Below are 445,242 nucleotides of genomic sequence, written 5' to 3' on the forward strand. Positions count from 1 at the left end.
CTAATGGTCCCGGCGACGTCCGGTTGATTACGGCCAGAGGGAAGGGCAGGAGCAAGGCTCCCGCCAAGAAAAGACCTCTTGAGAAGAGGCACGGCTCGGCCGGGCTAGAGGCAACGTCTCAGTCCGGGTCGCAGCAAGAGAGACCCATAGAGCGCGGGCTACAGGCCACGGAGAGCTCGGGTCCGAGAGAGAGAGTACGACCGAGGGGTCGCTGAAACGGAGCCGGTCCCATAGCAGGCTCCGGGAGCCCGGGTCCGGCGAGAAAAAAAATATTTAAAAAAAAAAAAAAAAAAAAAAAAATCCCACCGGAAAGGACAGAATGTCCGGGTCGGGGAGTACTGGCGTGGTGGTACCCGGCGTGGTACGCACACAGAGACGGGCTCCGGGAGCCTGGGTCCGGCGAGGCCCCGGGTCCGGCGAGACCCCGAGTACGGCGAGACTCGAAGGGAAGGCAGAACCGAGGTTTCACTCCAGATCCGAGACCGCCCCCGGAGCCGGGAACCAGAGCTATACAATCGACTGCTGGGTCCTCAGAGATTGGCTCCGGAGGGCCCGGGCCCGACGAGAACGGGGGCGCAGGGGCAGAAGCCCGGTCCACAGATCTCCAAACGGGATCCAAAACTGGTCCCGAAGTCGGGAGCCTACGAGAGTAACAACATTTACAACTGCGACATTTACAATAACATTTACAACTACAACAACATTTACAACGAGATTAACAACTGCTAGGCCCCCAGAACGGGGTAGCAGGTGCAGAAGCCCGGCCCGCAGACCCCCTAACCGGAGCCGCGGCCGGTCCTGAGGCCGGGAACCGATGAGATTACCAATGCCGGGCCCCCAGAACGGGGTAGCAGGGGCAAGCGCCCAATCCGAAAAGAGAACCAGCCCCGAGCCAGGTTCCCACGACCTGGTTTGCAGAGCGTCGGGCAACCTGTCCGGCCTAGACGACGAGGTCGACCCCTAGATTTCGGGGTTACAGAGGACGGTTACTCCCGCTTCCCAGAATAGGGGGAGTGTCCCCCCCCCCCCCGGAACTAGCAGCTTGAGCGGCGACGACAGGTTCGAATCATTTGCGGGAAAACACCGCTACCACTACACATCCCAAATGTGTGTTTATTTATCGAGTACCTGCAGACACTCAGGGGTCATATTCTCCTCGCTAATTATACTCCTCTCTAATCATAATTCATCGCCATTTGCCTAGGTTAAAATCTTACTGGTGTTTAAAAACACTGTCGTTTAAAACACTGGTGAACCCACTTCCAGAACATGTTAAAATGCGTAAGACTGAGGGGTTTCAAATCGGTTCTCATGACGTACAGTATTCCGTAACTGCTAGGAAGAGAACTTTCTCGAGACTTGGCAAAGTGCCAGGAAACATATCGCTCATAGATCCTTGGCAAACTGCCAGAAAAAAAAAAGAAAAAAAAAGGTACAACGTGGCACATTTGTTAAGAGAGGAGGGGGGGGCCAAGCAGCCACCTGGCTTGACACGTGTAAGCTCAACTTTTACCGCAACGAGCTATCGACTACGTGAGCGATCATATGGAATAAGCCTTTCTTCCTATTTCTTTGGTGAATTACCAAGACAAACGCGTTAGTAAGTTGAAAAAGGGGTAGGATACAACCCCAGCAAGTTACAAGCGCTAACACGCTCCGAACATACAGCATGCGCTTCATGAGCAATGTTCGATGTTCCGACATCTTAAGCAGAGTTGCATTTCGTAGCACCTGATGGCCTAGTCTTGACTAGCCTAGGCGCTAGGTGGTTTCAATAGGAAGCTGGAAACCTTTACTGCACTACGAAATGGACACATCTCGACAGGAAGAGATTTGAGAAGTAACGGGTACGTTATCATAACATTCAATACGTGTTTATTACGTTAAATGTGGTGTTGATAAAACGTTGACATAAGATGTCTATGAGATATTACGTTATATTAATGTTATATTAATGTCTTAACGGAAATTGTTTTGAAATAATAGCCCCTAAAGGGTTTCGGTAACATATTTCTTACACCTCTAATAACGCTATCATAGCAAAAGACTAAACATTTAGTAACGCCTTTGTGTTTGCTGAGTAACTCCCTGGACTCCGTTAAACAGCCAGGATTTATGAGGTGGAATTTCTACAAACCCACCCTACACATCCCCTGTTGGGAGTTTGTTCCTGGTGAGTAGGGCTGTAGCTTAGTTAGCTCAGTGGTTAAACCCGGTGCCTTCCAATCAAAAGGTCCCCGGTTCAAGTCACCCCAAGATTAATGTATGTTGTCCAGTTACAGAGCTGTTGACAATTCATAGTCATGGACATTAAATATGAATGTACGAGACTGACTTTGGTCAGCTTGCGGCTTTGATAAGCCAATGAGGCTTCTTCACAAGTTCCTACTTGCAGGATGATCTAAATTACATACACAAATACATACATATACTGTAGTTGTAAAAGCCACATAGCAGCTATAGCATTGATTAAGACTCTCATGAAGCAAACTATCCATTCAGTACTCAATTTTTGGAGAGAACTGTGGTCAAGCGGTGTAGGCAGTGTACTGGTGATCTAAGGCTTGCAGGTTTTAGTCCTGGCCAGATCATTCTGTTGTTTCCTTGGGCAAGGCACTTTATCTCCATTGCGTCTTTCCATCCAGGAGGGATTTCTCTCTGTTTAACAGGTTATTTTTGAGAAGGGTAATATTGCTAGCGCCTCTGACTTCGTTATCGATAGATAGGCCGGCGCAGTTCAACCCTCAATATTATTATTAATATTATTTTTCATGGAAAGAACCTCCATGAAACCTCCCTACAGGGTACAGCTTAGGTCTACATCATCAAGGCAGTACTTTTCTTCAGAGGTTTTCTGATTGCAACTGGTTGATAACTAAAGGGGTCATCAGCGGTACTGTGGTACTGCAAGCAGTACTGCGAGTGCTGCTGTATTGCAGGTGCTAACAAGGTCATCATACAGGCCACTGTCCTTGACTTCTTTAGCAGCATATACAGAGAAACCACTTTCCTGCACCACAGTGGCGTCAGCAGGGCAAAGGATCGGCCCCAACACCCTATTTGCAAAGATAACCAGGTTTCATGTACTTCCGCCTCGCTCTCAGGACTGTGGGGTTGGGGCTCTCTGGAGTCCTCCCAAGCCCAAGTACAGGGCACTTTGATCACCATCCTCTCAGACAACACGATGGTGGTGGCATACTGTACAGTAGCTACATCAATAGACAGGGTGGCACCAGGGCAGAGGGACTGTGCCGTCTGGCATGGGAGACCCTCACCACAGCTGCAGAATCTGGCACGGCCCTATGGGTCTCCCATATAGCCAGAAAGGAGAGTGTGAGGGCCGATGCTCTGCCCAGGGGACAACTCGACCCCGACGAGTGAACCCTTCGCAAGGAATATGCGGTAGGTTTTTCCACATGTTCGGCATACCTCTGATAGACCTGCTTACGACAAAGGGCAACAATGGGCTGCCCATCTTTTGTAACAGGCGGTCCCACCTGCAGCCTTCCACATAGCGCCAGGTCCCTGCCTTGAGACGGACCAGAGGTTTAAATTCTTCCCCCCCTTTGGCATGATCAGCCAGATACTGAGGAAGATTCGCAGCTCCAAGGGTAAATTCATCCTAGTGGCTCCCTCCGGACCCCGGGTCCCAGGCCGCAGGTCCCACACGCAGGCCCCAGACGGGGACGTCTGGTTTTCCAGACGGCTCCACGCTGGGCATTAGCCCAGACATTGACCAGCTCACCAAAGGCATGGCTAATCGCCGTCCACGAGTCAGACAGTTAGCCCCCTCTGCGGGGCTCTCAGCAGTGCTGCATGCCCTGGCAGGGCCGCTGTACGAATCAACGGGGAACGCTTCCCTGGCTGCTCTTACAAAGAAAACACCCTTCGTCATTGCGGTAGCGTCAGCGTGAAGGAGTTACCTCCAAGCCCTAACAACCAAACAGAACCACATCAGATTCGAGGGCCATGGGGCGAGGACGGTTCCAGACCCGTCCCTTATTGCCAAGAACCGGGCCTTGACTTTCTTGCCCGGGGACATTTTCTTTCCGGAAATCAAAACCCTTTCATCAGTGGCTGAGGACAAGCGATGGTGCCCAGTCAGGGCACAGAAGTGGTACTTAAACAGGACAGAGAAGTTGAGACAAACAACCTCCCTTTTCATCCTGCCACGACCACCTTAAACAGCAGCCGCCAAGGATACCCTATCCCGATGGCTAGTAGAGATGATCCACCCGTTCACGATGGGGGGATACCCGGCCAAGAGATCACAACATCAGTGGGGCCTCAGCTTCCACAGCTCTCTCTGCCGGTATCCCGATACAGGACATCCTCAAGGTGGCAGCGTGGAAAACACCAACTACGTTCGTCGCCTGTTACTTACCTGACACTCTACACGCCGAGGCAGCTTTTGGTAGCTCGGCGATGCGAGGTCCGGTTGGTACTTGGTCCCACCCCTCGGGCCTCCCACCATCGGGCAGTGCCACTCGGTGCTAAGGTTGTGAGGAGACAGGTAAGCGAGGAGCGAAGTAAATATTCCAAAACTTACTGGTTTGGATATTTACGAGTGACGAGCTTACCTGTCTCCATTCCCGCCTCCCTCCCCCGAGGGGGTGGGACACAGCCGGACGGGGGAGCAGTCGTTCGACTAGGCTCACGACTCCAAGCACAACACCAGATAGACAGAGCCAACAACTACTAAGAGTCACCGGCCAGGTCTATCGGTGAGGGTAACTTTGCACCCTGTGTTTTTCATATGCGTACTCACCTAAGTTGTCTTAGGGTTAGCAAGTGTTGGGCCTTTACAGGATGAGGCTCCTTGTTAGGAAAAAGGGGTACTTTTGCCTGCAGGGCTCAGGAGAGTGTCCCCCCCCTTACCCGCTGCGGCGGGGAGGATTACACTCTCCCTGCTAGGAAGGCATCAGTGCCTTTTGTTAAGGGCTCACCTTTGAGAAGTTTAGTCGACGGGAGTCCTTGGGGGTGGCCAGAGGATTCTGGCCACCCCTATTTCGGTGACCGTGAGGCCACTTTTAAGGAGTGGTCTCATGAGTAGTGAGGAGTGACCGAGGGGGGGTTCGGTCATAGAGGGCGCACAGTGTTATTATTTTACCAGGACTTTATAGGCACGGTAGAATGAGGTGCTAAGGTTGTGAGGAGACAGGTAAGCTCGTCACTCGTAAATATCCAAACCAGTAAGTTTTGGAATATCCACTATGACTGCTGTTACCTCATGAATGCTTCCTTGTCTCAAGCAGGGATGTAAAATTTAGTTCTTGAAAGCAATGAACATTTAACACATGTAATTCACAAACTGTGTGCATTTTACTGACTGCCATAGTCATATAGAAAACGCTGTTGATCTCTTATGGATTGCTTCCTTAAATTTATGTGGAACTATTTGGCAGGAATTTGGCCTATTTAACTGAATTTAATTAAATAATAATAATAATACAGGTATGTGAGAACTGGTTTGTTTAGTTGGCATAGTTGCTAGTAGAAACGTATAAATGATTGCTTGTTGCATTGGTATGTATGTGCCTGTATTATTCAACTATTGTAAAGCCATATGGAAGTTGTACACATTGTATAATTGGATATCCCTTCATTAACTAAAAGGTGTATGGTGATAAGACCTTTTGCCTGCTCAAAATTAGCAGTGCTTTATACAGGATTTATTCCAATGCAGAAGATTTTGTGTCCCACAAATTAGTTTTGTTTCCTTGCTTACATGTCTCCTCACAACCGGAGCACTCTTGCAGTATAGTATCTAGAACCCTTTTAACCACAGTAGGCCCTGCCGTCTATTATAAGCTCCTTTTAAGTCCACTTCGGGCTCCTTCCTTCTCCTGCTCCTGTAATTCTAATAAAAATGGCTCCTGGTTTTAATGTTTAGTTTTAATTTTTCATTTCTAAACTAAAGCCATCATTCATGGTGCAATTTTGGGGGATTAAAGTAAACAGGTACATATTCAAGTGCAGTACTTTGTAAGTATAAGTCTGGTACTACAGATATATTGGGTCAAATGTAAAAGACAACATTCAGCCTATAGTTTCTTGTGGCGCCTGGATTGAGTGTATTAGTGTTTATACAAACTCTGTATCAATCAATCTGTCTTGTCCATCCTATGTAGAGAGACACATGGATACATGTAGACCAATCAATCTGCAGACTAAGGGAATATCAATGTAATAGAACTCACAGTCTCAATTAACAGCTAGGAAAAGTCAAATCTACTGAGACAAACATTCAAAAGGAAAGAAAATAGTTGCATGGGATGTGATCAGTTGAGGGAGAACTTGCTGATAAAGCAATTAACATGCATGCATGTCAAGTTTATGTTATTTTCTCTCCGATTAAATAGCCTTTAATATGTAAAATAGTTACAATGGATGTGATCAGTTGAGAGAGGACTTGCTGATAAAGCAATTAACATGCATCCATGTCTAGTTTATGTTATTTTCTCTCCTTTTTTTTTTTTTTTTTCTCTCCTTAAAATACTTTCTTTCAACAACTAAAATAGTCTTCAATAAGTGAAATAGTTCCCTGGGATATCATATTAGCATCAGAACATCAGAACATCACATGAACATTGTGTTATCATTCAGTTAAATGAATTTATCTATAATTGGTAAAATGGTTAGGACGTTATCGGTAGAGACAGCTGCTCATAAAAGAAATTCACATCCTTAGTCTAGTTACAGTGTTTTTTTTTCTTTTCGGTTATAAATAATCTTCAGTAGGTAACATAACGCTAGATGAAAGTCTACCTGAACTGTTGGGTATGTCAGTTTCTTTTAGGGGTGTATTTCTGAAGGCACAATGGTCTGTCAGGTTAACAGAAACAGGAATGTCAACAAGGAGAAATCATGTGTTTACAAATGGGATCAGACATAAAGGGTGGAGGGTAAACACAAGAGACTCTCCAGCATCTTTACCATAAGCAAGCGAATTTGTATATGAGCTTACATTTCATCAAGATTTCTGTATGCACTTTAGAAAAACTCAAGATAGCCTATTATAGACCTGGGAAGTAACTGTACAGATGGTGTGGTAGTATTACTCACATATATGCCCATCTCATTCACTCAGTTCCAACAAGATTGAATATTGTATCAAGGATTTAAAGCAAAATTAATATAATAACGGTGTCTTCTGACCTAATGGACCGACCATGGTCCAAACGGAGATTTAAAGAAATAATTTTAATTTATTTTTTATTTTTTAAAGTTAGTTAGCTTGGTAAAATGAGAAATATTTGACATGATTCTTAGTGTGTCACATCATGAATCATGGGTTTATCTTTTCCCTAAATCCAATAGAAATTTCAAAAATCAGTCACATTGTACACTAACGTTTCACTATTTTGGTCTCTGGAAGAAAATCTTTGTAAATCAAATGGAGATGGTTGGCATAGTTAATTTAAAATTGAAGAAAGAAATCGTCTTTGAGATTTAGTTGTTAAATATAAATAAATAGCATGGGGGTATGGGCAATTCCCCATCCTCCTTTTCTTGCTAAGACCGAGACATTAGATTTTTAGATAGTCTTAAATTTTAAGAAAAATTTGCTCGTGAGGAGACAGGTAAGTGCAATAGTGTATCGATGTTGAGTACCGAAAGCCAGGAAATGTCTCTTGTACTCTGTGTTTGTACGCTATGTTGGTACTCTGTGTTTGTACTCTGTGTTTGTATTCTATGTTTGCATGCTATGTTTGTACTCTATGTTTGTATTCTATCTTTGTACTCTGTATCTGTACTCTGTATCTGTACTATGTGTTTCTACTATGTGTTTCTACTCTGTGTTTCTACTCTGTGTTTCTACTCTGTTTACATCGTTGAACTGTCATCTGGAGAGTTAGTTGGAATGTCTGCAATAAGGAAAATGCCTGTATTGCGATATCCTCTGCGTATCTGAACACTCATCGATTGAAGAAAAAAAAGTTTTCCTATCTTAATTGTGATTTATTATTGGATAGCTAGAGGAGTTCAAGTGATAAAATGCATAGCTGGGGGGGGGGGGGGGTAGCTCAATAACCTAAGCTACTGTAAATGTATTTCTTCTAAATAATTCCACGTCATGTTCCTCCCTATTATTCTTCAATCAAGCATACAAATAAGAAATTACAAGAGTCCTCTTGGGGCATTTTAAGTTTTCCTTTTTAATCACTGCAACTGTGTGGGAAGAGTTCTTGGAATTCCCAATTCAGGCATCCAAACCACATTTTTCTTCTTGTAAGACCTGTTGTCATATATGTCATGAATGATTTATCGAGAAACTAGGAGTCTCATCCATAATAAGGTAGTCTCACAATTCTTCAATTAAATTGGTTTATTTTGTCAGGTTGATAATTGGGAAATGTTGCAAAAGTCATGTCTTTGCCGCAAAATGAATGGTTCTCATCGTTAAACAAATTGTCGATAAATGTGTACCAAAGAGAGAGAGAGAGAGGTGGAGAGAGAACCACAAACTGTGATCAAACTGCTTATCAACTGCTTAAAGCCTGTGTAAAGTAAATCAAACTGCTTATCTACTGCAAAAGCCTGTGTAAATAAATATGTTACAGTTAGAGGGCCTGAGGTTTTGATCCTACAGTAGAAGGATCTTCCTCAGAGGCTAACTGAAATGAAAACAAACTAAGGACACATTAAGAGATTTACTTCGTTCCTTGCTTACCTGTCTCCCCACAACCTTAGCACCTCATTCTACCGTGCCTAGAATGAACTAGATGGACCGACAGAAACTGGACAAATGAATAGAGCAAAACATAGACACAACAAATGGGAGGCAGGAGAAATGTTTACATCTGGATAATTCTGGGAACAATTGAAGAATATAGTGTTAAGACAAGTTTCAGTTTTATCTTGGCGGGGGGGGTGGGGGGAGGGGAGGGGGAGGCTTGGCAAAGTAGGAGGGAGGGGATCATGACAACAAACTTGAAGGGTCTATTACATAAATTTGGATGTGGGTGCTCCTACAGTTATTATCAAGACATGGTATTAACACAGCCTGCTGGTTATATTTCAGTACTGGTTGTATTCAGCTTCCACCAAGATTGTACTATTTTCTCTCTCTCTTTGTCCTCTTACCTATTTCCTCACTACTATCGCACTTCCTTGTCTTTCCCAACTGGTTTGTACAAATTGGTAACTTTGTCAGCACTTACAATCTGTGAGTTTTATAATGTTAATTTGTCTGATATGCTCAGATATGAATCTTTATGAACCAGTTGCCAACAGTTTCTTTCGGTGGTTATTTTTTTCGCTCTGACTACATCAGATACAGAACTCCCCACAAGCTGTTGAAGTGCTTCCAAAAGTAAACTTTGAAGTTTTTTCTTGTAACATATAGTTTTTTTTACAACTTTTTGAGCTATTCCAGTGAAGCAAGGAATGCATATGATACACAAACTGTAACCCTCGCCTTGATAGAACAAAGAACAGCGAAAACAAAGAGACTATATGTAGAAGATTTACAGTTAGATCTAACCAGTTCAACAGCTTCACAAATTTGTCTCTAACAGTGATTTATCTGGAACAATAAATTGCTCCCTCTAATCTCTGTTAATTTCCTACATTTAAATGAACTTAATGTCTCTTGATTTGTTCTCTTCACCTTTTGTTTTTCTTTCTTTCTTTCGTTCTCCGTTTTACGTCATCGTGATGCGTTCCTCGGTCACTGACGGACGAAAATTGCATTTTATTCTCCACTGCGAGCAAAAATCACTATCTGTTCAACCACATGACAAATTTTACGATTCTTTGGGTGTTTTTGTCTTTTCTGCAGGGTTATGAAGAGTTGCTACGGATGGGGATTTGGGATTTCCTTATCAACTTAAGCGGGGCAGACTTGCCATTGAGGGATGTGGATGACGTCAGTGCCATGCTAGCAGCTTACAGAGGTACACACACATACGTATATAAAAACCTTGATTTCATTGACCGTTTAATTTCATTGGTGCGTCGTGCATGCTGCAGTCATCTTTTGCTGCTAATCCAATTGAATTGTCTGATTCTCTCTTGTCTCAGATTCGATCAACTAAGTACAATTGGTAAGAAATCCCTTCTAAAAACATGAATCGTAAGAAATGAATCTCCCGAAAAACAGTTGCTCCAAATCGGTCAGAAATAGATGATCCTGAGAGAACGATACTTCAGGTGGCTTCTAAGGGAAGTAAATGGATTAGATTTGCGGTCTGATCGGCGAGAATGTAGGTCACTTAAGAAGAATGTCCACAGGGATTGCGGATCTAATCTTGTTATCAAAAGCACACTGCCTTTTTGTGTTAGAGAGAGAGTACTCCCACACAGGGCTATGGAACTCCAAAGAATTCCATTGGTGAAAAAAAAAATGTTCTTATTCTTACTTTCACAATTGTTGCTTGAGAAGGGAGAAACATGTATAGTCTCACACAGTATGCACAGCAGGCTAAATGGGTGTAGTGCCAAGAATATTTACCATGCTTTATATATGACATTAATGTTAATATTAAAAGCAGACTAAGTTCATCGCTCATAAATATTTATAAGCAAGCGATGTTTGGTGACATTGAAACACATGGAGATGACAGAATTACAAATGAATAATTTTTATAACTAAAATGACTCCAAAGCAGGGAGGGGGGGTGGGATGGGATGTTCAAGAAGGTAAATGTTGGGTGCATCCTGAAAGGTCTTTTATGAAACTGAAATGAATGGAACACATGATTTCCCAAAAATTGTAACTCAAGATATTTTTTTACTTCTCTTTATTAAAAAACCAATAAGGCAGGTGTTTATCTAATTTGCAAAATAAAAGAGCCTTTTTTTACTTTAAGGGATGCACTTCTCACAGGCAATCAAAGGGATGACTTGAGGTAACATCATCATGATCAAATGGTCACAGTCTCAATGTAAAGGAAAATGGGGGTTGAAAGGTGGATCAGTTCATATGTCTGGTGTTCATACCTTTGGGTGACTTCCATGAAAATAGTGTGAAAAGAATGGCCAGCATCTTTGTTCCCTGGACTGGATTTAGCTGTTTATGAGTGGGATTGTGACGTCTAGTTAAAACATGAGTGAAACTAATGCTAAATGTACATTATTCATATGCGAACCACAAAGAAAATAACAACAACAGAATACGCATTATAAATGTTAAGATATGAGAAAATGACTGCATATGTTATGTGAACTGTGATGAATGTTCATAGAAATAGTACATTTGTAATGAGGAATTGAACATTATTTTTGCTTGGCGCTTTATCTGCGTGAAAGTTGAAAAAGTTTGATCTTCGCTTTAGCCAATTGATGAAACTATGACATCTATATGTGTGTAAGAATATAATTTATATAAAGAATATCAGGTACAGTTCAAAGGTCAATCAAAGTCAACAGCGCTCACAATATGTTAAGATTTGTAAACAACATGAAGCTTCTATGAATATCATATGTGGTAGGTCCCCTTCATCTTACGGCTGTATGGCTTTTATTTCTTTCTTTTTTGTCTAATAAAATATGTGACTAAGACTTTCATAATGTTGCAAGGCTATCATGTACTAAGATGTTACATACAAAAACAAGTATATATGCATATATATGTATATATATATCTGTATATATATATCTGTATATATATATATATATATATATATATATATACATATATAGATATATATACATATATATATATATATGTACAGATATACCGTATGCTAGTTCATGGATGCACAATTTATCCCTTGTGTAATTTGCGTTGGTGTCAGGACGTTGGCAATTAACGGTATCCTGCACATGATGTAGGGAATGCTGGTTAGTTGAAAGCAGATTTTTGCCTCTTCAATCATTACTGGAGAAAGAAATAACAAACAGCTCCTAATTTTTAAGATGAGCCGAATGCGAGGGAGGATTTGAAAAATCAGAAAATTCATATTCCCCAAGTGCGGATAAATAACTCCTTACATCTGAAAGTGACTCTTAACGATTGTGTTGGGATTGAATCGGTGTGGGAGGAAGAACAGAGAGAATGTCCCTTGTTATTGTCTGGAGATAAGTGGTGGTTGTTAAGAGATCTTGACAGAAACAAAATGTAGGACTGCTTAAGTATCCCTTCAGGCACCCTCCCCCCCCCCCTGAAGTTCTTAAAAATAGGCCATGTAGAGTTGTTGAACCCAATTGCTCAGAAAAGTTTTCTCCGATATTGGGGTCAGTTCATTTCCCCCCCCCCCTTACTCATGATTAGCAACCTGATACGACTGATTCGTTTTCGTTCTTCGGGTAAACGATCCTTGCTGACTGTCATCTGCAGTTAAGAGTACTACTACTGTGTCATGAGAGACCAAAAAGTTTACTGAACAAATATTATTTATTCTACACAATAATGACTAGTTAACGCCGTCTGTGTTTGAATGGGATAATGTGCTCCCGTTGTGACCATGTAATTAAACTCCATGTGAATGCCCTTATCATTCTCTTTGACATTCATGTCATCTGACAGATGCCCTTTCATACGCCAGTCAACTTTCAACATGTATTAATGTTCCAAGTCATTCTCCAAGATGGCTAGTTGTTTATTTTCTTTGCGTCGTTCATAACTAAGATCAGAGTGTAAAAAACATTCTATAATATGATCACTTCCAGATGTATTTGGTGTTCGTTCCCTTCTTTTCCTGTGTATTCATTTTTTTTAATTTGTCATTCATCTCTGGATATTTTCTTTTGTGTTGAGATGTAAACAGAGAAGATTGTACTTGTTTCATGTATTATTTTTCTTTTCTTCGGCAGGTTATAATTTCATGCGTCAGAACGGTAATTGGAACGACCGTAGCGGGAAGGCTACGGACTATACCGTGTGGTACGGCTGCGGAGGCCACGTTTACAACATATCCAAACGAGGACAGAGACCCGAATGGTCAGATATGCACAGTGCATCACAGTGGGCTGTACTTAATAGGTTTGTATGAACCATATAAATATATATACAATTCAGTATAAATGGAAAACTAATCAGGGAAATAATAAATAACGTTAGAAAGAATGAAGAAAGTGTCGCATGAAACGTAATTCAAACAAGCGGACCTTAGGAGTACAACAGTGATGTGTTCTATGTTATGTTAGGACTGCAGCTTCCAACTGGTACCTCCCTCCCTCGCATCCCCCCTCCCCTTCCCAAGCAAAAGAAATGGTTGAATAGGGATCGCAACCAGGGATAGATGGTTCAGTTGATAGACCACAGTTCTAAGAAATGACATCTTTGCTGTTTCTCTTTTAATTATCGGTGAAGAAGGCAATGACATGGTTCATTTTACAAAATTCACCAAAAGAGAGAAACCATTTGTTGATAGTACAAGGTTTTAGTTGATGTTTAGTAGTAAAGTTCCCTGTGACATGAAAGGCCACAGTACCCAACAATATTAAGTACAATATTAGGTACCCGTAATCATGCTGGTTTACTTGTCTGCGGTTGAGAAACGTTAACCAGTTATTTCAATGTTGGATAGATTGCTACTTTAAAAGTTAGATTCTATCAACGCTACGTAGAGAGGAAACCGAACCGGAGGACGGAAAGTAGGTTTATCAAACGTAATGCCGTACATAAGTGTTCAAACTTGTTGTATGTTACAATGTGTAGCTCATTGTTTAACATGATTATCTGTGAAATTCAGGACCAAATGTGTATATATATATCAAAGTTAATATCACCTGTCTGTTCTTCTTCTCTTCAGGAAATACATTGATTACGTTTTAAATGCCAATGAGAGACTAGACAAGATGAACTACTTACAATTCTACTCTATGACCTGCATTATTCCAGACGAGTCATTCTTTATCTCCATGATGAAAATCTCACCATTTAGGTAAGACTTGAAGAAGGCAGAATGTTTTCTTTCTCTCGATATGTTATAGTCGAAGAAAACGGAAAGGTTTTGAATGCCAGTAATATTTCTACGGCTATCCTGGTGTTCAGCTTTTAAATATGCTAAATCTTTGGAATACTCCTTTAAGATTATATTGATGATGATGTCAACTCATCAGTGAAGGTTTAAGCGTTAATGTTAATTGATTGTTTTATCACTTATACTATTAAACTCAACCAAAAATATGTCTTTTAACTTCATGTAAACAACAAGAGAATGCTTGGATACCGTGTATCCTTGACAAATATGTTAATGGCGACCATGATTTCTTGTTTACCTATTGAGTTCTCATGTTGCTCTTTAGAAGCTGACAAAATGATCCGTGCCTTAGACTAACTAGTCCAGCCACTTTCATTGATAAGCCTCAAATGTTAAAAGGGTCGTTTGTCAAATATTAAAAGTGATGTAGAAATACAACTGGGCTTGTTACTGTTAGAACGTAGCAACATTAGTACTGTCCAAAACGTATCCAAATTAAATGCAGGCCTAAAAATTTGTCGTCCTTTGATGTATAAGGTAGTCACTGATAGGCAAAAGGAAATATATCCTTGTCGAACTAGATATCTTGGTTACGATTCTTATATCGGTGTTCTTCTTTATTTTCTTCAGAAATACATTCATCCATAACAACATGCATCATTTGAAAGCATTCGCCAGGCGAGATGACAAAGGATTTTGCAGACACACAGACGACATCGATTTCTGTGGGCAAGTAAGAACGCAACCTGACCTTTTTGCAAAACTTATCACAGTAAAACAGAAGCCAACAGATGAGATTGGAATTCTGCCACTAAACCTTATCAAATTTCTTCCTCCTCATGCACAGCCAACCAAACCCTGATGGACTTATCAGGTCATCTAGGGGTTATAGAGAAAAAGATATATTTTGCACCAGTGATGGAGAGATTTCTACAAACTAGTAGTTCTTTGGTTTCAGGTGTAACAGGTAGATCTGATCATATGGCTAGATATAATCTATGTCAAAGGTCAAATGTATTACAACTTGAGTTATAATGGATAGACATGATGTTGACAGTTTCTGCTTGATAGTGGATGGATAGTCAACCATAGGACAACCAATCGATTGCACCGAGGATTGGTACCTCCTTTCTATCCACCCATCCACTCCTTATATCAGTTGTAGAGAAAAATGTGACATAATTAAATTATCCAAAACATGTAAATTATCCAAAGCTGTAAATGATCCAAAACAAATTTCCATTAGCCTTACCACTTTGGCCTTCTCCATCCCATCTTTGTCACCTTACCCAACCCATCCTTAGTACCCTACCCCATCACATCCTGAGTATTCCACCACACCTATTCTGTACTCCCATTTCCTACTCTTCATCCAGTTACCATTCCCTTCCTTCAGCCCCTCCCCCCCCCCCCCCATGAACCACCCTAACAGCATACATAGATGCATTCTACATTTCCATGAATTTATCAAAGGGCACTTTTAATGATGTTTAATATAAAATCAATTAAGATCAGCAAATGTCTATTTGTTGTTGTATTTTGTTGTTGTTTTGTTTAGGGTCCAGGCACAATTGTAGCTGCAGATTCTAACAACCTGCACCTGATGGCCCTCAACTTCTTCTTTTCGAGAAAATACACCGGGGACCCCGAGGAAAAAGCCAGGCTGACTGCCCTACAGCTTGCCAGTGGAGGCTATTATGATGATCTACTGAGAGACTATATTAAGCCATCTATGCAAAGGTAAACAGATTAAACCACAAAAATGAAAGATGATCAGATGTCTTGTTGATTCAGGTCATGTGGGGAGGGGGGGGGAGGATAGGAGAGAATGGGGAGGGTGTATGGGAGGACCATGAAATGAACCTCATCAGAAATGATTCCTTGAAAGTAAAATAAAGTTGCTGCCTTGGATGGGGCAAGGGGAAGCAAGGTTACTTTTTACTTCATTTGTGTGAACTGTGTGAAACAAGAAGGGAAAAAAAATGCTGTTTATCTTTTTCAGGGAGGATGGATGTGGTAGATCTGAAGGTTCCATCCAATTTTACTCATGATCTCAAAAGTCCTCTAAGATATGTAGAATTCATTAACCTTTCAGATAAAACATATCTTCTCCAATTCTTACCAAACACTACCGTTTTATCTGTATTTTTGTTTACACTTGTTATGTTTTTATTCCTTGCCAAAGGTTAAAACTAATCTATGCAAAAACCTTGTAAATACTGTATCTTCAAAAGTAAAGTTTTGAATGAACTTCATACTTTTGCATGTGGATCTGCCTTAGTGACAAAGTACAAAAAGTACTACAGGTTATGTAAGGTCAGCAGAGGTCTTAAGTATAAAAAATCTTGTACAGATGACAACTCCAAGAAATATATATATATATATAGCTCGGATGCAGTGGCGGAGCGTCCATACAGTCAGGGGGGGGGGGGCGGATGCCCCCCCTGACGGACTCAAATGGACTGCTGGCGCCCTTTTCAGCTTTTCACCACTCTTTACTTATTCGCGATTATTGACTTTTTTATTGCGCTCTCATCTACGTATTGACATTTGTCACATTTGTTTTGTGTAATTTTCTGACAAAATGCTCTAACGGCGATCTTAATGGTAATTTTTTTTTTATTTATCAAATTAGCAAGGCCCAGAAAGGGTCATTTCCGGCGATCTAGGGAGTATCTTTACTCAAAAAAATTCTGTACACTCCGCGCCAACCTGTGGTGGCGCTCAGCTGAGATAGTGTCGAAAGCGCCCCTACAGACCATTCTCGTCCCCCCTGACCAACACCCCTAGCTCCGCCACTGCTCGGATGATCTTTATACGAAGAATACAAAGATCATTGAATACTCAAACTTCACAATATTAGCTCAAAATTAAAGTCTTGGATGAACTTCACACTTGGTATGTGGATCCAGCTGATTAAGTATATAAAATCTATATATAAAATATATATAAGTATATAAGTATAAAAAATCTTGTACAGATGACGACTCCAAGAAATATATATATAGCTCGGATGATCTTTATACGAAGAATACGAAGATCATTGAATACTCAAACTTCACAATATTAGCTCCAAAAGTAAAGACTTGGATGGCCTTCACACTTGGTATGTGGATCCAGCTGATTAAGTATATACGAACAATTCGTGCACAGAGAACTGGAAATGTTCTCATACTCTACATGTGGCAAGAAATCACTAAGCCATTTGGCTTTCTGGTTACTCTGCTAGTACATGATACTTCTGGTCCTAGTTTGAGTTCTCATGCATTGTTTCCTTAAAGAAAGTAAATCAAGAATTGAATTCATGCAAAGCAGAAAGTGTTAAAGTATTCAGGCAAATGAAACCAATAGAGAAATGAACATTAATGAAAGAGAGAGATCTGTCTGGCAAAGGTTGATATCGTCGACCTAAGACAGTTGGTTAGTCTTTAAAGGAGCCTTTTTAAACAAGAATTGAGTTCATGCGAAGCAGAAAGTGTTAAAGTATTCAGGCAAATGAAACCAATAGAGAAATGAACATTAATAAAAGAGAAAGATTCTGTCAGCAAAGGTTGATATTGTCGAACTAAGAGAGTTGGTTAGTCTTTAAAGGAGCCTTTTTAAACAAGAATTGAGTACATGCGAAGCAGAAAGTGTTAAAGTATTCAGGCGAATGAAACCAATAGAGAAATGAACATTAATAAAAGAGAGAGATTCTGTCGGCAAAGGTTGATATCGTCGACCTACGAGAGTTGGTTAGTCTGTAAAGGAGCCTTTTTAATCAAGAATTGAGTTCATGCGAAGCAGAAAGTGTTAAAGTATTCAGGCAAATGAAACCAATAGAGAAATGAACATTAATGAAAGAGAGAGATTCTGTCGGCAAAGGTTGATATCGTCGACCTAAGAGAGTTTGTTAGTCTTCAAAGGTGCCTCTTGATTTTCCTAGTTTTTGCTTTATTTGGTAATAAGCAATTGGATGATTAACAGACAAAGTTGGTGTGTGTTTGTAATGCCCTAGCTTTTAAAAATGGTATCTCAAGAAGGAAAATGTGATTGATGTCACACTTGGTATGCATGTTGGTCAGGGTCAGTAGATGGATCTTAACTGTTTGTGGTGGTGCTATCATGCATATTAATGAGTCGGGGGGGGGGGGGGCTTAACGTAAAATTCTTAAAATGTCAATATCTCTTTAACCATATGTCTGATTTAGGTCATACGTAGTATGGTGCATGTTAGTACATAGTATTTACATGTGTTTTGTGCAACAACTTTAACCTCATTAGTATTCTTGAGTGGATGGGGGGGTGGGGGGGGCTTGATGGGAAATCGTGGAAAACCGCTTGAAACACGATATCTCAACAACCACAATTTGAGTCAATGTCATACTTAGTACTTAGATGCCTCAAGGTGTATAGATGTGCCATATTGTTTTTGGTTCCCATCTCATAAATATTAATGAGTGGGCGGGGCTAACCAGAAAAGTGTTTGTGAAGGATGTAACCGATATACTTTGATAGAGGTTACAACTTAACAAATACCCAGCATGTAAATGGATTCATATGTAACTCAATGAGGTACTTTCATTAGAGTTTATGAAGGATGTGACCGATATCTGGTGAGAGAGAAACAGAAGGGAACAGGAAATACCCCTGTGAAGGATGTCAGTGATTACATCAATTTTTATGTCGGGTGATAACGATCTTAGGAAATGCTGTTGGATTATCATGTCTGTGCTTAACAATGATTGGCCGCCGTGTATCAGCAGAACTAATGAATCCTGACCTAAGAATCAACTGCAAATTTCCTGTTTCATGGTATTTTTATTGCCAAAGGGTAAAATGAATCTATGAGATGGTGATGGTGTGTGTGTGTGCAGGCATATGTGTGATGCCTTGAATTGTAAATTTCTCTAACTAATAAATTACTTGGTATGTGCATGCATCTTAGTGAGTGGAAGAACGAACCCTTTTGTTATCAGTGGCGGTAAAAGGTCACCAAAGGTCAAAGTATAAACACCTTGTGAACTCCATTACTTCATAAGCAAAGCTTGAATGAACTTCAAACTCAGTAGGTGGATTCACTGTAGTGATTGCAAGAATGCTATTGTTTTTCATAGAGGTCAAGATAGTTTGAGGTCACCAGAGGACATTGTCTGAATACCTTGTAAACTTGTAAATTTTGTCAAGCAAAAGCTTGGATGAACTTGTTGGGTGGAACTGCTTTATTATTACCAGAACCTTCTCTTATGAAATGTGGCAAGGAATCACTGAGCCTCATGGCATTCTTGTTTATTACTGTAACTAACTAAGGTGAGAATTGTCTAACAAAAAGTGAAGAGAATTCTGCATTTTGTGACTTTGTTCGATTCTATATCTGCATATATGAGAGTATAAATAAGTGTTTGGTTTCATCAAATGTAGCTTGATGGATTAGGTCACTTTGCCCCCCCCCCCCATTTTGTGGATATAGTTATTAGTGGATGAAAAAAGCCTTTTATTTTATGTAGATGAGACATGAGTCACAGTTAGATATCCCGGTGTTTCTATCTCAGGGATTCTCAACTGGTTACCCACAGGCCAAATTCAGCTAGCAACAGTGTTCAATGCAGAAAGAGAATTGCCCCACAACATAAAACATTATTGAGAACTCAGGTTCCATCCCCGTGGAAACCATTTATCAAATGTCGCTATCTTCTCTGTATGTAACATGAACATATGTCACATAGATTGTAAACTGTTTAACTATCAATTTTGGTTGTGTCTTACCTTAAAATGCTCCAACCCTTAAAATGAAAAAAAATTTGAGAACTCCCGTTCCCATCAAAATATGGATAACTTATATTAATTCCATAGAGAAATTTCAATATCTACTGTCTCCATAAAAGCAGATGTACATTTTTTAAATTTAAAACTGAGTAGTGAACCATGTTCTTTACTGAAGTTACCTCGCTTCCCAGGTGATGCTCCTTTTAATTTCTTCTTTGCTCCCTGAAGTTTTCAGATGGATCGTTTTTCTTTCCACTTCAGTAGTAATCAGCAAACTCAAAATGAAAATTGTATTTAACCGGTAGGAATCAAGGTCATTTATGATTCAGTTTCTAAGGCATTTTTTGTTTCTTGTCGAGGATACAAAGTTAATCAAATACATTTGAGGCGAAGATCGTTTATCCAATTGATTGGAAAGGAGCTAATTTCTTCACTTCAGTTTCAGCCTCTTCTTTGTAATTCTAGCAAATTATGAAAGACCGTTTTGTCGTTGATTAAATATGTCTTTGATGCGTGCTCTGATCTGAGTGTCCAAAAATATCCACCAGAAAAACATAGAAAATTTCCTGGTACCAAAACGGGATGATGAATACTCTACAGTCATTAGTATATTGTTTGAGTTTACATCTCCACAAGAGGTAAAGTTGAAAGGTCAAAGGTGAAATAGTAAAAAGTAAAACATTTGGCTGTCAGTGTGCAATTGATAGTATGGCACACACCTGGTGCAAACTGTAAACAATGTCAGTTATCCATATCTCAAAAACTCAATATAGGATTTGGATGCAAATTTCACCAGGAATCTTCGACTATATATTTTTTCAATGGTCAAAACATGAAACTTTGTCCCTGGACTATCCTTTGAATGAACCCTACTCAATTATTAATACTATGCTTCTGGCTGGATTATTTTCTACAAACTGACGGTACCTCGTTACACTATTGAAGGAAAGACTAGGTTCCATTTGTTTATACTTTAATTAAGTCCATCATAATTGCACCAAACTAAAAAAGAAATTTGAAACGTTTCCCTAAGACACTGTAAATTATTTAATGCATTAACTTTATGAGAGAACAAGACTTTTTGGACAGGATACAATAAATGATGGTAAAATGCCGACCGCTACTCTATGTGATTGCCGCCACCACCAAAGTATGAGTAAGAAATCACAAGACTTATTCAAAATCTACAACTCGGCACAGTAAACAGCCTCATGAGAGAAATGAACCTCGGTAGAAAGTATCCAATATTGACCTATTAAAAAATAAATATTAAAAAAAATTTAAAAAGTAAAAAAACAAAAAAGTAAAACAAAAAATTATGTTAACTAAAATGTTTAATTAAAACTATTTCAGTATGAATGTGCTGATCTTCATATTTGAATCTTTTTCTTCTTCTTCTTTTTCTACTTCTTCTTCTTCTTCCATTAACAGGCAACTTGTAGAGCTAGTCATGGAGGAACAGTACGGAGAGAATTGGATGAACGAAGCCGAAGTACAGGACATTTTGAAGATCCGAGTGTTTCCTCAGCCAGTGACTCTTGACCCTTGTTGTCTTCCAATCTACACTACGAAGAACCAACTCAGCAGAGATATTAAATATTGGATTGATTTTTCTTTGGTGAGTTTCAAGTTTTTTTGTACCGTTTAGATATATAAGCAAATTGAACACAGCTCTGTGCTTCATGACCGATTCATATTTTTAGAACCCTTTAGGCACTGCACTCGCAACAGTCTATTTTTTTTACTCAACACTTTATCAGTTATTTTCATAGCCTGAACTCACTGTCAGGGTGAAGTTGCTCCGACCAATTTGCTTTTAACTTATAACTCACGCACATGTTTATCTGACGCACCAACGTACCTTCAAATATTGTTTCAACGAATGACGCACGTTTATATGTATCACTCAACTACATTGTCCTTGTAATTGATTGTATTGTCAAGCTTCAGGAGATTAGTCAATGCAGCTTAAGGTGATTAGTCAATGCAGCCAAGGAGATTAGTCAAAGCAAACAGCAACAGCTTTCAAGGCTTCCCTCGCTGTAAAGCAGCTTGTTAAAATAAATGTTAATCTCTAAAGATTGATCACGTCAATATATGAAGGGTACTGCCAACAATTCAGTCAAATTATGTCATCATTGAGATGTTTAACATTAGCTATATTCAGTTAATCCAGTAAAGACTGATTATGCAGGAGTATATTGCTTAATGTAGGATTTATTTGGAAATGAAATTGAACAAAACAATGACAGAAACCTGAAAGAATATATAGTTAACACAAGGGGAGAGATGACATCAGGGTTGGTGGTATCACGCCTTGAAATTAACTGTCAAGATAGTAATGGATCTTGCCGTTTTTCAGAAAGAAGGAAGAAAAAGGCAATGACAAAATTTCTGCAAGTAGATATTAAGATCTTAAACACATGATTAAAGTCAGCTAACAATCTTCAGCCTAAGAATTGGCATGATATCCATCCTAACATAAGCCTTGCAATATATGGTGCTTACTGTCAGCAAATATGGATAGGACTTCTCTCAAAAGCCTAAAAACAGTATCTGATGTGTGTTGTCATTCAGGAATATGCCAACTGCGAGAACTTGAAGTTAGCCAGTAAACGTTTTTGTAGATTTTTTTCGGGTATTTTTTAATAGCAAGCGGCTTAAATTATGGAGCTCTAGGACTGGGTATTGTGTTGATTTCAATCGATCAATCAATTAATCAAGAAAATTTATAAAGTGCCTAATATCGAAAGTCAAGCAAAGTTCAAGAAAATACCAATCACAATTTTGTGTATTTAGGGAGGAGGGAAGTGGCCGTGAGGATCGAATTAGTCTGTTAATACTTGAGCGGGGATCCTTGCAGCATTAATGTAGTAATGTCAGTAATAATTGGCAAAAAGTAACAAGAAGGGAAGGAATCTCAGCATATATTGGAATTGAAGAGCTTGTTCTTTCAGACGAGAGAGAGGAAGAAGGAAGAGAAGAAAAAATCTCCTACAATAACAAATAAACTATGACCGTACAACGAAAGATCAGTAAGCTGTGCTGCACATAGTCTTAGTTTAGCACAGCCCAGCAAAGGTTCACATACTTTTAGTTTTGAAATTTTGAAAATTTGAACATTTGAAAATTGAAAATTTCTAAAAAGATTTCTATTTCTTAGCCCCCCCCCCTCATAGGTAATTAAAAACATACTTTATGATTTTTACTTTTGTGAGCTTAAAAGAGCAAAGTTCACCTTCAAAGAAGTTGTTTCTTATCGTCTTTCTTGAATTCCTTCAATTTATTTGAATTCCTTCGTATTTCACAGTTTGAACATGCTACAAGCTCCGTACGGGTATTGCGTGCCTCGTTTGTAAGTATTCCCGCTTTCATTAAAGAGTATTTTATTCATTTGTATGTCGCATTTACATATTTGTCAGGGTCTGTTGCAGTAACTATCGAGTGAAAGTTTAGCCCTCTGATATAGACAGAGGCGATTTCAGAATAAAGAACTCTTAGAGCAGATGGATTATGGTATGTGTGGGCATGCATTTGTTTATAAGAAATGGATAAAACGAAAGTAATTAATATTTAATTGAAATAAAAATTGTTTTCTTGTGAATGTTAACAAGGCATCACTAAGCCATTTTTACGTCAGATTTTTCAGAACAACCACTTTACTAAAAATGAAAATTAGCTATTAATCTCATCTCTTTTCTTTTATCATTCCAGGTCCCTCAATCCAGGACAAATTGCTTCAGTAGAGGACATCTTCGAGCACTTTACATATCTACTCATGTGACATCTGACAGGTCAGTTAAAGGCTGCTTTTTTTGTATGTTGATTTTGATCAATTTGTTATTCTGTTTGGCCTTGCAAGTTTCATAACAACACAGCTCTTTCACTTCAATGTTCAAATCTTAGTTCAAATGATAACGAAAAAATTGAAGAGAATGAGAAATTTTGATCTATTTAAGAGATAATTTAAGCCAACTTTAATGCGGTATCCCCAAAGTCCATACTTACAATTGGCTTTTAAGATTGCTCTTCTAAGCGTTACTATGTTTAAATTCTCGATACTATTAAACATAATTTGAATTTACTATATATAGACAAGCTTCCTGTTAATTGGAAAATTTACATCTTAACCCCTGAAAACTTCAAGTTGAATCAACCGTTGATTTACTCCGCAGGAAAGTCCCTGTGAAACAGGTTAACATTCTTCCGCACGAAATTGCTGGGGGCAAGCAACTGAACATGGTATCATACGTGAACATCAACGACAACATGGCCAGCGCGGACGGCTGTAACGAGATTGAGAACCTACCAGGTGAGGGAGGGGGGCAAAAAAGAAGGGATGTAAAAACTTAGTGAAATATTTCTTACATGTCAAAGGTTACCTTATCCAACAGATTATGATTGTTAAACTGCTTTCATTTCTAAGTTGCCTATTTCTCTCTGAATATCTTTTTCCATTTGTGAGCCGAATGACAGGTAATTTTGGGATTTTGAGATGCAGGTAGAAGGGAGTGATATTTGTAACGGAGAGTTCAGTATCTCACTCACTGCTGTATAAACTGTTGTCACTCAAAAGAGCACATAGCAGGCAGTAAATAACAAGACAAAAGGTCTGAATAGTCATGATTTAAATAACTGTAGAGAATGCAAAGCCGAACAAGCTTTATTTAACGTGAGCAAATTTTCTCTCTTTTCTGTTTTAATTAGACTCTTAAGAGTTAAACAAAGGAAACACTCCAAACTGATTTTGAAGTTTGACCTCCTCCTTTAGCTTGCCCTTCTGCCCTTTACCTTGTTGTCTCTATCTCCCTCTCGCCCATGGTCATCCCCCCCCCCCATCTCCTCATTCTAACTCTCTCGTTTAAAGCAAATTCTATTAGTCCTCTCCCTAATCCACTCACACTCTTTTCTGAACTCACCTCCCTTTTCCTTCTCTCCAGGATCTTCCCCCTCCTCCCCCCTTCTCTAGTCTACTCACCCCCCTGCATCCTGGGACCTCATACCCTACCTTTTACAATTTAATGTGTTCAACCGACTACCTTGTTACTCTCTCCTATTGGTATGTTACCATTTACCAAGTAAAATGAAGTTCCCTCATTTCATACTGCGTTTGACTGTTTTCTATCTCAGATGACAGTTTTGATCATCGCAGTCCAGACAGTTTCACGTTCGTGCGCTTTCCAAAGGGAGCCACCAATCCGTCGGTACACTTCAACGCCAGCTTAATCAATGATGTAGGAGAAGTCAAGTGTTTCCTCGAGGTAGTAGTCACCTTCAAGAAACCTCATCCTACGGTACAACAAGTGAGTCAGTAAATAGCACTATAGAATAAACAATGGAACTCTAAAAATCTTTGCCCAGTTGGCTGTGGGTGATGGGGGAGGGGAGGTGGGGAGTTTTAAGGACTACAAGCTCAGGTTGGGTACTGTTATCATTTCATCACCAGGTTAATCAGTATCGAGCTCATATTGGTAATTGCTCTCAACTACTGCAAATTTCATCAATTTGAAACTTGTTTGTAAGAAGATAATTTTCCACAGGGGATAAAATGGTTTGTACATTATAAAAGAAATGCAAAGATTTTTTGAGCTAAATTGCCATTATGGCATCACAGGTCTGCTGTGGCCAGATGCAATCACGAAATTTTGACAAAATTTCCAAACTTCCCCATAATACAAAATTCTCAGATTCTCAGAAGCTGCAGAAAATTTCCTCCCAATTTTGTTGAACAATTAACTTCAACCATCAGAATTACCCCCTCCCCCCACCCGCACCCTTTTCTGTTAAATTTAAAAACGTCAGCTTCTTGAACAAGGTATTTTGTAAACTATAATATCTATGTGAACTTCAGTCTTTGACTCACTAGGCTGACTTGGTTTAGTGATAAGTACTGAATGACTCATTATGGGGAGTGTTGAATTTAAGTACAAAATGTTGATTTCTGGTTATTTGATGGCTAGTTTTAATAATAGTCTCTCTGTAATAAGATTCTCTCATCTATTAAAAGTAGACGATGAAGAACTTACTAGAACAACCTTTGTCTAAGTTTTGGTTAATTCTTTATGCGTTCGAGCTTGTGCAGCATCCGGACACTCCCTAACAGACCACCTTGCAACTGAAGTCAACAATGGTTCTATTTATCATTTTAACCCTACAACATTTAACCTTCCATTTTATAAGATTACCTTTTCTGATGGATGTTGAAAACTATTCAGAGTTTGTTTTGATCGTATTCCATTGCTATGCAAACGTCTTTCAGGGTTTTTTTTTTCAATTCTTTTCTTCTTTTCCTTCAGTCTGATACGGTACGTTTCATCAACACGGTCAATTGTGGTCCCCTGACGCCAGGTTTCTGGACCATCGTGCTCTTTCAGAAGGGGGTTAAAGACCCCTTCCCGTACACCACCCAAGTCTACTTGGCAGAGGATAATGGGCGCAGCGATTGGGGGGAATACTCTATGAACGGTAAAAATATTTTCAATCATGCATTGCAATCCGTCATTTACTGCTGAAAAGAGTCGAGAAATATTCTTGTTGCGAAAGATTGATGTTTGCACCTTTAGTCCTAAGATTATGATCAAATTTGACAAAACTGTTATGATCTCTAGGGAGTAAACTGATTCCTTTAGAGCAATTGGGTCACTAATAATGATCTTGTTGACAGTTTTTGTGTTTATAATCCTTTATCTAAAGATGATTTAGAAGAACTTTTGAAGAGTTAGTTCTGTGATATAACAATCTGCAAGACATAAATACAGAATATACCAGAATAAATAAAAGTATTTGAAAGCTTGTTCTACATATACTGTCAAGGGAAGAAACCACTGGGGAGGGTCTTCACTCTGGCTTTTAGACGTAGATGTCATGATGATGTAATGGCTATATTATACATGTATATAAATACATTTATATATATATATATATATATATATATATACTCAATGAAATCAATCATTCTATCCTGTTTTCTAATCTTCAGATGCCCTCTACGGTTTATGGCTGATAGAAGATGTGAGGCCGTTAGGCAATGACGAATACCCCGGTGTAGTGAAGCTGCATCGTCCAGTATTTAACAACCAAGATAGTTCGCAGATTCAAAAGGAAGCAGAGAGGAGAAGGCCGGCACCCGGAGACGGCAATGTTGCACAGGGCATAGAGAAAGTAGCGGTGGGAGGAGACCCGTCAGAATCAAGCTCTGCGAATGATGAACGAGAGGGAAACAACAAGGAGAAATATAAAGGAGGAGGAGGACCCGCAGGGAAGGGGAATCCAGATAAGAACATAATCGGAGGCAACAAGAACAGCGCCGGTCGTGGAGGAGGAGGGGGTAAAAGGGATTATCAGGGTGGAAGGAATCTAGATACACCAAGCACCGGTAAGAGGAGAGTTAAATTAAAAGAGAGCTTACAGAGGGGACTGGTGGACCCCCTGAGGCTCAGCGAGAACAATCGAGATGACATCGGTAAGCGCCATGCTATGGGTCATCCAGAGGGTAGCAATATTGCTTTAGCCATGGACGGAGCCAAAGCGCATATTAGAGGGTGGAGGTGAGTAGCTTAGCAGAGTAGCTTTTGGAGTTTGGTCAATTTTTCATTGTTTTTCATTCAAAACCCTCAAAATGAGATTGTAGTTAATGAAACTAAGACACGCCCCTCGAAGATGGTTTCATCAAATGAAGGTTCGTTGAGAGAGCGTTAGTGAATTTCAATTCTGTCCTCACCATGTTATCATGTGGACAATTTTCATAGTAGTATTTATTGACATGCAAAAAAAGCAATTTGGATACCTTCTTCTATTTTTATGTTTCGTACTTTCACTCCTTGAAATGAGACTCTTATTAGTTAAAGATAAAGATACTGAACACAATTTTTATAAAAATGTTATTATGGAACAGGTTCTGAAAGTTACATATACAGTGTAAGACAAACAATTAAACCATGTCCTTGTACTGTACTTGTAGATAATGAAAATTTATCTACAGCTATATCTCAAATGAATGTCCTTTTTTCCTTGATAGAGATTCATTGTTTTTTAATCATATTTCTTTCTTTCCTTCTCTTTTTAGGCACCAACCTTTTCATATCGTCTTCATAGAATTTTTACTAATATCAACAGTTCTTTTCATATTTATAAGGCTGTAAGTATCCTTCATTGGAATGTGTTATTAAGCTCGTATCTTCAGAGGGCCATGTCATATCAGTACTGACTAGTTCCACGCAACTTGACAAAACTTGTTGCAATTATCTTGAGTACCATTGAAATGGCATCACCAGCAGTTGCACACAGTAGTAGCATGAGCTGATCAGCACTAGTTTGTAACTGTTGAAGAAGGGTGTCGCTTGCAACGTTTGCGGGAATTTCCAAGTCAAACCGAACTGTTATTAAGCACCTGAACTTGTGCGTTCTAAAAAGTAAAATAAAAAGTTTGGCAAAACTACACAAGTAATACTACTGAGTCGATCATTAACATGTCTGCCAATAAATTCATCTGACATATTGGCATGCTTCTGAGTGTTGTGATTTCATGCGACCATGTCACTCTGATTCAGAGATCTGTAAACCATACAGATTACTCACGTATTAGGACCGATATGACGAGGCCCTCGGAATGCTGAAGAGCCCTCCATATCATAATATAATGATTAATATCCACAATATGTAAACACACATCTAACAATGTAATTGTAAATCATCTTGATCTGCGGTCAGCAAGGTTTTTGGCCCACGACCCAGGATGTTCCATAAGGACTGAACTACGAACCACCAGACACCCTTACTTCCTTAGAATCGATCCCAGAATGCACAAAAGCTAGCTTAGATTATGGACTTAAAAAACACAAGTAAAGCAGAATCTCTGTCAGCAAGTTCCAAAAACTGTACAATAAAATTTCCCACATGCACGATAATCCTGAAGTCCCACTGAAATGTTTTATGCAACCCACATTTGTGTCGCACCCCATAGCTTACAGACCGTGGATCGAAACTAGTGATGGATTTTGTGCAGAGATCATCATTAATATTGTTACACATAGTATAGTTAGTAACACATAATAGAGATCATCATTGATATTGTTACACATAGTATAGTAACACATAGTAGAGATTATCATTGATATTGTTACACATAGTATAGTAACACATAGTAGAGATTATCATTAGTATTGTTACACATAGTATTATTTTTTATATAATTAGAGTTAAAACATCAAATAAGTTTCATTCTGAAACATAATTGTTTAGAAATTGGAAAAATGAATAATATCAATTTTTCCCCTTTCAATTTTCATTTCTTTCAGAGTTTTAGTTCCCATGAGATTAGTTAAACGAAGAAGTACCGGTTTCCGATCATTTTTCACATTCCTGCTGACTTTCACCTTGCTTCAAGTTTTCCTCTACACGTTCATCAAGCTCTACAGCAGGTAGCAGCAGAACAGGACCAGGGGTGGGACAGTAACGGATCGCTGCCATAGATAGAAGTATTTATAGATGTGATCCAGAGAGTGACGGGGATCGTCAAGACGAATGGAGGAGGGAACAGAAGCAACTGAAAATGCAGTGCTGTTGTACTGTTATCAAATTTTGTTTTATGTTGGAATCTGCACTTGAAGGGAGAGAGAGAGAAGTACTTTTGATGCTTGGCTTCATTCTATGTACAAATATCATGTAATTATGAAATTCAACATAGTGTGAACGTCTTATTTGAATATCTATGTTGGTTTTTATCTTAATGGAAATTTATATCAGGTTGAACAAGAGAAATTAAAATTTTGATAAAAGTCAAGACTAATATCTTGACATATGAACTGAAGTTGCTAGGATCTACTGTTGACAGGAGTCACATGAGTAAGAATGAAATGACTCCTGACCACAACCCCCCCCCCCCACACCACCTTCAGCCATCTAACTTTACCTCTATTTGAAGTCACAAATTTGCTACCAACAACATTTTTTATATTGTAAGTGGTCAGTTGTTAAAATTCTGGTATAGGTCATTTGCTAAGCAACACTTTGGTATTAACCATATTATATATTTCTATTAAAGACAAATAAACAGTAGTCTAACAGATCCCCTCCCTCCCCCTCCCCTCACTGCTATACCCTACCCCGTGTGACATGTTTTGTTTGGATTCAAATGAGGTTATTTTTTATTAGTCTGTGCTGCTGATCTTTTATTATTATTCTTTATTTTTGTTTTTTTCACCTCAAAATATTTAAACATGTTTCCTATTTGTGTTATCTTTTTTGTATGACCAATTTCTCCTGTGTGCTAAATATTTGTATTTTTATTGTTATTACTGTTTATAGTTTTGGAAATATAGCCGATTGCCGACGGTTTTGTCGTCACCTGTTGATATGAGGCAATCCAAAAATCTTTTTTGAAACTTAGACTTTTTTGTTATAAATGAATGTACTTCTACATTTTCAAAGGCCGTACTTTAGGCTTTCATTTTTTTTTACGTTTGAAGTTGACGGTGCAGTGCATGCTACAATTTCACAGCTTCTTCTGTTTGTAAGACTCATGACCAAAATGGAATCATTGACTGGTTGCAACATTAAGGGTTTGATAACTACACAATGGGAAAATGTTGGGCAAAACATTTTTTTAGTTTTGAGTGTGTATATGTGTGTGTGAAGAAAAGTAGAGACATTCACAAAATGCTAACCTAACATTGTACACGTTAGTACAACATTGTTGCAGTTCAACTTAACTACAGACCAAATTTATAGGCTACGTACATATTAGAATGCACTATTGATAACTTTAACTCCAGCCTAATCCTCACCTGGAAGTCAGTTTCAACCACCAGAGAAATGTTGACAGTCATGTTTGGAGCAATTTCTATTGGAGCAAATTCTATAATTTTGTTTTTAAATATTGGTGTATATTTTGTTCTGCTATCTGCTTTAATTGTAACTGATTTGCTCATACTTGTTTATGTTGGCTATGTTCTCTTTTTGTTTAAATAGATATATATTTTTTTGTAGTCGTTTATATTTCTTACCGTTTATTATTTTCATATTGCATAAATAGAGGCTGCCTTCACAATCTAAACTGCTACGTGTTTCTTCCTATGCATATTTTGTTGTTATTCTTGTTTTTCTGTGTGTGAAGTCACTGTGAGTGAACATACTTTGATTTAGTCCTTCTCTCCTTGCCGATGTACTTACAACGGACTGCAGTGCGTATGTTGATGATGCAAATTCATTGACAATAAGCTTCTTGCATTTCTAGGGTAACATGCGTAGTTAAGGATACTATCAGTTTAAAAATCTGTTTTCGTATTTCTTTTTATTTATTCTGTACAAAAAATGCTGTTTGTAACCTCTAACCTCTTGTGAGCATTTCTTTTGCCAAGTAAAATTTTTTTGTTTGTGTTCATATTGTTTAGTTCAGTTTTCAGACCAGCTAAAGCAATTTAGTAGCCATCCTGTTTTATACGCATTCACTAGAACCTGATACAACGATATGTAAAACCAAATCTTGAAATGGTTAGCTTTTAGACTGGGTAGTGACAATACAAAAGCTGTTAATTCCGTTGTGCTATGTAACCGTGACAACAGAGTCTCCATCAGGCTCTAGAGAGATCAAGAAAACTTCAAAGATTCAGTAATTGGCAGGGCAAGATACCAACATGTTTTTCAAGTTAACTGTCTGCCTTGGTGGACGTTTCCTTTAGCAAAGGTGCTCAAATTATGCAAAAATTTAAACCGTTATGGGGGGGGGTTCATTCATGGAAATTGCAATCCCACCTATTCAATCGCTATGGTTACTGAATCAGTCTTTTCTTTATATCTCTGTACATGATATTAAAAGTGTTTGAATAATTTGTAGTTTCAACGTTTGCAAAAAATTGCATACTTTTCCTTTTTTATAACTATCCTTTAAATTTTCCCACTTGTGTTTTTTTTTTTTGGGGGGGGGGACAAACAATTCTATTTAAATTTTGAAATATTTTTTTCTGTGACACACAAATTTCAGGGTAATAAGTAATAAAACGAGTTTTTAACTCTGGAGATTATTTCAGACGTAAGTGTGCATTTGAGAGTTATGGAGGAGGGCTACTATCCATCAAGAAGGGAAAGAACCTTTTGTTTTCCAGGTAAATGTTAAAACAAACAGATTTCATGATCACACTTCACTTGACCTGTAATCTAAATCCTCTACTAAACTCGCTCCCTGTTGAGATTATCTCTTCCTCCCCCCCAACCTACCCCCCTCTCTCTCACTGGTTCAATCAAAACAATTTCAAGGCAGTAAATACTTTGCCTTAAGAGAAGCTGGAACATGTCACATCAACATAAAACAAAAACAACAAAAATTGTAACGATCAAGAAAAAATGGAAAAGGTATGATTATGTCCCTGTCTGAAGTTTGTTGATTGTGTAATAGATTTTCAATCAGTTGTAATAAAGTGTAATCAGTTGTAGCTTATCTGGTTATGACTGGATGTTTGTATGGTTGTATGTATGTACATATGGTTTGTTCTTGTTGGATATATCAGGGTCCATAGCCTGCCAGAAACCCCTCAGTATATTGCTTGAGATTTTTAACTTATTTTTTTAATATCGAAGAATGTTGTCACCAAATTTTCGTCTCAAGCTAACATTTTGCTATTATTACTTTCGAATTAAATGTGTATTAGTAGTTAAGGTTACACTTGATGCTCCATCTATCAAAAATCAGGAAGAAAAGGGCAAAAAATAATAAAAGATTTGAAACTTATGGTTATGTTTCCATGACTACATTGCATCTCTCGTCAACAGAAGTTTGTAATCCATGCTCCAGTTATTTCTCCTGTGTCTGTCGTCTGCTCATTACTGGCGAACTGAAAACTAATACAGTAAGATACTTAATCCTCAAATACATTTCATTATAAATTATTTGCCAAATATTTTCATCTTTTTGTTGGATTTATTAATCCTCTAGATGCTTTCATTTTCTGCTTTTCAAAAAAAAAAAAAAAAAAAACTTTATTTTTGCTATTTTTAATATTGAGGCTGAATAAAACAGTTGTAAGTTATCATGAATCATCAATTTGTATTGTGGGCGTAAAATAAGAGAGATTTATTTATCGTCGACTGGAGATGAGTGTGAGAAAAAAGGAGGGACAGAGGAAAGGAGGGGCAGAGGAAAGGTGGGGCAGAGGAAAGGAGCAGGGAAGAGGGGTAAGGAGAGGTATTTGAAGAGTTGAAGTACAAAGAGAAAAGGATTGGTTACTTGCCATTCATTGATAGTAACCTTCGCAACACCCTATGGTCCCCTACCCCACCCACACCCAATTGTTAAAGGACTACCCCTCTCCCCCCACACAATTCTTGTTTTTTCTCTCCCCACACAAATGTTAACAGACTACCGCTGCCCACACAAATGTTAACAGACTACCCCTGCCCACACAAATGTTAACAGACTACCCCTGCCCACACAATATTAACAGACTACCCCTGACCACACAAGTGTTAACATACTACCCCTACCCACACAAATGTTAAGGGACTACCCCCCCCCCCTGCCTCCCACACATACACACAGTTGTTAAGGGATAGAGGTGTTAAGTCAATGTCAAATAACCACTGTCATTGAGAGTGTGTGATATCTGTTTTCTTAGATCATTGGATAATCCCATTCCTGATCTTGTGGACCAATTAACAGTGCTAGGTCTGAATTACATCTCTCATCTCATATAGGATCTTAATCGACCTTACGAGAGATAAAATAACATTTCTGAACTAAGGAGTGACACTCTCCTGTTTGCCCCTGTTTCTTCATTATTTATCTACCTAAATTCTGCTTCTTGGTTTTGAAACAAAGTGTCAGTTATGTTTGTTGTACCTTGGTTCAATTCATGTTGTTGTAAGTTCATCTTTTGTTTTGCATATACCTGCTAGCTATAACTCTGTTTTATCGTGCTGCGCTTGACTGCTGCTGTTTTTCACATTGATTGATTACAACCATTATTTTCTACAGTAATGAGAGAGAAATGGAAACCCCTAATACAACCAGAGTTATTTCTCTGTTCATGTACTAGAGACAGCAAGATATAAGTCTGCTGATATTTCATTTTGACAGTGACTTTCTTGGCATTTTTAGACACTGTGAAACTGTTTTGTTCAATTTTCAATGTCCATTTTGTTTTACTTTTGTGAAATAATTAAAGAACATTTTCCATATTGCTTAAGAAAAGTTTCATTAAAATGCCAATAAACTTGCTAAGCATTTTCAAAAGTACTTTCTGGAGGCAGTTTGTATCCTCTGAATTACTCGTCAGATACTTAAGATGGGTGACCATTATTAGACTTTTCTAGCATATTATATGGGTCATTTCTGAAGCATAATGTATATGCTTCTGCAGAGGTTTAGATGGTATTTAATGCCTGTTTGTGAATGGTCACTACATGAAATGTAAACATTACTAGTTGACAATTCAATAATAATCTGTTGATTATAACAAAATAGAAGGGGGGAGGACAGATAAGTGAGAATTGACAGTAGGGGAGTGGGGGAGGGGGAAGCAAACTCTTTACTGTGAGTAAAATTGTCTTGTGAGATCTATAAATGATGAAAATACTTTTGTTGTTGTTACTCTATTTTGTATCTACTTAATTATTATCTTTTTTTTTCAACATTCCATATAATTAATATCCTCTAAATACTAATTCGTAGTTTTGCAATAAATTGCATTGTTTAAATTGCATCGGTTGAATTAGATTGTAAACTGTGAAAGCCATGAACAATAACTTCCTGGTTAATTTTGCTATTTTTACAGTTTTGTTTTAAGATTTAAGTAATGAAGTTTGTGATATTAGATTCAGCAACAACGAGAGCTGAACCAAGCTCGATTTTTTGTCAATATTTAAGAGCTTTGATCGAAAGTTAAGCGGTAAACATGCAAAACTGGGCTCATTAGGAGTCACTGTTAAAGTTCAAATATTGATATTTTAAGGTTGATGTGTGGTAGTGTTAAAACAGAATCAATCTAGACAATTTTGTGTGCAGAGGACATGTTATGTATATTCACTTTTAGAAGTGTGATCCATTCTTGGGCTGCTCTTTCAAAGCGATTTTAGTGATAACGTTTTCACCTCTTTTCTGAACCTATTGTAAATTATTGTTCCCTTCTTTTGAAATAGGATGTAACCGAGCAACATTTTTCCTTATAAAATATGGACTACATTGCAAAGTGTCATTTCAAAGGCCACAAAAGTTTACACTACAATTTTTGTGTGTGTGTGTGTTGCTTGACGGTGCTTTTGGTCTTTATTTTATAGTAAGTAGTCCAGCTGCTCTGAACTAATGTTCTGAAGATGTTGAAAATGGTATTGAATTGAAGCCTGCACTCTAAGATCGGTTGCTTTTAAGTATATGCTCTCAGTTAGATGCATAAAAATGATTGAACTTGTCACAACATCATTGAGTATCGTCCAAAATTAATAATATAAACCAGTAGATAGTCAATCGCTTGCTATGAAGAATGTTCTGTAGACATGATGGATTGAGAAAATGTTATAAATATATCATAATATAAATATATTATAATAAAAAAAATCCTTAACTTTTTGGAAAAAATCTGGACAGTTTGGAAAATATGAAGTATTTCTACTTAACAAATTGTCTTCCATAGGACACATAATTAATCATAATTTATCACATCATCAGGCACACCATTTTGGTGGTTTCGTATTCATACCTAGCCTTAGAAGGAAGTCATCGAATTTTGTGCGTACAAATTTCAATCTATTAAAATTTAGAGAGCAAAATAGGAGCAACTTTTCTTTCTTTTTTTCAGGTAGGATATCATTTTGTCGAAAGAGCTCAATCGTGAAAGCTTTTAACATATAGTAATAAAAATGCAATTATAAAGCTATGTTGACGTAATGTTTAAATGTAGAATTGCAAAAAATCATGAAGGCGTTGATATTCTTCATATAGTTTACATTTGCTCAGACTATCTGAACCTTTTTTTTTCCGTGATTTTAAAAGCTTTGAGAAATTGTAAGTGATTTTACTAAAAGATATTTTTTGAATATAAGGATTAAAAGAAATTGATTGAAATAAACCACAAAAAAAAAATTGATGCGCAATATAATAACTCTTTGATTACTTTTCTTGTTAGTTTGGTAATGTGATGGAAGAATAATCCCTCATAGCACTGTAAGGCTTATTTTAGGTTAGTTCGGGAACGGTAAGCCGGGCCTTACACTGATAACGTCTAACCGAGCGTGAAACAGGAAATAATCAGGAAAAGCGGGTACTTGAAAATATATGTCTTCTTTTATTGATTCTGAATAAAACTGTAACTTTAGATAATTAAAATGTACAGAACCCCAAATATAAATTACGGAGCCTACTGTTCTACGCCCGTAGACTTCGGATGATAAACTTAAACTCCTCGATATGTCTTTATGAAACACTTAAATCTTTGATTCCAAAATAACAAATTAAGACATGTTGCACAGGGCAAATGCTCTGCCCTTGAACCCGATTGGTCTAAACTTATAACTCACCCCTCACCAAACTCTTGATTGGTTGAGTGCCAACTTGATATGCAGATGAGCATATGCAACCATTTGCACTCAACCAATTTGAACCAGTTTGGCTGTCTTCCAACCCCGAATCATTTAAAACAAAAGATACGCTTCTAATAGCGCGTGATTTTATATCCCGCCACACCACAGCGCAAACCATTCAATGCGCGAGCCATGGGTGAAGTCATAATAACAATAACTAGAATACGCTTCACAATAACAATAACTAGAATACTCTTCACAGCACCTTGAGCTACATATTGATCAGTAGATTGTTCTCTGTGGAAATTACGATAGCACACATGGTTCACATGGAACCATTCTGTAGTGAAGGCTTTTCTTCGGTATCAAGATATTTTGGACACTCCTTAAGGGCAAGTAATGCTGTAATTTAATCTATAAACAGTATCTCCTCCTCGTCCCCTGGTGTTAACATCTGCGCCCCTTTACATCTGCGCCCCACAGCCCCTTACATCTGCGCCCCACAAACCCCTTACATCTGCGCCCCCACGGCCCCCTTACATCTGCCACCCCTTACATCTGCACCCCCACGGCCCCCTTACATATGTGGCCACCTTACATCAGTCTCCCACACCCCCCTAACATCTGCGCCCCATGCTCTTTAATTGTCTGTCGTCACCATCCAAGGGTTCACACAGTAGGCAGGTGTAACGATGACTAGATATCTTTTCCATTAAACAACCTTAATAGTCTTAGTCCATCTTCTCCAAAAACTTTCTTATGGGAGCAGCCTTCAATAATATCTGAAAAGAACGCCAAATGGCTGGATGATTGCAATAATTCAGCTGTATATGCTGTATAAGGGATATGCTATGAATTAGCTGTCTGTCGTCGTATGTGTATATATATATATATATATATATATATATATATATATATATATATATATATATATATATATATATATATATATATATTTATATATATATATATATATATATATATATATATATATATATATATATTTATATATATATATATATATATATATATATATATATTTATATATATATATATATATATATATATATAAATATAGTTTCAGATGTTCCCCTCCTGTTCCAAACATGCTCAATACATAGAAGTAGAGCAAGTACATAATATGGTATAGGCCTACCTATACGGTAACTTACAGGGGATCCTGGGATGAATCCTGTGATAAATCCTGCGATGAATCCTGAAATGAATCCTGGGATAGCTTCAGGTTGGTCTGTTGTGCAGCTGGAATTGATATTACCACAGTTATTATACTACCCCATAATAACTGTGATATTACATACCATCAGGAAACACAAGGTCGTGATACGTGGCGGAGGTTTGAACCACTGATCTACACTAACTGGATAGGCTGTATAGCGAGCCGTGAAGTCACCGGAAGTTGCTCAGCGGCCATGTTGGGATATTCAAAACATTTATTTATTTATTTGTTTGCCACAAAAGTACAAAGTGGAGGAAGTCTTCTATAAAGCTTAAAAGCTTAACAATGTGGAAGACTCCCTGAAGAAAGAAAAGAAAAGAAAAGAAAAGAAAAAACAAAATATATATTTATATATGTGTATGAATACATACATAGATATAAGTACAAATTAAATGTTCAATATATATATATATAGTAATTACATACAGGTATAATTTAGTTTTAGTCAGTAACTAGCTATTATTTCCTTACAAAACCACTTCTTAAAGGATGTGACTGACTTTTTACTCTTTAAATCGTTCATTAGAAGATTCCATGTTTTTGTTGCACGGTTTTGTAGGCTTAAAGTTGGCAATGGTGGTATTGTAGAGATTGTAGTGGGCATGATTAGCATGCCTCGTGTTATGATTATGTACATCTCTGTTACTGGTTAAAAAACATCACCGCGCATATGACAACGACACGTCCATATATTACTATATGTATGTATGTACAAGGGCATTACTTACATGTATGTCACTATGGGAACCAACCTGTAAAAAGCTGAGGAATATGAAGATTTTAACTGAAATTGTGGAGAACTGCTAAATAAATTGCTGTTGCAGCAAAGATATAACTGTGCATATGAACTATAAATAGTTGTCTGTGTGCATTTACTTTAAAAAAAAAAAAACTGAATACATGTACAAAAATAATGACCTGTAGATTCTAGGACAAAATCCCCCCAGGACAAAATCCCCCCCAAGACAAAATCCCCCGGCAAAAATCCCCCCAAACCAAAAACCCCCCGGACAAAATCCCCCCAGGACAAAATCTCCCCCAAGACAAAATCCCCCGGCAAAAATCCCCCCAAACCAAAAACCCCCCAGGACAAAATCCCCCCCAAGACAAAATCCCCCGGCAAAAATCCCCCCAAACCAAAAACCCCCCGGACAAGATCCCCCCAGACAATATCCCCCTGACCCATACAAAGCCTGCCTGCAACAACCAGGGATGGCCCAGGTATGACAGTCAAGGCATGGGTCTTTGCACTGGTTAGGGTACCGGTCAGGGGACTGGTCAGGGTACCAGTGAGGGTACTGGCGAGCGTAACTGTGAGGGCTCCTGTTAGGGTACTTCCGTACCTGTGAGGGTACCGGTCATGGTACTGTTCATGTGACTGGTCAAGGTACTTGTTAAAGTACTGGTCATTGTACCAGTACTAGTAAGGGTACGTGTCAGGGTGCCTTTCAGGATACCAGTTGGGATACCGGCTGGGGTACGGGCCGTGGTACTGGTCAGGGAGCCATTGAGAGTACCAGTGGGGGTACCACTGAGAGTATTAGTGGGGGTACCGGTGGAGGTACCGGTGGGTGTAACTGTCAGGGTAACTGTCAGGCTAATTATTAGGGTACCCGTTGGGGTATGGTCGGGGTTCTGGTCGGGTACTGGTCCGGGAACCGCTGAGAGTACCAGTGGGGTACCACTGAGAGTACCAGTGGGGGTACCGGTGGGGGTACCGGTGGGGGTACCGGTGGGGGTAACTGTCAGGCTAACTATTAGGGTACCGGTTGGGGTATGGTCGGGGTACTGGTCCCGGAACCACTGAGAGTACCAGTGGGGGTACCGGTGGGGGAACTGGTGGAAGTACCGGATGACGGTACCAGTTGACGGTACCGGATGACGGTACCGGGGACCGGGGATGCCGGGGGACCGGGATGACGCATTTTTGTAAAGAATTGATGGGATTTTTTATAGCATGGGGGGATTTTGTCCTGGGGGGATTTTGGCTTGGGGGGATTTGTCCAGGGGGATTTTGGCTCGGGGGGATTTTGTCCGGGGGGGTTTTGTCCGGGGGGATTTTGTCCGGGGGGGATTTTGTCCTGTCACCCTGTAGATGATTGTGTTAATTCCATATCCCCAAACTGGACACTAAGGTTTCCTGAAAGGAATTCCACATCTGGACACTGCCTTAAGACCCCGGACTCATGCAAAAACCCTATGCGACAAGTTTTTCCTGAGAACACATGGAATTTTTCCCTCCTAATTTTTTATTTATCATGGAACTCGCATTTTTAGTTTCTAGATGGAAATTAACTCAATTTTTGTAACCCTGCGAGCCACCTAAAAATTTAATATTTGCCCTCCCCAATACTAGATACCGATACATGTAGTTTGTTGCATGGATGGTGTAGCCTCGTCCAGTTATGAAATTCTTTCCCCCAATTTGAAGTGAATTTAGAAGAAATGCTTAACATTTTTCTTGAAATTAAAAGGCCCTAACCATGGAGGAAGGGATGTCCCTCAAGTTCCTAGTCCGACGTATCCCATAGAGTTTGTATTGTCTCTGTACAGACGACCCATTCCATATCTTTTCCTGCATGGAAAATAGGCAAATTTACCATTTTAGTCTGGCATAACACATATTTCTCAGGGGTTCAAATGTTCAACTTCACTTCCTAGATCAATAAGGATTGTTTCTGCGACATTCACTTCCCTTCCTTGGCCTCTCTTCGCATCACCTTCTCGGCCACCGACCGACATAGCAACATACAGTATGCACTGTATGTGCGCGCGGTGATGTTTTGAATATCCCAACATGACCGCTGAGTCACTTCCGGCTGCTTCACACACGGAGCCGCGCGGCCTATCTAGTTAGTGTAGATCAGTGGTTTGAACGCGTCACTGAAGCTGAGTAGTAAAACAGTGTTCTGAATGCAGTAGTTGAAAAGTGTGTATGTTTGTATGCACAACAAAGCACAACATTAACACAGTCAGACAGGTACACATAGGAGATAAGTATAACCTGCAGCCCATGTAAGCCAGACGACAGTCTAGTCAATACATCAAAATGGCTTCCATCGCAAAAGCAGAGGTTCACGATGAGAACCGTCTTCAAGTCATGTTTGATCTAATTAATGAAGGCAAAGAACTTGATTGCCAGGAATTAGCGGGGAAGTATGACTTATGGACTAATTATGAAAAGGTAAGTAAATCAGAGGAGCGAACTGGCCCGTCAGTTTGCCAGCTCGGAACCGTTTAAAGCAGCATTTTGCGTCCTTTTCTATGATTTTTCTCAACCTCACTGATTCCACTTTGCCATAACGACATACATAACTAGCTAATCTATTTATATTTTACTTCAAATGGTGGCATGAAAGTCGAACAATTTGCAACTTTCAACTTTGTTGTTCTCCAAGATATTTTCCGTTGGGAACCCAATAAACCTCGCCCATAATATGAATATTTAAACACTACGAACGTCATTGACAGATACGTAATATAACACCACGCTTGATTTGTGTACAGTCTATATGGCAGTTGTACCAGGGAGTTGCATAACAACTCCCTGGTACAACCAACGCGAAGTCTTGAATCTATTTTTAGCAACGGCTCATAACTAAACCTGCATCTCTGATTGGTTGAATTCAAACTAGTGGGTTTGGCGGAATTGTATGCGATTAATTTTAACTGTGAAATTTGTCGAGGACACTCTTCTCATTTATCGACATAAATCGTTAATTACTCGCTAATTAACGCTCTTGGCAGGGTGAAACTTGGATGGTATCTTAGATTGCTGTTTTATGATTGATACATGTAAAAAAATCGATGCACATGTTAAAAAAGTGGAAAAAAGCGACCCAACGCAAAATGCTGCTTTAATACCAAGCGCCGATTGTGCCCATAGGTTGAGGTGCCGAAAACGCCGATGGTTCGAAAGGTGTTATTTGCTTTCGAGGAACGAAATGTGGGAGAGAGAGAGGGGAGATATAGAGGGCGTGGTTTGCGATTCGTTGATACTTTTTGGTTTGGATGATAATCGTTACCTTTGCATTATGGGATATGAGTGTACAGTATGTGTGTGGGTACGTTTGTGACGTCCAGCTTGTAAACACGATATCTCAAGTAGGGAAGGTCGGACCAATTTCATATGTGGTGTGTAGAATGGAAGCAGGTCACTTCGCCCAACAACCATTTTGCCCAACTGCCATTTCGCCCAACCTTACCATTTCGCCCAACCAGCCTGGTCATTTCGCCCAACCAGCCTGGTCATTTCGCCCAACCTTACCATTTCGCCCAACCAGCCTGTCAAGTCTGTCAAGTCTTAGACAAACAGCGATGGAGTACCCGTCAGACCAGAGGACGACACTCTTACCTTTATCGAACTCCGAGGAATGTTATCAAAGTAAAATCAGAGTTCAATTAAAGTCAAAGGCAGATCAAAAGTAACCACTACTTTCAGGTTTATTGGGTTTCAATTGTGTTATATATATGTTGTTAACTAGTTTTAGTTTAACATTTTAGTAGCTGTATCCAAAGTAGCACCCAGCATCTCGAACAATAATTCCTTGTTCATAGTATTCGTTTAGTGTAGGGGTGGGCAACCTTTTTGAATGAATGGGCCAGATATAAGGAGTGGAAAATTGACTGGGCCGCACCTAACTAACGAACTGCTGTTGACTTCAACACTTATGATTCCAAGGACTTTCAATAATTAGATGTTTGTACTTAATCTGTATTCACAATAACATAATGTCAATACAGTACAGTTGATAATTAATTGGGATAATAGGCCTACCTGACAGCATTATTAGTGCGGATAAATTCTAAGCAGCTAGCTCGCTTTTTGTGATGATGCAAAATAGATTGATTTTTTTTCTTTTTCTTGAGACATCTCACGGGCCTTAAAAACTATCACTGGTGGTGGTTCGGGCCGTAGGTTGCCCAATGCCTACCCCGATTTAATGGCTGTATTTTATTTGATTGTTTTATATTACATTCATCTCAATTTTCTCTTACACCAAGTACCCATCCTTGTACTTGTTAGTATTAGTGCAGCTGTGAATTAATCATGCCAGTGACCGTATGTTGTCTAACTATATTTTATATCTTTCATTAACCAATGTTACTAATTGACGTCGATAAACTCTGTGCATACCTTGACTATCCATGTATTGTATATTGTGTACACCTGGATTTTTTCCTTCCATTTTCAGTAAGTTTTAGTTAAATTTTCACTTTGCTCATTTACATTTCGTTTTTGCTTCCAACTAGAGCTTGGTATACCGTGTTTGAGGACAAACAGTACTTTAGCAATAGAGAAAGAGTGAATGATGTTATTACAACCCATCGGCTGTGTTTTTTGATAGAATATGGATTACGTACGGATGCTTAAAAATGCCATCAACATAAGAAAAACTTTGCCCCAATAAGTCAACATTTTTCAGTAAATTGTTTAGACAACAAGATAATATCTTATCAAAATTCAGAATAATGTTGGATGGCTCAGTTGCTCTAACTGAGCAATTGAACAAATTTCTGCAAAATGTTTAATTGACAACTTATCATTATCTCGTCAATTCAACAATTTTCTGCAAAATGTTTAATTGTTCACTTCATTCCAACTGCAAAGTTGAACAATTTTCTGCAAAATGTTGAATTGACAACTTACCGTATCTAGTCAACTCCACGTTTGTCTGCAAAATGTTCGATTATTCACTTCTTATGTTGATGGCACTTTTAAGCTTCCGTAATTACGTCACCTTCCCTCACAATAGTGTAAAAGAGAAAACATTTTTTAGCTGAAGGGTCGTAATAACATTATTCACTCTTCTCTAGGGCCAGATGCATTCAGATTTAAACCAAAATCAATTTCTTAGTCTCATAAAAATTGCTATGTAAATGTGGGTTTTGACCTAAAGCTGTAAAAAGATTGTAGCCCTATTTTTTCTTTTCTTTTTGGTTTTGGTAACTCACAATTTCAGCTTTTATTTATGCTGTTATGTCCAAATCACTTTATTTGCAGGAACTTGGTAACCAAAAATACAAAGGACCATTATACGTTAGCACCATCCTGGCTGAGGTCATTAAAAGTAAAGATATTTCAGTGTTAGACTGCGCATCTGGAACTGGCTTAGTCGCAGAAGCGGTGAGTTTTTGAGAAAGTTCTCTAACTTGTAGACTCGCTAAGGGATATATCAATGTTTGAGTATTGCGATTGAACGTTAAACTGGTATTTCTCTGATGATTATTATTTCAAACGACTTTATACATAATATCAAATAATTTGAGCGCAATGCCTTATAAAGGAATATCCCTCCCTAGCCTAAGGATTTATCTTAAGCAAGGAAGGTAAGTTAATGCCCCCCCCCCTCTCCCCATGTGTCAGAAAATTGAATCTAAAAGTTACCTAAATGAAAGTGACACTAGATTAAGGAGCTTAAAGACAATATGCCGTGTATACAGGTGTAATACATGAACGATTAAACATCCTTTCAATCTGGATAATTTACCTTTCTGTGCTCCAATGAGAAGCATAGCTATATATAGCCACATAGTTGTCAAGAAAGTCTTTTCTCCAGTCATATACGGTACCAATCAATAAACAACAGAATGACTATATTACGCCTAATATATTCAAAGTCAAGCAATGTTCAGTAGCGCTTAGAGTCAAAGAAATGCTCTTGAGAACAGACAAGTTCCCTTTCACAAGTGTTGACATTATATAGGAGCTCTGTTTTAATGTCAGTGGGTATAAGCATGGAGCTATCCCAGTTTATAGCTCCATGGTATAAGTATGTTCCAAAGTTCAAGAGCTGCTGCAAACAGAGAACGACCGACGAAGACGGCCATACATGAGAAAACTTCCATTCTGGTTTCTTAAAGAAGATTCATTGTAGATGAACGGGAAGAGGAATGTGACTGGATTAAGTCGTAAAAACAAGATGGAGAAAGACCATTGAGAACTTTAATTGTAATTAGTAATTAGCAGAAGTATAAAAGACTCACGACCGATGATTAATGTCGTTGGTTAACTGTTTGTCTCAACAGCCGAGTGTTAGAGAAATCATTGTGTTTCATGTGCTGTAATATTAATTCCTTTCAACGTACCATTTAACCTGAACCTTTAATTATGGTTGCAGGCGCGGATTTAGAGGGGGGTCCAGGGGGTCCGGACCCCCCCCCTGCTCTTGGACAACAACAAAAAAAAGAGGGGAAAAAAGAGAGAAAAAAAGAGAGAGAAAAAAATAATTAAATTAAACGCCAAATTTAAACATGTAGGACGTCAGAAGGGCGGTTATCCTTACAAGTCAGCCAGGTGTGTCTTTTCCGTCAAATGAACTTTAGTGTGCACGTGTGCTACACGTGCCAAAAATGCCTGATATCCCAAGGGATTATTTCAAACGAGCAATCGCCATACCATTTGTAGATGATGTCTGTTCCCAAATGAAGGAACGTTTCGCCACCGACTCCAACGGTGCAATATTAGCACTATTTACCCTCATTCCTTCAGTGATGATAAATATGGAGGTATCGGAACTCCCTAAAGTTGTAGAGGGTCTAGTCTTGTACAGAGATGATTTGCCCCGGTTCAAGATTCCTCCGCACAGAATTGGAAGTATGGCACTCCAAATGTAAGAACAGGCAGAATCCGCCAGATTCACTGTTGCTAGCACTGCACACATGTAACAAAGACCTTTTCCCTAATTTGGTGGTACTTCTACAGATCGCATGTGTCATTCCGGAGATCGTTTTCTGCGGTGAGAAGGCATAAAACTGTTCTCCAATCAACAATGGGCAAGGAACGTCTCACAGCTCTTGTTCTCATGAACACGTATTATAACACTCCTATCGACACTGACGAAGTGGTCTGAAAGTTCATTGAGAAACATCCACGGCGTTTGTTCTCTCCAATCTACCATGAATAGATCATCAATAAAACTAGCTAACTCGTACTGATGCAGATACATTTTGAGTGAGTTTTTGTAGGTGCTTTGCATGGCTAAATTGAAGGGTGTTCCCTGTTGTACTTAAATATCCAAGAATTTCACAATGGATAGAGGGAAACCCACTCCCCTTAGACCCTAGGATCACTGGAGGCCAAACCCCTCACCCTTCCAGAATCCTGGATCCGGCCCTGCATCAAACAGTGGTGACGGAACGGGAGAGGGATTGGGGCTAAAGGCATTATGATTTTTGTATCATCTCAACTCATCTGATATGTATTACCATATTCCATAGATTTTTTTCCCCTCAACTATTGAGAAATTGCAGACATGAGATCCATATTTTCAGGCTAGGTACATGCAGCTTAGAATACTCGGGAAGTGCCGTTTCCGGCCATCTGGGGGGTTTGTAAAGCCAAAAATTTTCTGGTACGCTCCGCGCCAACTGATGGTGGCGCTCCGCTCAGATAGTCTTACGTTCAGGCGCGGCTGGACCAGTCAGACCCCCCCCCCTCCCTGTCACAAATCCTGCATCCGCCCCTGGGTTGGTATCCGAAAAAAGTTCTGATCCAAGGACTGCCTTCAGTCTGCGAGTACCTTAGGGGAAGACATTTTCCCCTTCTTTTTTTCTTTTTCAGTTTTTCTTTGTTTCTCAAATTGCAGTTAATAGCCAAGGGCTTTACGAATATAACTGGTTTGGATATTTCGGAAGAATTTATAAAGGTTGCTGAGAAGAAGGGCATCTACAAGAAAATAGTTCGTGCTTTCATTGGAACCGACCGCATGCCGTTTGATGACAGTAAGAAACATTTTAATTGTTCCTCGTAAATGTTATCCTATATACATCTGATGGTTTAATACTTCTAATGATTACATAGCCATATTAAAAATTGCAAGCCATGTTCACTTCTTATTCTAATTTTTCATCACTTTTGATAATTTAAGAGGTACAAGTATGTGAAGCGAATTGGTCATTTATATATATATATATATATATATATATATATATATATATATATATATATATATATACTAATGTAGCCATGCGCTGATTTGCTCATCCATGAGTTTTCGATGACGTAATCATTTCTTTGGCTCGGATTGTTTTTTCTCTTCCTCTGACGACACGTTATTGTTTGATCAATCCAGAAATTGCCACTCTGAGAGTTACTTGCCGAGTTGGACCAATTCAACATACAGTAAGAATTTAGATTTTACTGCTGGCAGACTCGGTTAGGTGTTTCTCATTAATACCTCTATACTAGCACGTAGAAATAGCCCTCGACCGTAGGCCTACATGCCAGACGTGTTGTGCGAGAACAATGCCCCGAGTACGAGTAAAATGCCCCGAGTACGAGTAAAATGCCCCGAGTACGAGTACAATGCCCCGAGTACGAGTACAATGCCCCGAGTACGAGTAAAATGCCCCGAGTACGAGTACAATGCCCCGAGTACGAGTAAAATGCCCCGAGCACGAGTACGAGTACAATGCCCCGAGTACGAGTACAATGTCCCGATGGAGTACAAGTGCATGTACAAACCTATACAAGTACACAATAGAGTACTACAAGTCTGGTACATGCAAGCCGATTAGAAATCATTTTTACACAATTAGTCTTAGTAGATGGCAGAGAGTGGATTGGTTGTCTTCTGTACGGCCTAATTGGGCAACAATGATAGAAATTGCGTGAGTCTGTGTCGATTCTCATGCAGTACCTCTACATTCCTCCCATAGATGAGTTTGACGCGATAGTTTGCTGTTCAGGCATCTTGCCAACTCATATCAGTCCTGATGCGTTTCGAGAATGGGTCAGAATATTGAAGCCAGGTAAATTACGTAGGCATTCTCCATGTATGCTAAAATAAATGTATATCAGTCGGGAGGGGGAGACAGAGAAACCACCGAAATGAGGGTACCTATACAACAATAACTTCACCGAACCCTTACTTTGAAGAGGAGGAAGGGGGAGGGGTGATCGGGGAAGTAATTGAATTTCGTTAGTATTTTCTCACGTAAGTGTTTTACATTTGGAATCCGTTTACCAACTTTTCCCTGATCCCCTTTTTCCTGTCCCTACAGGGTTTAGCTGTTGTAATTAGCAGTAATCATAAATGAGCAAGCTCTTGTTCTTGTCAGAAGAGAATCTAGATTTCTCTGTCATTTCTACAGGTGGTTTTTTCTCATTTTCAATACGTCGTTGCTACTTGGAAGTGATGCAAGGAGAGGAAGTGTTTTATTCGAAACCCTTTGCCGACAAAATCGATGAGGTGTTGCAAGATTTGGAGCAGAACAATAAAGTGGAGATACTACCGAGAAGAGAATGCCCAGAGTATATAGAAAACTCTCCTGCTTACTTTTATGTAATAAAAGTGTTATAGACGATTGAATTGGGTTCTAAAAAATTAGTATAAAATTAGGATTAGTATTAAAATGAGTTTTTAAAGTCTGGAGAAGTGCTACTATCCATCAAATTCCAGGTAAATGTTAAAACAAACAGATTTCATGATCACACTTCACTTGATCCGTAATCTAAATCCTCTACTAAACTCGCTCCCTGTTGAGATTATCTCTCCCCCCCCCCAACCTACCCCCCTCTCTCTCACTGGTTCAATCCAAACAATTTCAAGACAGTAAACACTTTGCCTTAAGAGAAGCTGGAACATGTCACATCAACATAAAACAAAAATTTTAACGAACATGAGCAAATATGGCAAAGGTATGATTATGTCCCTGTCTGAAGTTTGTTGATTGTTAAATTGATTTTCAATAAGTTGTAATAAACAGGATTTTCTTGTTTTTGTAGCTTTTCTGACTATGACTGGATGTTTGTATGGTTGTATGTATGAACATATGGTTTGTTCTTGTTGTTTATATCAGGGTCTTAAAAATAGCCTGCCAGAAACCCCTCAGTATATTGCTTGAGAGTTTTAACTTATTTTTTTTAAGATCGAAAAATGTTTTTTCGTCTCAAGCTAATAATTTTGCTATTATTATTTTCGAATCAAATGTGTATTGGTTGTTAAGATTGCACTTGATCTATCAAAAATCAGGAAGAAAAGGGTAAAAAATAATAAAAGATTTGAAACTTATGGTTATGTTGCCATGACTACATTGCATCTGTCGTCAACAGAAGTTTGTAATCCATGCTCCAGTTATTTCTCCTGTGTCTGTTGTCTGCCCATTACCGGCGAACTGAAAACTTAATACAGTATAAAGATACTTAATCCTCAAATACATTTCATTATAAATTATTTGCCAAATATTTCCATCTTTTCTGTTGGATTTATTAATCCTCCAGATGCTTTCATTTTCTGCTTTTCAAAAACAAACAAAAACACTTTATTTTTGCTATTTTTAATATTGAGGCTGATTATAACAGTTGTGAGTAAGTTTTTATGAATCATTACTTTGTATTGTGGGCGTAAAATAAGAGAGATTTATTTATCGTCAACTGTAAACTGCAACTGTAAACACCGTATCTCAAGGAGGAAAGCTTGGACCAATCTAAAATTTGGTGTATATGAGTACCACATTGAGTAGATGTGCCATTTTTTTTTTGGTGCCTGTGAAGGTCACCAAAGGTCAGTTAGAGGCCAAAAACCGAAATATTAAAACAAGTAATAACTCCCATTGACAGAGTCCGACATGGTTGATATTTTGGAACTAGTTGTGAATGGGGTAAGGCATCATTTCAAAACATAATGGTCATGTGATCCAAGGTCAACAAAGGTCAATCAGGGGTCAAAAACTAGTATTTTTGCAATAACTTGAGAACCAAATGTCCGTCAAGGTTGGGAGTTACGCTATTGTAATCCAGGAGTCGACCCGCATCTAGGTGACCTTTGACCTCAGGTTGACCTCTGGTGACCTTTATCAGTTTTTGGGGTTGTTTGAATTTTCGTGGCCAAAATCGGATCCCAAAGGTACCTTCCGATCAAAATGGTTCATAGATGACCCTTGTGCGACCTTCGTGTGCGAAGTTATCAGAGGTCAATTTTTTTGTTTTTTAATAAGTACAGTTAGGATGGTTGCACAGGCTTGTCATGTTGCTTTTTGGGATCAGCGTGTCAAACTACATCTGACCGCAAGTTTAAAGGTCAAATTTGGAAAAATATGCTCATTTTAGGAGATACGGGGCAAAACAAATCAAAACCAAAAAAAGTTTGTCAATATGTTGATATATGATAGAGCTCTTTGTGCTATATAGCAAACCAATTCCAGCTTCAATCGGACACCCAGTTCTCAAGTTATGAGGGGCCAAAGGTTAGTTTTGATACCTTTCTAGCAATAACATTATGTGTGTACATTGTAGGCCAATCAAATCTTACGACAGAGTGCATCTTATCAAGAGAAACATTTTTGATAAAAACCATTAGGTCATCCAAGGTCATTCTAGGTTGATTATGTGCAAAAAACTGTCAGCTTATGCTAATTTTTGCAACAACTTCTAGTCACCAAGTCTGACATGGCTGGTATATTAGGACAAGTTGTGAAAGAAATAGGGGCACATTTTCTAAAGTAACTGTGATTTGATCCCAGGTCACCAAAGGTCATTTATGGGTCAAAACGTGTTTTTTTCCTCAATAACTTGTGAAACTACCACTGACAGGGTCCGACATGGTTAATATTTTGGGACTAGTTGTGAATGGGGTAAGGGATTGTTTCCAAACATAATGGTTATATGATTCAAGGTCAACAAAGGTCAATTAGGGGTCAAAAACTAGTATTTTTGCAATAACTTGAGAAACAAATGTTGATCAAGCTTGGAATTTTAGGAGAGAGTGCACATTTTCAAGGGAAACATTTTTGATGAAAACCATTAGGTCATCCAAGGTCATTCAAGGTTGATTATGTGCAAAAAACTGCCAAATTATGCTATGTTTTGCAACAACTTCTAGTCACGAAGTCTGACAAACTGGTATATTAGGACAAGTTGTGAATGAAGAAGAGGCATGTTTTCCAAAATAATCGTGATGTGATCCAAGGTCACCAATGGTCAATTATGGGTCAAAATGGGGTTTATTTTCTCAATAACTTGTGAAACTACCACTGACAGGGTCCGACATGGTTGATATTTGTGGACTAGTTGTGAATGGGGTAAGGGATCGTTTTAAAACATAACGGTTATATGATCAAAGGTCAATTAGGGGTAAAACAATAGTATTTTTTGCAATAACTTGAGAACCAAATGTCCGTGAAGGTTGGAATTTTACCACAGAGTGCACATCATTAAGGGGAACATTTTTGATAAAAACCATTAGGTCATTCAAGGTCATTCAAGGTTGCTTATGTGCAAAAAACTGCCAAATTATGCTACGTTTTGCAACAACTTCTAGTCACAAAGTCTGTCATGGCTGATATATTGGGACAAGTTGTGAATGGAGTAGGGTCACGTTTTTAAAAATAATCGTGATGTGATCCAAGGTCACCAAAGGTCAATTATGGGTCAAAATGTGTGTAAGGATGTATCACCTAAAGGCATCCGTAGTTTTCTCCTTGGTGGGCAGAGGATAAACAACTGCCCATAGTAACAACCCAGTGACCTTTGACCTGGGTCTATTATATACATCATCCTTTTTTAGACCATGGTGCGTCACATGGTCACAAAGGACACTATTGTTTTACTTTGGTTTATTTTGGGAAAGAACAAGTCCAGACCTGTTGGGGAGGAGATGTTGGGCAGAACAAAGAAGGTGAGAGGGGGAGAGTAATTGACTTGAAGAGAGGGTGGACTACAGCTAGTGAGGAGATATGCAGTATTTTCTTATACTCTTGTCAGATTATTTTTAATACCTCAAAGTAGAGATTTACAATAAATTAGAGATGTAGCTTTTACGCTATAATTGATGTCTATCTCCATTTTTTGTGTGTGAATTGAACATTCTCAACCCAATGTTCCAGGTGGGAACATTATGACAATGTGTTGTTCGGCAATAACTTGTGAAGCTACCATTGACAGGGTCCGACATGGTTGATATTTGTGGACTAGTTGTGAATGGGGTAATGGATCGTTTCAAAACATAACGGTCATGTGATCCAAGGTCAGCAAAGGTCAATTAGGGGTTTAGTGTTATTGTAACAGCGACTTCTGGTTATACTAACAAGCAGAAGTCTAGTGCATTGAAATCATCGAAACCTCAATGCATTTTGCATTCTGGTTTGTGTGTGTAAACAAGAAAGGACCTCGAACCCAACTCTATGTAACTTTGCGATTAGCGACGCATCGCCAAGTGGTTAGGGTGCCCACATATCAAGCGGGGTGGGGGAGCTTGGAATATATATATATATATATCAGGGGCGTAACCAGGATTTTCTAACCCGGGGGCGCGAATTACTATCTAAGCGGAGCGCCACCATCGGTTGGCGGGCAGTGTACAAGAAAATTTTGGGGATTTATACCCCCCAGATCACCGGAAATAGCATTCTCGGGCTTGAAACTGACCAAACAGATGTACACATTTGCCTGAGAACCAAGTATTTACATATAGTGTTTCTTTTATCTATAACCTTTTTGAAGATTGTCACCAGTCACACATCATGCTCGACCTCATCACATATCCTGTGGATCATTGCTTTTGTAGGTGATTCTACGTCGCGGCCCACAATACCCGTCAGCCCCACTTTTCAAGGTTTTCAGCCCATTATTTGTTCAGAATTTGAAAAATTCACATTTCTTGTGAATAAACTCTCTTCAAAACATACCCATAATGTTGATAAAAATGTCATCTATGGACAACCAATATAGAAAAACCTCCTTGAACCCCTAACAGACCGGTCAAAATTACACAAGTAGAGGGAAGTATGATGAAGAATGTTGGTCAGAAATTTTAAACACTCTTATAACGGCTATTATAAAACTTGGTTGAAGGAAATGAAAAATACCAGATATTTCCGAAAGTGAACACTACACACATACGCGTAGAAGGCGGGGGGGGGGGGGGGGGGTTGTACTGAAAGAAAAATAATTTGCTAAAGGAAATGAATAGTTTAAAAAATATCTCCTTGATAATTAAAATAATGTTCTATGCTTGGCCGACCAATTCGCCATTACTAATGTAAAAGAGAATTTGACATAATTGGAGTTGGACCTCCATGCTTTTTCCCCATCCACATAAGACATTTCGTTATTTACATTAGCGGTATACTACGCAATTTCCACAGACCGTACGATACACGATGGCATGCGATGTAATAACCGACGCTTGCTTATATGATATTGACATTAACATGTTGAACGCGGGCGGAGCGCGCGAAAAATTTAGGTTATAGTTTTTCAGGCAAGTCGTTACAGACCCCTAAATCGAATTGGGTTCCTATGACTACACACATCGACGGTTTTGAGGCTGTTCATCCTGGAACCGCCATTTTCATACTCACCGATATGATGTGATATCTGCTGTTTGCTTTACATATTCGAACAGGCGCGTAGCGAATAATTTGCCAAGGGAGGGGCGAAGCCTGTAGGCAAACCATCTATAAGCGTATAAAGCCACCTTGAGTTGGCGCGAAACGTACAAGAAAATTTTGGCCGAAAATGCCTCCCAGATCATTGGAAATTATACTTCCCAGGCCTTGTAAGTCGCATCTAAGCATTCTCTATTTTGAAATTACTAGCGATATCATAATAAAATATGCTCGGGGGGGGGGGGGGAGAGGGGGCGGTCGCCCCTTCCCGAAATGCGTCATGTTCCCCGACGACTCGGTCGAGTTCGAGACCAGCCACAGTTGGTTTCATAGCACAATTGTACACACACGCGTTATGATAGAACATATAGATAGGCTACATTAGTGAGAGGGGGAAAAATGGGAAACGTCAAAAATGGAGCTGTCGGTGTAAGGGGTAGGGTGAGACGCAAGCCCCTTCCGAAATCCTCGATCTGTCACTGGCTACCCGGTCATGTGTATATAATAGGGATCAGCGCTGTAATGATGTCACTGTTCCTCTTTCTCTTCCCGGTGTCTTGGCGTTTTTGTTTTACTCCCTCCTTTTTCTTTTTCCTTCCTTCCTCTCCTCCTCCTCTTTTTCCCCCTTTTTTCCTCTTTTTTTTCTCTCCTTTTTTCTTACCCCCCCCCCCCGGATACGCGCCTGTATATATATATATATATATATATATATATATATATATATATATATATATATATACACCATATTTATGATCACAGAATTCTATGCGTGTTACTCAACTACTGTAACGTGATCCCCTGATGCTGGTAGGAACTAGTTGAGAGCAGGGTCTCGAAGTCTCAGTCGAAATTGTAACTATTACATTGTAATAGAACTATTAATCAGGCATACGATCTATACCAGGGACTATTGCTGGTTTGTGAATCCAGTGGTAATTTGCATGCCTAATGTTAACAGGTTCTTTTTCTTACATAGACGTGAATATCGAACAAGTTGAAATAATACTAACAGACATTAACTTGGGCACGTTATACCGCACTGTAAAACCACATAAACGTCATCAGTGTTACCATAAAAATGTATAGGCTTCCAAAGAAAGTTAACTGATGATAATGTTTATTCATCTTCGAACTTCAATGAAATGTTATACTATCACAACTGAAGTTATTCTTCTTATCGAGAAATTCGATTATCAAATTGAACAAGTTTCTAAGTCCTAAGTTTTTATAAAGTTTTGTATTTATTTGTTTATTAACTTAGCCTATGTTAAGAACGTGTTGCTAATAAAAAATATTTATGACTTTTGTTCCACTGAATTCTTTTGTTTTCATTCCGGTTGGGAAGGGGGTGGCGTGAGAACAAAAGGGCGCAGGGGGACCGCGACTACATGGGTCCACAGGAGCCGAATGGGCCCGTTAACATTGTAAAGACTTATATACGCTTCCAAAACAATTGTGTCATCTCGGACAGAGAAAAGCATCATTTTCCTAACTTCAGCCCCAACTATAGTAGGGTTGTCGAGGAACCACTATACGTTACCCTTTAACTGTTGTGACCAAGATAACGGATTTGTTGGTTTTCGGACCAGGTCACCTAGTTGTGTATGTTTGTATTAAGCAGAATATATTGAATCCTGACCGGGTCCGACTCGGTTCTAATCAGGCCAGTAAGTCTGGTCAAGTTTGGTATATGATTCGACTCAAATTTAACCAATCTGTTTTGGTAGTGTATGTATAGGCTTTACATACCCATATACCCATATGTAGGCTATACATACCCATGGGTATAAGCTATACCCATATGTAGGCTATACATAACCATGGGTAAGCTATACCCATATGTAGGCTATACCCTGCTCGTACTTGGTGACTGAATACCTTTACGACGATTTCCAAGCCTCTCCCCCTGGCCCCTTCCCCAACCCCACCTCATTAAAAAGAAGAAGAAAAACATGATTCCCTCTGCACGGTTTACATTAATGTTTTCTCTTACATTACAACCCTTTTTTCTGACTAATTTCGAAAACTTACAACAGCTTGCGTGTAGTGAAACTATCGCGAATAAATTCTCAACTTCAAAAAAGGAATTTTGCTGCACATTCATAGTTTACTTCTCCTTCCCTGGGACATTTTCATTGTTGAAGTTAAAACTCCTCAATGTCTGAAAATAATGTGAAAGATTGGAACTTTAAGTCAAAGTATGATGCTGAGAGACCTTCGGCATTTTGTTAATACGAATTCGGGGCTAACGAATACTGTGGTGGCACCTAATCAAAAAGAGGCCGTTTGAAAAGAATTTATTTACGCACAAAGAATGGTTCTCTGTTAAGCCTATATAGAAGGAAATCCCTTTCATCATAGAGGAGTATTCATAGCACTTATTCAAATTAGTGCACATGGATCTCTTAGAATTTGTGATCCTCTTGTAACTTAGGACTAAACCTGAAATCCTCTGTGACCTTTTTCACATGTCAGTGATCGACACAAGGGTAGCATATGGAAGCAAATTGTCTATAACCTCTTCCTGTATAAGAGTTCACGATACAGGAAGTATTAGAAACGTTAAAAACTTGCTGTTGAAGAGGAAAATAAATTCATACCAAACGGGAATAACGCTAGGCTGGCGCTCACTTTTGTTTTTTTGTTAGGAATATACCGTATTGCATGTATAGCTGAATGGATGTGTTTATATGGGTAATGCGAAAAATATCCAGCATATAAGAGACTTGCGTTCGTTGATGATAGTAAACCGACATGTATAAAACTGTACAACTTTATTGGAACTGATGTAACCCTTTTCATTGGCGCACTATCAAATACGTGAGTGGATGGATTATTTACGAAGGGACGGATTTGGGGGCAAGGACTCTGATACAGGTAAGAAATAGATTTGTGTTGTGAGTCCGTGTATAATTGTACTCGCATTCTAACACAGTTGCATGTACTACTATTTGTACTCATACTTGGGGCATTTGTACTCATACTTGTACTCGGGGCATTTGGTAAATCTAAGTATAGATATCCTACTAGTGCAAGACTATAGAATGCACTCGTATTCGCGCTTCAGAGAGCACTGTGCCTCGTTGTATTCGTTGAAAATAAGGTGTGTGGGGGGAGGGGGCGGGGGAGGGAGGGATCCACAGTAGGAATTGTACCCGGCGTTATCCCGTTATAATATACAAGTATGCATTGGGGAAGGGGGCACATTCACCATTTTTTGTACTGAGGAAAGGAAGGGTTAAGACGGTTAAGATGCAGGGGCGGATGCAGGATCATGGGGGGGTCTGACTGGTCCAGCCGCGCCTGAACGTAAGACTATCTAAGCGGAGCGCCACCATCGGTTGGCGCGGAGCGTACCAGAAAATTTTTGGCTTTACAAACCCCCCAGATGGCCGGAAACGGCACTTCCCGAGTATTCTAAGCTGCATGTACCTAGCCTGAAAATATGGATCTCATGTCTGCAATTTCTCAATTGATGAGAAAAAAACAATCTATGAAATATGGTAATACATATCAGATGAGTTGAGATGATACAAAAATCATAATGCCTTTAGCCCCCAATCCCCCTCCCGTTCCGTCACCACTGTTTGATGCAGGGCCGGATCCAGAATTCTGGAAGGGTGAGGGGTTTGGCCTCCAGTGATCCTAGGGTCTAAGGAGAGTGGGTTTCCCTCTATCCATTGTGAAATTCTTGGATATTTAAGTACAACAGGGAACCCCCTTCAATTTAGCCATGCAAAGCACCTCTCTCTTTTTTTTTCTCTTTTTCTTTTTCTCTTTTTTTTTTTTTTTTGGCCAAAAGCAGGGGGGTCCGGACCCCCCCTCTGGATCCGCGCCTGAGATGTTATGTCATAGAGGGGAGGAAACCATAAAGAGTGGAACCCCTTCCATTTGATAAAATTTGGGTACAACGGAGGGTACGTGCTTTGATGTAAAATAGTGCTATTACCTTGCAAATTGTGAAACATTGTTTAATAATATATATATATATATATATATATATATATATATATATATATATATATATATATATATATATATATATATATATATATATATATATATATATTATATATATATATAATGTGATGTACTGACGTTACCAGTCGCACGTAAGCACTCTAAGCAAGTTCCTTGTTTCGCAGTGTAAAGGAAACAGGAGTTTCCGGGTCAAGAAATAGATAGCATGAAGCCAGTTTACACTTACGAATAATAAACACCTACTTCTGCTATGGGCATGTGCCTTACCGTGACTTAAATGTCACAGTCGAAAAAGAAAAGGCATGAGGGGGTGGGGGAGCCATGCATGAACCCCCCCCCCCCACACACACACACACATAAAAAACACGTTTGGACTCAAATTCATTCGAATTCCAGAACCATCTTTTCACTTACCAAACTGCTTGCTCCTAACTGGTTAATATTCCTCTACCACAAAAACTGTAATTTAAAGCTGAACTTACCATGGCCCATGATTAAAACATGAACTCAAACGTTTTGTATAATGTTGAAGAATATTGTTACATGAATCCAATCAAAATATTCGCGACTTGGAATAGATTTGTGTTTCTAGTAATTAACAAGTGAAGTGGCTAGGGTTTCATGTGGGGGAGTGGGGGGGGGGGGTCAGCGGCACGATTGGAAGAGTGAGAGCTGGAGCCCTTCTTCCTCACTTCATCTAACCTGACTTATATTCTGTATGGCTATCTTATTTGAATAGCAGTTGTGATCTATTGGCTTACCATCTAGTGAAGGCCCCGGTGTTTAGGGGGAAGGGGGGCTGGTACAATAAATCGCTTAAATCGCCTATTTCTACACTCTGTTAAAAAGTTATTACGTCACATACCTTCATTAGCTAATTTAATAGAAGTTTAATAAATCAATTCCTTAAATTTAATTCACCGCGGACATATTCCATATTTTGCCCTGTATTATATATCTATATAATAAGTATACCATTGCAATGTTGTTACTTCTTGACACTTTCACTGATTTTCACACCGTCAGTAATCTATCTCATCCTTTTGAACATCCAAGCAGGGAGTTGTTATAAGAAACAACTCCCTGATCCAAGTATCCAAAATAACTACAGTGGAACCATTTATTCGGGTCTTTTGACAATGGTTTCAGGCGGAAATATATTTTACCAACACGCTCTACTCTAGTTTGCGATGGTGCCGAAAGTTAGCATTCCATTTATACAGTGCGCCACCATTAATCACACAGCTACTACACAAACAGATGTATATTTAGGTCAGAACACCAGGACGAAATTACATCACGAAAGGTTTTCGCTTAAGAAGCAGTTATTATTAGCGAGGACAAAAACAGAAAAACAAAGATCTTATCAACTTCGGTGATAAACAAAAGCGTAAGATTCGCATCCTTGATGATGGTAATATATTTTAAACAGATTGATTGGGGCCTACAACACGTTTATGGCCTACGAAGTTGATATATTCGTATCAGGTGTACCATACAAGAGTTATAGATACTACTGGATTCACATGTAAAACTGGATGGCTAAAGTAATGCTGTCTTGTTAAAAAAAATTAAAAAATAAACTTTCGATGGGATTTGAAGAACTACGGAATCAAAACTCGATAGAAGAACAACCCGGTAAGTTTTACTTGTTAACTTTATGTGGATAGTATATGATAATAACAATAGCAGTAGTAGTAGTATTATTTTTATTATTATTATTAGTAGTAGTAGTAGTAGCAGTAGTAGTAATAGTAGTAGTAGAAGTAGTAATAATAATAATAATACTATTACTAATAATAATAATACTACTATGATGATGATGACGACGATGATCAGTAGGATATATTTGGCGTTTTTCTAGTCTTGTTTATTTATTTATTTTATTTTATTTATTTATTTATCTTTTATTGAAGTGCAGTCGAGGCCTCGAATGTATATTTCAAAAATGTTGTGAAATTGCTGTTGTATGTTGCAGCTGTATCATGAGTGTGCAAGCAATACTGGTATCTGTTTATTTTCGGGTTTTATTTGCCTTTTGCGTTCGTTTTTGTAATTAATGAACAAGGAATATTTGGAATGTTGTAAAGATGTGACGTTAGGTCTCAATACATTTGATTTCTTTTCTATAGATCATGTGACACGTCTCTTCGAGAATGAGTATGGAACATTCGTGGTTACGATTTTTGACTGATTTCGTTAGCGTCGCCCCTCTCCTTTATTAATACGAAACACTCACACATTAGCACGAAACTTATTTAATGCGTTAGTTTATAACAACGTTACAGAACATCAATAATAATATCTTCGTGAAGTCTTATTCTTTCAAAGCAAACATCCAGAATTGACAAATGAAGGTTATAGGTCTTAGGCTTATTTGCATACAACGTTCTGGGCGGAAGTCGCTATGTTATCATGCATGTATGTAGCTTATGTATTTTAGATCCTCCTGCAAGCAGGAACTCGTGAAGAAGCCATCATTGGTTTATCAAAGCCGCAAGCTGACCGAAGTCAGTCTCTTACATTCATATTTAACGTCCATGATTATGAATTGTCAATTGTCAACAACTCTGTAACTGGACGACATACATTAATCTTGCAAGTGACTCGAATTTATCAACTACAATTACCATTTAAGAACAAAACTTCCTTGGATGTATGTGTATTTGTATTTGTAAGTGTGTGTGTGTGTGTGTGTTAGTGAGTGAGGGATATTCACAGTTAACCTCTACTGCGACTGTTTTGTTTATATTTCTGTTACTTTCCGTTCGGCTTGCTAAATAACATATCGCACCTCTGGTAATGCTTCCTGATGGAACGTTCATTCCATCTTCACACGGTGCTAACGACATTATTGATCTTTTCAAGTAGGGCTGCAGTAAAGTATACGGAAATGTTTCAGTTCCATCAGAAATATAACACTTCTGTCATCAATACGTTAATAACATAAGAAGAGTCATTGTTGAGTTAATGTCTTCAAAATTGGAATCCCTGGAATGGGATTTTATCTGAATTGTTAACACTGCAAGTGGCATTCAAAATGATGAATCCTTTATTTGTCCATAATTCATTAATCGACGAGCCTATAATAGTTACAATATGAGGTCTGGTTTTTATCAAAAGAGGATCCTTTTTTTTTGGCATGGAATTGATGAATAATTGCAGGTCGACACTGACGATTTTCTTTGCAAATTGTTTAATGAACATATGCCCTATATTGTTCTAATTTATTATCGAGAGAGGCGCTGATCCATAGGGCGGCGTGGGGGGGGTGGGGGAGGCACCCTTCCCCTCTCCCCTTTTCATCATTACACAACAGTATAATAGTAGTCATTAGCACAACCTTGCACTCAGACCTATAATTATAGTCCTGTGATTTTCTTGTCTAAATACGCCTAAGTATGACACCAGGGGACGTCTAGAAGTTTCCATACTTCTGGCCACCACCACCACCGCCCTACGTGGGAGTCGGCTTTAACCAGGCCGTGGCCACACGCCTCCTTTGTAAAATTCTGGATCCTATCCTATATTTATTATCTGTGGAAAATCAAATAAATAAATAAAATCATGTGGCTTGCCGCTGAGTCATTTTGATGCCAAATAAGCACACACAAAAAATCACATCATCCACACTAATTGTTAAATTTCTACTAATTTTATAAATAATTGAAATGTCTGGCACGGCAAAGAGTATCTCAAAGTCAATTTTCCAAGGACAATATTTGTTTTGTTTTTCTTTTATTAATCTGAAAATTTAGCTAGACGTTATCATTTTTTTTGCATATATAGTAAATATTTATAAATCATCAAACACTATTGACGATTTCTTACTAGAATTTGTAGATTTATATACAATATAACATTATATGCGGCATTGATATACGTTTCCATAGTAACGTGCTTCACAAAATTTAATTAGCCTCACTTATTGTATATGAAAATATTGACAAATCATGCATAACCTTCTCAAAGGGTGGTTGACGTTATAAACAGTTAATGCATGATGGCTTCTGATCAGTTTATGTGCTGCAGTCAAGTGTTATATTTCTCGCTGAAGTATAATTTAATTAATTAATTTGTTTTGTCCAGACCGTGACTCTGTATTCTCTTGTGTCTTATCCATGATCACGTGATCATGATCACGTTCCTATCGTAGGAGAATTTGGGCTAAGAGTGAAATCAGCTACACCAGACATAACATCGTTATAATCACATGGTCACGGTCCCGGAGTTAGACTGATTGGGGCTACGAATGAAATCAGATGCACCAGACATAACGCATAACATTATTTTGATCACATGACCAACGGTCCTGGCGTAAGACAAATGAGGCTGGGAATAATATCAGCTGCACCAGACATAACATCGTTATTATCACGTGATCTCGGTCCTGGCGTAAGATAAATGTTGCCGGGAAGCGTAATTTTTTTCCTAGGAGGGTTAGGGGCAATTAACATATATAGGCGTATCCAGGCCCTCGCGCAGGCGTGTTACTCGTAAAAAGTTTATGGCTAGTAGTATTTCATACAGTGTGTGCGACGCGATTCACGTTTTGCACATGTATACGTATATGCGTTCATGCAGCGACGGAGACCTGTTCGACTGACAATCCTTGCGCCAATCTTCAGCTGGAATCTTGCCCTAGATTAGAGGTTTTATTTGCCCTACATTAGGTTTATTATTTAATTGTCATTTTGTTTTTCACATTTTGTTTACAGGGTTTTTGTGTAACGTCACGTATTGATGGTGGAAAATAGTGGCTCACATTTTAAAATCATGATTTCAGTGTGGAAAATGTTAACACATTTAGTAGGAAAAACTTTACATTTTTAGACAAGATCCACAGGATTTGTACATAGGGTTAAAAGTGGGACTATCTATCCTTGACAATTTCATGAAAATAAGATGTATGTCTTACTTGAAGCTTGAAATAAAGATTTTTTGTCTTCTTAATAGAAGTTACAATGAAGTTACAAAGTGCATAAAATGGGACCACTATGATGTTTTGTAATGCCCATGGACTATATTTAAGCCTTTACCTGATTTAAGTTTGCATGATATTAAATCACAAGCCGATAGGCAGACTATAAGTCCCCTACATAAAATAACACCTCCAGAAAATTAATAATTGAAGTGACGATTTGATCGCGCTTTAATTTGTATTTCTTTAGCCCGCGTCCCATCACTTATTTTCTTCAATTCTCACTTGGTAATCCTTGGCCAAAAAGCAAAGTGCATTACGTGTAAAACTGTACAGCAGAGATCTATTGCTTTGTACAGCGTACATAGTGCCCACGTACACCCCACACGTGTATTACAACGATCGATGGGTAACGCGTGTCTATGAGTAACACGCATGCGCGAGGGTTTGGATACGCCTATAAATGATAATTACCCCTAACCCTCCTAGGAAAAAAAAATACGGGAACCAAAACAGCTGCACCGGATATAACATCGTTACTATCACGTGAACTCGGTTGTACTTAAAATCGACGCTGTGCTAAAGCCGGCTTAGCATGATAGCGATTACTTCCATGCTATCCCTCTTCACTGTGTGGTGGTGTTTCACGAAATTATACATCGCCAAATCACTGCCATGACCCAGTCGCAATGACATGGAAACAATTTCCATGTAAGATTACTATTTAAAGGGAGTGAAGACTCGCGCGCAAAGAAACGTAGTATGCCGGTAATCTGACCTAGCTTCGGATGAGGTGTAACAGAAGTGTTAGACACCACCATCGATTCCAGAAAATACACACACAGCTTGCTACCGTCGGTAATTAGACAGTAGTGTACAGTCAATACATGCAGCTACGGTCAATTCCCACAACACAGTGTACAAAGTAGCGATGGACATCTTAGGTCCAGGTAAAGATAACAAGGTATCACGTTTCAAAACTGTCTGCATTTTGTAGCGACACGAACAAAACGTCACTTGCAAGCAACGGAACAAAGGTTACGTACTTAGATACATGGTGCTATGTAATTGCACATTGGAAAATAATGTTTCTGTGCAGTATCAAATTTAAACTTATTTCACCAAAAGTAAGTAAACAAAGTAAAACATGTCGCAGAACCATAAATAAGCAGCTAGGCCTATTTTAGTGTCTCAAACAATTAAAATAATACATTTGCAAAAATACCTACCAAGATAGCTTGGCTTCTGTTACGTTAGGCCGGCTCCGCTATTACTAGGCATTTACTATACAGTAGCTAGGTGTGAGCGATTCCTAAGCCTATACAGTACCCCACTGTTACTTTGAACCGCTACTCGATTAGTGCGATTCGTATACATTTTCCCAATTATTTATCTTGTCTTTTAGCTGCAGACTGGTGCGCGAAAATATCGCGATTACTCCATTACACTATCTAAATCAAAGCGATCTTCTACGCAATGAAAATCTAAGGTTGAAATAGCATCTATCTTCAACTCGCAACTGGTGTTGAGTGAAAATCTTTACACAAAATTCTAGCAGCAACTAGTAACAACAAACTTGTCTCAAAACTCCTTAAATTGTTGTATATTTTGCGAATTATGACTGATGGCATGTAGGAAATGCTTTAAGAAATAATTTAGATGTTTGGTCACTTTAAGTGTATTGTTATTCTTACACGACACAATTTTAACAATGCTTATTGTTAGTAGTCTAACCTGCATATACTCTACTATGCAGGGTTTGTCTGCGCTTAACCAAGCCGTCGTGATTTTCTTAATTGGTTGAGAAATTAATTTATGCACACAACATATTTATGAATGCCTTTAAAACACATTACGTACTTCGTAAGCTCAAACCGTTCCCTCTAATAAATATTTATCTTAGATTTTAAATGATACTTTCGCTGTATGTTTGTAAAAGACCCATGAAGGTTGTGAACAATCTCCGTACATTATGTAAATGCATATAGCGAACAATTTTACACATTTATTTCGCAATGGGGTCGGTCATTGATAAAAATCTAACTTGGCGACAATTAATTTTCGTACTTGAACGGCGCCTAGCCATTTCCCCCAACGTAACTATATATCCAAGCTGAAGTTTAATTTGGCACTGAATCTCAACAATTGCGAAAAAAAAATGGAAAACTTCAACAATGGAAGCAAATATATAATACCGATGATTCAGTGATATCGTTCGTTCCAATAGCAAGGCTGTATGTACAAAGAATTGCACACAATTTGACCACTATTGACCCCCAAATGACCTTTCACCTCCACAAAAAGCAATAGGCTTCTTGAACATAACGTGTCACAACTATAAACTAGTTATGAGATTGTTCCAAGCTGCCCCTCTTGAGGTATCGTGTTTACTGGGTTTCCACAGTTTGGCCATTGTGACCCCAAGTGACCTTTGACCTCTTCAAAAACAATAGGCTTCTTGTACTTAACGTTTCACAACTACATACCAAATATGGTAATGGTCCAAGCTCCCCTTATTGAGATATCTTGTTTACAAAGTTTTCACAATTTCACCCCTGGTGACCCCAAATGACCTTTGCCGTCCCCAGAAAACAATTGGCTTCTTCTACTCAATGTGGTACTCCTACACACCAAATATGAGCTTGGTCAAAGCTTCCCTTTTTGAAATATCATGTTTACCAGCAAGGAGGGACACACACACACACATATACACATACGTACATACACACATACACACGCTTATCTGCCTGCATACCTACAAAGGTTACGATTTCATCGAAACCAAACACATCGCTTGGTTTCGATATTTTCTTAAAGCATAAAATGATATACATATTCCCCCTTTGCATTGAGACAGCAGAGGATGATTCACCAAACATAAAACATTCTTTTGTTTTTATTTCTCGACTTCCCCGACTCGTATTGTTTCTTTCGATATCTCAGTTTATTTGTTCTATACAAGAGTGATTCTGTTAAAACAATCCAAATAGCTTGAACGACATTTATTTATGTTTCACTACAAGTTCGGTCGGCACCAACTTTCGTTTCCCTCACAAGTTACTTTCAACAACGTTGTTGGCAGTTGAATGTTTTCACAGTTACTGTAGGCCTACTGCATTAAACGTGTTAAGCTATTGAAATATAAAAAAAAGCATACAAGAAATTAGTATTGAATGAATAACTTTCATATTCCGTTCTAGCTTCTCTTTTATAATGCTGAATATTGATTTATCGATAATATTTTCTCTCAGTGAGAATCGAGACAAATATAACTACTGTGATAGGACACATCGCCTTTTTTCGTACACCAACCTGGTTACCATGCCAACGTTGTATCAAGCAAGGCGATACTGCGGTTGATAACAATTGTATCACTTCCTCCTTTTAATTATGACATCTGTTGTTCAATATAATCTTCATATCTTTCAATTCACTTTCCGAAGGTAAGGTTGCTCAGGGTTAGGAAATGAACTTGTTGCAAACTGTTAATATAATAACAGAAAAACTGAGCATACTGGAGGGGGGGGGGGGGAGGACGGAGGGATTCATGATATATTTACAAGACCTAAGCAGTTCGACGATATATTGTTATACATTAATTTTGTTTTTTCGTTCTTGCAGAAAGAATGGCGACGACGAAACCGAGCAGACTACAGTCTATTTCCCGCGTAGTAAGACGAGCATTCCCGCACATAGTTCTGATCACTGTGTACCTGGGCTACCTAGTGTTAGGAGCCTGTGTATTTTGCCGTCTGGAACATCAAATTCAGGCGAAAGAGTTCTTGAGAGCCAGGAATCACTGTAAATCGGCCATTCTTGATAAAATGGAAAATATGACGAACGGCAACAAGACTGGTAAGTGATTATCTCTCTCTCTCTGTCTCTCTGTCTATATCTCCTCCTATGACTCTCTGATGTTATTTATCTCAAGCACGGTCATCGTCGTCACCGTCACCATCATCGTCATCGTAATCGTCGTCAGCCGTCGTCATTTACCATTGTCGTCATCGTCATCGACGTCTTTCTGTATCGTCATTGACACCATCATTTTCGTTGTCATCGTCCGTCATCATCGTTTTAACTGTATCGTCAACATCCAAACCCGTCGGCAGCAATTTGTCGTCGCCGTCATCACTGTATTCACTATCTCATCACAATTGCATCATCACCAATTAATGTCTTCATCATTGTCCCACATCGTCATCATCAGTCTTCAAATACCAATTTAACATATGAAAGAAAGAAACTTCCCTTTTTTATCATTCGGTGAAGTTTTTCCATCCCACACCACTAGTCTTATAATAAAAAATATAGTCCAAAAATTAACAACGTAGCTTGACAAAGGTACATCATCATCAACGCCGCCTTCCTACAAAATAAGGAGTATGTAAACTTGCCGAACAAAGGTCAGCAAATCTTGTCAACTTACTGAAACCATATTTTATTTATGTGATGCGACCTTCCAATTAGGCAATTTGTCAACATGACTGCATCAATTAAAGATGATTAGATTATCAGACTTGCCGTTGAATTGCGAATCCGTTGTCAGCATGTTAACACTGTACAAATTGTCAACATGATGACAACAACATCCGCCAGTGTTGCTGCCCCCAACCCGCCCCCACCCCGCCCGACTGTTAAACACATAAGTGACCGAACCAGAGAAGTGTCAGCAATAAGTTTTTTATTCGCAAAGATATAAGTCTTTATTAATGGTGTTAGCAAGTCAAATGTTGATATACCCCTAAAATATCCTCGTTACTTTAGAATCCGAAGGGCACTTTAGATGCAGCCAATTTCCGACTTTAATTTCACGTATTTCCTTCACGTGTCGGTTTAATTGTTTACTTTATTAATTTCTGATGTACATCACCATAGCAATCAATGAAGCTAGTCGACTTTGGAATTCTGTGTCCTTTTGAATTTCTTCATTTCCCCCAAAAAAGCTATTGGTTAACGGGGAAAAGAAACAAATTTTAATGCGAGTAAATATTCATAAACTGAAGTATGACTGAATACCACCGACAGTGGTGGCAAGATGCTCCATTTATCTTTCTATAGATGCCTTAGCAACGCCTGGATGAGATGGTTCACGTTCTTTGCTGTCATTAGATATTTAGGACAATTTCTATGATAGCAGGAGAGAGTCATTTCAGAGAAGTTTTTAACGGGATGCATTTAATTCGGGCAAACGGGTTAATTCTGATGTTGTAACATTGATTACGGATCATTTACATTAGCTGCTGACAATATTCGTTGCAATTCGGTATCACCTCTATGAGAAACATTTCCTTCCCAACATTTGAGTTTCATCAATAAAAGCGGCTGTACCAACTAGTTTAGCATGCTGCACAGATCATTAAGCCAGCTTCGTATGGACGATACAAAATTGAATAGGAAAACAGAATCTTTAATTGGTTTCAAGTTACGTTTTAATAAATACAGTAGTTAAATATAGTACAAAGTAAAAATGTCAATCCGGCCCTTGTTGTTGCTGTTAAGTCTTTGTTTTATATTCTGATGACTCCTCCAAAACAAATTCTTGCTAAATCACAGGGCATCTACATATTTTATGGAGGAATTTGTTCGAAAATAACAAATCGTAACGCTGCTCATAAAGTAGCTTCCAAAGGGGACGTTGAACTGCTCAGTTAGTGATTCAAACGAGAACTATACCCGGCAGACGGTATGTTGCATTTATCCCGCCAAAAGTATATAGGAAATTCTAGTATATGAGCATCAGTTAACGTGCAGTCTGTCCTTAATACTGCCAGACTTGTCCTTCGTGTGACTGTTCTGAAACCTTGTAAACAAGCTTACTCAACAATTCTGGTTTTAAGTTTCAATGGTATGTATGTGCCCCTCAGTAACTTCTCGGCTGCTTTCGTTATAGGGAAAGGTGAAAGTTCTTTTAAGATCAATATATGTCAAAGTCTGAAATCCTTGTAAACATAACTCCAAAATGTGAAACTGCAATGAATCTCATACTCCGATTGTACATCTACCTTAGCGAGTACAAAACCTGTAATGCTTTAGGAAGAGGTCAAAGGTAAATAAAGGTCAAATGTTGAAAACATTGTAAACTTGGTAACTCCGAAAGTAAAGCTTGCAATGAACCTCATACTTGGTATGATGGTGTCGAACTATGACTAGGTTGTTGTTATTATCTCTTGGCGCACATAGTCGGGTCAACTTTCTGCTAAGCTAGGTTTGTGTATGTTCAATACAGTCTAGGTTGGAAATAATCTGAAAAAAAAAGTGCACTGAATCGGTCAGAAGATTCTGGAGTTGTCTGACTTTACAGCAAACACACTTGACCTTTTCCAGTTGTCAAACCCTGAGTATCAAGAAGTTAACTTGCTTTATCAAATGTTCTCAACATTGGCCTTGTCCATGTAACATATACCTGATGATTTTGGTTTTGTCGTTAAGTTGTCAAAATACTTTTCATGATGAAAACAAAATACAAAAAACAATGCAATAGCTTTCATTCTTGAATAACAATTTCTAAAGGGGTTGGTGGCAAAGCTGATGTGTAAGCTCAATTATATAAAGAACATGACCATTTTTCGTACAGTATCTAGTATGTGACTGTATGCAGCAGACAGTAGGAAGATCTGGTTATAGAAACATTTTCGCATTCAATTCATATCGTAAAATCCTTATCAGTGCCCACAGGTGAGTATTGGATATGTAATGGTTTAGGGATTTCGTAATCTCTGATCTAAATGGTTCTCATTTCATTCTTGGACAAATTTAACTTTTAACTGTATCATCAGGTAGTTGAGTGAAAATATTATGACAAGGAAGCAAAAGCCTTCGAGCTTTGTGGTTATGATTTCATTTCATTTGATTTTATTATTTTCATTGAAAGATGACCGGACCAGAGGATGCAGAGTTGGAGGTACCCTTAACAATTTTATGTTCGACTAGATGTCTTTATTATTTTTTTCTCTATATTCCTTTCATTTAGGAAAGATGATACAACTTCATGTAGAATAAGCTTTTTGCTTTTCTTCTTTGATTAATTTTGTAATTAAAGTATCATCGTTCTTCTCCCGGATCCCATTGCAACCTTTTCCACTTTATTTCTAATGCACACATGAAAAAAGTATTAAAAAAATATATGAAAATTGAAATCATTACACAATCCAAATTCCAAAGAATGAGAATTTCATCTCTCTTTGAGAGTCTCCAAGATGGTCATTCGTTAGAGTAGTTAAAGTCACTCTTATCTAAGAGTGACATCTTTTCATTTTTATAGCTTTAAATCTTGTGTGCATATTTCCATACTATCAAAGCTAAATTTTCTAAAATTCACTCTTCTAAGGAGAATACTAACATCACTCTTCTGAAGATAAAGTATATTGTGGACAGAATATTTGATTGGAAATTTATGAAAAGAATTTTTGAAACTAAAGAAAAAAATATTGTTCTATTCGAAACAATGATGAAGGGATTTCAAGGCCTGTGCTCAAATTTCTTTTACAAATTTTTTGTAATCAGTTTCCTTGTTTTCTGTGCTTGAATATTGAAATTGTAATAAAAAAATTTAAAATTAAGAATCTCCATTGAATCGATAATGATAACCAATAGTTCTGTAAAACCGCAATAGTTTTATCATCCTTACCATTTCGTTGACTTTTATACGGCCTAGATTTTTTCTTTTAATTTTCTTTAGTATAAATAAATTGATTATTTCACGGTATGAATGGGTTATTTTTTATCTTTAGTTCAAAATGAACTTCGACTTTTCAAGGAAGCTGAAAGTAGTTTAGTTAATGAGTTTCAGCATAATTCAGTTACAAGTTTGCTATTCTTAGAACTACTCCCTTTCTTGAATAGTTTCTTATGTAGTCTTTATCCATCCATCTAATCCTATTCATTTTATTTTATGCTTTCTTATCTTAGCCATAGCCAGTATTACATTTTCCAACAAATCCGATTCAATTAACTTTGAGAACAGCATCAATTTTGTATCAATATTGCTTTCTTTTGAGTATTCAAACAATAGTGTGTTTTATTTTTTTATATTAATAACTCTGAGCATCTTAAATCTGTTAATGTTGTGACCTACCTTGTATATGTTGCTCTACTTTTCTTGGCAGACAGCGTAATACTTCTCAAATTTCGATTATAAACTAGAACGGATGTAATGATTATAAAGAAAGCTAAGCACTTAGCAGATTATATAAACAGAGAGATAGAGACACATAGAGAAAGTTGGGGTGGCGTAGACAGATAAAGATAGATATATAGATAGGTAGATAGATAGATAGACAGATAGACAGACAGACAGATAGATAGACAGACAGATAGACAGATAGACGGATAGACGGATAGACAGATCTCTTCGTCTTCGTTACGGTGACACATCCGCAAAAAGGGACAATATCTCACCACACACACGTCAAGAGAGTAATTAGTTAAATCTGACACGAGTACTGATATGAGTGACAGGATTCACAGAACCACTGGAACTACTAATGAGGTCTGAAGGCAGACTATTCCAATCCTTAATTGTATTTGGAAGAAAACTATACTTATAGCAATTGGTACTGGCATACAATTGGCAGAAATGCATATCGTGCATGTTCCGACTCCTACGCAGAGGCTTCCTTAGGCAGTCAATAGGAATCTGAGCCTGACCATGGATGCCCTTAGCAAATAAGATGATTCTACTTTGCCTGCGCCTCTCTGCCAAGGGCACCAGGTTTAGGTCCCGTAAAAGAGATAAAACAGAGCCAGGCTCTCTTGAATAATCTGAAGCGATGAAACGGGCTGCACGCCTCTGAATGTTTTCGAGGTTGTGCTGCAAGAAAGCTTGGTGGGGTTCCCAGACAGAACTGGCATATTCCAATACTGGCAGGAGGAGACCTTTATACGCAGCCAATTTTGCATCCTTCGAACAAGGGGATAAGTTGATAGACAGATAGAGATAGATGATAGATAGCGAGACAGAAAGATGGAGGTGGAGATAGAAGTGATTGTGTACTCGCATACTGGTACTATGTTCACTCGTCTTGGTAAAATCCGAAGTAATCATACAAGACCGTGTAAAGTAACGATACATGAGACTAAGTCAGTAATGATACAATCCCTAAGTGTACTACAAATCATACTATACAATGATGACAACATATACTAAGTGATGATACAAGCAGACTGAGTAATGATTCAGCAAACGGAAATAATGATGCAAACCCATAAGTGATGATACAAACGGACTAAGTTATGCATAGTTCTCCTGACTGCAGTAATGACGCAATCCCTAAATAATAATACATACAACCATAAGCAATGATACAAGCATATCAATTAATGATATCGATGACTAAATAATGATAAGCGTATACTGAATGATGATACAGCTGGCTAAATTGATGATACATCCGTCTAAGTAATGATACAATTACTAATAAGTGATACAGCAGACTAAGCCAGTAATTATGCAATCCCTAAGTGATGATAAAAGTATAATGAATAAATCACACGTTAGTTCGCTGTAATGATAATATCACTAACAGTCCTTAATATTTTTGAACCATTCATGATTAAATTGTTCGCTTCATTATTTCCTTTAAGATTGCTTGCATTTACAAGGCACACTGACATTGTACTGAGTGTCATATATATATATATATATATATATATATATATATATATATATATAAATATATATATACATTATCGTCTTTGTGAAGTGAGTGTTATTTTCCCTCACGTTTTGTCTTCTTTGTGACAGCAGATACCCGTTTATGATACGGGAAATAGAACTCCGACAGCTATATAGAACAGTGAAATAAACTAAAAGGAGATAATTACAGAGCCTCTTGGGGAATAATTGCATTTTCAACTAATTATTGAGGGTATGATTTACAACGTCTCCATCAAATTTTGATCCATTGAATAGGTTAATTTAATTGGTATGGAACTGTCTGGCTTCTATCACGTGGAGACTACGGAGTCATATGGAAATCACACGTACACATATACACGCACAACATAAAGCAATATTATATGACTCATGTGTGAGAAACGACCGTTCAACTATCTATAGCTTATCGTTCTGTCTTGTAATCTTTCGTCTGTTAAATGTAAGAAATTAAACATAGTATATACACGGGTACACTGAATAATTTATCGCAGCTCTCTCGTATGTATGTAGTAATAAAGCCCATGCATGTTTGAAAGGAGGGTTTAGCTTTATGATTTCTACTTGTCTCGTTCGCATGCAGATCAAACATTATATTCCCAGACTGTTGTTTACGTTGCCATGTTCTTTCTTATTTATAAAGTAAATATTTGAGATCAGCCGTTAACTCGGTTGTCGGTTCGTTTAGAGATATCTATATGTACTAAAAGAACTTTCAACCGTATATATAGGTTTATAGATTCTGTGTATATTTCCCTCGTGCCTAATTGACAAATTCTATTGTTTCATGTTCCATTGTGTATACTTCAATCAGAGAGCAATGAACTTAATCGTTGGTTGTGATGATAATCATAAAAAAATATATATAATAAAGAACTCCCAAAACTGATCCCCCAAGTGTATAAACTGTTGCATGCGAAGTAGTTTTATTATCATGTGTAAACCCAATCTCACAACATTTTGAGAAATTTATACAAATTTATATTCGGCACGGAAGGGCCGTTTCCTGCCCAAAAAATGTGTTATTTTGAGTATGAGGAGGGGAGTGCGTACGTACCAACCACTCTCCTCTCAGCAGCCATTATACTGCAGTGTACGAATCAATACGTTGGAGTTATACTATAGTTACCCAAGAATAATCACCTATTGCCCCAAAAATAGGATTATGCTAGAATATCAAACAATAGTCACTCATGGCCAATACTTAATATCACCTGTTAGAGTCCCCTCACCTATTCGACCCCCCCCCTTCTCCCCTCCTCTCCCTCCCCATCCTAATCCATCCCTTTCACCCACCCTACCCCCTTTCCTCCTCACACAATTTTTCATCACTATGAAATGAAATCATCTAATATTATACTTAAACATTCCTCAATATTGGATAAATATGAAAGTCAGAACTTCCACAAAAGTGCTCTTGCATTTTTCTGCAAACCACTGCTAGTCAAGACATGAATACTAAATAGCAAACCTATTGTGGGAGTAACACTGATAGATTTACCTTGAACAATTCTCCCTTTATTGTCATAACAGTTAAATATATGCGGGAAATGATGTTAGAAGAACTCGACAACTTTGAGAAGACTTTGATGATGCCAGAGTGGAAAGCAGGTCGAATGGAAACACATATCGTCGACCGATCTTTTACCTTCGCCAGCTCCATGTTATTCTGTATGACAACGATAACAACCATAGGTAAGCAAATCTTTGACAAAAATGTCCTGAATTCATTAAGTTCATAGACAATACGATGAACCATTGACAGTTTTGAACGAATATGATTTTTTTTTTATGGATTTTAATAATCACCCATCTCTTTTACTCACTTTCCTTAATTCCTTCGGCTTCTTTTCATGACGAAAGGAGGGGGTGGGAGGGGGAGGGGAGGGGGAGGGAATCAGTCTTTTAGTGAGTGTAAAAAAAATCTTACGGCTACTCTCCCTCAATATACGTCAATATACCACGTGGAACAATTGGAAAATTCCGTGTTGTATAAGTATCACAAACCAGATAAAAGCACCAGCAGTGTATTGAACCCGAGAGCACTGTATGTATGTATGCGTGTATGTATGTATGTATGTAGTTTAGATCCTCCTGCAAGCAGGAACTCGCCAAGAAGCCATCACAGGAACTCGCGAAGAAGCCACTGTGCCGTAAACATATTCGACTTTCCGTTAAATCAGGGCTTAGTGTTAAGAGATTTATATATTATTTATATATTATATCCGGAAATTTATATAGTAACGGATGACAAACTGTGTGATCGATCAAATCAATTAATCAGTCTGGTTAATTATATGAAGCAGTCCTATTTCAACTTAAAAGACGAGAGCTTCTGTTGTGTGTATATTTGGGGTGAAGGACGTACAGTATATATATATATATATATATATATATATATATATATATATATATATATATATATATATATATGATAGATATATATAATGATATATATATCTATATCTCTATATATCTATATTACTATATATATATATCTAATTATCTACCTATCTATATATATATATATATATATATATATATAGGTGACGGGTGGTTATAACGGGGACGTATACCCGTCTACGAAATATCCCATGAAACGACATGTTTTTAATTAATCTTTGCTCCTTTAATGTCTTCCTCACTTACGTAAAATTTGTTCGTGTGTCCGTTCTATAATCCCAACATCTACGACCCCGCCAATGACATTTACGGACAATAGTATTAGTAAGATATCGACCATCAATAGATCTGCAATGACAGCTGTGTTTCGATGAGACCTTCAGCGAAAGTTGGATGCTAACCTTGAACGTCGGGTTTCGTGATCTCATCGAATTTGATCGATTGAACGGGCTTAACAGATCTTACATGTTATTTCAGGCCATGTGCGATCAACAAATTACTGAGGAAGGGGACGGGAGGTGGTGGGTGGGAGGGAGGGAGGGAGGGAGAGTATCGGTCCAATTAGGAGATGCCATGGATAATAGACTAGGAGCCTCGAAAGTTAAGGAGGCCCAGGTCAAGGGTCATCGGTGAATACGTCCAGGAAAGATATAACAACATTTCGGTTTCTGTCTGTAAAACTTAATCAAAGGGCGTGGGGGAGGGGGGGGGGCGGACGAGCATGTGATGCCTTAGGGCCTCAGAGGGTGTTGAAAGGCAATGTGGGGTGGAGAATCTACTCCACCTTCCTCATCTAATCATGCATGCTTCTGTCAAGGAGATGGCAAAAGTAGCGAAATACCTCATTTTTGTTTATGTGTGTTGCATTTTTGTTGCAAAATTGCCACAATGTAAATAAAGGCACACAGTTATTCACTTAACGAACATCGTATTTCATATATCATCAGGAATTTATCACTTAAGCTAAAAAAAATTTAAAAATTCCCCTATATATCAACTTTCATTTAGTGAACATTTTGCACCAAATCAATCAACTATTCCACTTTACGTTAAAATTAGTATTTTAACTATTCTCTGGAAACAAAAGTTGCAACGGCTGACAGCTAAATTTTATCAGCTCGACACTTAACGACAAAATGTTGAAACAAAATGTACGCTTCGTGGCAATTTGCAAGAATGTCAAAATTGATCAAATTCAAATAAGTCATGAATTTGCTGCACAAATAAATGTCAACATTGGTGCATGAGTCATGAAAACATTTCTCCGAAAGCTGTCGAACAGCAAATTACGTGAGAAGCCAACTTTATTGCCAACTGTTATAATGTCCATACTTTGAATATTTTCATATTTTGACGGATCCTTAAACCAGTGAAGATAGATGGTTGCGTGTCATAACCAAATTTTCACTTCTCACTCTTATTATATACTTACCTGGGTTGTACAAACTCTATGAAGTATTTCAACTCTTCACTCTCGCTGAAGAATGCCATGGTAACGAGCTGCTATACCTATTCTTCACCAATTAGTCATGAAATTAAAGTAACAGTTTCAGCCGCCCCGATTCGTACATGCAAAAGTATAAAGTTATATAGAATAGGAAAGGCCTGCTATAAAAGTATTGCGTTTATATATCTAGAATGTACGCCATTTCTATACATAGTAAGCGATCGTTGTGACATGAATCCAAAATGCATATTATGTTGAATGTTTTTTTGATGGTTATAGCGGAATAATTTATACTGAAAATGCGAGCAGTTGCATGCTTCAACGTGTTCGTGTACTATCCCCACAATATTATACCACACGACATTACGCACGCTATGGTACGGTATTCCTCCACGGTGTCGCCTATCCCATTGACAATTATTAATATATACCATATATATTGAGATCTAATATATATTTTGATATGTCCGATGGAATGTCGGAAGCTTCATAGAGATGGACACAAATGGGATTGGACGGTATATCGAATAGGGCATCCATTACGTTCTCAGTGCAAAGAAGAAGATTCCATAGCGGTGGGGTAGATTTAATGTCAGTCAGACTAGAAATGTCAATATTGAGGTTACATGGATATTGTACACAGTCGTATGTGTCTCTCGGCAGCTGCAGACATGTTATGCAAAGTCCATATGACGTCACTAAGGTCTGCACATTGTTCTTTCAATGGTTTCAGCTCTGCATTACTCTATATGTGACTGGGAATACCAAAGGGGAAAAAAATCATCGCGCGACAAAGACACCATATATAAACAAACTATCAACAACGACTGCATTCCATTTCCTGTATGAAATCCCTTTAATATTATATTGACGTCATGGCATATTATTACTTCAATTAAGTCACGTGATAAAAGCTGCCTTCTTCCAGTATTATGTTTGGTGTTAAAGGGACTATAGAGACTGCATTGAATGACTGCCTTGCTTAAGTTCATATAAAACATGAAACACTTGAAGCACGGCCAGAGAATAGCTTAAAGCATTGAGGCCATTTTAAAGATATCTAGCAATAGTGTGGTCACCATAGATAGTCTCTTAAGTTGTCAGTGTGTTCGGGCCGAGTAGTAAAGACATGCTGTGTCCATCTTAGGGACACTAGTTACCCCTTTGTAACTTTTGTATACTAAAGAATCCCAATTTTGAAAGTATATGTTTGTATAGAAAGATATACACCGAACTGGGTAGTTGCCAGAGAACCCTGCTTCTACACCCTTATGAAATGTCGACTAGGCCTATATATAGAAAGATTTTAGAATAACCAAAGTTTTTTACGGAGTTCAGTCTTAAAAGGTATGTACAAGACCCCGGTTTATGGGGTCACGAGCGTTGTAAGTTATGCAAAAAGGAAGGTAGTAAAGAGACAATCAGAAGAAGAAGAAGAAGAAGCGAAAGGAGGAAATTCATCTTTAAACTTCAAGCAGTGTGTCTTAGTTTCTAATATAGTAAAACACATAATTTGTGGCACTTATACTTCAGTTAGGCCTATTCTGAGATCACTGGCGTGACAGTTTGAACGTTTGAATGTTTGACTGTTGAGCATATGAAGTTATCTTCTATACAGATGTGTACAAAGTTACTTCCTTGTGTGAGAAACGAAAACTTATGTCGGTCAATTCTACGAAAAGGAAAACAAATATGAACAAATGCACTTGAACTAGATATAAATGTTGCTGTTTTTGGTAAACATTATACTCGTGTTATGTTACTGGCAAACAGTGCTTGGTATCAATGACGTCATATATATTAAATATTATAAGTATACTATGACGAATATAACCATGCGTTGGTTTAGGATGAGTGTTGAAGAGTTGGTAGCAAGTTTAGGCACATACATACATACATACATACATACATACATACATACATACATACATACATACATACATACATACATACATACATACATACATACATACATACATACATACATACATACATACATACATACATACATACATACATACATACATACATACATACATACATACATACATACATACATACATACATACATACATACATACATACATACATACATACATACATACATACATACATACATACATACATACATACATACATACATACATACATACATACATACATACATACATACATACATACATACATACATACATACATACATACATACATACATACATACATACATATATACATACATACATACATACATACATACATACATACATACATACATACATACATACATACATACACACATACATGTATATATGTGCATTAGTAATTTTCCTTCTTGAAATGGGAACAGATCTCCTTCCCTGTCCATAACATAAGGTAAACGACACGTATGCGCTATAAACTTATCCGTTGTTACTGGTATTATATGAACGTATTTTAAGTTAGTAGTTAACAAACAGGATACCATCATGTTTCTTGAGCTTCCTGTGTTTATATGCGTATATCGTTATACTTCATACTACTATATGAAGGCCTGCAATGTTATGAGGTTTAAAACAGTTTTCAAAATGGTTACAGGTATATTACACCACAATAAGAGTATAGTGCACGTCCGCATGGGTGTTTAACCATTGTCAGAAAACAGCCCTAAAGTGACCTACTGATTTGTTTGGGGCATTTTCTGAGTCATCACCACTTTTAAATGCTTGGATGTTGAAGAGGATGAGATAAACTACTGATGTCTAAAAATCTGGAGGATTGAAGGGGATTTAAGTATATTAGAAAATCTTGGCTGAAATAAGAAGATTCCACAGCGACAGCTGGCAGATGGGTTGGGAAGCACTTTGCTCAACTTTGAGCTCTTCTAGCTCAAAATCTAAATGGTCATGGTGGCAAAAGTTGAATGTGTTGTGATGTCCCAAGCCATTAGCTATCATTATGGTGGGTAGGACATGTCAGTTGAAAATGTCTATCTATATGCTCTATTGGCCTTGGAAAGTGACGAGTTTAGTGTGTAATTCAACAGGAGTAATTAATTGAACCTTTGCACATGCTTACTTTGTTTTATTGGTGATATCAACTCAGGGAAGTATACCGTTTAAGCGACGATCCCTTTGAGATCAACTTTATAGAGTCCAGTTATTTATATGACCTGTATAAATAGAGGGGGTATATTATCAATGGGATCTACCCTATAGGAGAGTTCAATCGCTCACTTGAGTATATCTTGTGAGTTTTACGAGAGAGAATTACTCATATAGGACTAAACATATAGACATTTGAGGATATGCTAACTATATTGGTTTGTCAATTTGGTATATTACATACTACAAACCACTCGTGTCCACATAACACATAGGCTCGAAATCGTCTATACATGATAGCACGAAACATTGAACAACCGATCATCATAAACCTTTGTACGACAGAATTTTTATTTCATAATTACACCCGAAAACTAGCAGTTCAGAATAATTTGTCTCCAACTTGGGAAATATTATATGTTTTAAAGTAATGTTCCTCCATAGATCAATACCAAAATAATAGTCTGAAAATAACATCATATACTGAAGCCGATAGACATGAATATTAATTTTTTTTGTACCTGCCTTCTGCTGCTGCTCACACGCAACCCTCTTACTCTACCGAGAGTACAAGCCAGCTGACGATTTAGAAACAGTTGTTTTGTTTTAATTTAAATTAATTAATTTAGGAAAAATTTCTTATGGCATTTGTATTAAATTTAGTCTCCGAAATAATAATTATATCACAAGACCACCAAAGTTCATAAAACTCAAAAAATCTTCAGCATATTATTATACATGAGTGTGATTCGTCACACCCAGAAACACAGAAACCTGATGGAATAAACACGAGATGATCAATCGATGAAGAACCACCTGGACAAACTCTGTCATTCACGTGTGATTTATCGTCCGCAACACCCAATAGAGCGAGAATGCTTGTAGAAGTATGCATGCGGTTAGAATAATTGAATGAACATGCCTATATACTTTAGTGAAATTAATTATAATTATTTCCTCCCTAGTTATTATATATTATGAATTATCCTCTTTCACATTATTCCGGGAAGTTCAAGAATGATCACTTTAATTACTTTGTTCACTGGATCGGGGTATTATGTCAACATGAATAATAACATTTTAACTCTGCAGTGTGTCACTGTGAATTGATGAAGCGAACCAAGTTAGAAACAAAAATATACCCGGAGTAAAAGAGGGATTTTTGTTTTCAATTCTGTACGTTCAAGCTTTTGAATAGTGCAGAAAAGGTTAATAAGGGGTTAATCAACGGTCTAGCGTGCGTTACTCACAGGATTAACCACTGACCTGAATGGACCAATAGGATTTAGGAATCTTTACTAAGTATGAATGAACATTTGATCAACATATTGCAAGATGAACACCATGAGGACAGTTCCACGGTAAATTCTCACGCATCACGCTCCATTAAGTACGATATATTAAACAGAGATATTAACAATATATGTATGAATATATATATATATGTATACCATGTGAAACAAACATATGGTGCGATTTTATCTCCAGAGAAAAGAAACACCAAAAATACATCAAAACGTAAAAGTAAAAAGTAAAAAAGTAAAATAAAAGTAAAATAAAAACACAAACAAGAGGGCAAGCAACGGAGTAACAAATTTATTACTAGCTACACAATCTGGAATACCCTTTTTCCTTGACAAATTATTAATTGATTGTAAATTGTAAAGGAACGGACCTAGTGGTTTGTGCATTAGGCTTTATAGTCCAGTCATAGGCGTACGAGGCGGGGGGGGGGGGGGGCAGTGGGCAGACTTTATATATATATAAATATGCAGTAGTTTGCCCGAATCTTTTTCAAATTTTTGCCCGACAACTCTGTGGAAAGTGTTTTATGTTATTTGTTTTGTGACATTAATATTAATACAGGCCTAATGATTTTCTTGATTTAGCATCATGTTGCCCGAATATTTTCGTGTAATACCACCGTAAGCGCAGCTCATCTGGGCTACCACGCTTTTTGCACTATCAAAAATTTTTCTTACTAGTCAACTGTATACCTGGACATCCCCGACATGAGTGTATATAAGAAACGTTTTCTTGTTCATGGATGGTGGGGGGGGGGGGGGGAGGGTAGTGCCTACAAGCCTAGAAGTACAGGTTTATCATATTCTTTGTTATTTATTATACTTTTTTTGTGAGAAGAATGGCAGTCTCGGTCGACACAGCGACATCATCCTGCCTACGTGTCGTTGAACAATGTATGTTTTTCTGGAAGTAGCTGAGTACTGTGTTAAAATAATAAATACGGTAACTAAATAGGAGCTTAAAAAATATACTGTCCTATTTTTCCCCTTCAAAGTGATGTTACCATTTTTTCTTCTTCTAATTTACCAAATTTTTGGGGAAGTGTAAATTTCGAAAACGTGAGATTTTAAAATAAAGAATGTTTAGATGCAATTTGCAAGGCCTCATAAGTGCCATTTCCGGCAATCTGAGAGTCATTTTTTGCGAAAAAATTTCTTGTACGATACGCGCCAACAGATGGTGGCGCTCTGCTTAGATAGTGTCACGGGAACTTTGGGGCACAAAAGTTTCTGCCCCCCCCCAAACTGAAATGGTCCCGTACGCCTATGAGTTCAGTCACTTATATTGATGGCCTTTACTTGCTTAAATGATTCTTTAATGGTTCAGCAGTATGTTTCAATAATACTGCATGCATAACAAATTAAGTTTCTGCCTGAATTGAGTCATATTGTAATGATTTACACATAACTGCATGGTTAACAAAGTGTTATGAACAAGCTCCGTGTCTGAGCTATACGCCGTGTATTGAAATCGTTAGTACTTCCATTCCGCAACTTACTCTGCGTATTATAATTAGTGGGGGGGGGGGGGTTTGTGTGTGTGTGTGTGTGTGTGTGCAATATTTCCCCATACAGTAATCACATTTATAATGCAATAATACAGCTGTTTCTTGCTTCATCAAGGTAATAATAATTGAAACGACGAAATATCGAGGATGTGTCAGCTTTTATGTTGATGATGTCAATGGTTACCTGTTGAAAACGAAGCGTATCCTCGTATGACTATATATAGCCTTGAATATTCATGTCTTGACGACGAAAAGGTGGTTACTATGGAGATTTGGTTTTCGATATAGTTAAAAACTTGTTTCATAATATCTGGCAAAGTGATGTGGGTTTTGTTACATTTTTAACTGTTGTTTCATCACACAGAGATCAGAAACTTGTGTTATATTCTCCAAGTTATAAAAAATAAGAAGAAGAAAAAAATGGCAACGCATATATATAATTATGCTAATTTTTCAAAAATGGAAAACGGTGTACTCTTCATTAACAAAAGCGGGCACTTTTAATTTATGGCAAAACCGCAGTTTCATGTTTTCACAAAGGTTAGGTCAAGTTGAATTGGTGGAAAAGCGACAATTTTCAGGTTTTTCACACTGCAGGTGCCCCTCCCCCCCCCCCCCCTGTTCTGTAGTCTTAGGCTTTATGACGTATTTCCTGTCGGTTGCATAAAAAGTGGCATACTTTCTCCAGACTAGATATCTGCTGCTGTGTTAAGGTTAATATGAAATACTAACTAGGCCTACGCCATTCCCGTTTAAGCGATTCTAATGACGAACTCAAATACTGACAAACCTGCTTAACTGTGTATAATACTCCTAAGACACCAAGCACATCCTTATCAATCTTTATGCGTCAATGGTATACAGATTATATCTTTCAAAGTACTTGTACATGGGCGTCATTTTCCAAACAAAAGGTAAAACAAAACAAGATTACTTTTACTTGCAAACCTTCAGTAACTTTATAAGCAATAGAAAGCTTTTACTTAATAACATCATCCACTCCGCAAGCCAATCGCAAACAAAAATTAGAAAAATAAAGACTTTATTAACAATTTATAATTTCAAACACGTGAACAGTATAGTCGTATATATGGTGGAATTATCGCTGAATTAATGTGTTCAATCGACTATATAGTCTGAACTCAAAGCTGGGTCACACGTGATGATAACAAATTGAGCACGCATGCAACTTCCCTGGAAATCAGGTGGGCTTAAATGCACAAGTAATAGATCCGCTGTTTAATGGACAAAACAATCAGGTGTTTCCTTATTATTTATTTATTTATTGAAAATGTTTCATTTTACAGTATATCCAAGCCATGCCGTCTGCAATCAGGCAATCAACAACTACTTAAATACCGATTCAATATAGGCCTAATATCTTTATGAATATAGTTAGGTTAATCTGTACTGTGTAGGACCTATATACCCAATCCGCGATTTTTTTTTAGCACGTTCAACTTAGTCATATTCATCAAAACCTGAGACTTTCATGTAGTTCTTAAAGAAGATGTATTCTTTAAAGGGTTGCCTGGAATCAAATCTTTGTTTTTTACCAAGCACACGCTGAAGGAGGGATTATATCATAATTATTGGTAAAATTAAATTAAATTATTAATTAAAGAAAAACGGAAAATATTGAAACGACACACAAGATTGATCTCAGCTATCCATCACTAGAGTAGGCCTTTTTGGGTTTAAGTTGAATCCCAACTAAATAATAACATGTAAGCCTAACTATACATGTAGGTCTATAATCATGTTTGGCATCCCTAGTAAAGGTAGAGTTGTAAATTTCTACTTTGAAAAGGGATTAAAAAAATGATCAATTAAGACAAACAAACGTGAATCAGGTCGACAGATAGAGCTTTTATCCTCCAATATATGTTGTTTTGCAAAAGAACAATGGAAACAATGACTTCCCCACCCTACCTCCTTTTCAAACACCCACCCTCTGCACCGTACCGTAAGAAAACTAAACGGTTACATTATGTTACCCAAGATTTTCAAAATGCGTAGTCAGTGATACGTAGGCGATTTTATTTGGCCAAGGGCGGCGGAACCGGGGGGGGCACAGGGAACACGTGCCCCCCCCCACTTTTCCTCAGGTTAAAAATGTGCCCTTTTTCTACATAAAAATTGAGGTGTCTCAAGTTAGCAAGAGGCCAGGGAACCAGAATGAACACTCGGGAAGGGCCGTTTCCGGCCGTCTGAGGGGTTTGTAAAACCAAAAATTTTCTTGTACGCTCCGCGCCAACTGATGGTGGCGCTCCGCTCAGATAGTCGTGCATACAACTTTGCAAATCCTGGCTACGCCCCTGCCTTTTAATGAATTTCTGTGGGTCAAACTCAATGCTATTTCGAATGGGAAAAATTTGTTAAGATATTAACATAATCCTTGTTTTCAAATTTGCACATTGGATATTGGAGTGCTAGAATGCATATTTTCCGTGAGGGGTGGGGGGGGGGGGGCGTTGATGGAGTGATGTGTATACCCAAATAAGATAATACGATAAGAGTTATAAAGGGTACTAAATATAAAGCTGCATCAGTCCAATCGAATTTCTGCAAAGTGCCCTTTGATGTCGGTACCCCCCAGATTAAAAGTGCTTCCGCCGCCCTTGTATTTGGCCCACTGGAGATAAAATCTTTAAATTTCTTTCCTTAAAAATTCCAAAAGATCATCCCTCATCTCACAAGCGGATGGAATAATTTCTTTGGGAAAAGTTATCGCTCCGTGGAATGATTTTTGGTAATGTTTGTGTATGGCTGGTACATTAGCCTGTCGAAGGTTGCTACAGTACATAATCGCGTCATCACGGAAAACGTCAACGCCACATGTGATGACGTAAGCTATAGGTAATCCTTCAAGCTCTCCCATCATTGGACACAATCTATAATCAAGTAACATATTTTGGTTTTCTTCCCATATCGCATTATCTTGTAATTCCTTTGGGCGGCTGCTTTTGTCGTTTTCTGGAGCCTTGTTGTAGCTGTGGAATTTTAATTTTCCTGGAATGAAGTCGTGATTCAGTCGTTTCATGCATGCTGACGACTTCCTAAACTCGTTTGGTACATGTGAATTACCAGACACTTCATTTACGAAACGAGTGTCTTCCTTTCCAAAGAGATAAAATGATAGAAACAGTGAGACAGTAATATGATTTAGAATTCCTGGTCTCTCTCCGTGCAGCCATCTTGTCCGTTGATAGGAAGGTGTGCGCATGTCCAAAAACTGTAAACACGGATACATCAGAACTTGGGCTCTTGGTTTTGGGATGGTGGGGTCCTTACAGAGAGCTTGGACTACCGATGCCGCGATCTGACCTCCCATGCTGTCTCCTGAGATGACAACGCGATGTGGATTGACAGAAAACCTCTCACTGTTTCGGAAAAACCATAAGCAGGCGGTCAAGCAGTCGTTGTAGGCTCTAGGGAATTTCCCTTCCGGAGCTAGAGTGTAGCTAAAGAGGAAGAAAGATACAAGACGTTAACTAAAACAGCTAGGAAAACTACCATCATGTATAGCCCATTAAGAGAATTAAAAGGGGGGGGGAGGGGGAAGCAATATAATAATAATGAAAAGTAAAATGAAAAGTGAAAAATGAAAACTAAATGTCACAGAACGTTAAGTTTCCTTGTGTATATAATCCTATATGACTTTAATACTTTGTATATAACTTTACCTAAGCATATAGATAACGTTTTCAATTTACCAAAAAACCAAGATAGATGTAAATAAGTATATAAATTGTGAAACGAGAAGTAAATGAGGAGATATCAATATTTGATGTCAGCTGTTTGTTAATGATACTTGGCAACAACGAAAATCTTACTCTATTTGAGCAACATAATATCCAAGATCTCTACAAATAAGTTTAAGGAGGTCGTCGTATACGCCTGAAAATAAAACAGAAAACATAGATTCCATTGTGAATTACAACAAAGCATTCAAATAAAGGTCTAGGGAATATTTGACAAACGGCTTCCATCGCATGCAGCAAAACTGTCAACTTGATGACAGGCTGGTTTGATCTCCCCCAACCCCACACCCCCCACCCATCTCTGTGGGGGTGAGAGGAAGGGGAATAAAGGTTTGAGAACCGGCATAAATCAGGGGACCGGGAAAATATGAGATCATGCGTTCTAAATTTCGCATATACTGAAGGGGAAAAAAAGAGAGAAAAAAGAAGACAAGAAACGAATGCACCAAGAAGGGGGCATGGTGTGTGACATGGTGTGTGACATGGTGTGTGACATGGTGTGTGACATGGTGTGTGACATGGTGTGTGACATGGTGTGTGACATGAATGTCCCTATGGCCCGATCTGTCTCTCGATCTGCCTCTACTTATAGCCTGGTCAAGATGACCAAACAATTTACAAAATGCACTACATACAGTGTTACAGTGTTACAGTTCACACTCTACCTTATATTCTTTGACTTGGGTTGTAGCTTTCATTGAATAATTTATGAACAGACCAATCGAGAGATCGAAACGACGTTTAAAACATCTGGTTGCTCGATAACGTGACGACGACTGTCGTTTAATCCAAATCAGAAAATCTGCTGAGTTGTAATGCTTTCTATATATGAATTTTTGATGCCGTTTGTAGTGGTATCATTTTTAATCAATTCATTTAGCAATCTGGTTGACCTAATTTATATTGGGTTTTCAGCTATAACTTATAACGCTATAAAATAAGTGTGCAATATGCAGGCACGACCAGATTGTGAAACTTAAAAACTCATAAGTATAACGCAGAGAAAGCTTGTTGACAACTAATCACTGCAGTACGGGATCTTATGAATCAGCAGGCATATAGACCTTGAAACGCCGTAAATTCAGGATATGGTAATGAACTAGTACTGTGGAGCATGCATGGCGAATACTTCACAGAAAAGTGCGGGTGACCCTTTTTCATAAGCCATTCCTTTCAAGGAATAAATTGTAATAATTGAAACCGGTGGTTGGATACAATTGTCCTTACAAGGATTTGGTGAGCTGGGTCGAGCTGGCAAGAAAGAAAGAATGTGGATGGTGGAGAGAGAGATGGGAGGAGTGGGGGGGGGGGAGGAGGGAGGGGAAATTCTCGATCCGGATATGCCTTGCTCTTTCCGATCAGTTCATCTGCCAAAGTATATACACACTCAAAATTGTAAGGGGCACCGCGGTTTGCAAAGTCGGCAATGACTATAACGCGGATCGCAAAGTCGGTAATTACTATTACGGTTAGATTCGTCCAACATGGCAATACACAGAAACGGTGTACTCAAAGCCGAAGACTTCGTTGCTTGGCCAGGCGACGAAAGACCGTCATTTCTCGGAAAGGTTGCTATTACTAAAATCGTAGGGTCTGCACTGTTTGTCAAAAAAACATTTAACAGGTAGAATAAAATTATCAAAGGAATATTAAAATTGTACTTGTTTATATAGTCAGTCAATAAATGTTGATAATATAATGTAATTACCTTGTCTTTAATGGTTAAAATATGTTATGTTTGATACAGAATATGTTTAACCCCATATATACAATAGTCCATGTACTTGAAGCTTTGGTTAGTACCATGATTGGATTGGGGTCACGTAATTGGATTTAAATAAAAATACAAATGGAAATATATCTTTAACGACAATAACCGCTCGCACGACAGAAGACGTTGATGTTTTATGTATTCTGAAATAAAGCTCTCATTCGCCGACTACTCAAAAGTGTATATTAAATGCCAACCTTACACGCATTATGAGTTGAACCCCTGTGGTAAATGGCAAATCTTACGCGGTACGAATTAATGAAGGTCACACATCTGGAGTCTATATGCAATGCTATAAGTCCTCATATACATCCCTGTGCACGTTAATATGGAGTAAGGCAAAATTTATCCACATTTGCATGACACATATTGAAGAAAAAAATGTGAAGATTTAAAAACAAGGTGGCGCCATGACACATCATTGTTTCAGAGGGTCGACCTGTCTTTCGGGAACCCTGGATTTCTTATATATAAGTCTCTTTTTGATAAAGTAGGCCTACAGTGTGACCGATTTTGTGATGGTATGTTTGAACGGAATCTTTCATTCTTTGCGCTTCAAGTTTTTTTTTAAATTGATTTTTGTTAACTTTACCTGGTGATGATAAGACATATCCACCACCATGGATAAATAAGAAAGCCGGACGTTCGCCGTCTCCTGTAAGACGAACATTTTGATATTGACGAACTTCGATCCCATCAAATTCAGTCGTTTTTATCAAAACGTCGGAATTAGTCGATTCGGTTTCTTTAGCTGTTGGTATCATAATCGTCAAAAATGTCCTGTAATTTTCAGCGAAATTTTTCCCGTTGACGTAACTCATCATTCGGGCCTATAGAAGAAAGATAAAATACTAAATATCTGAAGAAAAAAATCAGTATAGTAAACAGTTTTCGAATGCTGCTCCTGGGAGGCCTAAAGGGGTCTAAAATTGCCTCAATTGACCCAATGTTTGCACCATATGTATACTTCCGTTCATGCTCTTCAACATGCAAGCCACAAAAAACAAAACAAAACGCCTGATTGATAACATATCAAGGAAGAAGTTCCTCAACTGCATTTTGACACTTTTTTCTGATTGATGTAGACTCTAATAGGAGTGTGCCACCATATAATGATCAATGTAGGATATCCTATTTCTATATTAGATAAAGGTTATGAACAGTTCATACTGTCAGTACCAGTGCTTTGAAGCAAGATATGAGGGAACAGTTAAAGAGTGGTATTAGAATTAGAAAGTTGAACCAACTGCATGATTGAACAAATGAAACAACTATAATGAATATGCAACATGTACCCTGTTACGTAGAGTAGAACTTGTGTAAATGAGATTGAATGTAGCACTATAACAACGTCCTATATACATATAGAATGCGATGACGTAAAATTTAACAAAAAATCCTTCCATAGCCAGTGACAGCACACGGGCGAATCTAAAGCGGGTGAGTGTGGCACTGAAGTCGTTAAATCCGGTAACGTGGGTGTGCCCCACCCCCCCCACCCCCAGAAAAATACAACTGAACTTATGTACTTTTTGAGGCTTATTAAGGCTATAATTAGGTCTAGACGTAAGGTTGTGCTAATAACTCATTCGATTTTTTTTTTTGGTGTTGGTCGATATAGCGGCGATTAGTGGGGGGGGGGTGAGGGGGGGTTACATCCCCCATCCTGGATCCGCGCCTGATAATATGAGAATTGCACGATTTTTATCATTTTAGTACTGATATAAAGGTATGCTGTATTGGCCCCAAATATGCTAGAAATTCAAATATGGTCACCTTTGGTCAAAATTCTTAAAACTTTTTTATTACAACCTTCGAGGAAATATTCCTCACTTGGACATTCAATCATCTTGTGTGTTCCTTAAAAAAGTCTGAGAGCAATTTGGAGAGTAAAGACCTCCAGGAAAGTACTTTTTGAAAACTTCTAGCAACTATAGCGTGCTATATTTCGGGGCCTATACAGAATACTTTTAATGTTTTATGTTACTTTTAATGTTGATTGATATAGGCTATCATGAAACAGTGTGATATCAAGAAGGCACACACGCACAAACATACATATATAAACATACGTGTATAGACAGCAACACGCATATATATATATATATATATATATATATATATATATATATATATATATATATATATATATATATATATATATATATATATATATTTATATAACCAATAGACGATAAAGGTAAGGATACATATATACTGACCGCTGTGTAAGAAATAACACCGTAGAGGTACACACAACGATACAGAATCTTGTAGGGGAACGTCTCTTCTGTAGGTATGTCCCATACATACTTGATGCATACTACTATTATGACTACTAATACTGCTAGCCACGTTTCCATCTGGGCGAAATAATTCTGTAATGATGAAGACATGCAGAGAGTTAAATTTCATATTATTTAAACAATTTAACACAGATTGGAAAGTTATCTGAGGGAAATGAGTGGGGAAGGGGGGGGGGGAGGGGGAGGTTGGAAGGTAGTAAGATTAGTGCAAGTACATGAAGACTAATCATGAAACTGTTCGAAAAATACTTACAGGATCGCATTATTCGCATGCATAAACATGATTTTCCATTATCAGATTCTCGACCTAGTTTTTGTGGTGATTTGTAAAATCCAAGACATTGGAAAACTTTCAGCCTCCGCCGGGATTTGAACCCGGGCCTCCCGCTTTATATGCGGACACCCTAAACAACTAGGCTATGAACACTGATTGTATGTCAAGAGGTTCGACACCTCTGGAAGGTCGGTCGTAATTCCACTGTAGGCAATTGAAATCGTAATGAGTTGGAAAATCCAGAACAGTGAAGAAATTTCCAGCCTCCACCGGAATTCGAACCCGGGCTTCCCGCCTTATATGCGGGCACCCTAACTACTACTAGGCTATGGACGCTGATTGTATGTCCAGAGGTTCGAATGCGGTAAGGAAGGTCGTAATTCCACTGTAGGCGTTTGTCACCTTTATCGAACAACAGTAGTTCTGTTTTGTGACATATTTGCCTTGCTCTAGAGATCAAACATGATTCTAACCAACTCGAAGTCATTTGTGATTCCTAAAGCCGGATCTCGAAAGAGATACTTTGAACAGACTTTTGTTAATGAAATGGAGGTAAACGACAAAGGCAAATGAATATATATAATTGAAATCGTAATGGGTTGTAAAATCCAGAACAGTGCAAAAACTTCCAGTTTATATATATATATCTTATTCACTACATGTATTGATGCAAAACGTATAATGGACAAATCTCAAAAACGGTATCTAGGAATTGAATGGAAATTTCACCCTGTATAATATTCCACCTTTTCCATATCAAAAATAATGTTACGTCATCATTCCAATATCATTCTAAAGCAGTGCTGAGCAGAAAGTCTTCACAGTGGCGGAGCTTCCATACAGTTTCCGGGCGGATGCCCCCCTGACGAACTCAAATGGACTGCTGACGCCCTTTTCAGCTTTTTACCACTTTTTACTTATCCGCGATTATTGACTTTTTTATTGCGCTCTCATCTACCTATTGACATTTGTCACATTTTGTTGGTGTAATTCTCTGACAAAATGCTCTAACGGCGGGCTTTAATTTATCGGCACTTCCGTTGAACGAAACTATTTCCAAGAACTGTACGGGGTTTTCGATCTATTTTTATACGATACGCCACCCGCAGTGGCTGAAATAATAATAAACACCAAACTTTAAGTCGGCATGCAAGGTACGTTATGAGCACTCACAAAGATACCACAGGGATTGTGATGAATCGCATGTACTTTCAACACCCATATAAACTTCCGAGTTGTCACAAATGGCGATGACACCTATTTATTCTTCGTTTATCTGCAAATTAGAAAGGCCCGGAAAGGGTCATTTCCGGCGATCTAGGGAGTTTCTTTACTCAAACAAATTCTGTACGCTCCGCGCCAACCTGTGGTGGCGCTCCGCATAGATAGTGTCGAAAGCGCCCCTACAGACCATTCTCGCCCCCCCCCCCCGACCAATCCACCTAGCTCCGCCACTGAGTCTTCATTTACCACATATACTTCGCCTATATTGGTCAATGTATATTGAGACTACAGCGCTATAACACAATAGTATAGCCTAAACCACTTTTGACGGACCTGTTTACACATTGACGACGTGGTTAGGCTCTTAGATAAATCTTATCTTTGCGAAAACTTTACTTTGATTAACAAACAAACACAATCATATAAAGAAAGAAGACAATATTCGTACTTTGTATTTGTAACGCAGTAAACAACGTGATACATGCACTGAGAGTGTTAATAAACTGTATATATGTATTAAATACACGAAGAGAAGGTGACTTACCTTGTAAACTGTATTAAACCTTTGTGAGAAATACGACTCCTTGAAGGGACAATAATGAGCAAATGCTTAAATAGGGTTATACCACAGCAATCTATGTGGAATCTGCAGTTTCGCTCCCTCAGCAACAAGTGTATAACTCTAGACCTTGAAATGAACTTAATCGAACGATCGGCGTTCGGTATTCTGTTTGATTTGGTTTGTGAGGAAGTCTAATGTTATCCGGCTGTTTTAGAAGGAACAGTAAGTAGGCTGACGAAGAAAATAAATCAATCAATAAATTATTGACAAAATACAGCGACCTTTAGAATCCACAATCTTCGTATCATCATGACCTTATTGAACTTATCGAACTCGCACTCATGATTTTCTAACTTGTCATTGTGTTAGACCTTCCGAAATAGTTGGCACAATGCTAAAGCTATTCTGTAAGCCATTTCTTCTTCCCCCAGCCCCATTTTACAACACTTCCCCCAGCCTCATTTTACAACACTTCCCCAGCCTCATTTTACAACACGTTCCCCAGCCCCATTTTACAACACTTCCCCAGCCCCATTTTACAACACTTCCCCCAGCCCCATTTAACAACACTTCCCCAGCCCCATTTTACAAACTCCCCCAGGCCCATTTTGCAACACTTTCCCCAGCCCCATTTTACAACACTTTCTCAGCCCCATTTTACATCTGATGAACAGACTCTTATCAAAAATCCTGGCTGAGCTAAAGAAGCAATGAGCATATAACCATAAGTACACCAGTGCAGTTCATTGTCAACATGAACGTTTTAGCGTCCTGTTTCTGTTTGTCAGGAATCACAAATGATTTCGAGTTGGTTAGCATCATGTTTGATCTCTAGAGTAAGGCAAACATGTCACCAAAACAGAACTAGTATTGTTCGATAGAGGTGACAAACGCCTACAGTGGAATTACGACCTTCCTTACCGGTTTAGAACCTCTGGACATACAATCAGCGTCCATAGCCTAGTTGGTTACAGGTTAGGGTGACCGCATATAAAGCGGGAGGCCCGGGTGGATATTCTTAACTTTCCAACACACGCCATCAGACATGTCTATATATATATATATATATATATATATATATATATATATATATATATATATATATATATATATATATATATATATATATATATATATATATATATATATATCCGTGAACCACACACACAATACTCTAATCTTAACATACGCTGTTCAAACTCAATTATTATAGGCCTATTGTACAGTTGGAAGGATTCACCCATTGCGATTGATAAATTCGTTACACCACACTCAATGTAATTAGCCCAAGGACAGATATAATTTTACCGCGCAGTATAAATAACGTCGATTTGAAAACCAGAAAAATGTGTGTGTGTGCGTGTGTGTGGGTGTGCGCGCTACGATTTGAGACTGATGGCCTGCCATAGCGCGCGTGCTTGTGTGTGTGTGGTGGAGAGAGAGAGGGAGGGATATAGTGATAGTTTAATGGCAGTGATGCAATCAGGATTGTGGGGACAATTAACTTTGATCAGTCACATTTCAGCCATTGTATGGCTTAAGTTTATAATCGCATACAGGATATAATTTAGTTGTTTGTTACTTTGTAATTTTAAATGTTGTTATATTTCACAGTGTGTATGTTTGTTTTTGTAATAAAAAATAATACTTTTTATATAGCGCCAACGAACTGTGAAAATAATTCTCGTGGCGCTTAACAATAGTTACAACATATACGTTTTAGTAAAAAAGATACGTGTATATGCGTGAAGGTGGGGGGGGGGGGGGGAGGCGGGTTGAACAAAATGCATCTAATTTTAATGACATACATTACCTCTATTATAAAGAAGCGTACTGTCTTAGAAACAAGTTCGCTGAGACAAAAGGTGCTTCGTTTGTGAAAAAAATCCCTTTCCTGCCTCTGTCTGGATTTTATCGAATAAAAATAAGGCTAAATCCTTGGTTACATGGTATGTAAATTAATGTGACTTCTGCCGGGCACCATAGCTATACAGGGATTGCCACTGCCAACTGTCGGGATTCGATGTTGTTGGTAAAGCACAGGGTTTGTAATCCTGACGTCACTGGTTGTACCGGCGTTCTTGTCAAACAGTTTCTATGCTTGTTTGAAGTTTTCCCTTTGTTTCATCTAGTTCAATAAATTGACATCGTTTGAGTAGTTTAACGTAGCCTTATTTATAGTTACCTGAGTTTTATTGAACTTTCCATCCCTTCAAACTAGTGTTGCGTCGATAATCGTTTGCGATATTGGTATCGGCCGATATTTGCAATATCGGCAGCATATCGGTATCGGTAACATTTACATCGCCTTAATAATATATACCTGAGTTTTTTTACCTTTCCATCCCTTTAAATCAAAATATCCCTCTTTACGTGATACAAAGTGTTTTTTCTTCATGGACCTACTCGGCGGTTATGACTGCAATAAAAATTTAAAAAAAAAACCTCCATCCATTTTTAATCCCCCCCCACAACTTTAATAGTATTTTGCAAGGTCCATGTGTTTGATATGACAATTGTGTGTTAGGGGTCAACATTCAAGCATGTTACTTGTAAATCACTTCTACCGCACGGAATATGACTATATTCTGCAAATATTTAAATAAAAAAGAAAAGATGATCCATTTATAGTATAACATTTTCCTTCAATTTATTTGACAAAACAGGCTATGGCGACATCGTACCAACGACACCAGCTGGTCGAGGCTTCTGTATCGTCTACGCCATGATTGGCATCCCTCTTACATTGTTGTGTTTAGCCGATATCGGGGACCTTCTAGCAAGGTTAGTTCTCTGGTTCTGCAAGAAGGTCGGAATTAACAAGTGTACCCGGCGAATCACGAGAGAATTCAACCGATCGCAACCGCAGGAAGATTTCTCAATGCCCGCGACGGCCATGACCGTAAAGGAAAGTCCAGAACACGACAACGCTCAAGAGATGAAACACAGTCCTCAATCAAAGGGCGACGATCATGGTGCAGCGACTCACCACCATCAACAACATCACAGTGGTCACGGTGTTTGTACGAAAGATGGCACCTGTCAAGAGGAAGAGGTACCCATCTTCGTTATTCTAGTCATTCTGGTGTCTTATATCTGTGGAGGATCTGCCATCATGGTACGGATAGAGGGATGGCAATATGGCGAGGCTATTTACTTCACCATCATCACCCTAACAACCATAGGGTTCGGTGATCTCATACCAACGAACCTGTATTCACATCACGCTTTCATATTCTGCATATTTTTCACCCTCTTGGGTATGGCGATGATGTCGATGACAATTACATTGTTGAAAGATAAAGTGGTACGGATCGTAATCTTTGTTTATCATAAGATCAAGCTGGAACATTGATAACGGAGAAAATTGTCAGTGTAGGAGAAGAAGATGATGATGATGTATACACAAGATACTGGTATACCTGGTTATTTGAACTTACACACGGACACGGTTACTGACCACGCGCATGCATAATTATTATAGACGTGAGCCAGTCGGTGAAACAATATGTTTTTCCAAATTATACCACATAATCGATATTTGCAATTTTACCAAACAAATTTTTTTTTTTTGGACAAGCGAGTGCAAACGATCAACGGATGACCTAGTAAAAATGTCGTCACGTGATTTATGGTCAAAAATTATGAAGAACGAGATCCTGGGAAGAAGGTTTTTAGCAGTTTAGAAGTAACTGACTTTAGGCTAGGCTCTGTCAACAACATGTTAGGTCATGTATACTGAGTGCGAATACCCGACGGGAAGCACACCCAAATTATCGACACCTTCGTTCAAAAATGTACTGATGAAACGTGACTGTTTGTGGTGGGGGGGGGGGGGGGGATAGGCGAAGGAAATGTCCATGTTTGGGAATGAATTTTCTTTTGGATATTCCCTTAAAAGTAATCCTTATACTGTGATAAAAAGGGGAAAAAAAATATGTAGCATGCAGTTACTTCAAACATTGTGGTTGTCTCGGGATCCGGCTGGAGCATGCGGTTAATGGATAACACAAGTTTATATTCGTTTTAACAGAATTCCACATTAAAGGCCTTAATCTCTTTGCGTTTAAAAATAGGAGATTTTATAGGAAGCACTTCCGTTGAAAGAAATATTTACATTAGGACAAATGATAAAGCAAGTTTAATCCCATGAAGTTCTAGACTGCATAAACTTCTTGTAAGTGGCCCAATACGCACGCCTTCTCACTCCTCACTCCGGGAAAAAAAAGTAAAATAAGAAAAGAGAAATTGTGATAGATTGTATATGAAAAAAAATATACTTATGATATTTTTGTTAGAAAGATGAATGCTCATATGTGATACAAATCAGAAACTGCGAAACCAAAAAACCTTATCTGTAATATTACTAGCTGAAACCGCCTTCAACATCTATGACCTATGACCTTTCCACCATTTAGAGGTTTTAACCATCTGTAAACTAAGTTTGTTTCTTATGTGTTTACTTTATAAAAGGCTGCAGGGCCAATACGCTTTTCTTTTAAATTTCTTTTTTTTTACTTTTTCTTTTTCACTTTCACACCGTCCAAACTATTTTCATGATTGCTAAGTTTCCTTGTTGTTGTTGTTTTGTTTTGTTGCTTTATAATTTTTAATTTAAGCTACATAGAGTGCATTATTTAGGATTTAATGTTGTGATTTTATGGATGACAGTTTTTCCTATGTATATATTTCATAACAAGATTCATGACTTTACTTTCCTTGCCGGGGATGTAACTTATATATGCCTTATAGATAACCCAGTGCAAACAGCTGTGTAATTATCAAAACAACAGTTATGTTATGTCTCACTTATATATAGGCCTAGGCCTACACTCTGTAAATAAGGCAAGGAAGCATGACTATATACATAAGCTGCAATGTACTATTAAGGGAAGAACTGGTTTACCCCCTCTATTTCACTTTATTTCACTTTTTTGGCTTGATATACTTGCTTTAATTTCCATTGGTGTTGGAAAATTCTCTCAGTGACGCAGTAACGTCCTGTATAGTGATCATTGTTTGCAAATAATGATAATAATTGAACGCACAAAACATTAATGTCACTTGTGAAATATTTGAGAAGCGTCAGAGATTGATTAAACCTTGGCAAATGGAATTCTGTTATTCATTATTGCAGTGAATTATAGACGGTTTTAATGCTTGTTTACCATCTGACATAGAAATACACCAACGTGTAGCTATCTGATCGAGGCAATTTTATTTCAACTGCCCTAACTTCCACGTTGGCTGGCGATAGCTATAGGGAGTGGCAGGAATGGGAGGTATGTTTCTGGTCTCCTAAACTACAGCCAACAACAGAACTGTGCGTCTCCTTGTTTTATTGAAAATACTTCTTTAACAACCTAATATTTTGTTAATATATTAATTTTTCTATCAAAATTAAAGCATGTTAGGTTATTGGAATTGATACGCGTGCAGATGGAAGAGCAGGAATTTACACTGAAGAGATAGCTTTTGAATTTTGAATTCTTTCTTATGATTTTATTAGTCAGTCGAAGTAAAGGATCAGTAATATGATAGATGGAAGGATTAGGGGAAGGGGTGGGTCTACGAGCCTTCCGGAATGCAATTTATTTGCTTATTTATTTCTCTACTGTTCAATAAATAGAGGCTTACAAGATAAAATCTATAATTAAACGCTTAAATGAAAGTAGAATCCTTTAGTGCAATTTATAACTATAAGTTGCAAACATGACGAAAATGTATAGCTGCCTTTAAAAATAGATATATGTAATGTTAATTTGAAAACGTATTCTTTACTTTATATATTCCATAGCTTTAAGAAAAGCACGAAATAATTAAATACCTTGCCGATATATAACACAACCGCCCCCCCCCCTCTCCAGCTACATACTTCTATTTTCTTTCGCACTGAGCTGGTTCACCTTTGGAAGGTTGTCCAGCCGCACGTAGTCATGTGAATAGTATGTACGCATCTTTCATTCATTACTGTAGTTTGATGGAATGATTAAAGACCAGGGGTGGATCAGTGGGCCACATCCGGGCCCCTGCAAAATTCAGTACATTCTGCGAAAGAAATGTCAGCCCACAATCTTGCGGTATGCGGGCCCTTTAGACCTATACTCTTGAGCATACAACCGGCTACCCTTCTGGTCATTGTTAGATCCAGGTATCTAGCCTATAGTGAGATTTGGTTTCCAGGCTCTGACCCTCCGCTTTGAAAGAATGTTTCTATCTGACCATCGTAAGAAAAGTTGACGGAGAATCGATCTGTATATAGACGAAGTTTATATAGACACTTGTATTTCTCTTGGTTTTCTATATGGGGGCTAGTGATGTATCTATAATCACATTTTTTACACAGTACAGAATGTAAGCAAGTTATTATCTATTCATTTGAATGCTTATATTAGTTTATTTTTTATTTTAAGATTTTATTATTAGAAATACACGATAATATTAATCTCTGCAATGACTTATCTTAACGCTTTCCTTTTTCTATTTGTTCCGTTTCATTCTGTCCAATGAGAGATAACCCCCACCCAACCCCCCCCCCCCACCCTAAGAAAAAATAAACAAGTGAAACAAAATACAATTTACAAGAACAAAAACCAATAATTTGCTTGCAATATGCATAGGTGTAAAATTTATCAAAATTTTGCGTGGATGGAAACTTCTACCCCTCTGATTTGGAACCCCACCACCTCCCACCTTTCCATCTTTCCTCCTCGGTCAGTATGGTTCATAGAAAAGATTTCAGGTAATACCAACCAAGTTAACAGAAGTCCCCCGAACAACTCACCCCCCCCTCTCTATTCCAAAACCAACAGTCATCTAAGAACACCGAGATGTACCTTGTCCGCATATCAAGCGGGAGGCCCGGGTTCGAATCCCGGTGGAGGCTGGAAGTTTTTTTCACTGTTCTGGATTTTCCAACTCACTACAATTTCAATTATATATATATATATATATATATATATATATATATATATATATATATATATATATATATATATATATATATATATATATATATATATATATATATATATATATATATATATATATATATATATATATATATATATATATATATATATATATATATATATATATATATATATATATATATATATATATATATATATATATATATATATATATATATATATATATATATATATATATATATATATATATATATATATATGCATGATAAAATGTTCCACTTGTTGGATAGAAATAATAGTAGAAAAGATAAGGACAACATGTAATGCCTTTTAATCCAACATAATATTTAGAATAGAATAGATTTAACTACACGCTTCACAAATTTTCGGACACCCTGGTCCTTCGTCAGGTGAAAAAAGAGTGATTGAAATCACGTTAGTCTACCGTAAGCCCCAAACTGCTCAAAGTGCTTGAACCCGGAAAGAAAAGCCATATCCCCATATTGAGACCATGACAGTGTGAACGTTCTCTAAGGATCAGTTCGACATCCTTCTAGTTTCTTTTATAATGGTGAGACAAATTACCCAGCATTATGGCAAACTTAAGACAGTCGATATTGTGTTGTGGAAGACTAAAACTGGAAAACTGGTTTTGTTGAGTCTGATTGTGCTTTTGTGATTATTAAGTCGTAAACGAAAGGGAGTGGAGGTTTGGCCAATGTTTTGTACATCAGGACAGAGAACACAAGTGATAAGATATATCACAAAGGGAGTGTCACGATTGTAAGGACCTGGATGTAAACACACCCCTGAAGGAGAGAGCTGAATGTCAGGGTCCGTGATCATGTGATGACAGACCTTACACCGGGGTTTACCACATTTAATATTCCCCTTGGGTTGGGGAGTGTCGGTGGAGGGTAAACGACTCCTAACAAGGATGTTACGTAGGCTGGGAGGTTGTCTTCTACCAACTACAGGGGGGTTAATAAAAATGTCACCCATATCGTCTCCCAAGTTCAACGTGTTCCATTCATTTTTGACCAGCCTAATGAATGGATCGACCTGATCGCTGTGTGTAACGACAAATGGAATACGATGCTCTTTCACCTCCCTATGCTGACTTTGAAGCAGTTTCTCCCTGTAAATTCTACAGACCTTATTAAGGGTTCTCTTCAATAATTTGTAGGTATAATTACAATCAAGAAAGTGACCTATTAGGGTGGTAGATTGACTACGAAACTGTAGGGGATCAGAACAGATGCGTTTGTAGCGAAGCATTTGGCTAAAGACAATTAAGTCTTTAATATGAGATGGGTGAAAACTATGAAAGTCGAGTTATGTGTGACGGTCAGTGGGTTTAGAATATACAGACGTGTTAATCCGACCGTTAGAAAGAGTGACCAGAGTGTCCAGAAAGGCAACATGAGATTTTGATTTCTCCATGGTGAATTTAATGGAGGGGTGGAACAGATTGAGGCTATCTGCAAACGCATCGAGAGACTGTTCCCCATGAGACCAAATAACAAAGATATCATCAATGTAATGTAAGTACAGAAGTGGTAGAAGATTAGAACTTTCAAGAAATCTAGATTCAAAATCAGCCATAAATAGATTAGCTTACGCTGGGGCCATTTTTTGTCCCCATGGCTGTCCCCTTAGCCTGAATGTATAATCTGTCCATGAACGCAAAAACATCGTGTCTGAGTATAAAGTCTATAAGTAGGGCGATCTCCTCAGCGTTGTGGTGGTTGTCCTCAGATAAGTATTTTCTACATGCCTACACCCCCTCATCGTGCGGAATATTGGTGTATAGGGCGGATACGTCGAGTGTGACCAGTAAGGTGTGGTCCGTGACTCTGGTAGGTAGGGTGGATAGTTTCCGAAGAAAATCCGTCGTATCCTTGACGAAACTGGGTATGTTCCCCATCAGTGGTTGTAGCTGGCTATCGATGAAGCCAGAAATATCCTCAGTGAGGGTACCTCTTCCAGAAACTATAGGGTGTCCGGGTGGTATCTCTTTGTCTTTCTCTATTGTCATTGGTGTGCATGGTAGCGGTCGATTCAGAGGATCTAGGTATTGACTTCATTCCGTGGATTTTGGGGAGCATATAGAAGCAACCGGGTGTTGGAGCTTTGGGTATGAGATGTTCGATGGTTTGGCGGAGCCGTTCAGGAAAGTTGAGATTATGCGGTTAAGTTTGTTGTGATGGTTTACTGTTGGGTCTGAGTTGAGTTGCAGGTAGTAGGTGTCGTTGGATAGTTGCCTTTGTGCCTCCGATGTGTAGTCGTCGCGATCTTGTATGACAATGGCTCCTCCCTTGTCAGCTGGTTTCACCACAATGCCGATATTGGTCTTCACGGTTTGGAGTGCCATGTGCTGCGATTTGTTGAGGTTAGTACGAGATTGTATCTTCTTCTCGGAGATGGAACACAGGAATTTGTCGAGATGTGACCTAACCGAGTTGATATAGAGGTCGATGTAGCGGTTACGTCCTTCCGGTGGGGACCACAATCTGGATTTTGGTTTTGATTGGGTTGGTGCCATGGCTGATCACCCATTGTCTGGGGTGCATCTTGTCCTCAATCCTTTAATTCCTTGTTCGTCCTGAGTTAGGTGGCCATTTAAAACAAATTTTCCTTTGCATGCCAAATATTTGTGATTTGGCATATACTGATCTCCAATGGAAAAAAGACGAAACAAAACAAAACAAAAAACAAACACCAACGCGGTAATTAAAACAAAAAATATAAAACAATATTGCAATTGTCTTTCTATCATTCCAGGACCATGAAAAACCACCTAAAAAGTGCACGATTTCAAGGATTTTTCACCTTTTCTCCACGCCTAATAACGGCGTCCCTGTAAGGAGATACAATTCACATTAATTTCGTTTTCCCTATTAAAGGAGTGATTTATGTCGGACAACTTGACATAAATCGAGTTTCCCACGCTATCTATCATTTGAACTGAAAACATTTCACGTCAAAGAAAGCATAGGCCTATCATAGACACGATGTCAACAGCTTTCAGTTTTTTTTTTGCCTTAAGGGGAGGGGGGGGGGAGGGTGTGGGGGTTGATCATATGATCATCATCCTTACATTACATTATGAAGTTTCTTTTATTAGCAAAGTACTTAGAGCGTTCTTTGAGAATAAGTGCTATATAAATGTAATTTAATAATAATAATAATTACATGTAAGGAAAATATTGCCGTCAAAAAGTTTCTACAGAAAGCATACAAAATTAGTCTATGTGTGATCTTTGCCCGGCGTATAAAGCCATTGTGGCGCCACAATTGACTATCATATTTGGGTGAGATTACTGTATTTGTTCAAATATAATTATTTTCAATAATATCATATTTTCCCCCTTCTTGTTTGAATTTCTCTTTTTGGTCCATTCGTGTATACCGTGTTAAATGTGTTAATGTTAAATATGATTAAATGTGATTCTTGTGTCTATATGAGATATTTCAGAGTAAATGAATGAAGACAAAACAAAGAAACAACAATATTTATTAGATTTCATTACTCCAGGGATGTATTACTTTAACCAGAATGCAAAAATGCATTGTGGTTTCGATGATGTAACATCAGCAGTTTTCTTCATGAATCTGACGTAATGTATAGTGAGGGTGTACATGTTAACAAGGGTGTCATGATTTGACCTATGATGACCCCAAATGATCATTGACCTCCACCAAAAACAATAGGTTGCTTTAACTCAATGTGGTACTTCTACACACTGAATAAAAGGTCGGCCCAAGCTCCAAGTATTGAGATATCGTGTTTACGAGGCTTTCGCAACTTGACCCCTTGTGACCCAAAATGACCTCCACCAAAAACAATAGACTTTTGTACTCAATGTGGTACTTCTACACATTAAATATGAAGTCTGCCCATGTTCCCATCTTGAGATATCGTGTTTACAAGGTTTCCACAATTTGACCCCTGGTGACCCCAAATGACATTTGACTTCGACCAAAAACAATAGGCTTCTTTTACTCAATGTGGTACTCCTACATACAAAGTATGAAGTTGGTCCAACCTTCCCTTCTTGAGATACCGTGTTTACAAAGTTTTCACAATTTGTCCCCTGGTTACCCCAAATGACTTGCACCAAACACAATAGGCTTCTTGTACTTAACATGGTACTTCTACAAACTAACTATGAAGTTGGTCTGACCTTCCCTTCTTAGATATTGTTTTCACAAAGTTTTCACATTTTGACCCCTGGTTACCCCAAATGACCTGCACCAAAAACAATAGGCTTATTTTACTCAATTTGGTACTTCTACACATTAAATTGGTCTGACCTTCCCTTATTGAGATATCGTGTTTATAAGCTGGACGTCACAAACGCACTCACACACACACTTACACACACATACGCCATCATGAATGCATAGGTTACGATTATCATCGAAACCAAAAAATTAACTGATCTACGAGAGCTTTATTAAGTCGTAAAGAGGTGTTTTGACATCTACTCTGTGAAGAGCACTTAACAACAAGCTACTCACATTTTGATGTTTTCTTATAAAGATAGTATATCAAAGAACACGGTGATAATTTTCCCTGTCAAGTTTTCTTTGAGCTAATGGATTTCGTCTCCATATTTTAAATTCCAAAGAACTGAAACCTATAAGAGAGATATTTTGTCCTCCACCAGTTTTATTTTCGGTGTTTGCTTTTACATTGTAAACAGAGAATATATAAGGTAACCTATTAGCTTCCATATATAAAGGCGGAAATTACAAACTACAAAGGAACCTTTTCAAAGAGCATAATACAATCATTAAGAGAACGTCTTAATTCGTCATGCTTTTCTGTGAACAGTTGCTCGGAGAAATAAGATAGTAAAAAATAAGAGTAATGTAATGAAAATTGTTAAAACATCAAGTAAAGGGAAAAAAAGTGAAATTTTAAGTGTTCTAGAATGGAACGACTTAATTTATAGCTATAACTGTTATATATCATAAAAGCATAAATAACATTAGTACTGACAAAAGAAAACAAAGAAGGAAAAAAAGAAGAAGAATATTGCTTTATATTAAAGGTGACTAAGTCGCAGTAGAGAACTCATTAACACAGAGGTGGGGGAGGGGGAAGGGGAATATTGAGCAATATGCATAGATTACCCTCTCCCCTTCACCCACAGATATGTCTGCACATAGCAGCAAGGTAAACAAACAAAAAAAAGCGAATTATTTCCAAAAGAAATGCACATCCAACTCTAGAGAGATATTACTATACTCTAACTATATACTTTACAAAGGTTAACCAACTATTCACTAAAATTTATTCCTCTTTATGTCGAAATACAGAGGAATTATACCGAAGGGGTCCGAATAAAAACTTCAGGTTACAACAGGTCAGGCTACAACAGGTCAGGTTACAACACTAGAACATGAATTTCGTTCGATGAGAAAAGTTATTAATGACATGTGGAATGTTATTTTTAATTTACAATTAGGTGATGCTGCTCAGTCATGATTTTGATGCATAATTATCAGTATGCCCCTTCCCTCTTTCCCCCTTTACTCTTAGACCCGTGCACAAATGGATCCCTGTATCGTTTGTAAAACCAATATATATTAATTACCCTCCTAAAACAGATCTTGTCTATTTCATTTACATTTACATCATGGTATGACACCAGTTGGATAAGGTGGGGTGGGTGGGGGTGTACAGGGTAGGGCGGATCTGCAGGGTAGTGGGTTAGAAAGACTATTAATTGAAATAAAGGTATGCATCCTTCAAAAATGGCATTGGAAACCAACTTGTCTTCAACGGGTTTACCAAACACATGGCAAAGGGATAAAGGAGGAGATACGAAAACCACCAATCTCTCCGCCCCCGCCCCGCCCCCACACACACCCAAAGTCCTGTAACCATGCAAACTGCATCTACAATTGATGACACTGCTTCCAAGAATGTCATCCATGAAAGTCATCGCAGCCAACAAAAGGGATCGTTACTGTTAGCCCTCAAATAGTCATACTTAGAACTTCACACAGTTTTGACGAAAACTATCAAATTGCATCTTCTAGTACCAGTAACGACACGAAATGCAGACTGTAAAACGTGAAAAAAAAATGGCCTCCCACCCCACCCCTCACCCCCGACATAAATACTTGTTTATGGTTTGTTTTGTAAATATTTCAGTCAATTTCTTCTTCAACATAATTACATAACACAACATTATGAAGGATAAAGCAAATGGCTGATGAGAGACTAGCAAGAAGCCCATAGAATAAGGAAATACCTACATACTCAAATGGTTAATAGAAATTGGCAGCGAGATAGCATTACTACAGAACAGTGATTCCAAAAGTTCTGACATAATGTAAAACTAGGCCAGAAAGGAATCCCACCCCCCAAAAACCAGACAGTTATTACCACAGACAGTCTATTGCACATTAGTGAATTCAAATTATATTTCAAACATACTTAGTTCAATGAAAAGTCCTTTCTGGTATATCTTACTGACCACTTTAGTTACCCCTAAATGTAGAAATATTAGTTATATATATATATGTGTATTAGATCTAAAAGAAACCAGATGATTTCTTTTTTTTTTGGTGTTCAAATTAATCAATTGGCTTCCCTCACATTTCTATCTACAAATACAGGCATTCGAACTTAAAGCTATATATCCGGCTACCTACCAATAAAAAAAAACACACTGAAGCTACCATTGCAAATTATATATAAAGGATCATTTTTCCAATGTTTACTTCTATTTAATCCAATAAATGTCCAAATTCCCCCAAATGCATGTCAACAAAATGCCTGTCCTTTCTGTTTTAAACTTGAGGAATGTTATAGAAGTTACTTTAATAATGTCATGTCAAAAGTCACTTGATAATAACCGCCAAAACCTCGGGGGGGGGGGGGGAGGGGGGTGCCTAACTGGCACCTTGTGCAGCTCATTGGATCACTGAGTCAGTAGAAATTTATGCCCCAATCTGCCCCTGCTAAATCCTCTAACTTAATCGACCTTTGCTCTGTATGATATCACATATAATAAATGTATAGAAAATATTAACCTCTTGGACCAAAAAAAAAAAAAAAAAAAAATTGACTATTTATTTCTGACCAGTCCATGATTTTGAAGAGGATTAGTCAACCATTTGTCACTGAATATAATAACAAGCTGTAAACTAAAATTTCTTTTCAATTAGGTTCAATATATAGCTTGACTGGTGACGTTTCAGTGTATGCTATACTATATCAAAAAAAGAATCTGGCCAACAAATTTTCTAAATCAAAAGTATTCATAAACCACTGCAAATTTTACATTTATGTGATCAAACAATGAACAAGAATATCTTTGTTTGTTTAATTGCATGCTTATTTTGAAAATAAAATTTGTTTGTTTGCTGGTTTCTTGTAAATATTAATAACTAAAGTAAACTAGCTGCTTTTAGAGTCTGACCTGTATTTGGACTGTGATAAAATTCCTACTTGAAATATACAAGCAAAAAGGCATTTTTTTTCCTACAAATTTTTCTGCATAAACTTGATAATTTCCTTCCTCATCTCTCCAGCCAGCCTGTTTTGTTTTCCACCCCCCATAAGCATCCCGTGAGTTCCATTTTCGTAATGCGTGTGAATCACTTTCACTCCAGCCTCTTGCAACTGGTTGCAATAGAGGAAGGAGTCATCTCTCAAGGAGTCTATACCGCACGACACCACATAAGCCATGGGGAGGCCCTCTAGATCCCCCATGATGGGTGAGAGTCGATAATCCATTAGTAAACCGTCAAACTGGCCCGAGAGGTCACCGTCGCATGTGCCCTCGACTTGACCGCGGTAGAAACTGGCACTCTTGAAATCCGGTGGTAAATCATCGTGGTTGAGTCGTCTCATTAATTGCGACTCTCTGGTATTCTCGGAGAGCAATCGGTTCTTGGCCAGAGCCATGACAAGCCGCCAGTCTTCTCTGCCGATGAGATAATACGAAAGGCACGAACTTAGGAGAATTTTCCCGGCAGCGTAACTTTGGCCGATACGTTTAGTGGCTTGTTGATACGACGGGGTATTAAAATCCACCCACTGGAATGGAGAATATATCAGAACCTGTAACTTGGCATTGGTCAACGACGGGTCCTTCTTCAGGTCTTGGACCACAGAGGCTGCAAACTGACCTCCGACACTGTCCCCAGCGATGGCGATCCGTTCGGGGTCTATGAGAAACTTATCGTGGTTCTTCATGAGCCATTTGCAGGCCTCTAAAATGTGTGAATATGGCCCTGGAAAGGTGCTATCCGGTGCCAGGGGGTAGCTGTAGAATAAATATGGTCATAATTAATTATAATGCTACAAAAAAAATGAATGGGTCAAATCTTTTGGATAGTTCTTATAAAAACGATTTTAAGGTCCTAAGGACCAAACTGTTGTAGTATACAAAGGCAGCAATTTGAACCATTTTTATCCTCGCAAAGACAATAAAATGTTTGCACATGTTCCCTGACAAGATAATGAGACATGTAGTAGGTGTTGTCACACTTTTCACAATTTAGTTAAGTTAGTCTTTAAAAAAGATCACTGATTAAAATTGGAATGGAACCTCTCATGTCAGGAAGAATCCAACAAAATTTCTCTTTGAAGTTTGAACCCCGGCGGTTCTGCTTTGTAGGTCGTGCCTGATGAAAACGGAGTGTGTTGTCAGGGTTACACAGAATGCATACTACTATGACATCTGACTGGCGCCCTCAGTGAAGAATGGTTAGATAGGGATCACTATCAGATTAATTCAGTTGAATGGAGACACATGATGCCACCAGTTTTAAAACTGTCTACAATTTTTTGGCTTTTTGGAAACACTTTTCTTGCTGTGTTTCTCAGTGATATATCTGTTTATTATTTGTGTACATACAAGATACTGAAGTTGCTTAAATACACCAGACAACACTAAAGAACTACTCATCTTCCGTCAGCTTAAAACACCTCACTGAGTTTACCAAACATTATTGTGAATTTTTCTGGTATTTGCTTAAGCTGCAGGGTGCATCAAATTTTCGTACCATACTCTAAGGTTAAAGACATGCTCCATTACTAAATATAAGGGTAGTAAGATTAACTTGTGAGATGCAGAAATTTCTGTCATGATTTATAACACTTTAGTCAGGAATAGTTGTTCTGACCACATAGATTTTGTTGGCAAATTGAAGGGTGTAACCATTTACTTTCAAATTTAAGATGGGTTGGTCTGGATGAAATGAAGTTACAACTTGAAGCAAGATGTGACAAAATGTGGTGTGATTACAAATTTAATTGGTATTTTCAGTGTACATTGCGTACTTGAATGTGCAGTGCTAACAAACTGACCATTTGTTAAGTTCAATTTGAAATATTTTGAACTTACTACAATGCAGCAACATAACAACCCAGCTGATCACAGCAGTCCTTCAGAAAAGAATCATAATGCACTGCAAAAAACAACAAAGAAATGGAATAGGATTGAAAACTAATGTTATGTACTATTAATTAAATCAAGCATTGTAGTGGATAGTGAACAAAATAGAGGGCATACTTGCACTTTTGCAAATGACATATTTATGCCTATCAGCTTCTTTTTGTTTTAGGGGGTATTCAACTATTGAAAAGAATATCTCTGTTTAGAAATGACTTGAATTGTTCTAGAACAAGATACTGTAATCTTCCCATGAATCTTGACACTGACATTTATTTGGGGAGTCCCCAAAAGAAGTGCAGATCTAAATTCCTCCTCAGTCTTTCCAATGAGTAATTACATAATAATAATAATCATCATAATTAACAGTTCTTATATAGCGCAACTTACAATAAAGTCTCGTCGCGCTGTACTTAACCCTGGTCATTGGTAAATTGTCACACCTACACACCAAAGTGTGCACAATTCAAACAATCTCTCCTGGGGCACCACAGTGCACCACAACCACGTGTCCCCTGGGGGACTTCCCATAGGGTGCAGCCACAAACCGACGCACACAACTATATTTACAAGTCACCTGGGTGAAGAGAGGCAATGGAGATAAAGTGCCTTGCCCAAGGACACAACGCAATGATCTGGCCAGGGTTCGAACCTGTAATCCTTAGATCACAAGTCCACTGCCGCCTTAACCACTTGATCACAATGCCATCTCTAGAATGTAGCTACTGTTATAAACATGTACTGTACAGGTCTGTCACCTTTATATTGAAAACTGTCTTTCATTGATTAAAAAAAAGAAATTCACAGAAATTATGTTCTGTTGATCTTGAATAGATGAAGAGAAGATTAGTTTAAAGAATGTATCTCCTGGAAAAAAAGATTTCAGATCCATTTTAATCTATGCAAAGAGATGCTTTATGATTGATGAATTGAAATTTGAATGAAAATTAAAGGTACTAAAAACAAAGAACTAAGAAACGAACAGCAGAGAATGTCTGCATCAAGCAGCAATATGAAATCACATACTTCACACTCAAATTTGTGTTTGTGATCCTAGGGCTGTGATTTTCCTGTAAGTTCAGACTCTGGTATGGTTGATCCATATGGACGAAGATAATCAACAGGACAAATTTTTTTCATCGCGTTAAGGAGTTACCCAAACGGTGCAATTTTTTAACTTTGTTGCTACTTCAAGCAAGTTTTCATATCTTCAAATGTAGATAGCAGACGAAATCAAAATGATTTTTTCTTTGACAATTCCTCAATACATTAGAAATCAAAAGAAAGTAATATAAATGAGTGACTTACCTGGAGATCCAATGACATATGCGCCTCCATGAATGAAGATCAAAGCTCGGCTTTTTTCTCCTCGTTTCTGCCTGAGGTTGCGATACTGAACTGCTTCCGCGTTTCCTAGTACCACTTTGGAAACTTGGACGTCGGAATTAGCATCTTGTTTTGGTTCTTTCAGAATGAAGTGCTTCAAAAAAGCTTGGCAGTTTACAACATAAGGCTTCCCATTGATGTAACTGTAAAGCCTTGCCTGCACAAAAGCAAAGTAAAGAAAGAAAACCACTTAACAACTGTTTAATAACTTTACCTGTGGTCTGTTTGATGAAGATTTCAGTGATCCTCAAGGATTAGTAAGCTACACAAATATCATTTTTAAGCCATCTCTTATATACAAAGTTTAAGAGAATGGGTCCAAACCAGGTGTGTTGTTGACAATGTTGAGTATGCAGTACCAAAGGCAAATGTTCATCTCATTTGACAGACCACTCTCTCAACTAACTAGGGCGCCTGAATGCACCCCATTCTCGAGCATTACAGAACACTCGTAGAAGTCAACGTTGTTGCAAAACCATTGACAGAGCACAAACACACCACACTTGTACATTAATTCACAAAGCGGATATATATACCTAGGCTGATACACTAAACGATGTCTCTAAACACAACTGCAAATCAGAAAGTCTGAAGATCACAATTTTTAATCTGGCTCCTGGTGAGTTTTCAACAAACAAATCAATTTAATGATGAAGGTAACGAAGACAATTAGAAGCTGGTTAATGTTTTCAGTTAATTTCAACCTGTTTGGGTGAGGGAAAAAATTGCTTAGTATCCTATGGTTGGTCAATGAGTAACAGCCAGTCACATCAGCATTTGATCTGGTATTGTAATGGTAGGGTCATACAATATTAGCATCCAAACACATTCAAAATCAGTATCTTAAAGATTACTGAACACCTTCATCGGTAGCTCAATGACAGTTGACGTTTGGAGCCTCAGAGGATGCTCCCATCTTACCAGTAAAGCTCTAGATATGGTAGAGAAAGAGGGCAATGGCGGTATTGTGACAGGTAAGGGGTGGCAGGATTCAACAAAAAATTGATTACCTCATCCCAATGATCCTGTGCACTTATCAGTACATAGTTTATGGTTTGCTCACTAACAATTTAGCAATAGGAGAAATGGACATCCAGCAAGAAAATGGAACAGCATTTCGTAAGATAGGAATTTCATGCAAGCTAAGTGCCCGATTCAATTTTGACAACAGCACTCACTGATGTTTTTAGCACTAATTTATTGGAGTTTGAAGCAGTTCAGAGATGGAAGTAAAGCTAGACAGTGGCAAGGTTACATCCAACATTGATTTAAAAAAAAACATAAAACAAAGGCAAGCTACTGGAAAGACTAAAAATATTCCATGTGACCAGTGAAAATTAGTTGACTCACCCCTTTGATCAATATGGTAAGAAAGTAGTTGGTGAATCTGGAAACAGTTTTCTCCTGTGAAGTCAACTTAACAGGTGCTAGAACATACAGTAAGTAGTAGAGAAGGCATACCAACAGGGCCAGCACAACCACAAAAAGTAAGATGTAGAGAAGGTATGCCAACAGGGCCAGCACAACCAAAAAAATCATCTTCAAGTTGTTCCAAATGCGTTAGCTATCACAAAGTTCTGCAACTGAGCAAGGAAAATTTAACAAAGAATAACAAATAAAATTAAGAAAGATGACAAGTTACTGGGAACACTTTGCATATATATAATGCATTGCAGGATATCATAAGTGAGCCTAGGCAACTACTGTTTATAGTTTAAGATTAGCAGACCAGGCAAATGGAAGCATGTCTGAAAATTGGCAGTATGTACTAGTAGCTTCAGAAAATTATAAAAAGGAGCAAAAATACAGTTTATATGAACATGTGATATATTTGTCAGATGAAACCTAGGATAAACCATAAACTGACTAATAAATATTTTATTAGTATTACATGGCTAAAAAATTAATGAAACTGGGACATTTGACTATTATAGCACTCCCGGGATGAAGATTTCTCAGGTCTCCTATTAACTGCAAAGACAATTGGCTATCCCTGGATCACCATAAAAAGATCCTGGAACAAGTTTTTATCTTTTCTCGTTTATATTGGATATCACTCAAACAGAAACTTTTTCACTCAAACTATTAATGTATCTCAATCTGAATCTGAATGGGTTAAGCCAGCAAAAATCCTACTAGAGGACATAAACTCCAACCGAGCGCTACAAAGTAGGGGTATAACTTATTAGTTAACAAAACAAAAGTTAGTAAGCTTGTCTTTGAAATAGTCTAGACTAGGTGCATGCACAATGTCTGATGGCAAAGCATTCCAATCTTTTAAGGGAAGAAGGAATATAAATTATTTCTAGCGTAGGGAACTTGGAAGTTAAGATCATGTTTATTTCTTGGGTTAATACTTTTTGTCAGGATTAGTTTGTCTTTATCAATTGACATAAGATTGTTATTGATTTTATAAACCATTTGTAGACGTGTGTGCTTTCTTCTTGTTTTTAGCATGGGCCAATTTTCTAATTCCTCAAGCATATTTGTCACACTGGATTTATAAGAGTAGTCTGCCATACAAAATCTGGCTGCTCTTCTCTGAATAGCTTCTACCTGTACTTCATCCACATCACACTGGTGATGGGGGTCCCAGACTACTGAAGCATAATCGAGTACTGGCCTGACAAGAGTTTTGTCATCTTTGGGACAGCTTGAGAGGTAAGGTTTTAAAAGGCCAAGAACTCGGTTTGCTTCATCGGTTACGTTAATAAAATGTTAATTCCATCTCAGTTTGCTATCAATTTCTGCACCAAGATAAAGGCGAGAGTCAACAACTTTTGGCTTTGGTTGCACTGGGTGTAGATGGGTGTTTTGTAACCTTTTTTAGATAAAATTGAGAGGATGTACTGTAGCATTTAGAGGGGTTAATATTCATTTATTTTGCCATTGTTCCAGTTTATTTAGGCAATCTTGGAGGATTTGTTGATCAGTTTGGTTATCAATTTTTCTATACACAAGGCAATCATCAGCAAACAGTGTAACTGTGCTACTAGTATATTATCAGGGATGTCGTTTACATATAAAAGGAAAAGTAAGGGGCCCCAAACAGCTATGCCTTGGGAACACCAGATAAAACTTGTTTAGTATTTGATAGTTCACCGTCACAGACAACAGACTGAGTGAGGTTGCTGAGGAAATATCAAACCAAGCCAGAAGATTTCCATCAATGCAGTAGGCAGAGAGCATAATGGGAGAGCGTGGAGATCTATAGAGATTTGATTCTGCAAATTTTAATAGTGTGGTGTATTAAGTTTAACACCTTTTACACTGTCGATAGAGGGGCAACATGTTGGAAATTAATTGGCAAGTTAACTTTAACCCGACAAACAGATCTGCTCTTGAAATGAAAGAACACAGATTCCCACAACAGCATGAACCATTATTCACCTTATAAGCTGGACACATTCATAATAATAATAATAATAACAATCAGTAGTTATTTTTTCTCTTCGTATTACCTGACATAACAGAGTAGAAATACTGACAGGCGACTCAAGTTAAATATTTGTTAAGAAAATAGCTTCGTGTGAAAAACTCAGTAACATGGGGCTAGGCCTATCTTAGGGCTAAATCGTGTTAATAGGGCCTGTATACTAAGTTACTGGCTGGAGTGCTACAGTAGCTAAAAACTTGGCATATATGCATACACTACATGCTAAGCGCCTACTACATGCTATTGACAGTTCCACGAAATAATTACTTTGCCTAAGACAAGGAAAAAGCTTTTAACACTAACAGCAGTATCGTCATTAGATATTACTTTGAAGATATAATGAAAACAAGGATTGGCGATGACAGGAAAAATATCTGAACTACCTTGATGATTTTTACTTTTCAACAGGCTTACTGTTAATTGTTATAGTTGCTGAACAGGTAAGGCACGAAGTAGTCAAGGTTGGTAGCGATGTTTCGAAATTCCTATTTTTATTTCCCACTATCTTAATTTTACGTTGAGTGAATATCAAACATATGAAGAGGAACGGCTAAATTAACCCGAACTGAGATACAGCCTAGCTTTTACATCAATCAAAGCGAGTATTGCTGGGGAATACCCAATGACGTACACACAATTTCATAGATAGCGCCACATTATATATTCTCTTGACCCTATTTGGGCAGGGGCACGAACTTTTATAAAAGAACAAAATGCAGATCCCATATAGGGGGGGGGGTGAGGGTGTGGGATGCTCCCCTTGGAAAAAAAGAAAGCTTAAGGCGTCAAATTATGGGGAGCTATTCTGAGTTATGAATTAGGGCTATAATTAGATCTAGATTGTGCTGATATTGATTTTTAAATTTCAAGTTTGGGTGGAAAAGGGGGAGACGTCCCCATTCTTCTGGGATCCTCATACTTCCTCAACTGAATGTAATACCCCTTCTTAACGGACTTCCCCGACTGGCGATGGAGGCTGGATTACGCTACTCCTCCCCTTGCTCACGCCACCACTAGGAATACCGTCATACAACGAGCTCCCTCGAGTTCTCCTTCACCTGCATTGGTCTCTTCAAAGCAGTGGCGTAGCCAGGATTTTTCGAGCAGGGGGGCACTGGGGGGTCACAAACTTTCCCTGGGGGTCACAAATTTCCCTAGCAAAAAATTCCGCGAAGAGTGGTCATCCCTCTTCGGCAGTTAGAAAAATGCTTTTCTCAGAAAACATTTCTCACAGTTCATATTTCGAGAACATGAGATCACAATATATAATCAGTTTCAGTGTACATCAAACGGCCCATTTCCTGCAATCGGGGGCCTGTAGGGGCCATAGAGTTGTTGTACTTTATATGCCGTGTCCGCAATGACGTCACCCCCCCCCCCCCTCCACTTCTTCGAGAATCGAACCTGCTGACGTTCATGTGTAAACTTCGTCGTTAGCACTTCAATTCCCTCTGGAGAGACAATACCTTTTAAAAAATTACCAATGGTCTTAATGTTTTGTTCATTCACTTTCACATGCGATTAGTAATTTCCTAATCAGACAGGATGAATATTTGGTACATATCTCCGAAAGTCTGAACATCCTTTTTATGTCTTTGTTTGGATTCTCCTGTTTTACATGTGTTAACAAACTACGCATGAAGCTAAGTGTTAAAACTGTTTAAAAGCAAACATAACTGCTTTATATTTGCACTAGTTACCACACCCTGGAGGACTTGTCGATGTGAGTGATAAATCTACCAAGCTGAACACTGTTCAGATCAGATGAGAGCTATTTTCCTATTATTGTGCCCGTTCGCAAATTTGTCCACGAACAAGTCCAGACTTCTCAACACGGTGACTCTCTATTGAAAGTACTGCCAGAATGCTCAAGCGGCTGTTTGCCATGAAATTCCTGACGAGAGTTTTGATGAGTGTTAGAGTCGAAAAACTCCTTTCGCATGCGGCGGATGTTACTGGTAGAACCAATGCAATTTTGGCAAGTCTATAGAGCTCCCGGAAGGCCTCCTCAAATGGTTTTAAGGAGTTGGCGAACTCTAACAATGAATGAGGTGGTTCTTGCCCTTCCTTTTCACGGCGTTGTAATAGACGTTTTACTGAGTGCATGTGCACTAGGTCTTCTCTGTTGGCATTGTAGGCTGTGGCGAATCCTTCCATGGTTTCATATTCCAACAAAATCGGGCTCTGGGGATGGAATGAAGGCAAAGATCGCATTATATTACATGCTTTTTTGTTGAAACGCCGATTCATCTCGGAAATGATGCGATCCAATGCAGGATACAAAAAATTCACTCGGATTTGATCCTTCACATCTGTACCCATCGTATCAGAGTCACCGTCAGCTGATCGTCCCAAATTTCCGACAGACTCCAACATGACGGAATCCCTGAAGTGCTCAGGTAGCCTACGTTTCATTTTCCTCTGTGTTGAAACGGCCATATCAATGTCGAAGCCCTGCTCCTCAACTGTGTTTTCTATCCTTCCCCAAAGTATGTCGAACGATACTGGGTTGTTACGCAGGTCCTCTAGAAGTGAAATAAGTGTCTCTGTTAGTTCGACTGCCTTTGCCAGGTCAAAATCAGTAGACTGGAGCATGTTTGACAATTGACTCGTCTTGGTGAGAATGTCAGAGAATACAACAAGCTTCATTAGAAAGTTTGCATCTAACTGCGCCAGGAGTCCCTTAGCTTCAACTGCTCGGTCAGCATTGTCCTCGTTCCCTATTTCTCCCAGGAGTCGTACTACTACTGGGAACCTATCTTTCATCACTCTACAAGCATCTACTCGGCAGGCCCAGCGTGTATGGCAAGCCATGTGGGACAAACACGGCATAATATATCCGCGTATTAATTCGAATATATACGCGTATTAATTCGAATATACATGTGTTGTAGAAGTTTCGCTTTTTGAAGCGATCTCGCGAAAACATTTATCGTTGGTATATGTACACAACAAGAGCGGAAATGTTTTTTCGTGTATATTCTAATTAATCCGTGCATATATTGGATTTAATCTCCATATGTATTTTATTTAATACGTGTATATATTCGAATTAATACGTGTATATATTCGAATTAATACGTGGATATATTCGAATTAATACGCGGATATATTTAAGCCATATGATTGGCTCATAATATATACGTGTATATATTCCAATTAATACGCGTATAAATTCCAATTAATACGCGGATATATTATGCAGTGTTTGTCCCATATGGCTTGCCATAAGCGTGTGTGACAGAGCTGCTTTAGTTCTCGCTTTCGTTGTTCGAGATACATCTCCGCCTGGATGTCTGTCCATCTGGTGTGAACATATGAGCCACTCACAAATACATACAACTTCTCAAACAGAGAGAAAAATTGAGCAGCATCCCGTACATTCTTCGTGACATCAACCAGAACCAAATTCAGTCGATGAGCGTGGCAGTGTATATAATATGCATGTGGTGCCTCCTGTGCTTCCCGAGCTGCTACGCCACTCTTCCTGCCACTCATTACAGAGGCGCCGTCATAGCCTTGACCAAGAAGTTCTCACGGTAGTCAATGCCGTAACTTTGTAGAACGTCCAATATAGCAGTGGTAAGGGCTTCAGCATTCAGTGCGAATGCAGCTCTGAATTCTAGAAAACGTTCATGTATTTCGCCTTCAAAAAAGTAACGGATCACCAAATGAGATCTGCTCCACTTTGGAAACGTCTTTACTCTCATCTACCAAGATGGAAAACACTTGTGACTCCTTGACCTCCAGTGATAATCTCTTCCCTGATCATGTTCCCTTTCATGACTAGGCAAGTCTGAATATTCTCATCATCTCATGTGCTGGACTTGCCTGGAAAGGGCGATGTTTGGTGATCAAAATGTCAAAAGTTGGGCCAATTTCCCTTTGGGGGGCACCTGGGGGGTCACGGCTTGTCGTGGGGGGGGGGGGGGGCACGTGCCCCCCCCCCCCGTAGCTACGCCACTGCTTCAAAGTGAACTTGCCTCTAGGGGTCATGCCATTGCTATATGGAATAATGTTGCCACCGCAAAGTATAACTTGATTATAGACATGGAGATAAATCGACCGAAATGTACAGTGTACACAGATTTGGAACGAGTGACCTTCAAACCTTCGTGAGTAGGTAGCACTTTTCTTATCGAGTGCATTAATAAGTGTTATATAGTGTATGCATACTTATAGACTGTCATAAAAGTTCGTCACAAGAAAGGTACCGAAAGAGAAGTGTTTGATGAGTTAATATCATAAACTTATCAAAATATTTTAAACCATATACACAAGCTGATTTTATATTATGCTTCTGAACCCGACCGTATGTATGGTCCTTTGAAAACAAGCGGTCCAACATCTCTGTATGATGTACAGTGCTCTTCTGTAAACTATATATATATATATATATATATATATATATATATATATAGATATATATATATAGATATATATATTTATATATACACTGAAAACTTAAATTGGTTCACCGACTAACATAACGTTAGTCCATCTGGTGCCTCTCCCGACTAACATAGCCTTAGTCAGTTGCTATACCGACTAATTTATTCCTTAGTCAGTTGGATTTCTTAGTCGGTCATCTTAGTTCGTCAGCTTAGTCGATCAACAATTTCTTAGTCGGTAAATGTATATTAGTCAGTTACATTAGTTGGTGACATTAGTATGTCTTTACCGACTAATTTATATGAGCCACCGACTAGTTTATAGCAGGTTTTACATTAGTCAGGATGGTGCCTCTCCCGACTAACCTTTCTTAGTCGGTATCGACTGACTAGTTGCACTGACTAGAATCACTGAAAGAATTAAACCCGACTAGTTTCACTGACTAGCATCACTGAAAGAAAAGAGAGCAGAAGAAACACAAATAATGTGTACGTTGGCAGTATTTATTTCTGATAAAACTTCTGATGTCTACAAAAGGCTGACTTTCGACAGATAGAGAAGAAATCACTGTAAATAAAATCTGAAAATCTGATTTTTTTTCCAACAAAGTTAAGACAAGTTAATGGATCAAACATGAATCGCAAAAGTATAGCACTGCACAATAATGCAAAGTTGAATCTTGGGCAAGGGTTCCTCATGACTTTCGTTTTAAAGTGGTACCCCAAATCGACACCAGTTAAGTCTTCACGAACAACGAGTGTTTCCCTTAACTACAAATGGCCTCCTACTTGTCTTCAGGAAGCCAAAATCTGCACCATTATTGACCTGTGAACAGAAAATATGATATACGTGTAAGAACAGATACAGATATAGCACATGATAACTCACATTATCATGAACATACATTTACATTAAAATTTTATAACATATTGGGAGGTATACATTTAAATCTAGGTCCCTCAAATTATAAGCCAGGAATAGCAGCTTTACCAAATTATTATTAGCTTTGCACAGCATAACACCAAGTTATTTCTCAAAGCTTAATAATTATGTTAATCATGTTAATAATGATCCCAATAGACCGGGATCCCAGAGGGTTTGGTTAGCTGGGAAGGTAACCAATTGCCTTGTACATCACAATGTTCACAGTGCATTCCTGTATATGAAACCAGACGACTGGCAAACCGACTGTGGTGGATGGCTGGGAGAGCAATTTTAAAGTCACCTGATAGCTAACCTAGATCAGTTTTCATGGTAACACATCAAAGTAAGTACAATATGTCAGTTACGGCCCCAAGAGCAACAAATGGCCATTGCCAGTAATTATTGGTGGTGGGGTACCCCTGCCAGTGATCTATAATTGACCCCTCAAGGCTGACCTAGGTCAGCTAATGAGGTAACCACTTGAAACCTACTGGAAAATGTTGGTAAGGGCTTCAGATACAACTGATGGGCATTGCCAGTAATTTTTATTAGTGGGGTACCCCTGCCAGTAGACCCCCAAAATGCCCATCCCCCATTGACCTAGATGAGCTCATGATGTAACCAGTTGAAAACTACTGGAAAATGGTATCACTTCATATGTAAGGGATGGGAATTTCCAGTAATTTATATTGGGGGGAGGGGGTTCCCCTGCCAGTAGACCCCCAAAATGCCCATCCCCCATTGACCTAGATGAGCTCATGATGTAACCAGTTGAAAACTACTGGAAAATGGTATCACTTCATATGTAAGGGATGGGAATTTCCAGTAATTTATATTGGGGGGGGGGAGGGGGTTCCCCTGCCAGTAGACCCCCAAAATGCCCATTCCCTCATTGACCTAGGTCAGCTCATGAGATAACCAGTTGAAAAATTACTGGAAAATGATAGGTATCACTTCATATGTAAGGGATGGGCATTTCCAGTCATTTACATTGGTGGGGTAACCCTGCCAGTAGACCCCCAAAATGCCCATCCCCCTCATTGATCTAGGTCAGCTCATGATTTAACCAGTTGAAAACTACTGGAAAATTATTGACAGGATTCTATATGTAAGGGATGGGTGGACTCTGGCAGTGGTGGCCCACCAGTATAAAATACTGGCAATGCCCATCCCTTGTATCTGAAGTCCTAACCAACATTTTCCAGTAGGTTTCAAGTGGTTACCTCATGAGCTGACCTAGGTCAGCCGTGAGGGGTCAATTATGGGTCACTGGCAGGGGTACCCCACCACCAATAATTACTGGCGATGGCCATTTGTTGCTCTTGGGGCCATACCTGACACATTGTTTTTACTTTGATGTGGTTACCATGAAAGCTGCTCTAGGTTAGCTATTAGGTGACTTTAAAATTGCTCTCCCAGCCACATCCACCACAGTCGGTTTGCCAGTCGTCAGGTTTCATATACAGGAATGCATTGTGAACATTGTGATGTACAGTACCAGGCAATTGGTTACCTTCCCAGCTAACCAAACCCTCTGGACTCCCGCTCTACAGATCAGTGAAAATTTGACCAAACTTATGAAGCTTGCACGTAAATGATATACTAGACTGTTTTTTTTTTAAAACAGGTTATGAAAAGTATCTTAAATATCATTAAACAGTTGGGTACAATAGTTAAACTCACTCTTCCATCTTTTTTTCTCTATGGTACTTGTTCCTTTGCTTTTTGGACTCTTGGATAAACTCTTTTGTTCTGCGAAGGGTACCAATATATCATCTTAAAACATGTCTTTAAGCCATATATAACACAGTTCTCCTCTTCTGTTGTTGCCTCCACACTGGTGTCGTACATCACAGGAAAGCTCACCCTTGACTTAGATATTTGGCTTTTCAATTCCTGCTGGAAAAAAGAAACAGCAAAGTATTCATCATTTGAAAAAAATAAATAAATAAAGTTGTCACCACAAAGTTATGTGAGATTTGCTTCCACTATTGTCTCAAAAAACAACCCCAAAGTTTGAAGCAGACTGTATAAAGCTGAAAATTTGAACGAGAGTGTCATCACCATTGCAACCAGAATCAAATGCCCAGAATACAGAGATAATAAAACATGGGCTAAATCTTTGTTTGTTTTTATGATCTTTAAAAATATAAAATTTTAGAAACAGAAATGCACTGAGCCAACTTATTTATAGGCCTAATCGTTTTTAGTTGTTATTTTGCTTGCTCACATAACAAGCCTGTTTAGACCTAGGCTAGAGGAGAATCAGTACTTTGTTACACTAAGTTTGTCTTCGGTCGTTTTGATTTAGTCTTACTAGTAGTACTAAAGTATATAATGGACCGGCGAAGACTAGAGAATACCCAGAGTTTTAGCAACTGCGTTAAACTGTATCATCTGATCTATTATTTACGCCAATGAGTTTCATTCAATCTAGGATCAAAAAGAGAAAACTAATTAATCTTAACCTTTAAACTTTGCTACTAAACAGATATGCTTGAATTACAAATAAATGTCAAAAACATCATAATCTAAGAATCGATGCATATACATATACATAAACAGAATAATTTGAATTCGCGCAAGTGAACCCTGCACTACATTGGACAGAAAAAAAAACGTGCAATTAGACCAAACTAAACATACTAAATTTTCCGTTACTTCTACATTAAATATCAATACAAATACAACAACTTACTCTTTTGGCAGTATACTAAAAGCACATGTTATAATAACTTCAGACTATCAAGCTTTTCTGAGAAAAAACGGTTAATACTTCTTACAGTAAGCAAGTCGACCGTGAAGGAATGTCGCAATTGTTTCCTGGGCGTGACCGGAAATTAAATACTAAAAAATGATAAATGAAAAGGTTAAATAGAACTGAAGCGTGCATCCTGACTGCTCGCAACATATCCTGACTGCTCGCAACATATGTTGACTAGCCAACATAATTTGTTCAGCCTACTGTGACTGTACGTTTGAAGGTCTAGCCTTGCTTATTCAATATCACAAAGCCTACCCATTTAGATTCACATGGGAAATTACAGGAAATCTTTAGCAAATGAGTGTAGACTTCAAATAAACTATTGAGCCTTATAGTTCCAGCATTTGTTTGGGAATAAATTAGAAGATTATGTGCCACTGTTCAATCTAGCCCAATACACACATAACACATTGTTAATTGGTGTTTAGAATGCACACTTTAGTGTTGAGAATGCACTGCAGTACCCAGTAGAAGCCTATAGGCTACTCACTGTCATTGCACTTGTGTATTGCGAAACGCCAACGTGACGACGGTAGCGTTACACTAACCATAATACAGTACTAGTGCCAGTGGCCTAACAATTAACTTTAATTTTACCTTCAAGTTAAAGGAATAACAGGTAGGCCGATGATGCAGTTAATACCTCCATTCTTCTAAAGACCTTCTTGGGTAATTTACGGTTGAAAGTTGCTTAAAGTGATCGTATGAAACTATGCCAAGCCCAGCAAGCTGCCGTTGCCTCTCGGTTTCCAAATTGAAGTGAATCGAATTGGGTTAAAATACATTAGTCCGTCGACAACGACTAAGCTACGATTATGGCTTAAATCGGGTGTCCGTATCGTTCTTAGTCCATGGGTTAAAATACCTTAGTCCGTCGCCACCGACTAAGCTGCGATTATATTTTCCTTAGTCAGTGTAAACTAACTAAGAAGCAGCGATGAAACGAAGATTTTTGCTAGTGCGTGTTTAGATGTTTCTGTGGAGAAACTAATCTAAAGTACAAAAAGATCGACATACCTTTAAATACTATGTCTTTCCACGTCCACATCCCGGATTGTTGCCAACGCCGGAATCCTCAGGCTAAGTCAGCTGGTGTTTAAGTTACCAGACTCTGTATATGGTTGAAAGCTAGATACTACGAGCTAGATGCTACAGGCCAGACGCTAATGATGGCGCTATGACGCTAAATAGTATACGGCTTCGCGATCCAGTGGCTTCCAGTAAGTAAGTGGTATATACTGTATCGCGTGAAGGCTTTCGCGACCGAATAGTCTCTAGGTACTAAAAAGATATATGTATGAACACGTAAACACTCCACGAATCGGTGGCGAATATTTTCGCCAGCCCCTTTTAGAAGTGTTGATGCTCACGCTACATCTAGGTTATAATAAAATATAAGTCCTCGCTCGGCGCGATGGCTGTAGATATAAGTAAAAGTAGGTAAGGCGGACCTACGTATAAGTGCTATAGGCAGAATCAACGGTAGGCTATATATAATTGGTAACGCTAAAATGTTCCTCGAAGTTAAGTCGACTTTAAGGTTGGATAAAGTGTCCTCGAGTAAAATCCACAGATAAAAATAAACGTTCTGTTAAAAGATCCTTAAATATACTAAAATACGAGAATCAATCGCTGTAGAAGTCGTTCGCTACAAAATATATACGGTTGGCCAGGTTAATCGCTCGTGTCGCTCGTCGGTTGTGCCCACGCTTCCTAGAAACTTTCTAACCCCTGAAAATCAGGGGCTTCCGGAAACCCGTCACGGAATGTTCAATTCTAAAGGAGGGTGGACGAAACTAAATCACTACAACTAGCTCCTCCCCAGATTGCTGAGTAAGTGAGAGCAATCGAGTAAAACGATAAGTGTCGTACAACAGGAGCTAATGATTCAATCGATGACGATGACTTCAACATAGCGGCTCGGCCAATGGACGTGTCTACCCGACCGAGTAACTCTGGTTGGTGGTGGCTTGGCGTTTTCTACAGGACGTGTAGGTGTCGAGGTAGCCGGGAGATCGGGTGTGGTAGGCGTAGTCGGTTTGGCTTTGTCAATGCGTCGAGACGGAGCTGAAGGTTTAGCGACTGTTGTGAATTCGTCGTCGAGGTACGCTGGTTTGAGTCGATCCAGACTGATGGTTGATCGCTTGCCACGTACCAAAAGAATAAAGAATTTATCATGTCGCTCGATGACTTGGTAAGGGCCATTGTAGTGAGGTTGTAATGGTGCACGAACAGCGTCGATACGTATCCAAACATGAGTGCAGGTATGCAGGTCTGGATGTATTTGGTTGCGGTAAGGAGGCGTTCTGGTCAAGGCAGGACGAAGGTTAGTCATGTACTGACGAAGACGATCCACGTAGTCAGATGGGTCCATCAGACTATCATCATCAGACGGTGAAACAATGTCACTGGGAAGAGCCAGTGTTGTGCCAAAAACCATTTCTGCAGCGGAACAGTTCATGTCCACCTTAAGAGAAGTGCGAATGCCTAAAAGGGCCAAAGGAAGTACTGTACTTCTGACCAGTGTGTGGAATCGGCAGCTGAAAGTGCTGACTTTAATTGCCGGTGAAAACGTTCCACAAGACCATTGGCTGCCGGATGGTAGGCGGTCGTTCGGATGCGATGTGTTCCTAGTAGTTGGTTAAGGTGGCGAAAGAGGGAAGACTCGAATTGCGAACCTCTATCTGTTGTTATCACCGAAGGAACTCCAAAGGTAGAGACCCATCGTTTAACAAAGGATTTGGCTACGGTTTCGGCTGTGATGTTCGAAATCGGAATGGCTTCCGGCCATCTTGTAAAGCGGTCAACGATGGTGAGTAGATAGGAATATCCCTCCGAGGGTGGCAGTGGTCCAACAATGTCCATGTGAATGTGCTGGAAGCGGGTCTGCGTCATCGGGAAACTACCAATTGGCGTTTTGGTGTGACGGTGAACCTTAACTTGTTGACACTTAATGCATGATTTGCACCAATTCGAGACATCTTTGTGTACGTTTGACCAAATGTAACGCTGCGTGATTAGTCGTTTGGTAGCATTGATGCCAGGGTGCGAAAGTGAGTGAAGAGAATCGAAGACTGCTCGTCGAAATTGTTGCGGAATGTAAGGTCTGGCTGTGCCAGTAGAGACATCACAGGTAATGGTGCCCTCCGCTGCGGGAAGGGGTACATCTGTAAGCTTTAACGAAGATGATTTCCGTAGCTGAATAAGCTCATCGTCGTGTTGTTGCGCAGATGCGATTGCTGTGAAATCGAGTGGTGATGAGGAGATAGTAACGCCGTATACGTTACGAGATAGCGCGTCTGCTACTACGTTGTCGCGACCTGGAATGTGACGTAGGTCGGTGGAGTATTGCGAAATATAATCTAGGTGACGAATTTCGCGAGGTGAATAGCGATCTGGCTTGGAAGCAAAGGCGTAAGTAAGTGGCTTGTGATCCGTGTAGACCGTAAAGCTTCGTCCATCGAGCAAGTGACGGAAGTGTCGAATGCTAAGGTAGACCGCCAGGAGTTCTCGACCAAAGGCACTGTAGCGAGTTTCTGCTTTCTGGAGACGCTTAGAGAAAAATGATAATGGACGCCATGTACCATTGATAAACTGTTGCAGGACACCGCCCACAGCAAAATCGGAGGCATCCACCATTAGTGAAAGGGTCGCTTGAGGCAACGGGTGATGAAGTAATGTCACCTGAGCTAAGGCAGTCTTGATGTCTTTGAAGGACTGGTGTTGTGCATCGGTCAGTTGAATAGATTTGTTCTTGACTTTAGACGAGAGTAAGTCAGTAAGAGGTTGCATAAGAGTAGCACAATGTGGAACAAAACGTCGATAGAAATTGGCTAAACCAAGAAATGCACGCAACTGAGTGAGGTTTTCAGGTGCCGGGAAGTCTTGAACTGCTTGAACCTTCTCAGGCAGGGGACGGATTCCCTGACTGTCAACGTGATGGCCTAAGAATTCAAGTGAAGACACTCCAAGCTCACATTTACTAGGGTTGATATTAATGCCATAGCTGTCAAGTCGTTGAAATAACTGGTTGAGGTGTTGATAATGCTCCTCGGCAGAGGAACTAGCCACCAAGAGATCATCCAGATAGGCGTATACAAAAGGCAAGCCTCGAAGTACCTCGTCGATGAAGCGTTGAAAGGTTTGAGCTGCGTTTTTTAGACCGAAAGGCATCCTAACGAACTCGAAGAGACCGAAAGGTGTCGTGATCGCGGTCTTTGGAACGTCGGCCGGTTCAACTGGAATTTGGTGGTATGCACGTACAAGGTCAATTTTAGAGAAGATTATCTTGCCATGAAGGGTACCAGTAAAATCATGTATATGCGGTATCGGGTAGCGGTCTGGAATAGTGACGCTGTTGAGGGAGCGATAGTCTCCACACGGTCTCCAATCGCCTGACTTCTTGGGTACCATATGTAGAGGTGAAGACCAAGAACTTTCAGAGGGTCTGATAATACCTAATTCCAGCATATGCTCAAATTCGTTTTTGGCAAGACGTAATCGATCAGGTGCGAGACGACGAGGACGGGCGAAAGTAGGTGGTCCTTTTGTGAGGATATGGTGGGTGATGTTATGTTTGACAGTGGCAGCTGTTCGACTGGGATTGACGAGGTGCGGAAACTGACGTAGTAACGAGCGATACTGTGAGTCGTGGTCATCAATGTGAAAAGTAAGATTGGAAGACTCTACTGTTGAACGAATACCAGTGATACTAAGGGAAGTATGAAGATCAAGCAGTCGACGATGCTTGATATCGACTAGTAATGAGAAGTGTTCAAGGAAATCTGCACCTATGATAGGAGTTGAGACGTCAGCCTTAACAAAAATCCATCGGTAAATACGGCGTAAACCTATGTTGAGGGTTAGCGAAGATTCACCATATGTACCTATGTTGGTGAGGTTTGCAGCTCTTAAGAAAGATCTCGCTGGTGTAGTCTTCTCTTTGCTCGTGGCAGGAATAACACTAACCTCTGCACCGGTGTCGATGAGGAAGCGGGTTCCTGTTTCCCTGTCCATTACGTAGAAAAGACGACTCTTAGGAGTGGGGCCAGACAGCTGTGTCGTCCCTAGTTGCTGGCCTGCTTGTTTAACAGATCCTGGGACTTCGGGTGTTTGCAAGGGGGGCGACACTTTCTTGCATTATCCCCAAAGCTGTTGTGAAAGTAACAAAAGCTTGGGTTGCCAGCTGGTGAACGGCCACGAGGACGACTACGGGAGCGGGAGCGTTGTTTTAGCTGCTGGACGGTCCTGGTGAGCTCTTCTACTTGTAGGGATAGCTTATCCACTAGAGCGACGAGGTGAGTTGTGTCGGGCGAAATTGATGTTTGTGCAACTTGTGGAGTGGCTGCGATGGCTGGTACGGAGTCAACGACTGCGGCGACGACTGGTGAGGGAGTAACCTCTAGAATTTTGTCGGCCAACGAGGCCAAACCGTGGATGTCAACTTGCTCGGAGGTAGAAGCGAGAATGAGCTGAACATTCGTGGGCAACCGTTGTAAGAAGAGTTGCTTCAGGATAGAGCTCTCGAGTTGCTGGTCTCCGAGGAGTTGGTACATGCGACGCAGTAGTTGACTCGGTTTTCTGTCGCCGAGGTCTTCAGTGGTCAGCAGCTGGCGTAGGCGCTTTTGTTCCGACTGAGATGTACGCTTTATGAGCTCGGACTTTAGAAAGTCGTACCGGTTCTTGGATGGTGGGGTGAGGAGTATGTCCCTAATTTCCTGAGCCACTTCCGGTTGGAGAGAAGAAATGACAAAGGCGAATTTGGTATCTTGGCTGGTAATACGGCGTGTAACGAAAAGGCTTTCTACCTGACCAAACCACAGGGCGGGGTCGTTTGGATAAAATGGGGGTAGTCTAAGATTAACTGCCGTAATGCTCGACTCTTGTGGCGGCTCGGGTTTAGACATGGTCGTAGCGGTTTCATCTGGTGTTGCCATCGTAACGTGAATGCCCTAGGCTACTAATGGAAATATACAATACAAAGCTAACACTTGAAGTGTAATAACAACTATGTGGGATAAAATCCAAATATATACGCTACAGATGGGACAGCAAATTACATACGTCTGCTGAAAATGCCCTACAAATCTCTAGATGCCACCGTTGTTTTAGCGTAGACACTGCATGTAGACCGTCGTAGAGCTTGGTAAAAGTGTTGCGTACAATCGCTCTTGTAATCCGACCAGTACGATTGCGACGTGTAGTGGGGCGTCGAATGAAAGAATGCCAATTTACTGTACGCGTAGGGATCCCTGACTGATGCTGTTGATTGATATCGTGGATCGAGGCGTTAATAGCGTCTAGCTTGCTGTCTAAGTCTCGTTGAAGTTGGTGTAGTTGCTCAGTGGAAAGAGTTGGCGTGGCTAAATTCTTGCGACTTTGAAATTTCTCGAACGAGGCCGTAGGAATGGTGACAAAAGAAACTATACAATTAGGGTAAGTCTGTCTAAGTGTGTCACGAAAATGAATGAGCCTAGCAATAAGTTGATCAGCTGAGACAGATGAACAAGTAATAACTCGACTTTGCCTGGAAGTGCCTGTGAATGCTAACAAGTCGTTGATACCAGCTGCAAGACGTACTATCAACCAGTCGCTAGGGTTAAATCGTTGAATACGCTGTTGTGTGAGGGCGAGTAATTCTCCTACAGTGGCTCCACGCTTAATAACAAATTCAATACGATGCTGGAAGCTAGATGGCGTAGTATAACGATCAAATGAATAGGCTCTAGAGTCAGCTACAAACAATAAATTTACAACAGGGCGGCTAATGTTAGACATTGGCAAAACATGTCTTAGGTCCTTCGTGAACAACCAGAAAATAGCGATAGGATGTAATAAACGTGAAAGGCCTGAATAATGAAGTGAGATAATCCTCCGTCTGGTAAATAATGAGGCAAACCGGTAATGTCTCTTGCCAAGAGTGAGTATCGAAAATAGACCAACACTGAAGTAACAAGACTCCAACGTTACACAACCATTGTAACACTAGTACAAAGTAAGCCCAACGATAGGCTACAGACTACAGAGTAAACAAGCAGAAGCTAAATCTAAAACAAGGCCAGAATATGGGTGAAAAAATCACGTCGGGGTCACCAATTTGGATGTTTCTGTGGAGAAACTAATCTAAAGTACAAAAAGATCGACATACCTTTAAATACTATGTCTTTCCACGTCCACAACCCGGATTGTTGCCAACGCCGGAATCCTCAGGCTAAGTCAGCTGGTGTTTAAGTTACCAGACTCTGTATATGGTTGAAAGCTAGATACTACGAGCTAGATGCTACAGGCCAGACGCTAATGATGGCGCTATGACGCTAAATAGTATACGGCTTCGCGATCCAGTGGCTTCCAGTAAGTAAGTGGTATATACTGTATCGCGTGAAGGCTTTCGCGACCGAATAGTCTCTAGGTACTAAAAAGATATATGTATGAACACGTAAACACTCCACGAATCGGTGGCGAATATTTTCGCCAGCCCCTTTTAGAAGTGTTGATGCTCACGCTACATCTAGGTTATAATAAAATATAAGTCCTCGCTCGGCGCGATGGCTGTAGATATAAGTAAAAGTAGGTAAGGCGGACCTACGTATAAGTGCTATAGGCAGAATCAACGGTAGGCTATATATAATTGGTAACGCTAAAATGTTCCTCGAAGTTAAGTCGACTTTAAGGTTGGATAAAGTGTCCTCGAGTAAAATCCACAGATAAAAATAAACGTTCTGTTAAAAGATCCTTAAATATACTAAAATACGAGAATCAATCGCTGTAGAAGTCGTTCGCTACAAAATATATACGGTTGGCCAGGTTAATCGCTCGTGTCGCTCGTCGGTTGTGCCCACGCTTCCTAGAAACTTTCTAACCCCTGAAAATCAGGGGCTTCCGGAAACCCGTCACGGAATGTTCAATTCTAAAGGAGGGTGGACGAAACTAAATCACTACACGTGTGCATTGACTAACGTTACAGACTAATTTAACGTTAGTCCGTGGCAATATTGACTAGTTTATTTTTTCAGTGTAGGCTATATATATATATATATATAAAGCGTTTAAATTATTACTGATAGGATATGGCACTTTTACTGTCGCACCAAAAGCTCTTACTTAGTTATCAGTGTGCTCCTTCGTATAGGTAATTCTTGTCGACCTGACATGTTAATGCATGTAATATATGAAACGACAGGAAAAGACATCATGAGATTTGATAGACGTTTTTAATTTGCATCATCGTTTCAAAACGTGTATCGGTTACGTCATTATTTTCTTCGTTACTTATATAGACTGAATGTTTCTTTTTCATTGATTTAAATGCTGTAAAGAAAGTTCTGGCTAGTGACTTCAGAAATTACTAACCGGTTTGTATATTACCGATCGCATGATCAAGGCCAAACTGTTGTTTCTAGTGCTCTTATTAAATTGCAACTAAGTTCACGAGGCCCTGAGCCCCGATTATCTCACTCCTCCCTCTAGATACATCATAAACGAGTGTTGGACGAACATCCAGATAGAATATAGTAAAGAATGAATTTTAGGCAGAATTTTAGTCTTGATATATTCTAGTCCAAGAAAAATTAAATTGGAATACTAATAATGTTTCTCTACCCACTGGTGTTCAAGATCATACACTTCTAAAATATGCTAAATCTCTGAAATGTTCCTTGATGACGTATATGCTCTTCGACGCAGGCCTATAAATGTTTATGTCAGTCCATTGTTTTAATCTGTTTAATAACTCAGCTCAAAACATATTCCAGAATATAATACTAACTGAATTTCATGTTTACACCTGAGAAGGGAAAAAGAGGTATACGGCCGCGATTTCTACTGCAAAACAAACATTAACGAAAGCGAGTAAGAGTGTACAATGGATAAGGCCTCACTAAATATTTTAACGGGAATCATCATCCCCTGGCACCCCTCTTATCTCCCCCTCCCCACCCTTTCGAAAACGTGGCATCAGGATGGTATTCTGTGAGAGTTTGCTCTCATACGAATCCCTTTAATTATGTTCATTGTTGATAGCTGAATTGAACGTTTGAAGGCATTCTGTGTAATATTTAGTTAGTGGTTCAGGCAATAAACCGCAGTTATGCACTACGTTTATATATATATATATATATATATATATATATATATATATATATATATATATATATATATATTACGTGGAGGACAAACAAACAAAACAGATGTGAAAAATATGTACATAGGGAATACGGTCTACACTATAAACCTATAATGACTCAATCATCAAACATGATAAATAAACACACCTGTGAATATTGGCATGATTACGTATGTCCACGTATATATGCTTTTGTATGGTTTTAGAGAGACCCCTTAGCACAGAACTTGATCGCATAGAAGCTACTTCCGGCTTGTCGCTTACAGCAATTTGAAGACCAACAGCTCACCCAAAGCGTCAACTGTCACTGTTATTTTACGTAGAATCTCACCGTTAGGCAATGAATTGCTCAAGAAATTCTTTCAATAAAAAGAAAACTAAAAAAAAAACTCGTGAACCACTTGTAAGGGTAATTAGGGTATACGTTTGCGTTATGGAAAGATGAAAGGAATTTTAACAAAAAAAAAAAAACAACAATTAAGTTCCACCAAACAATTTGATGCTGCTTGATCTGTACTGCTGGGACGTAATAACACTAACCAGTGCTTATCTATGGAAGCAAGGTACCAAGAAATTGAAAGGCGTCTGAAAACTGCACAAATATATAATTCGTAGGATGAAACCAAAGTTTTTATCGATCAGTATTAGATTACCACTAGACTGTGGTAAACCTTTAGCATTTCACTGGCAGTGACACAGACTGGCTGTGGCCTATAGCTTGCATAGCCTAGCCTATAGCTACACGTTAACTTGTTCTACTAGTATACTTCTAGTATAAAGTTATCGTTGTAACTAAGTATTAAAGCTACAGTAGTAACTAGGCAATATCCAATCTCTATGATAGGAAAGTAGGATTCATCTCAAGTGATGGTGGTAGCAAACTTTGTTGGGAATGAGATGATAGTCTGCTCTTGCTGTTTGTCAATTAGGCCTTTATAGGTCTAACTGAATTGAGATGCAACTAAGATGCAACACGACGGAGCCCGTGTTGTAACTTCCAAGCAAACGACGATGAATATTAAATGTTTGTGGTAAATTATATATGCATCCATTTTGAGGTTATGAAATATGAAGTGATTAGTTATATTTCATGACAAATTAAATTACGCACATCAGTGGCGGAGATTTCTTGTCAGAAGTGGGGGGGTTGCAGGCCATTGATGAAATAAAAAGTCATAACTGCTGGCTCACTATCTAAGTGGAGCACCATAAGCACCATAAGTTGGCACGAAGTGCACAAGAATTTTTTGGCAAATATTGCCTCCCAGATTGCAGTAAATGGCACTGCCCAGTCCTTGCTGCATTTAACCAGGGGCATATGCAGGATTTTCTAACCCAGGAGGCGCATATTGCTATCTAAGCGGAGCGCCACCATTGGTTGGCGCGCAGCGTACAAGCAAATTTCTGGTTTTGGTACCCCCAGATCACCGGAAATGGCACTTCTCGGGCTTGAAACAGACCAACCATATGTACACTTTTGCCTGAGAACCAAGTTTTTTCCAAATACTTTTTTACTCATCTATAACCTTTTAGAAGATTGTCACCAGTCACACATCATGTTCGACTTCATCACATATCCTGTGGATCATTGCTTTTGTAGGTGATTCTTCATCGCGGCCCACAATATCCGTCAGCCCCACTGTTCAGAATTTGACAATTTTAAATTCTCGTCAATAAATTCACTTCAAAACATACCCATAATGTTGCACAAAATATCATCTATGGACAACCGATATAGAAAAACCTCCTTCAAACCCTAACAGACTGGTCAAAATTGCACGAGTATGATGAAGTATGATGAAGAATGTTGGTTAGGGAATTTTCGAAAATTCAGACGGCTACTAAAAAATTTCGTTGAAGGAAATAAATATATACCAGATATTTCCGAAACCGAACACTACACACATCGACAGTTTTGAGCATGGGCGTAGATCAGTCTTGGATAATGGTGGTGACGCGTGTCTGTTCTATGACACTATCTAAGCGGAGCGCGACCATGGGTTCGCGCGTAGCGTACGATTTTTTGGGACAAATATACCTCCCAGATCGCCGGATATAACACTTCCTAGACCTAATGATGCTCCTAAATCTCCTTAAGTTTTAGATCTCATGGCTTAGAAATTTAGTTTGGAGAAATACATGGGCGTCTGCAGAAAGAAAATCAGGGGACAAATAATCCAAGTAGACTTTTGTATATACGATGGGTCTGGGGTCCTCTTCCAGAAAACAAATATAGACTGCCGCAAATGCGATTTCCGTCCTATATTTAACAACTATGGATAAAATACAATAAAATGAGAACTGCTGCATGTCATTTGCACAATGCTGGATCAAACTGCGCCAAAGTTCAATACAGGGGAACTTGAAATGCAGCTATTGGTCAAGACAAATTGGTGGGGACACGGTATATCATGTCCCCGCTACTGAAAAAGTTGGTGGGGACGCGTCCCGCTGTCCTCACCAGGATCTGCGCCCATGGTTTGGAGGCTGTTTATCGTGGAACGCCATTTTCATGCTCACTGATATGATGTGATATCTGCTGTTTGCTTTACAAATTCGAATAATTTTGTCACTGTTCCTCTTTCTCTTCCCGTTTTCTTGCCGTATTTTCTACTCCATCCTTTTCTCCTTTTCTCTCTTTCTTCTTTTTCTTTTCCTTCCTTCACCTCGTTGAAGTTGGCAAGTGTATACAGTTCCAAAGCTATTCAACAGCAACAAAACTTTATTTTGTGTATGTCTGTTGTGGGGTGAAGTTAGCGATATGAGCTACAAGTTCCAATGCGCAAGGTGGGGGAAAGGGGCTAGAAATAATGTGTGGGTCAATTCTAACTCGGTTTTCGGTCGTTAATTGTTGATGTTGCCTACCAGGTTAAAGGTTGAAATGACTTTAACAATTTCAAATTTAATAATTTGATTTATTATGCCATTTGGAGCACATAACATAGGCTATAACAGAACATTACTGGCAAAAACTAGGGGGGTTGATTGTGTGGGCCAACCCCCCCTCTTCAAAAACTGGGGGGGTTAAAACCCCCCCAACCCCCCCTGTTTCTCCGCCACTGACGCACATGTAAGTCACCACTGCATCACCCGGGGAGTTCCATTACAACTCCCTGCATCACCCAAGACATCTGAGAGTTACAAATATGGAGATTAATTTACAAAATGAAACAATGTAATATTACAGAAGAAAGAGACCAGGCTGTAAGAAGACAACAATTATGTACAGTAATAGCATGCTAAAAATGTTGCAATGCTCGTTTGTAGGCATACATTTATATTGTACAATATTTACGTGCCTTGTTCCATTGTAACGTTAATATTTGTCAATAAAGGCATACACATTGCAAAAAAATGGAAACAGCATGTCAGTCATTGCAGAGCGACAAGGACAATCTGATAAGTCAGAAGGTACAAAGAATGTATCATTGGGAAGTTCCAAATGTCCAAACGTTTTGCAGATGTGATATATGTGGGTTTTGACCTATTTTCCTAGCAACTGCAACATCAAATTATACATAGCAATGACGGCATCTTGGTTGTTTCATTACTGTGAGGTAGGCCTACCTTTGAATTAAAACATGCAGCAATTTTCCGAAGATCTATTTTTAGCTTAATTCAGCATTGTAGACTTAAATTACCATACAAATGTTACACCTCTTGACCTCCACATGACGTTGCAGTGTATATCAGTCTTTATCATTCATTGAGCAATTGTCTAATGTGGCTATATGGCTCCATTTCAAAATTAACGCCTCCCAAGCAGTCAGGTAGCCAGACTGGGGCCATGTGGGACGTATGCCCCCCACTTTCAGACTAGTGTTTTCCCACCACGCCACTTAATTTGTCCCACCATCATGTGAACAAAAACTTCACAAATAACAGCACATGAGTATTGTGCCCCTCATTTCACGTAGGCACCCTATTCGCGAGTCATTGTTTTGGGTTTTTGGGATGGCGTGAGTGCCATTCAAATCGCAGCAAAACGTACCGTAATGTTGTCAGCGTGTGCGATATGGCTTCTGTGTTTCAATTTCTGTGCCCCTCAGTAGATGTCTCGCGCAACTTACTCTACTTTCCTTTTCGAAGCACGTATTTACAGTGTTTGTATCCAGCACAGATGCTGGTCACGCAGGCAACTATTTATACAGCCCTAAGCAATATTGTGACTTAGTGGTGAGTTATGTGTTGTTGTTCATACCTGTTCACACATCATAGCGTCCTGCGTACATAAACGCAAGTCGTAAAGCCGACCTAAGTTTTGAAAAAGTTGCGGGCTGTCACAGAAGAAAACGATACAGGAGTTGTATGTGACAAACTATCAAATTCCGTTATCGATGTTAGTTGATCGCCATGCCCTTACCTAAAACAAGGATATATGCCTAGTGGATGAAGTTGGTTGTCTTTTTCGAAAACGTTTTCTTTGGAAGATAATGGGATAAGGAGTCTATGTATGTGCGTCGAAGTTAACGCTGTTGAAAGAAAGTTCCAGGTTACAACGTGGCTGTCAACAAGTGGCTGTATGAAACTCTTATTCTTAATGTCGGCGTCTGCAAACGTCCATTGGGCTAAAGCTAACTAAGCTTAGCCCATTTACAAAGAAGGTAATTAAAGTGTAGGGCTAGAATATCTCACCAAATACAGCTATAAACGAAAGATTTTAACAATTTGCAGTTCAGCATTAGAACTTAGTTGAAAAGTAAAAGTTGTCATGCAAGTTTTTGTATACCAATTACGTACGCTTTAGGCCAACAGTACCACTTAGCTAGTAATAACACTAACTTAGGCCTAGGCGAGATCTAAACGTTATATCACTAAAGGTACAACAAGGCTACTATCTTGAAGTTGTAACGTTATTACTTGGGCATAGGAATAGATAGGTAAACTTTGGTTCGTCTTATCAGAACTAGACTTAGATAGATAGTAACCTAACGCTGGACTCTATAGTCTATGCTAGGCCTGTTAGGTCATGCCTTAGTTTTCTTGTATGTTTCGTGATGATTAACAACAGATAGAAGGAAAAAATAACTTTGATATGAATATGATTATATGCAGTGACATGTATGAGCTTTATTATACTGTAGTATATTCAACCTATAGGACTGTAACTAACATTAGGGCCCAGTATACTTCCAATTTTTACTAACATATTCTTTTCATAGTATTGATATAGCCTGTGCATAAAGATAGGGGTATAGCCCACACAACTTTTGCTATGTGACTTGTGCGTGACATATCTTGAAGTAACTTTGGAAAGTTATGTTGTACTAGACTATGATACTGTAAACTGGTCTAATGCTGTACCAAGTATATATTGTTGTTTACTTTTAGTTCAGTGTAACTGATGACAGCATCAGTTACATACTGTACTGTCTTTAACGTCCCCAGAAACTGTTGCAACGTTCAAGTAGCCTGCGGTTGCTCCTTCAGTTACACACACACATAAAAAAAAAATAGAACGAATCGCAAGTTAAATGATGCTGAGTAATTTGATGAACATTTATAAAATCCTATTTGGATCAGTTTTGTTACAAAATATATATCCATAAGTAAGCAAACAATACTGCTAATTTGAGTGGGCCAGAGAAGTATTTAATGTAGTGTCTGTTCAAGTTATATTAAAAAGTCAACCAATTTGTAATGAGTTGCATTGTTGAAATGTCAAATTGAGTCATTACCATTAGTTCTCTTCGATCTGGTCACAGTATCATAATGTGTTGAAAAAAAGTTCATAGGCATGGGTGAGTAACTGCACTTTTGTCTTTTGCAATAAACTGTCTCAATTCATGGCTTTTACAACACTGTTTACTATTGTCTCGCTGAAATTATGGTAGACGCTTCAATATATCCAGGACTGTGTTTCTTTTAACCATGCAATTTATTATATATATATAAATATATGTTTACGGTGCAGGATACTTAAGTTGCAGGTGTACTCAATATGTAATGCTATTGAATGTTTCAATATCTCCATAAATGTAAGGGATACATTGATACATTTGATACATTTATAATTTCAGTGGGTTTTTTACTGAATGTGTATATATACAGTACGTAGTAGCTTAGCATGCCTCTAGACAACAGTTTGTTCTTAGCCTGTTAATGTCGTTGTGTTGATAGATTTGCCACATGTTGTGAAAGGTCCCTCATCATTCATACCTGTGTGTCAGGATGTGAAATTTCTTCTTTACGTTTGTAGAGAAGTCATGCCAACAATCTGTTTCTCATAGATAATGAATGAACATGGCACATATGTTCAAGTGTTACTTGTACAGTAGTAGTAAAGGTTATCTTGCCAAATAATTCAGGTTTGATGAGTTTGTTTGTCTCTTCTGATATTAAAATTGAATGAATAGGTGCTCACAAACTGTACAAGATGATTCAAATATTTAAAGAAAACATAAACAATGAAACGGTAGACTCTCTGCACCTCCTCCACCTCACCCCCGTCTGACACCCCCCTCCCCTCCCAACCTGCATGCCAACAATTAGGGTCACTTGGGAGGTATTTCTGTTATCACTGTAAAGTTAACAATATATGCTAAAGTTCAGGATTATACATTACTTCACACATAGTCATGATTAAGCATTGAGGAAAGAAAGAAAGAAAAAAAGTCTTGCTGGTTGTACCTAGTAATGGAAGATTTGATTTACCGTTAAGGAAACTAATTGTTTTGTGTATAAGGGGTTGTCGGACAAAGAATTGCCAGGGGTTCTGACAGACCACTAGATAGCAACAATTCAAAAACACAAGAAGACAAGAGGGTCAGTCATTGGCATTTGATACTGGTATCAGGGGTGAAGTTTGAAAAGGAGGAAGTGTGACGTTGGTCACTGGGTTTGTTGAAACCCACTTCCATACTGTATGTGTGTGTGTGGGGGTGGGGGAGGGGGGTGTGGAAAGGGTGTACCATGCCTGGGTATATGTCTATGATGTGTTGAATGCCACTAGAAATATCCAAGTAAGTTCATGTTTCACTGTTCTAAATTGTATAGATCTGGTATAAAAGTTATTTTAAAAATCCTTTCTCAGAAGTATAATACAATTTTTAGGACGTAACAAACTTTTCCTTCTATGAATTTTTTTTAGAAGACAATTCCAGTTATGACATTTGCATATACAGTATTTTCCTGGAGAGTGATGAAAAGTCGCATGAAATGCAGTTTGTTCTTTCGATCATCCATTTAGTTAGAAGATAAATTTATTTTGGATAAAATAAAGAGAAATGTATTCTTGGCAGCCTTGTGACATATATTCATTCCATTCTTAAAGTACATGTTTGCCATTTTCTTAAAAGTGTTCATTTGAAAGTCATGTGTTTTGTACCAAAGTGAAGTTAATTAAAAGCAAACAAGTATTTTATTATTATAGATGCACAACTCCAGATAACGTTTGGGTTTTCTTCAAAATTTGATTTGACTTTTTCTGCCGCAAATTTGGATTCATCATTTATAAATACACCCAGGCATAAATACTAATATGTATATAAGCCTCACACCATGGGCGCTGATCCTGGTGGGGACAGCGGGACGCATCCCCACCAACTTTTTCAATGGTGGGGACATGATATAGTGTGTCCCCACCAATTTGTCTTGACCAAACGCTGCATCCCAAATTCCCCTGTATTGAACTTTGGCGCAGTTTGATCCAGCATTGTGCAAATGACATGCAGCAGTTATTATATTATATTTATCCACAGTTGTTAAATATAGGACGGAAATCGCATTTGATTCAGTCTATAATTGTTTTCTGGGAGAGGACCCCAGACCCATTGTATACAAAAGTCTACTTGGATTATTTGTCCCCTGATTTTTTTTCTGCAGACGCTCATGTATTTCACAAACTAAATTTCTAAGCCATGAAATAACAAAAAATTAAGGAGGTTTGGGAGCATAATTGGGTCTGGGAAGTGTTATTTCCGGCGATCTGGGAGGTATATATTTGCCAAAAACAAACTTGAATTAAGTTGCCTGAACAACCAGCATAATCTGTAACATGGCAAGTGTGACAGTTGGTACTTGTTGCGTTCTTGAAGTTTCTAGCATATTCTGTGGCAATCCCGATATTTATATTATACTTCCTTCAAGGAAATTGAGGTGTAGAATTTCAGAAAACAACATCTGCCCATAACATGTTAATAGGCCAACAATTTCAACATCACATGCTGATTTCAAAGAAACTACGTGCGTGTAAGAATCGAACTCTGCACAAGCCGTTTACATATGCTTTCATTGTACAGTTATGTATTGTGTATATCAGCAAGTTTCTGTTATTGTTCCAGACTTTCCTTGCATAAAATGTCTGGTCAGGCGAGGTAAAAGTGATAGCATATTCCATATCCCAAGAAAAGTTATAGAAACTTCTACAGTTGTCTAACTGCCTAAGGTTAAGCGCTTTTGTTATGCTTCGAAAGTACCTATAATTAGCCGCTTCCTTTGTTTAGTTTTTATCTGTTTAACAGAACCGATTTGCATACAGCTGTGTTCACAAAGAGAGTTGAACTGTGGGTATGTATATGTTATGTAGCAAGCGGTGGCCCGTAGGTCTTCGGCGGCTGGTGTAATTACGAGCAGAGAAACATTGCAAAGGGAATGAATTTAAATTTTTTTTCCTAAACTTGATACAGATCTACAGTAGGTACTGCTGCAGATTGTGTGTCTGCCGTCCAGTAAACCGATGTTCCTGCTGTACATGTTTGAGATGACAGTTATAGCAGGGAGGTGCTACTTTAGAGTAGCAGCTCCCTGGTTATAGTGTACTTAGCGAGATCGTTGGCTTCGTCATGCACACGACTGATATGGTAGATTTGGCATGATGTAATAATGAATTAAAACGGTTTGATTAACATTTTGACACGTAAAATGACGTCCAGGCAAACTGGTCAATGTAATCTTGCATTGTTTTTTTTTCTAAAATAAATATAAATAACCTACAAGCTATTGATCGTTGATTATTATTGTTGATTGTTATTATTCAAGCTGCGGTCATCGGTTCATACATTGTAGGAACAGTATGTTCATAAGCTGTTTACCAAACGAGAGTTGTATTTACGAACACAATTGCAATCAAATCATGGGTGTTGATTTTGCTTGCAAAATCAGGGGAGGGGGGGGTGTGAGGGATACGTGCGGAGGAAGGGGACGTCAGGTATTTTGTGAATTGAAGGCCATTTTAGGTATAATAGAGGCTATTGGATCATGCGTACAACTGTAACTATGACCTCAGTACTTTACTTTGCATACAGTACGCATGCGTGCCGAAGTAATTTTCCATAGTTTTAACAGTTGTCATGTGGAAAAAAATGGAACTTGTGGAAAAGTGTTTCGTAAAATCAAGTAGTTCAGTCAAAAGTTTGGCATCAATAGTTCAAAAGTTCACCCACTAATTACTTCCTAGTATAGTGTTAAAAACGTGCGTCATGCGTTTCGGTAAGTGGAACTCACGTTACTGGTAATGGCGTTAACTATATACTGGTATTTGGCTTTATACAAATGCTCATTTACTGCCTTTGTGCGGTAACTTCGGTTTGGCTAAAACCTTGGGAGATCAAGATGAGAATGGGAGAGGGAGGGAGAAAATGTACTTATCAACACATGACAAACGGCTACAGTGGAATTACGACCTTCCTTACCGGTTTCGAACCTCTGGACATACAATCCGCGTCCATAGCTTAGTGGTTATGGTGTCCGCGTACAGAGCGGTCCGACGCACGGGTTCGAATCCCGGTGGAGGCTGGAAGTTTTTTCACTGTTCTTGATTTTCCAACTCATTACGAATTTCAATTATAAATATGCATTTGCCTTTGTCGTTTACCTCCATGCACTCTACAGATAGCTGATTCAGAGCCCTGAAATGCCCTATTAAAGGTTAAATTGTTATAATGACGACGTCCGATGACATCCAACATCATTTGTACATAACAAATTCATGATAAATAGAAAACAAATTATCTTATAGGTCATGAAATTCTACATCTTTGGATTTATTTTTGTGTTAGACTACCGGTATCTATAGTCCAGCCACATTCATTGATGAGCCATGTAGATGTTTTAAGGGTCATTTTTCGAAACTTAGAAGTGCAGTTATATAGAAAGGCAGCCTGGACTGAAGAGTGTTTTGAAAATTGTCTACAATTATATGAAGATTAATGAGTGACGGCGGACTGACGTAAATAGCCTGTATATACTCCATTCGTTTCAGTTCAGAAGGAATGTCAAAAACGCTGGTTTGAATAAGTACTGTTTACTAAGTGCAAATCCGGGTAATTGTCTAGCGGTCGCTGTGTGCGATAGCGTTAAAGGTTAATAGAAATGAATGAATACTGGTTCCGATTTACCTTTCTGGTTTTCAATGTAACGGTATCAGCGTGTCTGTTTCTTTGCCCGCTTCAACGAACTGTATTTTAACTCAATACATGTTTACTCTTTACAGACTGTATTATGATGATATTATGTGATATCCGAGGAAACACGACCATATTTATAGACGTCTGTGTATAGTATGTAAGCCATATAAATATACCCCTATAGGCGCACACATACAAAAAAAATCATGCACCTGATAGTATAGTTACACCAAATGGCACAACATGCATGCTACAGTAGATGAAGCTCCTTGATACTACAATTGAGAACTATACAGTACAACCACTACTTTCGTGCAGCTACAACCACCATGGAATGACAAACACCGTAGCTCCATGCTGCCAATGCGCTGCCACAACTGGAAACGACAACCATACAGTTGCATGATGCTTAGTGCTACCATGGATACACAATCACTTGCTGCACAATATAGCTACAACCACGGCTCCATGCTGCCAGTATGTAGCTACAGCCAAGTACAGAGTAGCAAAAAAACTTGCTTCACATTGTCACCATACATAATATAGCTAACTATACAAGCCTGCAACCCAATGGGATTCATGGCAGTTTCAGCTCACTGCTCGAGTCTACGAGATGTCCATATGCATATCAATAAAGCGTGAGCTATATACTACAGTTAATTGATAGTAGTGTGATACGCTGAGAAAACAAGGACTATATAACAGCAAAACGTAATTTGATACCACCGGAAAGGATCGTAACCGCTGAAAACGTCATCGTTTTCGCTGATTTTTATTGCTGGTATTTGTATTGTACTATACTGTACAGGACAGTACCACATACTTATTCGTATACATACCACATAGCTACCCATATGCATTACCTGGCCGCATAGGGTATACGGTACAACATGTTCCGTACATCGTCCTATTTTATTTTACACCTATGATAAAGCCACAGCATTCCTTTCCTTTGCATGGCACTGTATTCGGAATGTTTTCTTAAGGGAGGTGGGGTGGAGGGGGGGGGGGTGTATAAGAAGACTTGCCCAAACTGTTACTCTGTTCTTCCACCAGGGGAAAGTTATTCTGAACACAAACCTGGACAACATGTCCCATCTCGGAGGGATAACAATTACCTTTAAGCTGGGTCAGTAATCGTAGCAAACTATATCGAAAATATCAGTACATAGTTTGTATTTACGATCATCATGCAGCATTGAACCCAAATTTAAGCACGTAAAAAATTGCTTAAAAGTTAAAAAAAAAAAAAACTTTCTGAAAGTTTCTTATGTTGCTTTGATGGTAACCTTTAAATTTCATGTTGAAATTTGGACATGCGTGACCATTATTTGACTTTATGGCATATTTGGGAGGCAATACAGTCAATACTGTTGACCTTGCATCTTGTGTCGGGTTGTATATGTTTCTATGTACGACACACGTATTGTATAATAGTGATATACTCTATTTAAAGGATACAAGTGGTTACGACCATTTGGCTGCTTCTGATAGGTAGCATATTTACAGGTTTCCGCCATTACAAATTTCGTGTCCCACACATTTAGTATAAATGATTCTTATTTTGCATGGTCAAATATTTTAATGTTTACACAGTGTCCTTTTGCCAAATTTCATCAATCTCGATGTGATTGCAGTGGACTACGGTAATGTAGGTAACATTTCCGTATATACCACAATATATTATGCTGAAGTCCGTCAAAATGTAGCGTTAAAACGTCATGATGCTGACCTTTTCGTCACCCATGCAAATAGTCGTGTACTTTTTAATCACATTTCACATCAAGATGTAAAATATTAAAAACAAAATCTACTTTTGCTTTATATATAGTTGAACATGAACCTTGACTACGTTACTAAAAAAGTAAAATGTGTTATCAGTTAAAATGAAATGAAAACATCAAAATTACCACCAAAATTATGGATAAAAAGTAATATTCATTGTTCCTAAAAATATCTTCCTTATATCGTTTCGCCCCCCCCCCTTTTTCCCCCGGCAAAACGATCTGTACATTCAGTCGCGAGTGGCTTTATACAAATCTGACCAAAATACACAAATATGATATAAAATATAATATATAAAATGCAGTATAGGCCGAGAAACCTTCTTAGACAAAGTATTGCCTTTGTAATAATTTAAAGACATTCATTTCTGCCACGTCATTTGTCACATGACAATCCACCTTAAAATTGTGAATGTGTGACAACGCTTTGAGTAACTATACCAGTCGATATTGATGGATTAAAATGTGATGTATTCAGATCTAGAATTTGATTCGTCACCTTCGTCGCAATGAACTATGTAAGTATAATTGACCGTCATTATGACAATATCCAATTATTCAGTGTAGGAACAGCAATCAGTGTTTACATTATCAGAAGGGACAAATAGTGTGCTAATATTTGTGGTATTACGCACGATGTACTTCGTATCGTCACCGAGTAACCCCATTGTTTGTCTACCGAAACGAATAAGAGACTTCTCACCTTTAACCTATAAATATCGTTATATAAAACGGTAAAATTTATGTAAGTTGGCGTTGTGCGTATATAACGTTTGTTTAATGCATATTAAGTAACCAGTGACGCGTGATATGGATTCACTAGCAACATTCATATCATGTTACTGTGTGATAGTTTAGTCTCATTCAAAGGTACCGTTACTATACCGTAGTATTATTATTACGATTATTTCCCAGCGGTGTTCGTAAGAGAAGTTTGGTCTTTCCATTACAACTCTACATATTTAGACATACACATTTGCGGAACACATCACCTGACTTCACAGACGGAATATAAAATCCCAATAGGAATTTTCATATATTTTGACTTCTGTGTAGCCTGATAACTTATGTGGATTGGATATAAGCGACATGTACAACTCTTTTGAACTTTTTGTATATAACGTATACCAGATGGTGTAGGCCCCTAATCTATATATACTGTACCTTAACAGTCATAGAAACCCGTGTGTGAGTAGAAAGAGTGCGGTTGCGCGGAAGCAGGCATGTAAGTATACATTACTCGCTGATATCTCAGACCAGGGAGTTGTTCCATAACAACTCCCTGCTCAGACCATGGAGATATAAACTGTTTATAGCTCCATGCTCAGACGTAGGACAATCAATGCCACTTAGCTTGTGAAGTTTGATTTGAGCATTACAACACTGGTTGACGTCGCAAAATGCACCTTAGGATTCACATACTTTAAAGATGGCTTTCATTACTGTTAGTAACGCCGAATTAGTTGACGAATAGTGTGAGGCTAAACTTTGAGATGGTATAAGATTAAATGTTCCATAACAACTCCCTGGTTATACATAGAGTTTAGTGACCGTCGTGAACTACAGTGTCAAATCGTTGTACAGATGTAGGCGGCGGAAACACTATTTCCTTTCGCATTTCGATTGAATGCAAGAGACATCCTTGACACCCTATAATTGTACATTGGAAGTGCCCAGTCATCACCCTTGTACATTGGAAGTGCCCAGTCATCCCTACATATGAACCTTGAACTCACATACGTTTTAATCTGTTGAAATTGGCTGTCAGTAAATGTTGATAACGCCTATGAGGGGGGATTTCGAGATACTCAGTAGAAGTTTGATTTGAGCATTAGTACAACACACTGGTTGTTGGCGCCAAAATGCACCTTTCACGTGATTCGAATGGAAAAAAGCATAAAAACACGTTTTGATGTTTCAAGTGTTTTTGATAGTTTAAGTGCTCTTTCAGCCTTATGTGGACTTTGGATTCACATACTTAAATCTGTTGGAATTGGCTTCAAATGACTGTTGATAACGTCGCCGCATTCTTTGGTCAACTTATTGTGTGTGAGGAAAACTTGGAGAGTAAATCAAAGCGTATATAATTTTGTATAGTAAATATGATAGTTTCGTGGTTGTTATTCGTTAGGTTTCTTTTGCAGGATAACGAAAGCCAAGATTATACACGCTTGGATAATCACGTGGCCTGCTGCTCTTGTCAGCATTGTGTATACGCCTCAACAAGAGAAAAAGAAGAATGGATTATTTCAATGTTCTCTATTGATAATGTGTAACAAGTCTTTCGCTTTCAACTGCGAATATCTTTACAGACACGAACTAAATATTCGTAAAGTTAATTGTGTAATTCTTCTCGCCATCACCTAAGATACTGATATGTAATGAGTAGCGTAGAAGGGAATGTTACGACCCCAGAATGGTAAAAAGGGGGGGGGGGCAGTGTTTAGTTACTTGGTGGATGGATATTCTCAGCGAAAATAAATATTTGGAGCAAGCTTGGGGAGGGGGGGGGGGAAGGGAAGTGTCACAGAAATAATCAGTGATAATGGTTTATACATTCCTGCGTTATCCTTACGCTATACCGGTAAGCTGACACTAATGAATTTGGCAATTCCATTGTCGCATTACATATAGATGACCTGTGATAAGATTTCTCAGATACGGGTAGCCTATGTCATAAAGTCTGACGTAACAAGGTATAGGCCTACAGTATATGCTGGGGAAGCTTGTGGTAGGGGAGAGAAGGGTAGCAGTTGTCTTTGTGAACCAATGACTTGGTTATCATTAACTCCACTCTTCTGTCAATCATGAGCCATCCCATCTGCTAAAACTTGCCAAAAATTGGTAAAGTTTTATAACTGCACCCCTGCTTGACCCACTTCGGGGGTCAACTACCCCCCCCCCCTCCCTCACCACTTCCGAATCCGCCACTCTGGTGTAAAATACCTGCATTCCCGACAGACTGTTCGTCACAGTTGCGAATTTACTGGCAGCATTTCAAAAGACAGTTTCCCATCCCCTCGCCCCCTTCTGCTCCACCCCACTCCCCACACGTGTCATGGTATGTTACGATTCGATATTTATATCAAGTAAATGAAACATGATATATGGTTTGTTAGATCGTAGTTTTCATATTTCTGTTCGTCCTTTTCTCTTTCCACAGTCCAGACCGATTTGCTGCCGTTGTTAATTTTCTTGTATGGCCTAATATCGCGTGACCAGTATTCACACCACATAATCTGCTCTACAGGGTTTTTGCATATTGACTTTGCCTTGTGATTACCCTACCGGAGGAGTCCGCCCTTGTCGGATAGGACGCCGTCATGACGGGCAAGCCGACCCATAGAACATGCACGTTGATGAAGCTGGCGTTTCCTTACATTGCTCTAGTTGTCTTCTACTTCCTATATCTCTTCATTGGTAGCCTAATATTCGGCGCCATTGAAGGCCAGACGGAGAAGGATGGCATCGTTGCACTTCAAGAGAAAGAAAACCAGATCAAGGAGAAGATCAGGGAGTTGTTTGCGAATCGATCTAAGGATGAAGGAGATGATGTAGATAAAGAAATTGAATTTCTCGACGAGATGTTGGAGGAACTTATTGAAACTGTTAGTCACCCAGACTGGATCCCGGGAAGGAGAGATATATTAGGGGAACCGGACCCCTGGGGTATTCCATCCGCTATGCTTTTCTGTATGACGACTATTACAACCATAGGTACGGCACATGATTAAATCATTTTCTAGGGAGCAGAGGTAAGGGGGTGGGAGTGCAGAGGGGGAGGGTATCCGAAGTGAAACTCTATCCCCTCGTCATCTTTTATGAAATGAACAATTGGGATAGTGAAAAACCATTGACAATTTGTTCTTAAAAATCTTACGATAGTTTATTAGACGGAACTCGTAGGTTACGTCAAGCATCCAAAATATAGAACATTGTGATATTTATTTCTCTTTCGTATAAGTGTCACATTTTTTGCGACCGGAATATACCCTTTCATATATTCATGGATATAACTTGATTTTCAAATTATTGACTACTATATATAAACATTATATGTATATACAATACTGGTGGGATACAATACACAGCATAAAAATGTGTTTCTTGTAAAGGTCACTGCGCAGTTTCAATCCTGAAACGACTTAGAGGTAATTGAAAGACACGCGAGTTCTATTTCTGAACAAAAGTTTGCAAAGAGGCCCAACAAATAGGTGCAAGGACCTTGCGAATCATGTCAATTCAGTAATGGTCAACAGGTGCGGACCCAGAGGATGGGGTGTCCCCACATCACCCCTTATAAACACAACCAAGCAAATATATGCCTCAGAATGCACCATTTTCACGGGCAAAAGTTTCCTTGATTCTGAGGGAAGACCCCAAAATCCCCACTTCAAAGACCCCCTGCGCCAACCACTCCTTTTAAGAACACTGGATCCGCCCCTGATCAAACCGCGATACATTGTCTGCTAAGTTACATTAAATATTTTCATACTGAATTTGCCTCATTTTGGCTTTCTTTGACATTTTTTTTTTTTTTTGCTCTTTAGGATATGGTGATCTGGTACCATCCACCACAACCGGCCAGGTTGTGGTCATCCTGTACAGCTGTGTCGGCGTACCGTTCTCTTTTCTCCTCTTCGCCGTCATAGGTGGACTCCTAGCCCGACTCGCCTCTCGAATCGCCGTCTTCGTTCGTAAGTCACTATGCAGGATGAAACGTAGTAAATCGAAGCCGGCGGTGGCTGGGAGCGTCAGGAACGGTAACGTCTACCCAGATCTCAGTCAAGAGACGGGACTAGACAATGATGTCTTCGAAGAAGGAGAGGGAGTTAGTGATAGGGCAATCCAGTTACGAGACTTGAATCCCGCTGGTCAGAATGACCGGAAGAAGACCAATGGAGCACCGAGAACTCTCCAGAAACAACAGAGCATCTTTGTGAACATTTCGGAAGAAGATGACGCCGGGGATGTGCCTTTCGTAGTCGTCATTTTATTGATGGTGAGTTATTTGTGCGTCGGAGCCGTCAGTTTCTCTATAGCGGAACAATGGAACTATTTTGAAGCGTTTTATTTTACATTTATTACCTTAACCACCATTGGATTTGGTGACTATGTACCGACACATCACTTTGAAAACAACACACACTTCCCGTGTTTATTGTACACGTTGGTCGGTCTGTGTTACATATCGATGTGTGTTTCTCTACTTCAAACGAGATTCGTCAAAGTCGTTACATTTCTTGGGAAAAAAATGAGTTCAGAAGAGAACGTCGAAAAGAACGTTGAAAGGAACGGTAGAGAGACTGAAACAGCTTAACGACCCATGGTGTGCATTAGTACCAGTTCCACGAAAGTTTTTTGTGTGTGTATGTGTGTTAATGCTGCAGTTTTACAGTGGTAGCATTACAACTAGAATCTCAAACAGAAGTGCAACTCACTGATTTTTGCTCTCATATTCTAGGTTTATCTATTTATTTATTTTATTTTTTTATTTGTTTTCAGCTCTTACATTATCTACTGTAATTGGTCTTCCCACAATGATTAATATGTTCGTAGCCGTATCCTCAATATATTTGCACACTTTTACCCTAAATCTTGAGAGAAATGTCAACTTTTACTTACTGGGGTCGTTTTCGTAAACGTTCCACCCAAAAAGACAAAATTGAACAGGTGGACCCGATTTTGACACCAAATTTATTTTCGATATTGTTCTCGAACATCCAACTGCCAATAACAGCCAGACTTTGTTTGGCAAATTTAAAAACGAAAAATGCATGTCATCACATCCTGATACTGTAGATGTGACCTGTTTATGCTATGTCACCTTAACCCAGTCTGTATACTTTACTCATAGTGTGCAAATATAGAAACCTTTTCGTCTTGACAAAACCTTGACAAATGTTTCAGTTTCCTTGTTGTATTTTGAGCTAACTATGTTGGATACAACCCATCAACTGAACAGATTTTATTGGTGAACCTTTTGTATACTAAACTTCCAATCATATGACCCGTTTCTGGAGGTGCTTCCAAAGCTTGGTGCCTTCTTTTAATTATTTTAATTATATTGTATAAAGTGGGATCTCCCGATGACACGTTGCTATAGTGAACTGTTTTACACATTACAGTTAAATATGAGTAATATGGCTCCCGAATATGTTTAAAAAAAAGACTGGTAAAAGGCTTTGAGTGTTTATGACTTTTCTGTCAGTTTTACAGTGCTTCTCTCTGTGAAGTTTGTTTCACAGAATAAAAAAAAAACTCGTAAATTGTCTAAATTTGATCCTCATTTGCGTCTAGGAAATAGAATTTACGAATCTGAACCTTCAATGTATAGATGACTCTATTTTGGAGGAATCTCGTACCATCAATATACCAGTGTATTAAATGGTGTAATACTAAAGACCTTGAGAGTAAAGAAGGATTTTTTATATTTTCTTTATATGACCTGAATGTCCTATGCATGCAATTTAACTGGTGCTTGTTTAAATATATCTGCCTAAACAAATAGATGTAGGCCTATATTACGCCTGGAGAAAATATGGGACACTCATTTTATTACTTTGCTTTCATGCATAAAGAGGTATAACTTGGATTTCGTTTCAAGTTTATAGATTGTTTTGAGTTGAATTTCCTGGTTGTGTGTTTAATATTACGAGGCTGAAAGGTACAGTGAGTCTGAAGGAGTTCATTATAACATAGATACTTGGAAAAACAAGGAATTAAGACATTTCTGCCAGGTAGAGCATATTACTATACACTTCATGTAGGCATTTCATATTTATTCTACATCCGCAAAGGAAAGAGGGGTCTGAAATTTCATATGTGTTTTTCTTTAGTATACTCATAGACTGAGTTTATATCGATACAGTAGAATTGAATTGTGTGTATTGAAAAAACAAACAGTGTATTGAAAAAACAAACACACTGGTTGGTTATTTCTGGAAAAGGTATAATTTACTTATTTAAGGTAAAATTCTGGTTTGAAGTATGAAACCCGAAATAATGTATGTGTCCGGGATGGAAACCTTTCTCAGAAATCATACTTAACAAAAATGGTAGGGATTAAATATTTTTCTTGAAACTGCGAGACAATATCGAAAGAACAAAATAAATAAGAATTTGAAGGAAGAATATTGATTATGCAAATATTTTGAGAATATGAATTTGAATTTGGAATATGAATTAATCTAATGCTTTGGCGCAGCATATAGCAATAGCAAGTTACGTCGAGTCAGAACTTATAACAGTACTATGTCCGAATGCTTCAAAAGAGAAACAGTGTCATCGAGTGCAAGAGGTCCTATATATATATATATATATATATATATACACTCAGGACATTCACCTTTAAAAACATAATGTCTGACATGCCCCTTTAATACAAAACGCCATGGTTTTGCTTATCGCTCCTATTTTTTATATATATATATTTTTTTTTTAACTTCTGAGCTGGAAAGTAATTTAAACATAGTCATACAAACAATGGTGTCGCTGAAATATAAATTCGAAACATCATTTGTCCTTGACAATTTTGAAAGTATTGTTAGCGTGATAATTCAGCCTTGAAAAGTATATACTTTCCCATAGCCTTTTGTGTTGCTTTATAGAATAGCTGGCTGCAATTGGTATCTGAGTGCTAGACTTGGGTATCGTCCTGCCACTTTGCAATGCTTTATGAGCATTACATATTTTAAGGGCGTCCCTGAAAAAGCTTAGCGTTTTATCCAAAGGTAAAACGTGGTTGACTGATAACATTTAATTTTTAAAAAGAAATTTCTTTTATACACTTCTGTTTGATTGGAGAGGAGCAAAAAACTTGAAAACATGTTTGAAACGAAAGAAATATAATGAATGTAATAAATGATATTGTTGCAGAACACATCGCTGAATCACTCATTCGTAAAATATCACATGCAGTCGATAAGTTTTGTATGGAAAAAAGGAACTTCCAGTTAACATTTGTGACGTCATAGATGCTCATTGACGCAACTACTTTTTTTTCCACAAAAATTTACTTACTTTACTTTTCCAATTCATACTTGGGAGTCATTCCATTCTCAATAAATCACACTTCAGGGATATAAATTGTATATTTCACATTCCCTTTTAGTAAAGTTAATGCATTACAGTATAGTATATCTATTCTTAAGTCAAAACAGTAAAGTGAAACGAAAGCAAAAAAATAAATAAAACGTTGTATTTCGTCATTGTGTAGCTAAATATCGCCCCTAAACTTTGTTTGCTTCAAGTTCACTTATGGTACAAATTGAGCCAGTATCAGCCATCAAAATAAGATAAAGGGATGCATCGGAATGCAGATTTCACCAGGATTCGTAGAATGTCTTTCATTTTCATCATCAGTCAAAAATAAAATTTATCATTGGACAATCATTTAAAATCAATAACAAGCCAGTGGTTATGTGTGTTTCGTTTTTATGTTATTCATGAAGCGAGGATTTCATATAGACCTAATAATAACAATTCATGCATGTCATCATTATAGGGCTTATTGATGCTCGGTTACAATATTTGTTTCCACAAGAGCATCCTTCATCATAATTGCTTTTTCATTTTTTTTCTTTCTTTTTTGCATAGTAAGCTAAAGTGATTTCAGTATCGACAATTTTGAATGCGAACAAATTGTATAGAGTTGTCGGCCTGTAGTGCATGTAGAATGTTTTACCTTTTACCTTGTAGCACGCGGCTTTACGGAAAAACGTGTTTTCGTTTTAAATTAAAAGTCTTAAATTCAGGAAACGAATGTTTGCTGAAAATAAACTCCCAGGTTTCTACTTTTCGTAAGGTAATATTTTTGAAGGAAGTGTGTGATTGAAATGTAAATGTTCCTTGTTTTAGATATTCCTGACTAAATACATCATTTTCACTGTAACAGCATCTTTTAAAGTGCCATCTCTTATACATTGGTTCCCTTTTATATTTTTATACGAAATACAATGTGTCTCTTATTCTACATTTCCAATAACCTATTCCAATTTGGCATATGATGTGTGTATAGTGTGTTCATGCATATATGCTTGGGTTCTTCCATTTTCTAAATAATATTAAAGCAAATTATAGTAAATAATAATAATAATAATGTACTATATTTTGAAGGGGGTGCATGCACATCACTTTTATCTAACGCTTCTTTGCAACGTACAGCTTTTCTTGGCCTCCTGATGAATGCAACACTAACATGGTTTGTATAGGCGGTAAATATGGACACATACGTTCTTCCAGGTATCTCGTGATGCTGTTTAATAATAAACGACGAGCAATTTTGTCCAATATATATATTTTGTGTATTTAGCACACAGTTCCATTGTAGGTCTATCCATTTTATTTTGAAAACAATAACTTTACACAAGGGTATAAGTAGTTATACATAAGGGGTTTTCTGTCGATGTGCAGTTTGGATATTCTGAATAATTTTCTCGGAAAGTTGTCAATATTTTTACAAAAACTTATTTTAGAAAGGTGATATTCTCATAAGTTTGCTTATGATTTCGACGCGTTTCTATTTATTGAAAGCGTTTGTATTCTTTGCAATTTAATTTTTCAAAATTAAAAATATAAAGACCAACAACCTGTCTTGACTAACAGAAGTCTATAAGTAAGGATCTCCTTCATGTGGTTTGAAAATAGGGTCGTGATTGTGGGGTTTTTCATGACCCCTCCTCCTTTAAATAAAGCAAGTAACGTCGTGGTGGGGGAGAGGGGAGGATGGCTTGTGATGTCACCATCCCTTCTTTACAAACCTCTTTACCTTCATCACCACATGAGCCCCAAACGACATGAATGTTTAGTCAAATCGTCAGGATGATCGAGCAATTTAGCGAGGGGGGGGGGTGGTGTTGTTGGTGGGGAGAAAACACGAGTTGGAATGTCACTTTTTACCCCTGGATGGGTAAAGGGAGCGAAGTAAGGGACAGGGTACAGGGGGAAGAATAAGAGGGGCACCTGGTTTAGCGAACGTCACTGCTCCATTGACATTTTAATATTCTGTACTCAAACAGCAGAATGGTTTGTATTGTATTTATTTTATGACCATTGGTTGAATAAGTTATATTTATCTTTAAGTAGTCAAGTTATACAACGGGAATAGAGGGACGAGGACAGGCGGGAAATAACAGGAAAGTGGGGTGGGGGGGGGGGCACCTGGTTGATATTTTCCCTGTATTCAACAACATAATGTTTTGTATTTTATTAAGTTTTGAATATTGAATATTGGTTGAATAAGTTTTATCGATCTTCTTTTAAATAGTCACGTTATACCAACGACAATATGTTTTTTGTATTAAGTTTATGAACATTGGTTGAATTAGTTTTTATCTCTCTCCACCTCTCTCTCTCTCTGAAATGGTCACGTTGTACAACGAGAATAGAACTGTGAGTCATAGTCTGTGACAACATGACCGTTTAATTAAGCTTTATAATGAGCTATGAAGTTAAACAGGAGTGACCATTATATAATGATGAGATTGTATTCCCCAATCAACTTTGTTGTGCAGTGACATGGGCTGAACAAATATATGCTGCTACGTTAACTTGCGCATGCGTTATTTTCCAATCATTGTTGATGCTGGATTGATGGGATTTTATGGTAGAAATTGGTCTTGTTTGTGAAGGATATCAACGGAAAATATGCAATTTTTTTTTGGTCATAGAAATGAATTTTCCTTTGGATATAACCTGAAACTTATACTTGACTGTGGATTGTAAGGTGTCTCAGTGTCTGACGTCATAACTATTCACAATCTTCAAAAGTATCGCAGCCACTACCCTACACTATCCTCTCATACTATGCTTCAAAACAATCGTACTGACAGTATGAACAGTTCCTAACCTTCATCTAATAGAAATATGGTATTCATACTATCAGTAGAAGTCCATTGAAGCGTGTCATGGAAGTACAGTATGCTGGAATGGTCCCAACCGGGTGAATATCGAATGGTCACATGATGTTCGATTCACTCATGAGTAAAATGACTCTCAGAACTTTTTTGTTTGTGATTTGGGTTGTTCTTTATTTTGCCTTGCACATCACTGTATTTATGATGTGAAATTGTTTATAATTTTATTTACGTTAATGGAGAGGTTATAAATGCATGGAACATGTAAGGTTTCTAACGTAAGTAATTATGTTGCGGTTCAGGTTTCCAGATTAAAGTATTCTTGTTAAATATTTGATATACATTTTATAACATGATGTTCCTCTTTTTCTTCTGGCCAAAGAAAAAGAAGCGTTTTAATAAAAGATGAATAAAAAAATTACATAAAAAGTTATCTTAATTCCTGTTTTGTTTGTAGTGGAATACAGTATAGTCCCCCAGTCCCTATTACCATCCCGGTGCATGTGTATTAATATAGAGAGGGGGGGGGTGGACCCCAAGGAATATTGACAAGTCCTTAATGAGGAAACAGCGTAATTGAGTAGAGACTCCATAATTTTGTTTCTGTTTTCCGCGTATCCATTTATTGCAACCGACATATTTTCCGAACTCATATTTGCAAACATAATATATTGATGTTTTGCACATGTTTTGTGTGTGTGTGCGGATGGGTGTTTGTGTGTATGTGAACTTCTGAACATAGGTCATTGTCTCACATATTAGTTGTCCTTTTCTTGCACTGGTACCTGTGTTGATATGCCAGAACAAAACTGAAGTATTCCCAACATAGAAAACAGTATCAGCCAACACCCCTCCAACCCCCCCCCCCCTCCCTCCCAGGAAGTCCATACAAGATTATGCTGGACTAAATAGAGGACAGCATAACAAATTAAAAGTATTGTAATTGTGTGGCAACTGCCTGGTCCCAATGTGAGCTTAAACACTTGTCCACCCCCCCCCCTTTTTTTCTTACAGCTTCCGATTACATGATACAAATCAAACTGTCGGTTTGTGACGGTTGCGGATGAAAGGTGGGCCAGAGGAATAACTCAGCATTTGAGAGTGTGCTGTGAAGTGTGTAGACAGTACCATAATGTTGAATACGAGCAGTTCTTTACACGCAAACCAAACTGTACGGTATTTAGTATTTCTATACGCTTCCATAAGGTTTAACTCAGCACAGCCAGTGGCGTAGCCAGCAGGGGAAGAAAGTCCCCACATAATTGTTTTGGGCGCGATGGGGAACGTTTGAAATATCAAAGGGAGCAAAAACAATTTTTTAATGATGGGGAAGGTGGATGGGGGAGCCACTAAAGAGGATGTAATGAAAGGTCTCCTAAAAATAAGTGCGTTACGGGCGCGGTTGCAGCGTCTCGCTGAGTGGCATTATATTTGTATTCACATATATGTTTTTGGCAATGTGTGATATAACCGGATGGTTTTCGACCGCCTATGTGCACACATTATTTGTTCGTTTTCCCCCAAAATTGGTAAAGTTTTTGTACCAAAAATGTAAAATTTTAGTACACAAATGTAGTTAAAAACAGGGAAATGATAGCACCATTTTGCATCTAAGCCCTTTTCGAAAAACAAAACTTTTCAAAAGCTGAGGGAGTCACCTCACCCCTCCCCTTATACCCCTCCTCCAGGACGGCGATCCACCGCTATATGGCCTGAAAATGGGGACAGAAAATTGACTTTGCACCCACACCACAAAACACACAAAACCTGACTACACCACTGTATATAAAGATCTAGTCTGGAGCAGGCCTCTTCAGTCTTTCGTGCTGAAGTCAATCATAACTGTCATAGTAAATCTAAATTGTAAACGTCAAATTTTGCATTCTGAGACATAAAGTTGGGTTTATACAAATAGCTCTAAACGCTAGATTGTGTTAATAAACAATAATAATAAATGAAATTCCGTAGCCTGATTGAGGTAGTGACATGAATCTTTACGGGAGGGCCAGGTGTGAATGAAGTAGTCTGTAAAGGAGGCGGTGCAGTCGTGGGGTCATTGAATCCAATTGCCGTGTATGGAAGGGTCAAATGGTGTATTCTGAGGCATATTTAGACTACGATATAGATTTTTGAAGTAGCTTTAAACGGAAGGTTGTACTTATAAATAATAGAAAATTCAAAATTTCTCCGACTGATTAAGGTAGGGACCTGAATCTTTATGGGAGGGCCTGAGGCGAATGATGGATATATAATGAAAATTCCAGATGTCAACAAAATTTCTGGTCTCAAGAAACAAATTTGTTTGGAGGGGACGTAATTACGTGACCTCTCATTATCTTTGGAAATCGGCAGCAGCAGTTATGTGGTGTTTTGTTTTACTGACCAAACATTTTTTGTTTTGTAAATGTTAGGACCAGGCACTCATTATACAGTTCTGATTTGAACTTATGAAAGTGATGGCGACATTCCAATTAGGAGTTACTTATGTCATCCCTGCTTTCTGTTTACAATCTTTGGTTACACACTTGTATGTCTAGCTAGCTATATATAAACTGTATTCTACGGTCAAAACAACGGTCTAGAACTCTCAGACGGCAGTGAGAATTAACTGCTCAGATTACACATTGCTGCAAGCAATAAAGTGCTAGAAAAACCGGCTCACACCCGGAATTGAACAGTGTTTCAAGATATTAATTAAACGGAGTTGATTTCTTTTTCGTATTAGACAAAGGTGCGTTATGTCTTAAAAATTGTACAATAGTACTAGCACAGCCCGGCCTAACTTAGGCTAGGCTACAGTAGGCTAGGCCCAGACGCCATAGTAATGTAGGCGAGGATAGAGTTCCTTTATACTCTCTATAATATGAAGGAACTCTAGGCTAGGCCTGCAGGTTAGGCAGGCTAGGCCTAGACCGTTGACATATAGCCTAACCTACATATACAAATATGCTACATTAACCGTTAGCCGGGCAAGGTTAGAATAACCTTCACATTCATTTACGTAAGTACTGATGTTGTTAATCCCATAGTGTGACTTAACTGTTTACTGTTATTGTTACTGTTACTTGTGTTAGACTAGGCCTAAGCTTGGCTGTTAATAAGCTAGCCTAGATCTCACTTTCGGCTTAACGTAGTAACAGTCTAATGTTACCTAGAGGTCTTTGCATACCACATTCCACAAGTAAGGGCATAACATAGAGACATACTCTGGTTCTTTCCAGCCATCACAGCAAAAGGTAGGGATATTAGCCAGGTGAATAGCTTGACTGCCAGTTACATGTCATAAGCCTAACCAATCTTCAGTTTAATACTAATAGCTGATATTGTACAATTTGTAATGTGAAAGCTACCACAATCATATTCCATTCTTCCACTGAATGTGTGCAACCTAAGGCTATATTAATGAAGGTTTTACATCTACATTCTCTGCCATGTGCTTCAAAGGCTCCTCCTAAAAAATGTCCATTATTTAACAAATTATTCATGATGTAGGCTAAAAGAAAATGGTTGTTCATCAAGCAAATGCAATATTCAAGTAAGGAAACAGCTTTCAAATAGTATACCAATTTAGGTAAACAAAATTAGAACTCAAATTTTGCCAGAAGAAAAGCGCACAACATTGATTAAACCATAGACAGTGGGTGATCCCTGTTAAAACTGTAAGAGTCTTCAGGTCTGATGACATATATCCTGAAATTTTAAAATGTATTGAGAGAAAGAATATATGTTGAAATTCCAGCCACTCACAGAATATGTCTGGATAGCATTGATTAGCTCTTCCATTTGGGCACAGTAGTTAGATTTTTTGTGCAGTATAGACCAACTCTGAGGCTAGGCCTAGCCTATACAGTTTGAGCCTTAAATATACTTGAATATATTTATTGCCAGATTAATGAAATATAAACGAATTAAGATCCTGTGACTTCTCGAAGCATTTACCTATCTGCGTTTATTTCTCTCTGCAGGCGAAGAAATTGTCACAAATTGCCAACATTTAGAGACCAGTTGAGATTGATATCCACATCTCAGATTTTAAAGGTCACCAATGGATCCAGACAGGGTAAATTGGCAATTTTTTTTACTTGGTTTAAAGAATACAGATTTAACAAAATCAGATGCTGATCTTTATATCTGTGTAAGGCCTGAAAACTAAATTTGGTGGTAACAATTAAGTCAACTTTTGTTAAGAGTGTCAAAATTCACATTGAATCAGAATTATTTTGTGTCGTTTTTGCAAAAGACATGAAGAAAGTCATTAAGAAAAGTAAGTTGGCCAATGCGTCTTGTGTTCTCTGTTCTATGTGCAGTTCAGATATTTGCAGAAGGAAAAACCCAAACTGTTCAAATTAATGACTGACTTAGAAGTAAGCAATTTTACTTTCTTTGAAAAATTTGTTGATCAGGCATTTTTATATTTTGATCAACTTAACATTTTGCTCCAAATTAAAATTATAGAATATATCTCTGAACTCAATGCAGTGAAGTGTCCTATCTATAAAGATCATAACAACAATGTTTGGGGGAAATGAGCATGTAAAAGACAAAGTCAAAGTTGTTTTGATACCAGTGAAAGAAGGAAATCGACATCCTTCTCTTAACACTCACAAATCCATGGAAAATTCTACTCAACACAATTACTGCACAGCAACAAGTTTGAATAGGGAATATGGCTGACATTTTGATTGTGAAACAGACACTCTTAACCACCAGATCAAGCCTTCAGGTTTTGATTATAAGAAGGTCAAAATAAGTTTGAATTTTTGTTTTATATATATACACCTGTGCACATGACAAAAATTATTATGTGATATGAAATGTTACATTTCCTCAGACACGAAGGAAAAGATCAAGAAGGATACCTTCTGATGGGGTAGTAGACTTGATAAATCATTCAAACCGGAGAGAATCCAGTGATCCTCTTATACTTGAAGAAGAAGGAAACGGTGAGTGGGTATAACAAAGGAGGATGCGGTAGGGTGATTTTCAAGGAAGGGTCTAATAGAGGAATGAGCTGATGGTACCATATCATTTTGAGATCCAATCATAGTGGATTTATCAACTGCTATGGTGGAGTGAATAAAGGCAGTGGCATTTAGAAGCAAAGGCGGGGTTTCCATTCAGGAAGCATTCTAGTAGATGTCATTGTCATATAGGTCCTAACATGAGTATGATCTGTACTGTTTACTAATCTCGAAATCAGAGTAACGCAGTCGAGCGACAATGCAGCCCTCACAAGCTTGCAAACATGTGGCAAATTACCATAACTCTTCGCAACAGCTTGTTCGAGTTTCGTGGAACAACAGAGGACTGATATGACAGCACCCTCTGTTGAATTTTGTTCCTGATCGGAGACAGCATTTGATATGTGTTATGATATTACGTTAGTAATATTGCTTTCTGACAATCGTTCAATCGTGTCGGTGCTCTTAAGGTCATTGTAACCTGCCATTTTCTTTGCCATTGATTTGTTACGTTCACATTTTTTAAATACAATAGTCTGTAAAATATCTTTTCCTAGGTGCTTCAACTTCTGTTGCCATCGTAGATCTTACCAAGGAGAGTAACGATAGCATCCTCTCTGGAGACATTGTCGATCTTACAGAGACCAATGGCTTTGAAGACATTGAGGAAGGTAAATTATCTTTTTGAAGCAAATCCCAAAACAGATGGAGAACATCACAGACAAAAAATAAAACATAAAAAAATGCAAGCAAAACTATTTTTGGCTGCCATTTTGGGGCATGTTTATCCTGACATTGACAAGAAGTATCTCCGGTTAGCTGGAGAAGAAGTGAAGGTTCATGCTTGCATGCACAAAGGAGTGGTCAAGTACAAGATTTAGCTTAAATTTTTGAAAACTCTGGTAAAATCATGAAGGGTTAGATCATAGTGCAAAGTTGTCTGTAGATGCAGCATTTGCTAAGATGCTCTTTTAAGGGCTTGGAGGTTGAAGGCAAAATTTGATAGTAAAAGTACCAAGAAGAATTATTCGCATCTTGATGGGGGGGGGGGGGTGTGGGTGGGAAGCCCCATGTTCAACCTAAGTTTTTCTCTTAGTAGTAACTGTTAATTCATTTTACATATTGTTCGAGATATGAGCCTGCTGATCATGTTTGAGAACTTTTAGCAATGTAGAAGGGAAGGAAGAAGAGATCTCAATCTTTCACATTTCTCACCATCATCACGTGTTGATGTTGATTCAGTTTGTATATTTTTGGGATTAGCCGTGAAAGTACCAGTAAACTCTTGAGTTTTCTTTTGTTGCCATAGTTACACCACCAAAGAGGTCAAGAGGGAGGAGGTCACGGTCTGCTCAGCAGACTGGCAGCGGAAACAGCGTTGTCATCAGTAGCGAGGATGAAAGTGACGACAGTGATGATTTGGTTCTACTCAATAGTCCCCTCCCCGATGAGGTCACAGAAAGGTCAGCCATCATCACAGGATCCGTACTCTTAACATATTTAATGACTAATGCAGTTTCATAGCTATCCATATATCTGTTCTAATAGCTACATCTCTGGCTACACTGTGGCTATTCTTAACTGTGTATATATCACAGGCTCTGTATCCGAAAATGTAGCTACACTCTAGCTGTTCTTAGCTGTGTATATGTCTACCATATTTAATGACTAATGCAGTTTCATAGCTATCCATATATCTGTTCTAATAGCTACATCTCTGGCTACACTGTGGCTATTCTTAACTGTGTATATATCACAGGCTCTGTATCTGAAAATGTAGCTACACTCTAGCTGTTCTTAGCTGTGTATATGTCTACCATATTTAATGACTAATGCAGTTTCATAGCTATCCATATATCTGTTCTAATAGCTACATCTCTGGATACAATGTGGCTATTCTTAGCTGTGTATATATCACAGGCTCTGTATCCAAATATGTAGCTACACTCTAGCTGTTCTTAGCTGTGTATATGTCTACCATATTTAATGACTAATGCAGTTTCATAGCTATCCATATATCTGTTCTAATAGCTACAACTCTGGCTACACTGTGGCTATTCTTAACTGTGTATATATCACAGGCTCTGTATCCGAAATGTAGCTACACCCTAGCTGTTCTTAGCTGTGTATATGTCTACCATATTTAATGACTAATGCAGTTTCATAGCTATCCATATATCTGTTCTAATAGCTACATCTCTGGATACAATGTGGCTATTCTTAGCTGTGTATATATCACAGGCTCTGTATCCAAATATGTAGCTACACTCTAGCTGTTCTTAGCTGTGTATATGTCTACCATATTTAATGACTAATGCAGTTTTCTAGCTATCCATATATCTGTTCTAATAGCTACATCTCTGGATACAATGTGGCTATTCTTAACTGTGTATATATCACAGGCTCTGTATCCAAATATGTAGCTACACTCTAGCTGTTCTTAGCTGTGTATATGTCTACCATATTTAATGACTAATGCAGTTTTCTAGCTATCCATATATCTGTTCTAATAGCTACATCTCTGGATACAATGTGGCTATTCTTAGCTGTGTATATATCACAGGCTCTGTATCCAAATATGTAGCTACACTCTAGCTGTTCTTAGCGGTGTATATCTCTTCCAATAGCTACAACTCTGGCTACACTGTGGCTATTCTTAACTGTGTATATATCACAGGTGCTGTGTCCAAATATGTAGCTACACTCTAGCTGTTCTTAGCTATGTATATGTCTACCAATGTAGTTTCCTAGCTGTAGGAATATCCATTCTTAGATACATCTTTTGGCCGTTAATAGCTACATCTCCAGGCATCTGTAGCTACATCTCTTGCGTTTGTAAGCTAAATCCAAAGCCTTCCCTGGTTACCATTTAGCCATTCTTTGTTCCACTGTAGCCATTGTTCCATCTCAAGTCATTCTTAGCCAAATTAAGTTTCATTTTGTTCATCAAAATATGTGATTCTAACATAAATAATAGCTTATACTCATTACTCTTCAGACTTGGTTCTCATTTTATTTATTTTTTATTTTTATTTTCCAGATTAGCAAGTTTGAAGCCCGGGTCATCACCTCCTAAGAAACTCATCAAGTGTCCAATATGTTACGATGACGATACTACGGTGAGCTATTCTGTTTTGTTATCATTGTAATCACCTAAATGTACCAGGAGACTTGAACAAGTCATGTATTATGGTCAACAGCCAATAAAAGTCTAATACTGCAATACTCATCTCTTCGGTACGCTATGATTGGTCATTAATCAACCATAGTATTAAACCTTATCAAATCTTGAGTTTGTTGTTGATCTCTTAATGAAAGTTTTTGCATTTGTCCAACAAATTGATCAAACTTTCCAAGTATGACTCAAAATAAGGTTAAAAATGATGAAAACTAAGAAACCTTCATAGAAGTTTTTAGGACATGAGTGTTATTGGGTAAGTAAGTTTATTCTACCCTAACAACTTTGTTGTCCAGACACTTTAATCACAGGGACTTAGCTTGGCAGAAAATGTCACCAAAAATTAAACTCTACTTCATTGTTTGAATTGAACCTGACAAATCAAATAAAATGTGATGAATCAAGTCAATGAAGTGCACTTTTTACTGGATTTTTAATATTGGACAGTATCGACGTTTCCGGGAATCTTCACAAAACATTTCCTTTAACCTCTTCAGATTCATATATGATAGCGGTTTATTCTAAGACATATGGCCCACATAACACACAGTATTTTAGATCCTCCTGCAAGCAGGAACTCGTTGGCTTATCAAAGCCGCAAGCTGACCGAAGTCAGTCTCTTATATTCATGTTTAACATCCATGATTATGAATTGTCAATTGTCAACAACTCTGTAACTGGACGACATACATTAATCTGGGAGTGACTCGAATTGGGGACCTTATGATTGAAAGGCACTGGCATTAACCACTGAGCTAACACTCCTAGTAACTCAGTAACTGTAGTAACTCAACACAGTAACTCAACACAGTAACTCAAGAGAACATATAACTCCTGTCGTGAGAGGATTACACTGGCTACCAGTCTAACTCAAAATCATTTTCAAGCTACTTACATATGTTAATTGTTCATATGCTGGTTTACCACCAACATATTTCAGATTTATATATATATATATAGAACATATTTAATATTTATATTTAATGCACCTCGTGAATTGCGCTCTCGGAATAAACGTCTTCTCACTATAAAGCCTACTTACATATCCTGGGGAAGCAAGCTGTTTTGCTTCAGCTGCCCACATCCTAGGAACAAATTACCTGAATCCATCAAACTCTCTCCTCTTGTGTCATTCAAATCAACTCATCTGTTTCTAGAAACAATGACTTGTACCTTTTGTTATCTTATCCTTTGTCTTTTATTTGCTTTCCTTTTCTCAGTATTATTTCACTGCGCCATGAGCGTTTTGTTGATGGATACAAATGTTCATGATTATTGTTACTCGACCAGCTGCAATGCCTTCATAAGTAGTAAATGTATATACAACTTCAGGTACTGGTTATTCTTTCACTTTCACAGTCAAAAACCAACATTTAATGTATGTTCAGTGGAATGTATAAACCTAAATTATTACAAAGTACACTAGACCACTCAACAGTACAATGGTAAGCTAACTGCAGATTACTACAGAGTACAGTAAACTACTCAACAGTACAATGTTAACAGTACATGGTAAGCTTACTGCAGATTACTATAGAGTACAGTAAACTACTTAACAGTACAACGTTAACAGCACAATGGTAAGATAACTGCAAATTATTTCAGAGTACAGCAATCTACTCAACATTACAATGGTAAGGTAACTGCACATGATTACAGAGTACAGTAAATTAGTAAAATTACTCAACAGTACAATGGTAAGCTAACTGCAGATTACCACAGAATACATACAGTAAACCACTCAACAGTAAAATGATAAGCTAACTGCAAATTATTACAGACTACACTAGACCACCCAACAGTACAATGTTATTAGCTAACTGCATCTTATTACAGAGTACAGTAAACTACTCAACAGTACAATGTTAAGCTAACTGCACATGACTATAGAGTACAGTAAACTACTCAACAGTAAAATGATAAGCTAACTGCAAATTATTACAGACTACACTAGACCACCCAACAGTACAATGTTATTAGCTAACTGCATCTTATTACAGAGTACAGTAAACTACTCAACAGTACAATGTTAAGCTAACTGCACATGACTATAGAGTACAGTAAACTACTCAACAGTAAAATGATAAGCTAACTGCAAATTATTACAGACTACACTAGACCACTCAACAGTACAATGGTATTAGCTAACTGCATCTTATTACAGAGTACAGTAAACTACTCAACAGTACAATGTTAAGCTAACTGCACATGACTATAGAGTACAGTAAACTACTCAACAGTACAATGTTAAGCTAACTGCACATGACTATAGAGTACAGTAAACCACTTAACAGTAAAATGGTAAGATAACTGCAGTTTATTATTATTACCTCTCAAAAGGCTCTGTACACTTCAGTTGATATTATTTGTAAGTGTTAGCTTAAAAAGTTCTTTTTGAATCATCGTTAGTAGGCAGACCAATCAACTGTGTATCTGCAAGGAAGAACATCAACGTTAACAAAGATCACATTTAGCATTTATTCCCTTTCAAAGGGAGTTGTGGTGTATAACTTGATGTGCTACCATCACGAGGTTAGTACCAGATAGAATAAAACATTGTACCAAAATGCTTAACACCAAAATGTACCAAAAAGCCACATTGCTATCTTAAAGAATGCTCAATAGTATATTCTCTTCCGCGATTCGAAGCGACTCAAGCATAACATATTTCATTCCGTTCATTTGTCTGCAGATCAGAAGAAACGGAAAAAAGCTGATGTCTACCAACTGTGGCCATGTCTTTTGTGAGGAGTGTATAAGAAAATCCATAGATTCGCTGCACAAGTGTCCTACGTGTAGGAAAAAACTGACTCGTAGGCAAATACACCCAATCTATTTGTGACAGGATTCTACTGGGAACGGTTGCCCGTCATATCATCCACGTCCAGAGAGACTGGTCCTACCAACACGAGAGACTGGTCCTACCTACACGAGAGACTGGTCCTACCAACACGAGAGGCACCTTGGTGAGGGGAGAGGGTATAGCTTATGAATGCAGGGTTTATAGTTCACTCTTAAAACACTGTTGCACGTTTGTGGCACACTTTTAAGTAGCATGGTTAAACAGCATGCAAGCCCCTTTTTCGTTGTGATATCGCCCTCTACGGAATGCTGGATCGATAGGCTGTTTCTTCACTCCGAATCGAAATGAAGACCTTCTTTTCTTTGCTTCTGGGACAATGCCATAGCTGGTTTCACTGCTATGAAGTTTATGAATTTTGAGATGAGATTAAAGTAAAAGACTTTTAGAGATCTTGTGGTTTAAAGCCATCGACTGCAGTGAGCGAAAATCGCCAAACTACGTTTTGATGCGTTTTGGTTTGCAGGTACATTCTATTCAGGTAAAGTATTAAAAAGACTCTGGTGTCGTCAGCAAAGATTTGTGGTTTCTCTTAATACACTCTCAACTGTATCCTTTTCGTTTGTTATTTAAGTATCAAAACAATATTTGATGTGATTTCTATATCGAGTGTCTTTTTTGTCGGTGACTGACCTAGTTTCACCTGTACCCAGGTGGGGAAGGGGGGGGTGTGGATATGTTTGGTGTAATGAGTCAAAGAAGGTTTACAAGGAATACAAATGCTGAACACAAATCACTTGATAGAATGTTAAAACGATCGGTTTTATTTGACACTTAAACTTTCATGTCAAATCACCAGGTTCAAGTATCTCCTACTTTTTCTATGGAAATCTCTAGGCTTACACTCGAGATGGATGGAATTGGGAATTGGGGGGATTGGGGGGAGGGCGAATTGGGGGTAAGGGGGGCATGCTTGGCAGGTCTGGCCACACAAACAAATTATTTTACTTGTACTGTTTGAAGCTAATACTATGTCTTATATTATCCTCAAATGTCCTGGATTCATAGTTGGCATGTGATACGTTATAACTTTACTTAACTTGGAAAATTGAACGGTAACGTACGATTTTTCATAACAGCTAATGGTCAGTGTCAGTCACAACACTTAAGGTCTGCATGGCCGACATTGTTTACACTCACTTTCTGCAATGAAGGAAAGATGAAAAGCTAGCACCGACCGACCAACCCAAGTTATAGACAGTTCTTTCTTCTTCTTTTCTCTGTCTCTCTCTTTTTGTTTTTAGTTGTTTCGTAAGCCACTGTATATGTTAACAATTGACCTTCATATTTATAATTATGTTAATTAGAGAGTTTAATTACTGTTATTGTAATTGTGTACGGTACATTTCCTAGTCTAGAGCTGTATATCTGCCTCAGATAGCGAAATTGGTTGAGTGCTATCAAAGAATGTTGAAAAGACTGATATAATGTTTAGCCAGTTTAAGGTGACCAGTTTGCCACCCTCACCATCTGCCAACATTAGTCATAGATGATGTAGTCAAACTTAGTCATCTTATATATGTCCAAGGAATTCATTTCCAAATTTAAGGCTTATATTAATATATAATATATATGTATATTGATTGAGGCATCATATCCTCAAGGACAGTGGTAACATATTGTCAAGAATATTTGTCATTTCATATATACCAGTCACTTCATATGCCCAAGGATACTAGATACTTCATATCCTCAAGGATACTAGTCACTTCATATCCTTAAGGATACTCATAAATATATTTCATCAAGGATAATATAAACTTCATATCCTCAACCATACTAACTTAAACTCTATCCACAAGGATACTAAATTCATATGATCATATCCACAAGGATACTATTAACTTCTTATCCACAAGGATACTACTAACTTCATATCATAAGGAATACTAGTAGCTTTATACCCACAAGGATACTATTAACTATATATCCTCAAGGATACTGGTAACTTCATATCCTCAAGGATACTAGTAACTTTGTATCCTCAAGGATACTAGTCACTTCATATCCACAAGGAAACTAGTCACTTCATATCCACAAGGAAACTAGTCACTTCATATCCTCAAGGATACTAGTAACTTTATATCCACAAGGATACTAGTAGCTTATATCCTCAAGGATACTAGTCACTTCATATCCTCAAGGAAACTAGTCACTTCATATCCTCAAGGATACTAGTAACTTTATATCCACAAGGATACTAGTAGCTTATATCCTCAAGATACTAGTCACTTCATATCCTCAAGGAAACTAGTCACTTCATATCCTCAAGGATACTAGTAACTTTATATCCACAAGGATACTAGTAGCTTATATCCTCAAGGATACTAGTCACTTCATAACCTCAAGGATACTAGTCACTTCATATCCTCAAGGAAACTAGTCACTTCATATCAAGGATACTAGTAACTTCATATCCATAAGGATACTAGTAGCTTATATCCTCAAGGATACTAGTCACTTCATATCCTCAAGGAAACTAGTCACTTCATATCCTTAAGGATACTAGTAACTTCATATCCATAAGGATACTATTTACTTCATATTCTCAAGGATACTAGTAACTTTATATCCACAAGGATACTAGTAACTTTATATCCACAAGGGTACTAGTAGCTTATATCCTCAAGGATACTTGTAAATATATGTTCATAAGGATACAAGTAACTTTTTTTTTGCTCCGTTCTTTAATTCAAATGAAGGTTTCTCCTTCAACTTGGAGTAAAAACTTGAAATGAAATGCAGATTACCAAGACCAAGGTATTGAAACGTTTTCCTGCTAATTTAAGTAATAATAATTAACTGAATACTTATTTTGTTATTGTGAGGTTAAACTTCTTTAGTAGTTACCTACATATATACAATAGAATTTGGGCAGTGGTTTATCTCCCATCTTACTTTGTTATTAGACATAACTTTGAGAAGAAAATTTTGTTCTCCTTATGATAACGGTTGTCATAATTAGTATGGAATTATATTTACGTGAATATCATTCAGAAAAAATGTTTATTTTTGAGTTATTGCGAAACAAGCAAGTTTCGTCAGATGATTTCAGACAGTATTCTTTGTCGACAACTTTTGTTTTGAATGTCGTGTAACGTTGACCCTTTCGTCGAATATTCTCATTTCCATGTCAGTAATGATGATGATGCTAGGTACTGTTTTAAAGTATCGATAAATTTAAACTTTAACTATTTCTTTATTTTGAAAAAGACGTAAAAAAAAAATATGTGCAAACATTTGTGACAAAAGAGTTAGTATTTACTATTTATGATAAAATTGAAGAAAATGTATGAGAGTTTTAACTGTATTTTTTTATTCTGTGTTTGTGTGTGTGTGTAGGTGGGGTGGGTGGGGTGGGGGGCGCAGAATTTCTGCAGTTTGCCCAATATGTTTCACCAATTGATATCTACTAACCGGGCACGAAAATCAACAATTTCCTTCACTCTCAACCCCAGTCACGAGATTAGGAACATTTGTTATTTGCTGCGATCTCAGTCCCGATTGTTTGGTCTTGTCATTTGATTTTAGAAGGACGCCATTGAGTTGATCAAATCAAGCGGCCATCTTTTAAGGAACAGCTGACGTCTGCTTGGGGGAAGTCCCTAATAAGAACCAATAAGCTGTCTCTTTTGGTACACATTTACAGATATCTTGTAAAGAGTTGTAAAATAAGTGTAGAAACGAAGAAAAGAACGAAGATATGGAACTCGGGAGGGTTGTGTATATAAACAAATGTTGTAGGTTTAGAATAAGGGAGCTGTAACGTGGACCAAGTATCAGCTCCCTGGTTAGATCAAGTGCCATCACGTGAGAGCATTTAGTACAGACCGATCGGACTTGGCTTGTTTATATAATTCTGTCTTTGTCATGTGCTGATGTTTTGGTACGGGAACATATATAGCAACACAGCAAGAATAACAATCAACAAAACAAAAACCGTTTCTCGACGACGAAATTATCAAAATCGAATAGAGTCACTTATCACTCTCTGATCAGTGTTCATTTTGGTGACATAATTGGTTGGAATGTTTATTAATCAATTTGGGTCATATTTGGATTAGATTTTGGTCAAATTAACAAAATGAATTGAACAAACTGCTTTTTGAATATCCATACTCTTAAAATAGGTTGTCAATTAATGAGCAACTCAACAAAAGCTAAACACAATCTGCAGAGGTTAGATAACCTTCAGTTGAATTTCAGTATCATCCAACGGCGTATCTCTTCGACCGCCTTTGAAAGAAAAGAAAAAAAGGATTTTAATGCGCATGCGTACGATAATGTTAACTTAGGCATACGCTGAGATTAAAAACCCAATCTTCATTAGTTACCACTTTACAATGCCTGTAGTGTTCTGACTAACGCGTTTAATAAGAGTGATGTTGGTATTACACCATTACCTCTAAAAGTATCGTGTTTGCAATCTTTTCCCGCCATCGGGGCTCCAACTCTCAGAGATTCCCGCTGATCTGAAATGCACTTCAATTAGCGTTGCTATGGTGACGGTGATCCTACAAATACTAAGTTTAAAGGCAGACATATTTTAAACTGTTTATTGTGGTCGTTCTATAGACTTGCAAAAAGTATATTTTTCTTTGCAATGGAAGAACAAAGAAAAACTTCATCTGGGGTTTCTCTTGTCATTCGTAACATGAACGAGAAAACTTAGTCAGAGGTTTGCCAATGAAACAATAAAACTTCACGTTTTTTCTTTTTTCATTGCTGTCTTGGAATAACAAGCTGTAAATAACAAGCAAACATAGAACCAATGAAACGTTTGTAACCAGATATATCGCTTTGGTAGACCATGGAGGTGAAACAGGGGTATTTCATAATGTGCGAATGTTACAGCTATGGCGCGGCATAAGAGGTTCAATCGGATTGAGGGAGGGGGTTGGGGGAGGGGAACGCACAGACTTCGAAGGAGAGTGGGAATGTAACTTTAATTTTAGGGTGAAAACCAACATGTTTCCTCAACATTTTCGGTTAAAAAGATCCTCTGATCATTCTGTATAACACAAATTCCTGCAGGTCTATTCTATTTGAACGTTTTCAACAAAGAAGCTTTTTTTAATTACATTTATAGTACAAAATTTTCACCAACAGGGTACTTCTTAAATTCAATTTTATTTCATTTTTCCGTACAGCAATTAGGCACATTTTAAAAAGTTACGTCTGATTATAACCGTAATCAGAGAAAGGGAAGTTGCTACTCTTGTTATATGATTAGTATGAACAAGTTTAAATACATGACTAAACTCAAAATATGTCTGGATTGGAATCAGTTCAATGTCACATTATGTTTACTCTCCTACGCGGCTACGCATATTACGTTGTTAAATTCTATTTGTATGTTGCCGACTGCATACATCGGAAAGTTTTAAATTAGTGCAATAGTATAAAAGCGATTGACACAGGTGCTAAGATGATGACAATGCTATCGCGAACGGGACCGCTCACCTCTCACTACCACTTCTCATTCTCAGTGAATCAAGTACCACCCCTCCCCCCCCCCCCCCACACCACCCTACCTTCCTCCACCCATGGTAAACAGACGGATCTCCTCTTAAATTCCCGCCCAAACTTGTTCAAGACCATTTGGGTTGCGGTTAATGTGTTGGGTTTTGACTAATCACAGTAATGTATTGTTATTGAATGCAAGCGAACTTCTATCTAAAATGACTGGCATGTCAACTTGAAGATGTGCTGTTTACACGATACATTATGAGCTATATCCAGATTGCAATGTTCTGAATTTTTTTTTAACAGTAGCTGTAGTGACGTCATTCATAATACCATAAATAGGTCTTTAAGCGGTACATTACGTAATCTGTTTCATTTTTGATAATTGAATATTATGATCGAATGGTGGATGTAGTAACGTTTTTCATCAAACAATGTGTAGGTCTGTGTGCAGTTCTACAGCTCACAGTATGAGATCTGTATCGTGGTTTCTTCAGATCGAAAGCTGGTGGCGGTGGTCACAGTGACGTCATCAATTAAAGTAGCATAACCAGTAATATATCTCAGTGTTAATTGTCATCTATACTAACTTGAATAATTTACTTACATAAATAATCGTTAGCAGAACATTGCTTGAACTGCAAGGTGAAAATTAGCCCACTGTCTACTTTATTATGTCTGTTATGTCGCTTATGGGTGATTCCAAAGAGATCAATGCCATGACAACCAAGGAACCTACATCTAGGACTGACGGCTTCCACTGTACGCGCACACATTGACCTTGACACTTATGTAGCTCTGTATGTAACTTTGTTAATGAAATTAAACCGGTAATGGCGACGCTGTCTATAATCTGCTCTGCATTGCGAAACACGTGATAAACGTCACGACTAGTATATAGTGTTCATTGGAGAACATGCTTGCAGCCCCTTCGAATAATTCCACAAGGTGAACCAGAAGCTGACTAAACTAGTTTATTATGAAAGTGCTCAGAGAGGCCGATGGATGGATGGCCTAGCGTTAACATTCTTGACATAGTCAACATGCCTATACCAGCTGATAGGGAATCTTTTAGATATAGTTTTAGATTTACATACTATAGGGAATAAACTGAGCTTTTAAATAGGGTTCAGGCGGACAGCTCCAAATGGTGTTGCAAAACAGAAATGATCATTAGGGTAGATTTATTTAGGTAATATAAATACTATTACGGGGTAGTTCGTAACGCCCCTTTGTATCGCATTTATTGGTTATATCGCAATGTATAATCCTCAACGATGTATACATAATAGCCTAACGTGTTATCGTCTTTTAGCCTATACATTAATAGAAGATGTCAAGGTTGTGATAAAGGTTGTTTAATTATATGATATAAATGACCTTATGATAACAGTGGGCCTAACCAAGCGGGACATTTTCACAGATAACACTATAACATTAAACTTTCAATGGACTCGCAAGTCTTCAAAAAATATGAACTCCGCATGAACTCCGCATTCAAAAGGTTAACCTACTATAGGCCTAACGTTCGTGGTAACAACGGTATCTTTTCATGATAAAAAAAACTTACATGTCATATTTGAAAGAATTGCCAAAACATGATATTGGAAATGATGTCTTCAGAAAAGAGGAGAATAAACAGAAATAATTCGGGCATCACTTAATATTTCTAAACAACATTAAGTTTTTGTTTTGTTAGATCTTTGTTTAAACAATATATCCGTGATTCAATTATTTAATTTAGACATTTAAAAACATTATTATAAATAAATATTATCTCCTAAAGGCAAAACATAATCTCATTGCCCTGTGGGGTCATGTGGGGTGGCGACGAGGTGGGAGGGAATGGGAGATACGTTGGTAAAGGATACTGAATCCATGCACGACTCTCTCGAATTTGACGGAAAATATCCAATAGTAACATATATTTTTTTTCGAAACTGAATTAATTCACTAAGAGTTAATTTAAGTTGATGAACTGGTCTGCCAAAAAAAAATCGTTCTGCAATTGAATGTTGCCTAATATGTTGATACCGAATAATTTAATAATTGAAAATATAAAACTGGTATGATGATCATTTGCGACTTTGAATTTTGATTTGATTTTAATTTTCATATATTGGGCCGTTTTCCATTGTTATTATGACACCAAGCAAACCTTTTGTCAAAATGATTTTTATATCTTTTCAAACTTAATGTGTTTCTTATATTGGTTTATCGTTCCTCATTTACTTACTTTCTATTCTGTAACACATCCGGTGATATATTTGTTGCCGTTATCAGTTACGAACTTATGAAAATAGAACAATACGTCATAGATCAATTTATAACCTCCCATCGAGTGATTTTTGATATTTGATGTTATCATTGTCAGTGGCATGATAAATATTCAATTGATGGAGTAAGGTTGCAGCCGACACACCAGGCAAAATTCCAGGCGTGGGCAGCCATTTTGACATACCTCTTCAATCTATTTTAATTATAAAGTAATTGTCCTAATGGACAATAGGGATAACACATATCCACGGTTCTACGTGTTCCACCTCAACCCGTATTTCTCCCGACTTCACTTATATGTTGCAAAATTGTACACATAACTCTAGCCAAAATCGAGACTATAGCTTTGGATATCCTGACGTCAGTTTTTCTGGGTCAATTATGACGACATTAGGTCACGCTTTCTGGCAGAGTCGGAGGAAGAGGGTTCATTCTGGAGGGGCACTAACGTCTATGGTGCCCCTAGTTTGCCATAAGTCCTGAAATCGACATATGTCGAATCAACCTGACATATGTCGGTTTCTCGTGCTCTCATTGGACGACAAGTGTCACATGTTGTTTATAACTCGACACATGTCGATTTCAGGATTTATGGCACACTAGGAGCACCATAAACGTCGAGGGACAGTAGGGACTTTTCATTTTGAGTTGAGGGGGAAAAAAACGCAAAGTTATTTGAAAACATTCTGTCAAAATGCTTCCTATGTGCATTCCTTATACCATAAATTCCAGAGCACCTTTTTTCCCCCATTCGTATTATATTTCATGTCTTTTCTTCCATCAACAGAGAACTTTTACAAACATTATATTAGTAAGCGATCGATGGATTCCTACAGCTGTGTTGATATGTAAGTTTCATTGCCTGGCATTCACATCAAAATTTAATCTAAGTAAATAGGCAACCTACTAACCTATTAAGTTATACTGTATGCACTCGATGACATCATTTTCTAAATTTATCGTCAAAATGGCCACGCCTTCCACAAACCTGCAGACATAAGAAATACAAGAATGATGATTCTTATGTACAGCTGTGTGTTTCCTTTATTCATTATGTTAGCTGAAAGATATAAGCAGCATTGGCGTAAAATGATAGGGAGATGCTTTGGGTTGTCCTGATGGTGATGAAGATGGTATACCATCGGAAAATGTATGTTATAATTGTATTAAAAATGAATGTCATCAACGAACGCCAATAATGGTCCGAGGCGCGTCCGTAGGATGGGAGGATTCAGGACGGAGTGGGTGAGGGGGGGGGGGGGGTGAGGGGAATCGAAAGTATCGAAAGTGAAGGATCCAGAACATCGATATGCCGGGGAGGGGTGGGGGGGGAGACAGCCGAGTAGGGCAGGTGTCGATAATTTAACATAGTTTAACATAGCTTCAAGGAAATCAGCAGACATTATCTGAAGTAAGGTAGGGTGAGTTGAGTTAAGGGGAAGGCGAGGGAAGGTGCATGAAGGAAGTTTCCTGTGGATTTCCACTCCATCCCCAGTTGCGACCAAATTGGTCAACAGTCCATACGAGACCATCGGTGACTTAAAAATCGGTCTTCTCTACTGGAATAGCCTAAGTTGACGTTTATGTTTTTCTCAGTATTAAATCTAGGCTCGAAGTATAAACCTTGGCAGTATATATACCGAATAAATTTAAACGATATTACAAAACTCCCTCCATTACAAAAGTGCATTCTCCTTTGCATCTTATCATTCGACAGAAAGAAGATGGAGATAAAGAGGTCACCCTGAAACCTCTGGGAGGAGAACTTTGGTTTGTTTTTGTTTCCTGCTTTCAACATATTTTATTTTTCTCGTAACCCGTGGAGACCAGATGAAAGTAGCGTCTTATGCTAACCATATGGTGTCAGGTGTCGAAAGTCAGATATAACTTAATTATAGTGCTCGATGTACAACTTTTCAATATCGACGGAGTCACTTTTTTTTTACAAAACCTGACTAACCTGCCCCTCTTTCATAAATAACAAGTGTATTTTTGTTATGTGTTTTTGTTATGTGTGTTTGTTATGTTTTATTTCATTCAAAGGTGCACCCCTTTTAGTATATCAAATTTGTCCTTTTGTTGAAAACATTTGAATACCGTTGTGGCATGGAATACAGAGAGAATTCATTTTGTGCAGAATCGTGATTTTTTTTTGTGGTTTTGCCCTCATTCATTTCCCCAAATGTTTACCCTCCGGTCTTCCTCTTACCAATGGATTGCGGTGGTAGTGGGTGGTAGTGGGTAGTGGGTGGTAGTGGGTGGGGCACAGTCGCGGGTGTGGGATAACGTTAGACGACGGTGATGGCGGCTTGTCGTAGCATACATTCTGTTACATTATCCGTTACATTATAAAATAATGTACGAATATAGGATCAACTAATTTACGCCCTCCTCTTGTCCGAAAAGGATGACTACGCCCCTTAGAATTAAAATTGTACCCAGGAAGGTGTTACATCGAGCGCCTTCGATGACAGAATGAAATAATGAATATTTTTGAAATGACTCACACTGTGACATGTATTTGATATTCATTTGTATGTAGTGGATTTAATTAATGTTTACCCTTCTGTCTCTCTCTATCTCTCTGTGAATATTACGTCTATGTATATTGTGCGTGAAGGAATGTACCTATAGCAGTTTGTACTTCATTGTATACCGATGAGAGCTCGGCAGTCACTATCCATCAACATCGAGTATGTAGAATAACCTATCCTATAAATAAAGCCATTACGTCATATCCTATAACACTGGCTTCGGCGGAGTAACATGGACAGACCTGTGAACATATAGCAGTGATCAGCCAAAAGTGAATGACAACGGAAGTGGGGTAAGGGAAGCAGTAAAGTTAGGAATGATCCAATTGAAAATAAGGAAATATTGAAGAAAACAAGATGAACGCATTCACGGCCCACGATTTTTCGTTGAAAATTGGAAAATTAATTAGGGAAAATTTTGTTTTGGAAAAAGCACCCTCACCAATACATGTGATTTATGTACTTATTACGAGACTTCACTGCAAGTGAAGATGCACCCCTAACAAGGTGGAACCCTGTACGAAGCTCCTAAACTGTATAACCGATAATTAACCGAGATCATTTTGTGCTGTGCCTGTCTATTCTCTTTCAATGGACTTCTGATACCTTACACTTAAAGTACCATCGTCATGATCACACGCTTTGCAGTCTCGATGTATGGGGACTGGGGTTGAGAGTGGATCAACTTAAACAATTGTTGTACAACGTCATAATGTAACGTAATATTCGCTACCACGGCCCACGGTACATGTAATTTCTTGCTAAATATCCGCGCTTGGCGTATAGGCATGAGTACGGAGTATAATGGGAGGGCAAGATAATATGTATCAAACTAGCGTTTCTTGTTTGTAATTCATTCACTGTATATAAAAACTCAATCGCGTGCCGACAAGTTTAACTACCCTACATTTATCTAACTTATTACTAGGCCTAACTTTTGCGAAACGTCAGTTCCCCAAGCTACAAATGGACAGTGAATTTTCAAACACCCAAGTGTAAATGTTTTGTAGAAGTATAAATGCCTAATTCGATTCATTCGGAGTAGAGTCATTGCTTGGCATCACTTTATCAGATTGAAGACAACTGTTCCACATTTGCAGCTCTATTAACGTACGTCACAGTTGGATTATATTTTTACAAACTGTCACCCTCACATGTTGAACTCAGCAGGATTATATACCTTCTTTACTTTAATTAATAAAATGCGAAAGTTATGTGAACGAAGTTTGTTATCCTGAAATGTAGCACACATGTTTGGTATTCTCATGCATCATATTGAGTACTCGTATCGTATTGAGTACTCGTATTGAACACACATGTATAGCACTCTGCATGCATCGTGTTGAGTAACAGAGTTTGTTTTATACCAAGTACTATGCAGATCTATATTTACATTAATTTAAACGTATATATGAAATTCAAGGAATTCTGTAGGTCACGATTATATTCCATGCCGGGATCATGCGCAAATCGACAAACCCTTGTCCCTCCTTGACCTACTCTATAGAGAGTGTGAATATTGAAATGAATTACCAATGTATATACTACAAACACACAGGAACATTTCCTCTGTCCAGGGGTTACGAGAGACCAATTTCCCTGGCCCGGAGCTTTAGGGCTCGATCCAAGCTCGCCTCAGGGCCCCATTAAATCCTCATGGGCCCCAAGTTAACGGTTACGCATCTGCCCAACGCTTTTAAACACGAGCTGCACCTCTCCTCCCGTGTAAAAGTTATTTTACTGAACTGCATGACCACACACGTACCCATTGACTTAGAGTCCCTTTGTACTCCGCCTCTATCAAGAGCGACACCGAATACGTAACGCGTAAGAACGCATTTTGGTTTTTTGTAAGGATATTTCTAACACAAATCATTTTCACCTATATTTTCATTTGTTGTGTTTTTGTACTAAGTTCACAAGCAAGATATAGATCAATTACAAAACGTAGCGAAGTGGCAACCGCAAGCGCTTACATCCCTTCAATGGGTAAAACTGAAAGAAAACATTTTGAACGTAGCCTATTTATTATTTTGTCCAAGATCATTATCTTGGTGTGTAGGCTATAATATCTGTCAGGTTTAACTTTTGTAAAGGGAACAGACATTTTCAAAATGTTTAAGATATGATTATAGGGCCAATTCAGCGTGCGTACATAATTATAAAGTTCATACTAATCATTTTCAAGACGTATACCAGAGCTAGCTACTGTTCACAGGCATGATGTAGCAGCCTATTGTTGTTTCTGTCATGTTAATACTTGCCTAAGCTTTTTTCTAGATTTATGCCTTTAAAAAATTTAAACAATGTTAGAAGGAGGATGTGCAGCCTTGTCCTTAAATATGGTCGTGTAGGCTAAGCAGCATTTCCCCCCAGAAGTAACTCTATCGTTTTACATTGGCAATGAGGCCACTTATAGGTACCGTATCCTACCACGGTATACCAACAGAGTAACTATACAACCTATACCGCTGTCTAGACGGCAGTGTTGTTCATCATAACATACGGAGGTACATGCAAAGGGTAATAATAACATGAAGACGGTCACCGACTCGGATGTGTTATTTTTGATGCACTGCGTTACAGATGTATGCCTATAGTCTGCAAAGTCTCAAAGGGTATAGTGCATATGATACTATTATAATGTTGCACCAATGAAAAACATAAAACTCATTGAAAAATTTATCAGGTCGTGATTCACGCATTCCAGAAATTAACTATCATACATGTTTCCTATACATGTCGTTAAGATACGAATAATGAGGTTCAAGTTATCATATATATGAATAGAAGCGGCGGATCGATCTTCATAGTATGGTAACGTTGGTTTCAGTTACACAATGTTAACCATAACGTAGACAAGGAGAGATTGCTTAACGCAGGCCCTATATACAGTTGTACAACTTTATGTTTGTAATTTAAGTAGGCTATCTTTTTGTTAGGTAAAGGCTAAATTGGTCTTGTTTGGTGGATTGATATAAGAAATACTTTGCAGACATTTTTTTTCTTTATGATATGAATATTATGTAGCGAAATTCTTAAACATGTAAAAAATCAGTAACAGTGTGTAGTGAATAGCAATTTAATTGTTTTTTTTTAAATTATATTCACTACATGCCTATATGGTATGCTTTTCAACGATAAAACTGCATACGTTTGAGCAACACCTTTATAATTAAGAAAACAGCAGGAGAGAGAGAGAGAGGGGATTGCAAGAGCAGCTGCTTTGGTCTATAAGAAGTAGAAGTTTATAAGATTTTAAGTGCGCATGCGTGGTGGCATTAAGTGCATGGAGGAATATACAGGTAATTAAAGGTTAATGGTATTACTATGGGGGCCGTCGGTGTGTTATATGTTCCTATGAGTGATTGACGTGTACACTCATATCAGAACTCTTTGAAACGAAATATAAAGTGATAAAAATATGAAAAGAATATGAAAAGAAAATATAATCTCGATTTGGAAACTAAATTATATTTAAGAATTTCTTTCTCTTTTATCAAATTGCAACAGCATTCAAAATGAAGCAAACATAAAAATAAAATAAAAACAGGTAGCACGATTCATGCAAAAAAATTTCCATGAAATTACTATCAAGCATGATGTTATTTGAAGTTTTTATGAATTCAGGGATGCCTGTATGCAGAAATTAAATAAATAAATAACTTCGCTATGCCTTAAAGTTTTCGTTTAAATATAACTATTTCTTCATATTCAACATTTCATTAGAAAGGATGTTCATAAACGTAACAAAAGTGTAAGGAAATTTACTGTAAAATTTATTTGTCTTTTGGAAATTTAGTTACAGCTAATTTTTGTTATGATACTTTGAGGATAATACTAACCCACAGGAAGATATAAGGGACATAAAAATTGATATGGTTTTACAATGATCATTGCAGTATTTAGAATGACGCAAGTAACCATCAAGGCAAATGAAACACATCAAGGATAAACTTATACTTATACAATTTAATTTGAAGACTTTCAAAATATACAGACTGGTAAATCTTAAACAACCCCAAAAATAGTCATAATAATTTTTAAAAAATGGAGGAAACCCATACTTCAAGATTTCAATAAGCGATATACCGGTAGTGGTTTTTCTTGTAATTAACATATTTTATCAAATCTAAGTTTGAACAGTATGTCGGAGGAAGAAATTCAGTATAATAGACGACGACAACAATAATAATAAACAGACACAAAATTCAAACACTTTATGAAATATAAAAAACGACACTAGTTCTGTGCCACTAGAAATCTTAACCAGTTTAATGATACTTTTAAAGACATCCGCGAAAATGCAGGGGTGTGAATTTGGAAGGGGAATATGGGGAGGAAGGGGTTGGATGGGGGAGGGTGGGGGGGGACTACTACCCAAACCAAACCAACAGATTTTTAAATTTTTCAAATAAGGGATACTAATTAAAAGCGACGGACAAAGACCGTCCATCTTGAAGAAATCCCTTACAATGGGCCTCTAGGGCTACTGAAAATCAGAGGCGGTTATCTCAAATAAATATTGACATCTGAAGAACAGGTTTGTCGGTCATCCTATAGGCGTATATATTACAAAAATAAATTTGCTTCTAATAAAAGACATACCTTCTACTAACAGAACGACTGTTTAATAAGTCTATGCTATTAGCACGATGAAATTCTTAATATCCTTCTGCTTCCAAACTTACGGCATTAATACCCACGCACTAATTACATTCATTGCGTGACGTAATAAAAACAACATGGAATTTAGTAACACAACGGTAATGTTTCAAATGCCAATATACCCCCAAAATATTATTCCTTATATCTATATGCCTATACACAAGATCAATTGTTCATTGATAGCGTATACAGAGAAAATCTAGAGCGACGTTCCAGTTATAAGTTAAATACTTAACTTTGCTGTCGTACCCCGACGAGGCAACCCGCTGGGCGTGAAATTCCTAGAATGTGTTTTTAGAAATTAATCAATCATCAGAGATGTGGATTAAATTAAGGGAGGTCAGCTACAAGTCTTATTAGAGACAAAGGTGTTATGTACGGTAGACTATATGTACAATTATTATTGATAAACTCAGGCCTGAAAATTGTTTGTTTTTTCTTCTAACGTAAACAAACTCATGAATTATCACTCAACATAATATCAATTTCTCTGTCAATACTACTTTTAGCAAAATACTTGGCACGTGTTTGTTCGAGTGAAAGTTTTATAGGAGAAAATTTTGGAAACGACATTATATTGATAGGGCCTATGTGATATTTGTTATTGGTTTGTCTAACAAGAGACGTTAATATAATATTTAAGTGTTTTACCAAATTTCTATTTCTATATGAAGTTCAACGAATAGGTTAACCAAAGAATAGTGGAAAAAAAAACAACTTCTGAGACACATTTTTTAATGTTTTAAGAAATCTAGTGTACCGTATTTTAAGTATAGTCGGATATCAGTGTTGTAAGGTAAAGGATAAATCTATCATTCAACCAAACTCAATATTTGGCAAACTAGACAGAGGGTTACGTAACATTGGTATAAACTTGTTTTCAATTGCAATGTTTCAAAATTATGCTCTTTCTTCTTCTTCTTCTGACAGGCCTAACTCGACGTATCGATGATATTTTATACACAAATGCAAGCATATTCGACAGTTTACGAAATTATTACTGATAAGTAAAATTAACAGTAGCTAATTGAAGTTTGAAATACGAAACCAAAATATAAGGACTCCAATAAGGACTTAGCCTACACTCAAAATCATGACAAGAACATGTCATTCAAATGTGTACACATCATGCATCAAAGTACAGCTTCTCAAATCGTACCAGTTGTCGAGAGGTGAGATAACGTACTCTACAGACCATAGGCCGATATTGCAGCGATTATCATTAAAGCCCATGTAAACATGATGTGCATCCTATGGTGATCAACTTATTGTTCCCTAACGTATAGATAAACCGTTGGTTGTTCATAATGAAACACACACATGCAAACCACATTATGCAGACGCTGCAAGTCATAAAATGACACATATATGATTTGTCAGGGTTCTTTCTGTGTCTCTAGGGTAGCGAAGTATGAGTAAAATATAGTTGTAATATTACACAGACACTCCGTGCACCTATTGGTTGGATTCCATTTTAGTACTTAAAAGACTCGTCCCACATTTGGCGTCTTTCAGTGGGTGACTGTATCCTTATGAGCCATAACATGCAGACTGAATAAAAAGAAGAAAAAAAGCGTCAGGCTTCAGCTTCCATGATTTGTAAGCACTAAGGAAGCGATGCAGGAAAGCTGAACTCGTGTATCAAAAAGAAATCCATATTTTTTTCTCTCTATGCTAGGCTGTTTTCAAAAGCATCAAGATCGCTAATTTAAAGCTAAAAATCAACTTTTGACAATTGAAAGATAACGTTTCTTCTCCTCTTCTAAGTTTTTCCCCTTCTTCTTCTTCTTCTTCCTCTTCTTTTTCTTCTTCTTCTAGGCAAAGTAGTAATAAAAAATACCGTATGGTATTTGTTCTTCTTTTAATTAAGTGCGTATATACTTTCTCCAAATATTTCCAAATTTTTCTATATAGCGGTCCAAGGGGATGCGTGATAAGATTTTCATCATCATTTCTTGACGGAAGATCTTAAAGATTCTGCATCACTGATTACTTCTTCAACAAATGGACCCTTTGGGGACAGCGAGCCAGCGTCATTAGATTGGGGACGTATTTGAATCGGTATAACTCGTTCCCCGGCGTCGATAAGTTGAAGACGAGGAGCGTCTAGGCTAAGCATACCATCTTCAGATAGGTAAGATCTAACTTGACGTATATCAACATCCTCTGGTAGGGTGTACTGTCTAAAATACTCCCTCTGTACGTATCCCGTCTCTGCGGTGCCCTCTTTGTGTTCCGCTCGAACGGTCAATTTATTATCTTTTACTTTGACCTCGATATCTTCTGGACGATACTGACTAACATCCAAGGTGACCGAGAACTTCTGGTTGTCATACTCTACTCTGCTAGCCTGTCGTTCGCTGTTCGCGATTACCGGCGGACCAGAGTTGATCGGAGGGGATGTTGGCGACGGCTGGACCTGAACGAATGGGGAACTAGCTCCAGAGGTGTTGACGGTGATCTGGGGCGTCGGGCTGGTAGGTGATATGTAGTAGCCTTGGTACAGGGTCGGTTTCACTTCATACCTACGCTCTGTTGAAGTGCGTTTTTGAGTTGTCCTGGTCACCGTGGATGTTTCTGGCGTTGAGCTAGCAATCGATGTGATGCTCTGTCTCTTGACCGGTGTAGACGCTCCTGAAGGCGGGAAAGTAATTTGTGGTACCGGTGGCCCAGATTGGACCGATGGGATGATCTGGACCCCTTGGGTATCAGAGCTGATGCTGTATTCCACCCTTGGGTGTGAGAACGGTATTTTAATCTCGATATTCATCCTTCTTAGATCCAACAAGTCTTCACCAAAGCTAGAAAGAATTCTCTGTTATAGAAATCCACGTTTACAATTTAAATTGATTTATTTCTTTCTTCCACTCGAAATTTAATCGTAAATCCGGGAAGTATCTGGTAAAGCCACTGAACGACACACTAAAAAATCCACTGTGAACTGAAAAGGCATCAATTCATCGTCAAACAACTCAATTCTAACCACCAGAATCTATGTGGAAGTAAAAATATATTTTCCTGGTCGATCTGTTGTTATGTATTTATCCCTGCAGACTCGAAATGATATCACAGTTTAAAGATACAATGAACCTCCAACGCAGAGTAAAATAGAACTACGAAGGCAGCGTCTCCTAGTTTGGTCACCCGCGTGTTCGAGATTCCTAGAGCTAACTCTCTCGACAGAGTTTAGATAGCAAGAGTCGTCCGTCCCTGACGTTTCTTCAACTCAAGTTAAATTCCATTACACTTATCAGTGAAACTATTTCCGCTGCCGCCGCCAAGGTCTCCTTTCGTTGAAGCTAATTACCCGCAGATTGTTACGACAAGGAAGAGTTGCACCTTGATACGAACGTCAAAACCTTCCCCTTGTCGTCTTTCTTCTCTGTTATTTCTAACCATACTTTATAAATGGCATATCTGTATTTGTTGTATGTAAGGTTAATTGAGTTCGTACCGTCTACGGTAGATATTTTTCCCGCCTTTTTTGTTTGGTTATTAGTCTCTTTGTAATAGGGCAGACGATGTCGTTGTTGTGTCAAAATAAGTTCAATGCTTCGCTGATATCATTGGTATAAATATCCGCGCAACCTCTTGTGGTATTTGGGATGCCTGGAGGAAGGAATGAAATGATTCGAACTGGCTTGTAGTAGACAAAACGGTGAGACTTCAAGTCAGTCATCCGCGTATCTTCCTTTGTTTACTAACAGGGACTACAAAGGTATCGAGCAACGGCTTTAATTAATTTCTACGAAGACCGGTAGAAAATAAGACAACAAAGATAAAAAAGAGAGAAAAAGAACAGGAGAAAAACATACAAATCTCACTAGATCTAGGCCTATACCGTAACCAAACATATACCTTATCTAAGCAATATGCAAGTAAGGTCGACGTGAGATGCTTAAGTAGGTCTTCGGGTTCTAGTAAGCCAATTAGAAGGCTATACAAGTTTTTGAGCATATTCTGTTTGTTTTCTTTTCTTTTTAGCGGGTCACATTGAAAACTTTCGCGGGTTGGATTTGGCCCACGACGGTCGTCTTTTAACAAACCCTGGTACAGAAATTATAACCAATATATATGTATATATTTTTGTATCCGTGATTAATATACGAACAAACACATTAGGCTGCTTATAGTCACGAACTTTCTATTCAGTGACTTTGAACTAACGAAACTACTCTTCATAAAGTATACGAGGAAAATGTTCATTGTTGAAGGACCAAATTCGAAAGAATAGAATTAAAAACATTAGGTGTCATACCGATGACTTTATGAAATATGATTTGAAGTCACACATAGGCGACGACATATGATCTTCCCTAGCCGTTGTTTTCTCTTTGGGTCTTGTTTGGTATTTACAACCAAAATAGTTGGATTAGAATACCAGTATAGATTCATCCTTGTATTGATCGTCTTAAATCACATTAATTTTAACAAGTGCCAGATGATTCAATAGCCAGATGAGAAAAGGTGGCTATCAGCTCTCAGGGTCAAGGGTAACCCTTGAGGCAAGGTACACCAACATTCATATGCAAAACTTATTAAAGTAAAGGGGGATGGGTGGCAGTGGCGGATCCAGGAGTTTATAAAGGAGAGGTTGTGACCCTGTCGTTGAAGCCGACTACCATGGCTGGAGCGGTCTGGTGGCATCCTCCTCAGGGAAACAAAGTATTAGATGTCATATAGTGCATTCTGAGACAATATATTTAGACACTACGTATGTTAGGTCTAAGCGCAAGTGTTCAGAAACATTGGTCCACAAAATTCACAAGTTGTCTTATTACGAACTACAACAATTCCCCAGTTCATATTTCATAGTAGCATATTTGCACCATTGACCTCATGGAAGATGACCAATTTCTCATTCCGCTCAAGACAGTTGCACTACGGTCTCTTATTTGCGGTATAGATCCTCACGTCGACAAACAGTGGCTGGAGAAATCTAGAAATAAATCACAGATAACTAGCGAGTGAGGCCGGAGTAATAATGTTTACAAAACGTTTAATCCTTATTCGAGTAAAGCATTTCCGGTCGTAAGCTTACGCCTACGTCGGGTTTTAGCAGACATTAACCAATCTACCACGGTTAAGGCGTCCTGGTATTTTGTGGTGAAGTGGCAGTTTGCCTACGAACATATCACGTTGATTTTAACGGGTCTCGTCCAATCACCGGAAGGCTACTCAGTACATATGGTTGGATGAGCGCCTGGAACTAATGAGTGCCGCGTAGGCTTTTCATTTACATGCTAAGGTACACCGTGCACTCTCGTCCGTCGGATGGGGACGTTAATTGGGGGTCCCAGGAGTAGGAAATGGGTGCTACTATTACACGCCTGCCTCTTAATTCCTTGACACTTGTCGATAAGACCCATCGCACTTGGCTAAGTATGAGTAGAAGTGGACTCAGCTCAATTCTGGTAATTACTAACTATGGGATGAAAATGGTGTGTGCGTTTTTAATGACATATGATGCTACAATTCCAAGAACTGAGAATTTTCCGTCAATTAATTTATTTTCTTACATCCCCAGTTTCCTAACGCGTATCCAAGAGGTTGGTAGGTGGGTTGTGTGTAACACCCTCGCCCAACCTTTTTCATATAGGAAAGTAATCTGATATTTTGTTGCAAGTCACATACTTACTATAAAGGGTACAATATTTCACTAAATTTACCAACTTGTTCATCAAGCTACCGTGACAGATGGAAAGAAGACAAGGACAGGCAGGAAAAATGTTTTTAACTTTTTCTATACAATATTTGCTTTAATCAATGATTCCCATATTCCATAAAATTTACAATTCCTTACAATATCGATCATGAATATCAGTAAAAAATAAAGTATATCAGTGTTATTTTGTGTGTAATAAACAATATGGATGTTTTAAGCATATCTGATATGTTATAGGAGGTGAAATTACTTTAATCTTTCCCTGTTCATTCAAGAATACTACTACAGAATAATATGGTCACCGAGATGAACTTGGAAGCAGCAGCCCTCCTCCACCATGGATGGTGGTTAATTCCACTTATATCAATGGTTCACATATAAAAGTTTAAATAATTGGTATACAAACAGCTCACCTGACAATACAGTCTAGTGACCGAATCTGTACCGCCGCTGTTAGTGCTGTTAATGTGGTAACAGGCTGAATAAAACCGCTAACATGTGATGCTAATATCAAATAGTGAACTGTTCGCATAAAAATAGTGAAATTGTGAACAGGATCGATACCAATTAGTGAAGTGTTCACATGATGATGTCAAACTGTGAACGGTTCACATTGTAGTAATATCTAATAGTGAACCGCTGACAGAATTGATATCAATAAGTGAAATGTTCACATTGTGATGATATCATTAAATCATGAAATTTTCACATAGTAGCAAATGTCAAAATTGTGAACTTAACAGGGCTGATAAACTAGTGAACTTGATGATATCAATAAGTGAAATATTCACATGATACTCAAACAGTGAACTAATAATAGGATTGATACCATCTATTGTTCACATGGTGATGATGATGATGATTTCAGTAGTGAACCACTCAAATGATGGTCAAATTAACAGGTGAATTAACCAAACTTCTATGATAATAACTTAAACAGGTGAACGGTTCACATCATCATATCATCTAGTGAAGCATTCACATGATGGTAACATATATCAACTAGTGAACTGTTCACACATGTGAACAGCTATTAAGTTACTGTTGTAATCAATATGTGACTACTCACAGCATACTGTGAAGGTTACCCATGGCAACCAAACTGATTACACCAGCTGGGAACAATATGCAATTGAACAACCTTAGTTTCTACCTAATCTTATCATAAAACTCTACATCACTTTTTTTTATTATCAAAAATCTATATATATAAAACGGGAGCAAATTTCAAACACAAAACAAAAGAAATCGTCAAAATTTCCCACAAAAAACTGTAAGTTCACAATTCAGAGGATGGGATGAAGAAGTAAAAACAAGTTAGTTAATACTCCTCTGGGGTTGACTTAAATCATATTTTTTTTGTGTTCGAATGAAGAGTTAAAAAATTATGTGATTTTTTTGCTGCAGACTTCCTTCCACAATCAACAAGTTTTAGGTTTCCTTAATTTTTTTTTTTTTCATTTTCATTTTCATATACATCTGATTGGCAAAGAGGTATGAACTGACCCACTCTGACCTTATCACCATTGAAGAGATGGAAACCATTAAATGAATGAATCTGTCGACAAGGTTGAAATTATAAAGCCACTGGTAATTGTTCTTAAAAATGTTCCTTTCTTTCCTCAAACTTGAAACACTGGTTGATACAGGTTTATCTCGCTCAGCAAATTTGCTCTTCATACTGTAATATCTTTCAAAGTTGGTCCAAAAATGAAATTTTTGAAGTATATATGTACCTACACAGGCTTCTTGCAGTAGATGAGCAGCTTGATAAGTTTCTATATTCATATTTTGTCTCTCTGAGATTTGAGAAATCATCTTTCTGACGAGTTTTAATCATAAGCCCATATTTGGCAGCATTCAAAACTAAGACATATTTTATTATTAACAATAACAATAACAAAGAAAAAAATAGAAATATCATAAATAAAAGAGACGGACTCTTAAACTGATTTAACAAACCAAGATAATTAAACATGATCAAGTTCACCCTCTCTGGGGGGCAGATGGAAAAAAAGAAAAAAAAACAAGTTGAATATAAGTGAAAAGTGACATGAATGCATTATAATGGACTTGAACGTGCTATTAACTTTCCCTGTTATCTAGGAGTGTTAAACATAAACCTAAAATATGCTCTAAAAATAACCATTAATACAGATAAATTCATTTACACTTCCATATATATCTTCTATTTGCACTACCAACATTTCCTATCATCTTCTCTTCTATAAACGCTCCAGAGTCGCTTCGACTCCACGACGACCTTCCCCGAACGTTTTTACGCTTCTGTCAAACCGTCAGTTTGACTTTTTTTTTAACACCTACATCTAAGCACTATCAAAGACCCACTGCACAATCTAATTGAACCCTTTCCCTGTACGATTCTGAAACTCTTTGTCGTCCACCGTCGCTGCTAATAATAACATATAAACAGAAGACAGTGTATTGCAAGATGCACAACCTCAAGCTTTCCTACATAGCCAACTTCCAGCTCTATTTTTTACTTTTTTTTTCACACACTTCACAAAACGATTTTGGTTTATCCAATATTTTTTTTTGGTTTTTTTGGAGTGTGTTAGTATGGAATGTTTCTAGCAATAACTTTACAACCTGTAGGGTTAGATGTTTCACACGTCAGTATTAAATTGAAGTGGTGACCTAACTTATGTAGAGAGAAGCTCATTCAAACATCTTGATCTCAAATATGCTATGATAAATTAACAATCTGGTCACCTCATTTGCTACCATTTCATAGAAGTTAACTTGTTTTTGTTGCTAGCCAGAATAGGATATGCACTGGTTTTTTTTGAAAGAAGACACTTTAAGCAAATATGTGTAACTTACTTATTTCATTTCACAAACAGTGCCATCTATTTAAGGCACACACATTTACAGCTTCCACAAAAAATTCTCTATACTGCCTTTAACAATTTTGCATTGATATTCTCAGATTTGACCCTTCTAGTCTTACAGATGTTAACATGCAATGAAGAAGAACATAGTAATTTATTAAGATTGGGGGATGGGGGAGGGTAGGATGCTTTAAAAGTAATACATTTATTAAACAATAAATAATAGAGATATCCAGGCCAAAGATAGGACTGACAAGGACTTTTGGGGGGCTACCGGGGGTGATTAAACGATTGTATCTCTCACAGGAATGTTTACCTAAATGGTCGTTACTCGGTTTCAAAGATAAATAAACTGTTGAATAGAAACAGCAGGGGATAGGGAAAATGAATTGCATGTCCTGTTCTTACTCGATGAACAGAAACAGAAATTAAATAACTTGCTAGCCATGGACAAGGAAATAAAAAAAAAGGGAAAACTACCCTTGGGGAAGAAATCAACCTTCACATTCTAGTCAGTATGTTTTAATCCTATGTCAGTACACTGTCTGTTAATGGCACTTTTTTTTTCTTTCTTAAATACCAGTGGCTTGGAGGTAGCTTCCAGATATTAATGAGCACTGGTGGTTAGGATTGAGGTGAAATTGAAAAGGGTTGTAAGAGAATGAAGAGAGACAAGAACAGCCATGAAATGTGACGATGTGACAGTTTGTTTCCTATCAGGGGATAGACATGACATACTTAGGATGTGTCGAAGCATTCAAGCGTGCCCAACCCACCAGCTGACCGAGTTTGGTCATGTTCTAAAGAACTGCTGCCCAGAGGGTGATATGGCCTGATTCTTTAAATAATCTGAAAATCTGAAATGTGACTTTCTTACACCCAAGGGTCGTGAAAGCATACCCCCCCTAACCTCTCACAGAGGACTCTCCATATAATTATGCAGGTCAAACATTGACAATCTTTAATTTATCTCATTGAATTTTTTTTCCCTTCACCTATCAACCTAGGTCACCACCTTTATCCGCAGTTTGCCAAAAATACACATTCCTGATTTTGTTACCATTGGGTTATATAAATTTGGTTAAGTACTTAAACCGCAAAAAACACATTTGACATTATATGTTAAAATAGCCTTGAATGGCCATAATCAAGACTATTACTATCTGAGAATATGTTTGACACAGAGATACTTCAATCAGTTTTAATATATCAATAAAATAAATGTTTTTTTTTGTCTGCCATGACGTTATTTTAGTTCAATACTGCAGTTTTTTACTTATTTATTTATCTGACTACTTTCAATTCTATGTGGTTTATTGTCCTTCATTGTGTACCCTACTGAGAGTGTAAACTATCTCAAGACGGGGTGCGTAGAGCAAACACCCTGACACTTCCAACAAAGTAAAAAGCAAAATAGTATTTCTCTCAAAGAAGCAATAAATGTGAACCTCAAAGGTAAGGGTAAATTCATTTCAGTCATTATATCAAAAAAATACCATAGCACTTCAAAAAGTTCTTTTCTAATGTTACAACTTCAGAATTTGTAAGAGAAAATAACCACTATATATGAAAACCAATAACCTTTCTCTCCTTTAACACCTTCCCTTCCCCCTCCAACCTTACCCCTCCACAACCATTTAACATTCTTGCAGTGACATCAATTGTTGCATCTTTAACGAAAGTTAAACACTTAAAAATTATTTTTTCCAAAATGGAAGAACAATCAAAGTTGAATATACTTTGCATTATTTAAGGAGAGCTACAATTTTTTTGGGCCAATATCTTACCTATATTTCTAAAGTGGAACAAAGGATACCTCATCTCTCTCTAACTTTGAAAAAATCCAACTTTTTGATACTTTGATAACAAGATGTATATAATTTGACACTTAGACCACGTCCACACTAAATGGATTTCATATTCTCCATAAACACTTCCTTTAATGTTTTTCAAGATTTCTGACCTTTTTTTATTCATTACCATTATTGTGTCAACTTTCAAAATTTCATCTCAAAACGGACGGATAAGATTTCCGTTACTGCTTGATTGACATTTGACTGGTCGTTCTTACAAAATACGGCTAAATGATATTTAAATGAGGATTATTTTCAGAGGAAGCAACCTTCAAAAGCTTTAAAAAAAAAAAAAAAAGACCCATTCCAGATTCCAAAGAAATGAGTTTTGTGCAGTGGTAGACTGAATATTCAGACATCCTAGGTCCCATAAACATTTTCCAAAAAAATAATCATAATAATAATCTCATCGCAATTCTACCATCAGCTTAATCTGTTCTTTTCTTCAGAAAATGAAACAACTTTCTTTGTACTTAAAAAATAATTTGTGTTCCAACTGATTGGGTGAGCATCGGTCTACAGTTTTGAGATTTGAACTTAATTTAGTAGGAATGCTAAAGTGAGTTCCTTATATTCTCCCATATCCTAAGAAGTTGTTTGGTTTAACCATTCATAGAATGACACCCAAACCAAACAATCTGTAAGGGCAGGGAGGAAACAAGAAAATGACCCAGATCTCATAGATTGAGATAAACTCAAAATTCAAGAAATACTAAAATTTTGAGGTATTTTTCTGGTCTTCAAGATAGTACATTGCCCAGTATACCAACATCAACAACTGAAATTTCCCAGAAGAGACCGGTGCTTGCTTTAGCAATGACTATAGATGACTTTGAATTCTATGATTAAAAGCAACCCCCCCTCCCCCTCAGATTACCTGACAAACCTTTAATAACAAAGTACCAAGCATTTTGATAACGATGAAAACTTGATGGGAATCGCAATGATGTTTAGATATGAATCGCACGCAATGATCAAAACTCCGTCCAAGCAGTCTGCGTTGTCTTTAAATAAAATTTCAATATACATTGCATCCACTTTTGAATTTCAAAAAGAAAAAAAAAATTATATATAACAACAATATTTAAGCCTGTGACATGATATTCACACCAGATTAAAAATGCCCTAGGGCATTTTCTAGGTTTTCTCAGGATGAAAAAGAAAGAAAAAAAAAAAAAAAAAAACGACGAAACATAATAATGAAAAACTACCTTGCAGATTGAGACAAGGTAAGGTGGAGTTTGCATAAAAACAAACTAAACTATACACAGACAGAGTAAACTATACACAAAAAATAGGCAGTCACATGATTCTAGCTTAAAATGATACAGATTTTTGCTTGGCGGTGGAATAAAACAAGCAGGATTAAATGTCAACAAATTATGCATGAAATAAATTGAAATGATATCCACACAAACATTAAGAAAAATCTTTGTCAGTGAGATTTTAGGCATATAGCTTGACAACAATTTTTAATTTTTTTTTTTTTTCGGCCAATGAAAATATTTTATCAAGTGTCATGGAGACAACCATTTCTTGGGGTAGGATGGGGAGGGGGGGAGGTGGTACTGGACAAACCACCTCAATTATCAGTATTTTGCATTCTAAACTATCATTTATTGTCTGCCCCCGGCAATACTAAAACAGGGTTAGGTTTGGATGGGCACAATCTACACAGCATTCTGATATAATTTTTAAATCTATTATTTGGATGGTACGAGTGCATATGAATAGGCGTAATTTATGCAAATTTGGGCACCAGTAAATCTTGATAATTTACATAAAATGCTGGGATCACCTTTGTCAGGTTTTGAGATATTCCTGGAAGTGGGGGCAGCACTTCAAATGAGTGGTAGGGAAAAGGGCTCCATTAATCAAGATCTGATGACACTTAAAGTTAGAAAAAAAGAAATGGCTATTTAGGTTAGGTTATAATATATATAAATACTTCCAGTTTAAATTTACTTGTTACAACCCACACATCCCCTCTACACATCCCTCCTTGCCCTATCTATTCGGAAACTTATGAAACCTTTTAAAGCATTTTTACCAAATGAATATCCCAAGTACCGTCAAAACTTAAGAATTTTTTTTACCGATTCGAACAAATTCCGTTGTCGTGTATTAATATTGCTTGATTACAGAGAAAGCGCCCTGTGGAACAAAATAACCGAAGTCAGGCTTATTCGGTCTGTCTCTACGACTCCGATCTCTCTCCCGCAGCGGTGCACACAACCTTTGGCAGCATTCATATTCTTTGATTCGCAGTATCCTTGACTCGTAACATCAATTCATAACCTCTATAGGCAGCGATGAGTCTGTAGTTCATATTTCCAAATGTCTTCTGCTACTGGCATCTCCCTCGGAAATCACTGAGCTCCGTAAGCACCGTACTGTGTGGGTTGCCCCATCATTCCCCCTTGCATGCCCATACCCATCGGGGATTGCATACTCATGGGCTGCTGTTGCTGCTGCATCCCCATGTTGCCCTGCATAGGCATACCGGGTTGCATACCCACTGTCATGTTCGGTGGCTGCTGCATACTGTAGCCTTGTGGTGCCATCCTCATGTTGCCCTGCATTCCCATCATGCCTTGTTGTTGTTGTGGCATAGCCATCCCCATCTGTCTCTGTGCCATCTGTGGTGCTCCCATATTTATTTGACCCACACCAACCATTTGTGGTGGCGCTGTAATGGGGGAAAATGAAGGTTATAATGTATGTTATCAACAATGCATTTTTGTTGTTGTCACATTCAGCTCTTAATTGGAAGCTATCAATTTTTTATGGACAGCAAAAACTATTCATTGGGGGCATGGGAGAGTAATACACTATGAACGAGTGGGCGCCACAAGTCATGTCATCTTGACTAAATTCCTCCATGCCGTGAGATATGAGAGTAAGCCATTCTTAAAATATTTTTAGGTATTAGTCAGAAGATCTAAAGAAACAAACTTTTTACTTCAGAGGTCTCTCTTATGAAAAAAGAAACATTAGGAAATAAAACCAACAATTTGGGTAACACTTCCTGGTGGAGACCAGGAAGGTCATTGGAAGAGGGGGGGGGGGGGTTAGGAGTGATTGGGCTGGGGCAGTGTTGTAGTGCTAAAGTGTCACCAATCTGTAAACCAGTTAGATTGGAGAGTGCAATAGTAGAGAGGCTCCAGGTAAGTAAAGAGCACAGTTAATTCACACATCCTATCCTTCAGGTGCAAGCTGCTTGTATCACCTTACACAGACCTGACAGGCAGGTGGAATCATGAATGGGTCATCTTTGGATTCTTTAAGGTTGACAACACTTACTCTGTTGCTGGAGCTGATTCATTGAAGGTTGTTGGTGCTTCTTGTATTTGTCGCTAAGGCTTAGAGAATCGATGTCAATGTTGACCTTAGAATCCGCCCATATAGTTCCCCCCTTCTGTGGGGGGGGAAAAAGAATTGAAAGATACCAAAATAAGAGCATGTACATCAAAAATAAAGGGGGAAAGAAACGAACAGAGAAAAGTCACTAAGTGGGCAACAATATTTTGTTTGTGTAAAGGGACATAGAGCCATTTATGGTCCTGTATTTTGAAATCGTTCTTTTTTCTTTTTCTTCTTATCCAGCAGAGTGACACATCTAAACTCATGAATTTTTGCAAAGAAATGAATGATTTCATGTGATTTCAAAGATTTGGCACAATGACCAATTTCCATATAATAACTGTTCACATGGAGAGTGCTATTCAGATATTCAAATTTTTGGTGACAACTTCTTCCACACTGATACTTGTAGATGGAAATGCACACTGTACTTACATTAGTGTTGGAATGCTCATATCGAATTCAAAAATAACAAAAACTAAATGAGAAAGTTGCTTTTAATAGGCAAGACAAAAATATTTGAAGAATGTTACAACAGTTTTCATTTCAAGTTGCAGGGTGGAGAGTTTACAATAAAATACCTTTGATTGTACAGTACTGGTACTTGTCTGTGTGGTTGGGGTAATGGGCAGGCCGGACATTGGCGCCATAGGTTGCATAGACATACCACCAGTAGGAGCCATGGGAACACCCCCCATCATCGGTGGCTGCATCGCCTGTAATAGAAAAACAAATTACATTGTTTACAAAAGTTACATAAATTTACACCTTGAGATCATGGAATCATCTCATGGCGTTTGGTACTTGAAATGGATCATTCAACTATGTTATCATCATCGATAAACATTACTTGATGTTTCAATGAAGCTGACATGTGACTTACCTTTCCTATTATAAAAAAATAAATAAATGAGTAAATGATTCCGAGGGGGGGGGTGTGGAAGGGTGGGGCAGGGGTGCGATGGGTTGATGATCCCTGTTTAAACAATAAGCAAGATACCCTGGTTTCTGAACGATGGCTACAACAAAGAAATATCGATACAGGGATCGCCACCAACTAAAGACTTGATAGATCAGTTGATAGAATTTGAATGGTTCGAATTCTTTTCTAGCCAAAAATTTCTTTCCTCTTCCCCTCCATCCCCAGACCCCCCCCCTCGAAAGGTATTTTGTTACCATAATGGCGGTGCACATTAACAGATAAATCACATGACAAGCCTTCAGTCAAGTTCAGTGGTTACATAATTCCACTTCCTGCACAATCTATTTTTGTTGTTGTTGTTGTTATTGTTGTTGACATTTTTAAAGTGGTTGGTTAGTGGTAATGCACACTTACCATGAATGAGTTTTGACTGGTAAGGTCTACCATGGTTGGCGTATGCTGCGGTGAATAAATGATATGGTTAGTACAGCATTGAAAGCATTAACAGAGCAGCAGGATCGTTATACAAGCACACACAATTAGTATGATGATATACCAGTTACTAATATGTAACAACTGGTACAGAAGTCACTTTGTTAATAATATTATCTCAAAGCATGTTAAGGAACATATAAAAGCATCTTAGCAACTGCAGAGAAGATCCATGCATTTCTTGTTTTTGTTTTTTAGTTGTTGTTAATTCCGAGCAAGTCGCTGATATTAAATGTCGTGTAAACGACACAATGCAACAGTAAGTAAAAGCAGAATCAACATTCCACTGACATGGAACACTCGATCAGGGGAAAACGCGAAGCTTGACTCATAACTCTACAATCCAGAGGTTAAAAGGAATTTCATATGCCACTTGTAAAAATACCGTTTAAGACAATTAAAGGTGTAATTACTGAGGACAGGGCTCATCCCCCCCCCTCTTCCCCTCCTCCCTAAACAGAGGAAGAAATGTTTTCAACATTCACAACAGTCTAGAACATCAGATACCGCACATGCAGCAGCAGCCGATGATGAGGTTGTATGACAACGATATGAGACAGTGTTATGTCAAATATGCTGTACAATAGCTGTATGGAAATAAAACCACATAAACAGAAGATTGGTCGTTGGTGCAGATCAGGTATGTAACAAACGTCTGCTCCAAACTGAAATGTCTACATCCCTCAACCGATTCGTTACTTGATACCATAAACAATGTTGGCCTTTAGTTTGACTAGTCAAGTTCATTTTCAAGCAATGAAGTGAAACTGTGAAGTTATAAAGGTTTTAGTGTTTACATGGTATTAATACTAACATGGAAGAAAAGGTGATGAAATGTTGGGGATCATTAGTTTATTTTAATGATATGTCAAGGGGGGGGGGGGGTAATTCAATCAATTGCAGTTCAGTTGGCTTGGCTGCTTTAAGGTGACCAATTTTAGTAATTAAGTGAAAAACAAAATAGTAACTTTTGAAGAAAAGCAAACCTATGACTACTTTGATAAAGCAAAAGGTAATCAACTTACAGTTATTAAAAAAAAGGAGGAGGGGAGGGGGAGACACACATGGCTGTGAGGCAGACATTCCCAAGACATCCCTTATCTCTGTGCCCCCTCCCCCCCCCCAAGGAAAATGAGTAGAAAATGGAGAATGTTACATCACATTACTCCAGGAGCTGAAGCAGGTGTGAAAGGTTTCATGGAAGTGGGAAAGGTAAACTCACATGAAAATGATGGTGCAAGGAATTGTTATGATTATTTGGAAATAAATCCAACACCATAAGCAGTGTCCAATCAAAAGGTACAATGACTAGGAATGAGCAGTATCACTTGTAGTTGAAATGTTATTTGCATTAACTTAGTGAAAGGGTGTGAAAGAGGAGGGGAAAAAATCCTTGAATGCAACATGCCTAAAATGACCAATCACAGGAAGAAATACAAGACAAATTCAACAAACAACTGCCATATTGACATGAGTAAGAAATGTGTCTCACCCTTTCAAGAGAAACTTGAATTAACAATACTTAATAACCAGATGCCAAATATGAATTTTCTTTCATGGAAAGGAGCAAATATGATTTTAAGAAATTAGGATAAAAGAAAAAGAAATTTGGGAAAATAAAAGAATTCAGAAAAGAAAAACAGAATGCTGAGGGACCTTCAAAGTTCAACATGCACAAACAGTGAGGAACTAATAAAAGGTCCTTTAATATCCTACCACCAGGCACCGTGTCGATGTTAATAGTTGTTGCAGCTGCTAAATCCCCTACAACAAGGCCGAATCAATATGAAACAATAGGGATTATCTCCACAGACCAGTTGTACCCCTACTGTGTGAAACTGTGAAGCACTAAGGTTGAACTAGCACAGCTAGGCTGTAGCCCCCACAATATCCGACCTTTGACACAGTGCCTAAACTGCTTGTGTTGAACCACTGTTCAGATTGACAGCACTCAACAACGAGAGAAATAGTATTTGACACTGTCACACAAAAGGGTTCTTTAGAGAGGTGAACATGGTACCGAACACTTGGCCACTTAAAATCTGAAAATTTTACAGCCCCAAAACTTCCTTGAGGAATACAGTAGTCAGTGTCACCCAACAACCTGGGAAGCAAAAACAGTCACATGCAGTAAATACTGGGAGAATTGGGGAAAAGAGAAATGGAGACCATGAACACCGAAAATTTCCCAACAAAAGCATGATGCATACTAGGTGTTAATCATACCACAGGGTAAATTGGCACTGTTTGTACAGTTTGTGCGTTCCTGTTCCAGTCGGGAGTTCCATCTAGGGGGTTAATAGGGACGTAACTCATGTCCGTAATGGAAGACGGCTTGCAATGTAAAGAGACAAGAATGATTGGGTGAAAAAAGTATCAAAAATCTGTACAAATTTCCTTCAATGTCGGCCTCCACCATTTTAGCCACAAACACAAACATTATACGAGAATTTAAAAGATGAAAAACAAACAGAAGGAGACCATATTTTTTCTTTCCTTCTTCTGAGAGGTTCAAACACACTGTACATGCATTTCTAAGACACTATATCAGATAAAAGCCACACATGTGTCAAAAAGCTTAAAAATGCATGCATGCATTGTTTTTTTCCATACACATATTCTTCTTGAATGAGTCAACACTACAGTACACAAAAGTGACAGAGATGTCAAAACCAAGCTGTTAACATTCAAACAGACCAACCAGTTGCAAGGCAATCAAAATGTTATGAATAGGACTTCATAAAATTGTCATAATAACATCCACTTTGCATGCAACAAATAACAAACTCCCAGAATTACCATTAGAAGCTTTCTGATCTACGACACCATGCATATAGCTTTAGATAGTAACCATGTGTAAGGATAAACCTGAGGTTTACTGTTTCTTTTCCTATGTTTGTTCATGTTCAGATGTGGTATTCCGACTATAGTATTATGTTTATTATGATGAGTTTATTGAATGCAATACACAGACATAAACAAGCCTAGAAGTTCAGTTTTTGGTCACTGGATAAAAAATGCCACTGCATAAAAATTTAAAAAAAAAACTACTTGCTAAAATCGAATTCCTGCTGGCACTTTTATTGAATTACTACAAAAGCAATATGTGTCTAGTGTCTACTGGCCGAAACATGCCAGTGCTTTACTGTGCTACTGGCAAACAGCCAAATTCACTGGCATTTTGGCCTTTAAATAGCCTGAATTTCTAGGTCTGATAGATATCTGATCCACAGCTACTCCTAACGTTGAAGTAATGCATCATTTCGTAAGTAACTGTAAAGGTCAGAACACAAACAGTTCGGCAAATATTCTGTCTATACAATGCAGGCAGCAACTGACCAATGAGAAAGCCATATCAATGTTTTCAAAATACAAAGTGAAATGAACTTTTCACGATCGTCTGCTAAAATGTACAATTTTTACACAAAGTTGTACTTGCCCGGGATTCAACACGCTATGCGTGGCAAATCAAAGGCTAGGTGTAATCTCCTCATAAGGTATTTGTGTTAGGCTACCATTTCACAAGAAGAGTTGAATTGACCACTGTACACTTGATATGTTGGTAATGTGTGTAACTTCTGAAAACCACTTTGAACTTCTAGACTGCTAGAAGAATCTTAATAATATGGTAAGGAATCCAATAGAACTTTAGGAATTCAAAATGAGTAAGTTGTGGATGGTCTAACATCACATCATCAGAAATATGGGACATTGTATCTAACTTGTGGGTTTTTGTAAGTCTTCTTTTGGTATTGCGAGCTTAAAGAATAACAATACAGCATTTCAGGCACAAGTCATTGTTACTATTTGAGAGGCTCACGCAGAGGCTCGAGAGCTGTAATATCAAACACTTTTTTTGTGCAGTAGTCAGTACTACCCACAGAGAGCCTGAAATAATGCAAGCATTGTCAGATCCAGGATTTTTTTTTATAGGAGGTGGTGTGGCCCAGGGGTCGAAGAAACCGACTACCCCCCCGACATATAGGGGGTTCTGTCAGCATCCTCCCACAGAAAAGAACAAATTAAATTGTTGCTGATGAATTGTTGCTTTTGAACCATCGTGTGAAAAGTGAAAAGGGTGTTTACATTCCCAACACCAGCTTGATCCATACCTGCTTGTGTATACTTGCCCTTCATGCCAATGGGGGGAGGGGGGTGGTACCAACTTGACCCCACACACTGGCTATACTAGTCATGCTCTTCTCAATCATTCTACAATATAGGGGAAAAAAAGGGGGAAGGGGTATTTGCTTCCAAACATGCATTCAATCAGATGAATAAAGCTGGACATTGATGGTTTATATTTAACCAGAGAGGACAATTCCAGAGACCTACCATGAACACACTAAATGTCGGAGTAGGGCGCATTGTAAACTGATGGTCAGTGAGGAAAGAGCAAGAGAAAACACAGGTCAAAAGCAGATAGAGACAAGGAACCAAAAAACAATCAGTCAAATATGTGATATCGTTTATTTTTGGTGTAGGAGAATGTGTCGTATTTAATATCTAGACATGTTCTAGAAGAGTGAATGAGTCTATAAGCTAGTGTATTGCAAACTTCAAAGGTCCCAGTAAACCTACTCAAGGAAAGTAAGAATATCATTCTTTTATCCAAATAAATAGGGGAACGCTGATAAATTTGCGATTCTGTACTAACTAAAATGGACATAAAGACATTGCTTGGCACCACAGAGCATACCAGGTGCTACTTTTCTTTGTTTGTGAAATTGCATCATTAGTCTTGTTACACACTGAACACACTGAAAGCAATGAGCAATTAAATATGGAACACTTAGCACAATTCCCTACCACCAGCAACTGGTTCATAAAAGTGAATCGTTAATGTCTGATATCTCATTGTACTTCACGGAACAGGCAAAATACTATTTTCGATAGTATCTACGAAATCAAATTCATAAAGCCCCAAGACTACTCCACAAATTGAGAACAATGATTTTATTCCCTGTTCAATATGAATGTTATAAAATAGTCAAATTCTCTACCAAGTTATTGCCAATCTGTCTGGCTACTTGACCATAGTTAAAGAACGACTTCTGCCTAGAGTTTTCATATGCAAATTAGGACGAGCCAGTTCAGCTATGGCAGTATTGTAGGCCTACACCTGTCTCCTTAAAAGTTGTTTCGAATTATAAATTTACCAAGGTGCAATGCATCTGTTGTTATAAACCTGATCGACCAGTCTTGTATGTTATTATGTTACGGTACAGATGGACGTATACCACATTTCGAACCAAAAACCGACTGTTGAAATATCAAACTTGTTCAAGGTAGGTATCGTTAATGCCTCAAAACAATTTTCAAACCTGTTGATTCAATGTGTTGGCAAACCATAACTGACGCACAGATGCAAACAGCCTATTGCAATGACCAAATGTTAGTTTATGCCATATTCTGACCATGTTATTTTCTTATAACATGTCCTGCATAATACCTTGGTGAAAGCAGCATCTTGTTTATTCTTTTTATATCAGACTTCAATTTTTTTTCAAATTTTGGAAAAAACCTTCTCCCCACACCCCCAACTGTTCCATCTCACCACCACTCCTCTAGTGGACACAGAGTGAGACAATACCTTTTTTGTTCTTCAATCCGATCAAAGTAATATTCTGAAAGCAACAGGTTAATTTGAAAAAAAGACAGCAAAATTAAAAGATGCTTTGGATTAAGAAAAAAGTTTAGTACTGAGTGAATAAAAAAAAATTAAAAAAAGTAAGGCCATTAGGAAATGTTAGTAGAGATGGCAGAACAGTTGAATGAAACATGCACAGCAATTAAAAGAAAAAAATACATGTCTGAGAGAAAAACTGCTTAATTGACAAAATAATGCAAGCAGTCTCTTGGATTTTGTATTGTTATTTTAGTTGTAAATCACTTCTGAATTAATCTAGGATTGAAAATGATCATTACTCTTCATGAAAGTGTGCTCGCTCCCAATCGCACAGTTTTGTCTGGCTAGCTGAAAGATAATAATTAACACTTACCTGCTCTGATGTCGTCTGTGAATTTACTCCTTGCACAAAAAGGCTATGTAGGCTTGTTAACCCTTAAGGCATATTTTTTATCTTCACTAGTTGAGAATACAGATGGCCTTTCCTATTTTTTCCCCAAAACTTATCACAACTATCCACAGAAAGTCACTGTACTGCAAGCTTACCGACTACAGAGCTTTAAGAGGATGTCAGTATTGGCTCCAAATATATGCTAGACAGTCAAATAACGGTCACTAACATTAAAATGTCAACAAGAATTTGTACAGCCTTGTTTCCAAGGCAGTTTTTTTTAAATAATTGATATATTTTATTTTCCAATTTAACACTCTACCAATCATCTAGGTAATTGGATAGGATAGTTCTTTTTGAAACATTTGAGCAAGTCTTTGGGCTGGCTTAAAAACCTGATATAACGTCAATACCAATCACCTCCAATGCTACTTTCTGTCTTTTGAACTGGCATAGTTTTTGTACCGGTCATAGAGGGCGCACAGCATTAAAAGGTTTCCGGGACATTCTAGGCACGGTAGATTAGGTGCTAAGGTCGTGGGAAGACAGGTAAGCAAGGAACGAAGTAAAATTTTGTCTAACAAATGTTCTCCTGACGAGTGGAGGACGAAAGCTTACCTGTGAAGGCTGAATGGGCTGCATAATCTGCTGCTGGGGCTGCATGAGGTTGCCACTGGGGGGAATCGAAGCCATCATCTGCGGCTGTAATGGTGGTGCTTGTGAAAGGAGGGACATGTTACTATTCAAAGACGTCACAGATACCGTCTGGCTCTGTTGTGTTACCATAGTGCTAAACGAGGAATTGCTCTGAAAATCACCAAAGCCACTTTCTAGAGTTCTATGGGAGAGAGCAAAAAAAATTGGAAAGTTTAATATTGAAGAATTTGAATCCAAATGCGTCAATGTCCATGAAACACAAAGACAAAGAGAACCGGCACTGTTCTGTGGACATATGCCTTCGTGTGACGATTAATGATGATGAGAAGGGGAGGTGAGGGTGGGCAACTCGGAGGGAAGGAAAGAAAGAAACTACCAACTGTCTTTAGTGTTTAAGCTAAGCCAAGTGAACCCCAATGGTTAGGGAGACCGCACATGGGCTCATTTAATTGGATGGTATTTCTGACGCTACTAGCTCAACACTGGCTAATCTAAAGTCTCCTGTTTTGTTTGTCAGGACGTTTCTAGGCTAAGAGTTGAAAAACCAAGTTTCAGCTATGTTTACGAAAATTGCTCCCTTGAAAAGGCCTACACCAGTATACTACACCAGTAACTGTTTAAAAAAAATTGTTTTCATATTTAAAAATCCCAATCCAACCACAACTATTTCTGACCATAAAATCCACCGATGGTTGTCAGCCATATTGAAGAAAAGGTGCATACTTTGTGTAAGACATGTAAGGTAAGTATGAAGTAAACATCTTTACATATACATATATATATTTATATATATTTTTTTTACAAATAAGTTCAAAGAAGTGTCCATACCCTGAATTTTGACTGCTCATTTGGTTGCTAGACTGAAAGTTAGCAAAGTCTGCTTGAGCAGGAGCAGCGACTGCTGGGGGCGGGGCTTCCGTTCCTGCCCTAGGGTTAAAGTCATCAAGGCTGTTATTGGCTGAAGAGAAATCTGCAAAAGCTTCTTGATTACCTGTTGGAATGCTAATGAGATCACTTCCGTTGGACTGAGTCTGAAATGGAATATAAGATTTCAATTTGAAAGTGGCTGATATCACATCCATGTCTTGCTAAATTTATGATATGTTAGAAATCCCAACAGACAATTCCCAATTTTGCTTTTTTTTTTAACATTACACACTTTCTGTTCTAAAAATTAAAGGCAAGAACAGAATATTCAAACCGCCTTGCAAGTGGTTATAATATATTCACGCCTTACTTTGCAAATAGTACTAAAGACGCAAGGCAGTAGAATTATAACTAGGTCATTTTGTGACCAAATTATAGATCTTGATTCATATTTAAATATCAGTACTTAAAAAATGTTTATTTTTGGCAAAACTATCTTTATTAAAGTAAACCATGAACAGGGAACTGAGAACAGAGAAAAAGTTGACATTAGTTTTGAAAAGAGCAAAGGTATCAATGGCTAGAATGGGATAGCTAAAAATTGTTCTTAAAATGTTAGAGAAATGCTACAAATATTGAACACTCACAACGTAAGCACACTACTAGTGCAGTAAATACATCGCACTGAAAATGCGAATAATTAACACAAACACAACAAGGGTGTAGAATGATCATACATCATAAAAGGTTGAGTCTGTGACTATATATGATATCAATGGTCCTATTATACATGGCCCTAGGCTTGTTTGCCCAGGTATAAGTAGCTCAGTGGTTAACGCCGGTGCCTTTCAATCATAAGGTCCCGAGTTCGAGTCACTCCAAGATTAATGTATGTCATCCAGTTACAGAGTTGTCGACAATTGACAATTCATAATCATGGACGTTACATATGAATCTAAGAGACTGACTTCGGTCAGCTTTGATAAGCCAATGAGGCTTCTTCGCGAGTTCCTGCTTGCAGGAGGATCTAAAATACATACATACATACATACAACATACATACATACATACATAAGTATCCTTTACAGTCAGTTTTACGCATTAATATATCATGAAGCTTGTCCGCATCACTCCACCTCCAAAATAAAGAGACACCCAAACTCACTGGTTTGTTTCCGTTACTATCGACGGAGTAAGTAGCAGCCGCGCCGAGGTCCACCTTCTTGCTGGATCGTACCTTCCTCTTCGTCTTCCGCTCCGTTCTGGTTGTGGAGGTGAAGGTCTCCTCATCCTCCTCCTCGTCCTTAAATTCAACTTTGCCCTTCCTCGGAGGAGTGAAAGAGTCCTCGCCATCCTGCTCTTCACTAGAGGAGAGACGGGAGGGAGATGGACGATTGATGCAAACGGTTAGCGACTTTGATTACTCTCAGTCACATATCTGACAAACTTTTGCTTTCCTTTTTACGAATGGTTTTCAGAAAACAAATAGCGCAAATGAAGGGTTGATTCTTAATGGTGTCATTGGTGTGGTTAAACTTGTATGTTTATTTGCAAACGATCCAAAATACTGCTTAGAAGAGTGACGAAATCATCCAAAAATATGGTATCATTGAATGCAAATGAATTCAAAACTCGGCAGCTTGCTATAGTGATTTATTCTAATCCATAAATGTCCTGCAGCTGTGACGTTCACTGGCCTTTGACCCTTGTACTGCAAGTAGATTGACACGTCTAAAGTACTCATCATGTACTGTATACACACATAAATTTATGTTTGATTCTCTTCCTGTTTAACCAGACGAAAATCTGAGAACTATTATAACCATTGCTTGCTGGAAAGGATCTTATCTGGGAACTATAAACTTAGAGCTCTGATTTTTGTAGAACTGAAAACTCTCTTGTATTTCAAACCTTTATGGGTGTACCTTTTGCCTCTAGTTGTTCTTTTTCGTTCCTAACTCGTTTTTGCTTGTTGCATTGTTCCATTTGTAATAACATTTTTTAATTGTAAATCAATAGCCCCAAGGCATAGAATATAGTTTTCTGATTCCATGAAGTGGTTAACTTGAAAAAGTATCATATTTCACATGCTAAATAGCAGGCAAAAATGATTTCTACCCAATGACAGAACCAAAAACTTACTGGTATTGTTATTTTCAAATGCAAATAAAAATACTGGCAACAACTTCCTGACAGCCTGTAACATAAATTCACCAATAACACAAAAGAGAATATGGTGTGTGCATATGTGTGTGTAGACACACTCTTTATGGCATTGTAAATATGCAGTATTGTTTCGAGAGCAGAAATAAAAGATTTTCTTGGCTGTTCAAATAATGAGTTCTATTAGTTGTTGTGTATCCAAGGATACAAACAGCTGTTTGGGATGTGAAGTCAGACCGTAACTTAAAATCAGAAATGATTTAAACAACTTACAATTTATTTGGTCGCAGTTCCTTTCTTCACTTTTTTTTGTACATAAAACATAAAACAGTAAAACTAGAAGTGACATTTCAAACATTTGTGACATACCTAACTAATATGCTTGCAGAATATTGTTTTACTTGGTTCATTGCACAAATTGTGCAATTCTGATTTTGGTTAAAATCTCAGACGTCTACAGTATACCGTAAAAACCTACAGTACCAGGAGCATGATATAGCAGGATGTGTCTATCTTTTATGGTAAAAAAGTAGCTGACGAAACACTATTTCAGTAGCTTGAATTTAGAAATAGTTTAAAAAATTCAACCCCCATTTTTCAGACCTCAGTTTATCCATGGATATTTTCTAACTGGCAATATTACTTCAAGGCTAACCCGCCCTACAATGAAACCATTCATTTCCTGTGCCGCCTTGTCCTCAACCCATATGAAAGGTTTCTAATTTTGCAACACCATACACAGCTGGTCAAATGTAGGACTGACGTTTATTGGCAGGGATTCAAACCTGTGCAGATGTGACATGACAAAACTTATTTGAGAGAAATAGCAGTAATTGGGAATTTTGCAAGGGACAGGTGGGAGGGGGGGGGGGTTGATGGGTGCTCATAGCTCTGCAAAACTTTCTGTTCAACTTCTGTTAGTCTTTGTTATTGATTATATGCAAGTAATGATAAATTAATTCCCAAATTAACATAAAAGTAAAATTCCAAAATGCACGTATAATTATTATGAAAATGGTGCTCTGACAAATATGACCTTTATAGCTTATAGCAGGGTTGTCCAACCTACGGCCCGCGGGCCACAGTCCGGCCCGCCGCAGGGTTGAGTCCGGCCCGCCAGAGATGCTGTACGGTGCGAAATTTGAGTGAGCAGATTTGTTGATAACAATTTGGAGCTATATAATCAATCAATCAAACCTTCTGGGTCCAAAAAACTGCATACAGGTCAGTCAGTGTGACACTCTCAGCGGAGGGGGGGGGGGGCGGCTGGACTTTATTCATCTGTTTTATCAGGAAGGAAAATAAATCAGTGCGCTCCACGCGCAGTGCTCACATTTTGTTGCCTTGAGCTTCGGGCAAAAATTCGAAAAATCGAGCGTAGGGTTGATGCGCCCCCCTCCTTCATCATTATCATTCCATGTGGCCCTCCTCTGCAAAAGGTTGGACAACCCAGGCTTATAGCAACATTGAGCTTCCTTTAATCAACCTCCCCCTACCTGCCCCTCCCTCCCTCTCCCTCCCCATATGTCTCCATACAAAACAGTACCGACCTGTTCTGAATGTTCATTCAGAACTTGGGAATGTCGGATCTGTAACAAAATCCTAAAGACACCGACAGCGGTTGAAAGTTCATGATTTGAATCAAAAACAGAAAAGCAAACATTTAAAAGCCCTCTTTGTTTCACTGAATGCATTTCTGTTACTTTAAGTACTCAATTCATAGAATAATTTCATTCAAAACTACAAAATTTCATTTAGTAATGCCAAATTCCCAATCTTGTTTTCTTACTCATTAGTTATAAAATTGACACTCATCGTAGGACAACTATCTAGGTTGTACAGTACTGCACGTACACGTTATTGTGATATATTCTGTCTGCCGATGATAGAGGGGATATGGTAGTATTAAAAGCAGCGTTTAAACGTGGTCAACAAGACTGCAATTAATAAACTAAGATTTCCAGGTTTCCACCTAGATTTTTGCACCAAGTGACAGATAATGAGTGAGTAATTAAACAACTTTTATTCTTTTCTCAATAACTCATGGCACACACCTTATTCATGTTAGTAGCAATCACATGCAACAACCAAATCTAAAAAAAAACATTTTTTTGACTTTTATTTCATTACTAGTAATGAAACTTGACTTGTCAAACAAATGAACCAAACTGCTTTTGTTCTTTCAGTATCTAAAAATTTCATCAACATTTCATAAGCAAAAGGCTGCTTTTATGGATCAAGATTACACACAACATCTGTTAAAAATGCTATATGATGGATTAATGTTAATGAGCTCTTTTGTTAAAGGAAAAAAATCATACAAAATAGTTCATTATAGACTCAGTAAACAAAAGAGTTATAAATAATGAGATTATGAGTAGCGGGCATAAAGTCTACTTTTCATTAGGCTGTTTTGTTTGGTAAATATACAGCAAATTAAACCTCTTAGAAAATACAAATCAACTGAATAAATGACATGTTAGCAAAACAACCCTATCTCTCCCTTCTACCCTCCCCTCTTCCCTCACAGTCCCCCTTCTTCCACCACCCCCCTAAAAAACAAACAAAATATAAAACCAAACAAAAGTTGCATACAAATTAATCACTTGCAGGTTAGTGTTGGAGTTCTTTGGTTTTAAAAATATGACTTTAATTACCGAGAGAAAAAAAAAAATAATTAAATAAATAAAGCGAGCAAGTTAGAAGTTTGTTGTTATCGAGCTGGTCGTTCTCATTCGAGGTAAATGTTTGTCAGCTTCGCAAATCCCGGAAGCTTCATACAAAGACAAAAGTTGTTTCTCTCTCCGTGCATGCAAAGCAAAAGTGTAGCATGCAGGTACAGTGTAGAAAGTTTATACTCACTTAGACTGAGTAAGGCTTGTCCTATAGACAACAAACAATTAGAAGTTATAAACAGTACCTGTCATTTTAATAAAATCATGTAAATCTCTCTCTTGAGACTGACATCTTCATGAAATATCTTGAAATACAATACACTGGACCTGTCACATCGGCTATCGACAGGGTATCATACTGTGTAAAGATTTAAAGGTCACATGACCAATTTCATCCAATCTATCTTGCAAAGGAGGGATTATTTGGCTACATAATTTGCATACAATATATACGCAGTTAGATCACGCCAATCAAATATACGTATGTGATTGGATCAGAAAATGACAGAAGACATCTTTCATCAACGTTTTGTCACCTTTCTAACCAATATTTGAGTTTTGAGGTTAAAAATGTTTTAAAATCCTTGGCAAAGTGAAAACTGTGGTTGATATCTTCCAGATATTATATTAATTATATGATAGCCAGCTAATTAAATCTGTGTGAATGAGAAATGTTTGTATGTGACACCACTGCAACAGTAGCAACAGTGGCTTTGTTGGAAAGTGGAATACAGAATTTATTTGAAGTTTAGAAATGAAACTACCTGCTTTATCAGCAGATCCTAAGATTGAAACATGCAGAAAAAAGAACACTACTCTAATTTTGACATTAACAGGATCACAATTTATGAAAATTTTAATTTTTTTGTGAAAGCACAACATGTTTACAACACCAATGGAAAGCTTGCAAAACAACTTTAATCAGATTTCAGACTGAACAACACAATATTGTAAATATTAGTTCTGAGTGTTTTAGGTATACGTCTGCTATTGTTTATAAATGAATGTTAGTCGTACTGGGGAAACAGACAGAAGTTTTGTTGCTTTCTCTACACATATCCACTGACTCCAAAACAAAAATTTTCATGGCAATATCGTTCCCTACACAAATTCAACTGTTCCTATATTCCGTCGAGAGATGCATAAACAATGCACATCATTTTGTTGACATTTTCACGCTCGGTTATAATCTCCTTAAAATCGGTAGAACTGAAAGGGCGTACTGCACTCAAAGCCAAAATCGCTGGTATAAATTTACATAATACTTTCGTTAAACACATAAGGGGAAAAAAAAATTAACAGTTGTGATAAAACGTTAGATATTAGGAGATTTTGTCACACTGATCAGTATTATCAGAGCGGGTTTTCCGTGTAACTGAAACACGAAAAATAAAACTGATGTGTGTATTATTTTTTTTTAATGTTGGTCATATCTAAATTTTTATATCTAAATCTTTTTTTTTTCTCTCTTTTTTTTTTCCTCTCTAAATTTAAATATAGATCTAAATCTTTAATTTTTTAATTTTTTTTTTGAGTTGAAGGGTCGAGAGGGAGGGGAGAACTGTATAATCAATAACAAATTGCTTACATGAACTCTGGCAGGGATTCTTCTGATTCTTCGTCATCCTCCTTCTTCCTAGATCCGAACCTGTCCTTCCAACTCCTGTCGTCGAATTCGCCGTTAAAGTCCATTGACTTGCTTTTGGAACTCTTGGGTTCAATGTCGTACCTGTCACCTGTTCGGCAAGACAACTTGTTAAAGCAGCTGGTTGTTGTAAAGTTTGAAGATAAGTTTGACAATCTTAGTGCAGGCCCTACCAGGCATGTATGGCTATTTTTGCACCTTCTAATGAACCAATGGAGAGTCCTGAACAGTGAGTTATCAACTTATTTCCTCTCAACCCTTACAAAACAATCACTTGATAATATATATTGATGAACACAACAATTTCTCAAATTTTACAATTCAAAGCAGGTTGAGGTTTATACATCGACTATGAAAGTGTGCTCTACTAAACTAGTATTGGAAAGAATGAGAACCACCCCAACTTTTGAATGATCCCTTCAGACAATAATATGAGGAACTGTCGATGTGCATTCTGTGCACGTCTCTCAACTTCAAAGCACTTCTGGTATTTAGCAAGTTACGTCAAAATTCTGCATCTTTTCCAATGTTAATGAATTACATCTTTCCAAAACAAGAAACCTATGTATCTTAAAGGTGGTCAACTATTTTCTTTAATGATGTCATACCTCTGAATAACTTAAATCCACAACGAAATTTTATTTGACTCATCTACCCCATCTATCAATTGCCAGGAAAATGAGCGATGACAAAATTAAATCAAGTCTACAAGATAAAATAAGATGCAACATTTTTTTTGGGGGGGGGGAATCTAAAAGATTCACAATGTTTGGGAGGGATATTCCCTCCTAGTTCATGTACTAATTAAATGTAGATTGAAAGGTGTCATCGGGACAGGGTACAACACTTTCAGAACATTCAGCTCTACTAGCCAGTCTTCATTTTACATCATAAATATTTTTTAAATTTGCTTGTTCTAAGCAAACTGAACCAATCTCTACTGAACACATGTATTACATGAAGACTTTTTTGGAAAAGAAACAAAATCCTCTGAAATGACTCACTGTAACCAGAAGACCCCACTCCGGACAATCCTACAAATTTGTCTTTAGCTTTACGAGACTTTTTCCTCTCTGAACGTAGCCTCTCGTCGTCCTGAATGAAGTCGATAAGGTCCCGAACTTTTGATCGTACTGAAACCAGAGAAGACATCAAAGGTGTATAAAATTTCTCACCAAAATAATACTTATACAGAGAGATTTCTGCCGATTTGCTTTTGCTTTAAGGACACCCTTGGTCAATATCTGCAATAACTTTTTTTGGGGGAGCCTGAAAATTCTTCACGTCACAGATTAAAAAAAAGAGAAAATCTGGAAAACTTGGACATAATTACAGAATTGAATCATGATTTGATGGGTCAACGGTTGAATGATAATGCCCTCTTCATCTTACCATTATTTCCTTGGTCTCGATTGAATTCATCTGTGCAGGTGTAGCTTTCCAAACTTTTTAGATCATAGAGATGCTCCCTGGCGCTGGTCACAACCCTTTCAGAACCGTTGAGTATAAGATAGGATAAAAGAAGAAGTGACTGGAAGGAGAACAAAAATGATATATCATGTCAAACTTTGAAATTAATTTTAACATTTTTAACTACAGTGCAACTTATGACTCATACTTTGTGGTTTTCATAAGTATAATATGACAAAATATGTGACATTTTACAATTTTGCTTTACATTGCATGCAAAATTATGTAAGGGAAAGATATACAGTGTTCATACTGTAGGAAAAGATATCAACTCTTATTCTATGGGGCATTCCGGTTTTCCAATCTAAAACTGCACATTTGGCCTTAGAACTAAGTTTTCCGTATGTTTTTCAACAAAAATGAAACTTCCAAGGCATACAACATATTTGTCTCCAATTTAGATCTTCAATAAAACAATACAAAACTGATCAAAGTCTACATTATATGGGGTACAATATTCTAGGTTCAAAGACTGCCAATCACATATCAAATAAAAACGAGACTGAATTTTTTAAAAATATTTTGCAATGCAATGGCAGGAAGACCTCTACAGTACTTCCAAAAAATAAAATAAAAATAACACCCCCAAAATAGATACTGTATATATAGTTATATATTATTATACTTTTTTAAAATATGTTTTTCATATATATTTAGATTCCATTTTCTTCATATACTTTTGTGCAATTGCCTTATTACAGAACAGTACTGCATTCAATGCAAATTTTAGTGTACCATTGAGCCTGTTAACAAAATGATGTTAAGAAAATGACATAGCACAGTATTTAGAGAATATCAATATTGTTCCTTGGTCACCATGGAGGTAATGACTTTACTGAAATTCCATGTGTGTACTGTAGGTACTGTACTGAGGGAAGTGTGCCAATGGAGTCTGGCTGCTGCTGTTACTACTGTATGTTCATTCTTGTTTTGAAATGTCATCTGCCCAATTTTGAACATTACCCTAAACTCTCTTGCTTATGAACTAAACTTAAGTTACCTGTACCTATCTCAATTATGCCATTTGCACTTTCACTCTCAAGCTACAGTAGTCTATAAATAGTCCCCCCCCCCCTTCCCACACACACACATGATACATATTATTTACTAGAGGATCATTAACTGTTCCTCGGTCACAATGGAGGTAACAAATCTTGACTTGAAAATAATCTTCAGAATAAGACAAAAAGTGGATAAAAAGGATTAGATACTGTATAACAATGAAAGTAGTGGGTCACTGTGGGTGATTTGAGAAGTTTTCAATAATATGTTGAAAGTTCACAAACAAATAAACAATGAAAATATCTGCATTAAAGTGACCATGGACAAGACAAACACAGTACACAACAAGTCTATTCTGAAACCTGTGACTCTAGAATACTTGGCTATTGTAATTCATCAAACCCCCATTATATGCCATGCATTACAGGCCACAGGGAATTCCGAGATCTACATGGAATCTTTAGTATACAACCAGCTTACAACAGACTTAAAATACACTAAGAGGATTTTATCTGAGCTTTGGTTCAAATGCAAATGAATATGTGATGTGCAACACTGCTATAGTATTTTGACACATCAAGCAGGGAAATGCTTCAGATCATATGGTACTTGATGCAAGATATTTGTTTTCATCTTGACAAAATAACTGAATGTAGATTTTCTACTGCACCTACAGTAAGTCGATCACTACACTAGTACACCAACTCCTGCACACAATTAATTTTAGTGCACCCTGATGTGATATATATTGTTTGATACTACTCCGGTTTTTAACAAGAATCAATGCAGTTCCTGCACTGGGGCAGTTCATACATTTATTATGCGACCATACAGTAGATATTTGAATATTACCACTATGTGCCACCTAATTTCAAAAGTTTTTCAAACCATTTCATTTCAAACCTTTAAACTGTATATTGTCATTAAATACCATTTATTCTTGTAATATACTTTTCAAACATAGGGCACTGCATTTCTAGTATAAGCTTTTTAGCCAGGTTGGACATGCATGTCAGTTAGGATAAAACTTAGTATAGGGAAGATCACATCTACAGTAGGTAAACATTAATGTAACTTTTTTATGTCAAATGAACTCTGTAACATGAAATTTGCCATTATGGACCCATCAGGCAATACTACAATAATGCAGCCATATATATATTCTTTCTCACTACACTGAATGAAAAATTGTTATCAAATATCACTATATTCAAGCAATGCAGATATTTTTGTCCATTCAAAAATAGATTTCTGATGGGCTTGTTTTTCATGAAAATGCATTACTGTATCATTGTTGTTTGTCCTTCTGTCAAACCTACCTCCCACATTTGCAACATACCTCTCAGGAAGCCAAGTTAACACACCAGGGAATAACTTGGTCATAGTTCAAAAGGAGTAATAAAGCGTTCTTGGCAAATACAGTCATGTAGTCATAAGCAGTGAAGCCCATACATGTACAAGAAGGTGGTAAACAATTTCTACTTTTCTGAGAAAGCAGGACTTAATATACCTTGGCTTTTTTCTTTTTTTTCTCAGTTTGAGATTTCAATACAGAGCTGAAAAAAGTTGTTACTGATTACTGAAAAATATAACTACATCTGAAGCGACTCTGGACACCTTTTTCGAAACAAAATGAAGATTCCCCCTGAAGTTTGACGGGTCGATGATGGCTTAAGCAACTGTTAAGAACTTTGAAATAAAATATCAGCCAAACATGTTCCTTGCCATCTTAATGGTTTATAAAGTAAAATGCATCCAACTTTATAGTGCCTCCTAATGAACACTGCCAGTAATCTCATGACTTTATGAACCGTACCCTGTGATGGAATTTGTCTATACAAGATTCAAGGATGCCAAACATCTTTGGCACGTTATATAGCTGTTTGAGGCCAAACATCAAAACAACTGTTCAAGTTTTTGGACTGAATTTCAAGATGTAGAGTGTATTCCCAAGGAACTGGTGCAAAGATGCATTCTTGTTTCACAGATTTCTCCCTCTGAAATACAGAATCCAAATGAAAGCTAAAAAAAAAACTTTTGAGATTCTCTATCTGTCAGGTACTCTTGGAAGGAGGGCATTTTAGTTTCATGATTATATATTCTCACTTAAGGTAAGACTTGGTAGGTTTCGTACAATTCGTGGTCAGTGGTGCACTTGTGGTCAGTGAGCCTTTACGGTCTCCTCAAGATGTGAACTACTGTAATCTCCACAGTCCACACTATTCTTGAGTGGGGAAAGCTACTCATATAAACAAAGAAAAGAAATTTAAGAAACAAACGTTTATTTCTATCTGGGGTGTTTGAATGCAAGACATACCTTGTATACTCTTCTCCAATTCTTCTTATTATCCTGTAACATTCTTTTCCATAGCATACCCATAACTTCTGGGAAATGTTCATAGGTATAGGTTTCTTTAGAAATTTCAGCCATCAGACTTCCATGTGGTCCCCACTGCTCATCGTTGGTGGCCTCACGGACTTTAGCTTCTACTTCTGTGTAATTCATGACAATGTTGGTGCTAAAACAATTGAAGAGATTTATAAACAAAGGTTATGAATATGAGAAAACTTATTTGAAAGACAAACATAATTTATAAAGCCTTAAGGCTAAATAGAAACCAAGGCATACCTAAAGTATTACACAAGTTTACACCCAAAAGGTAACTAAAAAGTTATATTCTCAGCTGATAAGTTTTATATTTGATGAAAAGGAGCAAAGAAATTTCAATTTTTTCCATAAATATTTTGCACTGTAATTTGTTTATAATTTACCAGTCAGTTATCTGTTGTGGACTTACTTGCATATAAATTTTGAAATTAACTTATGAATTAGAAAAAATTCTCCTTTTTTCTTTCATACAATAAAAGGAAATTATAACTAGAGGTAGTCCTCCATCCTAACACCCATAAATGAAACCAAAATTAAAGCAAACACATAAATTAACAGCAAACAAGGCAGCAAGTGACAAAGTATGTGAGCCAAAATGCTGCAGAAACTCAGCAATTTTGTAAACTTTGCCTTAGATCAGCTATACTCACTAGAAGCAATCAATAACTGACAATTATGGATCAAGTAAAAAGATATGCAACGATTCACAACCTTATGTCATGAGCGTTAATGTAATGTAATAGATCATGGAAAGCGAGCCTTTGTATTGTAGAGATCATAGTCTAGTTCCCTCTATAGTTTCCACCATTCAACCCTTTGAGATGTGTTCCATACCTTTACATTCCTGTCATAGTAATTAATTACTATGACAAAGCATGTGAGCAAAAATGCTGCATGATTTTCCAGCAATCCAGGGTTTAAACTTTGAAGGTTTCATGATCAACAGTGTGGTAACATGAAACCTACATGCATAATTTCAAGATATGCCTAATCGAACAATCAGAACAATAAATTAATGATCCAGAGTGCACAAAACAATTGGAAAAGAGGCTCAGAACTTGTCTTTATCACATTACGGTGTGATTTTTATAACATTCAGTTCCCTTTACTAACTAGGGCCTACATCGTGAACAAATGTTATGTGCATATGCCAGCACGTTTGGTGTTAGGTATTTGCTGATCAGCACTACATTTTCATTATCTTATTTGTCTGTCTCTAAATATTACATAGACTTTTTCAGCTAAAGGTGTATGTTAGGTTGTGAGATCTCATTTTTTCATTTTAAATGAGGTAACTTTGCCTCCCAGTGAGATTGTTGACATAGCCTTAACTTACTTTTGAGTCTTACTGTTAGGCTAAGTTTACTCTTGAATTATGTGCTAGCATTGCAATTCACCTTGCTCACAACAAGTTCAATACTAATCTCATTTTGTTTATTGGAGTACATTTAATTCAACACTTCGATCATTAAAACGCTCGGTTCAAACGTATTGACCAAATAAATAGCTGGCCACGTAGATTAAGGTATGTGTAAATGCTTAGGCTAAATACTGCTGAATTAGTAGTAGTGCAATATTGGTTATAGTAGTGTAGTAGCAGTACGTGTTATCTCAGGCCTAGTGTTATAGTTATTGCTACACAAGTTTTACGTTGACTGCCTTCCAAAGGGGGCCGAGCCAATAATTATTCAAGCCCTACTGCATTCAGGCTTATCAGCCGTTCTGGTATACGCCCATCAAAAAATACTCACACTTTGTCACTCATTTCACGTAAACGGAACATTGCTGCTTGGACATTCATCTTGAATGCCTCTACTTTCCACACAGCCAAAAATAAAATCGTTCGATTACTTCTTTGAGAAGATTCCTGTGGATTTAAGAGTGTTGCTCTCTGTGTTTTCGATTTAGCGCTAGTGTCAAGACGGTGACGTATAACATTCACGGTACTATTTCATACCGCTAGTACCGTACCTAGCCTCAGGCCACTAAAGTAACAACGTTCTGTGTCACTAGAAACCGGAAGCAAGTTTGTTGTCTACTGTTTGACTATTGGGCGGGAGTATTGCGCAATATTTGCAAGACATGCAGATCTGAGAAATGAGATAGGCCCAGGTCATCAGAAACTGAACTGATTATCCATATAAACGTTTCATTTTGAGTGAGTGATATTAGCTCATATTTTACCTGTTTTCTCTTACGTTATTGATTGACTCCTCAGATAAATATTTCTTCCGCCTAAAGCTAGGTCTACTCTAACGTAACGTTTATTTAGAGTAGACCTAACAATAATTTGGTTGCCTCTGACTCAGTCTAAGTTCTGGTTAACAACATGTTGCATAGGCCTAACTTCCCTAAGTTAGGCTAACGTTCAATAATCTTCTAAGTCACCATTACTACAAAGCTCAGAAGTTTCAAGGGTCTAAGGCAATCATGAAAAGATGTTAGCCGAACTGCCAGCCAATATATCGTATAGTGACCAGATGTCACTGACTTTGGGGGGACAGTGTATTGGGGACAGTGAAGATAAATGTATGTTGACCAGTTACAGAGTTGTTGACAATTGACAATTCACTTGTGGCTTTGATGTGCCAATGAGGCTTCTTCGCAGGAGGATCTAAAATACATACATACATTACAGTCCCTGTACGTGTTTGATGATGTGACCCAAATTACACGTACTCATGTCCCTTGTAAGTTGTAGTTGTTCCTTTACAAATATCCCCTTGAAATTGTTGGGAAAATTCCTGAATATTTTGTATTAATTTTTTTGGCCTCCTCTAGTTTATGATTGTGTATAATCATAATTATAATTCATTCACTAGGCAAAATTGATTCATGATAATGTCGGCTCCACAGCCCAAGCTAAAATGTAACAGTTAACTCATTGTTTGACAAATTCTAACTCAACAAAACTGTTATTTTATTGGCCGTGGCTATTCTTACGACGAGTCGTAACAATTATTTATAAACTAGTCTTACGACAAAGGCAAATTCAAGCGCAGTAAAGTAAATAAAGCAACTGCGCATGTAGTAGGGGTAACCCTAACCCTAAACATAACCCTAAACCTCAATCCTAACCCTTACCCAAACCCTAACCGTAAATTATTGTTTCTCCTCGTCGTAAAAATAGTACTCCTGGTCATGAAAATAGCAACTGCGCATGCGTAGTCGGGGATTATTCTTACGACTAGTCGTAACAATAGCCACTTTGTATTTTATTGGCTAGTACAACAATAGAGCGCAACACAAATGACATCCAATCCCAGTTAGCTTGATAAACTTGTAATACAAATTACCTATGTGGTACGGTCTGCCATTGATCGATTAAGTACACCAATTGTCTATCATGTAACTGAAAATAAAACTCATAATGCTAGTCTCCATTTTCTGTGTGGGTTCCATTGTCTTACAAGTTCATCTCTGTTACACTAGTTTGATATACATGTATTTTGCAGGTCCAAGCCCTAAAATGAAGTCAACAAACAATGCTGTGAGATGTAGCTTACAGCTCCTACAGCTGAGCACTCCAATTGGTCCAGTGAAAGTGACAGGATGTGATCAAGGAATTCACGAAATAAAACTGACACCAACAGACAAAGCTCCCTGTGGTAAATTAAGGTAAAGATAAGTACTACCTCATATATTGTGTCCTTCAAGCTACTGATTTGTTTGTTACCTACTATCTCTTGCCTCTCGATGAACATTTTTAGTTTGTTTATCAATGTCAGAGAAAATGTTTTAGGATAATTTTCAAAGAGATCAATGAGTTTAGGCCCACAAAAGTTCATAGAAACATCATACACTTAGGTTCAGCCGATTTTGCATATAAGAACTGTGGTGGAAATTGCTATTGTTGCATTAGCTTATAATCATTTTAGATATGTTTGGATGGGAGAGACATTTTCATAACATTGACTTGAAACATCTTTATGTTTGGTTGTGTGGAAAGTTACTGTACATCAATGTCACATCACTTTTAAATACCAACTGATTGGGTAGTCATTCAATTCTTGCCGTTATGAAAAGATTACATGTAGATATCAATGTATGGTCATATGAAAAAAAGGGTTGCTTGGAACATTCATTATTTGAAAGTGTTTGTACACATTATTAGTAAGCTCTGAGGTTGTCCAATGCAGACTATAACACTTATAGCTAGAATTCTAAACCCAGAGTTCTATGGCATACCTTGAAAGCAGTCCCAGTTTGATCAGCTAAAACTATGCAGGATCTATGTTATTTTATGCTGTTTTACTTATTTTATTTTTTATTTATGTTTAATTTATTTAAAATATTTAAGACTGTAGGCTTTGGTGTTAGTTATATGGAGGATTTTGGACATGTTTGTTGTGAACTGGTGACAGTATGTAAACACATCAGGTATGCATTTGTTTTGCAGGAGACCTTGCTGAAAGGTCTTCAGTACTACTTTTGGCCGGAATAGGTTGGCATCCTAAAATTACTGAAAGTTCCCAAAATACTTTCCTGTAGGTTCTGGCATTACAAGTTATTTCTAGACATTGAGAAATGTCCAAAGAGACAATTAAATGTCTCCGAGAGGAAGAATAGGAAATGAGTTAAATTAAATCAAATGTTGAAGTTTGAGCATGCGTGACCGTTATTTGACTTTCTAGCATATTAGAGCCAGTGCTGTTCATGGTTGTATACAACCTTAGGCTACCGTTTCATCATTTTCTGAATAATGTTCAATCTTGCCACAATGTTACTGTGAACCTAATTGAAAATTTTGAAAAGTGAAAATTCTGTCTACCGACACATATTCCTACCCGCCCAATCTCCTTGTACAGGTCTGCAATATATATCCTTGCTGATGGAAAGCATTATTTTGTTACTATTTGTGTATTGCATTCTGGTAAATATGAGCTGATTTTTATACATTTCTGAATTGATTTGTTGTCAATGTGTATTTTACATTCATTCATTTCAAAGACAATTCTTGGTTAATTATATTAGGGAGACCTCAGATGTCAGCAGATGGTCTCATTGCTAAACAAATAAACATTCCTTAATAGATTATGAATACTGATGTAAGTCATTTAAATTGATACCCAGATCTGTAACTATAGATGGTGAGGAGAGGAAGCAAGATCTTTCTGGACCTTTGAAGGAGTGCTTAGGATGGCTGGAATCATTCTTTAAAGATGCAAGCAGCATCGCATCCTTGCCCCTCCCTCCACTACACATGACTGGAATAAAGTCAGGTAAGAGATAAGAGCCGAACACTCTGAGAATACCAATTCATTGGGAAAGAGAGAAATGGGGAGGTAGGATGGGGCTTGTAAAATAGTTAAAAAAGTGAGGACCATAGGCCGGGAGTGACCCCAAACAGTGATGAGAGCTTGGGGGGGGTATGTATTTATTCAGAAACATCAGTTTCAATGGGTTTATATATCCCAGAGTGGTAATAGTGTGTGTGAGTTGGGAGAGGTTTGGTAACAAGTTAGAGCTTAGAAGGAACCTAGTTGAGCATCTTAGGTAGGAACTGGGACAGGAGTTAACTTTCTCAGAAATTTATTGGCACCTCTCCCTGAAGAATACTGTCTAACATTAACACCCTGCAGGTCTCCTAATTATTCGTACGGTCAGAACTACCAGGAGAGTGTTTGGTCAACTTTTAGCAATCACTAGCATACCCAAACATGAAAGACGGTGCTGATGACCTTACATGCACAGTTGGCTCTTTTAGGATAGAGATTCGGTCTTTTATCTGCAATTCATTTCATAATTTTTTTCTAAATCTGTTTCTGTATCATCTAGTAAATATGGCATTCATACAAAAAAACAAAACCCTGAAAGCTTTTTTCTGAGATCAACTTCTTTGATACACAGGTTCGTTTATGGACAAAGTACTTCATTCATTGGACGACATTGTGCCTGTGGGAAAGACTATCACTTACAAAAATCTTGCTATCGAAATGGAGAATCCGAGGGCTGCGAGGGCTGTTGGTTTGGCAATGGCTAGAAACCCATTACCTATTGTGATCCCGTGTCACAGGGTGACAAGTTCAGACGGGACTTTAAACAAGTACATTTCCGGTGTTTGCGTAAAACGTTGGCTTCTTGAACATGAAGGAGCAATTTGAAAACTTTTCCAAAATTGTTCTGACTATCATCAAACTTTAACTTTCATAGATAAAGCATTCCCGCTAAAACTAAATTGGAATGTGAGAGTTTACGGCTTCTAGCATATCAAGGCTCTTTATTTATTATTTCGTAGTTCATCCTCATAGTTGCACATGACCTTCCGAGGTAGAAGATAGATTTAACTATCGGTCTGTAATGTTAAAACTCGGTTCATGGAACTCCAGCTCTGTGGAAAGAACGTCCCATCAAACCATACCAATACTTTATATCTCCAGATACATTTGTCAGCAAAGTCTTACACACATTGGCACATGATATTCCTGCTGGCGAGACCATTTCCTACGGAGGACTGGCCGAGAAGGTTGGCAACCCAAAAGCATGTCGTGCTGTTGGCATGGCGATGAGAATTAACCAAGTCCCTTTAGTGGTGCCTTGTCACAGAGTGGTCAACAGCGACGGTTCCCTCGGTAACTACATGTCTGGAAAAGGCGTCGCTATTAAGAAATTTCTTCTCGATCACGAAGGTGCCAAAGTGGAGACTTGATTCGTGGTTTATAGCGACGAGTCAGATACACAACAGGAGAGTTCCAACAACTCAGAGCTGTATATAGGTTTATATGAAACCATCCATATAACGAACAGTACTGTACTATTTATATCAAACAGTATGCATTAGAACTATTGTAATAGAATTATTTACATGTTCAAGTTTTCTAATGGACATTTTCTTAGATCTTCATTAATTTAACAAAAGTTAGCTTTGCTTTATACAACAGATGTGACCATGCTCTCATAGAGCAAAATGTGATTAGAAATCAGTACAAAATACCAAAATCTAGATCTCACTCTGTGTAGTTTGGTCGTTGGGATGCTAAAGATTTACTCGCCTCAAAAAGCAGACACACACTTGAAAAGCGTGGAATGCTCCATGCTGGTTCTGATTGTTCTACAGAGAAGCGATGATGTATAAAGTATTTTTAATCTTTCTAAAGATAGTCTCAGATTGTCTTCCAATTTTGCTACATGTTTTGCTTTTCTCTTCAGTCATTATATGTATTCCTTGCAGTAGTGCTAAGAACAATTGTTGTCAAAAATTTCACTGAAATAAAAGAGGAAAATGTGACTTTGTACTGGTTGGTTTTTTTTTCTTGTCCAATGTGCCATTATTTGTGCAAATAAAGATGAACAAGTCATGAAAACATGCTGTATGCATTTCATTTCCAAATGTTTGGATTTTTGATTCCTTGGCGTTAGCCGTAGGAATCTATGCGGTCATGACTGCGTGTGTATGTGTGTGTGTGTGTCTGTGTGTGTGTGTGACGCCAAGCTTGAAATTAGGTTTTCTCAGCAATCCCAAGGTCGATTGATCTCATTCTTGGTACATAGGTTACCCATCATGAGTAGACGATCCCTATTTATTTTGGTGCTAATATCATGAATATTAATGAGTGGGCGGGGCTTAGAGTGATTTTCAACAAATGTCAATATCTTCGCAACCGTAAGTTCAATTTTCATGGAACTTGGTTTGGTGGTACAAGAGGAAAGTCCTCTATATGAATATGGTGACAGTTTGTCCAATCTCATTATTATTCATGAGGGGCGGGGCTAAGTTGTTTTTCGCAAAAAAGCTTGAAATTAGGTTTTCTCAGCAATCCCAAGGTGGATTGATCTCATTCTTGGTACATAGGTTACCCATCATGAGTAGACGATCCCTATTTATTTTGGTGCTAATATCATGAATATTAATGAGTGGGCGGGGCTTAGAGTGATTTTCAACAAATCTTCAGTATGACCCGGCCAGGAGTCGAACCCCTAACCTTCCAGCTGCAAGTCGGAATTCTACCCCAATACTATTAATAAGGGGGCATGAATATTAATGAGTGGTAGAGCTTAAAGCAAATTCTTTAAAATATCAATTTGTTCATCAAACTTGAGCTGATAGCAAGGAACAACATTTGTGTTGATGCTACATTAATATTCATAAAAGGTCGGAACCAAGTGTACACAATGAACCTACAGTAATATTTAGATGCCAAGGAATCTCAAAACCTCTTGGTTTTCTTGTTATGTTTGCATTCAAGAAACAAAATCAGATAGGTAACTACCCTTATCCGCCAACTACAAGTTCTGCTTGACGAATGGTTGTACTGTTTTCAAAAGTAGTGGATTTTGTAGAGGTTTAAGGGTGCTTATCTCCAAAAAATGCAGCTAAGATATTTGATATTTCTAAAAGCTTACATAGTATAAACCAAACAACAGAGATAAATGTAAGATCTGAAAAGGTGCCTAAATGTGCAATGGTTTCCAGTGGTGTCCTAGTATCGTAGTACATTGTAAGCAACAGTAATACAGTATGCTTTCACTTCTTATCTTGCAATGCTACCTCTCTGTCAAAGGATTAACTCTGGTTGTTAGGGATGTAGAATTCTTAGTGTTATGATACATCTCTTTAATACAAAATGACACTTTAAAAACAAAATTATTTTGTAGCTGAGTATCAAATATGGTTTTATAATCCAAGACAGTAAAAAGATATGACCAACTCACTTTATTAAAATTTGAGAAATATTTATTTTTTTAAGAATGAACCGTTTTAAACAAAGAAATCCACAGACAAAGAATCCATGATCCAAGCAACACTTGATTTCCACTTCTTATGACAAATTTTAGGACATCAATTTTCTGTCCATAACTTTGCATTTATATTAAAGAAGAAAATATTTTTTAGGTCATCCCCAAAAGTCAGGCTGTCTCTGTTTTTTCTTGTGGCTCATTCTGTTGTCTCTCTTTCTGTTCAAGCCTTTCTTTTAATTCAGTCCAAGCAGTATTTTCTGGTAAAGTGAATTTCCCGTTTTTATCGATTCCAAATAAATAACTTTTCTCCTCTGCTAGGGCAGCTTCTATATTTTCATCCAAGTTTTCCAAGGTGATGTAAGATTTGCTGGCCTCCTGAAACAAGAAAAAAAGAAAGAAAAACTGATCACAAGAGTCTGGTATAATTAATTTAAGTCTCAATGTAGTGGATCATATTTGATTACCAAAATCCACTCAATGGAAGATTGATTTAGGAATACTATTTATTTGTTTTGTCCTGGAACGGAATCAAATTTTCTTGAAGTACCAAACATCAGATGGGTAAACTTTGCAACAGACTGAAAATATTTTAATTTTTTTTGGGGGGGGGGGTGGTGTTAAGGTTATGCAACAAGCAGCTCTAGAACAGAATATCATCAACACCTGAACCATTTTATCACCACTTTTGTTACATTTTCACTTGTTTCATTCATCACCATCCAACCAACACTACCATTTGTTTGGTGACCCTTAAAGTCGGTATCCCTTCTAGTTGCCCCTTCTCCTCTTGCTTCAAACTATTTCTCCTTCGATGACATACATCATCAAAGTTCTACATTATGAAAGAAATATAGTATTTTGTACGTGTCTGTAGCTGAATTCAGCTACCCTTGAGATGGGTTTGATTCTTAACTTGAACTTGACACAAACTTACTCAATCTCTGCCTCAAAGTTTAAGAATAGGTTCTTATCTTTGATTGTGACACTGTGGACTTGACAACAACATTTAAACTTATTTACCTTCTCTTTCTTGACGAGCTCCTCCAGCTCTGCCAGCCATGCTGCCTCTTCTTTCTCAATCTGAATCAATGCCTGCAGTTTCTCTTCCTCTTCACGCTTTGCTTCCTCTCGGAGCCGTGCTTCCCTGTGGAAGAAAATTGAATTCCCATCACAGAGTCTTTTACTCCTGAATGACAGACAGTAGCTCACAAGGGAGTATTATGGTTCAAATGAGACTAACAAATTTCATGGCTCAGAAAGTTTGCATTAATCCATTTAAGATGCCTTCCAAATTCAAATGATTACAAGTCCTGGAATTGACTATACAGTCAACTTCACGCTGCTACTGGTATCTTCCGTTTAGCCTTTTTAACTTCGAGTCCAAATGTAATATGAATTACTTAGTCTTCCAAAGGTTGCCATGGATGATCAAGACTAGTGTGTGAAGATAATCCCTTAAACTCATTCTTGTTGTATTTAGAAACCATTTTTGGCTTTTAAACTTACCACATACTGCTGGTTGTATCAATTGATGCATTAATTAGCTAACAGTTGGTGATCAAAGTATCATCAAATGTTATTTACAAATATATAAGTAGGAAAGGGAACACACTGTGTTTACTTTCCACTGACTGCACACAGCAATCGGAAATTCATCACTGACGTTACTATTCAACTTTCAAACCAAAGAGTGACTGAAAGTTTCTTAATCACCAGGATTTCATCACATCTGATAAATATAAATCTTGATGCATAATCCATGCTGAAGTAATTACAGATAACAATCGACAAGATAAATCAAACTATACGAGAATTATCTCCAAATTTACCTCAATTGCCTGGTTTTTGCATTTTCTTCTGTATTCCAAAGTAGAAGCTTTTGCCATTCTTCTTCATCCTTCCTACTCTGCTCCTCAAGTGATACACCAGCAGCGGTCTCTTTGTTCTTACGTCGATGATCTTGGATACAATGAGATCTGCAAACAAAGAATGGATGAAACCGTACAATACTGTTTTTCCTTCTTGGGTCTAGAATTCTAAAATTTCCAGCCGAAAGCTAAAAAAATGTCTGTGCATATTATGTAAGTTGCTAGCTAAAATCAAATTCTCATTTTTATTTTTCTTAACTTAATACAAAAGCATCATCACTTTTGCCCTGTTAAAGTAATGCAAGTGTCTTCTGAGCCTTGCCAAGTTATAACTTGCAGCATCTTTACTTGTATGGGGGTTTTAATGTGACTATTAAAGAAGATAAATACAAACGCTTTGAAACATAAGGGCAAATAACAACTGGCATCAACTTAAAACATGTATAACACATATAATAAACATTTATACTCAATAATTATTTTCATTGCTAAATCCACTTCAGTCAGGTGTTGGGTGAAGGGTTGATGGCATCTCAGTAATGAGTGTTGCTTTATAGCCATGGTATTCAAAGATGGGGCCTATTTTAGGGTTGCCAAAAAAATTGCTGTGTCTCGCCCAAAAGTTTGGAAGGAAAAAAGGAACAAAGTGGCTATTCTTACGACTATTCGTAAGAATTATTTCCGATTACGCATGCGCAGTTGCTATTTTTATGACAGGAGTACTATTTTTACGACCAGGAGTAACAATAATTTCCGGTTAGTGTTAGGGTTAGGATTGGGGTTAAAGTTAGGGTTAGGGTTACCCCTACAACATGCGCAGTTGCTTTATTTACTTTACTGCGCTTGAATTCGCCTTTGTCGTAAGAATAGTTTATAAATAATTCTTACGACTAGTCGTAAGAATAGCCACGGCCAAAAAGGAAGTGTCTCACTTTTCAACCAATGCCATGGTTATCCTTGGTAATGAACATAAATTCAACATAGGCCTCAGCAGCCTTTCCAAAATGAGGTATTTCATTACTAACCTTATAGCATTAATAAGAATGTTATACTCGTCCCACTTCTCCAGGGAAAATTTGTATTCTGCTGGGTCAATTGGTGTTGGAACTCTCACCCTCCCGATTTTCGACTTGGCTATTGGGTCGGTTCTTCTCTTTCGCCATCTCACTGTTTGATAAACGCAACCTGTCTGTAAAACAGGTTCGTTTGTGCATTGTGGTATGAACCTACACAAAGATGTTTTGAATGCTTGAAACATTTTGTTACCCAAGTCCAAGGTTCCGTGGAAAATCACTGACTCAAGTCTTCAGTAAATTGTCCTGATTGTACGTTCAAATTGAAAAGTCCAATAGAAATAACACATTTGGCCTACATCCCCATACATCAGTCTCTGTTAATGACTATGAGCGCTTGTTAGAACCTGTAAAAATGTGTGTCGTGTGAGGTCACTGATCTTTCTTTCTCAGGTGACAAAATCACATGGACAGAGTATTGCTGCCCTACAATCTTCTGCAAATGATTGAATTATGCATTCTATGATATAACTATTTGTTCAAACTATTTTCCATATTCAGATCCCATTTAATCAGTTTATAGGTATTTTAAATATTTTTATTAAATATTTATGCTTTATACGTTATTCCTTTGGACTTTCTGTTTGTGTATTATCGTAATCACATTTTGTACCTCGCAACTAGTTACTAGAATATTCTCGGTTGCCTAGTGAGGTCAGCGAACGCCCAAAAATGATGGTAAGATATCCGTTTGCATCTTGTTCTTTTACTTAACAATAAATATATCAAACATGACTTAAGTGATAATTCTTATTTAACTTTATTCTGTGTTGCATTTTTACCTACAAAATAAAGCTTCTTCTTAAGTAAACGCTAACGTAAATTTCACGTGCCTTGTTCTCGTAACCCGTACCAAACAAGTAGAGGCCTAACTAAAGTACCGTTATTTGCTAGTACAGCTAATACTACTTACTAACGTTAGGCATTAACTTCATTGTTACTGTTAGGCTGTACCAACAGCGATTCGACTGAATTTCATCTCCACATATGAAGATAATGTTTTGTAGGAGGCCATTTCGAATGGCCTCCTACAACACAAATCATAACATGGTGTTCCACAGAGATGAGCTTGCCTAATATCAGACCTAACAGACTTGTTGGTAGGCCTCAAGTCCCCGCAGGGAAATAATTAGATAGGGCTAGGCTATAGTTATTACTTCATAAAGACCATTGAGAATGACGCATCTTCCTAACAGTAACACAGTACCAGTATACAGGAGTTGTAGTGGCGAATGGCAGTAGTTGGGAGGGGGAAATAGTTTTTGAGTCTGAGCCTCAGTGGAGCAGGTAAAAAAATAATAAGTAAAAGCAACTTGTGACTCTAGCCTACCCGCAAAAAATACTTAGTAAAAGGCAGGGTATTCTATAATAGCACCTAACAATGAAATATTCTTTTGATATGTTTAACTTTAAACAGAGAAATGTTATTTGACTGTCACATGAAAGGAGTGTTTGAAGAAATTGAAAAATTGACCAAACTCAGAACCGGTTATCAAACCATCACAGTTGATCAGTTATATGACATGTCCGCAATTGTTTTCAAGGTGTATTATTTTCAGAACACACATGTTGTAACTTCCATAAAGCCAAGGCCTATGTTGGAATCCCTCAACTTTTCCATAAAAATTAATACCTGTTCCAAATTATTATTACCTGGTGTGGAAAACCCTAATGATTCTATAAAAATTGTTCAAATTAGTGAAGAGGTAACACAGTTTTGTGTAATCTTCCATTAAATCAATTGGTTATAGTTTCTTCCTTCATGTCAAAATCAGTGTTTAAAAGTTGATGGAAATGGTGTTTGATTAAGTACATTGTTTACCGTTGTATGTGCATACTGTAGTATAGCCTATGCAATCTCACTTCTTGTGTTAATACTTTCAAACACTATCAACGTTGTCCAAATCATTTAGAAGGCAATTTTTATACATTCATCAAAAGACACTTACCTGACTTCTCGCAAGAACTTACAAGAAGGTGTGATAATTAAGACATCTGGTCACATTCTGTTATGAACCAACTATAAATTTCACCTCCAATGCAAGGACAGGTCCCACAGGCTTAATGTAGAATGGTTGGGAGATTCCATATAGGACAGCCTAGGTCTAGGCTACCCTTGCTTGCATTCAACGATAGTTTATACCATTTCCAAAAGGCTCAGTGAATGAACTAAATGCTAAGCTTAACTCAGATGTGAAGTTTGTACTCAAAATTTAGAAAAGGCCTGGTCTTGGCTTAATTCAAATAAGGTGAGTCAACATGCACAATGGCCCCATCTAGGATTATTTGTATCCATATCCAATCATTGACATTAGTATCAAGTGAGGTAATCTAAGCTTTAATTTATGTAGGTTTTTGTAAAATTTGGACAACATTCTTAACCTGTTTTGGGAAAACGAGCGTTATTTAGGGTGTTACAATATAAGAGGCACTGTATGCTGAACAATATAAATATGTACTTCACAAGAGATACTTGCTTAATGTTACCCATCAGGAGAGTTAAATGTTGCATGTTAATCTCATTTGCATGTTTATTTCTATACTTTGTAAATTGTGGCCAAAGCTCATATTCTCCTGATCGTATTTCTTCTTGTAGCGTCCACAAATAATCGTACTGAAGGAGGGAACAGAGGCTTCCCAGGGGACATCGCAGGTAGTCAGTAACATCAATGCCTGCCAGGTGGTAGCTGAAGCTGTCCGCACAACCCTGGGTCCGAGGGGAATGGATAAACTCATGGTTGATGGAAATGGTAAGGAAAACCTTATTGCAAGTGAGAATGGTAGAATCCATTTCGAACTGCAAACATGACTAATTTTTTAGCCAAGGAGCTAGCTAACCCTGTATTAACATGCTGTCTGCTCTAATATTTTACAAGGCTTATCAGAACTATTGTGCATATTGCTCGAATGGAATATCTATATTTTAAAGACGCTGAAACACAAAGAACAATTTAGACTATACGGAAACAACAGTAGGCTAATATCCATAATATCTAATAATGTAAATTAAAATATGTAAGAAAGAAAGTGGAAGAAATTTGCAGGGACACATCTTCATGGTCAAGTCACCTGGAGGAAAAAGAAACTAGCCCCTAACAACAAGCCCACCCCTCCCATCTCCTCCTGTCTACCCTGTCCCCCCACACATACACACCAAAAACTGTGTATTCCATTAAAGTAAGAGGAAAGTGATATGGAAACCTTAATTTACATCTCATACCAGTTCCAGCCGATATGGGCACAAAGCTCCACATGACTACGTTATTTCCAGTGGTGGAATGGAAGAACTCTGTCTAGATGTGAGAATTTATACTTATGGTTCATTCTGTTGGTTTGATATCAAAGATCACAGAGTTCAGATAGTCAAGTTTTCTTCCAAATTGGTTGAGATCATATGTGAAATCAAACCTGCAGTTTGTCATGGGCCATGATAAACATTTATCCCTAATGGTTAAGCCATGAACAGTACATTGAGTTTATCTTAAGAACCATTTTGATGAAGCTTCTGGAAAAATAATGTAAGATTTTCACAAAGCATGATCTCACTTATGTTACCAGTCGGCTAATTAAGACACATAACATGCCTTTTCAGCGCCCTATTGTCGTGCATATCTATAATAGTCATGAGCCATTTGCTGAGTTAAGGATATGTATGCCTTACTTCTTTTTAATGGTGCACAAAGTTTTATTTCCAAATAACACAATGGAAACGCTTTTTCCTCACCCTCAGGAAAAGCAACAATATCGAATGATGGCGCTACCATCGTAAAGCTCCTTGACGTGGTCCACCCCGCAGCAAAGACGCTTGTGGAAATAGCAAAATCACAAGATGCAGAGGTAAAATAACATTCCAGATATGAACCACCTCACTTATTTCAAATTGTTTTATCTTATTTGCTCAGGAGACAGAAACGAACCGTTTTAGAGGTGACAGTCTCATGTACAAAGCTTTTTTAATAGCTGAATGCATTTTCAAATGTAGTGTAGCACGTTCCAGATGTGTTGGTGTTTTATTCATGACATACTCATAGTATATGAAGGTTCTGCTCACAGGAAACAGCTATAGATCTTTGCATTTGTGTAGCAATTCCAAGATAAAGCAAATTCAGCTGTCAATTTGCAAAACATGGTGGGGATGAAAAACTACTCCAAAGCTGAGAACAGTCTTGTCGTAAATTATTCATGATTTAATGGTGCTATCAATAGGCTGCCATTTTGTCAATTCATGATGTCATAGTACCAGGTGGAAGTGGGAAAACCATTTAAATTTAAAGATAAAATGAAATAATGTTAATAAAAACAACATTGCCAATATCACTGGGATCGTATTAAAAAAAATTAACATTTTAGAATCAGCATTGGTAATATCTTTCTCTACCATTGGAAAAATGCATTAAATACAAGCTAAATCACTAAAACATTCAAGCATAAGTGACTGGATATGTCATAGTTATACTAAAGACAAGTTTCAGGCCATTAAAACCGTGATATATGTCAAAGCGGATTACAAAATTTTAGCTGTTTCACATGAGCTAATGATGATAGGTTGGCTGCTCTGTGTTTCACCAGATTTATAATTATTGCTAACTGATCGATCGATCGATCACACTATACAGGTGAGACTGTTATTTCTAGTTATTTCTAGTTTAGCAACATTTACCAGTCCCACTGTGAATTGTGAGTGAATTGAATATCAAAAAGCTGTTATATGTCATCGATAAATAGACAACCTGTCTCTATCAGGTATTTTTGTTTTTCTTTAAAGGTAAACTTGTATTATCTTTGATATACTAATAACCTACTTTTCTTCCCCCCACACTATAGGTTGGTGACGGTACCACTACGGTGACAATGCTAGCCGCTGAGCTCTTGAAGCAAGTCAAGACATTCGTTGAAGACAATGTTCACCCGCAAGTTATCGTCAGAGCATACCGCAAAGCCACTCAGTTAGCATTGGAGAAAATTGATGAAATTGCATTTAGTATCCCTAGAGAAAACCTAGTGTAAGTATCTGACTTGAAGTTTGAGTACCCTGCTGGTTTGGTAATGTCAAAGTTTAGCAAGCAACCTATCCATTGCAAAGCCTGGCCATGCCTTCCCCTCCCCCACCCCCACCCAAAAAAAAATTAAGGAAAAAGAGAACTTTCACTTAAGCCAGTGATGCATTCTTCGCACTGCTTGCACCCCTTCAAGCAACTTGACCAAAAAGTTCAATAAAAAGCCAGTAGGTTACAAGGAAAGTCAGAAATGAAGGCAGAGCTTGCTTTAGAGACTGAAAAGATATAAGCACCCCCTTAGACACATAAAGGCAGCATTGCCAGAAATGGGGTGGGGGACACACGACTCCCTTCCATCCCACCCCTGGACTGCAAGTTTGACACCCAGTCTGTGAAAGGGACAAAGTACTTCCTATTGTCTGACATATTCATTCTTTAATCCTGCTTTTGTAGAGAGCACAGACAGTTACTGCAGAAGTGTGCGGCAACGACGCTGAGCTCCAAACTAGTCGCCGGGCAGAAGGACTTCTTTGCCAAGATGGTGGTAGATGCAGTCAGCATGCTGGACGAACTTTTACCTCTTAACATGATCGGCATCAAGAAAGTACAGGGTGGAGCATTAGAGGTAGATACCAACATTTGTCTCATTTCAAGCAGATTTGATTACTTAAACATTGTTCCAATAATTCCATTGGAGTCGGTATTGCCTAAAGGATTGGCTTTCAATTGTAGCTGGAAAAATGAGGTGGATTTAGATGAGATTTTTGTGTTCATTATTGTACTACATTGGGCTTAAATAGCTGATTATTGTACTCTTCATGGGCTTAATTAGCTGATTATTGTACTCTTCATGGGCTTAATTAGCTGATTTGGTCAAATGATTGATGGGGGTTGGGACTGGAACCTTGTAGAGGTACAAAATGGTGTGATGATAGTTAAGATTATGCAGCATCACTTAAAACACATCTCAAAAATTTAGATAATGTTTAAATTTCATCCATGAGCAGTATCAGAAAACTTAACAGTTTTCAAACCTACATACAGGCATTAATATTTTCCTTGTCTATGCTGTTGACCCTATTACAGGCCCAAAAAATAATAGCAATGCATTGGACACAAGAAGTGTGTACCATCCAATTAACATGGAAAATTAAGGCACGATTAGAACATAAGGAACAATTTGAAAATCTTTTACAAAAGTATAGCCACGTGATGTAGTAAACTCAAAAGAGTTACTGGTACAAGCTTTTTCATTGATGCTAGGAAACTGGTTAAATACATTCTGTTATTCATTTTGTAAGGATTCTTCAGACCACACATACCAATGTTTTGCAAATTAAATTTGATCTTTCGACAATAACAAAAATTAGAACAAGCAAATAAACACAAAGGGCTTAAATAAGAAGAAAAAATGCAGCAGGATTTCATTGTTATTGTTTGTTACTTTTCTTTTACCGTTTCTAGGAATCCAGATTGATCGCCGGTGTAGCTTTTAAGAAAACGTTTTCCTATGCAGGTTTTGAGATGCAAAGAAAGAAATATTTAAAACCCAAAATAGCACTACTTAATGTTGAACTTGAACTGAAGGCTGAGAAGGCAAATGCGGAGGTCAGAGTGGACAGTGTAGAGGTGAGTAGAGTCATCGTTTCCATCGGTTACTCTGTTTCTTTCCTTCTAAACATTGCTGCTGCTTCTCCATTTCCCAGACTCCTTGTAACACTCCTCCTGGGCACTCTGGAGAGAGATGAGTGGAATAGACGAGACCCAACATATGGGATGTTTGTCTTCTGTGGGGGGGGGGGGGGGTTTAGCTTTTAGATATGTTTGGTGCAAAACCAGTCTTTGGTTGTGAAAGAGATTTGAATTTAGAAATGTGCTGCAATATATTGAATCATTCCTCTGAATGCCTTTTTATGGAATGTGTCGATAGGGACCAGGCAGTTACGTGTGATGGACCCAAGGAGGTAGGGAATACTCTGTGTGTTCAAACTTTGTGAAGTAGCTTTGAAGGCTCTGACTTCATTAAATGCTGTGGTTCCCATGTACAAAACTGCTGTTCGTCTTTGCACTCGTGTAGCATTTTGCATAGCATTTTGGGAAGCAGTACCGGAAAAAGTACTCCCTGTGTGGTTCTTACAGGGCCAACAGGTCATAAGTGACTCAGAAGTACTTCCTGGCCCTCATAGAGTTTAAAAGAAACCCCATAATATGACAATGTTGTTTTGTTGCAGTTCTGAAGCGCTTTGCTTGGCTCTTCTGTTATAATTCTTGTAATGTCAGATCTCTCTGTTAAGTCTGTGTATTGCACATATTTACTATCTGAGCTGAATCCATGTTACGGTTATGAATAAGAGTCTGTCCCATTCATTGTCGACCCTGTGAACTCTAGCATACAAACAGCTCCTGCATCAGAAAATCAATGGCCATGACCAGGCTAGGCAATACCTATATATTTCTACATGTTGTGTTTTCTTTATGAACTCTTTTAGGAAAAACTTGCATCTAAACTGTTATAGTTTATTGTTCACCCTGCTTTTTGTGTCCATGATGTCCATTCAGACAAAGAGGAGATCTTAAATGAAGAATCTGTTTACCCATGATGACATTTGAAGTACTCTGTCCATGCATCTATTAAGAGAATGGGGAAAAAACATGTTCCAACTAATGATTTTTCATTTTTTCTCTATTTTAGGAATATCAAAACATTGTAGATGCAGAATGGACAATTCTGTACGATAAACTCGATGCCATCGTGCAGAGCGGTGCGAAGGTTGTGCTTTCCAAGCTTCCTATTGGTGATGTTGCTACACAGTATTTTGCTGATAGGTGAGTTATTTTTTTTTTATTTGCTTCTGTTAATCAACTTTTGGTTCCTTTGTCTTCCCAAGTAGTCATCAATGCCACATTCATCATTTTCATCATTTATATAACCAAAATATCTTTCTTCACTGTCAAAACTATATTGAGGGGGGTGGGGTGGGGGGCTGTGATGTCTCAACAATCGCATAACCATGATGCTTCTTGCCCTTTAAAAAGACCTACTTTTTCCCCCTTTTATTCCTGTGTACAAAAGCTCTTATGTACATGTTTGCACTGGTATAGAAATTTAACCATTTGGCATATCATTTTGTGATGTGGTACAGTATAAAATTATTTCCTGATTGTGGTCAAGCGTTGTTCTCTTTGTATCCATCTGAAAGGTTTGAGTTGTTCCAACAAACAAAATTTCCTACAACGAGAGAAGTTTGCAATGTCTATCTGAGCTATATTTACAAAACTCCTGTGTCATGAAGATTAAGAAAGCACTGGGTTAAAAACAGGGCAACGGCTCATGCCCTATTCAGGTGGTACTTTGACGGCCATTGTTTTTGTTCTCAAAACACTGTTATTGTTTACACTCTAAAGTATAAATTGCTTAAACTTTGTGAAATAAATAAAATCTAGCAGAAATTACCTTTGTCATAATAATAGGCCTTGTCTGTAGTAAAAGAGATCACGCCATCACGGTAGTAGAGATCCATAGTTCGTGTAGATGATGGAAATCAGAGTGAGGCTTTCCAATTTGAAACTCATGTGAGCTAAAGTTTGCCAAATCTCCCATTGATTTTGACTTTGAAAGCTTGATGTTATAGTTGAAGGCTAACTAACCTATGCTAATTTGAAAAAAAGAAAAGATGAATAATATATTATGTGAGGATTTTTTTTAAATGATGCCCACAGGATAAAACCGTTGTCGTAGCAAGTATATACCACTCGATGGTTAAAATTCAGGAAAAAATTCCCCCTTTTCCATGGAAACACCATCCAATCAATACTTTGATATAGCTTTGCTTTTTGATTTTTACTTTTTCTTTTTTCTTTTATGATATATTACAATAGATTATTTCTAATTCACCTTGAATGGTGAGACGGTAGTCTCATGTGAGGATAGGTTACCTTAGGGACATCAAATTATTTAACATTGAAACTTAAAATGTATGTATATATGTGCATAAATAAAAAAAAATTAAGAAGGAAGTTAGTAAGCAATCATGATCAGGAAAGTTTCTGTTTTTTTGAGAAGAGAATGCTTCAACAACAGTTTTATGGTTCAGAATAGGAAAGAGCCAACTTTGAAATGAAATGTCATGTCGGATATATAGACAAAGTTTGAAAACATGACGGTGCTCAAATCGCTAGAGATTAGATCCCCTGGTTCTTCATATGTCCTTTTTTAAGGGACCAGGGGAGAGGTAATGGAAACACTTATCTTGGACCAGCTGAGGTTTAAGATATCCACATGAGTCAACCACAGATTTGTTGCCATAATTCTGTCAGGTGTTACGATTGTGGTAGATTGACCCTGGTCCAGCATGAGGGATTACCTGTGACCGTTCTGGTCACAAATCTTCCCGTTATCTTGTCTAGACCAGGAACCATTCCCATTGAGAGTTGGTCCTTTGTCTGCCTTCATGGCAAGCTATTGATACGGGCCTTAGTTTTGGGGATGGACATTTAAATCTCATTTTCAATGAAACTGCTGGAGGGTGAGGTATTAGATTGGATTTTTTGTCTTACCTTGATCCGCAGGAAACTGATTTAATTTACCAATTATTGCTGTAATTTATCACGATTATTATCATTTGTGATGAAGAAATTTTGTTTAAAGTTTAAATATGAAGTTAGGAGAAAGAGGGGGGGCGGGGAATTATGCCCCTCGATGGCCTTTTGTCAAGGTTCAATTTATACAGAGGGAAGAAGAAAAGGCTAAATCTCTGGCAGTCTGCAATTCTGCGGCTAACTCCTGCAACTCTTTCTTCGCCTTTATAGAGTAGAGTAGTTTATTTGCTTCTGACGTGTATTTGCAGAACTATTTGACCAAAGTTTCAAGTAAAAGTGTAAAGCAGGTCGATTTTTCCGTGCATTCACACTTTCATGAAGTGCATATGAACATTGCTAGTAATTCCCACTACACCCTTCACCATGACAAGAGACAGTGCCAATGGAAATGTGTCAAAAAATCTGTTATTTTGTACAAACAAAACACCTTTTAGCTCACATGACTACCTTAAAGGTCTCTCGGCTACCTCCCAGGGGTCGTGAAGGATATGAGCATATCACACTGCGACATAACAGTATGCAGCTGCTCACTCTCTCTTGTTACTATTCCCAGGGACCTCTTCTGTGCGGGAAGAGTGCCAGAAGAGGACTTGAAGCGTACCATGCAGGCCTGTGGGGGCGCCATCCAAACATCCGTGCAATCCATGACAGACGACGTCCTCGGTATGTGCGAGATATTCGAAGAGGAACAAATAGGAGGCGAAAGGTGAGAAAGTTGTACGTGTGTGGTTGTCAACGTTGCTGTGATTTTTGTGGAAGGTGTCGAAGGGGAAGGTGTAAGTGGGAAGGATTCCCACACAGGTGAAATGTCATGGGCTACTCTTAAGATGGCTACACATTGCATAAAGTGTCAACATGTAACGGTCACTAGAGCATTACTTGTGAAAGAGAAGTTTTACTTCCAAGGAATGAAAAAAAAGAAGAAGAAGAATACTTTAAACCATCGTATTAGTAACTTACAAATTTGAATACAGGAATGGTACTATTTACAGAACCAAAAATCAATGTTAAAAGGTTGCTCAATTGAAAATAATTTCCACTCTTCTGTCTTCCCTTTCGGGGGGAAAAATATCAAGAGTTTCCATTTAGAAAACATTGTGTTTACATTTTCATTGTATGATTCCGTTTACAGTACCTGTTGTTGATCTTTGCTGTTGTATTGCACTCTTGCAATTTTGTAATGCCTACTAAATAAGATGCTGACTATAAGACTAGCTCCTGTGGTAATGTCTGTCTTACTCAGGTGATCTGTTCTAAGCTTTTAGGATTCCAGCCACATGAGTCAACCACAGATTTGTTGCCATAATTCTGTCTGGTGTTACGATTGTGGTAGATTGACCCTGGTCCAGCATGAGGGATTACCTGCGACCGTTCTGGTCACAAATCTTCCCGTTATCTTGCCTAGACCAGGAACCATTCCCATTGAGAGTTGGTCCTTTGTCTGCCTTCATGGCAAGCTATTGATACGGGCCTTAGTTTTGGGGACGGACAACTGTTGTTCTGTTTTGTTATATTTAACCGAGCAGGAGTCCGGTGTGCTGTACTTGCTTAGAGCAACTGGACTGCTGATATTAAGCAAGGTATTAAACCCTAGTTAGGGTTCTGCTCAAGCAGCTTTTAATTATATGCTGTTATGCAGGGTATCTTTAAAGTAATTGCTGTTGTATCAGACTCCAGGGCCTGACATAAATGCTTTCTTTCTGGCCAAAGGCAAGTGGATATTGCATCGGACGTGTAGCATTCGCTCATGACTAGTCCTCTGGGCCTGTCAATGTTTACTGCAGCAAATTTGAGAAAAGCAAATTAAAGATATTAACTAATGCAACCCCAGTTTGATCATGATGGCCTTGCAAAGATTGATCTCTCAGTAGATGAGACCATCAAGAACCCAACGTCACAAAGTAAGGACAAGTGAGCTAAATATAAAACCGCAGGATGTTTGTCAGATGCGTTTTATCACTTTTGTCGGTACGTCTTTCTTGATCATTCTTTTGATTTTTTGTTGTTGCAGGTTCAATCTCTTCACAGGTTGTCCACAAGCCAAGACATGCACCCTGATACTCCGAGGTGGAGCTGAACAGTTTATAGAAGAGACCGAGAGATCCCTCCACGATGCCATCATGATCGTCAGGAGGGCCATCAAGAACGATGCCGTAGTAGCAGGTATGTTGCATGTTCAGTGGTGTCACCACCGTGGTGACCGCTCCCCCCCTACCACCACCACCCCATGTCATGGGCTACTAAGTCGTCAAGAGGCGGCTACTACATTTTCTCAGTCGAATCATAGTAAACCAGTAAAATATCATTGTATGGTCACAGAAAACATATTGTTACAAGGATTTGTTTTTTTGGGAACACATTGTGTGTTAAATATAATACACATATTTTTCAAAAGGATTTAAGTAAACCAAAACCTTCAGGTAGTAGCCTTACTTTGAAGTTTTGTAATTGTTTTCTTTTTTGGAGTTTTAAAGTAAACCGTTAAAATGAAAGGAAAAACTTGGTTTTTCGCTGTATAAGATTCATTTACACAGATGTTAATAGAAGAGACTTGCAATATTTAACGAAGGGCAAAATGTAAGATTTTCCAGAAAAAGAAAGCTGAAGAAAACTGCATTTTCTTTAACGAACAGACTTGTTACATTTTAATGAAATCTTACCTGATAAACTTTGGCCTTTGCCTCTTTTATTAACACTAATGTGGACTCAGAAACAAGCGAAACATAAAACCAAATACATTTGTTGAACTTTGCCGATGAAGACCAAACCCGAACGTGTATTGGAAAGGCGGTCAAAATTTATGTGGTGTTGTTTGTTTGGAAGTAAAGTTAAAGATCTTATACTTTACCCCGACGATTTCTTGTCAAAGCTCTGACACTGATCTGTATGGAATCCTTGGAGAGTCAATTACCTTGTTGGTTTCAGGTGTTGTCCTACTTGAAGTAGGATATTGAGTTTAATTCTCTTTTTTTTTTTCATTTCAAACACTTTCTTGTCCACGGTGATGAACTTGCCTTATAATAACAAGATAAGGTTTTCCTTTCCTTAAATCGAGAGAAAACCAAAAAAAAAGGGGGGGGGGGGATGTTGAATTATTCATCTTCATGTGGGAATTTCTTAGTTGTGGTTTGAATGTGATTAACCACAATGTCGATGAAGCTGAATGTTGGACAAGTTTCCCAGAGTGGAACTTTGCCCATAAAGTATTCTTAACTTTTGTGGGTCAAATGGGAAAAAAAAGGCGAATAAATTGTTACCTCGACTTCTTGTAAGTTTGATAAATTTCTGTGATTCTTTGTTGGCAATCTACGAAAAAAAATGGTGGGAATATTGCAAATTCCCAACCAAATTATAGATAGATGCTTTAAGGCTACTGATAATCTTAATTAGCCGAGCCAGACAATTTTGCCCTGTCGGTGGATTGAAAATTTTAATCTATCTTTTGGACGATGGCGAAAGAAGTTTATAGGTTGCAGCAAAACTTCTTTGTATCTTGTATTTAAAGAGTTGTTATTAAGCGTAAACGTACCTCAAGATCAGTATTAAATTCTGAGAGAAACATTCTCAAAAAGTGTGTCAAAGTCTTTTACCTCCAAACCCAATAATGATGAGCTGTCTGTTTTAGTGTGAGGAACATTGTCAAACCGGTTTAATTAAACTTTGTATGTATTGTGAACAATACTGCCGCGTATAAGCCGTAAATTGATGCGCTTCGAGGTACCGTTGGGATTTGCGGTTTGTCTCGTTAATCGAGATGAGCAGTGACGTTAGTCGATGTTCCTCTGGACAGAGATGGCCTGTTTTGTATCTGCCGTGCTCAAAACGTTATTTCATTAGATGTTTCTGGGGGATTTGGGGTCTCATCTATTACATAGGTTTGACACACATTTCTTGAGAGTTCATCACTGTTCTGTTTGTTCAGACGTGTAAATTAGGGTGCACTTTGAAGATTTGAAAGTAAAAAAATATGTCTGTCGATGGCCCTACATTTCAATTGGTTCTAATTTGTGTGAAGGTGCACCCAAGTCGTATGACCTGTGATAGAATGTTTATAAGTGACCTTGTTGGGGTTCTGTATAAAGCTAGATTAGTGATGTTCTAGGGCAGCGTGTCCTTGTTAATGATTGCCCATATGTCTTCAGATATGTTGTGTTGTGAAGGGGGGGGGGTGCAGGGTAGGGAAGGGTTTTGAGTTTATGAGGTGTTCTGAAAAAAAACCCAGAAACCATAGCCTTCATGTTGTGAGTACATTGGGTAGAGAATACATGTGAAAGCCAATGTATTATAATGAATTCTTAGAGATTACTATCAAGTTTAAGGAACTTACAAGGCAAACTGTAATTATGGTAAGAAACCAAGGTTTGGCATAAGATGTATCCTTGCCTAGTTTATATATCAGTTCCATCCCTGCCTGGTTCCTTTCAATCCCCCCCCCCCACCCACCTCTTCCCTCCATTCTGCACCCTCCCCTTTATCTTTCTCACTCTCTCAATATTCTTATTGTTCTCTTTCTTAGTTGAAACAGTTAGAAAGAGAATCAAAGCTCATGTTTTGTTTTTTTTTTCATTTCAGGCGGTGGTGCTATTGAAATGGAGATCAGTAAATATCTTCGAGATGTGTCGAGGACGATTCCCGGTAAACAGCAGATCCTGATTGGTGCCTACGCCAAGGCCCTGGAGATCATTCCTCGCCAGTTGTGTGATAACGCTGGCTTTGACGCCACCAACATTCTCAACAAACTGAGGCAGAAACATGCCCAAGGTAAGTGGCGGGCGGTAAGGAGAATCTCCCACTGTAATTAAAACTAATTTCCAATCCTCTGTCTTCCCTTTCGGGAGGGGGGGTGGGGGAATATCAGAGTTTACATTTAGAAAACTTTCTGTTTACATTTTAATTGTAAAAAAAAAAGTTTACAGTACCTGTGGTTGATCTTTGCTGTTGTACTGCACTCTTGCAATATTGTAATGCCTACTAAATAAGATGCTGACTTTAAGACTAGCTCCTGTGGTAATGTCTGTCTTACTCAGGTGATCTGCTCTTAGCTATTAGGATTCCAGCCACATGAGTCAACCACAGATTTGTTGCCATAATTCTGTCTGGTGTTACGATTGTGGTAGATTGACCCTGGTCCAAGCATGAGGGATTACCTGCGACCGTTCTGGTCGCAAATCTTCCCGTCATCTTGCCTAGACCAGGAACCATTCCCATTGAGAGTTGGTCCTTTGTCTGCCTTCATGGCATCTATTGATATGGGCCTTAGTTTTGGGGACGGACAGCTGTTGTTCTGTTTTCTTATATTTTTTGTTATATTTAACCAATAATGTCCCGTATGATGGTCTAGACTTGTCAGGGGTTCTAAATGAAATGAAATTTTCTATGGTGACCAGAAAGAGGTATTAGTTGTAGCAAAGAGCCTGAAAGAAGCTAAATCTCACTCTAGGGTAGACTAGGGTAGGACTGTAAGGTGTCCAAGGCTACATACCTGATTGCTGCATTATTGCTGGCCAATCTTATTTTCAGGCCAGATTGAAATCTTTTCTGAAGGGAATTAGCTAGAGGCTTCCCTTTAAGAGATCTGTTGTAATATAGCACCTTTTTCTGTGATTGGTAGTATTGAACAGATTTGTTAGTACTTTCATCTGTAAGTACAACACAGAAATGGAAAAACAACAGGTCTTCTGAGTATGATGGACATTGTTATGATTTAAATCAGCGGTCTGGAAACTTAAGACCTATGACCTGGGAGATTCCATGAGCCACAACCCACCAGACCCCCCCTCCCCCCACCCATCACAATCCATGCTCAGAATGCATGAATTCTAGTTTGGACTGGACGTCACCAAGCTTTGTAAACTTGTTTTATGATGTCTGGAAATTCCCAAAAGACCCACCAAAATTTGTTCTGTGACCTTTTCTTGGGTCATGCCCCATAGTGTGTGGATCATTGATAAAATACAAGCCCTTGACCAGTGGAAGTAGCAAAAGTATGCTATATTAGAATGACATTGCAGAATAAAGCTCCAATGTCCTGTTTATTGAAAGCTTTACCTTTCTGTTCTCATTAGGGGCCAAGTGGTACGGTGTAGATATCAACAAGGAGGACGTAGCTGATAATCTGGAAGCCTGCGTCTGGGAGCCTTCAATCGTCAAGAAAAACGCCCTGACCGCAGCCTCAGAGGCAGCTTGCCTCGTGCTCTCCGTAGACGAGACCATCAAGAACCCAAAGTCACAAAATACAGACAACAGACCAGCCCCTGCACCCATGGGACGGGGTAGAGGAAGACCAATGTAGTTACCCCTAGAGGCTAGATGTCTTGTTTCTTTGTGTGTAATAATAGCCTGTAAGTTTATGTGTCGTGTAGCAGTGGGGCCCAGTGTGATGTTGCGCTTTGGCCTAGTTTATGCTTTTATGAATTGACGAAGGTCATTCGCTGGAAGTTCGATACATCTGTAGGACAGTTGACATACGTCCATGCATCAGTTGCTATCCTCTCCATTGTCTTTTCCTGGGAGATGGCATTTAAGAGCAAGAACTACTTTAGAGAACCCTTTCTGCAGTACTGTACATAAATGATAACCATCCCTCATTACTAACAGGACCTAGGAATTGGACAGTTCAGTACATTTTGGGAATCGTATTGGATATGACTGTCAGGTTACCTGAATTACACAGATAACGAAATGTATCTCTAAGAGGCACTGAATATTATTGTTAGTAATCTCTTGGGGGTGAGAGTAAGCACCGGCTTGGATGCCAAGAATTAGATCATTTGAAGCTTTACTAGACAAACAAAACAGAGATATCTGACCAGTGGTGTAGGATACTAATACATTAGTTAATGCTGTTACTACTGACCGTTCCTTTTCTGTAGAAAGATTGAGTACAATGAAGATTGGGTAAGGATTGGGATAAGGTAACAAGGAGAGGAGGGAACAGTATGTGTTGTTGTGTGAGGAGTTGCAAGGGGGAGGGGGAGGGGAGATACTTTTCATTGAAGTTAATTGTCTTGCATGCACCTATACCTTTCACTTCTCTTATTCTGAAGTTGCTTTGATCAATTTCTAGTTCTGATCTTAACTCTCCATTATTCCAGAGCAAGACTCAAACATTTGTCATATTTGATGTGTATCCAAGTTGTACAACACAAGAGGGATTTATCGGGAATATATTTCTGTCACTTAGTTACTGCTGTCCTCCATCAGCATTTCATAGTAACAGTCAAACCAAACCTGGAGCTGAAACAGTGTAACAAGCACACTGCCAGTAGTGTCTGCTGCCCCCACACACATGAAAAAGACCATTGTTCAAGGGGGTAGAAAGCAAGCAAAACTCACCCTCAATGCCAACACTTGCAACATTGCAATAGTTACCGTTAAATTTGGCTGGAAGTGGGAGAACAGTCGTGCCCCTTTAATAGCCACAAACTCTACCTGAATCTTCTCTCAGTGCTAAGTTACTGATTCAGCCCATCACAGGTAAAGACACCACCAAGCAGATACTTCTGTTATGTTTGGAATATGTTTGAAAATACTACAAGGTATACTAGCATTATATGACTATCATTTCCTCATTTGTAGGGCAACAAGTGGCACTTAACCATCATCTTCATCATTATGGAGTTGGAAACCACATTTAGAATTATTGCATCCTTTCTAAGTTTTCTCATCCCTTCTTTTTCTTCTCCCCACCTTGTGTGTTAATAGGATCTCTGTTGACTACCTCACTAATCCATAAACTTTTTATAACTTTATTATATGTTTGCAAAATATACTGCATCCCTTCATAATTAATAATACCTTTATACAACAGGTAAGAGCTAGCTAGGTACCTGTGTATGGTGCATGTACTCTTAAAAGAGATTACTATACAAAAGTTTTCTGCTATTAAAATCCTAGTTGGTTGAAAGTTATATTAAAAACTACAACGATGAGTTAATTATCAAAGTACGGGAGGAGAAGTAAGACAAGTCGTTGCCTTCAGAGTGTATTCGTGTCTTGCGCTAGACGCATAAATATATACCTTTTGGCCACTTTGTCTTACCACCTCTCCAGATATCCCTTTACAAAATTTGCATTGAAAAGATCTCTTTTCCTACGATTGACTTCCCAACCAAAGTAAAAGGTGAACAGTGAATGTGAGGTAAACTCGGTTATGTGCTCGATGCTCTGATGTATCTGGAGGCAAATTTTTATTTACCGTTTTGAAAGCAGCATTCCTTTACGTGGATTATTTTCACGGTTGATACGAAGATGGGGTACCAACAATAATTTGATGATTACGCTCGTGGGTTGCAACAGCTGTGAAGATTACCTCTTTGTTTCTTGGTTAGCTAAGAAGCTAACACTGGGAAAGTCCTGCTTCACTGATCTTCCCAGAAAGCCCTAATGGCATTAATTTCTGCCTCGATTTGGTTGGCTGCAAATTAAGTGTGGAGGCTGAAATCATGTCACCAAGTTTGAAAATTATCTTTGAACAATGTAAATAAAACCGTCATCGCTGGCCTTTCTATTAGCCTTTGTAACACGAGCTATGGCGTCTAAGGGGAATCTGTATTAAGGTGTGTGGCAGAAAAAGGGAAAAGTTCTTGTAAACGCAAAAACCAAATTAAATTTCTCCTGGTGGTAATTCGTTTACCTTTCTGAGGTCTCTTTTGATGCCAAGAAATTAAGTTCAGAATTCTTTCTTTGGTGGCAAGTCTTGCTAGATGAGAAAAACCCTTTGAACGAAAAAGAACAAAACACAGTTTGAGTGTTGAAAGATAATGGAACAAAACAATCTGTGGGTCTCTTTTCTTTCTCTCTCACTGTTCTCTCTCTGTGACAGAAATTGGCAAAACAATTACTTTGAAAAGTGTACACTAGAATTAACTCTGCAAATTAAAGGTGAAAGTGTTGAGGTGAAAACTCACAATGTTGGGTCCTCCTGCTGAATATTCATATAAATTGTTTTATGTGTTTGCCATGTAACACTTGCATACATACATAAATTGTCATAAAAGAGCCTTGTCTGATTCTGCATAGTTAGTATAAGGGTATTGCCTAGGCCTTAAAACACTGGCAACAGAAGATATATACCAAGACAAGCATATCTGGATAAACAGGTTGGGCTGATATTGTAGTCATTAGCTGGGTATTACTAGTTACCACAGCCTTGTTGCATCTCTGTGAGTGAAACAAAACTACTTTTGATATTTAAGTTTGTGGAATGTTGCTTTTATCGTCATGTTACTGATATAAACAACATAGTTTGGGGGTTTTAAGTAGACTGTCCGTGATGTTTAGTAAAGAAATGCAGCACAGCTGTTTGAGTTCTGAATCTGAGATCCATGTGACGTTAAAATCTCAAGTATGCAATGTTTGCTTTAATAGTAACCCTGTCATGCATTACTCAGAATTTGTGGGTAAAACATAACTTTGCTTAACTTTAAGAACTTCATAATGCTGAATTTTTTTTTATCAACAGTGTGTATCATATTACAGTTGTCCTTAGTAGAAATGTATGTGGCATTCAAGTTAAGATTTTCTATCTCAGTTAAATACCTTTGGAGTTTAATATTAGACTTTTCTATCACTTGAGACACAGTGGACTGCTCTGAATTCTTTGAAGGACTGGTGTAGTCAAACTGTACATGGCTAGTGGAAGCTCTGTGATTGGTTGGAATAGAATAACACTTGGTATCTGACTCAATGATAGAATTCCATAATATTGTGGATATTCATTAGCTAGTCGAGTTTAATTTTGACTATTGAAGTTAACTTTACCATGTGATTATAGAATATCAATATGAAAACCACCAAATATTGGGCCACACAACGTTCAGAACTGAGAGTGGAGTTCAATCTCTCTCTCATGAAAAATGTACTCATTTTACCTTGACATGTTGGAAGAATCTATGAACGGGTCTTTAAATTTCATCAGTTGCGATCGTCTTTGTGAGTAAATTCTCTGCAGATTTGCTTAAATTGCCAACCAAATGTGATTAAAAGTATTTTTAACTGTTACTGTAAGATGTGCCTGTGGGGTGAGGTAGAGACATGAATGATAGATGTTTGAGATTATCTGGAAATTAGACAAGACTACATGAATTAACAACTAGAAATGACTGAAAAACAAATCAAATATGGCTGCCCTGTCATTGAGTATCGGATTGTTGACTTGGAAGGCGTGGACTCCTCAGCTTTCCGAACTTACACAGGTTTTGGTTAAACCACTCCAGTGTTGTGTGTCCACCAAATGTGTAATTATATTATGACATTAAAAAGCCTGTTCATGCATTGGAATTGTGAGAGGTCTTTTCAAAATGAAGTGCAGGTTTAAATTACACTGCAGTTGATTGTGTTTGTGTCCACCAAATGTTTTTGTGTAATAATATTATAAAAAAATAATTGCAGGTTTATGCATTGGAATTCCAAAATGAAGTTAAAGTTTAAATATAATAGAATCATCTTTCCTTTATTCAATAATTGGATTGTAATATTTGACAAAATCAGTAGGTTTGGCCTCTTTTTTTTTCTTTCTCATGTGGCCTCATTCATAGCTAAATTCAGTAAGGAAAGCAGGAAGGCTTAATTGTGCTTTGGATTTTATAATGTATTGACAGGATTACACCAGGAAAGCTTTGACAACCTCGTCATGTGGTAGGACTTACAAAGATTCTCAAATCTATGACGTGAAACTGAATGGGAAAACGGTTGCTTTGTAAACTGTGCTTGTCTAAAGTTATAGTGACTTTCCCCTTGTTTGGAAGTAAATGAGGATTACCATATGAAGTTTAAAATGCTAAGTCAATTCTCCTTACTCTTGTTTGAACTAATTCTTGTCCGACTCTGTACCTCCCATTGAGAGTAAGATGACCTTTGTTGTCGAGTAAGTGATATTTTTCTGTGACCGACGGTCGCTAACGCTCGGTCACTGTTGTTTGACATCTTCTTTAACATTTTGTACAAAATTACTGTGTTGTGCGAATAATTTTTTGTATGCATTCAAGTCAAGAAAAGTAAAATATTAAAAGAAAAAAAAATTCAGAACGTTGTGCCTGACTGAATATTTTAATTTGCCAATATTTTAAGGGGTAAATCGGGCCTCCGTGATGGAATATGAAATTAGGAATGTTATGTAAAGAGTTGCTGTCGTCTAGACTTCAGTGGCCCATGGCCACTTCTGGAAACCTCCTAAACTGCGGCTAGTATTAAACTTGGGCGAGTAATCAGGAGAAAAGTTTCATTAGTAAACCGTTAAGGGAGTACTTCTAACTACTGCTGAAAGGGGCGATGCCTTGATGTTATTTGATAAAATCGATCAATCATCTTTTACAAGTAGGATGGGCTGGAGAACTTTTGGCGAGGCCTATGCACTTTGCTTCACTTTGTATGATAGGTCAATCACTTTAATAACCTCGTTTTGCTCTCTATTTTTCCCCCTTCCACATTTAGACTTGAGAAGTTACTTGAAATTCAAGAATATGGAAAACTTTGAGAATATTAGGGGAAACTTTCAGAGTCTGCAAGAAACACAATTTTCTTCTTCATGTAAAACATTATCATCGAACAGATGATACAAACGATTGAACCGAATGAAAATGAAGCAAGCAGCTTCATGGTAGTCGACATCTGAATTTCTCTCACTACTTGGTTTGTTGATAAAACGCCAAGGTCATCAATATTTCACATTGCTTAATCCATGGATAGTGAGCTTTTGTCACTGTCTGGCCCTTTGCTCCAACCATTGTTTTTCTGTGGTCCTCATAGAAACTTAATTGAGAATCCCACCCTCCCCCCCCCCCCCTTGAAAAAGATTGGTACGTACATGAGGAGAATAAGATGCTCTAAATAAGGTAATACAAAAATATAAAAGTGAAATTTTTAGCATAGTTTGGGGGCAAAATCAGATGATTATTTAACACTTTCTGCAATTAGAACAACAAATCAAACAATACAGTTGGTGATTTTTTTTTTTCTCCTTTTTTTTTCATACTTAGACTTCACAACATGATTCATGTAAGTTATACTTAATAAAAAAAAATGAAAACAAAACTTTTTTTTAAATAGATAAACACTTGAAAAAACAGCTACTCTTTGTTTAGGTGGACAAATATCACTTAACATGCACTTAAAAATTGTGGACCATAGTGTAAACAACTAGAAAGATTTCACCCTTATACATATGATGTGAACTAATCCATCACAAAGAAGATATGGTGACCCAAAAAAAGAAAATGAGAACGGAGACATCTTAATGTACACATCTGAACAAAACTTTCAACAGATTTTTAAAGTACTCATAGAAATATATACAATGTTATTAATATATATTTATCATAAATACAGCCAAAAACGAATTTTTTCTAAAAAGGAGAATTTTCCAAATAAATTACCTTAAAATTGTGTAGATGGTTTTTATACCAGTAATAAAAATGGTTGGCAAGATGAAATAGACCGTAATCATAAAAATTACAGAACATTGTTAATACACATAAACATTTACAGAGTGCAGTCTAAAGGGTGCTATTTACCAACACATCCTGCTTTCACTCATTAAGACTAGCTAATTTTATCTTCACCCATTCCATGCCCCCTCTCTTCCTATATTTCATCTCCCTGTCTTCCGACCCCCCTCCCCCCCTTCCTTGCTACCGTGAATTGAATTGTGATGTCCCTTTCCTTTTTGCAGGGAATGATGGTTATTGAAAATGGTCAAAGCCACATGAATGTTACTTCACCATAGGGCTGAAACTAGTACCAAACAGCCTCCCCCTCCATTTCCCCTTCCTACCCCCTCCCTACCCCTCCCTTCCCCTCTTGCCTGACAGATGTACCTGGACCCACTTACACCAGTTCTCAATGGACAACTACTGAATACAAATCTTCCCTAAAATACAATTTACACACTTTACTGAAAAGGTAAATAACATTTCAAAAAATTCTAAAACCAAAAGTATTGAATACTAAAGTGAATACAAAAAGGCAATAATACTGCCTTGTTTTCTTACTCTTGACATTTAACTACGGTACACAGTTTGTCTCGTCAATCACATCGTTACTATTTAAAGAAAGCTTAATTGAAATTACTGTGCATTATACATGTTTGTCTAACGGTATACTAGAACGAATAATAATTTCCTGAGCTAGAAAATCTGGACAGAGTAAAATGGGAATCAAAACTTCAATCTTTTTCCTCTTTTTTTTCCTAATGAAAACAATTGAATTTTACAGAGACAATGTGTCCAAACAATTTATCTTGTTAAACATTACTATTCTTGCTAAAATATGGTGCATTTTATATCTATTTATTCTTCTTATTCCTTTGTGTTGTTTATTAATTTTTTTATTTTTGCTCGGATATTGGGGAGAATGACAAAACCATTCTCAGAATGTATAAACACGATAGAGAACTTTCAGAAAGAAATTTCCCTTCCTTGGTGGACGATGTTTAACCATGGGAGTATTATCCAGACATTTGGTGAACAGCGCCCTTTCTTTTGCCTCGCGATGATGACATTTACACCATCTTGCAATTTTTCAACGTGTATACAGTGTCTTGACCTTGGTAAATTGAGAATATGTAAATGAGATGCAACATGAGTCAGGAACATCTGTGTACTTAGGGGCAACCTGTTAAATGTTAACCTAAATATATTTTTTTTGTCATTTCAACCAACGAGGGACCCGACAGACTAGAACTCCCAAAAGTTTATTCAAATATCGTCGTTTTATAAGCGATGACCCAAAAATAATTTGTTCTACCCTCATAGCTTAATACTGACCCTCTTTACTGACCCCCTAAACCCACGATCGGAAGTATGCCTGAATGGCCGCGATTGCAGTCGTTGAGCCAAAGCAAGAAGTAAAGAAGGAGACTTAAACCTGAGGATCAGAGGCAAAAAAAATAAATAACTAAATAAAATAACAGGCTTTATAGTATGGAGTGAGAAGAAATTTTAACTGAGTTCATTTCATGTTTCCAAACTGAGTCATACCCCAAGAGAGATCATGTCTTGGGGGAAAATGAAATTGGACACTTGATCAAGCCGATTCCTCGGGAGTGACTCCAAAGCGTAATTAAGGATGGCTCGAAAGGCAGTCATGTGGGAAATAACGTTTGCACGGATCCCCCAAACTGGCTAATTGTCACTTTGAGGATTTCGAGGGGGAAACTGGTCATTGTTGTCAGGATAGTTTGTGCTGGCCAAAAATAATATAAACCAATGAGGAGGTGATATTATTTATGACCATGACCTAACTGGCCTTCTAGTTGATCTCAGTAAATCATAATCATAATATAAGAAAAACAGGTTTCTATGTTTGACGATAAATAACAACAACAACAAAATGACAAGGCTTAAGTCTGTTTCTGAAGAAATTCAATCTTCTCTTTCTAAAGGCTGCATTTCTACCACGATTTAAACTCACAGAAAGGGAGTCAACTTTGTATGTTCACTTACTAACCCCAATTGGTTGACATTAATAATGAAGTGACCACTTGCAAGCTTTGTTTTTGTATGAAAAGACTACTTTTGTTTTGGGCAGAATACAACCAATGTATACATTGGATACATAAAAACATTGCTATGGGTAATCTATTGAACAACCACAAGCATATGTTTCAAAATTCTTCAATTTTGATGATGATTTCTCTGGTGATTCTTTGCAAATTTCTTGTTATGAGAAGAGATCCTAAAACCACTTATACCAAATGTCTGCAGTATCAGTCAACATATTAAATGACAAAATACCAGACTGGATTTGCTTTTCAACCCCCCCCCCCACACTCCTAATGGAAGGAAGGGGGGTTATTTCTTATTGATAAGAGATACACAGTGTAGAAGACTTTTTGATAAAAATGTCGTCCAGCAGGCCAAAGAACCTTTGCATCCAATAACAAGGCAGATATATGAATGTGAACTTCTACTTTCTTTAACTACCCTGTAAATTACGCTTTGGACTATTTTGAATTCCGTTCAGTATCAAGCACTGAATGTTGTTACAATGCAGTTGCGAGAATATTTTGTGCAAATGTGACCGTAATATCACAATGCCAAAGGTCACCATTTGTACGTTGCAGATACCATCAGACTAAGGTTGAGTTTCCCTTTATCAGAAAGGTAATTTCAGTCCACATTAGATTTGGGATGTACCCTCCTAGAAGTGTGCTTATATTCTTATACTTATGTACATTGGCCATCTCAAAATAAACAGACTGTTCATTGAAACTTAAACACTGTCTGTCCCAGGTTGGCAAGCATTGGTATATTCTTGAAAAGCTGAGGAGAATAAACTCTAATGCCATTCAGAAACAACTTCATCTTCTTGTCACAACAACACCACCCCCACCCCCATCCCACCTATACCCCACTCTCTTTGAATGTTTCATTCAATGATCAACGACTTTCATCCCAATTTATAATAAATAAGTTGATGAAAAATCCCTTGATCATTCAATGTCGTCCAACCCACAGTACTAGAAATATAATAGTTACTACCGGCCATGAAACTCTACGCTACATTAAAGTAACAGTTTCATCAAGACTAAAGGTATCTTGTTAATTAGAGCATCAGCAAGAGAGATCGACTGTAATTTGAAAAGGATGGTACAAATCCCACCAACCCACTTAAAAGAATTTAAATAAATACCTCTTCATTTATATAATCCTCATTCAAGGTAAAAAATAAAATCTTCCAGCACATTTCAAAACCCCTCTTTGTTTTATAACATGAAGGAAGAGAAACTTGTCCTTTCTCCAACAACAACAACAACAACCCATTCCCATTGTTTTACAAAGACTTATTTCACCATAATTGATCAAGACATATATATCAAGAATTTATGATCCGAGTACAAAAGAAAAGAGAAAAAATAAAACGAAAAAACGAAAAAAACAAAACAAAATTGATAACAAATCTTTCAAGAAGATATTAATCAATATTGTCAATAGAAGTAGATCAGGCTTGAGTTAATCGGTGGGTAGATTCGTTAAAAATTCTTCATTTCTTTCATAGTCGACATCTTCCTTCGGTTTTAAAGCATCTCTCCACTTTTTTTCCCCCTCGCTCTTTCTCTCTCTCCTTAATAAACAAAGCTGGAAGGAGTTCATACTTCATTTCCCAAATCACCGAACGATTCTTTTCGAACTCAACCATATCATCGACTGCCGAGACAGAAGACATACTCTGGATGAGTTCTCGTCTAAAACAAATATTCTTCTCCCGATGGCAAAAAATGTCCACAACTTAAACATCTTCCATCAAATGACCATTGTCATCTGCAAAAAGCAAATAAGTTTTTTTTAATTTTTTTTATTGTCTTTTTGATTTGTAAACCAAAAAGGACACAATATCGCGGGGAGGCTGCCGTCACGACTACTAAAATCCTCTTGTGCGATTTCCATGTTTGTGCTGCTGCTGCTGCTGCTATACTGTACAGTGTCCGGAGTAGGGACCAGGTCGTGAACGTCAGTCACAACCAACTAGTTCATTTGCCCGGACTGTCTATGTGGCTGCTGTATGCTGCTGAACTGCAGGTTGGAAGGGCGAAAGGACCACCAACACCACAGAAGGACGGAGGTGACATCATAGCATTCCCTGCGAAAATACAAGAGAGAAATATACCGATTCATTAAAATATCAATCCGCTCGTTCAATTCCATACCATGTCACACAGAAACGGCATCATAATATGATCAGATATGAAACATTTATGGAAAAAATTCTCTTGGTTTTTTATGAAAGCTGGGTATAGTCGAGTTCGCGGATATTTCTTGTACTCCAGATACACTTGCTTGTGTTTCACTTTATGTACCAAGGTTGCTTCGATCCCAGTTTGGGTCATAAGCAGAATATGCTCAATCAAGAAGTGAGTCTGGAAACAATTTTTTTATTTCGGAAGATATGACTCCCACTGTAAACATGTTCCAGTAAGCCTCAAAATTGTTGTTGTCAATTATCCTGTATGAAATAAACTGAACAATAATTACAACTTTCTTACAATCAACCCCCTCTTACAATCAACAACCCCCCTCTTACAACCCCTTCTTACAAATCAACTCCCTCCCTCCTCTTTCCTTCCAAACAATCAACCCACCCAACTAAATCTCTCCCAGGGCTCTTTCTTGTCAACAGCTATTCCTTCCATTCTGCACATTATACTAATATATACCCTTATCCATTAACAATGTAATTATCAGTTTTAACAATTCTGGAATCTAGCATCGTCTTTGGACGTTTTCTACCTGAGTTCTGAAAACTAGACAAGCGAATCACACGCTCATTACGGGCTGTATTTTCCAGACTGTAAACAGTGAAATCTGGTAGTAGTATATATTAGGTCAAAATCATTCCATGGTATGTGAATCTCTAATGGAGCAAGAGAATGCCATCTGTGGCTGGTGAATAGAAACAGTGGAGGAGAGTTTGCCAAATATGACCAAAAAAAAAATCAATTAAGCACGAGGAGGGGAAAAAGGAAGAAGAAAGGTTTGGAAAAATCTAGTTCAATGTTTAACTTATAAACATTTTTATCTTTCAAATACAAGAATCACTCCCAGAATAGTGAAATTTGAGTTCCCTTCAGTTTACCAGAGCACCATTTTTTCCCACTTCAAATGGAAAAATCCTTCTTTTTTTTTTGTTCTAGTGTGTTTATACAAAAACATATCTTTTTGTAGTTTCGCCATCATTTTTTTCTGATTTGAAAATTACATCTAATTAAGTTTGGATTTACTATAAGTGAGATAAAGAAATTAATATATATGTGTATATATTTATATATATATATTTATGTGTGTGTGTGTTCATTAATACATTTTAATTAAATTGTAATATGAGAAGCTGGGTTCCTAATTAAGAAACTGAGAGTTTTAGTCATAATTTTTGAAAGGAAAAATAAATAATGTTGACCTAGGGAAGAATTAAAAGGTGACAGTAGGAAAGTAAAGGTGAAACATAAAGTTAATTAACATCAGAGAAGCTAACAAAGTTTTGGTTCTCGCCTCCTCTGAGCAAAAAAGACACCCCCAAAGCAGAAAATTACCAGAGCTAAGTAAAGAGGGCTACTAATTAATTTGTCAATTTTCTTTCTTGCAATGAAATGTTCAAAAGAATGGTGCAAAAAGAAAAAAACAAAGTGGGTGGTTATAGATATGGTAAGAAAAGTGGTGTGTGGATGGATAGGGTACCACGAGGAAAAAAAGTGCTTGTTAAGTTGTAGTCACATCAGAAAAGTGTAAACCATGATAGGAAAGAAGGGTGTTGGGGAGGAGGGGGGGTGATACACCCCTCTTGCATCCATGAAAGTACTGCTACCTAACACCCTATGAATACAAATATTTGTTCATATAGAATAAAATTAATCAATTTATACGATAGAAGATGATGGAAACATGAAACAATGTCTAAGGGAAGTAATGCTGGATATGACTGTGTATATACAATTAGCTTAACACTGCTTGTGTTATTTGGACTTGAAAGATGAGCGGGGTTTCTTGTCAATATTTTCAACAATGCAAGCTTTGAAGTAATTAAACTGTAAACAACGATTACAATTAAATGGAATTTTAATATCAAAACATTTTCCTGTTTCAAGAAATAAATAATGACGGTGAAAGGCATAGCTTAACAGGGTCTCATCAGTTTAAAATTTTATTTTCTGCCCAGTACTTCCTGAAATTACTCAAAATACTTCCCCCCTTAAATTCTCATTAATTTCCAACAATTTCTTCTCCTCACCCTGGTAACATTCACTACAGGCCAAATGACCTAGTTTGACTGATGAAGCAAATCTTCAACATATATATTGCAGCAAAGCAAATGATATATCCTGGATTCTAATCATGAGAAGAGAGGAGCGTTGGTATATGTAGTTAGGAGATTAGGCAGGACAGAAATCATTCAAAAAAGAAATAAATACACTTTAAAAAATATGAAGGCATTAATGGCTTGGTAACTTGGTAACTTAAGAAAAAAAATGAATTATTTAACAATAAGATATTAATAAAAATTAATATGAAACAACAAATGGCAGACAAACATTACTGTGGGTAATTTCTGTGATATTTAATATCTTCCCTTCCTCCTCCCCCTCCCCCCACCCCCACCACCTTCATCCCACTTCGAAGGGTGCAAAGAAATGTTAGGAGAAAATTCAGTCAAAAGATGTAAATAGACAGCCACTCAACGGAATTAACTTCACCAACCCCTCCTGGACTCACCTTCCCTAAAACTTTCTTCAAATTAAAGAGCAAAGGGTGCAAGAATGTCCGCCATTTTCACATCCATCCCCAACAGTGACTGAGGGATTCATAGCTGGGAAACCTTGATGAATTCCCTGAGAATTAACGAAATACTTCCCGCTCAGTTTTTTTGGAATTTACATGACAAGTTCATTGAGGACACACATAGATATGGATAATAGATCTTTAACCTATAGTTTGGAATATATTCTCAACACAGATATGGGCAGCACATTTATAGCTAGTTTTGTGGGGTACAAATCTCTTTTCTTTGTTTTCAGTCCTACTCATGATAAAAGTGTTCAATGCTGATTTAAAATATAAAAAAATTGTATTATCTTTTAAGTCAAGAAAATACAGATGCTGGTTAAAGACCCTACCCTTCCATACCAAAACTGGAATTTTTACCAAAGTTAAAGCCGTCCATTTTTCAATGTCATAATCTTGTTCAGTGTTTGGACCAGATTTTAGGCATAATTGAATAAGTGGTAAAGACAGGGTCTTTACTATGGGGATTTTGCAGGAAACATACAAACACACGAAAAATAAAACACAAAACACAAAAGACTAGTAACAACAGCTAAGTTAATTCCCTCTAAGAGAAGTCAAGAAGTATATGATCATGCATATGAAAGTATGATCCAAAACCAGATCAAAGAATGGAGGAATCAAAAACCAGATATCCATCTTAGGGATCAAAACCATAGATCTACCTTAGCGATCAAGGAACTTGAGTAACAATTATGTAGAGTGCTGACAATTTATCTGTTCATCCTGGGGCAAATAACATCATTTATTTACTCTGAACGGGATATACTTTGTACTTTTAAGCAAAATTTTGAAAAGAGGCAAAATTGATTTGTAACCCTAGAGTGAAAGTTATTACTCGCTGCCAAACCATGATAAATAGTTTAGACGACTGACGACACACAACTATGAACTTCATTGCTGATGTTCTTGTTAAGGGACGGTACGACATTGTAACTACTCATATCTACGAGAGTCCTCACAGAATCGGTTTATAAATCTTTTCATTTTCCTTCTTTTATTCTTTTTCTTTTGTCGAAGACCGCCCTGGAATAGAGCCAAGGGACATGAAATAACATTCAATCGGTTGTTTAGATTCCATTCACATGAAAATGATTTTGCCAGAGGTTAATCACGTTCTATTCTGTCCATTTCCAATATTTCTTTATAGTCATACTCTGTCCTGGTCTCCTTCCAAAATGACCAAACATTGAAATAAACATGAAATAAACTGTTTTCGTTTCCTTTATTAATAGCTTAAATTTTGATGATGTCATTGTCCAATAACCATTGCAGGTTTTTTTAGTATAATTTCAAAATGATGTTACTTTTTTTTTCAGTAGATCCAAACAAATACTCTCAAGGATTCATTTCATTGGACGGATCAAATCTTAGCCATTTGGATCAATGGTAGGATCAACCCACAGCTGTGTCATCAAACTGTTACACAATTAGGTCTGCCTTGAAAGTCTCAAATGGGAACACATCTAACTATGACCTAACTTTAATAAATAGTTAAATGTCTAACACATTTTTTTTTTTTTCCTATTTAAAAAAAAATATATATCTCTTTCTGGTGGTTTATAGAGCTAATTACATGTGAAAACAGATCTTTCTGCACCAATTCTCATAGTCAAAACAAATGGAGAGCATGCTGTTAGAAACTGATATATATTCAAAGTGTGATGAATTGCAACTAGTGGCAAGAAACCATGGAACCAGTAGAGTACAGTGGACCAGAAAGAACAGGGGCAAAAACAAAACATAGATTGCTATCTCGAAATTTCTACTTTTTATGTCGAAATTTCAACTTTTTATTCTCTAAGTCAAAATTTTGAGACTTAGAGTTCATCATATAACCTCTTCCAAGATTAGTAATGATGCCACCTTACCCACTGTTCCTACCCCTGCCCCTTCCATACCTTTTCCCATTACTAGTATTCTATATTTACAAGAAAAACAACACTATTCTCAGACAGTTTCACCCACAAGGAAGTTTTGGTACATTTTTTTTTTTTGACCACAAGATGCAACATGAAAGTAAAAAGAAATTTCAATGTCTAAAAACTATTTGAGCTTGTCTCACCATTTTCTAATTCTCCAGACAAGGTATTTACAAATTTATAAACCTTGATAGGCTTCATCTGTAAATATTGCATCTAATGAAACCACTCACTCACTCAACTGTTCTGTTGATTGGAGTAGGTCTGAATCTTTTTACCACATTTGATATCGGCATTTTGCATTGACAGAGGGTGAAATTTACTTACTAGTAGCACCATTGAAGATACTTGGGGAGGAAGGAACGCCAACGTTAGTCATCCCCGGCCCGTAGCCATTCAGGGCTGAACTGCTGGAGTAGGAGGTAGGACTGCCACTACTACTGTGTGATGACAAACCGGTGGTGTACCCTCTTGGTGAGAGCGTGCTTCCTGGTTGGACCCTGGAGAAACCTGACAATCAAGAAACAGAATAAATTGATGACCTTCAAATATTTACCCGCAAAGATTGGCAAGATATTATTGTTTCCATTTCTGTTCATGATTTGCTTCAATATAACAGAAAGTTATTTCATGTTATTAAAGATGAAAATTTCTCAACTTTTTTTTGCGACGTTTTGACAATGGTTGAGGATTAATGATCATTCATGACTTGATCTCTTATAGACAACTTTTAAGGCACAAAAAGGGTACCTCAACCAATGTAGGCTAAGGGTGGATACAAAGAATAAAGGGAGATGAAGGAAAAAAATTGTTATATATACTTTTTAAGAGTGAATCTATTGGAAAAGTCATAATCCTTTGATAGTGAGATGGAATGCTGTAGAACAAAGGATATGTATGACTCTACTTGGTAATTACTTTGTTAAATAACACGGTACCGGCTGTTTCTCAGAACTTTATACATCTTTTCAACAAATTTAGGTGAAAGAATTCTTTTTTGTACCATTAGTGTTTAAGCAGTATAGCATTGCACCTTATAGTGAGGACATAGTTTAAACCCATACACATCTTTTTGTTCTTCCTTGAAAAGTCCCTTCCCCACCCACCCCTCCCCCACCAATTTTTTTTTTTTTTTTTTTGCCTACCTGACTGTTGTTCACTACTTCCGTCATGGTCACCGTGAACTGATAATTGGCTGCCAAAGGAGTTCATTGGTACCAGACTTCCGGACCCAGGTGAATTATTCAGGGCTGGTGATCTGGGAGGAGCGATGGGTAACTGATTCCTGGGCATGCTATATAAAGCCTCTGCTAGGTCTGCAGCTCGCTTCAAGATAATTTCCTAAGAGTTGCGAAAGGGGAAGAAATAAACTATGATGGTTATGGTTTGTACTCACACATGATAATAGCAATAATTATAATAATAAGAAAGAATCAGCAGAATGAGGCAATGATTGAGAGGGTAAGAGTATGGTTTTAATTGCAGAGAATAAGCATGGAATAATACTAGTCATACTGACATATACCATACAATACGAGAACATCATTCGAGAACATCATTCGTGCATACGAGAACATCATTCATAACTGATGAAATTGCATGCAATGGGTAATGCATAAGAAGTATACTGATCATACTGACAAGTACCATGCAGCCAGTAATGCATAAGAATTAGTATACATGCCATACTCATGTGTAGCTGCAGAGATACAGGTACATAGTACCATGCAACCAGTATTAAATGCATACTAATAACACAGTTACTGATTTGTATCATATGTAGTGGGTAATAGTAGAATACAGCTCATACTGAGGAATACCTTGCAAAGATGCATTAAGATAACACTAATCACGTGTACAGACAAGTACCATACTGGATAATGCATGCAGATAATGTAGAGACACATAAATAAACTAATGGTGGTATTGACAAAATACAGTAGGTTATGCATACATTACAGATACATGTATTCAGTTCTGCAATTTGCAATGAAAAGCCATTTCTGAACTCAATAGTGACCTTCCAACACTGGAGGACAATTTGCCACCCCTTGATATCCCCCGCCACCAAGAAGGATAACATATCCCACCAAATAATCTGCCATATTAAATTCTCATGACACTTCCAGACATGAATGAAGTATCATATAGTCATCGATAGGTTTGTATCATGTTCTATTTCTTTTGCAATGACCTATGCTTGTTCATATATAGATTTGTGTGTATATATATGTAGCTGGTCAAAAAGTAATGAAGATGATATAAAACCCACCTTAGGTAACCTTTCTGGGTCACCTGGATGGCGTGGGACGAGCTTGCTCAACCTCTGAAAACCGTAGTCGATGGTGGGTTCCGTGAGAGAGACATAAACGAATCGGCCCGGAGCACCTTTACAGAACTGTTTGGACTTGTATGATAAGGTGACTTCGACGACACCAGGAATGTGGCGAGGTGGCGTTTGGACTCGTATCGCATGTGACGTTATCAACTGTATTAGAAAGGGACAGTTTAGTCACAAAGATTAATCGTTGAGAAGGCTTAATAGTTTTAAGAGATACTGAAGACAAGAGTTTTGATGATATTGAAATTTAGTGCCATATACTTCACTACCATTTTTTTTTTTTTTTTCACTTGTTGAAAAATTCAACACCTTAGAAAAAGGCTATCAAATATTGCCAAAAAATAGGCTGCTACAAGGACCAAAACTGCTAGGATATGTTTAAGCCATATCACCTGATGCCAAAGGGATATTTCTTGATTACCAAAAATAATCTTTGATCTAATTTGGAGCTCCTTGATTTCTTCTAAAAGATTGCATATTTCATTGTTGTCATTAAAAACACTTGGAAACTTTTTAACAATTATAAACACATTCCCTGTGGAATAACAAATGAATCAATCGAATGGAATACTTGCTACATATCCCTTACCTCACTCCATACTATCATACTCCCAAATACTACTTGTAAACCGTCGAAGAAGTTATCTCCCACAATGATGACTGTGGCACCTCCCGTCGTCCAACCTTCACTCGGACTGATGGCTTTGATACATGGAGTAGCTGAAACAAGAATGAAGATTAAAACCGGTTCAATTCCTGGAAGGATTAATAAAATGACTCTTTGTAAATTCCTTGAAAACTTCTACTGGGTGGGGGGGGGGGGGAGAAGGGGAGAGTGGGGGTGAATATATGCCCAGGGAGATATTTCAAATGGTACACTATGTAAAACAGGGGCGAACATGAAAATTGATCTTGTGGGCTACATTGTAATTTTGTACCCTAATCCACTGATCAAACCAACTAAGGACGTACTTTCGGAAATACTATAGCCAGTATCGCATCAACAAAATTCTATGTAAAATGGTCAAGTAGCTGTACAAGTTGTTGAAAGATGTGTTCACACAGGAACCATAGTATTTCACAACAGACAAAGTTCAGGGACTTCAAAACTGCTACACAAAAATTGAACACTAAATTATTACCTGACTTACACTTGTGAGAAAATGAAAATAGTAAATTATATGGAAGATAACAGATATGTGTCCATATAGTCAATTTGATAGGTTGAAGATCCAGTGTGAAAGCTACCTCAACCCTTCTGACAAACATCTATAAAATTGAACTAATATTTAAATTTACAATCTGGTCTCTCTCTCTCTCTCCCTATCTGTCTCACTATCTGTTACTGGTAATTCTAACTGGCTTCTTCAGCTTTGGCTTAAGTCCTGTATTGTCAGAATCTTCTGTACTTGATCTTACCTCCTTCTGAAGGGTCCAACCTTCGCGCCCTTCTACCATGTTTTGAGTTATTGTGGACGAACATGTTATCTGACATTGCCAATACATGGCCATCAACATTTGGTGTCGTAGATACAACCACCTGGAAAGTATGAAGAGAGGAATCATAATAAAACTAGGTTATCAGTATTGAATCTAACATTTTGAGCTTGCTAAAAAATTGATAAAATTGACTTAAAAGTTATTTCCTGAACAGAAACCAATTTGGAAGAGCCTACATGAGCCTACCTACCTTATATAATATTGTACACTAAAGGAAAGCAGCTGGCAATCAATGTGGTCACTTTCTACAAGACACCAATTAAAGTTAAACACTTTGGAAGACATTTTTTGTCCATAACCATTATTTTATAATGCCGCTGCAATGTTTCCGACCTCTACTACCCAAGCACTGCCTACCTCTACTTTATTCCCCAATAGACTAAATTATGGTAAAAAAAACGTCAAATTTCAATTTTCAGCTTTTGTACACACTGAGTAACCATGGTATTTTACAACAGACAAGTTCAGGGCCTTAAAAACTGCTATTTAACATTTGAACACTAATTACAGTAGTTATTCCCTGTTTCCCTACCCTATCCTATTTCTGTATACCGATATCCATTCCCTTACCCTACTCCTTTGTCTCCCCAATTACCCTTATCTCATTTCTGTGCTATAAATGAAGTATGGGCCTACATACTACAAACCCCTAACACTTTGTTTTTCTTAAGGGGTTGGTCACGTGAGATTCATTGTTATAATTAGCATCTATCAGAAAAGGCAAGATGTTACAGAAGAATGCTGTCAAATTGTCTTTTTCTCTCTCTGATCTGAAACTCATTTTGTCTATATGCTCATCCTTTGTAACAGATCTCTAGTAGAAATCACCTCAGGTATAATCAGTTTAGACCTAGAAATTAGAGCCTCCAAGCAATGACTAACTTCCCCGATATAAAATGGATACATCCTTTGTAACTGGCTGTTTTAATTGATGTCTGATTTTCTGGGTCAAAATCTTACCAAATTTCAAACAACTGTGGCTCTTCTTCACTCTAGTATACGCATATGTAATATCATACTGATATTAAAATGTGATCAAACTGAGATAATAAAATTGAATACATCTATTGCACACATGCCTCTCTGAATATTGTTTGCCTCCCCCACCCCCCACCCCCCACCCCCTAACCAAATCAAAGACTTCTAATGACTGTAATTTACTTAAATCTACCTCAAAAATTCTGCAGATTTGAAGCTGATGTAAGTTCTGGAAACTATGAAAACCTCAAACCACCTTGAACCTCACTGGGGACACTATGGTGGGGCTGGTACACCCCATGCAAACATGGCCTGCAGTGCCAGCTTGCATAATCTGTGTTCTGTGCCCCCCACCCAAAGTTGATCTTGATTTGTTGTAACACCCCCACCCGACCCCCGCCACCTCTTCCAAATGTCAGGCAATGCCACTGCATCCCTACCACCCTCACTACCCCACCCACTATTTCCTTTCACCGCCACCACAAGTCCACAACCCCAAAATAAATTAACCTGCAATTCGCCTTACTTGCAAAAGACACTATTAATCGATTACAACAGGTAAAGAAGAACATAACTTTCTACAGTTCAAGTAACTTTGATATATTAAGCCTACCTGAAATCTTCGCATATCCCTGGGATTACCAGCATTTTTGAGACAGTTCTGGTTGCACTTGAGGAAAAATTTCAGGAAAAATCTGAAATCAAAGAAAATATATAAAAATGACCTTAAGCATTGCGAATGTCATCTACTATAGCAATTAACTTATCCATTATACATTTCAAAAGAGTGCAAAAGTGTCAGAAAGTGGTAACTTTTCTCTTTTTACCTTGTTATACATATTTTAACCAAGAACTCGGCCATTATTGCATATTGCCTGTCTTTCTGTTAACCCAAAGGCATAAAAGAGTGTCACTTCAGGAGGCAGCCTCTTCATGTGACAATACAGTCGCATCAAAACTCTACGGAATGTTGGAAAGCTCTTTTTCAATCAGCATGTTACCTGTTGATAACCCTAATGTACCACCAATGATTGTGTTTGAAATTTAACACAAAAGGGAACAGTAATTAAGATTGAAGGGTCAAGGAAGGGAAGGGGGTGGAAGGAGGGGAAAGAGTGAGGGAATGAGTGGTAAAGTTCATCTGTTAAAACAATTAGGTTATGACTTCCTTTAACACTTGATTTGAAAAGAAGCAAAAAATGAGAAATGGACAACTTTGCAGGATTTTGACCTCAGAGAAATTTGAGGACAACAGGTCTGATGAAGGGATGTGACCCACTTACCCTTCTCCACCCACTCTCTTCCCCCACCATCTACTACCTGACCCCCAACACTCTCCCACCACAAAAAAATAATCAAACCACATGTATGTAATCCATTTTCTTTTTCAATCTTGGTATGAGATCAGACGAACGAACTTCAAGTAATGCTAGACTGATTCATGCCAACCTGTACGAAACATTAAACAATCTTGAAAATCCTTCCTTCCACAAACCATGTCATCTTAAAAATGTGTCATGTCATACTCTACCACCTGGACCAACCACCCCCAAAGGATCCTTGTATATCTAAATTCAAACACACTCAACCACCTGAACAACCAATCCCAGTTTCACCACCACCACTACCACCCCCACTCCCTCCCCCACACCCACCACCATCACCACCACTACTGTTTGTTGAGGACAAATATTACTGGTACACACAGCTTCTTTTTTTTATGCTCTCTCTCTCTCTTTCAAATCTCAACCTATTCAGTCTGACCAAAATAGCTCAGGGGCATAAGTTAGCAATCAGTGATTAGTCGACCCCAAGTCATTTGCAGCCGTTTGCACAGTATAGAATACCCTTAATCCGACTAATGCAGCCCTGCCAAGACAAGAATGACAGTCGGCTACAATGAAGCCAGGAAATATCAAATTATACTGATCAATTGACAGAGAGTAGCCTGCAAACATCGTCATATCTTGCTAGCTACCATACATTAAACTGATGAAAAATCTCAAAATGCCTCAAGCTTGTTTAGTTTCTTTGTTCATTTTCTTTCAATTTTTCTCGTATCTTTAGAGAAATGGGTGATTTCCTTTACTCTGCTGTTTACACTTCTGGCTGGGAGCCCCGAGCTATGTGTGTTATAAATTGTCACATCATATATATACTCTCAATGATGTTACCACAAGCAAAACAGGGTAAAAATAGCAGAAAAAAACATTAAAAAAATAAGGGGGTCTTCATATTAGCAATGTTCTGACAGTTATATGTACACAAAAAACAAGATTTTAAGTCATGGACAATTCCCAATTATTGGATTTGACTACTAATGATGTTAATTACACAACTCTCATTAGGTTATGAGGCTCTTAAGAGGCTCACAGAATTAACTGAAAAGAGCAAAAGTACAACAAGTTCATGATAAGAGAAGACCCCAGTACCACTAACCAATGCACATCAAGGTCACTGCAGTGTCATGATAAAACAAAGTATAGTCCTGCGGTACTTGAAGCCCCTAACCCCCCCCCCTCCCCCATAGTGTAATGTAGTATCTGTGTAGTATCTATAGATCTATAGATCTTATTACTACTGACCAAGCACATCAAGGTCACTGTAGTGTCATTATAAAATAAAATATAGCCATGCAGTACTTGAAGCCCCTCCCCACCCCCACCCCTTAGTGTAATGTACTATCTATCTTACCTATAGATCCTATTACTACTGACCAAGCACATCAAGGTCACTGCAGTGTCATGATAAAACAAAGTACAGCCATGCAGTATTTGAACCCCCACCCTCCCCTCCTGTAGTATCATGTTAACAAGAAAACAAGGGGCCATATTACTAGAAAATCTGAGAATTGGGGGTATGCCCTGAACTACTTGGAGATTATCTGGTGGGGTGGGGGAAGGGTTTAGACTGAAATCACTTATGAGTCATCTAGTGATGGGGTATGATGTGATCTTGTCTGGTGATTGGGTAATAGTAATGCTTGAACCCATACAGAGACACTTTGGGTAATGGTAATGTAAGGTTTTGGTAATGGGTTAATATTAGAACTCCTTTGGAAACAATCTCGTTTTGGTGGGGCGGGGGGGGGGGGTGGGAGACTGGATGTAGGCAACAGTACATATAGGAAACACTTAAAAGCAAGTCAGATCAAAATTAATGATATTTACTTAAAGTGTTCAGAGTCATTTACAGAAATAAACATGGAAACTGGGAGAGAAACTTACTTCAAATGATGAAAACCCTTTTAAGCAGGTAACATCTGAGGATGCATGTTGAACCTATTTAAAGGTTTGGGAATTTATGTCAGTTAATGAAGAGTTTGCATCAATCTTTTTTTTTTCATTGATTTGTTTTGGTTTAGGGTATACCTTTAATCATCCCATAGTTTTCTTGCATTTTTTTCTTCAGTGTGTTCTCCTTTCACCTCAGGTTGCTAATTTATTCTTTGAATTTTTTATTTTTTTTCTTGTTAAAAACCAAACAATATGTTAAATCCCACTGGTTATTTAATCAGATATTAATTAATATTTAATATTAATTGACTACCTGTGTCTGACTTTCTGTAATTAATTACTTACTCTTATTAGAATACACATTTTAAAACAATATCCTATGGGACTATAAGTACGTTCCAGACCGCTAATTAAATATGAATATGAATGTTCTTGAATTTTTCAAGACTAATACTCTTTCTGTCCTTTTTTTCTTCTTACCCAAGTTAATATGAAGGTAATTTCAATTATTGCAATGACATTAGTATATAGCTGCAATATGACAAAGATATAACATTGTACATGATTAGAGGAAATACCTAAAATCAATTGTTGTAGTATTTATATTCAATTCCATTCCTAGAACTATAATTATTACCAATATTTTTTTATTATTAGTTACTTTGCATTTTTTTTACAACTCAGAAACCCCACCCAATACTTTAAAAACAGGACTGCTATCATGATGTCCATTCTTTCATTACATCTGGCTTCCACTGAAGGTATTATCCCAGCTAGAACAATGTAATTATGCATCAATGTGAAAGACTTAGGAAGCAACCTATTCACTATTAAACAACCTTTTGAATCAGGTAAACACTTGCTAATCTACTCCATTTTGACAAAAAATTATTTGCCAACGTACTTTGGTATCATTAGCACGGTCATATAATTGAATAAAAGAGCTAGAAATAAGGCAACCTCACTTTTCTAACTCCCTGTTCCTCCCTCCCTCCCTCCCTCCTCCCACCCACCCCCGCCATCCCTATCCCACTCAGAATTCACAGAAGGAGGCTTCATTTAGTGACACCACCTCACTGAAAAATGCAATAAGTACAGCTTTGCATACACTTCAGAAAACAATAGCAAGAGCAAAAAAAGAAGAGGCAAATAGGCAAACTTAAAAAGAAAGAGGAAGAGAGATGATAGCTTTTTGATGGATTTGTTTGACTTCCCTTGTGGGGGACGTTGTATCATTCTGATTGTTAAATTCAAAGTATTACTCTTATCCTAGATTTATTTGCACCTGACTGGAGACAGTGCCTTGGGAAGGATTGTTTTAATGTCAGTTCCGATCTGGATCCACACCCTTCTGATTGATGCTGACAATTCCCTAGATTCTAAGAGCACATGCATCAAAATGAAGCTAGCCGACTGTATCATGATCATCATCACCATCATCCTTGACTGGGATATTATAAGAAAGAGGGGGGGGGATAAGGTCCGAGGGTCCGCCGCATCGATGCTCAATGACCCTCTCAGTTCAACATGATGACCTCATTTCATTATGTAATGTTCTTGATATATATATTGCGCATAAAATATATACATATTCATGAGGGGTGTGTGTTTTGGGTATGTGATTTACTTCTTTTTCTCTTGTTTGTTCCATTTTGATAAAACTTTTTCCCTTTTCAAATGTTTTCAAATGTCAATAGGCGAAAAGGTAAATAGAAGAAATACTTACAGGTATCACAAATATCACAAAAATCTAAAATGTGTCAATATGCTAGAAAATCTTTACAGAAATTTTTTGTGAAGTCATAATAATCATACCAGAGGACAGGATCTCTTTAGGCTAAGGGCAAAAACTGAACAAAATTATATAAAGCAGTGCTCACATTTGTTCTAGGTTGTAAACTTTGACCAAGTTCTGAAATATTCACATAGATATCCCTCAGATTAAATACAAGTTATCTGTGGTTACAGTGATTAATGCTAGAAAGTATACAAGAAAGGCCAAAATTGGTCACAAATAATTAAAATATTTTTTTCTTTTTACTGCCAATATCACACAGTTGTCTCTTCTGACCCTTCTTAATATTCGGGGGGAGGGAGGGGGGGGGGAATGGACGAGGGAAAGGGTCGGGATGGGAGAAGATGAGACAATAACCAAAGTTTTATCTGTCTTTTACGGCCTCTATCAGAACAGTTCTAACTCACTAATTAAGGACATAATGGTCTCTTTGACCCTCCTCAGAAAATTTCATCTATTTTAGAAAAAAATACCGATTTGGTTAAAACTACAAGTGGGTTGAACAATCAATGAGAAATCATAAATATTTAGATATTCATGATTACTTGTAAAATCGTGACTTGTAAAATAAAAAAATTCCAAAACTTAATAGACAACCTGGTGGCAAATTTAGCCGCAGTTCACAATCCGCTCTTCGTACTTTTGACTAAAGTCAACCAATGGTTTCCCAGAGCACAACTCATTTAAACCTATCTCGCTGTAGCTTACACAGACGCAATTGCCCCCAATTGAAACTTATACCCAGTCAAAATAATTTGGAACATTGAACACGATTGAGAATATTAAATTTAAAAATGCACTACAATCCACAAATGTTATGCAAAGTTCACACTTACAAAAAACAAGTTAAAATTGATGAAATAGAAGAGAATATTGTCATTGAGAGAAACTTTTCATCATCCTCTTTTTATTTATTTTTTATCTTTTATTATTTTTTGCTCTTTCTTTTCTTATCCACTTTTTTTTTATTTATTTTTTTTAATATTCTTTTGCTCTTTTATCAAAAATTCTTTATTTTCTTGTTTAAAGGTTTGCTATAAAAATTCAAAAAAAAAGACATTGATGGAAAGAAAGTTTACTTTGGAGACTTGGCTTCTGCAACGGCTCCCCGGTGACTGAATGATTGTGTTGCCGTAATGAAAACGAATCAGCTAACTTGCAGTTCAATAATTGTATTCCATACCGCTGGGACTGCTTGACACTTTACAGTATTCAAACTTGATTTTCCATTTACATAATTCTGAGGCTAAACTTACTATGATGAGGGAAAGATTGCATGTATTTTTAATAGGGTGCAGTTTTCTTCATATGTTTGTTTTGTTTTCTTCTGTTGTTTTCTTCTTTTTTTTTCCGGTTTCAGTAACTAGTCCTCAAATTTTCCAGAGATGGAAAAAAAAAGACTTCGTTCTAGGTTAGTGTCATGTAAAGAATAATATCTTTGTCACATTTTCCTCCTGATAGAAGATGGAAAATACTCAGCGAGTAGCTTTTATTAACCAAAAATTGCCCGCTTTTTGCTTAAATATTGGTTCTTGTTGACTGTTTACTTCCAACATTTTGGTACTGTTTGCTGTATCTTCCTAATATGTTTTGTTTAACTTGATAAAGGCTTTCAGTTTAGTCTACATTACTAAAGGTTCTTCCAGTCAATCGGGGAGGGGGGAGGCTCTCCAACCACGCCTAAAGTCATATCCGTTCTATCTAGTTCCCTGAAACTTCCATGAAAGTTGCAGTTTACAATTGCAGATCATTACTGCACCATTAGTTGATCACTTGTATTATAAATACAACTTCCGCTCGTTCGTTATGACTGAAGAGGAGATTTTTATTTTGAAACTTATTTTTTAAAGTTTCAAGTCAGGCTTTCTGTTTTCAGACCTAAACTTGTGTTTTTTTTTAATTGACATTTCGGCCAAACTGCATAAACTTTAAACCTTTAAACTAGTCAATCACCCACCACATCTGTGTGCAATTAAGTTTGCCTTGCATACAGGCAGGTTGCATGAGAGCTTTACTTTGATTCAGAGATCTGTAAACACTATAGATCACATGTTTTACGACCGATTAAACAGCGCCCTCTGTCGGGCCCTGTTAAATAGCTGCTACTGTACGTGTACTTAAAATGCCGATATTACGGACTGGGTTAACTAGGAAGAGAAGAAAATAGCTAAACAGTTTGATCTCATCTAGAACATTTTAAAGATTTTTGAAAACCTCTTAATTTTCCATTAAGACTTTTATTTATTGCCACAATGTGATGTTACTGTATATATATATTTATATATCACAAGTGCACTATTCACCACCCTTGCATACACCCCTAGCCAGTTATTTGGATTTTACAGTCAAACCCCCCCCCCACACACTTCTAAAAAAAAATAAAAAAACACACTTATTGATAGAAATATATCACCTTCCTGAGCGACGACCATATAACCAAAGTTGCTAATATTTTGAGAAAACAAAAGTTTTACTACACGATTCAAAGGAAGCCATCGACTGCTTACAATAAAAGTAAAGATATGATATACACATTATTGGTCAAAAATTTCAGAAAATTTTAATCTTTCCATGCAGAAGCCACGGCTGCTGATATTCAAACAAATAGATCGTAACCACTTTTAGCTTAGTGATGCACAGAGAGTTGTAAAACTTGTTATTTTGTTTTCAATTTACTAGCTGGAATGTGGTCGTCATACCTAACCTTCAGTCGTACGCCTGTAAATTTACTCCACGTGTTCAATTAATTTTGCAACCGCTGAGAGAATTGATCCTCAAACATCTAATCATGCAGACAGTAGGAATTTCAATATTCCACTTCTTCAGTCATCAAAATCCTATTTAAAAGCCTATCCAACTAAGCCCAGAAATTTTATCCCCGACTAAATAATTTTGCATCCCTAATAGCAGTTTTATGTGACAGAAGAAAAGTGCTTGTATTGATTTTGTTCACCGAGAGCTATTTTGTCTCTTCTCGCTTCCCATTGCGAAGATCGGTGTATGCATGCTCTGAGCCATTACCGGATTGTAAAATGGTATAAAACTACCTTACCAAGTTGATACAACCATTTAGGTGAATAGTAACTGGGAAAAACTGAAGGGGGGAAAAAAAAAGCTTGGAAGATTCCAAAATTGGTTGGGCAGATGGCATGGAGAGAGCTGATGATAAACCCAAATCTCAGAAGCATGAAAGGAAATCACTATGCTTGAATGCCCAGATAATTTTGGGCTTTGCAGCTAGCTGATCAGTAGAACAAATAATGCCTTCGAGCCAACGCACTCAAATTGTAAATATCTGTTTCGGTTCCGTGCCTCTCGGCAAAGCGTCAATAATTCAGATCCATTTCCATGCATAAGATATGACTGGCACTGTCGTCAAATATTCATGCCAAGTAAGTTAGATTTGCTGCGAGTCCAAGCGGAACTTTTGAAATTAAAGCAAGACGGATTTTTTCACAGCATTCCTGGGCACGGCGTACGACCGGTCTAAGCTTGTTACGGCTGTCAGTCGCAAAATAATGAAACGAATGAAGGAAATCAGGATTCGTTTAAAGAAATTGGAATTACGACAAATATGACCCGCATGCGGGGAGAAATCGTTGACGTTTTGACATGAGTTATGACGACCCTTCTCACCATGCTTGGAATGTTGCTATTGCAAAAAGTGTTGTATCTTACCAATATTATTAAACAGTGAGAAATGTATATGCAAATTACTGATCACTATGTATAGGAGTTTCTTTGTAGTAATGGTAAACAAACAGTTCCTACCAATAAACTTATTATAAACTACTCTTTGTGCCTTATCAGTATAGCTGATAAAGTAACTTCAAAGTAAAGAGAGAAAAAAAAACTTCTCTTCAAAAGAAATTTGGAATTATGACACAATGACCAGCATGGAGAGGAATTTTTGATGTTTTGAGTTAGAAAAAGAGGAAAAAGAACTTCTCTTCACACAAATTACAAGTACTGAATGATTGTAAATTTTTGATTGTATACTTCCAAACTAAATATATGTCTTTTGCCCGACCAAAAACTATCATAAACTTTACTGAGCGGACAAGAAATTAGCAAATCTGGTTGGTGAATCTACGGATGATAGTCCGGTTTCGGTTGGAATTAAGTAGAGTTTAGTCAGACCTGGCTTAAATATACAATCTGGAAAGATTACATGCTAAATTCAACTCTAGTTAGAGAAAAGAAATGCAGTTTTAAAAGTTCTAGCAGAAATACGAAAGAAAGCTACTATGTTCAGGAAAAGCTAAAGATTCAGGTAACTTTTAAAAGGAAGTTTAATAAAAACGGACTCTTGAGATTATTCTTAAAGACAGCATGGAGTTGATGGTGGAGGAAGGTTGGGGTATGGGGGGGAGGGGAGGTAGGATTGAAAATGGCCCACTAAGTATTAGGGTCACTGTGGTGGCCATTATAAGGCTATTCTAGACTTCTTTAATATTTGGAGGTAATATTAGAGAACTTCCATGCTGAATGGATGAAGAAGGAAAGAAAGATGTCTCAAATAATACTAAAAAACATTAAGATTACATCTTCCATTTCATTCACTAACCTTCTCAACAATTTGTATGGTCTTCTCATGTACATCGAATGATGTCAGCATGAATTACAGAACATCTTGAATCGTCTACAATGGTACTTTTATTAGTCTTTCGTATAAACCCTGACGAGTAACTATTGATCGTAACAAACTTCGTTCAATGATTCCAATGAAGCAAACTTGTAACTATTTTAATCCCTTTCAAATACATTAATTGAACAGGGTTTCACTAACCAATCTTCGGTCACACGGATTATCTTCATATTTCCCAACACCCATCCATTTTTCTGCTTCCATTTTTCATCTTATCTTTTCCGCATCCTCTTTTCTTGAGAGCTCAGAGAGAGAAGGAGGGCATACTACAGCAAGGAGCAGCAGACCGACGACAGCCAAAGCTAGTTGCATGATCAATCACACAGACTGTAGTAATCTCAACCGCTTGGTTGACGATTGAATCCTGCATCCCCAAAATCATCAATTTTTACCGTAATGCATCAGTGAAGCAACAAACTGGAAATTGAGCAAACTAGCCAAGACGCGACTAGATACCGAGACTTGTAAAGGGAGCAAGAAGAGTCTAGGGGAGCGGGAGATAGAGCGTTGCATAGGATCTCATATAAATATTGTAAGAAACATTACCGCAATGTACGCAGCAGCTAACACGTACTGCCGTGATACTTGTAGAAACGAGCAAGGATATTGCGGGACCACTTCGACTACGCAGTTACGGGTACCCAAAATGGCATCCTATGTCAATTGGGGTTTGGGTACCATGGATGACGGGACTGAATCCATCTACTAGCTAACCACAAACCGACTATTAACATTATTGGTCAAAAAACAATCAAAACTGCAATCAGACTGTTTTGGGGCATTTTATCCTAACATTTTGGCCATAGAGGGATTTGAACTATTATCTCAACAATGAGTTTCTTAAGATCCAAATTTTGTATATGTGGTGATTCTTATCAGTGAATTTTAAAAAACTTCTCATACTGTATCTTGGTGGTAGCTACATTTGTGGGTTTCATTTCTTGCAATGCATGTCTCTTATTTCTTATGTTATTTCTTACTTTATTTAAGTATTTATTAATATATGTTCCTGTGATGGGTCCTGTTTGTCATGACAGTTATGATAATTATGTAAGCCAACATACACGTCGACTAATATACAATAGTTCTTCTTGGGTTTACTGGTCTGAAAACATTCTTGTTGAAAAGACAAAGACATCCTTCCATCATGGTCAATATTCCTACCATTTACCTAATACTATGACCCATTTATTAAAACTTAACCCATTGTGTTACAATTCCACATATTATCATACTAGATTTATTTCCACCTGACAATAAAAATGTATTTATCTGCCATACCCATGGCACATAAAGGGGCAATCTTGTTTTGCAGGGGAAAATAATGTAAAATCATATAATGATACAGTCAGCACATTCAAACTATCCCCTGTGAGATCCGAAGCAGGATCAACAACTATAAATCGTATCATGTTTTTAGAAAACAGATTTTATACATTAAAAAATCCTTCAAACGTTAAATGTGACATATCCAACACCTATATGTCAAAAATATAAAATTGTGAAACTTTAGGAGCAAAGTTGTGTTTCTTCTTAATTTATTCATTTGCAAGTTACTATGCAGATGTAGGTTCAGTAAATAACAATGAATCTCTTCACATAGTCTGATCAACTAAATTCTCCTTAACCACTGTCATTTATGAGTAATCACACTCTATGATAAATTTAATTTAGTTCTTTCCTTAACTACTTTTTGCTTACACTTCTTTTTACTTTTTCGTTTTTATTCTGAATCATTTTGTCCACGTCATGTGAGCATATGACTGACACAGTCATTAATTTTGCAGACCGATTAAATCTCTCTTTTTTTCCCCCTTCTGCTTGCTTGTTGCAACTATACCTTTCTTTCTTAATTTCAACCTAAATATAACCATCTCCTGTCCACATCCAAGGTAGCTCATCTTAGAGGGATTTTTAACTTCCCCAAAAGAAAAAAAACAGGGAATCCCTTCAAGTTAATGACTTCTTTACCTATCATGAATACAGAAGAGAAAACAACAAATGCCTCAGAAAACAAAAAAATAACCTGAGATATACATTTTAACTCTGTTACTGATCTTTCTTTCAAAAATGTAAAAAGCCGTAAGAAACCAACAAAACAGATTTGGAAAGCATTACCAGTATTTTATTATCCTCCTACTTTATCGCTGATTTACAACCGTCGTGATGAAAAGTGACTGTCACCATCCTTCATCGCAAGACATGGTTTTCTCTTATTTCAACCTCGTGAAATTCTGAAAAAGAAATCCTTCTCAAAAAATTCAAGGGGATACATGCCCAAAAAAATATGACTGGAAATAAGGAAGGGCATGAAGAAAAAAAAAAAAATTGCTTGCCGTGAAGGAATTGTCGATTGAAAGCGATCAGGAGTAATGAAAATCTATGATTTCCTTGCAAAGCACTCGTACCAAAACAGCCGAAAAGTGAAATTCAAGAGTCTATGCCACTTCACGCCTATTAGTACTACCAAAAAGGCTCAATCAATCTAACTTGAGAATCTACAGAATAATGGACAATCGTCAACACGCAGATTGCGAAAAAGGCAGGTTTATTTCCTCCCAATGAGAGCCATTGGGACTAAGTTATTGTCTCCCGAGATCGTAACTCTGCGACTCGTACCAGCCCAAGTTGAAACCCGAGCAGCGTTCTGAACTTGATGATGACGCTACTGACTCGTGGGGACCTACGATGGTGGAAAATCTATCGGGCCGATTTCTCTCTGGAATAGTGACAATTCATCAAAAGACAAGTTTGGAGTGTGTTTGTGAAGAGAGAAAAGGGACGTGTTGAGAAGGATTAGGGTCGTTGAAATGCCACTTAGGGGTATTAATGCGAGGCAAGAGGGAGTTAGAATGACAAGGTTTGCCTTCCATTTTCAAACCTCTTTAACAAGGAGAGTCAGAAATCACAAATGAGAAATTTGTTTTAGAGTTAAAAAATGTAAAAAAAAAGTTTGTGTTCCATGCAGTAATTGGAAATTGGCGGTCACATGCGAGATACGCAGGACAACCACGGGCACTTGAGATTCACTTCTAAGTCATGCTTCAAGCATCATTACAAGACCAGGGCAAACGCAGGGAGGAGAAAAAAAAATTGTTTTCAATGACATGTGGAAGAGCTCGACGGATTTCATAAGCTTTAAATTTTAATCAAGGTTTACAATTAGACAAAATTCAAGTACCGTGGAGTATTCCTGAATGGTAGCAGTAGTACTTCTTGCATTAATGTGAAGCAGGATTTCAATTGAATGAACCGCATAATTAGACTCCTGAGTATTCCAACTTGTTTGCCAAGATCATATTGTTTGGCCAGAGCCCATATCAAATATAAGGAATACAGCATATTCATATCAACAAGATAATAATTGCCTTTTCGTGTTAACGTGTTTCTTTTTTCTTTCGTTCTCTGTTTAATATCCTCAAAAGATCAATTTTTACATTTATTATTGGTGCACCACAATTACTAGGTAGGCAATGTACTATATATGTCTACATGCTACACAGGCTGAGAGATTTATATAAGTAATTCTACTGATTACTTTCGAAGAACTTATACTGACAACCCCAAACCACTGATCATCTTTACATTTAAAGTAAGACGTGTTGTGTCTAAGTACTTCTGTGACTACTTTCAAACAACTTATACTGGTAACCACTGATAATCTTTACCTTTAAAGTAAGACATGTCTTGTGTCTAAGTAAGACATGGCGGTCGCTACATAAAGTTACTGTTCATATTTGGTTTATATTCCAGTAGTTTTCAAATTTCCACGTAATATTGTACGAATCTCAAAGAAGTTCCAATACTATCAAGGCTTAGCAGTTATTAATAGAAATTCATTAACGCATATAAACAATCGATAAGCAGCAAATTTTCCTTTGAAACAATAAAAGTAGGCCAAGAGTCATTCTTGACACTGATTTGACACCTTTTTGGTATCTAATTAAGCAGCCAAATGGAGAATATAATCTATATTTTTCTTTATCAGTTACCAAGGGACCGCCTCTCTAAAATCCAGACTGGTAATCCTAGCAATGATGATTTCTTTATTTTATTAACTTTCCTGGGAAACAGAAATTGGCTCTGAAAAGTTCTCATCGGTTTGAAGGTACAAAGCAATAATAATATTTTTTTTTTAAAGGTTTTTGCCATGGTGTTATTTATTATTATCAGTTCATTAATCATTTTTCATAATTAATATCTATACTTGTGAGATGTCTTTAACTTTTATTGTTCACTATATTTCATTCTCTCCTGATTACTATCACCATGACCAGCCCGTACATCTGCTGAAGTTGGGTGTTAGATAATATTGCAGCAAAAAAACTTTACTTGGTAGGCAAACTATGTTGTGCACTATACCACCAAAGTCGCACAAGAAATGATGAAGTTATAACACCACCCACTTTGAAATTGAAACTTAACAAAGAGAAACAAAAATATGAAATGAAATTAATTTTGTGGGATGCAAAATTTCTCTACAGGATTAAATTATTTCTTAATTTTCTCAAAAGAATCAACCAAATGGTTGTTGATCACTTCGATTACTTTACTTTCGATTCAGAAGTATCCAATTATATGTCACAATTAAATGACTTTGTAGGAATAATGATACTTGTGAATCGAAACAACACAAAATACAGTATTGAAGTTCAAACACTTGTACAGTTCTATGTATGGTAATACCAGATTCGAAAATACCATTAATAAGGTATTAAACAACCTTAAAACACAACAACCACAACAGAACTCTCATTAACCAGGTCTTTCCGTTAATCCTTACAATGTGACAGAGTTCTTTAATTCCCTCCTTCTTGCTTCTTCGATTTAGTTATTTATTATTCTCTATCTCTCTCTCTCATTCTCTCCATTTTCTTTCCTGGCTCCTAACATCCGATAACTTTTAAGCGCAAGGCAATATAAACAGACCTTAAATTCATTATAAGTGAACTGTGCTGTATGGTCGCCAACGCTGCAGCTATACCAAACTAAACGATCCAGTTATAAACGGGAAGGATATTAAGTCGATATAGATGCAATCAAAACTTTCCTTCGATAATCCATAAATCGTCTCACCCAAACCCAAGATGTAAGGGGAAATAATAAGGACAGCTAGAAAGTTTTACCAGAAAAAAAATGGTTAATTGGAAGTGGGGTAAACGACCTAGCTACTACTACACACACTCACCGCATCTAAACAGCTACTCTGTTGTGTCACTGCAGTTCAAAGAGGGGAGAAAGGCAAATATTGAGAAAGCTTTCTCTAAATGGTGCAGTCGGCCACTCAAAGAGGCAGACAAACTGCTCGGAGGAGAGAGAGAGAGAGAGTTCCTACAAGTGATGGAGATGATGGGATTCAAGAAAAAGAAGAATGCCCTGTGGCAGAGGCAAGACTTTGAGAGCTTCTTCATCCACAAGTATTGTTTGTCATCCAACCACTTGACTGGAGTATTTATCCCTCTTGAACTCTTAAATGATCTTCAGACAAAGAAACGATACTTAAGGCCCGAGAAATCGGGCATCATGCTTTAGGATGAAAGAATCAAAATTAAGTCAGAGTCAAACTAAGAGTAAGTATATCACTGAAAACAACGGACAAGAGTTTGCTGAGGATGACTTTATTCACCTTGATGAGGAATAACACCCGTAAGAGTTATAAAGTTTTAAAGGATGGGCTCTGAAGATGGACGTGTTCATAACAATATTTAGAGGGTGAAGTGGTATAATACATTAAATGATTAAAATCTTGAACAGATTATAAAAACTGATTTAACATATAGTAAACACAGACATTGGGTATCAACTGATAGTTTTCCTCTACAATTTCTTTTCTGAGGCTTCAAAACCTTTGATAACTCGAAAAGTTTCAATTGGTAGTTAAGAGTTTTCAACAACAACAACAACAAAAGAAGAAAAGAGAGGAAGAAATTTATAACCAAAATATGATTATCCGTACCAGTTTGGATTTATTCCACAATTTGGTAACCATAGTAACTATCAATCATACTCCTTCTCTTTATGCAAACTGCTAAAACCGTTGAGCTCAAACCCCACCTAATATTAATCCATTAAACTGCATTATCCAATTTTCTCCATCCTTCCCACCCCCTGCCCCCCCCCCATCCCCACATTCTCTGGCTTAGAATGCAAGCAACTCCAGGAAGTAAAGTCTCATTTTTTCTTTCTTTAATTTTCTGCTTTGCCAGAGATAAAAATTTCATCGACAAAATTATTTCTAGAATCGCATGAATCGAATTCTCCCTTTTTAAGAATGTTTCTTCTTCTTCTTCTTCTTGACCTATGATTAATCCGTGATTGCCAAGAGAAAGTCAGTCTGCGAGTTTCATGGCCTGGTGACTGCGATGAAAGGTCACTCACACCGAGCGACTCTCACTCGCCTGGCTTAAAGCAGGATTTACAGTTTATTTGAAAGAAAATTTTTCATCATTTTTTTTTTTCCTTTTTTTCTCAAGGTGTTGGGTAACTGAGCAGAGCTAATCTGTGAGCATTTTCTACACCCTGAGGTCTTATTTTGTTGAAGCTAGTTTGGTTCATCATTTTCAATATTCACACTCAATCAAGACTGTAATTACTGGTTCAGACATCATATGACCTTTACTGATGAGTTTAATCGAGATCAAGACTTCTTGTCTACTGTAGATAATTTCTGCCTCTTCATTAAAAGAGAGAAAAAAAGTTGAGAAAAGTATCATCATCACCAACCACCATCATCATCACTTGGAAAGTTGCGACAATAAACACTAAAATCGATAAAATTTGACAACCTTTATACTCAAAAGTCCAGTCAAAAGCAACAATTTTTGCTAACATTCTCTAAAGTTAGGATTTGCAACAACAAAAGAAGAAAAACAAAAAAAAGTAGCACATTAGACACAAGTTTGTAGTCTCTCAAAATTACTGATATGAAAGATGTGATTATCACTTTTGTTATAAACTGGGACTTCTTTATTCTTTATTTGTTAAGTGTTTAATTCCTTTAAGATCCTTAATAAATATTTCCTGAGCTTTCTATTATATCATTACATAAGTTTCAACCCAATCAGGGGTGTTCACTACAAGTTTAAACCATATTACTGTAAATATTTCATTTCATTCATTTATTTGTGTTTTTTACATCAAGGTTCAATGGGTAAGTCAAATAAATAAGAAATAACAGATGTGAAAAGAAGTGATCTAAACACCCCTTGTGGGCTTACCTAGCAGAAAACTCCCTGATAAACCAGTTCTGTTATGCAATGTAAGAAGAACCAACCATAATTTATAAGATTAATTTTGAATAAAAATAAGCAAAAATTATCGAAGTTATTTTTACAGTGTAAGACAGTATAAACAGAGGTAGGCAGAATGAAAAAACGTTATCGATGGAGATTACAAATCATTTTAAAAATTCAAAACTGTGAATTGTTAGAATTGATTGACACTTTAATTTTCCATCCTAAAGAACTGACTCAGTTGAGCCATTGAAAATAATGCAGTAAACAATTCTTTTTCTCTCTCTTTTCCTAAATACCATCCTCTTTGGATTGAAGTTCATTTGGGATTCAGTCAAGTTTGCAAAACTGTTGTCAGCAAATTTGTAAGAAGTTGACGATTATCACTTAATTATCAACTTAAGTTCCTTGGATTAATTGGATGGGAAATATCTTTAAGTTTTTGTTAAGTCTGATGACAAAATTGCCATATGATGAAAAACCTCACAACCAGCCACAATCCTATGCTCTCCAAATAAAAAAAGTTACAAAACAATATCAAAGAAGACAAGCTGAGAATGTCAAGGTGCTCATGAAACAGATTACTAATACAAAACCTGTACTCTACTGTGTGAAAGATGAATATATATACTTCACTACTGAAAAAATGGTTTTGTTATTAAGTTGAATTAGGTTGAAAAACCAATTAAATTTTGAGTCTCAAATGTTACATTTCATTTATCTGAATTTATTTCACCATACATGACAGATCTCTCAAACTTGTCTTTCTTTTTTATCTTCTGATTTCTTAAAGTTAGTTTTCTCTCACTGTTGGAAACGAAAACTGTGTTAAACTAGTCTTCTCTTCATTATCTAAATGCATTGTCATATCAGTATTAGTCTTACACTGCATAAAGATATACACGAAGACTTATATTACGGCAATATATCTTTTTTAAACTGCATTTCATAATCATCTGACAGATCTAATAATTACAAGACTAAATTAAAGGTCAATTCTTTGTTCAAACTCCTTGCTAACCTCTACATGTATAACCACTGATTCTTATTTTTTTAATCCAATAACCAAACTTGATTCATCCCAACTTCAAAGTTTATCAAATGACCAACATGCTAGCTAGCATTCTAAATAATCCCTAGGAACAAATTGACCTCAATTCCTTTTCATTTATTTTCTCTCTCTCTCTTACTCTTTCAAACAAGTGTCAAGTCAAGACTATTCATGACTACTCAAAGATGAATAGCTCCCTCTATTCAAGATTGAGTTTTCTAATCCACACACAACCCCTGGGGCAAAATTATGGCTATAATTACAAGAAATATTATCAGGGTGTCCAAAACATAGAATAGAGTGTTTTAATTGCTCACAGGGCATGTTTGTAATTTCAATTCTTTTTGAGGAAAGCCTCAACTGTCCTTGAAGAGGTGTTTCACAGTAAGTGAGAAGGGACTGATAAAAAGATTGTCTCTTAATGAAAAGGTGAGGTATTGGCAATCCAAAGTACTCTTTCTTCCTCTCTCTATCTCTCTCTCCCTCTAATTCTTTTTAAGGTAATTACATCACTGCTTAAAGAGTATTGCTATATTTGACAAAAGGTTAGCATACAGTTAATGCCATCGAAAAAGAATGGCTATTGAGCATTTTAAAGAAATTTGCATTTACTATGTTTATCCTCTTTGTGTCAGTTTTTAATCTGTTTCTACGATTTACAGAAAATAATAATAGAATTTTTTTTATTTGATACAACATTTTACTACCATGCTTGTTATAGACCATAGAAGCTTTCAAAGCTCGCTCCCCCCCCCCCCCCCCTGCGCTTCATCACTAGAGGACGACTTCAACACCATCAGTAGGTAGGTTAAAGGGGTCAAGTCTTTTATTATCATCTCTGATGATATGACAAACTACACAACTATTCCATTATGATGATCATTAACATGGCAGAAAAGCATGTAAATGGGCCAATTAACAACAATTATTTTGAATGACAAAACACAGGCACAGCAACTTCTACTGTTTTAATTACTAAACAAAACTAGTCACAAAAATAAAATCCTCTACCATCCCCTTGACTTCACCAGAGAAAGGAATTTTTAGAACAGTATCAATGAGCTTCAAGATCCAATCACCACAACTCTCCTAAATAATAATAATATTGGTCTCTCTTTCTCCCTCGGCCTGAATACAAGGCATTCCTCCTCTTCCAGCCCAACAGTAAGTACCAGTAGGAGGACAGTATTATTGGTCATTCACAAGTAGCACCAGAGCCAGAGATCTGATCTCTCTGATTTTATTGACAGTGAATAAAGATATAGCCCCTTGCTATATCAAGAGATCATAAATTTTGATTATAAAACAACCACAATTTCCCATTTGTCCATCCACAGTCTATCAAAGGGAAGTACTCACAACCTCGGTGTCTGTGACCTCTGTAGAACAAAACAGAGGGAGGCAGGGAGAATTTAGGGAAGACTGTCCTCTAACAAGAAACAGAGGGAGGAAGCAGGGAGAATTTAGGGAAGACTGTCCTCTAACAAGAAACAGAGGGAGACAGGGATAATTTACGGAAGACTGTCCTCTGACAAGAATTCCAACTGTTTGTAACTGCAGAAAGTTTTAGATGGGATTTCATCTTCAGATAAATGTAGGCTGGGGTTGCATCCCATTCTTAGACTGGGGTTATATTCCATTCTTAGGCTGGGGATATATTCCATTCTTAGGCTGGGGTTATATCCCATTCTTAGGCTGGGGTTGTATCCTGTTCTTCTTGTTCTTAGATCTGAGAGCTTGATCTATTTTCTACTGACTAATCATCTCTTTGATGTGGTTAACAAACTAAAAGACCAAAACAACGAGAGTATGAAAAGATTGGTTCCCAGTGAATATTTTAAAGATATATCACATTACCCAAAGTAGCAAGATTTACTTTAATTTTCTTGCACTCCCCACTTCTGGGGATGGGGCAACCCCCTCTTCTAAGAAGCTTGCTTTAATAGTGAATACCTTCCCTGTGCTTCTTCCCCTCATCACTACCCCTATTTGCTCTTTAAAATCCCCTCTGTTGATTTGGGAACCATTTACATAAACTTTGGTTGATGTTCATTTTTGGGAGGAGTCTTAGGGGAGGAGAGAGATACATTTCTTTTGGTAAAGTGGCTCAGATGAAAAATGGTGCTATCAGTTTAAATTTTGCCAGTTTATACAACTTTGCAGGCATTCTTTATAAAAACTGTAAGCTCTTTGGAATAAAGTCTGAAATTTTTTGGAGAGGGCAAGACATTCCCCCACTCTGCTGCCCCCCTCCCCTTTCCACTCTATTCAACGGCAATATCAACCTCTGCGTTTTATTTGCCATGGGAGAGTGGACTTAATGCATCAGTAACCAGACGATCTTGATGGAGCTATGATACATCAAAGTTCTCCATCCTCACCAAACCAATAAAGTGATACACTTTCACAACAAGACTGGGATAATTGCAAAATACTTTCAAGCAATTAGATCATTTTACCTGATTCTGAGATGGTCATGAAAGTTTCAGGACTATAGCTCTATAATCTTAAGAAATCCAATCTGAAGGTGGCGAGGGGGGGGGGGGGAGGGTGTATATTTTGCCAACCACTAATCCAGATCACATTTTTCAAACATTACCTCTCTAACAAGATTTCCTCCCCGTAAAACCGTGATATTTTTCTCCGTGCAACCGTGAGGTTAGATGCACTTTTCCCGGTGGACCTAAACCTGAGAGTATCGAGCGCAAGCAAGGAAAGCTGTGAAAATTCACTCGCAACTTAATCCATGCATACACGCTCCAAGAGAATCCAATTAAAAGCAAAGAGTGCGAACTAACCAAGCAATCAGCCTGTCACCTTTTTGAAAGGCATACTTGCTCACCGATCTAACGTAGCTAGCCCGTTTCGTAAGCTTCTCAACAGATATACCTGTCGGACTACTGTCCTGGCAATGCTTCTCCAACCGGAAAAAATCTGGGCAAGGGGGCTAGAAGATAGTTGATACTAATTTCCACCTGAGAAGAATGGAATCAATTTGTCTTTTATTTTTTCGTCTTTTTTCTCCAGATCCCATTCTTAATGCAAATTGTGAGAGTCCCGTTAATCGCAAAGTTTGCTAAGAAACATGGTACATGACCGTGAATGAACTTTTTTCTTTCTCTTGGACTTCTCTTCCCAATTTTTTTTTTCTCTTTTCATTTTTTACTTCTTTCTTTCTTTCCCTTCCATCTTTCAAAATGGAACTTGCAGGGGAGAAAAAAAAAAGGGATGAAGGAGAGGGAAGGTAAAAAAAAAAAAACATCATCGCTAACTTTGGTTATTGTCAAAACTCCCTCACAAAGAAGCAAATAGAAAGAGGGTTCAACGTCCTTGCAATTTTTTTTTTTTTTTTTTTCCTTATTCACCCAGTCCCCGACTTCCAACAAGAAGCTTAACTTTTTTTGGTAGGTAAGGGAGACGGCTATGACAAATTGGGTCCTGTAAATCCACACTACGGAACTCAAAAAGAATGAATGGGACTCGATAAAGGTACAAAAGCCTTAAAATAAACAGCCTATGGGCTTCTAGTGTGAGTGACACATGGTAGCAGGACCATCATTAGCTTAAGCAATATTGACAAGCAGGCATGATTTTTACAGGAATACTGGGATGGAAAGCGGAAAAAAACATCCATCACTGGTAAATAGGTTTATCTCTTCTTCCTGTTAGTCTGGTTTTGATTCACGGATATGGCGTAAAATTTTATGAGAAAAATTAGAAAAAGAACATTTGCTTTCGCTCTTACTTCATCTACACAGTCGGTATCGTAAAATTCAATGTCGATGTAAAAATTAATGTATCAGCAATTAGCAAAAGCTGAAATCCTTCTTCAATTCCTGCCGATAACCGTTCCATTGTTTTAAAATCCACGATTATTTTAAATCTTACCCTTGAGACCCACTCAGAGCTTTAATTTAGTAAATTTACTATGCTGAGGGGGAAACCATTAAAAGCTTTTGCAGACAACATAATTTTGATGCATTTGCAACATTTTCAGGGTATATCTTTGATTGATACTAATATCAACTATGTTCTTATTAAAGATTGATATTTAAAACAACAGATAGCCACAAGTTACAGCAATATCATCACAACTTAAAATAGCCTCAGTTTGATATGCCAGATATCTAGCAAACCTGGCTACTGTCATCAGGTGATTCACAGTTAATTATTAACTAATTACATAATTAAGGAAAGAAAATAACATCAACTCCATCATATATGCTACATTATACACCAGTAACTTTCAGTGAGAAATTATCTTGATGGGCAATGAGCACTTTCATATTCTTTCTCCTCCATTTTATTTCAAAACTGAAATATTATGGGGTATAATATGGATCCAGTTTAATATAAGTTTTAACTACACCAATTCATGAACTTACGTTCGCACTGTGAAATCAAAAGTGTAAGTAAGTATTGACGTTTTTTGATAACAAACCGACGTACACTTGCTGTGGCAGTAAAATTCTCATTTATCTTTTCTTAACATGGAAGACCAGTGTTAATGAGTACAATGAGGAACATTCTTAGAACGATGAGTTGTGACTGTTGCATAAAATCATGTTAAAAACGTCCTGAAAGGATTTATCTTTTACACATATCATTGCGATATCCTGTACTCGGGAATTTATCAACAAAGGGGACTTTTGACTTAAATTCATATCCTCGCTAAGCTTTTCTTGGCAGAGTATATAGTTTAATTAAACTGATCTGTATTATAGACAAACACCAAACCATATCATCCCTATGACTATGTCAAGGTTAATGTTAATAGGTTGCTATGGCAATTTTATAGAGTTACATGAACTATTAAATTTGAAATAAGTCCAATACACACACACTCACCCCCAATCAAACTAAGAACCCTTAACCCCATCCATGTCAACAACAGACTTGTTCTATCTTCTCTTTTCCATTCCCAGTCACTGCCTATCACCAGCTCTTCTTACATAAGGGAATTCCAAGGTTACCATCAAAACATGACATTGTTTTCAGTTGCCAGGTATTAACCTCTCATCACACACACTTAACCTTGTACAAGTTTTCTATCCATTCTCTGTATCTTTTTACATTCCCCAACTTTTCCACCTTGAAAAAATATTACAGCTTCAGCTATTTATCCCACATAATAAACTTCAAAATTTTGCCCCCAAAATTGGAAACCAAGTTGAAATAGAATGATAATATGAAGAAACTTGAAGGTGAAACAAGAAAGATGGCAGGCAGAGAGAGAGAGAGAAAAAGAGAAAAGGGTAAAAATTATGCCCTTTTTTTCTCCCCTATTAACAGTCTACTTGAGAGAAAAGGATCAAAGAAGATCACCAGACTAGCTTTAGAGAGGTTTGACATTTGACCTCAGACTGTTTCTTTGATGTGCCAACAGTTAACTGAGTACACTGTGCATCATCAGCTGAGGCTATAAACCTATAACACAGCCCAAACCTCTTTGTCCCCTCGGAATACTTAGGAGAGGGTTAATGCCTGATGACAACTTGACTTATTCCTTCTGCTTCTGTCTTTTCTAGCTACCAAATTTGGCAATTTATTCACTATAAAACTCCACCACTCAAAGGGAGCGGAGCGAAGCCAGGTAGCAGACGCCTGCCCCATTGCCGAGGGGGGGGGAGAGAGCAAGAGGGGTGGTGTAATTGTGCTAGTTGAGCTAATCACAGTCATGTGCTTGTATCTATAGCTTACTCTATGTCTATTAGTCATATCTCCATTTAAAGCAGCGACAGAAAATGACATGACATGATAAGAGGAAATAATTAATTCCATTATTCCTTCAGAACACAAAGGACATGGATTAATCATGAGAAGTCTGGGAAAATTCAAAAGAGCCAAACCCACTTTTTTTTTTTTCTTTTGATTTCATTTAAGCATTGAACTCAATATCTTGTAAGGTATCTCTACACAAAAACGATGGTTTACATTTGTACACTTATTTTGTATATATATAGTTCAAAATCAAACATAAAAAACATATAAATTTATATTCTCTGTTGACTTTCGCATTTAAATATTTTAAAGCTCGGTTGTTTCATAAACTATTCCATTTACTCGCACCCCAATAGTCATTGAAAACACCTTTGGACCCCGTTTGCCAGCTGTGAATGAATGCTTCTGTTTATAAATTTGTTGTTTACACCCCCTGGAGTCCTTCCTACTACCCACACTGGTAGGGGTAGGAAGATAAACCTTAATAAATTACAACTCCCATGTGAGCCATTTAATATTGTCATTTTATGCTACTAATACAGCATACATATATAGCTAATTACAATGCATGGTTCTCTGTTGACACAAGTTTCTTTTTCTTCCTTTTTTTGGTCATATTTTGAAATACAAACAAACAAAATTTTGTGACAAGTTTGTGCATCTCAAGAAAATGTGTGCGTAAATATTCCATTTATAAAATATCCAGAACATGCATGAAAATTATTAAAAGAAAACCAAAGATTTTGTTAATAATTCAAAATTCATCAAACAGTATTGGTATTTATAATTTTACACACTCAAAAAATCTTCTGATATTTTCATATATTCAAGTTGCTTAATTCCTAATTTTTCTTCACAAGTAAAACTCAATGCAGTCAATATTATTAATTAAAGTGTCGCTCATAATGATTAAATATGTGTAGTGCATAAGTAACAGTTACAGAATTAACCGTGAGTTATAAAATTCTTATAGATAAATGTTTTCAAAGCCAGTGAAATTGTCTGTAAAATTTTACAAAATTACATCATTCAATTATAGACAAACTTTTTTTCCAATAAGACAGTTATTATTATTATTATCATTATTATTATCTTTAAACATTAATCATTGGTGAGAATTGAGAAAAGTTGTGCAACAGATTTGTTTACAACAATTTAAGCCAACATCTTCCACACATTCTTTTGTGATAAATCACTTCCAAATGAATGGTACAATTATTATTCCACAGACAAAATAAAAACTTTTTATTTTTAGGTCTATATTATTAAACCAGTTTGTCCATTTGTTCGCAGGGAAAATAATCGCCAGCGAAAGAATCCATTGTTTATTTTGCCAAAAGAGAAAGTGGTTTTCAGAGCCTACCTTTAACAACTTTCGTTGAAAGCTGATGCCAACAATACAGTCTCATTATTTAGCAGTAAACAGCTCCTGGTGAATTCTTTATCTCAGAATAATACATATCCTAGCACAAAAACCAAAACTGTTACTTTCTCTCTCTGGTCTCTCTGAGCCAGTTTTAGTTCCCCTTCCACTGAATAAGGTCATATAGCAGCACAGAGAGGGAGAGACGGAAAGATTTATTGAGGCAATGCTGTGTTTTTTACGAGATACTTCTGTACCCAGGAATGACTTGGCCAGATGTGGGTTGGGGCCTGGCTGGCTCCAGCGTGACTGGCTGGCGTAAGATACCAAAATTTGCCAGGCAAAACATATGTATGGAAAACTTTTGAGACTAGTCCATCAAGAAAAGAAACCAAAAAATTGTATATTCAATTATATTATATTAAAATTGGGAATTGAAAGTGGCTTCCAGAAGATTCCTCAAAAGATAGGAGGGGAAAAAGAAAGAAAAGAAGTAACTGTTCCTTTTGAAAACCAAAGTTATTGGTAAAACTGAAGGTTCCCCAACTGTTAAAATTGCATTTCAAATGCAAATGGAAGGGACATCCCAAAGGAGTGCAACATGATCTAGAAAAGAGAGTCAAGTATAGCAATTGAGGTCTTAATTGTCTTATCTGTTTTGCAATAACATCGAATAATAATATTACGAGAGGGATTAGTGATATGTAATGACCTCCTTGTGTCTATCAAGAAAAGACTTCAAGGTTATATATAACTTATACTCCTCCTGAACATGCAGGAGAAGGGTGAAACTTGTGCAGGATTAAAATTGTTGTTTACAGGTTTTAAGAAGATGGCCAATTTTTCCCTTCCTACTGAAGCAGGATAAATTCAGAGATAAAAAGTCACACCTTATTTAAAATAACCTTGGTATCATTAAAGACTATCAAAAGAGTTTTTGGAGCATTTTATCCTGGAAACCTCTCAAACAGGCAGCTTGTCTGTTAGTTTAATGTAAAAGTAACGTTTAATTCAACATTTTGATATCTAACAAATATACGCTTTAAACACTTTCGGTGGTAGGATGAGAAAAAGCAGGGGGCATTGACCGGTAGGGTCCGGTCATAGAAAACACAGTGCAATTGATATTTTGCCATTTTGGCATTCCATAGAAGGTGACTAAAACTTCAGGGAAATTTTTTTTTCTACTTTTTTTTTTTGGTAATGATAGCAAAATTCATATAATTCAACACAAACTGAAGCTGTCAACATGGGAGAAATGAATTTTGAGAAACTTAAAAATTTGTACGTATTTATACGTATTTGTACATAATTATCCAAACTAGCACAACTTCTTAAAATACCTCAAAGCTAAACTAAGTTGGTTGTACCAACTATAGAAGAATAATAGTGTAGTCTACCTTAATCATTCAAATTCCTTAAATGTTTCTTTAGTTTCAGACAATACCAACATCTCCCCCCCCCCCCCGCCCCCTCCTTATCATTTTTTTTTAAATTATATGTATAGTTATATCCTTAGCCGCTGTTCATCTAATATCCGTTACTCAAATTTACAGCCCTCTCCATCAAAGGGTTTTGTCAGTTATTATGCCTACAACTGTCACTGCAGACTATAATGTAGTAAATCTAAACAAGAAACAGCTCTGGTGAAATGAACTTCTAGCCTCTGCTTTGTCTTGAATAAAGGTAATAAATGTTAAATAAGATTTAAAATAAACAAAACTATTTTTCCCTGATTCATTAAGTCTAATGGGAATCAATTTCTTATTTGCTTAAGTTAGAATTCAGGCCACACCCTTCATATGGTGGTACTAGCATATTTCCTCTCTTTTACCTCCTATTTCATATTTATTTTCTTCTCAGGTTTTATTTTCAATTTGTTTTAAACATATATTAAATTTTCATTTGCGTCTTTAGTTTTGCTTAAATCAGTTTTTTCTTCTTTTCTTTGGGGGGGGGGGGGGGGAGGGGATCCACAATGATGATAAAACTTTACAAAAAAAACTTACAGAACTTGAAATAAAGAAATACATGAGAGGTTAATTTCTATTATTTTGATGAAAATTTAGGAAAAAAATTACCAACATATATATTTGATTTTAGTTGTGGTTTACAAAAGTAATAAAAAAGGAAGCATGTTTTCTTTTAAAGGATAAAATTCTGTCAATATAGTTGAATTAGTCTGAGTAAACAAGCAGCTGTTTAATTTTTATGCTAGTCAGAAAAAATATTATTAAATAGTCAAAAAAACAAAACAAAAAATAACAAAAATCTATGTAATACAATATATCATAACTGTTGCAATTAAAAAAAAATTAAAATGCTAAAATAACAAGCTTCGAAACCACAAATTTTTCATTCAGCTAATTTGAACATGAAAAGACGTTTCTTGAGATTTAAACAAGCTTTTTAATCATTCCACTTGAAAAAGAATATATATATGCAATTAAAGCTCTGTCATTCAGAACTCTAACTTTTCACTGTTTTCTTCCTTATGTATATAAACATGTTTGCTCTGGGTTTTTTTTTTCTTGTTTTTTTTTTACTTTAAACAAATACAAAATACAGACAAATAAATTACATTGAGTCTTTTAGTCAGCTTTAAGAAATAGTTTCACACAATACATTAAGAATCCAATTTCAGACTCAATTAGAAACCATACCAGAGTACGAAACTAGTTTAATAGGCCAAGTACTTTCAAAACAACAGAGATTGGTTTAACCACTTCTTTTTATTCTTTCCTAACCCTTTTAAATAATACTAAATGAAAAAAAAAAATTACCACCCTACTCAATAAAATAAAATTGTTGGCAATTTATTATTTGTTTTTCTTTTCCCTATACACTCTTTGAGTTCCACTCAGGTATATATATATATAAAATAGCGACTATAAAATACTCAGACAAATTTATTTGTGCTTTGTGGAGACAATCCCCATGGTTGTCATTTGACTTGATAAAAGCCCACAAGTGTTTGTGCCATCAATGTTCCCTATTAAGGAAAACATTAAATCATCACTACCAGGTCAAATTGAGGTTTTTTTTTTACAGTCAGCCTCTCCAAACAAGCAAAACAAAAATAACAGCAGAAAAGTTTTGCAATTGTGTGTCAACACCAAAACATTTTCAAATAATTCTCAAATTTAAAGGGAGAGTATTACCAAACACTAGCTTTTAGAGTACCATGGTGGGGAGGGGAGGAGAGAGTCGATGGATGTTGCGGGATATTCGGTTGGTAAGGACAAGTTTTATGTTTCACTCACAAGTTATGATTAGAAAGCTGACTACCAGTACCATAGTTGTACAAATTACCAACACTTGACAAACAAATCTATAATTGTAGGCTTTACCATATCAAACACATGTTTTTCTCTAAAACTAAGATTTTTGTTGACTCATATTGCCAAATAAGAAACAATTTGAAGTTCAAAGAATAAATGGTTGGTAACAAAAACCTTAAAACTGAACTTAAGTCACAATTAACTGATTCACTCTTAATTGTTACCCCTAAAGTATAATAGATTCATTAAACAAAAATCTAAAAAAAAATCTAAAAATGACAGTATAACAAATGATTATATGGTATAGCTATATATTCAGACATAAAGATTCATTTATATAAAATAAAAAGGCGTCATAAATAAAATAAACATAGGTTTGTATTTTGTGTACACATAAATGTGTGAGACTCTCAGTCAAGTTCCCATACTATTACAAAGTAATTTTCTGGTACACCTTCTCTTTAAGACTAAGGAAATTTGCCTGGGTTCATTGTCTTGGGAGCTAGGCACACATAGTGATTTACTGGTGGCTGCTCACCCCTCTTAACCTTTCTGCAAAACAGTTGATGAAAACTACAACCAGGCCCTCCTCTCTCTCTCTTCTCTTGCTAGCAATTCATTTCAGCATTGCATCAAAATATTTCTAGTAGCTTGAGGGGGCATGGAAAGAGTAAACCAAGAGTAATATTGACATACCTAAACGTTTGGGTATGAATGATATCCAGTGCCTGTATCTCTTTAATTAGGTTATTTATTTGTTTTGTTTCGAAATTTTTGTTTCCCAACTATTTCTTATTCCTTAATTATTTTGAATGGCAGTGTCAGGAGGTAACAAACATGTATCATTAAAAACTTGAATTTCGGCGCTTCTGTTTACTTTTTAATTTATTAATATTGTTGTTGTTTATTTTGTGAAAGTTAGAAGGTCTGACAGTTTCGATGATACTAGGAGGATCTTCATAGGCTAACAGTTACTCACTCTATCAAGAATTGGCCTTTTTTGCAGTAGATAAGCAGTTTGCTAACAGTTCTATCCCTCTTTTTCATTATTTACATAAATGTGTATCTGTCATGCTATTGAGGAAGTATCGCCAATTTACATGCTGGAACTCCTTGAAAACTTGGAAATTGGAATGTTCATAATTTTGTTCTGTTGCACAGCACTTTTATTCATTAATATGTATGCCACATTTGGTGAAAAGTGAGTTTAAACCAATATAGTATAAATTGTTTCAAAAAACATTTTGATGAAGTTTTAATTTCCCACACAGTAATGTTACATTTGTTTGAAGCATGATCTTACATACTGATTACCAAATCATATTCAGCTAAAAGATATACATCTTTGGCATAGAGGACAGTCAAAAAGCATGTATTGTGTGTATGTCTTCATTGTGATTTGTGATTTTAGTACAGGTAAAACATGTATGGTTCCACAAGAGCGTTTCATGTCTTCTAGCATATTTGATGGCAGCACTGTTTATGGGAACGGGCAACTGGTTCAAGCGGTTGCTACCAGGTGTTGAAATTCGCAAAATTCATTAACATCGTTCTTCATTTTCAGTTCTAATTTTTATTCAAAATGATAACTACAAGAAGACATAATCAGCACGGTGTTTAGAATTATTATCTGTGTCAATTTAGCTGAAACTAAGCATACCAACAGACAATTCAGCTAAGCATACCAATAGACAATTCAGCTAAAGCATACCTATAGACTAGTCTTTTCTGCTTCTCAGTAGTAATAAAAGTGAGTTCAAGAAGTCAAAAGCTCAGAACAGCTTTAGATCTAAAATCCCCTGAATGGGCCCACAGGGAATGGAAAATCCCATTATATAATGTAACAATATAAGAAAAACAGAACCAAAAAAAAAAAGAAGATATATACATTAATAAGACAAAATTGGAAGGAAAAGAACTCCTACTTTAATAAGCTATCTATCTCTTCTGGTCGTTTAATGCATGCTGATTAGGTTATCTGTCAGAGGGAACTTTTTCTGATTTCAACAAGAGTTTGTATTGAGACTGTTAATAGATTCAAAACCAATTTGAGGCTTAACCAGACAAAGAAATCAATTTGGGTTAGTCTCTCATGAAAAGGGTTACTATTGTGATCGGGATTGGTCCCCAAAGCTTTGATTATTGGTCCCCGAAAGCAGTCTTGGTAGTCTCTCTACTAACACAGTTGGCTTGGCAGATATTGAGCATTCACTTGCTACCTTTTGTCCGTAGTATTGTTACAGTGGAATCCCTACTCTTTCTTCCCTGATCATTGTATAAAGGTGGCAGCTTAATGGGGAGGTTTCTGTAGTCATACATTGAGTCCTATCTTATAGGCATCTATGGACTCGGAGGAATCTTTTTCTTTGATGTACGCCCCAGGTATTATCACAGGGAGACAAAGTTAATGGGATTTGGAAGAACATAATAGATGTAACATATCAATAGGGAAATGCTGTTTGGTATGCTTGAAGTCTCCAAATAATAGTTCTGAAGGAGGGAGGACAGCTTAATTCTGTCAATAATGGTTCACTTCATGCCATGACCCATAGCAGCAAATTTCAACACACACTATATCCCAATTAACAACACCATGTGGATACAGTAAACAGTAGACAGCTCACCCAACGTTTAACCTGATCATGTGTAGTATCTATATATCCCTGGGACTTGTGATACAGTCTTGGCGTAACAGCACCATAACCATTTACGATTACAGTCTCGATCTAAGCTAGGGACTCCAGGGATTGAGGGTGGATCAACTTGTTTGGTTTTCATGGCCGGGCTCTATCTTGGGTGAATTTTCTTCAAAAGTGCTACATTTACATGAATTACGGCATGAGCGATGCAACTGTACACATTGTGTCGACACTAATTCAAGACAACTCAAGTATTAACAACACACATTGTGCCAGTGTGATCACATAAAAAATAAATAATTACTTTAAATGTAATGTCCAAAAATTGCCAAAAAAATGTGGGGTGGGGTAATATCATGTTTTGACCAATGACACTCATCTTTTCTTAAAGAAAATCTGTTCTGATCAGTTTCACAGGTATCATGTTTCGACCAATGACATTTTTTCCTGACAGAAAATTTTGATCAAGTCCCATATTTTACAATCACAGAATCATGCTTTTAATGGCATTATCTTTTTTTTTTTTTTTTTCTCAAAGGAAAATCAAGAGGATCTTTATGGATATCTTGAAATCCAAATAAAGTCGGAAAGCATTTTTCAAAACCGTTGAGAGCTTGCACAAATACGATCACCAAGTAGAAAACCCCAAATGATAATAATAAATTCCTGGATTCCAACCTCTCAATAATCTTATCTTCAATTTCATTCTCCATTTTTATACCTACCATTTTCTATCATCTCCCCCCCCTCCCCACCCCACCCTTCTTATACCATTTCATGCAATGTTGTTCTCTATTATATTTTTCTCCCTGCCTTCTTGAGCTATTCATTTCATTTGATTGCAGAATCAAGTTGGCATAAAGGGTTACTTCATCTTCTTTTTTTTTTTGTTAGTGCTTATTAACTGACCAGCAGGAGGAGTCGTTTCTTCCTTACTATCAACCCTATCTTAAGTGCCATGTAAACTTATCCCAGTTGAGTTGTCAAACTTCTTGATAATGTAGAGGGATAAGTTTTCAGACACTTTCCTCCTCAAGGAAATTGCTTATTGATTTTCAAACACGACGTTTAACAAACAGGTAAAAAAAAAAATAATAATAGATAAATAAATAAATGAAAGGGAGAATCTTTTTTTCTTTTTTCGATACAACACATTTTCATGAGGAAAAGGAAGCAAACCCACAAAATGAAGAGAAAAAAAATAGAGAGAATATTGGCAAAATGTCTCTGGGTTTAATGATGACACATCATTTTGTGTGGTATGACATTCATAAAAACAGATGGATTTGAACTAAGATAAAAATCTTTAGGATGTCACTTCAGTTTGAAGATGTGCTTCATGTTATACAAACAGATGTTAAGAGGCAGAATAAATCATCTCTTCATTGTGTCATAGGATCCGTTAAGCGGTGATTCAGGAGGGTGATTATGACTTTTGACGAAGCTGTAATGGGATAACAAGATACTAGGTAAGGGATGGGGATAGATGGAGAGCTTTCACAAAGGGCAGGGAGAGTCGTCTGTGTGTGTGTGGGGAGGAGGAGGGGTGGTATAATACCAAATGTGAAGAGAAATACACCAATATTAACCCAGCAATTAACACTAGTAAATGTAGGCTATACCATATGTTTTGTCTTCCAAAAGTGTTATGAGGGAAGTTCGAATTAATCCCGCGTCTCTTAAATTTATTTCCTTTTTACCTATAAGACCTCTTCATGTCAGAAATACAAGAAAATAATTCTGAAGCATTTTTCATAGCTTTGTACTTAAGTTGCTTTGTACTTGAGTTGCTTTGTACTTAAGTCCCTTTGTACTTAAGTTAATGTTAAATGTTTACATTAACCTACATCCAAGTCCAATGAAGGAAGGTGTCTCTGCACATTACCTTCAGTTTCTTATTTCAAAGTAACAATTAAAATTAGAGAGAAGATTAAAAAATTATGTTCACCAAATATAAGCGCCCGGGTGGAAACAAAAATGCTCAGCGATGTCAGATATATTGACAAGTTAATTAAAGGGAAAAACTTTAAAAAATCTATTGTGGGATTTGATGTGAGGACAATTAAAGTAATTCTTTGGACATGGAATTCTATGCTATGAAGCCCTATGGAGATGACTAAACCATTACATACTCACAGTGGAATTCTAATATTTCCAAACAGATCAACATGAATTAATCTTGAGAGGAATTCCAAAGGGAAGCAGCAATTCAGAGACATCTTGTTTATGATTCATTTATACCTTAAACTATTTCCAACCTTTATCAATAAAGAAACTTGCCTTTTTATCTCCAAGTTTTTATCACTAATGTTCTCATTGGAATTTAAAGTTTGTTTTATTCTGTCTTGACCTTCTTTCAATTCTAACCACAAAAGTACTTTTTAAGTATGAATGTCTGTTTTTTTTTTACCCAGATTTAACTGTATTTATATCGTGGGGGGGGGGGGGGAGAGAGGGGTAACCACAAAGAAGCACACCAACATTGAATTACTATGGATGACAAAATACAAAAGAAATCAATGCTGAAGCCATGTATTTACAAAGGAAGTTAGAGCTGTTGGTATAAACAATATTTTTTTACTTATGTGAACTTTTTACTCATACCATATTGCCCCCCTTCCCCCTCCCCCCCCCCCACCTCAATATCTGCCATGCAATCTCCATGCTTAATGAAGCTGGCCAAGACTCTTGAAAAATGCATTATTCAAAATTTATGTGTTCAAAATTCAGTACTGAAAACATTCAGAAGTTGAATTAAACATGTCAATCATAATTCCATAGAACTGTAACTTCATGATAACAACAGTAGTGAAACAGAAAATAAATAAGTTAAACCTTTATAAATAACTAAAATTTATATGTCAAACTTTTCTGAACTGTCACTGCTGCCAAACCAGACCAAGTAAATAAAATATAAATATATATATAAATATATATATACCAAAAAGTTTTAAAAATTCTCTTTTAATTTGAGAGCAGTCAGAACAATCAGATTATGAGAAAACGATGGATTCGAAGTCAGGAGTCAGAAAGTTGTAAAATTTCCACCTTCAACAATTCATATCATAAGTTTTATCTTTTCTTTTCAGATCTAAAATTCTGAAAGCTATTTTTTCATTGAACAAGTGACAAAATTTGATAATATTAACTTCTTCCATGGCACTTTTTAGATCAATGTTTTCATAACCTCACACTTTTCCACAATCTGTTGTCGTTTTCCATTATGCAAAGTTCCTGAGGAAGTGGCAGGTCCCATCCCCCTTGTGTACAGCCGCTGAGTTAAAGTGTCAAAATATATGATACAGCTTTCATGTCAGAAACTCTTCCATGTAAAAATATCCCCGCACTTGTCGTGGTATAACCCTGCCCAAAGTTTGATTGATGCGGCCTTTTGAAAATTCAGTAACCTGAATAAAACAGCTTTAACTGACAGATATATTAAATGCATACATTATTCTCTCATGTGTCAAAAAGAATCGAGGATTTTTTTTTTTTTTTTTTTTTCAATAACTTTCAACAAAAAAAGAGCTGGAATTAAAGCAGTCTTTCTCTAAATAAATGAGGAAATTAAATTAAAAACAGTCAAGTGGCCATCAGTTTCTGCAAATTACATTATAATTATTAACGACCAGTGATCTTAGCATCTGTATCTCCCGTCTCTCAGAATTAGGTCGGTATTCCAAGAGATGCTATAGTCAGATGTACTACCTACACCCAACCCAGCCAGGTAAGAAACATGACCAATGGGGTAACAGATATGATATCCCATGTTGCACCCATCATACTACCCTCCTGTTTTCAAATATAGAGCAACCCTACAATGGGGGTGGGTGACATCCCCTGGGGCAGTTTGGTTGCATTAAGCCTGTCACTATGCATTGGAGGCCCCACTGAGCCTGACAACTGATGAGTAAGAGCAAGTGCAAAAATCTTCACAAATTTACCCTGGAGAGCAAAGAGGGTTGTAAGACCATGACAAAACTTGTCAAAACTTTTTCCCTTCAACTTCTTGGTCAAGACAAATAATTCTTCTTCTAATAGTACTTTAAAAAACTTGGCATGTAAAAAACCGAGAAAATTACTCCCTCTGAATAGAAACTAAATTGTCCATGTAAAGAGGGGAGGGGGTTGCAGGGAATCATTCATGTGCTAATTTTGTCTGTCCGAGCAAATCGAAACAACTGTAGCTGACACAAATATGCTTCTTTAATATTGATGGTCTCCGAAGTTAAAAACATTACACGTTACAGTACTTTCTTGGATGCTCTGACCCTCCTGATAATTCCCAAACACTCAAAGACGACGACAGTCAAATATTTTGACGAATTAAAATGTCGTTTGGAGGGAAAATGCCTTTGCAGGTGACATAGTGTAATAACAATTGCGAGATATTTCAGAATAAGTGACCGTTGCATGACTTGCTTACATATTTGGAGGGGGGAAAGGACAACATTAATGATCTTTAAACTCACAACTTTCACACACTTTTCACTCACAAAAAAAAAAACCCAAGGAAACAAAGACAAGAATACAAAGTTTGTTTTCATTACAAAATATTTGACGGATTGAAATCATCTCCAGACTATGGCTGCCTAATGCAGCATCTTATCTTTCGAGTATTTCGCGGATATAACTTACCCTCTGATTACTACGCCCGGACGACGACGATGTCTCACCTATAGCTAATTCAGATTTTCATTGCAAAAACATTAAGTTCAAGCGTTATCTCAAAGCCTTGCAACACCTCACTGATTTGCATTAAACAAACAGGGTCATGAACCAGTCTTGTCTCTACCATGACTTCATTTTGTCTTATCTTTGAAACGAACTGGTTTAGGAGACGCAATCGGACATGATTTACCACTCTCACTTCCATGATGATTGCCTTTGTTTGCAAATTTCTGGGAATAGATTTTGTTCTATTTTCTTTTCTCTTTCTTTTGGCCCTTCTTATTTTAACAGGCTAGTTGGAAGTGAATTTTTCTTTTTCTTTTGTGTCCCTGAACTTCTTGTAAGGTTGAAGAAATGCATTTTGGGATGAAAGAAGTTCATGGTACAACTTGTTTAGACTACTCCTTATTTGGGCAGTTACTCACATTTCATTCCAATATTGCAAATTACGTGTACATGAACTAATATAATGAAATATTCACTATTAGGATTGTAAACCATCGTGGCCAATTTAGCATTTATCTAGCAATTTTGGTGTTACTGCATATCCGTATTATAATGAAATATTCACTATTAGGATTGTAAACCATCGTGGCCAATTTAGCATATATCTAGCAATTTTGGTGTCGCTGCATACCCATATTCCCTTTAAACGTCTGTATGTTGCAGTGCTGCGAGGGATGTCAACAGTCAATGACAGTACCTATATATATATATATCCCATGACATGGTGAACATTCATACCAGGTTACATAATTCAGACAATAATCACATACCACTTGGGTCAATAACCCTAACAGAAGTACCCAGGAACCTTGTTTATGCCACAGTCAAACTCCTACTGTCTCTATAAATCACAGACAGGTTTCACAAACTATAAATGCCCATCTATAACTTGTCAAAAACAATCAACTCCTCAAGTTGCAAACAAAAGTATAAAAATATTTGGGATAGCCCAGTTATAAGTTCACTTGGCTCACTTGGTATCATCCATTCCCTCCCTCTGTTGAAGAGGTTTGATCGAGGATGGATCGTGCCGTCCGTGGGTTTTCCTCCTCCTCCTCCACTAGTGGAAGTCAAAAGTAGTTATTAATCCAAAAGATTATCTCATTAGCATATTCAATATACCTTCATCGTCAAGGAATTAATCATTCTGTAATGTATTTCATGTTAAAAGGGAAATGTGAGGAAACCTTGAGAAGAGGTAATCTAATCACACTTATATTAGGCCCAATACCTTAGAACTGTATGATTTGGCACTATGACAAATCGAAAGTGACATGACACAAAACTGCAGTAAAATAAGAGGTTAAAATGGCAGAAGAAATCTCTTCCGAGAAAAAACTACAAGTCTTCTACCTCTAAAATGGTTTTAATCATTACATGCAGGGGACTGAAGATGATCATGCGAGTGAACATCAATCATGCTGGGGTATATCCATATATGTTTTGTAAACTGGGGTAGGCTACAGTGTGATCAAATATATTTGACACAATAGCTGATACATCCATAGGAGTAAAAGTAGTCTGGAGAGCTCTAGTATATTTCACTAATATTGAAATGTTGTTCTTTACTGCGATTCTCTTAATTTCACAAACTTGCCACACCGGGTCACTGTCAGTTAGAGGATGCACTAAAGGATATCACTTGCAGTGGTTTGCCTCGCCCTAGTCGCCTAGAACCCTCATTGCTCTCACGTGACTAGATGGTGTCTTTGAATAAAATGTCTCAATGGTGTATCTTTGAAACATTGTTTTTTATTTATGTCTTGATATTTAAAGTAGCATACTGAGTTTTGAAAAAAGAAAAAAAAAACTATAAACTATAAAAGGAAGATGTTCCTTTCAAAGAAGAGTATTAGAGTAGTTCCACTCAAAAGTGGGATTTTTGTGACATGGTTTTAATGGAAAATGTCAAGTTTGAAACATTAATGTCATTTTTAAGTATTGAAGTTTTGTTTAAAACGATCACCTCAGCTGTTCAAATTTCAATGTATAATAGAGAAACTTTCCTGGTGTCAGAGTCAGTACCCTTGAGGGCTTGCATATGATTCACATGGACATCGAAAGTGTCTGGGCCGGGAAAGCGCAAAGTAATCTTTGGCTAGACCAGGATTCGAATCAGTGATCAGTCAGTTCAGGATTAAAATTAAAGCTAATAAGGCTGGAGCTAAGAACTGACTGCATGAGGAAAACTTTGTAATGATTGAATCGAAGCATTAAATGAATCATTAGCCCTCTTTGAATACAGATATCAAGAGGGTGTTATCTAAGTTTGAACAACTGCAATTGTATATTTTAAGTAGTAATATATTGTTTTCCTACATGTTTTTAATGTATACATTTCCCCATAACATTTGTGTGATATGCAATTTGAAGGTTACTCGACATATTACATTTAATATTTCTCTTTGGAGTAGAAAGTTACTTTTTATTTACCACATGGTATGATAACACCAGTACACACTTGGTGCAATGTAGCAAGATATTCTCTCTACCCCCCACCACCCCCATCTACCCCCACCCTCCCTCTCTCTCCTCCCTTCCCTCCTGTCCCATGTTGTGGTTTATCTAAATACACCCAGATTCTGGCTTGTAAAACACTGCCTAGCATGTTGGTACTGATTATCTGTTGACAGGGAGTTAGATCTCTTTTCCTTTTTTTTTTTTTTTTTCAATCTCTGACAAAGAAAGAAGGGTTGAGTCCCCTGAGAGAACACACGGTATACAGATCTTGAGAACTCATTTGAGCAACCATGTAATAGAAAAAAATCTCAGCTCATACATATATATATATATAGATCACCACTATACAGAGACTGAGAGGCATACACGTAGTAAAACAACCAATGACTGTGCCGGCAAGCTGCGACCTGAAGCATAATTATCCACCATGTGCTGGACGGCGAACGAGCTTGGTGAACAGCTCAGAGCTGGACCGATGCGATGGATGCACTGGACCGTGCAAACGAATTGAGGACTCACAGGGAATGAGATAGGCCTAAGCGTAAATCCGTCAAGTGACAAAAAATTACGAAGCAGGAAACATTGCCCGGTCGTTGATCTATTGCCCTTGGGTATATTACCCTCGCTCGCACCAGCGTCACAACGCAGCACAGGAGCACAAATTTCGTCTAACATACACAGCTATTTGTTGTAATGGTAAATATCATTGCACAGCTTAGTTACAGAGAATAATGTCAAAGTTATAATGTCTCATATATATTTGTCACTTTCATTTATTAAACAAGAGCAGGAAATGATCGCATTTTAATGCAGTACATTAAATTAACTTAAAAAGTACCTTATATGCTGCAAAAAATCCAGGATGTGTGTATTAAATCATTTCTTTCAAACTCTACTCAGCAATGAGAAGTTTATATTATCAGAGTAAGATGCTGTATGCATAGCAAGAACAAGACATTACTTTCCTATGTACGTAAGCACTTTCTGATATTTAATTTTTAAAAAGTAGTATACATAATGAACAAGAGGGAATGTTTTAATCAACATTTTGAGAAAACATTATTCAGTTGAAGGGTGACATTTTTTTTCCAACAAATGTAAACTTAAAACTTATACCAAATTTTTTACAAACTTGGCTAGCTATAATTAACTGGTTTAGATGCATTGATCAAGGTAATACCACACTGCTTTAAGGATAACATTCACATACTTTGCCACTTTCCACCTAGAATGGGGTTCAACCCCCCCCCCCTCCCCCTTCCCTTGCTTATTGTAAGAATGTTTTATACTCCAAACTTTTGATAACAGTTAACCAAGTGACTGATCAAATTGTACACCCTGACCTTAATTTCTGCAACAAGCTTGTTTTGGAGTGAATCAGTGTTGCCTGTCAAAACTACTCTGGATAAAACTCTAGTGATTGGCCAACATTGACAAAGGCCTCAAAATACTGATGATTCTTCCATGTGATGATTGGATTCCTCTTCGACAAGCACGTCACAAACAAGAAGAAAAATTAAAGTAAAACAGCTGAGTAACATCCTTTTTTATCTACCAAGTCACCACTTTGATAGAAATCCTCTCCTTTTTGACCAAGTCAGAAACAATAACCTCATTAACAACCACCTCCCAAAGTCCCAAACCAAAAGTAGGATGTTAATTTTCGCCGTAACAAAAAAAAAAAATATTCAATTTGGTATTAGAGGTGGGGAGAGAGAAAGAATAAGGGAGATGGGGAGTAAGAAGAAAAGAGAAAGTAAAAAAAACCTCAATGAACCTCTGAACATTGCAAGGGTAGCCAAATTTAAAAGTTTGAGATATGATTTCAGAATTGATACTGTTTTATGGGGTAAGCTTTCTTCACAAGCCATGACATTTTACTATTTTAATTTAAAAATAAATCAAAGTTGAGCGGCAGCATCTCTCTCTTCTTCGGGCCAACAAATTAGAAGAGATTCTGTTTCAGCCTCGGGGTGAGTAATCATGGCTTACAAGACTAAGTCTACCGATTGACCTGAGGCGGGGTGAAACTCCTCTTAGGGTCCTATTCACTTGTCATCTACTGAGTCACTCAAGTTTTACTTCCTTATGCTGTATTAGAGAATTATGACATTGCATACATGTGTATAAGTGTCTTGAAAAACAATTCAACAAATCCCCTCATTATACCGACTGAGTGCTTATGATGAGGATCTGTGAATAAAGATTGTTATTGAGACAGGGTTGTGAATTTCTTTTATGGCTAGCGAAAAAACTTTCCAGTTTGCCTTCATTAAACACCATCAATTTGAGTGAAAAGTTTCATTTTTGCATAGTTGAATTTTGTCTCACCCTAGTGTCTCATATCATACCCATCATTTTTAAATATGATTAAGAATTAGAAAACAAAAGCCTGTAATACTACAGACTAAGTCGACTTAAAGTTGCACAAGGATGATGAAAATTTTGCATAAATGTCAGAGATTTATGAATCTATAGTAAGACTGCATTAGAATTGTCAGACCCAAAATTATCTGCAATTGGGTTATAAAACGGTTAAATAACTTGCCAATATGGAACTTATTAAAAAACAACAACAATGAATTTCACTTAAATACTTTGAGATGTCTAAAGAAGTCTATAAACTTGATAATAATTATTAACCAGCTCAGAAATTTTGACTACGTGAAAGACCAAAAGAGGTACAAATAAATATATATACTAAACCATACATTTAGCACCATCAAATAAATCTTGCAACTTGTTGACATATATATATGTATATATGTATATATATATATCTGTACGTTTGAAGGAAAACATCACATCCTTACTTCAACTAGGACAAGGTCCTACTGTGTGGATAAGCCCCTTAAGCTTCTAAAATTATAAAAAAGGTATGGCACCAAGAGGTAATGGTTTGTATTGTGATATAATGTGTAAAAATTTTTAACCTTAAATGGGTCACCTCCGCAGTCATTGAGTGACAGTTTGAATACCAAACTCGGTCAAAGGTGCCTAAAAACTTGTCCACCTGGAAGCACTTTTTAAAAAGCAAATCAAACACATAAAGTACAAAAGAACCCAGACGAACCCAGGAAAAATGTAGAACAATCGTATCAAGTTCACAAGAGAACATGCACCAACCTGATCAGTGACAGTATGACCATTTAACAGACAGACTTAATATCTGCATTGGGCTTTTCCCCCACCACATACTTGGTTTAATAAACTGTGTAACATATTAGACTGGTGTAGCTTAACTGGTCCTGAGAATGGTAGTAATACAGTAAGTCCATTTAGAATTGCTAATAACTGCTGCATTTTTCATATCAATGTCCCTTCTCACTTCCCCTCCCTCCTCCTCCTCTCAACCTCCCCCCCCCCCCAAGAAAAAATAGGGAGGAGAATATTTATCCACAATATCCCCCATCCATCTTTAGAAAAATGAACCAGAAGTAAACTAGTAATACACTTTTGAGAGTTTTATTTCACTCCATAAATCACAAATGATAGATGTGTACCTAAATTGTACCCAAACTTAAGAAAGTACAGTAAAATGTCTAGAATTGAATCAGTCATGTTCATGTTCTAGGCCAAAGGTGTCCAGAGTGTCACCCTGGGATTGGCAGATGCCCCCCCTCTGAGTCAAACATCTAACCCCTCATATGAAACATCCTTTATATGCGAACCATCAGTAACACAGCAGGACCACTTATCAAATGTCCCATAGCACTGCCAGTTTATTTAGACAATCATGTGCCCTGCGGTTCCACATAGTTCCTACCAGTGATGATACTAGGTGACTATAGAAAGGCAGAAAGCTTTCACGGGAGAATTTTGCTTTTCCTCCCTGCTGACTGTTTTCTCAGCTTCAAGATAAGGTCAGGAGTATAAAAGCTTCAATTTCTCTCAATTTTTAACTCTTTCCTTACATTCCAATCTCTGAAATGAAATCATTCTGCAACTAGTTAATATCCTTGAATAAACTAATACGGAAGAAATCATCTTTCCTACGTGCGTCACTATTTCACACAAAAACGCTGAAACTTTTTATAAAGTATATTCTGGCAATCAAGCTAGCCAGTCAACTCAAAGCAGTGAGGGTAGAATACTTGAATACAAATTGTCTGCTGTTGTGGTACCAACCTTCTTTTCTTCTTTTTTTTTATCTTTTAAACGAATACTTTAGCGTTTATTCCGCAAAATGACACTAAGCAACAAACTTTGTAAATGGCCCACCGAGCATTCACAGTAGCTTCCAAATGTAACTACTGTAGTAACTATCAGATCTGTCAAAACAAGCTTTTCTTAGTGACATATTTTATTTGTTTCTTAGGTAAATATAAGCTGTTCAAGAATAAACGAAGGTCCATACAAGTTTTACAGTAGCATCAGCAACACATGCATTCAATCTCCACACACTGTACCCTGATAGCAGCGATGTATAGTCAGTCCATTTTGTGTACAAACACAGTCCCATGAGAATAACGTTATTTTTTCTCTCTGTGGTGGTCGTCGTCATCTTCGCCAGTTTGCAGTTATCTATGCAATTCTCATGACAAGCTGAAAATGTACATCAAGGTCATTTCCCCCTCTGGTGAATGAAATCCCATCCATTTCCCTCCGATAGTGTTTTTTGGAGCATCGTTCTTTTAAAGGGTGCTCCGACGATCTAAGGGCTATTAATAACGCAAGCTTCTCCATCTAACATCATCGCCTCAACCTGACAGGACTTACTTGCATTATCGAGAGTTTGTCATTCATAGCTGAGATCGTGAGCACCGATGCCGCCTTATTCCAGCAATTAAATCACAGCAGATTATCCACTTGAATATTTTATTGAATAAACTCCTTTTTTATTTTTGGCTACTGGTGGTGATGTAGCCACCATTCTGTATAAACCAGTACTCATATGAGAGTACATAAGAATTTTTTTTCCCTTTTTTTTTTTTTTCCTCTTTTCGTTCCGAACCCTCCTTTTGACTTTTGCTATATCATTATAAGAGAGAGAAAAAAGAAGGAAACACTCAGTTTTGCCAATTTAACTTGACAGAGACACCAAGATATCCTTAATTTCTTCTCCTCTCTCTCCATCTTGTATTTTCAACAACATCAGAAGTGACTCCATGTATCATATCTCACCAGCCCCAGGCTTCGTACAAAACCAAATTAAGAGCCAATCAGCCGCTGGGGGGCTACAACTCGAAACGGATCAACTCACTATCAGCATGACATCGGCCAATCCAGGGAGTCCCAAATCGAACTCCCTTGAGGCTATGAAATTCAGTACGAGAGCTTGATGATGAGGTCCCATCGAGGCAAGATCTGTGTCTCCAGAGAATTAGCAGCGTCAACACCGAAGTCTCGGGCTGACGCTGAGGGATTTTGCGAAGTGTACATGAATATTTCAAAAGCCGAGATGACAGAGTATGAAAAGGTTGAATGTATACAGTCCGCAAGATGAAATGTTTGACAGTGCTGTAACAAGCCTGGAATGCACGCCCTTGGGCAATTCTCTGACTCTGGGGAACTAAGAAAACTTGCTACTCAAAGCCCCTGGAGTTCTCGTCTTACAACTCCAACCCTATCTCTCTGTGTCTTTTCGTGTGTCGTATGTGTACTGTAACAACATAAAGGTGCGAAGAGGAGAAGACTCGTTTGGACTCAGGGGAGAAATTTGAACAATTTCTCTGTCTCCTCCATCCCATGCTATAAGTGAAAAATTGGATTTAGCTCTTTCGAGAAAAAAAAAAGGTGTTGGGGAATCTCGAGAGTATAATGTTGAGGTTTGAACCAATTGCTGGATACCTGTGTGGCTTACGTCTTGCTGGGAGGCAAATTGACAAAATGGAGAATATTCATGAATGCAACCTGAGGGGAGATCATGATCTTCAATGAATGCAACATGGAGGACAAAGTTATAAATTGTGCTTCTCTTACAATCAGCTTAAAAACACTATAATTAGAAGTGAAAGTGGCAATATTTATGTTACCTCTACAGCTGTGTTAATGTTTCAATCACAGAGGGGAGAGGGCGAGGGAGAGACAGGCAAGGCTCTATATACTCCGATCAGCATATGACAAGTGAAATATTGGAGCGCCTGCTGGTTGGTATAAAATTGTCAATATGACTCCAAACCTATTCCATGCATGTCATCTCGCATCACGTGTTGGGCCGAACAAATGGTCGCAATGAATTTCCACATCCAAAAAGAGGTCACAACTTTAACGAATGTATATCCATGTCTCTGTTGTAATTGTACCAAAATGAAACCCCTGAATTGAAACTTTGGCAAGAGCAGAAACAGTCACTTATTATAAGACAAAGGACAACACCTTGTTTGCCTTTATAACTATGGTTGCAATGTTCAGCTACTCAAGGACACTCTTTGAGCGGCAATTTTTTGTCTTACAGAGTCACAACTAGATTTTGTTAGAGACTGGTTATTCCAGAATAATGTAGAAATTGAGAATATTATTGGGAAAACCATCACATGTTGTCATCTCATTTAGACATACTGCTGCCATAAATGGCTTAGATCACATTTGACATATTTTGTAAATTTCAAGTAAATAAAACATAAAGATAAAGAACAGACAACTTCACCACCAACAACCCCTAGTCCTCCCCCCCCCCCCACTGCCCACAGCCTCCCTAACTCTCTCACCTACAATTCTCTCCACACTTAAATACTGTAATACTGACACAATTATCTGGACATTTTGGCTTGGTGATCGAGAATTAACATTTCAGATGCAAATTGCAAAAATTTTGCAATGTTTTTCAAGGGGGAATATATATTGTATTACATGCAGAGATTTGCTTGTATGTGTGTATTGATCAGTGTCAATGTGAGCGTCTGCTGTACTAGGTCTCCATGGTAACGAACTTGTTACATCTATATGAAAGGTCAGGAGTCGAAAGAGTGACTCCCCTTTACCTGAATCCCAGTAGTTTTAGGAAACAGATATTATAATAAACATGGACCTGTATACACATGTAGGTCTCCTTCAATTGATGTATGCTCCATGGAAGTCAATATTAAAAGTGAGTAGTTATAATGCTACAAAAACCAAGTTCCATCATGTCTGATTGAGATAATGGATTAAGAAAGCTTAATTAGCGAAGATGAACCGTTTCCTGTGATTCATCCACGGTACAAGCAGACAAACCCATATATGACAGTTACTGTGTCATCATCCCGGTAGCTGGCTTGTACTAGATACAGTAATGTTATCTGTGTTTTTAGTAAACAAGGAAAAACAACTGTACGTGCATGCAGACAACAAGAAAAAAACGACCGTGGAAACATTTAAAGGATTATCAGGGCATGAAAATTCTCCTAATTATAATGCCAGGCAGATAATCGGGGTTATGTCATCTTTTATTTCCAAAATGTTTCATGTTCAATGTTGGTATTTAGCATTTATTTAACTAAAAGGCCATTTTGTTTATCAACTGCAACTGGACTGACGAGTCTACAATTAAAGGATGAATTTGGGGGAAATGGTAATGTTTGATATGTTTCCCAGATTATTAAAAATAATTACTATCATGCAGGTTAAGTTTTCATCTTTTATTATAACCTTTTAGATAAGAGAAATTACCTTTTTCAATCTGTTGGAGGCCTGATGAAATCAATATGGTTTCACATCATAAGCTCCTCAGAAACAATGCTCGAAAATAATGTATTAAGTAATTGATTATTAAGTAGTGATGAAATTACTTTGTCATTTTAAATATTCTATCATTTAAAATTATGTCCTATGTCCAACTAGGAATATACAACTAGCGTCCATATGATGTTACCTTGCGGTGTTCCTTTAATTTCAGAATTTTATTTTATTTCCTGTACGATAAAAACAATAAAAATTTCTAATAATATTAAATTTCAAGATGTTATGACCAACAGGAATTTGAATAAAGACCATGATTATTTTCATTGATCGTTGCATATTAAATTTGTCAATTGAAACCAATATTTGTGATTTCATTTCATTTGCATGGAATAGTGGCAAACTAAATATTTTCTACATTGTTATAGCTGTCATTAGCTTTTCCCATTGGTACTTATAATATTTGGTTCATTTGTCAATTTCATCTTCCACGTTTGAGACATCTTCTCCATCATTAAGAGCTATCAATCATCTCGTTCCAATATATTAGCATTGTTTAGTTTGTCAACTTCAAGCGCAGATCACAGCATTGTTTTTTTTCTCTCTATTTTTTCCCGTCATTTCCACTTGGCAAGGTAAACGAGTACTTCCTCACACCAAAAACTGAGCGAACTGTTATCGTGAGGGATCACCAAAACCCAGACCAGATGGATGCAACTGTTACCACTGATAATTTCAGAGTCAATGACCAGATGTTGACATTCTATAAAAGTTGTCAAAAATGCCTGAAACCTATTTTACGCTTGGTCACCTCGTTTCTGCTTAAACCGCAACAGACTCATAGTCTAGCTATCGGTGTGCTGCTTTTTATATTTTTAGATCCGAAATAATACGGCTGAAAATTTGTCAACGTCCTCAGCAGGCCTTGTTGCATTTCTTTGCACCAAGCAATAGCCTCTTTTGTGGCAGAGCACTGACAGAATTTTAATCGGGCCCAAGATACTACTTAATAAAATCATCTTTATGCTGCCCCCTGTTGCTTCATGCATCCTTGAACACTTTTGCAAGGACTGTAAAATTATTGTACAAGCCCAAAAAAAAAAAAACGTAGAGAAACAGATGCGGGGAAAAAAATGTCGAAGAACAGAAATTAGAAATATTGACAGGGGAATTAATGGCAAATGCCTTCTTGGATCTAAAGAGCTAACCTCTGAAAATACAAAAACGTTGAATTATAAATAGAAGGTATAAGGTTTTGGATTACTGTGACTCTGACAGTTTGGTTCCTTAATTTAAGGTCAAGAGGGCTTTCTTTCTTTTTCCAATTTATTCTCCTTGTCTTGGGAAGGTCAACTCATTGAGCTTTTGCTGGTTGAAATCAGACTTGGGGTAGTGGCATGCAAATAGGCGGGAGAGTGCAGAAGGGGGCCAAGCCCACCCCCAAATTTCCATCATGTCAGGAAAAAATCCTTTGTGTTCATTGATTGCTGTATTATGTGTGTGTATACATATATAAATATAATATATATATATGTACATGTATATACACATATAGTATTCATTAGCACAACATGACTGTTATTTATTTATTTTATTTATTTATTTATTTAATTATAGACCTATTGACCTTTTTAGTTCTTCAATGGAGGGGAGGAACCCACGGCCACACTGCTCAATCGTAACATTTGGGATCCGCTTACAACCTCTTTATAAAAGTTCATTCTCATACCTAACTCAGTCAGGAGAAAAATTTGAATTTCCAACCCCCCCCCCGGCCCCCCATTTTGGTTCATGGACACATGTATCCAAGGAAAAGTATTCTTATATTGAGATTACGTGGTTTCAAAAGTTCAAACTTTTCAACAGGTTTCTCACACTTGCATGTAGTATATTGATTGCTGTGTATTCTTTAATATTCTTGTATAGCCGATACAAAGCCTGGTATTACAGCATGTAGTGATTTGTAATATTACAATCAGTGTGTTTCTTGAATTTATCGTGACAAGTATAACTGCCTGGGGCTTAAAGTACTTCCTCTGAATATCTCTGAAATGAAAGATTTGTAACAATTTATAATGGAAAGTCATTTCTAATAGCTGATGATTAAACAATTCTCTTACTTTTTAAAGTGACATCATGTTGGTTATTTACTGAAATGGTTTCCTTCTATCTGAAAGAAGTTATATTTAAATTTAAAAACACTTGAAATATTCAAGGAACAAAACGGAAGATTAATTTCATTCTGAAATCTACAACTTTTCAGAATTAACTCATCATCCAATAAAACGTTTCATGTTCCATTCATGACACAATGTCTGTTGCTTCCCTTCAATAGCCTGTGACTCTTCAATCTTTGTCTACGTATAAAATATATTATTTGCCAAAAAATAATTGGAGTAAAACAAAATATAAAAGAAAAAAAAAAAGACGTTGGGGGTCAAAAGTCAGTTGAGGATTTTTCTTTTATCTTTTCCTGTTTATCCAGACTACAAGCAGAGAATTGTCTGCAATTCCCATCTAACTCTATACAGGTATTTACTCCTTAAATCTCATTACAAGGAGCAATCGATGCATGGATAATGTCCCATTCCTCGTTAATTAAAGAGTATCTATAGGAAAGCCTTAAGACGGTGCATGAAACTGAATGAATACATAGCCCTAATTTCGTTGAGTGCCGCTGTAAGCAATGAAATGAGAAGCAATAGAAAGACACAAAAGGTCCTTTTTGGTATGCAATACAAATGGAAGATAGCCGAGGCAATTGACGAACAAATATGGATATTGTCATTAACAGTTCATAATCAAATAAAGAGAGTCTCAAACTCCGCAAACACTTCTGTTTCATTCTGCTAACTGTATATTGGTCTCAGATTAAAGGTATGATTGATACTTCAACGATAAGAATCTCTAGCCAAGAAAAGTCATGCCGTCGTTGGAAAGAGAGAATGATGCTTGGTTGATTTAAAAGCAGAGACAAAAATATAACACAATCTTTATAATTATTTGATTTGTTCATGTTTAATGTATAAATACAAACTGCTTAATGGGAAGTGGGGAAGGAATATATTTTCCTTCTTTTTTTTCCCCAGTGTCTTTATTGATAAGATTCTCTTGAAAGATTATTTTGAGTTGAAACATTTTTGCGGTGAATTATTTAATATGTTACGACATGCGAAATACCATATAAATACTACAAGTGCAAAACTGGTTCTGTACACAAACAATGTTATTTTGTTTGCAAATACTTAATTAATATTAAGCAAAATGCTCACATTGTCTGATGGGTTATTTCTCCCTGCTGGTGTGATTATATAGTTATAAAGTTTAAACGAAGCAAAGGTTCTATTGAAAACAAGGTTTTAGAAACAAAATATAATGAACTACTATATATCTACCACCTTTGGAAAAACAGAGGCTATTATAAACAAGATTGAAACTTGAGACTTATATCAAAGATAAATGATCTCGTTTGTGAAGTCAAAATTAGAATATCCATCTAAATTTTGTTCTCAATTTCAAACAAACCTTACTAAGTGGACTGTCATTTCACTGCAACATAAACCTGGTTCTAAATTAGCGCTGGCATCAACAAATTATGATCCTTTCTATTTCCTTATGGTTTAAAATGATATGTTTAGGAGGTAGTAAAGATTACAACGTGTAGTATTAAGGTACCTGACTGGTTGATGAGTTTGTTGGCTATGAAATGCTCCTTCTCATAGTACACTCCTAGTAAACAGTGTGTAGTTCTTTCTTATGCTCTTTCCTTCATCCCTAAGGACATCTTACATGGCAGGATAGTCATTATCATGTTTTGATATATAAAAACGAAAGCATTAAGGTCCTTCCCATAATCCATGTGACACAATAACTGTGTACTTTCAACATCACTGGAAAACGGGTCTCAGAGGGGTGATCGAGGGATATGAAGCTAAATGTAAGAGATTAAAATTACCTTGCGGTCGTATTAATGATGGTTTCACTCTCCCCACCTCCTTTTGCTGAGCTAACTGGCGCATAAAGTATGTTATTGATACTCCCGTTTTATACAGTAATGATTAAAACCGATAGGTGTTTTGGTAACAGTCTATACCAACAGTGGGCGATATGTAGGTTGCGTTGAAAGCCTCACTTATCCAGTTGATGATTAATAAAATGCACAAACTTTTTGGGAACTTACAAATTTTATATTTTGCATCTGCTTATCACCACTACAAGAAATAAGTGTCTTTAGCTACAATAAACTTTCATAGAATCAAACCAAATTTACTCACTATAGTGGCTAGTTCATTTCTTGAAGAAACTGTAAAGATGGTAAGATCTTAGTTTGACAATGTGCAGGTTTATTGTGAATAATGGTTAAACCGGTATTGGGTTAAAATTGACAACAAATTGAGCATATACACTAACAAGTACTTGTCAATTTGCAATTTAAATACTGTATGGTGCAATCTGAAGGTCACCTATACATATGTATCTGTAAGTACTATTTATATTATGCTGCTATTTCTCAACATTACCACATGACATTGGTATTTCTCATTTGCTCATCCTTCAATAAAGGATCATGGTTTTCAAACCCTATCATTAGTGCCCTTACTTTCTCCCCCTTGCCCCTCCATACCCCCAACCCCCCCCCCCATTTCAATTTTTTACCCTCCTCCAATTTCTGAGGCCTGAGTTTGCCAGGTTAGATCCTGAGTCCAAAAAGGAGAACGCATAACAAATATTCTCCTTACCTCTCCCCTTCCCCACCTTCCTTTTATTATTTTCCCCCTCCTCCTCCACAATTTCTGCTGCCTCCTTAAAAGCAGGTTATATCCTGATTCCAAACAGGTGTACTTATAAAAAATATTCACCACATGCAGCCTGCTCATGCTGATGAGCATCCCCTACCCACTCTTCTTTCTTTAATCTTTTTAGTAAATTAACAATGTTAATCTGACCACTTTTCATCACTTCAGAGAGCTCTTGTTTATTTCTCTATATCCAGACTCAACAATCCAAGATAACTATACATGTATATACCATCAATGTTGTAAGAGTATGAAAAGAACCCGTTTGCACAGAGTTCCGAAACAGGATGAAACTGTGAGCATTTCAATGAGAGAAGACGGGGTGATTCAAGTTCATATTTGATGTCTATTCATCCGTTTTTTTGTGTAATTCTGATTACATTAATTGGTAAAAATGCACGACCAAAACCCAAAAAATAGAAATTCGTTCTCAAGCTAACTGACTCATCTGAAGAAGCAAGTTGGACAGGCATTTGAAAACAAGATGATTGGTATCTAATCTCTTCTGATTTAATGTTTTTCACCTTTATTTCTTTTCTTATATTATAAAATAAATGAAAAGAAGGGATGCATATATATATATAAAACAGGAGAGGCCCTGGAGCACTTGATTTTGAAGCAATGCCAACCCCCATATTCCAGCTTCAGAAATTAACCACATGGGAACTTTTCCCGGTTGGCCCATTGACAAGTAACAGGATTAGCTGTGACTATTATTGAGTTATGTAGCTGAGATGCCAAATCTATTCTCTTTTTCTTTTTTGTCATTGAGGGCTGCAATTCCATGATCGTTAGCTAACAATGCCTCGTGGTCCGTGTTTGCTCTATTGATCTAATTCAGAGTTCTATGTACTTTTTCCAGTTCGACAGAAGACAGTTCACTTCGAACAACCCAGGGGGAAAGCTGCAGGCAAGTCGAATCTGCCAAAATACAGGGGTTTTTTATACTTTTTTTTAATATAATTCTCTGGTTTTTTACCCGTAAGGCCATATTTCCTTCAAAGTTCTCTCAAAAATACTAAAGCAAGCTCAACTTTTTACTCTTTAATGGCCTAGTAGGATATTCTCAACAACAAAAATCTGCAACTTCCAACAACAAAATGTTTGCTTTTGAAGAGAAAATAATTCTCTTTAGTACATATATGACTTGACAAATGTATGTAAACACATATATGGCTATGACATATCCTTTGTCATCAAGTAATAAATTAGGCAAAATCTAATCTAATAAATTAGCCTTACATTCCAGTCGCTTTATCTGATGTGACAAAGATATTTCGTGAGAAGATGACTGCAGTCATTGAAATGCTGTAACACACAGTATCTGCTTCCTGTCCATAACCCTCGTTAACGCTTCCTGTCCATAACCCTCGTTAACGTCTGTAAATGACTACTCTGTCAAACCACTGTTCTAATGTCACTGCTTCTCCAAATGCCCAGCCTGCTCGAAATACCGAGGCAGAGCAGTTTTAGCCTTAGTTATTTCAGCCAGAAATGTCAGAGTTTACCTTGAGCCACTGACACCACAGATATATAGTAATAGCCTGACCCCATGGGAACCTTGGGCACTATTATCCTGATATATGCATATCTGAATGTCACATGTTGTTCCACATCAAATGTTACCTCCTCCGTTAATACTTTCTTCTGTATATTTCATTTTAATACGTTTTTGTATTTTTTGTTTTATTGGAGGTAGATGTTGAGGAATGCAGTGGTGTGTACTTGTGTCTGAATGGAAGTGATGGTAACAACAGTTCCTATTGAAATCAAATTTATCTGCTTCCTGTGTTTAAACATGACAGTGGTTTTTAAGTACTTCTCCTCTGCAATTCTAACTGTGCATCAACTGACAGAAGTCCTAACAATCCACAATATAACAGTCACTTACTATTAAATCAAACAAATTTAAGCCATTTCCATTTAAATTCAATACAGAACCTTGACAATTTGAAATTTTTAACAGTGCTAACTAAGATCAATTTTTAGACCTTTTTTTTTTTTTTTTTGAAAACCTTCTGAACAATGAAAGTACTTTTTCTTAGCATTGCTAAATTGATTCCTCCGAGCACACGGCAATAATACGTAAAACAAATTTCTACTCCGGTGGATTACGTACAGAGTTTCGGCAGCGAGAACCGATTGTCAAGGACGATGATGCATGCCTTCGTACCAGAACTGCAACGGGATTATTTAAAGCTCCTTCTGCCTTGTTTGTGGTTTTTATCATATTCTTTTTTTCTCTCTCCAGTTTAGCCTTTTCTTCCATCTAAAAAACTTTTAACTCTAAAGTATCATTACAAAAGATCCCCTGGGATTCCCTAACCATTTCTTGTCTTTTTCATTTTTCTTCTCCTTTTTTTTTTCTTTTCTTTTTTTCCTTTTCTTTTTTTCTCCACTATACTGAGCCACAATTTGTGCCTATTATCAGCCAGGAGTAAATAAAAATGTTGCCTTCATTTTTATTTTGTTTCCACTTGCTGTGGTGACAGTTTGCTTGCTAGAAGGAAAAATTAATTTAACAAAAACAAGATGACATTGTTATGTCAAGCTTGACATAGTTTTATGACGACAAATGCCTATCTTTAATAAATGGTCTCCGCTATTGCATATCATTTCTTCTTTTTACCCAAAAAATAAAGAAATAAAGAAACAAAGTAAAAAAAAGGGCTTAAATAGCTGAGGAGCAAATACATAGCAACCAGTATTAAAAGTGAAGGATAAAGTTTTGCCATTTTAAAGTAAATTGATCAATGGAGCTTCACTAATTTAACGGAACTATTGTTGTGGCAAATGTGGTTGTTTAATTAAAAATCAAAACATACAGAGAAAACTTGTGTGCAAATAGAAGTGAATTATCAGGTTGAGATGTTCATTGGATACATTACACAAATTACTTTGCATGAGCAATTCATGACAATAAATTCTCTGAATTTTATATTTTTTCTTTTTTTTTCTTTGTTCATAACATTTGTATACGCTAGTTCCATTTTAAAATGGAACAACAGTTTCAACTATCAGATATTTCAGAAACATTGAATATTTGAATTTTCAGTAAAATAATCATTTGGTGAAAGAAAGGGGGAAAAAAGGCCGGTTGATCCAACTGCACCAATTTCTTGATATTCTGAAGCAATATTTTGTAGATTTGGTAAAAAGTTACAAGACACAGTTTATGACCAAGTGCAAGCAGTCTCCCATAACAAGCAATCCAGTTGCTGTTCCAATGTCTTTTCTCTTTGCGGTACATGTCAATGCAAAGATATCATCATAAAAAGTTAAAACGTTTGCTAGTACTGTAAATTGCAGGAAGGCCACTGCCACTCTATTAAACTTGTGGCCTGATCCGACGAAACATCTCAACCAGAGAGAACCAAACATTTTATCAAAGAAAAAAAAAATTGTATAGTACAAAATTGCAAAAACAACATACTGACAGATTCAAATCTGCTTTTAAGCTAGAGACTAGTAAAAAAAGAAAAAGAGGGGGGAAAAAAAGGAAATAATTCATAAATCTTTATCAAAGAGATAATCAGTTTGGTCAATAAAGTTCAACTTAATAGTGATACTAGGATGACACTTAATGATGTCATCATCCAAGAAGAAACGATGTAAGGACTAAGGTGGGGGGGGTGGATATTAATAGGGCAACCTGGGTTACTCAGTCATTTCACAGCTAAGTGATACCTTCAAGTGATACATTCTTGTAATCCTAAAAGGAAAATGCCTCATTTTTCATCTCTTCACATTGCAGGAGCTTGTGAAAGCATTTTCTGCTTCCGTGGTTATATTAGAGACAAGACCCTAGTTCAATGATCGCTCACACTCCATTAAAACAAGTAAAAGAAAAAAAAAAAATTTTTGCGCATACAAGCAAAGCTTCCGCTTAAAAGAACCAGGTTTCCATAGTTGAGTCAAAATAGGGAAGGGGTTCCCTAGGGACAAAAGGTGTCGAAATGGAAGACGTAATCAGGCATAAAAGAGAGATTGCTCATATACAGAGCTGCTCTAACTGCGAGTAATCCGAGATGTGATATTCACTCACAGGTGAGAAAGAACAAGTTCATGAGGAAATTTTGGGGTTCCTACTGTTCAAATTGGAAGCAGGTTCCTCTATTCCAGACTTCAATGATGGGTGTGAAAAGGGGTGTGTCTCGTACAATTAGCATCCAACCATCTTCAAAGGGTACAAAAACAAATAGGTCAACAATATTTTTTTATCATAGTGAGCAAATGGATCATTTTTTTCCTCCTGTTTTTTTCTCTTAGTAACTGTGATGATGTTAATAACAATGCAACTTGAAAAGTAGGACAGTCAAAAAAAGGTCAGGGAGAAATTCTGTAATACAGTCTCCTTCATTCCTTAAGATCTTGAATAATTTACGCCATATTAAATGTCTGAACATATGAACATTTTCCCCAAGTTATCAATCCATCCACCCCCCCCCCATAGACCCTATTCCTCACTCCCAATCTGCCACTCTCTTAATTAAAATTAGTTGTTACCTGATATGGGATTCTAACTTTCACAGAATATAAAACTAAGCAATAATGGTCATCTATTTAATACAAAGCAATACAAAGCTGGAAAAAATAGTCAACCACCAGACCAAGTGTTCTCCATTTTGTTAGATTCTGCAAATTTTGACTACAAAATGCACTTTTGGTACTTTTGGGTACTGCATCAAACTTTATTTGAAGGAAAGTAACTTTGTTTTCCTACCATTAGTCCAGAATATGGAAAAATCCTGTTTCGTCCTGTTCATGAGAAAAAAGCCAAAACACACAAAGTCATGTACAGGACACCACCAGCTAGATCGGTCAAAGCAAGCATATTTGATATATTTCTCTCTTTTTTTAACGTTTGAATGAAAACTACCAAAGTCAGCTGATCCTCAGGATTTTCATAGAAGAGCAGGGATTTGTAGATAAAAGACGATGTGCCCCACCCCCCCCCCCCCCCCTCAAGTGAAAGAACCGACTGCTTCATCTTGTTACATCATACCAAACTCCACAAAGTTTTATTTTCTTTACGAATACCACAACCAGAAATTGTGTACACAATTTAAAAGAAGTGGGGGGTTTGGTTCAAAGGTTTCCAAGCAACAAATCTTTCACTTTAGTAAATTCAGTGAGCCTTGAGTCAAGGCTTTTTCTACCATCAATGATTGACATCATACAGAACTCATAACATCAACATCTTCACATCATCTCTATTACACCTGTTTCCTCTTTTGCTTACAAATGGTTGCTTATTATTTTCTTAGGCCCCTGGCAGTATTTCATGTGTTTTGGCCTTCAAAAAACTGACACACAAATAAGGCTTGTTAAGCAAATGGAGGGCAAGTTTATATTGGAATTCGAAATTGGAAGTGAGAGAGCTGAATAGGTTGGAAGAAAACTGCAAAAAAAAAAGACTCAATATTGCACCAAACACAATCCCATCACAATACAGTCTAGTAAACTGACAGATCAAGGTTTATTTAGATAAAGAAAAGTTTTAAAAACGAAAATTTCCATAACGGCGGCTTTCAATATCTGTAGTTACTGCGATTCAATTGTTTTCTGCATGGTTGTCCAAATTTCCATTTAATCACATGGAATAATTAATATACTAATTTTCACATTCATTTGGTTAAAAAAATCTATGAGGTTGTACACAATTAAATATCAGTTTTGATCTAATGTGGCAATTCTGTTATTATTGTTTACATTTTTATGAGCAACTCTCATTATGTTTGGTAAACTTAAAACAATTTAGAAATTTGCCACAAAAGCTGTTCGAAGGGCAGACGACCATGCACACCATAATTCCTATAATCTATTTCAATTTTCCATTCATAGCCAGGCCACCTGAGTACACTGAAGTAAATTTGAAGAGATTAATAGTGGCTTGCTTGTTGGTAAGGTTATAAACCAACAACAGCTAGTCTAACAAAGCCAACAGAAAAAAAACCACCACTTCTCATCCCAAAAGAATTGGGCGGTTGACCTTGCTTCCTCTAGGCAATGTCACAGACCCCCAAGTTTAACAAATCAATGTTTCATTAATTTTTACAATAACTATAAATTTGAAAGAATCAAGAAAAGAAACAGTATCAGGATAGTAATTGAATCATTACAGAGAACAATGAAATCCAAACAGATGGAGCTAGAGGTAATTTGTGGGCAAACTCCCTCAGGAAACCAACCCTCCTTCTCTGTATTTTAAAGCAGCTATTTTGACTTGAGTTTTGGATAATTTTTCTACATTCCAAATTCAATACTATATAAACCCTCCTCCAACCATGCAGTTCGAAGTGTGACTATCTTTCTTCTTCTTTATATTGAAATCATTTGTATTCAGGACAACTTTTTTTTTTGGGGGGGGGGGGGTGAGGCAATTGAATAAAACCATGAAATACTACCGCATAAAATAGTCTGGCAGGGAACTGTCTTTGTTTTATCATAATTTACAATTTAATCTTAAGTAATTCTCAGTAGATTTGGTACCATTATCCTAAATTGGGGAACAAGCACAGAAAAATGTTGCTTTAAAGTTATTTTCTGATGGATTGGTATGATACTTCCAGTTTGCCTTGTTAAGAACGAAGCTCTCACAAACAGTGCTTGCCTCAACTGACTTTGACCTCCATGGGAGGGGGTTTATTAAATCATGGTAATCACAATAAAGATAATTTCTCTAAAAGCTGCAATTTGGCATGAAATTTACCACAACCTGGTGGTGGTGCTACTTGAACCCACTGCTACTCTAAGCTAAAAAAAAAAATACAAGTAGTAAAGTACCCTAAAATCTTTCACTTTGTTCAACAAATTTGCAATGTTCAGCAACAGATACAAATTTTACATATTTGCAGAGAAAACAAAGATATTCACATGAATTTTAGGCAGCTTGCATTCGTCTCTATTCGACTAAATCAAATCAATTTAATTAACTTAAAATGGTTGTAACCATGTTGATATTTTGACTGAAGGGGTATTCAACATGTGTGGTTAGAGCGTCTGTTCAAAATGTCTAAAAAGGGTCCCACCCAAGAACAAAATATATCTTCAAGAAATGCTTCTGTGATTGTATAGAAATATTTTTTTATTTCTTCCCGAGTTCTTGGGCTTATACACAATACCCTGGTAACAGGTATCCAAAGTTTTTCATCTGTTTGATCTAAAGAAAACCTAATTTTGCAGCATATTATCAAAACATAGAGCCTTCAGGACAAAAGCTACTGACACACTCCATAGTCCCACCCCCCCCCCCATTTACTTTATAAAGCAATTCTGCCTTTCGGTCGTCTACGTCGGGCGGGGTGATTCCCTAATACTGAGCAATTCTTGTGCTATCAGTCACGCATGACGAGACACACCCTTAAGGAAAATCATAAATGCGTTCCTGACTCATGGCTCTGTGCGCTGCAGTCCATGGCAAGCTCTTTCTGTTACGTAGCTGCTTCATTACCTGGAAAGTTAATGAGGACAGCATAGGTTGTTGACATGCCAACTTTCCAGCACTTGAGCAAGTTATTTGCTTTTGCGCCCAAGTGTGACACCTGTGAAATAAACACCCCAACCATTTTTTTTTTAGGATGATGTATGACTTGAAGGTTGTTCTTTTATTCTATCCTCACTGTCTGAATCCCTCTGATGCTTTTTGGAGCATCTCAGATCACTTTTCCCCCACACCTGCATTCGACCTCGTATAATATTAAAAACCTAGAAGTGACTTTTCTGGGCCATTCATCATAGGCACAAGTTCCCTGAACACTGGCTTTTAAATTCTGTATGTCAGTACAATATATAGTTGTTACAGTATCACACATCAGTGGTAAACTACAATGTATCATCCACTAAATTATCTTTCACCTTTTCTACGTTACCTGGAGACAAAGACAAAGGTACTTTGTTGTTGGTTTATTTTTGTTTAAACATATGTTGACTTTTAAGTGACATGAATATTCAGATGTCCTTGCTATTCCCCCCCCCCTTTCCCCCACCCCTTAGATGTTGACTCTCCCCAAAATAATTACAATACCACCATTTGAAACAAACAACCACAAACTCGGATTAAGAAATAGTCCATGATAAACAAACAATTCCTACTGTTCAGTAGTTACTCCTTTTCTTCTACCTCCCACCCCTCCTGATCCTTCATATCCTAATACCCCTCCCCCTCCCTTAACAGTATCCCACCTCCCCAATATACTTGACAACATTTTTATCTGAATAGATACGATACCAGCGATTGTGAACGAGACTCTGAATACTCAAAAAAATCCAATAGTGCCAACTATCAACCCCCAGCAAATTTTAGTCACTAATACCACTTGCCCTTTGAACTTTACTGTTTGGCCCCCAGAGGCTAAGCTTTCATCACAATAGGTCTGCCATTCCTTGTTACACAAACTCAACAAGGTAACAGTTTCTTCACTGAATTACTACTGTGTGTGTGTATTGAGGCTTACCAGTTCAAAAGAACCAAGGATAAGCAAGTCGAATAATGTTCAAGTAACATGACAGTACCATGTTAGGCTTTTTTAGCCTTTCCTTCTTTTAATTTTTGTGTTATTTTGTGAGTCTAATGCAAAATCCAAACAATTACATCTAATCAATCATGGAAGATTGATGATAGCAATTCGAACAAAATCACTCACCCAAGTCACAGTAAAATTTGTACCAAAATATTTGTCATTCTATGGAAAATATCAATAACTGACTGCTAAATTGGCAATGGTGTAGAATGTAATTTTTGAGAATAATAATTTAAGCAGTTTGAACAAAAAATATCTTTTTCAATTTGTAGGAAATTATAGCTTGTTAAAATTGACATTTTTGTATCATACAGAGTATGTGTCATACCACATTTTAGTCCTAATATTTACGAACATAATTTCTTTTGTCATGGTTACTTTGGTAACCATATCCTATATGATGATGATGCCCGAGATGATGAAAAAACTCTCCCCAAGCAGATATAAGGAAACAAATTTATTCCATTTGGGTGCTATCCTTAGATCAAAAACCCACGTTGGTACCTACCATTTTGTCAATAGGTGATACCATAGTGCCTTTACTAGGAAGTAAATATATATATTTAACTTGCCCTTCGCTACTTGTTTTGTATTTTTGTGATGAAGGTAAGCGATCGTTTTTTATTGTAATTTTCATGCGATACTGTGCAAGGGATTTCAGGCCAATCTTTACCAGTTGATTGTGATACCAAATCTCCACCCCCCCCCCCCTTTTATAATTTGTTTCACCTTTTACAAAGTACAAGATCCCTCCTATCAGTACTCACTGACTTAGATCAGCAATCTACACATATATGACAAGAATAACATGCAATAGCTGTTGGGTGCCATCCAGGGTAGTATAGCGCTAACAATACCTATAAATACCATCATCCCACACATACAATGTCCAAACCAGTCCCTTTTTCTCATCAGATCTTTACCACCAAATACAAAGAGACAGGAACAAAGGTCTTTACCCCCTAGGTCAAACACATCAGGTATTCCCATTCATATCTGGCAGGAGTGGGTACTAGAAACTTCAATAACCCCCCAAAGTTAATGTATCCAGAGGGCAACGGTGGGTGACCTTTGGGGTCAAGTTGAATGGACAAGGATGGTTGGTCACTAGTCTCCAAAGTAATACACATAGTTCAGACAGAATATGCTTTAAAAGTAATAACTCTTTACATAATATCACTATTATAACACTAAATAAATGGCGTTATGAGAGGTATAACAATTTCAAATACAAACTTTTCTTAAACTGGAGTATTTGTTTGTTATTTCCAAATAATTGCAGACAACTCTAATTTGTTAAATGTCATATGAGAAAAACCACTTATTATCTTTTGATAAAACTATAGGTGTCCCTTTTAGCTAAACAAAACAGTACACTGATTTGGATTAGAAAGTTACAAAATTGTTTATACTTTTTTAGTGTTGTTTTTTTGTTTGTTTCAGAAGATAACCAACCCTACCAACAGATTTTTCCATTAACTTACTCCATTCCACCAACTCAACCGAGAGTTGAACTCTACTCTATCCCATTCTTATCCCCCTCCCTCCCTCCCCTTAATAAAAATCTCCCCCCACCCCCATCTCCTTTAAGAAAAAGTATTTAAAAAAAACTATACGGTTATGCACACAAAAGCCATTCATGATGCTTGAAATGTCTGTTTGCCATTTCACAATACAGTTACTGTACAATGCCAAACGGTACATTTGACACAAAGAAAACTTTCCTACTTCTGAACTTGACGCATCTCATTGTTCTGTCGCATTGAAGCTCACTTTTTTTCTTTTACGGTGACAAAGTTATCTAATGCAGGCATACACACTAACATTTTACCCAATGCATCATGGCAAGGGGGACGAAAGCAGGGATTTTAATATCTCTACACTAAGTTTGATGAAGACATTTGTAGAAGCTAATTGGGGCATAGTGGCTGTTAACAAATACTGCAGACTGACAGAGCCAAGCGAGTGTGAATGAAGACAGCGCAGGACTGTACAGTATAAATGTCATTTTCTTTGAGATAACCATTCCGTGAAATCTGGTGACTAACGACACAGTCGTCGTTAGAATCGTGCAGGGAAGGTTCAGGATGACAATACAAAGAAACACTGTTTAGTTTTACCCGACCGACGAATCTCAATGCCAGAACCTGCTCGTTTCTTAAATATTAAGAATTCTTTCTTAATTGGAACCTTCATGAACAAGCAGACCCTTCTTGTTACAACAAAGATATCAAAAATTTCAAAGGGTAGGGAGAGAGATGGGGAGGAGGAGGGGGGTGGAGGGGGAGAGGATTGAGTTAGAATCACACAAGTCATGATATTAGATGTGTATACAAAATCAATAGTACTTCCAAGTTCAAGGAAGAAAAGTGGATATAACTGAAAACTCTTACAAGTAATTAAAATATTGGATGTTGGAAACCACATAAAATAATACAAGAAATCATCAACCCTTCTTTCATCAAATCTACTGTCCCTGCCTCTCAACCTCCCCTTACCCCACCTTCCATTTCTCTTCCCACTACTATCTTAAGTCAAACTTCACAAATTGAAAAGGTATTGTGGGTTGACATGCATAATTAATACTTATTACTTTATCCAAAAACAAAATTGAGAATATACTTTGGAAAATCGTGAGGAAAAACAAATCTTAATTAGGACAGGAAACTATAAAAACTTGAAAACAGTGATTCTGTAACTTTGGCAATCGTTGAAAGGGTAGGGAGAAAGGAATATTTGTTTAGCATATTTGTCAAATAATGCAGTCAATTTACAGGTCATCAAAGGTCATCAGTTTCATTCCCAAATATGCTAGACATTGAAATACTGGCCACTAATGCCCAGATTTCAATAAACACTCTATCGTTACACTCAAAGCGATTTTCCTGTGTGAGACATTTAAATGTTTTCATTGAACCGTCATCCTCTTTGTATGGAAATGATATGGAAGATCAAAGCATCTGGGAGAGTATTTTTGAAAACTTCTAGCAATTTTTAGGTTCCTAAAATTTGCGACCAATAGTGATGACCTTTAAAACATTTTGGTTGCATCTTGAAAGCAATGCATGTATTTTCACCACAAACTGTTAACGATAAGATGTATGCACTTTCCATGAAAAGTTTTGATTTCTAGCAAGTCAGCCTATGCTCGTTTAGCATGTGTTTTGTTTTGTTTTTGTGCGTGCTTTTGTTGATGGTTTGGCATATTCAAAGATTAAATACAGTGCTAAGCAAGTGTCTATGGTTTTATACACTAGGGAGTGTCCAACTGTTTATTGACACACCTTTCGATTCTGTAATCCTATCTTCTCCTTCTTCTGTTGTTTCTTCTCTCAAACACCCGAGATTTATTCTTTCTTTTTCTTCTCGTCTTCATGTAACAATAACAATTGACGAGGCATTTTTTTTTTTTATATAGACAAAAAAAAAGGTGAGATATCATGGCGTCAATTTTTATAAGACAAATCTTACCTGTCAATTATGACGGGATCGGAGGGAGTTTCATTTCTGTTACCACAGCTCTTCTTATCACAACAGCGACTGCAAAGACAAAAAAAAGTGGATTCAACGATGGATACTGGACGAAAATACTACTATTCATGAGAAAGGTAACAATCAAGCATTTATTAATCACTAAACAGATCATGTTCACACCTAGCTCTAAATGAACTTTAAGGCCTCTAAATGGGGGCACCTTGATAAACTATCTAAAATTGCTTTTAATATTCCCCGGCAATAGGATCAAGATTAGAATAAACTTGCATGATCAGCATGCAGTTTACCTGGGAGACTTAAAGAAGGTTTAACATCCATTCACATCTTCAGATACAATAATGCTTTCCTCCACAACATGATATTTGAGATGTCAATTTCTAGTTTTAATCAACAAAGACCAATTTAAGGTCATGCAGGGTTGTGATACAAATTTAAATACTTGCTTGAAAATTGTTTTGATGAGAAACTCTCTTTACGGTATTGTAAATAAATTCTACTGTAGGTGGTGCATTGTTTCTTTCAAAATACTAAATTTGACAGAAAACGGTTTCATCATATTGCTGGTGCACTGTATAGATTTAGTTAATTACTTCTTAGTAGTCCACGTCTGTGCTTGCCAAATGTGAAGTGCATGGAAACTGTTTATAATATAATTTGATTTTCGTAATCATATGCAGTTTACTACTGACAACCCTCACCATATACAAATATTATTATCATATATAGATGACGATTTATGAGAGTCTGAACTCAGCATCTAACAATTACAAGTAAAACTCCCAAAAGATTTGCAAGTAGATAATTTACACTTCCAACAATATTATTTTCCTGGTATCTCTACTTCATTAACTAATATGACTAGCCGAGTCTGAGCTGCGTGCGGTTTAGTTGTTTTTAAGTTTTATGACATAAGTGCGTAGCGGTTAAGACAAACGGCTTTTTTCATGTTGCCATCTATCATTCGACAAGTGATAGTATTAATAGGTAACTGAATACAAACCATCATCAGAGAAGAAACTTTGATGTGATTTCTCCACCCAAAACTTATACTGGTATACCAGATACAACAATGAAAGAGCCATTTAGAACTTTTGATTTATACTGGATCTAAATTCACTGTGCGATTGTAAATACTGCAGATACTACGAAACAGAAGATGGCTTGAAAACATATATGCTTACGTTTTATACAATGAGACCCTGCGTTTTCACGAATATTATTGAAATTGATGAGAAATTAAGAAGTTAACTTACAACATTGTTCTATAAAATCAAGGAGTATCACTGCTCTTTGCTGATTCTTATTTCAAGCAGAAACATGTTGCCCCCTTCTCACTTCCTCCTGATGAACTCCCCTCCCCCTCCCACCCAAAAAAATACGAGTTCAACCTGGTCAGGGCTCCCTTGGTTTATACCCGGACAATGAAATGGTGATTTTCCGGGTATCACATGATCTTTCCTGATCCCCCTTCCCCCTCCCAACATTCCCAGCTACTCATCATTCCCAAATAATTCAGTCATCCAAGCCCACCCGTTCCACAATTCACCAGTTCTTGCCACTTCCAGCCACCCCACCCATTTGATCACAGAGATCTACCCAACAAGAAATGAAAGGGGAGGGAGGGTCTCATGACCTCATCTCTGTTCGATTACAAACAGTTTACCCCTCACCATATTAAGATCACAGTATGCAGGCTTCAAGTTTCATCGTTTTGATTTTCAACACTATTTCACCCTTCTTCCAAACATCCTAGCAGAGAGACAAACCACTACAGACTGGACATGTATGTTTTAAAATCACAGGTGCTTCATCTTTATGTACAAATGAGACTGGGTAGTGAACAGGTATTTACTACACAGACAAAGCAGAACATCCACAAGAAGTCTTGTCACTATATAACGATTAAAACTAATCCTAACACCTTCCTAGCGCGCGGATCCCTTTTGAGTGACCTGGGGCCATCTGAAAGTAAAACCCAATTTTTTTTTCATTTTCCGTGGATTGAAGCCCGAAGGCAGATGGAGAAGGTGAGCATATCTAGGAGTGACTTGCTGAAATGGAAAGAAAACAACTGACAACTTTTATCTATCTGAAGGAAAACAACTACGTCTTCAAATTGATTATTGTTGCTTATGGCTGGATTTTGTGTCACATTTAGCCGCAGCAAGTATTAAGTAATGCTAGAAGCATTCTCTACTGAGCAATGAAGCTGTGCAATTAACGACACTAGAACCGTTATAAAAGGAATCAAGTTCACAATTTCGGGCTTCTTCTTTTCATTCCTCTCCTTTTTATTCTCTCAGTTACCAGCATTTTAAGTCAGTGCCAAGAGGAACCAAAATTCAGTCTGGTTATAAGTTGCGGTGGGCTAAACATAATAAATGATCTCCATAATAATATCTTATGAAGCCAGTTTGTGTTTCCATGGTAATATCTCTGAGCCATGCAAAGAACGGAACACAAATTACAATGTTGTTACTCTGTATATACCATTCTGAGAAATTACTAAAGTTGTTTAGTACTCTGAGAAAGCATCGTTTGTCCAAAACAAATATCCAACATTTACCATAACATGAGTATTAGCTACATGGGAGAAATTCAGAGCAGCTGTGCCTATGTCTTACCTAATTTTGTTTTATAGGAACAGCACAAATTTTTAATGGTAGTCCAGTCTTCATCCAAGACGACCAAATTTTTGTTCAGACAACTAAAATGAGCTGTGGAGGTCGTACGGCTAACGACCAGTTGTTGACATCCAATTCAGATTGTAATGTACAATGTGTAATTGAACACACCAAAATAGGTAAATATATTTGATATCGCCCCCAATGCTGGTGTTCTATTCACCAACCTACACTTCTCTACTACAGTGTACATATATATTGGTCATTGTTATTTTGCTGCATTTTTTTCAGACAACCACATTTACTTTTCAGACAACCAAAATGTAAGACCTTCTTGTCTGAGGGACAACCAGAAAAAATTCTTAAAATCTATCCTGTAGGAGTAATTGTTCATTTGAGTATCTGCAATTGAAGTTTTTTTCTGTTGCAATGTACAATATTTTTCCCTTCTAAACTGCAGTTACTAATTGTTGTGTTTTGTGACCTCTTGGTTATCTATCACACTATGTCGTCATATAAGACATGATCTCATGTCAATTATGATGTGCTTTCTTAGGCTATATATCAACCATTCTTTACCACTAAATTATACCAAAAAGTAACTGAAAAGTCAAGCATCTACTATACGGTACCTACTCACAAAATTCTATTTTTTAACCATCAAGTTCCTTGACTTCCCTCCTCCCTACCTCCTGCCTGCCTTCTCCTTCCCTCCTCCCATCCCCACTAAACAAATCTCTTCTTTTTAGTGGATACAGCATATTTTCAGTTTTCTGCAACTGACCAAGTACATTTAACAACAAGATCAGAAGAGCATTTTCCTAATCCTGAAGATTGGGACATAGGAGGATATCATGGACAAGTCCTAACAATTCTTTGACAAGACTATAAATTAGTAACTTTCTCTGATGGAAAACACACATTTAAGGCACACCATAAAGTGTGAAAGCTAGTACCTGGGAGGTGCTGAGAACCATAAACTTGATACCTGTGGATATTAGGAGGACATACTAGGGTTCCAAAACACTCTAACTGGCCCCCAGTTGTAAAAGGCTTAAATATCTACCCTCAAGCTCCAAAATCGAATTAGACTTTACAAAAAAAGTCTAGTTTTACTAGGCCAATGTGTATCTCATAGTTTCCTCTTGAACATTTAGAATTTATTATGGGTGACGAAAAAGCCAGATCCAAAACGGCAAGAACTGCTGTCGAACTTTGGGGTGTCTGCGAAATCTCACTGGTTGATCATGTCAGGGACATTCTGAATTTTTGCTAAAATAACCCTGAACTGTTAATTTGTGATGCTATCCCAAAAGGAGATGCTCAATGCTCTTTAGGTGACTTTCCGGGCAAAAAAAAGGTTGAAAATACTTTGACAGTAATCTACTTTTTTTGTAAGAAAGAACTATCAAATGAATCCTAAACCACTTATATTCTAAATAAAGCCACATATAGTTTCTCTCTTTATCATCAAAACAATAAAAATGCATTCGACAACTCCCTTGGCAAACATTGGAGAATGAACGATAATTTTATAAGGAAAGTATCAATTTTTCTTTATTAAAACTGAACTCCCTATTGCATTTTCTAGCTTGTGAATTATTTAGAATCTAATCTTAATCTTTCCACACTTATTGTTGTAAAGGTTAGGTAATTCTGCTGTTAATTCCACCTTCGACCCTCCACCAACCCCTCCTCCTTTGATCTCTGAAAATAAACCAGAATGCAAGGATCCACTATGGATTCAATGACATTTTAGGTTTTGTACAGTACATATGATCAGGCGTTGAAAGGAGAATCATTGCTTGACTTTTGACGACCTTTGACCTTACCAAGAGTACAACTTTGCTACTGGTACTCGGGTGCCAAATATGAGGCATGTGCAAGCCTTTCTTGTTTGAGATATTGTCTTTACGATTTTAACATTATAACCCTTTCCTGTCTTCAAGTTACCTTTGACCTCAACCACCAACAACAGCAGGTTTTTGCATTCAATAGTTGGCATCTGCAAGCCTAGAATGATATTAGCTATAGCTATCTCCTAAGTGTTTAAAATCAGCAAAGCATCACAAACACATCAATACAGTAACACACCACAGAACCAGCATAACCTCAAAAATCAAAACACAAGTCTTCTCCAATTCAGCTAGCAAACACTCACAAGTATTATTGTATCTTTGAAATCAATTATCTAATAAACTAAGAACAAGAAACCTAAGATTTGGCAAAGTCTTGATCAGAAGAGAAACATCTCTTATCAATTTAGAACAAGCTTTCTAAAGTTTTTTTTTTTGCCTTCTTTCTGTCCCCATTTTGTTATATCTTTCCTTGAAAGAAGAAATTAATAACTAGAAAATAAGACCCAAAAATGAGAATGAATTTTGTATCATGCTGGGCAAGAGAAGAAATTGGATACAATTAAAAGCAGAACACAATTATGTCAACACCGGGTTTTACCATCTTAACTTGTCATGGTTTATTTTCCAAGCTCACTGCAGATAAGTCCTTTGCAAGGCAAGCCTTTGACTCCATTAAAAGACTTTGAAAGTAAAATGTTTATGGTACTTAGTGGTTATCACAAACTCCAAACTCCTCAGGGAGAACCTGCCTAAGAAATGTAATATACGCTTTTCTAATTACTCCAATGAATATCAGAAGCTATCCTTGCAAAATGATGAATTGTAGGCAATTAAAGCGACTCAAAACAAGGGAGAGAATGGTTGTCTTTTTATCCCAAATATCAGTGAAGCATTCAGAAACCGTTTTCCCCGACTCAATAAAGAACCGGGGGAGAGGGTATAAACCTCTGAAGGAGAGGTCATAACCAAGAGAAAAAGAAAATGGGTTACAACATCCGCCAGACTCGGGTTCTGACTTTTCGGGCTTCAAAATAAGAATTATAGCATCACAGCTGAAGGTTTATTAAAGGAAAAAGGCTTGGAATTTTCTAAGGCTGAGAGAATTTCTCAAAAAGTTAATAATATCATTTATTGATGATTTACAATGACAGAGGAGGAAATTTTCAAATTTAATACGGTCTGTTGTGAGTTTCGTATTGATACATCTTCCCTGGAGACGTGAACAAAAATGGTGAAATGGGTCAATGACTCCAAGACACTCTAAATATATCTTTCCCAATTATTGCGATGAATTGATGCCCTTTTTCTCCTCTCTTACGTATCCTTCTTTTTTGCCTAAATTCAAGATTCTGGTATAAAAACAATTTTTCTATGGCTCAGATTCTACTATTAACTTTTTGTCATATTAATTGTTATACTAATTGTAATATTAATTTTTATATTAGTTTGCCCCTTTAATTTAAACTCATTGATTTTATAAGTGAAACCTGAAATATTTCAGCCTTCATGTAAGATCCTTACCTATGTAAAGAATATTGTTACATTAAAAAACAAAAAATGTGATTATTGAAAAACTGTCAATGACTTTTTGTGCTTTTAGTATCGTAAACATTTTATAATCCATGTTCTGCAATTCAAAAATGTAATTGAAAAGTGAGTGCGAAGCAATTAGTTCACTCTATAATAAATTTGATACTATATGATTGTGATACTTTCCCCACCCAAAAAGTTTCATGGGCAACCTCAAGTAGTTTTCATTTAAAAAATATAAATCTCCTAATAATGAATAAGAGATTTCCTATAAAAACTCACTGAGTTATGTGAAATGAATGATTACTGCAAATGTTCTGCCATTCAAAACTGTAATTGGAAACGTGTAATGAGAAATTGTTCACTATATAAATTTTAATGTGAAGTTATTTTTCAATCTGGCAACAATATCAACATATGAGGCTGCGTTATTTTTGTAGACTTGTAGAACTACCTAAGTTCACATGCTGTTGAACCCTCACTTTAGTTTTCACTATGAAACTTCAAAGTGCCACTTTAACCACCTTTAAAAGAAAAAATAATTAAAAGAAGGCCATTACAGGTCCCTTGAGACGTTAATAGTGATAATTTAAAATCATCGAAAGATTGACAATTTAAATTCCACAATATCAAATCAGTTACTTTACTATTATTTGTGAATAGAGGAGTAAAAAAACAGGTTAAAAACATTGTTTTCATGCATTCCATGTCCCTTTCCTCACGTCTTACTTTTACCAGTCCAAATGTCACTTTCCCCTCTCCATCCCCCACCCCCACTCCATTCTTACCAAGAGGCACAAATATCTAGTACGGAACGTGTTGTTATTGTAAACAATTTGGCCTCAAATCATCTTGTGTATCACCATTTCAAACTCTTCCTAATTCTCTCTTCCCCACCCTCATTCCTACCCCTTCTGTATATTATTTTATATAATTAACCATTGGTCATACCTGGAGAATTTTGCTCCTTGAACCGTAAATATTTGTAGATGTACCACTGGAAGGAAGGGGGGGGGGAGGTGCACAGGTGAAAAGGAGGGGAAAGCCTACTCTCAAAAGTTTAATGAGACCTTACTTTATGGATGACAAAGACCCATTTTTTTTCTGAATCAAGACAATAAAGGTTTCAATTAACTTGAACCAACCAATCGTTAGACTCCTCCTTTAAAGTCCCAATCCATTTCACCTCAAGTGGGTCAATTAGATGATCTCAGCCAGTTATCTTCATAGATATAGTTCTTCCAATCTTAGAACTTTTGTAGCATAATTTGTGATCTTTAACACACATACACGTTTCAACCCACTTGACTTCAGCATTGCCTCCCCATTGTGATCAAACCAAGCATAAGAGCATACAATAGGGGTTGGCCCCAGGGGGTAAACTTATTGGCCAAAGATGGAGTAGGTGTGAGTATGTACAGCTCTCCAGAATACATTGCCTCTCAAATTGGATTACTGAAGGAAAATTGCTCCTATCCCTATTCTGTTCTTCTCAATTCATAGCCTTAAGAATACTATTTGTGTTTAATAAAAAAAAAATTGGGGGGGGGAGAGTGGGTGGAGATGGGAGGGGGGTAATTTCTTGTACCATGACAAATAAAACATTATAAATTGATACTACTTGGTGCAATTTCCAAAATGCAGTTTATTTTGACATTTGTTTAGCTTACCTGCACATGACCTCATGCGTTAAAAGAACTCTGCACATCTCCGGATTTTTGTCCTGCCCTTCATAAATAATTGCCTACAGAATGAATGGAAACAAACGATATTCATTAATAACTGTCATAAAACAAAAAGGTAATTTTTGTAGTAACAAATTAGCTGACAGCTATACTGTATAGTTCATATCTATAAATTACAAATGGTTACAACATTTGGTTGCAATTTAAACACAGCATTTTAAGTGTTAACCTTTTGAGAATCTTACTTATTATTTATACATATACGTCTAACTTGTATTTATCACATTGTTTTCTTTTCTACAGCTGAAAGATCTTTGAACTCCTTTTTAAAAATATTTGCTATTTATACTGGTTTTAATCAATGAAATGAAATCAAAAATGCAAAAATAACAATCAAGTGACAGAAAAAGATGAGAAAAGAAGGGAAAGAATTTAAGCAAGTACTATCCATCTTTGGCATTTACTCTGAATCTGGGCAATCCCACTCTTTTGGTCAAACATCAATGACAATGGTCTTTCTTGTTAAATTGGGTGAAAAAACATTGGAATTGTCTCAAGTTATTGGCTGTAATGTATTATATATACTCTTAAGGAGAAAAAAAACAAAACCTTCTCAGGGGGTCTACCTAACAATTCCCATATGGCTCATTTGCCATCATTGACTCAAAAATCCATTGATATTCATTCGCACTGATTCAGATCCACCCCAGTCCTGTTGCCTTCTGTGCTAACGATTACGATACAGGCAAACTTTTGCTACCTCTAACAGACTTGCCTAATTAATCCCAACGGTCCTAATAACGCCAAATCCAAACTGCTTTTGTCCTTTTTTTACGTATCAGAGACATGAGAGCGGCCGAGAGGTGTGAAATTCAATTGGAAAGGCCAAAGTTACACACCAAGGAGGTGGCAAAACAAATTTTCGATTTGAAATGACGATAATTGGAAAACTCTCAAGCCACCTGGGAATAACAGGGAAATGTTTTCACATGTGTTTTACTATTTTTCGGGCATCCTTGGACTGCTGCATGATTTTTTAAGTGTACACGAAAGAGAAAAATAAGCACAGTGTATGAAACGTTTGAATTTGTAAAATAAACGGTCATGTGGGAAAAAGAAGAGATAACATTCTTCTTTTCATGTGTCAGGTTTTGAAATAAACAAGTATGAGTAAAACACACGTGACAGTTTGCACTTCAGTATTAACTGGTTTACGGGGCTCTTGTACTTACAGTTAAATCAATTCTTATAAACATAACAATTCCAAGTTTAGGAAAATATTATTTAGAAGCCTCTAACTCCCTTTTCCTCTCTTAGAGCCATTTCAATGATGATAGTAAGAATCTATTTTCAATATTATTTCTAAGCTTTTCAGCAGGAAAACTATTCTACCAACTTCCTTTGCACATAGACCCTCAGGCTGTTGTGACTGTACTGCAGCTTACAAACATACCTGACCACTTTCTGAACTATTTGGCCTTTTTAGCACTTTTGAGTGGCGAAAAACAAAACAAAAAACTGTGATTCAAACAATTCAATCAAATGTGAAAATAAGGGGTGTCAAATGAATTGAAAAGAGACAAAGTAGTTCTTCTCTTTCTATATACAAATCAAATATCCTTTTACATTTTAACTGAATATTTGCTTTCTACACTGTTAGAACGAAGTGATATGAGCAAGAGGATTAAACATGACAACCTCTTTCTGAAATGAGTACTTTGGCACTCTTCAGTGGAAAATTAAAACCTTGGACTGCAAGAAATAGTATTTTTTTATAACATCTCTTGTTTCATTCACATGGAGTGTTACACCCGTGAAGTACATGTTTGGCAGAGCTCTCTCTCTCCCTTGTCTCAATTTTTTCCCAATGAAGATCATCATACGTAACAAGTTTTTCAACGAAACACGTTTCTTTGCTTCCTCCTTTAAAGCAATTTGAGGGAACTCTACTGGAACCAGCCACTCTTGGTTGAAACCTTGATTGGTGGAAAACACGAGCCCATGCAGGCACTTGCCTGCAATCTGTAGGTGCTTCATACTATGAGTGCTGCCTTTTCAGAAGTAATGGTGCGTAGCACAACTCTAAGACAACGACTTGCAAATTACGCAGTGAAAATCATGAAATCTACAACGTAGTGTGATGAGCCCAGTCACCATGCAAATTGCTTTCTTGATTTATTCACGAGCCAAAGCTAGATAACGTTATCTGATTGATCGGACTTAATTTCACAGTGGCTGAGTGGAGAAATTGATGTAGGATTGGCCTTGGGGGGTAATACTAAAGCAGGAAAGATAAATTTGTGAGTTTACATCATTAAATGATTCTAGAGGAAAGGATTTAGTAAAGTCCCAAATTGGAATATGAAACCCCTTCCCATGAGTTCATTATCTTGCTCCAGATAGCATACTACATATAAAGGTAGCAGGTGTGAAAATCAATCTGTCATTTTTCCATTTCTTTCTTTTCTACAGTTTCATCAGATTTGAACATATTTCATAGACAACAGTAACCAATAAAGGGTCATTATCCTATGTGTAGAAAGTATATATATTAGTTGCAGTTTCTCATTTCAACTGAACTTATTACTGTCCTATACCTATCATAGGGTCAAACTATTAGATAAACTCAGTTAATTCAGTCTTAATTATTCAAAGATCCAAATAAAGTGTAAATGATCTGAGATCATACTATCTGAATTACAATACTACAATAACTATCATCATTAGAGGCTTACTGCCTTCATAACCAAAAATGTCCCTTCAAATCATAAGGTAATAATTTATGTTAAACTTGGTTTTCTTTTGCAGTATTTCTCTTATTTATAAACAACTATATTTTGACACTGTGCAGTGACTAAAAAAACCAGCTATATCTTAGAAAACATGAATTTGCATGAACTAACCAAACATGCAGGAAATGAATCACAGTTCACACAAGGCTTCTGGAACTAATTACATAACATGTATTGACATACTTACTAGACCTAGGCCTAGGCCCTAAATTTGTTTTAATATATGCATATCTTAGCTAGGGATTAGGTTATGCAGTAAGGTTTTAAAATTGTCCAAAGCTGGGCTAGGCCTCGCCTTTGCCCTACTACAGTACTAGTACTACTACCACTAGTTCGCCAAGACTTGGCATAAATTTTGGGCACCCAACCAAAGCTAGCACAGGCCTAGCTCATCTGTTGTTGTATTTCCTTACAGGATAGGCCTAGGCTAGGTATAAAGTTAGGCCAACCAGTGCCATCTAACTTTAGCGAGGAAAAGTTAAACTTACGATTCATGTTGCTTCAAACGCGATAGAGCAGCATGACTCATTAACAACCCCATAGAGTCAATTGTTTTAATCTTCCAAGGATTCATTGTCAACGGGGTAAGCAAAATGCCAAATAAATAAGAGAAAACAGTTACTAACTCATGCCCTGCGCATACGGATGTCGTCTGCTCGCATTAGCCAGATATGACTTTTGAGGGAGTTCAATGACACTAGCGCGCATAACCGGATGCCGGCCAATAGGAACTGGTGAGCTATATCATCTGAAGATAAGTCTGTCCTCCAAACTTGATGAAACCTACTTTAGCAAGTTTCAAATGGTAGGATCTCGCTACACAATATGATATCAGGAATTACCCTCCAGCAGTGCCCCACAACAATTCAAAACAACTAGATAGACATGACTTATTTTGCATATAAGAATCGGGCGGAGTTGTTATCAGATGAGAAGAAATACTTCGCACTTTACACGGAGTATCGCCCTAGTTACTGGACGTGAATCTTTGTGAAGTACTACATTGGAATATGCTTCTTTTTTATTATAGAAATAATGGTAACTGGGGAGGGAATGGTTCTTTCTCATTAATTTGTTTGTAAGCAATCAATAGCCATAAGTGATACCTTACTCCGTCACTGTTTAATGGTCATCACTGTTGGCCTTTAGCATGCTGGAAAGTTAAACGCTTGTTGAACGGGTTGAGCAGTCTAGCACACAAACGATTAGGTCAGTTTCTTAGATGGAACAGGGCGACTGAAAGTCGCGGAGCAATACCTCCATGGTCGGAGGAGCAAACACATTCTTGAAAGAGTTTATTGTGGAAATACTTATGTGGGCGCCAATTGAAAATCTAATAAATTGCTACAGATGGGACCACGAAAAAAAAAGAACGTTCTTTTATCCAGCACGCGAAATGACCATTGCAAGACATTCCAATTAACCTCGTTCAGTCGGAAGTAAGACAATGGAGATCGGTGTTATGTATTACAATGACTCTATAAATTGCGGATCGCATTAACTATTCTGCTAGAATATATGAAGACCGCTGACTGGAGCGGGCTTTGTTTGATGTTCTGGTCGGTTAATTAATCAATTGAACCAAAAACGGAAATACAATTCATATATAGTAACACTAAAATTCCACAATGTGTGTTACTGTAAGCATTGATGACTGTGGTGTACTGATGACCCCGGCCCGGAGGAAAATTCTGTCATAACACTTTTACGAGTCGAGTCATATATAGAGAACCATCCCAAAAGCTGACTTGCTAAATGGTAAATTGGGTGAAATTACAGTTTTAATTTATTTTGCTCAAATGACTGAAAGGTTCTTCAAGTGAAAATTCCAACATTTGAATTAGATTAATGCGATAATGTTTATAGATACGGTTGATGAAATGTGGTATCTCTTAAGGCTATACCCCCTCCTCTCCCCCATCCAAACGTTAAAGAAGACCCGTGCAACATAAAACAAATATGATCAAAAAGTTTACCTGTTTCGACATAGAATCGCAGAGTCGTACATACAAGTCCTGGTCCTGCCGTACACCTGAACAAAAAATAAAGAAAACAAGAAAGATTAACGACAATAACAACAACAATTGTCAATTAATTAACGTTTATTAATTAACTTAAGAATATAAACAAGGAAACCAACTCTACTGTGAAACCTTTCAAATTCCAATTGATATATATATAGGCTACTTAGCCATGTTCGAGACAACACAAGCTATAAGGAAATGGCTGTCATAATGTGAAATTAAAATTTAATATAATTGAACAATTCCCGTGTTTCATAACGCGAGAAACAGGATGACGTCACAATGTGAGGATGACATTATAATATTTCTTTAAATCGAAAATAAGATTATGTTAGCAACTTTTAAAATACTTTAACTTGAAGAGTAAAGGAGGAATATAGTGTCCTTATCTTCTTAATTTCTACAAACGAAATCTCATGGGTCTACCTGTCTATATGGATAACGGGTTAATACACGTCGTAACTTTGGGACAATTCCATTTTTCAATCGTTGCAGGTTTTGGTGACTTTTGGATCCTTCTACTACTCCTTTATTATTTTTCTTTTCTTTTCTTTTATATATATATTTTTTTATCTTTTTATCTTTTTTTTTTTTTGGCTTGTCATGACGTAGCTTAAAACATCGCTTAAAGATAACCATTTTCAAGACATGATTTTGCTCTAGGAAGAAGAAGCAGGGTCATGCTTCTCAATTTTTTAAAGTGTTTGGCAAGTGTTCTGCAAACTTGAACGTGACAAACATGACTAGCGGTTGAGACAGGACCAACCATTAAGGCTCCCCAAAGAGTTGCAAGAAATAAAGCTGAGCGTCGACAAGCCTGGAATACATTCCACGAACCTAAAGAAGACCTCCTTATTAGTTGCAGAAGCCAAGACAAACTTGTCCGATCAATTGGTTGACAAATATTTCAGAAAGAAGACATTGAACGAGAAGTTTGAGACGACAGCTATAGATCTAGAAACTTCTGAAATCTATAGATAAAGAGAACAGTGTCTTATCGGACCTTTCATGTCCTATACTATTGCCTACCATGATATGGTTGTCCAAAAGAAGTGGTAAAGATAAAGAAGCAAAAATGTATTTATATCAAAGAACTTTATGTTTCAAAGTGATTAGTGATTTTAAATCAAATATTTTTAAGTCATAATATGAGAAGTTCATTCACAGGAGCGACAAACTATTCTAAGAGCCCATGCGGATGGGTTAACCTGCATTAAAGTAACAATCGAGAACAAACAGTTTAACGAGGATAAAGTTGCTGTTTCAAATTGCAACAAAAACACTAACCGTGTTTCTCTCCCAACCTTCGAAACAAGCATCAACAATTTTTATTGCAAAAGTTGAAGTATTACTTGAATTTCACTATACATTTCATCAAAAACTGAATTACATATAGAATGCCTTTTTTCTTATATTTGTCCTTGATTTGAAAGTTGACATTTCGTTCCTACATGTAGTGAATGTTATCTTATGAGAAAACGAATGCATATTTTCCCGCATGTTTCAATTTATTTTGAATGAAAGCTTTGTTGTAATTATATGCGGTATAGGCCATATATAGGCTATATACAGCGGTGTTGTATATGAAAACCTACATTTCACGGTATGTGTATATTAAGCCTAGACGGACTATTACAGTACAATGCCACAAAGATTAGTATTTTTACACATCAATTAATTGCTTACTCTTGCGAACCGATTCTACAGTACTCAGATTCCCTTTCATCTAGAAGATATACCTTGTTGAATATATACTAGTTCCAAAAAAGAAACTAAATTAAATAAATTTGAGCATTGGTATATCAGAAATAACGGCGATTACAACGGAAACATGAATCGGTGGGCAACGGGTCGATACGGCGACTAATGAGGCGAATGCCTCGCAGAAGAAAATTCTTCCATTTTGCATCCGCACGGACGAGAAGGTATGAACTTTGTGTTAAGTAGACCTAAGGGATTTGTTTGCTTTCCAAAGCAGTGTAAAATAAAAACCATTTGCTGTCAAAATACCCTCGCTTATTTGGTCAACAAACACTGACCTTCTTTCTTGGTCACGACTCGAAAGGGAATGTGATAAGTGAAAAGGAGCACATTTGTTTTATTCATATTTCTTTTCTTTTCTTTTCTGCGTTTTGAAATTTCTTAGGCATATTATTAGTCAGTTCTGCCTCAGTAAAGAATTAATTTTTTTCTTTTCGTCAAGTAAAGTGTCAGCGGTGAAGTGACTTCATTTTCTCATATCTCTATATAGACTACCGTAACGTCTGTCATGTACAATGGTCAATATATAGAGTTCGGTTTGTATATCATTCAAAGTTAACACCATTGATAGACTTGCTATGGCGTCACTGGTTGATTAACAAACTCTTGAGACATGATTTTCCCCCTCCTCCTTATTAAATTTTACAGACACGACCCGAAAATAGAATTTCGGTAGGCCTGGAATTGTTCACTGAGGCCTTTTTACCTATGGGGTCCTTGGACTTGGGGGTTCCTCCATAGGCCCTTGCCAGATCTGCCAACTTGGATAATCCGGCTCTGTGTGACGTCACCAGGAAAGTATATGCAGTATGCCGTGTGACCGGTGTATACTTCTGTTGTACAGTAAAACCTCGATTATCCCAATCCCTTTTTTCAGGATAATTTATTGATTGTATTGATCCTGTATCCAACCATACTTTGAAGGAAAATGGCACAACATTTTAAAACTCAATATCTTGGGGACTTTAGTAAAATGACGAATAACCTCTTGGTAAAGCCTTTTGTCGACAAATTTGCTCCTATTTCGGTAAAATCAAACACTTTTTTGGGTTTTTATAGTTCATAAGTATGTTTCGAATGACGACGAAATATGTATAAATTCGCTCTATTTTTAGCTCATTTTAATTAACTTAAGGATATATTTGTTATACTCGAAATGTAATCACAGTTTCTTCGTTATAAGTGGTTTCCGCACAAATCTATATACAGTTAAATATTTTATTGCGTGCTTGCATTGATCTGCATGAAAAATATGTCTAGTGACGTCACCGTTTTCACTACAATGAGTTCTCTGACGTCATTATTTCAAGTATAACATGTATAAATAATTGATATTTACTCGGCATTGGGCGTCTGTATGCTGATATTATGATTATAACAAAATTATTCATTCATGAAAATAAAATAGTTCAATCACATTTTTTTTTTCTCAGATTGTTTGATAGTTTCCAAATATAATTCAACTTTTTAATTGATAAATTTTCTTATCTTGTCTTCTTGAGTGATTGAATTTTAATTTTGTTGTTTACATAGACCGTATCAGTTTACGCTCAATTAGTCCTTGTTCTAACTTTGTTCACTAAGTGACTAAGTACTATAAACTGAACTACTACTGTAACTAAGTACTAAAGGTCATTATACTTTACTAATTATTCTGCATGTATCCATCTTTATGTCCATGTCTGCATATCACTGTTTCTGTGTGTGTATTTGTTTGTCAAAAGAAACCCTCAGCGCTGACGGACGAAATTCCTCTTATATATATGAACATGGAAACCCAAATAATATTAAAGTGTCTCACAATATCGTGAGGGGGTTACCCTCCCCCACCCCTCCCCCTCCACTGGCTACAGCATCCGCCACTGGAGGATCGCCAACATGATCAAGGTGAAAGTTGGGGTCACCAAGCAACAACAAATTCATCAAGTTTGAATACCAGGGTCTTATTCTACAGAGCTACATAGTCACTTTCACACGAAGACCAAACTAGGGAATATTGGGCTGTATTTCTATATAAATGTACACTGTGAGTCTGTGACGTCACAATTTTGTTTTCTAACTTTACAAACCTGACAAGACTGCCCTTTTCATACAAATAGACATGGTTGCTTCGGTTTTTAGGTAAATATTTACCAAATATGGATTTCAGAAGGACGAGTAATTTAATACTGAAGATTTCGAAACTTATTTTATCCACTCGACTCAGCAAAAAAAGTACATCGAAGAAGCCTATGTTAACATTGATCCAAATTTAACAGGTGTATATGTTACACCACACATCCGTACATCACTTATACTGCCTATACGCACCATTAGCAATGGTATACGTTTTAAAACTCTAATCGTCATTGATCATAATGTTGATATAAAAATTAAGATATTTTTACCTGACGAAAAAGTCTAAAATGGCAGGTTCAAGATCTTTACTAAATCTTCAGTCAAAAGATATTTTCTCTTTTCTGATACTTTTTTGACGTAAAATAATTGAATTGACGACATTTTTGTCTTCTTTAAATCGAATGTTTACACGCCTTATATCCTATGCTGTAAAATACCAAAACCCATGTAGGTATATCTCAATTATTGTAATAAAGAATTCCCGAACGGTTTGCGTCAATTTCGCCTATGTTGCTTTTTAACTAAACATGGGAGGCGCTAACTGGCGAATATAAACGGACTCACGGGAGAAGTTAGCGTGGCTATCACACCCTTTTCCCGCTTGTAATACGGTTTAGGCTGCCACGTATTCAGTCCTTCACACAAATCAAGGATTAAAGACCGGCAGAATGGGTTTCCCGCGCATCCAGAGACAAAAATCCAATAAAATTTCATCCCGCCTCGTTCGAGGCTTGTTATTTAATTTAAGGATACCAAATGAGACTTGGTGGGTTTATAAAAAGAGTAAACGGAATTAGCGTGTAGCTAGATTCCTGCTATGAAGCTTCAAAATGATCACTGAATGCGGAGAAACTTTAAACCCAGTATGACGGGATTGTTTTTGGGGTGTATCATAGTTTCTAATTCAGGAATGGAAGACATTATCTTAAAAGAAAACGACTGCAAGGATTGAAAACAGACAGACAGACAGACAGACAGACAAAAAGCTGAACGTCAAACTAGTAATGTCTTTCAAGACGTAAATCCATTAAATATTTGGGCAAACGTTTATAAAAGTTTTATTGTAAAATTCATGATTTTATCAATTCTATCAGCTACCGGTATAATGCATTATTTTGTTGAGGGGGGGGGGGGACTTTGGGTTGTATTGATTGGCAAATGAATAGATCCCATTTCATGCGTGTGGCAATAATTTAACCAACAACGATCCATGGTTTGTTGATGGGTCACAGGGTCAGTGGGAGGGGGGGGGGGTGTAATTAACTTCCTGTTCGTTTAGATTTTACGTCAATAATAGGGTTATATATATATATATATTTATATATATATATATATATATAAATTACCACTAAGGTTTAATCCTAAACGTATATAGCCTTAAGTTACTATACGTTTCTTTGTATAATTTTTTCGTTCAATTTTTTGTTTTTTTTAATTTCGACTAATTATTATAACCTAAAAGGCTTTTAGTTGCCTGTGATGTGGTCTTCTGTTACAGATATACATTGGGTATATATACTTTCGAATATAAAAGCCATATACATATATATATATAGGCTTTTGATGTACATACTCACCATTATGATACAGTAATATGACCCGATAATGGATACCGTTGTTCGTCTTCTGTGTCGTTGGTTCCTGTAAAAGATACCAAATTTAATATATATATATAATTGTTAATTCAGTGTGTATTGTCAAATTTCCACGAGGCGCAACTTTATCTTGTTATGCGAGGCGAGAGATGGGTGGGTGTGTGTTCGGGGGGGGGGGGGGGTTATATCGTATCAGTTTTACATTTAAACACTGTATAGTATGATTTTTTGAAAGATATACGTGGGGGCCTGATTACCCCCCCCCCCCCCCAACACACACACCCACCCTGATACGTAGTTTCACCCCTGTAGATTTAAAGCATCACGGGTGATATCTGAAGAATCGTAAAAATATCTCTCTCGCACTCACAGAGGAACCGTGGAACCAATTGGTACGGTAGACAGACTAGTGTCTGAGTCGTATATTACAAACGTTCGAATTCAAAATAACAAGAACATTTTCTCAACCATGCATAAGGAACACAAACTTTATGAGATAGTTGCAATATCTTTAACACTACCATAAGAGCTGTATTATCTGATTTTAAATGTGTTCAAAAGTTTTTGTTACGTGTGAATAGACCACCTTCAAATGAATATAACCATGCATGCATTGACCTAAGGCAGTCTTGCAAATATCGAACACCGAAATAAAACAAACAGAACAACAATATCTGTATGTTACTAATATCTCAACCTATATTTATATATATATATATATATATATATATATATATATATATATATATATATATATATATATATATATATTTATTTATATATATAGGCCGCAGTTATATAATATGGCCTAAGCTTATTGACGCAATGATAGGCTGTCTAATCATTCATGTCATCTCGCAAATCTAAGTCACAAGGCTTACATATTTTTTTTTTTCAAAATAAAATGCGCAGTTTGATATTGATTGCCTACAAATTTCGTTAAGTTCATGAGAGTGCTACTTTAACATAGTAAAATAGCTTGATATGTGTCAAGCTAAACCAATGCAAATGCTATTGATATTTCTGTAAAACGGTGTTCTTTCAGCTGTCGAATGGCGGGCAAAAATTCGTCAAAACTCATACGACCAGACGACGTTCGACGCAAAATTTTCGATCGCGGTGTTTCCCGCGCTTTTAAAATCAGAATTCTAGCCTCGGGGCGCTCAGTAAAGCTCAGCTGTCCTCACTGTCGTACTTTTCTTGCAATTTACTGATTGTTTTTGGAAAAGGCGTGAATTTGGAAGAAATAAAAACAATATTCCAGGACAAAGTGGTAAATGAGGACGGAAATGTAATTACGTCAAATTAAGAATTAGCAATCTAATTCGTTCTAAATTAATTCTTGATGCAAATTGTCCGAGGTGCACTTTTTAGGTGAATGCTTCCTAGGTATAGGACACGACACTGTCCGACGACCAACAACACTTAAAAAAGTTCTTCAGCAAGCATGAAAGAGACAAACATTACAGCAAGGATGTTTCCCGTGGGTAGATAACTATGAAACCAGTATTTAATAATCAGACGAATTTCGGGGATTTAGTTTGTACACTACCCCCCCCCCCCCCCCCATTACATGAAATGGAAAATTGTGAGATGAAACTACTATAGGTGTTAGATAATGAAACATACGTCATGGACCTGTGGGAAGTATAGCCTATATTTGTGTGTAGGTGAGACTTGTGTGTTTGTTTGGGTGGGGTGGGGTGGGGTGGGGTGGGGTGGGGTGGTGTGGGATGAGATGAGATGGAGTGGGAAGGGGGTAGGGGAATGTCGAATTAAAAATGAAAAACCTCCGATTATATTTTCAGGGTGGACGCACATAATTATTGTAGTCAAGTTTTATATCAATCTGTCTTGTCCTACAAATCAAAATAGAAATTTATAGCTTCTTCCGATTAAGTGAATACAACTGACAGATTATTAGAGGATCCTCTGCAAACGTAAAAGAACAATACCCCCCCCCCTCTCACCCACCCTTTTCCCCCACCCCATCCTATTCCTCTCGCCAACCCCATCGTCCTCCTTCTTTCCTACAAGGTGGCACCTCGTGTGAAGTAAATGCGTTTTTCACAACACACTTTCCGCATCGCGTAAGGTACGAAAGTCTGATGTCATTTGACGAAACGAGCGTGATGTGAAATCACTACACATCACTAGGGACAAGAAGATGATGACGTAATACTTAGGAAAACAACGTAGCAACAAACACTCTGTTTTACCAACAGACTTGCCGACAGTCTATCCAGGCTTGGTTTCGTTACTATCGAACTTAACTGAGTCCATCAACACTCCAAAACTGAGTGTAATAAATGGAATTCGTCGACGAAGTTGATATTTGTAAGTTTACTACCTCTGATAGGTGAAGTAATGACAATACATGTCTGTGTGTGTATCGGATTCACGAGAACACCAGTTGGAACTTTCATCACAATACAGTTATATACTTTTATCCCTGATATATCACTACATACCATATCTATCGTCACCTCTATATATCTGTTTGTATGTCCTTAAAACTGAAACTGTGCCGCTGCTGGGAAATCATGAGCAGTTTCGCTCCCAATATCAGAGTCAAATGTACTCACAGGGATACAAGAATCAAGATAACTATCACTTCAGTGGCTGACCATTCTAGCAAATTCTATCAACCTCAGCCGATTGTGCTCTATAAAATTGGTTTTCTAGCAATATCGGTATACAAGAACTTTTGCATCACGGTCAGTTTTATAATTAGTAGCTAAGAATAAGTAGTCGAAAGTTAATGATTCTCATCAAGCAAATGACAAACATAAAACGACTGAAATAAGAATAATAAAAAATCAAACTTACAGTATCTTTCTCTATAAATCCGACAAATGCAGTACGTTCTATTTCAACGGGCTGACCAGCTCTGTCGTATAAGGCGATAACGAAATGGAAAAAGTTACTTTTCCGTAAATTACTTGGCGGTTGTTTCTCGAAATGTGCACGGGCTAAACCGCTCGAACTGTAATGAAAAGAAGGGGAAAATGAATGAAACAATTATTTTGATTGTAAATTAAGTTATTATTCCTTAATACGTCATTTATTATTATATTGAACTTAAACCCGAACGGAGAAATACATAACATCTTATTTTCAATCCAGGTATTACTACTGTATATCTTTTGAACAGTTTTATCTTGTATACATCCATGTGCCTTAAGTTTTTTTTTTTTCTTAACTTAATAATACTTGATATCTGGAAAACAATACTGATTTACCCTAATAAAAAATTGTTGATGCTTTATTTGGGAATGTTTTCGATAATGAAACCCCATCAAAATACAACTTTGTTATAGACTGATCAAGTTTGGTCGATTGCAAACTCATTTGGGTATAAAGGTTTGAGAAAGTACTGAAAATGGGGGAGAATAAAAAACAAATCAAATCTGAACATCGCAGAAAAAAGTTTTGTGTGAGTTAGAATAAACCAGCAAGAAAGAGTAAACGGACAATGGATGAAATAAAGTCTGTAGGAAGGCTGAAAAAGGATATAGAAAAACACAGTGTCGATTACTTTACGTGATTATTTAGTTATTATTTCTTTACAAAATACCATTTTAAAATAAAAAAGAAAACAACCTCCGATTGCTTCGTTTGTTTCTTTGATTTCTACATCTGACATTTCAAACTAGTGATGAGCTCCGATGCATTGCTAAATCTTATTGGACTGAATGGCCAGGCAATCACATTATAAAGTTTTCATTCCATATACATACTCAAAATATATCTAATTTTCCCACGTTAGATGAAACATTGACATTCGTACAGTCTATAGAAGCAATTAAAATTCAGTAAAATTTGGACATAAATTAGTGTCGAAATTTCCACTGTCCTATCTGGGCCACCGTAGCATCTAGAAAACTCAAAATCGTCTGACTCCATACCGATTTTCTTCCCCTCACTTTTGCACAGCTTACATACGTTAATGATGCTTCTTCGATTGATATAGATAATTTGTGTTTGTTTGTTTTTGTATGTGTTTGTTTACTTGTTTCGATGATGTTTTTCTTAGACAAACATTGCTTCTTTGCCCATGTCACTGACATAGAAATGTGTAGCACGGTATACACCAGGAGCCAAAAAACAACTCATTCGAGAGAAAAACTGAAAAATGTCATCATATCACTTTCAATCCTTGGGAGAAGTAATGAATGCCACGGTAGTATAGGTCAATGACATTAAAATAATAAACTATATTATTTACCTTTTCCTTTGCCTTTTAACTCTACAAATAATAATGATTTCCTGACTGATCGAATGCAATCTTGATTTTGTTGTGCCTTTCATTGTAGCCGCTTGTATGACATATTTCAGAAAATATGGATGTATAAAGTAAAAAAAATACTGGACTATTCAAAAATTACGAAATGTCCCACATCAGCCAATCAGCTCTCGAGTACAAAACTGTGATTCAGTTTGAAAAGTCAATGAACCCATTTAAAATCATGTGAAGGAACGATAATAAAGCAATCTCCCTGAACCACTTTTTTGCCGATGTTCATTTTATACATATATATATATATATAATTATGATTACAAATCATGAATTAAGTTTGTGTTCTTTCAATGTTAAGCTTAAAAAATGCAATTTTCGTTTGTTGAGGTCAATGTTCTACATTGGCAACGAATTTAAATAAGTAAACAACCTATAGAATTGAGGATCTTATAGTTCCAATGAATTTTAAATGTTCATTTCTGATTCAATAGCCTCAGGTATCATTACTTTATATTAAACAAATTGTTCTCGTATTCATGATTTTTAGAAATCAAAGTAGGTATTATTTTGTTTTCTCTAATATTCCATCTGGCAATTTGCTTTTTTTCCATGGTAAAAAAATGAATGTAAAGATTTTTTTTTTATGATTTTAATGAAAAAGAAAGAATCAGAGATAAAAGAGACAAAACAGGAATTTTAGCCCAAAACTTGGAACCTGATGGAATCTCAGACTAAAAAAAAATTATATTGAAGAAATAAGGTTATTTTCCATATCTTTCCCCATAAATTGTCGGAAGCTCGCCTTTGATGGATTTGATTCCTTCTTTTCCTGACAATCGAAGTAAAACGGTTTAGTGACCGCGTATAGTCTTTGTAGTCATATCTTTGCTATCCTTCCTTACTTTCCTTAGATCAGATTTGACTAAAAACAGGACATTTTTCTTTACAGTTAGAACGTTACCTGACAATACCAGTTCATTTTTTTCTTTTCATTTCAGATAACCAAGAAATGTTCTTCGTTGGTTGTTTTAATCAGTTTTCATTTTGTATTAATGCGGGTGAATATTGTAATTATTAGAAAAATTGTAACAAAAATGTCCAACTGAATCGTACCAAAATTGAGCAAAATCAATGTTAAACCGTTGCAGTTTGGTCTCCATAAATAAATAAAACTTGGATCGACGGTGCCTTAACTTCCAATAGTTGCAAAACTCCTAAAATGACGCTTTAATACTATACCACTGACGTTCAATTTGATATGGATGTAATGCCAACGGCAAGCGACAAATCTATCTGCACCAGCAGTGGTAGACCTACTGCGCAGCCCAACACGATCCCCCACTTAAACCTGTGCACCCTGCTGTCATTTTATCAATTTGGGTCTACATGTACAGCGCAGTCGCTATCCCGTTTGACTAATTTTGGTAATATTTTCGCTAAACGAGGATATAAAATGTGGGATGGCGAAGAACGAAAGATGAAAATACAACGTTTTGAAAAGTCCAGCTCAGCATGACTTAAAATGAACTCTCGTTTTATATCCTTTTTAAGTCTCTGATCTCATTTATTCATGTTAATTAGATTAGTGTTATCCTATTTAAATCGACTTGTTTTGACAAACCCTTCATCAAATCACCAAATTTGAGTAAATTTAGCCTCAACTTTCGCGAAAGGCGGCTAATGTGTTATATAAGATAAACGTCATAGACTCGTAGACTGACATTATACTAATCGTCGCGGGACAATTGAAGAGTGCTCGACGTAGTAAAAACGCGGCGGGGCAGACGACAGGAAATGTTGACAAAGATGAGTAACTTATAAAAACAAAAAAGGGTCAAAATTGAAGCAGAACTAGCTTAGAAAGTAAATTAATTTGTTATCACTTAATAATCGGATAAAGAAAGGATCTTTCACATTGAATGCATACCATGGAATGTGAAATAACATTAGCCTATATGGTTGCTATGTATAACCTTGACAGCCTATCGTTCAAAATTAGTATAACATGCTATCATCGAACGCCGTTCATTTATTAATAATATTTGTTAAGCAACGACATATTCTGAGATTACTGTACGTTAACAAATGCATATTCTATGCAATTTATAAATCATTAAATAAAAGTAACTTATTTGCGATAAATACAATTTTAACATAGCCTACATTCAATTTATCTAAGAAATTTTTAAACCAAACTTTGATCTGATGCAAGTTTACAAGTGTAACTGACAAACAGAAAGCCTAAACTTATAAAACGGGTAACTATTTCTGGTTATCATCTCAAAACTATACCGTGGTAATTCGGTGTTTGAAAACCATCCTAAGATACTTCTAGTATAGTATACCAAATAAAATTAGGAGCTATGCTCCGTTGCGTTTACTTATACAATTGTACCACAACTGCTAAGCGACCACAAACACGATTACTTTAAATTTATACTTTTACAACTTTTCTTCGACGAAATAGTCTTTAAAGCTATATATACCTGATGACAAACAAACAAGAGATAAGCTCTTTACACGCATATATATGTTGTCCTACGTAAGTGACGATGGTTTCATTCATTCCTTTACTGAATTTGTTATAGATTTGAAAACGTACAGAAAAAAATGTACAGAATTGTCTGAACATTTTACAATCTATACAAAACGTATTGGTTAAACATCATAGATTTAAATACTGCAGCCTGGTTCGGGTGAAATTGGTACAAGATATAAATTACACAGCAAATCTTGAAGAATGTTCTTTAAATTTGACGTAGAAACAGGCTTCGTGGATTAACCAATCAGAGACGTTTCAACTTGTCACGTGACTCTGCTTGCTGGGAGTCTTTGCAAATTTTACGAGCTTTATAATCTTGCCGAATTTTCAGCATTGCTACTTGAAGCTATAGACACATGTTTACCCTCCGTGTTCGTATCTCAGAAGAGGTAACTGCGGGCTGACAGAGACATGGGGTCATACCTTCCCCCTCCCCCACCCCCTCATCACTCTCAAAGCAACATTGCGAAATGCGAGCTGGCAGTCTTGATCACGTGATCTTCATTGAATGAATATGCATAATGGCGATTGTTGAAAAAAGTCTATGTTTCACGATTATTATGGTTTATTTACTTATTTTCCTACATCAGTCAACTGGACAACCGATATATTGTTAAATCCTGCAGTTAGGCTATAAGACCGTCTGACATTTACATACAAAGTTTGAAGTCAATCCAACTTTAGAATATTGAGTTATCTTGTTTACAAGCCAAAGCGTCACATACACACGAACACACTGACACACGCACACGGAGACACATACTTTCAGCAACAAATAAGAAAAAGTTATTCATTAATCAGCTCTTTCAGTGACACAGTTCAGTAGAGACCTAATTTATTGAATTACTTGTTGCACTGTACTCCAATATTTTAGTCAATGGTAACACTTCGTTACAAACACGCTATTTAAACGGTATGTACACGGTCTATACACGGTATAGCCTATAGGCTACACTATATGAAGCCTAACTAAATCTGGGCTTTTTTCTCTTCTTTACAGGTAAATTCTTCCCACAGGTGGGAGACAGCGTGCACCGATATAAAAACCAATTTTAAAGTCATTGACAAAATATGCAGAGTGTGCAAACTTGCATACCTACAGAAAGAACTAACCAGCACAGATAATCGTACTAACATACACATACACACACACATAGGCTATATACTTACATGTTATAGTTCTCAGTCGAAGAAAACCCCATCGTTTACTAATTTCTTCACATGAAGGTAATGTGTTGACATTTGTCAAAATTATAGAACAGATCTAGAACACAGATTAATATAATATTTTACCATTTTCTTTTTTAAAAAAGAATTTGTCCTTTTTCTTTTTCTTTGATAAACATTGTTAGCGATCTAGAAGTCAAAAGTAACTCCGCACATTGACAAGATGATCCTGCATAAATACAAAACGAGACAATAACAACAAATTTCCTTTCCAAAAATCCTGGAAATGATTTTACTTTGGTTTAAAAGTTTAAGGAAACACTGCTTCAGTGGTGTGGTATAGTATAGGCTAGGCTAGGCTAGGCTATACATGGAGGTCGTGTCAATGCGATGCAGTCCGATGTACTACGACTCATAGCAAGTCTAGCGGGACGACCTGACTGAGGTGGTTGCTATGGGAGCTTACCAGTCACGTTATTAACTATAAGTTTAATCCCGCTCTCGAATGATACAATCGAAGACTAAGCAAAATTAACAACAAAAGCATGAGATCAAATGTGGCTGTACTTTGAAGAAAAGTGAGAAGAACATACAAGAGTGTTTTCCCCCAAACTGCAGTAAGCTAGCTATCTAATAAACGTCTGCTATTTGGCCGTCATGCATGTATGACAGATGTAAGTAAACTTCTGACTCAGACTATGAAAACTGGACCACCGCTGTGCTTTTCACCGCAACACGCGTATAAGTCACTATAGACCCTGGTCAAAATATTACGAACAAAAATGATTTCAACTTCCTAATTACCCTTCTCCTTTTGTAAATGACTCGGCTCGGTAAATGAGCAAGTGCAAATAATGTATTATCACCGCCGTCTGAAACTGTATGGGGAAGTCTGTTACGATCAGCTATATACAACTTAACTACAAAGGTCCCTCGACGTGCTGGAAAATGCGGCTTAAAAATCAAGCACCCGTAGACTATACTCGTTACTTTTCTAATAGTAACCTTTCTGAAGTATATCATATCTCCCAAAGGTCCTTATTTCGAAAAAGGAGAATCTTAAGAAGAAAAAGAAAAAAAAATCAACTTGGGTAATACACGCAGTAACCTAACAAGTCTCATTTAAGTAGGGATTTTTCGGTTTGTTTTTTTTGTGACTGATAATGTAGCTTTACATAGTCGGTAGTCTACATGGATTTACCCTACAAGGACATGGCGGGGGAATGTTGAAGCATACTACTTAATTCTAACTGGTGTTTCATTTCGGCAAGGATAGAAGAAGAAGAAAGGTAAAATATAACATAAATAACTGGACAGACAGAAGAAAACAAAACTTGTAAGATAATGAAGGTAATGTCGAACAAGAAACGGAATAGTTTTCTTTTTCAGACCATAGCAAAAGTATCCCACGTGGCACACGTGATAAATTGAGCATAAAGAGAACCGGTTTACATTCATGTTTTTGTTCATCTCGGAATGGTATACAATTGGAAATATCAAAAAATACTGGAAAATATCTCGATGTTGCGGTGAAACATTCTCTGAATTAATCTATATACATCCCAGGTGTTAAATTATATATTAGGCCGCAAATGCACACATGCACACATGTACACACACACACACACACACACACACAGAGTCAGAGATAAATGATAAACACGGTAAAACCTCACGGGACTGTAGGTTGACTGAGAAGATATTTGAACGAAGTTTAAAAGGATGAGTAAACCAAGATTGAGAATATGTCATAGAAATACTGATATTTAGGCAGCAATTATGAACAAATAACAATTAATGCTCATCTACATAAACATGAAATCACTTACACCAATATATATGGTGCTTCGAGATAAGGTAATAGGGCCTACGTTTACAAACTTGCAATGGGTGATAAAATATGTATATTTAGGTATTGTCATGTAATTTAATAAAAGTCAAGGAGTAAATATGACTTTCTTAACTAAGCGAAGTGGGAGAACCCCCCCCGTCTCACCCTCTTCCCACTTTTACTTCGTCCAAATCTCATGACAAATTCTGGAAGTCATCATAGAGAACGTCAATTTCTTACCATTGCCGATAAGTTCAATTTCTTAATATTGTTTACAAATACTAAAGAAAAGCAGAAATATGACTTGGCTCATTATCGATGTCCATCCATAACGAGATTATTTTGACCGTTTCGTTTGTCCTTGATAAGGCTTATACTATATCATCTTTAATGACCAGTATAGGCTACGGTATAACAACTCATGTAGGCCTATACGTACCTATGAGTGCCCAGTGTCGAACCATCGAATAGGTCCGGTGCTACACGGGATATGAGGGAACAAATAACCGTGCGAAAGAGAAGCGACGTTTCCCTTTACCCAAAAGATATTTTCTCTCTCTTTCGAATGGTAACCAACCATTCTAAACTAAAACATAGACTAATGTTTCCTCTCTCAAATAATAGGTTAGCATGACATGTTTGGAAGGCTGACACTCATAGCGACGGAAAGATACATAGTGATACATGTGGGTTTTAAAATATATGTTTCTAACCGTAGTGCAAAGTTTTTTAAAGTTGAAGTTGAACACAACGTTGGCATTGCATTTGTAGTGTTTATGTACAGCTATGAATATTCACAAAAAGTAAGTATATATAATATATATATATATATATATACATAGATAGATGTATATACTACATTATATATATATTTTACATTATACATATATAACATTATATACTATATATGTATAGCAATACAAAGCTTGTAAAAACGAGACGTTTAGAAACTCGTTTACGAATTTGACCGGAACTGAACCATAAATTTAGTCTTTTAACAGGTGGAAGGACAAATGTCTGGTCAACCAAGGCCGTATTAAACATCGTAACTTTAACGACATTTCTCGTTACGGGACCGGACGCGATTCAAAGCTTGTATATACGGATACATTGTGTGAGAACACATCGGCATTACCAAATGGATATATGATATAGACTAAGGCCTACTAGTATTTTCTATCGTTGAAAACAGGGAAACTATTTATCGTCCAATTTAAGGAACGCAAAAAAAACGCGCAAATAATTACGACAACATATCAAAGCAGATAGACATTCTAAAACTTTCATAGAACTTCTGACACTTAGCCTATATCATCAGCTTTTGTAACTTGATGGCCATTTTAGCATACAATATATATCCAGCAGATTTTTAACAACTAACATATAGTACCTTAATAAATCAACTTACTGTACTCAAGTAATGTTACATTAGCATCATATAGGCCTATGTCGACATCAACCACATATCAGTTAACATTATGGAAATTTCATTTCGAACATTCGCACATCTTTTTTACAACAATGATATAATTTACCTTTCAAAACATCAACACATTTGATGAACCTATTGGCGTTCAATACTAAACTGTATGGTTTGACAATTTCAATATCTTATGCAACTGAATTTAATATCTACGAACAGATAGGGACCCGAAATCAAAATCGGTGGCTGATAATAAATGGGTTTTTTTCAGGGAGAGGGGGGGGGGGGGGGATTGTCAAACATATTTGATTGGTCACCAATACCTGGGTAAGATTCATTCTTAATCAGTCGAAGTAAAGCTTTGAATTATATTGTCGGTTTCTAAATTTGCAACAAACGAATAGATGCACAAACAAAATACAACATGCTTTAGGATGATGTCCACCGGCCTGACGAACTTTATAACATCTTTATAACTTCTTTATACATCATATATGATCAATGTCCCACGCCCACCCCACCCCACACCCCACACCTCCCACACACACACAAGAGTCCACCACCCACTACACTACACCCGTCCCACATCACCCGTTGCATTCCATCATAATATCGCACTTATACAATTTGTGATTACTTATTACGTAACAACGTGATCGTCTGCAGTGTGATTTCGCTAAGCGACACTTTATTTCAACAGTTAAGTTCACTAATTCTTCTGTTTCGTCCATTCTGACTGTATATTTGTTTTGCTTAATGTTTTACATTGCTGTTACTAGTATAAGTCGTATTGTTATCTATAGATGTATTTCGTATCGGTTGAACCTCTGATTCGCGCAATCACTTTGCACTGAGATTTGTAAAGAAAGAGTATACTGTCGTTTTATTCGATGAGGAGTGACAGCGATCTGTATCTTGTTGCAGCGATATATGTGGTGGCGTATGCCTGACGGACTACCGGTATAGCTATGTAATGTCAAAATAAAACAATGACGCGTTACTGCTATATAATCACAGAGAAATACCAAGCAAGGTCTAACTTATCACAGAGAATAAAACTACTATTTCGACTAATCCCAGATAAAACTGACATCATAAGATTTTCAGAATGTATGAAATGGGTGATGCGTTATATAAAGACCATATGAAACAACCAAGGTACAAAAAACTCACGAAAGTTGTGACAAACTGATAGAAAGCGAGAAAGTTACAATTTAATTTACTTTCGATAGGTCTCGATTTAAAGGTCAAGATTCATTAATAACTCATTAAATAAAGTTCATATCGCGATAAATCTAGGAAGAGAGGGGGGGGGGGGGTCGTAGTTTGATAAATTACCACCTTAATTTTTATTAAGTATACCACTCTCAGTACTCAGCCTCAATAGTTTTCTTTACAATTGCCATAAACTGGCAACCAAGAAGAGAAAAAGTCGCAAAGGAGTAACGCCAAAAAGAAATACATTGTCAAGATGTTTTTTGTGAATAAAATAAAGTGAATAAACTATACTTGTCAGTAGATTACAGTATCTAACTAGTAAAAAAACCGTATGAAAAATTTACTAAAACTCAACGCAAAAGTAACAACAAACAAACAAATCAAAATATGTTTTAGGATACCACAGAGAAAACTAACGCTAGATAGGTACACCTTTGCTATACACGTCCATGGATACATCTAAAGAAGTGTGAGAGTGGAGGCCAATTACACAAACAGGAAAAGTGACTGACTATACACTACATCTACGGATGGCATGATATCGAAATTCACGAAGAATTAATAGTCTGCAGGCCTCGTGGTTTAGGGGGACTAAAATATCACACAAGTTCAAATAATTCTCTGAGAAGAGTTTTATTACATCAAACGTTTGCAAAAAGATATCAACTATAGCTTAACGAAAAGCAACATCTACTCGGTATTAATCCAGAAAGGCCCATTTAAAGGCGGATTCTTTTTTTATTTATCAAAAGGTGGCCATTTTTACTGATTCTCGTAGCAACAATTTGAGGGTATTGTACATATACTTGCTGCGATAAAAGAATGATCGTGTTCTTGCTTGAGTTTTTGTCTGTAAAGAATAAGTCTGAATTACCGGAACTTTTCGGTGAATATATTGAAAAGAAGTTTCTTGTCTTATTAAAAGGATGAAGTAGTTATTAACGGTGATGAGTAAGACGAAGGCCAAAGATAGGGTAATCGTTTGGATGTTCGAAATGAAGCAAACACGTTGTAAACTTTTAGAAGTAGAGTGTAAAAAGCAAAAGCGCTCTATGCTCCAGCCTAAGTTATGATTTCTCATGACATCTTATACCTCTCCGTATATAATATATATAATTTATCAGAATAGTTTCTTAGCCTTTCAAACTTTGTCCTGCATTGATCTCAGTGCTGTATAGGCTTATAACAGGATCCCATTGAAATCTGCAGCCGTTTTTATACTTTTTGAGCAGCCTGTTCTAGAGATTTCTAAAGACGAACTAACAAGGCCAGAAAGCTATAAAACACAAACTATTAAGGTGGTATGTTCCACCTGTTAGTAAAATAGGAGATGTTAGCTTGTGATTTTGTGTTCGTTTTGTTGTGTTTTTGGTCTTTTTTTTTTTCTCTTCTTTCGTTCTAGCATGCGAATTGCCAATCCATTGTACCTACATTCGTCAAACATATTTGTTAGTCCTCCCGCGTCCCGCTCACCCCCCCCCCCCCCCAATCCTCTTCCACTCAGTCATATCTCTCTTTTAGACATACAGTCAGTTTGTAAGTTATGTCGTCATGTTTAACCACATATAACATGGGTAGGTCAAACTTTAAAGAATATATACCATTTAAGACATAAATAGTATCAATGATGAGCATTTTCAAGCAAGTATATATGTGTGAGACATCTTTGGAAATGTCAAACACTGTCTTCTGTTTTGGGTTCATTGGTTGTACACATGTTTCTACGTGGGGTACGTAGCAAGAAGGCATGTTATAACTAGCTGTATTATAATACCGCGTATATGAAGATCAGTAAGAACATATGTAACACACAAGTTACAACTTTGACCCTAAATGTTAGGAATTCAGCTATAGTTTTATCCCCCCCCCTTTTTTTTTTTAGAAAGAAAGCAAAAAACCATCCACATCTGGAAGTATTTAGAAAGATCACATACCCGTTATGTCAAAAACTAAAAATTCTTTCTTCCGTTTTAAGTATAAGATAAACTGGCATTCTAGAGTTTAATTTCAATTAAGACTAAACAGGAATAGTAGCCGGATCGAAAACGAAAAGTCAATAAAAAAATATCAAAGACAACTTTGAAACGTAAAAGTGCATGGCAACAGGACAACTTTGTAACTTTGACATGAAGCAAAACGTGTTATACCAATTTATGGTTTTGCTTCAAAAAGTTATGAATAATGAAATCCAGTACTTGAAATGAACATACTGCCAAAAAGAAAAAGAAAAACAGAGGACATATTGTCAACAGATAAACTTCAAATAAAATTAAGCGATGGTCTACGTTTGCGTATACATGATTTGATACTGCGACGAATTATTACAGTATTTTCTAAGAATTGAATTTAATGTCACATGTTCATTGTTTCCGAGGATTAGCAACAAATTCTGAAAACCCACTATAAATAAACAAAAACCATATGTGTGTATACGTATGGGGTGTGTATGCCAAAGATCTGTATCTCACTAATCAACTAACTTAATGTAGTCTAGACGAAGTAAATCCAAGTTCAAACCCTTCTGCGATGTGTTGGATGGCCTCGCAATTTGACTGATATTTGTGCTAATTTTCGTCAATATTTGGGAAAATGTTCCGGTTCACAGGAAACTGCGGATCGACAACAGTATGATAATTTGACAAGCTCATAAAGGTCACTGCAGTCTAGAAAATGGACGCTACTTCGTTTGATTTTGTTCTCCTTTCATAAGTTATGAATTTTAAGAGCTTATTTTTATTCACTTGGAAAGCTGTCAGCGGTAGCATACATGGTATACACGGTATAAATATACGATATATGTACGGTGTATATATATATATATATATATATATATATATATATATATATATATATATATATGTATATATATATATATATATATACATATACATATACCTGTATATGCAATATATATATATATATATATATATATATATATTTATATATATATATACATATACATATACAATACATATACATATACAATACATATACATATACCTGTATATGCAATATGTATATATATAGGTTTATTAGGTTTTCTTTCTTTCCTTTTCCATTTCTTTTTTTCTTGTTATTTTACTTTCCGAACCAAGCCGACCATACTCATCGAAGGCATTCTTTCTCTCAACACACGGGTGAATTTGCTCATCACTCGTACGTGCAGTCCGCCATCGCTGCCGAGGATTAAATTATAACTCAGGATTTTTCACTTGTAACCGATATTAGAGAGTATAAACAAATGAGGCATAATTCTGTAAACAAAGGAGAAATTAAGATCGCTTTGTATGTTTTATGGGTCTTCACTTTTTGAAGTACTTCTCATCGCAATATTTTTAAACGGCTTTATGGGGACACCGATCTTTCCTCTATTTATTCTGTGTTCAATCTATATTTTTCAGGGCATCGCGCACGATGGAAGATTGCGTTAACGAGGATGCACGGTTGCCTCTGATGACAAATTTGCAGAAGGAGAAGATGCGCGAAAATAGAAGGAAACAAAAAGAAGAAGAAATGAAAGAAATAAAGGAACATAGAAAGAAAGAAAAAAGGAAGGCGGTTTGAAATGTCTTGTTAAACACATCGCTAGCGATCCGAAAGGGATGAAGACGGATATAAAAAAAATCTCTTGGCTTTAATAGGCGTAGTTTGAAACGGTTCAAAGAGAAGTAAATTATTGTTCAAAGAGAATATGATTTGATACGTCACGTGTCTGTATCTATTTATTAGTGACATTTAATATGTATTTCGAGTGAGAATATTATTCATATTACAGAAATGTGATAGGTTTTTTATGAGAAATAATAACCGTATCCCAAGCGTGACGTATATATATATCTGTGTTCATATGAAGAAGGCTTACTGATTAAACTTTCTGTAAAAATATATTAAAATTAGACAAAAAGATGACTAAAGTTCACTAAACTGGACTGGACTGAAGTCTGTAATGCTTAGTATTGTTCAGTGTTAGTGTTGTTTCTTCTTTGTTTCAGACTTTTATATCCAAGGTATATATTGACAATAATGGACTACATGAAAATCAAACACTAGTTGATTATATCAAGTCGATAATTGTCACTTCCAAGGTGAAACAAAAACATAATCAATATTATGATGAAAAGTTCCTATGGGATAGTCATTACATTGAAGAGTGTCAAGCGCTATTTTGCTATATGTCCACACATCAAACACGATAATAGGTATATCCTTCTAAACTTACAAGTTCTCAAACCTTACGACTGCATTTCAAAAATAAAATATCCTAGAACTGTTATCAAAAGTTGAACACCAAAACTTAACATAAAGGAAAGAAAATTATTCAATTTTCTTTTCATTAGTTATTATTGTCTTTCTATTTTATTTTGCGTATATGATAAATTTTACCAGCATTAATAACTAAAATGATGTATTATTGTATTCTAATTTCTTGGAATAATGTGATAACAATTGCTGTCATATCATAACATTTATCTCTTCAAACAAAAGAACATCAGAGTCTTCGAGCTTTGTTTAATATAGAATATGCAAATGAGATCACAAAGTTTGCTCAACTTTTTCGACACTTTAAGTTTCAAAAAAGGCAATTAAACAAGAGTTGGCAAAATGTCTTTCTCTATCGAAGAAATTTAAATTCAAATTTGATGATGTAGTTTTAACAAAATATCTTTTTATCGAAAATCATCGCATTTTGATAAGGAGTCTTTATCTATAACTCTTGAATAAATATTCAAAGATATTATTAACAATTGCTAAAACGTTCCATTTAAGGAAACGAAACACCTTTTTGATATTTAAATAAGTCCTCGGTCTCACTTGTTCAAGCAAATTGGCAAGCAAAACTTTCGCAGAGGATAAAATGAATTCTGGTTTTAACTTGATAAATTTGACAAACTATTTAGAAGTATAAAACTATGTCATCTTTTAACATGAGAATTAGATAGTTTTTCAATGATACTCTAAGAGAATGATTCCCTAAAATTCGTTGGGGATTTCGTCAAGACAAACTCGAGAGCCGAATGCTTCATCCATCAATCGTGTCGATATCATTTAATTGGATAAGTCTTGTTCATTTTTCTCTCTTTATTTTCGTCAAATTTCATATAATAAAGAAGAAAAAAAACCTTCATTTTTTTGTGTCTATATTTCAAGAGGCTGCTACTAATATTGTTCAAGTGGTTAGTGATATAGGCAATCTTACATGTATTAGATTGCATTTAGTTTCCGCCAGTTAGCCTTGGACTATTGAATTTTGTATATAGAGACGGGACATTGATAAGGATATGTATTGAAGGTTAGAATTACCCATCGAATACGAAAAGATAATAAAGTAAAAATAAAACAACAGAATTAAAATAAATCAGATTCCACTATAGAATGAAAACAACGAGGGAGAGAGAGATAAAACAAAGATATATATAGAGAGAGAAAACTAACTATTCTAACAATACATAATATAAGGTAATTTTCTTATTCGCCTTGTAGAATTTGCGTAAGAAAAACAAGGGGCAAAACTCTGTAGTATATACATGGCTTTTTTTTTTATAAAAATTTATTGTACAAGGCGTATCTCGCTTTGCTAATTTATGGAACGAACTAGCCTCAACTAAAGACGGCGTGTAGATAATCCAATGTTTATATACGTTGTGACAAATAGGTGCAAATGTGCGTTAAATTGTTTATAATAACCAGAGAGAATAAATCGACGCCGATATAACATGCTCTCGTCGTAAAGGCAGCATTAGACGTTAAAAATCTCGTGAACTTAATAATCAATTGGTTGTATATACGCCTCGATATTTGTATCAAGTTGTTTAGATTAAATACAAATGATGGCGGGATGTATGTAGAAGGATAGCTGATGTACGTGGAGATAAAAGAGTCAATCGTAGGCATTTTGAACTTATGGCCGGTATGATAAAGTGGGTTGCATTTTACATCATGAGAATTTGACTTTTTTTTGCTTTCGTCACTTGATAAACTCGTTTTAAGTATTTCTTCTATCTTAAAGAATATTTCAGTCCAAGATCGGTGAAGTTAAAACATCTTTTAAAGTTGCTCTATGGATTAGAAATTTCGGTGTTTGAAGAAAATTTCCATTTTGTTTAAATAGATTGATTTTTTTATAAATTCTCGATAACTGACTGATGGTGGTAATTTAATTGCTCATTTATGAAAAGAAGATAAACAATAGATGACTGATTGCTTGTTTTGTGTTTCTGACTATCTGCATGTTTGTTTTAAAACAATAGCTGGGTAAAATTCATTGAACTAATGACCTAATCAAATTAATGAACTAATAAAGAGAGAAGATGAGAAATTGAGGCATTATAACATTTTAGATTGAATCTAAATTATACTTTTACAATTTATGAGAAAGTCGTAATAAGACTAGGCCTATGTTAATAAAGGATATAGATATATATTCTCATAGGAAAATTTGAATTATTCTGTACTTTTGAATGACTTACAGGTTTTTTATTTCTCGGGATCGATAAAAGTAAGACTAGATGTTATAAAAAGATATTGATATTCATTTCAATCTGTTAAATTAAAAATAGTTTAGACGATTGAATTATTTTGTTGTAATTCCTAATAAAATACTGGAGGGAAAAAATGACTTTATCATCAAAAGAAATTGACCTTCATATATCAATTTTTTTAAATATTTTTATCCAGATGTTTTTTTGTAATCACTTCAGTTATCATTAGCAAAAATAAAAATGTAACATGATGTATATAATTTTTAAAAACGATGCAGTTTTGTGTCAGTTTTTCTGATTAGATTTTTTTAAAGAATTCTACAATTATTCCTGACCTTTCACGAATGCGTCATTTAAATATCGTTAATGTAGAGAACATGGTCTTGGGTAATGTTCTAGATAATTTTTCCCTCAAATAAAATCCCACCTTCATCATCCAGCAATAATCATACGATTTATTTATTTTTTATTTATATTTTGGTGGCTTCTCGTAATGCTAAGCAATCAATTTACATATCGTTGCACGAAGGAAAAAAAGAAGTAAATTTGCCTTTAGGCTAAAATATGCAAAACGGACTTAAACCTCATCAACATGACGAATTGCATTTCCATTTAATTATTATTATCTTTCAGCCAACAATGGGTAAACACCAGATTAATATTCACATTGTTGATTAGGATATTATTCAGACTTTTTTATTTATTTTTTCATTTTTTTAGGGTTACCTTTATACATGATTGAATCACGAATCAGTACAGGTAGGTCATTAATTCGATTGTTTGTTTTTAATCTAATTAAAGGAGGAATTCCACTTTATGCAGGAATGCCAGGTTTTATTCTGATGATATTTTTGGTATGTATACCAGCAAAGGCAACTCTGATATGCAGTGATTCATGATTATTTTGAGTAATTATATCGAATTATGGAATTAGGTAAATCACATATCTTGGAATAATTAATCCTGGTTAATTTGATTGTGTCTTCTTTCCATTGTTCACATCTAAGTCGATACTAATATTTCAGTTGTTCGATATCTGCCTGTATAGCTACATTGGGATTAAAACCTTGAAAATATAATAAAATGGCTTTAGAAGGAGGGAGGATTCTAGAATAATTAAAAGATGTAAAGCTTCAGAGGATAGTTATAGATTTATATAATTAATTGTCCCAAATGTGCAAACTGTATTTTCTTCAGAGCAGAAGGCATATAAACTTATTGTGCAGAAAATGAACAACAGTTTTCTGAGTTTTACTTATATCGATTTTCAAGGAACAAATAGGATAATTGATTCTGCTTTTAAATTCCGGGACTGTGACAGGAATAAATATTAACGATATATATATATATATATATATATATATATATATATATATATATATATATATATATATATATATATATATATATATATAGGAATAACGGAAAAACTGTTAAACAACTATGCTGCATTTAGAGAAAGGCTGGATCTCGAGTGAGATACAATAATTGAATTAGGTAAGTGATTGGAAGTAAAACAGCCAATGTTATATATATATATATATATATTTGTACATACGTATCAAATATGCCTTTGAAAATAATATAGATCAAAAGTTCAAAATGTTACATTTATCGTATATTCGCCCCAATTTGTGGCCCAATTTGTTGTAATTTATTTATCAACATGTGGTAAGCTGCATGGGTCATATATGACAACATGTTAATACAGGATATTAATGTTATTATAACTGTTCCTGTTGGCAGAATAGCAATACTTGATTTCTGGAATTAGCATTTTTACCTGGCTTAGTTCATTCTTTTACGGAACGATTTGTTGTAGCCTACAGCATGGCAAACACATGTTGTCAACAATATCGTGATATAATAAGGACACGTGATCAATTAATTTGAAGAAAATCACACAAGTTTGCAGAATCAGAGTGGTGATGATCATATAGAAGATACACAATCCTATAAATTAATGAAAACTTCATCGTTGCAATAAACTTTGGGCATTTGTTTTGACTATTATTATTATGATTATTTTGATTATTATTATTACTTTATTCGATACTTAATGATCGATTTTTTTCTTAAACATGACACAATTGATCTGTGTATAACACTATGAACATATCAACATCTATAAATAAACAAACAGAAGTTTGATATAAACTAAAGTAATTTTACCCTTTTAAAAGTCCTTAAAAGCCCTTTTCATGTTTTTTGTTAATTTTTGGGGGTAATTATTGATTTTGTTTTATTCATTTATTATTCAGACTAACACAAAGACTTAATGTCAACGCTCATGTGTAAAATCCAACATGACATTTATAATAATAGTCTGATATAGATAGTGCTACCTGTATGTAATAAACGTACACACACAAGAGTTACATTTGCTATAGCGTACATATATACCCGCCAGTCGTTACTTGTTATTAACGTTTGTTGACAATAACCGGTAATCTTCTGTATTGCTCATTTCCGTTCTATGGACGTTTTTTTTTTGTTCTAGTAATTATACATGAAAGCTAGGGAATGACAACTCTTCTTCTTCTTGGTGTTAAAATATTCTTCGATCGTTTTTCGTTTTTGCATTATATAGGAGAGCACATACACACGGAAGCAGTATAAGCCTATACGAACGGATACTTAATGAAATGTTACAACGTATAGTGATATATATATATAAATGCAACACAATGAGTTTGATATAAAATCAAGAACTAAAAAACAAACAGAGAGTTATTGACAGATATCATTATCACCTTTTTGCAAATATTTCCCATTTATCGTGTGTTCTAAAAGTAATCTGACAAACAGGTTATATATTTATTTTTTAATTTACTTATATATTTAATTTAATTTTTTTTTTTGGCTTGCTCTACTTTCGTTTTCAACTTTTCGATTAGGGCACACTATCATTGTGATGCAAATATCACGAATATGATAACGTTTATAGTTACTGATTATATTTGCATAATAGCGAATTAAGAAGAAGTGTTTATTGGTCCACTGGTTGTATTCTCCATTCGAAATGATATTGTAGTAATTTATGTAAAATAAAGTGTACCGGGTCTATTTTTTTCTCTTTTCCCTGCGAAACTTATGTGCTAATAAAATGTATAATAAAACATATACTTTACTGCATTTTACTGCAACAGTTAATATTGTGAATAATCTCATAGCTAAAGAAGAAAAATGTAAAGAAACTTAACCAGCCATGTCTGCACAGAAAATAAAATAATATGGACATTTTATTTAAGTGATTTTGGTCGCTATTTAGCAAGAAGAGATATTGATCGTCCTTTTAAAATAATTTTCCCTTCCCAATCCAGCATTTTATTACATTTAGCGAGTTTTATCGAACACACATAACCGTCAAGTAGTGTCAATAGTAACTTACTCTATATACCTATGAGCAACCGAAAAACGAAAGAGAGGCACTTTTTTTTTACTTCTCTGAAAATCGATAGAAATTGCCGGTGGCAAAATATGAAACAAGTTTTGATTAAAACTTTTTTTATAAAGCACGTGTACGAAAAATAGAAGAAAAAAAGTATTGATGTTTATTTTTTTACCTTGCTCCCTGGTCTACCATTGTGGGTTGCATCCACGGTTCCCTTATGATAGGGGTTTCCGCAACGACGGGGCCGTTGGTAGAGATTGTGGTTCCGTTTACGGGTACAGGGTGTGGGGGTAACTCACTGGCCGAGGAGGTCGTAATCGGCTCCTCCTTCAGGTTGGATGTACCTCGAACCAGCGAATCCTGAATTCCAAACATGGAGGGGTCTGTTGATGGGAGAAAAAAAGAGTTTGCGAGAGAGAGAGAGCGGGGAAAGGGGGCAATTTGCGATATTTCGACTTCTTTAGAATCTTAAAATACCAGGAGGTAAAAATTAGTTTGTTTATCAACCTGGTCAGGTTGAGTTATTTTGGTATTTGGATCTCTCGAAAAACTGAATTCGAAATAAACAAACCCTCAAAATCAAAAACACAAAACTGAATCTCTCAATAAACCGACAAAGTATTTTGATAGAAAGTTATTGGATACTAGTATTTTGTTACCGACAGGCTGTCATTAAAATCGATTTACATGAAGTACATCAGTATACTATACAATAAAGTCGACATCGCCAACACTGTAATTTTACAATTCCTCGATTTCAGTCTCGTTCAAGGCAAATTCTTTTCGAAGAAATTACTATTATTTGCACGTACGTCGAAACGTTGTCGTCGGTGAATCTAGTACAACGATTCTTTTTCTCTTGTTAAACAAACAAAAATGACAAAAACTTACCAACAAGATCTTTTCATGTAAACATTAAAATCTCCTTTATCCCAATCCTGTCAATATTCGGGTTTTTTTATATATATATATTTTTTTTATTTACCTGCTCGTTTTACGAAGCTTGTAAATTTCGGTTATGATAAGTTAATTCTCTCCATCTAATAAACAAACATCTAAATAAACAAAAACAATACATTTCGATCATAGTGTTCCGAATCCCAAATACAAACTGTATCATAATTCCATCCTCAATCCCATTGGCATTTTTTTTTAAATCCGTTGGTTTATGTTCTCTAATCCACCACTTGCAAATATATGCTACTATATATATATATATATACGGTATACTCATTTTTGTGAACGTTTCGAAGAACTGATCACTGCTTTGAAACCTACACAAACCCAATCACAGCACCATCGCAAAAAAAAAAACAACAGATAAAATAAAAATAAAAATAAAAAACCCGTTATGAACTTACTGTACACTTGATGATACAGGTGCAATAGCGACCGTCTTTAGAGGATTGCAAGCATGCCGACTCGAAACGACCGTGAACTCTATCAAACCCCACGGGAAGTCACGGTTAGGATTAGGTGTTCAGCTCCCGTCGGGTTTAATGCCTCCCGTCGGGTGCAAGAATAGATACTCTCCGAGAGTTGGTGTCGATGATGGAAAGAGATGTATATAATTATGTTCAAGTCCTCACAGAAAGGGAATAGAAAATGAGAGACCGAGTCGGGTAGTTAACGAGGACCCCTCGGGAGGGGTTTCCCTTGTGTCAGGGGTGACGCAACGGACAGGTAACAGCAGCAACAACAAAAATGCAACAGTTGTGCCGGCTATGGAGAGGCGGTAATACCAAACGGCATAGGTTATCTTTCCTCTATTTTTGTTGTTGTTGTTGGTATCTTTCCAATTTCTTGATATTAGAAGAAAATTGTAAATATTGTCGATCCAGAGGAAGAAAGGTGTATAACTCGTAACAAGCGATCAGCTGTTAAAAACTCCAGTATATATTACAGCAAAATGAACGAATAAGCTAACACGAGTCCAATTTCCAACTTACAATCAAACTTTTTTTTATCTTGCCAAGTCCAGATTTATTCACGTTGCAAGCTTGTCCAACACATTCAATCCAATTAAAAGAGCATTTTCCGTAGTTTTTTATTTTGTTCAGATTGAATAATTAAGTACCACTGCTTGATAATACGTGATGATGTGTTGATAAAGAAATAATATCATCTATTTTTCGATGTGAAAACTGATGAATTTCTCATCTATCAGTTGGAATTGGAAATCCTCCAAAAATTGAATGATTTTTCTGATCATGAAAAAATCCTTCTTTGGCAGGAAACTTGTCTTCTTCTATCTTCTCTCTTCTAATTATTCTTCTTATTCTTCCTAATTTCGTTAATATCAAATGAAAAGCTATACTTTGCAATGTCTTCAAACTTCAAGGCAAAAAAACAGTTCCTCTGTAAACAAGAAAACAATCACTCTTCTTCTTCTTCTTCGTTTTTTTTTTACTTTGGAGAGAAAACTCCCAAAAGTTTTGCTTTTTTATTCCTTCTCTCACCGCACGTGTGTTTTGTCTGACAAGCTCTTATTCGATGCAGAGAAGTATACGTCAGGCTAAAGTGTCTTTGAAGACGGGTTGATAAACTTCTAGACCTACGTTCACGAGAGGGTTGACTTTTGTTCAAATGCAGCCAGTGTAAGCCGCCACTTACGGTCCAAAGTACCGGATTCCCCCAGAGACCGCCTACAGTTTTCCACTACAGTCTTGCTAAGATCTCGCTTTCTTTAATTTGTACCTTCGGTTCGGGGCTCAGCGACTATCAACACGCCAATATTTTGGCTTTCGCGCTTGACCGGCCCAGAAGGGGAAAACGTCATTGATCCGTTCGTAGTGAAAAAGAGACTCCGCCTTTTTTATCCATATAAGGTCACTCTACTTCCAAAATAGGTAATATAGAATGCCAGGAAGTTTAGAAACAGCCAATCAGAATCCCGCTAGCGAACAATATTATTTGGTCTGTACACATAAAAGATATATTGACAAGAAAAGCTACAGTGAGGAGATGAGAACTTTTTACGCTAAGATCGAGAAGAAAGGTGCTCTCTTTTTTTTTCTTTTTTATAAGATCATGGTATTACTCAACCAGTGACATACCTCATGGACGCAGTTTTCTTCAAGAAGTAGGAAAAAACCCAACATATTGTTTGGAGAAAAACAAAATGTTTAGAAATGGTTAATAACTTGTTTGGAATCCTTTATGCTGGTGACGTCACCCTTAACATTCGGTGATGAATATTACACCGCAATTCAGAGATAAACAGAGATTGAAGATATAAATAAATAATGGGTTTTGTCACACTTCGGAACGGCACGCGTGGACACACAGTGGGTGCCCGCTACTCGTGCCTCGTAACGGGAGGGTATACACACACATTCGTCAAGAAACACAATAGATATATATATATATATATAAATAAGTATGTATGTGTGTATGTATGTCTGGGGTTATTAGCAGCGCTTACGTGCAAAAGGGCGAGATAATGCCAGGCGGCGTATGACGTATACACTCCAAAACCACGCTCAGTATATAAGTATACAATGAAGAACGGTGGGAGTCTGCAAAAGTGATTATGATGTTTTTAATGTTTCATAATGGGGTGTCATCTTCCTTTTGTGCCGGGATACTGACGGTTGATATAAATCAGCCGAGACGGGGAAGGGGAAGGAATCCCGTTCAACCGGAAGGAGAAAGACAACTGTTATAACGTGTACATCGGTGAACGTTGCTTGTGTTCACTATATGGACTTGTGTGAGTTGTGAAGTTATAACACCATGCAGGTGTTACTGTATCAGCTGACTATGTCACGTAGTGTATAGTTATACGCTGAGTAGTGGTGCATCAACAAATTGAAATTTCAACAAAGTTCAAATATTAAATTAATGACTAACAATATAAAATATTTATTACACACTGATTACACTTGACCAAAAAAATGCTTGAGGTTTGGGATTAGATCAAATGGGGAAGGGGAGGGGGAGGTGGAGGGGGAGGGGGAGGGGAAGACAATGGCGGATGGGACAGGTAAAACATACCTCAATTGCAAAAATTCCATACTAAGAAAATGCTGATGACTGTTGAGTTTTATTATCGACATGTAGGTGAGAGGCTTCTAGGAAACATAAAACCAATGCAAGGAAATAAAAGAAAGCTACATGCAAATATGGAAGAGATATGAAGAGAACAGAATTCTCAATTTTCAACCGCACTTACTTAACGTGTGCACAGAGATTTGAAAATCCTTCTACTTTTGCGTAAATCAGTCTTAGGCACAAAAGAATAGTCAGATTTGTCCAAAAAATATCTGATATTTAATAACACACGCAAAAACATGGAAACTTCAACTATGCATATGTAGGTAAAACATCCCAGCTTATAAATTTGTTATGGATCCCCTCCCCAGACAGGGTAGTGTGACCCCATCCCCCCCCCCCCCCCAATGGAACACTGGCTACGGGCCTGGTCGCCAATTTGATAAAGTTGAGGGCAGCATCGTGTGGTAACATCAGCATGCAGCTTGCATAATACGTTAGTAATCCACTCGCTTCCATGGAAATACATGAATGAATACTACAGCCAAAGGTATTAATGAGCAAGCCGAAATATTTTGATTTTCTCCTAATTTTACTATGTATATTCCTTGTCTCCTGGGTTCTTCGTTGAATCACCAACAAAATAATTAACTATAGGCGTCTTAAATGTGATAAAAAGCACTTTCTTTTTTTTCCGATTTTTTTTTCCGATTTATAATATGACACAATATATGACAGTTTACGCCCTCTGTTAAACTTGTGACTGCACCTTATCCTTCGATTAAATATAAAACCTAATTTTTATTTGTATACGTGAAATATTGATGACGTCATGTTTTTTTGCACCTTGTTCCTATATAGATTGCATGTATAATCCGCGCGCATGGACTATACTATACAAAATGGCCGCAGTAAAATTTCTCAAATCCATATTCACTCGCCGTCCTGATTTTCTTGCATTCTTTCTTCTTCGACGATGTTTGATTCTGTTCTCTATTTCTTTCTCTCTCTCCACCTCTCCGCCTCCTTCTCTCCACCTTTCCCTCACTTTTTCTCGAAAATGAAATACGGTTGAAATTCAAGAGGATACTAATGTCAGTGAATTCGTTAGTTTTTTTGGGCGATTCTTAGTCTATCAGTAAAAAGACGACTTTTATGTAAATCAGGGAAACGTCATCTTCAGATGGACTATTAAGGCCATCGTCGATCCGCGTTTTGGGCAGCAGCTATATTGCAAGATAAAAGGAAAAAACGGTGCTGAGTCGAAGTGAAGAAACAAAAGGAGATAAAACAGTATCAAATTATCAAACTTAGACGGCAAAGTCTTTCGCAAAATGGTAATATGCCTGATTGACTTTGTATGAAATGGAACGGACAGTTTATAGTTTGAAAGTTGAAATCTTTTGCAACGCCGGATTTTGGAAACTGTAGGGTATATGTTTTTGGCCAAGAAGATCAAGCAAGTAATATAAGAATATGGAATAAAATAAAGTTCCCCGAAATTATATGAAATCTATGCAGAAGAGGTGAACATATGAAAAGGTACACCTATACAAATTTTATGAACAATTTTTTTTTTTTTTTAAAAGAGGATAATTTATGGACTTGCTGCAAGTCTTCAGAGACTCATTTATCGGAGAAAACTTGAAGAAAAAAAAACATTACGAAATAATATATTTTTGCACAAATGGATTATAATATGATTGTAACTTATAAAACTATCAGATACTAGAATAGCAATTTTCTGTTTTTACGTTTGTGTCTTTGTATGTTAGTCTGTATGTCGATCGATCGATCGATCGTGTTATTGTTTTATTTTTTTATTTTTTTTTTGTCAAATATCAATTCTTATCTTTCCTGTTTTAAAGTTTACCGAAGTGATTCAGCCTGAGAATGACTTAACAGTTTAAATTATTTATTTTCGATTTTGATTATAATTTGTAACCCCAAAAAACGGTTCCCCTTGATCATGACTTCTCCTGTCACGCTATTTTCTACAAGGGCAAGTGAGAATAAACAAGATCTCGCTCTGTACCTGGATTACGTAATGTACCTGGTATACCCCCTTATACATGGTGAACAAAGTCTAAAGACCATAATGACCCACTGATTATTGTAGGCAGATCGTCTTTGCCGGGGTCGGATTTGGCCAGTGGGACCCGTCATTCAGAACCCTGGACGAATTATTTTAACCCTACACAAACCATGTTTGTATATGAATATGTACATGAATATGAATATTTAAATGCTCTTATATGAATATTTAGCTATATGCAGCACGCAGGTTATCGGTTATACAGTACATATACAGAGCCAATATAAGTTTGCTAAAGATACAAGAATATCTCACTCGATCGCGACTCGATTTCATCCCCATGAATCTCTAAGTTAGAATGAGGAGGGTGGGGGTGGGGAAGGAGTATCAAGTTATTTATAAATATTGGATAACTCGCATGATCAGAATGACAGACAGTTATAACGAAACTTTAAATAAAGCTGTAGAGTGATAACGTGTACACAGGTGTGGGGGAGGGAGGGGCTGAGGGGGGGGGGGGCAGGGCGAGCCTATCTAGTCTACATCTATTGGTTTAGAGCCGGTGCGCCCCTAGGCCCGCAGCTCCAAATGCACAAGACACAAATTATGGCCGTTTATAACTGATATCTATTATTTTAAATGTCTCAGACGTTGACGGCAGACATATACCTATATCACTCATTGAAATCTTTTATAGTCAATATGACATCCTCATTATTCTTGAATTTCTTTTCAATTTTTTGAATGTCGTTTTCAAAAAGTCGTTTCCAAAAAAATAAATATCTATTTTCAACACTTTCATCAATCAACAATGTATTAATCCACACATTTCAGGTTTGGTATCAATGTCAAACTTTTATACATATTCACAAACTTTTAAAGCGGCATACTTTTTTTTTATACTTTTAAAATCTTTAAATTGTTATAACTATAATATTAATGCGAATCAGCAACTTTTATAGCTTCAGTGCTCGACTCCTCTTCATTTTTTACCTTTGTCAATTAATCACGAACACTTTCTTTCTAATTTGAAATATTGTTCGGTTTTACGTGACTCGTTACCAATGTAAACAAAAGTATCTGGGAACAAAAAGAAAAAGAGATACAAATCACTCATTAGAGATTGTATTTATAGTGAAACAGCTAAAGCGGTGTCTTATTTGTAGTGCTTGTGATTTATTTTAACTGTATGTGTATATGTATGTATGTATGTATGTATGTGTGTATGTATGTTTTTATTTATGCAATCATTGGTACTGCTATACGTTAAAAGAAAGTTATTTTACTCCCTTTTTCTTGTGTTTGTTTTGATTTATTTTAGTTAATCGTAAAAAAAACTTCCATTCCTAAATAAATATGCAAATTAGAATAGATCTATATGTAAAGGTAAAATTCACATACAATGTCAACATAATATTATTTTATGTACAGAGCCTATATATACGGTACCGTAATTGCCTAAAATGTGTTCTGTTCTGGAAAATATTCTTCTTTTACAGACTGTTAAAGACAATTTTTAAATCGTCAACCATTAATAAATATTTGGTAACTACAACCAATTTAACAGACTAAACCAAATGATTGCAAATACGATCAACATTTTTTTCTTTCCATGTATATATATATAGAGAAAATCCGTTACGTTGCTAACTGCATACAGAATTTCGTTAATACAATTCAAACGGAAGTATAAAGAGAATGGGAAAAAAAAACTGCTTTAAGTTTTAAAGTCTAAGTATAATCTTTAACATCTAACCAAATAAGAAGATGTAACAGTCCTTATAGCCTCATTTTTAAACCATTTTTGCTCCGATAACATCTACCAAGTTTGCTCGAGGGACTTTTTCCTTAATACCAGTGATAACCATCTTAATCTACGTTAGCCTTAAAGCTTCTGTATTTTTAAACATTTTCAAAATCTTGACTTTTTGTGTTGAAGAAAAAATATTTACCTCCGCTCAAATCAAGCAAACATTTTGTTTCCCCCTTTTTTTGATGTTGCTCTTGATTTTTACTCCATTTTTGCCAAAAATAAAAACAAACAAATACAAAACATAAGAGGAAGAAGAAGAAGAATAAAAAAAACCTGATCATTTTTGTCCGGTGTTTGTCTCTATATAATGATCGTTGGTTTGGAATTTTGAAGGTTTGTTTTTCACGTTGAAAATGTTTTGATGAAAAAACACAGAATGACAAAGAACAATGAAACAAAACTTGATGTTTTTGATAAGTGACGTCATCTGCTTTGTTTTCCTTTGTCTTCCTTTGTCTTCCTTTTGAGATTTGTCTCCTATTCTTTGTTCTCTCCTCATCTCTTTCTTTGTTTATTATTTCTGCCTTTGTTTCTTTTATTTTCTTTCCATTTCTTTTCTGTTTTATATCCTCTTCTCCGTGATTCGCTCCGAGCTTTCCTCGAGATGTGTTAAACGAGAGAGAAAAAATATATATATATATCGTTTCTGATAACTTGTTTGGAGGTTGTTTCTTACTTTAGGCGATAGAGAAGAAAAGTAGAAAGCGGAGGCGAAATATATGATGGTAAAGACAATCAAAGAGCTTCGTCAAATATTGGAGATATTCGTTGAAGATAACACAACTCTTCTTCGTGCAGGAGAGCCAAATTATTCTTAGATTTCATTTTGTTTGATTGAGTAAAAGAGAACGAGCGATTCTTTAGTGATAACATTGCATTGATCCCATCTTTGTTTTAAAGCGACTTTTGGTTTCAAACTTAAAGATAAAATTGATCAAAACTTAACTAACAGAACATGGATAAAAGTCAATGTTTTTCACCAAAATGAAAGTCCATCCCTAATGATTCTGTTTGATTCAAACTTTGTCACGAGGTTATGCAAATCAGTGTTATCATATGCAAATATATAAATATATAAATGTAGAAAGATGCAACATTGGGAAATTCTCAAAAGATATTTTTAATATGAAAATGAAACTTGGCTAGTCAAGCATTATGCAATATCTACACTGCTATCAACATTTAGAACCAAATTATAACAGAAATTTAATAAAATCCACTTTGAAGCTGCTACTAAGCAAAGATTATCAATGTTGCACACAGATATGCTAGGAAGTATAATAATGGTCACGCACGCTAGAAACAGTTTCATTGTGTCTTCCACAAGACATCTTACATAACATTGGGAACAACTTGGAGCGTCAGAAAATTTCGGAATTCTAAGCAGTTTTGATTGAGTTTAGCAAACCTTTGCGATACTTAAATGTGGGATTATGTTAATGATCGTTTCATACAGGTATGAATCTTGCGATATTATAAAATCGATCAGTTCAATCAATTCGATCAATCATTGTCGACAAGTCTCCATAAAGAAAATGTAACTTTTTTAATTTATAAGACTTTCATTCAAATAATAAAAATTGACCAAAATTTATGTTTTATCAGCAGCCTTTATAAAAAACAAAAGATGTCTACACCTCCTTCCACCCCCCCTTCTGTTTACCCTCAATCCCTCTCCCCCTGAACCTCCACCAACCCAACACCATATTAACTGTTCTATATACCACGCTTAGTGATGTTATGTCTAGACATTGTTAAAAGTTAACAATCATCTCGAAGAGTTTAAATTGGCATTGGAAAAAAAGAAAAAAAAAACAACTCGAGTGACTCCTTCTGTATTTTATCCTGCTTTGCAACATTACGCACATTAGCACGCACATAAATCCATGCTTTCAATTACGCCACAATAAAATACTTATTTATCATATGAATATCATAAATATTCATTGATCATACATGCATATTAACTAGCATACAACTTTCGCAACATCATCTACAAGATACTTTCCTTCTTTTTTCCTTTCAAACATTTCCGTAAATTGGTAACAAAGGAGATATACTTTTAAATCATCGAAATACTTATCTTACCAACAAACCAATAAATAAATAAATAAAAATAGGTCATAATGAATCCTAGATCGGTTGCCATGGTACCTGTTTCTATGAAAGGTAACTTGCAATTAGCTTAATTTGCGATTTTTATGATTCGACACGAAATCGCAGACTGAAGCGTGGCATTTTCGCCGGCCATCATAAATTTGTTGTAGAATAAAGTACTATAACTCATTTGCTAAGGATAAGAACTCTTATACCAATTAGTTCCTCGCATTATCACATTATCCTACTCCTAGTTAGCTTGCCCTAACAGCCCCCCCCCCCTGCCCTAACAGCCCCCCCCAGAAAAAAAGGAACAAAAAATAAGTAAATGAATAAAATATAAAAAAAAACTATGTGGATAAATGACAATTTATCAATCACTCTGTCGAATGACGTCATAAACTTTGTCATTTGACGATGTCTCATTTTTGACCTTTGACATTAATACTCTCTTCGGAAGATAACATTTACATCAATAAAAGATGTTGGAAAATACCACTTTGGCATCAAAACAAGTGGAATGATGACTCATACTCCTGATCAACTTAAACACGGTTCTTTCGGTGAACAATAAAAAGTTTAGTGGGTTAGGCGGCGCTATTCAAATACATTTCTCTTGAGCAGTATAAATACGAAGTATTATTCGTCGTTTCCAGAGGGTCTTACCTGCACGTTGTTGGTTTGCAAAGATCTTGTATTTGATCTAACAAGAAAATACTAGTAAATGAAACAACGGACTGGGATGTTACTAGGAAAATGTTGTGCTACAGCGGGATTCGAACCGGAGCCATCAGAATCACTAGCCTGGTATTCTGGCAACTGCTCTATCCAAGCCTTGGTTGCTTGTGTTCCCCAAGTTTTAATTTTTTTTTGCTGGGGTGCCATACAGGTAGAAGCCACAGTACCCTTGTACACCGTGTTAACAAGGATCACACCCCAATTTCATTCGATAAAGCCTTGAATGTGGAATGGAAAGGAATTTCAATGGAAAGTCTGCATTTTTGAAAATTGGAAATAAAAAGCCGAATTTATCGCTAAATACATGCCTACATACATACAAACACACAAAATTACCATCGCTAAGATTCGTTTTGCCTTCAGGAAGGAATAAAGACCAAATTTAGTATAGTGTCGTAACCTACATATAGTATCTCGGCTCTCGACAGAATCTTCTATTTTTTCACAAATTTTTGCCATTTTTGTTAAACCAACATTTACTTGTAAATATGATCCATACTTCGTCATACGTTTGACATTGTCTTCGTCTATAACCTATAAACGAGGAGAGTGTGTGACCCTTGTTGTCTGACAGAGTTTTTATTTTTGGCATTTGTTGATTTTAGCCAGGCTAAATAAAGACACGTCTCCATTGATTTTCACGGAGGAAGTATAAAATGGTAAGACATTGGCCATTAAACGACAACGTGCCGCCCGTAGTGGTCATGGAACATCCTCTTCAAAGTCCAGATTAGCTGAAGACTAGACATGTATATATATATTCGCCGTAAAAAAAGGGGCATACGCTAGGGGAATTTCAAAAAATGATAATTAACAATGTTGTTGTTTGAACAAGGAAGTTAACATCATTAAAGTTTTGTCCAATTGACGTCAACTGAAGCACTATAAATGTCCCTGCAGTATGTGACCGTCTTAAAGGTCATCAATATTGCCAATCGAATATGCTATAATATAAGTCATATATAAACGGCCTGTTAATGTTATGGTCACACTGTTTTATAGCCAACATCTTCCTGCCTGAGACGAAGCGAGATTAATATTGGTATTATGCATAGGCTAATCTAGCACTCCTTAAGTGTTTTATAGGGTAACTATTGAGGAGTGGAACCTATAGCAAGGCACTTTTGGAAACTTTTAGCAAAATAGTAAGACGTTTTCTTAAGGCTATAGGACTAATGACAAACCTTTAAACTAATATTTGTCTTTTATATTTGGTGTACAGTTATTTTAGCTCAAAAATCGATATATTGAATGCATGTCTTGGTTTCTACGTCTATTCATTATTAATTCCCACATAATTCAGCCCCCCCCCCCCCATCCCAAACAATGGCAAGTACACACGAGTCGTATATTCACACAGAGTTCTATAACTAACTAAAAACTCAAATCAATTGAGTACACACTAGAATTAAGGTCAACACTGAGTACTAGTCAATGTGACTGCACGTTCAAGTGATAGTCAATATGTAGTGAGTACATGCTAGCCCCGTTGGAGAGGAACCAGGGTCCTAAATTCACTATCCTACAAGTCCAAACCAAGACGAGTTGTTTCGACACGTTTCCTATAGTCAATGTTATGTTGTCGTGCACAGATCTGATAGTCAAAATGAGTTTAGTGCACGCTAGCCCGTTCTTATGATAGATTCTGAATACGTTCCCTGAACTAAACCAACGTGTTCCCCTATTTAACAATGAAATATGCCACAGTACTGATAATAATACCCTCATGAAATGATAAACTGGAAAATGCAGCATTATACTATAACATCACGTAAGTTGTGAAAAGATAATAATAATAATAATAATGGGAATTGTTTGTTATGATAATAAACAAAAAGTAACAACTCGTTGGCTGTTTAGAAGCTACCAGTTGGTATTTTTTATATAACAATTGCCAACATGCAGCCAATATGAACACCCACCCACTACTCTCGCTGTCAACAGATGGTTTGCAAAGCATTAAGATGTTTCAAATTCTTGATCAATGACAGGGTATCGTCAGGGTACCTTACCAACCAACCCTCCTATCTCGTCCACCCAATTCATTAGGTCGTAGACCCTTCGTAGGAGGCATTTCCACCCTTATTTAAAAGTGATGTTCCGTATCCATGGTAATAAGTGTTTTGGCCACCGCATTTAGCATTTTGATGACTTTTAAGACGTGAATGTAAAGCTGTCATCGAAAGCGCAAGAATTGCTATTGATTTAGAACTCTCCATAGTGATATGAAAGGAATAGAAGTAAACAGTTGCTACAATAAAGTTGACAAACTTTTTCCAAGTTGTACAGTAGACTATACCCGGTCTGCCCGTGGAACGGTCTACCAGGGTCCTGCTCTCTGCTCAGTTTGTAACGAAATACCAAGAGAAGGCCTTGCAATTATACAGTATGTAGCGAAGTTGAAATATTCTACGTCGATTCTATTATCATTTAGCCTCATGCACACCAATACGGATTGTCCTATTCAGTCTGTGATGAAGTAACCAAAACGGTCTTTCTCTGTTGACTCTAGAAGCAAAGATTACGGATCGTTCGGTCCGTTTCAGTCTGTATAGTGAAAGACCAATGTGGTCTTCGCTATGCAGTCTGCAGTGAAGGACTGTAACATACAATCTATTTAGGGTTGTATGATGGCGAACGACCAATACGTGTTTCCTCTTATTTAATGTTTAGGGAAACTGACCACTATACGACCTAGTTTTGTCCATTCTGCAGCGTAAGACCGATATTAGGTTCAACGGCTCAGTCTGAAGCGAAAGACCACTTCGGCTATTCCCTGGTTAGTTTGTGAAGTAAGACCATTACAGCCTATTACATTGCAGTCTGCGTGGGAAAGACTACTACGTTATATCTCTGTTCTGACTGCAGCGAAAGACTGATATGATATTTCTCTATTCAGTCTGCAACTTTATTACTTCATATACAAATAATTCAGCCAAAATGAGTATCTAAGCAAATTAGGCCTCGAGATATCTGACTTACATCTGTTGTAAGTAAATTATAAAGTAAAAAAAAAGAAATGAACTTGGCGAGAGACTTTCTTTGTCAGCACAATGGGACCCTTTGTTCAAATCTCTTTTGTTTTCAGAATGTTACACTTAATGAAGCTCCCAGGTACTTCTAACTAGGCTGACGATCAGTTATAATGCTTAGTTATATTATATATGTATATATATATTTATATATATATATGCTCATCGTACAACAGTGTTATATAAGCTTTTGTTGTAACAGTTTAATCCGGTGAGGACGTTCACTCGACTAATCGAAGGCAACAGGCGATGGGGATCTGATTAATTCCCATTTCCCCAATGTCATAAGAAGCGTGTCTGTCTGCTGTGGGAAAAAAATTAAGAGATGCGTTATCAACAATCACTTGGTATACGGTATCTTACGTAATGATCACGTGATAAGTTCTGCCCTTCGTGGAAAATAAGTTGTACGAACGCCTCACCCTAATAAGCGACAAATGTGCGCATCCTCGTTGATATATGGTACTCACTTGATATTAATTGAACGTACTTCGTTTCGATATAAAAACGTTTCGAATTAGCTATCGCTCCCCACTGTCTAAATAAATTTGAATGGATCGGACTATTTCCCTTCAAAACGTAATACAGGTGATCCAAGTGGACCAATTTGGTTTTATTATTCTCATTTAATTTCTGGTCCTGAGAAATTTGTGAAAACCTTTCTAACATAAAGATTATATAAATGCAGATCTTTCAATCTAAATCATGATCGAAGTTAGGTTCGATGAACTGTCATTGATCGTAACCGAGCTGTGTGACCATTAATTAATTAATTTAAAACTAGAAAATGACTTACGCCTATGTAACAACTCCGACTTTAAAAAGGTTTTTGGGAGAGTTACTCATCAGCTTCTCCTTCTTATACGAATGGGGAGAATTGTTTATGTGTGTAGTCATGACAACATGTGACTGCTGTGACGTCAGTCATCATACGGCCAGCATATGAAATCATTGTTCCACTGACGAAATTCCCTCTTTAAGAGGTCACACCTCCACACTAGCGTTGTCCATACAACCAAATAATTAACAGATAATATAATAAAATGAATTTTCAAGTCGATGAAGGTGAGACCTTTTTTTTGTCTTCTAAAATTTTTAAAAGAATGACGCAACAATGTTACTTATTTCTCTTTTCTTTGATACTGTTTATACGGTTATGTACACATACGGTGCCTTTTTGTACTGACTCGGTGGGTGTGTCTAAAGTGTAAAGGTGTGTGTTCCATGTTACTATTCATTCACTGTGGTATATGTCACTGTATTTATCATATCATTACCACGTTAATGACTATTAAATGTCGTCATAATTGACCCCAAATATGCTAGAAAGTCTTTCATACTCCAGCTTCAACAAACATTTTTCTACCACCCTCCCAAAGTATTTTCGCTGAAACATCTAATTATCTAATTTAAGCTCCCCCCCCCCCCCCGATGTCTGGAAGTAATTTAGCGACGCAGAACCACCGGGGAAAGTACCTTTGAAACTACCTTCTAGCATATTTTGGCATGGTAAACTTTGGGACCAAGTCTGACGACCACTAAGGGCTACATGTTACTACTTTAGTATCGTTAGCGGGTGGTATTTCGGAACAACCGCATCAGTCACTTGCTAAATCTTTAGCATATAAACGATTATGATAAATTGTTAAACCGACCACTTCCCAAGAACAAAATCCCCAAAAGACTGGTTAATGCAGTTTTTTAGTTGACTTTTTTAATACAACATAAATATATTTAAAAAAAAAGGTATTGGCGCTGTTCGATACATGGTACAAAATCAATGTATAGATCATTGTAGCTTTACTATATGATTTTCTGTTTTTATCTCAAATTATGAATTTAAAGTCTGCTTGAAGATTTCGAGGGGGGGGGGGTCCCGTTCGGTTTTGTCTGGGCGAAGAAATGTTGAAAACCGAATCAAATCCATAAGTAACTTGCTCATGAATATGCATTCACTTGGTGGAAATATTCCAGGAGGGTAACGTCTTCGTTTGATTAATTTCAAGTAATATTTTGGTAGGTTTGGGCAATTGGTTTGTGGAACTCTGCAAACAGCTTGGTTTTGCACAGGTATTTTGGGTCATCCCATATGTTAAGGGTCCATACAATTTCTTTCTCCGTGTTACACTGTAAATCCCTGAAAATACTCTCTCTGTGCAATTAAAATCAAAATCATTTTCTATATAAACAGTAGCAACGCAAAGCAACTATAGGTTCGAGACCAACAGAAAGCCTGAGTACATCATTATAGAAAAAAAATACTAAGCCTTAAAAATAATTTGTTTCATTTTTCCAGGTACAACGTTCAAACCAACTTAATACGCATGCGTGTGACAGAAAAGGTCCCATATTGGACCCATATTGATTCAGAATAACTCATATAGCATTTTATCTCAACTATGCGTAAAATAACAATAAAAACATGATAATACAGCTATGCATATATAATTATATATATATATATAGAAATGTCCTCCTTCTCCCCTGTCACGATGTAAAACTTTTTGACTAAGCCCAAGGGCCTATGCTTCTGCTATTTTGGAAGCTAAATGATCGCTAGTGGCCCTTGTGTCCAGGGTCCACTTACGTAAAATAACGCTCCATGTGACATAGAGTAATGCTTCCCCAGAGTCTTCCCAAACCTATTGACTCAATTGTATGTTTCCACATTCTGTAATTATTTAATTGACGAGCGGTCGATCGCTATAACAAAGTTGCAAAATAAAAGGCCGGGAAGTTACATAAATTAGTTAGATACATCCACAGTATAGTTCGCGATATGTCACTTGAAACGTCCCCTTCCGGAAACAAAAGCCAAACAAAATCATTGTAAGCACCCATCAGTTTAAGTGATTCTGACGGCAATTATCATTATCCTGGTGTTGATTTGAAGGACTACATAGAGAGTATACTACTGTAGATGATTACAGTGAGTCCACCGCCTCGTACTCGTACAGTATTTACCTCTACGCGTACTCATCGTTGTGAATTGGTACTAATTTGAGTACTCATATACTCGCGCTTAGAGCCTTTCACGTGCATACTTGTACTCTTACCAAAGGGTTGGGAAATGGGAATTGTACTTGGTACTCTACTGGTACTCAAAATCATGCGGTTGTACTTATACCGTACTACTAGTCGATTGATATGTGTACAACCGTATACCGTTTAATATACAGATAACGCAAACTTGGAATGAAGTTTGCCTTCACTTCCAAACAAACGGGTAATAATAAGTTGGTTCTGCGTGATTCTAGTGATAAATTACACTGAGCTCATCTGTCCCAATTCTTTTATATACAAATTAGGCTAGGCTCGATATGTATGTTATGATAGTATGGCTAGGCTAGATATGTATGTAATGATAGTATGGCTAGGCTAGATATGTGTGTTATGATTGTATGGTAGGGAAATTTAGGCTAATTGCTGATGTTTGCATCGATAATCTTAGTATACATGTATACATATATAGCCATATTATTATTATAGACCCTTTACTATACGAATTAAGTGAATGCCTTGCATGATAAGCGGCATGCTTCTACAAATTAACTCCTTCAGACCTGCACCGTTTGAAACGTGGATAATATCTGATTCAACAGAAAATATAGCAATCAATAAAGATCGTTTTTATGTTATTAAAATTTACAGCTAAAACAAGTCGAAAATAGTTGAAACATGTACATATTTCCCTGGAGTGGTAGGAGATCCACTTCGATATTACAATTTTTTTTTTTTTTAGTTTAACAAATCTTCAATAGGGTTGACGACCACTAAAGGAGGGCATCGTAGTGACGAAAATCTGTCGTTAACCTCTAACCCGGCACAGTTTCCCTGGAGACCAAAATAAGCGCCACTCTTTTCTCTTTACGGTCGTCTGCTCAAAAAAATGTATCTTTAAGTTATTGAAATTAGATCTAAAACAACAAAAAAGTAATAAATTGATAAATAACCTTACGCCCTCGTATTTCCTCCGCCAAGTTCACGCGGCTCGTAGAGGAAATCCCTTGTGGCGAGTATGGGACAAACAAAGCCATAAAAAGGGGGAAAAAGTTCCAAGAAGAACAAAAATGTCCAGAGAAATCAATCAATTTGTGTCGGCCAATATGTATTCAAGAAAATAAGCCCGAATTTCTCTTCTAAAAAGAAAAAAATGTGGAGAAAATAAAAGTATAAGAAAACTATACGTGAGGCACTTTTTTTATTGCCATTATATTGTGATCTTAATAACAACGATATACGCACGTAGCACAACGTGCCGAGTTCTAATCAGTTTGTGGATATAAACCTCTTAAAAAGAATCAATTCCATTTTATTACTTAGTGGAATTTCTTTCGTCTGGTTGCTTTATATTAGACATTTAGTGGTAACTTAACCACTTTCGTTCAATCGGTTGGCACCATGAACTTCAAATTGACGTATTTGTCTTTTTGGTTTTGGATCAAAAACCCAAATAACTGAAACTCGGGTGGAGGGGAGAAGGGGGGGGGGCGGGCGGGAGGGGAATGTGGATATTCAGTATTACTTCCCCAGCACTTGAATCCCATGACACTATATAACCTCATGTCGAAAATATATATATAGTATCGATAGTATATATATATATATATATATATATATATATATATATATAAATATATATATATATATATATAGTATCGATAGTATATATATATATATATATATATATATATATATATATAAATATATATATATATATATATATATATATCCATGCATGTCGTATGCCTATAGAATTCAGTGATGCAACTGTTGTTTTTTTTGTGGGGGGGGGGAGATAGGAACGGGAAGGGGAAGCTGGGGGACGCCGTGAGTGATATTCATGACGAGGAGGGGGCGCATCGGGTGCAGGATCTCTTAGTCTGTAACATTCAACAATACATTACTACACCGATACTTGATATTAAGTGACCTGATAGCTTACAGTTACATACAAAAGCTGTCCAAATGACGGTCGCCTGTATGATTCAATGTTTTAAGGTAGTTTAGTTTTCACCATGTTCAAGTCCACACTTGAATGCGTTTGCTCTTACAATCAATCAATTAATTATGCAAATTACGAATCTATGGCAAAGAGACGACAGTACACTTTTTAACATTGTACGTAACTATAGTTACTTATAATCTGAAAATTGAAATCTTTCTGACTTTCGCCTGAAAAAAAGTGAAATGTCTAGTTCCATGGCTGTCACAATTAATCAGGTCCAGTATGTCCTAGATAAACAGGTTTATTGTACCTGAAGATATCATATATAATATTATACTGAATTACGTACACAGTTCGCCATTTCTCCCTTCGCCATTTTTTCAAGCTCACACAAAACAATTCAAATCAGTTTTTATTGCAGTCTTCCGTTTGAACCTAAATAATTGTCTAAATTGACATTCTAACTATCCCTCAGAACGCACCCTGACATCTTATGTGTGATTTTCTTCTGGGGACCCCCACCCTCACCTCCCACCCCCCCCCCCACAAAAGAACGTGTGTTCAGCTTGAACTCTCTCCTCTTTATAAGTCCTGGGTCGGCCTCTCATCTTCCCTCTCCATGTATACATATGAGACTAATCAAATTTATTTTTATCTTATTTTTGTGTGTTTTTGAAGTTTGTGAATGGCTTTAAAAAAATTAATGAAAAGAATAAATTTCAAATTAATACTTACCATGCTAATATAATACTTACTTAAGAAGTTAACCCCTGCCCCCTCCCCACCATGTACATGAACCACCGCCAACGACCCTGTGGTAACGACGCCGTTCGAAATTCGTCTCAGAATTCCCGTTAATTAGATTCTATGAGAAGGAAAAACTTTACAGCTCTGAGATAGAAGTAAAGTGCGTTGCATGTTTGATGTGCCCAGGGATCCGTCAAAACTAAGTGACGGAATCAACCTGCTCATGCGTGAACGTCTGAAAAAAGACTATAAAACGAAGACATTTCTTCCAGAGAAAATGTTGGTTTATAAATCGGCTTAAGGATAAACCTTGCTTTATAAATCGTGATCATAACAAAAAAAAAGAAAAGAAAAAAGAAGGGGGTCCTAGCAAGGAATGAAACAAACCTTTCACAGACTGGAGAATTCCTTCTTGGAAAATGTCCTTTGTTTAGCCGAATGTCAAAGTTATAATAAAACCGTTAAGTTGTAATGGTTGGCTTAAATGATGGTATAATGTTCTTCTTATAGTAAGTTCGCGCCATGGTTCGATCGATTTATGAACAGAGGTAAAAAATATCAGTGGTATTACGTAACACAGAATAATCGAGCCCTTGAATGTTATAAACTTATTTACATAATCAAGTACAGATATATACTTATTACTTTTACTGACGGTTCTAACGTTTCGTATTGTCTTCTTTTGTTCTGTTTTCCTGTGTCCTCTTTTGTTTTGTAACTTTTCAATCTTGTCAGTTTATCACAGTGTTCCCGCACAATGACAAATGTTTTGGTAATATTAACAAAGGGTATATGTTGCGAACAAGGAAATTTTTCTGAATTTACGATAAAGGGTCAAGTTGGTGTGGTGTGGAGGTGGTACGGCGTTTATCTTCTTTGCAGAGTAGTGGGGGACTGCAGAAACGTGGAGGTGGGCGGGGAGGGGGAGAGGGGTGCTTTAATAATATTTTAAAGCTGACCTTTGTGTTTTGTGATGTTGTTCGGAAGAGTGGAAGAATTAACTTTCGTTTTTTTTCTCTTGTTTAATTTATCTATTTATAACTTTGAAAACAATTCGTAACCATCAAATCATGTAAAGAAATCAATGGTTCTTCACATAGTCGGAAACAAACCTGCACACTACTTTAAGAAAATATTATTTCCGTTGTCCCATGTTTCTATTTAAGCGCGCTAAACTTTTGATTAATGTTAAACGGCGTTCAAAGGTGAAGGTTGTCTGAAGTTTGCCGCAGTTCATTGTGAGTTATGATGAAACAATAGAGAGACAGAGACGATAGAGCGCATGGAACGCCGACCGAGACAAATATCACAGACTGACTGATTGCAACAGCTGTTTGATTCATAATAGCTTTGATGACACATTAATCTGACTACATCATCATACATTCATTTTGTCGACATATTAATGAAAACATGAACATTCCACCCTTGGGATCGGAGAATTTTTAAAACAAATGATAAGTTGCGATGGCTTACGGCTTGACACAATTAATAAACTTTATTGCAACATATTGTAAAACATTGGGGTTCGATAGAATCAATCTCCCAGTGTAGAAATGTTCGGAATATCTGTTCATGAAGAGTTTTAAACAGAGAATTTGCAAAGTCGTAAACAGATACGTCGTTTGGGGATGGGGGTGGGGAGGGGTGGGGTGGATGGGAGGGTTAGGGTGGATGAGATGATATGAAAGGTTTGTGTAAGTAGTTAACGATAGATTGAGTTTACACAATATTTTATCGAGAAACAGATACACGCAATTGATCAGACGAAGTTATCCTCCTTAAACTGTTTCTTTAGGCAATTGTTGAACCTTGATTATAAACAATAACAACAACCTCTTGAGTCGACTTTGATCCATTTTCCGATTTTGTTTGATATTTTTCATTTTTATATAACAATGTACGTCATTTGCTTCATTATAACCAAAGTTTCATTTCAAATAGTAAAAAAAAAAAAAAAAAAAATCATTTTGCTTTTACATCTGTTTCGCCACCTCTATATAAGTGTCCGGTTGACGAAATATTAAAATTGAAATAAATTCATAAAATACTCCACCATTATAGGCTTTTTTCAGTTGTTGACAGAAATCTAGGAGGACTCGTTAAGTCTTGTTCGAATTTGTGCTGTCTTACAATATAATTAACTTTATAAAAACACAAACAGCAAATAATACATATTTCTTCATTATCTTCAATAAACACGATTAGCTATATTCCTGCCAGCATAATGAACTGTTTCGTGTTACAGAATGTTAGCCCCAAATGGTATCTGAAACAAAAGGGAAATGGCGGTTTTTCGGGAAAATGTTTTCGCTTGATGACGTCACAGAACATTCAATATGTTGAATATAGTGTAAAAAAGTGATTGTGTGAGAGAAAAGAGGATAAGTTATGCAGAATTAAGTAATTCTTAACAAGATATTTAAAAAGGATTTTCAAGTGAGCAAGGTTGAATAATTTTTCTCTCGCTCTACAAGTGTCCATTTTTTGCTGTGCACCTATATAAGTATATATAGGTCTAATCCTTTTAAAGCTGTCCCTATTGGCGGTGAATATTTCACTCACATCAAAAGCTGCTCATGAGAAATTATGACGTACAGAGAAAATATATAATGTAGGCATAAAAATAATAATGATAATAATAATGATAATCAACTTTGTTGTGCAAATTTATCAAATAAAGGAAAAACAACAATCTTCGGAGATTTCAGATTGATGAAAGAAGTGTAGGCTACCAATCCACTTATTATTAGCTGCAACGAGGGCAACAAAAACCCCGAAAACAAACAAATATATTTCAACAATAATAACACTCAAAGGTATATCTTTTATCTGATTTCGGAAACCTTTATGATCTGGCGCTGATCAAAGATTTAGAAATATAACAAATATTTATCTTCCGATGGACAAATAAAGACCTACCGTATGATTAAAAAGTTGCCTACGTCACTATAAGCGGTACACGTTAGCGATACATTTTGCGTTGGGTTGTATCTATAGTCGAATATGCTGACGAAATTATGAAATTGTAATATTCACACATAAATGGACCCCCCCCCCCATGTTGGATCCCCCATTCACAAATAATTGGATACTCCTGGCTTCAAGGGATCAAGGTGGTTGTAACAATAGGGTAATAAATTGTGTACCTATAATTATGTATACCGTGTCCACACAGCGCAAGTTTAATTTAAGTTTAGCAGTGTAATTTTTCAACGCGTTCCATGGAGAATACTATATCCTCCTGTTGGTAGTAGTAACACCCACAATAGTAATTATACAAACAGAGGTCGGCCCATAGAGTACCCACAGTGAGTGGTATTTATAATTTTATCCATCGAAAGTGTTTAGGTTTGTACGGATATTTGAAAGAAAACGAAAAAGCTAAATGCAGAGGTATATTTATTCGGACTTAAATTGCACCAAGTGTAAAACCTACGTTTCAAGGGTATAGGCTATTCTTATGCACTTTTTGTGTAATAGTACAGTATATTGCATCTTTTAGGGGTAAATTTACACCATTATACTTGTAAATGTTACACCGCTAACAGTTGCCTCGTAATCGGGTATACATATTACACTATAGCGGGGACGTACTAGCTGGTGTATATGTTTAAAGCAATTTTACTTACTTAATTAGTGCGATTATGAAAGACGTTATGAGAGAAGACTTGGCCACTCCTACCACGTAGGCGGGTGTTTCGAAAGTATATATATACTCAGGGGCGTAGCGAAGGGGTTTTTGTTGGGGGGGTGTGGACGGATCTGGAAGTGGTAACTGAAATGGGGGAGGGGTCTAAGGGGAGGGGGTGTCCCCCTCCCCTTTGGCAATTTTTAGTTTTGAAACGTCCTTAGATGCAATCTGGTGCATATTTTAAGTCAAATTTAATTTGCCGACGGATCTGGAAGTGGTGACTGAAATGGGGGAGGGGTCTAAGGGGAGGGGGTCTACCCCTCCCCTTTGGAAAATTTTTAGTTTTGAAACGTCCTTAGATGCAATCTGGTGTATATATTAAGTCAAATTTGATATGCCGACGGATCTGGAAGTGGTGACTGAAATGGGGGAGGGGTCTAAGGTATGGGGGGTCTACCCCTCCCCTTTGGAAAATTTTTAGTTTTGAAACGTCCTTAGATGCAATCTGGTGCATATTTTAAGTCAAATTTGACACGGAAGAAGCTCCCGTTCCCCTTTTCTCTATTCAGCTTTCCTTCTTTCTTCCCCTTCCGCTCTCTTCACCTTTTCTCCTTTTGCCGACAGACCCAAAATTTGCCGACAGCGACCAAATTATTGGGGGGGTGTGACACCCCCCCCCACACCCCCCGCTCGCTACGCCCCTGTATATACTGGAAAGGAGCAAAACAATTCATGGCTATCAACGGGATTCGAACCAGTGACCTCTGGAACGGGATTCGAAACCAGTGACCTCTGGATTACGATAGAATACTGTCGGCATATTCCCTGCAGTCTTCCATTATTCACTTACTGAGATAAATATATAAACTGTATACAGTTTACCGATTTGATAAGGGACCATCATCTGGGTATACGACTTGTCTACTGTATGTATACTGATATACTTGTGTACCGTCAGCCACACCAGGTAATTGTTGTACCACAGGACTCAGCAGTCAAGGACGTAGATAAGTTGGCTATCCCTCTTTATCAAGCTACAGAAAGACCGTTTAAAATACTTCAGAATATATTGACTTCTTACTATCTTTGCTGTCTCTTTAATACTTAAATGTAGGGTAACAATTTAACTTCTTTAACGGAGAATAAAGAACACTTCTTTTTTGGCAAACGGATTATCTTACTATGGAAAAGCCTAGTCTTAAAGACATAAAGGTCATAAACTTAAGTCAAGTATAAAATAACTGCTTGTCCCTGTGTTCATTTTGCTTAATAAACCAGCTGAGCGAAACAGGCTTTAGTGTATAGCAGGAAATCGAATTTTGCTTTTACAACATTAAGACTTACAATCCTCTTAAAAAGCTATTAAAGTACAAAGTTTATCGATCAGTTTAACTGGCGATCATGTCCTTATCCTCTGAAAGTCTAAATAATCTGATTTGTCAGCGCAAACTTCATTCTTCTACCCACTCAAATATTCGTTAACCAATTAAAAGCTGTTCCTCCTTTTGATTTTGTCGTTATCTATAGATTAATTCTCAGGGGTGGATCCAGGGAGGGGTGGAGGAGTATAGGTGGACACCCTCCACCGTTTTTCATCCACACGCAAACTTGAAACACTTTTAAAACACTACAACAGTGTACCGTTTCTTCTTGTTGTGAACCTGGTGGCTAGAGGACTTGTGAAGAAATAGTTCTCTTCCGGGAAACATCCCAGCTACATTAGACGGGTTTTTTCTTTGTTCTTAGCATTGTTGTCATCCGGGGGGGGGGGGGGACTAGGTATGGAGCAACCTCCTAGTATATTTTAAGCTACTCCTCGTTTGTGGTTTTTAAACTTCCATTCTTTTATGTTGCTTGACATCTTTACCCTTACCAATGTATTAATAATTATCAGTCTTTGTTCTTTTTAATAAAAGGTTTTAGCTAACCTGCAGGAGTCGATCAGACTTGACAGCCCCCCCCCCCCCGCCACGCGCCAGAAACTATGTTACTTCTTGAAAGGCGAACAGGGTCGTCAAGCCTGGCCCTCTAACTTTTAGGTAATTATCTGTACACAAGTTTTCCTTTCTCTTAGATGAGCAGTTTATAAACATGTTCCTAAATTCTGTCGATTTGAAGAACAACACACATGAGCAATCTTATGAACGTAAACAATTGAATTGATATTTCTAGTTTACTGTTAAACAGTATAATGCATTGTTTCTCACATTATGCAAATATATAATTGGAACTTTACTTTACTTTAATTTATAATTGGAACTCACAAAGTTTACAGAAATAAAAGCATTTATGAAAAAAAAACAAAAAAGAAAAGAAAAAACAATTATAACAATAATAAAGGTTTAAAACTTATGGAACTACTGCTACTACTACAGAGGACTGAAGAAGATAAAAACGTTTACTTTGTTTTGTCGCTTTTAAAAATTGAAGTTACTATTATTATTATTATTATTATTATTATTATTATTACTATTATTATTATTATTAAGCTATTTATTTTTGAGAGAACATTGACAGATTCTGGGAGTATGCGCCGAACATTCTTCTTAATAAGAAACTGTTCATTTATAAATAAAAGATTATCAGATATTAATTATCGTGCAGTTATTATTAATATTTAACTGTTTTTATGCATAATAAATGATGTGCATGCATGGAGAGAGAGAGGTGGTGAGATAAAATAGAAACTCCCTGAATAAAACAGAAAACAAAAATTTGAAAGAAATAAAAATGTCAAGTTTGTTTCATAGACTATTACCCGACCGTAAAATAAAATTCTCTCTACAACCGTGCATTATCGCAATTTCGTTTTGGTATTGTTATTAATTTTCATATTTCTAATTGTTTTGCTTTTTGAAATTTAATCACAGCATCATTTTACCTTCAATAACCGTATATATATATATATATATATACATATATTTATATATATACATATATATATATATATATGTATATATATATATATATGTATATATATATATATATATATATATATATATACCGACGGTGATTACTCCTGTAGGCGTATTTATATCAAGCAGTCTATTTGATACCCCTTCTTTTTTGTTTTATTTTCATTATTCACACATGCAGAGGGCAACTATAATAGCCTCGAAATAATACGACAAATTTATCCAATTATGTGCAGTTGATTTTGCTCTGTTCACCAAGGCTGTGTGCTGGTTGAGCGCTTGCGCGCTCTTTTTTTTTCGCCGACCATATGTCACAACATTCCTGTATTATTTAGTTTCTTTTGTGGTTCTTGGCGGTATTGGAATATATCTCAACTCCATTTAGCTTTGACTACTTTACTCTTCCCCTCTTCTTTTTGCGAGATTTTCGCCTAAAACAATAAGGTACAAAGTCACACACACACACACATACATAGATATACATATATATTTATATATATAGTGTACGTGCTCATCGCCGAATCGTTTCGTAACTGAAGAACCATATTGGGTATTGTGTTTTAAAAGCATCTGACAATCCGAGATCTTAATATTGCGGCGGATGCCTGAGTGAAAGAGAAAGATAGAGAGGAGAAGTTAGAGTAAGTAACAATGAAAACACACTAAAGTGGTTAGGAAATCAAACGGAAGCCAGAGTTTCGGGAAAAGGAAGGAAGAAGTTGTAACGAGCTGGCGGAGATAAAAGAATGAGAATCCTTACTTTTTTTCTTCTCTTTTTACAAGAATAGGTCAGATGGAATTCCAAAACATCGATTAAAAAGTTCGCAGGATAAGGTTAGATAATTCAATTAAACGTGAGGTGAAACCTAAGCTGACTTTAAAGGTGGTAGTTTGTTGATTTTTATCCACCAATAGAGTAGGACTATTTGTTTTGGTTTGAAAGTTATAAAAAGCAGGCAAGAGATGAAATTGAAAAGGAGAAAAAATAGGATAGAAACACTTTTAACTTAGGCAGAATTTTGAGTTGATTTTGGTGAAGGTTTTTATTACACTAGTCGAGTATGAAAATTTACTAAAAACAAAAGAATTCAATTCCTTGGTTGCCATTAGTCAAGTATTTCTGGGTGAGAAAGAAAACTAAACATGTATATGTACTGACAAGTTTATACATTAAGTGTGCGTGTGAGCGTGTTTTGTTGTTTTTGCTATAGTGTGATAAATATAATATAATATGAAAGTTCTTGGACGAAAGCCTTGTTTTGAGAATCGCATGAAATTGTTAATTTATTGTTAATTAAAGTTCATTTTGGAGAGGAAAACAAACGAAAGTATATAGACGCTCTTAGCTTGATCAGTGGAACTTTTTTTTTCTAATTTATGTGCAACTTTGATAACATTTCTTGAAAATGGCGACTAGCTGATTGAAATTATCATTGACATTACTATTTCTTGTACTGAAGTGAAGTGTGATATTTTGAAGCAAAATAAGAAATAAAATAAAGAATTAACTAATTATTTTTTTTTTGGTGTCTTTTTCTACCTGGGAATTAGAAGACCTTCGAAGCTGTCCTTAATTGCTTGAAGGAAACCCATTTGCCTATTCAAATGTTGCAGGGCTGTTAATTGTTTCTGGCAAGGTCGCGCTGATTTTAATGACGTGCAAGGAAAAGGTGATTGCACCATTGTGAATGTTAGATTTTACCATAGATGACAATAGTTGTAATTGTTCGCCATACTCCATTGTTTTCTAGCTTCGTGGTGTTCCTTTTCTCAGAGATCACAATAGCTTGATTGTCCACTGTATCAATTCTTCTCTTGTTTTGTGAAGAAAATATTAATCCCCTGGGGTTAAAAGCAAAAGAAAAATGTAATTTTTCTTGTAAACATTACAAACAAGTTATTTACGAGCTAATGAACAAAAGTGGATTAAAAGAAATGTTTATTGTCTCTTAATAGTTTGAAAGTGTTTTCATATAGAAGCATGAATATTCAAAATGCCTGTATATAATAAACCTTTAAATCAAATAAAATAATTTAAATAAATTTAAATAAATAATTTAAATAAATTAATGTTTTATTGAGAGTGACTTATTAAGAAAAAGTTAGATTTGGCAAAATAAATAATCAATCAATTATTTAATTAATTCACCAATTCATTCGAGTAGTCTCAAATTCATCATAATTTACTACCACTTTGAGGAGACAACTTCCAAAAAACTTTGGTATTAGAATCGATTGTAAGACAGTAACTCACAAATTTCCGACGTATTTGACCAATACTAGATACGGATTGTAAAGTTGTATTCAAATTAGCGATAAAAAAATCACCTGCTTCTTTTATTTAAATTTGTTTTCTTGCAAACTTCACAAATGACTTTGTGATGAAATGTTTACTTAGAAGATTTTGTGATCACAATTCAGCTATTGATCAGTTATTGCTTTGCATTTTAATAATAATTTCGTAAAAGACACATTTCTAGTACTTTCTCTTATTCCATATTTGTGTATAAAAGTTTCTGAAAACATGACACTCCTTCTCCAACCATTTCTTCTCCCAGTTTTGCACCGATTGACCCAAACAAATAGTTAAGTTGGAGAAAGAGCAAAAGACCAATACTTGAACAAATTTTGTTCTCTTTATTTTATTTTGGTTTTTATTTTGGCTTGTTTGTTTGGGCTTCAAACACCGCTAGTATGGACGTTTGAAAATTTCAACACCTACACGTGATGTGCCCCCCCCCTATTTTTTTTTAAAAACTTTTTTGTAACAGTTTGTTTGCTTGTGTGCTTGTTCATCCGTTTTCATGTTCTACCTCCCCCCCCCCATACTTCTTATTTGCCCTAAGTAGTTTTTAAAGACAAACCATTGATTTTCCGAGTAAAATTTATAATACAAAGTCAACATATTGAACTCTCAACTTTACAAAAAAAAGGTTGAAAAATGATTAATCTTACTGAAATAACAAGCATTTCCTTTTCTCTATAAAGTTAACCTATTTTCTAAGGAATATGCAATACCAACAGTTCAATGCTTGTATATACATATACATCAGACTACATTAGCGGTTCGTATATACATATATAAAAGAGACTCCTGTATTGTACCATATACTGCGAAGCTGACAAACGGACGTATGTTCTTATGCGCATGCTCGTCATATATGAGAAAGGCGCTTGACCGCTCTTACTATTAAAGACACACACCCCGCTGTGTCGATCTTATATAGTGGCACGTGGCAACTATATTCAAATACAGTCGTCGTTATTGTTACTATTTACATCAATGGAATGAATGGGGATTGAACTGAAAAGAAAAGAAAAGAGGAGCCCATTCTTCCGGAAACGAAAAAAAATAAATACTTGGACCAATTCCGGGAATATTGTTAATGTACATTCTTTTAGTTCTGAAATAACGAAGAGCGATTGAAAAATAATTGGATCCGACCACTTGATAGAACAATGGAACACGCGTGTAACAATTACAGATTGGCGTTTCTTTCTTTTTTTCATTTTCTTTATTTGTCGTTATAGTCTATTGATACACGAGTGGCATAAACGCACCTTACGTCAATCACTGCAGAGTAAGCAATTAGCGGGGACTGCAATGTTGATGTGTGCTGGATGACGTCACATGAAAGATGATAGAAACACTGAGTAGGTGGCATAGGGCTGTGAATGGAATCTTCGTCATTGTTAAGATTTTTGCTTTTATTCTCACGGAAAGAAAATAAGATACAAGAAAAACAAAAAAAGATTTTTTTCTTTCCCATAAGTGTTGTCAACCAACCACAAATCGATTTTGGATTTTAAATGACAGATTTAATGAGCGAATCGCTTCCTTTGTTCGCAAATTAGCTTTATTTACAATACAGAAAAGAAAAGGAAACAGGAAAGTAACTAGTCTCACGTACTAAAACAAAAAGTTACAAAAGTATCGTAGAATAAAGCACAATTATTCAATGTATCCCTTTAACGTAAAAAAAAAGCTTTGTTCTTTTCCGATCAGTATTTTAAATTGATTCTTTTCAAACTATTGTTTTTATCAAGTTTCTGTTTCCGCTATTGTACTACGGTAGTCCAACAACTAACAAAGAAATATTTCTTGGGCATATAAATTTTCATGTCTTTAGTCTAAACAAAAGGAAAACGAAAGCGTTAAAACAAAAGGCGGGGTTAAGTGAAAGTGTCCATTGTTTACATCTTATTATCAGTTTGCAAATTCGGTGTCAAATTTGTAAAAACAAAAATTCTGGGTAAATAATACCTATCATATCTAATTTGTGTATGTATGTGTGTGTGTGTCTCAGTAAAACTTAGCCGCAGTACAGCCACATGACAGATTATTTTCTTAACTGAAACGAACAGTCAATATTTCACTAATGGTGTTTACCATGATTTCAACCGACTACTACATTAATTAAGTACTATAAAGATCCATATCGAAGTAAGTGGTAAGTTTGTGTCATCCCCGCCTAACTACCACCCCCCCCCCTCACCCCGGTCCTTTACCAAGACCTCGAACCTGAGTCGGGCACTGTTTGGTTGATCATTTTCGAAAAACCTATACCAATCACTAATCATCGTAAAATTTACAATAAGTTAGATCCATTTAACGGAAAACCCTTCCTATGAATTTGTTTTCATCAAGTGAGCTTTCCACTTTTATCTCATGATTTGAACTTTTTTGTAACTTGGCTATTCAAGGTATGGAATTTGATGTGTGTGTATGGGGGGGGGGGGCGTATTATTGAATCGCATAAAACAGGTCATCAACATCAAACCTGCACAGCTACTAAAAGCAGCTCTTTGAGTTTGGGTGGTCGGAAAAAAAATCCAAATTTAATATAGGTAATTCTTAAAATAAGTTTGCGAAGAACCAACAACCAAGACATCCTTCACTGAAGACGTTTGCAACGAACTGAATGTAATTGAAGGAGTACTTAACGAATCTAATTCAAATCGCATCATTTTCGGATACTTTTCATAGTATGATATAAAAAACACATGTAAAAGCTCATTTTAAAATATGAAACGTTTCCCCGCTTTTGCCTCATTATACAAATTGAAAAGTGACTATAAACAATCTAATGTGCTAACTTTGTAATGGAATTTTGACTTTGGACTAGCCTTCCAATATTTATCAATTTCAACTCAAGAAGGCTGCTTTAAGTTGTCAAGTGTGTAACTGATACCATGTTGTGTTTCTCTTCTCCAAATATTAAATAGCTAAATCAGATCAAAAATATGTTACTGTTTCTTCAAATATTTCATAAGAAAAGAAGAAGAAGAAAAAAATGACCCGAACTGTAGAAAGTTTAATTTTTTATTTATAATACATATTTGTCTGTCATGAAACCATTAAAAATGTCCTTTTTCGAACTACGATCAATAAAATCCCTTCGTAAACACAATTAGTTCTTTCTGTATTAACCATGTCGTTACCATATTAACAGAACACACCTGTCGCCTACCCCACAGAGTCCCGAGAGAATTTAACTCCTTTTTTTCCCTTTTCTATCCTACTCCATTTTCGTTTCCATTTTGATTTTTGACATTCTCCTAAAACAGAAATTGTAACCTAAATAATACTTCAGTTTAGTTTCGTTTACGCAAACGTTTTGCTTTTTACCAATATACAATAAATAAATATTTGACATTTCTGATCGAAACAGTCTCCAAAGTATTTTTGTCGACAAATCCGTCATAAATTCTTCTTTCTTTTTTTTTTCTTTGGTTAAAAACTTGGGGAAGGGTTCACGAAGTGTCCTACATTTTGTAACCGTGAGTTCTGACCGACGCATGATTTCTCCTGGGAGAGAAGAAACCTTTTTTCCCCTTTTACCACCAACCATATATCTAACAAATATTTATCAAAAAAAGCCGCAACCGTTGAAATCGATAATTTCTTATGTTATTCCGTTCACGGATCTGTAAAATTGTTAAGCTTTTGGACATTATCATACATACGTACACTAGCAACTATTGTACGGTTGAATTCTTTAGACTATAATGTGAAACTATCGCTTGCATTGCTTGCTGTTGTTGAAAAAAAAAAGCTATAAAAGGGAAAGACCCAGAAAAAATATCATTCCAAGCGAGGAAGCGATATCTTGGCCAAGTTTAAGAGTCGTTTCTTTCTTTCTGATAACAGAAAAGATTGAAATTAAGAAGACAAGCGAACAGACGTTGCCTTCTAAGAAAGTGCGTTCTTTTCTATAAAACTGATAGAAGAGATAGGGATAAAAACAGAAAGAAAGAAATCAGTTTCTTTTCTAAAAAACTAAAAGGAAAGAGAAAAAAAATAGAAATCAAGTTTTTTGGTTTGGTTTGTGAATATAGGTTGTCAAATAATTGTGAAAAAAAACTTTGAAATTAGATAGGCCTATTTATGAATGAATTGTTTCGAAATCTATAGTTTTATGTATATTATATAGTAGGTGCATGTTTAGAAATCTAAGAATCAAATTGACGGTGTTATTAAAAAGAGGATTCCGTCATTGTAAGGAAACAATTTTCGTTCAATTTCATATGATAACTTTAAGTAGAATTTTATTCTCAATATCTTAAAGTCCCCCCCCCCGCCCCACACATAAATATTGATATAATTATGTAATGTAGGCTATTGCGTCGTACCACTTTATGTAACCATGCCTTGATGCTATCGTGATGCGTATATCAGAAAGTAAAATCTTCAAATATATTCTTCTGGTTGCTCGTGAGAGCGCCAAATCGATGGCGCTATTTCTTTGATAAAACCAGAGCCGTATATAGAGAGAGTTTGGCCAACCATGTAACCGATTTGGATTGGTCGAGAGGGAAAACGCCCACACAGGGTGGTAAAATAGGTCCACTTGAAAACTTTTTAGCAGGCGACACGCATACTCACAGTGTATAGACTATCGTTTGTGTACACGAAAAAAGTACGAAATTATGAAAGAAATGGTGCTGGGGATGCTGCAATCGGTCAGAACATGGATATTGTTGTTTGATTTTCCGACTGGCCATAAAAGAAGAGGAATTTTTTGGAATTAGAAAGAACAAGATGGATATCTAATGAAAAAAAGTCTGTGTAGCCTAGGCCCATACTAGCCATAGGCCCTAGTGTAATACGAGTAATGTACAAGCAATGCGAGAATTTTACGTTCAGACTGATTTCTGTAATTACATGCATGGCTATTCTCTCTCGTTTTACGATCCACAAATTCGATTTCATTATGCCAGCTCTTCTAATCATAGGCATGGCAGTTTCAGTCGCACATATAGTTATCCTAATTCCTAGTTATTGTATGCCTAGCCTAAAAAAGTATCACTTTTAGTTTAATGTAAAAGGGTGCGCTAGCCTCTAGGCATCACGTAAAGCCCTAATCCTTAGTTAAGCCCGAAGCATAAGTTAAGCCTGGGCTTAGTTAGACCTGGACCATTCTTGCTATTACTACAACTGTTATAGCACATTACATAATATGGCACAGTATAAGGCCCAATTAAACAAGGTCTATGGAAAACAAAGTAGCCTAGGCCTAAACTAGTTAGGCTAGGTCTATACTCATTGGCAACTTGTGGGTTGTGTACACATACAGGCCTAATTATATAGACCCTTTTAGTATGCCATAAACAAGTGCCCAAATGGTTAAATGATCTTGGTTTGTGTTAATTGTCAGCATTGGCCTAGACTTTTTAGGCTAACATGAATTCAGCCTAATTTTTTCTTCTTCAAAAGTATAGCCTAGGCCTTGGTTTAATTTGGATGCAGTCAACTATCATTTATCAAAGTTGCATCAGTACCTCCTTATTCCCTTAATTGACACCCACATTGACGACTGAAGTTAAAAAAAATCTTTTTAAATTATCTTTAGACAGTTAATTTTAACTCCCTGAATTTCAGGACTTTTTTTACAAATCAAAGGTGACATGTGCTCTGAAGAAAAACTCCTAACATAAAAAGCCACAGTTAGCAGACTGTGATAAAGACAAACCTGGTGACTACTAGACTGAAATCCAGTTCCTGCAACCACAGCAATAAAGTCTTTGTTTTAATCAATGCACTTGTGTGTTTGAAACTTTCAAATGGACACTCAATGGCAGTTGGTTAAGATATAAGGTTTTACCTTCATCATGGAGAGTTGAAGGGAATCTGCCTCATCATCTGAATAATGGACTCAAGGATAGCAACAAATCATGATTGGATAATGATTTTGAGCAAGTAAATATCTGGCAATTTGAAAGCTTGTATTATTTTTTTACATATTATTTAAGCTGTTTAGCTCACACACAAGCAAATGATCAAGTGACAACAACCGATGCAGTATATTTAAAGGTATTGAAGACTTGCCCTAAACCGCATGCCGCGCTCTGAAAAAGTTTACTTTCCGTTGCTTGCAAGTGAAGTTTTTTTTGTGTCGCTACAAAATGCAGACAGTAATGAAACCTGATACCTTGTTATCTTTTATCTAGACCTGAGATGTCACACGCTGCTATGTGCACTGTGTTGTGGGTATTGACTGTGATGTTTGTATTGACTGTACACTAATGTCTATTTACAGATGGTAGCAAGCTGTGTGTGTATTTTCTGGGATCAATGGTGGTGTCTAACACTTCTGTTACACCGCATTCGAAACTAGGTCAGATAACCGGCATGAGACGTTTCTTTGTGCGGGAGTCTCCACACCCTTTAAGGAGAAGATTTATATCCCATTAATAGAGAAAGAATTATGTTTCAATTGGTAGCATGCAACTTAAAATTTTGCAAACATTAGATACAATCAAACAATAACAAGGTTCATTTACAAGGTAATCTACTGCCCTTTATTTCACATTAGTCTGTCACATCAGAAGGTCACAGCTTTCAAAAATTATTCAAACAAACTCCCTTGATGGGTGCTTCGTTAGATTCCTGCAATTTTCAAGTTTATCAATGTAATAAGTTCTGAATGTGGCAATGTGGAGAAGCTTTGGGATAATCTGTGAATAAGACTGCCAGACTATCAACAAGATTCCACATCCATGCAACTCCAACTGCTTCCTTCACCTCCTTGCAGGTGTACCACATGTCCAAAAAAAAGTCAGCATTGGTTAATGTAATTAAAATCTGGCTTCCTCCTGAGCTGGCAAATACACATGAATTGTCAAGTACAGAGGTCAGTGTGAAACCACTGAAAGATCTTCTCAGCTTTCAAGAAAACAAAGACTTGAAGCCAAATTTACAGAGGCCACACTGATACCATTCCACTCTCATAAGATGAAGGTACAGTATCACACACACTTCATTTTGCTTCTGCGATGCAGTGCCTGGTAGACTGTGAGGGTCACCCAATGGATGTTTTAACAACTGCCTGGTTTATAGAGCTCTGCAACAGATAATTCATCCTAATGTCTAGTCGTCATCCTGTCATGGCCTTGAGCAAGTTGAACCCACTTCAACACAAAGCAGCTATTGAATTCTTGTCTAGGTACTGTCAAATCCACATCACCATCATTGCTGGTTCCAGCTACGCTGACCATGATAAAAGAGTAAAATGAGGGTTTTTTAATTCACCCAACAGAGCTTGCATTCCAGTACCTTTGGGCAGCTGAAAAGATATTCAGAAATTGTTATATATGAGTATGTTTGTATGCATGCATATGTGTGATTTTCTTGCTTTACAGAACAGCTCCATTTTGATAAGCTATGTAACGTGGAAACCTGCCAATCATATGTTTGAAATAGGACAGGCTGAAACGATTCTTAAATGGAAAGCTTAACGACTTCTTGCATTTTTATACATCACTGTTCAGGTAAGGCCAGTAAGGGCAGTATGAAGAATAAGTAACAATTAATAATTATCATTATGGCCATTTGCTGTCTGCATAATAACAAACTGAATGATGTCATCAGCCCTGTGCTCAGTTGACAACACTGACAAGTAGGCACACTATGTCAGTGTGATCCATAAAACCTTATTAAGGACATGACCTTATAGTATATATGTTAATGGAAAATACATAAGCTACAACATACACCAGTCTTCAGTTGTTGCAGGGTTTTTTTTTTCTCGACAGACCCATTCAATCTGTTGCACCTACTATAGCCTAGTACTACATTCCTGAGAAATTAACACAATATCAGTCTTTGGTTTGCCCACAGACTCCCAACAATTGCTAACTCCTACACTCAAGTATATAGTTTAGTTTAGTAGAAAAAAAGACCAGGAGAGACATTCAAGTCCCCATTAAGGACCCTAAGGCTATATGAGAGGAATAAAACCGAGGCCATCAAATGTCATACCCAATTACAATGCTTAATGTACTCATCCAAAGTATTCTTAAACCCATTCACACTACTTGCAATTCAACCTTCTCAGGCAAACCATTCCATCCATTCACAACCCTTGTATAAGTTGTATTAGACTTTAGAGAAAAAGTTATGCCGAATATTAATCCTACTATGTAACTTCTGGAGTTTAATACAATGACCTCTGGTACAACTACTTTTTGGCAAACCTGAAAAGATCAGTGAAGCATAAATTGTCATTTTATGTGTAGGCCTACTTTATTTAATTGAAAGATCTATTAATGTAGGCCTGATGCTATAGTTGTGCGTCTGTAATCTAGCCTAGCCAGGACTGTGATGTGTGCTTTTCGTTTGTATGACTAAAGTAGGACTAGTAGTATGAGGAGTAAAATAAAACAAGTGTAATGACAGGTTTTCAGCTAGTTTTCTATGCATTTCAGGTGTGAAGATAAACGTAAATGTCATTAACTAACGCATACTCTAATTCATTACCTGATATCCATTTTGTTCCTCGTATGCCTGTCAAAATCTGACATTCTGAGTCGCTTCGTTTGTTCGCAACGAGCACAGTGTGCAAAGCTGCTATATATTGTGTGTGGTGCTTTTCGTGTTTCGCGCAACTGGTAACGACAACTGGACCTATTTTGATGCCCATGGTTTGCGTGTGACGTCACAAATCGCCAGTTGGCCAAACTCTCTCTATATACGGCTCTGGATAAAACATTCCAGTGCAAACTTAACAAAAGTTTCTCTCGATTGTACATTCCATATGACTATGCATGTATGTAGGACGATAGAGAATGATATAGGCTGCCAACGTTGACGGCAACGACAACCCAGTTACATAACCACGAGACGCGGAGGGGGGCGGGGGGGGGGGAGTATGGGCTAGAAGCATAATATCATATCGGTACGTTTAAGTGACAAACCGCCCCTCCTACCAACAACAAGCGCGCAAATCAACTTATAGCAATTTTGTCTTTCATTTTGTTTGATAATATTACAAGCAATGGGAATATAGTTGGGTACAAAACGTTTCACCCAAGTATATTGTTTCTCATCCCCAACCCCCAACCCCCTCTCTTTCCAACCCACTCAACCACAAATCTTTACTGTAGAGTACTGACGGAAAACTGTATGACTAAGAAAAAGAGATTGATATTTTTTTTTGTCTTGCATTAGTACAAGTTATACTCGATAACATATCTTACGTTTTGGTCATCCTTAAAAGATTACCTTAGTCAGAATTTCGATCTTATTATATCACCGTCCAATAAAAAGGAATAAAGTGAGAAGTATTAACCTTTCGCTCCCCAATTCCGCTATATAAATCAGTAATTTTTTATTATTATTATTATTATTATTATTGTTATTCAAATTATTCAGCTTTAAAATATGTTAAATATCCGGAATGCTCCTTTAAGGCTTGGATCACATTGATTCCTCGGTGCAGTCCGAAAATGTTAATGTTTATTCATTGTTTTATAAATTATAATAACTCAACCAAACCCTACATGTTCTATTAAAATTCATAAAAACAACAGAGCGCAATGCCATGGGTGACATATATGACGTTATTGACACATTTGTAATGCATTTTGAATGTCTGATAATTTTCCATTGTGTTTTGTGTTGTATCTGAGGAAACTGACCTAATGTTACATGTGATGTTAGACTTGGTAGTCCAGTAGCTTTAATTGATGTGTCTCATATGTTTAAAGGGTTATGCTGGATCTCAAAAATGGAAAGTGGTTTTGAAATTCAATCTGGTATTTAACAAATTGATTACCTGACACACATTTATTGTTTAAGCCAACTTATAAATACAAAATTGCAAAGAAAATTTTATTTTTAAAGTACCACGGGTAATAAATTATTTCGATCGATTAAAATCATTTATAATTTGCTTTTATTAATTTCTGTTGGATATTCCATAACATGATCGTCTTCTCGAACAATAAAATAAAAAAGAAATCTGCTTAAATATTCATAACACTGAACTCTTTTTTTTTCTTTTATTTTACTGATTTTTTTTTTTTTTTAAAGCAGGAAAATTAACAAAATATGAAAAGACGGAAACCTATAAATTCATGACAAGTATTTAGTTTCCTTCAAATCATACCACCTTCTGTTGAATTCCCACGCGGATCAGCAACAAAATGTGCATAACGAAGCGATAGGGCGTCATTGTGTTTAAAGAGGCGTAGAGGGGATGGCCCCATACTTACCTAAGCGTTCTTGATTCCCTATGTCGTGTGTCTGCATAATTTTACGGATTTATAACATGCGCGCTGCCGACTTGATGCACCTACGATGTTGTACATTTCACGTTTGTTCTATTAAAATCTCGTGGGAGATTCGTGGTTTTTTTTACAAGGATCTGTATTATCAAGTATCATATTAATCCAGCTTGTTAAATTCTCGAGATTTTATGAGAATTATGTTGGTAAAGCAAAGTGATGTTTGAATCTTTGTTATTCTCCAGTGGACTCAATACAATACTATATAGGTGGCATATATATATAGAAAGCGATATTGATCGCACATTATCTTATATACGGGGATGCAGAAAGCAAAACATTCTGGCGCCAATATTTGGCATACTAAAGAAAACAACAGTTTAAAAGCTATACAAAACCAATTTCTTACTGATTTTCTTTCCTTCTAATTTCTGAACCCTTTCTGCTAAATTTGATCTCCATGTAAGAGAGCTATGAAGCAGTTCTCTCTCATCTAACATAAACAGACACCATCAAATGATGATATTTTGTGTTGTCACGGATTTGTTGATTTAAGTTGATCAAGAGAAAGCCCACAGATGAAACAAAACTCGCAATAAACGAAATAGGCTATATGTTGTGATCTGTCGTTCGAAAAGTCATTTTAAACCTATGATTGGACCTTAGTATCATTACACGACCGAATAGGGGAGCTTGAAACGTACCGCAATGTACATGATCAACACCGCCACCACGGCACATCGTTCCAAATGTCTGTATCTCTTATTCTTTAAAGAAATCCGAGAAACCGCATGAGTCGTAGCATCTAGGACATTGTCAATTTGCAAGTTTCTTTCGTTTATACTTTTAATCAATTGTGATAGGCAAATGCATAACCTATCTTTTGGTCAGCCAGATCAATAGTTCATATTATATAATTACGAAAAGCCGAATTTTTTTTATAAATCGTTCTCGTTAAATCAATATTAGTTTCAAGTTTCATGTTTCATTAAATATTTAATATAATATAATTATATATAATATTTATTAAAAATTATGTGATTAAAACTGGAATAGGTTCTTGAACATATTATGTCCCTTCATTGCCCACATTTGTATGTCCTCATGGACCTATGCGCACCTCTCGTATACCTTCCCACTGTATGTTCCTTTATCACTGCTGCTATCCACTATACGGAAGAAGAGTTGGGGCAGAAGAGCGGGGGGCATTTACAGAGGGAGGGGAACGATAACAAGAAACGGACAATTACTGACGGATGAATGAGTTCATATATTCGCAGACCGCAACACTACCATTTATATAGCAATAACAGTCATGGTTATTAAAGACGTGATATAAACGACTGAAGTTGGTAGGCTGCTGGTATCGTCCAGCAACGCCTCATGCGAATGTGATGGTTCCCAAGGGAACAAAGCGTTGATGGTTAAACAGATGTGTCATGCTAAATCGTAACATGTTTACTTATGTTGTTACTTTTCAAGATTTCATTTTCTAGTATTCCTCGTGACATGCGTGCCTACTTTTGACAATAAATTCATTGACTTTAGTTTTAACTCGGACTAGGTTGCTAATGTCCGTTGAATCATGCCTTTTTCCTCGTCAATGTACCGACACTTTTTTGCGGATACTTCAAAAACTTCTTGAAGGCGTCGAGGCCATTCCATCCTTCTCCTGTAGGGACCCTTGCGATCCACCCCATCGCAAACCGATCAACAAGTCGCCAGCGCGCGAAAAAACAAAAGTTTTCGCCAATTCCAAACTTTTTACCGTCTTAAATACCTTCGCCACGTACAACTCCTTCATTTCAAGAGGGTGCACAATGGCAACTCAACTCCCAAGCCCTTCATATCAAGTAGGGACACTCCAAAATTAGAAGTGCTTCAGAAAACTGACAGAAGATGTGACAAACTTTTTTTTATGATTTCGACCAAAAGAGAAAGAAAGAAAGAGAGAGGGAGAGTGAAACCGAGTCAAAGAGAGTTTGATAAATATGTTTAATAGTATACTGTGTGCAAGTATGTGCTTTGGTCGTAAGAAGAACATTTTATTATTATTATTATTATTTTTATTATTATTATTATTATTATTATTATTATTATTATTATGATTATTATGATTATTATTATGATTATTATTTTATTTTGGCGTTGATTTTGACCTATTTCAAAACTTAATCGTTACATAGATAACATAGCCATGAAGTTCATACGCTTGACATTTCGTAAGTTGACGAGAAAGTCTAAAATTTGGAGAGAGAGAGAAATAAAGAGACTGAAATGATCTTTTTTTTAGCGATTAACACTGGTACCACAAGGAAGTTGTCTGAGCAGAATACAAAAATTTCAGAATCGACTTGAATTATTACATACTCACTAATAAAATAAGGTAAACAATTCTAGAAGTGGGGTTCTATAAGTTTCATCAATTATTAAGCTTATTTTTTAACAACACCGGTTAGGATTGATAAACTTGGTTATAGGGGTTGACAAGAAGCTCCATTAATGGCACAAGATGGGTTTAAAACTTCAGGGATGAAAATATACCACATTCACTCTGGTAAAAAAATATGCGCTTCGGAGATTTGAACTAATTTCTCTCGTTCTTTTCTTAAAAATTAGCACAGAAATTGAACCACATTGTTCAATCGGCGGTGTCTATTGCCATAGTATTGTTCTTTATACAGGTATACATGCAGATATGACAACAACTAACCTTGGCGTAATGTGTTTTCTTGCAACATTTCGTACAAAGGAACAAATACTTAACTTTGGGAAGGGAAGAAGATGCATTTCTACGTATAACCTTTTGGTGGCCATATTTACTGGTGAATTTGGCTTCTTTTGTGGATTCGATGAGAATAATTCAAAATTAGAGAAATAATCAAAGAAATTACCATCCTAGATTTTTTTTCTCTCTCTTCATGCTGTGTGGTAGCGGTGGGGGTTGGGGTGGAGGGACCTTAAGGTAATTTACAATTTGCAATATGTTTCCACATGTTTTAGATTTTTTCTTGAATTGGGATGTGGAAAAAAAAAGTGAACTCCTAACATGTGTGTAAGTCTCTTGCGCTGTACGTGATTATTACATAGATTTAATTGTGACGTAAATTGGAAAACATTGACTTGTTACATGAGTGTTTTGATGTGTTTAACAAGTCATCCGTTAATGAGAGAATGTGCCATATGTCTTTTTATTTATATATTCTTTTAGGTTTGTTAAATTGATAAAAAACATGAGAGGCTCTCTCAATAAGGCATGTAGCCAGTAGAGTGGATAAGACCATTCTCCCGTTAAATTAAAACACTTAGAAAATGTTGCGAGAAAGCTTTGGAGAATTTAGAATGAAATTCGGCAAACTAAGTTACAAAGAAAAAAAAATAACGAAACACACATACACCCCAATACACAAACATACACTCGCATACATACGCAGGGGCGGGATTTGACGCGTGAAAGTAGGCAGGGGCCAAACAAGGGGGGAGGGGTCAAGGAGGAGGGAGTTTCGAGAAATTTTTGGATTTTATATAGCCCCTAGATGTAATATGATGCTATATTAATATGTTATTTCGCAGTACTATCTGTGTAATTGAAAATGTAAATTATGCTATCTGCATTAAAGTGTTGCCAGATTTATTAATTGACATTAAAAGTAACCAATGGATTTAAATAAGAACCGTCACAATGTGTCTATCTTTTTTATAAGCTTGTGTAACGACATTAGATATGAATAAGTATAAAAGTATCGCAGAGTTGTCAGTATTGCTGTGGCATAACCAACCAAATTACGGACCGAATTGGATAAAAAAAGACAACTCAAGGTCAGGGTAACAGTTGGGGCCAGTGCCCCCCCCCCACCCCACCGTAATCCCGTCACATTGATGTTCAACCTGCTTTAAAATAATATGATTTTGTTTTGCGTATTTTGAACAAACGTATCGGAAGTCATCAGACGTCATAATCAACACGTCCTCAGAAGAAATCTATTGTTAAGCTTAAGAGTACATGGTTTTGCACAGCGGAAAAAAAACAATGGGGTCCACATTGTGAATGTTAAACAAATACCTGTGCATATCTGTGTGTGTGAGGGATAGATTATTATCTATGATAGATTTGGGTGCAGATATTTGTGTGCGCTGGGATGTCTTCTAGAAGAATAATAATCAAACAAGTTTAAAAAAAAACATGAATAAAACATGCATGTCTATTGACACAGTGTTTTTGAAGTAACAAAGAATTTTCTGACAAAGGGATCATAATTTTGTCGTCAAAGAGACCTTTGAGAAATTTCAATTCTGCATACTTTGGGACTAGGGGATGGGTGGGGTGGGCGTTGTGGGGTTTTTGTTTAAGTTTGTTCGTATATGTTTCCTTGTATGTTACTTGTTCTTTTGTGATTTTAAATGCCTTTAACGAAAACGAAAAATGTTCTTATCGGTGATGGGGGAGGGAAGAGGGGATGAGGGAGGAGAAGGGGAAGGGAAGGGAATGAAGGTGATGAAATTGGAAGAATTCCTGTGTAATTCCGAGGGAAGATTAATGAATAATACAGGGCAAAGTTTGACAAACTTCTTTCAATTAAGTTAAGGAAATATTGTTCCCTATAGGGTGATTCAAATGTGATAAATATTTTATATAAGTTTCATAAAGAAATAAAATAAGATCAACAAGACAACAACAAAATGGAATATATAAATTAAGGTTATTGTCCTTTTTGTTGGATATGTGATAGTCCTTCAATTTCCCTCGTAAATCTATATTATGAGATTTCTTTGTAGAAAATGCTATACTTTTTAGGAATTTATACGAAAGCGCGCGAAGAGACGAAGAAAAAGAAAGAAGTAGGATTTCAATTAAAGAAAAGAGGGATAGAATACTGACGATACCATCTCTTGGGAGTGTTATATAATTGCTGACTGAGTGAACTGGGTTTTTTATCCCATTCCTGATAAACCAGCAGAAATTTCAGCAGCGGAAATCAATGAGTCAGAGCCATTTTACCTTATCACAGATAGTAAATTCCCTAGATACGTAAATTAATCGATACCCATTTGAGTTTTTATTGATAAAAGGTCGGATTTGCTTTTGACCTTTTAAGAAAGGGTGAAAAAAAAAATCTTTGGAAAATAAAGATGTCAACTTAATAAGTAGGTGGTAAACAAGGTAAGTCATGGTCTGAAAGTTAAACTTTATTTAAGAGCAAAGGGGGTGAGGTGTGTGGGAGGGGGACGGGGAGGGCGTGGGGATGGGAATAGGCTTATATTAGGATAAGGATTAAGCTTTGTATGGTGTTATTTTATGTTATGGTATTCTTGAAAACTAGTACCGTATTCGTGTTAACTTGTCGACCAGGATGGCGCGCAACCACCCTTGCTGTTATGGGGGAGGGGTCTTAGGGAAGGGGAACATGCTGAAAATAGAGGGTCTTAGTTGCAAATGGTACTAAATTTGGCAACTTTTGAAAATGTTGCAGAATTTCCAGCTGTTATATAGTCCTGTCGACAGCTTAATTTTCTTCTCCTCCCCGCTCCCCCTAGATTCTTTTAGTAAAACGGAGAATGCTTAGATGCAAAAGGATACTATATTTTGCAACTTTGTAAAACATGTTGAAGAATTTTAAAAGTGGATGTTTCACTGTGCATGTTACAAATTTTTGTATTGCACACTAGGATCTAATATATCATATTCTTTCCGTCACTGGTGGTGTGAGGAGGGGGGAGGGCGGTTACTCACTTGACTTCCCCCTAGTTGTATACGTGGGTTGCGCCCCACTTTTCCTTCATTTTGAGTATTCTTCTTTGGGGGGGGGGGTGGGACGGGGCAACGGGGGTGGGGTGGTAATAAACGTTTCATACCTTTTGATAAAGTTATAAAACAATGCATATTTAGTCATCATAGCTTAACTAGTTAAGTTTCATTGCGAGGATAAAGTCCCATTATTCCCTTAAATTTCTAATTGTTTTCTGATCATTGACAGTAACATGAAACAATAAGGCTGGGCGAAGAAACGTTTAGAACAGTACCCCGCAAAGGAAATAAGTACTCACTGATTAATATACCTTCCAGTAGTGAGCATATCAATAATAGAGTAAGGTATATATATCTTAGGTTTATTCATTGCAACCTTCCTCTGAGTAATGTCGGGAATAGGTTTGACAAAAGTGCCCAAAATTAGGGATCGAACACACACAAAAAAAAACTGCAATTACTTGGCAGTTTCATTTATTTATAATTGTCTTTCACGTACAGGTGGTTTGACTGGAGTACAAAACGGGGATATGATACCCATTTCTTTCTCGCGGAGTCAAGCTACCCATTGCCCCTTCCCCTCTCACCCTCCCCACACCCTCTTCTTATATGTCTTACAAGATAGTCTAACTGTCACAAAATGATTCTCAGACTAATTAGTAAATTAGTTATTGTCTTAAACATGGTAATTTGTTGAATAGCTATGATAGCGTAGGTTGGGCTAGAAAAAAACATGGAATGAATGATATGGTTTGTTATGAGTGCGTGGGGGGGGGGGTGGAGGGGAGTGGGGGAGGGGAAGTGTTTATCAATGGTAGTGTAGTTTCCGAGCACCTCCTTACATTTTTTGTGATTTTCTAAAGAAAAACAGGAAACCATCGACATGAACATGTATAAGATATATACAACCTTATGAGAAATGTGAATGACCTAAAAGACTTATTCCAGACGGTAATTAATACAGTTAACGACACTTCCCTCATTATTCTTAAAGTTGTTTTTTCTTTCTTCTTTCAAAATCCGAAGTAATTTTTCTTTTTCGTGCTAAATTAAAATGATGATATACGGTAGTTTTCCAATGAATGCAGGGGAAGCCGGTTGAACCACCCTATTCCACCCCTCCACCACCGCCCCTCCCCCTCCCCGCACATACTGTGCAGTCATCATTTCCTAGTGTGGCATTCTTTTATAGTTCCAATGAATACATGTTTCAAAATTCCTTTATCAAAGACCGCTTTTCGCTGACATTTAGCCTGAATCTTTCTTCTCTCTTAACCTAATTCTTTTTCAACGTCTTCTGGTGGTTACTAAGTTACAATATTTATCAACAAGAGAGCAATGTTTCCCATACATCACACACCCATCCCCTGCACCGGTCCCTTACACCCCTCCATTGCACCTGTCTTCTCCCCCATCTCCACACAGGCACTTAAATCAACCAAAACTAGTCACTTGGAAGTCGTTATCATTTGCAATGAATGTACACTCGTTACTAATGTAAGATTCGATTGAAGCTAAACAAAAACTCAAAGATCTTTATCCATTAAGATTTCTAACCTTCGTTTTCACCCCTTGAAGCATAAATCGACTTTTAGTAAGTTTATACCCTCTTGTCAAAGGATTCCGTCTCCCTTTGCTTGTCAGAAGACTTATACTTTTAAACTTGTCTACTATTTCTCCCTTGTTTTATTTCGGCCTTGCAACTGGATGTTTTTGCGACTCGTCTTTTATTTTTAAACGGACATACTATATCTAAGTCAAACAAAATTTTCTCTCGCCAAAAAAAAAAAAAAAAAGCCCAAGGCATTTTTGCCCCTCATTTTATCTTATACATATTTTTGTCAGATTTTTTTTTCTCTCCTCTAAGACAGTATAGAAATGGCTGCTCAGTGTATTATAAAAGAATCGGCGAAACTGCAGTCATTTAAGAAATCACGAAACTAAATCAACACAGGAATAAAATTGTAAATAAACATCAGATGAAGGAGTTTCGCGAGAAGCGGGCGCTCCGAACTAAATGTCCCACTCATACAATCAATACACCTTTTATAATATTTGTCCGTGGTTGCTTGGTCAAACAGCCGTTAGCTAAAAAGCAAAAAATGGGGTTTGCTAGAATCACCTTGTTCGGTTTTTGTTTTATGGCCTGTGAGGTAAAATCTTTCAGGAGACAAAAATGGGGTAAAGAACGAAGACAGAAAGAAAAGAGTTTGTTATATAGTTTAAAAAAAGTTAGGATAAAGCATTTAAAACGTTTGAGCACAAAGGAGAGGGAGGATATTCTCATACAATTTGTCAAGAAGAGTAACAAATTTTGGGAAGATTGAGGGAAAGTCAAACCTTTCACCTGTTTAGCAACTTATCTTAACAAGTATAGAGAAGCAGGATACCACCTTTATATAAATGATTGGATCCAGGAAGGGGACCTGGGAGATTGGGGTGGGGGTGGGGAGGGAACCCTCTTTTGTTTTTGCTCCATAATAAGTCGCAAACATAATATTGCTAAAAAAAAAGGTATCTTGCGAAAACATTTAGCTACACTTATCGAGCAGGATTCCTTTTCATGCCGATGTTTTATCAATGCACCGCGGTTTAATTTCGGTGCGATACGGTATTCACCGATATTTGTCTCGCAGGCGCCCTCTTCCGAGATATTGTTAGTCCGCCACTGATAACCCATAGCGAAATTAACACCTTATAAAATCTTCCGGGATGGAAGATCTGCCGCACCCCCCCCCCCCCCCCCCAGCACCCATGCTTCCTTCACTTGTGAGATAAATTGCTTCCATCAGTTCACCAAAAAAAAATACAAAATCAAAATACTTTTTTTTTTCCTTCAATTTCTCTTTCCTCATTTATTTGCCCCCCCCCCCACCCCCTCTCTACACCAACAAGAGATAAGTTGCATTTGACTCTTTACAACGTTACTTTTATGGAGTAAACCATACAATCAAAAGATGACGGGGCAAGGCTGGGGTTTGCGAGAGGCAATTAGTTGGGTTGCGGAACGTCTGGATGAATGAGATGATGGTTGGATTAGACCACTTGTTGTTGTTTAAGTTTTACCGTTGAAACACACAAACAAAAAAACACATTTGAAAAGGACTTCGTAACTATGTGAGGCCAATACCCAGGCCGTACCCCTCCCACCCCCTCGGGTAACCTACTGTTCCCCAACCTGAAAAACCATGTGTATACAAATCGGCACATGTTACAGGCCATCATGAGTATTATGTACCTCCTTTAATTGTTGGTTGCCCTCCTTCTTTTTGGTACCCCCTCCAACTATACGAATTCCTGCAGGCTATATACGGGGTTGAGTGTGTTTCTTATAGTTTATTTGTGTGTTAGTCTATACACGCATCCACGCGTATATAGTCTATGTAGCCTATACATCTACACTTGAACTTTGAACTTCATGGCTATACCGTTATTTCATGTGAACAGCCGTTTTTGATTGAAAGGTATAACTTTATAAAAGAATTACAAAATCTGTATTCAACTAAGAAAAGTAGCCAGCGGCATTTCCGATTTAGAAAGTTAGAAAGGAAATCGTACTCGGTCTCCGTTTGACCAGACAAAAGGGAAACAACGTCATAATATAGTCCACGTTCGATGTACATTATGTATTTTGTAATATGTTTTACAGCTCAGCTGATCATTCCAGAGTGAATTGAACGGACGGTCACGGTAAATGACGGCTTGCAAAACTGGGGTCATCTTTCCCCATCTGGATAAAAAAAAGGAGGGTATATTTGGAGAGTAGTTTAGGTGGCCTCATCACCCTATTGTTAAAGATGAATAGATTGAAGACAAAGGTTCAGTGCGTGGACGTGCCTTTGTGGTTGTATAGGGTGCGTGTGAGGTGCAACTCTCACGCAGAAACCTTCTATAGATGAAGAAGAAGAAGAAGAAACACAGAAAACACAGAAAACACAGAAAACACTTTTTCACAATCTTTGGCGTGATTTTAGTACCCATGTCTCTTAATTCCAAAAGAGTAAAAATAAATTTTTTCTCTAAATTATTCTCACTTATGATGGTCTCTCTTGAAGACAGTTCATGCGAACTGAGTCACTGAGTCACTGAGTTATTTCAGTTAAATTCAGTCTTCGACAAACCCCCCCCACCCCCCCCCCCTCAAAAAAAATGGGTGTTATCGTGAACGCCTAATACCTGTGAAAGTGAATGAAAGAGTGTGTGGTCTTGGGTATGTATGTATGTGTATGTATTATTTTTAGATCCTCCTGCAAGCAGGAACTCGCGAAGAAGCCATCATTGGCTTATCAAAGCCGCAGTCTGACCGAAGTCAGTCTCTTAGATTCATATTTAACGTCCATGATTATGAATTGTCAATTGTCAACAACTATGTAACTGGACGACATACATTAATCTTGGAGTGACTCGAACCGGGGACCTTATGATTGGAATGCACCGGCGTTAACCACTGAGCTAACACTCCTATAAGAGCAAGAACAAATAAGGGTAATAAGGGTAAAATATAAGAACAAGAACAAGAAAACAAATAAATGTACTAAAATTATATCATTTTCGAACTTCAGATTTTACCCGATGACCTCAATTTAAATGTTTATGTTTCTTTACTTGATTCAAGCGCCACCCCACCCCCTCTCTCTCTTTCACGGTGGCGCTAACAGAATTACTATCCCTAACAAATAGCCTTAAACGGAAACTCTTTTGTTGATTTCTTGCAATAATATCACAACAGGTGTTTTAATATATAAAAGCAAAGTTTCAATATATAAAAGCACACATTAACACTGAACCATTAAGGCATTGGCCTATCACACCTCCAGTCAGAGTTACACTAGTCTATTATCTAATTTGCATGTTAGAATCGGGGCTGAAGTTGTAAAGTGATGATAATGTATGCTTTATTGAACGAAATCAAAAGCTTCATAGACACAATAAATAGGAAAACTTTTTGCAAGTAACGGACATTTGGTGAGAAGTAACTAGCTTCTGAGATCGTATATCCTTCTTTAATGCCCCCCCCCCCCAAAAAAAAGAGTAAATATTGTATTGGATTACGTTTATCATCCCAGTGGGGTTAATTCATTGCATTGTACATGCAATGTACTTTGACATATCCTCACTCGCCACTGCTTTTTTGCTGTTCGGTCATATTTGGGTTATAAAGGTCATATTTGGTCAGGTGAGTTAATACCACCACCCTAATTCCCCACCCCCCCCCCCAACGCACATTCACACACACATACCCTCTCTGTGACTCCCTCTCTCGCAACTTCCCGATACTCTAAAGAATGAATAATAACGTAGCCATAAACAAAACTACTATAAGAGTTGCAATTTTTATGGTTCGCAAGAAAAGTGAGTAAACATTCTGTCACATGGCCAAGGTGAACATTTTCCTTTGAATGTTGTCATATTCTTTTCCTTTCAAATTGACAGTTTTAAATATATCCGAGGCACACTACGGTCGTCTGTTAAGCCATGATTGGATGGCCCAGAGCGAGTCGACGTAATCATGAACAAATGGAGCGAAGTGTTGACAACTAAACTTAGCTGGTTGAATGCAGCTATCAAACTCAGCAATCGCACGGCCAAAGACCTTTGCCCCCAACACAGCTCTTCCTCCCTTTATTTTTCTGTTCCTTCTTATTTTCATTTTTTTTTTCTTTTTTTTTTTCTTTTCATCGTAACAATAAAAAAAAATGCTGTCGTGAAATGCAATGACATCATTGGCCGTATTGGGTTCATGGGAAAAAAACTTATTCTGGTCGTCTTCATTCTGTTTGAAAATCGCCGACAGGGGTGAGTTGAGGAAAAAAATAAACCATTAAGCAATCTTCACTTGTCATACGGGGTGACATCTAGACCCCATAGGGGTACATAGCAAGAGCGAACACCGTGTGCGCGCAAAGCGCTAAGTTGTAGGTGGCGCACTTTTAGTTTTACGATAAAGTGTATCAAATCAATTTGTCCCATTTACCATGTATTGCTTTATGATGCGTTTTCATGCTTTTAACTTCGGCTTTCAACATGTTCGCAGCCAAATTGATACCATGGTTTACTCGGTCCAAACCCAGCCCACCCCCCCCCCCCCCCACGCTCCCTCATCCATAACAACCAACACCATCAAATGTGCTAAAGAGAAATGCAGCCTTTTAAAGCAACAAAAAAAGAAGACAAAAAACAGTTTCTTCTGTACAACTACAAAGCACAAAAAATAGTAGTAGACCACCCCCCCCCTAACCCCCTCCTCCAAGAAGCATTACAACTTGGCGAAAGCTGGTGATGCACATTAAAGCTTGACCTCTGTCAAGCACGCTCAATTTTTAAATCCACACCGAATTCATTTAGGTTTTAAGGTTGGGTTGTACATAATATCAAAATAATTCACGAGTGACAATAATACAGAGAAATTCCAAGAATACAGTTTGAACTTCCCACAGCGTTAGTTCATTATGCTTATATTTTGCTGCAATTCGTAAATTGTGAAGCTTACTAATTAGACTATTCAATCGATTGGAAATTTTGGAACGTTTGCTTTCCTGACGTCATATATACCGTAACCGAGTACACAGTTTTTAAATGACCCTTCATATAATTATCGTGCCAAAGACTTGTGATGAGTACTCCATACTTCTACTCGTGTCCTAACATAGTAACTTGTATACCTCAGTGTACTCGGCGCTCTAGTGGATTTGTAGTCGTTTTCGTATTCGGAGAAATTAAGATTAAGTACACGTACTCACACTTGGAGCCTTGTACTTGTATTTGTACTCGTATATTACATGTCCGGCGTCCCATATCTATGACGTCATACGAAATAACAGCACTCAATAATATAAACCATACAACCGAACAAAGTGATAGGATTTTGTCACAAATGTAATGCAGTCTGTCGCTAATGACTAACAAGGCTATATGCATCCTAACCACCAACACGTTGACCTTCATCCAACGAACAGTTATAAAATCATTACTTGATGAGGAATAGCATATGAAACAAATCCATAACAAGTTCAACTTAAGTTTAAAACAAAGGAAATTATGATTAAAAGAAAATATTTAGTAATACAGTACATTTTTATAATCTATGTGAATTCAAGAGGAATTGTGTACCCTCATCCAGTCATTGGTGGTGTTGATTGCGATGGGGGGGGGGGGGTAATCGAAAATATTTTCAGTTCTAATTCTTTTTGAAGTTAGAATTTAGACTTTTAGAGATGCGTGATTTTGTTTACTTATAGCCTACACGATTCACAGTATTAGTCAGCATAACGATTTAACATGCGCAACATTTTTGTTTAATTAAATAAGCCCTCGGATCAATTATTGAAGCTGTTTTGAGGACTTTCTGTGGGCCTAACTTAACAAGTATTTAAGCGAATAAAACTTTGAGGTTGGAATTAAATTCATTAATTAAATACTAATTAATAATCTCTCTTTGGTGACAAGATTTAAAAGGATCTTTTAGTTTAATAAATAACAATCCGTTAATTTAAGATATATACTCGTTTAGGTTTTGGTAAAAATTGTCGAAAAAACAAAAGTTAAAACTTCATCCATCCTTAATCAGTTAATTCCAAAGATGAAGCATTTACTCTTTTAAATGAATGCTTTTTATGCTAAAAGTGAATTTCAGATTTATCCTGGATCTTTTTTTCACTCAAAATTTAGCTCAAATTACCATATTCATCTTCTTATATTGTTTATATGAGTCATAAATTTCGAAATACTTCACTGTTAGCAAAGGAATCATATAAATTTATCCCTCTCGAGAACCACTATAATAAAGGAAGAAATATTCAAATGTCTTATAAAAGTGAGAAAATATTAAAGTGTAGAAAACTATCGATACATTGTGTATTGAAAAATTGTATCAAAATTGCAGTATTTTGGCTTTCATCCTTGTCAAAACAAGCTATTTTGTATTTTTGTTTACCCTTAACAACAAAAAAACTTATGTTTGCTTGCTATTGTCTTGTAGCAAGCAGTCATTACTCATGTCGCTATTGAAACGAGTCACGTTCGTCGAAGGGGTTCGTCGGCACACTTTGAGCATAATTCTCTCTGGAACGTCGCGGATGCTTCGCAACTAAATGATTTAGTAGTTTGTCTACCATCGTGAAAATCGTAAACAAAAATACAATTTTTTTTTTACTGTTTTGTCAATTGTTCTCTGTAAGTATATCACGTCGCTATTGAATGCTATGTGTATTATATATGTATATATATATATTATTATATATATATATATATATATATATATATATATAGATATATTATATATATATATATATATATTTGTTGAATGTGTAGCAATTGGTACTATATATATATATATATATTCTTAGTAATTTTAAATGGAAAAACAAACTTGATAGGCAATAACTTTAGATAAGCGAGGTCATAAATTGGTGTCGGTTTGATCAATAACCGTAACATCCTGTCTTTTGGGGGCTATTTAAAGCGTCTCGTTATTGTGTTTATGTATATCGGCCTGGTAGGCAGTTATTTTAGTTCGCTAAGCAACCACAGGTACATCTCCCCGAATGGCTTATAACTTACATAACATCACTTGGAGTGAAGGTGGGAGGTGGGGGTAATCTAATTTACAGACAGTTTGAACCTTTTTTTAAAACAATTTGGAAAAATATTTCAGATGGGAAAACCGCGGGTTTCTCTTGAATGGAACACCTACCTTAGTTTAGCCGGCCAGGGCTCGAATCCACAACCACCCAGATACTAGGTTTTATTGCTTCTCGTTTAGACTTGATGAAACAGGTTGTATTCGTTTTGTCGCCTTCTTAACATCTTTTGAATATCAATCTACGTGCTAATTATTTTGTTGCTATCTTTTAAATCTCATTTCGTTATATCTCGTGGGGGGGGGGGGGGGGGGGGGAAGTAACTCATGAATTTTTAATTGGCTATGTCAATACAACCGATCCTTAAAAATGCATTTTTAAGGACGCTAGATATAAGCATATGCATTATAGCTTTTGAATTCCCCTCTATTTTTCATACATTATGGACGCCTAGGCCCTATACATAAAGAAAACAACAACATATTTCATTCTCTATTAAATTGATGTTATTTTTGTCAATACACATGTATTACGTCTTGAAAGATAATAGTGCTAGCGTTATTAGTGTTATAAGTTACTAGATAAGGATATTCACGAATTAGCATACCGTCATACCGGCTCGTAACCGATGCGTCCCTCGAGCCGAGGCACTGAAGGCATCGTCAGGTTGAGATGAAGAACGCGATTTTTTTTTTAAGTTGCTAGTTTCGATTAAGGCGCCAAATGGGCCGCTAGCTTCAACGACCCCGCGCCGCCGTTTGAATTACGGAGCCAGCAACATGCAACGTATTCATCAGTCAGTTCCTGGCCAATGAAACTGTCTGTCTGTTGGAATCGAATTTTAAGAGAAAAGTGAGAAGAAGAAAAAAAAAACACGGTTAACGAACTGCTTAGGCTATATCTACTGCAAAAACACCAGCGTACAATATAGAAGTTAGAGGTTCTGTCGTTTCGATCCTAACGGTATCTTCGTCAAAGGCTGGAATCGAAAAAATGTTCATTAACCAAACTTAAAACTTCTTACATGAACAAGAACATTTAATGAACTCATAGATATATTTTCAATCAAATTAGAGTTGTGTTCTGTCTAATTCCCAAACGATTCAATCAATTGTATGGAATATTCATTATTAAGAGAGGTGGGTATTACAGACAGGACACATTGTAGCGAAAACTACTGACTAAACAAACAAACAAAAAACAAAAAACAACAACAATAATAGTAACAACAATGTAAATGAAACAAAATTACTACGCAACCATTCTAAAAGCAACTATATAGACCCCTATTGTCACATGTATTTTTCGAAACTACTGATTTATTAAACTTGGAAATTGTGACTCGCGCAATACGTCCCTGCAATATATGCATAGCTGTGGTATATACGGGCAAGAGTTGCCATCATCAGGAACAGTCTTAACGAACTGTAAACAATGTGGGACAGAATTCCCATTAACAATTTATACTGAGTTTAGTTATAATGAATATCACTCCGGTAGACTACTTTTTGTCAAACGGCCTGACATATTTATATGAATTTTAGCAGTTCTCTACCCTATAGTATTATAACCTACCAATATTTTTTTCTTTAATTATTCGCCTTCCCTTTTTTTTAAGTTCAAAATATCTAGCTGGAATCTCACATGAGTGTGTCATGTTGTGTTATATTCAGTGTTGTATTCGTTAATCTGTTTTATTCGTTAATTTGAAAGGTTAAAAGTCAAGATTTACCACAAGGAGGTAACATAGCGAATAGCAAGATCTTTTCAGAATATTCTCTCGTCCTTGTTTTTATTTTCCTTCATAGTTTTTTGCCTCTATATATATATATGTTATATTTTTCCACAATTCCCACAAGAATTACAAGTTTGCATGAAAGGCGAAAGAGGGTTTTTAGGCCCCTCAAAACCAGATGCTTGTCTTACATTGACTAAACTTAAGCAAAAACAAGACGTTTGGAAATTTTCACTTACAAAAGTTTTTTTTTTTACTATAACTGCATCTTATGAATATATTTGCAACGAACACTACAAATAGAATAAGGTTAACACACACACACATATATATATATATGTATATATATGTACATTACAGTGTGTAAAGTTCATAGAAATTGATGTTCAATGGAAAAGTTCAACTGAACTTTCAAATTAATAACTTCAAGGAACGCCATTTATGTCTTTGTTATTAACCCCACGCAGATATATTAAAAATAGTACTTAACAGCCCTAAATATAGGCTTAATTTATAGCCTTAAATACCCCAGAATGCACCATTTCACGTTTAAAATATTTAGTTTCTTTGAGAGGACCCCCAGAGCCCCCTACACGGGAATCGTCTTCAACGACCCCAGGGCCAAATCCCCTCTTTTTAAAATCCTAGCTTAATTACTTTTCAAAAGGAACAAAAAGAAGATGGCGCTGGAGGTGTTTATACAGTTATCAGTTGACTGTTCCAAACACATTGGTAAAGAACAAAGATTACATACGATGAGGAGATGTACACTTTTTTTGTTGGTATTGCATTAATTGACCAAATTTGAAAACAAGTTTAAAATGCTTCGTTCGATTCCCAATCTTTAGCATCGCCTAAACAACATATCAAATACAAACAAGCTTCCGTGATATATCTCGGTAAATGTCGGTTTTTGAATTTCTGACCTCTGACACTCTTAAATCACCAAAAACTATAAGGTTCATGATGTATGGTAAGATCACAATATCATGTATTAAAGGTTACAGGATCGTTTGATCTGTTAAATGTTTTTGAGTTTTTAATGAAAAAATACACAAAACAAAAGCACAAATTGTACACAATGATTACCACTTAAATTTTATTTGTACCTACGATCAACTTGACCCAATTAATTGGACACAAGAATTGGTAACCGTGAATCATGAATTACAGCGATCCAACGGGGGTGGGGGGGAGGGAGGGGGAGTTGCCAGTATTTGCTCTCTGTTGACCTCTCATTTTGATCAGAATATCCGTACCAAACATTATTTCGATTCTTCTACTCGAGGTGGGTCATCCACCGGCTAAGATTTATTTAAGCAAATAATACTGTCATAGTTAGACGATATATTTAAAATTCAGTTTCGTGTTGATTTTGAAACAATTCGATGATATCAAACTCGACTGTTTCAGGACAAACATTAGGAACACATAACCTTTAAGATTAACAAAATTGCGATGAAATTAAGCATATAGGCATAATGTTAGCAAAGGAAACAAAATAGCACATTATGAATTCGAGAGGCTCAACGTTTTAGGATTAGGATTAAACAAAGACGGTGTGGGGAGAGGAGGATTAAACATAGACGGGGGAGGGGTAGGGGTGACCCTTGAGGTTGTTGAATCCGCCCTCTATATGTCTGAAGGTCCTTCCCCAGCAAAAAAAAATTAATATTTAGACGAACATTTTGAAATCTGAGGCATATTTAAGCTATAAATTAGGTCTATATAGGTCTATACACGCAAGGTCGTGCTAATAACTACTTTCAATTTTGGGGTGCGGGTTGAAGAGGAATGGGATGGTGGGGGGGGGTGGGGGTGTACACCCCGGGCGTGGATCCGCGCCTAATAAATGGTGAAACGTTTATAAACAGGATTAACGATATTATTGTTAACACCTAATCATCTTAAAATAATGAGGACTCCTCAATGATGTGTGAATATGGGTCAGAGTGACACAAAGGTACAATAAATACCCCTTTAAGATGTAGTCCTATAGGCCTATATTAAAGATAACAAAAATTCGGTAATTAAAGAATCTTAGACCTGAAAGATCAGGTCAGAGAACTTAAAATCAAAATGGTCTGGCCGAAATCAATATTCGAGATTGAGCTATGTAGTGGGTTATTAGGTCATACCAAAGAACATCGTAGAAATTGAATTTGATGTTTGGGGCAGCTGACTTCAATTTGATACGCCTTGCAATCAGGTCGACGTTGGCGTCGGCCGGCTGCTAGCTTCAATCTGCTCCAGAACTTCAATATCACTGGCAACTATCGACCCATGATGGTCAGCTTACCTCGAAGGGCAATGAAGGTCAGGGAAACACCATCCCTCACCCCCCCCCCCCCCCGTCTCCACACACTTCTTTCATTTATTATAGGGCTACACCCAAATATTTGGTGCTTGGGATTTATTTTAAATATGTTATTGAATAATTGTAATCAATTTCTTATTTATATCCCTTTTTCTGGGATTATAGATAAAACATTGACGGTTTTCAAGGAGGTCGGGGTGAGGGGGGGGGACAAGAGGCAGTCGTAAGTTATTTTTTTTAAATCACTTTCTGTACACTAAACTAAAATAAAATATTGCGTTATATAGATTGATAAAGTAATCGCAGTATTTTACGTCTTTCTAATATGAACAAACTTTCTCAAATGGGTGGGGGGGGGGGGGACACTTGGATACAGGGCTTTCTTGCCATAGACGGCTGATGTTCTCCAGCACCCCCCCCCCCCTCAGCCTTCTGCCCCTCCCACATCCTATCGAAACATCCTGGATACGCCAATTTAAACAGAAATCTATTTTGATGAAAATGGGATACAAATTTTGTCTCAACAGTCTCTCCTAAGACCAGCTGTATCTAAAGGCGTGGCAACTTTACCGGCATCAGCCATCTATATGAGTCACAAATCCTTTTTATCGTTTGGTAAACGTCGGGATATATTCTCCACAGTGTATGACACTGAGCATGCGTATTAAAACCTCCAGTTCTTTGTGGTTACTGACCCCGTTTATGTTTCTTGATCTTACCGTTTGTGTTTTCACTTCGTCTCCTTGCCCTTTCACCTCGTCCCCCCCTCCCCTTCCCCCTCCCCATCTTTTCCTCCTCCTCGTCCTAGGCGGTAGTTTAATACACTGAAATATAATGTTTTACTGGCTTATCTATTCTATAACCGGGCAATGTATTTCGATGACTGGTGCTATTGACTCATATAAACTCGTAACTGTTTGCCATAAATTTTAGACAACCATATGAAATTTGTTTATTAAAAGGAAAAAAAAACAAAGGCATGCAAAACTTAAAAACTAAAAGAAATGAAACTCTGCGATGAGGGAGCTGTTAAAACACACGAAAAAGATTGCTAGAATTAAATTGGATTTAATTTATATGAATGTATACCGCTTCACAGTTATATGGCGGGAAAAGGGGAAAGCATGAAATTCCTACGTCACATCAATAAATGGCGGACGTTAACCTAAGTCAATTGTAAGAACTCGCAACTACCATTCTCATCGGGGCAATAACGAAACACGAATAGACAAATTTGTCGAGGGTGTTCATTCTGATTTCGTATCGTGGTGGTAAAAGAGACTAGAAAATTGCCTACTCCAACTTCATCTTTAGGGTTGTCAGAAAAATTAGTCTCACCAATAAATAATGAACATAAAACGGCTGGTATGCTGAGTCTGTTCTTTTCTAAGCCGTATGGAGCGCCGTGTGGGTCAGTCTCGCAATTGAGTTAATTGCCCTTTATGGTACGTTGCATTTGAGCTCCACAAACAGAGTCATTATACGAGTTAATGAGACTCGAGTCGCGCGTGACTATACTGAGACAAAGAAAAGTCTCTAGCATCATGAAGGGGGGGGGGGGGCGGGGGTGGGACCAATGGTACAAGGAAAAGACAATGATTGCTTTATGCTTCTTTAACACGCAAACATCAATTGACCTTTCCACCTAATGGTTTCAATAATAACCCGCTTTAGCTTATAATAAATATTCTCGCCAGATTGTCTATTTCGTCTAAAAAGTTTTGATTGTTTTGCTAGATGCATTCATAAAAAAAATATTACCTTTATGACTAAATTTAAATGAACACTGTTGTGTAAAATATCTATCGGTAAACAAGGCGGTAACATGTATTCCTTTTTTGAAAGGTTGATCACCTTACGTATATAGACTAAATATATTGAAAATCGAATCAGACCGTAAAGAAAAATTCTAGATAAAAAAAATTGTCTGAAACAATTTCTTGTTTTGCTTCAGTTGTTGTTGTTTTTCTTCCATGTGACTGAAAAATAAATGTTTTGAAGCCTAATTATATTGAAAATAAACAACAAACAAAAGCAATACACAATTGATATCTGGTTTCTACGTTCCCATTTGTTATAGAACCAAAACTCAAAGAAATATGAGCATAAACAAAATTGTAGAATCGACGAGACACCAATAATAAACACAATGAACTTATTTGATAATATCTCAGCCATGGATCATCATATGCAAAAGGGAACTATATTAGTAAATTTCTGATAGTATTAACTATAGTGTAATTGCACCGGTTACCGCTAATATCGGCTTTAACCGATATCATATATACCTCAATATCGACCGACACCGATTTTTGAAGAAAAAAATATGTATCTGCTCAAACATTGCAGATACGACGCTAGCTCGAAAACAATTTTCCGCTCAGCAAATGTCAGAATACCGATAACCGATATTAGCACAATGTTGACACTATCGGCTGATATCAAAAGTACATACCGATGATTGAAGGCAACAGTAATATTATTTACTTAAAGTACAATATCTTAGCTTCAAGCTACAACTTATATACACAAATATATCTGTATGTATAAATAAGAAAGAGCGTCTGTATTCCAGTAAATTACATTTCCCCAAATAATAAGTGTAAAGTTGACGAAAATTAAGTCGAGGCATGTGTTACATGAGACTGTTAATTTTTTGTATAAGCAACAGGGATAACAAGGGAAAATTTGACTTATTTCTTCTATTTTAGCATCGAAACACCTCATAAAACGTGCACATGATTACAATTTTGGGGAGGGAGGGAGGGGAGATTGAGGGGGTGGAGGGAGGTGAGGAGGGGCAGAATTGTAATAAAATGCTCGACTGACTTAGGTACGGGTAAGAATCTGTATGAAAGGATGGAATATTTTATCAATGAGGGGGTTTGCTATTGGAGTCGTTTTGAGGGGAAATTTTGTAAGGGCTGAAAGAGGAAAGGGGAGGGTTGGGATTTACCGGAAGGTTGTACTAAAAAAATACTCTTAGATTTTTGTGTGAGCACGTATATGTGGCGTACACATATATACAAAGTTGTGATTTAATTCTTCCCCTATATATAACGTAAAACTATGGTTACGCATAATTTGTCTATTCATGTTCAATATTATGCCTACAGTGTACCTCCCCTTCAGATTTTTAAGAGAGAGAAAGCCATTTTGTTTTAAATACAAATAAATAATACATATATTGTAACCAAAGTGAATATTGAAGCATACATTAGACGAAGCTTGCACGTTAAAAACCTATAGAAGCTTCCATCAAATCCTTGTTAATGTTTTAGTTAGTTCTATGTGAGAATCCAGGCATATCCTTTATCTTTACATAACCACGGAAAGTCCAAACTGGAATAAATAAGTATGATTCCCCCCAAAAATGTGTGCAAACCAGTTTTTGCCTCTCGAAGTTATGTGTTATGATCTTAAAGCGGTATATAGCTGAACTAAATCAATATGGACTGTGTGTATATGAAACAGAAATAAGATATACCAATAGAGATATAACCTGATGAATGAGTGAAATAATTCAAACCTTTCATCATACTTATGCATTATAACTGTTTATAACATGCGAGTCATATATGAGCGTATAGCCAAGGCAGGCTGATGGGGGTTGGGTGGAGGGGGAGGGGGGTCGCGGGGCAAGCCACGCTCTCAAACAAAATCCGGACGCTTAGCATTTCTTCGATTGGTTACTGTATTGTCACAGTTATTCGTCAGCAGGATACAGGCTACGTATTGAATAAACTTGATGTTTTCTTGGACTTTAACACAGGCTCTATATGCTACGGTAAAGACATACAAAACATATCAAATTGATAAATGAATGATGTAAACGCATCCAGCTCTTTCAAAATTAGTTTGTTTAATATAAAAAAAAAACGTTTTTGTACAACATAAAGGAGAGAGAGAAACAAAGAGAAATTGTCACTTTAATATACAATTTGTAAAATAAACGATATTTTTTGGGAGTTGAATAGAGTGCATAACCATAACGAAGGAAAACGTGCCTCCTAAGAGGCTCTTTATCATTTTCTGAACCCATTGGAGTGGAAAATGATAAGTCACGTGACCCTTTCTTTACCGAAACGATCGACTTTTTGTTTTGGCGTTTTGTTTGCTTTATATGATAAACGTGTCATATAAAGCTGAAGGTCATCGGTGTGAACTACATGCAAAATGCTTGTCTTTAGGAGGGGCGGGGGGGGGGGGTATTTCATGTTTTAAGTAATAACCAATCATTTATATAGGTTATAACCCCCTATTTTGGTCAATGATATGATTACAAACGGTCACATCGAAACGGCTTCATTCGAATTTAGCTAAATTTTGTTCATTCGATCTTTCACATTATAAAAGTAGACGTATATCTCAATAAAATAGTTGTTTTCTTCTTAATATTTGGATACCCGGAAGGTCTAAATTTTGTGATTGATATATAATTATACAAAAACGAATAACTCATGTTTGGGCTATGTAAGTTATCTGTCCACTAAAATTATGCTATCTCTGAAATGCTATATAGGCTAATATGTCTCTAATATCACGGAGACATACTGCTAACAGTATTTACAAAATTAAATATTTTAGCGGCTTCTTGAGACATATGAATAAATTCTACCAAATAATCTGAATTTTTTTCTTCTTCTCAATTTGTTATAGTGTCAGACTTTTTAACACCGAAGGAGTAGGAGAAGATCAATGCCCAAAGATGGAGATGGAGACACACGAGATGAAGTACATTTTTGAGAGGAGAACTTAAAAAGGACATTATACCTTTTCAAACAGTAGCAAATGATTTCATGAACTTTTGTCATAATTATATTCCATATCGAGGCGTGTATTTATGATAGTTTGAAAAACATATGTTCCATTTGCAATGAAATCATTAAAAATAAAATATTCCTAGTCAATTCTGATTAAACATTTGTTCCCCCGTCTTATGGATCCATTGCTATATAGTTTGATAACATCGAATAAAAGAAAATTTATATTTGATTATCTGAAGTAGTCCAATTGCCTCTTGTTGAAATGTTTCCCAGGTGAGTGATAATTTGAAAATTGAGAAGACCATCCAATTTGCTGGTTCCAATTGAGTGCTATATCTTCTACAGTTTAAGTATAGTACGCCTATCTAATTATAATAAAGTCACTCTCCTCGGCTTGTTTTCTCTCGCATAATATCATAGAATGTCACGTCATAGATGTGTAAAGGGGTCACTGAACAGTCGTGCCACTTTGATAAAAAACAAAGTATGGAACGTAACGATGTGAAAACTGTAGTAGTTATAGTTTCGTCAAAATGAACAAAATTAAAGGAAAAATTTAGACTGATGTTAGCTTGGATGTGTAATAGTCCAAAAACAAATTACAAAGCCCCCCCCCCCCCACACAACCCTCAAAAAATGGGTCGTAGTGCTGTTTCTATATAAATTTCCGGGTTTCAAGATACTCGGATTTTAAATATGCATAATCTTAGGAATGCTCCTTTAAGGCTAAAGAGATAAATGACGTCATCTCCTCAGTGTTAATTCATTGTTTTATAAATTCTAATTAAGGTTCGGCAAAAACATGTTCTTTTAAATTCATATGAACAACAGCCTATACATCCAACACCATCTATAGAATCTGACAAATCTAGAAATACATTGTAAACAAAATTATTATAGTTGAGGTACGAGAAAATGCTTATGTTATTTAATTGAGCTCTGTGTTGTATCTGAGGAACTGATCTATAGGCCTATGTGTTAAACTAAGTAGTCCAGCCACTTAAATTGATGAGCCTAAGTAAATGTATAAATGAATATTTCTCATAAGTTGAGGGGTAGTATATAGAAGTACAACCATGGACCGATTGCAGTATTTCTAACGGTCTGTAATATCACAATTAATTTTGGGCCAAGAGTCATCATTTATTGGTAGACAACAACGACAACAACAACAACAAGAATAACAAAGGAATAGCAACTTAGAGGAGAGGTTAATTTAAACATAATTTTTGTCTAACATGGTAGAGATGCCTACAAATAACTTCCTCAACTATACATGCATAAGCCTTTTCCATTTGGAAGATATCCTGATTCTAATGTAATAAATATTATTTTGGCGCTGAAAGTTTAAACCACAAGTTAGACTCACTGATGTGTGCTTACGTACCTATATTATTTTCTTATTGTTTCATATCTTCGGAGCGAAAGAAAGCACACGTCTTCTTGTAAGTAAATGTCTTTAGCAGGTGGTTTTAAATTAAAAGCTTAGATACCTGTCTTTGCTTTTCCTAAATATTTCTCGACAAATTCTCCCAGTTGTACTCTACTCTGCCTCTACTTGTGCATATACCGGGCATTGGTCCATGATAATGACAGCTTTTCAAGTATTTGTTTTTTGCCCAAATATGGTGCAGTCAGTTGGTAATCAACGTATCATTCAACGCATGGTAATAAGAGCGTTCGCCTATAGAATAATATATGCAAAATTAGGCTAGACTTGTTAATACTATCTAAGGCTATATTAAGTACATCCCAGGGACCTAATAATTAGCGAGCTCCAATAAAACAGAATATTTTGTTTTCCACGAATTTCATGTAATATTGCTTTGTTATTTCATAGACAAGAGGGAGGTATATAATAAAGAAAACGTGTGTCGTGATAGCGATTAACTCTATATACAAAGCGCGACTTGATTGTTTTCTTTACATATTCAAAATGGGGTTGGTTTTAGTTTCTTTGAAACCGGCATTTCTTTTATTGTTTTGGAATCACTATTTGTCTAACGTTCAATATTGTTTTCACCAAAGTTGCGTTTTGTTCACAACTAACAGTGTTGACACAAATTAACGGAATAACCAATTTATTCCATCCAGATTCTCCCTCTTGATTTCCTTTAAAGTATATATCTTTGACCGAATATTGTTCCAAGAGATAGTAATACATTTAATAGCCTTAGTAATATGTAATAAGTAATGATGTAAAAATATATAGAGAGAATATTACATGAGAAGGCAGTTATTTCAGTTACATCTTCGTTGCATTGTAAATGTGTTTACAGTCCCATGAAATGAAAGATGTAGATATTACATTAGTGGACCTACAACCTTTTCCACTGAAGGTAGTGAGGGTGGTCAAAGTGCGTGTGTGTGGGAAGGGGAATGGGGGGGGGGTGTTCAAGCAGTGAAAGGAAAATGTTCGTGTAAATGTCCTATTAAATTAAATATCATCGAAGTTTACTTTGTTAAAAACAATCTCATATAACCTCCCTCTAGCTTTCCGATTTTCAAGCAAGAACACTCAGAACCTACTTATTCGTTTCTCGGAGTTGAAACGGGCGAAGGGGGTACAAAAATTCCGTGATTTCTTGTTTACCATAACTAATTTATATTTTAATCATTAATTGGTTTTATTACTCTGAATAAAACAACAAAAACACAATACATACATATATATATATACATACATATATATATGTATATACATACATATATATATATATATATATACATACATACATATATATATATATATAGGTATATATGTATTGTGTTTTTGTTGTTTTATTCAAAGTAATAACATATATAGCTCCGTGCGTGACTAAAACTAACGATGTGGTATATATCTATATAGAGAGCTCTATATACGTGTTTTTTGAGTTGACTGTATTTTCGGGCGATACAGATAGCGCATCGTTCGCAGACAGCGTGAAGAGATACGATTCTCTTACACTATGATTGTTAGGAAATCTCGTACGATGTACATAAATATGTTATATACCAAGACCAGCCGAGCAGGCTATGTACCAATTTCTGGAAAAAAAAAGCAGAGCGCCAATTTGTTTCGTTTGGAGGTGTCATTGGCCGGCGAGTCGGCCTCTTCACAGCTGCTGACGATAAATCGTTATCCTATTATGGGCTTGTCAGCCAAAGACCACAAACCTCGGACGTTAAAACGATTGATCTACTAGGATGATTTACACGTGTACGTTTCTCCGCCCTTTTTTTTATGACAAGGCTTTTTTTGCCCCTTCTGTCTTCTGTTGCTCTATAACTGTATTTTGGAATATTGGTAATAAGTACTAAAAAAAAAAAATCATTTTTTTTTCGGTTACTTTTTTTTTGGGGGGGGGGGGGTGCTTCGTGTTGTTGGGATCAAATGGAAGGATCTTAAAAGCAATTCGAAGTGAAGGGTGATAGGGGTGACTGTTAACTTCGATTCATGAAGAACATATGACGGAGACTTTGACGATAAAGAAAAGATAAAAAGAGAGTGATGACAGAGAAAACCGAATAAGAACTAAACAGCAAAAACAATTTTAGAGGTCGCCATCTATTTATTCAAACTTCAAAAATTCTTTGGTTGTACTGTAGTCAGTTCAATGATTCGGTCAGTCAGTGCTGTTGTGGTATAGGCCTATAGTGGTAGTTAACTCCACATACAAAACAAACAACACAAAATAGGTACTCTGCTTTCCTTCATAGCCTAACGTGTTGACAGTTAACGTGACGATATATCAACGATTCAAAATCACATATCATGAATCATGTAGAATTCTTCTAGCCAGAAGAACATGAAGTTTCTGTTCTCTGGGTCAGCAACTTTGCCGAGAATAAACGAGATTTCTCTTTGCATGCTTTCCAAAGGCACAAAGTGCACGGTCTAAAATGGCGACATTTCGACAATTCTCACACTTTCGTTCACACAGCATATACTTCTATCAATGCAGCTCATCCAAGCCGCTATTAAAATAATAATATTTGTAAATATGTATCTAGGGACACAATATTTTTAATCTTGTAAAATCCAGTCCTGCCACTTTCAGAGTTGAATCGAAAGAAACTGGGGGAGGGTTTACAGACACGGTAACTTCTAGCACAATATGCAAAGTACAGAATAGCTTCTATATAGCAACATCCCTCAACCGCATCCGCCCCACCCCTCCCTATCGGCAAAGAGAAAATCTAGGGATCGCGGGCAGCTAAAGGTTTGATAACTGTTGGTAGAGGACATGCCTTCCAAGGTCATAGGTTCGATCCCCGTTCTAGACCAAAATCGCTGTCACGGCTCTTTTAAGCTTAGTTTAATTCCTCGAGCACGTTTCCTTTTCTGAGTTTAATCATATCCAGAGATGAAAGCAACATTTTATAGAAATTACTTTAAACGAATTCATTGGGACTTGTTCTAAATAACGTTAGCACAAGAAGAGTAAAAGATTAACTATTTCCATTAGTCTGACTAGAAAGTTGTAAATTAATTATTGCGAGCAAAATAGAATAAAATAAATTCTTTTGCACCAACTTTTCATGATAAATACTCATTTTAAAACGTAACGAACAGCGGGGATTTTTTATTGTTATTTATTTTGGACAGACAGATGTGAGGGCGGTATCACATAAATGAAGATTGGCGTTCTGTTTTTGGCATACCCATTTCCACTATCTTCTATAGAGATGTAGCATTGCAAACGATGTTTTTGGGTATCACACTACAATTAATTGCTCCCATTGACTTACGCACTAAACTCGTTACTTTCCAAGGCCAATAGAGCATAGATAGAAGTTTGCAACTCACATGTCCTACCCATCATATGATCATAGCTGATGGCTTGGGATATCACAACACAGTCAACTTTTGCCACCATGACCATGTAGATTTTGAGCTTAAAGAACTCAAAAGTTAGCATAGTGCTCCCCAACCCATCTGCCAGCTGTCGCTGCGAAATATCTTCTTGTTTCACCGAAGATTTTCTAAAATACCTTAAATCACCTTCAATCTCCAGATTTTTAGACCATCAGTAGTTTATTTTCATCCTCTTCAACATCCAAGCGTCAAAAATAATGATGACTCAGAAAATGCCCAAAAAATCAACACAGTAGGTCATTTTAGGGCTGTTTTCCGGACAATGGTTAACATCTCATGCGGATGTGCACTATACTCTAGGTGTGGTGCGATGCCTGTTTTGATTGCTAACGATCTTACCATCACATTTACGCGCATACATGAACTATGTTGATTTAGTGAACTTTGAACAGTCCCGAATTGTTCAGTCAGAGAATTATTGGTAATTTTGGCATGAGAAACAAAAAGATTTGTACTTTTATCAATTTTTACGATCAAAATAAAAATTAAGTTTAGCAATAGGGCAAAGAAGAAAGGAATAAATAATTTGAAATGCACTTTTTTAACTTTAAAGCAACATAATGTGTTTCATTCCCGGAACGATGTTTCTCTGGCACAAGCGGGGGGGGGGGGGGGGTGGGGGGAGGGGGTATATAGAGGGAAAGATCATGTCATGATATTTGAATCCATGCTAGCCAGAAATTTTTCCAGATAAACTGTCCGATAAAGTATCACAAGTAACACTGTATAAAGTAACATAATCAAGAAATCAGCAATTTAAGCATCAAATTCCAAACTGGAAGCAATTGGTAGACTTCTGTACCCATTCCCCGACCCCTCTTCCCCCTTCCCTACCCCTTCATTCAACCAATCGCAACGCATTGTCGTACAAAATGTGAACAGGGTGTATAGGTTGTCACTGTGTATAAGGTCACTATAGGCATATATGAATATCGATCTAATATAATGTGGGGTTGAAGGTCAGATTGGGGCCCAGGGATAATTTTGTCACCCTGTACTCTTTTAGCGCTTCCCATTTGTCATTTACGTGTATTACGAAAATGAGAATACATGAGTGGTTATCCCATATTTCCCGGGCCTTCTAATTAACCCGAGACATCGAGTCTGTAGTCCCCTCCAACACCCTGCCCCCCCCCTCCCCACCCTCTCGACAGGCCTGCTTATATTAAACTGATTTGAAAAAGACGGTTTGGTAACCTTGAGGAACATCCACAAGCTCCATTTATAAACTCAAATTATTTCTCATCAATTCAATACTTTAATTGTTTAATTTTAACCTCCCCGTCTCTGTGACTAATGTTATGTGTAAGTGCATATCTTGTTAATATGTCTTGTGATGTAGTCTATAATCGATGCTTTGCGGCAAACTTGATTCCGATTTAGCTTTATTTATGATTTTTTTTTTTAATGAGTTACGACTTGTTTTTATTTTCAATTTTTGAAATTCACTGATTTCATTATTCCTGGTACAACTTTTGTTGGTGGACTATAGCCAATTAACATGCTGTTTAATATCGTTTTCCCTTACGGACTTAGCAGGCATGCATGTGAGTATATCAGTTTTCTGTGTATGACATAACACACTAGGTTTTTTTAAATTAAATTTAAGTTATATCACAAGTCTGTGGTTTGTTCAGTAAAATGTACAGATCTCGAATGAGACGTAATGTTTTAGAAGAGAGGAAAGGAAGCGAAGGGATGCAAAGGGTGAGGGAGATAAAATGGGCTGGAAACGCCAAATGAGATTAGTAAAGTTCTCAAAAGTTCCTCTCAGACGGAGTAGAAAGCTGTAAGTGTAGTATATTTTAGTTTCATTTGTTTTCCCATTTTTATTTTCTTAAATTCAAATAAAGCTTGTTTACCATTAAAGTTCCTTTCCAAAATGGTGACGTAATATATGTTTTTTTAGCGAATACAATACTTCCTTCAGTGTTATGTTGCTTTAAAACAGATAACGTCACTGATATTATTCGTCATCGTAAGAAAAATGAAGTAAAAACCTCTCGAAATGGAATAAAGAAAAGAGAGAGAGAGAAAAAGAGAGAGAGAGAGCAAAAGAATTCTTGTTTTTGTTTTCAACAACTTTTCTGATTAGCTGTAGGGGTTTTTGATTCTTATCAAGGCATTTTACTGCGATGCCTCGCCGCTGATCTAAAGATAATATACCAACGTTACATTCACGTAAGTCTATCAAGAAAAAGAAGAAGAAGAAGAAGAAGAAGGAAAAAAATGTTCTATATTCGTCAAAATTGTGTATCAGATAACTTGGGGAGACTTAGAAGGTTTACCTGCTCTCTCACTCCTTGTTTATGTTCTTTTTAAATCAAATTTTGTATATCGTATTGACATTGTAAAGAGTTGATATGTGTGGTGATGAATACCGCAGTATATTATATGCTTTGCTGATTATCAGAAGAAGGAGAATAAGAAGAAGAAGAAGATGATGAAGAAGAAGAAGAAAACTCTTTAGCTAATGTGATTCTATGACATCACACCTGTTTGCTTCAAGTTCACTCACTTCCCAGTCAGTTCAAAATGAACGACTACAAGTGTATCTCCAGAACGTCGAACGGGAGTTGAATGCAAATTAGACCAAGATTTTGACATTCTGCGGTTGCCATTTTATCAGTCAAAAATAAATGTTCTTTGGACTGTTCTCCTTAACGTATATATGACGTCACGATGGCGTGTTATAAGTTTTCCACAGATCGATTCTGGCATGTCGTTCTTGTTCACCTCCCTATATAGGTCAACTGTATATGCATGTGCCTCTCCTATGTTGAAAATATAACGCCACATCATTGGATGTTTTAGAAACATCAGTCACGCCCACTCGTTAGACTTATACTAAAAATAACAATCGCTGCGTGATATATAGCGTATGTCACATGACACATATTTGGGTGTGTGATGCAATGAAAAATTATGACGAAATAAGACATGACAAAATTGGGGAGAAATTGCACCAAAAAAAATGGAACAAGATCCTTATTATTAAAATGACGACCTTTTTCCCTTTTTCATAAGATCTCGGCGCCATTTGGCTTTAAATGCTCATTTTCAATATTTTTTTTTTTTAGCATGAGCATTAACTCTTTTGCTTTTTCGTATTTGTCAGCTCTTTCTGGCAAAAAAAAAAAAACTAACTACTAGAGAGATCGAATTATTAAAAAAGGAAAGAAAAATTTTGTCGATTAATGACTGCCAAAAAAAAAAATAGAAAATCAAAAATTGCACATCGTTTCATAAAATTTCAAGACCATCCGGGAAATTTGATTCAAAGATGTGACACCGATATATAGGCCTATCTTGAATATTTAGTGTTGATATATAGGCCTATATCTGTAGTAGGCCGAGAGACGATAGTGGGCGGACAATTAATACCGATGAGGGATACCTCCAAAAATTAGCTGAAATTTTTAGTTCTAAAAAGTACAACCGAGCCATTATCGTCTTCATTACCACTGCGATGCATCAAATCAATTTTGGCGTGTTTTACCGAAACAAACGAACAGTGATCGCTTCAGGTTCGGTTTGACGAGGAAGCGCGCGTGGATCACCGTCCGGTCGGCTCCCGGGGGAGTCGCAACGAATCAATTCTTCTGCTTACGTTAATCAGTTGGAAAACTTTTCCCCTACTCTAACCCAATCCCGTGAGGTTAGATTTTGGAATTTGCGCATGGATGTTGGAAATTCGAGAGCCCGTACAGTCACAGCCATTACCGCGTAGCAACGATTGAACTGTTAGACCAGCAGCATTAGACGATCAAGCTTTCTCCACAAAAAAATAAAAAATGTTAGAACTGGAGAAGATTTTTTTTTTAAATGAAACTCAAACTACCAAAAATATAGAAGAAGCTACAAATAATTGAAAAATTTCAGAATTTCAGTCTTGTCGGTTACTTTGCCGGGAAACCTTTATTTTTGGTAAACTGGGTGACATGAAGAGGCTTGAAAAAAAATAGGAAAAATAAAAAGAGACAAGTAAGGCGAATATAGGCCTATAACGTATATATTGTTTGGCGCATACATGACTCAAGTATTTATAAATAAATCGAATATATCGGTTAACTGTTGTTTCCTCGGGTAACCGCTCGTAGATGATGCTTTATGGTTAGGCTATATTTTAAAGTTAACTTTCCAATATAGGACAAACGGCATTGTTAGTCATTTCACAGCAGGAACTACATATTCATATAGCATACATGAATCTTTTCTATAGCCTACATCTAGTTTTATACCTAGTTTGGAAAGCATGAAAGCATTTGTAGTATAGGCCTACATTATAGCTGGATATTACAATTCTTCGCTAAAGTTAAATAAAGTTAAGATTTTGTGAGGATGCCTGTTTGGCAAAATTTTAGTCTTCGTATGTCATATAGGCCAAGAAATGTTAGAGCGTTATTTATAGTAGTGTCTCTATAGCTTTGCCGGTTTTCATAATATTCGCCTTTAGAAAACCCCTTTAAATTGTATTTAAAATGTATGATTATATTAGCTTCTCAGTTTATAGGCCTTCATGTTAATGTTAAACCATTTGTCCATTCTAACAACTCAATCAAAACATGTTTATTAAACTTCATATAACAACTATATATATACTGACTTCGTAAGTTCATAAGGATCAAAACATCATACCCTTCTGTCGATATTGTTTATTAAAAACGGAATATAAAATTTAAATAGAACCACTTTACAGTACAAGTGTTTCAAATACCCCCCCCCCCCACACCCCTCCCTCACTTCTCCTCCCGGTCCCTTATCTATTTCCAAATATAAAATAAATGCTTATTCATATTACCACTTATTTAAATATGTCTAGCTTCAGACTTAATTTTCTCATATCTTTAGAATGACGTGTTTATTACATATGCGTTCAGAAATTTACAATTTGACGCAGTTAGATACATTTACCTCATTAATCGTTTTTTCTTATTTATTTATTTTCTATTTTATTATTGTCATCATCTCAATAAATTCCTTTAAATGACCTATTCTTTCCTCCCTGCAACTTCAACCGTTTGCATCACACTGCCCCCGTTTTCAAAAGTTCACGGAAAGTGCTCCGCGCCGAAACAAAACGGGAGTTTTGTTATCTTGGAAGAGGGAAGAAAAAAATCTAGCTCGTACATCACCTCACATCAGGCTGCATGCACACGTTTGAGAAGATAAAGAAGAAGAATGGAGGAGATTCAATAAGTGAGTGTTTGTTCTCTCTAATATGATCAGATCTATATGCATATAAAGCTAACTGCCGGTCGAAAGACAAACCTACAATCACTGTGTTTGATTTCCTGAGCTACACCCTTCCTATTTCCTCTTCTGCGAAATATCTTTCCGCAATAAAGATTCTGTTCCTCCACGGTTGCCGCTGGGGAATTCACCCGTCGATATCGGCTACTAGCGATCGGCGAAAGCCGATATGAATACGCCGCTCGCTGCCGGGGTTTTTGATGAAAAATGGTAGCGTGATTCTGATTTCTATCGTGGTTTTTTTTTTGTTTTTTTTGTGCTTAGTATTTTTTTTTTATGTTATTATTGTTTTAGAAATAAAAAAGAAGAAGAAGAAGAAGAAATAAATGAAGGATTTGAATAAAACAGACCCATATCAACTGTCGGATTTTTTTTCTTCAATAACTGTACAGTGGTTAACATGGAATTAAATATCCACGACAAGATGTAATATGTCCCTTCAAAACAACTTTCATCAAACACGCTCAATAAACAGAAGAATCCATATATACCGCCATATTATATCTTGGTTTAAATAGTTAACAAACAGCTTAACAAGTCCAATGGTCACGAATCTCAATCACTGCCGTGGAAAGATTAAATTTTCTCGAAAGTCAAAAAATTGAAAGTTAAAATGGCATATAGGCTAATTTAACTTTGTTAAAATTGATATAAAGGCTTAAATCTTCGAATAAAATCTTTAATACGGTAGACTATACTTTTGTTAACAATGAAGCAAAGAGTAAACATCGTGTCATAGTTAATTGAACACGTGACTTAAGTTGAACTATCAGTACAAGTGAGTAGATGTAAAAATCAACTGCATAAAAAATATAGGGCAAAGCATTCAAACAGGTATATGCTGTAATATGACCTGAGTCATCGTGTGCTGTGGAGGGAGGGGGAGGGCGTGGGGGGATGAATGGGGATGGTAAGAAAATAATTAAATGTAAAATATACTGATTATTTTCACCTACAAAAATGTCTTTTCAAGATTGAAGAATCTGCATTATTTACCCAAAAGCAAAACAAATAAGTATCTAAATTGTGCTAAAGGTGGCTTGACGAGGTTTGAACGATTATTATATACAGAGAGGGGGGGGGGGCAGGTTAGTGACAAGAATTTTTATGTAACAAGACAATCCCCGCGACCACCCCCCCCCCTCGCCCCGTCGGTACCATATAACTCTTGTCACTGATATCAGTTTGATGCCTGCTACATTACATGTATACCCAAAGACCATGCATGGGCTAAGTTATCGAATTTAGTATTGTCTAGACAAAAACATAAGCAAAGACATAAAAATCGTCCCTTTTCCAGCAATATTTTGGGTAATATCGTGATTTACAATGAATAGAGCTTGAAATTGAATCCTATTTCCCTTCAAAATGTTTTACAATGAAGAGGTTGACTTAAATTAGTCGTTTTTAATAGTTGAAAACTTTAATGAAATGACACATGATATGGATGGCATATACATGGAACATAAACTATTAATAATAAAAATAATAATAATAATAATTATAATATATTGCGAAAAAAAAATAGTATGATAAGTTTCATTTTTTTATCGACATTAACAAAATAATATATTATGTGAGAAAACTGGAAAAGGACGAAGCTTATAAGCAGTTTACACTAGTACCGAACTAAACAAACAACACAGCGTTATCTTAACATAGGGTGCAAAGGTGAAGCGACATATCAGTAAGATGTAATCTTAGCCGGGATTGTTTTTCCACTTTTAGATTAACTCTTTGTCACATTTATATTCACAGAAATACATAGAACTGACATGCGACATACATTGAAACGGGTAACGCCTGCAGACAAATTCAATATTAACACGAAAATGTGTCCCCGAGTGCTCGTTTATTTAACAAATATAACATTATACCAACCTACACAATCAGGCAAAAGTATATCAGAAGAGACTACATTATTACCATGCTCGTCAATGCGCCATTGTTTCCCGAGATGATTCCCGCTTGCTTCTTTTATCATGTAGATTTTATCGTATTCATCTCGTGTAGATGAGACTCCTGTGTCTACCCAATTCCGTACAATTGGAAATTAAACACCTCTTTGTAACTGATAAAAAATAACCCCGGAGAACAACGCCCCCGCGGGAAACATCGCCAGAGTAAATATATATGAACACTTAATCTTTAATCGAACAGTCGTCCGGTTTAGATGATGCTTTTTTTTATATATTTTTTGGTTATAATCTTTCTCACATTAGGCGTATTTATGAAGTAATAACAATGATTGTCTTCGGTAATATATTTTCTTAATTAAAAGAGAAACGTATTACCAATAGGTGACAAAATTCTCTTAAAAAGATCATTACACTGAGATATAACGACACAAGACGACGTTTTGTCTCAAATTAGAGCAATATAATATCCAAGTGTTTTTTTTCATTGGAGAAGTAATCAAAATTTTAATAATAATGGTGAAAAACATGATAATACCCAAACAAAACTTTCTTTAAAGCATTAATAGGATTCTACTTATATATATATATATATATAGTTTATTTTGTTTTCTTGTCACATATAAAACTATTTTTAAAATTGCATTGTTTTTTATAGTTTTTTCTTGTGTGTGGTACAGCTATAATGTTTAATTGCTTATTTCACAATTAACATGTGAACAAACAATTGAAACGAAAAAGTTGAAAAAATAGTCGTAAGAAAACAAAATGGAGGTTTAAGCTGCTTAATCGTTAAAACGTTCAATAGTGTTGGGTCATCAAATTGGGCAAAACTATGTGAATCATGATATTCAAAGTGAGAAAAAGTGCTAACAATATGCTTATCTACTTCACAAAGCCTGTGTAGGAAAATCTACAATAGTTCGAAGGCCTGACACTTTGATCTTCGTCAGATTCTGATCCTAATGAAGACCAAAATAGGATCGACAAACGTCAGGCTCTCTAACTTTAATAAAAAAGTGTTATTGAATATATATGACTCAAATATGATTGCATTTTACGGTACCAAACTAAGAATTCCTCCTGAAATATTTTCTCATTAAATGAAGGGTATAGTGAGGGAGAACTGGTTCAATCCGGTTTGATCATCGACATTTCGTCGTCCGGACACTTTGTGTTTTTGTTTTGTTTTGTTTTTGCAATTAGAATTAATCATATACAACAAGCAGCTTGGAAAATATTAGTTACTTTGCCGCCATTTTAAATAAAATTTTACTTTAAGCTAAGCTAATGAACTACATTGTAATACGACCGAATAGCAGCGAAATATTTCTTAAAAATCGAACTAGGTAAGAAATAGTTTCATCCCACTTTTACAGTTATACATAATATGCAAATGAAATGATTCCATTGTGAGAACCTTTATGTTTTCGTTCGTCATTGGGTATTCGGTATAATATGTAACATGCGTTTATTTGTAATAGCTTGCCTGGCGAAAAAGTCACGCGCAGGCGCACTTAGAATCATTCAATAAGCTTATTTGAATGAAAAATAGTATAAAGCTCTTCACTTGTAGTGTTTTCCAATTGTGGTATGCAGTGTTAACGGACTATCAAGCTTGTAGTGACACCCTTCCCCCCCCCCCCCCAAACACACACGGAAGCGTGTTTTACATTCAGATTGAGGACCCATTGTTTTTCCATTGTTCAATCCACGCACCCTTACCTTAACAATACCCCGTAACAATAGAGTTGTTCTGAGGACGTGGTGATTCTTTTCAAATAACATCTGAGGACTTGGAATTCCTTTGTTCAAGTCCTCAGTCTGAATGTAAAACAAGTGTACACACACAAGTGTACACACAAAAGCTACAGATATGCCTAACAATGTCACAACGTTCAAAACTTCATAAAACATTTTAACAGTTTGTAATATCTTTATATATATAAATATATATAATATATATTATTTAATGTATTTATGATTTTGTAGCAGAAACACGGTTTCAATAATGGCTGTTTTTTAATAGGCCTGTATATTTTTTTATTTAAACCATTTTGTTGAGGTTGAGTTTGGTTGAATTATCGATCCAAATATACAGGTCATTATATTGACTCGGGATAGGTTTTTTTCAAATAGTAAAATGTCTTTCAAAATATTTAAATCTTTCACTTCAAGTACTTAGACGGTAATCGTCAAAAATTCGAAAGAAAAAAACAAACATAAACATTGCCGATATTTTAGGAAAAAAAGTACAAAAATACTTCAAATGTAGCGGGATATAAAACATTTCTATCGATTATCTTATAAACAAATTTCCCAAATGTGTGGGAGATAACGCCTCCCTGTAGATCCCTTCCCCAGGCCACAATATCAGCCACTGTAGGGTCGGCAAGATGATCAAGATAAAAATTGAGATCACCATGCCAACGGATTCTACATAAAAAGAGCGTCTGAGGGACGATGTGTTGAATATTCAAAAGATTTACTTGATTAGTTGCTCATTAACCTTTATTTGGTGAAGAAAAAATAGGGGGCGGGGTGGGCGGGCGGGTGGGCGGGCGGGGTGGGGCGGGGCGCGGGGTTAGTGTGATCAATTGCATTTTTATATTTGACTAATACTTTCTATAGGTTTTGAAATAATTCCGACCCAGCTCACCAAGCTACCCAATATATATAGAAAAGACTTAATTAATTTCGATTCAGTTAAAACTGAATAAACCCGGGTATATTAAATGCCTATTGGTCAATCTGCTCATGCGCGATCCTACACTGACCGTTGCATCAGTTCAGCTATATATAATTGCATATCTCTTCGTTGTGGTCGATTTTTTTTTAAAATTTTTCTACATGCTTTAACAATCTTCTTTAATTTATTTATTTCTCCTATAAGTGTAATAAAATGAAAATAAAGTAATTGCAGAACATGCAGATATTCGAAGAATAATTTAACTATTTTAATTGTGTTTTCTTAACTTCCTCCCTATATTTGCGATTGAATGACGAGCGTTATAAAGGAAACGTTTAGAATCAAAATATCATTAGGGAAGATTTTAAAGGTATTGAACCCCTTTTGATATTTCTCCTATCAAATGAAAATCGGGATTAGACCACATCTTAACGAGCTTTTGTGTTTTTCTCTAAGCTTCACCCACTTTAATTTGTTGTCTTTTGATTCTGATCAAGTCCGTCCGAACTTTCTCATAGCCATTAACTCAAATTATTTTCCCCCCAACCATTTCTTAAATTTCATAAACTTGATAAATATAAATTTATATATCTATGTATATATAAAAAAAAATGGTCACAAATTTTTTTCCGAGGGTTTGAGGTAACTTTCGATGATTCTACATGTGATCATCTTCTCCAGGTAAATCAAGCGCAAACTATGTAAGTAGCATTGCACTTAAGACGGGCTAAAGACCCTCGGGCTGTTTGGGGAGTCGAGTGGTTTCAATCGGACTCAAAATCTAAGCTTCAGAGAAGCGTAAAAATTTGTTAATCGACTTTAGATCAGGAAGTCTATGTTTCTATTAGTTTTTTTTTCCTTCTTCGAAAGACGCAGAAACTATGGTGATCAATTTGTACAGTGATAAACGAGTATAGAGCCAAAACGGAAGCTATGTACGTATTATTACCTGGCTGCGAGTATATCGAATAAACCTCGCTCGAATTCATTACAGCAATTTGTTTTCACGTCTAGAGATTTCAATCATCTAATGCGCAAACTCTATGTGCACCGAAGGGTATAATAAAGTTAAGGGCAAGGTCCTTTGTAAGGTACGTCTCCCCTACCGCCACCCTACTCCATCACCTCATCCCGCCCGCCCGCCCGGCACGTACATACATATTTTCATGTTTCACGGAGGTAACATAATTTAATATTCAAACGTCTGCCAATATTTTCTTTATTCACAGAGGTACTCGCGAAATTCATCGATATCTGCCAGAAACTAAATTCGAATGCGTCGTCAATATTCACATGCAAATGGTAACGTCTGAGAATAACTTTAAAGGTTTAATTTGGTAACCGTATTTGAGTCAATATTGATCAAAGTTAGCTACACGTTGCCTATTGATTGCAACAAAACGTGACGCGGTGGGCCCAGAGGATAGATTTGGGGGTAACACGTATACCCCACGACCGCAACATTTCAACCTCACATAACAAATTGTGGTCTAAATATGTTTGTATGATTACTTATACATTACTTATGCATTACTTATATGTTGGTATGCATTACGTTTAAACTGTTAACTCTTTCTGCGTGAGGAAATCCCCAGACATGTGAAGTGGGCTGTAACGACTCCAGAGCTACACCTCTTCTTTACAAAAATCCTGGATCCGGCCATCAATACGGCCCTAGTTGCTTCTAATTGCGAGAACGCATTGTTGCATTATCTGATGAACGAGGTCCAATTTCGATGTTGAGATATCATTAGTTATGGCACGTATATATATATATTTATATATATATATATATACATATATATATATATATATATATATATATATATATACCGATGAACAGGTGAGGAACCAGTGAGGAGCAGCCAGGTTCCTGTTCCGAAGGCGCCAATTTCATGTTTATGCAAGTTTCGTCCGAGTAGCCAAATGCGCGGCGCTAGTTTTAAATTAAGGCCCAAGCACCGACACTGACAAGGCAGCAATTTATGCCTAGTCCGCCCGATGGCACTACAATAGAAGGTTGATGGGATGGGGGGGGGGGGGTGAACGTGGCGCGAGGAGAGGGAAACATGTACAATCTGTTGTCACAATAAAATGTATTCATTTATGTGAGGTATCACTTTATCAGTTAAATACAGTACGAAAAGTACAAATTATACGAAAAGTGTATACGAAAAGTGTTTTACACTAAATCCCTTCAGCGCTTAACAAGCAGAATACTCCAAAACAAAAACACTTCCCACCCCCTTTCCCTCCCCTCCCTCATCACCATCACCACACCAATGCCGTTCGCAAAGAACGAAGTGAAAATGCGCCTGCTGCCGCTTCAACGTCCGTAGTTTGATTGGTCTAATAAAGTATATGCTCACACCCGGTTCATCAAGTATTTTATATTGAGAAACCACACAAACTAACCGCAAGTACCAATTAAAGGATGACTTAATGTTGATGCAAATTTTGAAATACGTACCAAATTATGTACAGAAAACATGTCAAAAAAAAGAGGGGGGGGGGAACAAAACGAAAAGAAAAACAGAAAAGACAAGGCAGCCGGATGTATCATTCCGAGAGTTAAACTACTTCTTTCCCAAATGTATAATTTTCGTATTGCGCTCTGTGCTAGTTGATTGGTTTTTGTAATGCTTGCCGCAAAAAATATATCGAGAAACCGCACAAACTAACCGCATGTATACCATATTCAAGCATGCCTTAATTTCGATGCAAATTTGGATGGGGGACGGGGGCCTCGGATTCCTGTTTAGGACTATATAAAAAGGAGTCGCAATAGTGATCATTCGTTTCCAACTGTTATTTTATCTTTCACGGTGGATCGCTATAAACTAGATGGATCTCAGGGGAAGTGGGACGTCCCCTCCTCCCACTGCCTCTATGTAAGTATGCAGTAGTAAAACCTTGCGTTTTAGACATATTTATAGACCTCATTTATAGTCTAGATATACCTCAACATGCAAAATTTGACCTCTTATCTTTGCAATGTTTAATTTGACAGGGGCTTCACTTTCAACGACCCCATGCACAGCCACACCGCTCGTTCGTCACATTTTTAAGCTGCATCCAACCCGTCCATAAAGTTCCATACCCCTACCTAATTCAATCGGGAGAATTTGCAATTTCCCCCACCCCACCAAAACCACCTTTGAAATCCTGCAGAGCTCGTCACTGTCTATAGAAATTTATAAATATAAAATATTCTGCTCAGTAAATGGATGTGTATCTTTAGGGGTCTAGAGTCAACCCTCCCCCCCCCCCGGATAAATCAAGGAGGGGATTCAGTCTCCCCCACCCCTCCCCAATGGCAGAGAGAATATTACATAACATCCTAGTGTATCGTATATAACCATACGGCCTTTTTTGTGTGGAACAAACCAAACAGTCGAAAAAATTTCAACATTGTATCAAATGTTGCGCAATATAGCAGCTTTTTGCATCTAAGCACCCCCCACTTCAGCAAAACCTATCAAAGGCCGGAGGGGACACCCCTCTCTTTACACTCCTCAATCTTAATTCCCACCCCCACCCCACCCCACCCCCACCCCGTACACAAAAAGTGATTGCGCCCATGAATGCATGCGTGATCAAAGTGTGGATTCTTAATATACCAGGGACTTGACATCCTTTATATACTCGTCGCTTGAAAAAAATAATAACGCATGGTCAAGAATATTACAAAATACAGACAAAAAGAATAAAAGAAAAGCACGCAAGACTAGCATACCTTAACCCGTGCGAATCTAGACGATAGTAGAACTAAGCTACGTTGAGTGATTTTACTAGGGGCCATTTTTCTTGATATTTTTTACTACACATATACAAACCCCATTACACACACACATACATACGTACTTCATCAGTTCAGGAATATTATTTGTCTCAAAAACAGGTTATGACGTCATAAATCCAGACATCTTATCAGAGTTAAAAAGCATGAACTGATTTCGAACAGAGAAGGCAAAAAAATTGGGGACAACGACTCTTCTTTTTCCTTTTTTCAACGTTGACAGATGCTAAGTGGAGTTTAATTGTTCACAAATGTAGAAATAGGTCAATTTTTGTAGCGAACCACGCATTGCAGTCAAAGTTTTGAAAAAGACAGGACGAAATTAATCATCTCCTTTCCTGAGTTCTGCTTTCAGTTGAGGGGAAATTGTAGAGGGCGGATTATCACTTTATTAAGAGGTCAGTAACCACTGTGAAGTCCCTGGCATGATGGACAGATGGAACCTGTGTTAATGTTAACGTTACCACTTAAATATATGTAAGCTATTAGATTGTACGTGGATGCGGTTTTTGGTGTTATAGGGTAGCAATTTCCGGTAATTTGTAACAAACCTCGCCAGCGTTTTAAAATATAAGGTTGCAATGGATCATATACCAATGGTCTTTGAAATGTCTTTCACCAAAAGAAGAAGAATTTGCGAGTAATAAAGGAATTCCTTTGGCTTTAAAAACTTTGTCGCTCAGACACTTTTGTTTATTTACTACTATAACTTATAAGAACATACCAAAATCAATCTTTACACTTCTAAAACTTTGTTTCCTTTTCACACATTCAAAGTGAGACTTGTTATATATCCAAGATTGTGAGCTGTTCGGATGAGACGTATCAAGTATTAAAAAAAATAGTTGAAATAAAATCAACACAATAATATTGCATGAATATATATCAGTATTTTGCTTGTAAATATGCTATAATGGCTTGAATAATGGTCAGTCGCGTTCATTTAAAAAGCAAGCGTTTTGCATATATATATACTGCCAAGGCAGTCATTCCCTTAACTGAGACATATTTTACTGTCTAATATCAACATTTCTCAATTGCTGAAAATGATCTGGACGATAAGAACCCTCATGGATATATTTTGAAATAGGCTTAGCACTTTTTTTCGCCGTATAAAAGTAGGAAAAACTCAGGCCTGTACAGTGGTAGCAATTCTTACATACAAATCCGAGGGCATTACATGTCAGATTAAGTTGTAGACAGAATGTATAAAAGCACTTCGTCGATCGGATCTATATAGGAACCTAACTAGACTTTGTTATGTTTTTCGTCATGTCTGTCTGGATAAATCTCTGGTGGATAGAAAAGATGCTTCGTTACCCCTCCCCCCTTTTTAGGGTTGATGGAGGGAACGAGATTGAGGGTGGTGATGGTACGGTGGTGGTGTTGGGGGGGGGGGGGAGATAGACCATAATGAAAATAAATCAGTGTTAAAAGCTCGTGATGGTACTCTATAGCCTGATAAGATTGGAATTTTCAATCTTCTTTTTCGATTAAAACATGTGCCCTGACGTCATAATAGATACAGGTTAACTTGGGATAAGATACGGCCTTAATTGATGCTAATTTGATTTTTTTGTGAGTAAATTACTTCTGAGTCGAGACAAACGTGATGCGACCACATTACAATTTGATTGGTTTTTAATTCTAAACAGCTGTTGACTGAATTCCAGTTTCCGATTAAAATTAATGTTCGGTATTCCAAATGAAAGTGATACAGTCATCGTTGTCAACTATTTCTGAAAGGTTCTTCATCAGTTTACCCCCCAAATATGATGGGAATCAAATACTGGTCACTTTTTGCTGTAACGCAAACAGATCAATGCCGCCCTCAAATTGTATTCTCTCACTGACAGATGCAGGTTAGTACATGTCTAAGGTTTCCCTTCTCCTTTTAAATAATCACAATGTTGTATTGACTATATACATCCCTCATGTTAATGCTACTAATAGCTATGAGAAGTATACAGTGGCGCAGGAAGAACCAAGGAGTGTGGGCTTGAGGGGGAAATGGGGGGGGGGGGGGGTTAGGCAGAAAGTCGGCGGGACAAGTTGAAAATTACCCAGTGGGTATTTTATTTTGTGTAACGGCAATTCTGGTCATTATATTACATTTGAATTCGGCGATTCCAAGTAGAGTAGCTAGTGCTCATATACATTCTTTTGAGGAAATATGAACCCTCCCCAGCCCCCCCCCAGCACCACCAAAAAGAAAGAGGGGCTGAGTTTTTTCTGTTTCTTAATAATTCTTCTAAATAATCCATTAAGATCTTGGAGTGCACCCCTAGATAGAAAAGTGGGAAGCAGATACGTATATTTAATCCCAATTTTAAACGTGAGAATAGATACCCCCCATACCCTCTCCCCACGACATGTTACTATACATTGCAATCAACATTAACTGCCAGTAAATCTATTTTTAGCATGCAATGGGGGTAGCTGTGAAAAGTAGGGGCGCTATTCTTCATTTTAAAACTAAATTTTATGTACGTGAATTTGGTAATGAACATGTTTCTTTTTTTTTAGCTTTTCTATTGGTGGGAATATATTATAGGTCGAGGTCATTGTTTCGAGGGGAATAGTGGTAAACTACTATATTCGGAAGAATTCCATTCTTAGAGGATTTCAACTGAATAATATTAACAGACTATTTTAAAGGTCACCAATATTAGACCCACTTTTAAACATTGTAAAGATTACTAGAAAGTTTTCAAAAGTGCTTTCCTGGATATTCTGCATCTCAAGATTACTGCCAGTCATTGCGGAGAGCTAAATTAGGTAATTTAACTTCTCAGTGCGGAAATATATTTTGATGGTGGTAGTAGTAGGATTCTTTTCGTGGGTAGGCACATGAACTGATCATTAT

General features: G+C 36.9%; 16 protein-coding genes and 2 long non-coding RNA genes across 30 annotated transcripts in view; 7 read left to right on the plus strand and 11 right to left on the minus strand.

Moving 5' to 3' along the window:
• The window catches only part of LOC139967968 (uncharacterized), a 110,742-nt gene extending 75,038 nt beyond the window's left edge, over positions 1–35,704 (plus strand). Inside the window, exons 9-22 of the mRNA XM_071972217.1 lie at positions 9,785–9,899; positions 12,760–12,928; positions 13,701–13,832; positions 14,502–14,604; positions 15,430–15,611; positions 21,048–21,234; positions 22,927–22,971; positions 23,331–23,410; positions 23,792–23,928; positions 24,747–24,919; positions 25,913–26,081; positions 26,596–27,163; positions 27,682–27,753; positions 28,913–35,704. Of these exons, the coding sequence (XP_071828318.1) occupies positions 9,785–9,899; positions 12,760–12,928; positions 13,701–13,832; positions 14,502–14,604; positions 15,430–15,611; positions 21,048–21,234; positions 22,927–22,971; positions 23,331–23,410; positions 23,792–23,928; positions 24,747–24,919; positions 25,913–26,081; positions 26,596–27,163; positions 27,682–27,753; positions 28,913–29,039 (2,259 nt within the window). The 3' untranslated portion in view covers positions 29,040–35,704. The remainder of the gene's footprint in view (positions 1–9,784; positions 9,900–12,759; positions 12,929–13,700; positions 13,833–14,501; positions 14,605–15,429; positions 15,612–21,047; positions 21,235–22,926; positions 22,972–23,330; positions 23,411–23,791; positions 23,929–24,746; positions 24,920–25,912; positions 26,082–26,595; positions 27,164–27,681; positions 27,754–28,912) is intronic.
• On the minus strand, positions 32,568–38,261 carry LOC139967974 (uncharacterized). The gene is made up of 2 exons (XR_011793199.1): positions 37,295–38,261; positions 32,568–36,904 (listed from the first exon to the last, which is right to left on the minus strand). It is a non-coding gene; the product is annotated as an uncharacterized lncRNA (long non-coding RNA).
• Positions 38,262–40,273: 2,012 nt separating this feature from the next.
• Positions 40,274–48,315, plus strand: LOC139967967 (methyltransferase-like protein 27). The gene is made up of 5 exons (XM_071972216.1): positions 40,274–40,543; positions 43,364–43,486; positions 45,948–46,083; positions 47,020–47,112; positions 47,455–48,315. Exons 1-5 carry the CDS (start codon positions 40,409–40,411, stop codon positions 47,661–47,663), a joined length of 696 nt encoding a protein of 231 aa, XP_071828317.1. The 5' UTR covers positions 40,274–40,408; the 3' UTR covers positions 47,664–48,315.
• Positions 48,316–55,102: 6,787 nt separating this feature from the next.
• On the plus strand, positions 55,103–97,350 carry LOC139967973 (TWiK family of potassium channels protein 7-like). Of its 3 annotated transcripts, none has more exons than XM_071972223.1 (5): positions 55,103–55,566; positions 65,213–65,446; positions 68,466–68,495; positions 72,780–72,941; positions 93,556–97,350. In XM_071972223.1, exons 1-5 carry the CDS (start codon positions 55,518–55,520, stop codon positions 94,242–94,244), a joined length of 1,164 nt encoding a protein of 387 aa, XP_071828324.1. In that variant the 5' UTR covers positions 55,103–55,517; the 3' UTR covers positions 94,245–97,350. The 3 variants fall into 3 exon arrangements, with proteins under 3 accessions (XP_071828324.1, XP_071828323.1, XP_071828326.1); XM_071972222.1 differs by lacking the exon at positions 55,103–55,566 and adding an exon at positions 57,914–58,308; XM_071972225.1 differs by lacking the exons at positions 55,103–55,566; positions 68,466–68,495 and adding an exon at positions 57,921–58,308.
• On the minus strand, positions 81,011–91,357 carry LOC139967972 (arylacetamide deacetylase-like). 2 transcript variants are annotated; one of them, XM_071972220.1, is made up of 5 exons: positions 90,872–91,357; positions 88,746–88,901; positions 87,116–87,353; positions 84,825–84,888; positions 81,011–84,452 (listed from the first exon to the last, which is right to left on the minus strand). In XM_071972220.1, exons 2-5 carry the CDS (start codon positions 88,884–88,886, stop codon positions 83,639–83,641), a joined length of 1,257 nt encoding a protein of 418 aa, XP_071828321.1. In that variant the 5' UTR covers positions 88,887–88,901; positions 90,872–91,357; the 3' UTR covers positions 81,011–83,638. The 2 variants fall into 2 exon arrangements, with proteins under 2 accessions (XP_071828321.1, XP_071828322.1); XM_071972221.1 differs by lacking the exon at positions 90,872–91,357 and adding an exon at positions 90,277–90,814.
• Positions 97,351–102,476: 5,126 nt separating the features above from the next.
• Positions 102,477–112,606, minus strand: LOC139967975 (arylacetamide deacetylase-like). Of its 3 annotated transcripts, none has more exons than XM_071972228.1 (5): positions 112,480–112,606; positions 109,980–110,212; positions 108,552–108,786; positions 107,196–107,259; positions 102,477–106,112 (listed from the first exon to the last, which is right to left on the minus strand). In XM_071972228.1, the coding sequence occupies exons 2-5, from the start codon at positions 110,166–110,168 to the stop codon at positions 105,326–105,328; spliced, it is 1,275 nt and encodes a 424-aa protein (XP_071828329.1). In that variant the 5' UTR covers positions 110,169–110,212; positions 112,480–112,606; the 3' UTR covers positions 102,477–105,325. The 3 variants fall into 3 exon arrangements, with proteins under 3 accessions (XP_071828329.1, XP_071828327.1, XP_071828328.1); XM_071972226.1 differs by having other exon boundaries at positions 112,449–112,600; XM_071972227.1 differs by having other exon boundaries at positions 112,369–112,507.
• Positions 112,607–113,847: 1,241 nt separating this feature from the next.
• LOC139968175 (52 kDa repressor of the inhibitor of the protein kinase-like) lies at positions 113,848–114,879 on the minus strand. The gene has a single exon (XM_071972570.1). The coding sequence runs from the start codon at positions 114,877–114,879 to the stop codon at positions 113,848–113,850; it is 1,032 nt and encodes a 343-aa protein (XP_071828671.1).
• A 1,638-nt stretch (positions 114,880–116,517) lies between these two features.
• On the minus strand, positions 116,518–120,311 carry LOC139967976 (uncharacterized). Its single transcript, XR_011793200.1, has 3 exons — positions 120,080–120,311; positions 119,065–119,280; positions 116,518–117,282 (listed from the first exon to the last, which is right to left on the minus strand). It is a non-coding gene; the product is annotated as an uncharacterized lncRNA (long non-coding RNA).
• A 1,722-nt stretch (positions 120,312–122,033) lies between these two features.
• On the minus strand, positions 122,034–122,606 carry LOC139968177 (uncharacterized). The gene has a single exon (XM_071972571.1). It carries the CDS (start codon positions 122,604–122,606, stop codon positions 122,034–122,036), a length of 573 nt encoding a protein of 190 aa, XP_071828672.1.
• A 2,605-nt stretch (positions 122,607–125,211) lies between these two features.
• On the minus strand, positions 125,212–126,081 carry LOC139968178 (uncharacterized). The gene has a single exon (XM_071972572.1). It carries the CDS (start codon positions 126,079–126,081, stop codon positions 125,212–125,214), a length of 870 nt encoding a protein of 289 aa, XP_071828673.1.
• Positions 126,082–133,454: 7,373 nt separating this feature from the next.
• LOC139967977 (potassium channel subfamily K member 18-like) lies at positions 133,455–152,681 on the plus strand. Of its 2 annotated transcripts, none has more exons than XM_071972230.1 (3): positions 133,455–133,870; positions 144,560–145,113; positions 145,947–152,681. In XM_071972230.1, the coding sequence occupies exons 2-3, from the start codon at positions 144,720–144,722 to the stop codon at positions 146,714–146,716; spliced, it is 1,164 nt and encodes a 387-aa protein (XP_071828331.1). In that variant the 5' UTR covers positions 133,455–133,870; positions 144,560–144,719; the 3' UTR covers positions 146,717–152,681. The 2 variants fall into 2 exon arrangements, with proteins under 2 accessions (XP_071828331.1, XP_071828332.1); XM_071972231.1 differs by lacking the exon at positions 133,455–133,870 and adding an exon at positions 142,294–142,621.
• A 2,110-nt stretch (positions 152,682–154,791) lies between these two features.
• LOC139967978 (E3 ubiquitin-protein ligase RNF4-like) lies at positions 154,792–166,544 on the plus strand. The gene is made up of 7 exons (XM_071972232.1): positions 154,792–154,983; positions 156,218–156,312; positions 157,084–157,195; positions 157,771–157,884; positions 158,523–158,676; positions 160,254–160,332; positions 163,084–166,544. Exons 2-7 carry the CDS (start codon positions 156,298–156,300, stop codon positions 163,231–163,233), a joined length of 624 nt encoding a protein of 207 aa, XP_071828333.1. The 5' UTR covers positions 154,792–154,983; positions 156,218–156,297; the 3' UTR covers positions 163,234–166,544.
• A 10,436-nt stretch (positions 166,545–176,980) lies between these two features.
• Positions 176,981–181,814, minus strand: LOC139967979 (uncharacterized). The gene has a single exon (XM_071972234.1). It carries the CDS (start codon positions 180,964–180,966, stop codon positions 180,145–180,147), a length of 822 nt encoding a protein of 273 aa, XP_071828335.1. The 5' UTR covers positions 180,967–181,814; the 3' UTR covers positions 176,981–180,144.
• A 2,110-nt stretch (positions 181,815–183,924) lies between these two features.
• Positions 183,925–214,118, minus strand: LOC139967980 (clathrin interactor 1-like). 5 transcript variants are annotated; one of them, XM_071972235.1, is made up of 15 exons: positions 213,983–214,118; positions 212,160–212,361; positions 208,763–208,901; positions 208,375–208,503; positions 207,314–207,461; positions 205,913–205,933; positions 202,053–202,251; positions 200,849–201,051; positions 199,982–200,201; positions 197,679–197,717; positions 195,570–195,677; positions 193,266–193,310; positions 192,511–192,645; positions 191,870–191,984; positions 183,925–191,255 (listed from the first exon to the last, which is right to left on the minus strand). In XM_071972235.1, the coding sequence occupies exons 1-15, from the start codon at positions 214,030–214,032 to the stop codon at positions 190,936–190,938; spliced, it is 2,073 nt and encodes a 690-aa protein (XP_071828336.1). In that variant the 5' UTR covers positions 214,033–214,118; the 3' UTR covers positions 183,925–190,935. The 5 variants fall into 5 exon arrangements, with proteins under 5 accessions (XP_071828336.1, XP_071828337.1, XP_071828338.1 ...); XM_071972236.1 differs by lacking the exon at positions 205,913–205,933; XM_071972237.1 differs by lacking the exon at positions 197,679–197,717.
• Positions 214,119–214,249: 131 nt separating this feature from the next.
• On the plus strand, positions 214,250–219,459 carry LOC139967985 (methylated-DNA--protein-cysteine methyltransferase-like). Of its 2 annotated transcripts, none has more exons than XM_071972243.1 (4): positions 214,250–214,389; positions 215,687–215,849; positions 217,305–217,453; positions 218,612–219,459. In XM_071972243.1, the coding sequence occupies exons 2-4, from the start codon at positions 215,701–215,703 to the stop codon at positions 218,878–218,880; spliced, it is 567 nt and encodes a 188-aa protein (XP_071828344.1). In that variant the 5' UTR covers positions 214,250–214,389; positions 215,687–215,700; the 3' UTR covers positions 218,881–219,459. The 2 variants fall into 2 exon arrangements, with proteins under 2 accessions (XP_071828344.1, XP_071828345.1); XM_071972244.1 differs by lacking the exon at positions 218,612–219,459 and adding an exon at positions 218,082–218,605.
• A 1,367-nt stretch (positions 219,460–220,826) lies between these two features.
• On the minus strand, positions 220,827–224,230 carry LOC139967984 (small ribosomal subunit protein mS26-like). Its single transcript, XM_071972242.1, has 4 exons — positions 223,804–224,230; positions 222,740–222,886; positions 221,931–222,054; positions 220,827–221,285 (listed from the first exon to the last, which is right to left on the minus strand). The coding sequence occupies exons 1-4, from the start codon at positions 224,034–224,036 to the stop codon at positions 221,079–221,081; spliced, it is 711 nt and encodes a 236-aa protein (XP_071828343.1). The 5' UTR covers positions 224,037–224,230; the 3' UTR covers positions 220,827–221,078.
• Positions 224,231–224,383: 153 nt separating this feature from the next.
• On the plus strand, positions 224,384–242,186 carry LOC139967982 (T-complex protein 1 subunit eta-like). Its single transcript, XM_071972241.1, has 11 exons — positions 224,384–224,529; positions 226,448–226,601; positions 227,582–227,688; positions 228,676–228,854; positions 229,302–229,473; positions 230,313–230,477; positions 231,541–231,674; positions 234,001–234,153; positions 235,459–235,610; positions 238,020–238,208; positions 239,513–242,186. Exons 1-11 carry the CDS (start codon positions 224,524–224,526, stop codon positions 239,737–239,739), a joined length of 1,638 nt encoding a protein of 545 aa, XP_071828342.1. The 5' UTR covers positions 224,384–224,523; the 3' UTR covers positions 239,740–242,186.
• Positions 240,432–364,984, minus strand: LOC139967981 (transcription factor COE3-like). Of its 2 annotated transcripts, XR_011793201.1 has the most exons (15): positions 363,618–364,984; positions 362,429–362,639; positions 342,792–342,948; positions 339,945–340,008; positions 334,441–334,496; positions 329,658–329,731; positions 321,951–322,019; positions 260,073–260,154; positions 258,401–258,521; positions 257,571–257,701; positions 256,913–257,128; positions 255,786–255,981; positions 254,968–255,150; positions 252,650–252,765; positions 240,432–250,025 (listed from the first exon to the last, which is right to left on the minus strand). XR_011793201.1 is itself a non-coding variant. In XM_071972240.1 (14 exons), exons 2-14 carry the CDS (start codon positions 362,629–362,631, stop codon positions 249,916–249,918), a joined length of 1,662 nt encoding a protein of 553 aa, XP_071828341.1. In that variant the 5' UTR covers positions 362,632–362,639; positions 363,618–364,983; the 3' UTR covers positions 240,432–249,915. The 2 variants fall into 2 exon arrangements, 1 of the variants encoding a protein (XP_071828341.1); XM_071972240.1 differs by lacking the exon at positions 252,650–252,765 and having other exon boundaries at positions 363,618–364,983.
• Between the last annotated feature and the right edge of the window lie 80,258 nt (positions 364,985–445,242).

Source organism: Apostichopus japonicus, chromosome 5 (genome assembly GCF_037975245.1).
Source record: "Apostichopus japonicus isolate 1M-3 chromosome 5, ASM3797524v1, whole genome shotgun sequence".
NCBI classification, from domain to species: domain Eukaryota; kingdom Metazoa; phylum Echinodermata; class Holothuroidea; order Aspidochirotida; family Stichopodidae; genus Apostichopus; species Apostichopus japonicus.

Bases quoted from the DNA above. Each gene is read 5' to 3' on its own strand.
- LOC139967967 (XM_071972216.1), top strand. From the start codon at position 40,409: ATGGCTTCCATCGCAAAAGCAGAGGTTCACGATGAGAACCGTCTTCAA. The intron at 46,084-47,019 runs GTAAGAAACATT...TTCCTCCCATAG, and splicing joins CCGCATGCCGTTTGATGACA to ATGAGTTTGACGCGATAGTT. The intron at 47,113-47,454 runs GTAAATTACGTA...TCATTTCTACAG, and splicing joins GGTCAGAATATTGAAGCCAG to GTGGTTTTTTCTCATTTTCA.
- LOC139967973 (XM_071972223.1), top strand. From the start codon at position 55,518: ATGGATTATTTACGAAGGGACGGATTTGGGGGCAAGGACTCTGATACA. The intron at 55,567-65,212 runs GTAAGAAATAGA...TCGTTCTTGCAG, and splicing joins GGGCAAGGACTCTGATACAG to AAAGAATGGCGACGACGAAA. The intron at 68,496-72,779 runs GTACCCTTAACA...TTGTCATAACAG, and splicing joins CAGAGGATGCAGAGTTGGAG to TTAAATATATGCGGGAAATG.
- LOC139967972 (XM_071972220.1), bottom strand. From the start codon at position 88,886: ATGGAAACGTGGCTAGCAGTATTAGTAGTCATAATAGTAGTATGCATC. The intron at 87,354-88,745 runs GTCAGTATATAT...TTTCTTCTATAG, and splicing joins GTGTTATTTCTTACACAGCG to GCCCGAATGATGAGTTACGT. The intron at 84,453-84,824 runs GTAAGATTTTCG...CTTCCTCTTTAG, and splicing joins TATTATGTTGCTCAAATAGA to CTACACTCTAGCTCCGGAAG.
- LOC139967975 (XM_071972228.1), bottom strand. From the start codon at position 110,168: ATGATTTTTTTGGTTGTGCTGGCCCTGTTGGCATACCTTCTCTACATC. The intron at 108,787-109,979 runs GTGAGTCAACTA...GCTTTTGTGCAG, and splicing joins TTACCATATTGATCAAAGGG to GCAAGGCTTTACAGTTACAT. The intron at 106,113-107,195 runs GTAAGTTCAAAA...TTTATTCTACAG, and splicing joins TGTTATGTTGCTGCATTGTA to CTACCCCCTGGCACCGGATA.
- LOC139968175 (XM_071972570.1), bottom strand. From the start codon at position 114,879: ATGGCTTGCCATACACGCTGGGCCTGCCGAGTAGATGCTTGTAGAGTG.
- LOC139968177 (XM_071972571.1), bottom strand. From the start codon at position 122,606: ATGAACTGTTCCGCTGCAGAAATGGTTTTTGGCACAACACTGGCTCTT.
- LOC139968178 (XM_071972572.1), bottom strand. From the start codon at position 126,081: ATGGCAACACCAGATGAAACCGCTACGACCATGTCTAAACCCGAGCCG.
- LOC139967977 (XM_071972230.1), top strand. From the start codon at position 144,720: ATGACGGGCAAGCCGACCCATAGAACATGCACGTTGATGAAGCTGGCG. The intron at 145,114-145,946 runs GTACGGCACATG...TTTGCTCTTTAG, and splicing joins GACGACTATTACAACCATAG to GATATGGTGATCTGGTACCA.
- LOC139967978 (XM_071972232.1), top strand. The intron at 157,196-157,770 runs GTGAGTGGGTAT...ATCTTTTCCTAG, and splicing joins ACTTGAAGAAGAAGGAAACG to GTGCTTCAACTTCTGTTGCC. The intron at 158,677-160,253 runs GTCAGCCATCAT...TTTATTTTCCAG, and splicing joins CCCGATGAGGTCACAGAAAG to ATTAGCAAGTTTGAAGCCCG.
- LOC139967979 (XM_071972234.1), bottom strand. From the start codon at position 180,966: ATGAATATCGAGATTAAAATACCGTTCTCACACCCAAGGGTGGAATAC.
- LOC139967980 (XM_071972235.1), bottom strand. From the start codon at position 214,032: ATGAATGTCCAAGCAGCAATGTTCCGTTTACGTGAAATGAGTGACAAA. The intron at 197,718-199,981 runs GTAAGCTTTCGT...ACTGACCATCAG, and splicing joins AGCCCATTCAGCCTTCACAG to TTTACAATGCGCCCTACTCC. The intron at 195,678-197,678 runs GTAGGTCTCTGG...TTACATTGCAAG, and splicing joins CGACATTTAGTGTGTTCATG to CCGTCTTCCATTACGGACAT.
- LOC139967985 (XM_071972243.1), top strand. From the start codon at position 215,701: ATGAAGTCAACAAACAATGCTGTGAGATGTAGCTTACAGCTCCTACAG. The intron at 215,850-217,304 runs GTAAAGATAAGT...ATTGATACCCAG, and splicing joins GCTCCCTGTGGTAAATTAAG to ATCTGTAACTATAGATGGTG. The intron at 217,454-218,611 runs GTAAGAGATAAG...TTATATCTCCAG, and splicing joins CATGACTGGAATAAAGTCAG to ATACATTTGTCAGCAAAGTC.
- LOC139967984 (XM_071972242.1), bottom strand. From the start codon at position 224,036: ATGTTTCAAGCATTCAAAACATCTTTGTGTAGGTTCATACCACAATGC. The intron at 222,887-223,803 runs GTTAGTAATGAA...CTTTGTTTGCAG, and splicing joins ATTCTTATTAATGCTATAAG to ATCTCATTGTATCCAAGATC. The intron at 222,055-222,739 runs GTAAATTTGGAG...TTTCTTCCACAG, and splicing joins GCAAAAACCAGGCAATTGAG to GGAAGCACGGCTCCGAGAGG.
- LOC139967982 (XM_071972241.1), top strand. The intron at 227,689-228,675 runs GTAAAATAACAT...CCCACACTATAG, and splicing joins CAAAATCACAAGATGCAGAG to GTTGGTGACGGTACCACTAC. The intron at 230,478-231,540 runs GTGAGTAGAGTC...TCTCTATTTTAG, and splicing joins TCAGAGTGGACAGTGTAGAG to GAATATCAAAACATTGTAGA.
- LOC139967981 (XM_071972240.1), bottom strand. From the start codon at position 362,631: ATGTTTGGAATTCAGGATTCGCTGGTTCGAGGTACATCCAACCTGAAG. The intron at 258,522-260,072 runs GTAGGCTTAATA...CATACTTTCCAG, and splicing joins GGGATATGCGAAGATTTCAG to GTGGTTGTATCTACGACACC. The intron at 250,026-254,967 runs GTAAGTAAATTT...GTATTTTCGCAG, and splicing joins TATCTTCAATGGTGCTACTA to GGAATGCTATGATGTCACCT.